At 42.5% G+C, this 495,554-nt stretch overlaps 2 protein-coding genes across 3 annotated transcripts; one reads left to right on the top strand and one right to left on the bottom strand.

The window, feature by feature from the left end:
* The first annotated feature begins 24,875 nt into the window (after positions 1–24,875).
* Positions 24,876–30,182, top strand: LOC114605646 (protein HP-25 homolog 2-like). Its single transcript, XM_028747104.2, has 3 exons — positions 24,876–25,032; positions 25,995–26,207; positions 29,316–30,182. The coding sequence occupies exons 1-3, from the start codon at positions 24,990–24,992 to the stop codon at positions 29,765–29,767; spliced, it is 708 nt and encodes a 235-aa protein (XP_028602937.2). The 5' UTR covers positions 24,876–24,989; the 3' UTR covers positions 29,768–30,182.
* Positions 30,183–54,902: 24,720 nt separating this feature from the next.
* Positions 54,903–364,323, bottom strand: LARGE1 (LARGE xylosyl- and glucuronyltransferase 1). Of its 2 annotated transcripts, XM_028745321.2 has the most exons (15): positions 363,200–364,323; positions 280,147–280,330; positions 219,467–219,768; positions 208,391–208,473; positions 194,113–194,236; positions 176,720–176,891; positions 122,787–122,891; positions 109,061–109,173; positions 106,409–106,534; positions 96,329–96,484; positions 82,916–83,079; positions 75,333–75,611; positions 66,398–66,544; positions 61,603–61,798; positions 54,903–56,588 (listed from the first exon to the last, which is right to left on the bottom strand). In XM_028745321.2, the coding sequence occupies exons 2-15, from the start codon at positions 280,250–280,252 to the stop codon at positions 56,391–56,393; spliced, it is 2,271 nt and encodes a 756-aa protein (XP_028601154.1). In that variant the 5' UTR covers positions 280,253–280,330; positions 363,200–364,323; the 3' UTR covers positions 54,903–56,390. The 2 variants fall into 2 exon arrangements, with proteins under 2 accessions (XP_028601154.1, XP_077791137.1); XM_077935011.1 differs by lacking the exons at positions 208,391–208,473; positions 219,467–219,768; positions 280,147–280,330; positions 363,200–364,323 and adding an exon at positions 205,290–205,294 and having other exon boundaries at positions 194,113–194,239.
* Positions 364,324–495,554: the final 131,231 nt, after the last annotated feature.

Raw genomic sequence — 495,554 nt, 5'->3', positions numbered from 1 at the left:
ACTCAATTCTCAAGTGGATGCAGGCAATTTATCAGGTTATAATTAGGATCTTGGAGCTTTCTCCAGAAGGAATAAGTCAATCAGCATTTTACCCTGGCCTTCTAGTCAATAATGGAGGGGGATGGGGGAATGAACAGAAAAATAAAAGAAGATTTACTCATATTAAACATTGCCATAAACTGGGGGTGGTCAGTATCTCCAATCTTGAGGGGCCAACTCAAGTCTCCAAACACCAGTAGTGCATTTTGCTGTACAGTCTAAATGGCTCACAAATGGCCTGGCTGCCACAATAAATTTCCCACCATCTAGTTGTGAGGACTTCACAGTTCTAGAGAACATGCCCCCAGACACAGTCAGGCCATAATCTACAAAATCCAAGTGAAAGAGACAGCAATATTTCTCTCTTACTCATCTTGGTGCAACATTTGTAGATAGCCTTGTTTTCCTTATTTCTGAAACCATTGGCAAACTTTTTTGGAATCCTGGAAGTGAAGGCCCAAATGGGATGGGGGCAAATACTCTTTGATTAGAGAACCCCAGCAGAGATTTAACTTGCAGGAAAGAAAAGTATGGAAATATAGGCTGTAAAACTTTTAAAAGGTGCCCTTCCAGTGAGCCCCAAAATGTCACCTTTTAAAAGCTCCTTCCATACTATCCCACATTCCTGGTTTACTTACAAATCTCTTCAAAGATCAGATTCATGTGCTTTTTCATACAACAGTTAGAAAAGATGCACAGGTAGTTACAAAAGTTTCTAATCTGTTGCAATAGCAAAACCCTAGTTTCAGGCTTCATTCTAGTCTGAAACGAAAGAGACTACTTAAAGTCATGTGGCTGGCTGGAGCAATCATCTCAGAACTCATTACATACTGTAGTCCACATGTAGAGTGAGAATAACAAAGGCTTGTTAAATGAGGAAATGACAACATAGGCTAAGCCTGGCAGGAAAGCTTACTCTATCGTTTTAACCCTTTTGTGCACTAATTAGACCAGGGGTCAGCAAACTTACCGTGCCTCAAGCCTGTGGCTCCAGTGCCGATTGCATGGTGGGCCAGAGGGCGGAGGAGCGCGTGCCCATAGAGTTTCAGTTAACACCTTTGCATATAACAAACTTTGTTACACTTAAATGAAATTGAGTTGGAAAAGGGCTTTTTAAAAAGTTGGTGTAGGATTTATGAGAAATGAATCTCCCACTCTGCTGTGCCATTTTTTTCTGCTTCAACTGAATAAAAAGTCAGTGAAAAATGACTGTGATAGGCAATGATGACAGAGAGATAAGAACATCATTTATCTTTGCTGATGGGTGAAAATACATCACAGGTTGTTGAGGTGGCGGGGAATACACAAAGATAGAGTACAATCCAGCCAAAGTTAATTATTTGCATGTCACATTCTTATAAAGATGAGAGATTTAAGCACCTGCCTAATTCTCCCATTGAAATAAATGGAGCTCAAAGTGTTTAGCTTTGGCTGGACCCTGCCCAATGTAGCTTGTGTCTTTAGGTGCCTGCATTGAAAGATGGACTAGCACCATGCATTGTCCATCAAGGATCAAACCAGAAGATATTGCGCACCTGCATAGCTACAGCCCCTAAGATAGGATGAGCAGGGCATCAGCATCTCACCCCCACAACTTAAACCATTCATTCCATAGTCAGGAAGAGCAAACAAGAGGCACCACACACTGAACTGTCTCCCAGTCCTACTGCCCAATCCCATTTTATCTGCTTTTCCTTCCCAGGCTGCCTGATGAAGCTGGACTTTAACCATGGTCTGTGGTTAAAAAGTATGCAGGTACTCTTTCCATCTCTCTGTCACCAAACCCGATAGCACTTTCACGAATAGAACAAATGGCCTCTGCCTGTGCTTTGGTTGCTTGCAGACAAACATTCTCTGCTATTATTTGCAGCGTCGCTTCTCTCCCCCCCCCCCATCCCATCTCCCTCTCTGGCAGGTGTCTCTGTTCAGCCTTCTACTTATTTATATGGAAGAGCAGATGGTTCGAGGGTTGGGTTCTCTCAGACACTCTTTGCGTGCCAGCATATGCACGTGTGCCATTTTGCATGGGTAGGTTAACTCTTGCAGCAGCAATATGGGGAGAGAACGCCAAGGACAGAAGAAAATGGGAAGCCTTAGAGATCCAGTACAGTCTTCTCCTGCCTACCTTCTGCTCAGCTAGTCAAATGAACATATTTAAAGTGCTACTGTTTAGTTGTCAGCATAGCCTAGAACCACTTGCCGCGTCTGTATTTCCCTTTGCTCATTTTGTGTTCCTATGACTGAATAAAATGCATTTGCTGAGATCACTACAAATTATTTATAAAAGTGGCTTGTTTCATTTACTTGTGATGCATGTTCAATCAACTCTTCCCCACCCTTGTTGACATTTCTAAGTAGCATCACTGTTAAGGCCAGACGTGGGGAGCAGGTCTGCCCCCCCCCCCAGACTGCCAACCCAAATACCCCACAGTAGTAACTTGCTGCTAGTGGTATTAGCTTGCAAGGAAGCAAACAGGGGGCAGACTCTGGCACAGGATACATACACACATACAACACACACTCTCTGCAAGGAGTATCTTGGCGCAGGACACCGAACTGGGAAGCTCTGAGCTTTGGGTATTCTGTTGCCTGCCTCTTCCTTTCACTGAGACCTTACTCAGAACAACTAAATGCCAGGGCTCGTGATTCTGAGCTGAAATAATGCAAGAACCGGAGGCATAGGATCTTTGGCCTGGGCACTTAGTGCTGGCATTGACATACAGATACACACATCCATCTACAGCTGCAGCAGTTCATCTAAGCCCTGGATAAGTGAGCTGTTCACCCCTTCCTTGTCTTCCAGAATCCCATGCCAAATTGACACGCTCCCTTCCCGTCTTTTTTCTTCTGCTCTTTTTAGCCTAGAACTCTCTCTCTTCTCCACTTTAGGGTTCTGAATGAAGTAGGATATTAGACAAGAGGCACTAGTGGATTTATGTTTTATATACTGTACTGAATTGTAATTAATGTTCACATGTTAAATGTGCATACATGTGAGTTTCCAGAGAGATGTGTAACAGAGTTCCTACTAAGAGTCTGGGCTGTGAATCAAGAAGTCATCAGTGAATCTTAATTTCTGCCATGAATTCACTACCTGGCCTTAGGCGAGGCTCATTTCCCACATCTGCAATATGGGGGATACTACTACTGACTGTCATGAACTGGCAGGACAATGGGGAGGAGAAAGAGGATCCTGGTGAGGGGTGTAGCTGGGACTAGGACACAAGCTGGGGATGGGGAAGGAGAGGTTGGTGTAGGAAGTACTCACAGATTGATGGAAGATGATTAAGGAGATGGGGGGGGGGGTTAGTGCACAGGAACCAGAGCAGCAAGACCCATCACAAGAACCAGAGGGGCCCCTGCCTCCACAGACATGGTGGGCTCTCAGATGTAGGAAGTAGTGGGTGGGATGCTCCAGGAGGCTGAGGCAGGCAAGGGCCACAGCCCAGCTCTCTAGTTGGCCAGGTGGGACTCACTAGCTCTGGGAGGACATGTGTGATTCCTCAGCTGGAGTAGGCTTGGAGCAGGTGAGGGTCACGTGTCTCATCAAGCCCAGTTATGGCAATGAGCAGGCAAAGTACAAAAGGGAAGCAGAGCTGAGGTGCTGTGTCTGCTCAACAGCCCATGCTGAGGGACCTCAGTTTGGAAGCCTAGGATCACTGCAGGACTTTGGACATGCGGATTGACCCTGCACTGGGGACTTGACATACTGACTTGCCACCTGGTAGGCCAGGGGCTCAGGACACTGACTGACCTTTCAGGGTTGCTGGAAGGATTACCAATAGATGCATGTGGAGTGCACTGAATGTTTGAAAGCACTAGACAAATGTTAAGTATTATTAATAGCCACCCTGAGCAGAGGGTTTAGAATAAAAACCCTCCAACTCTAAAATTATTATTTGTTGTCATTGCAAGCAAGTTACTGCACATAAGACATGTGAATTGATCTGTTTTGGCACTTGGAGAACATACATCTGTCTCAGTCAGTACTAATGATGAGGATTAAGAATTTAACAGCATGCTTGCAAACCAAGCTGTGAGCACAAGAGTCTTTAAATGGTGGAATAATGTTGGATAACCCCCCCCTTTTTTTAATATTATTATTATTATTATTATTATTATTATTATTATTATTATTATTATTTTAAAAAAAAGCATGCATCATACTCCAGGAGTGTGTGGGCAAACCTACACACACATTTAAACTCCCTCTTTTTAAATTTGGTATGATTCCTTCACACACGCTGCTTGAAATATAAATAATGACACAGGGGTCAGGATCAGGGCACAAGAAGCAGAGGTAAAGCTGAAGGGGAGGGGGCTGCAAGCAGGGGAAAATTTTGTCCATAAAGAGAGAGAATACCCTTCATTCCCTAGGCAACAATGATGGCGTTTCCTCTTTTCACACTATTAGCCAGCTTTGAGTGGCTACATAGTGATGTGATATCACATTTATTATGTAATCCCCAATTGTGTAGTGAGGGAGGAGCAGCAGAAGGCAAGAACATTAGCTGAAAAATGGCCTTGAAGCAGAATAACATGTTTGTGTGTGTGTGGTTTTGCAAGTAACCCTTTGCATTCCAAACTTCGCCCCCCTTTAGCCCCTCAAAAGTTAATAGCTAATAATTCAGCCACTGGTTACAATCAATCTGGCTTGCCGATAGGCTCAGACAAAGCATGTACATTTCAGCACATTGGTCGGATTGGAAATTCAAATCTGCATTTTCCTAGACTCAGTTGATATATGAATGTGCCGCTGAAGCATTGCCTGTTTGATTCTGTATTAAAATATACAAAAATTATCTCTTTCTCTTTGACTCAAGTCTGATCTTACTAACTGTGGTTCTCATTGTTAGATTTAGAAAGAAACAGCTGAAGCCATCCTTTCATCCATAAAGGCTTTTAGTGCCTAGAACTTAATACTAGTCTAACACAACATATCCCTGTTCCTTAGCATGCCAACTCCACCATGTTAGGTTGAGATCAATCACTAAGCCGTCTCTTTATGATATCAGAAATGGCATATGGCATGACAATCGTGACGCTGGTCCCGCCTGCCCTGCCATGTGTTTGTGACACAGAATCTGGCCAATTCCAGAGTAGCTCTGCTTTAGAGCCACTGAGAATGCAGATAGGCTGAGCTATTTATGTCAGTTGAGCAGAACAGTTGCTGATTTCCCCAACGACTAATACAGCAACATTCCAAGCAGCCTTCATTTCTGACACAGTCTTCCTAGCTCAACACTTCTCGGAGACCAGATGCTTTCTTCATTAGAGGGAAGAGCTGGAATGTTTACTAAACACCAGCTGGCATGGGCTTAGTGCCCTGTTGCATCCACCACTTTCACCTTCATCAGCAATGGCTTAGATCCCATTATCCCCATGCATGAATGGAGAGCATATCCACATGCAGATGGCGGACTGTCAGTTCTCTCTTGGTTGCAGTCCCTTGCTCCCATTGTATGCATGCCACTTTGGAAGGTCATTTGACTCTCTGAACTGGGACAGAATAAAGGGCTACAACCAGGGCAAATGTTGATGGACACTTTCTGTACAAATGGGAGGATGTTGGGATTCAAGCTGATGTGTGGGTCCAAGTCACTATTTGGTCCACAAATTTTAAAAGGAGGGCAATGAGCAATTCATGTCTATTCACTTAGTACAACAGATTGTTTGTGATGTTATTAAAATTTGAATCTTTCCATGCAAACCAACTGAGCTGCACAGCCAAACAGCCTAGCCAGTTTGGAATATTACCTAATTCAATGTACTTAATTGCAAACCACTTTCATATGGTGGAATTCTCTAATTGCTGTTGACCAGGAAGCAACTGCATTCGAAAGGTTGCCATTTCAGTTCTGTGTTCTGTATGATGCTTCAGGTTATCATCATTTGTTACAGCTATCTTATGTATGATTGAATAAAATAATGCATGAAGTGTCATTTCCTTTAACAAGCAAATAACATTTCACTTGGTCTTAAGAAACAGGAAGACTTTGAGTGCATGCTCAGATCAGGAATTTGTTTTCAGTACCAGGACTGAGCCCATAGTCCTTTCATATAAAAACCCGCCCCTGGTTTGCTTCCAAGCTTTCTTTATTTCAGCACCATAATTTGAGGGGAGGGAAACATTTTAACTGTTCTTGCTAAACAGGTGAAAGTCAGAGACCATGGCCAATGTAGGCAAATCATCCAAAGATCTTTCATAACATTATGTTTGCTGACTGGGAATGGTTGTGGAACACCGGGATAAAATTTACGGCATGTAATGCCTTAAAGGAAAATATCATGAAAATGATCTATAGGTGGTACATGACCCCAGTCAAGCTAGCAAAAATCTATCATTTGCCCGATAATAAGTGTTGGAAATGTAAAGAAACTGAAGGTACTTTCTATCACCTTTGGTGGACGTGCCCAAAGATTAAGGCTTTTTGGGAGATGATATATAATGAAATGAAAAAGGTACTTAAATGTACCTTCCCTAAGAAACCAGAGGCCTTTCTCCTGGGCATTGTCGGCCAATTGGTGTTAAAGAAAGACAGAACTTTCTTTATGTATGCTACAACAGCAGCAAGAATACTCATCGCAAAGTATTGGAAGACACAAGATCTACCCACCCTGGAAGAGTGGCAGATGAAGGTGATGGACTATATGACACTGGCTGAGATGACTGGCAGAATCCGTGATCAGGGGAAAGAGACAGCGGAAGAAGATTGGAAGAAATTTAAAATCTATCTTAAGAACTATTATAAAATTGATGAATGCTAAAATGTCGAGGTTTTGAGAAAGAAAAGGAGATTACAGCGACATAAGACTAAGTTAAAGAAAAGAATAAGAAGGAATATATTTGATAAAACTATTTAGAATTTGCTGAAATAATTTTGGAAATTGGGCTGTAGGAAGGGGAGGTTTGGGGGAGTCTGAGAAATGAGGGATACGAAAAAAAAATGTTATGAAATTATACTTGTTTGTATGTCTTTTTATTTGTTTGTATTGTTTAAAATATTTTGTAAAACTAATAAAAAATTTTCAAAAAAACAAACAAAGATCTTTCAGCGCATCCCAATCTACCTTATGGCCACACCCAACTTATTGCATGTTCTAACATCTTGACATAGTGCGTTTCCCAGTCTCTGCTGCTCATCATTGCTGGTAGAATAAGGTAGGCTGAGCAAATGCCCCAATGTCACAAAATGGGATAAATGGTAACAGCACATTGTGTAAACAGGGGCCTGGAGCTCTTGCTTCACAGCCTATACCCTTCTTGTACTGTCTAGTTCCATCCTTCAGGTACAAAGTTCAAACCTATAGATCAAAATCCTATTACAGCCAGAAGGATGCATACTTAGGTATTTTCTCTCTCCTGCTTCCTACAAAGCACTGCACAGATGACAGCAATATGTAGCAAGATCAGAAGAGGGTGGAAGAAGGAACTATTTAGCCTCTCAGCAAATGATGGATATATCAGAGGGGTAACGGCACAGTTTGCTCCTTTTGGTTCATTTCCCTCCAAGGAGCTCATCAGGAACAATTCATATTCCACCTTGGAACAAGATAGATCCTTTGACTTACCTCCCAAGAAATCTTCACTCTGATTCTGAGATTCTTTTTCACGAGGTTGCAGGGTATCCTGGGGCCCTCCAGACTGGCGTGTCGTTGTTTTGTGTGCGTATTCTGCCACATGTCAAAGCAATAATAGTTTATTAAGTGGGGGGGGGGGGTATTCTGAACTGTACACATATCACTCTGCTTTATTAGTTTTTTGTGATGTTTCCTCAATGGTACTGCATTATCTAAACTGCTTTGAGGGTTTTTTCTTACAGTCAAGTGGTATATAAGTTTTATGAAATAAATAAAATAAAAGGATTGCTGTTGGGATTTAATTCCATTTATTTCAATAGGGCTACTCTGAGTATGAGGAATGTTGGCTATCCAACCATCTTTCTGTGAACTGCCCTGAGACCTCTGGGTATAGAGCAATATAAAAATTCAATAAATAAATAAAATTATCACTATTCTCCAGCAGGCCTTTGGCTGACTAACATCCTATACCATTTAAATGTTTTTGCAGTAGGGGAAAGTTTTGTTCTTGTTTTGGTTTTTCTTTTGATTATGTATTTTGTGTTTTTATTTTGTATTTCTATGGTGTAAACTTCCCTGAGATCTATGAATGAAGGGTGGTATACAAATTAAATTAATTAATTAATTAATTAATAATAGAAGCTCACCGCTTTCCCAGTGGGTGTCGGTTGCAGACCTTTGTTCGCCTCCTTCCCAGTTGGCTGGACCTGCATGGTTGTTGGCCAAGGGGGGTGTGTGTTTCCCCTTGGCCATCGCAACTGTGGGGGTGTTACCTCCTGACCAGTAGGATGGCTCTGTGACTGGGCCCGCAATAAAGAAGAAGAAGAAGAAGAAGAAGAAGAAGAAAGAAGAAGAAGAAGAAGAAGGAGAAAAAGAAAAAGAAGGAGGAGGAGGAGAAGGAGGAGGAGGAGCTGCTGCAAGATTTCAGCCGAAACCTGTGGGGCTGATTGGAAACGAAGCAGTATGTTTGCCATGAATCTTCTGCAGGCACAAACAGTATTGCAAGGGTATAGAAGTGGCCCCATGCCATCATGAACACAAAGAATCAAGACTGCAGAATAAAAAGTATACCTGAAGGGGCCCGTGGTGTCCCTTGCTGCAGACCAACCAGCTTCTGCCCCTTACTTTTCTACCTTTTGATCCAGGCGCAGTATTGCTCTTTTTCCTTGCATGGGGATGGGGCATAGCTTGGTGGTAGAGTATTTGTGTGGGACAAAAGGTCCCTGTTTCAATTCCCAGCACCTTCAGCTAGGGCTGGAAGTGTTCCATGTCCGAAATCCTGGAGCACTGATGCCGAAGGAGACAATTCTGATCTAGATTATACCAAAGCTTGAAGGTTTGACTGTGCCAATTCTGAATGTATTGGATTTGCGGCCATTATGCTCAGTTGCCTTCAGTAGCAGTAAAGCTCTGCTGGATGAAGTACAATTGCTTCTGGTCTATTTTTGGGGAACTCTGCAATGTGTTTAAGTTTTTTCTCCTCTGGACGACAGTAGGCAGCTATGCTTTGCACAGTTACCTGGTAGTAAATCCCACCGAATTCTGTGGGAGTTACTTCTGAGGCACAGGATCAGGCTGTTCAGTGATATTTCTTTTGTGCATAGTAGATTCCTGCAAAAACTGAAATGTGCAGGTCCAGACTTCTTTTTCTTTGCTTTCGAAAATCTATTAACGAAGCATTCAGGGATGCAGAAAAGCCTTTACTTCCTAGCGCTCTAATGTATTTCATTGGGCTCTGCTGAACTTCTGACCTGCCCACAGCTTTTTCTCTGGTATCTCTTACAACTGCTTGATTGAATTACTGTCTTGTCAATGGTGAAGCTACAACTGCACAGTTCTTCTTGGACGCAGCATGCGCTGGGAACAAAGGGGACAATGACTCAGAACCTTCCATTTTCTGATCAGCTCATCGTCATCAGTAACCATTTCTGGATATAATATTTTTGTGTGACTTGGACCAAGGCTCTTAGTTCTATATGCTTTTATTTCAGATCAAATTAACCTTAAAGGATTTCCAGGGAGATTCCCCTCCCCATGAAGTCTGAAGTGACTGACTCATAACAGAAGACTATAACAGAGAGAGAAAGGACATCAAAGATCTAGCAAGGTGTCATCTGCACTACATATTTAAAGCAGGATCAACTCACTTTAAACAGTTAGTGTCCCTCAAAGAATCATGGGAACTGTAGTTTATTATAGGTGCTGAGGGCTGTAAGGAGTCTTCTATTCCTCTCTCTCTTTTTTTTATAATAATATTTATTAAAGTTTCAAACAAAATTACAATAATACAAAAGAAACAAAAATAAAAAAGAGAAAATAAAATACAAAAAAACAGGAAAAATAGAATAACAATTAAAAACAAATCAGTATTTCCATATCTTATCTTTCATTCACTTGTTTCCGGGACCTCCTCACACCTCCCTTTTTTGCATCCCAAATCAGTTAATTAATTCAGCAAATCCTTTCCCTCTTTGTTCTTATCTTAATCCTTTTTCTTAGTATATTTTTACTTCAAAGTCCCATCTATTAACAATCCATTTTTACATAGGAGTCTTCTATTCCTCTCAGAGAGTGACAATGCTCAGAATTCCATGAGAAGAGAGACTGACTGTTAAACCACTCAGAGAGCTGTAGCTCTGTGAGAGAAATATCACTCCCCTAACATCAGTAGCATGCTGTTCTTTTAATGTATAGGGCTGTTCTGTTTTTATTGGTATTTTAGTAGAATTGTTTTAATCAGGGGTGCCAACTTAAATAAAAAATTGGGGGGGGGGGCAGCCCGCATAATCAGTCACATGACATGATGCAGGCACACCATTTGAATGGCAATGCACATTAACTTGAGGACCCCCCGGCCCCTTCAAATATTCTATTGGATGCCCAGAACTCCCTCAGCCCCTAGGAGTTAGCTCCTATGGTATTAATTCTATTTTAGTTTAATTACTTTTAAACTATTATCTCTTATATGTTTTCAGCTTTCTATATTTTATCTGTGTTGTTGTTCCTGGTCTGGGGAAAAAGGTGGGATATAAATAAATACAATGGCAATAATAAATAATGGAGTTGTGCTGTAAGGCCTCAGGAAGCCTGAGTTTGATGAGATTTATGCAGTGGTAAGTATGCTTACAGTGCAGCCTTAGTTTCAGTATTTTGGGGGAAATGCATTGTATTTAATTTATGCCAGAGCTAGTGGCATACGGATTGTGAACTGGACGTTAGTTAATCCTTTTCTTTAGTCATCCAACTAGCTGACGAAAGAACTGGCTGTGTCCAGTCCCTCAAGAGCAGAGCCATGATTAAAATCAGAAGTTAAGCGGCATGCCCTAACTGTCTGAACCAAGGGCTAAGGGATGATCACACGCAAGGAAGCTGATACTGTTGTACAAGGTAAGGCTAAACGGAGACGCTTAGGAGAGAAGCATGAGGAGCTGAATGGGATCAACAGCTCCAATGGCAGCTGCTTTTGTTCCTGGAAAGGAAATGCGCTGAATTATTCATGCTCGGCTTAAACTGCCAATGCGCCCAGCTTCAGCCGAGCATTTCTCCTCTATTATTCATACGATCCAGCCAGTGGAGACGCAGCAGGAGATTTCCGCAAATGGATGAATGGGACCTGTAAAGGGCTTGCTGCTGCCACCGGAGTTGAGACTGGCTGTTTATTGAATGGAGGCAGGATGAGCTCTTGTGGTTCCACCCCATGCCAAAGCTAGCAAACGCTGCAGGACAGGCATGTATGGCCATGTTGCCTTCCCAATTGTTCATCCTACCTAGTCCGTAATAATACATAGCATTTAAGGCAGCACTTTGCATGCATTGTTTTGGTCAGAGAATCACAGAGTTAGCAGTTACGTTAGAAGTTATCTAAGGCTGCAGTCCAACACTCCTGCTGGCCTCTGAAGGCAAAGTGATGCCAGAATCTCCACTGCCACAGAGCTCCCTGTTCTACCCATCAAATGTAATGAAACATGGCTTCAGGCTGGCACAGCAATCTGCTTGTCCCCTTGGCTTTCACCCCAGATGCTGCCCTGTTTGGGATTGGATTGTCCTGTAATGTAAATCCCTGCCAGTTAAGGAACCCCACTGCTACAGCATCCTTGAAGGATTCTTCTTAAAAACCTGGAACAAAGGAGCATTCACCACCTTCAAAGACAGTCTGCCTCACGACCTAGTAGCTTGTTTTTTGGGGGGAGTTATTCCTAATACAATATATGCATCCCTCCCTCCCTCCCTTCCTTCCTTCCTTCCTTCCTTCCTTCCTTCCTTCCTTCCTTCCTTCCTTCCTTCCTTCCAATGGAACCCACGGTGGCAGACACAGCAATTATATATCTGTAAAAACACAACTAAAAGCAGTTAAAACATTCTCGCCAACTGATTTCTGGCTTGCCAGGAACAATAATGAGGGAGACAGACACACCTCACTATGGACAACATTCCAGAAACAGAAAACCACCATTGAAAAGTCCCTATCAAGGCCTCACCTGAGATGATTGATATTGGGGAAAGCACTCTTTTAGAAACTTGAGACTCAGCTTTATAGCTACAAATAAAACATTTTTAGTGTGTTGTAAAGTGCATTATACAAATGTGACACCAGATGGCGATGGAGAGCTATGGCAAATGCAATATTTTTCAAAACTTTTTTTTTTTTTTTTAAAGCATTTTCACAACATTTTTTATTTGTGTCTAAATTCCACCTTGGGCCCTAAGCCATTTATGGCTCTGTACCTTGAATTTAGGGACGCGGGTGGCGCTGTGGGTAAAACCTCAGCGCCTAGGACTTGCCGATTGCATGGTCGGCGGTTCAAATCCCCGCGGCAGGGTGCGCTCCCGTCATTCGGTCCCAGCGCCTGCCAACCTAGCAGTTCGAAAGCACCCCCGGGTGCAAGTAGATAAATAGGGACCGCTTACCAGTGGGAAGGTAAACGGCGTTCCGTGTGCTGCGCTGGCTCGCCAGATGCAGCTTGTCACGCTGGCCACGTGACCCGGAAGTGTCTGTGGACAGCGCTGGCTCCCGGCCTATAGAGTGAGATGAGCGCACAACCCTAGAGTCTGGCAAAACTGGCCCGTACGGGCAGGGGTACCTTTACCTTTTTACCTTGAATTTGGCCTGGTAACTCACTGGCAGCCAGTGCAGTGCTTTCAGGACCAGTTGGGCTCCCCCACGTACAAACCTAGCAGCCACATTCAGCATTATCTGCAGCTTCTGGACAGTACAGTGGTACCTCAGGTTACAGATGCTTCAGATTACAGACTCCGCTAACCCAGAAATAGTACTTTGGGTTAAGAACTTTGCCTCAGGATGAGAATAGAAATCGTGCGGTGGCAGCGCGGCAGCAGCGGGAGGCCCCATTAGCTAAAGTGGTGCTTCAGGTTAAGAACAGTTTCAGGTTAAGAATGGACGAATTAAGTTCTTAACCCGAGGTACCACTGTAGTCCAGACAGTAGGTAACTGGAGCATGGTCAACTGAGGCCAGGCTGGCCAGATCTAGTTATAATCACAATTCTTGTAATTGGTTCAGGTTTGGGGCAACAGAAACCAAATTTGCTCCATCAGCTATATGGCAGCTTTGCAACTATTTGAAGATGGCTGTTGCCTCTTAAAAATCCCTTTTCCAGGTTTACAACAAGGTAGGTCCCCATTAGTATCTCCCTGGAAGGCGATGTGTTTAACTTCAGTCCCTTTTCCTAGCCATGACCATATTATTTGCAATTCAGCAAGCTCAGCCTTCCTCTTTTTTCTCTAAGATCTATCAGATGACCAAGCCCACATGTCTGGATAAGTAAGTTCTCCCAAATCTGGGAGGTGTATATGTGTGTGTGTCAGTATGCTTGCAAACAGGATGGGTTCAAACTTGGGAGAGGGAGTCAGAGTGGGAGCTGGGTCTGACACTACTTCCCTTAGGATGGGGAACTTTCGGCCTTTTTGATGTTGGTGAACTACAACTCTCACCATCTCTGACCACTGGTTAGGCTGGTTGGGGCTGATGGGAGCTATAGTCTAACAACATATGGAGGACCACTGGTTCCCCATCCCTGTCTTAAAGGCTGTGTTTGCTTCCATTTAGAGGATATTTTTAACATCCTGTGCAAACAGAGCTTGTGAAACAGCAGTGATAAGGTGCAGATGGTGTTCCTCAGTAAGATCCTCTTGGGGCCCAAGGAAGGCAGCAAGGATTAGGCCTATCTAAGCATCTCATTTAAAGCAGATTCAGTGATCTGGATCCAAGATCCAGCAATCTGAATTTAGCTTGAAATTGTGCAGATCGCCCAAGTGGGAAATCCTGTCTCTTTACACTGATGATCCACCTTGCAGCTTCTGCTTTAGATAACAATCTTACAGGAGCAATAGAAAGCATTGCATTCATTTGTAAAAACACCACTGCTTGAGATAATAAAACATGACTTCCCTCTTGGGCCATATCACTGTTTCTATTTATTTAGCACGAAACGCGAGAGCTTGTCTAGAAACGTGTTATCATTGCCTTTGGGTATAGTGATTCATCCTCACTGGTGTGCAATTTGACCCCACCAGAGAGGTGGCCAATTGTTTAACTCAGAACAGCTATTCCCTTCCAAATAACAAGATGGCATTTCCACAAGTGATTAAACACTTCTTGCTTGCTCCCAATGCTCATGACATCACAAATGCATTTGCATGGGGGCTTTGAAGGACTACAGGCATGTACAGCACACATAGTGACCCAAGCTCCAGGTAGGGTTGGAAAGGGGAACCTCTATTGAATTGTGGAGAGCCACTGCCTGTCAGTGGTCTTATTCATAGAAGGCAGCTTCCCGAAGAGCTGCATCAGGGGTCAGCAAACTTTTTCAGCAGGGGGCCAGTCCACTGTCCCTCAGACCTTGTGGGGGGCCAGTCCACTGTCCCTCAGACCTTGTGGGGGGCCAGACTATATGTTGGGGGGAAATGAACGAATTCCTATGCCCCACAAATAACTCAGAGATGCATTTTAAATAAAAGCACACATTCTACTCATGTAAAAACACCAGGCAAGCCCCACAAATAACCCAGAGATGCATTTTAAATAAAAGAACACATTCTACTCATGTAAAAACACGCTGATTCCCGGACCATCCGCAGGCCAGATTTAGAAGGCGACTGGGCTGGATCCGGCCCCCGGACCTTAGTTTGCCTACCCATGAGTTACATGGTTTTATTTATCATAGCCTACCATAGGCTGACCTCTATTGGCAGAAAAATATATAAGGGGGGGGGGGAGAGTACAGCCTCCAAGCCTGTAATGGATTTTGAATACTCTTTGGTAAGTATACTTGTTTAATTGTACATTGAAATGGAAAAAGACTCTCAATGTGTATTGCGAAAGATAACACTGAGGAAATTCCATTAGAGCTAGGAAGAGCTCTCTGAGTACCTGGTGGGTTGATAATTAACTGTTGATGTGTCTCTCTGCTAGCTCTGATGTGGTGTTTAACTTTAGATCATATGAGAGGTATTCAGTTGCAAATCACCATTTTGAGGGGGTTTTTTGGTTTTTTTGTTCTCACAAACCACTGAAGAAAGGTCTGCTAATGATTCTCTCTAGGAGGAACAGTCTTGGGCTGGAATGAAGGCTAATGGAATCTGTGTGGAGAGAGAGACCTTTGATTTCAGGTCTGTTTAGAGTTATGTCATATTTGTAAGAAGCTGAGCCTATGCTTGGACAAGCATATGACGTTTTGCAACTGTCTTGATATATCATTTATTGTTTTGTGTCTGTTGAAGAACGTTTTGTTAGTAAAGCTTTAAAACCATATTGTGGGTCTGGACAATTTTTATTCCAAGAGGAGTCAGTTTTTATTCATCCTATATTGCTTCAATCTATGCAATCTGCAATACTCTCCTGGGTCAAGCAGCCATTTTCATGAATGTGCCAGTGTTTCAGTGCATTGTGCTTGGTGGCTTCTTTCATTTTCTGCACCAAAAGTTTAGACATTTGTCTCAATAGGAATCTGCCTTACATCAGGTTGGACAATGTGGGGAAAGAGCTGTGGCTTAGTGGTAAGGCAATTGCTTTGCATGCAGAAGATACCGGGTTCAATTCCTGGCATCTTCAGGTCGGGCTGGGTTAGAACCTTGAAATTCGGGTGAGCCACCACTTGTAAGACTATAACAACATAGATAGACCTATGGTCTGACTCTTTATAAGTCTGCTTCCTATGTGCATTGGTTCATCTAGCTCAGTGTTCTCTGTGCTGCTGTCTGGCAACAGAACTCCAAAGTTTTTCAGATGGGCATGTTTACCGGATGCCATGCAATGAAGCTCTAGAACCTTTCACCAATTATCTGCTCTACAAGGTTGATTACAAGAGGAAATATACAATTGAACATAACACAGTAAGGACACTTCCCAAGTAGTCCTGCTGATACACTTGAGGTCTATTGACATCAGGTAGGTCCCTTCACTGTGCTCTTTTCGGCGCCTGCAAGCCCAGCATGTAGAATGTTGACATGTGTTTTAATCTGGTTTTCAGCTCATTGTTGATCTTTTTCCTCCCTTTTTTTTTAAAAAAAAGTTTTAAATAGTTGTTTTCAAACTGTTTCTTTGCTGGTAATTTTATGGTTCTTTTTCTTTTTGTAAATCAAGGTTTTATTACAATCAAGTGTGGATAAAATAAATAAATATGCTTGGCTCAGCTGTGGTATGTTGTACCCATATGAACTATACACTAATTGAACATTACACATATTAGTATGCAGTTCAGCTATTCGTGTGCACAGGTACACAGATTGTACATTCATTGAATGTAACTTGTGAACACCTCATGTATCATTCTACTTGTCTCTGTTTTACATATCCTGGGCTGACATCTAGTGGCAGTTTAAGGGAACAAATAGAGATTAAAGGATCTGTCAGTTTCTCACCTTAAATTCAGTTCCCCACATTTCTGCAGCAATTTCTGATTTATTAATTTTTTCACTCACATGAAAATTCTTCAGCATTTTAGTAAGAGAAAGGCCAGAGTTAAGAGTTGAGTGATCTGAGCTAGGAACAAAGAAGTAGGCTGGGAAGCCAGAGTGAGAGATGTTTGATTTCTGCTCACATCCAAGGCTGTGGCTATGGGTGAAGCAGGACCCTCTTGAGGTGCTACTGCTATGAACCCCTTCATTATAGGCTCAGGTTGTATATATGTGTGTAAATAAACCATATATCCCAAAGACACCACAGTCTTCACTGTGCCAGCATGAACCCTGGGTAAGTGCCTGGAACCCCTGGAATTTGGGGTGGCATGCAACAATATTTTTGAATGCAGCTTTGACTAACATGCACATTTTTGTAAGGAGTTTCTCCTAATATAAAAGGGAAAGGGACCCCTGACAATTAAGTCCAGTCACAAACGACTCTGGGGTTGCAGCGCTCATCTTGCTTTACAGGCCGAGGGAGCTGGCATTTGTCCGCTTCCGCAGACAGTTTTTCCGGGTCATGTGGCCAGCATGACTAAGCCGCTTCTGGCGAAACCAGAGCAGTGCACGGAAATGCCGTTTACCTTCCTGCCGGAGCAGTACCTATTCATCTACTTACACTTGACATGCTTTCGAACTGGTAGGTTGGCAGGAGCTGGGACTGAACAATGGGAGCTCACCCCGTAGCTGGGATTCGAACCGCCAACCTTTTGATCGGCAAGCCCAAGCAACACAGTGGTTTAACCCACAGCACTACCCGCGTCCCATTCTCCTAATATAGCACATTTTAATGTTTTTTTCATCAATAAATTCATTTTATGCACACTTTCACTTAATATATTATTTTTTGTAAACATTGTTTGCCTAGAGAACTGCATCACAAAAATTGGGGTGAGTATGAGTTCGGAAGGGGGGCTATGTTTTGGCTCTCATATGGTTTCAGAAAGTGAATTTGACAGAGCTGCTTTTAAACCCGAATTGGCTTGAACTTTGCAAACAAAGTATTTGCATGTCCAGAGGACATGCTGTGCCTTACAGCAAAAAATTATTTCTGGCTCCACCCAAGTTCTTTGGAATTTGGTGGTGGTGGAAGGGCATATATTCAGCCCTATGGGAAGAACAGGCATCATAATGTGGCTTGTGTTTGTTTTACTGGCTGCTCTCATCTAAAATGTTTCTTTGAAGCCAATTTGATGTATGTTTGGGGGGAGGAATTGTTTGCTGCTCTGGCTCAGGCAGCAAAAATTATTAGGCTAATGACCCTGTGGCCCAGGGCACCCAGACGGAGTGCATGGCCTTCAGCAGCTGCCATTCAGAGGAATGCTCACTCTGTACCTATTGCACATAATTGAATCAATAATTGTTCAGGATTTCTACACCACACCATCCTGCACAACTAAAACAGAAAGGATTTCATATGTGGATAGATCTCCTGCTTAAAAGAAACTGAAGAGAACTGCAAATAGTCAGGCCACCAGTATGGCTTGTCTGTTGAAATATGAATATATCAAATGTAAAGAGGTGTTTAAATTGCCCGGAAACTGTGGCTAGTCTAACACATTTGTTTCCGCAAAGCAGCTATACTGTTACATTTCCCCATGCTCTCCTGTCTGACTCTTCTGGCTTAATTAAATGAATACATTGCATTTGCTCACTATTCAAAGTTAATATACAAGGTTAATATACAAGAGTTAATATACAAGGTTAAACTATTGGCCCACTACCAATAGTTTTTAAATCAGGGTTGTGTGGAGAGGGAGCACATGTATTTTAGCGCAGCCCCCAGGCCTGTGCAGAGCTTGTCTGAGGTTGGGGTAGGCCCATTAAATCCCTGGTTGGCTGGGAAGACCCTGGTGCTTCCCTCCAGCCAACTTAGCCCTCCGAGGCCCAGGGCAAGTATACCGCCCCACCCTGCCCTGCACGGTGCTGGCAGCACCCTTAGTAAAAACTGAGCAAGCCTGATAGGAAATCTTTGACCACCAATAATGTAAGCATGTAAAAGTTTAAAGGAAACAAGTCATTCAATCATACAGCAGCTTCAGTGTGTACATTGAGGAAAGAGAGGGATTTCAAGAGGCAGATCACAATGCAAAATATCTCACAAGTTCTTTTGGCTGGGTTAGGTTTTCTATTTTCAGAATTATTATTAATAATTGAACAATGGGCTTAATTCTACTGCTGGGGCAAGGATAGTGAAGGTTGTGTGGGGCAGAATGTTGAAGTGGAAGGTAAAATTTAAGGGAGCATGACATTTCCTCCTAAACAGCAGCACTCCTAGCTCTACCAGCCATTTGCTCAGTTCAGCCTAACTGTTGGCCTCCCGCCTTTCCTTCCTCCCTGCTAGTTCTAATGAGCACCATCCTCCACTGGTGAGGAGAGAGGCAGGCAAGCAACAAAATCAGGGCTTGCTCCAGTCAGTCTGTCCTCCTTCCACCTGCAGGATCAACTTTACATATAATAAAGGGCTTATTTAACCAGGCAAGCTCTAATTTGTTTTTCTTCCAAGATCAACTTCTCACAGCCTCACAGTATTCTCACAGTATTCTCACAGCCTGCTATGATCTGCCCTACTTTTCAGTGTCAATCAAGCAACCATGTTGCATTTGCCCCTTATGAAAATGTTCTAATTGCAGTAAATTGAGATGTACAAAGTTCAGACCTAGGATAAGTCAAATTTAGTTTCTGGGACAATGTTGATTTGTCTTTTGGCAATGGGGGTTGGTATCCATGTACTTTTGGGTAGCGTGAAATAAATATTAGAGACAAGAAATGCTGGGAATTTTGGGTACTTGATTCGTGGATAATATGATTACTGATTTTTAAAATGTAGGCAAAGGGATATATGGAAGCATTTAAGTGACAAAGCCAGTTGACCACACTTGACCCTATTCAGAGGAGTTGAGGGAAGAACACAGATTCCAGAGATAGATCACTTCCAAGCACATGTCCATGAACTGGTTGGAAGCAGAGGAATGGTGGGAGGAACCAGCTGGGGAACCCCCAAGGGGAGAAGGCTCAAAGCCCAGGGATTGGTGGTGGGATGACAATGAGTGGTCACAGGGAGAAGGAAAAGACGGGGAAGAGGAGGTGTCAGAAGTTGATGAGGTAACAGGACTTAGTGAGCTGGGAGAGTCTGTGGCAGAGAGAAGTCTAGAATCAGAGGCAGAAGCTGAAACAAGAGGGAGGCCAAGAGGCAGAGATGAGTCAGGCTGGTGAAGAGTCCTGGGTGTCTCCCCTCCCAACTGCAAAAAGCTCCCCTCCCTACTGAAACCCAGAGTCAAAAGAAGTATGAAACTGGAGGAGCAAAGAGAGGTACACAGGTGCAGTCTCTGATTGTTTAGAAAAAGCCATGAAGAGGAGCAGACATAGATGGCTGTGAGGAGACAGGGACCTTTAGTTTCCGCAACTGATTTCATGGACCTACAGGGAGTGAGCTTCTGTGCTCCATTAGGCCTGGAACTCTGCCAAGTCTGTGAAGATAGTGGGTTTTTTTGCCAATAAAGGGTTAATTCCAACTTTGATCTGTGTGATTTACCACAGGCTAACTCTGTGGCCGCACATGAGATGATGCTGGGAACATGCCAGTCTCACAGCTTCTTTCATCCAGGTTAGTTTTTCTTTCTGAGAATGGGTTTAATTCTATAGAATTAAATTCTATAGAAATGACATGATAGTTCAAAACCAGTGCAAGACTTGCTTACTTTCCTGTCTGACCTTCAACTTTATTCTGACACTCTGGCATGACCATCTGGAAGATTTTTCCACAGAAGAAATTAAATAAACAGGCCATATTTATTTACTATCTAAAAGTTCAACTTTCAATAACTCAAGGGCCTCATCTGCTCCACTATCTGAAGTGTCATTTGCAGGAAACTGATGTTGAAATAGGCTGAGGTGATCGTCCCCATCCCAGCCCCTGCTCTTTGAAAGGGGCACCAGACAAGGATGTCCTCTATCCCCACTTTTGTTCATTGTGACACTGGAAACACTCCTAATAGCAATAAGAAAAGACCCCAAAATTAAGGGGATTAGTCTAGGTAATAGACAATATAAAGTTAAAGCATTTGCGGACGATGTAATTATTACTGGAATTATTACAGAAAATCCAGAAGAAGTGTACAAGAAGCCTTAAAGAAATTGACTGAGTACGGCGGAGTATCGGGCTTCGAGTTAAATAAAGAAAAATCTAAATTATTAACGAAAAATATGGGGGTAAAAGAACTGGAAGAGGAAGAATTGGAAGGTAACAGGCCTTAAAATCACCACGAAAGCTATTTGGGGATCTGCATTACAAATAAAAATACCAATTTGTACAAGGATAATTATGTGAAGAAGTGGAAGGAAATAAAAGGATATTTAAATAAATGGAATAAATTGAGCTTGTCTTTATGGGGTAGGATATCCTTGATAAAAATGTCAATTCTCCCAAAAATGCTCTTTCTTTTCCAGAAGATCCTAATAATTATTGGGACAAAATGTTTTAAAGGCTGGCAAAGGGATCTTTCTAACTTTATCTGGTAGGGTAAGAAGCCAAGAGTAAGGTTCAAAGTATTGATGGAGCCCAGAGAAAGGGGCGGGTTCGCGGTCCCGGACCACAAGCTGTATTTTGAGACTGCATGCATGACGTGGCTGAAAGATTGGATGTTACTGACAGATACGGAAATCCTAGACCTGGAGGGCTAGGACAAAGTTTTCGGGTGGCATGGCTACCTGGGTCATGATAAAATAAAAGCACACAGAGGCTTTACTAATCATTTGGTGAGAAAGGCCCTATTCAAAGTTGGGGAAAGAAATAAAACAATAGTAACAGTCAAAACTCCCTGGTGGCTATTGCCTACAGAGTCATCAGCCATGCATAGAATAATACGAAAGACAGTTGGCTAACATATAGGGAACTCGTAAAAGAGATAAAGGATTGCCCAACAGTAAAGAAGTTTGAAGAATTAAAAGAGAGGGGGGTGAATTGGTTAGAATAATAGAATCATAGAATCATAGAGTTGGAATAGACCACAAGGGCCATCGAGTCCAACCCCCCTGCCAAGCAGGAAACACCGTCAGAGCACTCCTGACATATGGTTGTCAAGCCTCTGCTTAAAGACCTCCAAAGAAGGAGACTCCACCACACACCTTGGCAGCAAATTCCACTGTCGAACAGCTCTTACTGTCAGGAAGTTCTCCCTAATGTTTAGGTGGAATCTTCTTTCTTGTAGTTTGGATCCATTGCTCCGTGTCCGCTTCTCTGGAGCAGCAGAAAACAACCTTTCTCCCTCCTCTATATGACATCCTTTTACATATTTGAACATGGCTATCATATCACCTCTTAACCTCCTCTTCTCCAGGCTAAACATGCCCAGCTCCCTTAGCCGTTCCTCATAAGGCATCGTTTCCAGGCCTAGGCCATTTTGGTTGCCCTCCTCTGGACACGTTCCAGTTTGTCAGTGTCCTTCTTGAACTGTGGTGCCCAGAACTGGACACAGTACTCCAGGTGAGGTCTGACCAGAGCAGAATACAGTGGCACTATTACTTCCCTTGATCTAGATGCTATACTCCTATTGATGCAGCCCAGAATTGCATTGGCTTTTTTAGCTGCCGCGTCACACTGTTGGCTCATGTCAAGTTTGTGGTCAACCAAGACTCCTAGATCCTTTTCACATGTACTGCTCTCAAGCCAGGTGTCCCCCATCTTGTATTTGTGCCTCTCGTTTTTTTTGCCCAAGTGCAATACTTTACATTTCTCCCTGTTAAAGTTCATCTTGTTTGTTTTGGCCCAGTTCTCTAATCTGTCAAGGTTGTTTTGAAGTGTGATCCTGTCCTCTGGGGTGTTAGCCACCCCTCCCAGTTTGGTGTCATCTGCAAATTTGATCAGGATGCCCTTGAGTCCATCATCCAAGTCGTTGATAAAGATGTTGAATAAGACCGGGCCCAAGACAGAACCCTGTGGCACCCCACTAGTCACTCTTCTCCAGGATGAAGAGGAACCATTGACGAGCACCCTTTGGGTTCGGTCAGTCAGCCAGTTACAAATCCACTGAGTGGTAGCATAGTCAAGACCGCATTTTACCAGTTTCTTTACAAGAATATCATGGGGCACCTTGTTGAATGCCTTGCTGAAATCAAGGTAGGCTACATCCACTGCGTTCCCTTCATCTACCAGGCTTGTAATTCTGTCAAAAAACGAGATCAGGTTAGTCTGACATGACTTATTTTTCAGAAATCCATGCTGGCTATTGGTGATCACAGCATTCCTTTCTAGGTGCTCACAGACTGTTTGCTTAATGATCTGCTCCAGAATCTTCCCTGGTATTGATGTCAGACTGACATTAATTAGAACATTGGTTAGAATATTTCCAATTAAAAACAATATTTGAGAAGGATAATAAACTTAAGGGGTTTGATTAAAAAATATCGGTATGGGAGAAGGAAATCTTATATAACAAACAACAGACTCTCTCAAAAATATATAAATTGTTACAAAATGGGAAAATAGAAAAGGAGGAAAAAGGTGACGCTATTAAAAAATGGGAACAAGTTCTGGGCCATTCAATTGAATATAATGAATGGGAAAGACTATGGATAAAAAAATATAAATTTCACAGCATGTTACCTAAGAAGAGAGAACTATATGAAAATGCATCATAGGTGGTACCTGGCGCCAGAAAGGCTGGCAAAAATGAATAATACATATAATAATAAGTGCTGGAGATGTAAGAAACAAAAAGGAACTTTCTACCATATGTGGTGGACATGCCCCAAAATTGGGAAATTTTGGAGCATGATCCACGAAGAAATAAAGAAAATACTAAGAATATCATATAGTAAAAGGCCAGAGGCATTCCTTTTAGGAATCTTAAATGATGATATTCCAAAAGACAAAACTAATTTTTTCTTATACACGACGTCTGCAGGAAGAATCCTAGTGGCTAAGTATTGGAAACGGAATCAGTTACCCACTAGGGGAGAATGGTTATGTAAGCTTTCAGAATATTTAGAATTAGCCAAATTGACAGATATAATAAGACAAAAACCAAAAAGTGAAGTGAAAAAGGAATGGAAGTGCCTAAATAAATATCTTAAAAGCCAAGGTTCGAGGACAGAAATCTGGCTGAGTCTGGAATAACCTTGTGAAGTGAAAGGATAAGAAAGAGGGATTTATATCTAGATGTTAGGATAGAGATGATCAGGAAAACAGGAAAATACAATGAGAGGTAAAGGAGGTGCTGTGGGATTGGTGGAAGTCAATGTTTGTTTTCCTTTTTAGTGTTTATATTAATGATTTGTAAGATTTGGATTAGTTTTTTATATGCTTGTTGTTTTTTTTAAATGATATTTATTAAGAATTTAAAATTTACAGAAAAACAGAAAAATATATGCTTGTTTTTGTGTATTGTTAGTTTTCGTTTTTTGTTGTTGTTGTGTGGAAAATACTAATAAAATTTACTATTTAAAAAAGAAAGAAAGAAAGAAAGAAAGAAAGAAAGAAAGAAAGAAAGAAAGAAAGAAATGACATGGTAGTTCAAAACCAGTGCAAGACACCTGGCTTTTCTTTCAATGCCTCTGAAGCCAATGTTGAGGATAGTTTGAGACCAGAGCACTGGAAGAACCACCTTCTGCCACTTCCGACATTACTTTTTCCACTGCTTGGCGTTTATCTGCTGATTTTTGAATGATTTTTATAAGTGACATTGTTTTAATTTTTTTATACAGAAGAAAACCCTCAGCATCCCAAAATGTTTTACATGTTATTCCTATCCATACTCAGTAGAAGACAACTTCCTATGTTCCTACGGTTCTACATTACCTGACAGCTGTCTATGTTCTGCTGTGATGTAACTAAAAAAAATCCAAAGAATAATTTATTTTGAATTTCCTGTTGTTTGAAAAAAAGATAGAGAAATGTAATCAGAAAGGCTACCAAGTCCACCTCTGTGTTGAAATGTAATGTTTGCATATAGTGGGTAAAGAGAAGGGAACTTGCTTGGATAGAAACTTGGCAAGACTCCCTGACCTTTCCTCCCTGACCTTCAACTTTATTCTGACACTCTGGCATGACCATATGGAAGATTTTTCCACAGAAGAAATTAAATAAACATGCCGTATTTGTTTACTATGTAAAAGTTCAACTTTCAATAACTCAAAGGCCTCATCTGCTGCACTATCTGAAGTGTCATTTGCAGGAAACTGATGTTGAAATAGGCTGAGGTGATCGTCCCCACCCCAGCCCCTGCTCTTTTGGGAGCAGAGGAGAATGGAGTTCAGGTCTTTTACACGAAGAGTAAATATTAGAGAAGTAGAAATGTTGGGAAATTCCTTCCTGGATACAAAAACTGCAGCCACCCATCAAAAAGCTATAAATGTGACAAAGCTGTTCAAACACACTTAAACCTCAGAGGGTGCTAAGGAGGAATTGAGAGAAGAACTGAGATCAGTTTAAAAACCACCAAAAAACATCAAGATGATGTTGGGAACATCAAGACCCCGCAGCTTCCTTTGTCCAGGTAGGTTTTTTCATTTCTGATAATAGGTTTAATTCTCTTCCCAAAACCAGGACAAGCATGCAAAGCGGTGCTGATTAGTTGGCATTTCATCCAGGGCTTGTAAGAGCAATACTGGGAATACACAAAGCTTGGGGCCAGGGCACACTAAGAATGATCTTGTGTCACGTTTGCCCTTACATCCAGACACCCCAGATGTTGAACTCCGTCTCTGTCAGCTCTCAGCCAGCCTGGCCAGTCACCTCGTGAAAGCTGTAGTCCAGTAACATCTGGAGGGCAAGAGGCTCGCAACCTTGACGCAACCAATTTTAAGATCATCTAAGGATGCCCCACTTAAAATGCTTCCAGGTTCTGAAATGCGCTACAGGTTGTCCCATTCTCCTCATGCACGATCCTTTGCAGAAGAGGCAGCTAAGCTCACTTTTGTTTTCTGAGCCTCCTGAGCATTATTGTTAAGGCTTGACTATTGAGATGGGTGTTTGCTGCTGGATGAGGTGACTGCTTCAAGTGTCAGGATCTACAGGGGCAGCCAATCTGTGCTCTGAGGAATGCATCGCCTGCTGCTGCAAGCTCCTTGGAGATCTCCTTCACAGCCCTCCCCCAATAGGGGGAAATTTATAATTCTGTCTTTTTTTTTTTAGCAGCCTCCCTGGGACCTCTCTCAAGATAATTATATTTTTCTCCTCAATGCGAAGCCTTCTTTTAAAATTAGTTTGTAATATTCTATCTCTGAGAGCTACAGAGTTCAGACATACTAAATAATCACCTAGCCATTTATTCGCCTTTGCTATAGTAGAATTGACTCTAAAGATTTTATCAATCTTTCTGCCCACTTTCATGAGTGATGTAATCAAGTAGAAATTAAACTCATGTAATCCAAATGTGACTGCCTATGTGGCTATCTCTTTAGCTATCTACACTATCAAAATGCTAAGGTAGTTTATTTCTTTTATCTTTTGCTTCAGGTGTCTGGATTTTGACCATAGTTTTGGCCAGAGCTGGAGGAGTTCAAGCAGATTCTTCTGGTATTCCCGGTCCACCTGGTCCACCTGGTTTTCCTGGTTTTCCTGGTCCTCGTGGTCCACCTGGTCCACCTGGTATTCCTGGTCTTCCTGGTTTCAGTGGTCCTCCTGGTCCACCTGGTCCTATAGGTGCTCCCGGACCACAGGGGGCACCAGGTATGATCTCTAGCTTAATTCTCAGCAAGTTTTTTACTACTAGTACTACTACTAATACCTTTATTGTCAATGTACAACCTGTGTACAATGAAATTAACCGAACCTCCCTCCCCACACTCAATCTCATTGCACTCTGTGTGCTTGTCGCACAACACACCAACCCCGAAAGTCAGTTGCACTATATTATTTTCCATTCAGCAGCCTAACAGCCCACGGATAGAAACTGTTTTTTAGCCTGTTGGTACGAATGATTATACTTCTATATCTCCTGCTCAAGGGTAGAAGATTAAAGAGGTGCTGGCTGGGGTGTGAATCGTCCCTGAGAATTTTTCTCGCTCTCCTAAGGCAACGATCCTTTGCGATGTCATCTAGCGGGCTCAAGGGACAGCCCATGATACTACACTTTGCATGGAAGACAGAACACTTCAGAAACCAAGCGACAGAAATCAAGTTCTTGGTTATGTTTACCAAATAAACAAAGCAGGTGCTGGGTTTAATCCTGGATTGCAGATAGAAACAGCTTTGGTCACCCTGTTGGTCACCTGTTTTAGGGAGAGGGACTGGGAGGAGAGTCGGTGTCAGGAGTGAGCCAGCAGTAAATCACACTGTTCAAGTTAGAGTTAAGTATTAGCAAAAGCACAATCTGCACAGACTTGGCGGAATGTTAGATCTAATGAGCACCACAACCCATCCCCAGTAGGTCCTTCCCCATGAAGCTGTTGCTGAGACTGAAAGTCTCTGCCTATCCACAGCTACCTAAGTCCCCTCCTCTCCAGGATTCCCCCCCCCCCAAAGCAATCAGAGACTGTGCTTGCATGTTGTCAGTCTCTCCTCTTCCCTTTTCATGCCTCTTCTGATTCTGGGAGACAAGTGGGGAAGCAGAGCTTTTAGCAGTGGGGGGGGGGGGGGAGCCCATTGGGCTTAATGGTGCATGCCACTGCCAAAGTCGTTTTTCCTGGAACCCCACCCCTTTCCCATCCCATTTCAATTTTTACTTGCAATATACAGTTGCTATTTGTTTTCATATTCTTTTTAGGAAATTTTGCGGAACATTGTTGTATTTTTTAAATTGTTTTTTAGTACACCACTTGGAGAGATTTCACTATATCAAATGGTATAATTTTTATGATTATATAAAACCAAAGAATGTCAAAACATGGTAAGAAACAGCTACAAATTTTAGAAACTGCAATATTGTGTTGTTGCTGTTTTTTTAAAAAAGTATAGTAAGGGAGCAGAGTTCTGTTCAGGTTTCTGAACACCTGAATGTTTAAACTCCAGTTCAGTTCTGATTCAGCCACTAATCTGAACTATTTTTCAGCCTGCTGAAATGCATTTCATATAACTGACCACACAGAAGGCAAGCTACCAGCAATCATGAGGTCTTTTTTTGCTATTCAAGGAAAGTAGCTAAAAATCAAGTGGTTTACTGAGAGACTGGTGGGCCATATTTTGTTTTACACAGGGTTAATATCCTAAACATTAACAATTTACTAACAATTAACAATTCTATAATATTAAGATAATGCTAAATATGTAGCTTGAGAATTATTTTCCCCCAGTACAAATCCTCATCACATCCTCTATAAGTCCATCAAAGTCCAAAAATTAGTGTATTAAAGGTAAAGGTAAAGGGACCCCTGAGCATTAGGTCCAGTCGTGACTGACTCTGGGGTTGCGACGCTCATCTTGCTTTATTGGCCGAGGGAGCCTGTGTACAGCTTCCGGGTCATGTGGCCAGCATGACTAAGCCGCTTCAGATGAACCAGAGCAGCGCACGGAAACGCCGTTTACCTTCCCGCCGGAGCGGTACCTATTTATCTACTTGCACTTTGACGTGCTTTCGAACTGCTAGGTTGGCAGGAGATAATTACAATAATTAGTGTATTAATTGGTAGTTATTGGTGTCCCACTTCATCAATCATGCTCAAAACAGCTTACGGCATTAACATTTTGCATTGGGAATTTCAGGAAGAGTAAGTGTGGTTCTGTGCATGAGCCTCCAGAGCAGCTGGTTTGGGGTACCTGCTCTGTTGCTAAGGCCATGCAGGTGCAGAACCCTGTTTTACCTTCCCAGCTGGTCAAGACCTTTGTGGGGAAATTTTGCTCGATTCATAATACAACTAAGCATTGCAAGCTGAACAAATTTGAATTCCAAACCAGGAAATCAAAACCTTTGGCAACATCTTAGTGCCACAACAGCAGGAGAGGGATAAACGTGAATATCCAAACAACTTCTTCTCCCTTCTCTATTCTCCCACTACTTTTCCTCTGTAAAATCACCCCTCACTCCAGTGCATTGGTAGAGGAAAAATCAGGCATGAGTGTTGCAATACCTAATGCCGTTAAATCCTATATACATCATTTTATCTGTATGCCATCTTCCCACATTTAAAGCCATGCTCATTATAAGCCATTACAAACATAGCAAAAGTAGTCATAAACAATAAATAAAACACATCAAAAAGCACACAATAGAATCAAAATATTTCCACATGTCATTATAATACAGATAAAGATACCCCCCCCCAAAAAAAACCAACAAAAAAACCCCACACCAATGACAGCAACACCAACTTCACAACAATGCCCTCCTTAAACATTACATCAAGCGTCTGGTCAGCAGTCTCTGCTTTTGTAGCTGGAGTCAGTCAGGGTCCTGCCCTCCCAGGCCAGGTGGAAAAAGGCCTGCAAGGCAGAGAGCAGGTCTTCCAGGACTCAAAGCCAAGATGGTTTAGACCAGATGTTGATGAACTACAGCTCCATCATTCCTGACTACTGAACAAGCTGGCTGGGGCTGATAGCAATTGGGGGTCCAACATTTGGGGGGCAGCAGGAATCCCATCTCATCTAGAGATTCTGAGAAAGAAATTATTTCTACAGTATTTGGATGGCAACTTCAATGCACTGCTAACTTCTTTTTTAACAGCCAAAGCTGAGTACCTGTGAAGACTCTGTCATTCAAACACTGCTTTTGTGCCTGGGCCCTATGAGTGGTTGGAAGAGTCTGTACCCAAACAGCTGCAGGCTATTTTGATTTGCGACAGACATTTGTCACTGCTTTTTCTGCTAAACTGTTTTCCCCCTCTCTCTTCAATTTTTAAAAAGGTTTGCCAGGGACTCCAGAATTGATATGCCCTCATGGATTGCCAGCAGCTGATGGTCAACCAGGCGTAAGAGCACCACCAAAATCTGCATTTTCTGTAAAAGTGGGCAAAAGCTATCCAGCACCTAATCAGCCCATAGGATTTCAAAATATTCTATACAACGAGCAGCAAGTCTTTGATGAGTCATCTGGCACATTCACCTGCCAAATCCCAGGAGTCTATTATTGCACCTACAACCTGGAGGGACACCAGAATTCACATATGATCCTGGCAAGGAATGGTACAGAGGTGAAAGCATCTGATCAGATTACCTCGGATGCTTATGAAAACCTGCCGCAAAGTGCAATCCTTAAATTAGAGAAAGGAGATAGGGTGTGGTTGGATGCAAAAAAGGCTCATGATGGGATAACAGAAGGAAGCTATTTTTTGTGCTATCTCATATATGACTCTTAGATTATGCAGTACTCTGGATCCAAATGGCTCGCTTCATAATTTGTCCTGCAAACATTTGGCTAGATGGTTTGTTTTGACTTGCAAGAAGTACACCTAATCTATAATAAGTACACTTAGGGATGGGGAAGAATTCTAAATGGAAAGCTAGGAAGTGGGACTCATTGGACATCTGAGTAAACATGTCTAGGATGCAGTTGGGCTATGGCACACCAATGGCTCAGAGGTATTGTTTTACAATTTTCATAGAAACATGAAAGCAGAACATGAAGTGTGCATTGATTTCCATGAAGTTTATTAGAAGGCTACTGCTTCTATATTTACGAATCAAAAGGATGTGCTTCACATTGTTTCCACATCTGCATAGGTGTATGCATGTAATCATTTGTTTAAAATTAAAGGTTGTGTCATAAAACAACTGAATACTACGGAATATTTATATGGGGAAACTAAGTGTTTTAAATAGGTTTTGGTGTTTTTTAAAAAAAATATAAACAAAAAAGACAGTCAGGGATAGAGGAATGGTGGAGCAGATGGGCAGGGATGGGAATAAATGTGTTTATCTGGACAATGTATAAATATTGGGGGCAATCATTGCCTTCCCGTGCTAACAGCACAGTGGAGGTGCAAGTGGAAGTGTAGAGATGACTTTATGGATTCATGGATAAGTACCCAGGGTTATCAACAGACAGAGGATTTATCCGAAGAATAATGAATACAAATCCACAGTAAACCAAAGTCAGGGCTGAATGGGATTAAAAGCACTAATATCCTTCCAGAAGACTGGAAGAAATTTAAGATTTATTTACAAAAGTATTGTAATTTGGTTGAGTGTTGAACCGGATGCCAGAGCAGAAAATAACTGTCTATCACTAAATTAGATTTAAGGATGAATTATATGCTAACCAAAATTAAGATTATGAGTAAAATGATAATTTGTTTGAAATTAAGTTAATAATGATGCAAGTGTACACGGGAGGTGTGGGGGAGTCCTATGTAATAACTGAGAGATGTTAATGGACAATGATGAGTTGTGTTTTTCTAATGCATGTTCTATGTGAAAATTTTAATAAATATATTTAAAAAATAAATAAATAAAAGCACTAATATCCTAAACACATTCCTGGAACTTCACTATTTACTGAACTTCAGGAACATTATTCAGTTATTATCTACTGCCCTTCTTCCAGCTATCAACTCACAAAATTTGCACCTCTCAACAGTCATCCTATGCTCCCTTGAAATCCTCCTCCTCCTAACCTGAGTATTCAGTATCCCAAGCAAGCACTCTCTCCTGCTTCTAAATCAAACACAAACACCAAACACTGTCCATTACAGTTCCATGGCTGGGCCAAGATAGATGTGCCCACTAAGTCTTAATTATTTTGACAGATGCAAGGTGTTAATCATACTGACAGATATATGTATATAACTTGGATTATATTGACATCTTTATGGCTGCATCTGGCTCATTATAACTGCTCATTATAAGTTATATATAATAAAGCTGCATTGAAACCAGGAAGCGCCGCCTACCGGCCATATCTGGTCTAGCAATACACAGGGATGCTGAACCCCTTGGCCCACTGGCTGGATGCAGCCTGCCAAGCCACTCCAAGTGGCCTGCCAGCTCCTGGCAAAATCAAGCACCTCTAAGTTATGTAAATTCACCACAAAGGACAGCAAGATGAATAGTGTAATTTTGGTGGAAGGCAAACTTCAGCAGAATGCAACCAGTGCTGCGTGCGACAAACACAGAGTGGAACGAAAAGGTTGCCTTATTACAGCTCTGCTCCATACATCCACATGTGTAGTTTTAGACGGTCTCACTTCCATTTCCACTACTGGAAGTAACAACAGTTAAAGCAAAAACACACTAAAACTACATGCAACCCATGGATATAAAAACAGAACAAAGAGAAACACTCTGAAAGTCACTGCAAACATTGTGGTGGAACCAGGCGTCAGTTTTGGAAAAGGCCTCAAAGAACTGGAGGGAGTTATTTATCATTCCGCATGCCCCGTTTCAAAAAGTCAGTGCACATTTGTGTGTGTGTGTAAATTTCACTGCACAAATATGCACCTTGAAACCTTCTTTGAGGGCTTTTTAGTACCTTCCACTTGGTGACAGGCAAAACATTTCCAGAAAGGTAGCGATCTCATCAGACAGAAGATCTGGGAAAACGCACACAAAGCAACACAACCCAGAACTGTCAGAACTGATGCCCCAAACAAGCTGGTGACATTTCCCGTGACCTAAAAGAGTGTCCTTGGTTTCATTTCCGAGAAAAATAAAATGACATGAACTAAAGTAAAAAGTGGCTTTGATGCAAAGCTAGGATGGATCTGTTCCCCTAGTGCTAAATCGTACTGGGGGGGAAATGTGGATTTTGCATCTTTTGATGTGTGTCCCATGCTTGACACTGGCTTGCCATTTTCTCCGGTTCCTGGGGTGATTACTTTGATGAAGTGTTTACATAAATCATGTCCCTGCTGGAATCTAATTGGCAGGAAGGTGCAGGAGAACAGGCAGAAGAAACCTGCGCTGCAGCGGGAGCTAAAGATATATGAGACCTGCTTACAAGCTCCGGTGAAAAATGAGAGAATAATGGCACCAGTTTTACACGGGACTTGATGTATGGTTCCATACATCTTAAAGTCTTGGCAAACGTGCACTCAAATGACTTAGAAATATGAGAAATTTACTGCACGCTAAACACTATCTCCCTGCTACCACCAGCAACTTCATCCCCCTATGGAAAGCAAGACTCTGTCCCCCACCCCTCTTCCCCTGTTCTTATCATTCATCTATCAGTGAGGGAAATTCACAGAGAGCACTTAGAAAAATATGCTCCATCCTCTCTGTTTTATGCCTTATTCTGCTCCTTATTTCAGCAAAGGCTGTTTTACATTAACGGCCAACCAGCTAGCCTGATTCATGAGATCCCCAACAGTAGTATGAACGAGAGACAGGCGTCTGTGGCCAAACACATAAATATATGAAGTGCAAAAGCCTCCTGCTTTTCAACTCCTCGACATGTCCTGAGTGGTAATGTGTGAACCCGATCGGGTTTTCTGTGTGTGCAAGAACGGGGTTATGAGAATGGTGTAAAACTAGGGTCTGTAAGCTCTTGATAGCGCATGCGTGAATGGGTTCTGTGAAACAGGGGTGAGAGGGAATAAAATGCCCCTGAAAAAGCAGTGCGGCAAACCAAAGCGGCAAATCATTTACTAAACCACAGTGTGGGAAGAAGGGGCAGCTTGCCTAAACCAGGCTGACGGACCACATAGCCCTCATGAGCAAGACTTGCGAAGTGACTCCGTGTCACTTGGTAAGTCGCTTCTGGCATCAATGTGCAGGCAGCCACTGAGAAGCTAGGATTCCAGCGTAGCTCTGCTCTTCATACAAATGAAAGGAAGGAAGCCTTAAGCGCTTTGTGGATTTGACAATCCTCCCATCCACAAGTGTTATAAACAAAAAACCAGAGTGCTGGGAAAGTTTCTGCTTCCTTTGAATGAAACCTTCTGTACCTTTTGTACCCCAATAGCAAATCTGCAGGTTTTGCCCTCCCCCTTTCCTTGCTCCCACCACCAGCAGCCTCCCCTATAATTGTTACTCTCCCATCCTTACCCTACTCCCAACAGAATACTTCCCAATCTTATTGCAGTGGCTCTCTGACAAGAATCTGCTTCCATGGCAACAGACCAACATCATGTTGTGATTTCACTGTGGGAAAGAGCAAGGAAATGTGGGGGAAATGCCAGAGAAAGCCACCAGTTATGTGTCCCTTTGGCCCAGCTTTGCTTTGGAAAGTGAGGGTCAAAGTACACATTACACCCAAACAGGTGTCACAAAGCTCCAATGGAATGTTTCATTGAGAAAAGCAGCTTTTGGAAGGGGGGGGGGGAGGGCGTGTTGTGTGGAAAACTGACAGGGTGAAGTGGTGCACAATCCTTTCCCCAGTTACCGTATTTACGCCCCCATGTATAAGACGCCCGCTATTTTGGGGGACTCCGATTTAAGAAAATGGGGGGAGATGGCCTCCGTGTTTAAGACACCCCCACATTTTTGATATTATTTTTAAGGGGGAAAACCCTAATCTTATACACGGAAAAATACGGTATTTTGTTCTCATTGCACCTGGTGTGAGTGTTTTAGGATTCCAGTTACATGTTGGGATCCTACAGGGTGGAAAGCAGCTTGGCCAGGGGGTGGGTGGATCTGTCCGCTTGGGTTTAACAGTTTCTCATGCTTCCAGTCTTAGGTTCAGTTCTTCATATTTCCACATCTGTTTGTGATTCCCCACCTCCCCCTCATGAACATGCACAAGCATTTTACTGAAAATTTCTTGCAATATGCACGTTTTTGTGTGCGCTTTTGCCTAATACACTTTTTTAAAAAATAACTTTTCCTAATATAATGCGTTTTGGTATGTTTTTTTCATGAACATGTGTGGTTTTTGTGCACGTTACTTGGCTTGAGAACTTCACTGCAAAATTTGGAGAAAAATTGTGAATTTTGAAGGATGTCTGTGTTCGGTTTGCATCTTGTTTTGGGAAGTACTGATTTGGTAGGTTCACGTTTAAAACCAGCTATCAAGTTTCTCTCACATCCCTAGTTTCAGCAGAATAATATTAGGCAGGAGAAGGGTTAAGCATTCGCTCCAAATCACTACTTCTCCATGCAAAAACACCTCTTCCCAATACTACTACACATTGGGACATTGTGTAATGTGGTGTTTATCCCAAGAACCCATAGTTCTGTTAATCTAATTCAGAGGTTGCTGACCTGTGGCTCACCAGATGTTGTTGGACTCCCAACTCCCAAAAGCCCCAGTCACCATAGCCAATGGTCAGAGATGTTGGGATTTGAGGTCCAGGAACATCGGGAGGGTGGGAGTCACAGGTTCCCTTGGGAGGTGGTGGACTCTCCTTCCTCGGAGGTTTTTAAACAGATGTTGGATGGCCATCTGTCATGGATGCTTTAGCTGAGATTCCTGCATTGCAGGGGTGGGGGTGGTTTGGACTTGATGGCTCTTGGGGTCCCTTCCAGATCTACAATTCTGTGATTCTATGGTTCCTCTGTCCCATCTCTAAAGCAATACTAATTTTTATGTCCAAACAAGCTCACATCATTCCAGGGTGTTTTTACTACACATTTTTGCCACCAACCACCTTACATTATTCACAGCTTGCAAAGTGTCTACTCAGAATGGTGACCTCCACCCTGGCACTGCAGTACCAAGACAGATGTAATCACATCATGTTCTCTTTATTTTCACAACACAGTACATAATAACATTCATAAAAACGTGGAGAACTTTGAAGGTTTTATAGTATTGTTGCTGAGTATGCCTGAGAGTGGCAGCACGGGGGTGGGGGAACCAAACAGGAAGTAAGGCAAAAAATCATTGCAGCTATTATTTTATCTTATTTATTATTTTGTTTGGACAACAGCTCTCTTGGCCCTGCAGTTTAGCATCTCATGATTTCTAGCCTGGCAGACCTTCTCTGCTAACGTCCAGAACAATCATTAACCATAGACGCCAGTACAACTTTCTTAAAAGGAAAGTATGAGGTGTTTTCTTTTAAGGTAGTCTTTTTAGCACACAGTTTAATTGCCAGTGGTTCCAGGTTTGGGAGTCCCTTGGATATTATGTCCTCAAAGGCCCTTTTCCTGATTAGTCTCATCATCTTCTCATCAGTGCTTTTATTACTTATTTATTAATATGCCGCTTACTGCCAAAATAGACTTTAAAGCAGTTTACAAGGTGTAAAAACCTGTGACACAAACATTAAAACAGATACAGCCATAATTAAAACACACAATAAGCCCATTATAATATCCATGATTAAGATATGCAATAAATCAAGCACTTTAAAACAACACAGTGCCTCTAATGGAACAGTCTCCACTGGCATTGTTCATATTGGCTGAAGCTGATGGAAGTTGGAGTCCAACAACATCTGGAGGGCCTAGGTTCCCCATCCCCGCTTTACAGAAACTTCAGAATGACAAGGGGGTGGGGATGCAAAAAGGGCCCATCCTCAGGCCACCCAATGCAGGCACAGACTGCTCAGTGGTCCCAAGTTCTCCATCGACTCCATCCAACCTCCTCACTCATGCAAAACAGTATCCAGAGTGAACAACTCCAAAAGCAGCATGCTGGGTGTGAAGAGGGCTGACAAAAACTGGAGGAAACATCTTAAAAGAGGAAGCAATATTTACAACCAGGAAAAAATAATGGCTGGGAATTTAGAGGGTCTGGAATTTTTTCTTGGCTCTCCTTTTGTGACCATCTCTCTAAGGAACTCCAAGGTACAAATGTGACATTACATTGTTGTCAGATTTATTGCCCACCCTTCACCCTAAGGCCCCGAGGCAGGTTGCAACCATTTTAAAAACAACATTAAAGCCATTTAAAACATTTCACAATCACAACAATAGGGTGGTTCCTAAAATTATACCTACCAGGTGACAAAGGCCAGGGTAAAGAGGTGTATCCTGAAGCATTCGCTGAAAACTGTATTGCCAAATTGTCAGATGCATCGCTGTAGGAGCTGCCATAGAAAATGGTCTCTCTTGGGCCACACACCCCTCAGCTTCTGAGAGTGCTGCACCAACAGAAAAGCCCCCTCCACTGATCCTAACAACCAAGACAGTTTGTAGAGAAAGAAGTGGTCTCTCAGATGCCACTACTGCTTTTGCAAATCTTATTAATTTCTTCAGAGGCCACATATAATTTTTGCTGCAGAAGTGAACCCTGTCACAATGGCTTGGTTATATTCATACATTTTGCCAGCCTCTGACAAAAGTGCCAATGACAGTATCCAAGGGATTTGAGACCCCGTGCCCCCAAATTCAGCTGCACAAGCCGAACCCTTGGCCTACCTTCTGACACCACCCTGTGTTCTAGCACCACCAAAAACTAACTGGGAAACTACCAGCAGGAAGGTCCACAGGAAAGAATGGGATGACCCTGAGGTCCTGCATTTTGCCCGCACAAATAAGCTACTTAAAAATATCTAGCAATCTAAACAGTAGAGGGCAGCAATGGTACATGATACAACTGTCTGTAGAACACCTTCTGTTTTAAAGACTCAGGAATGTCTATGTGAGAAGTCTTAAAATAAAAAAAAATAAAAAATTAGTTGTTTCAGCCTCAGCATCCTGTCACATGAATAGGCATATGAAGCAGATCAGGCACCTATTTTATCACTGTGTGGCATAGAGTCAGGGCCAAGCTTAACACAATGGGAACGATTTGGCTTCACCCCTGGAGGCACACTCCATTGTCTCTCGAAACAGCTGGATGCCACCTCCACCAGATTCTCTAATGTTATAAACATCCTAGGAAAGAGAAGGATAGCTTTAGATTCCTAAATGTGGCAGGTACACTAAGGTAACCTGCAGCAGATTTTGTTTTCAGAGACATTCAGGGATGTTTGTGGGTGAGGGTGTGGAAGTAAGGGGCATAGCAAGGGTATTGAGAAATGTGGATTTGGCTTCCAGGTCAAGGAAGATAGTTACGATCAGAGTCTCATGGGAGATACAGCTAGTAGTACATACTGTAGTACATACAGAGATAAGAGGTCTTGACAATCTTGTGATAATATTAATTTCAGGAGGAGGGGAGAATGTGAACATAATGCATTTATCCCCCCTCCCTGGTTTTAATGGATCTATGTGGGGATGTTTGTTTGGTTGTAGGGTTGTAAGTTGCTTTGGTTGCCATGGGCAAGAAAAAGTGAAGAATACATTTAATTAAATAATAATAATAATAATAATAATAATAATTATTATTATTTTCTAACTAAGTGTGTAATATAGGGGCAGGCAAAGTAGCGCCCCCTAGATGTTATTAGACTCCACATCTAGCGGGGCACTACAGTGGCTACCCATGTTGTTGTATTGCTGCGCAGAAGCCAGTGAGGGTTTACTTCACGTAAAATGTAGCAGCATTATACAGATGAAAGCATCAAGCTGCTAGTAGGATTTGATGTGGTTGCACATCAAAATAATGAAAATAATATCACACTGACAGGCCTCAGACAGTTCTTTCTGAAGTCAGTCAGCCACAGAATGCGCAAGTACATTGTATTCCTTTCAGATAGTGATCAAACACCTTCATGAAAACCAGAGGAGGGAAAGCTCTCTTTTATAAATTGCAAACTGGCTCGTCATGGTGAAGTTGGTGCCTGAATTCATTATGAGGGCCTGCTATGTGTTGTCCCAAACCCCTGGCCTACCTGGCAGCAAGTCAATCCGTGTGTCCAAAGTCCAAACCGAATCACAATCCCACCGAGCTCCTGGAGCATCCAAGCTGAGGTCCTTCGACATGGGCAGTTGAGCAAACACAGCACCTCAACTCTGCTTCCCTTTTGCCTGCTAATTGCAGCATCTGGGCTTGACGAGGCCTGTGACCCTCACCTGTTCCAAGCCTAATCCAGCTGAGGAATCACACACCTCCTCCCAGAGCTAATGAGTCTCACCTGGCCAGCAAGGGAGCTGGGCTCTTGCCTGCCTCAGCTTCCTAGAGCATGGGTAGGCAAACTAAGGCCCGGGGGCTGGATCCGGCCCAATCGCCTTCTCAATCCGGCCCGCAGACAGTCTGGGGGTCAGTGTGTTTTTACATGAGTAGAATGTGTCCTTTTATTTAAAATGCATCTCTGGGTTATTTGTGGGGCATAGGAATTCGTTCATTTCCCCCCGACATATAGTCTGGCCCCCCACAAGGTCTGAGGGACAGTGGACTGGTCCTCTGCTGAAAACGTTTGCTGACCCCTGTCCTAGATCACCCCTCCTGCTGCTCCCTACACCTCAGTGCCTGCCGTGTTCATGGAGAAAGGGGCTCCTCTGCCTCTGGTGATGGGGCCTGCTGCTTTGGCTCCTGTGCATTGACTCTCATCCCCTTGCCTTTTTTCATCACCCTGTGAGTACTTCCTTCCCCATCTCTTGCTTGCCCTGGTGTATCCTAGTCCCAGCCACATCCCTCGCTGGGATCCATTTTCTCCTCCCCATTGTCCTGCCTGTTTGTCACATATGTTGCCAAAAATGAGGATTCACCTCACTAAAAAAGAGGGGTGGGACAAAAGAGAGCAACAATTTGCATAAAGCTCAGCACATGACAATTCATAGATATAGACACACATTAATGAAAAATTATTATAACTGAAATAGATATGTGACACATCTTACTGTGGCAGGCAAGATGCCAGGTGACTGACATGTGCCTGCCCTGTTGGCTGACCAGGTGTTGTTCAGTGTGGATGAGCAATTTCATGGCTCCTGCTCTCTCTTTTTATGGCTCCTTGTCTCTAAACCAGCCTTGGACTGGACAGCTTTCAAATAGAGGACACCTTGTAAAACAGAACACTGTTTTCTGACAGCCTTTCAAAGCTGCCCTTAGTTCATTAGGGCACATGGTCACCCCATGCCATCTTTACTGGAGACAAAGCGCACTTGTGATGCTGCACACACCTATAAATGGATCAAGTCCTTGTTAAGGAATGCCATTAATGGGTTAATTTCATTAGTGAGGAAAGAGCTGACTCATTCCTGAGATGTACCTGGCTGAATCTGGTGACTTCATTAGCAGTGTTACTGGGCAGATTAGGCATGTAACTTTATGTATATAGGGGCTTAGATTACAGCCGTGGGTTGTTGGTTGTTGATCATGGGTTGTTGTCAGGAAGGAGTGGATTGTTGTGGAACTGTGGAGTTATCTGAACACTTTGAGAAGAGCATGTCTGAGACTTTGAGAATTGTCTCAGGACTCAGCTGTTACAGGACTATGTGAAAATTGACTTAGAACTTATGTGTGGACTTTGTTCAGTAAGGACACTGAAGTACAGAAACCCCTCTGGGACCAGAGGGAGAAAAGTATTGGTGTAACTTGTATATGGGACGCGGGTGGCGCTGTGGGCAGAGCCTAGGACTTGCCGATCAGAAGGTCGGCGGTTTGAATCCCCGCGACGGGGTGAGCTCCTGTTGCTCAGTCCCTGCTCCTGCCAACCTAGCAGTTCGAAAGCACGTCAAAGTGCAAGTAGATAAATAGGTACCGCTCCGGCGGGAAGGTAAACAGTGTTTCCGTGTGCTGCTCTGGTTCGCCAGAAGCGGCTTAGTCATGCTGGCCACATGACCTGGAACCTATACGCCGGCTCCCTCAGCCACTAAAGCGAGATGAGCGCCGCAACTCCAGAGTCATCCGCGACTGGTCCCTTTACCTTAACTTGTATATAGTGTGTAAATGTAGAGTATGCTGTTTTGTGTGTGCCAAGGAAAACAACTTTGCTTAAAACAGACACGGTTTCATGTTGAAAGAGCACAAAAAGAGCAAGAGTTACAAGTTGAAGACCAACAGCTGAATGGCAGGAATGCAGGAAACTGCCAGCCCATTGGTGGCCTAACTGGCCATGATCTCTGGGGTTTCAGACTAGGCCTTCCAGACCTATCTGAAGATGCCAGGGCTTGAATCTGGGACCTTCTGCATGCAAGGCGCATGCTTCACCACTGTCTGCAGATGATGAAAATAATTACAATTCATACTTTCGCCACTTGGTACTTCTGTCTTTGAAGTGGATCATTCCAATTCTTTTTAAAAAATCCAAAACTAGGGAACTGTGGGTGGGAGGCATCTACAGGAAGCGAGAGGAACTTACTCCAGCCCATTGGAAAACTAGTTAACTGCAACCATTGCAAAAGCCATCCCTTCTGCATATAATGCAAGTACTCTGTAACACTCAGGTTTGGCCTCTCCCCATGACTACATATGGAAAAAGTGAATTTATATGAGGTGGTGGTGGAATCATTGTCATCTCTGACTGGCAGTGGTTTTCCAGGGTCTCAGTCTTTTCACATCACCTACTTCACCTTTTAGGGACGCGGGTGGCGCTGTGGGTTAAACCACAGAGCCTAGGACTTGCCGATCAGAAGGTTGGCAGTTCGAATCCCCGCAACGGGGTAAGCTCCTGTTGCTCGGTCCCAGATCCTGCCAACCTAGCAGTTCAAAAGCATGTCAAAGTGCAAGTAAATAAATAGGTACCGCTCTGGCGGGAAGGTAAACGGCGTTTCCGTGCGCTGCTCTGGTTCACCAGAAGCGGCTTAGTCATGCTGGCCACATGACCCGGAAGCTGTACGCCGGCTCCCTCGGCCAATAAAGCGAGATGAGCTCCGCAAACCCAGAGTCGGTCACAACTGGACCTAATGGTCAGGGGTCCCTTTACCTTTACCTTTACTTCACCTTTTACAGCCCAAGAGACACATTGCTTGGTGGACAACCTTCTAGTGGCCACCTAGCAGCACTGAGGCCAAAATGAGCTACGTAACGGACATAACTTTGACTTTTGCAGACTAAAGCATGCGAAAAGTCAGAGGTTTCTGCATGCATACACCCAGCTCTCCATCATGCAAGCAGAAGGAACTACCACTGTCCAAGGACCCGTTTTAGGCAGACAAAAGCACTTCAAGACGGTGCAGAGCAGGGCCAATAAGGGAGGCTGGCCAGGGGAGGGTGGCATAGCCTGGAGGACCTGATTTGGCCCCTAGGCCTGAGGTACCCCACCCCAACTTTACATAATCAAAATTATTTTTAAAGAAAAACTGGTGGTGCCTGGGGCAGAGGGTTTGTTTTGCCCCTGAGCCGTGGCAGCCCAGTAGACTTGGCTCCCCTCAGGAGGTGCTCAGGAAGGTGGCAGTGAAAAAAGCTGCACTCTGGAGATGAGTTTCTCTCAAAAAGGTGCTTGTAAAACAAAGCAGGCGTGCGAGTTCCTTCTCACCCCCCTTTCCCAAAGCGTAGTCTCCAGGTTCATCCACAGTGGGTGAGAGAGTGAGAAAAGGGTTCACCGATAGTTCAGGCCACTAGGCTGCCGCATAATTTTAAAATTTAAATTCCTTGGTGAGATGTAACTCGCAAGTAAATGACAAACATAATTTCATGCACCGTTCACCAAAAGGCTCATGAAACTGTAGGTTCTCCCCCTAAAGAATGTAAACACTGCATGTGTCACGACTAAACAGAGTGCAATTCCGGAGCAAACCAGGCTAAAACGAAAATGCAACATGGGTTCATTCGTTTGTTGGTAATGCTTTTAACCCTGAAATATTCTTGTGCTGTATTGTACATGATGCCTTCTTCACCTTCTTCAGAGTCTAGGTGGCAAAGGCATGTCATGCATCATTTCCCACAATGCTTTCCCAAGTATCTAGCTCAAGTGTTGTCTACACGGTGACTAACAGAGGCTCCTTGGGAGTTCACACCAGGGTTTCACCCAGCCACATCTGGGGTTGAGCCTAGGACCTTCTGCATACAAAGTAGTTGCACATTCCTTCCCCAAATGAAGGAAAGGACCTCTATTCACATTCTTGCCTTTTTTGATACTTACCGGTATGTCTTTTTATTGGCTCATTCTGAGTCCTTTTTTAAGCCAGGGAATTGTGGATGGGAGATGTCTGCAGGAAGCTAGAAAAAATTACTCCAGCCTACTGCAAAAACCAGTTAGTTGTACACTATTAACCTGTTCCAGCTGCATTTAAGACTTCCAATAAACAGTAGTAAGAAGTGCTGTGATCATGTATGCAGGTCATGTCATGTCTGGCCACAACGTCATCCCTTCTCTCTTGCTTTCCATTTAAGGCTAAGGCAGCTCCTCATGTTTAGCGAGCCCAAGAGCCACATTTTGCAATATTGGCAGCAGCAGGATTAATATGCAGTTCTAGGTTTCAGGGGACAGCTCTGATAGGGAAAAGACAGTTGTGGTCAAAATGCAGATATTATTTCACGAAAACTTCAAAAAATATATACTGCACTGAAACCCCAACTTCACGCCTATATTAATCATAAAAGTCAGAACAGAACAGTTATTTAGAGGACCAGTTATGATTTCTTACATCGCAGTAAAGCTACATTTAGCAACTGTCACGGGCATATAGATTTACCTTACTTCCTTGACAGTGTGTCTGATAACAATTTGTAAAAGACTTCCCAGGGATAATTGACTATCCATCTGCTTGCCTCTTCCCATTGACCAGGTGCACAGTGGGAGCTTTCCCTATCTCTTCGTTCCATTATGACTAGGTAATTAAGTAGGGTTTTCTCCTGGCTGATTGGGGATTGAGCCAAACTCTGGGGTAAAGGGCAGGGAATATGGGTGTATGTAGCTCATGATGAACCCCCGTGACCCATATTTGCAGTCTAGAGCATGGGTAGGTAAACTAAAGCCAGATCCAGCCCAATCATCTTCTAAATCCGGCCAGCGGACGGTCCAGGAATCAGCGTGTTTTTACATGAGTAGAATGTGTGCTTTTATTTAAAATGCATCTCTGGGTTATTTGTGGGGCATAGGAATTTGTTCACCCCCCCAATATAGTCTGGCCCTCCACAAGGTCTGAGGGACAGTGAACAGGCCCCCTGCTGAAAAAGTTTGCTGGCCCCTGGTCTAGAGCATTTCAGTTCAGAGTTCTGTCACCCATTTCTGCATATTGTAGAGCACGTGTGGGAATGCTGTGGCCCTTCAAATCTTGCTCGACCATGGCTTTCTTCTTCCCTGACAATTGGCTGTGCAATCTCATGCCTCTAGGAATTGGAATCCAACAACATCTGGAGGGTCACAGCTTCCCCATCCCTGATGTAGAGAAGGACTCCCAGCCAAGAACAAGGACTCTCCAATTGTCACTCAGCAGTAGACATGGCTCCTTGTCCCAAGCCAAGCCAAGCAAGGAAAGAATAGGGATATGGCACCATTCAGGCTTCTTCCCAGCTTTTCCTAGTCTGTTCCTGCTGGGAACAAGGAATGATGTTATCTGCTGGGTAACCATGGAAAGAGTCTTTGGCTCGGTGAAGAGACATTTAAAATTTATCTAGCTGCAGCTACAGTGGCAACATTGGGGTAGTTGAAAGGAGGATGGGTAGTTGGGGTATAGAAGGAAGGTCTGGCACATTCAAGAAGGTATTGGATTGCTAACACCAATCCAAGGTGATAAAATCAGCATCTTCATTTTCACTGGCTGAGCCTGCAAGCAACCACTGCATCCTAGCACATGCCTAGGATGTCTAGAGTCCATGAGATGTACCGCTGGTCACTGTGGTGCTAGCTCCATAATACTTGCAGTAATTTGCAGTAGCTACCACCCATGGTGCCCACCCATCATGGAGACTTCAACATGGCATGGTCCCAAATGAAGCTGGAAGAGGGCCAGCCAAGCCTGGGGCTACTGTGTCACTGTCTGGAGAACTAAATAAAGTTTTGAGACCAGTGGATGGGAGGTTGCAGATCCTGAGTCAGAACCCTCAGTGAGCTTCTTCTGAGCCAGACCTGGTAGAAGAGTCAAGTGTCTCCCACATACTTCCCATACTGTGGTACGTGGATGAGGCTCCTGGTGGTCCAAGCCTGGTGGTCAAGTCTGGGCCCTCACAGATGTTTCCCCCCTGAGCCTGACTTCCTGGCTCGCATTAGCATGTCTGCATAATGACAATGGGCAAACACAAGGCAGGAGGGCACTGAAAGGCAAAGTAATCATCACCTTCAGGCTGAGGAATCAACACTTTAAGATCCACATTCCCCATGGCAGCAGAGCTTGGGAAGAGTGGATTGGAGACCTTATGCCACTTCTCTTTGTTGGAGGAACTTGAGCACTTGAAGCCTGCCTGCCTTGCCAGAAGGCGGCAGCCCTGCAGATCAGAACATGATGTGCAGATAGAGCTCTGTGCAAACAATGGTTTCTCCAGTCATTTCAGTGTCAGGTAAAGCTCTGCATTTACAAACACAGTTAAGCACCTTTAAGTCCCATTGATTCCCAATGATTCCCAATGTCATAAACATTTAAATCGTGAAGGCTTTGAAAAGGTCATTATGTATTTAAAGTAACGAGTCTGAAAGTTGATCATTACAGCTTTGGGAAAGGCTCTTATTATTGTACACTGATAACACTTGCTTTTAGAGACTCAGATTCCCCCAAGTTTTTTCCCTGCTCTTTCCAAGGGCAGGCGTTGAAATAACATTCACTTCTAAAGGAAGTGACTGTGTGGCTTACCATGGTTTAATCTTACGAGGAAGAAATTCTATTTTAGATTAGCCACAGTTTAGTGTAGGGTAGTGTAGGGGTGGCTCATCTGTGGCCTTCCAGATGTTGGTGGCTAGTCTAATAACATCTGGAGAGCCATAAGTTAGTCATCCTTGTTTTAATGGTGTGCCTGAATTCTAAATATTAGTTAATCTTAACTATGATTAGTGAAAATAAGCCAGCTTCATAACTTGTAGTTTGGTATTGGCTTATCTACACTAAACATTGATGTTAAAGGATATTACTAACAGTTTGATGCTTTCAAGGGGTTTACCCTGTGCATCACTTAGTTGGATATACAGTGGTACCTCGGTTTTTGAATGTAATCCATTCTAGAAGACTGAAATGTTTGAAAACTGAAGCATGCATTTCTGGAAGCATTTACGTCCAGAAAAGTCAATACAGAAGCCGCATGGCACATCTGGCTTCTGAAAAGCAGTTGCTTCCAGGTTTTCGGCATTCGAAAGCTGAAACGTTCGACTTCCAAGACGTTCGAAAACTGAGGTACCATTGTAAACCCATGATCCTGGGCACAACTGTAATAGGAAGTCAAAGTTAACTGTCACTTCCATTTGTGCCATACTAGGAATGAAACAGTATTGGAGACCAAATGCTGCTCAGTTACAGCAAACCAAGATAAGTCAGAAACTATGGTTTATTGTGAGTACAGAGGCAGCTGTTAAGTTTGATAAGAGTGCAAAAACATTTTGGGCTCAATAATTGCCTTAGTATTTGTGCTTGCTCAACCAAGTAGTGTTGTTATGGTCAGCTGAAGAAATAATGCATGTGCTATTAGAAATAAAGGAACAAACATTTATTTAGCAGATAAAACCAGATCAGTCTCTTTATCCGCCTATAATGAGCTTGTTAAAGTCAATTGGTCAAGAATACGTACGGAGCTTTATAAAACTCATCTTATTAATGTCACTTCCATTACCCAGCTTTGAAATTTCCTTTCTTGGGTTTGGTTCACATAATTATTAACTGCAAAACCTGTAAATTCAGTGTAAAAACTATATAGATCCAAAGAAAGCTGCAGGATACTTGCCTTGCATGCAAAATGATGTGTGACATGTGTTCTGTGAACTGGGCAGGCAATGGCTTTGTGAACTAGTCCTATGAGTTCCACTGATATCTCTCTCTCTCTCTCTCTCTCTCTCTCTCTCTCTCTCTCTCTCTCTCTCTCTCTCATCTGAAATGTCTGACAGTCCAGAAATATTAGTTGCAGGATTGCTGAAGCCAGTGTTGATGCTGCCAAGGCTAATTCATATCTACTATATATTTTGAAAATGTGTTTGTTGACTTTGCATTTGCATCTTAACAGATGTCCACATCTTGCATGGTGGTCCCTGAGTTCATGGAGCAGGTTTTTGTCTGTTTGGATACAGTTGGCTGCCATTTTGGATCAATATGATGGACTGACCCTTTCAAAACTGCATCACTTATAACCACATTTTGCATGATTCTTCCTGAGATCAAGCAGCAGGTTTTCCTTTATGTTTGGATACAACTGGATGCCATTTTGAATCAAGATGGTGAACAGAACTTTTCAAACGGTGGCAATTTTTTTGTTTCTTAGAATTCCTATGCAACACCGGGCTTGAGGCTGCTCGTTTTTCATTTAAAACATTTATATATAATCTGTTTCAGTTTTTAACCACTCCACATACATCACCTTGGTGTGATCTGCACAACCGTCACTGTAAGAAGATGGTAGAGCTGAGGCTGAGAGAATGAAAAGTGGAAGATTCAACTCAGAAACTTCATAAATAATCCTCTTAGCAAATATTATGTATCTGATGTTACAAATCATTTCACTCCAAAGGAAATTGGCGGCGGAGTGTGTGTGTGTGTGTGTGTGTGTGAAGTTCAGATAAGTAACCAGACTTTTTTTTTTAAGTCCTCAGTATACAGAAATGCATGTTTGGGTGGGGGGAAATGTCGAGTCAAATAGTGAACCCACTTGTCAGTCCACTGTATGCCCAGAGTTCACTGTTCAAGCCTGGGCTTCCCTATTCAGTTCACTCTGCTTGATTAGGCTTGATTAGCCAGCAATGCTTGGATCTGAGTATTTTGGAGTGCAGAAAGATGCCGTGTATTGAATCAGACCACAAGCCCATTGTGACCAATGCCATGTTCTTTGATTAGACTAGCAGCAGTTCTCCAAGGTCTCAGGCAGAATTTTATGCCATCATTTGCTACCTGATTCTCTTGAAATGAGTTATTTGGAGGCTCCTGCTGGCTGTGTTCAGGATGCCAGGAATTTGATTCCTCAGAGCTTGTGACTGCACAGGCATCCATTTCTCATCTGCCTAAGCATGGGTCATGAGTGATCTCTAATAGGTGATGCAAGCTTAAGCATATCAGAGACAGATGATGGATTGCCAGATACTGTATATATTTATGTTATTTAGGCTTCCATCTATGAATTTCAGTTAAATATTCATTCCTGTTAATCCACATCAGGCACACAATTGAAGATATATTAGACTGGACCTCACGTTTCCCCCACCCCCTTTTTGTTAATTTTTCTCTTTAAACGCCTACTAATGTTTATCCATAAGTTTCTCCTTCACTTTCTAAGATGCTGCTTAAAATATTAATACATTAGTCAGCTCAAATCTTGTAAGCTCTTAAATTACTTCAATGCAACCCTCAATTTAAATTTGCTGACACATTTAACCTCCAGAGTGGTTAGATAAATGGATGCTGAGTGCAAAATATATCTCACGGAATACGACATTTGCCTCTTGAAAAGCTTTGTGATAAATACCAGTTGCGAACGTGCTCCAGTTATGAGGGTCCTGCAGGATAACAGTAAATCGCACATCACAGGATGCACAGAATGCCATTTTAAGCAATATTCTGATTTGGAGTCGATCCAAAAAGCTGCATGGAGAGCATGCAGCAGTGCCAAGGGTGTGGAATCGGTGACCTTCCAAATGCTGGTGGATGCCAACTTCTATCATTGGCCGTGTTGGCTAGGGCCGATAGAAGACCAACAACACCTGGAAGGCCACAGACTCCACACCCTTCAGTAGAGCTCCTATGCTGTCTTTGGCTCCTGCAAAGCCAGACAGCAAACTTTAGAAGCAACCTCCAAGACAGCCTCAAAGGTCGTCTGTGGTGGGAAACACTGGTCACCTGGGCAAACGTTGAAGTTCTTTCCGTTTGACTTAGGTGTTCATTCAAATGGATTCCAAGTGCAAAACATGATGCCATGTGGCTGATAAAGTATGAGAAACCATACACTGATTGGGAGGATCAAAGGTTGAAACTCACTTCTGATTATCTTTCATAGATAAGCTGAGAGTTTGGCGCATCCTGTTACTTCCAGAATATTTGAGAACATTTGAACCCTGGTCTCCCAGGCCCTAGTCTGACATTCTAACCACAACCCCACAGGCACTTAGAAAAACCAGTGCATTTAGAAATGCAGCCGTGGTGTCTGGGACTGAAGGGAGTTCTGATCCATAACTTCAGGAAAGCACCAGGCTAGCGAAGGCTGTATAACTGAATGCATGCTGCATTTTAACAATGAATGGACAGGCCTTTGGAAAAACAAAACAACCCCCCTTGGTCTTGTGAATTGTCGCAGATGGGACTTGTTACCCTTTTTGGCCTGTGATATACAGATGCCATCTACAGTAAGGATGAACACTGAAAGTGCCATGCAGTGGCTTTCAAAAAGGATTTGACTAGCTTCCTTGCAGGGACATCTACATGGAAAGGAAACTAATTATTCAAAGGATGGAGGAGTAAATTACTGTCATGGTTTATTAAACACTAGCTAAAAGTTGGCAGAGTCAATTTTCAACTTGGCCTGAAGCATGTGTGCTGGGGTACAGTGCTGCTGGATGCATCTATTAATTATCAGGCAAAGCAGGGGATAACCATTCAGGTGCCAGCATCTGGATGGAGTGGTACAAAGCTATTCAGGTGGGCAGACTTGGTGTGTGTCTGTGAACCCATTGGGGGAAAATTGAACAAAGGTATCTCATTGGGCTTGTAGATGAAGGTAAGAAAACTAATAAAACATGAGCAGTGCAATTCTATGCATGTTTACTCAGAAGAAGAAGAAATCTCATTGTGTTCAGTGGAGGTTATTGTCAGGGTAAGTGTACACAGGATTGTAGCCTTAGGCCATCCTTCCCCATCCTGGTACCCTCTAGATATTTTTGATTACAATTTGCCATTGGTTACGCTGGCTGAGGCTGATGGATATGGTAAGCTAAAACATCTGGAGGGCATCAGGTTGGGGAAGACAGGTAGTGCAGAAGAGGGAAAATTCAGCAGACATGGCTTGCATGACAAGCTACACCAGCTGAAACCCCATCTTCGCACAACTATGAAAGGTGTTGGAGCCTGGGCCACCCCACGCCTTAGGCCAGGGGTAGAAAATATGGTTTCCTCCAGATGTTGTGGGGTATAACTCAGCTCCAGCCAGCGAGGTAATTGGTCAGAGATAAAGGGAGTTGTACTATGGCAACATCTGGAGGATACTATGTTGGCAAGACCTGCTGGAGATGCGATAAATTGACTGTGTCCAAATTACAGCCAAAGTTATTCACTTTCAAATGTGATTGGTTTTAATGGGAGAAACATGTCTGGGTGCTCTCCCTCAGAGACAGAAAGCAGGGTGTCTGCTGGCCTTGCTCTGCTGGATGTGCCATCCAGCCCCACTGTCCCCATGTTGGGGCAGGGATGCTTGTGTGTGTGTGAACCCTGTTCTACTGTGTGTGGCAGGGGCAGGCAGCATTGGTAGGGGCAGAGGCCAGGCACCCCCCTCTGGAGTTGGTGCATGGGTCCGAGTGGTTTATTGCTTTTCCCAGGAAATCCTGCTGAATTGGAGCAAACATTTTGCAGAAAACTTGATTGACGTTTGCTCCAATTTGGTGGTAAAGAGTGAGTTTTCTCAGGGGGAAGCGGCGACAAGCAGAAGTGTGGCTGAGCCCTACCATGGATCTACTTTCATTATTTGTGAAGCAGGCAACACACTCTGAGATTTGTGAGTTGAATTGCTGATTAAGAGCTGAAGTGAAGGGCACTCTGCTTTTGTCCTCCCACTCAATTAGTATTTTTCAACCATTATTTAAAGGGCACTAGCTTGTTAATATCAACGAGAGTGTAGAGATGTGAACAAGCTTCTCCTCCATATCAGCAGTCTGAAACCCCTTCACTTTGCACTGATATGGATGGGATAGATAGCTCTCTTTCCTTTGTCTCCATATTTCTTCCTTCAAGTAAGGGCATTTGCGCAACAGAATATCATTATTAAATTATGTGTTCCACCAGGCTAGTGGTTTTCCCAATTAACCGGTACAATACTCATAATCCCTCTGATTAACCAATTTAAGCTTCTTATCCTAATGACATGGGGCTCTGGTTATATTCAGGGCCTGATTTCAGCCAGATTCTGATTGTTATCCTGTTGTATGCAATCACTTGATCAAATAGCTGATAGACTGACATGAGCTAAAACTATGGCCCTGGCTATTTCGGGGGTACATTTCTTTGAGTCCATTGCAGTTTGACATTGCTGACTGCAGAGTTTTGTGGAATGCACAATTAGCAAGAAATGTTATCTGAAGTTGACTTGTGATGGTGACCTTTCCTTCTTGATATTAATGCACAGAGATCTATGATCTTATAAAAACTTCTCATTAGGCAGTATGATTCAACACTTCCATTAGAAAGCTACGTAAGAGTGAACCTTAGTTTTGACTTATTTTATATACTGGCTGGGGGGGGGGGCAGGAGCCACATTAAATAGTGTTAGAGAAGCTATGCACTAACCTGATTTAGGCCAGGGGTGGGAAACCTTTCTACCCAAGGGCCGAATTCCCTTCCGGGAAACTTTCCTGGGGCCATATGCCAATGCTGAGTGGGATGAGAGGGAAAAGTGGGGAGAGCAATGAATGGAACTTGCCCCTTTGTAAGATAGGCTGCTTTGTACACTCTCACACCCCTCATCCATGCCAGCAAGAGGCATAATCAGAATTCAAAGACACATTCAAACAGGATGTATAGCAGGGCCAGGGAGGGTTGTTGCTAGGGCCAAGGAGATGCCATGGGGAGAGTCCCAAGGGCCAGACAGAGAGGACTGAGGGGCACATTTGGCCCCTGAGCCTGAGGTTCCTCACCATTTTAGGCTAATGTTTAGAACCAAACGGTCTAAGCTATGTCATGTGTTGCAGGTGCAAAAACTACCAACCACATAATTACTTCCCTCTCCTTGTTTACAACTTACCTGTATCCTGATGGCTCTGGGGGAACCAGGTAGGAGATGCTTGCTTTGGTTGTAGCCGTATGCATGTTAAAACACCCAGTTTGTCCCAGTTATGAAGTGGCACATCTAAAAGTAGCCAGCAGTTCAGAGATCAGGTTTGGATGCAACACTGAACTATGCTCCTACCCTCTTCTTCTCCAACATGGCTGCAAGATTGGAAGTATTCACTTCTGCTTTCAGTTCATCATGGTTTATAGGCATATTCAGATATTCACCTGATTGCACAATTATTGAAAGTGTGCACAGGGAAAGGGGTGTGTACGCAAGCTCTGCCTCCATGCCCAACCTTCTCAATGTTGCACGGTGAAGATCTGCAGGAGGCTCTGTCTCATGTTTGCTTGAATGCAGCTGGGGGACTTTGCTTTAACAGGATCTCCAATCACACAGAGAATCCAACTCACCTTCAAGTGAATGTGACTAGAAGCCCTCTGTTGAATTTCCCTATGTAAAACAAGTAAGACTTCAGATTGAGCAGCGGGTGGAGCATCTGCATTATGTCTGACCCCAGAACTGTGGTTCACCTTAATTCTGCTTTGCAGTCCTCATCTACATGTTTTGGCCCAAGACAGCATGGCAGTGTGTCAGAGATTATGGGAGATGTAGTTCAAAACATCTGAAGGGCACCAGGTTGGGAAAGGGTAGTTTAGAGAAAGAAGCCAATTACAGTTTGAAGTTGGCTTGTTTCTCTAAATCATTGTTAAGACACGCCACAGTTTGTCTGGATTTAGACATGACAATAAATTGTGGTTAATTAAAAGTAGAAGCAACAGTTTCAATTGTCTTGTGGCTGTGCTAGAGGAGAAGGGATCTCACAAGCCCAAGGCTCATTTATCTTAATGTTTAACCTTAATTTAGCATTACATCTGAATAAGGCCACTCTAGCATAGTCACTGAAGAGTCATATCAAGATGTATGGTAGCCAAAACCAGTGTCTTAACCACATCTCCAGGCAGCTACTTGCTCAAGATGCTAATGATTCTCTGAACAAATGGATCCCATTCATCCGACGGCAAATTAATATCTAGATCCATTCTACCTGAGATGCAGAGATACAGGCCTCTTTTGTGTCTTAATCTGTAGTAAGTGAATTGTTTTTGTTTCTGAAGTTGTACAGACCAAGACTTCCTTGAGCAAAATCAAACAGAGTTTTGTATAGTTTAAAATAATTTAAACCGGAGTGTGATGGATCTCTCACACAGAGACTCTCACTGGCTGGCAAATTAGATTAGAAATGTAGAATCAGCCCAGAACTGAATGATTCCCCTGTAATTCCTTCTCTTAACTTTCTAGTACATTACCCAATAGAACAATAGGGATCCATAATACCTAAATGTGAATTTTATATTTCTAGGTACATTCTAAACATTCCTTAGACATTTACCAGGGATTTCTTAATGAGAAAATAAATAATGGCAGTAGTACACATGAAAAGAATCTCAGAATTGCAGCTGACCACAAGCCGAACATGCGTTAGCAGTGTGACATGGCTGCAAAACAATTGCTAATGCTATTTTTTTTGCTGTGTTATTAGAACTATTGTTTCCAAGTCACAAGAAATAATAGTTCCACTTTATTCTGTACTATTGAGGCTTCATCTGGAAAATAGCATGCAGATACAGACGAATTGGAATGGGTTCAGACAACAGCAATGGAAATGGCCAGGGGATATGGAAAACAAAACAAGTTATATGATTATAGGTTGAAGGAACTATGTTAAGCCTGGAAGAGACTGTTGCTGGGGCAATATAGCATTCTTCAGATACCTGAGGGGCTGTAACACAGTTGGACAGAGATACCTGTTCTCTTGTGCTTCAAGTTGCAGTTATGTTTTCTGTATTTGGGAATCTTATAGCTGTCAGTACACCTGGAGAGCAATGGATGAGCTTCACCTTGGGAAAACCACTTTCATGACCATGTTGTCTCCCCTGACAGGGGAACATAGATTTAATGGCCTTGGTGTTAAGAACCTCAAAGCATGGTCAGGATTAGGCTTGGATTTGTTGGATCAGACAGTAGGAAGAAAACAGAGGGAAGGAGTCTGGAATTGTGGGAACCTGGGTGAGGTGATCTTTCCTTTTTGCCCTGACTTCAGCTACATTAGAAGGGGAAGCAGGGCTGCTGTCTCTCCTATCTGACCCTCCTGCGGTTGAGGAGCCATAAATGAGGCTAGGGAGGGCTTTGATCAGCTGCTGGGGGAGCCTGAACAGGAAATGGTGGTGTCTGAACAGAAGGGTGCAGTTTTGTTGCCTAGATCTGGATGCTGCCTTCGCAGGACCCCCCCCCTCCCCAGTGGAGTACACACTTGCAAACTCAATATTCCCATAAGGCAAGAGCCTTGTGAGTGAGCGTCCCATGCCTCATCTTTAAAAGCTTGGCAGGAATGGTGCAGAAACTTGTTGGGCCATCTTTTGTCACTTCTGTCCAGTTTTGAACTTCTTGCCCTGCTCCTGAACTGCTGAGTTATGACTCCTGGGCCCTATGTCAACTGTTGAGCTTGTACTGCTATTTCTCTAAAGCCACTTGCTTGTATATTTTGGGTGGGAAACAGAGCGCTTAAGTTATAGGACGGTAGATTTTGGTTGAACATTAGGAAAACCTTCAAATTGTAAGACTAGTTTGACAGTGGAACCGATTTCCTGTGTGTATGTTCTTACTTACTGGAGGTCTTCAACCAGAGGCTGGATAGCCATCTGTTAGGGATGCTGTAGCTCCAAATTCCCTCTATTGAGCAGTGAGTTGGTCCAGATGGCATGCAAGTCTCCCTCTAATGCGATGATCCTAATGGCAGCCGAACTTCCTCCAGGGAACCCCAGCTTTCTGTCGCAGCATTACTGTGCATTGCAGAGGATTCTGGAAAATGCTCTAAGGCACACTTGGTTTATGCAAGGCCCATTTGTGCAACCTACAACATAGCTAACTCTCTCTTGCAGCTGCATGTCACAGGGGAAGATGAATAGTGATGGACAACTTGTGTTTCAGTTCAGCTGCAGTTAGCCCTCTTTTTTTGTCATTTCCCCCTGACATGTACAAAGGAGTGAGTATTCAGGGGTTAAAGGTCTCCCAATAACTTGTGATACATCCACTATGCACAGTACATTTGGTAAACTATCCCTGGAGTTGGCAAAAGGGTACAGGCATGTGGCTGCCTCTTCCAATCTTGGTTATTTATGGAGTAAGGCAGTGCCTATGTTGGAAGCTGAACAGTGCACCATATGTGGTTTCATCCAGCAGCTCCTCTAGAGCTTCTCATCACTTTTCATGCAGTTTGTTAACCCAAAGCCACCTCTCTTACTCCCAGAATGAGTCAAGTCATCTCTTAGGAGCCAATTGACATATCACCCATTAGTGGAGATGGATGCATCTGGGCTAGCAATTTAATCTGTGATCTCCAGATAGCTCCTGTTTCTCATGGATTTTGCTGGTGGGGAGAAGTCCCAAATACACATGTTACATCAGAAGAAAACAGGAATAGGACACAACTGTATTTGTCTCTTGCAAACAGGGAACTCTTCCAGTTTCTTGATCAGGAGCTGCAATTTGGTTTGCTTTCTGGGGGGGGGGGGTGATGTAGCTGTCACTCATTAGCCTCTGAAGCATTGGACATAGAAAACCACCACACACTCAAGTAACTTAAAACAGCAGATGGGAGAACTCACATAGGGCAATGAAGAAGCCGGGAGGGCATACCTGGCAGCAGCCAAACGACTAGCCCATAAAGCAAACCACCAAAACACAGTGACTTGTATAGGGTGGGTGAGTGGTAGCAAGACCTTTTGCATTGTCAGGGGAAGGAAGAAAGACATGTTTCTCATTTATTCAAATTCTGCTCTCTCAATAACATTGCAACCAAATACAAGTAGCCCCAAGTAAGGGTAGTGCATTAATCCTCATCTCCTCCATCCATGTAAACACAACATTAATTCCAAAGAAAAAATGAAAATAATAATAATAATAATAATAACAAAATGTCCAGTGTCTGGTTTTGTGTGTGTTTCTATGTGTTGCTTGTTCACACTCCTTGCCCACCCTCACCAAGTATTCCTATATGTAATAGTGGCTGTGAATTGAATCAGTTTCCATCCAAACAAAAGCCGAGTTATTTCCTTTTAGCTCCTAATAAACTCCTTTACTGAAGCAATCTCTCAAGAGTCTGTAGCGCCCCATGGCTACTGAAGCTAAACTTGCTTGTTCCATGACAACGTCCACTTACAGCCAAAGGTACAGAGTCTTTTTTGCAAGCAGGTGTGCTGTGGAAGAGCCAATGGTCTGTGATTTTCCCTAATAATAATAATAATAAAAATAAAAATGACCTGTATGTGTGCCAACACTAATACTTAAAACATCTTCTTTTTTGAAAAATAACCCCACCCCACCAATGGTAGTCAGAAATCCACTTTGGCCACTTGTTTCATGAAAGGTGCATGAAAAAGCTCTCAAGTGGAAGCAGAGCTTAAACAGTGCGGTAAAAGCACAGACCTTCCGGCATGAATGGCCAGAGCTGGAGATGAACATGGAGTGCAAAAGGGTGCAATTTGGATTGAAAGGAAGGTACATGGCCAGAGTAGGTGGCAGCGGTGAGGAGCTGGAGGAGAGTCCATCGTTGCAGCATTAGAGAAAAATGTCTGTGTGATGCCACAGAAATGCTTACACAGTAATACTGCGTATGTTCAATATATAATAAACCACAAATCCTGTTATGTTAGATATAGCTCCCCTTCATCTGACAGGCAGAATTTGGTTCATCTTGCTCTATAGCATTCTTCTGTGGGTAGACAACAGCTGTTTTACAGATGCAAATTCAGTTTCTAGAAGGGACTTTCCCCCCTGTTTTGTTTTAATTCACTGGACAGTGACCTGAATATCTTCCTTTACATATTTTTAAAAAATGTGGAATTATTAAATAGCAACATGAAAGCCTATATTTCAAAGAAGATCGTTTTTGTTTTTTTGCTGTGTGATTTTAAGAACAAATGCCCACTCCCTCCACTGTTCCTGCCACCCTGGGTGCTGCCCATAGATACAGGCACTGCTGTTCTCTGCACATTTACCCACTAGAGGCCTTAGAGAGGCGGGTGGGTGGCAGCTCATGAGCACAGTCTGGAGAGATCTTGTTCCAAATCTCTATGGTTAGAAGTGCTTGATGCGTTTTTCCTTTTTTTAAAAAAAACAAATCCCCAAAACAAAGGTGTCTCTCAGTTCCAGGCTAAAAGACTGGGCCGCACACATTCAATGGCTCCTCCTTTCAGTCTCTGTTTTCCACAGCAGTCCAAGTGGTGCTAGCTGTTGTTCTCTGCCGTGAGATATTTCAGCGCTGCAAAGCCATAGCGACGTGACATATCCTGCTGGAACTCTTCCTTGAGGGTCTTGAGACAGATACGGTATTGCTTGTTTGAGCGGAATTTGGTGATGTCAAAGCTGGGAGCATGCGGCATGTGGATCATGTAGGCGTTGGGCAGCACTGTGAATTCATATTCCTGAGAAGACATAATAATAATAATAATAATAATAATAATAATAATAATAATAATAATTTATACCCCACCCTCCCTGGTTAGGGCGGCTAACACCAGTAAAATTACAGTAAAAACATAATAGGGGGAATAAACCCCAATTTAAAATACAGGTTAAAATGCAATTTAAAATGCAGCCTCATTTTAAAAGTAGCCCATAGATCAAAACCATAAGGGCAGGGTGTGTGTGTGTGTATATATATATAAAGATTCATAGAGGAGAAGGCTATCCATGGTTAATAACAATGATGGTGAGACTCTTCCTCCACTGTTGGAGGCAGTATGGATACCAGGAGGGGAGAGTGTGCAGTTGCACTCAGTTCCTGCTTGTGGGCTTCCTATAGGCACCTGGTTGGCCACCGTGAAAAATGAAACCTCCTGATTCCGCAGGCTGTTTTATTACATTGTTATGCAATAATTATAGAGTGGAGCTGATACAGATGCAACACTGGTTTTACTTTAGTTTAGCACAGAGGTTGTCAGCCTGGTCCCTACCCTACCACCCACTAGTGGGCGTTTCAGGATTCGAGGTGGGTGGTAGGGGGTTCTATGGCACAAGCTGAATCCTCCTACCACCGAGCACTGGTGGGCGGTAAGGAAATTTTACCATCAATAAAGATGCATTAGTGGGCGGTAGATATAAAAAGGTTGAGTACCCCTGGTTTAGCATTATATCTGCTCCCAATTTAAGCATGCGGATTGACTGATCAGGATTCCCATCTTAATCAAGACTCTATAAACTAGTTATGATATGCTGGCCTGCACATATTCTGCAATAAAAACAAGTTCATACCACAACTGCACGAAATTCTGCAACTCATATTAGGCTGTTCTGTCAGTATGCTTTTTATTATGTTTTTATTATGCTTAATAATAATAATAATAATAATAATAATAATAATAATAATAATAATAATTGCCCCTCAGATTTAAATAAATAACTGCTGGTCTAACACTAGATGTTGTTTTTTGAATTAATTATTTTTTTATAATATACTTGCATATTTCCCCCGTGTAGCTCTTGTCTGTTGTCTGGTTGCTAAACCCCTTTTAGATAAGTATAATTTGCTCCAATCCACACCATGACTCTCAGTTAATAACCTCAAAAACCATGGTGGATTGGATACAAGTGCACACCTGTTTACACATGCAGATGAAGATGTGTAGTTACACTATGTATGCTGATGTAAAACTAAGGTGAAGCCTGACAAAGGAAGGGTTGAAAGAGAGGAAGGAGGAAATGCACTTTCACAAGCCTGGTACCTGATTTGCAAACTATGGTTTTCAAAAAGCTAGCACTGTGACCGCATAAAACTGCAAACGAAAGCATATGTGGGAATTCCAGTTTTGAACTCTTAGAGAATGCCAGAATAAAACTGTTAAGTTCTGCCCATTTCTTCTCTGTTTTTGGTACTGAAGTAGGAGGCAGCACATTTCTGAGCCGCATCCAAAGACATGGGGCATTAAATCTCGGGATTTTGCCATCACTAAAGAATGACAGCTGAAATGCTGCTCAAGTCACTCAGGGCTGCTATTTCAAAGAATTATAGCTTTGCAACCCAGGGCCACCTGAGCTGCTCACAAAAGCCTCCTCTCCACAGAGAACTGAACCTCCAAATTAATTGCTCTGCATTTATTGCAGGGTCTGGGTGGAAGGACTGGCATCTGAAAGGGTCTGAAATCTATGTCTACATCAAATGTGCCAGCCTCCTAGTGAAACAGTGCTAGCATAACATTATAGAATTCTTAGGGGTGGGGTTCATCCTCACTTATCACAGAAATTCAGAAAAAGGCATAACCCCTTTCCCCATCACACTTGTTCTGCTCCTGCAACCTCAGGATTAATGTTGATCACCACAAAATGACATGTAAATCCTTCCTTAAAATGTGCATCCAAACATTGTTGATACATCACGGTAGACTGAAGAGAGGGAGCCTGTATCCTTCCAGCTGTAGTTGGACTTCAGCTACCATCAATCGCAGCCAGTATGGCCAATGGCCAGGGATGATGGGAGTTGTAGTCCAGCAATTTCTGGAGGGCCACAGCTTCCCCACCCTGTACTATTTGTTCTGGTGTTAAAAATGAGCAGTAATGTCTTTGTAGTATTTGGTCTGGATACATTGCACATGGCAAAGGTGAATCCATATGCTTAATCAATGTTCGTTTTCTTTTAATGAGGAATTTATTATACACATATATGTTAGTTTACAGTCAGATCTACTTATTCCCAGCTCCGCTGGAGAATTTTGCAGCCTTTATGAAGATTAATGTCTCCTCCTGCATGAGGGCTATGGGCTTTAACTGTCATCAACATCCTCCTCGGCTGCCCTTTCATCCATCCTCTTTATTCAGCAGTGTTGCTGTTACACCTCATCAACCCCATCCTCTCTAGGAGCAGTTATTTCTCTCCATTGCTTATATATCTTATGGCAAGAAGAAAGCTATTCCATGATAAAAAAACCCCACACCTTATATCTTAGGAATCTCAAGCTTAAACCCATTGACAATTTTGGAGCCTATTCAAAGGCAAAGAATCTGCCTGTTCCTGGCTGATTTAGACTATGGATACTTCTACACAGGAGTCTTTTAGAGCTGCTGAAGTGTTGCTTTCCTACAATCCACCAGAAGAAAAATTATAAGTGCATCTTCAAAGCATTTAATACAGTGTTATATTACCTGGCGTTGTCCATTTCCATGGCCAAGGCCTTTTTGTAATGCATATGCCAATCAGCAAAAGTTCCTCACAACTTCAGTTAGAAGCTTTGTTCTTGCAACTTCTGCCTTTAATTCACGGATGGGGAGCTTGTGGTTCTCCAGATATTGTTGGACTGCAGCTCCCAATATCTCTGACCATTGGCAATACTGGCAGGGACAAATGGAGCTGAGAGTCCAGCAGCATCTGGAAGACCACAGGTTCCCTATTCCTAATCTAATTCCTTTCTGTTCAAGAGACATGGCATGAGGGATGAATTGTCTGTAACCTGACCTTTAATTGGTTCTTGAACTCCAATGGGGGACTTTAAGTATAGGTTTTTCTTTCCTTTTTAAAAAAGCAAAATAGCCTCCTTTCATAATAATAATAAGAAAGGTGACAGTGAGGGCAGATCTGTAATCCGCTGCCTCAGCAGGAACTAGAATTCACTAATTAAAGGACAATGAAAAGGGATTTCATCAACAGTAACGCACCACACTGAACTGGAAACAATTATAGACAGAAGCCACAAAGAGGAAGTTTCTAATTAAAGGCACAGTAGTCTTGAAAAATATATATCCAGTAATGTGATGCTAGGCTACACTGAACAGGCTGAATATGCAGTTGTGGGGAAATTGCATAAAGCAGGTCTGGAGGAAAGCAATACAACAGAGAAAATCAGGAACGCAGTAAGTAGGCTGAGAACAACACTGTCAGAGTTGAGTGAGTGGACAGAGTTTGGCAAATCCAGGTAGCTGCAAAAAGGAGATGGTTAACCCCATGTAGAAGGTTTTCAATTCCTCTGTTGTCCTAGAGCAGCAGTTTTCTCCAAAAAGCTTCCTGAACCATAGTTCAGTGGTAGAGCAAAAAAGGTACATGCAAAATTCCCACATTGTTAATATGAATCCTAGAAAGCCATGGTCAACTCGTATAGACAGTACTAAACTAGATGGACTGGTGGGGCCTGACTTAGCAGAATACATCTTTCTGTGTTCCTGCTACTTTTCCCAGGTATGGGCATAGAATGTAGAGTGGGAGCTCCAAGGTTGCCATGTGACTCCAGAAACAAACTTTCAAATATGCTGTGATTAAACAGAAGATGTGCCCTCACTGACTAAAAGACCAAATTGCCATCCAAGACAAAGACTCCTTGAACAAGGCTGTTACATGTCAACATTAGGAGGGTAAATTTTGACAAGAAGGATGCTTAGGTAAAGGACGTTCTCCTGTATTTAATAATAGGTCAGTTAGCAAAGCACAGGGCCTTATAGATTGACAGATTATGGAACAAGATGACATATTTACAGGCAAGATCAAAATTGACCTTCTCTGATAACAATCACCCAGGCTGGCAGAGATCTGAAACTGCTAAGGAATAGCAAGTGGGAAGGGAAGTAAAATAAATCATAAAACCAGGTCTGGGGTTTATAGGGGCCAGACTGATTTCAATACCTGATAACCAAGGGCAGCATTAGCAAAAGTAAACATGTGTCACTTTGCAGTGTTTGGTGGAGAACCAGGTTGGCTTTTCGGAACCCACCATTCTTTACATTGCAACTTATTTTGGCGGGAGGTTAATTCCTCTCCCCAAACAACAACTTTTACACTGTAAAGAGAATTAAGACGAAAATTTAGTGCAGCATTATTCTTAATGGCAAAGAGCTATGCTACATGGTCAGCAGATGGACACGATGTATTTGTTGCTGGACGGCATGACTTCATGGGGTCTGAATGTTTCCCCCTAACAGAAGAGCTCCTCACACATCCTAATGGTAGAACAGAACAAGGAGAACAAATTCAGACTTGCAGTAAACCAAAAGTTCAGAAGCGATCTGATAGGTAGTCTTAAAGCAACTGAGGTGGTGTATCTCCACACAACATCTCTGAGCACAGTTGCATTAGGACTAGCATCCAACAGGAACAAGCGATAAGGAGAGATTGTAATGTGTCTCCTGTCAACAATGATGATTAGTTACCTTTTAGCTGTGACAGCTTATGTAAAGCTCACATCTCTTATTTCCAGTGAATTCTAAGCAAGAATGTTCCTTCAGTAAAAGCAATGGGAAACTTGTGGCCCCACGAATATTCCTGGACTGCAACTCCCAGCATCCATGAGCATTAGCAATGCTGGCTAGAGCCAATGAGAGTTGGAATTCAACAACATCTGGAGGGCCACAGGTTCCCCACCCCTGATCAACAGTTTGTACTATAACCTGGAGAGGAGCAGGCCTCTTTTAAACTGTCTGCACATACATGCCATATTGGAACAAAGATTTCCTCCTCACCTGTGCATCCAGTTCCATGATGTGGGCAACTTTGTTCCAGCCAAATCCAACAAATCTTCTGTCATACTCTGGACAGTCCTGCCTTACCACGACATATGGCTCAAAATCTGCTTCCCATTCAACTCGATATGGTGTGGTGGCTGTTCGCCACTTGGCAAAATTGGTTGGTGCATGCCCTTTTGTCCAGACATGATACCTTGAACAGATGTAAAATCATTGGTCAGACAATTCACTGAAATGGGGCAAACGCTGGAAACTACCTTACCTTGACTGCTCATGGAATAGCTGGAAACATGGACATTAGGGCTATAGCATCGAGCACATGGTTCTAATGAGCAAAAGGCAAACCATGACTGACTAGGGGAGCATTCTTGAACTATGACACTTCACTTCTGTATTTTAAAGTAATTCCAGTCCTGGAACATAGCTATGAGATGTTGACTTTGAGATAAAGCAACTGAAAATGAGCTAACATATTGTTCCTAGTGATGATAAGGGCTTGTTTTTCATTCTGCAGCTTGTTTCCAAGGCATGCAGAATTCTGAAGTGGCACTTCTTTGATATCATGACAGAAATTCAGATCGATAAACACATTAAACAAAGCCTTGATAAATACTTTCAGTGCCATCACAGTTCTCATTTTGTTGCTATGTGCCATCTACACAATTCCATCTAAGACAATCAATTCAATTTACAGGAAGGCATCCTTTTATATTTTCTTAATCTTATTCACGTCACAGCAAGGCCTATTCAAGCACAGCTTGAGCTCACCCTATTAAGACAACGATCAATAATTTTCTCTTGCACTTGTGCCTTTCCTGAAATCACTGACATGGGCCCTCGCCACATGATTATTGATTAAACTAAGAAATAATTACATCACAGGCAGCATGTATTACAGTGTGCTCAAATGTTTATCATAAGAACCAGTGCAGTCAAGTCAACTTGACATGTTCCTGTCAGACATCTCAGTTCACCCACAAACTCTCTGAAAATGTTGGGCTTGACATGGAGGTTCGGCTTAACCTAGGAATCCTTGGGATATTTTGCATGTTCCACAGAACTAGCTAGTGAGTAAGCACAGATGAGTTGCATCTTTGTAGCAGCAGGTTCTGCTATAGCCCTGTTTTGCTAGGATCTGAAGAAACGGCAAAAACAAATTTCAACAAAGCAAACTCCTAGTTGTATAGATACCAAACCATCTAGACATTTTCCAGAAGGTACCCAGAATCTGTGCACTAAAAATAATTGTCCTTGCCTTTTCATGGAGATGGTTCATGGAGATGCTTTTTTCTGGGTGTGAAATATTGGAAAAATATGACAGGAAAAATCGCTTTCTTGTTTTCTGGGACTACAATTTTCATCTATATGGAGTGGTCACACATGAAGCTTTGGACATTGTGGAGGACCAGCAAGGACTGACCCACGGCCCTCTGCTTTTCCTCCCTGAAAGGATGCAGGATCATGGCCCTCTTCAACAGGGCTTACTGGTGGAGAAGGCTAGGATGCAAGCCTGCAGCCAGACAAGACATCCAATTCTCCCCTGTGCAGTGTGATTTTATAAAGCAGATAAGGAACAGCTGGGGAGACACACAGCTGTTGACAGTGGGCCTTCAAAGTACCTTATAACTGAGGAGGAAGGGAAGGGGCAGAGAATTCCAGACTGGAGTTGCAGCTGAGCCAAAGTAGGAAGAAGCTTGAGGGGCTGACAGGTCACACCTCACCAGTGCCCCAATTTGCCAGATTGTATTCAGTGTGGAAACAGAGTATGATGTCGCACCCTGTCCCTAATAAACTGCTGTGAACTGAATAATCCAGTGGTTGGAGCTATGCAAAGAAAGGGGGCCTCAACCAGGGCCTCTTGACGTACTCCTGCTCATGTAAGCCTAACAGACATGGGTGGAATCTACACACATATAAAAAAGTGAAAATGCTTTTTAAAAAAGTTTTAAATATATATATATTGAATTTGCCATAGCTCACAATTGCCATCTAGTGTCACATTTGTATAATGCACTTTACAACACACTTAAAAGGCTTTATTAGCAGTTGTATAGCTGAGTCCATGGACAGGCCATTGTTGCTATACATGAGAATCAGAACAAAAGACTCTGCTTAGCACATAAGCTCCCTGGGATGAGGGAGTGTGTTGAATAATAAGAAAACACTCTACAGTGCCTCTCCAGGTGTCTTAGCCCCAGACAGCATAGTTACAACTCCTTCAACAGCATAAACAGCACTGATGTACTTGTAACCATGGAAAAGGGAGAATGTGCCACCCCAGCATGAAGGTGATGCATGTAGTTTGGTAGCAACTTAGTATGTGGACCTAGGAGCAGCAGCAACACACTTGGTTGGACTTTCATTGTGCTGAAGAGCCTAACCACCTGGATGTCCCCTTTAGCAGGCCAGAGCTTAATAGCTTGACTCTTCCTGCCGCAAGGGAGCTGGTCACTTTTAATATGAATGGCTTGGTACAAAAGGCAGAATGGAGTCATACATTAATCTCCAGTTATGAAATTCTTAGAATAGCCAGGCAACCACAGAATTTGCTGAGAAGTGGACTGAAAGGGTGGGGAGGAATTTACAAGGGAGAAGTACTTTATATTTCTCTGCTGCCCAAAGGCAGGAAAGGTCATGAATTTGGGAAAGAGGTGACAAAAGCAATTTCACTGAGGGAAAGATTGCAATCTAGCACTTGGTGAGAGGGTTTGGGATGCTGCAGGCATGATCAGCAATCATTGTCACGGAAGCCCTCCCTCATCAACTTGGCCTCAATGGCTACTAATGACTTATTAAGCCAACCTGAAAATAGAGGTGGAAATTGTCAGCTGCTTTTCGGGCAGGGTGGGTGTGGGTGAATAGAACTTGGAAGAATTAGACAGGCCAATAAAAGTAGGAGAACTAACTGTGCAATGATGGTAATAGCACAGAAGCCCAGCCCACCTTTGTTCTCTGTTGTTAATTAGAAAAAAGAGGCAAGCCCCTAATGGGAAAATAAATGCTATGCAAGCGGAAAATTTGATTGATGAGGGATCATAAAAGTGAGGTCAACACTTAGAGGTTTTATTTCCCAGTAGATTTCTTTTTAGCTAGGAAAGATTCAGTTATTTTCCTAATTACAAAAAAAAAAATCTGTTAAATTATTACACAATTTAGGAAACAGAAGAGGCAAGAGTATTTTTGGCACATACTATGTTCTTTTGTGGGACATGGGTGGCACTGTGGGTTAAACCACAGAGCCTAAGACTTGCTGATCAGAAGGTCGGTGGTTTGAATCCCCGAAACCGAGTGAACTCCCGTTGCTCGGTCCCTGCTCCTGACAACCTAGCAGTTCGAAAGCATGTCGAAAGCACCTCTGGCGGGAAGGTAAACGGCGTTTCCGTGCACTGCTCTGGTTCGCCAGAAGCGGCTTAGTCATGCTGGCCACATGACCTGGAAGCTGTACGCCGGCTCCCTCAGCCAATAAAGCAAGATGAGCGCCGCAACCCCAGAGTCGGCCACGACTGGACCTAATGGTCAGGGGTCCCTTTACCTTTTATGTTATTTTGTATCAACACACAATCTTACTCCTCACATTCATCAATTGTTCAGTTTGGAATTGTTAAGTGCTTGAAGACGAAGCTATGTGAAATGGGAGCACTCCACTGAACACGAAGACCAGGAAGCCGTCGTGTATGTCGGCAAGGCTTGAAAAGGCCCCATCATCAAAAATGGGTTAGAAAACAGACACCCTACTCATAAGGGGTCAAGAATATTCTAGGTCTTTTATGTAGGACTCAACAGGAACCATCAAAAGAGGACACTTAATTATTGTGCCTTTGCCAGAGGAACTATTTAAAGAATTTATGTTTTAAAGAATTTAAAGCCCCGAGTCCTGAGCAGTCCCAAGCAGATGTTGAAGTCTCCCTGAGCAATCAACTTGGGCGTCCTCAACACCAAGGCCAAGGCCACCTGCAATAACTCTGGATGGGAGACTTCAGGATAGTGGGGTGGGTGGTACACAAATTGGTGATAGCATTCTACATTTGCCCCAAGTGACAAACATAAGATACACACACTCCAAATCAGTACCCACCTGGCTGGAGGCCTGGAAAGGGCTACAGAATTCCCAAGGATGACAGCAATCTCCCCTCCCTGATACTCCAGCCTCTGTTGCTGTTGTCCTAAATTCCCATGCAGGCACAGCTGAGAGAGACTAACTCATCCCATTGCCTGGTCTCAGTAATGCAAACCAGGCAACACCCCTCATTCATTTTTTAAATAATGGAAGTATGAGATTTTGTATCAACCTAACTGGCAAAGAACAGTGCTGGCAAATGCTAAAGCTCCATATTCAGTACAATTTATGCAGCTCCATATGGCTTGGACCTTTCATGCTTGTGTACATCTCATTCTGTATATACTCCACTGAAATCACTAAGGCTGAGTGGTCTTCACAGTCTTACCAAGTTTGAACAAGAAAAACACAAAGGCATTCCCAGGGGTCATTGTGCAATTGTTATGGACTCCCTCGTCTGGAGAACCTCCTATATTGCAGAAAAAGGGATGAGTTTTGGTGGTTGAGATGAAGCAATAAAAAGGGTGGGGAAGCTATAGCCTCCAGTCAGCATAGCCAATGATAATAAGGGATAGGCCTTGTAGTCCAACTAGGGAGGGTCGCAGGCTCCCCACCCCTGCAATAAAGCGTGGGAGTGAGTTTTCACAAACTTTTATATGTTTTTAACAAAGCCTTAGTATTCCCTGACTGTGGGTGAGTGGGTGGGTGTTGTTTTTAAAAAGATGCATGCAGTACCTGAATGTGAAGAGGGTCCCCATGTCCAACATAGACAACAGCTCTGCTTTTGACTTGGGAAAAGAGAGGCGATAGCGGAGGGTCTCAAAAGCAGGTACAATGAGAGCCTTTTTTGTATTGGCTAAGTCCAGTTGGACAACAGATTTCCTGGAGGAGAAAAATGAAAAGAAAAAACCAAAACCAATTAGCAACATTTTTAATTAGCTTTTTAAAGACTTACCTGAACAAATACAGTTGAGAGGTATTAGCTCCCAGTGAGTACATTGCATGTGTCTAAACTGTGTCACCCATTGTCTAAACTGCTAGTTCTCATTTGCATTTGGAGCTTTTGCTGATAAGTGGTGGGGGAAAAGGCATCACTGGAGGCATGTACTTCCAATTCTCCAGGCTTCCCTGTTTATGGCCAAAGAGTGGTTTCCATATTTCCCCTGTGAAGAGGTGCACAGCTTCTGCTCTGCCACACAGCTCATATGCACTAGCAAAATCACTGCTCAAAGAGGAAATGTTAGGAAGACTAATAATTTTGCCATTGGGATTTTTAAAAGTACACAATTTGTCAGTTGCTGAGGTTTGCAGAAGTCACATTAGAAACAAACAAGCATTAGTATTCAACATTTCTATACAACAATTCCTGAGTTATTTCTGCAAGACTTACTTTGTACAGTTTTCTTTCCCAGTCAGAGAGGGGGTGGAGATTACCAATCAAACTTTATTTTGTACATTAATAAAACTGGAGCTCACTGAGCTGTTATTTCATGCCTGAGGTCATACATTGTGAGATGATTCTCCACTGCTTTGAGTCTGAGCTCGAACCCCATAGTCTGGATATCTTTAAACCTGTGACTCTCCAGATGTTGCTGGGCTCTTCCATCAGCCCCAGCCACCATGGCCAATGGTCAGGAATGATGGAAGCTGTAGTCCAACAATGTCCGGAAGGTCACAGATTCTTCATTCCTGCTTGAAGACTTTTGTCCTGTTTCTCTTCAGATTCTTCAAAGAAGACAGGCCTGCTAGTGGGATATTAATTGAACAGCTGGAAAAGAAACCTTCACTCAGGGAGGTCAATTGTGGGGGCAGACAGCATGGGTTGCCTATCACATTCTTGTATACTTTTGAACATCTCATGGTCTTCTTCAGGGTACTGGAGACAAGAAGTCAAACAGATAAACAACTACACAACTTTCTGAAGACACCTGAAGGCAGCTCTGTATCAAGAAGTTTTAAATGTTTGACATTTTGCTGTTTATTATGTTGGAAGATGGGTGGAGTATAAATATAAAAAATGCTTGTTATAAAACACATGCTCAACAACTGAGTTATTTCTTCTTGAATGGCCATTCAAATGTCTCCTGCAGATTGAGATATTTTATTTTATTCATTATGTTTATATTCTACCTTTCCTTCAGGATGGCACATATGGTTCTTTCTCTCCCCATTGTATGCTCACAGCAACCCTGTGAGGTAGGCAGGGGTAATGTGTCCCATTTTGCCACCTGAGGCAAAATGGGAATGTGTTACAGCACCACCTCCCTTACCTGGGTTCTGCAGCATCACCCATGAAGTGGTGGTGGCAGCAGTGGCAGCTTCTGGTGAGATCTCACTGAAATGTTGCAAGATCTTGCTGAATTCTCATGAGATCTTGTGTGTGTTGCGATATCTTGCAAGATTTCAGTGAGCTCTCCCTGCTGCCAGCAGTGGCTAGGTGTCTGCAGGGGAACTGCCTCTTGGGTTTCCACCACCAGCTACCTCACTCTGCCTCGTGAGTGTGCAGCGCTGGAGGCAGGTTAAGTTGAGAGAAAAGGAGTGTGACAGGCCCAAGATTACCTACTGAGCTTCATGGCTGAGTGGAGATTTGAAACCAGGTCACCCCAATCTTAGTCCAACACTTTAACCAGTACACCACATATATTACATTAAAAGGTAAAGGTACCCCTGCCCGTACGGGCCAGTCTTGACAGACTCTAGGGTTGTGCGCTCATCTCACTCTAGAGGCTGGGAGCCAGCGCTGTCCGCAGACACTTCCGGGTCACGTGGATATATTACATTATAGACACATATTCTGCTCACACAGGTGGCTGACAGAACATCTGCATGGGTCTGACTGCTGTTGTCAGAAGAAACAGTGCAGCATCAATTTTTTTTAAAAAAAACATTTCCTTAATAAAGTCTCATTCTCCACTTATGTCAAATTTGGCTCCCCTTAACAGGATTAACTGTAATGATGTTTATGATACTGCTGTGAGCCTCCAAGGGAAATATTAGCAAACTCAAGAGCTCCAAGTTCAAGATTCTGATTATTACAAATGAAAGGGAGCCACATCCTAGGATTTGCTGTCACATCTGCTGTGGGGTTGGGAAGTAAATTGTCTGAATAAACTTTAAGTTTGGGGGGATTTCATAATAGTTACCAATCAAAGATTTCCCCTCAGGCCTCTCTGTGTGGATGTTCCATAAAATGAGGTAACTCTTGGGAAACTTTTCTGAAAGTTGTTTGAAGAGTCTGCATCAAATTTCCTTGTCAGTGTGCAAAGGTTATTGAATTTTATCAGCTTCCCATTATAAGTTTTGGGTACTTTTTCTCTATTTCTTCTCCCCCTACCTTCTATCAATTCTAATTGACCCAGGCAACTGCTTCTAAATAGAAAGTTCTTTTACAACCAGCCTCCTCCAGCTGCCAGAATTATTCAGCGTTCGTGACACTCTTAATGATTCCACCCACTGCTTTAACTTGTGCCTTCTTCTGTAGATTTGGCACAGAACTTGGCAAGACCCACAAAGTACTGAAGCAGGAAGAAGGTGCACTGAAGCCATTTGCATCTCATTAAATGCAGTGGGGCTAAACTACTTAAAATGCTTTCATATTGGCCGAATCTGTAGATCATTATCTTGACTTTCTCTGCTATTACTGTAGGCTTCCCTCAGCTTTATTGTGCAAACAGGAGACAGAACTGGATTCCTACAAGTACTGATAGGTTTTGCAGGACATTTCCAGGGAATCAGCTTTGCAGGTGATCCAGCTGACACCCAGAAGCTACACTGCAACTGTACGTTGATCACTGTGTGATGACTGATGTTGGTCCAAATGACAAATCAGGGCACTGCAAGATCTGTCTGCGTGCATGGCCAAAACAACTGTAGCACACATATCACAAGAGCTGGTACTTCTACCTAGCAGTACTATTTCTGCACCCCTCTCCTCCAGTTTAGCATTAATCCAAGGCATCTGAAGGCAGCGTAAGTAGTATTTTGGAAATAGCATCTTGTGTTTGATGTTGTTTTTGGAATTGTGGGAATACTTTGAAAAGGTTAAGTCCTTTGTCGCATTAGTAGCATAAAAAGACCCTGCCCTGCCCCTTTCTTGTCCTTTGTAAAAAGGACGATGCAACCAATGGTTAAGAAGAAATGGGAGACAAAGTACCACTAGAGTGGCAGTCAAATGGCTACAGGTATATGACTAGGATGCTCTTAATATGCTTGGTACATGAAACATATGGATGATGATTATGGTCACAGCATTATTCAACAGCTCTGATTTCTGCCCTGCTCCAGAAAGACTGCAGTAATGCTGGATCTTCAGATTGCTACTCTGAGCACGTGTCTCATCTATAAGCCACACAGCTGTGGAGAACAGCTTTAAAAATGCACATGGTGTGCAGCACTGGCACCAGTGGAAGCCTGGGCTTTGTTTCCAATGGTGAGCAGGTTGGTCATGTGCTCCTGGTAACCACTTCAGCTGCTGCCATGGCCAAATTCTCCATAGACCACTCTCCCATATAGTCCCTACTATTCCTCTCCTAAAGTTCTACAAATTGTGATAATCTAGATGAGTGAAACAAACTTGGGGTGGGTGAATCTGTCAGTGAGCACCACTGGCAGCAGTGGGATGTTGACTTCTGACTCCTTCCTTCCTTCCTTCCTTCCTTCCTTCCTTCCTTCCTTCCTACCTACCTACCTACCTACCTTCCTTTTCCTGCTGTTCCTCATAATAGTAACAACAGAGACCCTGTGACAAGAGCCCACCTGCCATTTTGCTTTGGCCACAGTGTCCCAGATCAGGAGCAGACCTTGGTAATATGTCACCCTATGCAAGGCCAAGATTTGACACCCATCCCAGTCCTCATGGTGCCTTCCCAAAGCTGGATAAGGGAGGCGCTGGGCTTTAGGACGGGGGGGGGGGTGAGGCTCTGGCAGGGTCCTGGAGACCTCCCTCCTCCTTCCCAATGTTGGGCAAGTGCTAGCTAGGCTTTCGGAAGGAGGACTCTAGGATCCTGTCAGAGCCTTCAGATGTTGCATCATCTGAGGACATTGTGTGTTAATGTGGGATATGATGGCTACCATACAAAAAAGTGATTTCCTGCAGCTACAGTTCAGAAAGAATGAGTTACTCTGTCACTATTAACGAGCCACCCACAAACCACCCCAGTCCCCCCTCTAATCAGCAGAACAGGGTAGAGACTTAGTTTTGTCTTCCCCCAAGTTGAGCCAAAAGTTCTCTCATCTCTAGAGTGGGACAGGAATCTCTAAGAGAATCCTTAGCCCCTCACCCAACTATAATTCTCAGGCTTCTTAGGGCAAGGCCATGACAGTTGCAAGTGATAAATGACTAAATTTTGCAATGCAGATATGTCAACTCACTGGGTAGCTTGGTTGGTTACAGCATAGTGCTGATTATGCCAAGGTTGCAGGTTCGATCCAGCTGCACATTCCTGCATTGCAGGGGGTTGGACTAGATGATAATCAGGCTCCCTTCCAACTCTACAATTCTATGATTCTATGTCCAAAGTGCCAAAATAAGAGGTGTAAGCTAAGGAAGATAAGCCTCACTCGGAAATGGGAAGTGAGCAGTATGTGAACTTTGTTATTCCTTGGGCCGAAGAGCTGCCTGGTTCCATTACTAGGCAGTACTGGAATGTCAACAGTATATGAGCTTCATAATGGGAAAGGATCTATGTTAAGACTCAGGATATTATATCTGAATTTGAGGCTTCATGCTGAGGATCTATATAAACTCATTAAGTGGACATTTCTTTCCAGTTTGCTCAATTAAGGACAGTTTCGGTCGATCACACTTGCATTAAACGTAGTGCTTCCGTAAGCTGACTCAAGTGTGACTCACTACTTCTAATATATTTATATTATGTGCCGGGGTGTTTGAAGTAGAAAGATTTGTGCAGGCTACGTATTTATTTCTATACAATGCCTGAACAGATTGGTTCAGGTTTCACACATAAATAGCTGCTTTCCAGCACCTACTTCTCACCCACATTCTAAAGACAAAGAAAGAGCATGTGGAAAATCATATTTATGATTTTTCAAAACAACAACACGCCCCCTGCAATCCCAAGGCATGCTTGTAACAATCCTTCAACAAAGAGCTACGTATTGACCAGACTGCAGATCATGAGCTAAATGATGAAGCAATAAGCAATAATAATGACTATGCAATGACTCAGTGAAGTGGTGACTCAGCCTCCAGCATTTGCATCACTGGATGGGAACCTGAGGTTCTCCACTTGTCTTTGGACTACAGGTTCCTTTGGACTACAGGTCCCTGACCACTGGAATTGCTGGTTGGTACTGATGTGGTGCTGTGGGTTAAACCACGGAGCCTAGGACTTGCCCATCAGAAGGTCGGCGGTTCGAATCCCCGCGACGGGGTGAGCTCCTGTTGCTCGGTCCCTGCTCCTGCCAACCCAGCAGTTCGAAAGCACGTCAAAGTGCAAGTAGATAAATAGGTACTGCTCCAGCGGGAAGGTAAACGGGATTTCCGTGAGCTGCTCTGGTTTGCCAGAAGTGGCTTAGTCATGCTGGCCACATGACCCAGAAGCTGTACGCCGGCTCCCTCGGCCAATAAAGCGAGATGAGCGCCGCAACCCCAGAGTCGGTCACGACTGGACCTAATGGTCAGGGGTCCCTTTACCTTTACCTTGATGGTATTTTGAACACAGTATTTGTTATGCTATTTTGTGTATGTTGATTTGCATATTTTTGTACTGTGTCCTTGTAAACCACTTAGAGGCAATCATAGTTCAGCAGTATATAAATTGTGGACATAACTAACAAACTGTATACAATGCTAAACTGTAAATGTTTAACTGTAAATGTTTAACTGTTAGTTAAAAACGAAGCTTCCAATTTCCTCCTCACACCTGCAGTGGACAAAGTGTAACTTAATTGTTCAAGAATAACCTATCAAATATATATTTTATATTACTCCCTCAGAACTGTTTCACCAGTAGTATGTCGTCTATCAGGGGAAGGGAATTCTCCTATGTTAGGGCATAAGCAATGGAGCAAAAGAGAGGGCTATGTCACAAATTGACATGTAATAACTACATTTCAAGAAGCGACAGAAAAGGACCAAAGTGGAGCGTGGACTCCTAAAATTAGATGGTTTTTCTATTCAGTGTCTATTTTCTAATCAATAAGTTGGTTTCTGCACACAAATATGCAGAAATTGCTGGCTCTAAGCATTTGCAACAGTTCCTGAGCAGGGCCTGTTGGAAGGACTGTAGATTCTGCTCAGCTGAGTTTTAGAATGTACACATTGACCTTGGCCAAGGTGGTCTGGAACATGGAATCCTAAACTGGAGAAAGTGAAGTGGTTCATAAAACTTTCAGCTAAACTGCAGACAGCAAATAAGGGGGAAAAAAGTATCTATCAGAATAATCTATCACATGTATTAAAATGGATATGGGCAGAAAAAGAAGATGTGATAGGAGTAAAAATGGGTTTGGTGAAAGTTGGGTAAAAACAACAACATCCCTCTCTAAAAGAAGCAGCTCATGAAAATCAAGGATATTGGATCCTTTTTCTGACCACATGGTGTCCTCCTTGTTCCATGTATTGGAAGAAGGTAAAGGGTGGGGGGAATCTTCATTAAGAGAAGCCATGTAAATAGAGCAGAGGTCTGAAGACCACGAAACCCAAATTGTTCATATTTATTGCTATACGATCATACACACTGAAGTCACTCCCTCCACCTCCAAAGTTCAGTGTAGTAATTATTCTGCTATGACAAGATCTTATCTTTCAATCACTTATCTAACCTGCTTGGATCACAGCTCCATTTTCAAGGTACAGTGCTGGGTTAACAGTATGTCAGGGAGATAACAACTTCAATAACATTTTTCACATCCCCTCTTGTTAAAGACATCCTAGAAGAATAGATATCCGAGATGGGAGAGACCTGTGGGGCACCCGGTCCATTTCCATGCCTTTTCAGGATGTGATTGTACATTTAGTATAGCTTTTGAGCATTTTTATGTTTAAAAGTGCCTCATAGTAGAGACTTTCACAATCTCCCTTTGGAGTATATTATCTAGATTCAAAATTTTGAACACAATTTCATGTTTTGTAATATTTACGTTTGACCATTTCTACTTTCATGAAATGTTCTGTGTGATGGAGCATTGAGTATTCTATAATATTCCTGTTTCCTGGTGGCTGCAGGATGGGTGGGACACAGGGTAATTTAATTATGCTTTACAGAAATTTATCAACTTGATTTTATTATATTTTGTATGTTGCAAGCCACTTACATGTTGCAAGACATATTTTATGAAAGTGCCCATTATGAATAAATAAAGAAATAAATCCTCAGTAGCATGGATTGCCTTCCATCAGCTTTGGCTGGTAGCCCAGCTGCACCCCTATCTGGACAGGGATAGACTAACTTACGTTGTCTATGCTCTGGTAACCTCTAGGTTAGATGACTGCAATGTGTTATACATAGCGCTGCCTCTGAAAGTTCAGAAACTTCAGTTAGTATAGAATTTGGTGGGCAGGTTGCTTAAGACAGTTTGAGCATATTACACTGATACTGGTCCGACTGCACTGGCTGCCAATTAGTTTCTGGGTCCAATTCTAAGTGCTGTTTTTTACCTATAAAGCCTTAAACAGGTCAGGACTGCAATACCTCAAGGACCACCTCTCTCCATATGAACCTACCCTGAGAGCATTCCCTGAGGCCCTTCTTTGTGTGCCTCTTCCACAAGAGGTCTGGAGAGTCAGGAGTGAAGGAAGGGGGGACGGTCTGCCCCAGGTGTCATCACTGGGGGGGGGGGTGACATTCGGCACGCTGCCCGCCCACGACTCCCAAGCCTACCCTGAGCTGTTGGAGGAAGGGACGGAGCTGCACCACCTTGCCGTCGACCTTCCCCCCTTCCCCCTTCGTTTCCACAGCTCGGGGGAGGCTTGGGAGTTGCGGGCGGGCGACACGCCGTTGCCCCCCACTCCCAGGCTGCTTCCGGGGGGGGGAGCCTCCCCCGAGCTGTCAAAAGGAAGAAGGAACGGAGGAAGGCTGCTGGCAAAGTGGCTCGGCTCCCTCTCCCCCCTCTCCCAGGAAGCAGCCCACCATGGGTGGCTCGCTCCACCCCCCATGGGCAGCTCGCTCTGCTCCCCATGGGCGTCTCGCCCCCCTGGGACGCTCACCCTGCCCCCATGGCCCCCGGGTGCACAGCATGTGTACCGCTCTGGGTGCTGGAGCAACTATCTCCGCCTCTGTGGAGAGTATCAACATGAGAACGGACCTTTACTGCAGTAGCTCCCCATTTCTGGAATGTTCTCCTCAGGGAGGTTCAGCTGGCACCTTCATTATACATCTTTAATCGCCAGACAAAGATGTTCCTCTTTAACTAGGCCTTTAGCTGTTTGTGTTGCGGAAGGGGGAGATTATTGGTTTGGGTTGTTTTTCTCTTATTTTTCTTATGTATTTTGTGTGTTTTTAATGTTGTAATTTTATGTTGTAAACTGTCCTGAAATCTACACATGAAGAGCAGCAGATTTAATAAAAATAAGTAATAAATGAAATGATATGTAGGGCAGAGAGAGACTCGCTGTCTGAAAGCCTGGAGAGTCACTGTAGAAAATACTGAGTTAGATGGACCAATGGCTTGACTCTTGTGACCCTGTCAGAACAATTCATGTGCTTACCTGAGGTACTCGTAGAGTCCATACATAGGCAAGAAGTCAATGTCTGACAGGAACATGTATGGCGTGCTGATATGTTTCATTGCCACATTCCGTAGGAGGTTCACCGGATAAAATTGGCCCTCCTTGTACACTATGTGGTATCCAACGTTGTGACGGCTCATGAGGACCTCAGAGCCTTGAGCGTAGCGCAGAAACTGCTGTGCCTCTGCATCAGAAAGGTAGAGTGCCAAGCTGATTGGTCCTTCCCAGTGTTTGCAGATAGCTTCAAGCATCTGGAGTCTACGAGAAGAAAGGAAGGGTTAGAACAGAGAATTTTTTACCACAGGATGTCCCCCTTTTCTGTTTAAACTCTTGTACTGGGTAACCTCCATGCAAATATTTCCACATATGTTGATACTTTGAAGTCGAAAGATCACTTGGAGATCCATCTCCGAAATGGGAGCTTCAAAGACCAACTAAAAACTGGTACATTTTACATCTTCTCTAGAATGAAAGAAACATTAATTTTAAAGATTTTGTCCCATCACAGAGAACAAGGAAGGGGGAGATGCAGCAGATGAGGGCCTCTGGAATCATTGGAGAGGCAAAAATCACCTTCAATATTTTGAAAGAATGAAACCATTTAAGTAATAAAAAAGGTAATTGTTTGTTACGTCTTTCCCAACCTGGTACTATGCTGAGTAGCTGACAGAAGTTGTAATCCTCAACAATCCAGGTTGGGGAAGGCAATGGTATACTCAAGAGTAAGTGCCTACCACTACACTGTATTGCTTCATTCATTGCTGTTGTATTTTCTGCTAAGGAAAGAAATGTTTAGCTATGCTGCTTTTTTATATATATAAGTTTTCCTCAGCTGTGGGAAGCTGCAGTACTTCAGGGAGCCCTAGTTAGGTTACTAATATTTACTTAGGACATTTATTGGTTGTTATTAAGTGGTAAATTCACAAGGAGTTGAATTTATATTGAATTTCTATTTCAACATTCATTCCGGCAGTTTATCACTTATTTAGCTCCGTGAACTACAGTTGGATGTGTCCATAGTGTTGTTGAGGTTTTATTTGGCCAGCCATACTTTGCTGTTGAATGCAGATGGCTTGGTTGCTCTTTAATGCTTTGAAAATGCTTTGGGATTGTGGTAGAGTGTAACAACTTCTGCCCTCTTTGATAAAAAGTGGTAGAGTGCTCTTTCCAAATAACACCCCTTGATGCTCTTGCTTCTCTGTGGAGTTTGCAAAGTAGTTGCAGTAATAATAATGATATTATAGAATTGTGAACTACCTTTCCAACTGTAGACAACATAGAATAAAAACAAAATTTTAAAAATCCCAGATAACCTTAAAACAACTGTGTTTTTCTAACCCAGCATTGTTCAATAGCAACTAGAACCACACTGCATAGAATTGAAGTACCGGTACTTAGCTGCTGATGTTAATGAAGATTAAGCCTTTCTGTTTTTTGAAATCATGTGCATGTGCTGGGTAGAGATGTAGGAAGAATCTTTTGAAATCAAGACTAGACTTTCAAGTGGATTTCTTTCCACCTGCCCATTTGACCCCCATCATGGCACAGATTCTTGCTATGAATGATGCTTGCCTCAGTTCTTTTTAACATATTCACATTATACCTAAATAGATGCTTTGCAATATACACTATTTACATATTCATTGATGTATAATTGCTGCTGTCCTGACAAGTGCCTCAGCAATTTCCTTTTTTTTTTAAAGAAGTGTTGTTTTTTGACTGCATATAAGTTGTTTGTTGCTAGAAACAGTCAACACGGACAAAAATCCGCTTCTTACTGTGAATTTTTAAAAAATTGAATGCATTATGGCTCTTTTAATATGGGAAGACGAGATCTCTTTTGCTTTCTGTACACTTCATCTGTGTTCCTTAATTAAAGTCTCTTTGTCAAAGTAGGGGGGAACCAAGTGGATTTTACTGCTCATTTTTCACCCTCCATCTATCCCCTAAATCTTTGTTTTAAAATATTAAGTGTCCTTGCTCCAACCCCAGACAAATTTCACCCCCCCACTGGTTGTTGACTTATAACTTCTAGTTATTTACTAGTGGCAGCCTATACAGACCTATTCAATCCCCTCTGTACTGTGAATTTAAAAACCAAAGGAACACATCATCATTATTGTTCTTTTCTACATGGCACAAAAACAGATTTCAAGCTGTCAAACACAAAATCATGTTTAGTATAAACATTTAAAACATAAATTAACTTGAGTTTTATGTTTTAGCAGACAAATGCATGCAACCATTTTCTGTATAAAATATGTATTTATGAAATAAAATGTTGCAATTAAATGATCTATGTGTAATTAAGTGGCATTGCACCGAGTGAAGATGAGTGCCTGTAAAACGTTTAATATGTCAAAAGGAATCCATACAATCTAGAACAGAAAGAGCAAAATATCAACAGGGTGCTAAATTGTCTCTCCCAGATGTCCGAGTGAGGAAAACAGTGCAGGGTGACAAGTTTATATTGAACTATGGAATCAAGATAGGGAGACAGGCTGCAATGCTACTCCATTTGCCTTGGAGTAAGCCTCATTGAATTCAATGGGAATTGCTTTTGAGTAGACATGGTTAGGATTGCATGGTTAGGATTGCAGTCGTAGACCCACTTTGTTTTTAAGGTGCCACAAGACCACTTTGAAATGGAAGACACATAAGATAACTGATCTGTAGATATGTGTGTCTATCATACTGTATGACATATGTATAATAAAAGGATATTTATGCATCAGCTGATGACAAAACAGAAGAACCACTTGTGCAAAATTAAAAGTATTGCAGCAGAATGGAAAATACCAGACAAAAGTGCAAGTGAACATTGGAATGGATTGAGGCAAATTAATTATTCTTTACCCAGGGGTCAGTAAGTGGCCACCAGTGAACCTAATCTCAGCTCTGGAAATCCCTGTGGTCTTCCAGTTGCCAAGCTGAAGGTGAAAAGTTGGGGGGGGGGTGATGGCATTTGTGGCAACTGAACTTGCTGGCAGGCTGCTCTCAAGGGTGACTTGAGGCTCTGCTATTTTCCCCCTCTTTGGTAAATGTTCAAGAAAGCTAGCCACTGATTACATGTGTGAATCCTCAGTAAACACACTCCAAGGGGCAGTGTGTGGTAGGGTGCAGAAGTCTTCTATCACATAAGGAAGTTCTTCTGTATGTGTAGCTGAATGGTGTTTTAGATTAAAATGAAAAACAAATGTAAAGCCAATAACTGTGACAGAAGTTGGGTGCCACCCTTACTTCTGTAGCAAGATACCAGAGGGTTCTAGGCATTCACCCAGGGTCTGTGATCCTTTGGAGAATTGGGACACGGTAGAGACTGCTATAGCTTTTAAAAATATGATTTATTCACCTATTTACACCTTCAATCTGCATGGAGAGATTCCAGATCTTTTAGCATGGTCATTTCAAGAGGGACTTGCAGCAGTGCAGTCCTGGAGTCAAAGACATCTCTCCTAGCCAGCCTTCAATCAGCCTGCCCAAGATGGATCCCAGTCTTTTCTCTCCCTACTTCTTCCCAGCACACCTTGCTCTAAAGACTCTCTTTTTCTGACACCTCAAACACACACCCCATCACCATGGCAACCCCTGTCCAGGTCCAATAATTCCCTTTGATGGGCCATCAACACCTTTTGTCATGTTAATGCCTCTATCCCAAGTAAGGCCCTGGCTTGGATAGGAAGCTTAGCTTGCAATCCTCCCTTCAAATAATCAAAATTTCAGGGTTGGGTTTTTTTTGGGGGGGGGGTCCCCCCTAAATCTACAACATAACATTTTCCATGTATATCACTGGATTAAATCTTGCCTAGTCACAGTCCCCATCCTCTGTAGCAAGAATAACTATAGCAGCCATAAGGATGTGAACAAGTGTTTGCTAAACCAAACCTCTTATTTCATTAATCTAAAGAGAAAGCAGAAAAACCAGCAAAAAATTAACCCCAATCCCCCTAAAATATCAAGACATGGCAGTTAGATTTTCTTCTGCATCTCCCAAATCCCTACTACTATAACCTCCCTATTAATGTTTATATGAGACACAAGAATCTTTTTTTCTTCATCACAGTAATCAAAAATAATAATAATTGTTTCCTTCTCCCACCATCTTTCCTAAGCTGTGCAGCAGAAAGAAACAACATGTTCAAACCGGCAAATATAATTTCTGATTTCAACATTAATAGCTTTTCCCTGCAGTTCTGAATGATCCTGATGACATCCAAGAAGCTTTGCTTCCCTAGATACCAGAGATTACGTTTGCTAGTCTATACCTGAATCATTATTTTGTCCTTTTTTTAATCTATTATTGAAATGATGGTTATTATTGGGCGTGACACACACTTAAATTAGAAATAGGGATCGATACAAACAAAAACACCCCCAAAGGTATGTGCAAAGCTTTAGCTAGCCCGTGATAGGAATCATAAATAAAACATATGATGCTGTTAAAAAATATACAGTAAAAAGCACAGTGGATTTCTCTTCCCTATTATGCAACAAAAAGCAGACAATCAGCATAGATGGATGGAACTGATTTCAGATAAAGCTCCCAATTGCTTCAGTGTGGTCATGGAAAAGTCTAGCGGGGTCCCTGGGCCCTTTCAGGGTGTCTGACATACTGCAAAAGTTTACCTGTGGGAGTGGAAGGATATAGGATTACTACCTGGCTAGTATTTTATTGGCCTGCTTGGCGATTCAATGCCTAGGCAGATTGTTGGTCCTCCAAATGCTATCATTCAGCAACCACCATCTCTGGGCTTGTGGAGAGGGCCATAGAGTTGGCGTGATTTGTTGCAGACTGCAAGAATTCAAATTGACACTCTGTCTCCTCCACAACAGTTGATCAGCGGTACAGTATTGCTGCTTCTAGGGATGGTATTTTGCAGCAATGGTGTCTCGCAGGAATGGGTAGGCTAAACATGCCTTTATAGGTGAATCTACCAAATCTGCATTTTTTGAAACCATCTGGGAACCACAGCACAGTCCATCCTTCAAAACTCACACCTTCCCAAATGTTTCAATGCAGTCCTCCAGTCAAGCAATGTGTACAGAAGTGCATATACTAGAGTAAAATGTGCATGAAAATGTATATATAGCTGAAAATAAGATACAAAAATCCATTATATTAAGAAGCATTACTTCGTAAAACTGCATACAGGCATGTATTTTAGGGGAAAAAATCACACTAAAATCCTGATGAATTTACATGAGGTTGTTTTTTTTTAATCACAAATTGTTGCAGAAGTGTGGAAAACTGAATTTAGGATTAGGAAAATTAGAAAGTCTTCTCTCAGGTCTGCACCCCAAAGCATCGCCCCCATAGGCCTAGCATGTTGCTGATTTGCCCTCTAGATGAGGCCAGCACAGTGACATCACCTGACCAGGGAGCAGCAACACTCCCAGCGATTGTGCTGCACGAGCACTGCAAAATAGCTCTGCTACGGATGGTGGTGAGGAGAGACATTTCAAAGCATCCAGCCCACTCTCTTCACAGCATTCACTGAAAGAACAAATGCTATAGCCTCATCTATTACGGGTATTTGCACCTCTCCTTGCCAATGACAATAACACACAATACAAGTGTTGTGGGAGGAATGTAATAAAGAAAAACAGTTTAAAAAAGATAGTGAAAAACAACTGAAAGGTGCAAGAGGAAATAAAATGGCTAAAAGCTTCTTTGGTAGGGATATTATTTATTGATTTTAGCTGAAAGAGAGAATCTCCAACCCGAATCAATGAATAACAACAACTTACTAACAGTGCGTGGAAAGATTATTTTTTCTCATGTCAGGCCAATTGCTTTCCCCTTTCTGAATAAAGATGGGCATCCCTGTCTATCAATACAGCGTGTTCCCTGAATGGATCCAAAAAAGCGAAACAGATGCTCAACTGCTGCATTGTTGCCAGCAAAACAGTGCTGAGCTGCAGTTCGCTCCTTTGAATTAAAATCCTGGAGGGAAAACATACACAGCCTCATTTCCTTCTCTAATTCATTGTGGCATTCACACAGGATTTGTGTGAGATTCTTTTCTTCGTCTTTGTTTAACTCAAAAGGCATGCACGAAAGCCCCAAGCCCCACCACCCCAAGAAATGTTCTCCAAATTAAAAATCAATAGAACAGGCGCTGGTGAACGTGGCGAATGATGACTGAATGTGCTAGATGCATAAGCTAGCAGCCAAACAGTGCAGTGGTTTTTGTGGGCTTATGCTCATTTCTACAGCAAAATCAGCATGCATTTAGTCAGCCTAAGTTCCTAGGGTCTCCCTGTGGAGGAACACTGACCTTTCTGTGTAGTCAACTAGAGGGACAGAGGTGTTGCACATGCCTCATGTTCTGCTAGGTATGTGCTCTGCCTAATGCAGTGCTGACTGCTTGCTTCTTTTGAAGACAGGCCTCTTCCTTCCTAGAACTAACTCAACCAACAGCAGGGAGGAAGGAGGGCCTCAGGTATTGGGATGGGGGGATTCTGATGCTGCATTTCAGATGAGATGCTCTTGGTTTCGGAACAGAAGTGATGCACATTTTACAGGCTGCTCAAAATCTCTGTGAATGCACATTCCGGGTTTATCCAGGCTCTCGGGATGCAGCCGCTTAAAAACCAAATTTGACAGGATAAAAATTGCCAGCTCAATACAGCTTCTGCTCAAAGAAAATTACGAGTGTGCCCAAAGCAAAAGCAAGACAGAAAAAGCATGGGCTATCAAGGACAGCGGTAGCTCTAGGACAGGAGCATGGAAGAGGATCTAGCTAGTGGGCCAGAACTTGATTTCCACTTCCACCCCTGCAGTACAAGTGTGCATCTTTCCTTGAGAAGCACTACTCCCCTGAGAAGCATGACTCAAGGGGCTTTGCAAGCATCAAAACCACTTTAATCCAAGACTCACCTTTACTTATCCCACTCCTAACATCATATATGGCACCAGGGTGGGCATGGCTTGGCCTAAACACCCTTATGGACCAAATGGAGAGGTCCACATATACTGTAGAACAAATAACCTATTTTGTAAAATCCCCAGCAAAGCAAGTGGTACAGAAGGTAAGGGAGAACTGACAAAAACCCTCTGCTTGAGTCACCAATCAATGTTATCTAGGTTCTTTCCTTTCCTGACTCACCACATGTTTTTTTACACTCATTTACACTTTTGATGTATTTTAAATGAACTCAAATGACTGGATTGACATTGTTATACAGCATTGTCATGTACCATAAGTATGAATTGCTGTGCTTAGGTTGCCTATCCTGTATAGTACTTTGAACATGGTGTATTTTGGGGAACTGATGCTAACTACCAGCTAGGGTGGATCAGGCCATTTCCGGGGTCGTAACTTCCTACCCTGCACCCGAGCACTGAAGTCTCTGACTCATCATGTCCCTGTTTCTGTACAAAACAACTGTTGGTGCTTTCCACAAGAAGGAAAGAAAATGGCACTCATTTACTGTCAGTGAATCCCAAATGTTCTTTTCCCCACCGACATAAGACCTTGTGAAATTTTCTTGAACTCATTAGCTGGTGCTAATTGCATTTTCCAGAGTTCTTGGTGGGATAGTAAAATGGCATTTCTTACCTGTCCATTGAGAGTTGAGCCACCAGCGTTACATCAGTGTTGTCTGGAGCAGACTCATACTCGTAATGTAAAAAATACAAGTGGGTGCGATGGACAGTGAAACGCTCCCGTCTAAACTCATAACACAGGTCATCTTCATCCAACTCAGACAGCTGTTTCTGGAGCTGTAGTGGGGGCAGGGTAGTGGAGGGGGAAACCACAAGTATATATATTACTAAATCTCTTTTAGTGAAGGGAAGTCGTTTGTTAAGAAGATTAGGTGCCTCACTAGCATCTTGTCACTTTCATTCATTGCATGTATGAACTTTCTCGCAGACCCCAAAGTCATCTCACTTACAGATCCTAAAAGAAACAGAAGGCCTACTTCGCACAATGCATAATTAACTTACAGAACTCATTAACCAAGCATATTTTTATAGTGGCCATCAGAACAAATAAACTTTTTAAAAGGAACACGGGAAGTTGCCTTATACTGAATCAGATCATTGGTCCAGCTAATTCAGTAGTTCACATGGGTAGTGACTCTCCAGGTTTTCAAAAAGGAAACATTCCCAGCCCTACCTGGAGATACCAGGGATTGAACCTGGAACCATCTGCATGCAAAGTAAAGCCCTTCCAGCAGCACTGGGTATGTCAGTGGAAACTAGCCAGGATAGCAAAAAAACAACAACTCATCTAAGGTTTTTGAGAGAAGCTAAAGATTAACCACTGGGAGGGGAATACATGTATATCATCACCATCATATCCTCCTATGAACTTTCTGAAGACATATGGGCTGGCAAAATTCTGCCTCTGTATATGCTGTTCTGGATCCAGCCTTGTTGCAGCAGTGATATAGCAAGATTTACTTTTAGGCAGTGCACCAAATACTCTAGTTTCTGTCAGGGATACTTGAAAGCTATGCCATTGGCATTCTGGAAAAAACACATCAAGGGTTCCTACGGCTGCAGGTATGTTTTCTTTCGAAGAGCCATCCTCAAAATTCATGCATGACTAAATGGCTCACCAAACAAAACAGCAGAAGAATTGATTATAGTTTGGGGGTTGTATTTGCTCTTGGCCAACCTTCCAAGGGCCCCATGCCAGTGGTGGGTGTGGTCACCTCACACCTTCTCATGCACGAACAGAGGACATACCCACCAGCAGACACATTCAGCACAGACCCGCTCTTCCCATTCTCAACCTTGGATCAGCCGAGCAGGGGGATTATTGTCCTCTCTCCAGTCATCAAATGATCAACTGATGGCCAGAGATGTATCCTCATCTTCCTTTAAAAAAAGTCTTTGAGTTGCACACACATCCCCGCCCACTACACCATTGGCCATGCCCAGATATTATGAAAGCTGTAGCCTATAAAGTGATGGCTGATTTTCTCCAATCCTTGTCTCCATGTGTTTCTTCCTCTCTTTCTCTGTCCTACTCTAGTCACCACTGTGGGCACAAATTCTCCATCATCTTACATTTCATTCACCACTGAAAACCTCAGTTCATCACACCCTCGTTCATTTCATTCCCCTAAGCACAAATAACATTTTAAATAAAGCCAGAAATGACTAGATGAAACATCTTAATTTCCTTCCATGGAAAGACATTAGCATTCTCCCCTTATCAGTTCTATTCATCAGCCTAAGTAGAAATGGTTAGAAGAGCTGTACCATACCACTCCTTCGAGATATCATAGTATCTTCTTCTTTTTTTAATTTCACAAATAGCCAAGCTATAAGTTGGTAATTGCAAAGTAGCCATTATCTAGGTAGTCACTGAGTGATTATCAGATTACTTTAGGCTTCTAAGATAAAAGGATATAACAACTTAATTATGAGCTATGGAATAGCACTATGGACTAAATTATGTCTCTGACTACTGCAGAGGAATGGAATAAAGAAAGATCGCATTTCATGCCCTAGTATTTTAACCGGGGGTGGGATGGAGCCAGAAGGGGACCAAATGCAGGTTTAATATTTATGTAACATCTTTCCACAGTGGAAATGTTACGTTATATTAATTAATTAATTAAATTTATATCCTGCCCTTCCTCTCGAAGGAGCCCAGGATGCAAAAAAAGAGGGGGGAATTGTCTCTTAGGGACAATTCCAATACAGAGCTAGCCAGATTCTGTATATATGCCCCCCCCCCCTTGATCTGCAGATGGTGGCCCAGAAATGTATTTTTGTCCAACAGAAACCCTTCATTAGTGTTCAAGCTTGACCATAAAGTCTGTGCTGTCTTTCAATGAGAACCTCTCATTTAAGGAGCACATATGCTCAAATATTATCAGGGCATCACATATGAAATCCAGGAGAAGGAATGTAATGAACAACATGTAGTGAAAGGGTGTGTGTCGTCGCCGCATCTGCTGGCCCTGCATTGTCTCCCTTGCCGGCCAGCCCCATACTACCCAAGTCTGCAAAGGTTTTAACTGGTATGCTTCACATTTAAGTTTCCTGAACACAATTTGTGACAAGCCAATACATTTTGACCAGAGTGTTACGCTACTCAGTTTCTCGGTGATCTAGAGATAAGCAAGAAATCATAAAGTTTGATAAAAGTTGTGTGCCTCCTTGGTATCTTAGGCTTCAGCACATTTAACTTCCAAATTCCTCAGCAACTTTTTCGACTCAAGACCTAAAGCCTCAGATGCTGATTCTGCTCACTCTGCTGAAGAGGATCCTTGTATTCTCTTTAAATTATGCCAAAGAGCAAGTAATAATGCAACTCATATTTTGAATAATTATAGCCTAATCTATGTGAAAGATGCATGCAATTAGTCTGTATCCTCAATGTGTCTACAGTGTTATTAAATTACAATGCATGACCAGAAAACTGGCAGGACATGAACAAATTTGCTGAATTATACACATATTAGTTATATACCCAAATTTATAATGAAATGCAGGTTCCAACCTATGCATTTGACGTGCCCTTTAAATGCTGTGTTTAGGCAAACATCTTCGTAACTTCTGTTCATGATATAAAGAAGTGTAAGAAGATTTCCATTTACAGTGGTACCTCGGGTTAAGTACTTAATTAGTTCCGGAGGTCCGTTCTTAATCTGAAACTGTTCTTAACCTGAAGCACCACTTTAGCTAATGGGGCCTCCGGCTGCTGCTGCACCGCCAGAGCACAATTTCTGTTCTGATCCTGAAGCAAAGTTCTTAACCCGAGGTACTATTTCTAGGTTAGTGGAGTCTGTAACCTGAAGCGTATGTAACCCGAGGTACCACTGTATAAGAACAAGCTTTAGATAAAGGGGACCGTGCAGCTGTCCAAGTGGGCAGTTTCTTACTGATTGTACGTATTAAGCTGGAATAATTTTTAAAGCCCTTGCAATCCTCCTTCAATAATCCCCCCCCCCAAGAGAATGGTTCCACAGATACAGGTGGAAACTACTTTCATTAGATTTTGAATAAAATAATGTAGAATGTGTAAGAAATACAAAACAAAAAACTACCAAAGAGATAACAGATTTCTACCAGCTCAAAAAGAAAATAAGAGGAGATAAAGGATATTTTCTAACTTAGTTATTTGGACAGTGAACTGGGGCATGCGTCTCAACTTCAGATCAGAGGAAACTGCTTTTGAGTTGGACCTAGACTAGGGATGGGGAATTTGTGGACTTCCAGGTGTTGTTGGACTTCACTCTCGTGAATCCCAGCCAGCTTGGTCAATGAACAGAGACATTAGAAATTGTAACCTAACTCATCAGTGGTGGAGGGTGACTCCCTATCCTTAGCTTAGACAGACATACTGTAATCCATCTACCTAGACAGTTGATTAGCTGCTCCTTGCTGTCTATCACAAAAAACCTTAAACAAGCAGACACGATAGTCCGTGAAACAAATGCTACTACATGAGGGCTGGTTTGCTGTACATGCAATCAACTGAAAGCTGATGTGACAAATTGCATATGTTCACCTTTTGACTGTTAGTCGCCTGCTACATTTGGTCTTCTATAGCAGCTTCATGATATATTAATATTCACACAAGCCATATGGGAAAATGGGCCAAACGATTGCACAGCTAATTCTGCATATTCAAGGGGACTTTGGGTCTTCTACCTCCAGACAGCAGGTCCTTGCGCACCATGCCACAAACTGAGGTGGTCTTTCAAATGCAGATTATAACACAACACAGCTTTCTCCTATTCAAAGAAGGAGAAGAAGAAATTTGCACTAGACATGCCCAAGTCAAAGGACAAGCTAAGCCTACCATGGCCAACCTTCTGTTTTAGAATTCTCAGTACGTTAATTAACTACCAAAGCTGAAAACAACAACTCCTCAAAGAAATATTTATAGCCTGGGGGTGTTGTACAGAATGGGCCCTACCATTAGGCTGAAGGAGGCAGCTGCCTTAGGCAGCTAGTTTTAGGTAACATGAAAGGGCAGCAAACTGATGGTTATTTAACTTATTATTGTACTGCATTTGTACTGCTGGGAAGGGAGAAAGGTGCTTGTGGGATTTTGTGCCCCAGGTGCCAAAATAACTTGACCAGCCTTGGGAACTGTGCACCCTGACACGGGAGGAAAGAGCTATCTGCTGCTCTGCCTCAGGCAGCAAAATGTCTTGAGCTGGCCTGCTTGTCCGCATGGACCTAATTGTGAGATTAAAGGCTGTCCTTGATGGATACAGTTATCTTTCAGTGCACAGTAACTTCCAACTTCTTTTGCAAATGGATTTTTTTAATTAGGGGAAGAAAAGCTTAAAACTCTCCCCCAACATCTCATAACAGCAATGAGCACAAATCTCCTTCTAAACCAGTTTAAGGTCTTGCACTTGCAGAGCTGCTCTTACTGCTCTAATTAACATGGCTCCCTCTTTTGAAAGGAGGATTATTATTAATGCCAGTAGGCGGTCATAGTTTTACAGCTTATGGTGAAATACCAGAGAGGACGAGGTTTCTGAACCTTTCTGAATCTTCAGTAACTGCACAGAAGAGGGGCTGTTGACAAGTCTGGTATTTCTCTCCCCCAAAACACTGAGGCAGGACAAGTGCATCATCCGAAATTATCTCTTCCCAACAATTTACAAGCACAGGAACCCTGCTCTCTAGTCAACACTTTTGTCTCCTTCCCAACTTCCAGTACAGTTCAAATTAGTGCATCTACAGCCCTGCTATGAAGGCTGAAGAACACGGGGAAGCTGCCCAATACTGTGTCAGACCACTGGTCCACCTAGGTCAGTATTGTCAACACGGATTGGCAGTGGCTCTCCAGGGTTTCAAACAAGAGTCTCTCCTACCCTACACGGAGAAACTGATGATTGAACTCAGGACATTCTGCATGCAAGGCAAGTACTCTACCACTACAGCTGTTGGGGTAGAAAATGGGTGGCATAAAGATGGCTGCACCAGCCTAGAAGTGGTGCAGTGATTGGGCTCATATCAGGCCTGGTGGCATATTGTCACATCAGTGAAACTGGTTTGGGATCCAGGCCATTTTTGTCCCTCCCACTCAACACCCCCTAATGGCCTGTTCCAAGCTCATAATGGCCTGTTCCAAGCTCATAATGGCCTGTTCCAAGCTCTTCCACTTCCAGTGAAGATCTGGCTGGTGGCATTTTTTACCCACTGGAAAGGGAAGTGCTGTACTGATGGCGTGTCCCTTGGGCCACTCTGTTGGCAGTGACTGGAGGGAGGCAGGATTAGCTAGCACAGCTGTGTAGGGGAACACCTCTGCCCAATCCAACCCCCCACCTCAAACAACAGGGCTTGGATTGCTCTGATAGTCACAGAACTCTGTGTTCCATGTTCTGCATGGTTATAAACTTTCTCTCACACACAGCAAGCATGCTGTGCTTTGCCTTTACAGCTTTCACTGGTTGTTTTTTTCTATGGCTAGCCAAAACACATACCTGCTGTGGCTCTTCTGTGGCTCTCCATTTAGGGGAAAGGGGACTTTTTTGTATGTGTGCCTATATACAAATAGTTGTGTCGGTTGTCTGCTTATATCAGTTTAATTTAACTTATGTGGTTCTATGGTGTGTTTTTTATTTTTAAAAAAACTTCAGCTTGCTGAAAGCAAACAAACCTTTGAATCAAGCCGAGCAATTTAGAAGTGCATATACAACCTTAGCTTTAAAAGCAAGTCTCCATTTGGGCTGCATTATTCCGAAGGAATTGTCCAGGAACTTCTATGAAGGAGCTGTTAAAATGTTCTGCATTCCAAAACAGGCTCTAGATAGGCAATGCTATTCCACTGGTGTGCAGAGACTAATTGCAACAGTATTTTTCGTCTTGTTGATCATGCGCTCCCAGGCACAGCAGTTAGCTGGTCTGAATTTATAATCGGAGTGGTTTCAGCAGCTTTTAATTTTCCTGCTGTTTCCTGCCCTCAGCTGCTGTGCTTTCAGTTCAGTCTCTGCTCTGAGTATCCCTACAGTACATTCTAAAGTTAAAGGATCTACCCTGCCTCATCCACATTTTCCAGGCTGCTCCTTGGAGACACTGAAAAGGAACCGTGAGCGGACCCCCATTTTGTGTGCCATTTCCAGGCCTAACTTCATGTTGTGCTTTGGTGGTTCTGCCTCTGGAACATATTTTGAAGTATGTGTTATGAGAAGTGATGCTAATCAGGAAGGGTGGTTGCCATGGTGACCGCAACATGAGTATATGTGGATCCTGTTTTTGACCCCTGCCCACTAGCTACTAGTCTACCACACAAGACTTTGGGGACAGAAAAAGTGACGTGAACAGCGACTTCAACCAATTATTATATGATTATATTACATCCTTATTTACAGGTTGTCTAGTAGGACACAGCCCTCACAAGAAGGCTTACGTAATCAATCAGTATTTCCCCATAAGCTAGTCCTTACTCAGGACAGGAAAGTTCCTCAAATGCCTACATTTTGGCAATTTCCAACATGTTTGCACTAGACTTGAACAGAACTGAATAAATCCTCAAAACTCCATGTATAAAAATCGGATCCCACAGTGGCTGGGCAATCAAGTGGCTGGGATTTTTCCCCCTGGCACAGCTCTTTCTGGAGGTAATTAAGCATTCTTTGTTACTCGCAGGGTAATTCCCTTAAAACTGGTAACATGCAAGTTCTTTCAGCCACAAAAGTGCTCTACCCTGCACCACAGCTTTTATCACTGCCACTGCTCTCAGTAGTTTTGGTGCTTCATCATATGAATGCCCCTGACAGAAGTCGCTGCAAAAAGAAAAAAAGTGAATACGGAATGAATATGAGGCCTTTACTAGAGAAATTATATCTTGCCTTACAGCTTTTGCTGTGAAGTCACAACTGGGTATACTAAACATACTACAGAACAACCCTGCACTTTACAAGTAGGTCCTCTGGTAATGGAATGCTGGACATAAACATTAAAGGCCTATAGAAAGCTCATAAATAAGATATTATAGTGTGCATTGCTTTTATGACTTTCATTGGAAACTTACTTTCAGCATTAAAATAAGAAGAGGCGGGGAAGAGGAGGATGAGACGGGCAACAATGCTTGATCTAAAGGCCACTAATCCTGCTGAGGTCCTTTCCACTTACTTCAAGGGCTGTAAATTCCCCCTTCCACGTTTCATGCCATGCATGAGATATGGAGCAAATTAGTGCAGAACCCTTGTTAAATCTGGTGGCTCATTTAGCAACTGTGAAAGCAAAGTCACCAGATGACACGGGTGGTGCATCACATATATTAGGCAGCATAAAAAACCCTTCAATAGTTTCCATTTTACAGGCCCTGCACTTAGCACAAAACACTTCTTTTTCTTACCATAATTTCCCTTTTTGTACCAAATGTGCTCCGCTGTTGCATTTGAACTAATGGTATCAGATCTTTCCCCTTCCCTCCATCTGTCCAAACCCAAGCATGCAAGTTCAGTTGCCACAACAGAGATTAAATATATATATTTAATGTCAGGAGACTCATATCCCTCCTCTATAGAAAGCAAAGAAGCAGTAGGATAACCAAACTGTAAACATGAGGAAGGAAAGAAAACGTTACGAAGCCCGATAACAGTCACATGCTACAATAAGCTACCATTGACAAACATTTCCAGCATCTCCGCTCTGAAGTCAAGTATGTCATGTTCTTGGGCTTCTTCCCTTGATAATCTCTGCCATCTGTGTGCTTGTTATAACTAAAATGAATTCTTCTAGTAAGCTTTTCAGGACATTCCATCACATTAACTCCCACGTCTCAATCTCTCCTTATGTGTTGCTATGATCAGGTACTGGCAACTTCACACAGGGGGATGCTGAATTGGGTTTTTCCAAAGAAAGCTTGGTTTTAAAAATGTTAAAGAGGGGGAAGAACTGTTTTGACATATAGGAAACTGTTGGTGTTGATGATGATGACCAGCCCTTCACTATGAGGTCCCAGGATGGGTTACGGCACAGTATCAAAAACAGTTTAAAACAACTCACAGTCACAAAAACAATGTGGGTATTAAAAATTTCCATTCCAAGTATCAAAAGCCAGGGTAAAGAGGCGCCTCTTCAGCATTTGCCAGAAGCGGTGCAATGAAATGCCTATTTCTTGTAAGGAAGAATGTTTCAGAACAGGAAGGGGGAATTGGTGGCCCTCCAGATGATGTTGGAAAACAACTCTCACCAGTTCTGACTACCTGTGATGCTGGCTGGGGCTGATGGAAGCTGCATCCCAACAGTACCTGGAGGGCCAGAGGGTCCCCATCCTATTTTAGATCTCAAATTTTACTGACAGGAAGAATGTACAAATTTAATACATAATAATAATGTTGAAGACAGCGTGAGACTTTGCTCTGCCCACCAAAATCAAGAAACATATTTCAATGGTAAGCAAAAGACTTGGTTTCAGAAATTAGGCCCCTGGTTTCCCCTGTTGTTGTTCTTGTTTAAATATTTACTTAAACTTCCAGCCTATCCTGTTTCAAATGCTTCTGATGTCAAACCATTACGTGAAAATGGTGTTCTATCCCTGGAGCAACTACAAAATCATTTTAGCATCTGTGAATGATCTCCTTCACCACAACCCACAGTACGAAAACTCAAACTAGGGAGGGAAATCACAAAAAGAAGAAACCACCAGCATGCAGCAGAATGCATAATATACAGGAGAAATGAGCTACTTTGCATACAGGCAAAAAACAAGGAGCATAAGGAAAAAACTATAAATCTAATTTATGCTCTCTGTAATGCCTCTTCTTAACACTAGTGTGCTGTAATGAGGCCAAAGCATAACTGAGGGCAGTATAAAACCTATTGAACTCCATTAGGTATTTAACAGATATTTGCATTCCAAACAAGCTCTCTTAATTACAAATTAAATTCTAAATGCAATACCTCTAATAACATGAAGTTGCTAAGTTGTAATAGCTTACATATTGAAATGACCCCTTGAGGGTAAATTCTGACACAGCCAGATTGCAAGTGACAGGCATAAGCCATTGATCTTGTAAACAATGAAAGCTACCATTCAACCAACCCTCAAATTATCTGAGGCAGAGCTGTTTTAAATCCTGTACTAGTATTTTCTCTTGTGTGGGGCTAGCCTGCCCACCGGGCAAATGTAATTGCCACCCCTCCCAGCACCAGAACTACAAGCAGAACATTTTGGCGAATTGGCACTAACATTCCCAGCGGGAACATAGGAAGCTGCCTTATTATCCTGGCTCCCACCCAGATCATGATGAGAGAGGCTCTTACTTGAGAGTGAGGAAGAGATCTTCATTGAGACAAATAAGATATACAAGCTCAGCAAAATTTAGTGATCACAATAGCAGCTACGCTCAGGTTAGCTTCCAGGAAATGAAAGGTTAGCCAGGCTAGAAGCAGCAGGTCAAGTCCAAGGAGTCAAAGATCAGGGAAAGGAGGCCAGAACTGCACAGGAAAAATGGAGTTGTCCCAATGGGGTGCAATGCCCACCTGCCAAGCTTTTAAAGGTGGGTCAAGGGCACCCACTTGCAAGGCTCTTGTACCCAGGTCTCAGCCCCCCCCCATGTCTTCCTTCTGTTTTTCCTCCTTGTCCATCTCAGTCTGCCATTCCTGAGCCTGGTGATGCCTCAAGACTCATGACAGGACATTGGTCTATCAAGCTCAGTATTGTCTACACTGGCTGGCAGGAGCAAACCAGGGTGTTAAACAGGAGATATTCCTCACCCATCCCTGGAGATGCCAGGGACTTTTTGCAGGCGAAGCAAAACTGAATGACAGCCCTTCTCTTGTAAGGAGCAGCCTCCATATGTGCTGCTGCCATCTATCTCTGAGCGTATTCTTTATTGTCTTACCTCCCCCAACTCAACTTGATCATTTGCTTTTTGGAAAAGGGAAATATTACAATGAATGAATGAATGACATTTGTATTCCATTCCATAAAGTTACCTCTGTGCTAAGGTATGCTACATAAGAGTGCTGTTAGCCAGGCTTTTAAAACATGGGGACAACTGACTTCACCTAGAAGTAGAGCATTCTGTGTCACTGGTCCCATGCTGAGGAATACTCTTCCAGCAAAGATCTGGCCAGCATCCTTGCTGCTAATTTTCAGACTTCTCTTCAAGCCTATCCAGCTGTGCTAAGTTTCTCAAGGTGAGCTAGTCATTTTTATCTTGTACTTGCCTATTTTGTTGATATTTTATATGAGAGGGCTATCTGTATATGTTTTAAAATAAATGAAATAAAAATAAATACATCGCAAGGCTTCCCTACTTGGTACACTGGTAGTCTGTGTTAACAATTTATGGCAAGTGACACAGTGGAGACTATAGGCTCACAACTAGAATTGCCATTTAAAGGAACAGCCCCCTCCCTTCTCTCCGTGGTTTTCAGATGTTAAGTTTTCAGACTTGTATTCTAAATGTTGTTCACGTAGTTGGAAAGATTTCTTTTTAAAATTGCAGGTTTTGTAAGGTATTTTGAAATATCTACTTAATTTCTTCTCTGTGTTGTTAGGAACACCTTTTAAGATATAAATAAAACTCCTCCTCACTTTATTGCAACTAAGAAAGGAGTACATTTATTGCTGGAATGCACTGAGCAGAAACTGAAAGGAACTAGTGAGCGAAAATAAACTTAGAATAAAAATAATGATGAACTACAGAGGCCTCATTGGAATGTATTGCGATAAAAATGAGATTTTGCTTCCTATTTTAACCAACCACAGCAATGTAGGATTATGTCCAAACCTAGCCAGATTATGCTTAGTCTTCATGGAGTGAGGAAATAAGCCAGCTTCAAACCATGGTATGTGAAGCTGGCTTGCTTTCATAAACCATAGCTAAAATCAACTGCAATTTATGGTTCAGAGACATTAAGATAAACAGTAGAAACTGGAAAGAAAAGTTTATAATCTTGTTCTCATGGTCACATTGACATAGGAGAAGGGAGCATACGAGCTCCAGGCTTGTATATTTTACGTCTAAACTGGGCCAGTGTGTTTGAGGGTTTAGTTTCTTTGTTTTTTTAAATGAAGTGAGAAACTGTAGTTCTATCTCATAAGTTACAGTTGTGTGTGTGGTGTGATGCTTGAACTGGGGGAGTATATCTAGAGGTATATGTAATTACCCTTGATTTTCAGATATGAAATTATGCACAATAGTTAGCTTCGTGAGTTCTAAAGCAACATGACCGTCTCTTTAAGAAGTCAAGAAGAGAAGGAAAATAACTCCAAAGGGCGGGTGGAGAATCAACAGTGCTCCCTCCAATTGCAAGTACAGATGCCTGGCCAGACTGGCATCTGAATCTTACACTGGTGACAGCACAGCCTCTTCCACTGCACCCGAGGACAGAAAGCTAGCTTGGGGGATGCAGGGCAAACAACAGAGCACACATAGCTCTGCCTGGCTACTGCTTCCCAATTCTCAACATCTGCTGCTGGAGGCATCCACCTCACTTTGCCTAATGATAAGGCTGGCCCTGGCACAGAGTACTAGATCTTCACTCTATGGTTGGTAAAAACATTTTCATTTTTGTTTTGCTGAGAGTTGTGAAACTCCACATGCTCAGAGTAGTGCTCGTAGTCCACAAAAGGTTATGCCATAAAATTTTGTTAACTTTTAAGATCCTACAGGACTTAATTTGCGGCACCTAATTTCATTGGGTGGGTGGGTGTCCTATTTTGGGAACTGCACCAGGACCCCCAACCACCCTAATTCAGCCTTGCATTTATTCACCATTTGTTTGAAGTGTGACCAGCTATATACATATAGGAAGCCTAAAAGTAATTGTTCAGTATGTATTCCTCTGCCATCAGCAAAGCCATCTTCCTCACAGGGTGGTTGTGAGCATAACACAAACAACAGTTATAAACTATCGTGCATATTAAATTGCAGAATTTAGGTAATGAGGAATTTTGGGGTGCCCAAACTCCTTTTCTTATAGGGGCACCTAAAATTATCTGCCTACCTTGTTTCTGCTAGTGAATTCTCTTGTAGGTGGCTTTGCAAAAGTCTGATTTAAATGCATCACGCACTAAATCCTGCCTCTAACATTTTAAACAAATTGATACTGCATACACAAAAGAACACACCTTTATATATAAATATCCCCGCATTTAACTTAAAAAGGACCACTTTGCCTGAGGGATTTGAATTGCAAGTTTTGTTCTACTTGTCCTGAACACTGCTATTGTGCTTCATAGTTACATGGAAGGAGGAAGAACTCAGCATATAGCTATTACGGAAGGAAACTAGCTGTAATTTCAAACAATTTCCCACAATAATTGCACCTTCAAACGCTTTCCCATTATACAGCTTGCAATATATATGCAGAAATACGAAGACACATAACTTTTCAAAAGTATAGGTCTAGCTACTTCGATCTCTTCATCATTTCAACAATGTAGGCTATTGAGACTGGGGGATGTTTTGTGAATCCAGTCTCTTTTCCATTGCATTTCTACTTGGGAGTGGGCAGGGAAAGAATCATAACTTAATGACAGATCACATGCTCTGTGTGCAAAAGGTCCCTGGTTTAATTCCCAGCCTCCCCCATTAGAATAATTTCAGGTATTAGGGCTGGAAAAGTCCTTGAATGGCTTGTGCCAGTCAGAGGGAAAGGAGGGTGGTAGAAAGTGAGAGACAGAGAAAAGAGGATGCCTCACCTACTTTTGGCTTGGCAGTCACCAACAAATTGCCGATGAAGACACAAGGCCCATGGGAGAAAAGGGTTCCCCACACCTGCTTAAGGATACTGGAGGTTCTACCCCTTTTCTTGATAAATTTGTAAAATAATCTGTGGGAGTCAAGTCTGAATGACTGTTATGAACCAGTCTGTAGGTATCTGGGAAAGCTATCTTCTGAAAGTTGAGAGAGAGAGAGAGAGAGAGAGAGAGAGAGAGAGAGAGAGAGAGAAAGAAAGAAAGAAATGCAGGCAACGGACTCTACAACAAACCTGGGATACAAGCCCTCCTCCCTCCAAGTTGCAAAGGTCCATGCAAAACAAAAACCCACCCCCATCTTTAAGCCACATGCTTCCAACTTACATTTTCGCTGTTGACGTCAGCCTCACTGGGGCATCCAAAGAGTTCCCGCCTCAATAAATTCCCGTCATACTCTAGAAAAGTCAGGTAGAGGTTGCGGAAAAATTCAACGTGCTTGTTCTTTACTCTCAGCTTTTTGGGTGAGTTCCAATGGATCACCTAGGGGAAAAAACAAAGCAGGCATTCCGTCATGAAAACGCAGCCACATTTGCCTGTTGCCTTTAAGGAATATTTTTCTCATTATTGTTACAATCATTTTACTTCGTCCTTTCTCAGCGTTGGAATCTGAATGAGGATTGGAGTGGGGGGGGGCACTATTTAGGGTCCTCCACAGTTACCTTTTCTTCAAGGAAGCTGGAGAACACGAAGCAGTGGGAAAACATCCCTATCAAACAAGGACCTACAATAGGACTCTATCTCATACTCCTGCATCCTTACAAACAGTGGTGCATAACTTGAAGGCTTGCTGGGATGTGAATTTTCTGGAAAAGTTTGAATTTGAAAATTCAAGATTAGTTTGCACTGGAAATATTTTTTTCTCTGAGTGATATAATTTAGCATGCTTATTTTACTTGTATTGAGTAAACAAAGCCAAAACTTTTGAAACTGTCAAGCTTGCCTAATGTTTAGTTGCAGTTGGCACCCATCCACTGCTACTGATGAACTTATGAATTGGAAAAACCTTCTGCAGAAAAAAAATTAAGCACTGGGAAATTTTCTTCTCCACACCGCTGAAGTCTTGTGCTGCATTGTGCATGAATACCGTGTCCTGCCAGCTTCAACAGCTCACCTACTATGTCTTCAATAGAGGCCAGGCAGCCCATTTAAAAGGTGTCAGCCCACCATTCCCTACCCCCAGCCCAATCAACAAGCTACCATTCATTCTGCTTTGGCAACGTAATGGGGAGATGATAATAGGGTGAGAATTAAAGGCCCTGAAGAAAAACCTCCAGTGGGGATCAAGAAGTGACAGATTGGAACAAATTCATTTTATGGAGATTACATTTTAGGCATAAAATGGATTCTTTGTTTCAAGCATTAGCTTCTATGAATTCCAAAGAGGCCAAGATGTGTGTATGCATGGAGGAAGGGAGAGAGAGAGAGGATTTTGTTGGGAACTCTTCCAAACTGGGGCTCCTGAAGGCTTTGTACATCCATTAGAGAAATTACATGTAGGGGCGGCAGCACTCTGAGCAGCAAAAAAATTGCCAAGAGCTGAGTAAGCAGTGGCTGCAGTGCTGTATCACAGCTTTATTTAACTTCCTCGTGGCACTTCTTATTACTAATCTGAAAGCATCTTCCTTAGGCAATGAGACCAAACCTATTTGGAATTTCAGACTGCCGACTATGCAGCAAGGCCAAAACTAACCGCTGAGGGATAAAATGAGCTGTATAAACAAAAACAAGAAGAAATGAAGCCATCTCAAATCACTTAGGATCATACGCTACTTCATGTTCTCCAGTTTCATTGAAGAAAGGGTTTAACTGTGGAAGACCCTAAATGGTGCCTCCCCACTCCAATCCTCATTCAGTATGTGATGCTGGCTAAAACTTTGTCTGCTTGTAAAAAGGGATGTTTTTTGCTGCTTATGTGGAGTGTCTAGTTTTAGCTCCAAAAGACCAAGCCTCTGAGTGGTGCAGTGGGATGGTCATGTAATAAGGCACAGCAAAATTGTTTGCTGGTCTGCACTACATTCAAATCCTTCCGTGTGAATCACCCCTGGAGAAATAGGCTCATCTTCTTTTTTAGCCCATTGCATAAAACCTAAAAAGCAGAGTGTGTTAAAGCATTACTGAAATGAAGTTGCCTTCCTTGGTGGAAGCAGAAAAATAAGTGAATGCAAGCAAAGAATGCATAAGCTGCAGCTAAACAGCTTTAGAAGGATGCAAGTAAGTGATTTTGCCCAAATGGCAAAGGATGGGAATTATTGATCACCTAAAAGGTGGGGAGGAAGACTATTTTAAGAGCACAAAGGAGAAAACGAGGAAGGGAAAAGTAAGAACATTGCTATCATTTCAAGCTATAGTCCTCAAAACTAGAAGATAATTTTCTTTTCCAGTGTTCTCAGTAGAGCCTGACTGACTGCCACAAATTTTCAACCTGGGATTCTGAACTGAGCCAATATGTAGCTATTACTAATTATGATCAAAACAGCCATTCCTAAAACCAGTCTTTTAAAGAGCAATTTCCTGTTATTGGAGCAAACTGGGTTTCAACCCTGCAAAATAAATTCGGGCACTTTATTTGTTCAGGACTTTGAATGTTGCTGGAGCGGATCTGCCAAGCTCTACAGGAAAACCAGCCATCAGACAAGAAGAGGAGAATGATAGAAAAATAAAGGTTTTCGTTCAGTTGGATCCATCCACTCCACTCTTCTTGCTTTGGTAGAGTAGATCTAGAACCCATTTTTCTGACCTTGCAGGCAGCTACAATCAGAGCTGTGCACACATGGCCTTCCAAAAACTCACCACCATCTTTGCAGGCAGAGAAATTGTGGGGATCATTTCATTGAGTTTCTCCAAGGGAGTAGAACTTATACAATAGTTTCTAGGGGTTGGGCCTCAGCATTAGCAGAGACATTAATGCTGTTGGTGTAGCATTATGCTAGGGCATGGTGTGTGTGTGTGTGTGTGTGTGTGTGTGTGTGAGAGAGAGAGAGAGAGAGAGAGAGAGAGAGAGAGAGAGAGAGAGAGAGAGAAATTGCAGGGGAGTGAGAAAAAGAAAAATAGAGACAGAATTTTTCCTCAACTCAGCTCTAAACAGATTGTATTTATTTGGGGTCTGGAAATCCATTCGGTAGTGCATACCTCTGAGGACCAAAATGGTCTCTGGAAGCATGAAGCCCAAATTGAGTTAGAGATACTGTAAGCCCTGAACAGTTGGCATCTTTTAGATTTGTGGGTGCACTATGGCCAGTCTAGATATTTGTATTTGTCAACCTCAACTCTCCAGGCAGCTGTAAATTGAAAAGTTTTCGCATTTCCAAAAGCTAGTGGGTATCAAGAACTTGATATTCGTGATTTAATCGGAGCTGAAATGTGTGTCAGGAATCTGTATGTGAACAGATGTCCAAGAGAGCCTGGACTGGGTTGAATGAAAGTTGAATGAAATTGAATACTGTCCAGAATTTTTTTCTTTGAAGGATAGGCAGGTGTTAACATGGTTAAAGGACAGGAGGAAACAACCAAAATTTTAATAGTGCAGGGGTTGTTGTTGTTGTTGTTGTTGTTATTTTGTAATTAACACCCCTCCATTATTTTCTGCAAACACAGTAGGTGTGTTAGCTAGCAATGAAATTACAGGATGAACAATGACAAAAATCAAGATATAATAACTGCTGCAAAATCATTTAGTGCTTCAGGTGCTCAGTTCAACCAATAAAAATAAGTGATCTAGCTGGAAAGATAGCTGAGAAAGTGCAGTTCATTCTTTTGTATGGAGAAAGACTGGCAGGCTAGACTACAGGGATGGGAAACTGTGGCCCTTTGGATATTGTTGGATTCCAGCTCCCAACATTCCTGACCATTGGCTATACTGCCTGAGATGGATGGGAGTTATAGTCCAACAACCAACACACCCTTAATCTTTAACCCTGGACATGTCTTGCTATATCTGCAAGTTGTGTGGATATTACCACAAAGCACAAAGTGGTCCTGAATCATTCCAATCAGATTCCAGTTTCCAATCCATCAGAAAAAGATTTCCCAGAATTAGAAATCAATGATGCATGGATTTAGGAAAAAGAAAGAAAGATTGCATGGAAATGGCTCATTACTGGTACTCCATTGTTCAGGATTACTGTATGTTTTGTTGTAACAACCACTTGAGTTATATTTTTTAAGCTAATTTGTATAACCTACTATAACAGTTGCAGGGAGGGGGGTATTGTTCTGTTCTGTTCTTGTTTTACTGTGTATTATGTGTTTCTTATCTTGTATTTTTATGTAGTGGACCGCCCTGAGATCTATGGATGAAGGGCGGTATAGAAATGTAATAAATACATTAAAAAAATAAATATGTACTTGCAAGCCCAATATAGCACTATTCTGTATGTACTCCGCTCTTGTATTTGTGTTGGGGTTGTTGAAAAAAGGATAGTTATCATGCAGATAACTATTGGAGAAGCATATGTTCAGCATGAGGGACTAGCTGTGTGTGGTTCTTTGCGTTCTGGCCTATAGTCCTGTGTATACCCTTGTAACGTCACTCAGTGAGCTTCCTGCCTGAGTGGGGATTTGAACCCGGGTGTCCCATGCTGTGCCGTGCTGGCTCTCTCATATATAATATGACATTAAATATCAAATACCACCTATCTACAGCTACATATAGGACCAAAACTGTAATGTGTTATTTTTCACTTATAAAACCCCAACTCAGCTAGCCTTACTTTCTGAGAAATTCAAAAAAAACATGGCTAATTTCTATTTGTATTTTTCATGTTAACTGCCTTAAAGGGCAAATACTTCTTAAAGGTCACATGCTACTTAATTTGAGAAAATAAGATGGCCTTTTCAATGCTGTTGTTTCCCCCTCGCTTAGGTTTTATCAGAGAATATGCAGTTATTCTTTTAGTTTGTCTACTTCTTTTTTGAAATGTTAAGGCTGCAATCCTATACCCACTTGCTTGGGAGTTATTCAATGAGGCTTACTTCCAAGTAGACATGTAAGGTGAATTACAGTTGCATTGTTAAGATGAATATGAATTTCCCACAGACTGACATAAATATAGTACACTGTCTACCACTGATAAATTGTATAGTACAGCGGTGGTAATTATGTTTTGGTAACTATGAAACCAGCATAGTGTAGCAGTCAAGAGAATGAGTGCAGAGTTTTAAGTTCATATTTCAGCTCAGCTGTTAATTTGCTGGTGGCCTCCCCAAACCGTCTGGCCATGGAAATGCTGTCAATTGACAATATACCTTGTATGAAGAGAACAGTCCTTCATTGAGGAAGTGAGCTTATCACGGTGCTTGGATCAAAGACACGAGGAGCCCAGTTTTGGACAGAAGGGCTCCATTAACATTTTTCAGCTGCCACGATTGTTTTGCTAAGCTAGAGAGTTTCCAGGACACCATTGCAATGAGTCAGCTCGGTCTTCAGTTGCAGTTGGACTTGCAAGAGGTTCAGCAGGTGAAAAATGTTTGAGGTGAATCTGAAATGACTGTTTTGGGTTAAGGCCTCTGAAAAATGCAAATATTAGCAGACAAGTTTCACCAGGTTGTTCCAGTTTGGAAAACATGGCCGAGGAAGACAGGGTGACTCACATCCAGCTAGTTCATTTTTCATATGGAGAGATTTGATTAGGATCACAATCCAAGCATCTGTTGGTTCAACATAGATTACATTCAAACTGATTGCAAATGCCAGGCAATGTATTTCTGGGGCAATTTCTTTTTGTTTTTAGAAAAATAAGAAGTTAAATGAATTTCTGTTGAACTATCCATTCTTCTTACCCCCACAAAAGAAAACTATGTCTTCTCTCATGATTTTGAATGTCCAGAATATCTATGTTGTATCCTTGACAACCAGCAAATTCTCTTGCCTGACTCACTCAGTGAGGTCACAACTCATTGTTGGGGAAAATCACAATTCATTAACTTGTTGTATAGGATTTCACTGCCGGGTGGTCTTTGTCAAAATGCTGCAACTGAAAATTCATTGCACAGAGAAAAACACATTATTGCTTGAAATGTAAAGAATCTAATCTGAATGTAGTCTCTATCCAAAAGTGCTGTTGACTGAGAATTAAATAGGACCTGCTGTATCCTACTGTATATACTACAGCAGGGGTAGCCAAGTTGGTGCTCTTCCTATGTTGCTAGACTACAGCTCCCAGCATCCATGATCATTGGTCATGCTGGTTAACATTGCTGGGATTTGGAGTTCAGCAATATCCGCAGGGCATCACATTGGCTAATCCTGCCCTCTATCAATGTACATAATATGAGTTTCATGTACCGAATTGGACTGAATATAAGCCACACTTTTTTTTCCAAATTCCGATCGTGAAAAGTTAAAGTGTGGCTTATATTCACGACCATACGCCGCTGGCAAAGCGGTGCGGCTCCCCCCTAGAAAGCAGCCCAGGAGCACGGGGCAACGGTGCACGTCCTGTCTGCCACTCCCAAGCCTCCCCCAAGCTGCCGAATTTTAAAGGTGCAGCTTATTTGTGGGTGTGGCTTATATTTGGGCCAATACAGTAGATAATTTTAATGTTTTCGCTTTCTTTTGTAAACTACTTAGAGGTTTTATTACAGTCAAGCGGTATGCAAATGTTGTTAAATGACTAAACTAAAATAAAAATTATCTCAACACCTCCTGCCAGCTATTATGCTATCTCACCATTCCCTAAGATGTGAAATACAGTCATACCTCAGGTTGAATACGCTTCGAGTTGAGCGTGTTCGAGTTGCGCTCCGCGGCAACCTGGAAGTAATGGAGCGCATTACTTCCGGGTTTCGCCGCTTGCGCAGACGCTCAAAATGACACCACACGCATGCACAGAAGAGACGAAAAGCGACGCACACGAGCGCAGATGTGCCGGCACTAGTTACGTTTGCATCTAGATGCGAACGGGGCTCCGGAACGGATTCAATTTGTACCTAGAGGTACCACTGTACTAGAAGCTATGTCTAGGCCAGCCTTCAGCAACTTCCTCCAAATAACTATAGCTCCCATCACCTGCATTGGGTGGCAGCCCCATATTGAATACAGTGTCTAGTCCTGCTCTGAGAAACTGCAGGGGGGAAGTGTGTCTCTTCATTCAAAAGAAGACAGCTGTTGTCAGAGTAAATGCAAAAGATGGCAGTACATAGTGTGTCAACAATGGCAGTAAAGACCAGGAAGCTCCCTTTGCCAGGAGTGCTGGGCAAGGTGAGCAGGGGGTAGGTAGTTTGTGCCTGTGTCCTTGGTAGCATTCTCCAGATGCTGGTCAGCGGAACTGACTGCTGGAGAAAGAAGTCTACTTGCTGCTTCATCATTAGGACAATGTATCAATCAGGTTTAAGCCACCTTAGATCTTGAGTTGGGAGCACAGAGGAAATTGTTTCCAAGGTATGGTGAAAAAGACTATAAATCTGAAGACAAATGACAAAAAGAGGGGGTGATATTTTAATTTACTTGGTTGGTTGATCACTACAAATTAACAGACTGTCTTAATTATCCATATCTCCTTATCTCCTGTTTGCTGTGATCTAATAAATATTTTCCGCATGCAACAACCCACTCACTCCCATTCAAGTGGAGCATTTTAAATCAGATGCTCAAGATAAGCTTGACTCATCTGAACTGAAAAGTTTCTCCACTCCTCATATATGGGGAGCCTCCAGTTTCATAACTCCTGCTGGGTACAGAACAGCTGTGATACTCCTATTGCACACACACAAGGCTATTTTCTTCTACCACCACTATGGGCAACAGGAGAGACCTGTTAAAACATGGAGTCCACTTCACTACTTAGCAGCTACATAGGTCTATCGCCCAAGATTGTGAACAGAGCAGCAGAGAAGTGCACCCATAGCAGAGCAACAGCCATTGATGAGGACACTCGAAGTCTGAAACATAAAGTTGGGTCACTGCAATGATGACAAATCCCCAAACCTCAGTGACTTCCAGGTCAAATGGAATTAAATGGATGCCTTTTCAGTTTGATAGGAATAATTTGGTTCTATCTGATTTGAGGAACGCAAAGGCCAGGTCCAGCTCAGTTTGGAATTTAAAATCTCCTTCTGTGTTTCCTTCTTCCCACACCATTCTTCTTAATCCTCTAACACCAATGTATACAATTCATCTTTTTCTCTTCCACCCACTGGAGGCTTCTGCTACATTTTTCTTCACTCCAGTGCTATTCAGTATAAAATACATAATGTGCCAAATATACTGTATTGTGCCATTTATTTTAAATGTCACTGGAACTTCCTAATTTCCAGGTTGTTGTTTTTTTAAAATCCACCCTGTGCTAAATATGTCAGCCACATTTTCTCCCTAAGGACTACATGCAAAGGCTGCTGATATGTGTTTGAACCAGGGATCCTGGCTTAAAACAAACTCTGGTTTCATAAACCATCTTTTGACAATGGCTTGTTAAAAAAAACACCATAGCCAAGTTTGCTTTAAAGTAAAACACTGATATGAATTAAATGCTAAGCCAGGATTCTTTACAAATTAGACTAAATTCTGCCAAAGTCCTCCTCTCGGCTATGCAGGATGAGCAGAAGGGATGGGGAAAGCACATGTATCTGATGCTTCGTTCTGGCTTGTCTAGGTATGTCCACATTAAGAATTAAGAATTTTAGACTGTAGCTATCTATTTTGGAAATACTCTATGACCTGTTTGTTTTTGTTTTTTAAATCAAGGACCCAGATTTTGTAGGCACAAACTGCGGGACTGCTTATATGTTAGCCTACCATTCACTAAACTGTCACTATGATGCCAAGGAGTGTGGTGGAGTCTCCTTCTTTGGAGGTCTTTAAGCAGAGGCTTGACAACCATATGTCAGGAGTGCTCTGATGGTGCTTCCTGCTTGGCAGGGGGTTGGGCTCGATGGCCCTTGTGGTCTATTCCAACTCTATGATTCTATGATGCCGACACAGAGCTGCTTGCCTAGCTGCACCTTTGGTTCATAGTACAAACAAGGAAGAAGGCATTCCCCTTCCTCCCACACCAACAGAATACAGGAAGGGCAGGAATTATGTTAGCTGTTAGAGGCTTCACTTAGAAAGAAGCTGTATTTGTTTTAGAGACCATTTTGCTGTGAGTCCTGGAAGACCTGCTCCCTGCCTTGTAGGCCCTTTTCTACCTGGCCTGGGAAGGCTGGGACTGGACTGACTCCAGCTACAAAAGCTGAGGCTGCTGAACAGACTCTTGGGCTGGACTATTGTTTAGGGTTTGTTGTTGCTGTTATTGATATTATTCTTTTTTGTATCTTTATTTTAGATCTTATTATGATTTGTGTGGAAATTGTTTCAATTTGGTTGTGTACTTGATTATTGTTTTTGTGTTATGTTTGCAATTATGTGATTTTTTCCCCATGTTGTAATCTGCCTTGAGCATGGTTTTAACTATGGAAAGGCAACATACGAATAAAATGATGGAAGGATGAAGGATCCATGCAAGTGCCAGTGGGTTTGCTTGTGCACAGCAGCATTCCCACAATGGTTTGCATGCACCAAACATTTCTTTTCTGCATTTGGGAAGCCCTACTGCAGATGGCAGCCTATTGCTGCTTGGGAAAATTCCCTGCATAAAACAACTGTGCTTTTATGCGAAATACAGTACATTTTATTTAATCCTTTCTACCCATTTCCAGAAGGCAGAAGTGCAACAGGCTGGGTCCATTCACCTGAAAAGGCTGAAGGTGATAATAGGTTCAAGATAGTTCTGTTTCATCTCTACATGTAGCCACTTTTAAGTGACTGAGGCTGTGACCCTATGCAGGCTTACAGGGAAGTGAACCCCACTGACCGACAAATTCTGAGTAAAGGTGCATAGAATTGTGCATTAATGTGTCCAAAGTCCAAGTGTTGGCATTTACAGCATATTTACAATTTCCTCAGCAAACGAAACTACAAAGTAGCTGGCAATCATTAAAATGAACATTTTCTCCCTCCACTCCCAGTGACATTTATTGTAGGATACATCTTGGGTGCTTAATACCATGAATATGTCGAGGGCAGTCTGGGCACTGTGGCATCAGATGCCTTCTTGTTCTGAATGCGCAGGAAGGTGCTTTATGAGTGTATAGATGCATGTTTGTAAAGCCCCTCTATGCAAGGAGTGACCTATGGAGATCTTTGCACATGTACATCAGGACACATGTAGTGCTTCATCCTGCATATTTTGAATGTGTGGACATTAGCAGTGGCACACAACCGCAAGAGGTGGGGAGTGGGGTTTCCTGCTTTCTTTCAACATGTGGAGTGAGTTGTCTGAACCTGCTGTTATATGCATTGTTTATAACATTACCCAGTTGCTTAAAGGGGCATCCCTTAAGTTGCATTGTGGGAAAACATCCATTTCGTTCTCTCTAACCCCATGCAGGATTAGTTAGTCATAATTAAGCAGTTTTGTTCAACATTACCTTTAGATCAGACACATCCCGGTAGCACTGTTCAGAGCGGGTGTGGTCTGACAGCTGCACATTCCAGAAGCAAGGAAGCTGGTACACAAGAAAGGGGTTCTGTTTGATGACTGCATTGAAGATGTCCTGCCAGACAAGAGAAGAAAAAAATTGCCACTTTGTAAAACACACACACAAAGTTTTCAGCCTTTGGAAAACAAGTAAATGTGCTGACATCTTTGTTGTTGTCGTCGTTGTAAAGACTAATGGATACTATGATGCTTCCCCAAAAGCCCACATAATCATACTTCAGACTTAACATTTCATGCATTATAAGATGCCAGGTGGCAGTTCAGTCCCAATAGCATTCAACAAAAAGGAAGGATGGAATGCAGACAACCTTCCTTTGAAGTCCTAGGTTGAATAGTGTCTCTTTTGGTCAAAGAATTTCAATCTAAACTCAATCTAAAGCTGTAGACCCGAAACAATATGCACTCTGGAGTAGTCCCAGTGGTTTTCAGCATACTGTTCTTAAGAAAATTGGCTTCAGAATGGCAGCCAAACTTGGCAGGAGTTTTAAAATGGACTTTGATAGGTTTTGAATCAGAACATTAATCGCTCCACATCTCTGCATCCCTTCTGCAAAATGGGGGGTAATGAGTCTTCTCTAACTCCCAGCTGTGCTGCGGAGGATAATATCCTTAATGTCTGTGAGGTGCTCAGATTGTATGGCAAGGGATGGAAGAGAGGGAGGTGGTTGCAATTGCTGGAGTCAGATGAAATCATAATGACTGTTTGCTGAACTGAGAATGACAAAACCAGTAGAGAAGGAAATAGTATTTCCAGGCTTCGTAGAAGCCTGTAGCCTTTTGTTTCAAAGGAAGAAAATGACATGCATCTCTTTAAAAAGAAAAATGTGCGTGCGCAGTAGTGGCGAATATGTTAGTTTTCTGAAATTACAGGATAAACAACCACCAACAGCATTCCTCAAATGCTCAAGAGCTAGTTCTCCATTTTTTAAAACCATCTTTTCTGTTTTAGTTGAACTGGGTAAAATAGACAACACTGGGGCTGCCAGTGCAAACCACCATTCCTCTCCATCCCCAGGATGCTCATTGGAATGAAGCAATGTCATGATGTAGTTCTGGGCCATTCTGTGGAGGTGGTGGAGAACAGCAACAGTAATAATAATAATAATAATAATAATAATAATAATAATAATATAATTTATTATTTATAACCCACCCATCTTGCTGGGTTTCCCCAGCCACTGGGAGGCTTCCAACAAAATATTAAAATACAATCGTCTGTCAAACATTAAAAGCTTCCCTAAACAGGGTTGCCTTCAGATGTCTCCTCTGAGCTCTGAAAAACTACATTTATACCCCACAAAAGGAAATCAAGAATCAGTGCCAGTGCCCCTAGATTTCATTCCTCCCATCTCCCATTGTGAACCAAAAATTAGCAACCAAAGACTTTCAGCGCAGCTCAGCACTGTCTTAGCAGGTAGCAAAATCATGAGATTTATGGAAAGCTTTCCTACATGACTAGTAGGCTGCCTTTGGCTTGACGGGTTAGAGCTGCATGGGTCTAAGTGCACAAGAGACATCTGGCTACCACAAGCTGTAAATGGCCCAGAAGTTGCTAACTTCTAGTAGGGCCTCCTCTCATATGTAACTCCCCAGCCCCTTTGATCTGTGCTCCATGATTGTCCTACAGGGTTGAGGATGGTAAGGGCAATGGGTTTGGCTTTTTCCATAATGACATTCATTCTGCATGGAAAGCTCTCCATGGCAAGGTTCAATTTGTTGCTGACTGGTTTTGGCTTCTTCAGAATGTTTTCTGTGCAGGCTGATTGGCCTTGTCTTGTTTTTAACACAATGCATGGCTTCCAATTACAGGTTTTTAAAATCCAGTGTTTTTCATTGTAGAGGTGCCATGGATCTGCAAACTTCTATTTCATTTGTAAGCCGTTTCAAGATTCAAGTGAACGGCTGAAAATATGGCACATAAGTAGGTAAATAAACCACAGAGCCTCCACATGTACAATACTCATTTTGAAAGTTCTCACTCTGAACACCTGCAGTCTGACCAAGGATATGATTCTTGAAAGCTCACTTCTAGTATTTATTTATTTTTATAACTATGTTGATCCAATGAAGGGTACTTATTCATTTATTTGATGTTTACAAGCAACCCCACCATCCTGGAAAGTTTTGTACTTTTTCCATGCTTCTATGCACCTACCGTATTTTTCGTCCCATAGGACGCTCCGTCCCATAGGACGCACCTAGTTTTTTTGGGGGGAAATAAAGGAAATCCCCCCCTTTATTCCCCCCCCCAAACCAGGTTGGGGAAACCAAACCAGGTCGGGGAACAGCGGGATGGTGGCGTTGCGCCTCCCCGCTGTCCCCCGAGCTTGTGGGGCTGGCCGATGTCTGCCCGGCGCGCGGGGCGCTCTGCTTCAGGGTGCCCGCGCGCCGGACAGCAGGCTGCTTTCTGCAGCCTAGGGAGCCCTGCAGGAACTCCCTATAGGGCGAAAAATACAGTAATTCCCAACATGTTTCCAGGGGAATCTTTGCAGCAATCATCATTGGCTAGGAAAGTTGTGTCAATTTTCTCTCTCCCCACCCCTTACTTACTCTCAGGAGCAACCTTGAACTGCACACTCACCTGGTCAGCCAATGAGGTGGAGAGCATGCTCATCAGCTCTCTTTCAGCGGTGAGCCTCCACATCTGCTCCCACTTCATCTTGCGCAATTTATCCAGAAGTAGCAGAATGACCCCTGGAATCAACAACAGCAACAACAATAAATGCAAAGAAAAGAAAATGAAAACAGGGAAAGCAAAGGCTTTCATATTTCAGTGCTGCACTGGGGTAATTATTATTATTATTATTATTATTATTATTATTATTATTATTATTTATTTGTACCCCGCCCATCTGGCTGGGTTTCCCCAGCCACTCTGGGCAGCTTCCAACAAAGACCAAAAATACACTAAGGTGTCACACATTAAAAACTTTCCTGAACAGGCTGCCTTCAGATCTCTTCTGAATGTTAGGTAGTTGTTTATCTCTTTGACATCTGATGGGAGGGCGTTCCACAGGGCGGGTGCCACTACTGAGAAGGCCCTCTGCCTGGTTCCCTGTAGCTTTGCTTCTCGCAGTGAGGGAACCGCCAGAAAGCCCTCGGTGCTGGACCTCAGCGTCTGGGCAGAACGATGGGGGTGGAGATGCTCCTTTGGGTATACTGGGCCGAGGTCGTTTAGGGCTTTAAAGGTCAACACCAACACTTTGAATTGTGTTAAAAGCAAGCACTTTCTTTAAAAATGGGAACCAGCCCATCATTTTGCAGAAAACAATGAACAGAGGAAGAGAAAGAAACTATCCTGATCAGAACACAACCAGTTTTATTGCTGTTGTTTTGTTTTTAAAAAATAAAGAATTAGCTTAATAATTGTGAAACTTTGGACCAAACTTGTTAAGTTAAAGACACTGTTTGCCAATGTATGTGTTTCCTTTTAAAAGAAGCAGGAGAGGGGTAGGAGCTACTAACTGCCATGGACTGGCTGGATGCAGAAAAGTGGTGGGAAGCACCATTGGGGGAACCCCCAGGGGAAGACCTCAGAGCCAGGAGTTGGTGGTGGGATGATGATCAAGGGTTAGAGAGAGAAGAAGGAGCAGACTGGGAGGAGGAGATGCTGACAGAAGAGGTAACAGGCTGTGGCAGAGAGCAGTTCAGACTCTGAGGCAGAAGTGGGCACTGGAGAGGAGTAGGGTCAGGAGGCAGAGAGACAGGCTGCTGAAGAAGCCGGGGAGTCTCCCCTTCTGGCTGAGACCAGCTCTGCTCCCCTCCCCACTGGTGTCCTAGAAGACGCAGAGAAATGAAACGGGCAGAGCAGAGGGGGGTTGTGTGCAGGCACTGCCTGAGACTGTGTGGGAAGGACCCTGGAGAGGAGGACTCCTAGTGGGCACTGGGAAGGTTGGGACCTTCAGTCCTCACAACTGCTTCATTGGGGTAAGACCTCCTAGAAAGAGTTGCTGAGACCACTGGGCTGGAGCTGTGGTTTGTTTCCTTGAATAAAGAGTTAATTTCACTGGCACCATGGGTGGTTGTTGTTGTGTTGTTGTTTTTTGCAGCTGACATATATATGACTCCGGCTCCTGACATTAACCATTTCCCCCTGCACAGGACTGATCCCAAAACATTTTCCTGCTTGAGACAGAGCACTTAACGACATTCCTGCCCCCTGCCACTCAAGTCAAAGTGCCAAGGCCAGAGAGGGGTTGTTTTGGCAGCTGAAGCAGGAAATCCCACAAATGCCTTCCCCCCTGACAGCATGACTGCAATAATGATCAATTAAACAAGTTACAATTTGCTGTTATTTCATGACAATTGGCAGAGGTTTGGCCCAATGGTAGGGCTGACCCCCCCACACCATTGTCCCAGTGAAAACCCCCAAATTCAAAGCTCCAACTTGCCTCCAAAATGAAGCTGTCACTAAGCAACCGACTTCCTCTTCCTCTCCACTTATCACCCCCATTGCAAAGGCTTTCGAGAATGAAGCACCTTCCCATTGCATTATTATTATTATTATTCATTACTATTATTTATTAAATTTATATGCCGCCCTGTATCCAGAGGCCTCAGGGTGGTTCACAAAAAAGATCAACATAAAAACCACAATATGAAGTGCACATGAGGACAAACTGAGAAGACTAAAGTAGTTAAAATCTATTATGGTAGACTGCTGCAGTGATGACAGGGTTAACACAGAAATCAGCATGCAAAACAGGCTGCAGTCTATTCATTATACTCCAGTGGGTCTCCTCCCTCCCAGCTGTTCCGTATGTAACTGAAAACCAAACTTCAAAAAGCAGTGGATGAAGGTGATGTAGTACAAACCCTGTATCTGCTTTCAGTGAAACCTTTAAGATAGAGTCTCAGGGGACTGCCTCAATAAGAAATACCAGTGGACATAGATAAGAACCTCATTTTGGGGAACTGCTTGTAAGTTGCTAAACAAAAAATGGTCCTGATAATGGCAGCCTCTAATGCAAGCAGGAACCGTCTAGAGGGATCAGCGATAGGCCCTCTCTCGCTTAACATCCTCATTACTGCAACAAAGGAGCGATAAGAAACAGAATATAGTTAAACTTGGAGATGCCGTAAAATTAACACATCAGGATAATAACCAAGGAGCAAGACAGGGGCTATAAGCTGCAATCACCTGCAATAGGTGAAATACCAAGGGTAGGGGGTGGAGAACAAAAGCAGAAACCAAAGGGGAATGCTAAATAAACAACTCCTGCTGAAAAGGGCAGAAGACATCCAGAAAGGGTAAGTGTGACTTAAGACAATCAAAAAGGCTTCCTGGGTAGGTTGTAAAATTATATTCACAGGAACTTATTGCAATCTCCATTTCATGTCCTGTCTCAAACTACATTGATTAAGAAATATGTATTCTGAACCAGCCAATCCACTGGCTGGGTGAACCACAGGTGGTTTTTACAGAGCAATCCTAGACATGTATACTTGGAGGTATGCCCTATTCAGTTCAGTGTGACTTACTCCTCCGTAAATGTGCACAGGATTGCAGCCTTATTGACTCATCCTATTGCTAAAAGTTAAGGTGTTGTTGTTCGCTCATTTTTTTATTATAAAGATTGACATCTAGTATGGCAGATTTTTTTTTTTTTGTCCAGGAGAGAAAAATGTTCCCAAAATTGGGGGAGAAAGGTTATGGATTTAACCTGGCACTACTACTCAACCAGAATCTATTGCCAACAGAAGAATTTGTACAATAAAAAAGTGCATTTAAGTCACCTCCCCAAGTGCATTTGAATGACATTTTTCACAATGATCCATCTGGTATTGAAGCGTTCCATTATATCCTCTTTGCTTTCCTGCTGCAAGAAGTCATCAGAGGAGGAAAAGGTCATCACCGTGCCCAAAATCTGTCCTGATGAAATTCTAGCCAACCTCTTTTCTAACTGGCACAACTGATTTTCTTTTTTCCCTTTTTAATCCCCTGAAACATTTGCCTGGAAAAAAGAGCTTTAATCCTGTCAGGCGTTTGCGTGTGTGAGTGAGAAAAAGTATTTGTGACCACGAATACCACCAAGGAATGATTGGCTGAGGCTGAAGGTCATTGTAAAGTGGAATCCTCCCACCATAGATAGATAGATAGATAGATAGATAGATAGATAGATAGATAGATTAGATAGATTATATAGTTAAGTAACAACTCCCCTCCCTGTTGTGGATTACCTCCAGACAGCAAGAACTTTGGTTATAAGAATAAGGTTTAGAGAGAGGAATAAAATAAACCATCCCTCACTCAGACCCTTAGGATGTGTAAAACTGGTTTTACATTTACATTTGAATAACAGGAAATATGATCTAATAAATACTTATTTAAGAGAGTGCTGTGGGGGTGGCATTTATTGTTATTTCCCCCCTCTGCTTCTCCATTCTGCTCCCAGGCTGGCAGATTATGGTGTCACAACTAAAGAGATTAAGGGGTTATCAACAGTGGCAGCTGAGAGGCAAAGACTGGAAGGAGACCAAACACAAAGGCTGAAAAATGCAACACTATAAGATATTTGACTCAAGAGCATCTAAAACAATTTCAGAATCATTATTACTATTACACGTGGGTGGCGCTGTGGGTAAAACCTCAGTGCCTAGGACTTGCTGATCGTATGGTCGGCGGTTCGAATCCCCGCAGCGGGATGAGCTCCCGTCGTTCGGTCCCAGCTCCTGCCCACCTAGCAGTTCGAAAGCACTCTTAAGTGCAAGTAGATAAATAGGTACCGCTTAATTGTGGGAAGGTAAACGGCGTTTCCGTGTGCTGCACTGGTGCTGGCTCGCCAGCTGCAGCTTCGTCACGCTGGCCATGTGACCCGGAAGTGTCTTCGGACGGCGCCGGCTCATGGCCTCTAGAGCGAGATGAGCACGCAACCCTAGAGTCGGACACGACTGGCCCGTACGGGCAGGGGTACCTTTACCTTTATTACTACACAGTGGCATGGACATTCATTTAAAATCATCCTGGAATGGAAGTGTAAATGATCCCCACTCTTAATACAAAGAAAGGATATTTTTGAAAATATTACTGAACCATCCAGGGTTTGAACACCAAAAAAGACAGAGATGCAATAAAGGGCAGCTCAGCCTGTTGCAGTTTGCAATGTTTACTTCTAAGAAGGGCACAATTTCTATCAGTGTTAGCAAGATGAAGGAGTGTATGCCACGGGGATGAATTTATTCTATTCATTTCATATTAGCAGCATCAAAAAAGGCCCCCCAAAACTGAAGTAGGCAATAAAGGAATTTTTGCTTTCTAGAAGCCAGGGCTCAAACTGGCATTCTCTCCAAGATTCATGACCCTCACATTCGTTAAGAACTGCATTCAGCTGTGGGAGTGTATGTAACAAGAGAGTTGCCTCACAAAGTCCTTCCTTCCCCCAGAGTCATGCTGAGTGCAATTCAGGCTAGATTCAAGATGACAAACAGCAGAATGCAGGGCAGAAAGGGATTTGTCCTCATCTGTTTGTGCTGGGGGAGAGAGAGATGGGAGGTGGGAGAACAGGGGAAATCAAAGGATTTTTCCCCTTCCTTGGACATCTGGCTCCAGTTGCGATCCTTTCATCTTCCAATGACAGCATAGCAGCATATTTTCCCTTATTCTCCCACCCAGAAGGAAAAGGGGGAAAGTTTGCCAGCACATAAGCACAAAAGAGTGAAAGGCAGATACAAGCAGATCTTCTTGAATTATCAGGGTGACAACTAGTCAGACAAGACTCATCTAACAAATAAGTAGCAATGTTATAAAGGCATGGAGGTCTCCTGTAATTCATGTTCAGGCCTGTTGCTTGGGGCTATGGAAATGTAGTTACTTAGAGACACTCTGCTTTTAAAAAAATCTTTCTGTTTCTTGGCTCACTCTCCCAGCCTATTTTAGGAATGACATTAGTATTAGTCTCACCAGTGTGAAAGGCAGGAAAAGGTCTTGCCCATCCTCAGATATCAACCCAACCCTTAACAAAATAAAATAGATCATTTTGCTTTTCGTATCACAGACTGTGCCTACATTTTCCACCTAGAGGAGAACTGAATGGGCTTCTTTATCACTGCAAATCAAAACTGAATTAGTGCCCCAATCCAAAGTTCTCAAAAGAAGCTATAACAGACCCAAAGGACAGTTGTTTGTGTTACAAACCTACCTAGGAGCTGTAAATGTTTACCCCTGTGAATGAATTATACCTTTTGGGGATTCAGCCCCTAGTGGATGTTGCTGCAGCTGAAGAACTAAGCAGATTCAATGAGTTTCTATCAGAAATCTAGAATCTACTGTATGCTTTTGTTTTACTGCTGATCTGTTGATTGTAATGGATCTATTGATCTCAGTGAGAGCGAGCTGCTGCCTTCATGCCCTGCTTGTGGGCTTCACATAGGCATCTGGCTGGTGACTGTATGAAATACGAAGCTGGACTAGCTAGGTCTTTAGTCTGATGCAGCAGGATACTTCTTATGCTTTCACTTAAGCTCTCTCTTGCTCTCATCTCTGCCCCCATCTATTATGTAGGGATATTATTATTTAATCAATGTAGGGAAGCAACATGGGCAAAGGGGATGAAAGCATTCAGTAAGTGAGAACCATTGCCACTACTACCGCTACTACTATGTAGTTTCATGGAATCCCCATTATCTATTATAGGGCTTTTGTTCAGTTTAGTCACCAGGACAGCAACGCTTGGCTTTGATGTGCAATTCTTCTGTCTGGGCTAAAATTACTGATGAGAGGCCTCCCATCACTAGAAAGGGAAGAGCACTCCTGAGATTGGAGCAGCATAATTAGTCATATTCTTTGGTTCTTACTTCAAAACGTATGCTTCCTTCAGTGTCCACAGCAGGATGGAGAGAAACAGGAATTCTTTTGTACAAGCAATTTAGAGTGCAACATACACATCTCCATACATTTATGCTCTGATAATGGGGTCTTAAATCAAACTACAGTGGCATTATTTCCTCATTTAAAAGCGGGAATTGAGACGTGTCCTCCTCCTTAATGGGATTACTTTATATTCTTCAGAAAAAAACAAGGAATGCCAAGAAGTGAACCAGAGCAACAAACCAGTTATTAACAAAGCTTAAGGTAAAAGGGCCCCAGTGCTTATTGCTTCAAATAAACGAGGCATTATTGTGTTCTAGATCAGGGATGGTGAAATTTGTTTTCTTGGGTGTTGCTCTATGCTCCAGACAATGGTCTGGGAGCCAGAAGTGTACAGTGGTACAGAAGTGTACACAGGTTACGTACTTTATTCGTTCCGGAGGTCTGTTCTTAACCTGAAACTGTTCTTAACCTGAAGCACCACTTTAGCTAATGGGGCCTCCCGCTGCTGCTGCACCGCCGCCGCCCGATTTCTGTTCTCATCCTTAAGCAAACTTCTTAACCTGAGGTACTATTTCTGTAACCTGAAGCGTATGTAACCTGAAGCGTATGTAACCCGAGGTACCACTGTACAGTGGTACCTCAGGTTACAAACTTAATTCATTCCAGAGGTCCATTCTTAACCCAACACCATTCTTAACCTGAGGCACACTTTCACTAATGGGGCCTCCCGCTACCGCAGCGCGATTTCTATTCTCATCCTGGGGCAAAGTTCTCAACCCGAGGTACTACTTCTGGGTTAGCGGAGTTTGTAACTCGAAGTGTTTGTAACCTGAAGTGTTTGTAACCCAAGATACCACTGTCCTTTATTAAACAAACTGGCATTCTCATAAGTGGCCATGTCTCCCTTTCTTACAACCTGGAGTCATTATATATTTTCCTTAATGAAACAGTAGGAAAGGTTTTTTATGTCTCATTGATTTAGCTGGAAAAGTTCCTTAGGGGGACACAATCTGGCCTATGGCTGTCTAGCTGGCCACCTTTCTTGTAAATAATTTAGCTACACGAGTAATTACATTAACTGCTAAAAAACAACAACGGTTGCCATGTCAGCTTTCCCCAACCTGGAAACCTCCAAACGTCATGGACTACAGCTCCCATCATTTCTGACCATTGGCCACGCTGGCTGGGACTGATGGGAGTTGTAGTTCAAAACATCTGGAGAGTACCAGGTTAGAGAAGGCTGCAATACATATGAGAATGTTAGAAAGAGATGACTAATTTATCCACTGCAATGCCAATTAACTCACTGTAGGTCTATTTTTTTTCAGAGTAAAAAGGTAAAGGTACCCCTGCCTGTCAGGGCCAGTCGTGTCCGACTATAGGGTTGTGCGCCCATCTCACTTAAGAGGCCGGGGGCCAGCGCTGTCCGGAGACACTTCCAGGTCACGTGGCCAGTGTGACGAAGCTGCTCTGGCGAGCCGGCACCAGCACAGCACATGGAAACGCCGTTTATCTTCCCGCTATAAAGCCTTACCTATTTATCTACTTGCACTTAGGGGTGCTTTCGAACTGCTAGGTGGGCAGGAGCTGGGACCGAAAGACGGGAGCTCACCCCGCCGCGGGGATTTGAACCGCCGACCATGCGATCGGCAAGCCCTAGGCGCTGAGGTTTTACCCACAGCGCCACCCGCGTCCCTTTTTTCAGAGTAGGCAATGGCTATTCCATATTTAATGGTCATAGAATCATTGAATTGTAGAGTTGGAAGGGACACCTAGGGTCATCTAGTCCAACCTCCTGCAATGCCAGAATTAAATGAATTCCTCCTGGACTTCCATCCCTAAAGTGTCAGACACATTGCATAAACTAGTATAAGCTGATAATGAGATTTGGGGAGGATGGGGAGGGGAACCTGAAGTTCGCTTGCTGAGTTGGGGCATCTAATATGTAAATGTTGTCAGTGGCTCATGACAAACATTATGAGAGGAAGCAGACATTAAAAAGCTCAACTGCTTCATTAGTGTTCCACTGCTGTCAAAATGCATAAAGCTTTCTTCTCAAAGCAAAGTTGATCATCACATTGTCCTGATGTACTCAGACCTCTGTTAAGTTCCATATATTCACCAGCATTTAAAAACAAATCAAAATCAATTAAGTTTTGTGCACAAGCCTATGTGTCAGAAATATGCATGCATACATGCCATGGTATACAAATGAAAAGAGGTTTCAGAAAGGCCATTAGAATGGATTCATTAAACAAAGATGTGTATTGTTTAATTACTGCAATAGGGATCTTCAGCTATCACTGCCACTTCCACAGTTGCTCTTGCCTGCCTATAGACCTATAATCTGATCTATTCCACTAGTGGAAACTACAATGGCATAAATAGAGCCTAGGGCAGAGGTCCATAGAAGATCAAACTGCCTTTTGATGAAGCAGCACACTGTGTCTTAGTGGAATATTGGCTCAAATACTACAAGTAAAGAGCGGCTGTCAGTGGATTTTGACTTCAACCTGGTTTTTTTCTGAGATAAAAGACAGCTAATGATGTGTGCCATCCTGTGAAATTTTAATTCCAGTCAAGAATCTAGCTTTCGAGCTCTCCAGAACTCTCTGTTATGCTAGACATTAAACATGGCTGGAGAGAATGGGGTGGAGAAAAAAGCTTGGCAGGTGGCGAATCCATGAGTCTGCATTGGGTAAGTTCTAGCCTGCGCAATTGTATCTAAATTATATATTTCATCAATTTAAATCCCCAAATCCATTATTAAGGCAATACCTGTGTCACAAAATAGCATGCAAGCCTTCAAACCCACCAGAACACCATCTAACTAGAGAGAGAGAAAAACAATGGCTGGCAGTGAATCCATGAATGTGTAGTCTGCCCTGGGACTAATATTATGGTTTTGCTGGGGCCCTGAGGCAAAGCATTAATGAGAGCAAAAGCAAGGGCAGTTTTCCTTGGGGAAGTTTTGTAAACTGTTAAATTCATTTAATTGTGCTGATCTGACTTCACTCATGCTTTATTGAAGAGGCAAATAGTGCTGCCTTCCTCCTTCCTTCCTTCCTTCCTTCCTTCCTTCCTTCCTTCCTTCTCTATTTCTCCAGTAACCATTAGGGTTGACAGTTTCTTTAAAGCTTACTTTTCCATTCTAGTCTAAATAGTTCCAGAGCTTGGTCCATTTGCTTCTCCATTATGGCACCATGATTGATTTGCCTGTGGCTTTCATCTTTCCTCTGCCATTTTCTAGAGATTTCTCCCCCCCCCCCCCCGGCCACCAGTTGTGTTATTTGACAGCTGCTCTAATTTACTGAGCCGGTATCTGATAAGACTTGAGTTTCCTTCACTATTTCTTTACCTTCCTCAAGAGATTTATGTCTTTGTTCTCCTCCGGGAGCATTGAGTCAAATAATACATTTCAATTTTTACTGGATTTCTTTATGGCAGGGTATGCTGACTCTGTCAATAATCCATCCTTCGCTGTCTTCAAGAGGTTGAGTGTCTCACTCAATGACCTCTTGTTCCACATTTTTGAAAAATGTTGTTCCATTTACGGCAACCTCCTATCCAATCTTCTTTCCTTTCACCGGCTTTCCATTCACCTCTCCACCCACTTTTTAGATTCTCCTAATCATACAAGCTGAAAAAGGGTGAGGTTTAATAGATCTGTCAGATACAACTGAAAAAGTAGAAGTATGAGTAGACTAAGATCTATAAGAATGATAATGCATGGGTATGTAAATTTGCAAACACAGAAGAACCACTATTCAAAGTGCACATCAACTATTCTAACATGCAGTGAAGATGCTGCACACAAAAGTACTTAGACACAAAGGTCCAATTTGCTTGAATCTTCTTCTTTTCCTTAAATGAGATATTACACAAATGGGGCCTCTATGGCTACACTTTACCCTATGTGCAATGGTGCATGCCAGTTCCTCTGCCATGGGAAAAATACTGTTGACCAGCTATGGGAGCCAGTGTGGTGTAGTGGTTAAGAGCGGTAGACTCATAATCTGGTGAACTGGGTTCGCGTCTCCGCTCCTCCACATGCAGCTGCTGGGTGACCTTGGGCTAGTCAGACTTCTCTGAAGTCTCTCAGCCCCACTCACCTCACAGAGTGTTTGTTGTGGGGGAGGAAGTGAAAGGAGAACGTTAGCTGCTTTGAGACTCCTTAGGGTAGCGATAAAGCGGGATATCAAATCCAAACTCTTCTTCTCTTCTATGTGAATGGGCCCAGCAATGAAGGGACATGTGTCCATCAACCTGTGATAATCTTATTTTTATATATTTTACCATTGTTCAGAATACCAGCTACAGAACTGGAAGGAAGCAAAGTCGTTCTAGTTCAATTACCTTGTCCAAATGTAGCACACCACCCATCACCCAATGCTGCCTATACAATCCTTATCATAACATGATGCAATCAGAAAGTAAATGATGTTCAGCAAATTTGCCCCTTGCGTCAGACTTCTCTGTCCCCACCTGCTGCTGGCAACTTCTAGATTAGGCTTCCCTAACCAGGTGCCCTCCAGATGTTCTAGGCCACCATTTCCATCACCCTGGCAGTTAGCAATGTTGGCTGGGGGTGATGTCTAAAACATCTGGAGGCGGCCAGGTTGGTGAAGGATGTTCTAGGTCTACTAGTCACCCACAACCACTCCAGATCATGGATTTGAATCTGGCTCTCCCTATATTAAGACCAGCACTCTAGCCTGCTACTAGGAAGATCACTGTGATTGAGAAGATCAGTTTAATATGCTCAAGAAGTAGGTGCTACTTTCTTTTTCCTTTGTGCAATGAGTGTGGTGCTATTGCAAAGTAACAGAGGAAGCAAACCTTGGCTTGAGTGGGCCGACTTGCATAGGCATGGGATTGAACAGTAACTTCAGAAGCCATGAACAGAAAAAAATGTTTAGTTAATTAATTATCTAATGCAAACATATGCCCTTGTTTGGCCCTACAGACTTCCTCCAGCAAGCATATTCCACTGGTAATCATGCTTAGTCTAAATTTACCCTTCCTGGGAAAGTACCACTGACTTTCCCCATGGGGAACACCTCAGTCATCTGGATGTGAATTCTGATTGGCTTGGTAATGACCACTCTGCCATTCTGCAGTAGTGAAATTATATTGATACGTCTGGTAATGACTCAGTATTTGAATTAATTAACATTTAATGAACCCTCTTTCCAGTACTATCATTAAGGTAATCATCCTTTGTGTTAGAGCTAATGTCCATCAGAAAGCTTCTCTCCTATAACTGTGTTTCCCACACATCCCCAAACTATCCAGCCATCTGGATACTCCAGAGAGCTGCTCTACATTCCTTCTCCAAGCCTGCTTTGCCCCGTGGATGGCTACGGGAGCACACCTGCCTTTCACTTAGGTAGATACTGTCCCCCTGCCTCCTCACCTCTCAGATATGTTTGCTATTTTCTTCAGGTTCACTAGGACTCTTGTGTCATCATCATCATCCCATCTTTTCCTCCAAGTAGCTTAAAGTGGTGTACATGGTTCTCCCCTTCCTCAGTTAATCCCTACAACAAACCTGTGAGGTAGGTTGGGGCTGAGAGGCAGTGAATTGGCCCAATATCACCCAGTGAGCTTCATGTCCGAAAGAGGATTTGAACCCTGGTCTCCCAGGTTCTAGTCCAACACTCCAACCACTACACCTCTATTAAAAAAAAAGTAGGAAACAAAAGCTAGTAATATCCCTTCATGGAAATTGCTTCTGGTTTTTTGTTTTTTGTTTAATTACATTAGGAGACTTCTCAGGAACCCAGGGTGATAGCCATACTTTGACTTGAGGCCCCCCTTTTTTGCCTGAGCCTGTGGTGTCTGTTCAGGAAGCAGGAAGCTGATATGCTGAGTGTCTGTACTGGAAGGACAGGGCGCCTAGTCAACTGAACTGCTGTAAGGAATCCATATGCCGCAACAATATCAAATAAGCAGGTCACGTTGAAACTCAGGAAACAATAGCTCCTTACTCTCCCTTCCTTGGGGCAGGTAACTATTGGTGTTCATCTTTTCCTCTAATCTTTACCTTTCTTAGTTTCCAAATCTTTATATCTTTCTGTCTTTGCGTTATCCAAACCCCAGCCACCTGCAATTAAGCATTCCCTTGTAGCCATCCTGCTCTATATATTGCAACTCCATCTTTTCCTACTGCTCTCATAGAAACAGTTTTAAGCTATTGGCCCAGGCAAATGTGGGTTTGGGTAGCTTGTGTAACAACTAACCATCTTGTTATTTTAAATGACTGAATTGGAGCTTCAAGCCACAAAGCCCTTTTACTCACTGCCCACAATTTTGTGTAAATAAATATTTTGCCTGAATTCATCTTGACATGTGTTATTCTTTGCTAATCCCCTCTAGTAAATGTAATTGACATTTATAAATTGGTTATGGCACCGTGGCATGCATTCATCTTCAGATTAAAGATCCTCAAAGGTTTTGCTTCCTTGAACTCATGTGTAACATATGTATTCAGGTACATGTGTAAACAGAAACATGAGCAGTCCTGTTAACAAGATGCTCTCCCACACATCATTGCTTTACCAGCTTAGCCCAGACTATCGAAGACCAAACAAGAAGAGAAACCTTACAGTGGTTCTGAACATAACCAAGCTCTAAGGAATGGTTGGCTCCAGAGTTGAGAGAGAGCTCACAGAACACTTTTCTAGATATCCTTGCAGTATTGACTAACAACTAAGGTGGTATAAAACTAAAGGGCACCCTCATTTCATGTTGCAAATTATGAAGGGGCATGGAAACAATCTGAACAAATTAATGTAGACCAGAAGTAAAATATTAAAAATATGAATGTCAATTTGGATGTAGAAACATTTGGCAAACAATCAAGAGGAGAACAGCTGTTAAAATTGAAAGTGAGTGATTTTTTAAAAAAAGTGATATTGAGATGGGGAAGGAAATGACAGAGAAAATATAAATGGTAGTTTTTGAGTATTCATAATTTTTAAATTTCAGCTGGAATTTTCAAATCTAGGAATGCAGATACTTATATTTCACCAAGTGAATCCCCCTCTCCAGCAACTGAGTGCAGGAGGCAGGGAAAAACCCCAACCAAAGTGCTGTGAAATGAACTAGCATATAGTTTGGACAAGTTATAATGCCATTAAGTACAGGTTTAGGTAGAAATACAAGAGAGGATTTGGGCAGCCCTCTCCGTCAAACACTTTCTAGCTTACATCTGCCTGGCTATGATGGTCTTCAGGTGGGATACATTCTCCTGTTTTTCAGAGACTGCTCATAAATTGGAAGAGTCAATGTTAAAAGTCAATGTTAACTTGAGGGCAGAGGGTCTCTCCCTCTAAATCACCTGATAAGAGGCATTGGCAGGAGCTGTGGGAAAGAGGCGTCCTGTTCTCTCAACATGGTCCAACATGCCCCTGATGGCAGGGATTCATAGCCCTTCCCTCCTCTCATTTCACTAATCAGAGTTATTCAGTTAGTTCCATGTTGCAATTTGGCCTACCTGTGTTGTAACCTCTCCCAAGAGCTGGCCAGGGACGGTGGTTCTTCCAGAGGTTCCCAAGGTACCAGTCACTCTGGTTCTCCACTAAACCAAGAACCTGCTGGCCTGGAAAACAAAAAAACAAGGACAAACTCTTAGGAAAGACAGGCAAGCACACAAATGCCAGAGGGACATAATGCACATAGAATGAAAACATGTTGCATGCCATTGTACCCTACACAAGCTAATCCTCCTGTTTAGAAACCAAATCAGCCCTGTTCAGAGGCTTCTCTGAATGCACCTAGCTAGTCCTGCCCCCTAGACACTAATGCAAATGCTGGCCACATCCCCCAGATGGAGAGGACCCTATGGGCATACAGATGTATGGAAAAAAAACCCTTTTTCATAAGACCACTTGGAGCCTATTTAATGCCTCTGCAACCCCTGAGAGAGCTAAATATACTCTAACCTAGACCTTGGCTTAGGAAGGGCTTAATCATCACAGAACGCAAACCTTTCATTATATTTACTCCCCTGCCCAATAAGCCTGCTTTTCTAGCTCCATAACCTCCTTCCGAATCCATAGATAACAAAGCTTACCTTGGTTCCCATTATTCCTCACATCACAGACTCACAACCTTTGCCACCCTCTTGCTGGTCTCTCCTACCTCTTATAGCAGCTGCTGGGGCTTGGATGCCCTGACACCTTGCCCACACCCATTTCCTCAATGCCAACATCATGTTCTAGTGAATCAACATCAGAACCAAACTTGGCGGAATTTCCATTCCAATTCATTATAGGCTGTATGTACATAGGGCTCCCTCCTCAGGGACATGAATCCTGATCAACCAGGAGTGCAATCAGTGCATGAGTTGGCATCTGGGGGTGAAGGTAGCCAACTGGGTATTGAATGCCTGAGCAGGTCTATCATGAGACACTTAAATAAGGCACTGTTTTTGTTTCAAGTTTTATTTACTTATGTTTATATGACACATATTCAACAGAATGAAATGCATAGCAAACATATTAAAAAGATGAAGTGCTTAATAAGATACGGTGCTAATCAATAAGGAACTTAGTGCAAGCTGCCCTGGAAAAGGTTCAAAGGGTGAGATATATAAACTCTTCGAATGAATCCATAAAATAAAAGGAAGTTTTACACATTTGCCCTCCAACCAGACTAAAAGTTAATACTTTGATTTTAACCAAACCTGTAAAATCTCTCAGTCCGATAGCATCTAAAAGTGTTCTTTCATCATCTCTCAAACATTTCCCTAGTAGGATCATTCATATCTGTATCTAGACACATATATGTAATTCTCCCATGTGTATATGTGGAAAAAAAAGTCAGTATTAACTGTCTCATTTTGCCTTGGAGGCATTATTATCTCTTAGTCCAAACTACCTTGCAGGGGTCTTGTATGGATAAAGTAGGATACACTCATGGGGGAAGGTCCAGGGCATATCATTTTCTGAGGCAAATATGGTGCCTGTCGCATTCTATATGTACAAAAGAAATCAGACTGGCAATTGAATCCTACATAAACTATGCTGATGGGTTGGCATCCTCCACTGTACTGGAGGCACCTGTATTCCAAGAGAGCAGAATGACCAAGGGATTTAGGAGGGACAACCTGGCAGCTGCCACTGTGGTCCTACTGCCTTCCCACAGCAAACTGTTGCCTGAGGCGGTTGTCTCACTTTGCCTAATAGTAGGGGCCAGCCCTGAAGTTCATATCCACTGTCATGAGCTCCATGAAAGAAGAGCAGAATAGAAATGAGACAAACAAAAAGCCTTAGACTTACGTCTGGCTGGCCTATGGTATCAATGATTTTCATTAGAAAATATCCCCCAAGGCAAACATGGTAAGATGAAAAAACAGCAAAGGCAGCAGTGCCTTTATGAAGACGAACTGAAATGCCACAGGATTATGGTAAGTTTTCAAGTTCTCTACAATTTTTCATCAGGCAAGATGTTACACAAAAGCAGGGGCTTTGTGGTGGTGGGGGAATGAGAAAACCGGGTGAGTAACACTTTTTAAAACATGCAAAAAACCAGATCCCTTCCAAATCCCACCCCCACATTATTTTTACTTTGCCCTTTGTATCTTCCAAGCCTTGAAGTAATTTATCAATGCTAGATAGTCACCCCTTATTGGTCCCTGAAAACTGCCACTGGCTAATGCCCTAATCCCCCCTTCGCCATTTAAACATTTATTACAAAGGATTTAACTTGAAAATATTGACATTTAGAAGGTTTCCTCACAGCTTTCTATTTTATTTCAGAGAGAGGAATCATATGGCTGCTTATTATAACGTCACACAGTTATGTTAGGTTATGTTGTTCTCTGAAAGAAGCCTCCCATTGATTTTGCTGTCTTAAACTCAGCATGGTAAATAATTGGCAACAGTAGTGAACCGCCTGGACTTAATTTATTTCTATAAGCATCCCAGACTCTTAATAAGTGTGGGATTAATATTTTATCTTTAATTGAACTTGTTTCTTTCTTTTCATGTTTGCCAACATGATATGCTGAATGAGAAGTTTGTTTTAACATTGTTCTAAACTATGGAACACTTTTGAACTTCAAGGTCAAATAAATGTGTTCATGCTACCAGCTGTGATTTGTATTTGGATGGAAGGCACAAAACACAGTTGAACTGCTCAGGGTAAAGAAGGTTTGGCAATATAAGATGCCTAGATAGGATATCACCAAGGAACTGTATGTAAGCTATTTTCTTTTTGAGCTTTTCGAAAGAAGAGTGCAGAATAAAGAGTGTGTGTTTGACGACAAATTCTTGGTCTAATCCATGTTGATTTTAAACAAGATTATTTTGCTTTCTTTTGCTTTTTGAAAAAGGAAAAAACAGTTCTGGAAGAACATAAGACCTGTAAGATTGTAATTACCTCTAGATGCATAGATTAGTTCAACCACCACGAACCATTTTGCTTATTTCTGTGATTATAAATTGCTTTAAACTATTTTTAATATTGTGTTTTAATGTTGCAATCTGCCCTGGGATCTTAGGGTTAAGGGCACGTAAATAACAACAACAACGTCACCATATGAATATAAACAGCCTGTTTAAAATATACAATATAATTAGTTAGTGAAAACACTGGGTGGATCTAGAAATAGGTCAAAAGTGCTATAAGTAAGTCAGAAGTTAATTTGTTACAACAAAAGGGGGAAAAAGCCTATGTAAAAATCATTAGAAACTATTTCTTGCTCTCTGGTGCCATCTGGTGTTGGATATTTATAACACATTCAAAATCTATTACAGTATTTTGACGACTGTAATGTATTATTTCTTAAAGCTATATGAGGAAAGCTCATGAAGGCAGGTTTACTATCACAATGGAATGGTCAATATCAAGGGTGTATATCCTCTTTTGATGAAGCCCACACACTCTGGATGCATCTGGATCACCTCCAAGGTAAAGAGGGCTGATCCCAAAGCTTCAGACCAGCTTCAGTGCACGGTTTTCAGTTACAATTTGGTAAGCCAAAAAGTAAAATTATTTTGAACGTCCCACAGAAAAGCTAAGATAGTTATCACCAGGCACAGAGGAGGAGAGGAAGGGGGTATACTTTTGTCACTTCCAGCTTCAAATGGAGAATGACTTGACTAGAGTTCTCCTATTATAGCTCCTTTGGGAGCAACATTGAAGTAACATCATAAACTGTTCATTGTTTCTCAGTGTTCTTTGCAAGCTGACTATCTGAAAAGAAGCAACATCTAACAACTTTGTGGAGTTATCTCTGGTTGTATTTTGCTTTTGTGACCTAACCGTTTATACCAATCCCATCTCTTGTAGCCGCCTTTTTTTTTTGTAAGATCGCACTCAATGTTGTTTGTCTGCCTTGCGTGTTATTATTACTAGGTAAATCATTTCCCTTCTCTAGCAGCATTTAATTTCATTTCAGTGTTATTTGTAAGTCTGCGTTTGACTGATTGTCTGTGTACATAATATAGTAGCTGTCTGTCTCTGTCTCTGTGTTTTGTGCTGTGCGTCTTCACTGTGCGACTGTCAATTGTGCAGAAAACAAAGAAGACTCAAACTGTTTTTCATTCATCAAAACTCATTAAAACCTACAGTGTGTAGAGCCTTCACTTATCCTTCTGTAATTTTGCAAGGCAGGAAGCTTACCTAGGGATTACTTCTTGCTGCTCTGCATGTTAGGGCATCCTTTTCTGGAACACACATACACTACCCTTAAAGACTCTCTACCAAAACACCTTGCATATTTGTCTGAAATCTGGCAGGCTGCAGCTCCTCTGAAAAAGATTCCATGCCTGTAACTTTCATCCCATTCTCTCTCTGTTTGTGGACTACTGGGCAAAGGTAAGGTGTACACCCTTTCATCTTCCCACTTTTGCCTCTGGTCTCTCCTATTTGCTTTATATTTAATTTTTTATATATTGCTCCCTCACAAAATACAAAGGCAGTGCACAGCAATATAAAAACATTTTAAAAAAATAAATAAACAAAATAAAAGCAGTGCAGTACTATGACTGGCATGCAGCCCCACAGACAATTTTCCATAAAGGAATATGGTCCTTGGGTTGAAAACCATTCCCCATACTAGGTTATAGGCCGGACAATGATTTGGTTGCCTTAGTAGTTGATGACCTTTGTGTCATGAATTCTGCTCATATTGATCCAGAGCAGACTCCAATGTGCAGTTAGCAGAGTCAAAACTTAAAACACGTTGTAGGATTCCCCCAAAGTAGACCAGAGGCAAATTAGCTTTATCCAACAGAGTTTATTGAAGACAAATGAGCTTATCGGTCACAAATCCATACATCTTCAGGATTGGCACAGTTCATAAGAAATCCAGTTGCCACAGACTTAAGTTGTAATAGGACTGAAACCTTAACGCTAAGCATACTATATACAGAACACCACACCAGAGGGAAAGAGAGACAGAAAGTGAAACTCAGGCTCCTTGACAGAAAGAGATAACAGAACCAGTTTCAACCAGCTGTTCAGCTTCTCTGAAAGAATAACCAAAACATTAGGAACCTTCTGCCTGTTTCTAGGCAGAATAGAAGCTTGCTTGTTAGCTAGAAACTTCCAGCTTGTATCACACAGAAAGCTTCCAGAACCCTCTTGAATTAATCAGAATAGGAAAGATCTCTACACTTTAGACCAATACATTTTGCACCAAAAAATGCAAACTGACACTTTGTTGGGGACTGGACAAGGGAAGTGCACACTTCAGGACCTCTCAGTGGCTTCTGATACCATCAACCATGAGATCACTCTGGACTGGCTGCTGCGATGAGACTGTTGAAGTGGTTCCAGTCCTTCTTGGAGGAGTCGTTTCAGAAGATGGAGCTGGGGTGGCCATTAGCCTATGGTGTCCCAAAGGGTGGGTTCTGTTCTATCCACTGTGTGTGCTGTTTAGCATCTACATGGAACTGCTGGTGGAGGCCGTCCAGGTCTTTGGTGTCATCTGTATTTAGACAACACCCAATTCTGTCTCACTGTCACAAAGAAAACTGCTGATGTTCTGATACAATTTCTGGACTAGTTGAGGCTGGGCTAATTGGAACTTAATCCACCTAAGACAGAGGTGTTCCTGGCTGGTAGAAAGGCAAATCAGAGAATAGGAGTTCAACTGGCACTGCATTTGAAGAATGTTTGGGAAGTGCAACTGGTTCAGAATACTACAGCCAGGCTATGGGAGCAAGTGGCTCCAGGGTTAAAACAGTTACAGCTGCACTTGCTGCATGCCCAGCTCCAAGCAGAATTCCATGCACTGGTTAGTATCTATAAAGCCCCAGATGACTTGGGAGAAGGCTACCTGAAGGGCTGCCCGCCGTGTAAACTTGCCTGAGCATTAAGATCTTCAAGGAGGCCCTGGCTCTCTGTTCTGTCAGCTTCTGAAGTGTTTGGTAGGAACCCCAAAAAGGTCATTTGCAGTCACTGCACACAGACTTTGGAACTCCCTGCCAAGGGAAGCACGTTTAGTCCCCTCATTGATGCCCTTTTGGCTGCAGGTGAAAACCTTTTCATTTAAGTACATGCTTGTCCTACTTAGCAGATTTGTTCTTCTCTGCTAGTTTCTGTTTGGTCAGTATTTAATGTGTTTTTAACTAACATTTCTTTTATTGGGCTATTGCTTATTGCATTATATAGAATGGCAATTTTCGATTGTAGTTTTTATTGTTGCTAGCCATCTTGGGCATTTTAGTCAGGTGAAAATGTAATAAAAAGAATAAAGACAGAATCAAGTCCTAATTGGTACAATTTAGCAATCCTAGAACTTGGCTCAGGCGGAACCAAATATTATTGGTGAGAAGAACAAGCTGACCTTGTCTAATGTCCAGCAAGGGATTTCATAACTCAGCAGTCTAGAGAGTCTTCTCAAGTAGTTACAAACTGCATTAAAAGAAAAATGTGAAAATCCTATCTGCAAGAAGTCAATATTGAATTCCCTCTCTGTAGACTACCCATCTGCTTTCATTTTACTCTCTCAAACTCAAGGCACACAGGTCAGTCCTCAGACTGACTCATAATTGATAATGCACAAACCTTGTTGGTTGCTAATGGATTTCTTCTCTCACTTGGAAGATGTATCCAGGTTTGTTTGTTTTTTAAACACCCGTATTACCCAATTTGCAGAGGCGGAGCTAGCTGCTCTGGCACCCAGAGCGGCGCAAATGCTGTGTACCCAGGGGTGGGGCGAGCATCGCAGGGGGGCAGGGCGGTGATGTCACCCCCCCTCAGGGATGACACCCAGGGCGTCCCGCACCCACCGCACCCCCTTCCTCTGCCAGTGCCGATTTAAGCCCATTTTGCCATCCATTAAAAATGATAACAAAACAGACAGACAGGTAGAACCTGTGACAAAATGTTGCAGGATGAAGTGCTCCTGTTCACTGATCCAGTCAGTCAGTCCTGTGCTCTTCCATGGCACTCCATTTCATTCTCCTTTCAACTCAGCTTTGAGTAACCTCACTCAATAATCAGCCAGAATTTGTGGCCACTGAATATACATAGTTCACATTGAGCTGCTTCCTCCCCGCCAAATAATTTGTACTTCTGCAAATGTTGGCATCTCTCAAGTCTGCTGATACCTCTACTCTTGCATGTGGTTGGTGCCATTTTGGCTATATAAGCAACATCACTAAGTGACTGGATTTTAGAAACAGAAGGGATGACTGAAATGGAACTATACCTTTACAGACTTTTATTTAGATTTGGTTTCCTTCTCAGCAACCAGCTCTCAAGCAGAGTTGTTAGTTTGAACAGTGGGGAACAAATTACCCCTTTATAAGAAATAAAAAACAGTCTTCTAGAAAACACTATTTGAATGCCCTGATGAATGAAGAGCCCTGTTTTCAGCTCAAATTACACTGGCTACTTTTCATTAAAAAGACTTCCCTCCTTAAGTAAGGGACTGTTATTCTGTGTGGTTGTGTGGTTGTTGTTTTTTTGGTATGACACTATTGAGATTATCTCTTCTTTTCTGCAGTGGTAGTGGTGAAGCACTTATTGTCATTTCTATCAAATAATAAAGCCAAACTTGTACCACATAGACCTCATTGCAGTCCTGTTTTATGTTGTTTGATAGAACCATGCCATGAAGGCAGACGCTTCTGTGTATGCGCTATGCACCTAATGATAACCACCCACTTCTGGTTAAATCTGTGCCGGTGCTGCATTCTGCCACCAAGTTAACACCATTTTGTGACTGCATCTTTCTGCTCAAAGTGAATGGAGCAGGATCTTGTGACACAGCTCAAACATAATGTAAAATCAATAAAACATACTTATCATCATCATCATCAACACAACACATGAATCCAGTTAGGGCAGGTATTTCCCATCTCCACCAATGAATGCTAATAACCAAAGGCCTAATACTGTATTAGTTGATACTTAAAACCCAGCATGATTGTCACTGGTCAAACTTGAGAGGTGTGGGTATTCCATAACTAGGGGCACTATTATAACAACAAGACCCTCTCATGTGCTGCCACATAACAACTGCTCGATCAGTGTTAAGAAGGCTTTGTAACAATAAATTACTGCCGCCATTGGTAGTTTCCTGAAAAGTCAAACTATCTGCTTCTTCCCTCATGAAACCCAAGGTCATGTACATGTGATTCTCAAGTGACTACCCATCAAGGCAGTGACCAGACCCAGTCCTGTTCAGCTTCAGCAAGCTGGTGGCCTGATGCTCCTTCTGGCTGTGTCCTGGGATCTAACTAGTTTTCTGTCAAGATAGTATGGACTCACTGGCAGAGAAAGAGGAGTGCGGGGGGAGCGCACCGCCCCTGGCAGCATGATCCTGGTGGGGTGCCATCGCGGCTGCCCCCCGCCCGCACTGGGAGCCATGCCCCCAGGATGTGCGCAAGCCCCGCCCCGCCTGCTCTCCACCCCCCGGTGCCGGAGCATGAAGCTCCGCCATTGTATGGACTTCCAGCCTCAGTCACTGACACATAGTTCTTCCAAGAGCAGCATCTACCTTTGGGTCTCTCCAGAGAAGAAATCACAGTGCCAAGCCCTCTGGGAGCTCTGTTCTATTATGATCAATCCTCCAACTGGGCACTTTACCAACTCATTTCACTTCTCACTGTGTGCTGGCATTTCAAACCTAGATCTCCTGAGGTGAAGAATTAGCTCCTCTAATCTTTTGCGCCCCTGGAAAAGGGAATGGATCCCTTTTTTGGAAGACAAAGCAAACATCACGATTCTTTGCTAGATGAGAAAATAGCAGCGACCACAATGCATTTCAATTGCTCTGTACTCTGCTCTGCCTATCTCTCCTTCTTACGAGTTATTATAGTAAAACACCGTGACTAACAGCAAAAGCTTTGTCATTGTTTTCTGCTCTAGACCCACAGTTATGATTAAGTGCACTCCACTCACTCCTTGCTACTCCAGGCACAAGTTTAGCTTATGAAAATGAAGATGTCTTCTTTACTTATACATACATCATCATTAATAGCCAGACAACGGGGGCGGGGGGCGGGGGAGAGAACCCACAAACACCAAGGTTGTGACGCCGGCCATGACCACAGAGAAAATTTATCAAGTTGGGCAGAATTAGAACAGGATTATTCCAAACATTGTAGCACCCTGAAAGAGGCTTCGGCCGTAAAACAGATTGGGGAACCCTCTGGATTTTGCAAAGAGCAGCCTTCTAATATCTTTAGTTATGAATGGTTTTGCTCAGAATGTACTGTAGTTAGGACTAGAAGATACAATGGAGAAACAGCATAGCAAAGCTATGCTGACCTTACACACAAGACATATGTTAGTGTTTCATAAGAATAAGGTTATTGGACTAGGTCCCAGGAAAATTATGCCAATGTGGTGCAGTAGCTAAAACACTAGCTTTGGATGTAAGAAACAAGTCTCTAGTTTTCAGCCTTTAGCAGCTCTTTCTTGCCATTTTTGGAGTTAAGATCATTGGAATATGCCCCAAGTTAACACCCACCTGTTCCAGAGGGTAGAAGGAGGCTATAATATGTTTTCCTCATCTGAATGCAGAGAGTGCAGACACAAGGTAAACTGACGAGACAACCTGGATTTGGATGTAAGAAGATGCCTTTGGATTCTCAAGCTAATATTATTTTGCAGCTAGTAATGCCACTCTGTGTGCTTGTTCCTGCACCCTATGATTTGTAGGCTGTTATCTTTGAAAACCCATGCACATCCACATGCACACACACACAAACACACACACACAAAATTACAAGAAATGTAAGTCTTCGGTCTTTTCTCTTCCTAACATAAGACGTATCCTGTGCATTGCTGTACTACATAAGGAGCAACATTCTTGTTTCAATAAAATGTGAGAGCAAGTTCCTGGTATAGTCATAACCAACTCAAATGGGTACGATGTGGAACACATAAACATTAACTTCAAAATATGCATTGCCCTACGACAGAGAAAGCACAATGAGATGTCGTATTTGCCACCCTGCTTAAATATTTGGGATTTTGAAATTCAGGAAATGCTAGAAAGATTGTAAATATGAGCCCGTGAGGAAGGTGCAATTTTTATTTTGCCTGCAAATTGTCTCAGTTGTAGGCCCAGTTTTAAAACATGCCATAGTTGGGTAAGTACTGGGTGCTCCAGAGAGCTCATACTTGCACCACTTCTTCATCATCATCATCATCATCATCACAATTTTAAAGGACTTGGCACTGAGGGAAGTGTTGGGTTGCAGTGGCTGCTATCTCTTCACCCCAAATACATCCTTAGTTTCCCCTCTGCCTCAAAGTAGCATCCTTTGGCAAAATATTGATGGTTGGAAGCATATGGTGGCCACTGCAGCTGCCCAGCTTGGCACTTCTCCACTCAGTGCCATGCCAACGATAAGAGAAAAGTGGGGCCAGCTTCACAGTCTCAGGAACAGAGGAAGCTGCCTTATCCTTAACCAAACCAACAGTCCATCTAGCTCAGGCAGGGGTTTAGACAGAGGGCTTTCCCTACTTCAGTGTAGATGGTGGGGATTGAAAGTGCATGCAAAGCAGATTTTCTTCCACTGAGTTACAGCTATAACCTCACTGGAAGGGGCTGGAAGAGACGCTTTGAGAGGCCTCTTCAGACCTGCTCAATTGGTGAGATAGCTCACTTGTTTGACAGAAACTGTACTCTTAAACAAGGCAGAAACAAGGCAGAAAGTGTCATTAGAAGGTGTGTTCACCAACTTTGGTGGTGTGAGGGTCAAGTAGCCATAAATCCCTTGGTTTTCATTCAAGCCTTCATCCTTGCAGTGTAATTCACCTTGAACTTGGCTGCCCTTAATACAGTTTCTGCAGTCCTCCTGGACACCACTCAAACTACCCCCCCCAAAAAAGATGTTGCCTCATAGGACAGAAAAACCTCACTTTCTTGTACCACCTAAGTTCCAGGCATCAGCCAGCCAAGTGTGATGTCATTTAGAACCGTTGCTACTTCCAGTCCAAAAGGAGAACGCTTGGTGACCTTTCTGCCAATAAAGTTGAAAATCCATTTCCACAGCAGTGAGATTCAGTTTTATTACCAAATGCAGTTCTCCATGATGAATTATAATTCAAATCTACTTCCCAGCCTTAAGAACAAGAACTGAAATGTGAAGGTTTCTAGCGGTAATAACAAACCACCCACAAACACCACAGATTCACTATCTTTATACCAATACTTTATGCTGTAACAATTGCATCCCAAAGTAACAAGCAATCGTCTTTCCTTCTAGCTCACAATTATTTCCCGGATAGGTCATTAATATGAAGAAGCGATTCAGAAGATAGCTTGTTTTCCTCATTGTGCAAGTGGACTTCAGTTGGGCTTGCCCTGTGTCATAGGATCCAGTCCTTAAAAAGCATTTTTAAACATGCATAAATAGCATATTAAAAAATACAACCCACAGTGATCCCCATCCCTTCCCTTCTCGCTTTCTCTTCAAACAGGCTTTATCCTCACTGTTTGGTCTGTCTGCAGCATTCAGCTTGTAAGACTTTGGGGCAGAGACCATCCTTCCATGTCCTGCATACCGCCCAGCATACGTGCAGTGCAAACCGGATATAAAGTAATGCAAGGAAAGCTGAATTCTCGATGTGTACCAGGTTTAGGAGCACAAGTCCATTAAAAAGCACAGGGAACAATTTACCTGGCACAGCAAATGCGTGACTACTATCCATTTCAAAGGATTTCATCAGGACCCCTGCGTTAAGCCCTTTGCAGTGAATGAAGGCTGCGTAGGAGTAACACGCAGTGTATTGTGGGGACAGTATGAATCAGTACCGTGAAGAAATGCACTTATGGGATAAAGGTTCCTTTTCCCCTTCATGCCTCTAAGTGATAACGTAGTGAAATGATCTTGAAGGAATGTGCTGAATGCATGAAAGTAATTGCTCATGCACCATGACCATGTCTTTCACAGATGCATTATTTTATTATTCAAGGGGATAAGGCTCTGTGATAAGGCAGGTAGTTAGCACGAGTCCTGTCAGAAGAGTGCATCCATGTAATGGAGAATAGTAAAATCAGCTAGTGGCTGGACTGTGATAGATTTACCAGGGCTGGGCTCCATAAGCTCAACCCTATTTCTTTCAGGGGTGTAGCAATCAATTCTGAAGTGCAGGTGTTCTTTGTGACAACCTGCAAGGCTGTGCCGCTTCTAAGACACTGCCACAAAAATGAATTTTTGACCAATACAGATATTTTGGTTTCAGTTGCAAGACACTTGAAAAAACCCCAAATTTCTGGAATTTTTCAAGATAAAAGTGGCAATTTAGCCTTAGTCATGCTCTTCCTCTGCTTTGCTGCTTTGCTTATTTTGGCGGACTTCTCTCCCTGAGAAAAGCTTATTTATCTGGCATGAAGAGGATTGGCAAATCACGACGCAGGAGATGATGTCATCCCTGCTGTGAAATAAGAGGCTGCGCTTGGTCCCTGACCATCCCTGCTCTTACTACACCACTGAACACAACCCTGGAAAAGGTGGAGCATGAGAAGCAGGAAAGCAGCTTTTTTGGGGGGGGGGGGGAGAGCACTAAAATCAGAAAGTTTGTACAGCAACCAGTGAGATACACAGCTATGGCTCCCAAACAAGAGGGAGGTCCCAAAATTGTTCTGGTTATTACTGGCAGGAAGCAGCCAATTTAATTGGGGGAAATCACCTAATCATTCTAGTGCAGGTGCATGGTTATGCATGCATGAAGGCCTCAGCTAATGCCATCAGCTTACACAAGCTATTGGAGGTCTCAGCACAGGAGCAATGTGGCTAGAATGTGCCACCTTAGCCACTGCTCAGGAATGGCTACCAGTACACCAGTACACAAACCCAGCTCCTTGCCACCACCCACCCAGTCTTGGTGGATTGAATGGCTGACAGCCAGTGTGGTATAGTGGGAGACCAGGATTCAAATCCCCACTCAGCCATAAATTTCACCAGGTGACCACTGTATAGCCCACCTTTTCCTCCAAATTGCTTAAGATCGTGTACATACTTCTCCTCTTTCCCAATCATATTAGACTAAGAGATAAGTACTGGCCCAAGAAGTATGTACACGATCTTAAGCAATTTGGAGGAAAAGGTGGGCTATACAGTGGTACCTTAGGTTAAGAACTTTGCTTCAGGATGAGAACAGAAATCGGGCTCCAGCGGCGTAGCGGCAGCAGGAGGCCCCATTAGCTAAAGTGGTGCTTCAGGTTAAGAACAGTTTCAGGTTAAGTACGGACCTCCGGAACGAATTACGTACTTAACCTGAGGTACCACTGTATATGCAAATAACAACAACAACAACAACAACAACAACAACAACAACAACAATAGATTCCTAGTTGAGGTTGGAGATCAGGCTGAGTGAAGACTGCACAGCCTATCTGCAACACTTGCAAGTGCAAAATGTGTGGCAACTGGCTGGCTTCAGACATATCGTTAACTGATTAGATGTTTCCGTCCTTCTTTGGAAATGCAAAATAAAATGTGAAGGGCCTATTTCTCCAGGGGTACTAATGAACCTGCCGAGATGAAAACATAAAATACTCCTGCTTCCAGCAGACTCAGACTGCTGTTTGTAAACATATATACCTATTGCTTCTTACAGGGGCAATTGATTTGTTTTTATGCAGAAGCCAATTCACATTGTCAACGTTAGGCTTCCAGACAAGTTATAGATCCAAATCGTTCTTACAGAGAAAGATTTAAAAGCTGGGAGTAGAAGGTACTAACAATTCCGAAGGTGTAAATGACGGTCCATTAATAAGGCTCAGACAATGAGCTAGTCACGTAGCACGTAGGAACGATGACAAATCTTCATGTTTTGAGTAGAATTCAGCCAGATGTTTACCTTGAATAACCCTGAATCCCAACAGGACATCCAGCTTGGATAAGGAAATACTCTGTGTCTTACAGAGGAATCAGGGTTTTTGTAAAACAGTGCTATAAGTCACCCACAATGAAGTGGCTAGGGAGTAGATACTGTATGCACTGGGCAGGAAACATTATGTCATTATGTTCACATCCAGGCTTTTGGTTTGATTTCTGAGACAAACCATGAATGATAGGACAAAAACAAACACTGGCTTCTGCTCATGGTTCTGCCCATGATCCTGGGTTCAAACATAGCATCAACACAATGGATTACTTGCTCACCAGGGCAGCATGAGCTGAGAAAGAAGAAATTGGTAACTTTTGAGCAGCATGTACCAACCCGCTGTTCACTCACATTAAACCATAGTTTATTTTGACTATGGTTTAATGTGATGTGTGAACCAGGTCATTGCATTTTTCTATTCTTTAGCCTCCGGATGCTACCTGACCTACTTCCCAGGGTTCTTAGGAGGGCAAGAAAAAGGAAACATTGCAAAGCACTTTGCAGATGAGAAGTGTTATATAAATGTGATAAAACAGCAGCAGAAGTATATTGCAGCCATGGCATAAGGGTTTATATTGATGACCTTCACATTTCTGCCAGTTCTTCAATTCTATGATTCTTTATAAGCCACCACCCAAGAGAAAATACCAGGTCTGAGAAAACACTATTAGAAAAAAATATTCCCCAAAGAGAATGAAACTTATTTGCTGATAAAAAGAATAAGAAAGCATTTTTCCAACCTTTGCCGATAAGAAATGTTTTTTTAAGGGGATTAACAGAAGTCCATTCTATTGCAGGCATTTTTCATTCCTCACCATTTATTTACTTATGGCTGAGGATTTCCCCTCATCTTGAAGAATATCATTGCAAGGAAAGGGAGGGCATAACAGACAATTCAGAGGAAAGTGTAGAGGGAGCCATTAAATGCTATGTTCATCTCTTTGGCCTCTCACTCATTCACTCAGTTAACACCATATGTGCTTTAATTATGACAAATATCTAACTAGTTCAGAGGGTTCCAAAATCATTGACATGAGCCAGAGGCATTCTGAAGGGGTGCAAAAAGGTTGAGGTTGAAAAGCAACTAGGTAGGAGATTAGCAGGAGGTTTTCATTAAGTAAATCTAAGTTGGGTGATAATGGAAAGAAGGATGGAGAGGAGACAAGACTCTGCCAGAACACAAACAGCCCCCATTATGAATTCTGTGCACCATCTCCTTCAGTTCTATAATATTTCATTCATTGATTTTATTGTCAAATGAAAAGGCGCTTGTTCCAAGTGGCATTTAGTGAGACAGATGGGAGAGAGACTCAGACTTCATTACTTGGAGTTTGCACACTGGATAATGTTGGTATTATATGGGCAGAAGGCAACAGGGTGCAAAAAGTCTACATGCCTTGACATCGACAGAGCCTCTGCGGTTCACTTCCCAGCAGATGAAGAGCTCCTTCTCCTTCCCTGCCCTCCTTCAGAGACCTACTGCAAATGTCCCTCTTAGTATGGGTCCTCAAATTATAATTGAAAAGATTGCAAGAGAAAAATTTCAGTGGCACATTTTCTGCACCTGTTTTCTGCATGTGGTGTAATGCTTTCCAGACTGAATAAGGCTCTCTACAAACCTAGTGACATGGGTGTTATCCCACATTGCTGGTGCATGTGTGGTGTGTGGTATGCTTGTGAAAACAATTTCAAATGTATGGATGGGGCCAATGACATGGGTTTATCCTATGCCTTCAGGAGGGAGAGTGCCAAGGTGAGAAACATGCACAACTTAAAGCAACTGCTGTCTGAATAGAGTATATGGTGTTGCTAGTACCCTATCTAGGGGAGTGGTGAGTCATCCATATTCCACAATGAGGAGCTCATCAGTCTTGCAGCCGTGAGTGTTGGAAGGATGCAGCACAAAGGGAAAAATGGGTTGCAATCAGCACTCAGAAGTTTAAACTGACATGCCCCTCCCCAACAAAGACAACATTCCACTTGTGAAGTTTATTAAAAAGCCATATAGCTAATGCACCACTATGAGGAAGAAGAGAGATTTCTGAATTAGATAGCAATGTGATTAGCATGTTAACTAAGCACATAAAGGAAGCGCTGATCTAGTTGAGCACCCTGATTTCACAGGAGCCAACCAGATGCCTCTAAGGAAGACCAGAAGCGGGGCATGGAGGCAACATCCCTGCCCTACTGTGCTCCTCAGTGCACAGTTAGTATTCAGTGACATACTATATTTGAATGTAGCTATCATGAAAACAGCTACTGACAGCCATGTCCTCCATGAATGCCTCCACCTATATTGTTACTACTATATATACTATATTGCTCCTACTCAGATCTCAGGATGAGGCCCTCTTGGCTGAGGAAATACACCTTGAATCAATCAGGGAGAGACATTTCTCTGCCACGGTGCCTAGTTTATGGAGCAATCTCTTCCCCTCAAGGAATATGGCAGGCTTGCTGAGTTTTTGGTGCCTTCTTAAAAACATTTTTTAATCCAGGCTCCTGGGAATTACAGATAACTGGGTTTGATCACTGTTCTAGTTACTGAACTAATTTGTATTTATTTTGATGTTTTAAATTGGTTTGAAGTCACTGAATTATCTTTTAAGGTTGTAAACCACCTTAGAATTGGTATGGACAGTGGTGTGTTCTTCAACCCTCTGATAAATTTGGTTGTACTATTTGACACTTTTTCCAACTCAGCAATTTTTTTTGGAGTTGCGCTAGCTAGAACCAAATGTAGTCACAATGGCAATTTGCATAAAGCCATTACAATACTGCAAATTGTATCTACAGTTCCTTTCTAATTATATCTAGCATAAAATTTGCCTTTTTTCACAGCTACCACATGCAGAGTTGACATTTTCATTGAACTATACACCCAACCCCAAGATTTCTTTCCTGGCTAGTTATCACTGCTTCAGATGTGAAGTTAGGAATTTTAGCCCCAACATGCATCATTTCCCACATATTGAACCTTATTTGCCATTTTGTTACACATTTATTCTTTGCAGTCTGACTTGAATAATTTTGGGAGATTGTAAACTTGGACTCCTCACTGCTCACTGTTCAGCTTAACAACAGATCATTGATGAAGATGTGAAGTAGTACCAGTCCCAATACAGAACCTTGAGGAGCCCAATTCTTGCTCCTCTCATTTGTCTTTCCCTCTGTTTCTTGCCATGTAACCAGTTATTAATCCACAAGAAGACCTGCCCTCTTATTTCAGATTTACTCGGGAATCTTTATCAAAAGTGTTTGAGAAATTCGAGCATATATTTTCATCCAGTCTTATTCACATTCTTGTTGAATTCTCAAACTTCAAAAAGTTTGGTGAAACATGACTTAACATTGCACAGGCCATGCTGATATTCTTAATATCACAGTTTATCCAGAGCTAATATTTATCTAATCTGCCCAGAATTTCCTGGACCTATCCAAGATTTTTTTTTTTATTAAAAAAAAGTGTTGTGTTGACTACTTCCCATTCTTCTGATAGAGGCCAATTTAGGGACAAGGTGCATATTTTGACTACAAGTCTAACAACGTCAACTGCACATTTCCCTTCTTTCAAAATTCTGGAACCTGGATACAGTTTTTGCAAATAAAAAAATCTTAATAGGAGAGAGCTACTTTATCAATTAATCCTCTCTTTCTCTACTAATGCATGCAATGGAAGCAGAATTCCCCTTTATAGTGCAGTAAAACCATTTTTATGGGTGTTCTAGCCATCTCATATCTTGATGTATTTTTTAATCAAAATGTATAAGAACAAAAAGTCAAGTGAGCATAAATCTCTCTTTGCTTACTAAGACAGAGAAACCCTTTTTGGATATATTTTAATATCCCAGCTTTCTATAAATTATAACTTGTCTTGAGATTTACATGAAAGCGAGATAGTCAGGCTGCAATCCTATGCCTACTTACCTAGGATTAAGCCCCATTGAACACCACCAGATTTACTTCTAAGTAGATACAGATGACTCTCAAGGTCCTTTCCAACTCTACATTTCTATGATTATATGATTTCTAGGATTGCATAATTTTCAGAAAACAATCTGTGCATCCCTGAAGTAAGAAAAGTCTTACTTCAAAGTCTAGTTCCTACATCATTTTTATATGACAAATTCAGCATGATTTGAGTAAACTTTCATTGATCTCATGAAGGGAGTAGCACTGGCTTCCTCCAAACCATAGTTTGCATTTTGGGAGCCAGTCCAAGTGAAAAACATGTGCTCCCTTTCCACTTCCTGTAGCAATTTCCCTCATCTCAGCACTAGCCACAGTTTCATGTGCACTGTTATAAACTATGGTTAGAACAAAACACAGGTCTGATTTTTATTTTTATTTTACTTTGGTTTGCAACATACTTAAAACATGGTTTCTGTCTCTGGTTCATGAAAGAACTATGGGTTGTGTAGGTGCAATGCAAAACCACAGTTAATGATGGGAAACTGTTCCGGAGGACAAAAGGGGAGAGGAGAGTATATTGCCAGTGTTCCATGTGCACTAGGACATTTTCACATGTATGTTTTCTCACTCTCAAGCATATAAAACTAAACCGTTGAGAAGAAATTCACACACTATTTTCTGGAAAGGCAAAAATGACTGCTACAGCAATTCGACTTTTAACTTGGAATTCTACAAAAAATGTAAGAAATTGAGAAGAGTCCTGCTAGGTCAGGCCAAAGACCTATTTGCACCACCATTCTGTTCCCACAGGGGCCAACCAGATGCTTATGGGAAACCCACAAGTATGCACTACCTCGCTGTTCCCTGGCAAGTGGTAATCAGAGGCATATTGCCTCTGATATGGTATGATATATTATACAGCCATCATGTCTATTAAAAGACAAACCAAGCACTAATGCTGCATATTAGCTTATTGACCTTAGCTACCACCTTGGAAAAAACCTCAAGGACCTGGATCTATAATTCCCTGGTCCTATTAATTAACAAGCACATAACACAAGGTTTATATTCATGGACCATATACAGAGGCAAACTGTGGACAAAAAAAAATGAGAGATACAGAGAACAAAAGCACTGGATCTGTGGCAGCCTGGACAGTCATCTTGATGAAGGTAGTTAAGAAGATTAATGTATACTCTAAACTCAACTCCCCCAGCTGGCTAGCACTCAATAATTTTAGAAGACAACATCAGAGCCTTCATTTCAAGGTGATAGAAAATTCTGATGATGAAAGAGGCGGCTGAAAACTTACTTTTAATTAAAGAGCAAGCAGGCTGGAACTCCCCTGTGCCTTTGCAGGATGCAAAAGCATTTAGGCTATAGTAGTGGGACATGATTATTTATTTAGTTGGTTTTATTAACTTAGCAAATAAAAAAGATCCAATCAATACGGTTCCTTCACAAGATCCCTAATAATACAAGGCTATTACTCACCAACATAATGAGAAAATAAAAGAAATGAGATTAGGGACAAGAAAGAGCACAATTAGGTAGACAGATATGCAGCTAGAAGGCAAGGGTGTAATGACCCACAGAATGAACGGGATGGATGGGCAAGAGTGCCCAAATACCTTGTAAAATATTATGTCGGGTGGGTGGGGAAACACAAACAGCAGGCAAATGAATGAGTAGTCAAGGTAAGAAATATGAAGAGAGATGAATGGAAAGTAACAGAGAAGACAAATTACCTATAGAAGAGGGAAAACACAAAACAGTGTAAAACAGGGAGATGATCAGATGGACTACCTACAGGGCAGTGTGGTGTATGGCAGCATGTGTTTAGTTTAGCAGGGAGCAATACATTTAGCTCAATAAATCTGGTCTCATGTTGTAAAAGTATAAGGAGTTATAAGCAGCAAGGCAAAAAAATTATTTCCTTACAGGGCTCCGTGTGGCCTCAGAAAAGCTTCCATTGCCAATGGAGAATTGCAGTTCACCATCATCATGATCAGCCATGAAATTCTGCTGACTTCCTTTGTCCTCTCTCTGCTGCTACGAGTCAGCAATAGCAATATTATGGTAATGGCAGAGGAATTCATGTATACAGGCCTCCTTTCACTTTCTGTTGAGGAATTGAGAATCCCATAGGCACAGGAGGTCAGAAATTATGTCTAATAAAGTTTATGTCAGATGCAGCCCTTGTACAACTGACCTTTATTTTGTCCCTGTGTAGGGAAAATGAGGGGTGGGTGGTGTCAGTTGTGATCTCTGACATCTCATTTTAGATTGAACACTCATGTTTCTGGCCAATTCATTACTTTTGCACAGAGTGACTGTTTTTAGAAATAATCACTTTTACCTGTTATATCACTATTCCTATTCTATTCTATTCTATTCTATTCTATTCTATTGAAAGGAACAAAACCCTTTGGTTTGAAAAAGGGGATTCCTGTTTCCCTGCATCATTGATTATCTCACTAGAGTTATTTGTGTGTGTGTGTGTTTTATATATATACATATATATCATAGAATTGTAGAGTTGGAAGGGACCCTGAGGGTCATCTAGTCCAAACCCCTACAATGCTGGAATCCTGCCCACAGCTGTCCCTGGATGGGCTCGAACCACCAACCTTCTGGTTAACAGCATTTTTGTATATTCTTGAAATATGCAGGTTTTTTGCCATTAAAATATGAAGGTACCCAATATGAGCCTCTAGATCTTACTGACTGTCCTCTGTCCTGCAACTGAAACAGTATGTGTTCCAAACCTCCAGCACAGTATATAGCTACTTGATTTGCAGATATCATGGGAGGCCATCTAGAAGCTAGCATGTTAAAACACCACTGCTTAGATACTCAAGACAGATAGTAAGATATCTTACATGTGTGTCTTGTATTCACTTCCATGTAGTTGCTGTGTGAAAATGCACCAACTACAGTGGTACCTCGGGTTACATACGCTACAGGTTACAGACTCCGCTAACCCAGAATTAGTACCTCGGGTTAAGAACTTTGCTTCAGGATGAGAACAGAGATCGTGCGGTGGCGGCGCAGCAGCAGCAGGAGGCCCCATTAGCTAAAGTGGTGCTTCAGGTTAAGAACAGTTTCAGGTTAAGAACGGACCTCCGGAACGAATTAAGTACTTAACCCAAGGTACCACTGTATTTTTAATCTGCGAATCCCTATATAGCTGGAGACCTGGTGAACTAAGAATTGGCTTCACCAACTGTAATTGTTAGGGGTATGGATATAGTCCAGCATTCTAACCCAATCCCCCATTAGCCTGAGGAAACGCTGAGGCATTATTTGTTTCCTCTGTGGGAGTTACAATTGTACGTTCATGTTGCAGGCATTTCCCATGCGTCTCAGATTGACCCATTAAAACTCTCTGTCCTGTTATATGGAGTCTTTTAGTCTTAAATTCCGAAGGACTCTTTTTGTTCGCTTTATTTTTCACCCAAGTAAAAGTGAAAGGATTAAGGTCTAAGAAGACAGAAACCATCATGCAATTTGGGCACAACCTGACAGCAACTGATAACGTGAGTTCTTAAAGGGCAATGAAGTCCTGATGGTTGTTGCCCTTTGAGAATGAGTGTCGGTAATCGCTGCCAAGCATTGGAATTTCTGAAACAAGAGACAGTATTTGCTTTGACCTGCTTGAATGTTGCTAAGTATACACTTTTAGAAAATTTATCCCCTTTCCTATGTTTATGGCATTATGCTCTCTGCTGTTCCCTTCTTTTGCCCCACTATTATATGGTTACAGACTAATGTATTATGAGTGCTGGGATAGTAAGCTCTGTGCACGGTGGTTTGACTAAATGTTCTTTACCCCTATGATTCAAGGATTCTACAAAACCTCCCAAATATATTAGATTGTTTCTTGGCACACAGTTTGTGGAAATTGGTATATATTCAGCCAGAAAGCAAGATGGGTAAGAAAAGGGAAAGACACAGACACAGCAGTTACCAGAGTATTAGCTAAGAAGGTTTCCTTTATTCCTCTCCACAGCTTGAACAACTAACACTAGTCCTCCCCCGCTGTTTCAGAAGCCCGAACAAGCCCATCAATCATACAGCAGAGGTTTAATGTGGAAAACAGTCCATTAAAGACTCAGATAAGGCTACTAAACACATTTCATTAATCACACCACAATCTAGATCTGAACCCACACCTTCCAAGGCCTAGGAGGTTTATAATGGTAGCTGTATGCTTATCTTCAACAGTTATCACTGAATGAAGAATTCTTGGGCAGCACCATGGGGTTATTTTCCTTATCTGTTCAAGAGAACTAGACAGGCCTCTGAGCACCTGCATTCTGTGTACTGGATTACTAGAGAGTTGCACAATGCATTCTTGGTTTACCAGGTTCAAGGGTGTTCTAAACGGGGAACCAAGCTATAAGGAAAATATCAGATATCACAAGCTCTAACTGTTCAACTCTCACGGAATAACAAACACACAATTCCACACTTATTCCCCAGTTTATTTTGTCCCTTTAAGCCTATATATTTATCTTTGTATGTAAAGCCACTTTGCAGATTTCCTCCCAAACATTCTCCATCCTTGTTTTGTGGTGGCTACCATCCTCAGCAATACACTGTGCAGGATGCAAAATGGTGACCAAGGTGCTGAAACAATTGTTGCTTGCAGTGGCAGCAGCAACCACCATCAACATCTACTTAGGAGACAAGAAAATAAAAATGTTTAACTTCACCCCTAAGAAAGTGTTGGATAGTTACTCCTCCTATTGGAGAAATGGTCTCCCCATTTTTTTCTGCCCACAAAAATGATGACAAATTTCCAGTGGCCATTTGCTCACAGCTCTAGTTTCAATGTTTCAGTCTCTTTAAATGTAAGTGTGTGAGAGTGCAGGAGAAGCAAGACAGAGCATGAGCCTACCTTTGGGGACACTGGCGAGGGCAGCTACATTTCTTCAGCTACCATTGCCCTACATAAGCTGCTTTTGGAGGTACATATGGGTGAGGGTGCCAGTATTTCCAATTTACGGAGCTCCAGCACTGGATACGATCACTCCTACATGTCCTCTCCTACCTTGAGAACTTGCTCAGTTCCATGGATGATCAGAGAGAGCTGGGGGTGATGAAACAGACTGGGAGGTGATTACAGTACTAGTGACAAAATGTGACTCTGACTAAATACATGAGAGCCCTAACTTATTCTACTTTGTGACAGTCAGGGTAGCAAAGAAGCAAAGCTTCATCACTACCACTACAGCTTGGGTGAGATGTCCAGCAATACCTTCTGGGGGGGTAAGTGGTGGCTGGGACTGCTCTAAACTGGCCCTCATTTTGCTGAGTAGGGATGTTTGGAAGTATGCTGTAATATGTTTACTAAGTATATAGAGGAAAATATTGCTTTCATTTGACTTGAATTGGATTGTCACTAAGTGTGCAGTCCAATTAAGGTCCCTAGAGCACTATCTACTCCTATTCTATGGGATTATTTCAAGTGTCACAGCTTTTCCATTGTTGCAGCCTGAGGGTGTGGACATGGTGCTCATTGTGAAAACGTGGGAGACGTAAGATGGCAGGAACAACAAGAAGGTGGCCCGATATGCTCCTTTACTGATCTGATCCTGTGTAAGTTTTCAGGAGGGGAGTTGGGATTGACCCTCATAGCAGTAGTCTGCTCCCATCAAGCATTGGCTAAGATGCACCATGGGATTTTTCCACCAATAGATCAGCTGAAGCATGGAAAATTCTTAATAAGAAGCTAAAAGTAAATAGCATCTCCCTTTCCCTACATTATCCTTTTTAATGAATTGTTGGGCTTTAGTATTTATCAGCTGCTTCCCAGCCCATAACCAAGGAGAGCCAGCAAGCCCTTTCCTTCCTGCTGAGTAATTGGCAGGTTAAGGTAGTTACATGCCAAACATATCTGTTTAACCCCTGCTGACCCAGCATGCCTCTCTGCAGCTGATACACATATGGCAGGTTTTCTTTCTAGGAAACAAGGTGGGGAGGCACACTTTCAACTTGATTCTTTTCCTAAACACAGCTGGGCATGCAGCCGCACTGCCAAAGTAGCTCCTGGATACCCAGCATTTAAATCTACTTGAAAATATCACAGCTCAACTTAATGCATTGCAGGCAGCCTGGTCACAAGAGGCTTTAAATTAAAACAGAATTCAAGGAAGTGAGTGCAGGCCATAAGCACAGCATAAGTACAAAAGGAGGATTAACTTTGAATTTAATGGCACTGATGAAAAGGATCTTGAGATTGTGGCAGGAAGCAAAATAAACTTGGAGGAAGGTATTAGTCTGGCCATATCCCAACTAGTTATCATTTTACTCAGAATTGTCCTTTAGCAAGACAGACACATTTTCCATGCTGAGGGTAAGAATTTGAGGTTAAAAACAGCCAAGCCTAAATTCCAAAAGAAACACCAACTGCAGGGTGGCACCCGCCATGGGAATAGTTTGTGCATTGTTACCTGCATCTAGAATGGGAAATTAGCTACATTTCTACAGCCCAAATGTGACTTCAAATTTGAAGTGAGGCAAAGAGCCCTCAAATGTGTTCCCATCCAATTCTGATCACAGCTGTGCGTCTCTAGTGTGAATCTGTAGAATTCTCGTCTCTGAACCCAAGGTCACAAAAATCTGCAAAATTTGGCTTTGCTGACATGCCAAGCTAGAGGTCAGAAAAATCATTTCCTAACTTAGAGCTCCCCAAGCTCCTGTAACTTATGGGGAAATAAATACATTCACTTAGGGCACCTTGCTATTTAATGCATGTCTTGTTCCAACACCTCCAACTCTTGCTCAGGTCTAGCTAAGAAAAGGAACTAGTTTCATAGAAACAAAAGATTTCCTGCTATATTTATGCCCAATAATGTGCAGGGAACTCTGACCTCAGCATACAATTTCATGAGCATGCTGTGTCTTGTGGCAAAGGTTGAAAATGCATCTTAGAATTGGAAGAGTGAAATTGTTTTAAGATGAATTCAGTGTGCTTCATCTGTGCTGACCACTTAACACAAGTCAATGCAGTAGATATAGAAGAAAGCCCACAGCCTGTGTGTGTGTGTGTGTGTGTTCACACCACCCTTTGTCTTACGAATCTCACAGATCTGTAACATAATGAATAATGATATCTGTTGACCAAACTATAATGATGTCCTATGGAAATCAAGTAAACTCAGGGCAGCTGCCTGGCAGTTTCACTTCTGTTATAGACTTCTAGCTTGTTACAATGCAAAAGGTGATTAAGATTGCACTAGTTTGGGACTTTGCCATGGCAGACCAAAGGCCTTTGGTATTAGTGCACAATCTCTATTCTCATCACACCTACTATTCTTATGTTGCATACATTTTGTTTGATAGCCATTGATGACATAGTAGCACAAAGCAAGTTGTAGCCCTAGTAAAATGTCACATGGTTGGGGAACCATGTGTTGAGATTCTTACAGTCCAGGGGGTTGAACTAAATGACTCTTGGGGTCCCTTCCAACTCTACAAATCTATGATTCTAAGTTGTGACTTTAACAGTGACAGAGCAGGACCTTATCACTAATTCCTATGCATTTTTCTATCAGTGCAACATCTCACACAATTAAGCCATCATCAATATCTGAACTGGAACTATCCATTCTTTACTCGAAATTGATTAGGCATCCTTTATTAACTATTTAACAAAATTTTCTATTTTGTGTAAAGCCCAGCTCTTATGATCAAAATATTGATCAAAATATTCTTCCACATCAATGTGGTTAGTATTTCTTTTCAATGTACCACTACATGGCAAAATCTGGTATCTAGCACACAAGGAGTCCCCTTGAAAATGTGTTTCCCTTGACAAAATCTACTACTTTTGACAATATGGCAGCCTCTGCAAATGAGATATTTAGAGTGCTAGTCTATGCATGTCTGTCTACACAAATTGAAGCCCCACTTAATTCAGTAATATTTACCTCCAAGTAGGTATGTGTAGGATTTCAGCCTGTTGTGGCTACGAAAACAGGGAGACCTAGTAAGCCATAATACCCTGCTAGTTTGCTGTGCCTCATTAGGTGGGTCAGAAGTTGTGGAGTCCTGGTCTATGAAAAACAAAGCACTGGTAATTTGAAAAACCCATTTATGGTCTCTATAGGGCCAATAAAAGCCATTGTTATTATCTTGAACGGCAAATAAATTTCTCATTCAGAGCTCTCTGCCGTCTGCTCCTAGCCGTTCAGGGTAGCTGACACTCTTATGTAAGAGTGATGGCTGCAAACTGGCTCAAATTCATCATCCACTTTATAAGGACATAACATTCCTGAAAACAGACTGGCAAGCTTGGGGCAAAACAAGGCTCTGGTTGTTGTTGTGTTGGGAGTTATGCTATGATTAAATAGATAGAAAAGAGCTGTTCATTTGAGCTCCTACCCATTTAAAAGGTAGAAGAAGAATACATTAACAATACAGTGGTACCTCGGGTTACATACGCTTCAGGTTACATACACTTCAGGTTACAGACTCCGCTAACCCAGAAATAGTGCTTCAGGTTAAGAACTTTGCTTCAGGATGAGAACAGAAATCGTGCTCCGGCGGCGTGGCAGCAGCAGGAGGCCCCATTAGCTAAAGTGGTGCTTCAGGTTAAGAACAGTTTCAGGTTATGTACGGACCTCCGGAACGAATTAAGTACTTAACCCGAGGTACCACTGTACTTATCTGGCTGCACTTGAACTCACCTAATACCTGAATGTCAAATAATTCTTTGAGGCAGGGTTCACTGACAGAGGGAGGATGATTTGGCTCTAGGTCTCCAAAGAGAACTCCATGTCTAAGTGGAAAGTTGAACACAAGTTTCTGATGTTCATACCAAATGCTTTGTCCAGTGTTTCACACTCTCCCTGCATGGATTAAGACCATTAGCTGCTACCACTTCTTATCTAGAAATGCCAATGTGTTTCTTAAGTATAACACTGGAATCCTAACCATGCAAACTCAGAACTAAGTCATACTGAATTCAGTGGTTCTTGCTCCCTGGTAAGTGGAGTTAGGATCACAGCCTTAGTTGCTAACTTCAGCGCCTTTCTCAACCATTAAACTCAATATTACTCCAAAAATGGAAGGCTAGTATTTTTCTTTCTGGATTCTTTCAGTGAATGCATTCCAGTTCTAGATTTCAGTATAGTTAAACTACCAGAAATGGGGGCAATAATATAAAAGCTGCAATTTGCAAGATAATTTTTAACTTTTTACATTATTGTGATCTTGTGGAGGCGTGAGGAGCAGGATCACACTGTCCTGTTCTGGCCAGGCTCTGCGATCAGAAGGGAAGCATACTGAACAGTAGTGCCTGCTAGCCGGGCAGAATAACAGCAGATCAGGCAGAGTCACATCTGGTAAGGTCAGGCCATGGTTGGAAGGAAGGGCAGAGTCAGGTGTGGTAAGGTGAGATATAGCAGCTATAGCAGATTCACATCAGTTAAGGGGAAACTATAGCAAAATCAGCCAGGTCTGACTTAGAGAAGGCCAGGTACTGTCACTGTCAGAACCTTGGACAGAGCACTATGAGAAAGCTGACCGGAGTGCTCTCATCTACTGAGCGAAACTGTTGCTTCTGCAATAAGGCCTTTGGGAAATTGGCCAGATTAATCCTGTTGTAGACTTTGTCTGCTCTGAGGAGCAGTCTGTGCCCTGATATAGGCTACTGACTTAATCTGCAACCATTTGTTACTATGGCATGGGACTAGCAAGAGCTGCCCTAGGAATGAGTCTTCTGAACTGGAGAATTCTGGCAAATAAACATCCTGTGGCCTGGAAGGACTCAGGAGGGTGTGGCAGAAACCCCTCCCTTAGGAATTAGCGGTGGCTACTAATCTGGAAGACAGTGAAAACTAAGCAACCATTGGCCTCCACATACCTTACCCTATAAACCAAACAGGGCATTGCTTTCAAACATATCAATAAGTGATACAGAATAAGAACTATAAAAGTTTTCAGATCAGATCATTCTGACCTAGGTACCCTATTCCTCAGCTCTATATAAAGGAAGGTCTATTGCAATTACATTTCTACTTGTTCCCTTTGCCTTTTAGTTGTCTACTCTCCACCCCACATACATGGATTTGAAAAGGTTCTGGCGCTCGGTGGAGCCGAGTGCACGTGGCTCACCAATTAGTGTGATCAGAAAGGGCCACTTCAATAAGAGCTAGTCATGAATATTCCACCAGCATTTTCTCAAGGCCAAGGGAAATACAATAACTCTTCATTTAATCCCACTGGGCCTGAAGGTACGCTTTACTTGAAAGTAAATGAATTTTTAGAAGGTAAGAATGGAGTCAGGTGCAATTCTGCATATTCATAGGTATCAGAATCTGATCCATTGTGAGCCCCAGTCCCCAAGCAAATCATATCCTCTTCGCTTTCATTTCGTTTCAGCAAGTACTGCTGGGTGGAAGGAGGATTACGATACCGATGTAAATGGCAGAGGCCTGTAAAGTATTGCAAAGATAAGTGCTAAGTACAGTATTATTTGATAGCGGAGGGCAAATTAGCCATGAATTTGCAATGGGATATAAAAACAAAAAGCCAGTACATCCTCTTGCATGGATAAGCATAGCATTGGCCTTATAGAATGAGACAAGAGGGCTTTAAGTATCTCTAGGGTGGAAAATGTTTATGTAGCAGGATCGGATTTTAGGTGCTGCATGGGGAATAAGGATTCTCCCCCGCTTCACCACTCTATCTTGCTGTGCTGTGGAATTTTTGCCTGACCCTGGACAAGTTTATCCTGCCTCTTTCACTGCCAACAAAATGTGAGCAATAATACGTCCTGGTCTTGTGCTAATTAATTCATTAATATCCCTGAAGTGCCACTGGCTCCCTGGAGAAATAGTGCTTATACAACTGCACAACTTATTTTATTATTAATTTGAGAAGCATTGTATCAGGATCAAGCAGAGAGATGAAGAAGAAGAAGAAGAAGAAGAAGAAGAAGAAGAAGAAGAAGAAGAAGAAGAAGAAGAAGAAGAAAAAGAAGAAGAAGAAGAAGAGTTTGGATTTGATATCCCGCCTTTCACTCCCTTTAAGGAGTCTCAAAGCGGCTAACATTCTCCTTTCCCTTCCTCCCCCACAACAAACACTCCGTGAGGTGAGTGAGGCTGAGAGACTTCAGAGAAGTGTGACTAGCCCAAGGTCACTCAGCAGCTGCATGTGGAGGAGCGGAGACGCGAACCCGGTTCCCCAGATTAGGAGTCTACCGCTCTTAACCACTACACCACACTGGCTCTCAGTGTGCTTGTCTTCTCCTTAGTACAGAGGTAAGAAAAGCAACCTTGTTAGACTAGGTCAGGGGTAGGTAACCTAAGGCCCGCAGGCCAGATGCGGCCCAATCGCCTTCTAAATCCGGTCCATGGATGGTCCAGGAATCAGAGTGTTTTTACATGAGTAGAATGTGTCCTTTTATTTAAAATGCATTTCTGGGTTATTTGTGGGGCATAGGAATTTGTTCATTCCCCCCCCCAAAAAAAAATACAGCCCACCAAATGGTCTGAGGGACGGTGGACCGGCCCATGGCTGAAAAAGGTCACTGACCCCTGGACTAGGTTATTCACTATTGGGGTAACTGCAAGAAGATATACATTAAGGTCAACAGAACCCTTTGAAAACACCTCCTTTTTCCAGATTTCCCGTGTTTCATGTACACTTTTTCTTCTCCCTCCTTTTTTTATGGGGAAGGGAGATTTAAAAAGGCAAGCTACTCTTCCTAGAAAGGGCTCTTGAAAATGAGTGAAGTGTCCAGGTGTGGTTTGATATTCACTCCAGCCTAGCTTTGCAAAAGTGCGCTTTCAGTAACTAAAATTAGAAATGCCAGAATTTTCTCTGTCTTAGAGCTGTTGGCAACTGCAGTGTGAGTACTTTTGGTTGCAGCTCGGAATTGTTGGGCTTAGCTGCAAAAGAAGCTTCAGTCCCACCAATGCAGATAACTGATAACTGACGCTGAACAGAGGCAGTGTTTGCATGTTGCAGGAGGTGTCAGGCTTCTATACCACTCCTGTCCTCTCCTCCCATGTGGCCAGGACAACTTCAGAAACTTTCACTTTCCGTTTCCATTAAAATGGGACTTGCCATTGCATTTGAAGTGGGGATCATGCTTTAGCACTGACATCTCAAAACCTTTAAGACCGTCTTTTGGAATTGAACATCTAAATAGGGGAAGCCTGGAGAATCCACATAGTGGCCTCACACATCTTACTCTCTTCTAATTGTTAGTGGGAAGCAACTCACTATTGGGTCCCTGACCTAAATCTAGTGGTCATAGCAGTTATGAATATGGTCCTCAGCAGCTGTAGAGTTCACTTCCAAATTAACTCTGAGGTTGAGGCATTGAGACTTGAGGTTCAGACCAGCTTCCTTCCAAGGAATATACAGGGCTGGTGCCAACTTCCTTGAGCAAAGGCTGGACTCTCGGCATGGCCCACCAGCCACTGGTGCCAGACCATTGGGGAGGGGGCTATGCAAGATAATACACCTCTACTGAAATATCTAGGCAACTGCAACATGTTTTTCACTGACATGATACACACAGCAAAGAATGGCACGGTGCATACAGATTTAACTCTTTCTTTTCAAATCATAAAGGTTTACTTCAGGAAACCTTGCGTTTGGAAGGAAAAGGAGCTGTGAGTGCATGTTTAATCCACTGCTATTTTCCTTCATAAAGTCATCATTAGTGCTAATTACATCTTCATTAAGACACTGAACAGTAACTGACAGTTATTGAACTACTAATTGCTTTTAATTTAGACTCCCTGCTTGTGCCAAAGCATGCAGGACCTTATATGGTTTTAGAGAAGCATTCCTGAGCAAGGGGAGAAAAGGACGGTGTTTCTGAATCCTGCTTAGAGAAATTATGTCTCCTATTCTCTGAGGGGGGAAAAGTGATGCCTCCTTTTTTACATATCAGTTCCCTTTCCCTCAAAGGAAAAAAAGATCCAGCTAGCAATCCAAATCCAAAACAAAAGGCAACAAAAACCCTGTCATTGTCATTCTATACCCAGAAATCTATTAGGACACAGGATATGAAATTCATTTGAATTCTCATGTTAGATTTCCATGGTTTATCTGAGGCCCACTTCACAGCTTATTTGGAATAGTAATTAATTCAGTCTTGTGACAAAGAAAATTAATATTTGCTGGTTCTAAAATAAAAGCAGCTCTATCATCAGGACAGCTTGATAGGCACATGGGTTCCCAGTCCATGAGAAGAGCACACAGGAGTTTGAAAAATGGAGGAAAGATCATCGGACAGCTGAATAATTCCCCCACCATCCCCATGGTCACAATGAACCTGGGAAGTGTCCAGATAAGGAGATGATATTTTATTGGATAAGCTGGCAGCACTCACCATGCATTCTCTAGAGCAGGAGTTACTCAATGTGGTACCTTCTGGGTATCATTAACTACAGCTCCCATCATTCCTGCTCACTGGCCTTGCTGGCTGAATTCCTGCTCTAGATAATGAGGTCAAATTCTGAAGTTGCTATTCCCCAAGTTAATCAGATCTCCAAGCCCTTGGCGGTGTATAATTATGACAAAACAGTTTTGGCACACACCCAGTTAGTGCTGAATATACCAAACTATTTCTGGTTTGTGTCACTTTCAAAGGTGTTCAGTAATAAGTCCATTCAATCCCATTTTTTCATTAAATTGCACAAACTTTAAAGAGATATATGTACAAAATGTACATTTCAATATGCATTGAAATACTTACCTTTGAACATATTTCCCGCCTCAAATATTCATTTTTAAAGCATTTCGAGGCTTTTGATCCCAGAACTACATTGCAATATTTGAAAGAAGAAGAAAAAAGCACCAACTTATAGATAGCTATGCTCTGACCCACACATTACTCCAGGAGATTCAGGTAAGGTCAGTTCACAATTGTAAACTCACAAATATGAAATTCCTTGAGCGTTAATGCCAGGTACAACCTCGGCTTTTGTTCCGGAGTGCTTTTGATTCAGGGAGAAAATTCACACAGTGACTTGGACTTAACAAATGGGATGTCTAATCCAATAGCTCCACAGAAGGCCACAGCTGCACCAAACAAATGATGAATAAAATAAGCCAATCATTTTCCACTGCTCAGTCTCCAAATTGCTCTCACCTTGGTTTTTATATTACAACTGAAGGTGGCATTTCAACAATCTCTCCACAGATGCGTGCATCCCACAGCATGCCCATCAACGTCTATTCCGATATGATTATATGGATGGGAAGAGTGGAAAATAACTATCAGGATTTGTGCCTAACTGTCCACTAAATAAAGATCTACGGCTGCCAGCGAGAAAACACCAGTCACTTATAACAAATTAAAGTGTAAGGAAGGCAATTGCTAATAGAATGCAAGAATGGGCTGACACAGGCAGTTCCAAATTATAGGTGGGAGGACAACACTCGGAAAGGATTTGTATTGAATGCAGCCAGTTAGTAAGATTAATGAGGGCAGAAATCACATTGCACGGTGGTCAATCTTCAATAATTTAAGGGTAATAGAAACTAATTTCAAGGTGATGATATATTTTTTTAATAAAAAAAACTCCTTTCCCTTTGTCTGAAATTAGGATGAGGCTACTTCATGCTTCAGGGTTCACCCAGTGTGAAGTCAGAATGCTGCCAACTATGAAGGGAACTGAGAAACACTGCATCAATAATAATTAGTATTAACTTCTACCCTAGGCAGTGTTATAGCCATGGACACTGGTTCAGATGGAAGATGGGAGCAAAATGGAATGTGATTTCTGTTTTTGTTTTGGTGGAAGGAACCATTTCCAGCAAGGTTAAAGGCCACCTTCTTAGATATAGTCAAGAAAAAACACATACCAAATGCCCAATTCTCTTGACTGGTGTGACTGTTGTGGCTTCTTTCTGTCTTTAGGCTGAAATCCTATGTACGTTTGCCTGGGGGTAAACCACAGTGGGGCCTACTTCAAAGTAAACCTGCATAGGATTGTATTATATAGCAATATTATCAACAAAGGATAAAGAGTATCACACCAAATATACAACACAAATGGGTTTTCATCTTTAGCATGCACACAATGGTCTGTTGTAGTACAATACTCATTCAGTGACCTGGCTTGCCCATAATGCCAAGTGTGAACCAGCAAGCTTAAAAACAATAATGCAGAGAGCAAGAAGCATGGCCATTTCGCTCCTCTCCATGGTCCTGCTACCATTATGGTACTTGGAACTACGCTATGGTTTGGTTAAGTGTTATGTGTGAACCCAGGCTTATGTCTTGCTCTAAACAAACCACAATCTGATGGGAGAGTACATATGACATCAAAACTCCTTTGGGTGATCTACTAGCAGAGTTATTACAGTTTTTATTTTTTTAAAATAAGCTTGTAGACATCAGAGTTGTTGGACAAATGGTCGTACTGCCCATCACTGCTAAGGACTGAAATTGTCTTGGCACTCATACATTTTTAAACATTGCTGTGGCTCATCAGTAAACAGGGAACTTCTTTTTATTTTATTTTATCATATTACAAATTCAATTCTATACAACCTATTTAAAAGAAATAAAAGCAGTGAAAAAATACAATTTAAAAACATACAGAATCCAGCATATTGCATTATAATTGCTGCAAGAAGCAGAACTAATATTTAAGTGCTCCACCAAGACCATCAACAATTTTCAAGTGGTTCATGGAGAGAAAAGTTTAAACTGCTCTAAATTTATTTCATTGACCTTCAGTGACATTGGATAGCTAAATCTAATCAATACAGAATTGTGGCAGTATCCTGTTGACTCTGTGAGCCCTGACTGGTTGTAATCACCCATATGACTAATCTAGAAAGAAGGAGTAGGAATAATTAGGAGGATGGTATCAAAGCAGCAGCAGAGAATAGAAAACAAAGGCAGTGAACAGGATTGGGGAAAGGTGAATATTGTCATGATGAAAGTCTCAAGAAATTCCGTCCTAGAAAGCAGCATTTTCAACACAAAATCAAAATGAGTCTGCATTTGTACAGTCTTAATTAAGATTTTTTCCTACTCACAAGCCAAGTTTTCTTTTTCATGACTATATCAATAACCTGGTTTTTTCCTCTTCTGTTATATATGACCAAAATCTTATGAAACATCTACAGTGATTTGGTACATTTGCAAAAAAGGTCGTTATATAAAAATAAGTAATGTGCTGTCACAAAGCCAAAAAAGAAATAAAACTGAAAAGTGGGGAGGGGACACCCATGATAGCAGCCTGTTCCTATGGTAATATAAAAGAATGTTTCCTGTTGTTATGGAAACTAGTCCTTTAAAAAGCAATCATATAAACTCAAAAGGAAAGAGCCCAGACATCACTATTCTGTGTGATTCCAAGTTATGCAACAAATCTAATTCTTCGTTCCAGCTAAGCCATAACACATATTTGGTGAAATTATGGGGTATATGACCATAATGTGCAAAGTGGGTGAATCCATATGCTTGACTATCAACATAACTTCTAACACTGCAATTCATATTAGTATAACAATATTCTTTATGTAGGGACGCGGGTGGCGCTGTGGGTAAAAGCCTCAGCGCCTAGGGCTTGCCGATCGAAAGGTCGGCGGTTCGAATCCCCGTGGCAGGGTGCGCTCCTGTTGCTCAGTCCCAGCGCCTGCCAACCTAGCAGTTCGAAAGCACCCCCAGGTGCAAGTAGATAAATAGGGACCGTTTACTGGTGGGAAGGTAAACGGCGTTTCCGTGTGCTGCGCTGGCTCACCAGATGCAGCTTTGTCACGCTGGCCACGTGACCTGGAAGTGTCTCCGGACAGCGCTGGCCCCCGGCCTCTTGAGTGAGATGGGCGCACAACCCCAGAGTCTGTCAAGACTGGCCCGTACGGGCAGGGGTACATTTACCTTTACCTTTATTCTTTATGTAGGACTTAGGTAGAATCCTATTCTTGCTCAGAGCAAGTCTCAGCTTTCTGCAGGAGTGCAAAGTTATGCCTGAAAAATAGGTGACCAGAATCAAAACATTCCCACTGAAGTTAGTAACCATTTCTTGCAACCATCTTTTATCTATCTCCAGGGAAGCCCTTCAAAAGGTGCAGGGGCAGCGCCATCCTCCAAACGTTCAAACCACAAACAGGTCTTCTAGCAACAGAAGGGACCATTAGAAAACCACCTGTTTCCATGTGAACTTCCTGAATGTTTTGTGCTCCTGGGCTCTTGTGCTTCTGAAGAATACATGACAGATGGCAATGCACAGATTCAGGGCTTATCCACACTCACCTTTAGCCATGCTTTTTTCAGGCACGGGTCTGCTCTTAAAATCTCTGATTTATTTATTTTTTGCCCTGGAGCTTTCCCCTCAAAAACCTGCCTTTCAGTGGTCAATCTGAAGAAACATCAGTTGGGGTTTTCACATAGATTGGCGTTTGCTCTGAGCTTTAAAGAGCAGGTTTCAAGGGGGAAGCTCTGGAACAAAAGAAAAAATGGGGCTGGGGGCACTCGAACACAGAGCTTTAAAGCAGAGACTGTGCATGGAAAGAGCGGAGGAAAGGTATGTGTGGAGAAGCCTGCAGTGGTACTCAACAATATGGGTTATGTTCTATTTGCTGTTCTTTTGCCATCTTGCAATTTTAGTGAATCAAAGTTCATGCATAAGTAGAAAGGATGGCAACTCCATTCTGTTGTGAGGCTCTCCAGCTCACTCTGCCATTTATGTGATTCGGAATTGTGTCAGCTGTTTTCATCATAATCAGCAGATTCCTCTCCCCAATTGTGACTTCAGTTGTCTTCTGGATAGTGCATAGGCTAGGAACCTCCACTGCCCCCCCACCAGGTGTGAAAGTCTACAACTTGCCCTGAGCCTTTAGAGGAACAGGTAAGGTGACAGGCGAGCCCCAACAGCTCACTGTCTTCTTGATTCCTAGTTTACTGATTTTCTGTGATAACAGACCAAGCAGTGGATGACAGGCATTAATGAGGCAAGCCCTACTGGGACAATAACCAGCAGGCACAGGCAATGAATGTGGGGAGATGTGGCAGGATGGGGTGAAGAGGGATGGGCAAAATGACAGGCATATACACTGTTATTCTTGAGTTTTTCATGTTGTGGCTGGGAGTGCAATATGATCACAACGCAAATGCATCAGCCTTATACTAGTATATTCATGGGGCAGCAGCTGCCAGCATTGTTGGGCCATAGGATTGGGTTCCAGATCTTGATGGAATGATCTTGTTTATATGAAGGAATGTAAAAGGCATACCATTTTGTACATCACCTTTAAATCCAAACAAAACCAATAGTAAGATCTTTTTTAAAAAAGGCTTCCTAGAACACGTAAAAGGAAAGAAAATTTGGGAGATAGAGGACATCCATTGTTAACGTACATTTCTCTCTGAAGTTCTTTTTTTTATTTTGACATCCTGTTTTGTATGTCTGAATGAATTATTTAATACTGTATTACTGAAAATAGAAAAAAGAGAGATTTTTTTAAATCTCCGAGTAAACACACACTTTTATTTAGCTGTGACATAAACTACAGTGAGAAATGAAGAAAATGTGGTGGTGTTGCCAGTCAGCCTCTGCAGCCCCTGACCCATGGATTTCTGGAGCCAATTGTACAAAACCTGCTATGTCTAAGCTATGCTCATCATATTTCTTTTACTTAAACCAGCTATCTGGGAAGGAAGAGAGACAATGTGACGAAAAGTTGATTGCCTTAGTCACACTGCACCACCTTCACATTTTGACTGTCTTAGATCTTCCTGCATGTTGAAAAATGTCCCTGTTGTGTCTGGTATACCCAAAGGTCTTTCCAGGACCACTTTACCAGTTGTCTGTATTTTTACTGCCCCCCCCCAAAAAAAACTCATAAAGAAGGATCAAAGTCAGGGTAAGGTTATTACAGTCACTTGTCAAAAACGTCTGGGTTCAGTCCTCATAGTTTTGAACTTGGCTCCCTGGCAACAGATGATAGGAAACATTCATAGCTCCTTTTTCTTCTGAGCTTTTCTGCAGGTGAATTTAAATTATTTATGATGTATTTATTTTAAGCATGTTTACTCCACTTTTCAGCCGACAAAGCTCCCAGAGCAGCTTATGTAAGATCAGGAAAAATAATAAAAAGTGGCTAAAACAGTAAAAAGTGCATATGGTCTTTAAATTGCCAATTTAGAAGAGTGGTGGTGATGACGACAATTCACTTAGCTGACTGGTATTTTGGTCACCTCAAGACTGTCGGTATTTTGCATGAGGAATTCAAGCACATACTGGAACTTTAGCTTTCTACGATTAAAGTGGATTAAAGTGCTCTGGCCATGCCTACATCATACATTCAAAGCATATGGCTTACCCCAAAGGATCCTGGGAACTGTAGCTTCACACTACTGCAATTCCCAGCACCCTTAACAAACTACAGTTCCCACAATTATTTGGAGGGGAAATTGTATTTTAAATGTATGGTGTGTATGCAAGCGCTGGTGCAACAAATCCACTTTGCAGTTAGGAAAGTGATGAGGAAACATGTTGAAACGTGTGGGGTGAATGAATGATCAGTGGGATGACATGTAATCTCCATGCAAGCAAATCAGAGTGGATATGCACGATGAATGACCACTGCTGTATATCTTTCTCACAAACCAATGAGAATCATTGCTGAGTAATGGTAATGCTGAATAATACAGCCTAACCTCCTAATAAGCTTTCTGCAAGCTAATTTGGATGACTGCTCAATAAGTAGGTGATCTAGAGGAGTTAGTTCTCTCTCTCTCTCTTGAAAATTAGTTCTCCTTGCCTCTGTGAAGGCAAAAGAGGCTCAATCCTAGCTGTTTAAAGCAGCAGCATGTTATGTTGCACAAGTTATTATGGCAACTCACTCCTTACATTCAGCGGTGGTACACCCTTCTTATGAATGAACACTCTAGAATCCGAAGGTCAGTTTTTGATCATTCCTCAGGAGGTGACTAACCATAAATTTCACCATGTCAGGATACTTTCACAAGAAAGCTTCCTTAAGGGAGAATAAAGGAGAAAAAATGATCAAGTAGTGGCCCTTTCCTATAATAAATTACTATATACACTCAGGGGCAAACTAGACATGATGTTTGTCATGTAGGTTGCCCTTGCTTAGTTTATTTTTTAAATGAAAAAATAAACTCTTGCTGGACTGGGACTGTGGGAGGGGTCTTTAACTCCTTACTGCTACCTGGGTTCCAGCTGGAATAATGCCCCATACCTGCCAGCTGCAGGGGCAGGAAAGCTCTCCTTAGCGCCAGTAGGTAAACAGTCATTTCTCCTGTTACTCCATGGCAGTAATTTTAAGTAGGACAACGAAGGACGTTATCCAACTACATTCTCAATTTGCACCCTGCCCCCCAGTGATAGTTATTTCCTTTGGTTTTTTTTTAATTCAACTATATGGCAATACTCACATCTCATCTGGTTCTCAAACTAAGAGTGCTTAGCAACACAGGCCATTTCCAGATGACCCATTTATTGAACATTTATTTTGGTTCGTTTGCACCAAGTTTGCAGGAAAGGTTATACAACGTTACATGAAACAATCATTATCCCACACTTTCCAGTGTGTTTTGCCCATCACTTTCCTTATTGCAAAAAGTCCAATTTTAGGGGGAAGGAGGTTTATGGTGCAAGAGCACCAAATCAACTTTCACTGTGGAACCTGCATTTGCTGGTATATGAATGACTCCGATCTGAAAATAGCAACAGTCTAGAACAGTGGTGGCAAACCTATGGCACATGTGCCAGAGAGGGCACTCAGAGCCCTCTTTGTGGGCATGCGTGCAGTTGTCCTAGCAGGACCGTAGCTTCCATGCTGGGGGTGGGGTGGGAGGAGGAGAAGCGCTTGTGTGCAAGCAGGAGTGGAAGCGGGGATCTCTCAGAGTGGAGTGGAGTGGAGGCTTCATGCTGAGAGATCCCTGCCTCCACTCCTGCTCGCATGCAAGTAGGAGTGGGATCGGGTAGCTCAGCTGAGGAGCGCCTGGCTGCCTTCAGGTGGTGGAGGGGCTCTCAGATGCAGTTTCTGGGCTGCCTCCACCTTTCCCAACCCCAGCAACTATTCAGCCTGGCTGCCTTCACAGGGTTGCAGGGGATTTGATGCGGAGGTGGGGGCTCCTTTAAACTTCTCCTTTGAGGGGAGTGCAGCCGTGAACCCCTCAATGGAAAGTGTGATGGAGCCTGTACCTCCCCAGCTGAGCAGTCCCAATCCAGCTTCTGTTTCCGTGCAAGCAGCAATGCTGTCTAGGGGAGCAGCCCGATCCCACTTCTACTTGCCTGCAAGCAGGAGCAGGCTGGCTCACTCAGCACTGGGGCCATCAGAGCTGGAGGTGGGCGTGGTTGCTGTTGTGGCGGCGGTGGAGGGACCCAGCGCTGGAGGGCGGCAGGTGCCTGTTCGCTTGCCAACCGGCCCGCCTTCCCTCACTAGGAAACTGGAAGTGTGGCACTCAAAACGAAAGTTATACTCAGAACAGAGCATGTTCGGCTTCCGAAAAAAGTTCCAAAACCGGAACACTCATTTCCGGGTTTGAAGTGTTTAGGTTCCAAGTAGTTTGAGAACTAAGCTGTTTGAAAACTAAGGTACCACTGTATTTATTTTTCTCAATTTGAACTGTATTTACTTCCCCCAATTTGAACTGTATTTATTCCGCCCCCCCCCCCCGTTGTGATTTTCTTGAGTCAAAATGAGAGTACCCCTAAACATTTTTTTAGAAAAAAAGCACTGAGTTATACCATAAAACTATTTATTGGAATAGAAGAACCAAATGCATTCCAAGGCTGCTGCTATTGCACAAAGTGCTTTGACAGCCCAACCTTGCAGATAATCTTGCTCACCAGCAGTCAGTTTTAAAGATTATGCCACAAGTCTCCTGTTGTGAATTTTATGAACAGCCTTTAGTTGCAGTATTTGAAGTGACCAGTACTTTAAAGTAAATCTACTGGTACAGAAAAGTAAAAATCTAAAACAAATTTTAAAACATAAAATTGGAAAATAAAAACACCTCCATTTAACTGAGCTATATGGGCATATGCTCAAGATCACTATAAAGGGAACATGGTAGGAATGTGTGAGGCCTCTGTGAATACAAACTACAAGAGAAATAATGAGGGATTGGTGCTAATTCCATCACCATGCATTTCTCTTCTTTCATGGGATGCATGGATGTGGAGCTCAAGGAAACATACTTCTCAGGGACACACTACATTTCAAAAGCAAGGGTATTTCTTCCCTTTCACAGATTTACAACAGTGTATTCACCACCTCATAATTGGGGACAGTCAGGTCACTGAACTCTGTGCAGTGCATCTCACCTTTAGTCCTGGGTCTGCAACTGCGAGGCAGATGTGCCCCTATGCCATTGTGTACCTTGTGGAAATTGGTCTGCTGCCAAGCACAGCATCGCAGACATGATTTGTAGCATCAACCTCCAAGGTAAAACCTCAGACGAGAGCTTTGTAATTGGAAATGGGGCCTTAGGTCCTTAGAAGTAGGGTTGTTACTATCATGGCCCAGGTGCTGTCGACAGTGAGCCAGGCATGTTCTGAGAGGGTAGGATATCAAGCGATTACCATAAAAAGCCAATGTGTTTGATAGATTGCATGTGAATAGTACAAGGGCCTTAGGCAATGAAGTCTTAGGTTTGAGTTTATAAACTCCCTGCCTTCCTTTATGCAACTATCAAACTTAAGAGTAAACTTCCTTAGTGACATAACGGACCCTGGAGTCCCATTCCGTAGGGTCATTTCTGTGTATTCTGAGCCAGATCATCATTACAGATGTAAACATAAACATTGCTGCAATGATGGACTAGTGGCTCCTCTGTCCACATACACCATTTGTTGATTCTACTCTGTTTACTATCAATTAACTAATTTTGAGCTATTAGCACATGTGAGCTAATGAGCAAACTACCCTAACAGAGCTTTAAAAAAGGGTGGTGGTGGAAGGTTGTATATATAATTTTTAAAAATATTGTATTTGTAGTCCACTCTTATACAGCACTCCAAGTGCTTTCCCATCTAATGAAGAACTAATAAAGTGTACACCAGTTTTGTGTATAGCATGACCATGTGTCCTATTTTACAGAGGACATTCTTCTATATGAAGGAATACTTATTTTGTCATCCAATCCAGTTTAAATAAAAAGATCCATAAAAAAGGAGTGCAGGGGCCTTGAAGTTGCCCATCAAAGAGTCAGCACCTTGACAGCAGCAGAGGCAGGCACAAAGACCACACAGTCTTCCCAACTATGTTGATAAGTATTGCATTTCTGTTTAAATTGCAAACATTCTTTTTGCATTTGCATCTATACAGATAAATCAACATATGCAAAACAGTGTCTTCTTTTGTCCCTGATGTTGGTCTCTCTATTTTTGGGTAATGCATAAAATCACCTCCTCATTTGCGTTGGGCACTAGAGGAAGTGAGTGTATGTCTCAAACCATATCGTCCAGATAGCCAGCTACTCCTTTGCATTTTGACTTCTTGGCAAATCTGGCTGGTTAATCACAGCCTCTCTGAACACTACCAGTTGACCTCAGAGGGCAACCCTTAATCATTCAGGCTCCTGTCTGAGCAGTCTATCTTGAGTGCAAGTATTCTGCTTGCTCTTCTGCTGTCTTCGATCATGACTCGTGCAGGATGCAATCTGATACCCACTTTCTACCCTTCAGCGCCTCCGTTGCTACTACTATTGCTCTTGTCCCCTGTCTCATTCCTGTCTGTGGCTCCTCTGATCCTGAACTGCCTTTTGGGAAGTTAGACCTTCTAACTGGCTATGAGGAAACCCATGCCACTGGACTCTGGTCTATGTTCTCTAAAGTTGACTGTACCTGTTTTGGACCATGCTCCCATTTCCTGCCCTCAGCTTCCCTCGGACTGGAGCTGTGCTATAGTATCAGGTATTTTAAGGCAACGCACTGTGCTCAAAGGTGGAAATATTATCTTGAGGAATAGTGTATGTAAAAAATTGGGGGGGGACCCAATTTTGGCAATCTTAACTTTCACCTGTTCTTCAATATACTTCTAAAATGTTTACTATCATATTTCTTTGAGAACTGCCATCTAAACATATATATTTGAAGTTTTTGTATCCATAGTTTTCCCTGTGCAAATGTTTCCAAGCCAAATATAAGAAGTACTGCAAAGTTTGTAAGCTTTGCAAGTAAAATCTTTCATAGATTTCTTTTTTTAATGGTGAAATGTAATAAAAGGGTATGGTTGAAAAACAAAACCTATGTATAAGGGACTGGCTGCAATCTAGTTTACTTATTGATGCATTTAACACTTTTATGCTCCACCTCTCCCATTTTGGCCAGATTAATGCATTTGCCAGGCCAGTGATCCTCTTTTCAAGGTCAAAGACTAGGTAAATGTTCCCCTGCTACAAGCACAGCTTAATGTGTAATGAAAATATTTCATGTGGCAAGATCGATTTGTCCCCCATTTTTATTTAGTTTTAATGAGGATGAATTGTCCAGATTAAGACTCTAGTTACACTCTGTATGTAGCACCTGCCATATGTTATATTCTATTACTTGGTTTGCACATCATGGTAAACCATGAACATGCTGACTCCAAGGAAGAAGCTCACATCAACTTTGCTTTTCCCTGGGCTTTTTAGCTTAGTGCAAGATGGCAGCTAAACCAGCGTTTGGTTTATCATGTCACCTAAACTCAGGATCATGGTTAGCGTCTTCTCTACTTAAAACATGAACTGTAGCCACCACTGGACAAATCATATTGTGCAAAAGGAGTAGAGAGAATAACCACAATACCTGGTTTGCACAATATGCAAAGCCCAACCTTGGTTTATCTGCCAAGCTGTGGCAAGCTAAAAAGCTTGGGGATGAAAAAAGTAGCTGCAATCTCTTTCCCGGATCCAGTGCATTTGCATAGTCATAAACCATAGTCCAGAGTGGCATAACATGCAAATATGGCCTATGAGTGCAACAGGGAAAGGTGTTTGGCTGTTCCTCTAACACACCAGGAGAATCACTGACCCACCAACAGGATAATATTTACAGTTGCTTTTAGCAGATAACTACATACATGAATGCAGAATCTGAACTCTTAAAAGCAATTAAAAATTAACTACTAAAAAAAAATCCACTTGAAATAATTTTTCAGTGCCGTGAAATTCACATATCCTAGTCACAGTGGTTAGGAAGTTGAGTTTCTCTGTTAATTTCATTTTGTCCAGCTTGGCCCTAAGTACAAGAAGTGAGGGCTCCCCACTTAAACTCATGTCATCCTGGACCTTGGAGTACACTTTGAGAGACATGTGCTGTCTCTTACCTGCTCTAAAGTCCAGCATGTTGTGAGACAGTCCCCTGGATCCTGTAGCATACTGATACAAGGTGGGCGAAAGGAGTCAGTGGCAAGCACAAATCATGACTTGCACAAGCTAACGTTTGTAGAACCCTAAACCCTGGACCACAGAAATAATCAATCAATCAATCAATCAATCAATCAATAATCAATGGCTGTCAGAGAACATATGCTGAAGAATACTTTGCAATTTCTTTACTTAACTCACGGCTTCCTTTTTCTTGGAAAAAGACACACAAGGATGCTGTGCTGTAAGACCCCCATGCTACAAGACTCAATATGTTAGATGGCAACATGTAAAAGGCCACAGATGTCTTCCACATGCTGAGCATTATCAGTGAAATAAATCAAAAGCAATAACTGGTAGGTGGTATTTTTGAAAATAGTAAAAGGGAACACATTTGCAATGCAGTTTTCAGGCGCCTGAAAGCTTAAATAAGCAGAGTCCCCAAAGGAACCTTTAAGTCAAAGTGTAGCACAATTTTGCATCTGAGCATTTTGTAGCCCAACTATTAGACATTTATACAGGTCCAGCAGAAAGGAGCAGATGTTCTTTTTATAGAGTGAAGACAAGTGTTATTCAACCTTTCAACATATCTATAAAAATTCAGACACTTTAAAACTATTTTAATAGCTGCCTGACAATTTTATTAATGCACTCTGTGGTCCCATTTCCTCCTTAAACTGGCTAGCCCATATTGGGGATTTTCACACATAACAAAGATGAGAGTCACTGATGCTGTGTCTTAATTAGCAGGAACATGAAAACCTATTATGTAGCCTGCTAAATTAATGAGAATGATCACTGCAGGATTTGAAAAGAGATGCTTCTACTTGTACAGGCCTTGAGTTAGAATGCTCTAGGCAAGCACAAATAATTCAGGTACGCAGCACAAACCCAGAAGCTGCATGTATCAGGGATGGAGTTGCTGCTTAATATCACTCCAGTTGGGGGAGAGAGAAAAAATACTTTTTTTTCTTTGAAGGGCATGAGGGTTCCATCTTTCAGCCTGATAAACTGTGGATAGTCTGGCCCTTCATTGCATACCACAGAATTAGCAATCTGTGGTATCCTAAAAAAATCAGAGCAAGAGCCCTGTCACATTGGACCAAAAGTTTGTCCAGTCTACCATCCTGCTTCCCACAGTGGCCAAACAGATGCCCAAGGAAGACCACATAGGGCATGTGCTGTTGCTTTCCACCTACCAGTGTTTCTGCACCTGAATCTGAAGGTCCTATATAAGCACCATAGCTAATAGCCACTGATAGACCTATCCTCCATGAATGTGTCCAATCTGCTTTGGAATTCTAAGGTATATCCACCAACACATATTGTGGCAATGAGTTTGCCTAGTCTTTGACGCTTGAAATGTTTATTTTTTAGGACCCACCCTATTCTTGTAACTTGTTTTAAACTGCTTTTGATGTTGCGTCTTAAATTGTTGTGACCAGCCCTGGAATATTAGTTCCTGTAGTAAATTAATAACAACAATATCTGTGCACTGTCAAAGTTCTTTCTTTTGCTTATTGTTTTGCTTGCCTAGACACATTGTTTAACATATTTAATTCAGATCTCAGAGATCATATGAAACACTATGCTTTCTATAAAACTGCCTTCCTATGTCAAGGTTTTTAAGTAACAACTGTATCTGCTATTGCATTTTGCTGCCTCTCAAAATCCTTTTTAATTAAACCCCAAGAAGAGGAGGAGGAGGAGGAGGAGGAGGAGGAGGAGGAGGAAGAAGAAGATAAAAGCTGACCAGGACACACAATTCTCTGTTCTCAAAAAGATGGACAAATTCAGTGGTGCCCCGCAAGACGAACGCCTCGCAAGACGGAAAACCCGCTAGACGAAAGGGTTTTCCGTTTTGGAGGCGCTTCGCAAAACGAATTTCCCTTTGGGGTTGCTTCGCAAGACGAAAAAATCTTGCGAGTCCCTGCGGGTTTTTTCCGCTCCCCCCCTTTTCCTAAGGCGCTAAGCCGCTTATCAGCTGTTCCGCTGATAAGCCGCTTAACAGCTGATCACTAAAAGCCGCTAGACCGCTGTAGCGCTAATCCGCTAAGCTGTCAATGGGCTTGCTTCGCAAGACGAAAAAACCGCTAGACGAAGAGAATCGCGGAACGGATTCTTTTCGTCTTGCGAGGCACCACTGTTTATCCATAGCAAGTGCTCTTGAACAACCCATAACAATTATGGGAATGTGGCAACTGAAAGCTGCATTGCTACCGGCAGACTTCCCTTGCCCGATACCATCCAGGTGTCCTGGATTGTAGTTCCCATCTGTAGCTGGAGGGCACCAGGTTAGGGTAGGATGAGTTACAATACTGAAAACAGGTTAAAGTTTACACCAGCTTTCTAAGCATTTGGGGAGGCTTGTCTAAACAAGAATGTTTTTAGCAGTGAATATGGTGAAGGTGTCTACTTGTGATGCCTCCCCTATATATTTTTGGACTACAACTCCCATCAGCCCCAGCCAGCATGGGCAATGGCGAGGGATGATAGGAACTGTAGTCCTCAACATCTGGAAGGCAGCAGGTTGGTTATCAGTATGTGAAACATCAAACACATGGCATTGCATTTTTCTTTTCTTTGATAGTCTTCCAGGAGTTTTGAAACTTAAATACTACTCAGTCATGGAGTTCTCTAAGCAGATGTGAAGTGGCATAAGGTGAATTCTGTTATTGTACACCCAGGACTGGCTGGTCAAAATGATTCAGCTACAGTTTGTCTGCTACAGAAGATGTCTTATATTACTTTTCTCTCTTTTCTTGCCAGTTAAATGCAAAAAATTTTGAATCTCTACATGGAATTCTGTTCAGTGTTCAGAAAGGCACTGCAAAGCATACAATATTTAAATTAAAGCAAAAATGACAATCCATTAGTGAATTGTAAAGTACACAGGCATAGTCAATTCTATTTCATTTTGGCCACCTTACGTAGCCTCTCACAACAAACCTTGCCCCAAATCCTAAAGGCACACTGCCCTGTGAAGACTACTTCAAAACAAATCAGCTCTGGAAGCTCCCATGTGGACCTGGAGCCAAGTTCTGAACATCTGAAAGTACTTAGCAGAGCTCCTTGAAGAAAATGAATTTTATCTTGTCAAAACTATGGCGGATTGTATTTAAATCACCAGTTTTAACTGTGATTTAAATAACCAATTAAAATCCTTGATGGTATCCATCTGTGCTTCTTAGCAATTTTCCTAAAGAAAGATTGCATTCTCGCTGAAGGTTAGAGCCTTTAAACATGCACAATGAATTATTTACAACTGAAAATAACCTATTTCTGACTGATTTTGTATTACAGGAGGCTAGGTAAGCTATTATTGCTCATATTTTCCCCAGTAATAGAATTTAATACACAAACTGATTGCTCTGGTTAGAAACTATTTATATACTAAATTACTAAATTTCAGTCCATTTATTTATATGTGATCTTAGATGGAAACTGAAGTTCAGTTCACAGGCACAGAAGTCGCATTATAAGGTTGTTGAAAAATTATTTGTATGAGATTACAGTAAACACACTGAAATTACTTTAAAAGGGGAAGAATTGCTAGTTATTTACCTGAATGGCACTTTGGCTGAATTGAAACTATCTTATAATTAACTTCAGTCATGCAAGAGCAAGATCGAAGGGATGTATTATATGAAGATTTTCTCAAATGTGAAGTGCTACTAATTTCCTTAATGGGGCTACTTATTATGCTGATCTGTACAGTTGCACCTTTCAGAGGCAGGAGTGCTGGTGGTACAAAGATGTACCAGTGTACTTAGGGCCCTGAATGGCAAAAGCCCTAACTACAGTCAAGAGCTGTTCCAGGAGTCTATGACCAGGATACTTAATGGACTGCCTTACCTCATATAAGCCTGTTCAATTATTACAATATGCCAGAGATGCTCTGCTTCACATGCCACCACTACCCAAGTTGTGTCTTGTTGGGACATTGGACGAGGACCTTTTCAGTAGTAGCTTGAAGGTTTTGGAACTACTTCCTGATTGAAGGTTTTTTGTGTGTGCGTGCGTGCGTGCGTGCGTACACACACACACACACACACACACAGCTCATAACATTAAAAAGCCATATTTTATCTTTTCTTTTGTATTGCTATTATTGGATAGTTTTACTGCTGAGCTACCTTGGGTGGTGTGCTTATTACTGTACAGACAGGAGACAAATATTTTCAATAAACAATCTCTCTACGTCAGTTCAAAGGGCAATGAAGGAACTGTTCTGTTAATCTCACTCTGAAGAAAACATTTTTAATGTTTATAATTTCTGACAAATAAAATACAATTGATCAAACATTCACGTAAAAAGTCAACTTCCCTCCCACCCTTCTGTGGTTTTCTCATGATTATCTTTTGCTGCTGCATATTATAAGTAATCTATACCTTCTTTTTTCCCTCAGCTTTATTCTCAAAATAACTTGTACTGATGAACTTACTCCAAACCTGCTAGCGTGCTAACATATTTACAGTAATTTTAAAAATAATCTACAAGCATTTTCCATTCCTTCTTGAAAACTTTCATTAACTGATTTTACCAGATAAACTTGCTAATTCTGCATATCCCATCATTGAAGAAAACACCTCCTAAAAGGTAAAGGTACCCCTGCCCATACGGGCCAGTCTTGCCAGACTCTGGGGTTGTGCGCCCATCTCACTCAATAAGGAGGTTCTTATTGCTGACAAAATATAGCATTGATACCTCTAGCCTAGAGTGCAATCTTATTCATGTCTACTCAGAAGCAGAGTAGAGCCAAGGAGGCTCACCTGGCCCCTTCATTACCTATCCTTAGGCACCAGCCCAAAAAGCTTCTCTTCAACCAGGGATTTGGCTGATTAACATTCAATGGTTTTCCGAATGTGTTTGAGGGAAGTCCATTTGCCCTTCTAGGCAGGCGGTTTTGCAGACAGGCTTCGAGCCGCTCCAGTGAACCAATGAATGGCCAGCTGGATCATCTGCCTGCCACATATTGGCCTATGGTGGTGGCAAATCTTGGGTGTTCCCCTGGGAGAGGGGCCAACTGACCAATGACGGCACTTGGCCCCACGCCCAGGGACAGGATAAATTGCACATTGCCAGGCCAATTGTAAATTTCATTGACCAATGGACTTTATATAGTTAAATGAAATACTTGCAGAATCACAGCCACATGATACATGGATCATGGTTTTGTTCTTCATTCCAGGTGTCTGAACCATTCTGCGTGCCCAACAAGCTCCCGTGGGCCCTGTTCTTAGTTCTTCCCTGTCTGTCTACCTAGAGCCAGACCCGACACAGTGCTGCTTACTGCTTGCTGTCTGATAGATCTGATCCTTCTGGAACTTTTCTCTAGGCAGATCCAATTGTACAAGTCGGCCATTAACACAATTGGTGTCAAATTCCCAGGGGCAAATGTATGACCTTCTTTGTAGAGATGAATTTATTTTGCAGGCCTGCAAAGGCTGTTTCACAGCAACTTTCATGCCAGTAACGCTCCCTGTAAGAATACCATCAAGCAGGCTTTTAAAATGTGCTTTATTCCTTCCAAAAGAGCTGCAAAAACTTCACATAGTGAGATTGTTACCTTAGGCACTCTGAAGAGCAATATACCAATGCCCCCACCTGCTGGGAGCTTAAGGATTTAAAGTTCCAGACTGACTATGTGCCAATCCTTCCTCAGCTTTGGGCACTTGTGCCTGCACCCAAATCGCTGGTGACCTTTTCTGGTATTTATGATGTCAGTACAGATTTTTATTACTGTTTGAGCTGCTGCGCAAAGCAAACAGGTTCTGTAGCCTGTGTTTATCCAGGGAAGATAGAAGCACTGGGATGTCAGTACTTTTGTCTTTAAGACAACAACAACACCAACCTGCATCACCAGCTGTGTAGATGACCTTAAATCTAATTCTTTTTTTAAGTGGGTGTGCGGGAAGGTTTTCAATACATAGGAGTTAAATAGAAATTTATGTATAAAAGCTTTGGAAGGGTATTTAAATAGCCTTGAGTCTACTATTAAAATGGAGAGCCTGGATTGTCTGGGACTCCCTTGAATGTTCACTTGGTGCCATGTTGCTGAGTACAGTGATACCTTGGGTTAAGTACTTAATTCGTTCCGGAGGTCCGTACTTAACCTGAAACTGTTCTTAATCAGAAGCACCACTTTAGCTAATGGGGCCTCCTGCTGCCGCCGCGCTGCCAGAGCATGATTTCTGTTCTTATCCTGAAGCAAAGTTCTTAACCTGAAGCACTATTTCTGGGTTAGCGGAGTCTGTAACCTGAAGCATATGTAACCCGAGGTACCACTGTAATGCCCATTGCCATGCATATGGGTTTATTTATTTATTTATTTATTTTCAATGCTGCCTTTTCTCTCTGTTCTTCTGGTCTATTTCACAAAAAAAATAATTATTGTTGCTTGTTATTTTTATTAGTGCCTTTTTTCACAAACTCAAGAGTGACTTACAAAATAATGAACATTAAGAATATTAAGAAGTAGGATAAAACCACCTAAAATATGCAAGTAACATACAGATGAAAAACATAGCAATATTTACAGCAGGGAAGCTACAGAACTGGGCCAGGGCAGTGCCGCCCTTTGCCTTAAAAAACCCCAATTCAAAATAAAAGCTGTTTTTGTCCCAACACATTGGCCAAGAATGGCATATAGTGTTAACAATAAATCATATCCATGCTGCAAGTTTGATGAGGGTGTAGACAGATATTCACAGTTGCTCTTGAACTTCCTCTCTATTTTAAACTCACCAGATTCATAGTTATCTTCTTGAAAAACCGAAAAGCATTCCTTTTTTGCAACAGAAATTCACCAACCTGGTACACTTCCAGATGTTTTGGACTTCAGCTCCCATTAGCAGCCCCAGCCAGGAGTACCAGGAGGGATTCTAGGTTGGTGAAAGCTAATTTTGTAGCCGAGATTCAAAATTATTAGGGGTGTATAGAGCTACTTAGGATTAGTTTTGAAACCTACTAGCGTATATGCAATTACACTGACACATTACGAATTTGAAGGTTCTACTTTTTATATATGCTGTAGCATCATCTGCAAAAAGCAACCGATTTCAAAACATTATACCCTGCCCCCCACAACTCAAGAACTATGGTTATTTAGGCTATATGGTCGTAGCTTTCCTGAATAGAATGGGTGTAATATTTCTCCACCTCTCTATTTAATATTACAGCATGTAGACTAAAGCTGGCTCTTCTGCACTTGCCATCTATAATAGTTCCCTTCTCTCATGTGTTTCTGGAATGCTGCTCTCATATAAAAATGGCTGTAATCCCGTCAGTCTCTGTCAGCTGGCAAACTGGAGCAAGGATAACATATGTCAGCTGCCACTAGACAACTGGGAGTGATTAAACAGACTTCTATATGAGGCTCAGAGGAACAGAAATATGGGTTGCCCATGCAAATCACACCAGCACAAAGAAAACCCACAGATCCATTAGTTTTGTGGCTTAGAACCTCAGTATCTGCCGGAGGATTTTATCCATCTACAATTGCAGCTCCTGTAAAGTACACAGTGGATCCTACTGTGCAATGACCTTCTCAATGACAGTAGAAACACCACCTGCTCCTCAAAAACAAATTGTACAGTAAAATATTTGGAGAAAACTTCTGTTCTCCCATAAAGCACTGCAGAAATTAGCACAGGTGTGCATGATCAGAGCTTGATGAATTTCTTTGCCTTATGCCAATGCAGTATCGATATCTACATTATAGCACTAGACACCAACCTATTCTCTTACTCAGACCTATATCCACAGCTAAAAACCAACCCTTCACACAAGGAATGGGCCCAGGGTGACATGCTTAACAGGCTTGGAAGCAAACATTCAAAAATACTGTGAGTATGGAGAAGTGAGCAGCGACTAGAAAGTCATGTATAAACCTTTCTACCACTTGATGGAGTTGCAGCTTAGAGGAATTCAGTCCACACAAATTGTGCAACACATGTGCATTAGGTGATCTCATTCATTATCACAAGATCACCAAAACTAAATTATTAAACATACATATGCATGCACGCACGCACACACACACACACACACAAATAAACAAAGAGATTTCTGCTTCTTATACCATCTTAAGAAAAGATCCCAAATCTTCTCTGCACAAACATCTAAGAAAGTGAACCACCATCATGGACTTATTCTGCCTTATTTCTTCAATAAATCCTGAAATATTTTAGAGACAGCCAACCTGATATGTTGTTGGATACCAACTCCCATCAACCCCGCCTAACAAAGCCAATGATCAGGGATGACTGGAGTTGTAGTCCAGCAACATCTGAAGGACACTTGGTTTGCCATCCTCACTTTAGTGGATTGAAAAACAATTTCAACATGATCTTAAGTAACAGGAAAGTGTGAAGGGGAAATGGCCTTCTCAGCAGTGGTGCCCACAGAATGCTCTCCCATGAGAGACTCACTTGGCCTCTACTTTATTTATGCCCTTTTGATGTCAAGAGAAGTCTCCACACAAACATACAGTCTTTTTAATCTGAAGAGTATTATTCTTTTTTTTTTTTTGCTGCTCTTTTAAAATTGGAATAATTAAAAAAAAAACATTTAAATCTTGATGTTTTTATAAACCAGTCTATGACCTAGTTGAAAGGGAGGCTATAAATCTCTAAAACAGACAAACAGCTTCATAAACAATAGTTAGTGCCTGTGTTTGCTTTCCATTCACCCTTCCAATCCCTTTTCAGATTGTAAGCCTGAGGTTTGCTTATTTCTGACGATTGTAAGATGCCTTGCAGCCCTACTGGCTGAAGGATGGGTTAAAAGTGTTTTAAAGAAAGGTAGTGGTGGCCACCAATTTGGATAGCTTTAAAAGAAGATTAGACAAATTTATGGAGGGTAAGGCTATCAATGACTACTAGTCATGATGGATAGGTTCTGCCACCACTGCTGGAGGCAATATGCCTCCAAAAATCCAATGTGGGGAGACCCAAGTGACAAGAGTGTTGTGCTAGGTTACAAAGGCATCTGACTGGCCAATGTAAGAACAAGATGTTAAGACTAGAGGGGCCTTTAGCCTGGTGCAGTAGGACTCTCTTTATGTGTTTGAATATTTGAGGTTGGGCAAAATCTAGGGGATTACTAAATTCTGGTCACTGCATTAGTTCAAGAAGTGTGTATCAGGCTTTTTCACATAGGAATCTGCAAAGTACAAATTTCTTAAGCATGCCTGAGATCAACTATAAGGGAGCTTGCCACTGCCGAGGGGGGAATGGTAGCTGTTAGTTCCGGCTAACATTAGCTCCATCATCGACACTCTCAAGCAAAACGCAAGTTATTCCCATCCCAAATCATAATTTGCAGTTGGATTATTTAGGATGATTTGCAAGCATTCAAATGCCAAAGAGCATGAGTCTTTCATGTAAATCTGAACAGGCTGAGCAAAAATTGCTTCTTCTTAGCATCTCAGAAGACATTCTATTCCTCCTTGCACTACCTGCTGTGAAAATTATTTTATCTGCTCAAACAATATCAAATCTGACAAGGGTTTTGTACAAGACAATTCTAGCCAGCAATTGGGTGCCTGAACAATTCTGGTAAGAAAGTCAATGATTTCAAAACTACCCTGAAGGATGGAGCAGAATATGGAGTCAGGCTCCTACAGAGGAGGAGCTCTCTTCTAAGGACAGTATTATTACCCTTGTGTTAAGTACTTTTCATGAAGCACTTTGTCCCAAAGAGGTTCTTTTAAACTTGCTATGAGATGTTATAGTAGGAAAGCAGAGGAAGGCCTAAAGAAACAAAAAATAATCACTAAAAGATAGATTTTTTCATGTGATGATCCAGCGATGGACAGAATTCATATCTGTATTATAGAATCAAATGTAATGAAAGTGCCAGACATTGTAATAAGAAGGAAAAAAATCAAAGCAAGCAAAGTGTGAATATTAAAATAGCTGAGAGGAGGATAGGATGAACAGCCTAGTACCTACAAAAACAGAAACAATGAGAAATATGTTTCACAATGTTAATATGAGTTCCAGAAACTCCATGCAGACTCCTGCTGTAGTTAAAATATGCAGTTGGTAAGCAGCTAAATTGGGAAAATGATGGGAAACTTGCTTGAACATGACCATTATTACCTGCAGATGCCTTCACCATTAAGTTAACAGAAGCAGTACATGCTAAATGACTGGATCTGTTTCAATCAAAGCTGCATTCGTAACTTATGTTAGCTAAGCCAGGTTCTCAGTCTAATCTACTCTGCAGAAATACATGTAGGAATATACACATAAGAGATTCAGCCTAGCTTTTCCAACACAAATAAAACTGAACTCTTAAAAAAATTGCCACATGATACCTGCTCCATAACTCTGGTTATTTTTGAACTGTGTTTTCAATACACATTATTGCTGTCAACATACTCTGAAAGTTACTTTGAAAAACTCTACTGATTTGTTTTGCAAGGCCACAATAGGAAACAACATTAAGCTTCTTTTAAGAAACTGCCGCCCTCCTAACACTGATGCACTCACTGCATTTTGAGTACATGTTGCCATTCTGATTTTGCTATGGGATTTCTTGGCTGTGCCTTAGTTGGTAGCCCTGTATTCCACTATAGCCTCTTCCTCCTGCACCAGCAATTAATTCTCTCTTTGTAAAGTTCCACTGACCTAGTCTCCAATGTACACCAACAGCAATGCAACCCCCACCACACATTCACACCTTGCCACTTATCCTGTTCTACAATATAATATTGTATGCAGAACCACCCCCAAATGGTACTCTAATTTACCGTTGGCAGTAAATGAATAGGCAGCAGACTATGAAAGGAAAGTAACAGCAGGCAGAGAATAGTCATCTCAAACAAAAGAGTTCTCTATACGTCCTGGATGGTTAGCAAAAAGTATGAAAACGTAAGGCATTACAATACCTTTGAACTTGTGAAAGACAGCCCAGAGCTCAGCAATGTCTGTAGCAAAGGTAATATCTGTATCAAGTACAATGACTCGTTCGAGGTTGGCAGGCAGAGTCTTTGTCAGAACCAGCTTCATCAGCCCATATATCCCAGAATAGTGTTTGTTGGGTATCCAGGACACTTCAGACTAATAGACAGAAAGGACAAGGAAGAGAGAAGGAAGGAAAGGAAAAGACAAGCTTTATTAGAGATAGTAGTTCTTATAAAAAACAGGTTTCTCAGCATTCTTCCTAATGCTTGCCCTTGAAATTGAAAAAAGGGCTGCTCAGTCACCCTTGATTAATACAGATAATTGTTTGGAGGAACAAGGGCTCTGTGCACACTCCAAAGGTCTCCAAAATAGCCAGAGTTGCACATAAGCAGAACCACAAACTGTCACATTGACACGATCTCAGCCAAAGGTGCTAAGATTATGTTGTGTATTTTTGTGTTTTATGTTGTAAGATGCCCTGTGATCCTCGGGTGAAGGACAGTATAGAAATTTAATAAATTCAATCAATCAATCAATCAATCAATCAATCAATCAGCCAAATGCAACATTCTATGCCTTCATTACTCAAACACACTTTGGGGGGAAAATAAATAAAGCTTGGATATTGAAGCCCAAATTCAAAAGCTACCCCCATAGTGTGGTGGTGGCGGCTGCTGACTCTTTGAGTTCCACCGACCTCTGGTGACATCAATATCAGCTTCTCATATAGGTTAGCCCAGATTTGTATGCCTGAGCTTTGCAGGTTTCACTACAGTGGCAACATCTAAAGGTGGGTTAAAAGACTTGTTGACAAGAGGATCCACATGGAATGTGAGAGGACATGAGTTTCAGAAGAAGATTCCAAAGCCCATCTTGAAGAGACCCAACAATGAGTGTTTTAGTAAAATTGGGAGTAATCTCATATTTTATGGCTTGGTCCACATAGCTATATGCCAGTAGAGGCAGCAACCACTGCAAGCCTCTTGTCACCCCCTTCGTAGGTCTCAGTGGCAGCAGGATGAACTCAAGGGGGTAATAAGAACAGCTGGCTGAAAGTCAGGGCACAAAATGTAGAATTGCACGGGGATGGGGCTAATGAACATTCCCCAGAAGGTGTAAACTCTCCTTACCACTGGCTCCCCCACCCCTGAAGCTTCTTTGGGGTTCCATCTGTCAAACATGCAAAAGCCATAGGTCCCATCTGCATTATACTTTTGAAGCAGCATGATGCTACTTTAAACAGTCATGAGTTCTTGGGAACATGGATTGATTGTGAAACCATTCTAGGGACTGTAGCTCTACCAAGTGACTATGAGTCACCTGAAAACTTTCAGAACCCCAAACAAACTACAGCTCCCAGGATTCTTTAGGGGAAGCCATGACTATTTCAAGTGGTTATGATTGTGCTTTAAATGTATAGTGCAGATTGGGCCCTGGTCCCACCCCTGAACCCAAATAGTTATCTGAAATTCATGCCAATTTTATGGTCTGAAACACAACTGAATCCCTAAAAGCAAGAATAATTTCTTATAACTGAATCACTCTGTCTACCCTTGCAAGATGTAAACTGTAGCCCTGTAGTGTGCTGAATTATCATCACGAAAGCATTGTGCTTGTAGACCACTGGAAATTAAATACACCATTATGCCAAAGTCATATATCCACTATAGTCTGCCCTGGAATTTGAACTAGAGGAAAACAACAAGGTTTAAACATTTATTCTGAGGACACAGAATAAATCATTTGCATTGCAATGCTTTTGGGATGCTAACTGAAAACCAAAGGGCTTTAAATTAGGGGAGGGTGCTGGCCCTACATTTAAAAATGAAAAGGGAAAGGTTAATTCTTTAAGGAAAAGACAAGCAGGGTCACCTTTTCAGTACAGACCTTATCTCAACGGGATAAGAATGGTTATATTTTGGGACCAGGCACTAACCTATATCAGCAAATGTTTACTGCTTTTAAGTACATTATAGATTATGTCAATGTTATAACACCCAAAGCCTAATTTTACTGACACAATGTTCCACTGTCAGACTTCAGTTTTGACACTTCCCACGAGGTAGTTTTGAGGAACTACCTTGTGTATTTATACTTTGGAGAACGTAACTGAGAAAATCAGTAATTCTTAATTGCAGCATTTGCTAAGCAGATGCAGAGTTGACATACTTGCTTCACATCTATCTATCCCCATCCATCTAGTATAGTTCCAAGCATCTTCCTCAACCTTCTAACCCTCATTTTCCCCTCAACATCTCCACTCTCTCTCTCATTAAAAGCTACCACTGGTGTCCAGAGTTTATTTAGACGAAAGGGTCAGGAAAAGGCTAAGAGTCCCTGACTGTAGGGATTTCACTCTGTACTCTTTAACAAGGCCTGCCTTTTATCTTGTACTCTATTTTAGCTCCAAGCATAGAACTTTATTGCACCATGAACATGTTGTCCACTAAGAACAATATAAGTGGCAGACCTCTTCATCACAGCTTTAGGGACCAAAGCAGAGCACAGAACCATACAGTTGTTGTTTTGTTTAAAAGGAGGACTTTCTAAAATGAAAGAAATGTGAGCTTTGCAAAAAGAAAGTGAAAAATGGTCTGTATACACACATACAGTGTGATTGCAGTTCACAAAAGGGCTCCAAACCAGAGGCAGCACAGATATGCAAATTCACTCATAGCCAAATGTTGCCTGCTGGAAGGGAAGGGGCACTCCCACATGGCCGACCTCTCTGCATCTCCACTGCCAGAGGAACAAGACATCCAGCTCTCTGGGCTACAAAATTAGTGGGGAAGCAGCAGAGGCAGATGAAGAAAGGAGAACCCTAGTTCCATTGACTATGGAAGGGAGGAGCAAAAAAGCTCCATTCTGGCTTTTTTCTTCTGCTTGCATCTCTATCAGCCTCTCTCCTCCCTTCCGCAGCTGGGGTTTCTTCTTCCTCCAGAGAAGGATGGGAGCCAGGATATCTTCTTCCTCCATCTCCCTCTGCTGCAGCATGCAACTCATCTTTGCAACTGTTGCCCGGAATGCTGTGGCTACCGTCAGAGTTGAGCGGGTAGAACTGAATTTGCACAAGTAAAATGTGCGTAAGATGCAATTATACTGTTTGCGAAAGGATTTGTATGCACAATCAGCTCCATTTCATACGATGCAGCAATACAAGGTCTATATATTTGAAGAAATTACCACAAGGAGACATGTTTAATAGTTATACCAGGAATTACATGCACTCCTGTTTCAGCAAAGTCAGCTTCTGAACACCATTGGATGGGGGTGGCAAAGAGCAAGAGAGGTGTTGGCTTCATGCCCTGCTTGGAAGCTTCCTGAAAGCACATGGCTGACCATTACTGGAAACAGGATGCTTGGCTACTTAGATCCTGGGTGTCACCAAGAATGGCTGTTCTTATATATAGTGGGAGGGTGGGGTGGGGTTTTTCCCCCAGGAGGGTAGTAGGAGATGGGTGATTGACTCAATGGGTATGGTTAGCCTGTTGACGACTGTTAATGACTGCAATTAGTCCTACAAGAAAAAGCAAGGGATAGTATGCAGATGATTAGCATATGTAATGAGACAGGAATCCAATACAGTGGTACCTCGGGTTACATACGCTTCAGGTTACATACGCTTCAGGTTACAGACTCCGCTAACCAAGAAATAGTACCTCAGGTTAAGAACTTTGCTTCAGGATGAGAACAGAAATCGTGCAGCGGCGGCATAGCGGCAGCAGGAGGCCCCATTAGCTAAAGTGGTGCTTCAGGTTAAGAACAGTTTCAGGTTAAGAACGGACCTCCAGAACGAATTAAGTTCTTAACCCGAGGTACCACTCTATCTCTGTTAAGACCAGGTCTCTCCATAGTTTTCAGTTTAGTGATAAGTTGTAATTCAGCAACTTCTCTTTCACATCTGTTTCTGAAATTCTTTTGTAATAAGACAGCTGCTTTGAGATCCTGTATTGAATGTCCTGGGAGACTGAAGTGTTCTCCTACTGGCTTCTCTGTCTTGTGATTCCTGATGTCAGATTTATGTCCATTTATCCTTTGGCGTAGGGTTTGGCCTGTTTGTCCAATATAGAGAGCTGAAGGACACTGCTGGCATTTGATGGCATACACAATGTTAGAAGATGAGCAATTAAATAGGCCTGAGATGGTATGTTTGATGTTGTTGGGTCCTTTGGAGTTTGCCCATAGTGACCCTCTCATTCTATTTGCCTGCAGCAAACCCCAGCTCACTTTCCTACTTCATGCTACACAACCCCTTCTTGCTTGACCTGCCCCACTACTGCAAGCCCAACTCACACACCTGCTTTGCTTCCTACTTGCTCACCCATGCCACTGCAATGCCCTCACTCTCAGCACTTTCACCATTGCAGGTCCAACCTACATTCTTGCTCCAACCTCTTGCTGGAGGTCCCTCCCCCCATTGCTTGCCTGCTCTGTCTCCTCTGTCCCCCTGTCCCCCCACTTGCTTGTCCCCCCACTGCAAGTTCAGCTTGCTTGCCCCACTGCCTGCCTACCTGTGATGCTTCCTTCATCCTGGAGCATGTGCTGTCCGTCACCACCAGTGTGACAGTGGACTGGTACAAATATAGCAGAGAGATAAATACTGTCATTTGCCAATGAATAATTGTGTAAAAGTGGCAAGAGAAGATCTTGGGGAAACTAAGAAAAGTGCAAGGCACTGAATATTGTCAGCGTCAGCTACTCCAGCAGAAGTGATAATAGCAGACTATTAATGAGCACATACACAAATGCATTTTTAAATGAAGTGTCCTTGAAGCTCACTTTAATTTATCCTTCCCTGTCTCTTTATCACAGATGTATTATTTGGCTACTTTGAAATAAATTTGGGGGTAGCTCTCAGAGGTTCCTGGTTATCATTACTTTCTCTGAATAGAAATGAGAACAAAAGAAATGCAATTTAATATTGGATAATAAATTGTACCCATGTATGCAATCAAGAAAACAAGTATTGTATTTGGCAAAACCTATAAGAAAATAAATAAAAATGCCTCCAGTTTCAGGACACCCAGGGCTCAGGCATTAAATGCTTCTCTTGCAAGCCTTTTTTTTTTTTTTTGAAATATTTATTCATGCTAAACATTACATTAACCTGTAGACATCTTGATCCTGAAACCAAGCAATCATATTGTTGCACACCACTAGAAGCTCAGAGCAGTGAAAGATTCCAGGGGTGCCAGGGACTCACCACCCGGGGTACATTAACTCTCTGAGAAACTTAACTCATTGAAATAAAGGCTGATAAGTCATTGTAATAATTGCTGTTTCACTGGGGCTTTATATGTGAAAGAATTCAAAGTTGAAGTATTTCTTAAAACAGAGGGAATCTCTTTTCTTTTTCACAAGTAAGAGTCATTTGGATGGATTCAGGAAGGATGTTAAGGACCCAAATTTGATTTTAGAACCAGATTGACAAATGATATTGGTTCAAGCAGGACACCTCCAGAAGTCTCCTGTTCATAGATAGTCACATATCACCAAGTAAAGAACTCTCTTCCTGTACTGATTATAATGATCACATGATGCATCTTTGATATATTTTGGAAAGATGCTTGTATGTCTACTATGCATTTGGACCCCTCTTAAGTTAGCATTACCTATTTTTGCATGACGGTTCCTGAGGTCAAGGAGAAGGTTTTCACTGATGTTTGTATATGACTAGATGGTGGGCTGAAACTTTCAAAACTGCACTGATTTTAACTACAGTGGTGCCTCGCAAGACGAAATTAATTTGTTCCGCGAGTTTTTTCGCCTTGCGATTTTTTTCGTCTTGCGAAGCACGGTGTCGGAAAAGTTTTGGAAAAGCTTCAAAAATCACCAAAGTCTTCAAAAACCTCAAAAAAGGTTACCACACCGCGTGCTATGAGTTGCAAATGTATTAACGGTTTTAAGAAAAAGGAAACAAACTTGCAAGACGTTTCCATCTTGCGAAGCAAGCCCATAGCGAAAATCGTCTTGCGAAGCAACTCAAAAAACCAAAAACCCTTTCGTCTTGCGAGTTTTCCATCTTGCGAGGCATTCGTCTTGCGAGGTACCACTGTACTAGTTTCAAAACCGTTTCTTTAGTTTCCTAGAAATCCCAAGCAAAGTGGGATACAAGGCTGCTAGTTATACAATGTGTTAAGTTTAAGTTTAAGTTTATAATCACACACACTCTATATATTGTTCTTACATATTACATGGGTTCAATATCTTTATGCATTTTTGTATTTTCAGATCATGCTTGTGGAAAAAAATCATTTGAAGACTGTGTCTGTGTATGAATACACTTTAGGACTACATTTTGCTTATTAATTTTAGATAGCATTCCCTAGTCTATTAAATGAAAAGACAATATTGCGTGACAATACCACCTGCAGTGGAAGATTCATGCACAAAGCAGAGAAAGCTGTGAAAATGATACCTGCCCTGAATTAGAAGAGTCACCTTCAAACAGCTACTAATTCCTTTGCTCTCAGGCTATTACCCATGGCAATATGTCAATGCATGGCTGAGAGTCACTTCTGATTGTTCTTTTAGGTATGTCAATCACTGTTGTGAAACCAGACACTTTTTTCCTGAGGTTAACCTTGAACTTATTATGGAAGTTCTCTAGGCCAAATGGTCCCTTGGGAACATGTTCATAATGCCGAATTCATCTCTGCAATCTAAGCCAGCCGTGAACTACAAAGCTGTGTCAATTCTAATTCTTTTTAATGACACAAATGGGAATCAAACAATTCAGAGCTTTAGGGAATCAAACAATTCAGAGCTTTAGGGCAGCGGCTGAAGAAGGAACAAAAAGGGTTTTCTTGTAGGACCACTGTAGTCACCCCCAACGACACGTTCTCAAGATGGAGGGTGAGGGAACAGCTGCAGTCACCTGTGGTTCCTGCGCAATGTTTGCCATCTTGCCAAAGGTTGCAGGCAGCTTTACCTGCAGCAATTGCATGTTGATTGCCCTCTTAAAAGACAAAGTCCAGCAACTGGAGGAACGTGTAGCTACGCTCCAAAGAATTAGAGACCTGGAACTCTTCTTGGAAGCAACAGAGCACACCGTCTCCACCAAGGAAGAGACAGGGGACTCCCCTGAGAAGGTGGCTAGTTCACCAACACAGGAGCCAGATATATGGAGAAACGTGACTCAAAGAAGTAGGAGGCCCAGGGTTCGCTCTGATTGTTTAGAAATACGCAATCACTTTGAGGTCCTTTCCCCTACCATGGAAGACGAAGAGCAGACTCCATTTGAGGATCTCTCCCTCATTACAGTCGATCAGGTATATGAAGACGAGCAGCAAAGGCAGTCCTCAGGGAATGTCCAGGCGACCTTGGAATGGACAGCTCACAGAAGAACCCCGACCAGACCTAAGAGGAGGCGTGTGGTGGTGATAGGGGATTCCCTACTGAGGGGAACAGAAGCAGTGATCTGTGGGCCTGACAAGATGTCTCGGGAAGTGTGCTGTCTCCCCGGGGCTAAGATCCAAGATGTAACTGAACGACTGCAAGGAATCATAAAACCCACTGACAAATACCCCTTCCTCTTGGTTCATGTGGGAACCAATGACACTGCAAGCAATAGCCTCCAGAAGATCAAAAGAGATTACGAGGCTCTGGGCAGGAAATTGAAGCAATTAAATGCACAAATTGTCATCTCATCTGTCCTCCCAGTTGAACGACGTGGCCCAGGGAGAGAGGGAAAAATAGTGGAAGTGAACAACTGGCTTCGCAAATGGTGTAAACAGGAACGGTTTGGATTCTTAGATCATGGAATGCAGTTTCTTGAAGATGGACTTCTGGCAAGCGATGGGCTGCACCTCACAACGGTTGGGAGGAATGTTTTTGCAAAAAATCTCAGAAACCTCATCAGGAGGGCTTTAAACTGACTAATGTGGGGGAGGGAGACAGTGCTCCTGAAGGTAGGAGTCTATCAATTGATGAAGATGATCATCCAAATGTCATAGACCGAATGGAGCAAAGAGCATGCAGACCTAGTGGTGGGAGGAAAAAATCCTTAAATAAGAGACACGGGGGAATGATTAATGGACTTCAATGTCTGTACACTAATGCACAAAGCCTGGGAAATAAACAAGATGAGCTTGAGCTCCTGGTACAGCAAACTAAATATGACATAATAGGAATCACTGAAACCTGGTGGGATAAATCCCACGATTGGAATGTAATAATGGAGGGATACAATCTATTTCAAAGAAACAGACCAGACAAGAAAGGAGGAGGAGTGGCGTTATATGTCAGGGATGTGTATACCTGTGAAGAGATCCAAGATTTAGAACCTCAAAGCCAAAGTGAGAGCATTTGGGTGAAAATTAAGGGAGAGAAGAATAACAGTGACCTCATTGTGGGAGTTTACTATAGATCCCCAAGCCAAACGGAGGACATAGATGATGCCTTCCTGGAACAGATGGCCAAGCATGCAAAAGGAAGGGAGATAGTAGTAATGGGGGACTTCAATTACCCTGATATTTGTTGGATGTCAAACTCAGCCAAGAGCATAAGGTCAAACAGATTCCTCACTGCCCTTGCAGACAACTTCATTGTCCAGAAAGTGGGAGAAGCAACAAGAGGAACAGCCATTTTAGATCTGGTCCTAACCAATGTTGATGACCTGGTTAGTGGGGTAGAAGTGGAAGGATCATTAGGCGCGAGTGATCATGCTCTTCTGAAGTTTACTATACAGCGGAAAGGAGCAGCCAAGCATACTAGGACTCAATTTCTCGACTTTAAGAAAGCCGACTTCATAAAGCTTAGGGAAGTGCTGGGTGAGATCCCATGGACAGTAATACTAAAAGGAAAGGGAGTTCAAGATGGCTGGGAGTTTGTTAAGAGGGAGATAGTAAAAGCACAACTTCAGGCAATACCAATGAGACGGAAACATGGAAGGTGCCTAAAGAAGCCAGGGTGGCTATCTAAAGAACTTTTAACTGAGTTAAGATTAAAAAAGGATGTGTACAAAAAATGGAAAAGGGGGGAAACCACCAAAGAGGAATTCAAACAAATAGCCAGCACGTGTAGACACAAAGTCAGAAAAGCTAAAGCACAAAATGAACTCAGGCTTGCTAGAGAGGTTAAAAGCAACAAAAAAGGCTTTTATGGGTATGTTCGTAGCAAAAGGAAGAACAAAGAAACCGTGGGGTCACTCAGAGGAGAAGATGGTGAAATGCAAACAGGGGACACAGAAAGGGCTGAACTCCTCAATGCTTTCTTTGCCTCAGTCTTCTCCGATAAAGAAAACAATGCCCGACCTGAAGAATTTGGAGCAAATGATTCAGCAGAGGAAACACAACCCAGAATAACTAAGGAGATAGTACAAGAATACTTGGCTAGTCTAGATGTATTCAAGTCTCCAGGGCCAGATGAACTGCATCCAAGAGTATTAAAAGAACTGGCAGATGTGATTTCAGAACCACTGGCAGTCATCTTTGAGAATTCCTGGAGAACAGGCGAAGTCCCGGCAGACTGGAGGAGGGCAAATGTTGTCCCTATTTTCAAAAAGGGGAAAAGAGAGGACCCAAATAATTACCGCCCAGTCAGTCTGACATCAATACCAGGGAAGATTCTGGAGCAGATCATTAAGCAAACAGTCTGTGAGCACCTAGAAAGGAATGCTGTGATCACCAATAGTCAGCATGGATTTCTGAAAAATAAGTCATGTCAGACTAACCTGATCTCGTTTTTTGACAGAATTACAAGCCTGGTAGATGAAGGGAACGCAGTGGATGTAGTCTACCTTGATTTCAGCAAGGCATTTGACAAGGTGCCCCATGATATTCTTGTAAAGAAGCTGGTAAAATGCGGTCTTGACTATGCTACCACTCAGTGGATTTGTAACTGGCTGACTGACCGAACCCAAAGGGTGCTCATCAATGGTTCCTCTTCATCCTGGAGAAGAGTGACTAGTGGGGTGCCACAGGGTTCTGTTTTGGGCCCGGTCTTATTCAACATCTTTATCAATGACTTGGATGATGGACTCAAGGGCATCCTGATCAAATTTGCAGATGACACCAAACTGGGAGGGGTGGCTAACACCCCAGAGGACAGGATCACACTTCAAAACGACCTTGACAGATTAGAGAACTGGGCCAAAACAAACAAGATGAATTTTAACAGGGAGAAATGTAAAGTATTGCACTTGGGCAAAAAAAATGAGAGGCACAAATACAAGATGGGGGACACCTGGCTTGAGAGCAGTACATGTGAAAAGGATCTAGGAGTCTTGGTTGACCACAAACTTGACATGAGCCAACAATGTGACGCGGCAGCTAAAAAAGCCAATGCAATTCTGGGCCTCATCAATAGGAGTATAGCATCTAGATCAAGGGAAGTAATAGTTCCACTGTATTCTGCTCTGGTCAGACCTCACCTGGAGTACTGTGTCCAGTTCTGGGCACCACAGTTCAAGAAGGACACTGACAAACTCGAACGTGTCCAGAGGAGGGCAACCAAAATGGTCAAAGGCCTGGAAACGATGCCTTATGAGGAACGGCTAAGGGAGCTGGGCATGTTTAGCCTGGAGAAGAGGAGGTTAAGGGGTGATATGATAGCCATGTACAAATATATAAAAGGATGTCACATAGAGGAGGGAGAAAGGCTGTTTTCTGCTGCTCCAGAGAAGCGGACACGGAGCAATGGATCCAAACTACAAGAAAGAAGATTCCACCTAAACATTAGGGAGAACTTCCTGACAGTAAGAGCTGTTCGACAGTGGAATTTGCTGCCAAGGAGTGTGGTGGAGTCTCCTTCTTTGGAGGTCTTTAAGCAGAGGCTTGACAACCATATGTCAGGAGTGCTCTGATGGTGTTTCCTGCTTGGCAGGGGGTTGGACTCGATGGCCCTTGTGGTCTCTTCCAACTCTATGATTCTATGATTCTATGATTCTATGAATTCGTCACAATTTTGTCCCAGTTTGTGTAAGGTGCCGGAGGGTTTGATCTGGGGGATTCAGCACAAGGACCTAGCCAACTTGCTTCCTGCACCACAAGTAAAACTCATGGGTAGAGAGTACTCTTTTTGACCTTTGAGGTCAAAAGCCTCTTCCCACATATATCACCCCTGAGGTCACTCTTTAGCAGATTTCCCTTCTCCAACTACCTCTGCCAAATATCTTTTCAGTGGTGGCACCCCAATTGTGGAATGTGTTCTCCCCATTGAGGCTCATCTGGCACCATCTTTATACTCTCTTTGCTGCCAACTGAAGCTCTCTTTTTATATTTTCATACTTTTTATATCTGTGCCTTTTTTATTCTGCTTTTACTGATGCTGTGTTTATATTATTCTACTGTTTTACTTGAGAGCCAGTGTGGTGTAGTGGTTAAGAGCGGTAGACCCGTAATCTGGTGAACCGGGTTCTCGTCTCCGCTCCTCCACATGCAGCTGCTGGGTGACCTTGGGCTAGTCACACTTCTTTGAAGTCTCTCAGCCCCACTCACCTCACAGAGTGTTTGTTGTGGGGGAGGAAGGGAAAGGAGAATGTTAGCTGCTTTGAGACTCCTTCAGGTAGTGATAAAGCGGGATATCAAATCCGAACTCTACTGCTGTGATTTTCACATACAGACAAGGTTCACATGCAGACAGCTGAGCTAGGCAGCTGCAGTTCAAAGGGCTCCATAATTTAGAGGTGCTGAAAATTTCAGAGAGTGATGTTAGCATTTCACTCCTCCATTGCTGGATGTGTGATTCTTACATCACATGTCTGTGTTTACTTTCTAGGCCTTTTATGAAGATGTTTCCTATGGTTCAAAAGATGGCATGGCAAACAAAACAGGTGTGGCTAAACTGTGGCTGTTCAAATGTTGATGAACCACAACTTCCATTGCCCCTGATCATTGACCACGCTGCGTGAGGTTGATGGAAGATGGAAGTGCAAAACATTTACAGGGCTACAGATAAATCAATATGCAAAAAGAACAATGGCAGATGAAAGGATACGGTGGGGACATGAATGAGTGTACATTAATACGTACGAGCATCAAATATTCTTTTTTCTTGGGGCTCGATCCTAATATTTCCAAGAGTTAATAAGCAAGGAGTTTAAGGATTCAGAACTGCATAATAAGGGCTCCCTAGGCCACCACTAGTCTATTTCAAATCTGATATCATGTAACTTCATCCCTTCACTCCCAGTATAACTGCATTTACGGAAACTAGGCTATACAGAAAATAAATAAGAAATAATAAAAAGACCTCAAACTAAGCTTGAAAGAACAAGCAGTAACACAATTACTGAGAGAAGTGCTACTGACAAACACAGAGGAATGCCAGAGTCAACTGTACATGCTAATCATGTTCCTGTCAGATTTTTCTTTCTACAATGCCTGTCTTGGGAATAAGAGTTGCAGATTCAGCAAGCGAAACCTTCAACCTGTCCTGATCTTCAGTTTCAGGGAAAGTGTACTCAAGCAAGTCCTTAAGCGTGGCATTTAGTCTTTCCACCTGCTAGCCAGATGAAGTTAGGGGCTAGAATTCTATTCCTCTGCCCAGACAACCTTAGCTGATTTCCACATTCTCCCACAACCTAAGATATTATACAACCAATTTTCGTACCAAGGATATTGTACAACCAATTTTTGTTATTGTGTGTGAAATCTGAGGCGCTTTCTATATACCTTATTGGCTCACGAGCTGTAGCCCACTGCTACATATGCAGGCCCATAATGCTGCAGAGAACAGACTTTCACAGCTGCATAAATGGGTCTTTACCATGAATGTCAATTTGTTAGGGTTTTAGTTTTGGTTTAAATGTATTTGCTGTTGGGTTTTTTGCATTTTTTTATTATTTTATGTGTAAATCACCTTGAGTTGGTGGCTTTGAAGGTGATTAAATAATTTATTTGTTGTAACATTGAGAGCCAGTGTGGTGTAGTGGTTAAGAGCGGTAGTCTCGTAATCTGGGGAACCGGGTTCGCGTCTCCGCTCCTCCACATGCAGCTGCTGGGTGACCTTGGGCCAGTCACACTTCTCTGAAGTCTCTCAGCCCCACTCACCTCACAGAGTGTTTGTTGTGGGGGAGGAAGGCAAAGGAGAATGTTAGCCGCTTTGAGATTCCTTAAAGGGAGTGAAAGGCGGGATATCAAATCCAAACTCTTCTTCTTCTTCTAACAACAACAACTCTCATCATCTCTGACCATTGGTGATGCTGACTGGGGCTGATGGATGGGGAGTCCAACAACATCTGGAGGGCCACAGCTCCACACACTTCCACCCCCAGCCAGCATGATGTGTATGTCTAACTCACAGCAATATATTTGCAGCTCCCCAGCAGCAAGTGTACAAAGATTCTTTTAATTATGATAAAAGCTGATGACATCATTTGATGCAGATTACTGATGTCTTTACAGAAGCTAAATGGAAAAAAGAAAGGTATGTACAAGGCACCACCAACTGAACGTGGTGGGCCCTCGTGGAGCTCTTTCCAGGCTACCTGTGATTTTTCCTCCAAAATTGCACTGGAGAAAGTGAATAAGACTGCAAAAATCCAGCTCACCCTTCAATGAATACTGGAATATTATGGAATTGCAGAGAGACCTCTTCTGCTTGCTAGATATCAGCAGACAGCTCCATTTTGTGAACATTTTCAGATTGTTAAGAATGTGGCCAGTTGCTCACAATCATTTAATATTTATAAAGCACCTACAGTATGCTAGTAGTACAATATAAATGAGTTGTAGGCTAATGCTCCCAACTTTAGGGTGACCCTTTAGGACGACCTTTCAATATGATTCATTCCAGCTATTTCGGTGCAGAAGCAATTCCAATATATGAGTTAATGACATTTCTAGAAAGCTCAACACCAAGGAGCAGTCTCTGTTGAGAAGGGGAGGAAGTGACAGCTTCGGTAGAAACCACCATGTTTAGCAAAAAAGCTTTTTAGTGGATAAGCTATAAGACATTGTAAGACAATAAGCAGTGGTACACCTAAATTTCTGTTTCACATACTGACCATAGATTCTTGGTCAAAAGTAAAAAAGAGACACATTAACCTGAATGCTTCCTCAAAATGATATATAATTAGGGGTGTTCTAGAGCTCTCAGGGTATTGGCTGGACAGTAGGAAATCCTTTCACAATAAAGCTTCCATATTTTGATACTGAAAACAAGGTTCTACAGTGACCTCTATCTGATTCCTATATCTACTAGTAATAGTTTTACTATGCCTATAACTATTTATATCAATGGTTGTCAAGGAAACCAGGTATCAGGCATAAACGTGGAACTTATATACAATACATTCTGACTGTCAGGAGTGCATGCAGGAGCCAGACCCTGTGACCAGTAGGGCTTTGCAGGATTGGGGCTTTGCTAAGTTTGTTCTGAAGAGGCAAGGCGCAGCCGCACAGGTGAGGCCAATTGGTAACTCACAGCACCTGGTGGCAAGAGCCAGGAAGGGATATAAGGTCAGCATTTCCCTTTGGCTGTTTGCCACAGCAACACACATCCTGACTTGCTGCGTTTGGCTTCTTGACTCCTGGTTTCATGACCCTTGGACCCTTGGCTTCCTGACTCCTGGCTTCCGGACTCCCATTTCTGCTCCCACCCTGCCGGCTTGCCCCAGGTCCCGACGTCCTCAGGCGGGACTTCAACCACCCATAAACTGGACCGTGACACTGACTCTATACAAGGAGAAAACAAACCACCCCAAGAAAGGAGCTGATGGACTTTACACAATATTATTTTTGTAACCCATAGAATAACATACCGTATTTTTCGCCCTATAGGACGCACTGTCCCATAAGGTGCACCTAGGTTTTTTGGGGGAAAATAAAAGAAAACATTTTTATTTCCCCCCCAGGTGCGGGGCTGGGGCAGGGGAAGCCTGAGCTTCCCCTGACCCCAGCCCCCAGAACAGGCAACTCTCCGCAAGCCGTGGGAGCCCAGCGCCAGGCTCCCACACCTTGCGGAGAACTGCGCGAAGTCTGGGTGCGCTGAGCTCAGCGCGCCCAGGCTTCAGCATGCAGGCAACTCTCCGCAAGCCGCGGGAGCCCAGCGCCGGGCTCCCGAGCTTTGTGGAGAGCTGCACGAAGCCTGCATTCGCCCCATAGGACGCACACACATTTCCCCTTCATTTTTGGAGGGGAAAAAGTGCATCCTATAGGGCGAAAAATATGGTAATTTGGCAGGAGATGTTGTTTCATGGAAAGCTGAACACTTGACCTTATTGCATCAACCATGAAAAACGGTGCAAGACTAGAATTAAAAATACAGCTACTACTGAGAACTTCTGCCCAAACTGATTAAAACAACTTTGGGGGAAAAAACCACACATTTTTTCTTGTTCAGTATACAACATGCTGTGCTATGTGCTGTACCTTTGCTTCCACAAGATACATTAACTGAGATAGAAGCTGCAACCACGCTACTCTCAACACCTCTCAAACACAACCTTCGCAATCTTCAACATACCGTATGTATGTTGATTGTGAACTAGTTTTATGACTAGTGGTGCACAAATATTTTTTATAATAAACAAGCAAATGTACAAACCTCAATCTGAAACATCCCCTCCATGCGTATCCACACAACACAGCTAATGCCTAGCCAACCATTTGCCACAAAAATCACTGAATGCATTAACCATAATTTGCAACCAGAGCATTAAGGGCAGTATAGTATCAAGGAAACAGCAACATAAACACTCCCTCCCTGTCTCCCACTCACGTAAGGCCTTACTCTATACCAAGTCTCTCACACAGGGTAGGAACCTTCAAGCTAAAGTAAAATGGTTGAGTAGAAGTGGTTTAACAGGCCACAAAGAGGTGCGTAAGGGATTGTTAGAGGTCAGACATGACAGACATGTATAGGACAATGCTGCAGTCGGTGGAAAAAAATGGTATTGAAGTGTTGCAGATCTGCCTTTATTTGCTCAAGGTGACAGGACATGAAGATGTGCTACTGCAACAAATCAGAACTCAAAATTTACTGGTGTCACGTTCCCTCCTTGGGCCCTTGAAACAAAGTCACATTGTCAGATTCTGAGGGTAGCTTTCTCACTGAACTTCCAGAAATAAAACAGGAACAGATGTATCCTTCATCAGCAGTAGCTCAGAGGTGAGCATCCATATACAGAGAAGATGTCCCAGAGCATACAAAGGATTCTTGAAAGGTTCAAGAGCACTTGATAAAAAAGCTAATTCACTTTCCCAAATTTGGTTTTCTGCTGAACAGCAAATCATAAGCATCTGCTCTGTTTATCTGCTCTACAGTGTCCTGCATGGAAGCAATTTGTCCAACCATTTGACTATATGAAGTTTGTGAGCAAATTGACTGCCATCTGGATAGAAAAATCAACCTGGAAAGAACTTAAGCTTCTTAAAAGCATGGTACTCTCCAGATTTTTCAGACTACAAGTCTCCTCATCCCTGATCACTGGGTAGGCTGGCTGGGGTGGATGAGAGTCGTAGGCCAAAATATCTGGAAGGCACCACATTGGCTAGGATGAGTGGCATCAGTCATCACAAGCAAAATACTAGTAAAGCCACCTCAAACAATGGAAGAAATTCTCTCTTGAAGTTGTGAAAATGAAGAGAAAGGAAGCAACTCTGAAGGAAAAGATTGCAGTTTTAATTAATTAAATAATCTACTGTGTATGGATTCTGTGTTTTAAATAATAATGAAGCCTCAATTTTCCTCAAAATGCAGTCCTCAGCAGGAAGATTCATCTAGGTCAATATTTGTCTGCTGCTTAATATGTGAAACATCCTGAAGTCATCTCTTTCAATTTTTTTAAGTGAGAGTATTTTCTGACATATGATCCTTCCCCTTTGCCATTTCTTCTAATTATAATCTGTTTTCACTTCCTCCTAACACATGGAGTGGTTTGAAATTTCCTTAATTAGCAGAGCAATTTGCTAAATTTTGTTTCTACCTTTTTACGGGATTTTAATCAAGTTTAGCATGGAACTGATTTGATATGGCATACAAATTACTGCCACAACCTTCAGATGCCTCTGTCTTCAGATGCCAAGTTTCTAAACATTTTCATACAAACTGGAAATCCCCCCCCCCCGGCTGCTTCAAATCATTTCCCTGTCCAGAGTATGACTACTTGGGTGTGGCTTTTGTCACTCAAACCTTGTAACTGGGATGGGTGAGTCATGTGGCACCTCTTAAGACCATAATTGGCCCCCAAGCCTCTAGTTCAAGCATAGGCAAACTCTGCCCTCCAAATGTTTTGGGACTACAACTCCCATTATCCCTGACCACTGGTCCTGTTAGCTAGGGATGGTGGGAGTTGTAGTCCCAAAACATCTGGAGGGCCAAGTTTGCCTATGCCCGCTCTAGTTGTTGATTCTTCAATTATATACAATTATGAACAGGGTGAACAGACAACAAAACAGCCTTTGGATTATGATGGCATTTTGTTTTACTTTACCTTCAGCTCATCTGCATCATAGAAGTCTATGCGCACTGCAGGCACCATCCAGGTCTGGAAGAGAGTTGCCAGGATCTGTTTTGCAATGGCATCTGCAATGAGGTGGAAGTGAAGAGGGTTCCGTCTGATGGAAACAAAAGAGAAGGAAATAACACTGGTAAGAGCTTCGAGCTCTGTTTATAAAAGGAGCTCTCCCCATTTACAACCCATACTCTTTTATAATAGGTGTGTGCAGCTGTATAATGAGCTGGGATTTTATATATATATATTCCATTTTAGTTCGGTTGTGGTCTAAAGCTCTCTCATGCATTTGCTCCTTCAAAGGCTATTAATTCTCTCTCTCTCTCTTTTGTGTACTGAAAGTGCTAGTCTGATTTGCTTTGAAGTTTCTGAATTACCTTGTGCCGACTTGGTGTAATAAGAATGTCTCTCCCCCAGCTCCCGAAAAAATAGAAGAATAGAGGATAAAGATTTTTTTTTTTTTTGTCAATAACCAGCACTGTCACGTCTATGCACTTAGTGACAAACTTACTTCTAGAGTAGCATGGAGATCTCTTATGTGACCCTTATGTCCCTTGGGATATGATGGAATTATAAACATCAGGTTTGCACTCCCTCGTATGCTTCCCTTTTCAGGAGAAGCAGAACATTCCACAGCCAATCTCAAAAGGAACAGATGGGAAGAGATAAACCTGTGTCTGAAATGTACCACTGCAGGCAAGGGCTCAGATGACTGAATACTACTTACACCCTGCAAACCACCACCACCGCCTTGCACAGTTCTAGCCTATTGTTCTTCCTGACATATTACTACTACTACTACTACTACTACTACTACTACTACTACTACTACTACTATTATTATTATTATTATTATTATTATTATTATTATTATTATTTTATTATTATTATTTATACCCTGCTCATCTGGCTGGGTTTCCCCAGCCACTCAGGGCAGCTTCCAGAAAAATATAAAAACATAATAATACATCAACCATTAAAAACCTCCTGATACTAGTTTTAAGCATGCAGATTTGGTTCCTCTCTGCTCTTCGAGAACTAGACCTTAGTCAATCTGTGTGATTAAGTTGCATGGTAGGACGAATAATGCAATTTATCTACCATTGTGCAACTTCCTACTAAGCATGGAAGAACAGAAAGAAAAAGCCACTAAAACAGCAGATGGTCCAATTAGCCTTTAGCATCCTTCTCAAACCTTTTCCAGTCTTCTGAATGGCACAATGTGCCCTCATTTACTTGGAATTTATAAAGTTAAATAGTTGTATCTGTCGAGTGCCATTCTTCATCCATGATGGGATGCTTTATAAGGTGCTGCAATAAGTGTGTGTTTGGCATGATTGCGTAATCCTAGTACACTTTAATTTGGTTGACCCAAAGTATTGCTCTCTTTCCTAATGTCTAACTCAATATAGTAATTTAGAAATGTCTGTCTGGTCCATTTTGTTTCCTCCTTAAGTGTTCTATAGACATTTAAAAGCAAACAATGAATAAAGTCAACTAGAAACAAATGGGGGCAAGGAAAACAGAGAACCATTATGACAGTATTCACCATCAGGAGCGCATATCTTGAGTATTCAGGATGTAAAGAACATAAGCAAAGGTTCACAGATCTTCAGTGAGCATGTGAACTACAAGCAAAAAGATGCTTCCTCACTGATATCAATGCGCATTGAAAGCACTTTTTTGATGCTGAAATAAGCAAGGCAGTTCCTTGGGGCCACAGAGCTCTGCATATGCACTGCAACCCTACATGTGTTCATATAGCCATTGTAAGAGAGCCAAGAGGGTTATTTTTGTTGCAAGCTCTAATTCTGCAACAGCCAATTCCAATAGTTGTTTTGTGTGACCCTAAAGGTTCTACCAAATTCAAGTGCTTTGACCAAAGTGTTGGGATACAGACACAGAAAACACAGTAATAAAGTCAAAGGGACACAAGAAAAACCCACAATTCGAACCTTCCTCCTTCCTTCCACACGAAAGGGGTGTGTGTGGAGAGATCTCAGTGCAAACCACATTATTACTATGATACATATGACAAAGTATTTAGATTTGGCTGAGTGTTTCAAAAACCTCTATAGTCCAACCACTGTTGTCCATGTGCTGGTAACCTCCAGATTGCATTACTGCAGCATGATCTATGAGGTTGACCCAGAAGCTGCAACTAATGCAAAATCTGGTAGCTTGGCTGCTCACTGGGCACATATTATGCTGCTGCTGAAAGAATTACACTGGCTGTCAACTAGCTACTGGGCTAAATTCAAGGGGCTGGTACTGGTGAAGTCCTATACAGCTTGGGACCAGGATACCTAATAGATCGAATCTTTTATATACCCAGCCAATCACTGTGAGCTGCAAGAGAACATTTTGCAGACACCATCTTCTCAGGGGGGCTGTTCTGCATAATGTCTGAATCAGGCCTTTAGTGTGGATTGGATCATCACAGATCAGACAGGGACCATCTCTATTGCCTTTTCAGTGCCTGCAGAAGACCTTCCCCTTTCAGCAAGTCTTTGAAGTGGAGGCTTTTATCTCAGTCAAGCATCGAGAATGGATTTCAAACTGTTTTTATACATGCAATCGTTTTAACAGTTTTTATATTTGCAATTGTTTTACAGATGCTTTCTTCTATTGTGAAATTACTTTGAGATGCTTCATAGGAAGCAATTCATAAGTGAAATAAATAAGAGCGATAACTAGATGGAACAGACCAAGCCAGCAGCCCAATGTCCCTCTATGGGTAACCTCAGGGAATGGCAACTTTTGCTGACCAACAGGTATGAATTGAGTGCCATGTCATTAAAGAGAATTCAGGCATTTCACCAAGACTGCAGAAAAGAGAATGTCATTAAGTTGGAAATGTTACATACTCTCATAGGAGAGATTAGAAAAAAAACATTTCACTTGAAGACAAAAGGTCAGGAGAAACAAAGTACAAAAATCAGTGAATTGGAAAACACAAGTATTAGAGTGCAAGGTCCTCAATTCCTTCCTTCAAAGAGGGAAAACAGCTAAGGATTATGTGTAACCTCTTGGGAATATGGTTGCACAACAAACACTGTCAAAAATAGAAGAGGAAGGGGGAAAAACCCAGATCTTTTGCTGGTGTCAGTCAGTGAAGTTGTATTGATTTGTTCCAATTGAGGAGTTGATATTATGGAGTTCTAAAAGTAGAGCACACCACAAATATGTGGTATTTTTGCTTCCAAAAATCTGGAACACAATATTGTTATTGGCAGTTGTCTGCCATTGGCAGAAGCATGTCTGCACAGCTCTCTCCGAATGTGACCTTGTCTCTGAATCCCTTGAATAATTATGTGCAACTCTATATTCATCTAAACCAATTAAAACTTAAAGATCAGACTCAAGAACACTAACAAAAAGCCTGATCAAAACACTTGAAGTATTTGTTTTAAAAAGGATTTCTACCTACACAGCAGGTAAGCAAAAAGCAGGAACATTATTTTTGCACCATATATATAATAATAATAATAATAAATTTTATTTATATCCCGCCCTCCCCAGCCGAAGCCGGGCTCAGGGCGGCTAACAACACCAAAATAGTGCGACATTAAAAACATTATAAAAATTAATTAAAATCAAGATTGATGGCAGCCATAAAGTTTTGTAAAGGTTGCCAAAGGAGGGAGTCAGGCTGCGCCCTAACCAAAGGCCTGGCGGAACAGCTCTGTCTTGCAGGCCCTACGGAAAGATGTCAAGTCCTGCAGGGCCCTTGTCTCTTGTGACAGAGCATTCCACCAGGTTGGAGCCGCATTTGCTACCCTGCAGATGCTTTCAAATTAGCCCAGATTAGCAACCACTTCATATATTCTGGAGGTTTCCTGGGGGAAGTTTGCGACAACTTGTTGGTAAATAAGAAATGGTTCTTTGGTTATCAAACAATTACACTGCAACCTTATACTCCCTTAACCTGAGAGTAAGCCCCATTGAATTGTAAATGTCATTCATTCACTCATTTATTAAATTTACATTTTACCTTTTAGTGATTGTCTTCAAAACTCAGAAAGACAATTAAAAACACAATGTTAAACTGGTTTAAAACTGGTTTAAAACCGGTTTAAAACTGGTTTAAAACTGGGTGACAGCAGGAAAACCCTGTCAAAAAGGTTTTACAGAACAATGATGTTTTCAGCTCTCCTAAAAGGAAACAAGTGTTGTTGTCAGGCAAGCTTTCTGGGAGGCAAGAATTGCACAGCATCAAGCAAGTATTGAAAAATCCCTTCTCCTGGTGGAGGCTAGTTTTGCACATGATGCTACTCTGACATATTTTAAAGCACAGGTAAGCAACAAGGTGCTTTGCTGATATTGCTGGACTTCAATTCCCATCAGATCTAGCTGGCAAAGCCAATGGTCAGAAGCACTGGAAGCTGTGGTCAAACAATCTCAACAGATTCACTAGTCCATCGCCCCTAATCTGAATTTAAACTTTTAAAATGAGCAACATAAAATTGTGCCTTTGGAATGCTTTGTTTTGTTTTGTTTTGTTTTGTTTTGTTTGGATACTGCATTAGCAAGAACATATTTCAAGGTGACTTCTCCCCACCTGCCTCTCTCGCTTTCTCTCTCCCTCTTTTGGAAGATTGAAATCCTAAAGGTACCAAACAGAAATAGAAACTCTCCAGATAAAATGTTGTGGGAGATCATGCAGTTGTACTTGTTTTCTAGGCCTTTCAAGATAATTTATTCATATGATTCTTATCAGGGGGGGAAATGAAATGTTAAGATAAGAACAACAAAAGACTCCCATCACCTAAAAACCATAGGGGAGTTAAGTATCAAGTATGCTAAATATTAACAAATGAAATTAGCCACATAAAATGGAAAGCAAATTGGGAAATAAAGATGTTATTGATGTTTCTGGCTGATTTCTTAGTCCCTGAACAGATGGAATGTAAATGGCAGTCTGCGGATGAGTTTCCTACAAGGATATAAATAAATAATTGTATTTCTGCACAAGCACCACTTTCAAGGTTTTTGATAATGGTGCAAATTGAGTAAACTTTGAATTAGGGCAAAATAGAGCCACAGATATGAACAATTATAAATTCAATCCATACAAGTCAGTGAGGAATACTACTAAATGTATTACATATGTGTTCCAAATGTTTAGCTGTCATGGGTGAGCAAACCTAATTGGCACAAAATGCCATAACATCCCATTTCCTTTCCTTATTCTTAATACAAATATACACAAGAATTGTAATGGTCATCATGTTGGACAGCGTGAGAAGTCGGGTCTTCCAAGCTGGATGAGCAGCAGCTCTGAAATTATCAACTACAACATCTTCATAAATCACAATCTAGAGTGCCATGCAATTTTAAAACAATGGCTTTCAGGCTAACACTTTACCTTTAAAAATCTTTGCCTGCATTTCTAGATTAGAATAAACTGCAAGTTCTTGAGACACACCCTTGTTGCTGTATCTTATCTGGGAACCTAGGGCAGGGGTCAGCAGCCCGCGGCTCCGGAGCCGCATGTGGCTCTTTTACACCTTTGCCGCGGCTCCGGGGCGGATACTAGCGAGGGGAGGAGGCGCATTGTGTGCCCCAACACTCCCCACTGTTTTAAATGTCGCAATGGTTTTGCGGCTCCCAGTTTTTTTTTCTTCAGTCCAAGTGGCTCTTTTTGTCTTAAAGGTTGCAGACCCCTGACCTAGGGGATGAATATTGAGCCCTATGACACTGAACTGCCCCCTGCCAAGTCCTGATCCTGTGCCACACAGCATGAGAGAACTTTATACGTTCACTTTTGAATTAAGTGACAGGAAAATCAGAAATATTTGCCTAACAGTGGCAAAGGTGAAAACTCTAATGCATTTGCACCATTAATTTTAAATTAAGAAAACATATGGAATAGGTTGCAACAGTTGTAACACTTAAAGGCTAAGGATGTCCCAGGAGCATTTGCAAAATGGATTTAGAGAGGATCTATTATAAACCACCACCTACTGGCAGAATGAATGCTTTGAACTCTAAACTCCTTTCATATCACAGTGATGCCATTGTTCTCTCTTATCAGCTAAAGGTGCTGCTAAATCACCAGCAGTAAGAATCACGGTTAGCAACCAAAACAACCTACAGAAACAGGTAGGTAGCCTTTCCCTCTTGAGCCATAAACTGTGTAAGCCTTTTGAAGCAAATCTATTCCATTAGTCTGTGCTAATTATTTGTAATTTACATAATAATTGTAATGTGAAATGGGCTTTTCATTTTCTGGCAAAAAAACAATCATTATAATACTCAGTTTGAAGATAGTCTCGTGACCTCTTGAAGCTCATAGAGGTTTCCATGTCCAGGAGATTAGCCAGTTGTGTGCTTTGGACACAGTTGCATTCCTTCTTGAAAGAACAGGTTCAGAGTTTGGGGGATGCCCCTAAATAAATCTTTGTCATTTGAGCCTCAGGCAGCCTCAGTGGCTAGGAGTGCCTTTGACCACTTACTGCTAGCACACCAACTACAGGTGCCATTGAATTGGGATAGCGTGGCCACGTTTATTCATGCATTGGTAACCTCAATGTGGGACTGCTATTGAGGCCTAGTCTGGAGGCTTCAGCTGGTGCAGAGTTCTGCTGTTAAGATGGTTGGTGGTGTTTAGGAGCTTCCACTGGTTGTGAGATGGTACCAGGGTCATGTTCTTGTACAGTATTAATTTACAATTAATAAATTGTAATAACTTGAGTCCGGGATATCTTAAGAACTTCCTGGTTCCTTGTATCTATGGCCAATCACTGAAATCTTCAGAGGAGTCTGTTAGTGGTTCCCTGTGACTAAGATGCATGGTTCATAACCACCAGAAGCTGTGCATTTAGTACTGTGGGTGGAGTGCATGATGTGGTTCACTGCAGCTTATTCGTGTAACGGGTTAGAACTATGGTTTACTATTCTATTCAAATCAGGCCCATGTCTGACAATGACTATGGCAAGTTCACATGTGCATTTTTCCTTTCCCAATGACTGCAACAGCTATCGCAGGCTCAATATCACAGGTACATAGAACTCCTTGCTAAGCTTCCAAGAAAGCAACATATACATTTAGATAAGAAAAATCCAGTAGCCTCACTAAGTAAGGACATATTGTGTGACTTACGGGCATGAGTGAATCAGGGGGATCACAATGACATGCTAAAGGTACTAGGCAAGGTGTGCAGAAAGACAACTGGGAAACAGATACCTCAGTTAGAAAAGAGTTTGCATCAGGTGGGCTGGGAGATGGTATAGGCAGATCTCTGCAGAGATAAAACTGAAAGGACTACAAATCCACCCCTTACAGAAAATGATGCATCACGGTCTGAAACAGTATTTTCTGCAGTGGGAGGAGGAGGACAATGCCAAACCTACATCTCAGAGCACACCAGGATTCTTATTCTTGGAAGAGAAGCTGCAAAGAAATCTGTGGACGAGGAGAGGATATACACATTAAAACTGGGTATAGCGCAGATATACACAGAGAGGATAGGCTAGCCCTACGGATAATTCACTGGAAAGATAAAAACAAAGAAAGAACAGAGGATGAGTTAGTGCTGTTCTGTGCTACACGAGGTCCAGTCCTTGGTGGCACACTTACAAATGCTAGCCTAGTTTGTATTGGGGAAATATCTGCATCACTTCAGAGACCGGAGATTGATGAGGGGTTGTTCAAGCTTCCATCTATGCAGCAGTACCAATGAATATTTATTGCAGCTTGCAAGCACTCGAGAGCTATTCTATTTCTCCTGCTCAGTTGTGTCAAACTGACTTAAAAGTGCTAAGGATTTCTACAGAGTGGGCACATACGTTTGCACATCTAGAGATACTAAACTTCTTTTTTTCATCTGAAACCTCAAGTGCGGTTTTGAAACATTTTGCTGGGGCAAAGCAAAACAAAGATGCAGACGTTATCTACTGCAGCTTTTGGAATGATAAATAAATAAAAATGGGGGGAGGAAACTAATTCAAAGAGTTTCTGAATTATATAAACTATGTTTCTAGAATATGTGTGGTTTTAGAGATTGCAGCCCATGGAATTTTACTGTATGACAGTGGATACTGGCTATTACTTGTGCAGTCACTTGTGTGGTACACTCTTTGTAAGCCTCTGTTGGAGTTCACCTCAGCCCTGGCAGATCCCACAATGCCATTCCCTTCAAAGGTGAGAAGAGACCCAGCTGCAAGTTAAGGAGAACCTGGAAGACTCATAAAAGCAACCCCAACAGGTGGTACAGGGAAAAGAGTACCAGAGAAGGTTTATGATTTATTTTTCTAGTTGTTGTGTTTAATGTTTTGCTTACAAACCAGTTTTTTCAATATGTCTTCGTTGCTAATGTTGGGCCTGCTTATCAGACCTAGAATTCATAATCAGAAGAGCCATTTTGGAATATATATATGCTGGTACAATCAAATCTCAGTTCTCGAACGGCTCCGTTTTTGAACGTTTCGGTTCCCGAACGCCAAAACCCCAGAAGTAAATGCTCCGGTTTTCAAACGTTCCTCAGAACGTGAATGCCAATGCAGCTTGAGTGCAAAAAGCTCTTGCAACCAATCACAAGCCATGCCTCAGTTGTCGAACATTTTGGAAGTCGAACGGTCTTCTGGAATGGATTACGTTCGACAACTGAGGTTTGACATGTAATACTTCTGACAGTGCATTTCTCCTGCCATATATGTTGTACACATGGGAATTAATATGGCGACCGTGAAAGCCAAGAGCTAAGAGCATCTCAAAAGTTAAAGAATGTAGAATGGGCAAGCTTGCATAACCCTGCACTACCCCTGTCTCTCATTCACACAGCTTCACTTTTCACCATCATTCCAGCTATCTAAACACACCAGCTATTTAGCATCCTGCTGCCTACCAATCCCAGAGCCTACTAATTATACTGAATTACATGGTTGCTGTTTGATGTGCCCTAGTCAAGTGGAGGATGAGACCTCTCTAAAGCAATCTTCCCTTTAAAATCACAACTAAAATGATAACATATTCAACCTCTGAGCCAATCATTTTCAAGTGCAGTTCAAGGCTGCATCAGGAAGATCCACATGAGTGTTTGGTTCTGGCTTTGCAGCAGGATGGTTCTTGCTAATCGAAAAGTCCTTTGCTTCCTGTCACCTTGATTACAATTTTCAAGAAAAATATTGTTCCACGTGCAGGGAAGGCATTTGGTTATGCAATCGGTTGCATGCACGGATACATGTGGAGTGCAGGGGGCACATAATACCCCTACCTGGGGTCAAAAAGGGGGGCCTGGGGACCAAAGGAGAGAGACAGGAATCCCCTGGGACCTCAGAAAACATATGCATATATTGTGTGAAAACTAACATTTACATTTTGTGTAAGCTTACATAAAACACCAGAATATTTCTTCCCCCGGCCACTTCATCTTCTACCAACATGCTGCCACCTACTTCTCCTAAGATAGCCAGAGAGGTGGCGCTGAAGCCCCAGTGAAAGATAACATGAGTGGGTGAAGCAAGAAGACAGGCTTGACTTGGTTCTTCTGCAGGTGACAAGCTCCACCTACAGAGGGGACTGCCGTCTGCCAGTGAAGGGCAGTGGGTGATGTCACTGACAGCAGTCCATCTTCAAGCAGGGGAGGGCAAAACAGATCATTGCCACCACTATCATCACGAACTGATGAAGAACTGTATACAACCGGTAAAACTATATTTTCCAAATAACTCTAATAAAAACCAGGAGGTAGTTAATATTTGTAAAGGTATAATAAAAGCAACAACAAAAAGTCCCTTGAAAAACCCCTACCTAAGATATTTAATTGTGCTTATTAATACTATGAATAGAGGATTAGATGAATATTCATCTCTGTGTATTTTAATTTAGGCTTTTGCTGACAAAAGGTGCTGTTAATTTGGAATTATTGCTTAACCTGAGAAACAAAGTTGCTCAGATATAATTAACAAGGAATTGTAAAGTCTTTTTACAACTCAAGTTCTTTTGGCCAATCTGCAACGAGCTGCAAAGTTTGCAGGTGAGCTCTTGCTACTTTGTTGTCGTTTTTATCAAGCAAGCACAGCTGTACCTTCTACTTATATTTATAATATTGCTTATGAATAAAGCCGAAACTGACAGAAAGAGTGGTGAAGCCAGGAGAACATTTTGAAAGTTGAACAGAGGGAGATCAGTTATAGCATTCAGTATTTTACTACAGTGGAACCTTGGTTCTCAAACTTAACCCATTCCGGAAGTCTATTCGATTCCTAAACCATTCGAAAACCAAGGTGCGGCTTCCAATTGGCTGCAGGAGCTTCCTGCACTCAATCGGAAGCGTTGTCGGATGTCCAGCTTTCAAAAAATGTTCAAAACCTGGAACACTTACTTCAGGAGCTGATTTGTTTGTCAACTATGCCGTTCGAGAACCAAGGTATGACTGTACAGAGAAAAGGAGCAGCTTTAAATAGTCCCTTCCCAAGAGCAACACTACAAATACATCCCCTTAGAGCATGACAGAAAGCATACTGAAACTCCAAAGTACTAATGGAGAACTACATGTGGCTTGCCTGGAGTCAAGAGAAACAAACTTTATGTAGCTTTCCATGTCAATTATTTTGGCACAAGACAGTCAATATTACCACTTCTGTGCCTAAGTCTGCACTGGTATTTGCTGAAGGCTGTGATTCTAATGGGAAGTGGCATAAACTTTCCTACAGGATCCCAAAACATTAAAAGAGCAACAGTCACAGAGAATGTTACCTAGCTTGGTGAGAACTAGTATGGTGCCCTGCTGTCTGAGAGAGGAGTTGACATCATCTTAGAAGCATCAATCAAAACTGAAGCTGTGAAATGGCACAACCCATAGCTGTCAACTTTCCCCCTTTTTTAAGGGAAATTCCCTTATTCCGAATAGGATTCCTCGCAAGAAAAGGGAAAAGTTGACAGCTATGGTATAACCTTTTAAAGCATTTCATCAGTGCTGTACTCTTCTTGGGAGAGCATGGTCTACCATTTAATGGTTCACCCATCAAAATGGTGATTCCAAGAATGGAAACTTTTTTAGGAATCATTGAACTGTTCTCCAGGTGGAACACCATCCTCCAAGAAAACATGCTAAGTGTAGAGGAGTCACAGAAAAGGAGTAAGAGGCTTCAAGTTCATTGTCTGTCCACAGACTCACAAAATGAATTTATTGCAGAATGCTCGAATCTTGTGAAACAAGACATTTTGCTTGAGAGGCAATCTGCAAAGTAGTTTTTTCGGTAATAGTAGATTCCACACTAGATTCTTCCCATTTTGAACAAACAACATTTCTTCTGAGATACGTACTTTTAAGACAAACAGGGTAGGAGATTCAAGAAAGATTTCTCAAGTTTGCAGATTGAGAAGAGGAGAGGAGAAGAAATGGCTCAGTTGCTAATGCATACATTGAAGGAAGAAACTATTCATCTCAGTGATTGTAGAACTCAAGCCTACGATAATGGGGCAAATATGGCCACAAAATACAACGGTACACAAGCAAAAAGACAGGAACAATTCTCAACAGCATTTTTTTTTCCACCTTGTGGTTGTCATACATTCATCTTATGTGGAAATTATGCTGCTGAATGCGTATCTGAAGCAATTGCCTTTTTCAGAACAATTCAAACTGTTTACCACCTTGTTCAGTTCCAGTTCTAAGTGGTGGGAATTACTACAAATATGTATTGGTTGTGCTCTTCATGGTATGTCTGAAACAAGGTGGTCAGATCATGCTGAATGTGTAAAGCCTTTTGCAGCCCACTTGCCTGACATTAAATTACGAATAGAAGACCTCCTAGGACTAAATGTGATGGCCAAAACGAAAAATGAAGTCCATGGAGTTTTATTATATGCGGCATCTTTTGCATCAAACATAAATATAGAAATAAAACTCTCCTGTATATGTGATGGAGTTAGGCACAAGAGGGCAAGGTTGCATGACGACAGCACACCTGATGCTAACTTGGAATAAGTGAATGGCAGAGGTGATACTCCAGAAGAGGCCTACTTCACAAAGTGTGTGTTTTATGTTTTGGTAGACAGTGTTATAGCAGGATTAACTGTTCACTTCAGTGCTGACTTCTTGTGGAAATATCTTACTATGTCCAAAAATGATGTGGAGAGAAAAGCTTTAACTTTATCAGAGCAATGTGCTGCTGACCTTAATGGGGGTGATTTTGGAAAAGAAATGCAACATTTACCCTCAGTACATAAAACAAATTTTATAAATGCACAGTTAAAGCCATTAGATCTGTTGAACTTGTTGACAGAGTACAAACTCGGTGACCTGTTCCCATTATGTTTATGTTAGCTTAAGAATACAGTAGCTTTTGGAGAGAGGTCATTTAGCAAATAATTAAGAATTATTTAAGGCCTACAATGTCTCAGGAACATCTTGCAGATTTGGCCAGGCTAAGTATTGAATCAAACATTACCAGAACAATTAATGTTCATGCTGTGATTCGAAATTTTTCACAAAAAAGGACAAAAAAGCTCTTTCTAAAAAGTGAATAGTAAGTTTATCTACTTTTTTTTTACTAATATTAATGTCTTCTGATCTGATCTGCATTGCAATATAAAAGGTTGTTTCAAAGAGAATTCTTTCTCCTTATCAGTATTGTAGCATAAACAAAGATGTTCAAATAAACAAAGATGTTCAAATCAAATGTGCTTTCTTATCTCTGGTCCTCTTGTTTTATGTATATTTATTTATATTTATCATGGAGGGAGTATAAGATTTAAATGCAGAAAATGAACAGAGCGCTCCACTCCACTCCTTTCTCATCTTCCATACCCTTTTTGACCTTACAGGCTATAGTTCATGGTATGATGGATAAAAACAGAACAACTAAAGGAGATATTAAGTGGCCCCGGAGAAAGTTTGCACCCCCGATAAAATTCCTTTCAGAGGTCCTGTATGGATAACACTGATCTATAGAGACTAGAGATCAGACCACTAGCTTTATCGGGGAGGGGGGCTTTGTGAGCTTTCCAGATGAGTACACACACCAATTATACCACAAAAAAAAACCCCAACAACTGAGCTTGGTTTGAGCAGAATAAATTCTAAGTAAATAGAATGGATTTGGTTTTTATCTTGACTAGGAAAAGTGGCCCAATTTCCAGATTTAGCTGTTCCCTGGTGTAGTTCTTGGTAAGAACAGTTTTAGCTCAATGCTGGAAAGCTGGGAGCTTAGCTTGCATAGCTGAATACTGAACTAAAGTGATTTTTCACATCTGTTCCAATACAGATCCACCTTTACAACTACATGTCATCTGTAAAAACTTTCCAAGGAAAAACATGAGCAGTTGTCAAATCAAGGCATGCCCACTCAAAATCAGACAGATACCATGTAAATTTTCACTATTTTTTTTTTTTAGTAAAATGAAAAATAATATCAGCTAGAAAAAAACATGGATGCCACATGTTCTGTCTGAAGAAGTTATGCAATGAGGAGACTGCAGGTTTAATGCTTCTGTAATGTCTGTAAACTTGCTTATGATTTGTTGAAGTCTATGTAAGATGAAAGCAGCAACAACAAAAAGCTAGGCTGACCATTGCAAGACAAAGCAATAGTGACCAGTGCAAAGCCACATCATTTTGTAAGGAATGTATTTTTTTTACAAACTATCTATAATTCAGCTTGATTGCATTTTCAAATTTTGCCTTGTAAGATGCAAATATAGTTACTATTATTTTGCTTGGCTAATGTAATATGCTTCATGTATAACTGTACGTATGAATAATTTGGAAGCTTCAGTTTGTGCAGAATAGGGTAGCCTACTGTCAATGGGTTCCTCAAAGGGTATTATAGCACTTCTCTATCATTATTGGATTCCCTACTAGCCTTTGAACACAACATTTAAAAAATCTGATGTTGATCTAAAGCCCTTTACTGCTTAGGTGGAAGAGATCTAAGAGGTCAGTTTTTGCTCGTTTCCATAATAAACCCAACTATTGAGAGAGAATGTGCCCAGTTGTTATTAGAAAAACTTGCTCAGGTGGTGACGCTAACATTTATCAGATAATAGCTATAGAAGTATGCAAACAGGAGAGGCAGCCAGACACACCCAGTGGTAGTAGCCATACATAATTGCTGCCAACTTTATAATGCATGGCAAAGTGCATTTAGTACCTAATACACATTCTTCACAGAGGACATTTAGATTGGACTGGAAAGTATTGTTTGCATGGGCTAGAAACATGGCATTACCCAAAGACTGTACTGAGAAGGAGCAAAACCACATTTGATCATGTTTACAAAGAAACATGCGACAAGATAAAGGTGTTACCTGTGAAACAAGACTGATTTGACGAGTGTGACAACATCCCGACTGGCATTGTATCCAGCACAGACAATGGCGACATGGATTGTCTAAGTAGAAAGAAAGAAAGAGACAATGAAAGCAAGGAGAATAAGAGCAATTTAATCTTTCACTTTTATTATTCATTAAACAGGAAAACAGTCCCACTATCGAATAATGCCATTTGTTGTGCTTAATGCTCATCTGACACTTGTATGTTAAACAGCATGTATGTTAAATATTTGTACATTTGAAATCATTGTTTCAAGGCACCTGAAGTTTTATCATGTAGATTGATAGATATAGATGATAGACAGACAGATAGATAGAGAATATGATGCAGGAAAAGGAGATGGTAAAATTCATGATAGCTAGCCTTCAAAAGTTCACAAATAAGTTGAGACTTCCCAAGTTTATGACTAAACGAAAACCCTTTCCAGGGAGTGTTCACATGTTCTAGGTCAGGCATAGGCAAACTCGGCCCTCCAGATGTAGTCCCAAAACAACTCCCATAATTCCTAGCTAACAGGATTGGTGGTCAGGGATGATGGGAATTGTAGTCCCAAAACATCTGGAGGGCCGAGTTTGCCTATGCCTGTTCTAGTTAGGCAGCCAATAACATCACTATTATTGATAATGGAGGCTAGATTTGAGATCTCCTAGAAGAGAAGACCCTAGATAAGAAGAAGAAAAAATCCTAGGAATAAAATGAGAAAGTATTTGGAGTCAATAGACAATCTCCTGACACAAGTAAGTACTCAGCTGCATTTATATGCTCTGCTGAGAGAAGCTAAGAAGTGTGTGCCTCTGTGATAAGTAAAGGTAAACCATTAGGTCCAGTCGTGACCGACTCTGGGGTTGCGGCGCTCATCTCGCTTTATTGGCCGAAGGAGCCGGCGTACAGCTTCCGGGTCATGTGGCCAGCATGACTAAGCCGCTTCTGGCAAACCAGAGCAGCGCACGGAAATGCCGTTTACCTTCCCGCCAGAGCGTTACCTACCTATCTACTTGCACTTGACATGCTTTCGAACTGCTAGGTTGGCAGGAGCAGGGACTGAGCAATGGGAGCTCACCCCGTTGCAGGGATTCGAACTGCCAACCTTCTGATCGGCAAGTCCTAGGCTCTGTGGTTTAACCCACAGTGCCAACTGCGTCCCATTCCTCTGTGATAGCAGGTCTACAAAAGACGGGTTAAATGGATACTGTTCACAATGGGCTATGTTCTATCTCCACTGTTGGAGGCAAAACGCCTCTGGATACCAGTTGCTGGGGATCACAAGTGGTGAGAGCGTTGCTGCATTCAGATCCTGCTTGTGGGCTTCCCATAGGTATCTGGCTGGCCGCTGTGAGAAGAAGACGCCGAATGAACCTTTGACCTGATCCAACAGGGCTTTTCTTATGTTCTTACAACTATAGTGAAGTTAAGTATCAATGCGTTTTACAAAACATGAAATCCCAAGTGCAGTTTCTAGCCTTGGGATGCTTGGCCTGGTTTGCATTCTTCTTAATGAAGGTACATGTCAGTAAAATTTGTGCACAGAACACATCTGTCTGCGGTTCTTTAGCTGTGATTCCTGCACTGCAGGAATTCTATGGTTCCAAGAATCATGGACACGGGGAAGTGCCATCCTGCTGGAGGGGATGGGGAAGGTAAGAAAAGCTCGTGTTTCCTTTAGCAGCAGCCCTCCAGCCCCCATGAATTTGAAATAGGGTTGATTCTTGTGAGCAGAATCAAGGCAAGAAGTATCCCATCATGCTGCGGCTCACACAAAGAACCCAGCAAAAATTGCCACCCAGTTTATCTCAACCAAGGAACAAATAAACTAACCACAGGGAAGATACCTCTCAATATCTGATCCCATTGAGAATCATAGATCTGTGGTTTAATCCTAAGCATGCCCCTAGTCGTCGTCTTCTTCTTGTTGTAAGAAGATTTGAGAGGCTGCCATTTTTAACAGAGAAGTACTCCAGTCAGCCATACTCCAAGCTGATTTTCCCATGTGGTATTCCAGCTGTGTGCTTATGTGGGGTGCGGGTGGCACTGTGGGTTAAACCACAGAGCCTAGGACTTGCCGATCAGAAGGTCAGCGGTTCGAATCCCCGCAACAGGGTGAGCTCCCATTGTTCGGTCCCTGCTCCTGCCAACCTAGCAGTTCGAAAGCATGTCAAAGTGCAAGTAGATAAATAGGTACCGCTCCAGCAGGAAGGTAAACGGCGTTTCCGTGTGCTGCTCTGGTTCACCAGAAGCAGCTTAGTCATGCTGGCCACATGACCCAGAAGCTGTCTGCGGACAAATGCTGGCTCCCTCGGCCAATAAAGCGAGATGAGCGCCGCAACCCCAGAGTCGGTCATGACTGGACCTAATGGTCAGGGGTCCCTTTACCTTTACCTTTTACTGCTTCTTTTTGAGTGAATTTCTAAATGACTTTTGTTTTGTTTTTAATACCACAATTTGAATTATGGCAGTATTGTCTTTTTTTTCTTCACCAAACCCCATATAAACAACAGAGACCACTGGTGTAGATCTCTGTCCCCAAACTCAGTGATACTTCATGGATTAGTCAGATTCAATATTGAATGCCCTCTCCTCCTTAATAATTGTTTTAGCTTTCCTTAACAATTTCTTATACAACACACTGACTCTCACATACACAAAGAAGCAAATAATCACATCAAGGTATGTCCTCTAAGGCCCGAAAAAGAAAACAGAAGAAACATCCCTGTTACTCTTCATTTTAATTACTTTGACATTATTGTCTTTTTTTGCTGAAACTCGTGTAAACAGCAGAGACAGCTGGTTCAAATCTCACCGGGTGGCCTTGAGAACACGAAGTCCCGCTGAAACGAGACTAAAGGTCCATTTTGTTCATCATCCTGTTCCCAGCAGTGGCTAGCCAGATGCCTGTGGGAAGTCTCAACTAGGGCTTGAAGGCAGCAACTCCCCCCATTGTATATCCCCCAGCAACGCTATACTTCCTTTGCAACACAGTGATTACATTCTATCTCCCATCAATTTCTCTACTCTTTTTATAAACTATCTAAGATAGTGGCTATAATCACTTCTTGGGGCAATCAATTCCATAAGAGAAATGATTCCTTTTGCCTGAACCTACCACCCAACTATTTCATTTGTAACAAATTGTGTAATTTGGACAAAAACTTATCTATTCTTCTCTAGCATTCATAAAATTATGAACTCTAATGCCCTCCCCTAGTTATATTTTTTCTTAAACAAAGAAGCATCTAAGAAAACTCTCTGAAATTTCAGGAGCTCTTTTCTGTATCTTTCCCAGTACTAGGATATCCTCCTGAGGCGAAAGAGCTGGAACTATGCAAGGTTTCCAGATGAAGACACTCCACAGAAGACATGCCCATTCCTAATAATTCCCCACATTAAATTTGCCTTTTTCAGTGGTGCTGCACACTGAGTTGATATTTTTAAGTGAGCTCTCCATCATGAAACCAAAAGAACTTCTATAGTAAAGGCCTATTCAAATAGTTCATTTAACCCCTCTCTTTTTCAGTTCTCCTTTAATGCTACTGTCATCTGAAAGGTCCTGCTACCTCTCCAGGTGATTAGCTACTCCCATTTAAAAAAAAAAAATTAATTTTTTTCACATCTTTAGCAATTTTGTCCTCCAGTAAACTCAATCCTCCAAATGCGAATAATAGTATTTTATTGTTGTAAAACCAGACAAATGAATCAAAAATTGTTTATGTCGTTAAAGAATAATATTTATTGAATTTTTACTTGAATGGATCATATAATGGGCTAGGGGCAGGGCAATTTAAATATAAAAAAGAGGAATACAGTGGTGCCCCGCAAGATGAATGCCTCGCAAGACGAAAAACTCGCTAGACGAAAGGGTTTTCCGTTTTTTGAGTCGTTCCGCAAGACGAATTTCCCTATGGGCTTGCTTCGCAAGACGAAACGTCTTGCGAGTTCTTATGAGTTTGTTTCCTTTTTCTTAAAGCCGCTAAGCCGTTAATAGCCGCTAAGCCGCTAAGCCGTTGATAGCCGCTAAGCCGCTAATAGCCGTGCTTCGCAAGATGAAAAAACCACAAGACGAAGAGACTCGCGGAACGGATTAATTTCGTCTTGCGAGGCACCACTGTATAACAAGTAGACATGTAAAATCCAACACCACATGCAGGAATGGGAAGCTGGACTTGAGCTGCAACATGAAGTAACAAAGGGAATAGAGATTCTATAGTCAGATGCTCTGTAAGTCATTACCTATAGCATTTCTCAAAATATGATCCTCATAATCTTAAAGAATTTTTATTTTTATTTTTATTATGATGAAGAGTGCAGAGGCTTCCCTTTTCAAACCCCAGAGGGTCTCAATCCCTTGTGTATGCTTCTAAACAGAAATGCCGCAAAACCAACTCTGCCACCTGCCTCCCAAGAGTCCACCAAGTTTATCTAGAGTAGAGGAAAAGGGAGGCACGAGTGCTTCAGCTCTGTGTCAGCACTCAATTTCCTACCAAGGGGAGAGGTGAGCTGAGACTCCAGGTCTCTGCTGGGAATGTGACTTTCCACTGATGGAGACCCTTTGTCAGAAACTGATGTAGCAACATCACATTCCTACTTGGGACACTGACTTGGATTCCTAGCTCCCTTGGCAGCAAAGGGCACTCCACTGAGGTGCTTGAACACTGTCTTCCTTCCCATGCCAGTGTGGTGGGTCTGTGGGTGGTGATGGTGGTGGTAACATTTCAGCTGGAAGCTATGCTTATAAATCATATTTATTTCTGACAAGCTGAACAGAGGCACTTGCTTTTTTTGGAGGTTTTTTTTTTGCCCCTATCAGATTACTCCTGGTCCTCCCAAACAATGCAATAAGAGGAGGGCTAGTGTTGAGTTATCTCTCTGTTTTCTGCTATATCACACAATCCTCCCCTTAACCTCCCTTTTCTGGCCTTAATTCTCCCCTACCTTGAGGGAAAGGAAGCTAAAATAATGTCTTACTATGGATGGGGGGCGGGGGTGGTGGGGTGGAGTGAAATTGGACCTCTCTTGTAAACACATAACTGGCATTTCCAGTAATAGGATAAATGATGAGAACCCAGAAGGCAAATCTGATAATAAGGATGTTTAAATTAAGCTTACATTCTGTCGCTGAATTACTGTGTGAATCCTTTAAGAGGAAAAAGTTAAAGCTATTTCATTATCAAAATACTGTGTGGTTAAGATAGGTGCATGGTGGGAGTGGAGAAGTTTCATGTTTTACATAACCATTGCCTGGGGCATAACACTAATCCCCTGCTGAGCAAGTAAATTTACTGATAAAAGTCATTATAATCTGGAAGGCCATCTAATCTAGTCACCCCTTTTAGCCGCTATTCCCTTGTCCAAAATTGGCTGCAGCACATATACCTCTAGGCCTTAAGAGATTCAGCCATCCAAATTTCTGCAGGAGCACAAGAAAGATGGGGGAGAGCTGAAATCAGCTAAAAAAGCCAATGCAATTCTGGGCTGCATCAATAGGAGTATAGCATCTAGATCAAGGGAAGTAATAGTGCCACTGTATTCTGCTTTGGTCAGACCTCACCTGGAGTACTGTGTCCAGTTCTGGGCACCACAGTTCAAGAAGGACACTGACAAACTGGAACGTGTCCAGAGGAGGGCAACCAAAATGGTCAAAGGCCTGGAAACGATGCCTTATGAGGAACGGCTAAGGGAGCAGGGAATGTTTAGGCTGGAGAAGAGGAGTTTAAGGGGTGATATGATAGCCATGTTCAAATATATAAAAAGATGTCACATAGAGGAGGGAGAAAGGTTGTTTTCTGCTGCTCCAGAGAAGCGGACACGGAGCAATGGATCCAAACTACAAGAAAGAAGATTCCACCTAAACATTAGGAAGAACTTCCTGACAGTAAGAGCTGTTTGACAGTGGAATTTGCTGCCAAGGAGAGTGGTGGAGTCTCCTTCTTTGGAGGTCTTTAAGCAGAGGCTTGACAACCATATGTCAGGAGTGCTCTGATGGTGTTTCCTGCTTGGCAGGGGGTTGGACTCGATGGCCCTTGTGGTCTCTTCCAACTCTATGATTCTATGATTCTATGATCATCCTTCAACAACTCAGTGCCTTCTAGGTGTTTTGGACTGCATGCAGCTCCCATCAGCAGATGGGGCTGACGGCCATTGTAGTCCAACGCATTTGGAGGGCACTAGGTTGGAAAAACTGCTTCATGTGCATTTCCTAGTAAAGCAAATAGTAATCTCCTAATCCCACCCCTGCAAAACCCACCCCCATTACTTAAAAATGATCTGCAAGATTTCAAAAGCATGGGAATATCATTATCAAACTGCTGCTGAGGAAAATATGCCCTAAGTGAATTACTTTAACATGACAGTGGAAGAAGATAGTGGAAGGTTTTCTTGCCACTGAATAAGACTGCATGTCGAATGCGCTGGACATATTATATACCACAACAGATTTCTGGATTTCACAGATTTTTAGCTTTCACAGACTTTTTTCCATAGCTGTCAACAACAACAGCTTCATGTTTCATCCACCTTCTGCCTACCATATCTAATAATGATGCATCATCATCATATTGCAAATCATCTGCCAACAATACCCTTCTTTGTTCTGTGTAGGACAAATGGCAAAGCAATTGATGGGCATAAATCTAACATCAGAAATAGCAATAACCAAAAAACAGCTGGACATTTTAACTTCAGGATACTCAGGATTGACTTTAAGGTGGCTATACTAGAACCAGGAAACATCAAAGGTAAGACTACAATTTGAAAACCCTGAATTACAATTCATCAAGAGGTTCAGTGTGGACAGAATAGAAGCAATGGATTTTCCACCACATTACATGTGTTAGGTGGCTTACCAAAGCCAGGATGCCTGTGTCATCAACTACTGTTTGGTTTTTGTGACCGGCCACTTTTAATAACACAATGATCATAGTCTGTAATTTTCTGCATTTCGTATCCTTCTGCTGCAACAGAACACAGCCACCTCTCTGGAAATTACCAAATCCCTGTTCCTTTTCACTGGGTTCTGCTTGCAGAAGACAGATAATCTCTCCAAGTGATGATGTGACATCATGCATTCTCTGTTATTCAATTATTAGAAAAAGTGAATCAAGCGAAAGAAATGGGACTGTTGATTTGGGCGACAAACAAATATCCTGCAACACCTAGTGATGACTGTAGGTGTGCTAAAATGAGGATATGTGTTCTTTCATTTTCTACTTATTGTCTGGTCTCCTGATTCCTGGGGAGTGGGGGGATGTTAATTGAATTCATTAATGTTAACCCAGGGAACTGATGTCCTTGCCAAGGAAGCGATGACTTCTTAGAATCCCTTGTATCTGATGGGTTTTATTAGGTAGGTGAGGGAATATAATTAGCTATATTTTATCGCCCTACAAACCTATGTGTGTTGGTTAACAGACAAAAGAATCAGACAAAAGAATTACTACTGGCAGTTAAAAGCGCGGGAATGAGCAGAGTTTAAATCTCATCTTAAGCAGTTTAATTGGAAGCAAAGGAGTTAGCTGCTAGGCTGATTTCCCACTTTGTTACCCTGTTAGTCAAAGGAACAGGCTACAGACTGAAAAGCAAGTTTAAAGCGTATATTTTACCCGCAGGCAAGCATTTGTCCCTAGCAGCAACAGCATTAAAAGTAAATGCAGGTAAAATACTTGTGTTTACAGCAAAACCAGCTGCAGGCATGCTGGAGCAATCAGAGGTATGTCTTCCTCCATAGCTGGCTGAAGAGGGGGGTGGGGAGAGAAGGAACAGGAAATACTTCTTTTGCTTTTTCCTTCCCAGGAGAGGAGGGGAAATGACATCACACAGAGCCTTCTCTGCCAGTTACATCTCTATGGTCTGAGTCTGCCTATCAGCAATACAGTGCTAAGTCCTTAACCCCTTCACATGCTAACCAGCAATACAGTGGTGCCCCGCAAGACGAATGCCTCGCAAGACGAAAAACCCGCTAGACGAAAGGGTTTTCCGTTTCGGAGGCTCTTCGCAAGACGAATTTCCCTATGGGCTTGCTTTGCAAGACGAAAATGTCTTGCGAGTCTCGCCATTTCCCCCCCGCTTCCCCCCCTTTTTCAAAGCCGCTAAGCCGTTAATAGCCTTTTAACAGCTTAGCCACTAAGCCTTTAATAGCCGCTAAGCCGCTAAATCGCTAATAGCGCTAATCCTCTTAGCCGCTAATGGGGTTGCTTTGCAAGACGAAAAAACCGCTAGATGAAGAGAATCGTGGAACGGATTCTTTTCGTCTTGCGAGGCATCACTGTAATATGCACTGTTAGATTTGACTACCTTTCTCCCACAGTCTCACCTAGGTGAGCATAGGATTTCTCCCTCTTTGATTGCTACAGTTTCAGATCAAACTCATAAAAAGTAGAAAATAAAAAGAGTTGTCTGGATACTACAAAGGCAAATCATCATCATCATCCTGTATTCTTTTATTGATTTATGTAAAGAATCTATAGACCACCTACCATTTGGGAAATATTGTGGTGGTGTAAAAATTCCCTTGACAAATATGACTCAGAAGACAGTTACCATATAACCCTATGCATGCTTACTGGTAAGCAAGTTCCACCACATTCCGTGAGATTTGTTCTTTGTGAAATGGGCACGGAAGGCAGATCTAGAACTGCCAAGAGATTTCCTTTCAGTTGTTAAGGTTTGTTGATTGGTTGGAATTGTGTGTGTGTGTGTGTGTGTGTGTGTGTGTGTGAGAGAGAGAGAGAGAGAGAGAGAGAGAGAGAGAGAGAGAGATATTCTGGCCAGCTGTTCCCATCTACAGCTTCTCAATAGCTGCTTGCAGCTATTTTCAGAACTTGCCGATACCATTGTTTATTGATTTCTCCTTGGTGTATTCTGTTAAGTGCCCTCAAAAAACTTGGCTTTCTTCTACTCAAGTGAGGTATCACCTCCTCCCAGCTCCTTTTGAAATTGAATGGATATAGTTCGCAAAATGAGAGTGAGTGACAATCACAAATACATCTTCGAAGAAAGAACACAATGGAGTCAGTGATGCTGTGTAACAACCATGAAAACCATTGTCATATTTACCGCTGCGCATCTTTGGGGAAACTGACACATTTTCAAGGTCTAAATGAAGCTGACATGTCTGCTGTATTCAGAGGGTCTTAGAAGGTCTGTGGAGTCTGATAGAGGAGTGAGCTTGCACCCATGTGTTTCCAACTGACTTTGAAGAAAACTAAACAAAATCTGGGGAAAACACACACAAAAGCTTGGGGAAATAACCTGCCTCCCTGATCCCCAAGAGTCCCTCCTTGCTAGCCCCCCAAAAACATCCTCCTCCCTTACCTCTTGCTTTAATTCCAGCACCCAGTATCTCCAACCATTGACCATGCTGACTGGGGTTGATTGGAGTTGCAGTGCAAAATAGCCAGAGGGTGCCATGTTGGGGAAGCATTTCTAAAGGGGAAGGCGGGGGGGAGGATGTTTAGGAGACTGAAGTGTTGGCAGGAAGGGTGTTTGGGGACCAAGAAGGGAAACCAGGGATTATTCTCTGCTTGGTAGGTTATTCTAAACCAGAGAAGAATTTAGGGCAGGCATAGGCAAATTCGGCCCTCCAGATGTTTTGGGACTACAACTCCCATCATCCCTAGCTAACAGGACCAGTGGTCAGGGATGATGGGAATTGTAGTCCCAAAACATCTGGAGGGCTGAGTTTGCCTATGCCTGATTTAGGGGCTTTCAAAACCTGCCTCTCATTTAAGGTAGGATTTTGCAAGTCCTCTGAGCCCAACTTGAGGGGATTTTGCTAACATCCCTCTTCAACAGTATGAGGAGAGGAACCATGCTTGTGAATATGTGCAAGAAATTGAAGATATGGAAATTAGGTAGACGAGTTAGGATACCCATGGAAACTGCGGGGAATTATAATAGATTATCTTTCCTGATTTGGGGTCAATGTAATCATTACTTATAGGGTGTTCATAATTTGTACATAACAAGGTACATTCAAATAATTTCTACAACCTTGTAAAACTAGAGACATTCACATTTAAAGGTAAACTGAGGATAAGTGAAAATGACAGATCAAAACCTGCCTATTGCACCAAGCACCCTTGGTAGATTTTACATTGTGATCTTAAAGCAATCAGTGGACCAAGTTTAACAAACTTCCTACTGGACTTTGAAAATTGTGGTGCAACAGCCATTAAATTAGACAATATAATTGATACAAACATCAATGTTGTCCTATGGAACTTGCCAACTTGCCAGCATTTTACTGAGTTGCTGTCCTTGGACATGATGGTACTCTACCAACTCTAACTACAAAATTATCTTATGCCATATAAGCAAATGTCTTTTCTCTTTAATATCACTTTTATTTCCAGTCTTTCTCATATTTTTGTGCACTGCTTCCAACTTTCCTAAATTATATATTACTAAATTACATATCAACAAGCACACAGCATCACCACTGACATGACTTGCTTGCTTCCACAAAAGGAGAAAATATATATGGAATCTATAAAAATTATTTGCCAATGGCCCATGTCGTGGGTATAGCACTGAAAGCAGGCCAAGGCCCCAATAAAGCCAACCAGTTCTCAACAGAGCAGGGGAAAGGAACCTGTTTGCAACCCGCAATCTTCATTCCTTCATTGGCAACATCTTGGTGGCTGCATGCCAGAAGCTGGTAGAGCCAGACGCAAAAAAAAAAAAATGGGCAATTACAAAATACATTTTAATCCCTATGCAGTTTAGACAGCAGGAATGTGCTACTATATAATCAGTTTCATGTTGGCATGCAAGCCAGAAACTTCTCAGGGCACAGAAAGCTTAGGTAGACAGATGTGACTCTTACCTTTGTACAATAGGTGCATTCCAGCAACCCAGTTAGGGGTCAGAGGTTTCTATACCACCGCACCACATCCATCTCCCCACCCTGGTAAGCAGTTCAAGGACCCATTCAAGCCAGACAAAAGCACTCAAAGAAGCTGCAGAGCATGCTCGTCCCTTTCTCACAAATGCATCCATGGAAAAGTTGGCCAGCCAAACATTGGGAAGCATGGCCTGAGATGGAAGAACAATCTACCTACCTCACACTTCTCCACTGCTGGCTGTTGTCCGCACTCTGAGCTGTTCCCTGCCACGATGCCAGCCCGTAGACTCTCACTGTCCCCAGTCCCTTCCTCCATGGAGTAAGTTTTTGAGTGGTTGCCTCGGCGATGGGACAGGCCCCGGCTCTGCACAAGACTGAGCTGCTTGCGAAGTGCCCGGTTTTCCTCTTCCACTTCTCGCATGCGTACCTCCAGGCTCTCTCTTTCACGTTGACTTGTGGCTGTGTAACGAGGGCTGTGGGGCTGAGATTCAATTGGAGACAATGACACTGGCTTTCCATCTAGGATGAAAGGAGGGGGAAAAGAGGCAGTGATACAAAGGACACTTAAAATTTTGGTTTCAAAAAGGAACAGAGAGAACCCTTTTCTGTAATAAGTCCTGAATTGCTAAAAAAACAACAACACAACTATGCCGATGATTAATCCAATATATCAATTACCATTAGGTCACTGGCGGAAGAAGGGGGCGCAGTCTGCCCCAAGTGTCATCCCTGAGTGGGGGTGACATCGCCGCCCTGCCCCCCTGGGATGCTCACTGTGGGTGGCACCCCTGTGGGTGGCTAAGCACGCTCCCGTGGGTGACTAGCCCTGTTCCGGGTGCACAGCATGTGACCTGTTCCAGGTGCCAGGGCAGCTAGCTCCACCTCTGCATCAGGTATATCCTATCTTTCTACTGATGTAGTGGATGCTTGTTTGATTCTGTCTCAAGACCTTCTGATAATTTAAGACTATAGAAACCATAATAGGCAACCAAGTTCTACTCAGAGTAGATTAATTAAGATTAATGGACCCAAGTTGGTCCTGTCCACAATTTTCAATAGGTCTCCTCTGAGTACAACTAACATTGGATACAACCTATGTAGGAAGACCAGAAACACATGAGAAACCGCACTCTGGCATCAAACTTAGGTGGCATCACCACCAGAGCATTACTGTCGTTCTTGTCATCTGACCCTGTGCCTGCCATATGCTTTGCTATTGTTGTTGCATTACCAATGTGATGTGGAAGAGACTTGCAACAGAACAACAGTCACACCAATCCTGTAACACGGGAATCAGGTCAGAGTGGCACCTTCTGTTTTGTTCAGCAGCTAGTTATTCTGCAAATTTAAATGAGTTGCACACAGAACCCATGTCACTTTCTTTGGAAGTGATTGGTCATGGCCAGGGGTCTGCAACCTTTAAGACAAAAAGAGCCACTTGGACCGAAGAAAAAAAACCTGGGAGCCACAAAACCATTGCGACATTTAAAACAGTGGGGAGTGTCAGGGCACACAATGCGCCTCCTCCCCTCGCTAGTATCCGCCCCGGAGCCGCGGCAAAGGTGTAAAAGAACCACATGCAGCTCCGGAGCCGCGGGTTGCTGACCCCTGGTCATGGCAAACCCACTTCTCTCTAGCTCCAACACGATAGATTTGTTGTGAGGCCTGGTTACAATCATTGCAATCTCTCTCTGCATCATGGATTTCAATCAAGCAGCTTGTCTGAAACGTAGGAAGGTTTGTAAGTTGAGAGATATCTGTTGCATAGTAACAAAGATGTGCTCTCCCAAGCCCACAGCATGTTCACACTCCTGTCTCAACAACGTCTACCCTGGCTTGGTCATGTCCACAGAATGGAAGATGGCAGGGTCCCCAAGGACCTGCTCCACAGGGAGTTGGGTTCAGGCACCAGGCCAATTGGCAGACCAACTTGGTGCCTGCAAATGTGACATGAAGGTTATAATCCCTTGCAGTGCCTGGAGACAGGCAGTCAAGTTGTGCATTTTTAGCAGTAACCAGAGGAGAAATGACCGCTGGGAGGAGACAGAGATAAGAAACACCATGGTGCATCTGCAGCAGCACAACTGGATGCCTTCATCCGTCCCAGCTGCAATGAAACTTGTCTCTCCCACACCAATCTCTACAGCCACAGGAAGTGCTGCAACCGTCCAACAGCTTGGCCTCACCCCCAAAGGTGCACTCCTCCATTGTCTTCCAAGACAGACGGGTGCCAACAAAAGAAGTTAGGTCATGTAACAACACACACTAGTGTTGCAAATGCAGAAAACGTAGGATGCTGCTTTGTACTCAATCAGAAGATTGGTCCACTAACTCACAGTATTGACTCTACTGCTTGGCAGCAGCTCTTGGAAGCTTTACTAGAAGAGTCTGTCCCAGCCCTACCTGAAGATGCCAGGGATTGAATCCAGATATTGAACTTTCCGCATCCAAAGGATGTGCTCTTCCAGTGACCTATGACCTCTCCTCCAAACTTAACAGCATTGTAGAGTTTAACAACAAGGAGCCTCTCAGCAATGAAAGTGGTCAGGAGGTTTAAGCAAAACACTATACAAGACCAGGAAAAACATTTTGTCCACATCCAGTACCAAGTTTTGGTGTCTGGGTATTACAATATGGAGCTTGGGGTGGGAGACTCTTGTAATACACTACTGATGCGACTGTGTAGACAATTACAGAAAATAGGAGAATAGAATAACTTTGCACATGTTTCCAATCCCCAAGTTCTCTCCTATGTTTTCCACAGGGCTTTTTTTCAGCCGGAACAGTCCAGAACTTAGTTTCAGCACCTCCTCTGAGAGTTCTGGTAGACCCCAGATGGATGGATCAGGAGTTGGTGCAGCATGCATTTTCAGTGCTTTTTAAGGCAGCATTTCTTTTTCTAGAAAAAAAGCACTGTTTCCCCCCATAATCTTTAGTTCTGATATTATCGGTGAGCTATTCTATTATTAATGGCTCTGATACATCTACTGCCAGAAAGCAGTTGTGTAACACCAACGTGTTAGGCGCTATCAGATATGTAGCCATTACCAAGCATTTTAGTAGTTATGAACAGCTGCTAAAACCACAGTGATGTGTGTGGGCATGCAAAACAACTGGTGGTGATGGAACTGTTCTAGATAAACAACTGAGTACTATTAATGCTATATTACCACAGTTATTAAGGAAGACTATTTACAGCGGACATTTCTTATTATCGCTAGTGGTAATCTTACTGCAGTGGTTCACATGAAGTTATAAATACCCAACTTTACTCCCAGAAAGCACATCCATATCCAATGAAGGGAAAAACAACACAAAACAGTGGTGCTGTTTGAAGTACACAAGTATCATTTCCCAGAGGGTTCCAAGCCACCCTCTTTTTTCCATAGTTACGCAGGGCAGAGAAACAGACTTTCTATTTTATGTTTGGCTTTATTTGTGACAGGAGTAGAAACAAGCAACCCACAGGCCGCATGAAAACCCAGTTTCCCCCCTCTTTTTTTTCATTTAAAGGAAAGAGTGCCTTATGCTTCATATCCCCATCTTTGTTTTCATCTACGCCTGCCTACCCACCTACCCCTCACATGATTTCTAAAACCAATTTATAATGTCTGAGTAGCTGACTCTTTTAAGAATTCAAGAATAAAGATAAAACGAAATAAATAAATGCCACATACACAACTGGAATGGCAGTTTCGCACCCAACTTTTCCAAACAAACATACTTTAGTCTCAAGCTGCTATGGAATGCAAATTATGTGTTGCTTTAGACAGCCAAAATTCTCATGACCCTATATGAATATGTTTAGCAACTCAAATCCAAATATTTCTTCTGGGAGTGTATGGACTACATGTTATACAAGTAAGGTGGTCCTTTCTTTGGACAGCACATTCAAGTTCTTTCACTCTGGGGCTGACCCTCTTCGGTCATAAGGGTACAGGTGCCAGGAAAGTGAAGCAAAGTGAAGTTACGCTTCACTTTGTAACAGAACATGAAGCAGAGGTAGACTACCTATGGCCCTCCACTTTTTTCACGGTGGCCCCCAAGCCACCAAATAAGAAGAAAATGTCTGTCTGTCAGAAAGGCATTCATGTGCACATTGGCCAAGCACAGAGCTAGGATGGTCCTTCAAAATAGTATGGTTCCCTATCCTCAGATAGAGGAGCCCTTTAGAATGCCACTCTAGGACCCACCCTCTGTGGTTTAGCATCCAGACCACTTCCGGACAGTTCTGTGTACTGGGAATCAATTGCTGCTTTACTGAAGGCAGATAACTGGTGGGTGGAGGCAGGCTAGCAGATTTCTTTTTTGGGGGGGAGAGGGTGCCACAGTGAGTGAGTGCTCTTGAGTCCGGGGGGGGGGGAGGGAGGAATGAAGGAGAAAGGGAGAGAAAGAGGGAGAGAAGGCTTACCTGTTGGTAAACTATATGCTCACCTCAATTTCTGAGATATTTTAAACGAACTGTTAATTGTTAATATTGTATTGCAGTGATATTATGATTTCTCCTGTTTACAGATAATGTACTACTACATTTAGACTGTTTACATTGAGCACCAATGTATTCGTGGAAAACGTGTCATATAAACAAACTGCCTATTACTATGATTAGAAAAGAAAAAAGGGATGCCACCCATTTTGAATGTTGGCCCCACACACGGACAGTATGAAGCCCCCAACCACATTTACCCTAATGAAATGTGGACAAAAGTCCCCAAAAATATTCTCCATCCCTGGTCTTAGAGGGACAGTCAACCCAGAATTTAAAATCAGATAAGAAAATTAAACTAAGTTTGTGTGGCATGTGTATGTACATCTTTCTATCTATACAAAGATATATGAATTACAGTAACTTCTAAACAGACATGCTGACGGATTCAAAGGAACCAACTAATTTCACCACACTCTGCTTGAACATTTGGGCCAAAAAGAAACTCAAATTCCAAGGCAAACAGATATGTCCAGAACTTTTTATTTATCCTAAACCAACTGCTTGGTGGAAAGGTGTGGTAAAAATTTAATATAAATAAAAGAGTCACAAAAGACCCTAAACAAATAGGGTAAGCAGATGGTGGATGCTCAAAAAGGCAAGATAATACCTGCACATCTGTATTCAGTCTAATATGTTTCACACCCAGTGGGGGTGGGGAAAATTTGGAAGGAAAAAACCCAAAATGAAACAAAAGGGAAGAGGTATTTTTCCTAATGAAATGTGTTATGTATTATGATGCACACACACACTAGTAATACAAGAATATTAACACAAAACACATTTCATAAGTACAGAACACAAGGAGCTTAAAAATAAAGCAAGAATAGAACAGAATGTGTTGAGCTGCAGGAAAAATGCTCAGTATAATTTTTTTTCCAATTCTGAATTTGTTGGCTGCTGCTTTGGCTGTCTATAGACACCTGGCTTTACAAACTGCTCAGATGGATGTCAGCTGCTGGGATGAGGCTGTTTTTGCTAACCATTTGGTGTTTCAATGCCTGCATCTCCACACAGCAATCACAGTGCATGCTAAGAAACTCATTCCCACACCCACTGAGAATTTTTATACCGACGTGTCCTACTGTAAGTTTTTAAGTTGCTCCGAGGTAGCATCAGCTGGAATTAGAGAATGCTGCCTGATGAGCTGTTTTGACAGCAGCCGATAGGACTGCTGAATGAAGCTGAGCAATTTTCTCCAGATGTCTGCACTGTAAACAAGGCATCTTCTAATTCTGAAATGAGTGAAACCTCTGAAAATGCTTACAGAATGAAGGAAGTTTTAAGAGAATAGTATAATGACTCTGGAAAAATGGTACCTCAAGAACATTTTGAACACAGTGAGCAACTGCCACATGTACAGGTTCAAGTCTCCTTGCCTTGATGAAACCAGTGACAGCAACAGTGAAGTGTAAGGTAGCATGAAGGTACTTTGCTGTCACCATAAATTGGACTAACAGCAATTTTTTTCAGCATGGATCGCACCAACAAACAGGTGACTATTTTTGGCTGCTGCAAAGTCAAGTTCCAATTCAGCAAAGCGTTGAAGGAAATGATCCGGTTTGAAAAACTGTAACAAATTCTGGGGAAGCTTTTTTATAAGTGAAAAGTTATTGAATTGCTCTCTTGATTTGTGAACCATCTTACTTCAGCCTACTTAGGTATCCATTTATGCATCACTAAAAAAGAGGATATTTATAATAAAAAGAGGAGACATTGATTTGCATGAACTTTGTACCTAGTGATTTATAAGTATAGATGCAAATTTAGAAATTACAATAATGATTAAAAAAGAAGGAAAATAAATTTCTACAATGGTTTTAATTTAACAATCAAAGGTTTGTTGTTGTTGTTGTTGTTGTTGTTGCTGCTGCTGTCTGGAATGCATGAATGGAGATGTCACTTCCAAATGTCCTGTTTATTGAGGATTCACCCTGACTTGTTTGCACAAAGTTTGCAGGGAGATTATATAATATTCACTGTTTATTGAACAGTCATTTGGATTTGTTTGCAGGGAACTTACACAGTATCATGTCAAGCAACTGTTATCCTACACTTTCCCGTGTGTTTCCCTATCACTTTCCTTACTGTAATAATAATAATAATAATAATAATAATAATAATAATAATAATAATAATAATAATTTTATTTATATCCCGCCCTCCCCAGCCGAAGCCAGGCTCAGGGCGGCTAACAACAATCAAATAAACAATCAAATAATCCAACATTCTAAAAATATTTCATTATAAAAATTAATTAAAGTCAAATTGATGGCAACCGTTAAGCAAAATTCTGTGCAGGTTGCCAGAGGAGGGAGTCAAGCTGCGCCCTGACCAAAGGCCTGGTGGAACAACTCTGTCTTGCAGGCCCTGCGGAAAGATGTCAGGTCCTGCAGGGCCCTAGTCTCTTGTGACAGAGCGTTCCACCAGATTGGAGCCACAGCCGAGAAAGCCCTGGCTCTAGTTGAGGCCAGCCTAACCTCTCTGTGGCCTGGGACCTTCAGGATGTTTTTATTTGCAGACCGTAGGTTTCTCTGTGGGGCATACCAGGAGAGGCAGTCCCGTAGGTATGAGGGTCCTAGGCCGTATAGGGCTTTAAAGGTTAAAACCAGCACCTTAAACCTGATCCTGTACTCCACTGGGAGCCAGTGCAGCTGGTATAGTACCGGATGAATGCGATCTCGCAGCGAAGACCCCGTAAGGAGTCTCGCCGCGGCATTCTGCACTCGCTGGAGTTTCTGGGTCAGTCTCAAGGGCAGCCCCACGTAGAGCGAGTTACAATAATCCAGTCTGGAGGTGACCGTTGCGTGGATCACAGTGGCTACGTCAGGGCGAGAGAGATAAGGGGCCAACTGCTTAGCTTGGCGGAGATGAAAAAATGCTGCCTTTGTTATAGCTGTAATCTGCGCCTCCATAGAGAGGGAGGTATCGAAGATTACACCCAAACTCTTAACGGACGGTGCTGGCACTAATTGCACCCCCGCAAGAGATGGGAGTTGCCCCCCCCCCAATCCCATATCGTCCCGTCCCAGCAAGAGGACCTCTGTCTTCGAAGGATTTAACTTCAACCGGCTCCCACGTAACCATCCAGCCACAGCTTCCAGACATCTGGTCAGTGTGTCTGGGGCCGAGTCAGGATGGCCATCCATCAACAGATAGAGTTGGGTGTCATCAGCATACTGATGGCAACCCAGCCCAAAACTCTGGACAAGCTGGGCGAGGGGGCGCATAAAGATGTTAAAAAGCATAGGGGAGAGTATCGCACCCTGAGGCACTCCACACACCAAGGAGTGGCGCGATGATAATTCCCCCCCAAGCGCCACCCTCTGTCCCCAACCAGAGAGAAACGAGCGCAGCCATTGAAGGACTGTGCCCTGGATCCCCACGTTGACAAGGCGGTGGTCCAGGAGTTCGTGATCGACCATGTCGAAGGCTGCTGACAGATCTAGAAGAATCAGCAGCCCCGACCCGCCTCGATCCAGCTGCCTGCGGAGATCATCTGTTAGGGCGACCAGAGCCGTCTCGGTCCCATGACCAGCGCGGAAGCCGGACTGGAATGGATCCAGAGCCGATGTTTCATCCAGAAACCTACCAAGCTGTTCAGCAACCGCTCTCTCAGTCACCTTACCCAGGAACGGAAGATTCGAAACCAGGCAGTAATTGGATAGATCTAAGGGATCTAATGATGTTTTCTTTAAGAGCGGACGCACCACTGCCTCCTTCAGTTCCCCTGGGAATATCCCGGTGCCAAGGGACAAATTGATGATATCCCCCAGGGGGGCCCGCACCTCATCTGGACATGCTCTAATCAGCCATGACGGGCACGGGTCAAGAGGACAGGTGGTGGGCTTTCCAGCTTGGAGGAGTCTGTCCACATCGGCTGGAGATATCCGGTCAAAGTGGTCCAATACTGGACCCGAGGACAGTTGAGGGGCCTCCAGTTCCTTTATTATATCCAAATTGGCAGGGAGGTCATGGCGGAGCAACAGGACCTTCTCCGCAAAAAAGCTCGCAAATGCCTCACAGCTGTGTGTCAGATTGTTATTTAAATTTGGCTGTCCTTCAAGGGACGTTAAAGACCTAATTATACTAAATAATTGTGCCGGGCAAGAGCTAGTGGATGCAATGGAGGCCGAGAAGTAAGACTTCTTAGCGGCCTTCACTGCCATCTCATAGGTTTTCATAAAAACCCTATAAGATGTTCTTGAGGCTCCGTCACGGGCACCCCGCCATACTCGCTCTAGCCGTCTGAGGGAGCCCAGTTTCTGCGGGGTCGCAGAGGGCGCTTAGGTGCGATCTCATCGATGGCTGCCAGGAGCTGGATATTCCAGCCCTCAACAAGCTCAGTCAATGAGTCGCCAGGGGGAGCAAGGTCCCACAAGGCTTGACGGAATCTATCAGGGTCCATCAGCCTCTGAAAGTCCAATTTCCCCCTGAATTGGATTTGTTGCACAAGAGTGCCAAATCTTTGTTAGCTGTGCAGCCTCATTTTGTTAGTACAAGACTGAATCCCATCTGCAATATATAAAATTATAGCTTTTAATGCATAAAATTACTTGAAGTGAATCCCCGTACATGCTTCCTCAGAACTACTTCCCATTGCATTTAATGGGCTTACTCTCTACAGTGTAGCATTGCCACATTAGCTTTTAATGCATAAAATTACTTGAAGTGAATTCCCGTACATGCTTCCTCAGAACTACTTACCATTGTATTTAATGGGCTTACTCTCTACAGTGTAGCATTGCCACATTAGAAGCTGCCATTTGACATATTAGAAAACACATTAAGAGACTTCTGCTAGAGTCAGAATCTGCATATACAGATACGGCACTATTGCCATTTTGTGTACATATTCTAAGTATATAAGCAGAGACTTATCTCCCATCTTAGTGATGTGGTACTTAGCACCAAGACTGGAGATGAGACATCTCCAAGCCTGATGTCATATGGTGTCAAATAGGTGTGCTTTGCCCAAAATAGGAGGTAAATGGCACATTTGCTTACAGTAGATGCTAAATCTACCTGCTTGCCTATAAATGAAAACCAAGTAAGGAGAAGTGGCCAGCTAGTTAACAGGGCAGTCTTCTGCATGCCTACTTAAAACTGTCACACAAAGTTCCTCTCAGGTAAATGGAATATGGAGCTACAAATGATTTGCACTGTTATTTTCTCAGCCTTCCATGAAGCTACTGCCTTTTTACTTTCGTCCCCAATCTTTCTCCTGCAACCCACTTTATATGACCTAGGGAAATGTACAACTCTGCCGAAAAGAGAAGTCTTTAAAAGAAACATTTTCCTCCTCCATTGCCCTTTTTGCAGAGAGTGGAGTCGAAAGAAAACAACATTTTATCAGGCTAAGCAGTGAGTGAAAAATAAGATTTTATCGGAGGCTTGGCTTGACAAAGATAACATGCTATCAAGAGGGGAGGCTTGGCAAAGATAACACATTATCAATATCAGGAGCGAAGCTTGGGGGAAATAGTGTGTTAATACCTATTAGGTTCTAAATCAACCATCTGTGCTCTTGATGAATTATTTTCTCAAACTCCAACCACTGCAAAAACATTCCCTGCTCCCAGCACTTTAGGCCTCAGATAACACTTAGTGGGATGGGGATTGTGGGGAACAAAGATGGGAATATCTTTTCCAGATAAAATGAGATTTCCCAGCTCTTATACCCTGTTAGATCCCCGTTACCTTTGCTCCTCTAGCTTTTCCTGTACCCAAAGATATCTGGTACCCTCAAAAGATACCTCACTTTCTCCTTGCTGCCCCATATCTTTGGAACGTCATCTTAGAACACCTGCATGATACTACCTCTCTTATTTCATGCAAATCTTTCCTGAAAACCCTGAGAAGTTTAATTTTCAATCCGTGCTCCACACTCTTAAACATGGATAATAGCTTCAGTTTCTATTCATCTCTTTCTTAAATGCCCCAAGCAAGCACTTGCTAACATGAATTTGTGGTACAACAACAGACTCTTTTTAACCTTGGAGTTGGGGGCACTCCCTACTGCTGTCATGTCTGGCTGAGAAGCAAGACAGACCATTGCCAGAAGAGTAAAAGGAAATTTGGTAAATTCACAAATGCATGCCTCAGATATGTTAAAATCATGATGCAGTAAATATCAATGGGTGAAAAAAGGCAAACTCAGCACCCAGATGTGGTTAATTCAGATTCTCTTGCTGAATAGTCTCAGCTGCTCATCAGCAGAAGACTCCAGCTGCTAATTATTGAGTTAAACTTTTGAGCAGTATTTGCCTATGTAAAAGGATTCTTTCCCCTGCTGACGCAACTATGGAGACTGGAATTTGTGTTCCGATTGTGCAGCACTGATTTTTCAGGGACAAAGGTGGCATGGTGAGCTTTGCATTTCTCTTTCAGTACAATGAATGAAAGGATGTTAACCATTCAACAAATACAGCTATTCTTTCTCAGACATACATACACATAAGCAGATGTAAAAACTCATCTGCTTGTACCTTAGAATTAAGACATGTATTTTATTGAAATCATTCTTCTAAGAAATCACACACACAGTAAATGTTAGGTGGATATGTTCTCTGGAAGCATTTTCAAAGCTGAAATAATACGTCCACATGAATGGAGTTTTACCTTCATCACCCTATCCTCCCAACTGTTGTACTATATAGAATCAGAGAGGTGCAGGGGGGGATTGTAGGCTAGTCCATCTAGATGCCCAAATCTAGGAAATATGCAGGTAATCCAGAGCAAGTGTGCTCCAAACAGATGGCTATCCAGTCCAGTCTCTGCTTGAAGATCTCCGGCAAGAGAAAACCACCACCTCTTAATAATAATAATAATAATAATAATAATAATAATAATAATAATAATAATTTATTATTTATACCCCGCCCATCTGGCTGAGTTTCCCCAGCCACTCTGGGCGGCTCCCAATCAAATGTTAAAAACAGTACAGTGTTACATATTAAAAACTTCCCTGAACAAGGCTGCCTTAAGATGTCTTAGGTAACTGGTTGGTTCCACTAACAACTGGAGGGCACCGTGTTGGAGTAAACTGATCAAAATGTTTCTTCTAATGTTCAACCAACCAAAACCTTAAGTCCAACATATCTCGTCCTGCCTTCTGTAGTAACAAAGAACAAATCCTTGCCCTCTTCTGTGTGACAACCCTCAAGTTATTTATTAAAGTAGTATAATGACTTGCCAGTCTTCTCTTCTTCAGGCTAAACACATCCAGTTCCACAACTCTTTCGTTCTTTATTACCCTCTTCGAAATATGCCCCAGTTTGCATGCATTGTTTTTAAAGTATGGTACCTAGAAATAGACACAGTACTCCAGATGAAGTCTGATTAGTGCAGAATGAACTATTACTTTTCATGACTTGGATGTTTAAGGGGCTTCTGCATTTGTTGTTTACAATGAATCAATGTTCAACTGAGACACCTGTAAGAAGCATGTGCTTACCTGCCATTGTCTATTAACTTTTGCCAACCTGATGCCCTACAGATGCACTGGACTATACAAATTCCATCAGCACCAGGCTGCCAGAACAACCAAGCCAATGCATCTGGAGGGCACAACTGTGTTGGCTGAGAAAAATGGGAGTTGTAGTCCGATGTCTCTGGGAAGCACCAGGTTAAAAAAGGCTGGCCCATGTATTGCCAACTGCAGAATATGACGTAGAGCAGGGATGTGGAAGAGTTAATATGTTGTTATCCATTCCCCCTGCCCCATATTTTTTACTCTCTCTATTTTTAAGAAGATTTCCATTCATAGTTCGTTATAGTTCTGCAGGGATGTAAAAAGGCATGGATTTCTGTTCTGACTGATATTTTGCTAATGTCTCTTCCAGACACTGGATGAATAAGGGAATTTCTGCTCCCATTTGTAAGAATTCTCTGACATTCCTAGCAGCGGCACATGTTCATTAGGTGAGCCACAATGAGAAACAAAAACAAAAAAAACAAAAAACAAAAAACAAAAAAAAGGGGGGGGAGCACGATCTGTTAGAAGTAGGAATAGCAGCCGTTTGGTGAAAATGTGGTTATGATAATGTTGCCTGTGCTTTTCGTTTAATAAGACTTAGGAGGAGCATGGAGAGCAAACTACTACACAGAGGCTGCTTCATTATCTAAGAGTAAATGCAAGCAAATAATCTAAATCTGATGAGGTACTAGAATGAGTTAATTATTAAATTGTACTGTGCGCAATTAGAACAACAACAACACATCCAAAGGAAGCGGCACTGCATGTAAAATATAGTAACTTGTTTGTTTGCAAATTCCCATCACGCCTGTGGGTCTAGCTGCAGATGTGATTGTGTGCATGCAACACGAACAACACAAACTAAGTTCCCAGGAACACATATTCTCCAAGATGTGCAATAGAGCCTACAGCCGAGGATGGATTTCTGACGCAAATATGGAAGTTCTGTGAATGCTTGTACAGGTGTGCATCAGCATATGAATAAATGGGATGCTCTGGAGAGGCAATAATTCATAAAGCCTGGTGGGATTGATGAAGAGGAATCGCCAGGCCCTAAAACTAGGCTGACAGTGCCATAGCAGCACTGGAGTATTTCTCCCTAGGCATCAATACATCTGCTGTCAGACTTGGGTGCAGCTGCTGCTTATAAAACCCTAGCACCCCCCATAGAAAGAGAACTCTATTTCCCCCCAGTACCTGTCTCAGTTTTCAGGTATATAAATACCGGATATTTTTACATATCAATTCACCTATATTTTGTAGCTAGCCTATGAAATGAAGCTACTGTTGGCTAACACCTGGAAACCAACATATGGTTGTACTTCTGTTGCAGTTCACAAGACAGCAACACTGAGAGATAACCAAGAAGCAGCAGGAACATCTTTGAAACATATAGCTCTAGCACCCAGAATTAGCTGCTTGATTTTATCCAGTCACTCCAGAAATGTGCAAGCCTAGGCAGAGTTGAGCTAAACAATATGTTAAGCTGCAAGGGTGATAAAGGCATTTAAAGCCAAGGGAAGAGAAGAAGAATGTGTCAAGATGCTTGGCTCTAAGGCCCCTAAAAGAGGAGAAATATCTGAGATGGCCAAACTGAGGAAGAGTCAATAAATGTACACACATGCAAAGATTGTACATGCATTTTGAATAAGAACAAGGCAAGGGTCTCATCTCTGCACTCTGGGTAGGATTGTGTGTACTTCAAATCCCAAACATTATGTTTCCGCACCCACACAATTTAAGAAACCAATCCCACCCAACAAAAAGAATACTTCTGCAACCCGTATACATTAAGCAAAATAGGAAAGCTTACATGATTCCTCTTACTTTGCATAGTTTCCTCTGCACTTTTTGTCATTTTGTGTTTTTGTTTTTTTTTGGTCACAAGGTATAGGTAAAACACTGACATTACAGCCATCCCTTTTAACACTGGAAAACTTACATTGCCACCTCTGTGCCCTCTGCACAAATGAAATAAATTTCATCTATTTGCAGCCAGCACCTATAAGCACCTAGAAACTTGCTTTCAACAACAACAAAAAAGGAAATTCTATAGAAGAGAAAAATATTCTGACACGGTCCTGGCTTTTAGGGGGGATGACAGATGTGAAACCTCTGCTTCAGCTCATCTGCTAGTAATATATTATATCCAAATATAGAGGAGGGAGAAAGGTTGTTTTCTGCTGCTCCAGAGAAGCGGACACAGAGCAATGGATCCAAACTACAAGAAAGAAGATTCCACCTAAACATTAGGAAGAACTTCCTGACGGTAAGAGCTGTTCGACAGTGGAATTTGCTGCCAAGGAGTGTGGTGGAGTCTCCTTCTTCGGAGGTCTTTAAGCAGAGGCTTGACAACCATATGTCAGGAGTGCTCTGATGGTGTTTCCTGCTTGGCAGGGGGTTGGACTCGATGGCCCTTGTGGTCTCTTCCAACTCTATGATTCTATGAAATCGCTGTCATTTGGATCTCTGGAACACAAAAATCGGGCTAAAGAAAGATCTGGGCACCACTGATGTGGATGTACATTATCAGCAGTTGAACAGAAGCATAAGTGACTCTCTTGCCTGTGATTTCTACTAACAATGCAGCATCCACACTGGACCTCTGAAATGCTCTTGGATGCCTTGTACAACATCATCTTTCCCCTTTTAATATATTACATATGCATGATGCACACTGGCTATTGTCAAGTTGGTTTATTAAACAAACACCTGTGATATTCCAGTGATGAAACAGCAGTAAATGAGATATTAATAGATTCCTAGTGCTTGGAGCTTTCTATTCTCCCCTTGCTTTCCCAGAATTTTTGACTCAGTGCACCTGCTATTAAAGTCACTTCAGTCCTACAAAGCAGGGAAAGGAAAAATGCAAAATAATGGCATATTCAGAATACATGATGACTGATCTCTGTTATGACACTTATTTTCACTTGTGAGGAGAGACAAGCGACTCATGAATTAGCTCCTCTCTCCCTCCCTCCTTCCATCTCTTTTTCAGGAGGCGGGAAAAAAGAAGAAACCCTAACAAATCCTCTTCTAGCAAATGCAGCAAAGAGCCTCAGAAGGAGAAAGTGAAAATCATTTTGCTGCTGTGACGCAAGCAGACCTTGTTTGCTCGGTCTTTTCCCAATTCCGAAGCAAAAGATTGAAAGGCTATTTTTTAAAGACTTAAGGAAAAATTAATGGCAGCATGTGCTATCTTAAAATTAACTGGATTAATTTCCTCATACAAAAATATAGGGTGCAACTACAATTTGAACACTGTACAGTGGTACCTCTGATTAAGAACTTAATTTGTTCTGGAGGTCCGTTCTTAACCTGAAACTGTTCTTAACCTGAGGTACCACTTTAGCTAATGTTGCCTCCCACTGCCACTTCACTGCTGCCGCACAATTTCTCATCCTGAAGTAAAGTTCTTAACCCGAGGTACTACTTCTGGGTTAGCGGAGTCTGTAACCTGAAGCGTTTGTACCCCAAGGTACCACTGTGTACAATTTCTGGTTACTACACCTCCAAAATGATAATGTAGGAAGGATACATTTAGGGATTTTAAGTTTCATTTTGGGGGAAAAATAAGTAAGGGAGAACATCACAGATAGAGGTGTATAAGACTGTGAATGATGCAGAGAAAGTGGCTAGAGAGAAGCCTGTCTCCTACTGTTATGTACTGAAGTTCTCACCCTAGGCCAGCAGGGGGATACTGTAGATAGTTCAGGTCCACATATGCAAATAAGGGATCAAAAGTGACGTTCAGTGATTGGATAGTTACAGAAAGTTGTTACAGTTATGTTGTACTGGAGCTCTATATAAGCAGGCTGGCTGAACCCTTCAGTTCAGTTCTGTTCTGGTCTGTGAATAAACAAGAGCTGTTTGGAAAATCGCTGTGTCGTCTGATATGTTCACCCACAACTTAACACCTACTTTCATAAGACTAGAACCAATAAAGCTAGATGTTGTGAGATTCAAGACAGGTAGAAGGAAGAGCTTCTTCACACAGCGCTATGGAATCCAGTCCAGCAAGTGGCAGTAATGGTCACCTGCTTGGATTGCTTTAAAACAGGATTAGACCAATTCAAGGAAAATAAGACTATTATAAGTCATAATAGTTATATGTTACCTCCAGCTTCGGAGGCAGGATACCTCTGAATATCAGTTGCTGGGGAACTTGAATGGGAAAGTTCTAATGAATTCATCCTGCTAGCGGACTTGCCAGGGGAATCGAGTTGGCCACTGTGAGAACAGAATGACAGACTAGATAAACCTTTGATCTGATCCAGCAGGGTTCTTCTCATGTCCGTGTGTGGATATGTTAATAACTTCTGTTATCACAACCTTCCTCAGTACAGGCTATTTCTCACAAAATCAAAATAAAAATGAACAAGGCAGATCTAATTTTTGTTTAATGATGGGGGAAATGGTTGAATCCAATAAATTGTTTCCATAAAATATTCCTGCTACCATAAGCAGCTGGAGGGTGCTGGGAAGAACATTAATACAGTAGTAACTTGAATAAGATTATATATCTGTTGTCTGGTTCAGACAGGCCTGTAATGTTTAATTCAGGTAAATTTGCAGTGAAGGCTGCTCAGCTTAGACAAGGTCATATGGCCACCTTCAATATTTAAGATTCTATTTTTTTATTCTGTTTTATTTACTGTATAGGTCAACTTTTTATTTTTATGTATATATCTTACATATCATAGACTCATAGAATTGTAGAGGCAGAAGGGACCCCAAAGGTCTCTAGTCCAGCCCCCTGCAATGCAGAAAACTCAACTAAACCATCCATGACAGATGGCAAGTCAACTTCTCCTTAAATATCTCCAATGAAGGAGAGTCCACCACCTCCTGAGGGAAACCGTTCCACTGTTGAACCGCTCTTACTGTCAGAAAGTTCTTCCTGGTGTTTAGTTGGAATCTTCTTTCCTGCAACTTGAAGCCATTGGTTCAAGGCTTGCCCTCCGGAGCAGAAAACAAGCTTGCTCCATCTTCCATGTAACAACCCTTTAGATATTTGAAGATGGCTTTCGTAGCTCCTCTCTGTCTCCTCTTTTCCAGTCTAAACATACCCAATTGCTTGATATATGTCAAAGGCTGTGTCTGGCAGTATCGTTTGTACCCACATGAATCAGAAGGACAGGGTGGTGGTCATTGGACATTAGGCAATTTTTCTGTCACATTGTGAATCTTTGCTCCTGAAGTTAGTTCACTTCTAGGGAAATCCTGTTATCTCTGTACTTGCTACCCTTGTCCTCCTCAGCAGGGAGTCACCTACCTCCACCACATGTCTGTTCCTTCTTTGGGAAGTGGCAGGAATCATTCTGTACACTGAACCTTCCACAGCCACCTCAGTGTGCTCTGAGATCTGCAGCTGCTGTCCTTGCTCCTCTGGTGCAGAATTGGTATCTAAGGTGAGGGCATGGAACTGATTTTGCAGCTCCAGTGACACAGCATGGCTCCTTACAGTCCTGCTTGTGTGTCATGTACCTCCAGGAGCACATCTCCTGGAAAGGATGATCTTCTTCCTCTCTAGGGGCACGCACCCTTCAATGCTGTTCCAGGACAGTTCACTCTGCTCTAGTGAGAAATTCCTAATCTTGGCCAATAGCTTGAAGTATGGATAGGTGGGCCTCCAGTTACTGCATCTTTTCTTCCAGCAAGGCAACCAGCTTGCACTTGCTGCAGGTGTGGCTTGCACATTCTCAGGCAGGAAGACAAACACAGCACAGGTGCTACAAGTCACTGCAGCAGCTCCCTCGCTATCGATCTCTTGGTCCAATGTACACGGTGAGACAACAGTCCAGGCCTCCCCCTCAAATGCCACCACTAAACACCCCTGCAAACACCAACTCTTTGCAAGTCCACAAGCTCCCAGAGACTGCAATCAGCTAAATATAATGGTTGCTGGCTGCTAACTCCTCCCCCAACTCATTTTCTTGTTTAGCCTGATCTCCTCTCAGCAGTAGCCCACCCCCTTCAGAACCTGTGCTCTAGCACAGCACACAGCCACACCCACAAACAAACTCACAATCAGGCCTCCAAACAGCTCATATAAGCAACCAGCCTTAATCCAAAAGACACAAGCTCAGTCTCTTCAGTCTCCTCCACCAATCCCTAGCATACTCCCTTGTTTTCAAGTCCTGGTCATAAACTCCCAGTTTGATTGTTTCTCTTTGGCTATAACCTTTCTTTGGCTGCCTTATTAATAAATTTGAATTTGAATTATGGCAAAAGCTTTTGTGGACCAGATTCCTCTTCAAGCTTTTGCCATAATAAATTTGTTAAGTCTTTAAGGTCCCAATGAGAGACTCTTCCCCCCACCTCTTTTGCTGCAACAGGCTAACACAGTTACCAATCTACGACATTTAATCAATTATGGTAATTTTATTAAAACTCAATTTCTTTTGAGGGTAAAAGAAGAAGAAAGGAATAGAAAGTAATAGAGATTAAACTTGTTCTGATGAAAAAGCAGAATTATGGAAATTTGTTCTCCTCACTACCCAGGATCATTATATTCCACTTAAATATATCCATATGGGAATTTTATGAAAATAAGGACTTCATGGTAAGAGTAGTAAGAACCAAGGCTGTATTACATATATGGCAGCTTAATTCTTTGATTTTCATTTCAGGCCATCTCTTCATCCACCTTGCTGCTTCTGCAAAGGCAGAATTACATATATAAGGATCTGCACATTCATCCTTAACTTTGGTGATGAATGACTGTAGTCAAAATACAGGCAAGCTATTGATCTCACTCTTTTTCTTACAAAGGAAATATGGCAAATTCTGAGCCTAATCTTACTCTTGCTGAAGGCTTTGGCAGAATTCATTGACTTCTATGGAATCAGCAATGAGCCTCATCTTTCCCAAATTTTACATGCGTAGAGCATGGTGTTCTAAATCATTTTTATGTAGCACCATAAATGTAACACGACACTGTGCAGCAGTAGGTCAGCATGTGGTCGGCTCCCTGGTGCTACATCACAAACCAGCGGTGTTTCTTGCACAGCAAACAAAAGGAAAAACTCTCCCTTTCACAGTGTTCTCATATATTATAGACATGGCCAAGCAAAGGGAACCAGGACTCACGAGTAAGGAGTATGTGGTTTAACAAAGGAAATAATAATGTGCTTTCTTAAACACATAGACACAAGGAACCTTGCCAAAATGTTCCTTTATACTCCACATATACAAATGTTAGCAACATGGGGAGTTGCCTTTATACAGAATCTGACCACTGATCCATCTAGCTCAAGATTATCTACACTGAAGGGCAGTGGTGCTCCAGGGTTTCAGAGAAGACTCAGGTAACTACCGACCAGTCATCTTGATATTGATACCAGAAAAGGTCCTAGAATATATAAGTAAATAGTCGGTCTATGAGCTCTTAGAAAAGGATGCTGCAATTACTAAGACTCAGCATAGGTTTATCAAAAACAAGTCCTTTCAGATGAATCTGTTCATATATAGAGAGAGAGTTACAAGTTTGGTGAATCAGGGGGATGCTGTGGACATAGTGTATCTTAATTTCAGCAAGACTTTTGAGAAATTCCCCCAGCATATTCTTGTGGGAAAGCTGGCAAAATGTGAGATGGATGAGGTACCTCTTAGGTGGATTTGTAGCTGGCTGACTGACTGAACCCAGAGAGTGCTCACTAATGGTTCCTCATTATCCTGGGGGGGGGGGGAAGTGACAAGTGGGGTGCCATAAGGTTCTGTCCTATTGTTGTTCAGTGTCATTATAAAGAACTTGGATGAAGGAATTAAGGGGCTGCTCATGCAAACTGGGAGGGGTAGCTAATGCCGCAGAAGAAAGAATTGGCATTCAAGATGACCATAACAGATTGGAGAACTGGGCCCAAACTAACAAAATGAATTTCAATAGGAACAAATGAACTGGCTGTACCAATATAAGATTGGGGACATCTGGCTTGACAATAATACATGTGAAAAGAATCTAGTGGTCTTAGTAGACCATAAACTTAATATGAGTCAAGAGTGTGATGCAGCAGCAAAAAAAAGGGCTAATGCTGATGTAGGCTGCATCAACAGAAGCACAGTGTCCAGATCAAGGGAGGTAATAGTACCTCTCTGTTCTGCCCTGGTGAGACCACACCCATAATACTGTGTCCAGTTCTGGGCACCACAATTTAAGAATGATGACAAGGTGGAACGTGTGCAGAGGAGGGCAACCAAGATGGTTAAGGGCCTGGAAACTAAGCCTTATGAGGAACCCTTGAGGAAGTTGGATATGTTAAGCCTGGAACAGAGGAGACTGAGACGATATAGAACTATCTTCAAATATATAAAGTGCTGTCACACAGAATATGAAGCTCCTACTTCAGAGAGTAGGACCCAAACCAGTGGCTTCAATTTACAAGAAAGGATATTTCAACTAAACATAAGGAATAATTTTCTGATGGTAAGAACCATTATACAGTAGAAAAGACCTTTTTGGAAAGTGGTGGATGGGAAGGTTTTTAAACAGATTTTGGATGGCCATCTGTCATGGATGCTTTAATTGAGATTCCTGCATTGTGGGGGTTGGATTAGATGGCCCTTGGGGTCCCTTCCAACTCTCCAATTCTATGATTCTATGATTTTATAAAGCCTACTTGCAGATGCCAGGGATTGAATCTGGGCTGTCTCCATATAAAAAACAGCAACCCCATGCTTTACCAACTGAGGTATGGCTCATCACATCGAATATTTTCCACATTATCTAGGATTCTTAAAATACATGTAGGAAAAGAGATCCAAGAACATTTAAATGTGAAAGCACCACATTATTTTAAAAGCTTCTAAAAAGATAGCAACTGTTGTTTGCATTCAAAAGACAGGGAAACAAAAAAGTACTGATGAATTTCACTGAGAAAAGGGCATGGCATGAGAAGATAGGATGCTTCTGGAATGATGTTTCTTTTGAACAAACCATGAGTGTGGTTCTGTATATAAAATTAAGCCAGCCTCCACCTTGTCTCCTCCCTAGCATAGCAACAGCAGGAGCAAAGTGAGAACATTTGAGTAATCTGCACTAATACAGACTGCTTATTTTTAGCCTTATTTTTAAATCTTATTTTATTTTAATGTTTATTTCATAATGTATTTTCATTATTATTATTTTTTTAAAAAAATTGTAACCACATTAACTATGTTTTAACGTGAGCTGACAACTGATCCACACTCCTAATGTAATATCCATAGGATAACAAGCTTTTTTAGTTTTAATGCCTTCAATAGAGAACCGTCCAGTGGGTTGAAAGTTCAAGGGGCTTTGCTGTCATAAGCTCCTCCTCAGCTTCTGTTTCTATCATTTCATTACATTTGCATCATTTTCTATTACCCTTTTCTCCACAATGTGCTCTTAGATAAAACTCAGCCTTATTTTTAAAAGACAAGGGAGAGGATTGATAAAACAATTCATGTGTCCCAAAAAAATAAAAATGACAAATGACAACCTAGTCATTCTGAAAACTTCCTATACCTACCCATGTTAATGCTTTTAAAAGGTCACATTAAAATAAAGCACAGCCAGAAGATATTGTTTCTCTGTATTTCTAAATTTTCCACTCCTTCACATTCATAACTTTTGATGAACAGAGGACGCACAGTCCAATACAGGGGGAAAACAGAGAACACTATTTGAGAATGTTCTGTTCAGATTTAATTTTAGCAGTAAAACATGGCTGCAAAGGCTAAAAAGCCTAGCAACAACTGATTTAGCATATCTGAAAATAAGTAAAAACAAAAAACAAAAAACTGAGATAAATAAATACCACCAACAAAAGAATGATGAGTATCCAACATGGAGCTCATCTTATACCAGTGATGTTTAAAGGAATGCAACTTTTTTAAAAAATGTGGATAGCTGTTCCAATTCTATGATACTTGAAACATGACTTTTTATTAGAAATACTGCATGTCCAAATAACACAAACCCTCTCATAGCCTTCTTCATCCACTCAATTGTTGGGCAAGCAGACACTGTAGTTGCACACTAACTCCCCTCTTCTTTGGCATGAAGAGAATGCTTGCAGATGTGAGCTTCTTATTCTTAATCACTGCAAATCATTTTAGCTTCTAGCTAGCATTACACCATGTGAGAAATAAGCTTTCCGACTCAACCTGGGCAATAAAAACAAGCACCTGGGGTCAATGCCACCACATTATATAAAATTTAAAAATTCATATTAAAATACCCACAGAATTACACCACGAAGGGGGGGGGGATGCAAAACCACAGCTCATTAAATATTTATGTAACAGTCAACTGCGGTTTGTTTAAAATTGGAAGCGGAAACTTCCATCCTCCTCTTTGCAGTCATAAAAATGAAGTGGGGAACATATGAGCCCAAAGCTCACTACAGAGGAAAACCGTAGTTTCTCATTACATATGCATGGGCCAACATTATTTCCAGAAACATTCTTCTTTCTTTCTTTCTTTCTTTCTTTCTTTCTTTCTTTCTTTCTTTCTTTCTGGTGCAAACTGTTACAGTGGCAACTATCTTAAACCTTTGCATGCTTCAGAATTCCTGAATGCAAGACTGACATTCACAAGAAAGAAAAAGGAGCCATTTAAGAGCTATAAATGTTCCTCATTTAACTTGGCCATTTAAACAGCCATCCTTTTTATTATCATTATTAAGATGAATGTTTTATTTGTAGCTCTTCACAACTTTATAAGCCTGGCCTTCTCTCTTAATAACCAAGCTTTCAGTTTGTTGCTTTAATGACAATGTGCTTCATCAGACACATTCTATATAATGAAATCCAAGTATCCAGTTGGATGATCAATTCTTTTCAATAATTTAAACCCTTTATTGGCTGCTATTTGGAGTCTTCAGAAAACAGTTGGATCAATAGCAGTGATATAAAGTATTAACAGCTTATTATTGAAAACAGAGGATAGCAGAATGTTAGATAGCGTACTTCAAATAAATGATTTAAGAGGCTGTTCATTGACCTTATAGCATTGTTGGAAAATTTGTTTTCTTTAAAAAGCTATTTTAAAAGTAGCCAGAAAACATTTGAATCAAATACAAGTAACCCACATCTTATGCACATTTAACTTGAGCGATCTCAACCATGCAAGAGAAAGTTGGGGATGCTCTCATGACATCTCACAGGAAGTTGGTTTGTCCCACAATATATTGAGGAAGCATCCCTAACACTCCTGGAGCCAGCACACCAAGTAGGCTTTGCCTGTGAAGCAAGACTGAGAGCTTAAAAACTCTTTTCGTGCCAGATCTGCTTGGGGTTACCCAGCACAAGAGCTTTTAAGTTTTCTTTTAAAGCTTTTAAGCTTTTAGCCTTGCTTTCTGGGCAAGCCTGACTCAGCACACTGGCTCTGGGAGCAAAAGGAATGCCATTACTCACCAACCACAGGGCACTAACTATGGGGCAGCTCCCAGGGTAACAAAATTTTGGCTATACCATTGTTTTCATATACTGTATGTGTCACCCTTGGAACTGAACCCTCATATAAGGTGTGGATTACCTGTAAACTTCAGTTAAAAAGCATATGCTTTTCTGGATACTAGCCCAGTTAACAAGCATTGGTGAAGATTAGGGTCACATCCGTTCAATGCATTTAAAGCACTCTTCTGTCACTTCAACAGTCATGCAGTCATGGCTTCCCCCAAAGGATTCTGGGAACTGTTGTTTGTTAAAGGTGCTAGGAACTGTAATTCTGTGAGCTTATCACCCTTAAACTACCATTTTCAGTTTTTGGTTTTTGTTGGGGTGGAAGGAATGACTATTAAAGTGGCCTAAGAGTATTTTAAATGTATAGTGTGTGTGTAGCCTACCTTAAATTATTTTGGTTTGCAACCTTTTAGCACAAAAAGCAAAAGACAGTTGTGCTGGCACAACAAAAGGTAAAAAAAAAAACCCTTCAAATTCCACAGCTGGGCAGTACTTTAATCAGGATCAACAAAAATATAGTAAGAGAGTGGCAAGCTTTAAAGTTTTCCTGAATTGTCCTCTTGCAAGCTTTTGCAATCACTCAGTTTTAAAATTTTAAACTATTAACCTGAACTGCAAGAGACTAGAATACCAAAAATAAAACAGAAATAAGAGATTGGGGAGCAAGAGGAAAGGATTCAACCACAAGCTGGCTTCTTTCTTTCTTTATTGGACTTGCTGTTTCAGAGTAGCAGTTTAAATAGTGAAATTCCTTGTGAGATTGTTACAAGTAGTAGAAACACAGTTACTGAGCACCATCATAATTTATAGGACCCTGGATATAGGTACTGTACTACCAGGCTAAACTTGCTCCGAAGGTCTGCACAAACATGAACACAGTCGGCTTGCATAAGGTCTTATGGATTCTGTGCAGGTGCAGTATGAAAGCACCTCCCCAGCACTCCTCCCTATCCCAAGTCCCTGTGTAGAGGTGTCAGCTGGAAAATGCAATGCCACTCAGCAATGGTTGTCAGGCACTGGAGCATGCACTATGAACACAGACTTCTGCTGGCTAAGGCAAAACAATGCACAGCTTCAGTCTCATTTCCCCCCGTGTATAAAATTAAAATCATAATTACTTGCTTCACAAGGAAATTAAAGAAAAGAGAGCTGGGATGAACCCGGCACATTACTATAGGCAACATACAGTATTGACAATAGCATTTAGTAGGCAAGTCTGGTTATGAGTTATAGCGGAGTAAGTTGCTGTTGTATTGCTTAGAATCAACAATGCATTTGTTGAGGTCCCTGTTATACAATGCATGTTCCTGAACCAGATGGATGTCTAAATTATGCCACTCTATACTTAATCATGGATGGATGAAGGCAAATTAAGCATGTGGATGAAAGATGCAAGACATTAAATACAAAGGAGGTTTGATCTTAACAATGCAGAAGCAGACATATGAAAAACCAGCCCAGTTTCAATGCTGGCATTCAATATATACAAAAATGCCACAATGCCTTTCAATCTGAGATGTAGGCATTTATGCACAGAAACTTTAAAGGCTCAAGGTTTGGATGACATTGTTCAGCAGTAAAAAGCTCTTGCAGCAAAGCCAATAAAGAGTCCCATGACACTTCACAAAGTAACAAATTTATATTTACCATTGACCATGTTGGTTGGGGCTGATGGGAGTTGGTCTCTAACAACCCCTGCTTTGAGGTGTCACAATGATCTCTGTTATCATTGTTCTCACAACTCTCTGGGAAGAGGCTCAAGTGGTTGCAGGGTTGGTGTGGAAATAATTTGGTGAAATTCTCTCTCCTTACAGATCCTAGGATCTAAGCCATCATGTGTAAATCTCATTAGCTGCTCTTTGTGCAATACTAGCAACCAAGCTATGTGCAAAATCATTAAGTGATAAATATGCAATTTACAAAACATTATCAATCCTTCCCAATAATTTCTGTCAGGCAAAAAAAAAAGAGGAAAAAAAGGGGGGGGGACAGTGCAAAAGCCTGAAAAGAAAAACAGAATGTAGAGAGTTTTGATAGAGAAATTGTGGCCCTATATGGGGAAGGCATTCTGGAACATGAGCACCAGCATCAAGAAAAATCTGCCACATTCCCATCTCTCAGTAGAAGGCATCTTTTCCTCTTACTGAAGTGAACCAGAGGCCTATGTGGGGTAATTACATTTCCTAAGTTATGTAGAACCTAGGCCAATGAAGAACTGAAATGGGTAAAACCATGCTCTCCTGGTCTTACTTTTTTGCTTTCTTTTTTTAAGTGACATGAATGTAGAGTGCTTGGTATGAATTTATCATATTCCACAATGATGAAGGGAAGTCTCTGACCACCAGGACTCTAAATTTGGCCCACACACCTGTCAAGTCACCTGAGAGCATATGGTGCAGAGTTCTGTTCTCTCTGACCTAAGTACTAATTGCCACAATTTTAGATAAGGGATCTCTGATCTTAGTACTAAGCACAACAGTGCAAGAACAAGAGCCAAGGTTACATTTGATCTTAGTACCAAGATCAGAGGCAATCCTCTGCCTGCTCTTTGATAGTAAACCGTCTTTTATCTCTGACCTTAGTGCTATGATCCCACAGTACTAAAATCAGAGATAAGCCTCTGCTTCCTCCTCAGAAATAAGGGGTGACAGCAGAGGCTTATCTCCAGTCTTGGTGCTCTGGGAGTACAGCCCTAACTTTGGAGATGGTCCAGTGCCTACTCTCACAACTTGACCTACGAACCAGCAGACGTCATATGGCATCAGGTGATTAGCAAATCAGTGGCTTTACCCACCTGCCCCCAAAATGCCCTGCAGAGGGCCACCACTGGCTACAATATGCTATAGTAGTTTGAGTCCAAGTTTCAAAATGTGCTTGGAGAACAAAATGTGCTTGAAAGAACAAAAACTTTGAAAATTATAAAATGGAGACCCCTTAAAGGAGAAAAAAATTCACCCTTTTAAAAACTTTATTATAATGGATTTCTATTCAATATCTCTCTTGGCAAAGTTTCATACATCTATGGATAAAAGGCAAAGCAGATTAGGATAATTTATTAACTCTGTCCCTGCTGTCCGCTCATTTTCTCTACTAAAAGGAGATCTATAATTTAGAACCATCAAGCATTCAAGGTAATAAGAGTTGGGAAGGGATATGTACTTATGCCATCTTTCATTAATGCACATGGTTTCTATTGTCTGATTAAAGAAGAGAAATGATAGCTTACAAAGTAATGGCATGCCAAAAAGTTATTTCCTTTAAGAAATAAAATGAAGAAACTTCTGCTTTTGTTTTGACCATGCAGAATTTGCAAGACAGATTGCGATATGTGAGTAAGCAGAATTATTATTAACCCACCCTTCTTCCAAATTACAACAATCAGGTGGGTTTTTTTTTACTTAAAATCACAGAAAGAAGGTGGTTCCTAAAAATACGCATATCAGGTGTCAAAAGTAGGGATAAAGAGGCATGTCTTCAACATTTCTGAAAACTATATTATGAAGGTACCAGATGCACCTCTGTGGAGAGGGAGTTTCACAACCTAGAGGGCTGCTGAGGAGAAGGACTGAAATTTCAGACTCAAAAACATCAGTTGGTCCCAAAACATGCAGTTGTTCATATAGAACAAGATATCTTCCCCCCTTAAGGCAGGCTTCCTCAACCTTGGCCCTCCAGATGTTTTGAGACTACAATTCCCATCATCCCTGACCACTGGCCCTGCTAGCTAGGGATCATGGGAGTTGTAGGCCAAAAACATCTGGAGGGCCGAGGTTGAGGAAGCCTCCCTTAAGGAATAAATCAGATACATGACCATACCATTGTCAGATTTTTTAAAAACTTCAGTGGGAGGACCAGACACCAAGCCCAAGGGTCATCCCAATTGTGGACAGAAACAGGTGTCAAACAACCCATGTAGAATTCATCTGTTAGTAACCAACACCCACAAAAAATGGAGCCCATTTGTTTGCAATACAGACAAGCCTTAATAGCCATTACAATAGATATATTCAGCAACAGCAGCAAAATGAGGACTGATTCACAGAACCCTAATATGAATTTGCTTAATAACTGATAATATATATGTATAGATGCACACAGAAGGAAAAATATTGCCAGTCTCATTTAATGAAACCCAAAGCCTACTGCACTCTCAAGTTTAGGCAGGCGATCATTAATCAGACTTCATATCAGGGCAGTGGCAAAGGGATAAAGCATACACTTGGATCCATTTTCCTCCATACCCAACTGCAAAGTCAGGCAGGATTTATTGCAACACACAAGTCTCAAGAAAGAGGAAGAAAGTACAAAGAAAAGATTAGAAACTAAAAAGCAGAAACCTGGAATGTACATTATACGACCATGGCTGGCACCAATGCATTTGACCATGTCAAATGGTAATTTCTGTGCAAAGTGCTGGAACAATCTGGCATTGAAGAGGGTTTTCTATCAAATCCTAGGGTGTGTTTTTTTATTGGCTTTCATAACCAGAGTGTGTTGCTGCATGGCAAATATATTTATTTCCACAATACTTCCTGAGAAGTGAAGTACACCTATCCCCCCCCCTCTCTCTCACACACACACACCATTTACAAACAGAAAACATGAGGTCCTGGGAGAGTTTAATTTTCCCACGACAAAGCAATCAAGGCCAGTCTTCTAAGAGGCAAACAGACAATCTTCAGAGGAGGTCCCCCAAACACCATGTGTTTTTACTACCGGAGTGAAGCCATCAATTGGAGCAGTGAATGGGATCAAAGGGATCAAAACCAGTAGGAGAGAGTGGGAAGATTCTGCATGGCCATCTCTACATGGGTCCTAGAAACATGCAAGGATTCAGAAAGGGCTGGATGAGTGGGAAATTTGCCTAGTTGTATTGGACCCCAATTCAACTCAACCCTGACTGTGAGGTTCTATTCCATTTTACACACCACTGGTACCTTGGTGCAAACCTTTCCCCATTTGCTCTAGCTGAGCAAGTTCCAAATTGAATGCAATTTCAAAAGCTTATGGGCAAGCAGTAGAACAAACTGACGGGCAATTTTCAGCACCAGAACACAACAGTATTCTGTGGGTGAGTTTCAAGCTAGATATACAATGAAGCAACAAGTCTCGTGCTTTAGGCAAGGTGTGGTTGTGGATGTAATGGTAGCATCTGTATTTGCACTTTGTCATGAACATTACGAGCACTACATCTTGCACTTCACATAATTCCCCTTTGAAGAAGAACATTCTCCTATTATTATTCATCCCAGGACAGTGCCAAAACAGCATCAGACATAGACAAAGCCTTCTGGTGTCAATAAATTTGAGGTCAACCCTTGTAATTGCAGGTCCTCTCTGATTCAAACATGCAGGTAGTCCCAAAGTGACAGTAGCAGTAAAACACTTTGGAATAGTAGCCCCTGTAGGCTCCAGAGCAGCACATAAATAGAACATCTTGCCTAATTCAGAATACTATTAACAGGAATGTTGTATGAATGGTTCATTTACCTCCCATTGGGTGGAATCTCTTTAATTAAAATGAAAATCTTTCCCCATTTGCTCTAGCATCTCCAAGTGCCATTGCAGATATTATTTCCCTCTAGAAATCAAGGGTGGGGAAACTAGTCACTAAAGGACTAGTCTCTGATGGACTTTTATATGAAGAATATTAAAAGGCCTGTCTCTCGATCAGGATCACAATTAGTGAGAAGGCAGGATTTAAAGGTAGAATCCCAAGTCTTCCATGCAGATTATCTTGAGACTTTTGTTTGACCTAGTATACAAACAGCTGGAATAATACATTTAATATAAGCTCACAATAACCACAGCCAATTGCCTGGGCAGGTGGCTATCCACCCCTCCTTCCACAACTTGGTGAAACATTTTATTCCACTGTCCAATTTTCTCATCAGGAGTAAAATAAAAGGGGTCAGCAGAGAGACATCTGCCTTTAAAATTCAAACCAGAAGTATTACTCCTGACCAAATGGTATGTCTATTGACACTATAGTATTAAGACTTTGTCTATATATTGTTACTTTATTGACAATGTCATGGGATGAACAATAGCACAGGGGTGTAATTAGAAAAGGAATTGTGTGAAGTGGGACTCATTTCTGTTACCATCTTACCTCCCCAATCTGTTAAAATATTGTAAAAACAATACTCCAGAGCTTTAAAAAGGAAGAAGAAAATTACACCTTACAATTTCATTTTGAATTTAAATTCAACCTTGAGCAACGCTTGTACTTCCTATGCTTTACTGCTTTCTGCAAGTACTATAAAAGACTTTCTACTCCATAATCTAAGTCAGCAGTCTTCAAACTTGTTACCATGTGTCCTTGGTTGCAGAAGGAACATGTGTTTGGGTCTTAAGCCAAGAATCATGGTGTGTTACAGGGAGAACTGGCTCCCACTGGTATGGGGGAAAGAATTTGGAGCAAGACAGAAGAGCCAGTAGCAGAGTAATCAAATGAGTAATTTATTACAATATTACAGAAACAAAAGGTTATTTACAGATGCAGAATTCATATTGGTCAAGGAATTGTGGGGCTAATTATACAGAGGACAAATAGATTGAAAAGAAACAAGGAGTTTTTGCTATACAAGGAGGATGCAAAAGGCTGGTGTCAAATAAGGAGATGGGGGGGGTGATAGAACAGAAACGTTAGGAGATTAAAAACTGAGAGACAGTTGGGTAATCTGCAAAGGGAAGACAGAAGACAGAAATTAAAGAGGGAAAAATACTAGGATACAGATGTTACCTTTTCCAAGTGGAAGGAGAAAAGACAGTCTTCTGGTGGGGGCGGAGAGGTCCATTTAGCTCAGGAGTGGGGACCTGTGGCCCACTAGATGTTGTTGGATTCCAAGTCCCATCAGCTCCAACCAATATGGCCAATGACCAGGGATGATGGGAACTGTAGTCAATCAACATTTGGAGGGCCACAGGTTCTCCACCCCTGCTTTAGCCTACTGTTTTTAGGGTAAAGACTTGGAGGGGAACCATGAGGCCACACATTCCCTTGGAACCCTGACCATAAGAGAACACAAACAAAATAATAAACGAAGGGGAAAGAAGCAAGGTCTTTTCATTTTAAGGTGTCCTGCCATATCAAGCCCTGACCTGGTGACACTGAATCAACAAATGTTGAACCAGACACTCCACAGGTCAAGGAGAGGAGCAGGTAGGACTTCCTGGAAACAGTGCTGAGGATCCCCTGGACAGGCCTTCTTGTGAGAGACATGCTGAAGAAACTTGGAGCTGTCACAAGCAGGAGTTGGAACTACCCCTCAGTCTTCTTGAGCATCAGAAACCTGAGCCCAGGCTGAAGAGCAACAGCACAGCATGTCCTTACAGACCTAGAGTCATCACACAGCTCATGGGTTTTGGCTTACGAGTGAGCAAGCCATCCCTAGAACTTCTTTGCTCTTAGAAGCTGTGGTTAGGATGAGATCTAGGTGGCCACAGTATATAAGGCTTCCCTCTTGATCCTTCCAGTTAATGGGGAAAACACAGGTCTCTGGATCCTGATTAAAGTTCTGCCTCTGTCTGATCTCTCTGTGATATTGACCTTGGACTGTTTCCTGACATTGCTTCTGGATCATATTTTGGACCCAAACTGATCTTGATGCAAAATCATGCTACAACTGGAGCCCACTCTCTTGGGTAAGTGGTTTGGTAATAGGCTTTTACATCCTTGGACTGAGACACTACCCCTAAGGACACCCCCTAGAGCATGACATAAGGGTTTGGGGGATCATAATTTGGAAGGAGGTTCCTAATGTTGATTGATGCTGATGGGTGAGTACCTATAATGTGTTCCCAGTTCATGCAAACTTGCTTTATCGAGGCTTTAAGTAGGCCAATTAATGGACACATCTTAGATCAGGGGTTGTCAACCTGGTCCCTACTGCCCACCAGTGGGCGTTTCAGGATTCTAGGTGGGCGGTAGGGGGTTCTATGGCAGAAGCTGAAGCCTCCTTCCATTGAGCACTGGTGGGTGCTAAGGAAATTTTACCATGAAGAAAGATGCATTAGTGGGGGGCAGGTATAAAAGGTTGACTACCACAACCCCAGAGTCGGTCACGATTGGACCTAATGGTCAGGGGTCCCTTTCCTTTACCTTTACCCAGTCTTAGATGGTTCAATTTCTAGTTATTAATACAGAGCTTAAGGTGAAAATTTGACCCAGCTACTGTAGGTGGAAATGGATGGAATGTTATTGTAACTATACCTTTTCCTAATGTATTTGTTTTATTTTTCTGGACTGCCCTGGAACAATAGTGATGAAGAGTGGTATAGAAATATTTTATTATAAATAAAACAACAATAGGACCCAGAGTGGAAGGCACTTGCATTTTCTACAGTTCTCATGCCTTTTTTTGCATAATTGGTAAGAATCACTCTTAGTGAATCAGTTAAAGTTGATGTCATTCTGGTTCCTGAAACTTTAAGTTAAGCACCTTGACTGGGAAGGTGAACTAAGTAGATACAGTGGTACCTCGGGTTACAGACGCTTCAGGCTACAGACTCTACTAACCCAGAAATAGTACCTTGGGTTAAGAACTTTGCGTCAGGATGAGAACAGAAATTACACCGTGGTGGCACAGCAGCAGTGGGAGGCCCCATTAGCTAAAGTGGTACCTCAGGTTAAAAACAGTTTCAGGTTAAGAACGGACCTCCAGAGCGAATTAAGTTCTTAACCTGAGGTACCACGGTACTGAAAATGGCAGTGAGGTTAACCTCATAGGTAACTACCTTTTCAGCCCAAGGATTCTTCCTTCAGCTCCAATTTAAGTCCAATTTGTAACACAGGGCCATGTGTCCCCCCCCATTTTTACTTCAGTTCTTCTCCCCACCCCTTTCCCCTGTTATCTCTCCCGCTGTTCTTCTGTTCTCTCTAAAATGCTATAAATAAAAAGAAGGCGCATGCTGTGCTGAGTGGTATTTAATGCAGCAAAATGCACTTAGAAAGTGGTGGTGAAACCACAGGTGCTTCAAAGGTGAAACCATCACAGTGAGGCTTTTGGACCTTACACGATGGTCTAATTTGGTCATTAATATAAAATGCAACAGTAACTGCTGGCTAATACCTGTATGTAACAAAGAAGAGAGGCATATTGAGTTCAGCAGGAAAAAGCCTTCAGCAAGCTAAAAAGCAAACGGCCCCCCACCTCCCCCCCAAAAAACCCAGGGGGCTTAAAAATAGATGTGCTGCGTAAAGTGGTTGGAAGGAGGAGAACCTTAGTCTGCAGGATGACCATTACAAGACTGAATTGGGGGGGGGGCAATGTTAAAGTACATATACAGATCAAGCAGCTAAATGTTTACTCATAAGTAAGCCCTAGTGAATTTAATGGACTGTGGAGAGGACTTGAACTTCAATTATGTATGGCACACACAAAAAGGTATCTAGTTACAGGGGCATGACTGCTCCCACTTTGGAAAGCTAGTACAATGGTACCCCGGGTTACAAACGCTTCAGGTTACAGACTCCACTAACCCAGAAACAGTGCTTCAGGTTAAGAACTTTGCTTCAGGGTGAGAACAGAAATCGTGCTCCAGCAGCACGGCGGCAGCAGCAGGCCCCATTAGCTAAAGTGGTGCTTCAGGTTAAGAACAGTTTCAGGTTAAGTACAGACCTCCGGAACGAATTAAGTACTTAACCCAAGGTACCACTGTAGTTATTTGGTAAAAACTAACAGTCACTGGGGGGGGGGGTCTTCCTTTTTATGAACTCAAAGCACACTCATTTTTTGACACATTACATTCAGGGAGAGAGAAACTGTGGCCTCCCAGACTACAACTCCCATCATTCCTGACCACTGTCCATGCTGGCTGTGGAGGATGAGAGTTGAAATCAAACATCTGGAGTTTTCCCATCCCAGCTCTTAGTCCTCCTAGTAAAGTCACTGCCCTGCTGTTACTTATGGATTCCCCCTCACACCCCCCCCCCCCCCCGCAATGGACCAACATGGTGACCTGAAATTATTGTAAATGTTATACAGACCTTTGCAGAACATTGCTAGTTTACTCCTCCTCAACTACAAACAGAGCTTTCATTTTCAGTTCAAAAGCTGTTGCATAGCTACCGCTCTTCAGTGCAGCTTAATTATTAATATTGTTTTATTGTGGCTTTATCCCTTTATATCATTTTATTGAGAAATATGAAACATCTTATTGTTTTAAGACAGTATTGTTTCACAGACTTGAGCAACCAATGCAATGCAGGTTTTGGTATTACTAGAATTATCTCTAGTTCTATTTCTTTTAAAAGAATCTTACAGGAAACAGGGTGAATATGGGAGTCCCCTTGGAGAGCATCATCCTTATTCACCTTGGAATGACAAAGTACAAACCACATACACAGCTGAAAAGACCCTGGAGCAGGAAGATGGAAATAGACTGTGTAAACAGTTCTGAGATGAGGCAGCAGCCAACAACCAGACAGAAACAAGGTTGAAAGATATCAGTAAGTTATCTCATGCATAGAGAGAAAGTGTAAATATCAATCACATCAAGAGCCAAAAAGCATTCTGCAAACTTTTCCTGTTGTTCAAGTGCCATTCAAAAGTAAATCTTGAAGTTCTTGAACCATCAAGCAAGTAGGAGAGGAGAGGAGGTGGAAAGATGCTTAGCATGAGATCAGGGTAACACAAACAACTTTTGACTGGCAGCTAGAGATGTCAGAATCATATCAGCTCTGCAAAGCTGGTCTAGCCTAGAATTTCATGCCTCTCAGCTTGATCAAGAAAGTCCTTTGAATCCCAAATTTCTGCACAAATGCAAAAGGAGAAAGTTTATTGTTTCTGAAAAAAGGAAAAGGAAAGCCGCACTTTCTGCAAATTCTAAGAAAATGTAGGGGTGAGGATAAAAACGTAGCCAATTTGAAGAAAAGGGTTTTGGAAGTTTTAGAATTATAAACATTTTCATATGTGCCCCCAAAGGCTCTCTTATTTTGCCCCTTGGGTTATTCCAAAGCCACACCCCTAGTCTACATAATATATTTCTGGTTTAAAGAAGAGACTGGTGATGTTAAAGGTGGAGGAGAAATAGGTCATTGCCAGGAATTTGCAGGAAACCAAGAAGCAACACTATGGGGAAATGCTAAAAATGTATGGGCAAGCGGTTTGTGCCACATAGGAAATGGAACAGAAAGCCAGTGTAGCACACTGAGGAGGGGCATCAGATGGATGAGCAACAAGAGAGATTACCGTAATTTTCCATGTATAACATGCCCCAATGTATAAGATGCCCCATATTTTTGGGGACTCAAAATTAAGAAAATGGGGGGAAATTGCACAGAGTTGTTGAGCAAATGTCTGACTGCTCTCAGCCAGCAGCCGCCTATCGCCTGCCCAATTACTATTGCAAAAGCCAATTAAAAAAAGCGCTGGCCGCAGTCACCAATCACATGCACTACCGCCGCTGATAATCTCCTACTCACAGCAGCAACCAATCCCCCATCCCCCCTCTGAACTACCCATGTATAAGACGACCCTATTTTTTAAAACATTACTTTAACGAAAAAATCCTTGTCTTATACATGGAAAAGTATTTTTTGTATTACTGTATAGGGATCAGAGCAACTTTATTTGGTGACAAACAAAAGCCAGGGAGCAAAGGAGAGAAGCCAATATAAAGCAATGCTTCATACTTTGCCCACAGGATGGATGGTGATCATCAGCAAATATAGAGTGTCAATCAAGAAGGCAGGTTGGTTAGGTGGAAAGCTGCCATGTACATTATGTACAGATGCAGTGTGGGAAATAAACTCATAACTTAATATTGGAAAGGCAGGCAGCACAAAAATATAAATATGGCTCCCATAAAGCACAAAATTTCCACCCCCTGTACATCAATAGCACATTTTTGTTGCTGTTTATGTTGGTAAACCTGTTCCCTGAAGCATAGGTAGCACATTACCAAGTTATGTTTCCCACCACAGCTGTAAATGGGAAGTTCTCAGCTTTTGTGCATAAGGCTGCATGGAAGCATTTTTGCACTGAATTTTAATGTGTTGTTTAAAGCAAATATGCATAAAAGATGCAAAATATCACACTGTAATAGCTCAGTGCTGTAGTTGATGTTGAAAAGGTAATAGAAAGCATATAGTTTATCTTCATATTCTGTAATATTCAGGTATGCAAGCATGTTAGTTATGCATACCAGCTGCCATGACAATATATGATCTAATACATTCTCAGTACAATACATTCTTTATAGAGGTTGCAGTTTATACTAGGAAAAAAGTGTGCATTTGTGATTGATTGCAGTGACTTCTGTACTCAGCACTGAGAAACCTAAAGCATACACAATGTGGAACGGCCATAGCTCAGTTGAACATAGTCAGGGAACAAAAATATCTGGTTCAATCCTTAGCATCTCTGTTAAAAGGATCTAAGGAAACAGAGCTGCAAAAAAAGTCCAACTGGACTTTGAAGGCTGCTGTTAAGCCAAGACAGACACTACTAGGAATGGTCTGATTCAGAATAACACAGACTCCTGAATTCACTTCCACATGAAAGCCATTCAGCAGACACAGATTTATGTACTGATTGAAATATTTATAGACCACCCGTAAAGAAAATTACAGCATATAAAATTACAATAAGAAAAATAAAAACATCCATTTAATTATCATATAAGGTGCCTCCTAGTGGTGTAGCAATATACCTGCTAGTACATTTGAAAAGCTAAGCCGGGTCCAGTATGGTTTCAAATTGGATGGGGGACTGAGTGTTGAGATTCCTGTATTGCTGGGCATTGGACTACATGGCCCTCAGGTCCCTTCCAATTCTATGATTCTATAAGGGATCAGACAACCCTTAAAATACTTTGGGCTCAAGGGCTTGTAAATTAAGAAAAGAACCTTGAACTTGACCCAGTAGCAAATTGGCAGGCAGTGCAGAGGAGTAACATACTGCCAGTAGCCTGCTCCTGTGAGTAGTCTGGCTGTTGCATTCTACACTAGCATAAAGTGGGTTACCGTAATCGTTGCAATGGAGATGAGTTCACGATTTGGGAATGGACACAGAACTATTGTTATCCTTTAAAACTTCCTAAATTTTATTCCTAAGTTTTCTAAGTGTACAAAGAAAGGCAGTGTGTGATGTTTGATTTGGGTTCAACTCAAGAGAAAGAGAAGTATTTGGTTACATCACCAGATACTTTTTCAAAGTGACCCTGCCTTAGTCCCTTTACATCATTTAGGATACAATGATTATTATCTTGATTTCCAGGGAGTACATGGCAATTACCATTGCAAGCCCCACATGACTTTTTCACAGCACAGTGTCAACCGTGTCTGATCAGATTTCAATCTTATTTAGCTGTAAACTCAGACAAAATGGTATGAAATGAGGACCTGCAATTAAAATTTCACCAAAGCAAGGTTTTGCAGAAAATGCTAAACATCAAAGGTATTTTGAGGAAAAATGTAAGAGTTTCAATGAGACTAGAATCATTTCCTAGCAGAAGTCCAACAAATCACTAGAACACTGTTCTGCTGGAGCTAGCATGGAAAGTGATAGCCGAAACACAGGCAAGGCAGAGCAGGCAGACACAAAGGAAAGCAGATCAGGACCTTGGGCAGCTCCCAGAAGATCCTGTTGGCTAAGCTTCTGGAGATCTTTTCTTAGCAAAGGATAAACATCATGTCTCACTCACTGGATCATTACCATGTCGTGGTGAATGGGCTTGCACATTCCTGTGGTCCTTGTGAGCGAAGTCGTCAGGAGTCTCATACTCCCAATAGGGTCACCCAAGGCAGTAAGGTCAAAGGGGAGGAGCTAAACAAAGAATGATCCAAGAAGTCCTCAACAGCAGAACAGGCAGAAGATAACAAGTGGTATGTTACAATGGCTGTGAAAGTGGATGAAGGCTGCAGCAGATAAGAATCTATCGGTCATCGTGATACTCATGCCATCGGAATAGAACCTTACTGCGAAGACTATGCATTGGTCAGCGTGCACTGATCTCTACACATTTCATATGCTGGAGTCTTCCAAAAATCCATCCCCAAACTGACCATGAACTCAGGGTAAAAAGGAGAAACAAGCTAAAAGGAATGCACACTTGGCAAACACTCACTGTGATCAACTCTCACCCAGAAACCTATGTCCCTACTGTGGAAAAACGTGTGGATCCAGAATTGGCCTCCATAGTCACTTAGAGAATCACTGTTAAGACCGTGTTCATGGAAGACAATCTTACCCGGCTACAAGTGATCACCAAAGAAAAAGAAGAAGCAGCAGCATGTGAAGGTTGAGGAGGCTGGAAGTGCCTTCCCTTGGAAGAGGGGGAGGTCTTCCTGTGCTTTCCAGAAGAATTGCCTGCAATCGTTAAAGGAACTGTAGCTGACTGTGTAATCACATGCTACTGCATGGCTGTGGAACAGGAGAAGCTACAGAGGAATCATTACCCGAGCCTGAGAATAATGGGAGAGCCACATCCTCAGACCTAGATGCTGTAGAATGGAATGTCAATGACCCATTCCCTTGCATCGCCAAGAGGGGTGACCGAAATACCCATAGGAGAAAGATTTGTACCTAGATAGAGGGGACATGATACCTAGAGCCTGGACCTAGCAACTATAAAACCCCTGCTTTGCTAAAAGCTCAAAATGCTGTCACTGGGAAGAATTTTTAGAAGCTGCTGCTGATATAAAATGTATCCTTCTGATTCTTAGCCGAGAATGGAGGGGAAAGATCTGGCCTCTAAATAACAGGGCATGTACTTGCCCAACAAATCACTTATTATTATTATTATTTGCACATCTTTCTTAAACTACATTAATCAAAACCAGATTGTGTATTTCAGCTATGATGAACCTGTATCAAGGAGAGGGGTCTTTTGCACCTAATCACATTCCACTTATAAAACAAGGCTTTCCTGCCTCTTCCTACTGGAGTCCTCGGTGATCCCAAAAACTACTCCTGAGAACCAGGGGAAACTGCAGGATAGCATTCCATGGTGAGCAGTGGGCTGCAACTGCTGGACAGAAATTGGCAGAAATCAGAGTAACACACCCACCCTGCTCCATAATTGGAATTGCCTTCTGCTTGGACACCTTCCAGTTTGCAACCCCCAATAACTGGGACATACAGTGGTACCTTGGGTTAAGAACTTAATTCGTTCTGGAGGTCCCTTCTTAACCTCAGGTACCCCATTAGCTAATGGGGCCTCCCGCTACCGCCGTGTCGCCACCACACAGTTTCTGTTCTCATCCTGAAGCAAAGTTCTTAACCCAAGGTCCTATTTCTGGGTTAGCGGAGTCTGTAACCTGAAGCGTCTGTAACCTGAAGCATCTGTAACCCGAGGTACCACTGTATTTGCAAATGTATTTATTTGATCGTCCCTATAGTATGCATTAATCTGGTTTCCCTCTGATGTATGTACCTATGCTACCAGATCAATAGAAGCCCAATCCTTATTCCTACCCACCCTTCTGCAAAGCAAAATGTTTTGCTCCAACAGCTAAATGATTTTTTCCCTTAAATACCAATACAATTCTACCCTATTCATTTTGCTTTGCAGCCTTTGTAGGAGTTGAACCCTGCATTAAGCTTTATGTGCCACCTCTCAGCTCTAAAGGGGTTATTCTTCATCTGAGAAATTCCCTAAACTATAGATATCCAGTACTTTAAAACTTTTTGGCCACAACTAAACAAGGAGGGTAGAAAAGCAATATAAATGTTAATGAGAAACTGCCCGTTTCATTTTATTTAAAAGTCAAACTAATGCTATAATCCTAACAAACAAAAATATTAGATGGTAACCTCAAAGGCAACATAAAGATGTGCAAATGGAGCTGGCCTAGAAGGAACCTGGAACCAGGGGTGGAGTGTGTGTGTGTGTGTGGCTGATTAGCTAAAAGCCAAAGGGAAGGCAAAACTCAACTCAAAAGTGTAAAAGGAGCCAAGACCAAAAGAGCTTTAGATGTAGAGCTTAAATATCAAGGGGAGTACATGCTTTATGTCAAAATAACCTGGGATCCGGTATTCAAGTAACTCTTCGGTAGCACAATTGAACAACGGGTTGGAAAGCACATTAACACTCTCTCAGGCCCCATTCATGCACTTAAAGGTTCAAGACACAGGGGAATTATTTTTTAAGTGAAGCAATTATAAATCACTGTCAACAGCTGGCAAAAGAAACAAATACATACTCTGAAAGAGTCAGAAGATTGTTATGCTATGCACACAATGGTGGCAGAAGATGAGAAATGATTATACAACTTCCATTAGTTCTGTGTGCTTTTTGACACCCTCCAAGATCTGTGTGTGATTTGCAACATGGGATAATGCAAAAGCCATACTGTTTCTTCCTCAGCAAGTTTTGTTCTTCCATATACCTAACAATTCCAGGCATAATAAAGTTCATCACTAATGTAATTGCCATACATGTTATTCACTGGATATTTTCTTTTTAAAAATTTGGTATAGAATCATTCACCTTTTGACTTTTCTTCTATTTTGTGTGATACCGTTGGAGGATATAGGTACAGAACTTCATTTCATTTGAATTTCATTTGGATATTTGTGGTGTAGTGGTTAAGAGCATACACATGTTAAGGTGAACGTAAGCTGAGCTGTTAATGTGCATAACAACCAGCCATTGTGCACATTTAACAGGCCGTATGGAGAATAATCCTAACATGAAGAGGCCTGGTGAATGTGCACAATGGCTGGTTGTTATGCACATTAACTGCTCAATTTAAAGAACGGAATGGAATTAGTTTGAAAAATTAGGTCTACTTAAAAATATATATTTCAAATATTAGAATTTTCACCACCTGCATATTTCTTCCTTTGTATATAATCTGTAGGGTTATGTATTCTCTTCTATATGGGTTATGCATACTTTACCCTGGTATATGCATTTTGATACATATTACGTAGCTGCAAATCTGTAGTAGGGAAATGCATTTACTAGGGTGACCAAAATGCCACATAACGGTGAGCAAGCAACTGTTCATCAGACTGGGTGTTAAGAAAAGCAGGTGGAGAAGGGAAAAGCTGACTTGGAGCTAAAGCTATAAAGCTAGGTCTTGAAAAACATGTTAGATTAGGTATTTTCTATGTGCTGGAGATGGTTATTCCTAGGGCTGCTAGGATGTCCGATTCCCACTTCTTGAAAAAAATAAAAGCTAAATCTGTTACAGAGTGAGGAGTTGATTATCCACGTTAACTGTGGCTACAGCCGGATTCAGCTGGAGCAGATATTCCTTACTGGTACACGAAGGTATGGGAATAAGCCCTGCTGGAAAAAATTGGAATATAAACTAGGAACCTCTAGAGGTCAAAAAAGCTGGGACAAATTTCTTTGTGTCTGGTATGAGTTTATTGTTTACGTTAATAGTGCAGAATGTTACCAATCTCCCCATGCTCTCCAGCCTATGGAGATTATGTACCCTCAGAAAATAAAGTCTCATCCTTTGGGTTCAAAACTTGAAAAGTGATGCGGTAAACAAATAAGGAATATCACGTTTCCTCCACTCCCCCTGACAGAAGGAAAAGGGCTAAATTGCTAAGTGAGTACCTTCTAGTTCTGATCACTCTAATGAACAGAACAGGTTGTCACTTTAGAAAGCAACAAAAGGGAAGAAAACAACTTAATTTGCAGACACCTTCATAAACTGCATTTGTCATTCAAATGTAGGTTCTTCCCCTTTCCTCCCCTTATTTTCACTTATACATCTCACAATGCAGTGAGACAGACATAGCTCTACAACTTATTTTTTTTTAGAAAAAATTTAAATTGCTATACCACCCTTCATCTGAGGATCACAGGGCACTTTACAATACAAAAACACAAAAATACATAACAAATAAAAACAACCCCTTCAATTGCCTTCTTCATTTCCCCTCCAAATAATTCCTATAGATAAAATATAGTTATGCTAGAACAGCTATCTTCCTCATCAAACTTGGCCGTATGTGCCCTGCTTGCAAGCTCTCATTCCTTTATCTTCTCCTTAATGATTCTGGGAATATGATGTATAAAGACTGAAATTTCAAAATATTGCATTTGCACAGGGGGGAAAGATCTTCCTTGCTGTGACAAATTCCTAGTCAATATCTGCTGATGTTTTCCAATAACATCAATTATACTGAGGTATTTATTAGAGGCATTTCATCACCACACAGAGGCAGCCACAAGCCCTGAAGTATCATTAGCTCTTCTGGGAGACATCAGCCTATGGCAATAAATTCTAAATATTTGTCAGAAATAGGGGAGGCGAAGATTTGTAAAGTTATTGAACAAGTGCACTGACTTTTACCCATTAATCTTGGCCACCAAAACAGCACAATAAATTATGTTCAATTTTGTGCTGTGGGAATCCTGCATGTGATCTGTACTAGTGATTAGGGGAAGCAAGTAATAAACTCAATGTTCAGAGCTTTCAGACAAGAAAAAGAAGAAGAATGCAGAAAGTCTAGCCAGGCTAAGAGAGAACCACAATTCAGAATAAATGTGAAGATCAGGCGCAGTGAGTGGGTGTTAATGGATTTAGTCATGCAAATGATGTTTAAAGTATGAAAAGGACTATCAAGGGCAATGAAAGAAGCCAATATCTTGTTAGTTATTTAAAACGTTAGGTAGGATTAGTCACTCAGGTGTGAGAACTATAACAAGTTAGAAAACAATTGAAAGTGAGTTAGATAATGCCAGTTGATTTCATGACCCTGCCAACGAGGAGATAAAGATACTCTTAAATTCCATTTCCAATAACTGTTGCCAAGAATGACACATTAAAAAAAAAAAATCTCTAGAATATAATGGTAGTATAATTTTGTAAATGAAAATTACAAATAAAAAGGCTGGAATACAGCATGCAAACATGCAGCAATATCAGCATCCAATTGGCGATTATTAAATTATTTTACTATTAATTTTGATAAGATGTACTAGTTGGTTTGCAGTGTGGAGCTAAATGTCTCTCTTAATTTTTCAAGACTTTATAATGAAGTTAAAATAATCCAATAATAAATATGAAATTAATAAATATTCTATCTTCATTTTTTTAATATACCGAAAGCCTGTGGTTGCTAGTACGGAACCTGAACTAAAAGCTAACACAAACTAAGGAGTGGATGGGAATACAGGATTGTAATTTAGAGTTTGTCAAGAATGCAACGTCTGCATAATCAACATTTACTACAACTACATTTCCTACATATATTTCTTTTGTAGAAGTTATCACTGTGAAAAAACCCCATTCAGTCAAATGTTTAGGCAGTTGTTTAAACACATGATGGGCTAAACCAGAAATGAGACAGGCACACATGTGAGTTCCTCCTCAATGTCCTCAGGAACACCAGTTACTCCTTCGATCTTCGCTAATTAAACAATGGAGCAGTCTTAGAAACTGTCCTCGCAATCAGGAACTACAACAAGCATGATTCTTGCTCATGGAATGGTTCAGTTTAATGTACCTTTAAAAGCCTTTCAGACATTTACACGAATTCCACTAAGAATTAAAGAGCAGCTGGCATACTGAGAGGCATTGGGAGTGGAGCTGCCTCACCTCCCAATTCAATCCTTTATGTGTTCAGACAAATGCCTGAACACGGCTGTTGTGAAATAAGAAAGCACATTTGTGAGCAAAAATAACTTTGGGTGCATGAACATGGCTCAAGTTGTTTTCTGAATTAGGTTTTAAAAAGAGCCCAAAGAAATGGTGCTCAAGTTAAGTTCAAAGGTTGCCTCACCTGTAGGTATCCAAATACTGACAGAGCATTTGTTGGGAATCTGAGGCGTGATACCCACATAGTGGAAGTTTCCGCCTGTTCCAGTCACTGCACAGAGGCAGCTTAAGGTCCAAAATAATTACTGCTGTAGGTTTCAGTAATACGGTTCTGGACGTCGATATATACACAAAGCTTGTAGGCTGTGCAGATACAGAAATATATACAAGAACAAAGTATATTTGTTGCTCCAGCTTCAAGATGTAACACAGACTCTGGCTCACAGACAAATAAAGTGACTGTCTAATTAGTTGATGCGCCTTAATCACTTATATAGATGGCACTGCACTGTTGCCATAGCAACTGGCTTGACTGACCTAGCACCTGGTGGCTTATCTCATACATAGGGTGATTTGTGCCCACGAAAGAAATCAACCCCTTCACCCCATGTCCAGTTCCTTCAACAGCATGTTGTATATACCTTACCAGTTCCCTCCCCCCAGCAAGCTCTCGTATGTAATGTTAATGTGTAAATTGAACACTAGTTTTGTGATTTTGTGACATTGTCAGATATGCAAGTCTATAAGAAATAATTAATATTTGATTTCTTCTTTCAGTTCCACCTGTAGTTTCTCTTTCAATATCTTCTGTAAGGAGGGAATATATGGCTCAGTGTGAAAGACTCCAGAGTAGGGGGAAGCCCATCATACGTTGCTGGACTATAATTCCCATAATCCTTGGTCTTTGGGGCTAATGGGAGATGGGGTCCAACAACATCTGGAGTGCAATTCAATGGCTAAACTATAAAAATGTGGCAACCCTGTCTTTTCCATTTGATATATAAGTAGTTCAGATTCTGTCTAAGCAACTCCAGTTCCCCATTGGCCACAATACAGATGTGCTCTAAGGAGTTCAATTCTTAAAAACAAAATAAAAATCAGCATACATCGGTGACACTTGAAATGAATTGAAGTGTAAAATGCAAAACAGAAACCTGAAAAACTGCTATGGGAAGTATCCTGCCACCAACACCTTGATCAGCAGCAAAAGGAAAAGGCACTGATCGTAAGCATGGAAGACTAAGCAAGAGTAGAAATCAATGCACGAGTGAGCAATAGAGTGTGGCAAACTGACAGGCAGTGATACAGCCAGAGACAGCACAGATAAGGAAACCAGTGAAATGGGTTTCTATGATGCATTTAGTGCTTATGTTTTAAATTCACAATCTGTCAGAAAGTAAACTTAAGATGGAAGAATCAGAGCACTTAGTAGAGGGAACTTGGAAGGTGGTGGGCTCCTGTCCGGTTTGGACTCACAATCAGGCCCAGGTTCAAAAACTCTCATGCTAACTTTAATCTCCAGTCCTTGTTTGTTTGTTTTTGTTTGTTTCAGCAGTTGATTCTACTTTTGTATGCAATTCATCTTGCATGTGTTTAACGAACATCAATAAAAACAAAAATTAAAGAAATAAATCAGGGTATACTTCATTGCAGAAATTTAAATCAACCCCATGCATTTCAGTTTGGTTACCTGTTGAATGGCTCTGCATGCATCATACTGAGGCAGATTGTAGCCCCTTCCATCTCAGTGTTGTCCACCCCCTCCCAAGTAATATCTTCACAAGCCTTCCTTTCTTATCTCTTCTGATAGCAACTGTGGGGGAAACCCTACCATTCTCAGCAATATGAAAACTGATCTCTCCCATTTCAAAATTGTCATAGAGGAATTTCACATTTAAGACTTCATAAGGACATTTTGACTCCTGTATATAGTACACCTCCCCCCCCCCCAGCAGGTTTACATAATGCAAACATAGAAAGAAAAGGCACTTTCTACACAGGAAATATTTTGTAGTTCTGGTGTGAATGAATCTTCCATGATTAATTAATTGTTAATTAAATGAGCTTAATATATGAAATGTCAACTTATTTGTTTCATCTAGCAATGAATCCATCTACTTTAAATCTATGTAAAGGGTTACTTACATCCCAGGTCTAAATGCTTCTAATTCTGTTTTTTCCGATTTTCCCCCTCACCCCCCTTTGGGTTACAAGAATCACCTACTAATCTCTTAGCATTTGGAAATGGGGTCAAGGATGGTAAAAATGCATAGACACAGCTCCTGAGGGAAGCTGATAAACCAGAAAGCATGAAACAAAAGTGCTAAATCATTGCTCTCAGTGACAGCGATGGTACCCAAAACATCTCACCTTTTTACCATCAGCATTCTACTCTTCCACTTGAGTGGCACACTGTGCTCAGAAGCATCTGAAGCAGCACATTATCTGCTTGAGACAAGCAGAAATCCTTTCCTTTTCTGTTGCTTTGGAAGCCTGGATGACATTTTATAAAAGTTACCTGCTACTTTCAGATGTGGCTATTTTTGTAGTTACTTCTGTTCAGTCAAATCCAATGAATGAAATACACTTACCATTCAACAATTGTCATCCCAGGCCATTTCCCCTTCTTGCATTTTAAGATACATGCTAGGACATGCGGAAGAAGGTCTTTGTAATATCAGAATGAAATGCCAGTATCATTTCACTTGCTCTACACCTCTTGCTGTGGGTGCAGGAGAAAACAAGCTTGCTTCAGATATTTGAAGATGGCTATCGTAACTCCTCTAAGTCTCCTCTTTTCCAGGCTAAACACACCCAAGTCCCTCAACCATTCCTCATGAAGCTAGACTGGACCCTTGATCATCTTGGATGCCCTCCTCTGCCCACATTCCAGCCAATATCCATCTTAAATTGTGGCACCAAGAACTGGATACAGTGTTCCAGGTATAGTTTGACCAAGGCAGAATAGAGTGGTGCTATTACTTCCCTCGATAAGGATACTATATTCTGTGCAACCAAGCAGTAGCTTTTTTTTGCTGCTGCATCACACTGTTGACTCATGTTAAGCTTGTAGCCTACTAAGACCCCTTGATCCTTTCCACATGTACTATTGGCAAGCCAGATGTCCCCCATCTTAAATTACTGCAGCTGGTTCTTCCTGCCTAAGTGTAGAACCTTGCATTTGTTCCTATTGAAATTCATTCTGTTAGTTTGGGCCCAATTCTTCAACCTGTTAAGGTCATCTTGAATGCCAGTTCTTTCTTCTGCGGCATCAGCTACCCCTTCAAGTTTGGTATCATCTGAAAATTGCATGAGCAGACCCTCAGTTCCTTTGTCTAAGTCATGTGGAAAGATGTTGAACAACAACAGGCCCAAGAGATAACCTTGTGGCATCCCACTTGTCACTTTTTTCCAGGATGATGAGGAACCATTAGTGAGCACTCTTTGGGTTCAGTCAGTCAACTAGCTATAAATCCACCTAACAGTTGCCTTGTCCAGCCCACATTTTAGCAGCTTCTCCACAAGAATATCATGGGGACTTTGTCAAAAGCATTGTTCAAATCAAGATATACTACATCTGCAGCGTTTAAGTTTCTGTCTCATTTCTCCTCCAAAGGAAATTATCAAAACAACCACTCAGTCCTTCTGGTTCTCAGAGCAGGACTGCATTTGGGAAAGCAAGAAGAAGGTAAAGCTTCACTGCAGAAGTAGATCCAACAATGGCAGATACCTGCTGCCTGATGAACCATCACTAAAGGCGGTTCATAGCAGATGATACATTTGCCACAGAGGCACTGTTGAAAATAATGTCCCCAAAATGAGTTACGGGCTCCTAACTACAAGTTAGGAACAGCAGGATCAGCAAAGGATTCAGCATAATGGCTCAAGATAAGCCCAACAAATGCAGAGGCAGCAGGAGTGGAGCACTGTCAAAGCAACAAAGCAAATGAGGCTTCCAATGTTCCAAAGGTAGAAGGGCACAGCACAAAAGCAATCTTCCTCCCAGTCAGGCAGGTGAGCACACATCTTGCCACAGCTGCAGCCCTGCCCCCTCCTAAAATTGAAAGGTTCTTTTGCTAGGTTTCTAAACGGGAAGTGCACACAAGAAAACCTAGCCCTTACTTTTCTCTCCTTTATGAAGACCAATCACACATTGCTCTGACGCTGCAGAAATTGCTCTACAGTCAGACAACACAAAATCACTGCAACGTTTTTAGCCTTCTGCATAATGCCAATATATTTATATTCCTTTTTATTTACTAGGGGATATATGAGGCAAACAACTTCTTTAATAATTAACAATAAGGCTGTTTGTTTAAATAAGCAAATGTTTGCAAGCCCAAGCTGCTTGCAAAGATGATGTACAGAAGTGCACATTTCCCCTCCCTTGTGCAGGGGATCTCATGTTTTTATGATTGCCCAACATGCTCTAAAATTTTCTCTACGAAACTCCATTATTTCTTGCCACAGACCAGCACTGAATAATACTGTATACACAGATCCCTTGTGCAAACCTGCAAATAAAACAATGATGCCAATTAAAGGGAAAATGTTCCTGATGGTTCTGAATTAGTTTTTTCCCCTTTACAGCAAACACTTTTCAGGTTGTAAAAGTATTTTGTTCTGAAACTAATGTCATTTTGTCCCATTTTACTACCAAGGTGTATCACTGCTCCCTTACGTCATTATTAATGGCAATTAGGCTCTTCTTTGGCTGTGATAAAAATAATGAAAAATAATGAAAGAAACTTGTATCACAGTGCCATTCAAAGATACAGCCAAAAGAAACCTATTTGACTTGACATGTTCTTATATTAGTGGAGGGAGAAAGGACCTGTGAAGGTCTTTGTCAAAGGTATAGTGCAGACACAAGAGTGGATCTCTGCAAACCATGGTTGGTAGATCAGGAACCCGCTTCAAGAAAACATTGATACACACACAGTTCCTCCTCGAGCACAAATTCCCCCACTTCCTCTTACAATGGTAAACCATGGTTAAACTGACAGCTGCACCAAATGCTAAACATGATTAAGAGTACAGTAATAAATTTCCCTCTTAACCATGGTTAGCAAGCTGTCTTAACCAGGATTTGAAACCAGGGATGAAGATGGTCAATGCCGACCACTCTCCCCATGGTTAGCATTGGGGAATATGCAAAACCAATTCATGGTTAAAGCTGACATAACCAGGGAAGCATATAGCCAGCAGTTTCCTATTTGCATTCCCCAGGAGCTCTTATTCAGAGTCATGCATTGGTTCAGCACTGGAGGCAGCATGACTCTGAATAAGAGCTCCTGGGGAATGCAAATAGAAAACTGCTGCTGTGCTCATGTCCTGCTTGTGAGCTTCTGACTGGCCACTGTGAAAACAGGACACTGGACTAGATGTGTTTTTAGTCTGATCCAGCAGCGCTCTTCTCAAATTCACACTGAAGAGGGAAGGAAGGGTGGGAGTAAGCATTTTTAAAGTTATCTTCTAGTTTGATAACCACAGTTTACAGAGTGCCTGCGTTATATATATTCTAAGACATGGGAAGGCAAACTAAGGCCTGGGGGCCGGATCTGGCCCAATCGCCTTCTAAATCCGGCCAGCAGACAGTCCAGGAACCAGTGTGTTTTTACATGAGTAGAATGTGCCCTTTTATTTAAAATGCATCTCTGGGTTATTTGTGGGGCATAGGAATTCATTCATATCTTTTTTCAAAATATAGTTTGGCTCCCCACAAGGTCCGAGGGACAGTGGACCGGCCCCCTGCTGAAAAAGTTTGCTGACCCCTGTTCTAGGACAAAGTCCTGTGTAAAAAGGCAATCATTTTCTTTAGTTCTTGAGTGCAAACCTTATGTTAAAAATTAAAAGGCATTTAGATTCAAAAAAAGTCAGTGATTGTCATATTTTGATAAGGATTATCTAAAAGGTATTCAGGTTAAAGCTGGATTTTTAGATTTGATCAATAAGACTCACTGCGGTCTCAGCTAACGTGGTGATTTAAAGCAGATTTCCTTCTAGAAATCTACCCATCAATTTAAGATATGCGGCCATCACAGATGACCAGTTCCTTTGAACTACTCTTGGCATTTACACAGCTGAGGCAACTTCTTATCAGTGCTTATAAAAATGCAAGTCTGCGGCAATCCCATGGATAGGTTTGCCTTCTGCAATTAGCAAGCAGATCTGCCATGAAGATTAATATGTATGCAAGCTTGCCAAAGGCTATGATCCACACGCCACTCTGAAATATTTTTGGAACTTAATAAATGACTTAATAACTATTTTTAAAGAATGCTCACTGTATTAACAAGCAGGCAATGTAAGTCAAATCTTAAGCTCCACCTTCGTACTTTGATGAGCACTACAATTCTAAACGGCGAAGAGTTCATGATGAATCTCCTCTTCCAGTCACCGAAAAAGTCTAGCCATACAGATGCTCAATGGAGCATGGAGGGATGCTTAGAAAGCTAGAAAGAATTCTGCAAGAAATTCCCAGATGTGACCATGTCCTGATTTAATTTATCCAGCTCTAGCAAAAACCATCAGCTGCAGAGACAGCTTTGCACAAAGGAAAGACATTTTCCCCTCTGTTTCTTGACAGTGGTCTTCAATTACAACCTGCAGTGATGAAATTCAGCAAGAGTGAAGGAAGAAATAAAAAGGAATGAAACCACCAGGATGAGTTTGTGGAGCCAGATTATTAAAAGTCCCACAGATGTCGGTGCAAGTGACAGCCGCCAGAGCTTCATGAGGTAGGGAAATAGAATATGGAAAATTAAATTCCCCATTGGACCTGAACAAGATTAATATCTTCTCTGATGAACTGAATGTGTTTAATCTGGACTGCTAATATTAAATTTCCTGAGGTGCACATAGAAAATTTTTTTGTGTGTGTGTGTGGGTGGGGGACATGTCAAAGGGTAGCAGTGACCTATAAAAAAATAGGTCTTTTTTATTCTCTGAAAGTATATTCTCTCCAACCACTAGGTAAAGCTGGCATGTATTGTGTTTTAGGGGATGTGTAGTACCTCTGGTGGGACGCGGGTGGCGCTGTGGGTTAAACCACAGAGCCCAGGACTTGCTGGTCAGAAGGTCGGCGGTTCGAATCTCTGCGACAGGGTGAGCTCCCGTTGCTCGGTCCCTGCTCATGCCAACCTAGCAGTTCAAAAGCACCTCAAAGTGCAAGTAGATAAATAGGTACCGCTCCGGCGGGAAGGTAAACGGCATTTCTGTGCACTGCTCTATTTCGCCAGAAGCGGCTTAGTCATGCTGGCCACATGACCCGGAAGCTGTACGCCGGCTCCCTCGGCCAATAAAGCGAGATGAGCGCCACAACCCCAGAGTCGGCCACGACTGGACCTAACGGTCAGGGGTCCCTTTACCTTTACTAGTACCTCTGGTGGGGGACATGCAAACTGCTAAATCAGTCCGTGTGTGTTTCCTCATCCCAGCATCCCTAGATCTAATGTGTGTGTGAGTGCATGCATGCAGGGGGAGAATCTCCAACCTAGGAGCAAACAACATTGGCTTGGCAGGAGCCCAAGTTTGGTCTGCAAGGTGATTCCCCACAAATCATGGCCACCTGCTAGGGACAGATGGGCGGGATAACCCACCTCTCAACCATCTGGCATCATTATGGCATCAGGTGATTGGCAGGTGGACCACTGTCTCACCTGTCAAAGCTGGCCCATGGAGGTGTGACAGATTATGATCTAGATCCCAAGTCAAAAAGGTCCCCTGTCTTTGGTCTAATGTGTAACCCTTAACAGGTGGATTGTCGCCAGGTTTCCACAAGCCACTCCTACAATGGTAGGTGGGCTACAAAATGGCTTGCTGCATGAGGCACATGACACAGAGAAGGATATCTAAGGGGCCTCCATGAAATAGCCCACCTTATTTGAAGTGGCCCCTTTAAGTCCCATTAGACTTCCAAACATTAGGACAGTGCACGCTATATACTTTCAGTGAAAAAGAACATTTCTGTCTCACTTTAGATGTATAAATGACCTCACCCCACACTGTAAATTCAAGTGAACTTTTAGATTTACTCACTTCGCAATTTATTGGCAAAAGTTCAGAGAACATTTGTTAAAGCTGCTGGAGAGCAATAATTATGTACGCACAGACAAGAAATTTGTACTCCAGCTCATATAAAATATTCTATGATCTTTCCTTTGAGACAGTTACCTTTTTTATATTAAAAAACAGACTTTGAAACAGACTAGGAAGTTGTTATATTTAATACTTCTGGGAAAGAATATTGCCCTGGTATTCAGTTCAGAGATTAAACAGGTCAACTCAATGAAAATGATTTGAGAAGGTTTTTTATGAGAACCATACCCATCCTTGTAATACCAAGGCCTTATTTAAATTTAATACAACAAACAAGCACCATGGGGTTGGATCCAGCCTCAGTCATGCTTCGAGCAGACCCACTAAAATCAATGGAATTTCTAATTTAAGTTCCTTTTTTAAAAAACAAAATTGCTCTCCTCTAAGCATGACTAAGTCTGGGTTGAAACTCAGTAAGTTTGTGCACATGTGCAATTAGATGGTTGATGGCCTATTATTCAGTGTAAGAGTATGTAATCCCAACCTCTTAGTTGATGCAACACCCTTTCACACACTGGAGACAACTGATACTTCTGCCCTGTGGTTTCCTCTTCAAAGTGAGTGTTGTGGTGGGAAAGTGGTATGGGAAAGAAAGAGACAGATGGAGGAAGTCTAAGGATAGTCACACAAAAACAGGCAAAGGAATGGAATAGAATGGAGAGTTACTCTGGTAAGAACAGACAAAGTGGTACCTTCTAGCTCCTGAGTTATCTTAGAGTTAGAATTAATCTGTCTGAAAGATCGCATTCCCTCATATGATCCTGCCCAGGTTTTGAAATATTCATGGCAGCCCCTTACTTTGGTCCTGCTACCCACAGGCACACTTGATGAGGACACAAGGAAAGGGCCTTCTCAGTGGCTGCTCCCAGACACTGAAACTCCCTGCCAGGAAAAGCTAGACTGGCACCCTCCTTGTTATCCTTCCACCAGCAAGTGAAGACTTTCTTGTTTCAACAGGTTATGGGGAATGAAAAGGCTGGTGCTGTGCTGTTTTAATTGTAATTATTGATAGGGTTTTAACATATTTTATATACGTTTATAGTTTTAGTTCTACAAATGTTCAATTGTTTTTCATGATTGGTTTTCTCCACATGATATTTTATTCAAGCTTTTTCATTGTTGTTGTTTAGTCGTTTAGTCGTGTCCGACTCTTCGTGACCCCATGGACCAGAGCACGCCAGGCACCTCTGTCCTCCACTACCTCCCGCAGTTTGGTCAAACTCATGCTGGTAACCTCGAAAACACTATCCAACCATCTCGTCCTCTGTCGCCCCCTTCTCCTTGTGCCCTCCATCTTTCCCAGCATCAGTGTCTTCTCCAGGGAGTCTTCTCTTCTCATGAGGTGGCCAAAGTACTGGAGCCTCAGCTTCACGATCTGTCCTTCCAGTGAGCACTCAGGTCTGATTTCCTTAAGAATGGATGCATTTGATCTTCTTGCCGTCCATGGGACTCTCAAGAGTCTTCTCCAGCACCATAATTCAAAAGCATCAATTCTTCGGCGATCAGCCTTCTTTATGGTCCAGCTCTCACTTCCATACATCACTACTGGGAAGACCATGGCTTTAACCATACGGACCTTTGTTGGCAAGGTGACATCTCTACTTCTCAAGATGCTGTCTAGGCCTGTCATTGCCCTTCTCCCAAGAAGCAGGCGTCTTTTAATTTCGTGGCTGCTGTCACCATCTGCAGTGATCATGGCGCCCAAGAAAGTAAAATCTCTTACTGCCTCCATTTCTTCCCCTTCTATTTGCCAGGAGGTGATGGGACCAGTGGCCATGATCTTCGTTTTTTTGATGTTGAGCTTCAGACCATATTTTGCGCTCTCCTCTTTCACCCTCATTAAAAGGTTCTTTAATTCCTCCTCACTTTCTGCCATCAAGGTTGTGTCATCCGCATATCTGAGGTTGTTGATATTTCTTCCGGCAATCTTAATTCCAGCTTGGGATTCATCCAGCCCATGATGTATTCTGCATATAAATTAAATAAGCAGGGAGACAAAATACAGCCTTGTCGTACTCCTTTCCCAATTTTGAACCAATCAGTTGTTCCATATCCAGTTCTAACTGTAGCTTCTTGTCCCACATAGAGATTTCTCAGGAGACAGATGAGGTGATCAGGCACTCCCATTTCTTTAAGAACTTGCCATAGTTTGCTGTGGTCGACACAGTCAAAGGCTTTTGCATAGTCAATGAAGCAGAAGTAGATGTCTTTCTGGAACTCTCTAGCTTTCTCCATAATCCAGCGCATGTTTGCAATTTGGTCTCTGGTTCCTCTGCCTCTTCTAAATCCAGCTTGCACTTCTGGGAGTTCTCGATCCACATACTGCTTGAGCCTTCCTTGTAGAATTTTAAGCATAACCTTGCTAGCGTGTGAAATGAGTGCAATTGTGCAGTAGTTGGAGCATTCTTTGGCACTGCCCTTCTTTGGGATTGGGATGTAGACTGATCTTCTCCAATCTTCTGGCCACTGCTGAGTTTTCCAAATTTGCTGGCATATTGAGTGTAGCACCTTAACAGCATCATCTTTTAAAATTTTAAATAGTTCAGCTAGCTTTTTCATAATACAAGATAAAAAAACCTAATCTAAATAAGATTTTCCCCCTATGTTTTAAGCAGTTATTATTTTTTCCTTTAAGCTGTCTTGAGTCCCCATCAGGGGAAAAGGCAGGTTATGAATGAATGAATGAATAATAAACTAGGACCAGGGAGCCATGAAAAACACTGAGCAGCCTTGGCCATTCATGATCTCTTAGTCTAACCTACCTCACAGGGTTGTTGTGATTAATTGGGGTGGTGGTGGAGAGAAACATAGATATAACCCTGAGCTCATTGGAAAATAGGGAGTTAAAATGCAGTAAGTAATAACTGATTCACAACTATTGGCAAGGTTACTTGAATAAGTTTCAAGTCTCTCCATGGCAAACTGGTAATTTACACTCTTTAAATTATTAAAGTAGTTTTTTGCATTAGTGTACTCATGATGTAAACATTTCTAAAGAGTAAACACCTTCCATTCTTAATGCATAAAAGATTACTAGTAAACATCATTTCATTATACATTAATTGCAAGTTTTATTTGGTGAACCTAATATACAGATGCTATTAAGTGATGAAATTAAATCCTTATTTGCATGAATAGTTATTTGACATGTTAAACAGCTATTTAAAACTATTCAGTTTGATCCTCTTTGTGGAATTATTTTTAGATTTCACAAATAGTTATTAGGCCAGAGAAGTTGCTTTTCTACCAAAATGGACAAGGCTGAAAATGGATATATTTAAAAAACCAATGAAATTTGCTGCTCTGGTTTAGTGAAAGGAGGGGGATTAAAGGTTGTCAATGTAATCAAGAAGAATAGTATTCTCCAGAAAATAATTCCCTAGGGAAGCATTCACAGATCAATTAGCTGAATTCAGACTGCCAACTCTGTCTTACCCTATATGGATTTGAAGCGGTCAACCAAATCCCACTTTGGCTGAAGTCTCACCCCTGCTGACCAAAACTGGTAGTACCTGACATTTACTGCGGGGGTTCTGTTCCTGGCTCCTGCATGCCCTGCCGCGCCTCATTCCATCCCACCCTTTTAGTGACATCTTTTGGACATGCATTAACCAGTTGTTGCCTGAGATTTTTCCAAATCATTTTTGCACATGGAAGCTGTACAACTTAGAGCAGCAAATAAAACTAAACTACTGTAGTCAAACTGGTCAAACCCCAGGATGTGCTGGGTTGGCAGGAGTGTGTGAATGGGATGGGGAACTCACTGCGCAATGCCCACTTAGTATGTTCGAATGCTGTTTTCAGTGGGCAGATGAAAAGGACTTCCACTGAACGTGGATGTGATTATACAGAAATATTCATAATACTTTTACCATTGCTATTATCATTTCGTAGGATTGTATTTTAAATGTTGTAAGCACCATGAGTAGATTTAATTTGAAGTAGAAGCTGATTAATCCCACAAACCAACAAATAAATAAATAAATTGGACCGAACCTCTCCAACGCTGGCAATCCATTCCCAGGTTCTTTAAACCCAGATACCACAATCCAAAGGTTTGCTAGAATAGTTGGAATGAGTGTGATAATGATCTAAGGAGTGGTGGGAAACATCAATTAGAAACCCACTTTCTCCCTTTCAAAGTCTTCAATGGTAAAAACTGCAGGTTAGAATAACTTGATTCTGCTTTGGGTAAGAATTAACTGGAAAACATGAATACCCCATTCAGTTTAACATCCCTGGATTTATTTTCTTTTTAAACATCTGAATAAATGGGCAGACTTTGGTACTATGTTGCCCTAAGCTAGGCAAAAATCCTCCCCCAGCACCCACACAGTGCTGGGCTTTGGGAAGGAGGTTTGAGGATTCCAGGAGGGTCCTAGAGCCTTTCAACTTCTCCCCAAATCTTGGCAAGTACTAACTAGGCTCTGGTAAGGAGAATGGAGGGCTCTAGGACCCTGCTGGAGCCTACATGCCTCCTTCCCATAACAGGGCACCTTCTCTGCTCAGAGCTCAGTGAGGGGGAAAGGGTCAGCTGCCCTAACTCTGCCTCTGCTGAACACTCAGATTATGGTAAGAGACCTTGGCTCAGTGACAGAGCACATGCTTTGCATAGAGAAGGTGCTAGGTTGAGTCCCTAGTACCTCCAGTTACAAAGGATCAGGGCAGGTGTTGAGAGTTTCCACGACCTTGGACAGCCACTGCAAGGCATAGTAGATAATACTGAATGGGCCAAAGGTCTCATTTGATGTGAAGCAGCCTCATGTATTCATTACTTCAAACTAAGGATCATGCAATTTTCCTTCTTCTAAAGCAGACCAGCACAATGTGTGCCCATCAGTTAAAATAGTGTCATCTGTCAGGTTGGGAATTAGTGGCAATTATATTTCTGGTTTTGCTACCTGCCTAGAATTACAAAATTGGGGTTGGGGTTATCTAGTTCCTTGCAGACTATCACATGGCTGTTGGGTTGCATTCATCCAGGGGAGTCACAGTAGCTGTGCAAGCCTGTTCTGTTGCAAGAACAGTGACCACAGGCAATTCCCAGGTGGAGGGGGAATAAGGTTATATGAGATCAGTGTTTTAGTCTTGGCAAGACATCTCAGTTCCTCTCTCAATCTGACAGAAACTAAAGTTACTTTTGAATCACTGCTCATTCAAATATTGCTTATGTATGCACCGGGGAATAAACCTCATTCTCTTTTTCATGCTTCAGTATTAGCTTTGTCTTTCAAGATGTTAGCTAAACAGATGAGAGTCCTTCATCTCCTTTGGGTTTTGAGGTGCTGAATTGTAAGATCGGAAAATTTAAATCCCCCAGCCCATAAAGGAAACAGCTACTGCTGCAAGAAAAAAAGGAAAAGAAAGGAAGGGGGGTAGGGAAGCTGAGATTGTCTATTCGGAGTCTGCCAATGTAAGGAAGGCTTGAAAACTGGAGTAAGCTGAACTAAAGCAAATGGACAATTAATTCCTAAAACTACTGTTCAGAAGCTGGTGTCCTCTGTCAAAGCCAAAGCCAGTTTCCTAGTTGCCTAACTAAAGGTAGGAGATAGGAAAAAATATAATTGTTATAACAGAACATGGTAGAAGATCACTTTGCTGACCCATGTACTCTCACTCTGCATTTGAAGTGTCCCTCCAGAAAAAAACTAGTTACTGACTACAGCCACGAAACTTATGTTACTGGTATGCACTGGAAGAGGCAGTGATTACTGCAAGGATGGGCAGCCTGTGGCCCTCCAGATATTGTTTGATTTTAACTCCCAACACAACTGATCATTAGCCATGCTGGATGTGGCTGATGGAGTTGTGTATTGTAGGCATCCATCTGGCTCGACAGACCATTAGTGCACCTCTGAGGGTGAAATCAAACCGCTGGAGAATCACAGCGCCTGCTGTGGCTGCAGAGACCGTTAACTTCTAACTGTTGCCTCCCACAATGTTTCTGCTGCGTTAGGAGCACTGAAGTGACCTTTCTGGGGTGCAAGCCTGGGCAGTGCGTATGGAGGTCCTGGGCTGCCCAAAAGACCTTCCCCCCCCCCCGCCTTCTCAGCCTCACTGATGTGGTCCAAAGGAAAGCTGAACAATGCATGGGGAAGGTTTAAAATGAGAACACTATCTCAGTGTTGAAAAAACTGTTAAAATGCCATCCAGGTATTATTTGTGTTTCTTAATCACTGGTTGTTTTTATTAGGCTAATTAGATCTCTTTCAATTTCACTGTCTATATATCCAGATATATATATATATTAAGATAGTTATTGGAGTCATTTGTTTGGCAAATAATGGCTCAAGAGCTAATTAGTTCTCTTTTTCCTTTCTTTTTAAAAATTATTTGTTATTATTCTTCTATTTTGTTGAGTAACTATTTACTTGTATTTTGTATTTCCTATGTTGTTGTTTATGTTGCTTGCTGAAATGATAATGAAGCCTGGAGTACAATGTTAAAACCAAAAGAGCTATTTTATGTTTATTTTGTAAGCAGTGCAATTTATTGGTGAATACCTCCCCCTTTCTTTGTAATTAGAACAATTTTGTATTGTTGTAACATTCGATATTGCAGAAGCTTTTTTAAAACTCAAAAAACCTCCCTACAAATCATTTTCTAAATAATGGGATATTTTCTTAGACACCACAAATGCAACAACACACACGTGGTGCTGATAATACCAAGATTGCAAATTTGATCCCTGTAAGGAACAGCTGCATATTCCTGTATTGTAGGGGGTTGGAATGGATGACCCTCAGGGTCCCTTCCAAATCTATGATTCTAAGATTCTATGGTGTAGGTGCAGGGGAGAAGCTGCCTTATACCAAGTAAGACAGTACAATGTATGGGGAAGGGAGAGACAGACAGGAAGCTTCTTTACAGATTCCAACCACTGGCCCATCTACCTCTGCAGTGTCTACACAATGGCATCAGCTCTCCAGGGTTTCAAACAAGAGCCTTTTCCAACCCTTCCTGCAGGTGTGAGAGACTGAGCATAGGACCTCTGGAATTCAAAACCTACTTTTACTACTGAGCTGGGTCTTTCAAACAGCACACCATGCTTATCTTTTGAATGCTTAGGAGACACAAACCTGGACAAACTATCTTCCTATCTAAGCTGCTGTCCTCAAGCTGTTTGATTGCCTGCTGCTCTTGCATTTACTTTGGGGGTGGGGTGGGAGGAAAGAGCCAGACACCTGTTGCATGACACACTCCAGATTCGTAAATGCCTCTAAGCAACTGGGAGATGGGATTATCTACAGCTGGACTGTAAGACAGAAGATAGGAAGTAATAATTTGGAATGTAAGTCACCTTTTTTTTTTTTTAAAGGAGAGCTTTGAATTATAGAGCTAGGAGGGGCAGGAGAGAAATCAAACCTCTTCAGCATGCAAAAGCCATTCTGATTTCAAGTAGCCAATTTCTCACTCTTCCATTAATGTTTTATTCTAGAAAGCACTTATGCAATGACTATGGGACAGCCAAGTTGTAATTAACTAAATACTTGCCTATGTAAGCATATGTCGACATCTGCAATGACAACATCAGCAGAGAGTGTGACATTCCATTGGCTGGAATCTATGGTACTCCAGAAGTTGCTTACCTACATCTCCCATCATTGCTGACCACTGGACAGCCACAGGTTAGCCACACACCCACACCCACCCGCTGTACAGTGTTAACCTCAGTAAGAGAAGCATGAACCAGGGTTGTTTCATCCTGTGAGCCTACAACTTCTTTATAACTTCAGGTAGTTGGTCAAGACACATCTTTTTCAGAGGGTATATGGAGGAGGAAAGGACTTAATTGACAACTACTAATAGCAACAGCATTCAGTAATTTGTTGTTGTGTGTGTTTTAAGTGTTTGTGTATATGTAAACGCGGGTGGCGCTGTGGGTAAAAGCCTCAGCGCCTAGGGCTTGCTGATCAAAAGGTCGGCGGTTCGAATCCCCGCGGCGGGGTGCGCTCCCGTTGCTCGGTCCCAGCGCCTGCCAACCTAGCAGTTTGAAAGCACCCCTGGGTGCAAGTAGATAAATAGGGACCGCTTACTAGCGGGAAGGTAAACGGCGTTTCCGTGTGCGGCTCTGGCTCGCCAGAGCAGCGATGTCACGCTGGCCACGTGACCCGGAAGTGTCTCCGGACAGCGCTGGCCCCCGGCCTCTTAAGTGAGATGGGTGCACAACCCCAGAGTCTGTCAAGACTGGCCCGTACGGGCAGGGGTACCTTTACCTTTACCTTTTTAAACCTTTAAAGCCCTTAATGGCTTCAGTGCTGTATACCTGAAGGAGGTCTCCACACCCATGATTTAGCCTGGGCACTGAGGTCTAGCTCCAAGAGCCTTCCAGTGATTCCCTCATTGTGAGAAGTGAAGTTATAGGGAATCAGGCAGAGGGCCTTCTCGATTGTGACACCCACCCTATGAAACACTTTCCCATCAGATGTCAAAGGGATAAATAATTATACAATCTTCCATAGACATCTGAAGACAGCCCTGTATTGAAACAACCTTCCATTGACATCTGAAGACAGCCCTGTTTTGGAACACTTTTAATGTGTGATGTTCTGTTGTTTTGTTGCTGTGTTTTTGTATATTATGTAGGGGACACGGGTGGCGCTGTGGTCTAAACCACTGAGCAACTTGGGTGTGCCAATTTGAAGGTCAGCAGCTTGAATCTGCATGACGGGTCGAGCTTCTGTTGCTCTGTCCCAGCTTCTGCCAACCTAGCAGTTCGAAAGCACATCAGTGCATGTAAATAAATATATACCACTGCGGCGGGAAGGTAAACAGCATTTCCATGCACTCTAGCTTCTATCACGGTGTTCCGTTGCGCCAGAAGCAGCTTAGTAATGCTGGCGACATGACCTGGAAAGCTGTCTGTGGACAAATGCCGGCTCCCTTGACCTGAAGTGAGATGACTGCCACACCCCATAGTTGCTTTTGACTGGACTTAACCGTCCAGGGTTCATTTACCTTTTTTACCTGTATATTATGTAGGAACCTAACCAGAATATCTGGGGCAACCCAGTCAGATGGGCGGTGTAGAAAAAAATAAGTTGTTGTTGTTGTTGTTAATAGATTGCATTTCTTATGGGTTTAATGCATTCTTATTTTTTACTTGTTATTTTTACTGTAAACCACACTGTGACTTGTGCAAATGGTGGTATAAAAATAAATAGATTTTGTTTTGATGTTCTTTGTGAAGTGCAGAATCCCCCTTTCCCCCAACAAGTTGTAAGAAAAAAATCAATTTATATCAGGCAATTCTTTTATCAGACCTCCAATAAAACGTAGATTTATTTTTCTTCATTTTTCCAAGCACAGAGTTTGAATCATGAAATGTACTCCGATTGCTTCCAGCAATGCTGCCACCAGCTCTGAACTGCCAGTTTCAGGGGACATGCATTTATGAAGAGGAAAAAATTCACTCTAAAAATGTTGCTCTGTTTTAAACACTGTTCAGATCATAAATAGTTAACTGTGTGAAGATGGGAAGCAAAAACTGGTCTTTTACTCCTAGTTGAAGGCAAACAGCTTGTATTGTACTGGGGTTCAACTGGCAGTCTGCACAAGGACAGTTAAACATATACTGTTGCTGAAGGAAGGTGATATATATAAAATCAGTCTGATTCTAATAAATCAGTTTATACTACAACCCTCAAAATAGGCACAACCACAGAAGTTAGCTAACTAGGAGGTCTGGAAAATAGATACTGAAAATGTCAGGGTGAAGAGACAGCATCGCCTCCCCCCCCCCTTTTATAGTGGGTGGGGAAATGGGGGAGGCAACAGATGACAACTTCATCCCATCTGTCCAAATACTGCTAGATCTAAAGTGACAGCAACAAAAGTCCCCAAACTCATCAGCTCCCAAAACCCATCAATATTAGACAGGCTTTTTCGTCTTACCTTCAAAGCTCCCAGCAAACAGGTAAATCCAGGTTACAGCAGGAACAAAAAGGAGAGTCAGAGAGGCAGCCAGGAATTTCCGTCGCCCTCTGCAGATTCCCAGCATTCTCTCAGAAGTGGAGATTCCTAATCTGGTTCTGTTCCTATGTCGGAAGCATGAAGTCCACAGTCTCCCACATATTCCCTGAAAGAAAGAGAAGGAAGCAATACATTATCAGTGCACATTAGCACCCTGCCATTCTCATGAGCAAGGTTAGACTCCTCCAAGAGTCCCTGCAAAAACACGGGCAAAAATAGGCCACACACACTGCAAAAACACAGTCCCAATTTCAGTATTCTGTAAAATGTCAAAAACAATAAATGTGTTCCTTAGAAGCATCATGAAAGAGCATAAATCAATAGCGTATCTTATCATATCAGTTAGACGCGACATACATTTTATAAAAAAAGGCAACCATTTTACGCTGCCCTTTGAAAATAAAGAAACCTCCATTCTCCTTGATGTCTCTGCACAGGTGGTATTCCTGGGTAGATAAAACAGGGCCACCTGTTCTGCCGCCTCTGCTTCCAAAGAGCAGCAGGTACACCAGCAGCAGCCTGAAAGCGGAAGAATCAGAAGCAGTAGCAATCAGTAGTAGTAAGCAACAATGTTCTCTAAGAGTTGCTTCATACACAATGCTTTCTAGGTGTGCACTTAACATGCTTCGGGTATTCCATGAAAACATGTGAATGTGGCAATCATTTACAAACATCTAAGCAATTCAGGTTCACGTGCCAGGAATCTGCAACAAAAAGCAATTTCTTGTTAAGTCTTGTGTTCCGTTCTGATTTCAGATCAGTTACTGTGAAATGTAAAACTGAAGTGTAAGGTAGCCTTTTAGGGCCCTTTACACTTCACCATTTCGGTTTGTTCCTTAGCACTGCTGTGGCACTTGCACTCATCCAGAATCAACAGCTTGGGCATAGCTCTTGTATGAATACAAGTAATCCCACCACAACATTATTTTCACAGATGCAGTCTATTTAAAACATTTAAACCCACCTTGTGGGCTGTGGCTGCTATAAAAATATAGTAAGTACCACTACTATCATCATCATCATTATTATCAATTATTTATTAACTGCCTTCTCAAAAAAAAAGTCTCAAGGCTATTTACACTAAAGATAATTAAAAACGAGAAATGAAAACCACAACAAATATATTTAAATCATGACCAAAACAATACAAAATAGACACTTGGGTTAAAGACCCATTTATCCAGCTAGAAAAGCCTGTCAGAACACAAATGTCTTCAATTGCTTCAGAAAAGTGCATATAGTGGGCACCTGTTGTACCTTGACAGGACTGCCATTCCACAGAATGGGGCAACTATATTACAAGCCCTGCTCTGAGTTATTGTGAAACAGGTTTCTGAGATCTTTGAAACTTGCAGAAGAGACTTTCCCACAGACAGCAGTGATCTACTGGCTGTAAGGCATAAGGTGCTCTCTCAAGGAACTTGGTCTTGAGACTTCTCTGCTAGTGCCAGAATGTTGAACTCAGCCCAGTAGCAGATTGGCACCTAGTGCAAATCCTGAAAGCAGGGTGTTATATGATGGTGGCAGCTTGCCTGCACAAGCAACCTAGGAGCCCTGTTCTGCACCAGATTCAGCCTTCTAATCATAGGGTGCATTGGACTAATTGAACCGTGAGGTTATCAGTGAATGGACAACTGTTGTCAAGCTATCCTGATCTAGGAACAGTTGTAGTTGTCGTATCAACCCAAGTTGGTAAAAGGCACCCCTAGACACTGAGAATACCAGCATCTCCAGTAACAGAGCTGGATTCAGAAGCAGCCCCATTCCAGGGGAGGTAACATACCAACTTCCTGGAGCTGGGAACTATTCCTCCACAGTGCCTCCATCTTACCAGTATTTAGACTCAGTTTCTTTGGCCTCATCCAGGGCCTTCTCAGTCATTCCCAATTCAGACATGAAAGAGAAATGGAGTTGGGTATCATCAGCATATTCCTCCCAAACTCCTAAAGACTGCTCCATGTGGATGTTAAATAGCATCAGAGACAATACAATGCCTTGTGACACCCTATAGCTAAAAAGCCAGGAGACCAAGAAGCACCCATCCAATTCTACCACCCCTGGAGATAAGATGGAACTACCAAAGAACAGCCCCCCCATACCCATCTCCAGCAGATAGTCCAGGAGGATACCATCATTGATGGTATAAAAAGTTGATGAGAGCTACTGCAACACATTCTGCAGTAGCTGTTAATGTAATACAGTGGTACCTCGGTTTACGAACTTAATCCGTTCAAGAAGTCCGTTCTTAAACTGAAACCATTCTTAAACTGAGGCATGCTTTCCCTAATGAGGCCTCCCATGCCGGTGCCCTTCCACCATTCGGATTCCGTTCTTAGACAGAGGTAAAGTTTGCAAACCGGGACACTACTTCCGGTTTTGCGGAGTTCTTAAACTGAATAGTTCATAAACAGGGCTGTTCTTAAACCGAGGTACCACTGTACATTAATTTGTGCATTAAAATGCTACAGAAAGCATTGTAATGTTTTCTAAAAATGGAATCAGGAATTTCATTCATGTGTGACACACTGTATTGAGTCGAATTTGTTATACATTCATCCACTTTGTATTAAAACCCAGTTATTTACTTTACTTCTTAACTGATATACCTTTCAAGTATACTTTAAAGCCTATCAATTTTCCCATGATTTCACTGGCTAGAGTGGTGAATGATTACATTTCACTCTTCGTATATTTACTGATGTTATTTAAGAGAATAACAACAGTCTTGGAGGTTCCTAGCGATATGAGAGTCAATTTATTTAAAAAGTAAGTAACTCTGTTAAGTAAAAATGTTTTCTGTATTTCATTTGTTATAAAACGAACTCTTGAATGTGGCATGGGTATTTGCAAGCAGGCAAGACTGTACTGTGGGTACCCAGTTTTCACAGCAACAGGTCAAGCAGCCCTCACAGAAACTTGAAATGTCATTTTATTTTATGCCTTTTTTAAAAACATAGATACACTCTGTCCTTTTTGCAGATGTACACCTAAGGCATTAGCTACTTTAAAAATACCTTAGCTTTGCTATTATTTCTATTTTCCTTTCAACAGTCTTTCCACAAGACAGATACCCTTCCAAAAGTGAGATATGCACCACTAACAAGTATTGATCAACTCAATTTACTATTTGTAAGCTTTCCTTATCTATGCATTTTCTATTGGATTGTCTCTCATATGGTCTTTAAAACCATTTCTGGATCATAGCTGTAAGAGATTGGCTCCCTTGCATGCTAAACTCAGTGGTGCTTTCAAGATGAACCTTGAATCAGACAAGGTATGTACTTTGAATTTAGCTCGGCTTTGACTTTAGCCCAGCTTTCTTTGGGTGAAATCAAGCTCAGCCTCCAGGATTAATCTTTTCTTCCCCATGGTTGCCAGACAGGGATTTGTGCTTTCAGGTGGAAGCTGCAGAAGAGTTGGGGTGGGTAGGAGATACTCTATGTTTCTGCATTATTTCAGCTCTGAGTCAGGCAAAACACACAAACACACAGTGACACACAGAGTCAAAACAAGAAGAGTAGCAAAACACACAAGCACAATCCAAGTTTCACACAGCTGTATTCAGGACTGCTAAGTTCATTACAAGGACTACCAGCAGTGGATGTCAATAGCTGTAATAGGAAAAGCTCTTCTTGCATCAAAAGTTCAGCTTGCATTCTCCCCAAACCATTCACAGTATTTCAGCAGTTTCCAATATACCAGCACAACCATACCAGCACAACTTGGTCAAGGCATACATGGTTGGCTTATATATTGGATGCAGTATGCAAAGCTGTCCTCTGTAATGAGGGTATGTTCCAAGCTTGGGGGTATACATCAGGCAATATAGATAAGGTTAATTACTTGTCTAACCCTGTATATATATTTTGGTCTATCCCCGCACCCCTCAGAATATGAGAAGGGTGGAAGAAATTCTATGTATCACTCCTCATCACATTTAAATACAGTATATTTCAAGTTATATATCAAATTGAAAGGACAAAGGAAAAATCGCAGTGCTAAAATTTAGCTGTTAAGAGTCATATTATTTAGCAGACTGACTATACTGCTGTTAAGAGGGCAGCAGAAATCTCACACATTAGAAAAAGGTACTTTATAGTCTTCAAACTATATCTATTTTAAATAGGAACAAAAAGTTTTAAAAACTATGCATACCAAGTTGTCAAAACTGCACCGAATTCAATCCTAAAACTTTTTTCAAAGAAAATCTTGAGGGAAAATGCCATTAGTTCATACTGTTGTGGCTTGCTTGTTCAAATACCTTGAACACATAATCAGACATATGTTGACTATTTACCTTTGTCAAATGTTGAGAGGATATGAAAGAACCACGTAGTCCCTGCTTCCAAGGAGGATGGAATAAACTGTTTGTTTATGATCCACAACAGTGTGCTGTGGAAGGCAGAACATCCATACAGCGAATGTAATCTCACCAATCTAGCTTGGTTTAGGAAGCCACAGCTTGCTTAATTCAGGAGTAGACAACATGATGTCCTGCAGATGTGTACTAGACTACAACTTTCAACATCCCTGACCATTGGTCAGCCTGACTAGGGACGATGGGTGTTGCAGATCACAACATCTCAAAGATATATATATTGTTTATTCCTGGCTTATATAGTAGATGCAATATGCACATCTCGTTTTCTTTCTTTTTTTAATGATACACAAAAGCCTTTCTATCAAAAGAGCATCTTAAAAAAAATTACATCTAAATTTTATGATTTTGAAGAAAATTACCGGTAATCCACAGATGAATGCAGAATGCCACTACTCTAGTTAACTGGAACAAGTTAATAAATTACATCACTGAAGTCTGAATGTATCCACAACACAGACATATTCTGTTGGAACTGGCATTCCCTCTTTAAGAAAGTTGGACATGTAGTTTGAAGTGGGGTAGTGGCACTACGAATCTCTAACAAGAGGTCTGATATTATACCAGACTACAATTATAAGGATTTTATGGGGAAATGCTATGACAGTTAAAACAGATAAATGTTTGTAGTGTAAATTTGTCCTTGAAGTTTTAAAGGTATTCAGAGTTTAAGCAGTAAGCTGTGTGTTCAGATTCAAAACCCAGTGTGAGATTATTCATTCATCTTTACTCTGAAACAGCATAGAAAGAGGCTCCTCTAAAACTCCCCCTTAAGTAAAAAAGCAAACGAAATAAGTTCTTTATTAAACACTTTGTCCAGAATCAAATAAGAAATATTTCCAAAATTAGAAATTAATCACAAAATGAAGACTCATTTTGGTGACTCAAACTTGTAATATTCATAAGCGGTAAGAAAATTGTTTGCATCGTAAAAGGAGAGAGAACATGTTAATGTTCATGTGATGCGAAGATTCCAAATTGCTTTCTTTCTTTTTTTAGATCATAAGTGGTATCCTGCAATGTAAAAGGTTTTGCAAACCTGTCAGATGCAAGAGGGTTGCTCAACCCCCTTGCTAAGTAACATCCTGATATTTTGATGCTGCAGGAAATCTACAAGTCAGATCAATTCATTGCCCTTGGGACACCTAAGAAATACAGATTAGGTGTAATACTTGCAACTTCACTATATCCAGCTTCAATTTGGTACCTTCAAATGTGAACTCCAAGTCCTCAGAAACTAAATAAATAAAGTTAGAATAGGCAGGTGTGCCACCTTGCCCCTGCAATAGTGGGTGCCCAGGGTGTGCTGACATATGTCTGCATGTCACAGGGGTGTGATGACATGGTGCACACATGTCCGGGGGTGTGCTGATGTGACGTGCACATCTCAGGGGCTTGGTGATGTGGTGATGTGCATGCAACACAGCATGCGGATGTCATGTGTGCATGCTGCAGGGCACGCACGCACTGCCAAAGACATTCTTGCGGTACCTAGCCCCTTCATTTAATATTTGTGGGTGCCTGAATACCCATGGGCCCACATAGTTGGCACCTATGAGAATAGGTTATCACAGACAGCCAAAATATGGATTAATATCTTGTCAGGACTCCTCTTATTCCAAGCAATCTTCATACAACAAACTTCTAGGAGCCACAAGTGAGAGCTCACAGAGGCCACATCCCAAGAACAGCTTTGACTAGCCAGCTAAACCAGGTGAGGATCAACCAGGAAAGGTAGCACATCTAGAAGAAGGAAAACTCTGATCCTAATCCTCCACTGCCTTGTGGGAGAAGAAAAGGCTAAGGAGTAAACCCTATACAAATCCGGAATGGATGGCACCTTGTATGCCTCTTTCTGGCAACTCCTGCAGTCAAGCTGAAGCCAAACATATTGCTCTGCTTTCCTTTGGACCACAGCAGTGAGGCCAAGAATGGAGTTTTGTCTCCTGGGCAGCCTGGGACCTCAATACATACTGCCCAGGCAAGGTTGCTTCGATGCTGCTAATGCAACGATTTAACTTCACTCCTGGAGGTGCACTCCATTGTCTCTTGAGACAGTTGGATGCCAACAACAACTCATATACAAACTCCTATCTTGACCAATAACCAAGTTATTGTTAGCTTTTATGTGATCAAGGTGGAAGCCAAAGTTCAAAAGAGATACTTGCAGCAGTCCCCAGTCAAAATGTCTTCCAGCAGTACCACTTTGAGTACCGTACTATGCCATTGAGCAACCCAGATTTCTTCTGCAACTGATCATTGCTTCCCAGCCTATCAATGCACACACATATATCAGACAGTGATAACTATGCTGTTCCCCCAATGTTCTTAGCTTTTTTCTAGTTTGGCTGTAAGCTGTCTTATGTCCCTCTCAGCAGCAGCAGCAGCAGCAACAACCCTCCAGATACCTTAACATGGGCTAGCCATGGTGACAGACCTAGGTGTATCCTTGTAATGCTCTGTGACTGAAGACATCACACTTACATGGGAATAATGGTAAAATGAAAAATATAACTGGTTCCTGGTCTGCTACCACTGATTTCAGTGCTGCACCTTCTAGAAACTACAGCATACAACAATGCCATAGGCTTTCCTGTTTGAAAATAACAGTATTATACATTGGTTGATTTGATGGATAAAGGGGAGCCTCTCTCCTATGCAAAGGTCTTGAAAAACATTGAACCAATCTCACTGTATTTGTATTGATATTTGCAACTATATCACTTTCTTACGCATACTCTCATTGAACACAAAGACCAATTCCTACTTTTTTATTTATAAAATACATTTTGAATCCTTCATAGATGTTCGGTTAAAGTTTGATACCATCTATTTATAATATCCTCTAAATGCCATTTTTGGATGACAGTGTCTGGGCAAGGGAGAATGATGGAAGTGAAACTCTGGGAAATTAATATTGGTGTTGTGTCTCTAACTTTTTCACAACCTTATCAACCAACCAACACAAATGTAAAGGAAGATTAATATCTAGTTTTCAATAGGCGGTACATTACTCTACTGTGGGAAGGGGTGGGGATAGACTGCTTCATACTTTGAACCAACATATCCACACTGAATTGAACAATGTAATGCTTTTGCATAAATTTGAACCTAAGGACCCTGGATTCCTGCATAAAGTCCTTCTTAAGCAATTGTATATAAAGCAACAAATCTATGTACAGCACATCATTGGAAGATTCCCAAGCAACCTTCTAAACAATGGATCAATAACATTTGGAAGACTATGATGATGTGCAAGCTTACTCAACAAGAACAGGCAATAAATCTTAATTTAAAAATGTTTTATGGTGCCATGGTTTCCCCTTTATCACTTACTTAAAAGACCTTCAAGTTTCTGATGAAATTCACATAAAGTACAGTTGCATATTCCCCCTCCCCAACTATTATTCATGTCATGGATCCTTGGTGCCACCCAGGTTGGGATGCGGTTGACAGGATCTGCTAGAAGAGGAAGGGAAGAATGATTCACAGTTTGGAGGTGGGGAGGAACTCAAGCAGTGGCTTGGGATAGGGTCCTGCCCCTTTGTCGCTGGACATCACAGAAAGGAATGGGGGTTGTTTGACTCAGTCTTTACCCCACCTCCTAAGAGCAAAGTTCCCATGGTAGCTGAGGAAGCAACCAGTCTGGTTGGAGGCTGAAGGAGATTCAGAGGGTTGGACTCAGGTCCCATTGCCAAGGATGAATGACCATTTGCACCAGCGTAGACTCCCCTCCCCTGCAGAGATGAGAACCAGGTGAATGAGTTGGGAGGGAGGGCCATGCCAAGTGTTGGGACAACACCTTAGCTACACCTAGCCATGTATCCTAGAGCTTTAAAGGTAAAGGTAAAGGGACCCCTGACCATTAGGTCCAGTCATGACCGACTCTGGGGTTGCGGCGCTCATCTCGCTTTTTTTTTTTTAAATAATCTTTATTAATTTTCCAAAAAGGTTACATAAAGTAAAAAAAGACAAAGAATCAAAACTCAAAAACATAAAAACATACAACACAGAGAGAAAAAGAAAAAGAAAAAGAGATTCACCTCTTCACGCTTATTTTCAATAACTTCTTTTCACAACTTCCCCACATCTCCTCCTATTGTTTTCCAACTCCAGTTTATTTATTCTAGCAAGTTTTTCCCCTAAACATCCTGTACCTTATTTTATTAAAATTACTTAACCCTAATTTAATTAGATTCATTTTAGTTATGAAGTTATACTTTAGTTCATTTTTGTACTTTAACATTTTATTAGCGTAAATACCTTAACCCTCTATATAAAAATGAAAAAACAAACAAAGATATAAGCATAGATCTAAAAAACAGATACCTTTCCTAAAATTGCCACTATTTCCCTCCCACGGATTCCCCATTCTTATAATGCTAATCTTTATTCTATAGAAAATAAAAAAAAAGAAGAAGAAGAAGAAGAAGAAGAAGAAGAAGAAAATTCCAAGCCCCCTTCGGACTGTTAAATCCCACCCTTCTCCCCCCGGTTTCAATCCTTAATCAAAGTACATTTAGTCCATCTTTTTAGCCTGGTGATCTCACGTCCGAGGCACGCAAATCTCTCACAGTTCCTTTCAGCCGATTTCTTTGAAAATCTCTCATACTTAGCTCCCAGGATCGAAGAATTATTTTCTCAATGCTGGCCGTGGTTCTTTCAGCTGGGCCTGCTTGCTTGTAACCAGTATTCCAACGCTGTTTCATAAGTCTATATGTCCCAAATAGTCCTATTTTCACCTTGGTCAGTTTAGGTTTCTTCTTAGCAGGTCTCAGTCTCTCTTCTCTCTTATGTAGTGTCTCGGCCTTCACTTCCTTCAGCTCCTCTTGCTTGGCAGGTGTCTTTTCCTCCTCAATCTTAGGTTCTTTTCCTTGTCCAGCTGCCTGTGTTTTGAACAGCGAGTCCCTTTCCAAGTCAGTTAGTGTGTTTTCAGATAGCTTCGGGTTTGGTGGGCTCGTAGACAAAACAAGGCCTTTCTCATTCATCTGTAACAATTTTCCCACGAGGGAGGTCAGCTTCTCCAAGCCAGCACGTATTTCCTGTATTCCTTGTTTTAGTTCCATTCTTGCAATGTCCAAGAATCCCCTCTAGAGGGATTCTGGTTACTTAGTAATCTTTCCCTCTCCGATCCAAAAGTCAAATTTGTTTGTAACAATCTTTCCTTATTTGCAATATTTTGTAACGATTTAGTTGGTTAAAGTTTCAATTTTCAGTTCTTTCAGCTTTGACAGCTAGTTTGACAGCTGTCAAAAGTATCTATGTCTCAGCAGGCTCTTAACTCGGGTTGCTCCCGGGCTTGAGTAGGGTGGTACTTTATTCAAACAAAGTAATCTCTTGTCCTCCAGCACCTTAGCTTAGTTCTTTTAAATCCGTGAGGTTTATATCTTTTATCCAATCACACAAGTTTTTCCCGCAACTTTAGTTGGCAGGTCCTTGCTTTGCACTGTTAACAATATGGAGGAGACGGACTTCCCTTTTTTTTCGGCTCCCCCGTTCGTACCAAATCCAAACCGAAAAATTTATAGTCCAATTTTCAAATTACTCACGGGTTGTTGCTCTTGCTTTTAAGTCCAAATTTAGCAGGAAGAAGTCAGCGCTGACTGAAGAATGGCATGCGGCTTCGCTCGGCAGGGGGAGCGGAAGACTCACAGCACCACGCCGCTCCCTGGCACCCGATCCTTAGCCTTTAAAAAGGCTCTTTCATGAGTCGGGGGGCGCTTACGGTGCCCGCCGAGTCACCATGTCCACGGCCTCCGTGTCCGTGGTTTTTGAGGGTCCCCGTGTCACCGGCACGGTAAGACCCGATCCCCTGCTGGGCCGATTCCCTCCGGAGCTCGGAGGGAATCCGCCATTAGCCAGTCGCGCCAACCCGGAAGATGCGGCGCTCATCTCGCTTTATTGGCCGAGGGAGCTAGCATACAGCTTCCGGGTCATATGGCCAGCATGACTAAGTCGCTTCTGGAGAACCAGAGCAGTGCACAGAAACGCCATTTACCTTCCTGCCAGAGTGGTACCTATTTATCTACTTGCACTTTGATGTGCTTTCGAACTGCTAGGTTGGCAGGAGCAGGGACCGAGCAATGGGAGCTCACCCCGTCGCGGGGATTTGAACCACCAACCTTCTGATCGGCAAGCTCTAGGCTCTGTGGTTTAACCCACAGCACTTTGCTTACTGTATATTGACTTGGGTATCCTTGAACTGATGCTGAGACAGCGTACTGATTTCTTAAATGAAGCTTTTGGGTTCCCTCAAGCCAAGATTCTGAGTAGTATGTCAGAGGGTGGGAATCAGGGCAATTCAGCTTCATAGCTTACATCACAACTCTCTCGATAGGTAATGAGCTTTTCTTTAGGCTGCTTCGCCAATTGTCCTGCAAGCTTTCCCATGATATACTAAAAACTGTAATCAGTGTTTCCTTTCTCTCTTAATTAGCGATCCTGTTGTGCTTTTGTGTGTCTTGTTTCTTTCTGCAGCCTTTAATTTTAACTTTATATCAGAATAAAATTCCATAGCATTATTGTTATTATTATTTAAAAAGAAAGATGTAAGGGCTGAAGAGCTGCCTTATTCTGATTTTTTTATTAAATGTAACCATCAACAATTATTCAAATGCTTCATGAAATCAATCACAAAATCACTTTTGTCACTGCATGCCAATAAAACCACACATCATGAACCTTAAATCTTAAATGTAACATTTATTATGATTTCATGAAATGCATATCTCATTCACCCTCACAGTGATCCAGGACCGTAGGTCTATTCCATGATGACATTAAAGCTAAAGGCAGTAAACTCAGAAGAGGGTGACTTTCCCAAGGACAAGAACAGAAATCTAAACCCTGAATCCCATACACAAGTTCATCAAAGTGTCCACTGAAGCACACTGGAACTCTACATGCTTCCCACAAATGCTCTGATTCTGTTGAAGAATCTCGACAAAACCTCACAGTCTAATACTGCCCTCAAGGAACCAGTTCATTACCCTTGCCTTGAAGAAACAGTAAGTATTTGAATTATGAATGCAGCAGAACAAACAATAATGGATAAGATGAAGGAATATGTATTCTATGATTGGTACTACTGTCTAACCCAATTTGTACAAAACCATTTGTGAAACCATCTGAGTGACATAAAGCCAGCCTTCTTATTTTTCTCCTCCCACAGTTGATATTAAATAATAGGAAGCTTTATTATGGCCAGGGGAAAAAATGATTTTAAAGTTAGTAGATTTTTCTTTTCTTAAAGGAAGAGACTGCAAGGAAGTACTAGCTGCATCCCCAAATTTAAATGACAAGGAAAGGATTTAATTCAGTATTATCTTGAGACCAAATATTGTTTTAAAAATGACTGCTTCGGGATTACACTAAAACCTGCTTGATCCAGAACCTGAACCAGTGGCAATACCTGGATTTAAGCTACTATGAAAACTAAACTGATAAGCATTGTGGCTTACCTGGTTTCTACATTAACTCACCTTGCCACAGTACATGAATGGTATATTGTATATCACTAAATTATACTTAAGTAGACATGATGAGATTAATGAACCAAAGTTCATCATGTCCATTACTTACTCTGATTTGGATTAGCATTGGATACAACCCTGTGTATTTGCCAATTACTATTTTTCTCATTGAATTTTAGCATATGAATCTGCAACTCCTTCACTAAAAATAGTGCTACAAAGGGGCAACCAACATGATCAATGGTCTGGAAACCAACCTTATGAGTGATGGTTGAAGGGGCTAGGTATGTTTAGCCCAGAAAAGAGGAGACTAAGAAGAGTTACAATAGCTAATTTCAAATATCTAAAGGGCTGTCACATGCAAGATGGAGTAAGCTTGTTTTCTCCTGCTCTAGAGGATAGGACCTGAACCAATGGATTCAAGTTGCAAGAAAGGAGGTTCCGACTAAACATCAGTAAGAGCTGTTCAACAATGGAACAGACTCCATTGGAAGGTTGTGGACATTCCTTGAGCTTGTTTGGAGGTTCTAGCAGGGGAGCGCAGCTATCGTATACCCTTGACCGAAGAATGGTACACTCCTTCTATCTGGGATGGTCGTCCTCTTCCACCGAGCGCGCAGCTTCGGGAGGGACGCACATGGAGCGGTGAGGGAGGAAGGGGACACCCGCCTAGCCAGCCAGATCAGCCGAATCAACCCTGGCGATCAATGGGGTGACAGATGTCGCAGCCAGATCGCCCTCACATCCGGAAGGTTGTGGACATTCCTTCCTTGGAGGTTTTTATGCAGAGGTTGGATGACAATCTGTCACGGATGCTTTAGCTGAGATTCCTGCACTGCAGGGAGTTGGACTACATGACCCTCAATGTTGTTTCCAGTTCTACAATACTAAGATTCTATGATGATTCTATTATTAAATATAATAGATGCAATATTTTACAGATGATAACTAATTAATGGTCATGGATGATGGGAGTTGTAGTCTATCATCTGGGGGCACCTGCTCAGAGAAGGATGATTTAATCAACTGAACTGCACTCTAACATTTTATAAATGTTCCCAGTTCTCCATCAGGCATCCTTAACTCTCAACAAATGTTACAAATAGTATTCAGAACATTCTACTAGAACAAAGGATCTGCAAAAAAAAAAAGGGGGGGGAAAGGTGAGTGAATCTGATAAAACATGTAAGACATTTAAATTGGAAAATAAACTTCCTGCTCCCCTCAAACAACAGCCAATAACAAAACACTCAATGAAAAGGATCATTACTTTAAATTGCTTTCTTCATTTTTTAATCAAAACAGCAATTATGTTCATTTTAAATTTTCATTTTTACAACATTTTTTTGGATAGGGTGGGGTGGGGAGGAAGATGACTAGCCAACTCAATCTAAAGTGAAGAAGAAGAAGAAGAATAAAAAGAAGCAGGTGAGAAGAAAACACCAAAGTCATAATATAGGAAACTGATGTTACCACTCTCAAGAGAGAAGATATCATCCGGGAATGGGGATTGCTACTGTCACTTCAAGAGCTTTGAATGTATCTTTAAAAAAGGAAACAGGCTGCTGTACAGAACATTCAGCTTTACATGCACTGCTTTAGTATACACCATCCTCCATTAGTTAAAAGTCAACTCTCATGAGTCTCATCTACACCAAATACATTTTAAGTACAAAAGTTGCACTACAATGTGGTCAGCTCTAGTAAATCTGCAATATCCTGCAAAATGAGAGAAGGTATTTCATATGCACAAGAAGGAGGCAGAAAGTGTAGGGGTGCAGTGTGGTGGAAAATCACACACCACCTTTTGACCAGCCACCCATGCTGCTGAAACTGTATATGCATTATATCTTGCAGCCTAGAGCATTGGTTCCCTTAAGCATTGGTCTGAAGGCACATCAGGCTTCCACACTGATAAAGCTAAGCATAGTTCAGGTCTGGTTGGTGCTTGGGTGGGAACCACATTAATGCCTCCTTGGGTTACATGACACACCCTGAAATGCTGGGCACGTTGACATTCCTCCCAGGTTATGTCACACCTGATTAGGATAACTCTCTTTTCAAATCATAAATATGTGTATTACTAGTACCAGGATTTCTAAGTCATCAAATAAATATTATCTCTTAGACTTCCACCAATTCCTTGGGGCTTATGCACTGCTTTAAGGAATAATGGATTATTCCAAGCTTTTTTCTTAACATACAAAGACATAGAGAAAGATTGATATGAGTAACAAAGCTATTCCTGTTGCGTGGTGTCAAAATAACACAATGTCAACAACAGAAAAAGATTTCATCTAGTCAATTTAGCTGGTGATAAGTTGTTGCATATTTCAGAGAATCTACATTGTAAAAACAAAAGAATACACACACTCTAAAATGAGATGCTTTCAGATATCTTCAAAGCAATTCTCAAGCATTCTGACCACATCTCTGAATACTTCTGTGATTTAACATAAGATTTGTGTAACTGAGCCATGTAACTGAGCCCCAATAGCTTAAGGAGGAAATGAACCATTGTAATTTAACCATGGATTGCAGTACATTTTGCTCAAGAAAAATCACCAACGGTAAGTCAAGAACAAATCTTGGTTTATCAATGTGATTTGTTTGGAGTACAACAAACCATGCTAATCCAGGTATTGTGGTTTGTTTCTTCCAGTAGTAGTAGAAGAAGAAGTAGTAGGTCTCCCCAGCCAGTAAAGTAGATCATTTGGCTCATACCATGAGCAATAGCTTATATTTTGTTGTGGCACATAAACCCAGTCATGCTTAACACATTTAAAAATAGTAATCTGGGAATAAGCACCCTCTTGTTATTAGTAAATAGAAATAAACTGTTTCCATTGTTCTTAATAAGATTTTAATTAAAATGCCAATACTTATTGACAGAATCTGAAAACGCTCTCTCCATTTCCAATACGCATTCAATGCTCTAGAGTGATGTAGCATTCTAGCTTTGATGCCAAGCCAGCCTCTCTTTTTACCTCCTCACGTACAAAATCAGAAGGAAGGACAGAATAGTCTTAAATATTTGAAATGGAGTGGCGCGTGGGAAGAGTCAAATGCTATAGAGTACATGTAAATGAAGCACATCATGGAAACATGCTACAAAACATGCAAGCATGCTACAAAACAGTGATTTTTCTGCCATAATGTGCATCATTTACATGTGTTTATACTGAACAACACTCTTCACATATCTTTTTGAGCATTTTCATCACACTGCTGTCATGGGAATGTAAGGCTATTTTTTCCATTGCAGCATGCCTACCCTAGGTGCATTTAATTTGCATGGTTTTAACTACATGGTACACCCTCCAGTCTTCTCTTAGCATACAACCAAATGAAGTCTTTCTGTAGCCAAGAATAAAGTGCTGGCATTGGTGTTTTGAAATACCAGTGTGTCTTGTGTAAGCTAGTTTAAATCTGTAGCTTTTGTTAGAGCTTTTAAATATATTCTGAGCCTCTTGTTTCCCAGTTCAAACAAAAAGGGTGGCTCACTTAAGAACTGGTTTTTGCTATCTCCTGATCAATGACAAAAAGAAATTCTCAATTAAAAAAACACCCCAAAATAGGTGCAAAGTACCCCAGTGTCTAATCCTACTTTACCACTATGAGCTAAGTTTTGACAGATTTGCTGTATACTTTGGGGGGTTTGAGATAGCATCTCTATGTAAAGTACAGTGGTGCCCCGCAAGACGAATGCCTCGCAAGACGGAAAACCCGCTAGACGAAAGGGTTTTCCATTTTTGAGTTCTTCGCAAGACGATTTTCCCTATGGGTTTGCTTCGCAAGATGAAACGTCTTACTAGTCTTGCGATTCCCCCCCCCCCCCCGCTTCCCCCCTTTTTCTAAGCCGCTAATAGCCTTCTAGCAGCTAAGCCGCTAAGCCTTTAATAGCCGCTAAGCCGCTAAACCGCTAATAGCGCTAATCCGCTAAGCCGCTAATAGGGTTGCTTCGCAAGACGAAAAAACCGCTAGACATAGAGAATCGCGGAACGGATTCTTTTCGTCTTGCGAGGCATCACTGTATTCCTTTGCCTGATGCAAAATAGAATGGGCTCATAACTTTACCTTGGTTTTTCTTCCCACTGTTGGTATAGTATTCTATCAAGCCTTAATTTCGAGAATAGCAACAAGCATGGAAATTATGCTAGTGTTAACACTCACTATGAGGACCCAAAGATACATTTACACAGCTCCATAACATGCATAGACTCCTGCATTCAGAGGAAGATGTGTAATCTCACCTAGGAGGGAGGCAACAGCACAGAGAAACACAGGCATTTATTGTTATGTAAATGCTCTTGTGCTAGTTTTATTATAAGTTCTCCAAATAGTTATCCCACTAAATTACTTGTACAGCACTTTGGCTCAGCATGTGCCATGATGTTCATAATATTAAGATCGATATAATGTAATTGCTTATGCTTGGAACAATGATCCATCATAGCAATTCTAGGACTCTCACTGAGACTGAGTGACTGGGTTACATCATCCCAAATTGCTCTGGTAACATTTGAAACAGTTATTCCCACTGCAAGAGCAGTGACTATGTGCTTCATGAGCATGTGCTTCATGAGAACTTATCATGTCCAAGATGGTGAGCAGAATTAAACAGCCCGGTTTAACAAGGTTTACCATTCCATGCTCCCACTTTGTACAGGAAGGGGAAACGTGAGCTCAACTTAAAATCACTAATCTGGCAATAGCACTAGAGAGGGGTTGTCAAGACCAATAACATTGTCAAGGCCAATGACCTTGTAGTGTGCATGGAGGACTCCAATATCAGTACCTTAATTCTGCGATCTCCAAGAAAACAGACCTGCCACTGTATTTTGCAGTACACCTTTATCTCCAGCTCTGTGGATGCCAAGGGCTATAGAATAAGGTGTGTGTCCTTTAAATCACTCAGCCAGCTCCAGGGAGGCAGAACCTATTTCACTCCTGATATAGTCAGCCTACACAAGGCTAAGTCTGGCTCTACTGCCCTGCAGAAATAACTTCCTGTAGTTGCCTTAATAGGTAGCCAGTAGGGCTCCTCTGGAGCTCTCCAAGATCCTGTTCTTGTCTGCTCACTGCTTTGATCTACTTCGACCTTCTTCCACCAGATACTGTGTTCTGCCACTGCAAACCTCAAGCTGCTACAGAATTGGAAAAGGGTATTATTTTTTTAAATGATGCATTTATAAAAGCTCTCTAAAGAAAACCAAATGGGCTCCTGCAGTTCAATCCAGGATATTCTTTTCCCCCTTCAGCAGCAATGAGGAACCTTAGAAAGAGATCCACTAGGGATGCACTTGGTCTGAAATCCAAAGGTAAATGCAGGAAGACAGCTGAATTTGCCTTGGGACTTGAAAGTTGAGAAAATTTTGCATCACCCCTAGCTGGAAAATTTAACACATGAAAGCACACACAATTGGAAAAGCACAGTGTTGGTTCTGGTGGGAGGTAAACAAACAACGGAACAACATTCTAAGTCTAGGCATACCCATGAAGAAAAATAATAAGTTTACCCATTCAAACTTCTAATTCTAAATACCCTAGGTGGTATCCAATGAAGTAGATCCTATAACACAATGACTTTTAGTTGTGCAATGGAACTTATCCTCCCACTCTTTCCCTTGTGTGTCCCCTAAATCCATTTTGAGGTCTCTCCCAACCTCCAGAACAGATTTGGGGAGGGTGCAAGGGATGTGTGGCAAGAGAAAGGGGGGGGGGGTTCTGTTGCACAAGCAAACTTTTTTCTGCTACTAAGTCTGTTTCGTTGGATACCACCCACTTATTCCAATACTGTATTTTTGGATCAATGTAGAAGAGCTGGGTGCTTCAATGTGAATCAAGCATGTGTCAGCTAGAGCACAGTGGCATTTAAATCAGCATAGTGAGCTTTGCGGGGGGGGGGGCAGACTTTATATTTTAACCAAAACCACATGTACTGCCACATTGGGCAGCATATTCTGGGGAGATATTGGTGATTTTATGTTTTAGATGGGATGTACTTCCTGAAACACAATTAATTTTTTGCAAGCTGATTCTACTCTGACCCTGCCCTATATTTTATTATTTATTATGTTTTTAATGTACGTGGATCATTATGATACTGACATTTTATTTAAGAAAAAAACACAGTAGCTGATAACAAACAAAAGTATCAATAAAATACAGGGTTCAGTGTTGTCTTGAAGTTTGGCAAACACAATAAAGATCTTCAACATTTCAACAAACTCCATCAGCTTGTCTTCCTTCCTGAACAAGTGCAAGATTTGATTCCTTCAGCGTGACAGCAATTTCCCAATTTCTTCACGAATATTGCATTAATGCGGGTGGGCTGGCCCTCCTCCAATCCTTGGTAATTGCCATTATGCTGCTGCTAACTCCTCCTTTTCAACCATGAATTCTAGATAACCAAACAAGCCCACCAATGGAATTTGGTACACAGTGACGTGTAATAGTTGTTCAAAGTAAGTTCCTGAAGTTTGATAGGAGGGCATGAGAACAAAAATTCATGTAAAAAGTAAGACCATTAATGGTGCCTGCTCCAGCAACTGTCATAATGTAGTTTATATTGTATTTAATTATAAAAAAAGAAAGAAATGGAAACCACTTTCCAAAAATACTGTGCCTACTTCTCTTTAATGCATGCATGTTTTCTGTAATGCACACACAGTGTTACTGAAATGCTCAAACAATAATAGTCTCTGACAGCATCATATTGAAAGGGTGTCAAAATGTCTCTTAGAAACATGATATCCTAAAACAGAGGTCATGCATGCATAGGGACATAACTGTCTATCCTCATTTAGCTAGGCACACAGGACAGCGTTTCAAATATGCCCTATCACAGCATAGAGAACACCAGTCTCTGTTCATGACTAGTCAAGAAGCCGGAGCCACTGCACTGCAAGATCTGCTGTCTCTTTGTGTTCCTAGAACTGTACACTGGATGACCCAAACAAACTCTAGGCACTGTAAGACAGTGTGGGGCAATGGCCAATGCACAGCAATCTTCAGTGAATGCAACTTTCTCTAGGAAGTCATTGAGACAGTGCAATTCCATGTATGTTTTCCTGGCAGTTAATCCTACATGTTCAGTGTGACTTGCTTCCATGTCACTACACATAAGATTGCAATCCTCCCCCCCCCCCCCGCACATGAGGCAATTCCTTTAACATATCACCAAACACTTCACAGATACCCAAATTATTCTCACAATGAAATCACAATATTACTTATTTCATTATGTTACCCAGTTTGAATTTAGAGAAAGTGAGAAAGAAAATAGCGTACCATAAATCCCCATTGCTTTCATCCAAAAGGGAACTGAACACTGTCATGCTGCCTTTCTGCCACTTATCATTTTAAGGAATTTGAACAAACATTTAATAACTCAGTAAGTTCAACAATACTATCTGTTCAGTAGCTGAAGGAAAAGAAACCCAGGCTAGATTTTTTTAAAAAATAATTCTAAAAATCATCCCTCTGGTGATCTGCAACCAGAACTCTATGATGTCCTCATCTGGGCTTTCCTGTAAGTGTCAAAGGCTGAGAAGCTGTCTTTTTAATGGTGAAGTCTTTTTAAAAATTATTTTTAAAGCAATCAGCTCAGGAAAAAAAGGTGAAAAGAAGGATTCCCCTTAAACTATAAGCAAATGCAAACAATCTCAGGTGTTCAATAGTCACCCTTCCCAGAGTCTGACCCAGAGTCATGAGTCAACTCTTCTCATAAGGCTTTTTGAGACCACAAAGCACAAGAACCAGAGGAGGCTGCAGAGTATTGGGGAAATGTTTGCTAAAAGGAGCAACACACATGCCATGCACAGCCACCTTGCAATGCAAAAGCAAGCTCAATCCTGCACCCACCAGAAGTATAAAGAATTTCTAAAGTGTCCTGTAAAAGAGGCAGAAAAAGTATTTTACAGGTGTATAAAACCTTCAGGAAAATGGAGGGTTAGATTAAAAAACACAAATACTTGTAGCCTCAAACACAATGGTTTTGAAGAAGGTACTTCATGCATTCAGTTCACATTGTTATTGAATGGGGATGTTATTGAATGCACTTCTGTGCAATGGTTCCAAAATTCAGGCTCTGTTCAACCCAGCTCTAGCTTCTGATTTTGTTTTTAATTAAACGTTGGTCCCTCTACAGCCAAGGCACCCTAGTATAGCTGTACCCTCTAACAATAATATAAGAGTGTCAGAGAGCTGCAATCTCTACAGCAGATTCAATATTCTGTACTTTCCCAGCAGATTCAATATTCAATATTTCTGTGTACCAAGAAAGTACACAGCTCTGCCTCTACGTACATCCAGATTATCTGATACAAGGGTCAGATAAACCATAGTCACAAGGTTTCCCTCTTGAGAAACTTCAGAACCTTTGGTGCCAACTGGCATGTGACTAGATCCTCAGGGCTTCCCTTGAGCAGAACAAAGGTTAGATGTCTACATCCATTTCAGAGGACAACAGTACACACAACATTTCTACCTGCCCTTTTCACACTAAACCCAGCCTTGTCGCAATTCACTGGCTTGGTGCAGGGCCTGAATGGATAATTCAACGGACAAAGGACAAAACAAAATAACTGTGGGGGGAAGAAAGATGAAACCAAATTTACCCAAAGCTCTGGGTTTTGTCAAGAGTTGTACTGGCTCTTTGGATTTAGAATTTAAATACTCCTAAACAGAAAAGTGAAGATATGGAAATTGAACCAACAAATATTTATGTGAGCATCATTAGCATTTCCTACTACTAGTTGGAAAGCTTAGCAGTGTAACCATGAAACTACATATCATGTTGCACTCACTCCCATCTGCTTACACGTATTACTTTGGGGGGGGGATACAGTGTCCTGCCCACCCCCACAGCAGCACTGCTCGGCATTTCTATGAAGCATAACTGCACTGCACAGCTTTGGAGCTACAACAAATTTCCAGGCAAGGAAAAGCACTCTTCAGAGATCAGAAGAACAAAGTTGTTTAAGATGATAGGTGCAGAATTGTAATGAGGGCACACAGGTCGCTAATGCAACATTGCATAAACAAATTATTTCAAGAACAACCACAGCAAAATGAGCTTCCCTTTCTATTATAATGTAATGGGTTCCTAAAAACAAATTAGCAGAGGAATGTTCAACCCACCCAATTATTTCTATCCTTTCTGTCACAGGAATATAGCAAGCCTTGCAGTCCATGGTAGCAGCACACACTTTTAGGGTGGCCTGGCCCAAAACAGGAGAACAAGCAACTTGTGTATGCTGCTTCAGTGTCTTTGCAAGGGGCAAAATTGTACCTCTCCGCTGTGGGCACACAAGCAAGCTCTACATGAAAAACGAGATGCGTAAACTGCCTGAATGACTACTAACACCAAAATCTGGTATTCCCACAAAACCTCAGCTCAAGCTCTGCTCTTGTTTTGTCCTCCCACCTTCAAATATGTGCCTGACATTCATGCCCAATCCACTTCCAGCGTTCAAAACAACAGAAGTGTGAACATTTCCTGTGTTGAAATACGAGTTTTTTTATAGTCGTTATAACAATACATCACTGAATAGTCTGAAGTTTGAAAGCAACTTCGTATACTAGCAGTATTGCAGTACATACAGTTCTTCAAATATCCAGTAATGCACATGCTAGGTAGGAAATTTTGTTGCACTGGGCCATATCTGTTTTTGTCACAGGAAGATAGGAAACTGCATTACACCGAGTCAGAACAATGGTATTTCTAGCTCACTACCATCTACTACTGTACACTGATTGACAGAACCTTGCCAAGCTTTCAGAGAGAGAATATTTCCCAGTCCTACCTGGAGATGCCAGTGAGTGAACCTGCGAACTTCTGCAGGCGAATGAACCAATGAACTACAGCCCTTCCTCTTTCACCTTATATAGAGAGACAGGGCAGGGAAGATGCAACAGAGCATTATCTCTTTTTCTCTTGTAAATCTAAACCAAAGCATTCTGCCATGCCGTGCCAGAACGCTTCCTAGTAAGTAACTGCTTGAAATCCATAAAAAGGATAAAGGTGTGCAACTATTGCTATGCAACTCCCTAACTTGATGTTAAATACAAAAGAAATAAGCTTGCCATTACAACAAATAAATATTGTGAAATTTGTGTCTCATCCTGTTTGTCCTTCTACCAGTAGAGTTCTTCAGTTTTGCCACCATCCCATTGATAAAAATGATGCTTTTCTAAGTCACACATGTCCTAGTGATAAATTCAGGATATTTGCAGAGAGACTGCAGTGCACAGCGCGCGTGCGCACACACACACACACACACACACACACACATATATATATACACTGCTCTTCTATCCAAGAATTTTAGATCTTCTCACAACTTTCAATAGCACTAAAAAGTTCACAATTCAGTATGTTGTGGGAAATCAGAGATAGAAATAGACCTGAGAGCATGGTATGGTGGCCAGAGGGGTTGCTCCACCCAACAACATTTTACTGAACTATGTCATAAGAAATGCTGCTGAAATAGGACAGCATTGTGTTGGTAGACTAAGGATGCTGGAGAATTCCAATGAAGGGAGAAACAGAAGCAGAAAGTGCAGTGTTCACTTATTCATCCCATGTCTAAAAGGAGATAAATCCGGAGAAGGTACGTATTTGCTGCTGCTTGTTGCTTTCAGTCTACAAATGATACATAATCAATTACATTGTTCCTAATTTGCACTGAGTTTCCTTTCCACTGAACTGAAAGGGGTGGAATAACATAATGACATTGTAAGTTACAGTGGACACCAAGATAAAAAACGTCAGTTTTGATGGAAAACAAAATGCAGCTGAATGGAAAGTGCTGAATGCAATGAAATCAGGATGAAACCAGAATATAATGCCTTCTTACACCCCTGTGGAAGGCACAGACCTGCCCACGGTCAGCAGAGATCCTAGCTAACATGGCACAATACTGTTTTGGGGTGCTTGAACCGCCTATGGACTGCAGATCTTGCATGTATGTTAGATGTACACCTATCCTCCCTCAATACCACGTTGTAGACAATGGACCCTATATGCTGAATAGTGCCGCTCCCCCATTTCTTCAAAATCTTCAATGTTCATTACATACATTTCCCACCTTTCAAGCCTTATTTCTGCTGCTGCTTTCACTCTGTCTATCCTTATTAGTGTTATTTATAGCTCAGTTGTCTTGCGCAAAAAAAGTCTCTAGGCAACTTACAACAGAATAAAACCACACACAATTGTAAATAAAAACCACTATCAGTAGTTAGCATTAAAAGCAAGCCCAAACTCATAAAGGATACAGAGCAGCAGCATTAAAACATCACCAATACATGGGCTACATATCAATTCATCACATTCCATCAAAAAGAAGAAACAAGTTTAACCTGGTACTGGAGAATTAAAGTTACTGCCAGGTGGCTTTGCTTGGGAAAGAGCATTACAAGGGGTTTTTCATTCTGTCTAAACTAAAGTGACCCCTCTGGGCAAGAATCATGCAACTCACACATTGCATTCTGCACAGTACCCTGGAATACTATCCAATACATGTTAAACCACAGTGGTGATAATTCTGCAACGAATTGACTGTATGTGGCAAGAGAAACCTTCATTCATTTCAATATGAGAGGGATAAAATGCATATAACCAGTCAGCAAAAGCTCTTGGTGACACAGTGCCCAATATGCTGCAAATACTTTACGCACCCCATAATGTAGTCTGAACATATTATTTCACTTTCAATAGCGGCTATTCCACAGATGCTCCATTTCAGAACAAGTCCTCCTATTCTTTGTAATGAACACAGAAATTAATCAAATATGCTTCACTATCTTCCCTCTTCCAAATGCCTATCTGATTTATTCTCCCTGCCTCTTGTCCAACTCCCAACCAGCCATGCAAAAGAGATGGTATGTGGGTGTGTGAGGGGGTTAAACATTAGCACGTATTAGGTTTTTTTGTATTTAAATATGCTGCCTCCTGCATGACCATTTTAAAACACCCTTTCAACATTGCTCAAAGTCTCACCCCTATCCTGCAACTAGTTTGTTTTTCTATTGCATGTATTTGGTTGTAACACCATGCAAGTCTAAACTGACCAGCAGAGCCGTTAATTCAGAATGGGCTCATAACTAAAAAATCATGATAGTCTGAAAGGCAAGGGTCAGATAATGCACAAAGCAGCACAAGTAATTGCCAAGGGTGGTTGTATTTTTAGTGACTCAAATTGAAGCAGCATGAAATCCAAGAGTTGAACCCTAGAATCCCTTGTAATGTCACAGAGGATGCTGAAGCTTAACTCTTGGATCATTTGCGGCTCTACACCAGTCTCTCCTTATTCTACAAGTGTCATTATACAAAGAGTACAGCCCTGCCTCTTTATGACTTTATTTCCCTAAAAAGGAATTATGTCTTGGCCAGTCTCTTCACCCTTTGCATTAAACAGAGGGCCAGAGAAATAGAGGAAAGGTTTCTTTCCTTTGTTGCAGCATAGAAATATTGAATTCACCAATTATAGAACTTTAAACACAAGCCTAAGTGCCAGTTTTTAGCTATGAACATTATTTGGCATAAGTTTTTGGGGGGGCCCACACACTACCAGAGGGATCACTGCCAACCAGAGCCCACAAAGTAGCTGCCTGGAAGAGAGTACATTGAACAAACTGAGTACAGCAGATTCCAACATATTTCTAAATGCTGCCATCCTTGCTCCAAAACAACTGCACCTTTTTGGTTAAGCACAAGGGAGAAGGCTACTTTACAGGCCTGGGCTCAAGAGGCCAAGTTTTAAGCTTGTAAGCCTGTAACAAGACACCTTGCCTGTTAGCTCAAATAGCTAGGCTAGTAGCAATGGCAGACCAGCCCCAAACATGCATTGCCTACCAGGCACAGCTGGCCCATCATTTTCCTCTTCTCAAAGATATCTGAAGCAGCAGCAATGAAATATATTTGCAATGTTTCTTCAGAGACAGGCGAGGCATAATGGAGATAGCAGTTTTAAATTGCAATAGAACAAACTCCTGATTTTGTCAATGTTGCATCACTCCAGTTTTGCCACCCCTATTTGATGTTTCCCCAGCTAAAGAAGTCAAAACAGCAGCAGGCTGCTGGAATACTTTGCAGCCTATCCCAGGGAACAGCTCAGTGCCTCATTCTTTGCCTTGAGCATATTCACAGCTCAGCCAAGAATCAGCACCTGGCTTACTTATTTGTTCCAGTGGCCTCCTCCCCAGTTGCTGCTGCTAGGGAAATGCAAGTCACAGCCTTCAAGAAGCCATGAGTTGAACTCTTCTGGCCCAGCTGCCTAGGGAACAAGTGGTGTTTTACATAGGAGCAGCTTTTCTCCACCTCTATCTGCAGCCAGGTGTGCTCCCCCCTCCATTCAGCAACATAAACCATTTCCATCTCCCACTGGAGCATGCAAATAGTGTTAAGCTAGGCCTTGGGAAATCTGGGTTCAAATTCTTCTTAAACCATGAAGTTCTCTGTGGGGCATTGAACCAATCACTGTTGCAGTTCATATGTCACACTCATACTTAGTGCTATGTAAATGCTTTGCTCGGCTTGTAGAAGTGTACCAGGCTTCCTCATTTTTCTGTAGTCAGGTGGGTGATCTTCAGCCAAGTTTAGCTTTGCAGTCAAATTATATGCCTATGTATCAACCAGATATTGTGGTTTTAAACAATCCAACTTAACCAGCCATGATTTATTCAATTATTCATTATTACACTTGCTAGTCACTTGTAAACCAATGTTTCCAAGTGACTTAAGTTGGAGGGGGAAATGCATAAATATGTTATACCATTCAAAAGTGGGGGATCATATATCACATGAATATTCCACAAAACACATTGTGGAGGAATCCACCTGCCCTATATAACAGCAACTATGCAATAGAGAAAACAACACCCCCACCCACAAACTAGCAAATTTTTTAAAAACCTCAACACTGACCCTTTGTTCCCTAGCCGAAAAATCATTCACATGAACCTGTTGGTTTATTTGTTTGATTTTTAAAAATATCTGCACCCAAACCAAGAAGTTTGGCCTCAAGGCCAGCTGCTGTAAATCACTGCTGGGTGGCTAGGTCCTTCAAGAATGGTCAGGCATCTCTTCTCTCCTTTCATGGGGAGCAGCAGGAAAAGCAGAGCAGGAAGTTCACAAAGGTTTTTACCTGCTCTGAAGTTGTCTCAGTTGGTCCTTCTCTCTAATGCAACTGGTTGGGGTGTGTATGTGTGCAATTGGCTAGTTTAAAACCTGATCTGTGTTTCTTTTAAACAAGATTCCTGGTTCATACATAACTCCAAGATTCCTTAAAAGTGGAATTAAAGCTGGCAGGCATTCTCTTGGCTGCATAGGAAAGGAGAGGGAGGATATGAACCTGGAGCTTCATTTAATGAAATCTGATATTTACCTTATGAAGCCTCATCCTCCTAGCACTAAACCTAGCACTAACATTACATGTTAACACAACTGCTTTCTCTCTCTCACCCTAACCTGTCTCTCTGAAGGGGAAAAACCATGTCCACCAACTTAAGCTCCTTGGAGGAGATGCAGGGTATCAATACAAGAACACACAAATAAATTTCTGACATCTTGCATGAACAAAAAGGGTAGGGAAATCCTCTTTCATTTTTCAGAAAGGGAACTGATAACATTTTATCTTAATGCAAACTAGATTTTCTCCCTCCATATTACGTATATTTTTACTCTCTGCACTTAACATTGTTTTATTTTGCCTTCTTGCATGGCTTTTCTTATTTCTTGCCAGTTCTGGAATCAATAAGGTGAGATTTTCTTTTTATTTCTTTGGGCTTAAAAGCTGTTGTAGACCTACCATGATGTCATTTGCAACGAGGTGCAAAACTAAATAACATTGTTAGTGTTTGTGGCAAAGTATTCCTTCTGTGGGTAAAACCTCAGCACCTAGGACTTGCCGGTCGCATGGTCGGCGGTTCGAATCCCTGCGGCGGGGTGAGCTCCCGTCTTTCGGTCCCAGCTCCTGCCCACCTAGCAGTTCGAAAGCACCCCTAAGTGCAAGTAGATAAATAGGTACCACTTTATAGCGGGAAAGTAAACGGCGTTTCCGTGTGCTGCACTGGTGCTGGCTCGCCAGAGCAGCTTCGTCACGCTGGCCACGTGTCCCGGAAGTCTCTTCGGACAGCGCTGGCTCCCGGCCTCTTGAGTGAGATGAGCGCACAACCCCAGAGTCTGGCTTTACCTTTTTATTCCTTCTTTATACTCAGCATTATTTTTCAAAGAAGCTCGCTCAACAAAATCCATTATCCAGTATGTCAAATAAATAGTAATATTTAGATTTAAAGCACACTCAGTTACATTTTCAAAGCTGTAAGTGGATAAAAAGTTACAAATTTATTTTTAACTTCATTTGTTTAATATTTCTAGTATGAGCCATGTTTTTAAAATATTCTGGTTTGAAATTAGAATTAATATAACTAAGTCTTTAATGTTTTGCCTTAAACTGAAGCAAGAGGGATTAATGATTCCATCACCATCAGATCAGACTGAGCATATGTGTGCCCCCTTCTTCCCTCCTGAAATCTACCTTTGTCAGAGGCAGAAACTTCAGGGCTCTTAGTCATTAGGCCAGGGATCACTGGGGTTTGTCTTAGTGAGTCCTCCTAGTGGTGCAGCAATAAAACTGCTGGTACATTTGCAAAGCTAAGCAAGGTCCAGTATGGTTTCTATATTGGATGGGGAACCATGTGTTGAGATTCCTGCAATGCAGAGGTTGGACTATAGATGATCCTCAGGGTCCCTTCCAACTCTACAAACAAACCTATGATTCTATGAAGATCAAAGTAGCAGAGAACATAGGTTAATTTTAAATTAGGGCCAAAGTGACTTTATGCTGGCAAATTTACCGTATTTTTCGCTCTATAACACGCAGATTTTTTCTCCTAAAAAGGAAGGGGAAATGTCTGTGCGTGTTATGCAGCGAATGTGTGGTCCCTGGAGCCGAAAAATGAGGCAAAAATCAAACCGCGCTTCAGGGAGAAGGGAGCTCCGTGAGAGAGGAAGTGGTGGCTTTCCTGCATTCTGCCTCAGGGTCTTACTGCCCACCCTGCTCTGTTTCGTTACTGTGTTTGCTCAAACGGAACAAAGAGCAGGGAAAGCCCCTCCCCTCCAGGCAAGCAGAGGGGAGAGCAGAGCGTCCCTCGTTCTATCCTCTCCCTGCTCCGGAGGGAACAATGTTTGTGAAGGGAAGAGAGATTACAGGTTCGGCTTAAAATTCTGATTTGACTTCCTGCTTTTTGTTTTTGGAGACACACAGCATTCAAATATGCTTTCTTCCATTTAAAAGGATGAAATCCTTAAACAGTGTTTTGCCTGTAAATTCATGCGATCTGGAAGATTACAGTGTCTGTACCTCTTAAGGGATGGCAAAGCTTAGGTTTCGCTGCTAAATAGTTCTTAATGCAGTTAAAATGCTTTCTTCTGTCATGCTGGTGGGAGGGAGAGGGAGAGAGAGAGAGCGCAGGCTGGCTGGCTTGTGTGGGTGGGTGGGGGGAAACTTTTGCCTTCCTTTCCTCACGTTATAGCCCTCTCCTGCATTCTTAGCCTTCTGTGTTTTTCCTTCCCTCCCCACTTAAAATGTGGTTACAAAGCATGGATCCACATGGATCCTCAGGATCTTTGCATTGGGTCACCCCAAATTCACCATCAGAGCACACAGCATGTCCATGGCTACAGCCTGCCCCCCCAAAATCACACACCCATTGTTGCCTGGGGCTGCAATGGTGCAAAAACGTGGTTACAAAGCATGGATCCACATGGATCCTCAGGATCTTTGCATTGGGTCAGCCAAAATTCACCATCAGAGCACATAGCATGTCCATGGCTACAGCCTGTCCCCCCCCCCAAAAAAAATCATGCACCCACTGTTGCCTGGGGCTGCAATGGTGCAAAAACGTGGTTACAAAGCATGGGTCCACATGGATCCTCAGGATCTTTGCATTGGGTCAGCCAAAATTCACCATCAGAGCACATAGCATGTCCATGGCTACAGCCTGTCCCCCCCCAAAAAAATCATGCACCCACTGTTGCCTGGGGCTGCAATGGTGCAAAAACGTGGTTAAAAAGTATGGGTCCACATGGATCCTCAGGATCTTTGCATTGGGTCAGCCAAAATTCACCATCAGAGCACATAGCATGTCCATGGCTACAGCCTGCCCCCCCAAAAAAATCACGCACCCACTGTTGCCTGGGGCTGCAATGGTGCAAAAACGTGGTTACAAAGCATGGATCCACAGGGATTCTCAGGATTTTTGCATTGGGTCACCCCAAATTCACCATCAGATCACATGTCTGTGGCCACAGCATGAAGCACAAAAATGATACGTCCACTGTTTCATTCAGAATATTTTTTCCCTTGTTTTCCTCCTCTAAAAACGATGTGCGTGTTATGGTCAGGTGCGTGTTATAGAGCGAAAAATACGGTAAGTCCCAACTTTGTCCCAATCGATCACTTATAGGGGAAAGTCAGTGATGGAAGGTGCCCTGAACACCATCATGGCCCAATGATTATACCCTGCAGATGTCCCTCCCCCTGCTCAGTGTTCTTAAAATTCTCCTCCCCTTGCAAGTCCCAAAAGTCAGAAGTGAAGCTAGCTTGCAATAATGAATCAATAACTACCTCGGGTCCATGTGCAGAGTAGAAAGAAAATGAGGAAGATGGGCAAAAAAGATTCCTTCATGCAACAGTGTGTCTGAGCCCATACATTGCCATTACAAGGTAAATGTGGGTTGGGAATCCTGTGTTTCCTTGTAATGTCTACTATTATATACAACATATTACTTTAAGGGCAAAATATTGAACAATGTGTGGAGGGAGGGGCTGACCTGTAGTCTCCAGGTGCTGCTGGACTAAAGAATCCATTCTCCCTGACCATTGGCCATATTGGCTGGGACTGGTGGGAGGGTCACACCTTAGCCACACCCAGTATAAAGGCTTTATTAAGTAGCAATTATGTATATATTAATTTTTAATAGAAACAAGACATCATACACAATCACCAGGAGAAAGATTGATCCATCGATAGATATTCTGAACAGGGAATTTTTTTATTTAAAACAATTGTTACTGAATCTACCTTCCCCCCTGAAAGGTACATCAAGCTAAGTCAATCCCCCTTGCAATCTCATTTTAACATGCTTCCTTCCTGATCTCTGATACTACCTACAGAATATGGTGCATAAATTTGAGAAGCAAGAAACCACTGCCAGAGCTATTAAAAATTCTATATATCATAAGCACTTTTTATGAAAATCCGAACAGCTTATCTACTTGGGGGGAAAGCAGAAAAAAGTAGGAAGCCTCCTGAGCCCAATTATCTGAAAATCTGTCTTCTTTTGTTCAATTTTCTCATTAAACTAGCTAAAAAAAATTAAGAAATGGTTGGCTCACTGTTTCTAGCTCAGGCAGCCCAGCTCCATCCTCGTTGAATGCAAATGCAAAACTAGAGCAACTCACTTTAGTCCTATAGAATGTCACCAAAGAAGAGTACAAGACTAAGCAGAATTATTCCGGTGCAGCACACTCATTTGTGCTGCATTTCATTTGCTCTAAGTGCTTTTGTCATGACTCTCACATTAAACCCACATACCTAAAGACCTGAACCATTTTCCTTTGGTGTGCCCGGTATTGCTACATTAAAGATGGGGCACTCTTGGTCACTTATATCCTGCCATAGGCCCCATCCATATAAGATTCTTAAGGCAACTTAAAAGCAGCTCAAATGTCAACTCACCTGTGACAAACACAAGATCAACATTTCAAATATAAAGATATATGAAACAGATGCAATAGCTAGGGGATGAATGCACATGTTTGCCTCAAAAGTTTGGCTTTCTGGGAAGATTTCTACTAGGCACTCATGTTTTCCACCAAGTTTGTGAGCTGTTGTAAGCACTGGGGCAGGGAAGATGGGGGCTTTCAAAAACCTAGTGCTTTCATACAGCATTCGAAACCCCCATTGTTCTAGACACATTTTGCAACAGGGAATTTCATTAGTGGGAGCAATTTCAGAGCTCTCGGCGCAGTATTGCACCTAAGATTTCAGATTAAAACTGCACAGTGGAAGGAAATGTCTGGGTTTTTGAATGTCTGATGTAGATTTTTTTCAATTTCATTGTTCTGTATGGGACAATGACAATAAAGATTATTGTATCGAAAGGAGGACCTTTTTCTGCCTCCCCACTTCCAGCCACTCTCTGAAGACTGGAAAAGAGACCCTCTTAAGAATATTAGGGGAGCAGGAAGGGGAAGCATGGATTTGGTTTTTTTGCAGTCTTCAGTTGAGGACAAGACCAAGTGAAAAATGAACATAAGATTTTAGCTTTGTATTCTTCTTATAAAAAAGGGTGCCGAGACTCTCCGTCGTTGCACCCATAACCTAGGTTTAAGTTGCCATTTAGCTCCCAGCTTTCATATCTCAGTTTCTAACACTGCTTTCATACCATGTTTCCCCAGCCTCTTTTAGAACTGCAAGGTCTAATTCTGCCTGTTCAAGAGGTGAAGGACAGTTTGTGTCTTCATGTCCCAATCGATGTAAATAGCCAAAATTAACAACAATGGAATGGGAGCAGGGCAGAAAACAACCCACTGCTGAAGACCTTTGGGCTGTGAGAGTCTCCAGCAGTAGATTGTTGTTTTTTGTTCCATCCCAGCTATTTTTAGAGTTTCGGTCGGAGATCATAGCACTGAAAACATTCACAATCTCAGGCTGCAAAAGGCAGCTAGCCCATACAGCCTTAGGGGAAGGAGGCAGATAATGTCACAGTTGAGGTGTGAACAGAAGAGAGGCAGGGTGCCTTGCTTAAGGTGAACTATGTACTCCTTTTTTGCATACAGTCACTTAAGCAGGGGGGTTCACATATTTCACTGGCCCTGCTTCAAGTTTTCACCTCATTGCTAAGAAAAACACATATCTAATTGCAGCAAAGATTCAATCCCCCAAAAATGGGTTTCCAGAAAATTTGCCACTATACTTGGCAGGCCTCCCTAAGGATGGTGTTACACAAACAAGGCTGTGGTGTAGTGGTTAAGAGTGGTGGACTCGTAATCTAGTGAACCAGGTTCGCGTCTCCGCTCCTCCACATGCAGCTGCTGGGTGACCTTGGGCTAGTCACACTTCTCTGAAGTCTCTCAGCCTCACTCACCTCACAGAGTGTTTGTTTTGGGGTGGGAAGGGAAAGGAGAATGAGACTCCTTAGGGTAGTGATAAAGCGGGATATCAAATCCAAACTCTTCTTCTTCTTCCATTATGGGAAAGGCCTTGGTATCACCAATCTAACTTCTGAAGCCTATACACACCCAAGCAAGACTGGGTAATATACAAGGAGGACTAAAAAAGGAGAAAGTTAAATTTCCAGATGGGCCAATAAGAAAAAAACCACCTCTCCCTTCTGCTCCCTATAGCCATGCTCAACTCTGTGTAGCCAAGCTAGACTCTTAGGATCTAACCTCTCCACATTTTGAGTCAGCATGCAATTTACCCTCAGATCTCATCTCTGAGAGATTGCATTTTTTCACCTTCCCCTATATCTGGGTGAACTAGAAGACCACCTCGTACCTACCAAGAGCACAGAATATTTTACTACAGAAGTGGGGAATCTTTTATCTCCCCCCACCTCATGGGCCAACTTTGACTGTTGTGTGGGAGAAGCCATCTGTTAGTCATCTAATATCATAACAACATCGTATGCTCCAGCATCTCTGAAGCTCATATGTAGAAATGGGGACACAGCAGCTGGGAAGTAGAACAATGGCACTGGAATTGAGCAGGTTGCGGCTCAGGAAGCAGCACACAGGAGCACCAAGCACCCCATGAGGCTGGTTAATTTGAGTGCCAGGAGGGTGCCTTCGTCCTTGGTAGGCCATGCAGGTGGGCACAAGTGTTTGGAGTACTGGGCACAGTTCTGATCACCACACCTCAAAACAGGTGTTTTAGAGTTAGAAAAGAAAAGAAACGAGCAACCAAAGTGATCAAGGGGATGGAACAACTCCCACATGAGGAAAGGTTGAGCACTTGGGACAGTTTAGTGAAAAGGTAAGCAAGAGGTGACGTGATAGAAGCATATAAAACTATGTGTAGCATGGATTAAGTCTATCATAGCACTAGAACTCATGGGCATCCAATGAAGCTGAATGTTGGAAGATCAGGGCAGATCTTCAGGCAATGGAGAGTTATGGAACTTGCTCCACAAGAAGGCAGTGAAGGCCAAGCAACTTGGTTGGTTAAAAAGAGAACTAGACAAAGTCATGGAGGATAAGGCTATGTTTTGCCTCCTGAATTCCAGCTGTTTATATTCTATTCCTATTCAAGAAACATTTATTATATCTTATCTGTTAAGAACTTATGGGAATCACATCAAACTATTAACTAGAAGGACATAGAATTCAATGTCTGTATGATCATCATATCTTCAAAGAGTTAAGAAGATGACCTTTGCACTGTTTCAGAGTCTTCCACCTGGTTGTCTCTGGGGAAGAGTACTTCCTCCCCCTGTTACTAAGCTTTGAGACCAAAAAGCCAAAGTATAGCTTTTATGCAGAGCAAGGTAGAAAACAATAAATCAGAAGCTCTCATTTTTGTAGCACTTAGCCAGTAAGCACTTACCTATTTTCAGAGACTCTCAAACTATCAGTGTTCATCTATTATCAGGCTGTCTAGAAATGCATCTCTGCTATTCCTATTGGTTTTGGCTTCCCTCTTCCTTTATCTCCTAAGTGATAAGCTGTAATTTAGTTTGCTGCCAGAGAAAAGGAAACAAATTCTGTCAGGATGTAATTCCAGATTCCCTTTAGCACTGAAGACACTTTGTGTCTGTTGAAGTAAATAATGCAACGCATAAGTTCCTGGACATAATCATGTCATTCAGGGCTCTCCTCCCCACTCTGTTTATGTAAATTTTCAGTATTCAAATATCCAACCACAATAAGAATATTGGGCCAAGGCTATAGGTGTTCAAACAAAAGTAAAAATGGTAAAAGTAAAGGACCCCAGGATGGTTAAGTCCAATCAAATTTGACTATGAGGTGTGGCACTCATCTCCGCTTTCAGGCCAAGGGAGAGAGCGTTTGTCTGCAGTCAGCTTTCCAGGTCATGTGGCCAGCATGACTAAACCGCTTCTGGTGCAACGGGACACTGTGACGAGTGCCAGAGTGCATAGAAATGCCATTTACCTTCCCACCGCATTGGTACCTATTTATCTACTAACACTGGTGTGCTTTCGAACTGCTAGGTTGGCAGGAGTTGGGACAAAGCGACAGGATCTCACCCAGTCCTGTGGATTCGAACTGCTGACCTTACGATCAGCGAGCTCAAGAGGCTCCCTGATTTAGACCAGAGTGCCACCGGCATCCCCAGAATGTAGACATGCTGACTACCCCTACCCTTGACACCAAGTGCATGGGCTTGCCCCTTTTCTGACACTGATACATATAGCATGAGTGTCTACAGAAAATGTGACTTTGTGCATACAGTCATACCTTGTGTTGCATTCACTTCATGTTGTGTCTTTTTGGGTTACGAACGGGGCAAACCCAGAAGTGTTTACTTCCGCATTCACCGCACGAGCATGCGCAGAAGCAATGTGCATGCTTCACGCATGCGCAGAAGCACTCTATCATGCTGTGTGTGCATGCAGAAGCGGTGCTCTAGTTGCGGACTTTTTGGGATGCAAACGGCACCCCGGAATGGATCAAGTCTGCAACTGTACAACTGAACACATGAATGACAGGGGAAGGGGCAAACTGGCAAGCACAATGTCAGGGGCAGGAGTATTTGCTGTGACCTCATGCATAGATTGAATGAGTGATCTTTTTGTAAATTCTCTCATTAACCCTTACAATAATCTTTTAAGATAGAGCAATGTTCTCCAAGGGGGAAGCTCAGTTATTGGGCTGATGCAATATTAATAAAGCTGATGCAATACTTAGCACTGACACCCAAATATCTACGCTAAGGACAGAAAAACTGTATTTCCAGCTTGTCACTTTCATATGTTTTTTATGCATAGTTCTGTTCCATTCACATTTTTCACAATAATCTGAAAGGTTTTTTATTTTAAGTCCTCAAAATGTGTGTTTAAATGCATATTTTCTCTAAGAGTACTTATTAAAATGCAAATTTCAGTGTGTTTAAACTGATGAGAACTGTAGCACAACATTCAAAGAAGTGCAAAATCTGGTGGACAGCCAAGATCTGATCTGCACGTCCCATGAGCTGCACAGTAGGTCATTTTGTGTAAGAATGTGCAAATTTCAAGCAAGTCAATACCAACTTTCATGTGCACATGAAGACACATGGTTCTTCACTATGAAAGAGTAAATAGTTTTAAATTCATATACACAAGTATAAAAAGCACCTAAACAAAGTGCAGCTATCAGATGATAAAGGAGAGCATGCTATAATATAGTGTTTGAGTATGGTCTGAATATGCTTACCTCACAGTTCCATAGACATCATTTGTGAAGGATTAGTTTGAGAGACATTACATAACTGCTTCCCACTAAATAATATTTCTTTTAGTTTGAACAGCTGGTTAAATTGGAGGTGTGAAACCTTCCCACTGTGCTCTATTAGGATAATTGTGCCAGAGGATTTAATTATTTGAGAGATAAAGAGTTTTTAAATTGGCAAAGACACCCCCACATACTTAGTTTCTTTTCAATTCAAATACAAAAGACTGCTATTGATGTGTGCCTTCTGCGCTCACATTCTGTAAAGAAGGGACAGCCACATATAAGCATCTTTATCATGTGAGAGTTGTCAAATAAAAAGTCAGAGATACAGAAACTTAAGCATCAGGGTGGGGTGTGTGATTTATGGCATACTAACTGGGAAATTCAAGCTGTTGTTGTTGGCATCTGTCTGTCTTGCAGCACTAAAGTGACCTCGCTGGGGCACAAGCCTGGGCAGTGTGTATAAAGGTCCTGGGCTGCCCTGACAACAGTACCTCCCCCCCGGGCCTTCCTGATGTGGTCCAAAGGAAAAAACTTAACAATATGTTTGGCACTAACATGGCTGCAGGAGTTGCTGGAACTTCCCAGGTTGACAAGCCCCATCTGCCCCTCACTTCTTCAACAGCTCATACAGAAACTGCCTTCTTGACCATTGGACCCACTATTGGTCTTGTCCATTCAACATGACGGAGCCTGTCTTCACATGCAAGGGAAGTCACTAACTTACCAAGGGTTTGAGACCCGTTGGCTACCATCACCTGGTTTAGCCAGCTAGTCAAAGCCATTCCCAGGTGTGACCGCTGTTGCATGCTGACAGCTTCTGGGAGCCACAGGTGAGAGCTGAGTGCAGGGTGGGGACCAAACTATCCCAGAAGAAGCACAATGTGTTACCCACCAGAGGCACTACCCTCCCCTTAACACTTCATACAGAAAGAGCAAACAAACAATTAATGACTGTGTACATTCTAGGCCAGGGGGTGGCCAACATGGTGCCCTCAAGACGTTGTTCCATGCAGCCCTAGACAGTATGGCCAATGGTCTGGGATGATGGAAATTGGATAGATATGTCAGCAGTAGTCCTTAGGTATCTGTAATGAAATCAATACAGGAATTCTTCAGATCTATGACTGTTGCTCCCTTGAGTGAAGTACAAAATTTGTGGTTCCCTTTTAATGCATGTGGGGATCATTCATGTGCAAAGCCAGAATATTTCCCTTTTTAGGAAAGTTTACTTTACCCATCATCACTTGCTTTAATTATCAATTGCTACATTACATTTTAAGGGATGCGGGTGGCGCTGTGGGTTAAACCACAGAGCCTAGGACTTGCCGATCAGAAGGTCGGCGGTTCGAATCCCCGTGACGGGGTGAGCTCCTGTTGCTCGGTCCCAGCTCCTGCCAACCTAGCAGTTTGAAAGCACGTCAAAGTACAAGTAGATAAATAGGTACCACTCCAGCGGGAAGGTAAACGGCGTTTCCGTGCGCTGCTCTGGTTCGCCAGAAGCGGCTTAGTCATGCTGGCCACATGACCCGGAAGCTGTACGCCGGCTCCCTCGGCCAATAAAGCAAGATGAGCGCCGCAACCCCAGAATCAGCCACGACTGGACCTAATGGTCAGAGGTCCCTTTACCTTTTACATTACATTTTAAAATGTATTTGGTTTGGCTTTTTTAAAAGTGTGAATAGAAGGAAGTTCTACAGTACAGTAACAAATAAGGCAAAGCTAGTTTTTTCTATTCAGGCAAGAATGCATTGGAAAACATTTTTTATTCATTCCTAACATACCGGTCACTAGATCTAAAAATAATGCCAAGCCCATTAAAAAATGTGCTTGCAGATTTATTCTTCTGCTAATGAAAATGAAGGCACTACATTGTTGGCAAAAGAGCTATGCATACTGCTAGCAAGCACTGAACAAATTTCTCCTACAGAGATTTGCCAATATACTTCATGGTTAATCTGTAATCTCAGGTCTCCAAATCAGTTCGCTTTTGTGAATAAGCTGTCAAACTGCATAGCATTCTGACATTGCAGGCAGATGTCCAACAGGGAATTAGAAGGGACCACTGAACTTATTTAGCTCGTAATAGCCTTTGGCTTTGAACACTGCATTATTGAGTTCTTTCTCAACATTTTTAAAATTAAATACACAGGTACATATAACAAGGACTGTCTTCTGATTAAAGATTTTTCTTTATTATTATACAGCATTTAGTAAAAATCAGTCGATTAAATTTAGATAAATGCACATATAAAAGATCTTGATATAGTTGCTTTTTTAGGATGCTGGAGGAAGTAAGTGTGGTGTAATTTGCTATTTTTTAAAAAACCAAAAGATACAGCATACTGTCAGAAGAAAAGAACACCATATTTTCCTCATCAGATTGGGACATAATATACTCATTCTTTTTTCTATAGAATTCAATTTCACTGAGGTTATGCAAATGTTGAATACACACACACAATTGGTACCTCGGGTTAAGAACTTAATTTGTTCCAGAGGTCCATTCTTAACCTGAAACTATTTTTAACCTGAGGTACCACTTTAGCTAATGGGGCCTCCTGCCACCGCCGCGTGATTTCCATTCTCATCCTGAGGTAAAGTTCTCAACCCGAGGTACTACTTCCGGGTTAGCGGAGTTTGTAACCTGAAATGTCTGTAACCCAAGACACACACACACACTCACTAGTGCAAATGAAAATTTAACACTCACTGGTGTGTGCACACAAACACACCAAGGTGCTAAAATTGCTTAGGGAAATGTAAGAGTGTCCAGATAGGGAAAAATTATGTAGTAAAATTCAACTGTGGGTCCAACTTTCTTAGTGTGGACATTTTTTTTAAAAAAAAAGCTTATCATCTGCTTCCCCAATACTCAAAGCACCTTACAGCAATAACAATAGATCTACAAAATACATTAAATCATTATCAGAAAATACCAAACTCGTACAAAATTAAAATTCCTAAATGATCCAAAATGACTATGAAGGTTTTTCAGGGCTCCTGTGCCTTTAAACTCAACATGGCCTTCTTTGCAGGTTCAACTGGTTTTATTGCTTCCTTGTGATCTTGGGTATAAGGAAAAAAACTCCACCTTGATTAGCCTCTCTGTGTTGCCTCATATCAGTTTCTGTTCCCAACAAGGGGTGGGGGGGAATCTTTCAATACTGATTTCCTTGCATTCCCTCCACTTAGCTATTTATTATTTACTCTCATTATTATTCTGATAAGAGGGAGCATATACAGAGGGTATTCTTTGCAAAACTTACTATTTGAAGCTCCTTAAAAACCTGGAGCAGCTTGACTTCCTCCCTGACAGGCTTTGGTGGGAAGGAAAATCCTCAGGACTGAACTGAACTGGTTCTCTCTTCTGGCAGATATGCACCTTTAATGAAAAGCCCTACTAATTGGGGGGGGGGGGGGAGTAAAATGCATTCACTGCAAATTTTACAAACAGGATGGCTGAGAGAAGTGGATCTTTTTTTTTTAAAGCAAAACTCTTCCCTTTCACCACCACAAAATAAATAAAATGAAACTGATTATGAGGAGCAGAGGAATCAGACTGCCATCTGGCTAGTCAGGGACCCTCCTGAGTGCAGACAGCATTGTCATGCAGATAATGAAGATTAAAATAACATTCATTCCTCAGGACAAGCTCACAGGAGATCCACCTACAGCTGCTGTTTAACTCCTTCAATGGCAGGATAGCAGGGACGACATGTGTGGGATGGGAAAAGGAAAACACTTCTCGGGAATATAAGACGCCAAGTCAGCTAGCCAGAAAGCCTCTCCTGAGATGAAGGTAGTGGAAAAGAAAGAGATTAAGGCTTCATGAGGTGAGAGTGGCTTGCTGCTGAATAAAGCATGTCCGTGAAGGCATAAAATACAGTAAAAAGGGAGGGCAGAAGTGACAGTGAAGTTTGATCTGCAAGGCAAAGAACACCTGGGGATAAAAGATGTAGGGGAACTGGCAGATGGACCATGAAGGTATTACCATCAACAATAAAAAAGAAACCCCACAGCCCAAAGGGCTGGGAGGGAACCTGATAATATTCATAAAGGATTTGCAGCAACAACAAAAATGCATGGAAATACAGAAAAGCTATTCTTTTTCTCCCCCTCACACTAAAGCCACACACTGGCCTATGAAGAGGAGTGTGGGGGAGTGCACCGTCCCTGGCAGCGTGATCCTGGTGGGGTGCCATCACAGCTGTCCCTCCGCCCACTCTGGGCGCCACGCCCCCAGGACGCGCACCATGCCTCTGCATGAAGCTCTGCCACTGAAGCCAGAGAGAGAGAGAGAGAGAGAGAGAGCGCATAGGATGTAGCTTGGGGGTGGGGAATCTTTCCAGCATTCTCTTCTAGGAAACCTTATGGGAGCCACATGATAAGTCATGGAAGGGACTATATATACAGTGGTACCTCAGGTTACAGACGCTTCAGGTTACAGACTCTACTAACCCAGAAACAGTACCTCAGGTTAAGAACTTTGCTTCAGGATGAGAACAGAAATCGTGCAACAGCGGCAGCGGGAGGACCCATTCGCTAAAGTGGTACCTCAGGTTAAGAACAGTTTCAGGTTAAGAACGCACCTCCGGAACGAATTAAGTACTTAACCTGAGGTACCACTGTATATGCCTTTGTACAGTAGGACAAGTGTCTACACAAACTTGTACACAATAACACAAACTCCACCCAGGCACACAGCAACACAAACTCCAGCCAGGAAATCAAGAGGCATTATCAGAGACACATGACAGACAGGCAAAATCTCTTGAAACGGTTGCAAATTGGGAGGGGGTGTGGCTTGATGAGACTCCCAAGGGCCACATAGAAACACTGGACCCTAGGTCAGAGATTCCCCACCTGTTAGCTTTTCAGATTCCATAAAGTTACTTTACACAAACCAAAATGGTATTCTTTCCACCAAGTAACCCAAAGCGAATTTAGCCAGAAAGAACCACCTCCTATCTCTGACAGAAAATGCTTGCGCCATTTGCAACAATATGTCTGTAAAATGCAGCTCCACTTGCTCTTAAATATTTAAGCTTACCAACTGTCATGTGTTTGTAATTATGATTTCTTCAAACTGGGGCACCCATTGTAAAAGAGGCAAGAGCTGAATAAAAGCAGCCAGCACAAACAACAACCTTTGAATAGCATTTTTTCCCTAGATTCCAGTTCTTCTACAATACTGGGCTCCTTAATGCTCATAGCTCTAGATTTTTCTAAAGAGCTGTTTTAAACACACACAGAGAGAGCGAGCAGAGGCCACAGACTCACTTGGCAGCTTAGGGAGTGATCTAGTTCTGAAACATTAGAACCTTCCTCAAATCACCCTGATGAACATCTCTAGTATTCATTAACTTCAGTCTACTTACTCCTAACAATGACTGTTTTATAGGTGATTTATGAATCAACTGTGTAATAGTTGTGCTCTTCCAACTTTCAATTGACAAGGCTGAAATGCATTCTGCTTTCACCCCCACCACCTATTTTATTAGTTTGCATTTGATAGATGTATTTCCCCTCCCTCACACATCTAATGAAAATTGAAATTTACATAGATCAGTTTTAGGTACAGTAATTTTATTCTGTACTCCCCTGATGAATTATGTCAAAGGCCAGAGCAATAAATATATGCCTACCTGATTCTATAAGTGATGTGGCTCTTGGTTTTGCATGTGATTGATCATTAAGCCTTCAGAAGAAGGTAAAAATAGTTGCCTTTGTATTCTGGAAAACTACATTTTCCAAGAACCAACAAGTGGTGTTTAATAATTAATTTTAGAATGCAGAATTTTCTGCAGTTACTAATTTGCATCAATTTTAATTCCACTTAGAAGAAGAAGAAGAGTTTGGATTTGATATCCCACCTTTCACTCCCCTTCAGGAGTCTCAAAGCGGCTAACAATCTCCTTTCCCTTCCTCCCCCACAACAAACACTCTGTGAGGTGAGTGGGGCTGAGAGACTTCAGAGAAGTGTGACTGGCCCAAGGTCACCCAGCAGCTGCATGTGGAGGAGCGGAGATGCAAACCCGGTTCCCCAGATTACAAGACTACCGCTCTTAATCACTACACCACACTGGCTCTACTTACAGGAATAGTTTTTAAACCCAAGTTTAATAATCCACTAAAATAAATATTATTGAACAGTTGGGTGAAGAGATACAACATGTAGCTAAGAATTGGTACCCAAGTTTACCTATTTCCACCTGCCTCCCAGTCCATTCTCCTTTTGTGTCATAGAAGCATAGAACTGTAAAGTTGGAAGGTACCATAAGGGTCATCTAGTCCAACCCCCTACAATGCAGGAATCTTTCCCCCAACATAGGGCTTGAATCCACAACCCTGAGATTCAGAGTCACAGGCTCTACTAACTCAGGCTCTCTTTGCTGTAGATTTAGATCGTAAGCAAAGACTTATTGGGTTTGATGATTTTAAAGATATACAAACAAGGAAACAAAAACTTGACAGCTTATCTCTGTGCATAAAATAATATACAAGTTCATGTTAGCAGTCTTTTATTGCTCTATAAGTTTATTGTATTTGTCACAATAGCTTAGTTCGCACATAATACTAAGGCCTGTTTAGCCATGATGACCAAACAATGGTTTTAGATTCAGGTAGGTAGCCGTGTTGGTCTGATGCAGAAGAAATAAATAATTTTTTAAAATAAAAATAAAAATTGTCCAGTAGCACCTTAGAGACCAACTCAGTATGTTCTGGGTATAAGCTTCCGTGTGCATGCACACTTCTTCAGATACACTGAAATAGAAGTCACCAGACCCTTATACAGTAGAACCTCAACTTACCACAGCCCCTACTCGCGAACAATCCGACTCGCGACTGCGGCAAACCCAGAAGTAAATACCGGGTTTGTCATGATTTGCGCACATGCAGAAGCGGCTTCTGCAGACTGCACATGCGCAGAAGTGGCTGCCACAATCTCGCACACGCGCAGAATGGTGCTGCCGCCGAATGCATCTCCCAGCGACTTGGATTGACTCACGAACGGACCTCCAGAATGGATTCCATATGTGAGTAGAGGTTCCACTGTATATAGTGGGAGTGTGGTATGGGGTTTTTCTCAGAAGGATAGTAGGAGATGGGTGATTGACTCAATGGGTATGTTAAACGTGTTAACAACTGCAATTAGTCCTACAGGAAAAAGCAAGGGATAGTATGCAGATGACAAAAAATAGCTTTAGCATATGTAACGAGACAAGAATCCAATATCTCTATTCAGACCAGGTCTCTCCATAGTTTTCAATTTAGTAATAAGTTGTAATTCAGCAACTTCTCTTTCAAGTCTATTTCTGAAATTCTCTTGTAATAAGACAGCTGCTTTAAGATCATGTATTGAATGTCCTGGGAGACTGAAGTGTTCTCCCATGGGCTTCTCTGTCTTGTGATTCCTGATGTCAGATTTATGTCCGTTTATCCTTTGGTGTAGGGTTTGGCCCGTTTGTCCAATATGAATGGTTTGTCTCTCACAAGTTTGATGTGTTCCATTTGCTTTTACCTCACACCTTTGCAGTTTGGTAAGCATCTGGACTGTGGTAGTGAAACAAGCCATGCCGAAAGAAGAATGCTAACCCTATCTTTGAACCTTATCAGCTTCACCCTCCTTGAAGTCAAGAGGTAACACTTTCATGGGACACACCTCAGTCCCTCAAGTTATATTTGGTACTCTCATATCCTCAGATGACTCATATAAGAAGCACAACACATCTGTTTGCTGTAATGAAAGGTGCTTGGGAGGGAATATGCCAGAAGATGCTGCACGGGCTGCAAATCCTCTCAAAATGAAAGGAGATACACACAAATTGCCATTCCCAAGCTGTATTATCATTCAGCCCAAGTGTGACCCCCCTCTCCTCTCTTTCATTTTTAAATTCAGAGATACTGACAACTCAAAAAGCAAAGCAGGATTGGAGTTTTATCCAATAAAGTGTTAGTGTATACACTTAACTTAAACCACACATGTTTAATTGCCCAAATCACTCTCCCCAAATGTGTGTTCAAGAGCTTTATGGGAAAGGGATAACTTCTAGCACATTTGAGTTTGTGTAATGGTGCCTTGCAGCCTGGAAAGGATCCTTGAGTGGAGAGATGAGGATTCTTCAGCCTGATCGCATCATGCCACAAATATTACCTCAAAGCATTAAAATTAAGATCTGTAAGTCTCAAACATACTTACTAGAAAGCATGCTGGATTGAATTCAGTATCTGGGGGATTTCACTTGTAGTCTCGGGGTTGGAGACACCATATGAATGTTTGTATTTTTTGCATGATTGATTTATCAACAGCTGCAATTCAGAGTTTAACAGTTTTTACAAAGATTACAAAATAATCTCATGGGGCAGGGAGAAATTTGCTGAAGAAAATTAGTGCCTAGAAGTCACAGGACAGAAGTGTCAATAAGCTAGTAGTTCTGGACAACCCATGTTGAATGTGTAGATTTGCCAAATGTCATTAAAAATAGCTGAAAAACTTTGCAAAAAAAATTAAAAATCTCAACACTTTTTGAAATATGGCAACCCTATTATAGTTAGATATAGATATAAATTAAAGGTAAAAGGTAAAGGTAAAGGTACCCCTGCCCGTACGGGCCAGTCTTGTCAGACTCTAGGGTTGTGCGCTCATCTCACTCTAGAGGCCGGGAGCCAGCGCTGTCTGCAGACACTTCCGGGTCACGTGGCCAGTGTGACATCGCTGCTCTGGTGAGCCAGCGCAGCACACAGAACGCCATTTACCTTCCCGCTATAAAGCGGTACCTATTTATCTACTTGCACTTTAAGGGTGCTTTCGAACTGCTAGGTGGGCAGGAGCTGGGACCGAAGGACAGGAGCTCACCCCGCCGCGGGGATTCGAACCGCCGACCATGCGATCGGCAAGTCCTAGACACTGTGGTTTTACCCACAGTGCCACCCGCATCCCTATATAGATATAAATTAGGATCCTATAAATGTGATTGCAATTTGTTTAAAAATGCTTTTAAATGTTGGGTTGTATTCAACTTTTACTCAAAGTAAAGCCATTGAAAATAATGGGCCTAAGTTAGTCATGGTCAATAATTTTAACACATCTACTCTGTGTAAAAGCTAGCTGCATACAACCCACTGTATTTTAAAGTTGTTGTGACTGGCTCTGGGATCTGGTGGTGAATGGTGGGTAATAAATGAAATAGATTAGCTATCCATCCACCTCACTCTCGAAAACTAGGAAATATGAAACCTCAGGGGCAGTATCCAATGCACTCATTCCTCCTCATCCCCCTGCACATGCTCACATCTTTTCCAAACCTGGTCCAGAGGGTTTGGGGACCCCATGGAACAAATTTAGTGAGGGGGGGGGGGTAGTTCTACTGCACAAGCATAAATCCTTGCACTGATGGAATGAGTCATGTAACACTATTTGATACAACCCAAGAAGTTCAGAGACTGGAGTGGATTTATAAACAAACTGCAGAACACTGGAAAATTCTCTGCAGATGCGTGAAATCCAACTGTGGCTGATCCCAAGGGAAACATTTATGATGATGCAAGTCCATTAATTTCTTCTTCCCCAAATGAAGGGGAGGGGAGGAACCCAAGATCACAGGAAGGCGGCAGGAATTCCTTCTCAATTCCAGATTGGACCACAATTGAACAAGATATCCCTTTTTATTAAGACAGCTATTTTCAATGAACAGGACAGATCTAAATCAATACCCATCCCGCATTCTGGAGACTATACACAGAATTTTGCTAGCTAAAGCACACACACAGTAAGATTCATGGTGCTTTGTTTCCCCCTCTGTCTTCCCTATTTTTAGTCCAGCTGATCTAAAAATAAAGAGTGATCAGCACCAACTGTAGCTAGGCCTAAATATTTTAAACAAAAACAAAAACAAGGCGTCCCTCTCTGAGGAAGCCTCGCTGAAGCTGCACCTTTTTTTATAACTCTTCACACTTGAAAATCACTGCCTAATATCACTGATGATTCAACCTTTTAATTAAAAACAAAACATAAAACACGATTGCCCGTTTTAATTTTTCCAACAGTAATACTAACCTTTGAAAGGGCACTTTAACTCATGTGAAGCTACATCACCATTTAGAGTATATTATAATTACATCTAATTACAGGGCAAAACAGATAGCTCATTCCTCCACCCGGCTTGTATTTTATTTAACATGGCAAACAGCAGTTCTAGCCAATCTTGAGAGTCAGGAGATCATTCAGCAGTGAGGATGGCTTCAAAATGCTTTTTCAAGAAAGCAGACTGCTATTCATGCAGCATCAGCTAAAAACCAACCTTGTTTTTTTAACTTTATCTTTAAATTAATATTCCACTCCACCACAAATCTCAGAGCAAAATACCAGACCCTAAAACAACTAAGGCATCAGACCAAAAGTTAAAGCAAGTCTGCAATTGGATATAGCAGGAGATATATATATATAGATATATAGAGAGAGGGAGAGTCCACACCATGTCTCCACCTTTCAAAAGACTGTCAGAAATAGTATGTACAGCTGGTATAGTAGAGTGATTAAAATGCTGGACAAGGAACTGGGAGACCCAGGTTCAAATGCGCACCCAGCCATGAAGCTTATTGGGTGAACAGTCACTGCCTCTCAGCCCAAGTTACCTCACAGGGTTGTTATGAGAATAAAATGGGTTGGAGGAGAACCATGCATACACCTAGAGCTCCTTGGAGGAAAGGCAGGCTAGAATATATTTTATTATATAATAAAAATATACACCTCTTGAGAAGAGAAGACTCCCTGGAAAAGACCCTGATGCTGGGTAAGATGGAGGGCACAAGGAGAAGGGGACGACAGAGGATGAGATGGTTGGACAGTGTTCTCGAAGCGACAAACATGAGTCTGACCAAACTACGGGAGGCAGTGGAAGACAGGAGTGCGGGGCGTGCTCTGGTCCATGGGGTCACGAAGAGTTGGACACGACTAAACAACTAAACAACAACAACATACACCTCTTAACCAGGGTCTCGTGCTTGAGTATGGGCCAACCCTATTCTTGTGCCTATGTGTTCTAAACAGTGTGATGTAGTGGTTAAGAGCGGTAGTCTCGTAATCTGGGGAACCAGGTTCGCGTCTCTGCTCCTCCACATGCAGCTGCTGGGTGACCTTGGGCTAGTCACACTTCTCTGAAGTCTCTCAGCCCCACTCACCTCACAGAGTGTTTGTTGTGGGGGAGGAAGGGAAAGGAGAATGTTAGCTGCTTTGAGACTCCTTCGGGTAGTGATAAAGCGGGATATCAAACCCAAACTCCCCCCCCTCCTCCTCCTCCTCCTCCTCCTCTTCTTCTTCTTCTTTTAATATTGCATTTTTAATTGTGGTGACCCACCTAGGGAATCTTATGGTAAAAGGTGTGTCATAAATCAAAGCAATATTAAGTAATAATAACAACAATGTGAAAATAAGCCGCTGCTTGAGAAAAGAGGCTTGGAGCACACCTTGAAAAGGCTCTGTTCTGTCTTGCCACTGTTAATACATCTTTCAAAGTTAGTGGAACGCCCTCCCTTCAGATGCAAAGGAAATAAGCAGTTATCTTTAAAAGACATCTGAAGGCAGCCCTCTTTAGGGACGTTTTTAATATTTAATGCTGTATTGTTTTTACACTCGATTGTGAGCCGCCCAGAGTGGCTGGGGAAACTAAATTTTATTATTATTATTATTATTATTATTATTATTATTATTATTATTATTATATAGCTCTGGTGGCTGATCTTAATTAGTAAAGCTGTTTTCAAAGCAAATAATTTGTTATGCTGTAATAATTTGTTATGCATCTTGAAGTCACTCATTTAGGCATGTGCTTGGCCAAATGGATAAGGTCAATGTGTGGGAGTCACACAAATAGCCCTGACTCCAATTTCATGATTGTGATCTTAAGCACAAGGGGTCCGTGTTATGTGGTGTGGAGGCAGTGAGTACAAGGCTGCATTTACAGGCATAAAATATAGCCTTTGTTTGAGTACAGATGCTGCAAAAACCTCCTAGATATTGTTTGTTACCTGGGATTTGATAACCTCATGATGGTTAAACATATACCATGCAGATGGTTTATAGAAGCAATGTTCTTCCCAACTAGCCTTTTGAAAATAAATGCTGTACTGTTCCACCAGATGCTGAGAAATAGCATTTTTCAAAGCCCAGTTTACATCGGACCCGTACAAAAAAACCAAACACAAAATGTTTTTTGCTTCCTCTGCAGCTGCAGCTAACAAACTATCTTAGCAGAGATCTTAGCAGAGATCAGTCAGTGATTATCATGTAAAAATAAAAGGAAGTAAACAGAAACATCATGTGTCATGTTAAGATCAGTCTTGAGCAAAAGCTTAAGAGAATGCAGTGGGCAGAAGGGGTGGGAATGCCAAATTGAAATCAAGTGCATCTTGAAGTACAGGAAGATGTGCAGCAACCTAAAGGCAGAACAATAAACTGGACACAAAACCAGGATGTTTTAATTGCATTAAATGACAGGTATTGTCTTTTTAAAGCATTGTAGTCTGTAACTTGGTAGCCACGTGGATAAGCTTTACAGCAAATGACCAACACAAAAACCAAGTCATGCCTAGAAAGCCTTCACACTCATCCATGTCCCCCTGCTCCTAACATCCATGCATTAAATTCATATAATCCAAACCAAAAGGGCACAAGAAGAGCGCAGAATCAAGCAGGGAGCCTCTTGCAATGGTTCCTACAGATGACTAAAGTAAGTAAGTCCATGAGACATCAATGTACTGTAAAGATATTTGAGAATCGCCACCTTTCACCTATTTTTACTTGTACATTTTGTAAGAAGCTTCTGAACTTGGGAGTATTTGTTCACCCGGTTCAGAAATGCGTACTCTGACTTGCAGCAGCTCCTGGGATTTTCTCAGAGAGAGGTTTTCCTACAGATTGCCTACAGATTGAACCTGGGACCTTCTGCATGCAAAGCATGTATCCTTCCACTCACTTCCTTGGGGGGCGGGGGAAGAGAAGAGCCACCTCTCCCGGAGAGAGGAAACCTGCAACACTTTGCATATCAAATGAGCCATGACCAGTGAATCACTAGAAATGTGGAATATTATTTTGCATTTTAAAAACTCAACTTGCTCAGCAGTTAGGTTGAGAAGCAAATAAATAAATGAAGTGCAAACAAAACAAAGCCAATCTGGAGATCCAACTCCTACAGCAATTCTGAATGGGTAAGCAACTCAGAAAGATGCTCTGCAAAAAAATAATTTTTAAAAAGCTTTTACCAGTGGTAAGCCTGTACTGACAAGCATTCTAGTTTTAAAACAATATACCGTACTACTGAGGTCGAGCCCTAGAAATGCCAACTACTTAACTCTGTTGCACCACTGAAAACAGAACTCGCTCTCACATTTCTTTGGATTCAGAATAATACAGTTATGGGGAAACTCTGAATCAGCCCTCTAAATGCATTTATGTAATATTGAATTTCTCTTTGCACCTCAGACACGCACTCTTAGTGTACGTGGTGTTTATTTTTAAGCTATATGCCTGCATTAACTCAGAGGACATTTAAGGAGTTAGATTTCATTCCCCCCACCAACAATCTATTTAGTCTCAGTACCCTTTTTTTTTATCCCATAAGCTGATAAAGAAAGGTCAGTGAGCACAGGAGCAAAACTTAGTATTCTCAGCAGAGCATCGTGTCAAAAGAGAAAAATCAACAGCTGCAAGGAATTAAAGTAACTCATTTCTATTAGGATAATGTCTGCGAGTAGGAGCAGGCAATGCATGCGACGGAGAGACAAGCAGTCCGTGTGAAAGAGAGGTGTTGTTGCATCAGGAAGTTGTCATTAGATTAAAATTTAAATTGCTAAAAAGATATAAAAGTCTGACCCCTGCTTCTGGCTGATACTGTATAGTGCTTTCTCTCCTTCTCTAGCTGTCATCAGCTGCTACTGTTCTAGTTCCTGAGCAAACCTGTTCCTGCATTGGAGTCTTTGGCCTAGACCAGTGTTTCCAAAACTTGGGTTTCCAGCTGTTTTTGGACTGCAACTCCCATCATCCTTAGCAAGCAGCAGCACCAGTGGTCAGGAATTATGGGAACTGTAGTCCAAAAACAACTGGAGACCCAAGTTTGGAAAACACTGGCCTGGACTATGGATGGGAAATTTGTGGCCTTCCAGAGGCTGGCTGGGGCCAACAGGAGCTGAGCCTTAACAACATCTGGAGGGCTATAGGTTCCCCATCCCCCACCCTCAAATCATTCTAACTCCTGAGCAAAGAGAGCACTAGGAGTTACAGGTCACCTTTCAGTTAGGGGGCGGGACAGGCAACCACCGCTCAGCAGAACAATCCAACACTCCCTGCATCTGCCATGCCTGAGGGGGTCTGAATGGTGCAAAGACCTGCTCAACTCCACTGGCCTCTGCTATCGTGGAAGCTCTTCTATTGAGGAGTGCTCCAATATGCCTGCCAGAAAGGTGGGAAGAAGGCAATTCTCACAATGGGTGTTTCATGACAGGGAAAGGGGCTGGGCCAGCACAGAACCTCCTGAATTCCTGGGCCTGCTCTGCAGTCAGTACAGTGGTACCTCGGGTTACATACTCTTCAGGTTACATACTCTGCTAACCCAGAATAGTACCTCGGGTTAAGAACTTTGCTTCAGGATGAGAACAGAAATCATGCTCCAGTGGTGCGGCGGCAGCAGGAGGCCCCATTAGCTAAAGTGGTGCTTCAGGTTAAGAACAGTTTCAGGTTAAGAACGGACCTCCGGAATGAATTAAGTACTTAATCTGAGGTACCACTGTATGTGATTATTTATTAACTTTATAACACACTTCTTTCTCAAGGAGCCTGTATACTGCAACCCAATACACAAAAACAACAAAGGAATCTTAAGAACCTCTAGTTACCTTAATGGAGGGAAAGCTATAGAGTTGTGGTACATAAAAGGAAGCTTAAGCGCAGATAAGGATCCTGTGCATTTTGGCTATTGTAATGTTTCTTGTGGCGTATGCACGGATGCATTACATCAGACCCTGAGATCTCAAGTTCCCAAGTGAGGTGACATCAATCACATAAGTACATGAGCCCTAAGAGCTGGGACAAGCTTCCAAGGGTCACATGATGCTGGGGTGGGTGTGGCCAGAGATAGAAGTAGGCGGAGCAATCAATGTACAATTCCTCTTTTGTACTGTAGGCTAGTTTCCATGCACACTCTCACACCTCTCTATATCATCTATCCATACATGCAAGAGACATTATCAGAGTTCAAGGGCACCTTCCAGACTGGCAAACACACTTGGGGTGCAAAGCAGGGCTGGTGAGGGGTGTGACCTGGAAATAATTATGGAGGCCTGATTAAAGTGCCTGGAGGGCCACATTCAGTACCCAGCCTCTCCGCTCCTGCCTTAAAGAAAAGGCCGTTCCAGTGTCCAAATTTTAACAAACCTATGCAGGTGGGAAATTGAAAAAATCAAATCAAATCAAAGAAGGTTTTTTTTCTTTTAAGAACTCACTAGCAAAAGTTGCAGCATGGTATTATAACTTCAGCTGTTTTTTTCAACAATTTCCCCTCTCTTCCTAGATCTCCTCTTCCAAAGATGTGTGACCTGTCTCAGTTGCACTGCAGCATTTGTTATGTACTAATCAAAGCCGCCCTCCTATTGGCTGTTTTTCCCCACCCTGAGAAAGGAACAAACTTGAAATTAACTGGCAGGCTGCAGTGCACTCTCCCACCAAGCTTTTGAATCACAGCTATTTCATAAGATCCACTATGTCTGGACCATGTATTATCTCATTCATTTAAGATGTTCCTTCCTTCAAAACTGAAACTCTAGCTGTGATAGTTTAATATACAGTTGTCAGAACTTTTTATCTGTACATAACCCCATGAAAACTCTCCCAAGTTCCTTGTAAAAGAAGTTGTGCTGATAAAGAGCACATATAAAAACTTGACAAGTGTTAACACAAAATAACTTGTACATAGGTCTCTGCAGATGGAAATCAAGCAACTATCACATAACTGAAATCCAGTGCATAGATGCACAAGTGTGAGTTCAATTTATTTTTTCCCAGTGAGGCTTAATCATTAAGTTCATTCTGGAATATAACCTTTAAATTTTCAGTCCCTTGATAGGCTATATCAATAGAATCCAAATCTTACTAGTGAAATGATAGAGAGGACTATTGCTAAGTACATCATCTTACTGAATGGTCAGTCTAAGAAAAACATGCAATTCCAGTGTCCATCTCCTAGCCTGGGTTGGGTTAGTATTTCAATTGTCTATTTAATATACCGAAAAGTTCATCTAAGGTTGGGCCTCCATCTAAATATCTACTGCACAATGTTCTTAAAATGAGAAAACTCAGGTTGTCTCTTCTGGTTGAAATATTCCAATTTGGCCAATCTGGTTTACCCATGGTCTAGCAAAGTTCTGAAATGGAGAATTCCAGGCTGCAAACCTAAGCACACTCACTAGGAACTAAATCTCACTGAACCCAGTGACATGTGCTTAGGGGTGCCCTGTCATAATTGGTGGTCAGCAAGAATTTTTTGGAAAGAAAAAGAACAGACATCTGCATTATGTTGATGGCAGTGGAGGCAGGGTGGGGATTGAAGAAGTTTGATTTTGGCTGAAGATTTGGGGGATGGGAAAGAAGATGTGGACTGGGAGAGAGCAGCTTAGGAACACAAAACCCATGAGGCAGTAAAAGGACACATATGTATGCTTACAGATGTCAGCTCCTGCAGTAGAACACAGAAAATTTGCCAGTGAAGTGGTACTTGCTAGCACAAAAGTTGGCTGGGCAATGCATCTGCTACTCTTGCTGATCCTGCTAAGCTATTTCAGCCTGGGCACTGACACAACCACCCATGTGGTCTTGCACACCGAATACCAGAAGCTCAGTTGTGTCTTCACTCTGGGTTTCTACATGTTCTGCAAAAAGTGAATCACTTTCAAACAACACTCAAAAGCTAAAAATGATGCCATTTTGGAAACAGAACTGCTGCTGAAAGGGTGTTACTTCTATATCTGCATACATAGCCAAAGAGCTTGTGTGAATGAGTAATACATGTCCCTCAATCTGCGGCAGACCTGTGCAATTGAAAACTTCCAAAAAGTTTGTCTGTCGAGGAATGAGACACATCTGCCCATGGCTGCAAAATATAAGAAGCCACCATGCTTAGGCAGTCCTTTGCAAAAAGAATGCAGCACCAATGAAGTTGGCCAACATGAGCTGAAGCTCATAGGGACATAGGAAGCTGAATACACCATGTCAGCTCATTGGTCCATCTAGCTAAGTATTGTCTATGCTGACTGACGGGCCAGGATTTCAGACAAAGGTCTTTCTCGACCCTACCTGGAGATGCCAGGAAGTGAACCTGTTTCACTTCCAAAGTTGTCCAGGAACTTTCATCCCCTTCTCTTTTCAAAACACGGGGGTTGGGGGCAGAAGCGATGAATTAAAAGTGTACTGATTGGTGAGCCCCCTAAGTGCATGCTCTGCCAAAGCAGGAATAATTGCTAAGGTATTTGCCAAAGAATGATTACTACAAACCATGGTCAAGAACAAAAAGTGAATTTGTACTACATGAGTGATGGGATTTAAGATCCCAGTTAATATTGGAGCTGGATGAACAAAGTTGTCTTAGCAAAATGAGCCATATTCATTTTCTCTCCTTCTCTACCCCGCAATTACCCAAGATCTGTATGAGTCATAGTATATTATGCACTCAGCCCTCTTCTTGTGCCACCCTTTGCTCACAGACCATTATCCGGCACTCTGCTATTTTAATACTCATAGTAGTATATCTGTCCTGCAATACTGGCATTATGTTGTGACATGAGTCACTGCAATGCTACATTGGCTTGGGGTTTAGAGCACACTGTCCTAAGAACTTCCTTGCTGGCATAGTACGTTTTGGGGACGGGGCCATAAATATTTGGCCAGAATCATACAGATGGCATGTGGCTGAAGAGCAAATTGAATCCAGCACAGGCTTACTTCATAACCATAGGTTGCATATTTATGCTTCCAAATTTATTGGAGTAGGAGTTCAGTCCTACAGCAATGATTCTCAAACAGTTTAATAATGGGGGAAAAACCAGCAGAGATTCATCTTTGTACAGGATTGGCATATTACAATTAGTCACCATAAAAAGGTGGTCATGCTTAAGCCTTATTTCCCCCAGATTTACACTATCATCAGAATGGCAGCTTGCAAAGGAAGAGTTAGTTCTTTTCCATATTTCAGAAATAGCATGTTTTGGTTTACAGACATTCTCAGCTCGCAATCAGCATTAGAAATTCTATAGAGATGAATGGAAGTCTTAATTATGCTATTGTTCCTTGGGTTATTATTGATCCCTGCATTCCACCTGCCTTCTGTTTTGACTTGGAGAATTTCTAAAATTACATTTCAGAATTCACACATGCACATTTTGCAGCAGCTGTCTTCCTTGCAGCAACTAATGGGCATGCACATATCGGGTTAAAACAAAGTGCAAGAAAGGAAAGTCTCTGCGGTCAGATTATTGCATCAGGTTCATATTTCCAATGTTATATCAATGTGCATGCATAGCTGCCTAAAGCAGCTTTAAAAATGGAAGACTGATAACTCAAGAGCCATTCCATAAAGAATAACTGGGGGGAAATGGAATCTCAAAATTTGGGGAGAAATTCAGATGGGGAGAATTTTGTGAATATCCATAAGAAAATAATGCTAATACATTTAAAAGGGGTGTGTGTGAAGAAGAAATGCTTGTTCCCATCACCCTGCCTTCTGAAGTCTTTTATATATTTCTAAGGTCTGGTATGGGGAAAAAAGTATAAATGTCCTTACTATGGAACACTTCAAAGGATCATAGAGTTGGAAGAGAGCCCTAAAGATTATCAGGCCAACCCCTGCTGATGCCAGAAAATTGTTTCTACAGCATCCCAAATGATGGAAATCTAGCCTCTGTTTACCTAGTGGTCATTTACATGCATTACAAGTGGAGTTCACCTTCCAGTGCTATCTTGAAAAATGTACAGTGGTACCTCAGGTTAAGTACTTAATTCGTTCCGGAGGTCCGTTCTTAAACTGAAACTGTTCTTAACCTAAAGCACCACTTTAGCTAATGGGGCCTCCTGCTGCCGCTGCACCACCGGAGCACGATTTCTGTTCTCATCCTGAAGCAAAGTTCTTAACCCAAGGTATTATTTCTGGGTTAGCAGAGTCTGTAACCTGAAGCGTATGTAACCTGAAGCGTATATAACCCGAGGTACCACTGTATTAGAAATAAACAACACCTTACAGTAACCTGACAAGAAAGGCTCCCACTGTTGCCTTTCAATCCACTATTTGAGAATTTTGTGTTCAGACTTGCCACAGTGGCATTTGCAGGTGTACCAGCAATGCACAAATAAAAACCACACACCATTTTTGTATGGCTTTTGTTTAAAAGAAGTGGTTCAAGTTGAGGCATTTCTTTGACAAGATGCTTCCTTCCATTATCAGTAACCTGGACCACCTGTCTCCCATTAAATCCTATTCATGTACCACACATTACTTAAAATTGATCTCTTTTCCTATTGTGCTTCCTGTGATAAACTTAGCAAGGCTCCATTTACCCAAATAACTCCCTTTCAATGCCAACCAAAAGGAAGGAGACTCATTTGTCATGCAATTCATGCAAAAGGTTTCACCAGGGAAATCATAAAATACTAGTAGGGAAGGCAGAAGAGAAGGAAAAGTTCCCGACTTTCTTCCTCCAATTATGCATATCCTGAGACGACATCATCTTTAAAATAAGTTCTTGAAATGTCTTTGTCTAGCAAATGAAACACTGGAATACTTTTGTTTCATCTGTTATGGAGGAAAATATGGACAGGTTTTAGTGCTCATAAAAACAGCAAAGGAAAAGAGTTACAGATTGATGGTACTGCAAGAAAGGAGATTTCAGTTCTGTTCATGCTTCAGTAATGACTTGCCAGCCACATCTGTTTCTCCAAACTTTCACCTACCCCACTAGGGATGCTAAGCCTCCAGCATCACATATTTTATATCATCTGGTGTACATCAGATTTGGCCCTACAGTTATACAGTCATACCTCGGGTTACGGATGCTTCAGGTTGCACGATTTCGGGTTGTGCACCGCACCCATACCCAGAAATACTGGAACGGTTACTTTTGGGTTTCGGCGCTTGCACATACGCAGAAGCACTAAATTGCGTTTTGCGAATGCACAAAAGTGCCGAATCGTGACCCACGCATGTGCAGACGCGCAGGTTGTGGGTTGTGAATGCTGCGGGTTGCGAATGTGCCTCCCACACGGATCACGTTCGCAACCCGAGCGTCCACTGTACTAACCATGCTTGCTGGGGCTAATGGTAGTTCTACAGGGTGAGTCTTTTAAAAGAGGCCCCATGGAACATGTGTTCTCTGCAGTGGCGTAGCGTGAGGGGTGCAGGGGGGGCCGGCCGCACCGGGCGCAACATCAGGGGTTAGGGCAAATCCACAGGTTAGGGGGCGCAAATCCACGGGTTAGGGGGCGCAAATTACTTGCCTTGCCCCGGGTGCTGACAACCCACGCTACGCCACTGGTTCTCTGTATCCACGGGGCCAATTTTAAAGGACTCACGCTGTACTTCAGCAATATCTGGGGAGCCAAATGTTCCCCACAACTGCTTGAAACTATTGCCCCCACTTACCTCCCCCAAATGAATACCTCCACTTCCCTGGACATTCCACACTAACCATTTATTATGGAGCTCAAAGACCATGTGTGGCTTGTGGCAATTTCATGTGCAGCATATCCATTTTTGCACCAGCTCACACTGTTGCTGCCACCCTCTTGACACTTGTGGTAATGTAACAGTGCCAAAGTTACTATAAGATAGTATGCTAAGACATTCCTATTCAGCAGGGGCAGATTTATGTATTTTAAGCAAACAGATGTATTTGCTATTGTGGCAACCTCATTCAGCGAACCCCACAGTGTATGAAGGGAAGGGACATTTCTGGATTCAAGGAGGCCCTCGAATTTTAACTCTCTGAATCATGTCTCTCACACTCCGTGTTTCCACACACTTCATGTCTTAAATGTTCCCTGCAAGAGATGCATAAAAATACATATGTCAAAAACATTATTCAGTTAAAGTGTGACTTTAGCCTCAGTGCTGGCTACATAACAACTTTATAAGGTGTTTATGAGCAGGAAGAACATGGAGGTGGCTTTAAAAAAGATGACATCTGTTGCAAGGTTGGAGCAACGATGTGGATATAAATAGAGAAAATGCTTGTGAAAGGAATCACGTGCTATGTGTATATATGCAGAATGTACAGTAGCATGTGTTACATTCAGACACAATGTAAAATATGCAAAAATCCTTTAAAAATAATGTAAACTGTTTCTCGGGGTGGGGGGATTTTGCTGCAACTGAATTCTCTCTATAGTGCAATGACCTCCTTTGGAGGCAATGCTAAACTATAGTTTAGCATTATAAGAATGAGCTACTGTTGATTCCCATGATTACATGTTCTCCCCTTCCCAGCAATGGTTGCCAGGCAGAAATTGGAAGCTTCTACTTGCATTTTAGGTTTAGCATGTCGTCTGAAGCTTTAACTGTGGCAAAACTTAAGTGTGATTTGTTGAGACAAGAAAACTTCAAAGCACAGTGTAGAAATTCCCAATCTCCTTGAAGCCAAACGCACTCACAACAACTTAAGTGCCAAGATATAGCATACTTATTGCCCTGCCTAGATAACATGCTGGTGCAAATATTGACAAAAGGGGGGGAAAGCTATGCCAGGTTGTTGTTCTATAACTCTATTAGGCAGGGACATACTCACAGAGTTTAAGCTAGCTTTACATTCCTCATTACATTAACTCTTCATTCTGCCCTGCTGTCCTTGGGGCTAAGGTCAAGTAAAAAAAAAAAAAATCCAAACAATTCAACATAAAATCTATTAAATTATTGATAGCTAATGTATTGCTCCCTTGTTTCCCCTGTGCCAAATTTTAGACTGTACACTCTTCAGAGCACAGACCTATTATCTTGTGCTACGCACAACTGATGACACCAATATTATTTTCTTTAATTACATTTTATATCCCACCTTTCCTCCAGTAAGCTGAAGGTAGCATACATGGCACCTCCTTATTTTATCCTCACTAAAATCTAAAGAGGTACAGTGGTCTCAGGGTGTATATAAATGATTCAAGGTCACCCAGGAAGTTTCATGTATGAGTGGGGATTTGAACCTGGACCTGGGCCAGTCTTACTGGAGAAAAAGAGACTGTATCATAAGTTCATCAAGCATTTTCAGAGCATGGATCAGAATTTTTTCCTTGGTGAAAGACCACATAATCTGCCCCCAAGCATTGCAAAAATCTGGTCTACAAATCTATGTAAGTAACAAGAAAGCCAAGAGACTGAGCATAGTGCAGTACAGGATCAGCTTCTTTTAGAAAGATAGAAATCATTATAAAGGAGGGGGAGGGAGAGAAAATGAATGGAAGAAAAACAGAATACCATCCTTACTGAATCTGAAATAGAAGCAACAAGGACAGATTTATTGTAGAAAGAGGGACAAAAAAATAGGTGCTCAAGGGTAGAATGGTTCTAAAAGAAATGAGGAGAAAAGTCAGAAATGGGGAAAGGAAACTGGCAAAAGGTTCTGAAAGTCTGAATGGATATATCTTGTACCTTTTGATCTTGAAATTCTTTTTTGAATTTGGTATTTCCAAGCTGTAATTTCTCACAGCCACTAAGGTAATGGATTCTTTTTTTAAAAAAAAAAAAAAGATGAACTTATTTCTCAGGTTCCACCATAAGGTGGCACCTTCCCAAAAGCGGATAGAAGAAAACTATTTCCCTTATTTAAACATAGAAGAGCTTGGGATCATTAGAATTCATAGCTGATCAGCAGTAGACCCAGGACACACAGAAGAAAGCAGTTTCACATGACATATCATTAAATCACAGAACTCGTGCAATAAGCACTAGGCTTAGATGGCTTTATTAAAGGCTAGACTAGGGTAGATGATATCATCAGCATCATCCTTTCTTAAATTTGTTAGCTGCTTTATCTTGCCCAGGGCAACTCAAAGTGACTTACAAACAAACACACCCACATAGTAACATTAAAACCAATGAGGAAAAGAAGTACACTAAAACCATCCCACCCATTTTTAAAAGGCCACAGATAGTTAAAGGCCAAAGGCCTGGTTATATAGGAAAGTTTTTGCCTGGCACCTAAAGATATCAGGAGACATTATGTCATGTGCTCCAAATGTTACTGGACTCCGACTACATGGAACTGGCTGAGATGACTGGCAGAATCCGAGATTTGGGAGAGGAAACAATGGAAGAGGACTGGAAAAAATTTAAGGACTATTTGCAAAAACACTATAAGTTGTATGAATGTTAAGAAATACGCACAATTAGGGAATTTTTTGCTTTAGCAACTTGATTAGGTAAACTGAAAACTAAGACAAGAAAAAAGAGGTGGTAATATGAAACAATTTTATTATGTTAATTTTAAATGTACAAAGTTGGGATAAAATATTGTGAATTTAGAAACATAATAACTGAAAGATACAGTAAGTTAAGAAACAGGGTAACAAATTGCTGAAACTTTTATTACAAAGAACGCAGAGTCGGGAGGATGTGGGGAAGTCCATTTGGAATACTGAAAAACGACTGAAAATTGGATTGTATTGACCTTTTTATTATTTAGGTTTTGTATTTGTTTCTTGTATTTTCTTTCCTTAATTCTGTGTCTATGACTTTAAGAAAAGAAACTCAATAAAAAATATTTTAAAAAAAACAAAACAAATGTTACTGGACTCCAACTCCCATCAGCCCAGCTATCACGGTCAGGAATGAAGGAATGCATAGTCAACAACATCTGGATGGCTCATTGTTGGCTACCCCTAGTCTACATACCAACTTAAAGCCTCGATTTATTGAAGCATTCAATGCTGAACATCAGATCTCTGGAACAAACAGCCAAAGATGGCCATCACCTTTGTGCGCTTTCCAGAGTCCAGCTGATAGTGGAGACTCAGTGTTGGAATAGGGAGCTCATTGGGGTGGGGTTGGTAAAGGTGACATGGCAGAAGGGTGTAAAATTATGCATGATGTAGAAAAAGTGCAGAGATTTGTTTTTCTTCTCATATAGTGCTATGGCTCTGTGTCTTTCACTTAACTTGAATGGTAGGAGAAGAGAAAGAACTTCACACCGTACATCATTAAAATATGATATTATCTACTATAAGTTGTAGTGATGGCTACCAATTTGGATAACTTTAGAAAAGGATCCAACAAATTAATGGAGGATCAATGGCTAGTTTATCAACGATCAACCAGTCATGGTGGTCATATTACCTCCTGTATCAGAGTACCTGAATACTAGTTGTTGGTATTTTAGAAGGGCTTTGGTACTCATGGCTTGCTTACAGGCTTCCCATAGCCATCAGGTTGGCCACTGTGAGAACAGGGTGGTGGACTGACTGGACCTTCTGACTGATGCAGCAAGGCAATTCTAAATATATAAATTACACTACAGTGCAATGCAAGGCAATGCAAGATTCCAGTGTAGCCTTGGAACCAGATTCCATCCTGTCCCCAATTTGAAATGATGAATTATTCTCAAATGAATAGATGTAAAAAAAGAAGAAGTATGTAGCTTTCATTTTGTCTTTTACACTATAAAGATATTTGCTACCTCTGAATCGAGGATATGTCTGATGACTGCAAACTAGTAAGGGACACTTATTGGGACAATCATTTTAATATCACACCCTAGGATTAAAAATGGGTGTGCATGGAGAGAGAGAGAGAGAGAGAGAGAGAGAGAATGTGTGTGTTTTAAATAGTATACGCCACTGCAAAGTGAATTTCTATCACCTACCCTGTAGGCAGAAGCACTTAAGCGATTAGAATTCACCAAGCAATAATGTCGATTCTTTCCTTGGGCGTTTGCCAACCACCTCTCTTTTCCTCTAGTTAAGGACACTATTAATTTAATAGTCTGCTGCAACAAATGCCTGTATCTGTGCTATTAATAGGCCAAATTGGTAAACATGGGAATTTATAAATGGTGATAAGTAAAAAGGGTTTCCCCCCCTCACACATGGGTTTTCACTCTTCTCAGTCTGAACAAGGGAGGGGGTATAAAATCAAGACAGTTTACTGCTTGTGGTTTGAATACTGTCAGACCTGTGGTAAACATCTGCAGTACAATAGTAATGGTGAGTGCACTAGTAGGAGAATCCTAACACAACAAACCACAGGAAAGCAGGAATTTGGGCTAGCAGGGAAATTCCTGTCCACAGAGGCACAGGAGCAAGGCCTGGATTAGGAGCAGGCTGTTGTTCACAGGTTTGGAGATAAGAGTGAATGACCAATATGGCCTAATACTTCTCCACTTTGACTACAACTCCCATCATCCCTAGCTAACAGGACTGGTGGTCAGGGATGATGGGAACTGTAGTCCCAAAACATCTGGAGGGCCAAGTTTGGCCATGCCTGGCCTAAAACATAGAAAGAAGGAAGCTTCCTTCTATGAAGGGCCTGTTATCACTTATGAAAACTGTTCCACCTAAAAATCCAATATCCTCGGCACGATGAATTTTCTTTTTATACAGTTTGTAGCCTTTTGCCAGTGGGGCATCATGGCTAGGGAGGAAAGCACTAACATTCCCCTCATGCTGTGATCCCAAAAACAACCCACTTTCCACTTCTTTAAGAAGAACAACGGATGTAGTTGTATGGTATGCATTAAGCTGAACTTCAGTTTGACCCAGAGGCTAGGCTCTCTATCCAGGGTAGGGTAGCTGGAACACCACCCAAGCTAGCAAAAGACACTCTGGGCCATGGCAGCTTCCTTTACCTCCAGGCACAAAGAAAGGACCAAGGAGCACTTCAAACTGCACGTTTGTTGCTTAAGGGGCAGCACAACCCCATCTTGTACAGGATAAATACAACACCGCTGGGCAGATGAACCACTCAACCACAATGCCACCATCTTACTGAGATTAAGCTTCAGTTTACTGGCTCTCTAGTCCATCCTCACAGCCAGATATCAATTTAGCTGCTAAATCTTAGCACTTCCACTGTTTGATCCGAATTTGTTGGACTTCAGCTGCCACCTCTACCTGTAAGTTACAGATAGCAACTCATGGTTGTAGCAACCTAGTCTTAAAATGTGCATCGTCCAGCATGAAAAATGCTTAGAATTAGGTTTGCTAAACACTGCCTATTCTGTCTAATCAAGGTGACTTTCGTCTTCTTTTCCTTAAACAGCAGCTCTGATCCCACAGGGCAAATGCTTCCAAAAGCGAGAGAATTGTGGGGGGTTTCCATCAATCTCGATAATGCATGGTAGACCACTGTTTAAAGTGAATAATTCCACTAGGTATGCAATGACCCTTGGGCACACTTGAATAAGCTTTTTAGTTCCCAGTACCAATACCAGTACTGCTACTTAGGTGTGTGTGTGTCTATTGTTACTCTGGAATCACAGTGTAAAATTTGGTATTGGCCAAAGAAATCAATATCCGAATAATATTTTTCTTGAAATTTCCAATCCAGGCCTTAATGCTATTAAGCCTGCATTGGAAGTGTTTAGGATTGCAACCTAAGACTTTGGAAACATATTTATCTGCCTATTGCACAGAGGATACACAAATAGGTTATCTTTCTTTAATCTGTTATTGTGCAGAATTGGTTAATAAAATTTCACCCCACCATGGATATAAACACCTTATGAGTTCAGATTCTAAGCTATAACATCTAGTGCACAAAACAAAAGTGAAGCTGCACTATTTGCATTTAATCCAATTCACATCCCCAATTCTAAACTTTATGTGGAAGCAAGTCCCATTGATTTAATGGAACCTGGTTCTGAGTCAATGCACTCAGAATGCATATAGCCTTAAGCATCATTGAGTTGAACAAGACTATTGGCCAAACCCTAAGATTTACAGCACAAGCAAATGAACACTTAGGGAAAGGAGTAGTGAGTGCAATTCCAATTCATCACCACAGACCATGTCAATATACCTGGGCAGATAACCCAGTACATACATTTACAATAGAGGTAACCATTCTTCCGCTTAAATCCTAAACTCTGGAGCTTTCTGGCTTGTGAACTTGGCTGGCCAGCTAATTTTCTGTAGAGGTGGGATTATCTCGTTTCAGACAAAAGAACAAAGGAATCAGTAATCAACTAATAAACTGCCATATCCAGCTCCTATGACAACCAAAATAGAGGTATGCTAAGACTCACCTCCAGTTTATAATAAAAGCATTTCATTTCCCATGGTATGTTTGCAACACACAATATTATAGGGCACACATCTGTCACTTCAAACAGGACAATATACAGCCATAATAATAAAAGGTAAAACAGAACAAAAAGCTCCCACTCATTATGGATGACTTGAGTTCCCATTTGGGTTTATTATTTCCACAGTACCCAAAAAAAGTATTTGGCTTGGTTGTGAGTTATTTCTTTTTTTAACGCCTACTGGCATTAATCACATACAGTACCATGTACTGTCACTATGTTAGAACACCAGCTCTTCTCTGAACTAATTATGTACATTGTACTCTGCTACAGTTCATTTACATTCTGCAATCTAATTCGTAGCATAACTAATCCCATATATATGTACCAGAACTTGGTTAATCTGTGGCTGCCCAATCAAAACCTACTGCAACTCCATTTCAATCAGCATTTTCCCCTAGTCTTGATCCTTGAAATGCACATCTTTTCCCCAGGGGAAAAAAATTCTTTTCGTTTCCAAGCGTAAAAAGTATCTACTCTAAGGATTGCACCTTTGATTTTGGATGAATGCCTTCTTATTGGAAGGAGACATGCTAGAGAAATGACTCATACAGAGAAAGCAATGGACAGCCTCCTCTTTGGAGGAAAAGAAGGTTCCCTTGTCATTTTATTTGCTCTAAACAAACATATTGTTGTAGGCTTCCTTTCTCAAATGAATGTGAGAACTAAGGGTGTGTTCACATTACCACTTCAGAATGCAGTGAAATTGCCCCCTCTCCCCACCCCCAGTGTATTTCACAGTTCTTTCACCCCTGGCTATTCACATCAGACAGCTTTATTAATGTCAGATTCATTTTTGTCTCTGAAATGAATTCTGCACGCCAGGGCATTGACTGGGTGGGACATTGAACATCTTTGCCCTATGGAAAGGTGTTGGCTAGAAATGAATTGGAAACAGTTTAAGGACTCAAATCGGTGTGAATCTGATGCGAGAAACAACACATCAAAGAATAGAATTTTATAACAAAGTATGGGATACCTACGCATTTGGGGTAATGTCGTGTGAACACAGATTAAAAACCCACTGCTAGAAATGCAGTGAGTGTACAGTAAGTGGAAGTGTGAACACAGCTTAAAGTCAAATTAAGATAAAATGGAAGCAGAGTGTGGAAAGTGAAGACAGTGTTACATACACTAACCTCTTGTAACCCACTAGGGGATGGTGCTTTCAAACCTGTAACTAATTGCTGATCTCTATGCTGCTTCTGCATGCAAAACAAATGTTATTACTTCAGTATTCACACTGACAGCTCCAATTAATAGTGCAACAGAAAAATCTTGGCAGAGGGAGCATTCTGGCTGAAGATAATAATGCAGCAATATTAGCCTATAACACTGTTGGATTCAGAACCTTGTCCAAATCAGTGGTTTTGAATCTTCTTTCTTTGAAAAAAAATCACATAAAATTAGCAATAAGCAGGTTCCCCTCAGAAAGAATCAAATTTGGGTGGGTATATTGTGGGTTGGGGTGGAACTCTGATGAATTTTTAAAAGCTTGTATTCACGCCCCCTCACCAAGAATTCTCTCCCAGCTCAGAATGTGCATATTGTACCAGCCCCTGCAAACAACATTTTGGTTTCATCTTCTCTGAACCCAACACCAGACTCCATTAGCTATGGTGAAGAGCTGCTTTGAAAGTTAAACACAGCAATCATCCAGTTTCACTGAGAGGAGTTAATATGAAATAACTTCGGAGCTTACACCTACACAGAAGACCACACTTTGGGCATCTGTGCTGCTAAAGGTTGGTCTGATATACATTCTAAGTTAGAGGAAAGGCTTCTGTGGGAGACAATGTTCTATTTATAATACAGCCAAGCACACTACGAGCTGGACAAATTCATACACCAATTATGGGCTTCAAAAACACCAGTAATATAATTCTGTGTGTCTACTTGAGAAACAGTTTTTCCTGTCAACTAAATCCCGAGTAACAGATTTGTAGTTTGCAGTTCTGCATGAAAATTTCAAAAGCTAAATATTTTCAAGCCACCTTTCATAATACAGAAGCATATTGGGGGAAAGGGTAGCCTAGGACCTTTTCCCTGGCAGGTAAGTCTAAGAGTGTAGAGAATATCCAATGCAGGGAAATATTCAGAAATTCTATGCACTACCTGATATCTCATATGGTACAGCCCTTCAACAGATATATCTCTGGGGGCTTCTGCTCATGCATTTATGTTTTCAATAAGTGTCAAGTATACTAGAAGGAGCTGAGTTTAAGTCATACCCATAAACGCAATGTAGCACCAAGCCTCACACTCCTTTCTAGCCCCAGTTCTTCATTTGTAAAGAGGTAATAATAGTGACATATGAATTTATGTCATTATTACAAAGACAAACAAAAGACTAAACTCTTCACACATTAGAAATTATGTGCTACTACTACATTAACCACCAATGAAGCTTCAAATGAATTAGAAGTCCACTGTCCTTGGAAAACAGAACAAGGAAAATTCTTTAACAAGTATCTAAATTGCTGTTTCATGGAGGCGTCATATTTATGCTCGGTTGAAAAAAATGTAGCCGAACAGTTCAAAGTAGGCAAAATATTATGAATTCTTTTTTAATGCAAGCATTAAGAAAGTTACACTGACTGGAGTCTGGTTATCCATTACAGCAAGCTGTTAATTACCGACTTCCATTCTGTTTTAAGAGGTATCGGGTTGAAGGAAGAAATGGGATAGCCTTGCAGGGAATCGCATCTGCATATTTCCTGATATAGTGCTTACTAGCTTAGCACAGACACATGAATTCTCACCTCAAGGAGGAATCTTCGAGTGCCAAGCAGGGAACTGACAGCTCCCCACCCCACCCCACAGACACCTTTACAAATTATCTTGATCAACAAACACATTTTTGTCCCTGAGAGCATGCATTTGGCTGCCTTTTCAGCCAGACCTGGAATCAAAGTGCAGGTTGTACCATTAAACCTAAATATGAATTCTCAAGAAGTTGCATTCCAATTCTCTCAGAGTAAGCTTTCTTCTGATGCATGCATTCTGTTACCTTGCTTTCAACTAGCTGTTGGGGAATGTTACCACAGAAGATTTGCAACTGGCAGATACACTATTATGTACAATCATACTGTATTGAGCTACAGGAAAGATGTTGTTTTGTTTGGAAGCCAATACTACCATAATCAAATTTACAGTGTTAATGTTGCTGGATGCCATCTTCCAAAAACTTAAAACTCATAATCAACCAAACAACATACCACAAGCTTAGAGAAAAATCTAGACTGCAGCAGAGTCATTTGTCATTTTGTTCAATCCTGCAAGCTATGGTTTGTGCTTACCTGGAAAAAAAACTGGACTCAAACAATGGTTTCCAACCTTGATTTTCATCCAAATGGCTTACCTAAAACTGGAAAATGAGGGTTAAACTGCCACATGCAAGGGAAGTGTGTTACTCTGATGGTTCAGCCAGGCTCATTTACATAGGACCAAACCATGATTTGGCTTCATGTTGGAACCCCTTCATCTCACCCCAATACCACTCAGTCAAGTTTAAAAGAACATAGAGATGTATCCATCGCTGAAAAGAATAGCTTCAGTGTTCGTCTCTTAACAATGAAGAGTCCATTACAAATTATTGGCTTTATTGTTGTTAGAACTAAAATTATTCAAATTGCAGTTAAGTACTTAGAGCCTACAGAACAGGCTAAACTATAAACAATGCAAAGTATCAGGAATTATGATCGAAACTGCTTTCCAACTTTAAAAAGTAGTTGAAATTGATGTAAAAGAAAATACTAATTATATTTTTAAATACTTGCAAAGCCTTCAGCACTTTGCCAATTTATTATACAGACAACAGAAAGAGAGATGGGAGGAAAGAAACAAAGTACTTTAGAACATTTGACACAGAGTCCATATGGCAAGTGTTGCATTCCAGATGCTACTCTGCATTTGTCATTTTCCAGATACTCTTTGCAATTGCCTCTGGAGGGAAAACATGATATTGCACAACTCATACTTGAACAGTCTACACACATCCAGAAAACCAAGTACTCTATGGACAGACTGTAGATACTATCCTATGACTGCAAGAAATAAATGAGAAATTAGGACATCATCAGAAATCAAGCTTGGATTCAAGCATACATGTGCCCTGCACACCTAAATCACTGTTTCTTAATGTTCCTTGGCTGATACTGACCCTTCACTGCATGAAAACGTATAACCAAATTGTCTGTGAAAATATAGTCAAAAGCCGTCTATGAAAATATAAAGTGCAATCCTATGCATGCTTATTCAGGAATGGCTACCACCAATTCCAGTGCTACTCACTCTAAAGTAAGGGTGGATAGGTTTGCATGGCATACTGCCTATCAGTGGTGTAAGAGGTGCAAAAAAAGAAGACGGAAAAAAGGAAACCCTCTGCAAGGTTTAGGAGTAAGAGAGAAGAAGGAAACCTGGATCTGAATCCCTGCAGCAATCCAAATGCCATGCAAAGTCTGGGGGATGAGACTGCACTCCATTTGTTACTGATAACATTGGATAGACCAGTATGTGAAAGAGCCAGAAATCATGTTCACATGTATAGTCAAGGCAATGTTCTAAGCAAGTCAAACTTTTTAGGTCACCTTTGCTCCAAACACATGGGGAGTTGGAAGAAGGCATGGTGCTTAATCAAAGATCACCTGGGCTTAGATGGGACTGATTTCCCCCCTGACCTCAACCCCTCATTTTAGACACATCCATCCCACTTGCATCTAAATGAATGCCTGAGTTTCCAGTAGGTAGACATAGAAGGGACTAGTACCTCTCTTATTTATTTAATAGGATTTTGTATCTGGGCAAAAACTGCACCCTGTATTCCAGTAAGGAGCTGCCTTTTATCCAATTTCTGTGTGCACGCGCACAGACACTCGTGTGTACCTGTGTGTGTATACATCCACACACTTATTAGGAGGCAATAAAATTCAATGTATGTGTTCAAATCCTGCCAAAATTTGCACCTGCCCTTTCCAACAAACAACAACAGTAGCAGTGGCATTTGAAGTGGTACTTCAAAGTGTGTTCAAACTATTTTGCACACATAATTTCAGTGAACTCTTACAAATGGTCTAGTGAAGTAGGCTAGTATTATTTTCATGCAAAGGGAGGAGGGTGTTGAAGCTGACAGAATGCTGGCTTTCCAAGACTGCCTAGTGAGTTCCTGGCTGTGAGATCTGAACTGAGAGAACATTGTGGCTCAGTGCTCAGGCATTTTTGGTGACTATTCTATAGCACCTCTTGAACTTCAATCTAAATCAAGTTAGACTAGATTCCACATGAACAAGCAATTAGAAAATCAAGTCCTCTAACATGGGGACCAGATGTTGTCTACCATCATCTGGCGGCAAGGCTCATCTTCAGACCACCTCCAGTCTGCCCCACAGAACCCTTTTAAAAAAAAAAATCCGGTCCACAGCCTCTCCTCAGGTCCACTCTCTCTTCTGGCAGTTGTGTAACCCTCCTCACTGCCCAGTTCTCTCTTCACCTTTAGGAATATGATGCCTCTTCACTGCCTTCATAAAACAGTTATTAAAGGAGGGTTCTGTGGCAGAGAAATGACACTTATTTCAGAAAACCAAGTATATTTACTGCAGAGAGTTCTGCCAGGTACCCGCTGTCTTCTACAAGAGAATGGTTTTTCATTGTTACTGATATTTTTAGTTATTTCAGAGTTATTGAATTTCTATAACACCTCTTGCTGATATCAAGGTGTTTTACAGCTTAACAAATGCCATATGAAGGAGGAAAGAGCTAGGATTCAAAGACAGCTAGACTGCAATGTAGTACTGCTCTGTTCAGTTGAATATCCTTGAAGTGCTAATTCCACTCACACAGAGTAACTAACAGGCCTCACTAAGAGTCCATTCAAAACCACTCCCTTGGGCTCCTCACCTGTTTTGAATCCAGACTCAAAATGGGTTTGCGATTATATGGACAAGGAAAGATAGTGATACTGCAGCCTGCTGCTCAAAAAGAAAAATGCATTCATTTCCTTAATTTTTAGCAAATGCAGAAAGCTAGTTAAAAGTTTCCCAAGTAACCATGTTGCTTGGAGTGTCAAAAGAAACGGATGAGGTGTGGAGTTCGTGGGTGATTAAAAAATTGTTGGCTAGCTGGGATGGGGGTTGATCTGAGTCTCACAGGTTTACCTGATAGGTTAATTTGGATCAATTAGCACAATTTATGTGGGGTCTGAAAGCACATGAGGCCACTAAGCAAGTCTAGGTCTGGTGACTGCATGGATGGTGTCTGGGAACCACATCTATGCCACACCTGGGTTCCATGCTAGAAGACAGAAAGGATATAAGTTATATATATAATCAATATGAATCCAGTGCCAGAAGAGGTAGACACGATGTACAGCACATACATTTTTAAAGTAAACAAATATGAATTACGTAGAAACTCTGAAACAGTAGATTAAGGCTCCAACATTATAACTCCTACCAAACTGAATAGAACCTTCTTCTGAGCAACATGCATTGGATTGAACTACACAAACAACTTAGGTGTGAACAACAGGTCTCTTGGTGCTTCAATTTATTACTTGCCCTTCACCCTAAGGTCCCAGGGTGGGTTACACCAATTTCAAATACAACATTAACAACAATTTCGAAACTTACAATTACAAGAAAAAAATGTACTCACAAAAATAGGGTGGGTTCCGGAAATATGCACCTTATATATACTACAATTTACATATGCCACAGCAAGCATGGCCAGTGGCCAAGGATTATGGGAGTTGTAGTTCAGCAACATCTGGAGAGCCAAAGGTTCCTCACAGCTAACAGTGAAAAAGAAAGGCAGCCTTCTTTGTGCCACCACAACAAAGAAGGCACTGCACCAAATTCCTCTGAGCAACCGAACACAAAGCAAAGCCTCATCTCTTCCTAGAGAAATGTCAAGGAGTCTCCTTCATATGGTAGCTTTTACCACACAGGGAACCATTTATGTATAGCATTTCACCAAAGACCGGACAAGGTTCACAATGCCACAGCAAAACATCCAGAATGAATGCTTTAAAGCGAAGGGATGCCCAGGCCATGTGGCAGGCTGCTGCATGAAGTTTATCATGTGGAAGGATTCACCACATGGATTGATTCCATTTCCTGACTGCTGTTGTTGGTATCTGTTTTAGGAGTACACCTTTGGGGTGAAGTCAAACAGTTGAAAGGTTGCAGCGCCTGCTATGGCTGTAGAGACTGATACGGAAGAGGCATGTTTTGATGCAGCTGGAGCAAATGAAGGCGTTTGGTTCTTCTGCTGCAGATGCACCATGTTGTTTCTTTTCTCTGTGCTCCTCCCAGCAGTCATTCCTCCTCTGGCCATTGCTATATATGAATGGCCTGACTGTCTCCAGCCACTGCAATCATCTGTAAAGGATTCCCACATGGCGGGGTTGATGTTGCCAGCCTTCATGTCATGTCTGCAGAGTTTGTTCTGCCAACAGGCCTAGTGCCTGAAGCCAGCTCCCTGTAGAGTATGTCTCTGGGGATCCTGCCATCTTCCATTCTGTGGACATGACCAAGCCCATGTAGATGTGTAAAGCCAAGCTTCAGAAAGAGCTACAGAAGGAAACCACAAGTTTAAGCCAAATTCTCTGCCCAAGGCAGGAGATTCAAATCATTAAGATGACCCAGAAGAGAAAGCAAGGGATGCCAAAATTCAGCATGTCAAAGGCATGTGCAAGAAAACAAAATCATTTTATGGGTGATAGTAGGTAAGACACACACAGGAGACCAAGCTGCAATTGCACACAGATATTATAATTAGCACAGGCATTAGAAACATACTTGGAAAAGTGCTGTGCAGACAGCTTGGCTATGGGAATACAATTTAAGATGCTGAGGGCATAGCACGTATCCCAGTTTACACTTGTGACACATGAGCCAAATGGCTTGGTGAAGTGTACAGACAGAATAAGCAATCTCCTCACACATCTCAATATTTCCGAGACCCCTGGAAGCAACAGAAAGACTGTGCAATGAAGGCAGTCTCCATGTCACATATCATTCAATAAGTTATGACCAACAGGTGGAGCAACAGTCAACCTGTGAAGGCTGTTTCTAGCAATCACAACATAATTATGGCCTTTGAAATGTTTTGTGGGGTTTTTTAAGAGGGAAAAAGCTGGTTATCATACCTGCCTTTCCACTTTCATTGTACAACGTGGTTTACAAATAATAAAAGTCAAATGAATACATAGTCAGTGTATGAAGCCCATAGGTGTAAATCCAGAATCCAATGGGTAGGGAGAGAGGGAGCAACCACAACAGAAGAGCAATAAAGCCACCATTCATTAAAGCAGGCATGGGCAAACTCAACCCTCCAGATGTTTTTGGACTACAACTCCCATCATCCCTAGCTAACAGGACCAGTGGTCAGGGATGATGGGAATTGTGGTCCCAAAACATCTGGAGGCCTGAGTCTGACCATGCCTGCATTAAAGGCTCCAGAGAATAAAGCAGACTTCACAACACTTACAACTTATTTCTTTGTCTGTCTGTCATTGCTACCTCCCATTCTTTCCCCAGGCAGAAGTAGACGGCAGCTCACCATAAACAAACAAATATAAAAATAAAGCAATGATCAACATCACCACCAATCAGCAGCAGTAAAAATACAAAGTTGTTTATAATCTGAAAGCCTAGACAAGAAAACAAAGTCAGCAGCAAGCCACTGTTTCTGCAATGGGCAAGCACCTTCTAAGCAATTTCTGTGAAAGGAGAGAGTGTGTGGTGTGTGTGGCCACCTTGTATATTTTTCCTGGTACTGAAGAATGCTCCCTGCTATTGTACAGCAACAGCATCATTTTGTGTATGTGTTGTGTGATCTCCACAATTAGGATTAGCAAGACATGGTTACTTCCATGGTAAGCCTAAGGTTGTTGGGGCTGGTTGTCTCTTTAATTTTGTGCTATGCCATGCACCCCTTGGCAACTATTTTGCAGTATCCCCCCCCCCCACAGCTATTTTGTGATTGGTGTCCATGGCATTTTCTCAAAATTCAAAATGTGCCCACTGGTCCAAAAAAGGTTGGTGGCCTGTGGCCTAGATCTCTCTTACATATATGATCTCACCAGCCAAATACTTAGTTAGCTAGCTAAAGTAGTGCTGCCTATTTTATTCACCAGCAAGAATGTGTCTTTATCCAAGGACTTGCATTCATAAAATATTGATCAATGGGCATGGACACAAATAGATCCTAAGAAGGAAGAACAGAGGAACATGCAAGAGTAAGGAAAACGAGAGAAGTGAAGCTGTTAGAAGTTGTTGGGTGAAGACGGAAGGTGTTTGCATCTAGCCTATTACAGTGATTTTGCTTATCATCTAAGTGCAACACATAGAAGCCACCAGAAACATATCCTCTGAAGCTATGAAATAATGCATGATTGAAGTCACAGCAGGGGAGCCAACTGCCCCCCCCCCTAAAAAGCATTAGCCCTAGAACAAGTGTGCTTTTGCATTACAAGGTTATGGCTAAAAAAGAGAAAAACATTTTAATTTACCACACAGTCATGAAGGGAGGAAGGAAAGGATGCTTTCCTTCATTATTTCCTTTCAAGAACACAGTGGAGAATCAACGCCTCCAGATCTGATTCCCCATTCAAATGCACCAACATAAAGACCAAACATCCACCACAGATCCACCTTATATAGCCAAACTAATAAAAGTTGTGTGTTCCACTACCACTCAAACAAAACAGGATCTGAAGTGGTTCTAATTCAATGAAGTTGTCTACTCAAATTCACCTTGATTATTCCAGACCTGGTACTGCACATATAGCACACTGTTAGAAATATAACCCTATCTGCACCCAAAAGCAATCAGAATGAGAATGTCTTTCACCACTTCCATGAGATGCTCAGTGTCAAATTGACCTACAGGCTGTACTGTGTATTAAACTTTATTTATAGCCATCTTGCCTCTAAAACCAGCAAAGCGTAAATTGTTACACCTTCTATCCTATACTATCCCTTGCTCCTGAACAGACATTGAAAAGATTCCTATCTTTCTCTAGCTTCCTCTATGTTCTCAATTTGAGCTCTCCTATCAGGGGGAGAGGGGGAAAAAATCTGAGCCTTTAGGTAGTGAAATGTGTTTGACTTACTCTGGCCTGTCACACAACACACAGCTATGAACTTTCTCCAAGAGAAGGAAATTATACAGCTGAGGGTCATCTACTGTAAACACCTTTTAATATTATTATGCACATAGTTCCCACTCTTAAGCGATTGTCCTCATTATCGACAAGCGCAAGCCAGTAGACAAGCCAGACTAACAGTCATCAAAACTAATAGGGCAAGACTGAGCCTCCAACACATCACACTCTGGCACTGCTTTGTGAAAGGTGAGATTCCAAAGCCCAACTGAATTTAAATGATTTTGTCCTCAAAGCAGGTGGCAGGTTCATCACAGCAGGTTGACAATGTTTCAGTGGAGACAATGCAGATTCGCCTGCCTATTCACCACCAGAAGTACTCTGCGGGATGGCACTTTGCAGACACAATGGCAACTAAGCAGAAATATTTCTTCAGAGTACCACTGCTATCATATAATCCTCAGGAATGGGCTATATTCAGGGTTGCACAGATGCTGCTAGAGCAGAGGAAATCTGTAGAAGATGGCATTGTGCATAGAATTCAGCTTCCTGCGATTCTTAACTTTGCTTATTAGGTTTTTTCCTTTTTTCCTTTTTTCTTTTAAAGATTCTAAGCCATTGTGATTGCAGAGATCAGGTTAAAAATGCGAAATGTCATCTACTGAAATATCAGAAGCCAGAGTTGGGGAACTAGATTTCTAGGAGTTAGAAGGAAAGATTTATTCAGGTTGCAAAACTGATTTTCTAATGGTGCAGCATCTGCATTCTCTCAATACAGATTTTTTTTTTTTTTAAGCATAAAGAACACAAAGCCCAGGCTGTACTTTCGTTACCTGATTCTGGCTATCTCCCTTCCACTTACTTTTGCTTCAGGCCCCTTGTGAACCAGAGCCACTTATTTCTATAAGACATTTCTAAGCAGTGCACGTAAAAACAATATATAGAAAACGGAGCAAGAAAACAAGAAAAAATGTATCATAAAACCAAACACTACCTTAATAATGCCTGCTGGTACAAGAAAGTCATAGTCACACACCTGACCTTGCGCTGGGAGGATGCCTGAGGACAGTCATTGTCACAGCGGCTACAGTCAAGCCACTATTCTACAGGCTGTGAAGCCATTGAGAGAATTTATCAAGGCTAGTGGGCAGACCCCACCTAAACTCCAGGGCCTGGAGAATGCTGGGATCCTGTTGACTCCATGTGGGATACCATCCAAATCAAGTAAGATGTTTACTAAAAGTAACAGGGAATCAGTGATAGGAAAGAGAGGTGATGAGAAAGCAAATGAAGGGCATAAGAATGTAAGACCAAGCTGGATCAGGCCTGTGTCCCATCTATACCAGCATCCTGTTCTCACAGTGGCCAACCATATGGCCAAGCAAAACATCCTGCAGTTTCCAGGAACTAGTATTCAGAAGCATACTGTTTCCGACAGCAGAGGAAGAACATATCTAGCATGGCTAGGAGCCACTGGTATCCTTCTCCTCCATGAATTTGTCTAATCCTCTTTTTAAACCATCCAGGGTTGGTGGCTATCACTGCCTCTGGTGAGAGTTTAAGTATGCATTGTGTGAAGAAGTGCTTTATTTTGTCTGTCTTCAATCTCCATATATTGAGCTTCGCAGTGCAGTGCAGTGCAGTGCAGTGCAGTGATTAGAATACTGACTAGATCCAGTGAAATCTGGTTTCAGATCTGCATTCAGCCACAAAGCTCATTTGATGAGCTGAGAGCGCACTGTCTCAGCCTACCCTACATCACAAGGTTGCTGGGAATGTAAAATAAGAGACAGGGCTATGTATGCCACCCTAAGAGACTTGAAGGGCATGAGATAAAAGCAATAAATAAGAACAAGAGTTTAACCAGTGGCATTGTGCAGGTGTGTAGTGCCATCTGTGAATTACTTTAAAAAGTAGCTTCTCTCATTGACTTAAAGAGTCTCCCCCCAAGAAGTTTTGGGCCAGCCTGTATGATCAATTTGCCAGTGCAAGCTTTCGAGCATAACTGGAGTTATGTATGAAAAAGCCATCTCTGGGAAACTGGAGGCAATGCTTTAAGTGAACAGAGACAAATCACTGCCTTCTATCCTTCTGTGCCCATGTATGAGCTATGAAGGAGCTGAAGCAGCTGGTGGACCTTGGAGAGCTTATCAGCATGAGTCATATCAGGGAAGCGGCTGAGGAGAAGGTGGACATCAGTCAGGCAAACAGAAATCACAAATATGGCTGTAGCGGTTTCTTTGAGTTCTGCCTTCAGAACCAGGTCGTTTATACACCTTAAAATCGTATTCCAAAGTCCGCAATTGCAACAAACGCTACCAGGAATAAACCAAAGCTCTTAATAAACATCAAGACTAGTTTCAAGCCTCTTGAATCAAAAATAATTTGCTTAAAACGAAAACACAGCATTTTACACAATACTTTTCATCTCCAAGACACTTCACAAAGATTAATTAAAATGTACCAAAGTTTTTGTTTTGTTTTTTAAAGACTGCCATCTTATCAGAAAGAAAGCCAAATGTTTTTGGGAATGAGCAGGGCATGGAGGCATTAGCAGTTCCTCATTGTGTGCATCTCAGCATCTGTTATTTTCAGATACAGTGCTTCTGAACATCGAAATCACATTTAGACACCATTGCTAATAAACCATTAATAAAAGTATCTACCTATGAGTTTTTATAACCTTTGATTAAAACATCATATGTTAGTGAATTCCACGGGTCCTTTTTTTTTTTGCCTGTCCTGAATCTCCTACCAACAAATTTCATCGTATGATCCAGAGTTCTAATGCTATGCGGGGTGGGGTGGGGATCTCTTGTGCACTTTCTCCATACTATTCCTGAATTTATAAACCTCATATGTCCCCCTTGGTTTACTTTTCTAAACTTAGAATACCCAACACCATTCTGGTTGAAAAACACTCCTGACAATGCTTCCTGCCCTCTCTCTGACTTGGCTTTGTGACATCGTCATATTGTCAAATCTGATTGGCTGCACCATGTCATCACAGGGCCTACATGACCCTTGATTGGCAAGAATATTCTCAGGAGGAAGCCACTTAAAAAACAAAAACATCAGCAGCAGATTGTGGGATGCAGCAACTATCAACATGTAATGTAAGCAAAGAGTTTGTTGAAACTTAAAAATCCCCTTCTCACTCCAGAATATGTGGGCAAACACTCAGCACAACCACAATTGACTAACAATGAGTGGTTATCAACATTCCTGATGAGACTGACCAAGAAGCCCGAGCTCTAGGAAATTATACTAGAGATTTCCAGCAACAGACCTGCTCTAAACCCCATGGAAGGTTGGGCAAAGCCTCTTGGGGAGTTTAACAAAATTTGGATTTGTCTTAATGGTATAAATAGGTAAAGGTAAAGGGACCCCTGACCATTAGGTCCAGTCGTGACCGACTCTGGGGTTGCAGTGCTCATCTCGCTTTATTGGTCGAGGGAGCCGGCGTACAGCTTCCGGGTCATGTGGCCAGCATGACTAAGCCGCTTCTGGCGAACCAGAGCAGCTCACAGAAACACCCTTTACCTTCCCGCCAGAGCGGTACCTATTTATCTACTTGCATTTTGACGTGCTTTCGAACTGCTAGGTTGGCAGGAGCAGGGGACTGAGCAACGGGAGCTCACCCCGTCGCGGGGATTCGAACTGCTGACCTTCTGATTGGCTAGTCCTAGGCTCTGTGGTTTAACCCACAGCGCCACCCGTGCAAATGGTATAAATAAGGAGCAGCCAAAAAACCGAATTAGGTCCAAAATGGAAATGAAGCCAGAGGAGCAGGAAATGCAATTAATGCACAATACATTCACATTGACTGGGATTTGCCCTACCATTAAGGTGAGCATCTAGCTTCCATAGATTTAGTGGTTCACCACAAAGAGAAAGGATTCCACACACAAGTTCAAACCATTCATTGAAGAACACTGCACTTCTATATTCTTTACACACTTAATGCTTCCCCAAGGCCAAACTAAGGCAATTAGGTCCAAAATGGAAATGAAGCCACAAATGAAGCCCCTGGGGCAATTCCCCCCAAAGCTGCCCCCTTCCTCCCTGAAAGTAATGCATGAAATGACATTTTTTTTAAAAAAAACAACAACACAGCTACATTTTTCAAAAAACAACAACACAGACATGACTTTGCCATTCTGGGTGGTCCTATTAAATGTATTGTAACCATATACTGGCTATTGGCTTCTTCTAAGGGACTGGCACAACTATTAAAGGTAAAGGTACCCCTGCCCGTATGGGCCAGTCTTGACAGACTCTGGGGTTGTGCGCCCATCTCACTCAAGAGGCCGGGGGCCAGCGCTGTCCGGAGACACTTCCGGGGCACGTGACCAGCGTGACAAAGCTGCATCTGGCGAGCCAGCGCAGCACACGGAACGCCGTTTACCTTCCACTGGTAAGCGGTCCCTATTTATCTACTTGCACCCAAGGGTGCTTTCGAACTGCTAGGTTGGCAGGCGCTGGGACCGAGCAGCGGGAGCGCACCCCGCCGCGGGGATTCGAACCGCCGACCTTTCGATCGGCAAGCCCTAGGCGCTGAGGCTTTTACCCACAGCGCCACCCGCGTCCCACGGGCACAACTATTGGATGCATATAATTATATGTCCATCATTATATGAGGACAGTTGACATGCAGCTTAATCCTATGCATGCTTATTCACAAGTAGGTCCCACTGTAAACATCAATGAGCACAGGATAGTACATTTCAAGCAGCAACCACCAAAAGGAAATAGTAGTGATTATTATTTATTAAATGTGTACATCACCCTTCATCCATAGATCTCAGGGTGGTTCACAACATAAAATTACAGTATAACAAACACAAAATACATAATGAAAATAAGAACACCCCCCCCCCCATAATCTCCCCTCTTCCAGACTATCACTTTTCCTTGTAATATTTCCTTGTAGGGGAGGGCCTGTAAGCAGCGTTTGAAATTCACCAGGTGCATTTTGCACCTGGCTTGGGGCCACTTGAGACCAAATGAAGATGTTTGGGTGCCAGGATGGTGCCTGACGTCTACGCCATGTGGAGGTGCGTGCCTGAGGATCCTTGGATCTTGACTAGTGACAAATCCTGTAGAATCTGTTATGTTTTATCTGCACAATCAGAATGAATTTCGGGAACCAAAAAGTCATATTGAAAAATATGACTTTAGAGCCATCTTGCCCCCAAAATGGAAACTATGCATTCAGTTTTGGTGACTGTAACCCTAGTTTAAGGAGCCATTGGGCACCTAGCTTATATATCTGAGTTTCTAACATTGTTTATAGGTCATAGGAGGGATGTTTCTATAAAGAAGGTGCAACTTGTTATTATTTTTGCTACTTTCAGGAATTTTTGCTACTTTCAGGAATTGCAATGTTGCCAATGTAATGCTGTTACATTCATAGTATCAAATGTTTTCTTTGTATGTTGTTACATTTGCTATTATGTTCCTACTTTTTTTTATTCCTGCTACAAAATTGTTTTTGTGATTGTTGATTTTGCGATGCATTGCTGTTTTCCTTTCATAAGCCGCTTTGAACAATTTTTATAGTAGGTGGTGAATTCCTACCACCAGCAGCCAGCAGCTTTTGAATCACCAAGCAAAAAGCTACTCACTTTCCGAAGCCAGTTTGCACCGAAATCTGGGTTACAAGAAAGGAAAAATATTCATTAAAAAGGACTGGATTCTGAAGAGCAACATGCAATTACTCCTGTCAAAATGAACAAGAATATCCCTGTGCAGGTTAGGCAGGCTTCGTAACGCACTGCATTTTGGTACAGAATTTATAAGAACGCTTCATTTCCACAAGAGACGTACAAAGCAACATATGCTCAAGAAAACTCACAGGAGAGATGTTCTGTGCACCAACACAATTTATCTGTCAAGAGAATGACCTTACCTAGGTGAAAATGTACTTACAATTATCATTCTGTGCCAGAAAAGGACACAAATATTTTGTTACAAGCTCACGGAGTATAAATTCTACCTTCTTCTGCGCTGCAGTTTATTGAGAGGACACTCTTTAGAATTCCAGAAAAGTTCAATAGCTTGCAGACGGTATCTGGCTTTTTAATATTCAGTGCTATTCCTAGCTCTCTTTCACACATACTCCAACATCTGAAAGGATTATTATCCTTCTGTATAATGCAACCCAAAATCCATCATATCTTATGTGAAAACAGAGGAGAGCAGCCAGACCCTTGCCGATTAGTTTAAGCCCTCTATCACTAGTATATTCTTCCCTGCGCATTTCCAAAGTATATTAGAGGAAGAGTATTTGCTAATGGGTTACATCAATGGAGATGTTCAGCCACAGCACACATTCCAGACAGGATACATGAAAGCAACAAAGGCAATGGGGGAATCCAGCCTTAATATCCAGTAACTAACTTAAGGGTTCTCACCCACCCCCCAAAGCTACTAGCCCATCAATGACTCTGCAGTAAGTTCATTGTGGATTTTACATGGCCACTAAGCCCTGCTGACCACAGGATTTGTAAACCACCACAGACAACCAAAACAGCAGGACAATCCAAGACCTGGAAAGTTTAAACTTCAGATCTGTTTGTGTTATTATAGATTAGTAGTTGACAAGGCCTGTCCCGCAGTCAGTTCTGAGTCCTTAGAAAAACGCACACCTTGAGAGACTGCATCTAAATGCTTTGCAAGTTACCATTTGGTACTTCATGCTCAACTGTATCACACCTCAGCATTCCGATCTGCTTAGGTTTAGTTAAGATATTTCTCTCTGCTGCTAGAGTGTTTACAGATACCAATTTCTCTTAAGCACAAGACCTCTTGGCAATAAGGGCTTGGTACTCTGGCTTATTATAGCAGCTTATTGTGACAGTATCTAGGTTTCCAACACTGAGGCAGGCGGGCGGGCGGGCGGGCGGGCAGGGGGCTGAGAAGTAGCAATACTAGTCCCTCTAGCATATTGCTGAAGTAAGAGGCTGAAGAATACAAATAGCAACACACTCAGCACTATTTCTGTGTTAAGTTAAAATATTGCCATTTCCAGCAGAGCACTTCTCGAAAGTGTAAGCAACCTTAGGTTAATTTATCAAAGTTCCTGTACTTCTTAGGTGCAAAACTGTCAATAAATAGTAATTTATATGATATTTTAAGTTTAACTCATTCACATGTACAAGTCCCCTTTCCTGTGGGAGTCACCACCAACAGACAGGGAACCAAGTTTCAAGAAGGTACACATGTATATATCATGCACTTACTCTGATTTAGTTGTTACTCTCAGGTACACATAGTTAGTAAGGTGCATAATTTAGACTCTCCACTGCATATGTATGCTTGAAATAATGGTTTTCTTAAAAAACACATCAAGTAATATTGAAAAGTAAGTAAATATTAGAGGGTGGTTAAAGGTGTGTTAAGGCTAGGACAATAAACATTGTGTGACTTGCCTAAGAACCTAGTCCAGAATTAAGATCCAGACTCAAACTACTGAGGTCCAATCCAATGGCCATTTCAGTTCTCTCCAACTCAGTTTGAGAAATAAAAATCATCTGTGAAAGATTCCATTAGGCAGGAAGCATTGATCAATTGGCATTTTCCAAATGATGTTCTAGGACTCTGGGTTTAGAATTTGTGCCCTTGCCAAATTCCTCTCCATTCCACTTTCAAGTAGTAATTTGGATTGGGGGGGGGGGGGAGAGAGACTGAATAATGACTCCCCAACTCAAAACATCTGCATTGGCACATTTGCCTGCAACACTGGCATAACATCATGATTTGTAATGAGCTCTGGCATAGTGGATGGCATGCCCCATTCCAAGCATTTGTTAGCTAATGCAGTAAGTCTAATATCCATAATCTTAACACACATTTACTTGGTAGTAACTCCCAATTATTTCAGTTGAACGTATTTCCAAATAAACATGCTTAGGAACAGACTAAAAGAGGCAGCATTTCCTGAGCTGTTCTGTCCAAAGACCAAACAATGTGCAGCCCATGCAAAGTTTGATATACCCAATCCCAGCTACACTGAAGCTGTGCCCAATTTATGTAGCACTTTTTAATATGCGAAATGCATTTTTTTACACCTTGCATTAGACACCCCTCTGCCAAGTTCTCACAGGTCCCATACTAACCAAATTCTATACATGACAAAGTGAGAGGTGCATCCTTGCACACAGTGCCAACTACTCAAAATTCTGCTGCAGTTTAATTAATCCATTTTCACATATGCCTCTAACATCAGTCAACCAGGAAGAAAGCCTTTGGTTGCTAGCTGGCAACAGCACACCTGCCCAGTAGTTGTTTCTTCTTCTTTTTTTTAATGAATGTAAGGCAGAAAAAGGAAAGCCCCCACCCCACCCCAATTTGAGGTAATGCTCAGAAGAGAAGCATATCAGATGGGCTCTGGAATACATAGTATGAACCAGGAACCTCTCCAACAGCACTTACATGAAGCACTGCCAAACTTCATATTATCTCTACAGAGTCACTAAGTTGTTTATTTGTTCCCCAAGGAGATCAGCTAAATGAACTAAATGACACAATTCACACAGACTGATAACAGCAGAAATCTGTCCAAGACACCAAACCTAAAGCAGTACAAGGGAAGAATCCGCCCCAATTAAACAGCCATCTAGCTGAAAGCAATCTGTTCCTTGAAAGTGTCCCATTTAACCAGATTGTCTATTAAGAGGGTATTGACTTTAATAAATTCAGAGAGGACTGAAATAATGTTTACAGCCCATTCATCCTGGAGAAGAAGTGGACACAGCTGATAATGTGACAACTCCTTATTGAACCTAATCGCTTAAGTCAAACCAGCCAGAAAGCTTGCTTCTTGAAATGTTGAAGTGACCTTTCAAGCATGCTCATTAACTCTCCCTCCCTCCTTCCTCATGTCCCCCATGCAGATACACAGCAATTATTTGTTGATACAGCAGAAACGCTGTTTTAAAAAATCTATTATACAAGGTATACAACAAAGACCTTTTAGCCTGCGGAATAGGCAAGTTTTCAAGATACACAGGGCTGCACATTTAAGCACAGTTCTTCATCAATATCTCCTGCCCAGGGCTAGCTTTGATGGTTTTGCTGTCCAAGATTCTCATCTCTCCACACATTAAACAAAACAAAACAAAATCCCTAAGGCTGCAATCCTAATGACCTATGCTAGTAGAATGGTTCAAGAACTGAAGCAAGTAGTAATTGACTCCTGAGCATACATGGTAAGGTTCAAAGAGAGCCTATCTGCCTCCTTTTTCTCCCCAATCTCAAAATCTGCTCCTCTACTTGGTGGCTAAGATCCACACACACATACTGAGACCCCAACAGACAACAGTTTATCCATAAACTCTGAACAGGTTCTTCTGTCCATTCCACCCTGGATACTTTTCACAAGTTACACACAACTCAACAGTGATGTTGAGAGGATTCAGTTCCATCAAACATTTTGCTCTTCACTTTGGAATTCATGGGGGTCTTAAAGCTTCACTTTGAAGATGGTCTGTTTTTGAGTACCAACACCCAAATGACACCCTTTCTGAACAGCAAGTACCACTTAAAAGTAAATAAAGTCAATAGCCCACTTCTTTGCTTACAGAGGTCTCTGTGACTTTAAATCCTTTGCACATCAGGGAAGTGAATGCAGGTGGCAACTGCCATCTTCCTGACTTTTGTATGTCTTGGACGGGCAATAAGCATCATAACTATTTTTTGAGCAAAGTGTATGCGAATGAATCCAGTCCTAGACAAATTACTTGCCTTCCAAATCAAACCCGGTCTCCTTTTAGCCACCGCCAATGGAGATAACTGGCGGTGGTGCGTTCCTTCGACCGGCTCAAGACGACTGCGATCCTACCAACATTCACGGAAATCTGGGAGGCTTGCTTCGGAGTAACCGTGCAAACAACAATGGGCTGCACAGAAAGGAGCGCAGCTCTTGAGAGATGGCTGCGATTGTGTATCTCGAAAAGAAGCCCAATTCGTCAGGAAGAAGAACACACAAAACGAGGCAGCAGCAGCAGAAGTGAGGCTGGAATTCCATCCACGCCTACTTGGGGATGAACTCCAGCGAACAAAACGGGACTTTCTTTCACGTAAAATGGGCGTCGGATCGGGCCGCACGCTTATTTAAAGGGGTTTACGGAGGAGAAAGAAAGAAGAGACGGAAGATGCTCCCCCTCTTCTTTCTCACAGAGCAAAACCCGGCTCAGCATCACCGCCCAAGCCCAAAACAGCCTCTTACCTTCTCTGTTGCTGCTGCTGCTGCTGCGGAGAGGTGCTTTGCCAAGGGAGGGGGGATCCCCTGCGAGGCTGGCCGCTTCTAAGCCGGGCAGCTGTTGGGCTCCTTCTGGGAACCAAAGGCACCCGGAACAGACGCAGATCCCCTTCTTTCTACCAATCTAATTTGCTCGCGGGGGGGGGGGGGTGGAGAGCGATGGTCAGGCTGCGCGAGGAAAGCAGGCGCCGATCCAGCGCTTTCGGAGGATCTCTCCGGCGGTCCCAGACTATAAGGCAGCTCAGCTGGTCCGATCTGCGTGCGAGCAGCGGAGGAAGAGGGGGGGGGGGAGAAGCAGGAGGAGGAGGAGGGAGAACCGGGAGCCCCCCTCCCCGGTCGCCTGCTCAGGGCCTGCCGGCTCCTCCTTCCCCCATGCTGTCCTGGGGGGGAGGCAACCCCCGTGGCCCGCCGGGCGCCTCGCGCCGAGCCCAGGCCCCCTCGCGCGGCCCGCGGGGTTGGCCCGGGGAGGGGCACGTCCCGTTAGCTCCGCTGCGGCCTCCCCGGGGCCTGCAAGCACGCCGGGCGGGGGAAACCCAGGCCCGGACAGAGCTCGGAGAGGCTGGTGTGGGGAAGCCCCTCAAGAAGGTCGCGGACAACGAAGAGGCGGCGGCGGCGGCGGCGAGGCAGCCCGGTCTGCGTGGCCGCTGGGTGCCGCTCGGGCTGCCTTGGCGGCGGGCGCTTCAGTCACTCGCTCTCCTTCCCAGCAGCGCCGCGCCGCCCCGCCGGCTCTCCAAGTGCCACCACTTCGGCAGCCGGCTTCGGCGCTCCCGGGAGAGCCGGGCTGCCCCCCGCCCGGAGGGATAGCAGGCAGGCAGGCAGGCAGGCAGGAAGGCGGGCTCCGGGCGGCGCTAAGCGAGGCTGGCCGCTAGTGTGGCTACTGGCAGGCAGGCAGCTTCTCTCTCTGTCTTGCTCGCTGAGGGGGAAGCCGACTAAGGCGCCACCGCTGCTCCGCCTCAGCTCCCGTTGCCAGCAGGCTGCGCGCCCTCGCGCCCGCCCCAGCCCGAGGAAGTGGCCACTCGCTCAGCGGCAGCTGCAGCCACTGAGGATCTGTGTCATGTCTGTCTGTGCAGCGGAGGGGATGGGCGGCGAGGAGCCGAGGCGGGGCCAGCCCGCCGACACACACACGCCGCCCTGTGACAGGCGGCCAGCCAGGGCCCAACCAGGAGCGGCCCCCTGCTGCAGAGCCCTCCCCCTTCCAGCCGCCCTCCCCTCGCTTGTCGCCTCACCGAGGAGAGAGGCAGAGAAGAGGGGAAGGGAGCGGAGCTCGCGAGTTAGCGGAGAGGGTATTTCCCTTCACCGCGGTGGGGAAAAGAGCCGGAGGGCGAGCCTTTCCCCCCGCTCTTCCGCTTCTTCTCCGTCCCGCTTCTCGCACCTCCCGGCGGAGGCGGTGCCTCGCTGAGGAAAAAGTCCGGAGAAACCCCGCGAAGTGCTGACGGCGGGCACCAGCGCGGACACGCTCTCCGGCTCCTCACGCGCCCGCCTCCTGCTTCTTATGGGAGCCTAGAAGGAGCAGTAGAGGCTGCTATCATAATCCCAGGGAATAACGGCCGCCAGCTTCTAGCCATGTGCGTGTGTCTCTAGGCAGGAAACTGGCGGTGGCTCCTTCTCCCTCGGGCGGGCTGCGGCGACTCAGGAGCCCGTCTGGGCTTCTTTTCGACAGAAGCGCCGGATCCCTCCCTGCCCTCCTCCGCCTTTTGCGCTCCGCTGGGCCGGCCGGAGTTACACAGGGGGGGGACGAGGTTGGAAAACCCTCCCCGGAGCCGTTCACACGACGACGCCTTCGCGTGTTCCAGAGCGGGGGGAGGCCCTGTGCAAGTTCTGGGGCCAAGAGGGAGCCCGGCACAAAGGGCTTTGAAAGCGGGGACGCAGCTTTAGCGTCGCCGAGCTCGCTGCGGTCTTCCGCAGTTTCCATGGGGACAACGCGGCGAAGTTAGCGCCCTCAGCCCCTCATGAGCTTTGCGAGCCCGAGCCTGTTGTGCAGACTCGCGCGGCGCTAAGGCGCCCTGTGTCTAGTCCTGGCTAAGTGTTGCCAGCGCTCTGTGCACTTCCAGGGACAAAGGCGGAGGACAAAGTCAATGAGGAGCCCTCCAGATGTCGTGGACTACAACTCCCATCAGCCCCGGGGAGTCCCAGCAGCAGCAGGCAGGGCAGCGCGTTGGCGGCTCCTTATTCTGCTGGACTTCCAGCTACTCTTGTCTCTCGCAGCGGGTTTCCCATCACCTGATCCTTTAACCTGGAGATACCAGAGATTGAACCTAGCCATCCTCCCACTGGACTCTATTTTCCAGCAAAGTAAATATAGGTGTCTTAGGAGTGGACTGCTAAAATTGTCCCTGAACCATAGCTGTCAACGTTTCCCTTTTGTAAAGGGATATTCCCTTATTCCGAATAGGATTCCAAGCAAGAAAAGGGAAAAGTTGACAGCTATGCCCTGAACCAGTCTGACCTTGGTTTCAAATCGAGATCCCTTCCTTTCCATGTTTGTTACTCGCAGCTGTAGAGTTGGACTTCTTTCCATCCCTCCCTTTCCTCATAAAAGATGTACTGTAATGGGTTAATCCCATATGGCTCACAGGTGCATGATGTTTCAGCGCAACAAAATAACATCTAATAATTATGCTGCCATCAAAATGTCAATATTCCACATATTAAAATAATATTTAATGTCCTGGTCCCATTAACATGTCAGATTTTAATGCCACTTCCTTGAACTCATTTCTTCAAAAATAAAAATAAAAAAATGAATAAAAATGTAGCAGAGTTTGTTCTTGTGACAACTTATTTTTTGACATGTGTGGACCAGGGGCACCTGTCTGCAAAGTACAGCATTCTTCTAACTCATTTCTCCCCCTCCATTAGGGGGATGCAAAGTGGATTATTGCCATAAATCAACCTATTAAGAAAGAGCCTTTGTTTGAGAATAGCCCAAGGAGTTAAGCATAAAGAGAACAAAACATTTTAAGCCACTGAGAGAAGCACTTAACAAATAACAGTTTATTTTTTTAAACCCTCTGAGTTGTTTCCATTTAGCCCACCCACCCTTTTCACATGGCGGGTGGAGGTGTGAGCATATATGCCATGAATAATAATGTAAATATTCATGGGAGAGAATGATACAACTAAACATTCACTGCTGCTTTTTTAAAAAAACAACTTTCCAGAGCAGTAACAGAAAATTATGGGAGGAATGACATCTTTGGAAAGCTTTAGACTACCACAGATACTTCAAATATTAAGTTGTTTCCTCGCAACAGCCACTTAAATAGGGTGGCTTGCTTAGGAGTGGGGAGTGTTTTACTGAAGGTTTAAAGAAATCTAAGGGCTTTAAAAATAATATTTTGCAGCAAAGTCTACCAAAATATCTCGAACTTCAGAACTGTTTACTTAAGGGAAGATAGCATTTGCCATACCACATCAAGGCATTCGTCCATCAAGTCTAATATCCTGCCTCCAGCAGTGCCCACTGCTGAATGCTTTACAGTCAGAGTTATATCAGATGAACTGAAGTATACCATAAAGCTCAACATGGCAGTGATATCATTTAACTGTTATGGACTGGGACGGTTGACATGCAATGACACCCCGGAAAACCATATGAAAAATATCTTGGCAAATCTACAATAGCTGCTGAGTTCCAACAAGAAATGATGATTTGGAGAAACACTGTATGATATGCTGGCAGTTCTTTTCTCAAGCAAGGAGGACAACTGCAAGCACCCTACCCTAGATAATTATTCTGTACTAAGGAACAAGGCTGGCACTTAAGCAGTCTTGGCTTTTAACATAGCCACATTCTAATTGTCTAGAATGAAATCACAGGCCAAAGGAGAAGGCATAGATGGGTGTATCTGAATGAGTTTCAAGAGATCTAAAATACTTTAGCCACTTTAATGCATTACATGAAGCAAAACAAAAAAACAGGATCACTGGGGCAAGTGTCCTCACTTTCCATCTCCAAATAGTATAGTCAGCTAGACACCAAAGTATGAACAACAACCAAGCCTCTTGAAAAAGGAAATGTTATAGCTGTAAGTTTGTACAATGTGGGAAAAGACTGTGTTTCAAGGGGTGCTTTGCATGAAGCAAGTCCCACCTGGTAACTCCAGGTGGGGCTGGAAAAGACAAAGGTCTAAAACTCTGGAGAACTGCTGCTGAACCAAATGGACTGACTTTTGTGGAAGTTAAGATATTTTCCTATCTTGTTTCTAACTGTGCCTGGGAGAATCAATTCAAGATATGGGAAGTGGCAGAATTGCTTCACGAGTATGTATATTTTAACCATTGAAAATCCCTCACATTTACATAATGTTTGAAGTAGTCTAGGATGTGGCAAAGGAAATGAAGAGTAGATGGTTAACCACTGGTATTTAACCACAAATGAATTTGGCTTAAAAGATTGAAGTTCCTCCATTAGTCTAGGCAACAAGAGCCATAAAGAAGCTTTCCCCAGGAAAAGCAAATCAATCATCAGACTAAGGCAGAAAGTAATGATTTGCTGCTCTATTTATTGAATTGTGAGTCACCATAAAAGCTACCAAATGCGTGCAATAAAAGCAAAAGGGGGGAAAAACTGCTTCTCACTTAATTGGCATTTACTTAGACAATAAAGCAAACAATCTTACATGATAATATACAAGTTGTGTGACTTGCATATGAAATAAAAGAACTACTCTTGTCAACTTCATAGGCCACACTTTTACTCCTGGGGACTGATTACTTTCATTGGGTTTGTATCAGCTGGCACTTAGCAATGGGTCAATAAGCAACCATCTGAAGAGATCTGAAGAGGTTGTAACTTGGACACCGATTTGGGGACTGGGGCAATGGGGCAGAGGATCAGGTACTGATTACCAACACAGGCCATAGTCGCACCATACATTTAAAGCATTATACCATTTTAAACACTTTAAACAGAATCCTAGGAACCGTAGTTTGCTAAGGGTGCTGAGATTTGTCAGGAGACCCCTGTTCTCCTCATAGAGCTACAGTTTCCAGAGTTCCCCGGGAAGAGGGATCAATTGTTAAAGCACTCCAAAAATTGTGGCTGAGAGGACTAGAGGGCCTCTAACAACTTTCAGCACCCATAAACAAACACACTTTCCAAAAAATCTTTGTAGGAATTCATGGCTGTTTAAAGTTGTATCATAGTGTTGTAAATAGATTATGTGAATATGGCCACAATCTGGTCTTGGGATCTTCATCCCAGCTGGGGCCCCATCTGAATCGCACAACTAGTTTAATATGGTTCCTCTCGCCATGCATAATCCTTCAGGCTAGTTAAAATGCAAGCAAATTATTCTGCAGTGTAAATATTAAGGGAGCTTCCAAATTCAACCAGTTTCATCAAGGTTTCTCAATGTAGCAGGGAGCATGAAGAGGTAGGTGGCAGGATTTTGCCCTGCTGGTTCTCAAGATAATAATGCACGATAGTTGGCTATGTTAATGGGGTTCTATCAGGAGATAAAGGAAATATATTCCACACTGCTATGATCCTTCTCTCCCTTCTGGACTAAAGATATGCTCCCCCACCATAGCAAAAGAAGGAAGCCAGCACCATATGCAAAAATATGTCATAAGCAACCCTATAGGCTTATGCATGCTTAACCCTGCTTCCAACTCTTTGTTGCATTTACCCAAGAGAAATTACTTGTGCAGCCAGATCATGTCCATGCAATTTACTCAGATGTTGCATGGTAACTTCACCCCCCTTTTTTGCTTGTGACACACTTGTACTTTGCTTTGCACATGCACAGAGGCAGCTCCTGTATTAGTAACTCATCCCTATACTAATCTAGGAGCACTGAAAACAGATTCTAGTGCTGAGCTCTTATGATCCATGGCTCTTTCCCTGTATTTTGAGTGGAGAGAAGCATATTTCTTTGCCTCCTCCAAACTTTCTTGTCAATACAATTAGAGTCAAATTATGAAATGAGCTTTCTATTACCAGAACCCTATGAGATGTACCATTTCAGCTGTAATCTTTTAATGGGGGGGGGGGAAGTTGTGTAGCTAGCGCCTATAAAACATGGCTGGCTGAATTCATTTTACTTTCAAAAGGTGTTGAAATTAAATCTCCTGCTCACTGCAGATGGTTGGAGATAGGGATCAAAACATTGTTAACCCTTCCCACACATAAATGAGAAAGCATTACAAACATAACTGAACAAGAAATCAATTTAAAATCAACAACCACAAAACAATTTTCAGAGGGGTAGCAATGTAAGTATATTACGGGAAAATCAACAAAGTCTTGTAGCACCTTAAACCATAACAAATGTATTATGGTCCAAGCTTTCAGACTACAGTCTGCTTAATCAGGTATATAAACTGGTGGGTAGGTGGTTGGTGGAGAGAGGAACTGTTAGATAACAGAGAAATGAAATGCAAAAAGTCCAAACTATTACGGTTATATTAAATGTGTTTTATGTAAATCATCATGGTGACCATTTACAAAGCAGTGTGGATGATGCTACAAGTATCCTGGCATTGATAAGCCAATGAACACCTGCAGTGATAAAAACCCATTATCTCGTTTCAGGGCCCAGGTGATAGAACTTCTTGAGAAGTTGTAATTCAGTGGTTTTATACTGGAAACTCTATCTGAAGTTTCGTCTTCAAGAATGGGACGCGGGTGGCACTGTGGGTTAAAGCCTCAGCGCCTAGGACTTGCCGATCGAAAGGTCGGCGGTTCGAATCCCTACGGCGGGGTGCACTCCCGTCGTTCGGTCCCAGCTCCTGCCAACCTAGCAGTTCGAAAGCACCTTTGGGTGCAAGTAGATAAATAGGGACCGCTTACCGGTGGGAAGGTAAACGGCGTTCCGTGTGCTGTGCTGGCTCGCCAGATGCAGCTTGTCATGCTGGCCACATGACCCAGAAGTGCCTGCGGACAGCGCTGGCTCCCGGCCTATAGAGTGAGATGAGCGCACAACCCCAGAGTCTGGCAAGACTGGCCCGTACGGGCAGGGGTACCTTTACCTTTACCTTATACTGGAAACTCTATCTGAAGTTTCGTCTTCAAGAATAGTCCCCTAAAGGTGAGTAACACAATGTCCTGAGAGGTTGAAATGTCCCCCCCACTGGTTTCTTTGACTATGTCTCTCTCTGATATCAGACTCTTATCCATTTACTCTTTTCTATAGAGACTGGGGGTTTTTTGGTCTTATGTGGAATGCAGAAGAGCATTGCAGAAGAGCAGGTGCAATTTTTATTTGGCACATGTGGTGTTGGATGTGGGGCAGATAAACTCATGGCTGCAAAGGAACCATTGGGGGCAGCAATTTCTTCACTTGTGATTCACAGCTACTGGCATTCAGAGGCACACTGCCTCTAACATTAGGGATAAAGACTGGCGCTGACAGAGTATTCCTTTTGGCACCTGGTTAAGACACCAAGGCTTTTTGCACAGGCTTTTAAATTTTACTATGTGGTTTTAGCTGTCTGAATGGTTTTGGTTTATTAGCTCTCCATTTTTATGACATTGCTTGATTTGCTATTAATTGTTTTAATATTGTATTGATACTTGGAACGTTTATGTATGCTGCCCTTTAGAACCCATGTTTGACTGAAGATGTTGTATTAATTTTCTAAATAAATAGAGTGAATTAGAGTGGCTGGCAAATGAGAGGGCAAAAGAAAGTGTCAATTGGAAATGGCTCTGATCATCTGTATCTGCCTGTGCAGCCAACAACTTCTGAATTATCCAGCGGTTTGCTACATGGTTGGTAAGCTATTACTATGATTCCCTATAATTTGGTTGGAGAACATATGCACATGTATTTTCCAATCATTAAATCATAGAATTGTAGAGTTTGAAGGGACCCTGAGGGCCATCTAGTTCAACCTCCTGCAATGCAATGCTTACATGTCTGCTAATTAGAGTGGCCATTTATTTATTGCCAAACAAGAGAAAAACCTTTCCCCCAAAGAGGACAACAGAGAACTCAAGTCTGGGGGGGAAATGCATCTGTTAATTTATATGCATAAATGCAAATTTAGAAATGACTAAATTAAATAGTAACACAATACAATTCACCATGGTGTGGAAGACTGGGACCAGGTGGTCTGTGTACCTGCTTAGTCTGCTGCCCAGGTGCCAGCTATTGATGGACAACTTCAAGGCCCCTGCTCATCCTGCTTATAGTTATTTTGAAACCAAACTTAGACCAGTCAGCACTTTAAGCAGAGGACTGTCCCCTGACTGTACTTCACTAATGTCCTCTGTAAAGTAGGACACATGGCCACCCTGGTACTAATTAAACAGGCAGTTGGCTGCAAATTTCTCTCTCCTGTCCAGTATTGTGGGTGTATCTTCTAAAACAAAACAAGAACTGAACAAAGAGAGAGAAAATTCTTCCACAAATTAGTAACTGCCTTCCTCTGTAGGTTCCTTCACACACACTCCGGTCATCATCTGAGGCCCTGCTTGAAATTCCTTTACCTCCAGAGTTGAAGGAATCATATTTCAAATTCATTTATCGGTAATTGATCACCAGGCCATTGCAAAACAAAAGTTTAACAAAGGGAAAACACATCTGAATAAAAATTACAAAAAGGAACTTAAATAATATGGACACAGGTTGAATTCAAATTATATATGTGTGTGTGTGTGTGTGTGTGTGTACACACACACACACACACACACACACACACACACACACAGAGAGAGAGAGAGAGAGAGAGAGAGAGAGAGAGAGCCTTACAATTCTGAATTTTCCTAGTGAACTATATCATTCTCTATATGGAAAGTATTATTCCTATTTTGACTTTCACATTTCTGCCATTTTTACCATATAACCTGATATAAAACATTAGGGTGAGGGAACATGAACCAATAAAATTATTAATCTCCCTAGCAGGACACAGCACTCTCCCTTTAACATAATGGGAAATGTGCAGTCTTTGCAGCTACATTTATATCTTTTCCACACAGCAGATCAATAATGCAACATGATCAAGGCAATTCCTTGTGCTGGGATCTTTTGTATACTACAGGGGCAGTGCAAGAGTCCAACGCAGGGATGTGGCTTACCACATAGCCTCACAACTTATGAATTGGACCATTGATTTTAACTACCCAAGTCTCTGGTGATACGATGATTCAAGAAGAGTATTGTTTGCGGTAATAGGCCCTGTGCAGAGGTCCTAAGCAGTGCTGGATTCTTCCCTTTGAAATGTGAAGAAGGCTGAGGGAGCATGCAGGAGGTGGTGGTGAGGTGTTTCATAGGAAATGTGCTAAGCACTAAACATCCAGTTCCCACTTTGCCACTGCACTGAACACAATTACATTTACAGCAGGGGCATGCAGGGCTTACCTAACTTGGATCAGCAGGACAGCTTTCCATCAGAGTACAGCTGAAAGCTTTGCAACAGAAAATAGACCAAATGTAATCCTTCCAGAAAGCAAGCCCAAGCCCCACATCATAAAGTAAATAGGTCTATTGCACGATGGCAACAAAGACCCAGGAAAGTGCAAATGTTGTTAAACAAAGACTGGAGGGGAGTGTTTGGGAACGGGAATGATTCATTCACTTATGCTGACACAATCCTATTAACCAGTATGGTATATTGCCCTCTGATACTATAACACATCTCAAAAGTCTTGCAGAGGGAGACCATTGTACCTTGTATTCCAGTTGTGTGAGGCTAAGCTTAACTGGTGTATGGGAGAGAGCAACAGAAAGAAATAGACAGGCAGCCATGAAACATTTTTATCAGTGATATTGCAAAGAGTACCACTGAAAAGCTCAGAAATCCCCCCCCCCCCAAATTTCCTGACTGTTTGCATTTGGGAAAAGGATGCAATGCCATTGAACTTGATAGTTAAAATAGTGGTCTGAGTTTCAGTACAGTAGCTAGCTGAGCCTGGAAGCTCCCTACCGGTAATTATATTAGGTGTCATGCACTAAGGATATCACCACAAGTTGGCTGGGAAGTAATGTAAAAAGAAGCAGATAAGAAGGAGCAGCAAGACAAGCAGGTGGGAAACAGGAGGAACAAGCACGTGGACAACCACACTGGAATTTCCATTCCATCTGATAAATTAGGCTCTTATCACAAAAGTTCAATTTGTGGAAGCTGATGCTATCAATAGCTAGTAGCCACTGTGGCTAAGCTCTGTCTTCCCTGTCGGAGGCAGTAGACCTCTGAATCCCAGTTGCTAGGAATCACAAGTAGAGAAAGTGCTGTTGTGCTCAGGTTTTCCTTTTGAGTTGTCTTAGTGAGTGCTGGACTTGATAGATCAGTGGGGCTCTTCTCATGTTCTCAAATTGTTAGGGCGCACAGGGAAATTGTCCTTTAGGTCCATTGCTAAGGAGCAGAGCCAGCAGCAGAAGCCCATCACAACTAGTTTTAGCTTTGTGGGAAATGATATTTACAGGCTTATCTTTAAGTACAATGGAACAAGGCAGATAGAGGTCACATGCATGCCATACATTTAAAGCACATTGTTTGGCCCTCAAAGAATAATGGAAATTGTAGATTCTGGAATTGTAGTTTTGTGAGGGGTTAACTGCCGTTCCCAAGATTCTTTTGAGGAAGCCATGTGCTTTAAATGTATGGTGTGGATTTGACCAAAGAGACTAGGAAAAATTGGACGGATCCTGCTTTAGGACCAGCTCTCCTTAAGAGCTGTTACTTTGTGCATGAACAAAATGCTAATACCTTACTGCAATTTCTGTTGCTTTCTAATTGACACACTTTTATTCATTTTATTTATATAATCTCTGTGTTGCATTCCTCCCTCCAAAGAAAATGTTCAAGCAATTTACAACCTATCTTAAAATATCGGATAAAACTTTACAAAATGTAAAAATAAAGCATTACAAATGACAACCAAATCCACAAGATCCACATTTAGGGCAGCATAATTAACAGCAAAACAATATATTCTCTTAAGCATTTTTTTTAAATTGCAAATAAAAATAAAATACTATGCTGCAATTAAAAAATCCACATATAAAAGGCACATTTATAGAAGCTTCACCCACATTTCCGCAGCCCAGGAGCAGCTCCCAAACACATTCTTAGCAATCCTTAATACAGAAACCACACTCTCAAACATTCTCACCAACCATACCCAGCCATCTCTTACCAACCAATATCTGACTTACTGCCTGGTTTTACTCAGCACCACATCCTTCCCATGACCCTCCATCATGGCAGAACCATGGACAAGTTTTATCCTGCATGATAATATCATTTGCTACTAAGGATAAATAAATGGATTCTCCAATTATTGCTCCGTAATGTAATGTGAGCAAGTAATGACACTGAGGAAAACATGAACTAGTTCGCATCTATTTGTAATTAACATTCGCTTCCTTTCCTGTCTATACTAGAAAGAAGAGGATGTATCTATATTTAACACACAGTTTAATATTGTATCTTAAAACCAGATTTACAGACAATTCTATAGCTGAGGCAGGAATGAAGATTTTACTCCTGCTCAAAATGGAACACTTCATTTCCATTAAAATTGTGTGTCTTTTATACATGGAAGGCTTAATTGTTCCCAGAATTGCCTCATTAACTTCAGAAAGGTTTACCATTACAGACCCCAGAACCATGATGCTAATTAGAAAGGAACTGGCTTTAGTCTGAGGGAAGAATTGTGTCTTCTTTGAGAGAAGGCTCATTCAGTCATTGACAGAGAGTGGCTGCCAGACAGTAGAAATTACTGCCAGGTATATAAATTCAGAGAATACCTATAACAAATGCATCAGTCCCAGAGCCAAGCACACTAAACTAAGATACTAAAATAAGCTACTCTGGCATTTAAATAACAAATATTGTTAAGCAATCTGTCAAGCCCAATGCCACCCAACCAAATTAATCATGAATAGTTGTCTGGCCACAGGCTCCTTCTGCACCTAACCAGTGCATTTATGATACCCAAAATGAGGTTTCACTGCCAACATTTAATAGCTGCATCAAAGCCCATAGAGGAGTGGACTGAATTGGGTGAAGCCCATTTTCATTTGAAATATATCTTAACCCTCCTGGTCTGGAAGCTGCAGTCAGGGCAGAATGCAGCTGCTAGGTTGGTGAGTAGGGCACATCAACACAAGTATATATAACTGGTCCTGGAAGCCGATTCTGTACCTGCTGCCTCTTTAAGGTGGTAGTGCTAGCCTATACTAGTTCAAACCAACAGATAAATAAAGCGAAAAGAAGTGACTGAAAATCTGGGGGTGGGGTGGGGGGAACAGAATAGAGAAAAGTTCCCCAAACCACTTAACCCAAGGATAGGGAACCTGTGACCCTCCATACATTGTTGGATTCTAAGTCCCATCCATTCCAGACATCACAGCCAATGGTCAGGAATGATGGGAGGGCATAAATCAACAACATCTGGAGGGCCACAGTTTCCCCATCTTTGCTTGAGCAAATAGGGAGGTCTTCGCCAGATGTTGCAAAGCTTGTAATGTTGGCACTGGACAGGTGTCTGCATTCCAAAGTTGGGGCTCTACTGCAGAAAATATCATGTTCTTTGCTGAAGCACAGTGCACCTCTCTTAAAAAGGGTAGTGTACTTGGAACAGGGCCTTGAGAAAAGATCTGAAGACATGGGTAGAATAAGATCCTGGAGGATGTGTGTGACAACAGAAGAGTGAAGGTGAAACTAATTGTATGTACAGCTAAAGAAGCATTGTGGATTGAAACAAAACAAAACACCACCAGGTCCAATTCTTGCCTTAAAACACTTGGAACAGACAGCTTGTCTCTCCTCCTCAGTGTGCTGATTAGGACTATTCTGCCAAGAGGAAAATATTCAATTGCCCAAGTTATGCTTGCATGCTGTGGCACTTCCACCCACTCTAATTGAATGTGTTCATGTGCAGTTTCCTGATGGGCTGGATTAATGTGTCAGAGGTTCTGTGTCAAACGGTGCACTGGACGCTCATTACCACTTTGGTTCTTCAGTACCGGTATATCATGGTCCTTCCTTAGCCTACTCATAAAGAAACAACCATACAGAGCGCCCAGGGAAGAGGGATCGGTTGTTAAACCACTCTGCAAGTTGAAGCTCTGTGAGAGAAATCAAGGTCTCCTAACTATCAGCACCCTTAACAAACTACATTTCCCAGGATTCTTTTGAGCAAGTCACGACTATTTAAGTGGCATCATAGTGCTTTACATGTATGGCGCAGATGGGGCCAATATAGTCTGTAATGTAGATGGCCACATCTACACCACACATTTAAAGCACTCTTATACCACTCTGACAGCCGTGGTTTCCCCCAAAGTATCCTGGGAGCTGTAGTTTGTTAAGTGTGCTGGGAACTACAGTGGTACCTTGGGTTACATATGCTTCAGGTTACATACGCTTCAGGTTACAGACTCCGCTAACCCAGCAATAGTACTTCAGGTTAAGAATTTGCTTCAGGATGAGAACAGAAATTGTGCTCTGGCGGCGCAGCGGCAGCAGGAGGCCCCATTAGCTAAAGTGGTGCTTCAGGTTAAGAACAGTTTCAGGTTAAGTACGGACCTCCAGAATGAATTAAGTACTTAACCTGGGGTACCACTGTATAGCAATATAAGGTTTCTCCCAAGAGACCTCAGTTGCCAGGATTCTCTGGTGAAAGCCATGACTGTTACAATGATATCATTGTACTGTTAATGTAAAATGCAGATCTTCTTACAAATATTTGAAGGAGAGGACGCGGATATACTGTAAGAGGCATCATATTAATTGTGAATCATAGAATTGTAGAGTTGAAAGGCACCATGAGGGTCATCTAGTCCAACCCCCTGCAATGCAGGAATCTTTTTGCCCAACACGGGGCTCAAACCCACGGCCCTGATATTAAGAGTCTCATGCTGAAGGTTATGAACTTATTTACAGACACCTGTAAATTAGAGATGCCCATCCATTTCCTTTTCCAGCTTTGAGATGAGCCTAGTCTTTCCCCCAGATAAATTGTTATATAGTCTTGTCAGCTTTTGAGTAGGTATGGATGCAGAGCTGGGGATATCCCTGACAGCACTGAGAAAGAAAAGGTCACCTCTTTTCAGCAGTGAAACTGTCAGTGCCAAGGGATAATCTTCTTCATCCTCATCAGCGGTTGCTGGGAAAAGCTGGTGCTTAGGTCAAGCAACATGATAGCAGCAAAGCCAATGGCAATTAGCCTGTCAGTATCAAACAGCTCTGCTTTTGTGTTTAACAATTTGCCGGCATTTTATGATTCCAAACATTGCTAGACCCTATGATTTTCTCTCTGCCTTCCCCACTTTATTATATTCTATGGATCTTGAAAGGACATGAATTACTGGGGTCTGAGCTGATGAACTTGGCTATACCAATGGATGAGCTTTCAAAGCTGACGCGATAAGTGAAGGACAAGATGGCATCCCTCCCCACTGGTGTGTCATAGTCATTAATGATGTAAATCTTCTAATGGGGCTCAAGATAGCATATATAACATATATATTTCCTTCCCTCCTCCATCCTCATAGCAAATAGTGTAATGCATTGTGAGAAATGAATGGGGTAGTCCTATTTTGTATAGGAACTGGGGGAACAAACCAATCATGATAGGAGTGATGCCAGTGTGACAACTTGTTTCCTTTGCCATATTAGCCAAGCAACAAACAAAATATTTTCTGTACTCATAAAATATAGTCAGGACCTCCCTAAACTATGCTAGAAAATACTATATGCCAAGAAAGTGTTTTGAATTATGAAAAGAAAGTGTTCAGCTGGAAGCACACTCCCCCCCAGCAAGTTTTACAAGCTAACCCACATGTGAAAATTGCAAATTGCCAGCGCTACTAAGTTTGAATGGACATACAGCCTGCACTGAATTTTTGTCCTTGTTGTGAAACCAAGAGCTCAAGGTCATGGCTAGATGATCAATAGATCTTTCTGAAGTCATGGTACACTTTTTTAATGGCTCAGTTTCCCATCACTCATTGATTTATGGTTCCACTGTCATTCTGTATTGAGAAAAGTGAGGGAACAGCACCAAGAGGGAGAGGCAGGTGCACAATTGCCAGGAGTGGAATCTTCAAGACATAACAAGTAAAGTAGTCACAGTCAATGCAACTTGTCAGAACGTTTGAGTATCTATGAGAAAAGTGTGTGATAGCACTTCAATTTAAAAATTACATGGGATTGTGCAAGCTCCCTCTCCCGCCCTGAAAAGCCAACTGCTGTTTTGATCAGTAAAACAAACACCAGTGTTGCCGAACTCAAAGAAATTGTGTTTCAGTCTAGGGGTATGAAACCTATGGCACTTCCTGGTGTTGCTGGACTACAGTTTCCATCATCCATAACCATTGGCCAAGCTGCCTGAGGTTGATGGGAGCTGCAGTCCAACAACATCTGGGAAGCTATAGGCTTCTTATACCTGTTTTAATACATAGGCTCGGATCCTACTCTACTTTTGTACAATAGCCAGAGCTGCATGTGCACAGCCCCAGTCGTCTACTACTACTACTACTAATTTTATAATTTGTAACCCACACTCTAGGTGACTTCCAACTTATATAAAAAACATAGTAAAACATTACACATTAAAAAGCTTCAGGGCTGCCTTCAGGTGTCTTCTAAAGGTTATATAGTTACTCATCTCCTTGACATCTGATGGGAGGGTGTTCCACAGGGTTGGTGCCACTACCCAGAAGGCTCTCTGCCTGGTATAATAATAATAATAATAATAATAATAATAATAATAATAATAATAATATGAGGAACCACAAGCTCTTCACAAAAAGGGGGAGACTGAGAAACTAAATCCAAGTCCCTATATAAACCCTTTATATTCCCAAATCTGCTATTCTAAGTGTAGATTCCAATCTGTATGGTGAGCAATATCAGAAAGAATTTCCCTTCCTAAGGCAGAAACTGAAGCTAGATATTCAGTTCTACAGTTTTCAGAGTTACCTGGCTGGCTTTCCTTGAAGCCATTAAAATAATGCTACTACACCACAGTATGAATATTGCAGTTTAGTGCTTAAAGCAGGAAGGCTCAGGATTCAAACTGGGTTGCATCTGGCAGAACTTGAGTAATAGTTGTATGTCCAGGAAATTTTCCAATTTTTTTTCTTGTGCAGCTTTTAAAATACAAATTATTGCCCAAGTGGAAACCAGTGAGCCCCTGCAGGACGCTGGTTTTGCCATCTTTGTTAAACTCACTTGAACCAGCCTCCAAAGGGTGGTGCAAGATCTATAGTTTAATGATGCACAATTGAATTGGCAACTCACTGGGAGTCAGCAGACAATGTTCAGCACAGAGACTGCTTTATGATGCAATAAGCAAGGAAACTACTTTTTAACACTACAAACCATCTTTGAAAGTGAAGTCTCTGATACCAGGGCCAGTATCCAAAACAACAATGTAATTCATTTGGAATTTTGAGATTGCGTTTCTCAAACGGCAAATGGTGTTATTACAGTACCATGGAGAGCTCTGAGTGAGCTACTTGCTCCAGCAAGGACTGGAAATTAAATGAAGCCTCCTGACCCTCTGCCTCAAAGCCAGGCTTCCTCAACCTCGGCCCTCCTGATGTTTTTGGCCTACAACTCCCATGATCCCTAGCTATCAGGACCAGTGGTCAGGGATGTTGGGAATTGTAGTCTCAAAACATCTGGAGGGCCGAGGTTGAGGAAGCCTGCTCCAAGCCATCTCTCCTAGACTCCACCCACTACTGGCGAACTCGCCTCTTAAAGGGTAACTAGACTTTCAACTCTTAGGAGGATTGTGGATTGTTGGTGAAAGTCCTAGGTGAAATTGTCTGCCACTGCCCCAAACTACAGATCCACGAATGAAAAGCAGTGAAAAAATTAAAATACTTTCAAGGCTCAGCTGTTCCCACTGGTGCTTTTAACTATTCCGTGGCATATTCTGGAACCTTAGGGTGAAGGGTGGATAATAAATAATAATAAATCAATGTTTAAGTTGTTTTCCAGATGCCACAGCTTTTACTATGGTTTAGAAACTATGGTTAATGTTCACCATGGTTTAGCATTAAGTATAAATGAGGGCATTCTCCTGGGCTGTAGAAAGTATGTTGACTGCAGGGTCTAGGGTTTGTTTCATGGACAAATGAATGAAAAATAGGTACAATAGCTCAGTTATGTGATATTCCTTGTGACACATGAGGTCTTAAATCTTTACAGAAATTCATGGAAGACAGAAGCACCACTAACAATGAGCAGGACAGAACAGGCTTCAGCTTCAAGCTCAGGGTCTCCTCATATATATACAATGCTAAGAAGCTGGGACTGAGTGGATTTATTCACAATGGTAGTATGGTTTCTTCCCAACAACATGTAGGAATATCCATTTTTGCAGGTACTCTAAGGCTGCCATCTTTTATGGGTAAAGGCTTTGTGACTTTGATAGCTGCATAAAATCAAGTGGTGATGCTTGCTGTAGCATAGAAATGTCAAAAGCTTCGTTGCTTTTCTAGTTCTCATGCAGCTGTTAATAGCACAGATCCTGTTTTAAGAAACTGTAGGCTGTAGGCTGTTGCTGTAGGCTGAACAAAGATAGATATAGCAATTGGATCTGCCATGCCTCCCTATGTGAATTCCTATGTCTCTAAATGACAGTGGTATATGTACCATGGACATATTCCCTGAAAAACCAAACACTCATCTGCTTTTCTCTCTATATAGAATAAGCTGTCTGCTGCTGGTGCAAATCGATGTTGTAATTCCATTGACATCAAATGTCTCTTTCTCATCAGTCAAAAGGCTGTGGTTTTCTTCTGACAGCTTCAGCAAGGCCAGTGCCCAGAAGATTTCAAACCGGAGGACAGTATGAGAAAAAGAAAGTTCAGTTTATGTCGAGATAAGCCTGAAGAACAAAATGGGCTGAGAAGCGGCCGTGATGGAAACTGAGTTTGAGAAGTTCTGTCACATAATTACATAAAATGGGTCACATAACCTGGGCCCTACTGAATCATTCAGGGCTAATGGGAGCTGACTGGTGGAAATGTGGCTACTAGCATTCCTCTGGCTGATTACGGATGCTAATGAGAAAATCACATAGGGTACTAATTGGCACGCTCTCGTCAAAAGTAGCGTCTGCAGAAATGAAAATGAGCAAGAAATTGTGCACATGCTGTGTGATTCCGGTCCAACCAGACAAAAGTTAGAAGAAAAGTATTACTAATACCACAATGACCTCAGATAAACTCCTTGCTACATAATAATATTGTTATGATAGCTCAGGAAAATCTAGGGCTACAGGCAAGTGCTATGACCCTTTGGAAAGCAAAGAATTTCTCCTTTCGGAAGCTATAAACATCATACTTTCTAATCTTGGTGAGTCAGAAGGAGCACAGAACCCTTGAGGCCTAGACTCCACATAGACTTAAGCAAAGTTTAAGTACTGGGATTTCTACCATTGCAGCCATGGGAGGTTTTGTACTTGTTCTGGATATTTGGCCAAGAAAGACCACCCCATTTGATGTGGCCAACAAAACAGATCTCCATCTCTTCAAGGTTTGTTATGATGAACAAAGCACCCAGTTGCTAGTAGACACCAAAAAAATTGCCTAAAGCATAATTTAAAGCAGTATATAGAGAGAGGGGGGGGAGGAGGTGTCTCTCCTCAGGCAAAACATCTGAGGAATTTCCTGTGAATACAAAAGAGCTGTGATAAGACCAGCAAATTATTCAGTGGTAGGGCTATACTTTCTTAAAGGTAAAGGTAAAGGTACCCCTGCCCGTACGGGCCAGTCTTGACAGACTCTAGGGTTGTGCGCCCATCTCACTCAAGAGGCCGGGGGCCAGCGCTGTCTGGAGACACTTCCGGGTCACGTGGCCAGCATGACATCGCTGCTCTGGTGAGCCAGAGCCGCACACGGAAACGCCGTTTACCTTCCCGCTAGTAAGCGGTCCCTATTTATCGACTTGCACCCGGGGGTGCTTTCGAACTGCTAGGTTGGCAGGCGCTGGGACCGAGCAACGGGAGCGCACCCCGCCGCGGGGATTCGAACCGCCGACCTTTCGATCGGCAAGCCCTAGGCGCTGAGGCTTTTACCCACAGCGCCACCCACGTCGCTCAATTCTTTTTTGTGGCAGGAAAGAAGAGGGGTTGAGAGGGTTATACTTTCTTAACTTTGTATAAAATCTTGCAACTGCATTAAGTTAGCCTGAAAGCATATGATAACTGGTGGATAGATTGTCCCTGCATGGGAACATGAAAGCGGTTGGAGGCTTCTCTCCTACAGAGCAGTGAAAAATTACCTTTGTGTTAATGCCAGGAAGACTGAATGGGAAGTTCAGTTCTGCTGCTCATGGTTGCCCATATAACTGTTAAGGGGGATTGTTGTACTATATACCAGCACAAGGGTGGGGAAACTTTTTCAACTTGATGGGTATGTATCTTCTGGATAACCTTCCAAAGGCTACATGACAGAGGTGGATGGGACCATAGGCAAAAGTTGGCAGAGCATTAAATGTGAATTCTACCCATTGAGACTATAGAGCATCCTTCCCCACCCTGGTGCTCCCAAATCCCACTGGACCCAACTCCTACCAGCCCCAGCCAGCATTGCCAGTGGTCGCGGTGATGGGAATTGTAGTCCAAAACCATCTGGGAGGTACCAGTTCTGGGAAAGGCCACCACAGGTAAATCAGCATATTTTGCTTTGTTTCACTCTCCCTCTGATGGTTTCTTTCAAACCGTACATGTTTATGCAACCTTCATTGTTCCAAAAATACTGTATTTTGGTGTCACAACTGGCTCTGCTTACACTATGTCTCTTCTATCTGGAGGAAGAGAGGGAGGAAGAGAGGGAGCGAAACAGAGGCAATGGAATAATGCTTTTATCCTCTTCTATCCTCGCTGCTGTACAAATAAGATGAAAGATAATAAATTACAGGAGGTAAAGCTTCAAGAGAATTACTCCCTGTCCTTATGAATAAAAATAAAATAACATTTTGACTGATGCAATCCCCCCCTTTCCAAAATGATTATTCCCATGTATCTGGTTCCATGTTTTAATTCAGCTTTGACACCTCCAGAATGCAGCAGGTTGCTGCTGCTGCCTCCCTTTTGTTGGCTTCTTCTTGTTAGACACTGTCCGTCTGCAGAATTCAGTGGTGTATCAGTTCCTTAGGAAGTATTGAAAATGATTGCCTGAGCTTTCAGAATGATGTGCCGTGGGAGAGATGTGACATATGACTAGTAGCTAGGCATTAGCATCTAGAATAAAGATGAGAGAGAGAGAGGTAAAAAAGGAGATACTGAAATAGAATGAATGGTCTATTTTAGGAAGCAGCACATTTTGGGTACACCTGCGGAGACTTTGGAAGTTCTACTGAAGGACAGGGCATGAACTCGCTGGATGCATATTTCCTTTCTGATCTACATTCAATGCATACCCTCCATTCTAGCTTTACAATAGGATTTCTCTCCCCCTCCCCAGTCTCCCCAAAACAACGGGAAGCCCTTTCATAGAAATACAGTGGTACCTCGGGTTATATACGCTTCAGGTTACAGACTCCACTAACTCAGAAATAGTACCTCGGGTTAAGAACTTTGCTTCAGGATGAGAACAGAAACCGTGCTCTGGCAGCACAGCAGCAGCAGGGGGCCCCATTAGCTAAAGTAGTACTTCAGGTTAAGAACAGCTTCAGGTTAAGAACAGACCTCCGGAACGAATTAAGTACTTAACCCGAGGTACCACTGTATTGGCATTTTGCACCTGGCCAAGTGTATTTGTTTAACTCCTTAGCACAGTGGTGGGGAGCCTCATGCCCCTCACCCCAGTCCTCTCCACCTGGCCCTTGGACCTCTTCCCAGGCCATCACTTTGCTTGTGCCACACCCTCCTTGTGTGTTTGTGCCTGAATGGAATGTGTCCTTGAACTCTGATAATGACCCTTGCGTGTCTGGGCGGAGAATACAGAGGGGGGTGTGAAGGTGTGGAGAAACTGCCCAGCACTATGAAGATACATACACTACATCCACCCACTTTTACCTCTGGCTTCACCTAGCAGTGGCCCTCAGAAGGTGGTCTAGAACAGAATGTGGCCCTTGGGCTGAAATTTTGTCCCTACCCCCGCTTTTAGACCATAATGCAATGCAGCTTATAAACACTTAGTTAATCCTTCTTGAACTCAGTGGAGAATACTTCTGCACAAGATTGTGCTGTTACTCCCCTTTTTTTGGGGGGGGGACAACTTAAGGACACATATCCACATTTGCTTACCATCTAGACTTTGTTTTTGATGGCTTTTGGGGTTGAGAGTTAATGTTCCTTTGCTGTGTTCTTTTCCTGCAGTACCCCGCCTTGTTCTTTCTATTGTTTTGGTCTATTTTTATGATTTCATTTGGTTGCGCTCTCTCTCTCTCTCTCTCTCTCTCTCTCTCTCTCTCTCTCTCTCTCTCTCTGCTTTTAAACCTTGTTAACTAAGTTCTATTTTGATTTTAGCAGGAAAGTGGTGTTTAAATATTTTAGAATAAACAAAAATAATTTTTCATCTGCTTGCTATGTCATCTCTGCCTCTTTCCTGCTGTGTTCCCTCCACTGCCCTGCAACAACCACAAGACTTGTATGATCACTGGGGCAGAGATTTATGATTGCTATTCCTTCAGGCCTTTATGCTCCCCAGAAGCATCTGGCTGGACACTGTGGAAAGCAGAATGCTGGACAAGATGCACATTTAGTCTGACCTAGCACTGCTTTTCTTATATTCTTACCTTTATTTACATCCACCACATACCACTTTGGTTCAGAAATGTTTCCTATAGTGCTCTTAACATAGCCCAGATCCATAACATGCTTTTGAAGCACACTGAACAGATGTTTTAAAACACATGGCTTTCCCCTAAAGAATCCTAGGAACTGTAGTTTGTTAAAGGTGTTGGGAATTGTAGCCCTGTGAGGTGGAAACTACATTTCTCAGTATTCTTTGGGGAAAGTAATGGGCTTTAAATGTGCAGCGGCTGTGCTTTAAGCATGGATCTGCCCTACGTTAGTTTTGTCCATTAATTTCAATGGGCCTACTCAAATGAGTACAATTAGTATTGGACAGGAGTCTTGGGTTATATTGGATTATTTGCAGCTAAAACTGAAATTCATCAGATGTAGACCAGCCATCATGACAATACGAAAGTGAGTATGTGGGCATTCCTCCATTTAACAGCTTTCACATAAATGGAAAACCACATATCTGAACTGACAAAGTATTGTTATTGATGCCATCAGGCATGGATTAGGTGCATGAGAATAAGAAGGCTTCTCCTATGACTCTGGAATGAAGATACCCTAATAAGAGTGAGACTGTAACATACCTCCTTTTCAGCTTCTTTCAGGAACCATGCACAGAGAGTATAATTTACAGAATGTAAATATTGAATGATTTTATGAGTAGGAAACTGCTTACAACATTGATCAAAACATTCCATCATAATACCTACCGCGGTGATAAGCGCTACACAAATCTATAAACTAGCATACAAACATACAGAGAGAGAGTTTTGCAAAGCAGGCAAGGTGCAATAAAGTACAGTCACACAAATATACTGTAAACAGTCCAGGATGTGTGTAACCTGCACATTATAAGTAGAGATGCCTGAAAAATTGTCTTTTTTAAAAATTCTAATAGGAAGTGACCTGATTTGCACCTCCTTCACTCCTGTGGTGACCAGAATGTAGGCACATTTTCCAAATGTTCCAACCTAATTCTCAACCTAAAAATAATAATAAACCAAAAAAACACACACACATAAAATATGTATTTTGAGAGGAAATATGTTACAATATGTACTTCAACTGATATTTAAGTGTAAGTTTTCATGATTAAAAAGAAGCATTCCTTGTAGAAGTTCACACATGAAAGCAGCATCTTCTGCTCCTTTCTCCATTGTTACTTTTAGCCAAATGATACAGTTCTGGAGAGTTTGAGAGGCATTGTGTCCTTCCATGGAGTAACTTGTGAACAGGTCAAATTCCCAGGTAAGGTCATGCCCTTAAATGACCTGTGGCTTAGCCTTCTCCTGCACTTTGGGTCACTTTTTCAGTCCTAAGCTTGATTGGTTACAGTCCTTCCTGCCCAACCAATGATTAGAGAACTTTCTATCCAGTGAAGACCATGAAATAGGGAAACATTTGCATTTGTTATTGATTTTGGTAATGCTGTTTGCTTGCCACCCCATCATATAAAGCTCATGTGTGCTTGAAAAAGGGGAGAAATGCTGTGATGGAGGTGTTTGAATGGATGCACCAACATAAGCTGAGCGTCCTGACTCCCACCCCACAAAATAATAACAGATGCTCTTACTTGTAAAGAAGTAGTATTTATTAAGGTAGAGCAATGATACAGACTCATCAGCAGGAAAGGATCTAATCCAGTACTAGAGCTCTCACCAGATGAAGGCTTGGCAGGAATGAGCCTGGTGCAGGAGGAAAGGTCAAGGTTCATGAGTCCAGGATCAGTGATAAGCAACTTCTTCATATTCTGACACTCATTAGTATGGCAAAGCAGCTTTCAGATATATACAGAAATATAGAAAAAAATAACCAACTTTACATTTTCCTTCAAACCATTTGATCATTAAACACACACACACACACACACACACACACACACACACACACACACACTAAAATGTCCATGCCCTGGCTTCCTGAATAATTCCTATAAGGTTAGTATTTAAGTAGCAACTAGTACATAAAGTTTATAAATATAATTTAGAGACTCATTTGTTACTTTTAAGTGTTGACTTGCAATCAACATGTGTCACTTCCCTGATTTTTACAGTCCAACGTGGGAATCGCTGTGTCTCTCTTTATGAACCATAAATTTCTCTCTTAAATGTCAACATCTTCAATAAATGCATTAACATCTTATCCAAACAGATTGTTCCAGGAGATTTAAAAATGTTTTTGCACATTTTTATATGCAGTAAAAGGGCCATGGAGATGGCCTGTTTGTTTTGATTCTCTGCTAATTTGGCAAGGATGGCAGCTCAGGGTTTCATTACGGGCCAAGATCATACCGCGTAGGACAAACTTTTAATGAACGCCCACCACCAGGATGAAGGGTGTCTAATTAAACCACAAGCATCCCAAATATGGAAATTCCCATCTCTGCACAATAACTAATGATATCTTTAAAAATAGATGCAAAATGAAGCAGAAGCATCAATGTTTGCATCTGGACACTACAATCACCCCTTAACATGTGGATATCTTTTCAGATTTCTAACTAGGGAACCCAGAATAGAAGATGATTTATTCTGAAGGTAGAGGCCTCCTAACCGTGTAGAAGGTGAACGGCCCTCCTACTGCTGCTGGAGAACTTTCCATGTGACCTCATGGAACAATGTGACCTTTGGGAACAATAAGAACAGAGTCTATGGTACAATAGGGATGGGCAAATTTGCTTATTTTGGTACCTCTCAGTTTCTCAGTTTTCCAGTCTTGTGTTCAGTTTGCCACATTTCCATAACTGTTCATAGTATTTTTTAAGTCCTCATGAATATGCATCAGCAGTGTAGTGTGATATTCTCCTAATAAACCCATGTTTGTATGTCATTTTGCCTAATGTACACATTCCCCCCCCCCCAAGCAATTTCCCTTAATGCATTATTGTCTGTTATTTTCCTCTGCTATATTCACTTTTATGGACCTGTTCCCTCATATACAAATCTACAACTATACAACTGCTAGGAGTTGTTTCCTTTTGTGTTCCAATATACTTCTTATCAATCAAAAAATTGGCGCAAGCAAATTTTTATTTTGAAAGTGTGGTTCAGAGAAAAAAGCTAGAGAACCACTGGCTTAGAGTGTTGGACTAGGATGTGAGATAACAGGGTTAAAAAGCTCCCCTCAGACATGATGCTCACTGTGTGTCCGTGGGCCTGTCACTGTCTCTCAGCCTAAGCTGCTTCACAGAGTTGTCGTGAGGTTAAAATGGGGAGGGGAAGAACCTTGAACTCCTTAGAGGAAAGGTGGAATACAGTGGTACCTCGGATTACAGACGCTTCAGGTTACAGACTCCGCTAATCCAGAAATAGTACCTTGGGTTAAGAACTTTGCTTCAGGTTGAGAACAGAAATCGTGTGGTGGCAGTGGGAGGCCCCATTAGCTATAGTGGTACCTCAGGTTAAGAACCGTTTCAGGTTAAGAACGGACCTCCAGAACAAATTAAGTTCTTAACCCAAGGTACCACTGTATGAAGCTAATATTAATAATACGTTGCAGCATGTATGTATGTCAGCCTTTAAGGACCCGCAATATTTTGCCACATATTTAATTGACTTCATTGGTCAGAACAATAAATACGTAGCAAACTTTTATTCAACTAAAATGCTGTTCCAGATTAATTTGGCATAGGGATGGACACAACTTTTGATAAAATGAAGGGTTATAAAGACCATTAGCAGAAACCTTTCATCCAATATTTACAAAATGGCTCTTCTGTTTCTTTTATTAGTGTTTTCCTAACCGGCTAAATTCTATCATCTACAGAACTTGGAGCCTTAGACATAACCCTTGTACAGCTTTGACGAAGGTAAAGTGAGGCATATTCAAAATGGACTGTTGAAGCTTTGTATGCAAATGGTGCATCCATATGGATCCGGCATTCTTCTTTGTGCCAGGTGCATTGTATGCATGACACCTCCTGTTAATAAGAGAAGGTTACGCACATTCAGCCAATCAAGGAAGTTGACAGGCTGTGCTTTCTTAATCGCTTTATAATTGGATTCCTCTCTAACCTGTATTGTGTGCATTTATCAGCAAAGTTCCCATCAAAATAGGTCAACGAAAGCATTCCCCAGATCTCCGCTGCCCTTTTCATAATGGAGATTGCTCATTTGCACTTTGGTAGTCCAGGGGTTTTCTTTGTGGCCTCTGCGACTGTCATAGCATTTGTTTTAGATGAAATATACTTGCGCAAAACTGACAGGTTGCCCCCAAGCTGTACTAGAATGCGGGCTAAAATAACTGAAATCCCAAGGGCAATTGTTTTACAAACCTTTAGTTTGGTTTCCTTTTAAAAAATGAAGTGCATATTACTTTCCCCTTTCTTTCCCATCAATAATGAACTCTGTTCCTGCAGCAAAGAAAGCATTATTGATTTATTGTCCAGAGTCTCCTACGTCTGGTCTCCTGCACTATGGCAGGATTCACTAAAAATCCTTCCTGGACAGCATAGTGTGCTAGGGAAGAGCCAGAGGGGGGACTGCTTTTCACGAACATTTTCATGGATTATTTGGGGGAAGTTGCACTGAAAGAGGAAAAAGGTGCTCATCCATGTAGAGTGAGGGAATCATTGATTCAGTTGACTGGGATCACCCATGTGGCTGATACAAGAAGAATTGCTTACATTCTCAGTTGGCTTTGTTTGTCCTCAGTTGGCACCCTTCTGTCTTGGGAAATGGTCTCGGGAAGAGTTTACCTTTGGGGAGTGAAGTCAAACCATTGCAGAGTTACAGCGCCTGCTGTGGCTGTAGAAGCCGATACAGGAGAGACATGTTTTGTTGCAGCTGGGGCAGAGGAAGGTGTCTGGTTGTGCTGATGCAGGCCTTTCTTCTTTCTGCCACCCTCCCTGTAGTCATTCCTCCTCTGGTCAATGCTGGGGATACATTATACTTGACTGATTGCCTCCAGGCACTGAGGTCATTTGCAAGGGAATCCCACATAGCGAGGTTAATGTTGCCAGACTTCATGTCATGTTTGCTGACATATTTGTAATGCAGAGTTTGCCTGCCAATGGCCTAGTGCCTTAAGCCAGCTCTCTGTAGAGCACATACTTGGGGATCTTGCTATCTTCCATTCTGTGGGCATGACCAAGCCTGCATAGACGTCACTGAGACACAGGTACAAGCATGCTGAGAATGAGAGAGCACATCTTTGTTTGGAATTCATCCCCAATGCTGACATTGACATCTCCCAGCAGGAACATGTGTTCGCAGGCTGGGACCTTCCTGACAGCCTGATCTAGCTCCTTGTACCCCAGAAGGACCATCGCATGTCCCCCGCCAGAGATACTGCTTCTTCCCTTACACTCCATACAAGCTAGTGATGCCATCATATAGCCCAATCTGACTGACTGTGTAGTGCCTTGATGACATTAGTTCACTATGTAATCTCTGAGTGGTTGATATCACTCTAGAGAAGGTGAAAGAAACCCTAACAAAAAATACTGGTATCAAACAGCAGCAGATAGGGAAAACAATGGGTGATATCTAATGCTAGCATACTCAAAGTAGACCCACTGAAATTAGTGGGCATGACTAACTTAGATTCATTATCTTCAGAGCAGACACTCTAAGCAGAACTTAGTTTGATACAACCTAATTATAGCAAACAAGACTTTTTTTTAAGAGGCTTTTTTTAAAAAAAATACTTCTGCCTTCCAGAAAGGTAGGTGATTCCACAGCTTCCTTAGCCGTCTACTGTATGCCAGAGTTGTTCTTAACACTTCCAGGGGAAATCAAATGTTTATGTAAGCACACAGCTTTCTAGTTTGCAAATCAATACGATCATATTGCAGATTAAGCTGTTTGCCAGGAGACCTGGGACTTGTTGAAAAGGGAACCTCATAATCTGGAACGTAGCCTAGTAATTTATCCAGGGCTGTGGGCTCTAAGGCACAGAAAAGAAGATGACATCCGCTCCCTGTGACGGGCAGGTGATATGAAACCTCTGGATTAGCCAGTGCTTCTATAAATAGTACTAGGAGAAGGGGTGCTGGGAAACTTCAATGGAAACTGGAGTGGAAATTGCCAATGTTCACTTATTCATCCCATGTCTGGAATGGAAATCAATTTATGGATATGATTGGTATTCACTGTTGTTGCTTCTTTCATATGCAATCGATTACATTTTTTCCTCTCGATTTGCATCATGTTGCCGTTGCATTGAAATGAATAAAGGTAAAGGTAAAGGTACCCCTGCCCGTACGGGCCAGTCTTGCCAGACTCTAGGGTTGTGCGCCCATCTCACTCAAGAGGCCGGGGGCCAGCACTGTCCGGAGACACTTCCGGGTCACGTGGCCAGCGTGACATCGCTGCTCTGGCGAGCCAGAGCCGCACACGGAAACGCCGTTTACCTTCCCGCTTGTAAGCGGTCCCTTTTTATCTACTTGCACCCGGGGTTGCTTTCGAACTGCTAGGTTGGCAGGCGCTGGGACCGAACGACGGGAGCGCACGCCGCCGCGGGGATTCGAACCACCGACCTTTCGATCGGCAAGCCCTAGGCGCTGAGGCTTTTACCCACAGCGCCACCCGCGTCATTGAAATGAATAGAGATTGTGTAATGACAAAGTACATAATTTATGTAATTTATGTAAGTGATGTAATTTTGGGAGACATAAGCATAGCTTTTAGAAGAACATGAGTTGCAGTGAAATGGAAACAGTGCTGCATGTGATGAATGTGTGGTGGAGCAGAACATGATGCCTTCTTACATCCTTAACTAGGAGCCTGGCCTTCTGCCCTCACCTGACCAACAGAGCAGACTCCTTTATTCTATTACACTTCAGTCTCCAGCAAAGGACACTGGGGGCTGGGGGTTGCACACACTCTGTGCCAGATGTGAACAGGGTCCACTTCTTTTGATCCTTAGAATCAGTTGCAAAACAGTGGCTAAGCTGGGGAGGAATTAAGGAAAAGGGTATCTCTGGGCACATGTCAGCCCAGAAATTTGTGATCAGTACCAGAAAAGTCATTTTACATGCGCAAAAATACACTTCCCATTTTCATGGGGCCTAATTATTTTCAGGAGCCTAATTTAAGTGGGGGGGGGGGAGCATACCCTCCAACATTTCTCCGATGAAAATAGGGACGTCCCATTGCATAATGATTATTTTACTATTTATACCTCACACATCTTATTGGGTTGCCCCAGCACTCTAGGTGGCTTCCAACATATACAGTATAGAAACATAACAAACCATTAAACATTAAAAAAACCCTTCCTTATACAGGATTGCCTTCAGACAGCTTGGGGGTCGGATAACTCCATACCCTCCAACATTTCTTCAATGAAAATAGGGACATCCTAAGGAAAAACAGGACATTCAGGGATCAAGTCAGAAACCAAGATGGCTTCTCTAAATCAGGGACATCTGTGGAAAATGACACTTGGAGGGTCTGAGGGTGGGGAAGCATATTCTAGCTGTTGCTATTAATAGGGGGTCACAAGCTATTTGCGAAACAAGTGAGATCTACCAACAGATCTCAGTCTGCCTTCTGCCCACCCCTGCTAAAGGCTTGATTCCTAATAAAGCTACCCATGGCCTCTGCCTGGCCCTGAGACACCAAGCCAAGCCTACTTGAATCAAAGTGCTCTTATCAGTCTGAAAGGTAGTCACACTGCCAGATATAGAAAAGGCTGGAAAGGAAGAGCTGAGCGCCTGTTCATGAGTCTGAATTAATGGATTACATTTCCTCCTCCTGCCCTGAATCAGGTTAGAATATGTAACACTGATGGAACATAAAGGTAAAAATTCACTTGATCTCGATGTGACTACAGAGCATGAAAGCATGGTCTCCTGAGTGCTCTGGCTTCTTGGGTATTAAACAGGAGATGTCAGAAAAAAGTTCTGAACCTCCGTGGACTCAGGTATAAAACCCTAGATGAGAGGGAATATTATAAAAAGCAGGTATTGAAGGAGCTTCAATAACGGAATGAAAATGTCAGAAACCTCATTCCATGCAGAAGTTGTTGGGAAGTTGTCAGCAAGAGCAGATATATGAGTAATTGCTCATGAATGGGAGCTAAGAGTTCACTCCTGCCCTTTAAAAAATATGCAGCCTCTACCTGTTGTGGGGGACGCGGGTGGCGCTGTGGGTTAAACCACAGAGCCTAGGACTTGCCGATCAGAAGGTCGGCGGTTCGAATCCCTGCGACGGGGTGAGCTCCCGTTGCTCGTTCTTTGTTCCTGCCAACTTAGCAGTTTGAAAGCACGTCAAAGTGCAAGTAGATAATTAGGTACCGCTCCGGCGGGAAGGTAAACGGCGTTTCCATGCATCTGGTTCACCAGAAGCGGCTTAGTCATGATGGCCACATGACCTGGAAGCTGTACGCCAGCTCCTTCAGCCAGTAAAGCGAGATGAGCGCCGCCACCCCAGAGTCGGTCACGACTGGACCTAATGGTCAGGTGTCCCTTTACCTTTACCTGTTGTGGGACTAAAATAGCACACACATACATGTACACACATATGTATGCAACAATCTTACCGTGATTAGTTATAGGAAGAAAAAGGATGGACACAGAGATCACAAAGACTGAAACAGACATAAATAGCTAGACGCTCACAGAAAAGCAGAAGTTAACTCTTGTCCCAACACGCAAGTAAATCCTTGGGCATGAGTCTTAAATTGAAAGTTGATGAACACAGGCTTTCAGGTGGAAATGTGTTTGGCTCAGGATTTGTTGAAGGGTGTCTAGGGTAGAGCCAGAGAGCCAGAACCAAATGGGAATTTGATGTGTACTGTGCTGCAGCTCAATATCAGATAATATGTTGTTGTCTGGGACAAGCAGAACAAGGGAAGTGAGAATTAGGATTCATTGACTGGGTACTCTGTGCCCGGCTCACATACAATGTGATACGAAAAGGGGGAGATTTGGAGGAGCAGTTAGGTACTGGCAAGTCCATCATTACCATGTATGGAATATACAGTGGTACCTCAGGTTACATATGCTTCAGGTTACATATGCTTCAGGACTGTTGCCCATAGACTGGCCTTCACCAAAGTGAGGTTCAACATTTTCCCCTCCAATGTCCTGAGACATAGATTCTCAAAGGGCCAAGTCCCCGCCACGTGCGAATGTGATAAGGTGACGCCGGAGTCGCTCCAGCACATTATGTTCACTTGCCCCCTGTTCAATGTGCCACGGGCAAATTTGTTGGGATCAATCATACAGAAACTAGAGGGTACCCCACCAAAATTCCACCTTGCCCAAATCTTGCAGGATAAGGATTCCCACACGACCCTGAAAGTGGCTAGGTTCCTGGTCGCTGTCCTCTCCCAAAAGCGACGCCAAGGAGCGCTACAAGCTAATTAAGGCGTAGCATGCCTTTCCATCTTATAGTATTTATTGTTATAGTGGTATTTTAGCGACTGTTTTTTTTTCTTTTCCCCACGGCACAAGCTGTCACTTATGTGTTGTTTTTACCTGTATGGGCCTATGGCCGTAATAAATATTATCTTCAGGTTACACACTCCACTAACCCAGAAATAGTGCATCAGGTTAAGAACTTGTGCTTCAGGATAAGAACAGAAATTGTGCTCTGGCAGCACGGCAGCAGCGGGAGGCCCCATTAGCTAAAGTGGTGCTTCAGGTTAAGAACAGTTTCAGGTTAAGAACGGACCTCTGGAACGAATTAAGTACTTAACCTGAGGTACTACTGTACATGGTAATGATGTATGGAACATATATGTAGAGGGGTGGAGGATTAAGCTCAGGGTGACTCCTGGATTTGGAATCTTGTTGGAGAAACTGATGGGTAACACCTCTACCAGCAAAACACCACATCTCTGGAAATGTCTGACACTTTTATTTTGCATTGTCTTTTATTTGTTTGTGTGAGTGCATTCAACAAAATTTGTTACTTTGCAACACAGTTGTCTTGGTGAATAGATCCACAGGGACTGGAGAAGGTAAAATGGACAAGGAGGTCATTTGAGGCTCCAGTCAAGTCCTGGCACTTCATTCAAGAATCCCATAAAAATAAAAACCTACCATCTTCACCTGTATGTTGTGTGATGCTGTGAGGCCCCCAAAAGGTATGTACATATTTTTGTACACATCATTTGCAAGTGTAATGTTCATTGCTAACATGAATACTATTGCCAGTAAGTACTGCTAGTGAATTAAAATTAAATGATCATAAAATCATGCACTGAGAGCAGCATAGCGTTATAGAATGGAGTGATGGAGTGGAAAAGATCCAGTTCAAATGTCACCTCAGATGTGAACTCATCTTAAGCAACCCCCTATTTCTCAACCAACCTCCACACCCCCCGTCCATCTTTGATCTAATGCAGGGAGATAATACTGCCCTAATTTACAGGGAAATTGTCATGATTATTAAGGGAAATACATGTGAAGTACTTTGGGGCATCTAAAAAAACCGCTTTCTTAATAAAATATTTGATATAATTTCTTAGGAAACTTATTTTGCAGTACAGTGGTACCTCGGAAGTTGAATGGAATCCATTTCGGAAGTCCATTCAACTTCCAAAATGTTTGGAAACCAAGGCGCGGCTTCCGATTGGCTGCAGGAAGCTCCTGCAGTGAATCGGAAGCCGCAGAAGCCGGGTCAGACATTCGGGTTCCAAAGAACGTTCGCAAACCAGAATACTCACTTGTGGGTTTGCGGTGTTTGGGAGCGAAAACGTTCGACTGCAAGGAGTTTGGGATCCAAGGTATGACTGTACTCCACTAGTTAAAGGTCCCATGATATATTGCCAATAGTAGCAATATGAAAAATGCAGAGAAGGCTCTCAGGACCCATCCACATTTACCTTTTGGCCCACACTTTCTAGACGCAGGTCTGCCCTTTCAAGCTCTGTGTCCAAACACTTTTTCTTTGTTTGCCCCTCCGCTTTCCCCAGGAAAATCTGCTTTTTAATGCAGAATCGGAACAAATGGCAATTTGTGCTCCCTGCAGATTGCCGTTTGCTCTGATTTAGCAGTAAAGAGTGGGTTTTCATGGGGCAAAAAGAAAAAAGAAAAGTATGCAGAGATGGTGCTTTCAAAACACGGACTTGTGCCTAGAAATGTGGCACAAAAAGAAGTCTGGATGAGCCCCTCGTTTGTGATGTAAGGCAACGTTTCCCAACCTTTTCCTGACTGTGGCTCCCTTCTGACCTTGTTTCCTTGGCATAGCCAAGGGAGGGGCAGGGGGCAGTTCCCCCCAAATAAGTAAAAATCAATATAAATCTGAAGTTCTCCCCCCCAACAAAAGTCTGCCCCCTAACAAAAATCCTGGCTGGGTCCATGCCACTCCCCCCCCCCCCATCATTCTGGTAGAAAGGTAGCTATTTAAATGTTTTGTTTGTAAATAGGACATGTTTTATTTATAACTTTTATACAAAATACAATTGCATAAAATGATAGGAACATAATGAAATATTGTTGAAGCAGGAAAAACAAAGAATCATAGAGCTGGAAGAGGCCAAGGATCATCTTTCTAGTGCAATCCCCATGACAGATGGCCACCCAACCTCTGCTTAGAAACCTCCAAGGAAGGAGAGTCCAGAACCTCCCGAGGGAGATCCATCTTCCATGTATTATAAAAAGCAAGCAACACATATTTGACCCCAGTTATTTGACAAAGAGAGGGAAACCGTTAGCTACAGTCCAAAAGGTGCATAGGGAGTTTTGTATATATAAGAGAATTTTAAAAAGCCAGTGATCCTCACTGAGCAGGTGCAAAAATATATTGTCATCTGGAGGAGCTCTGGCTGCCTCAGTAAAACTATATAGTCCCATACACCCTTACCTGGGAGTAAGCCCACTGAACTCAGTGCTGCATTCTTCTGAGTAGACAGCAATTTAATAGATGCAAGTCAGCCTTTTTAAAAAAAACTCCCCCCAGAGGCTATTTTTGTCATTTGACATGTCCAGGAAAAATCAGATGTATGGCAACCCTAGCTGGGGTGGATTTCACCCTGCGCCTTGCAGAGCCAGGCTCAGACTGCCACCAGGCCCAGCATTGGTGGCAGCAATAAACAGCTCTGCCTCACCCAGCCCTACCCATTGCTTGCCTACCACCGCACTTACCTGACCTGGGGGTTCTGGATCGCAGGCCCTACTGGTCAAAGCCAGAGCCTCAGTGATCGCCCCCACCTGCTAGAAACAAACCAGGACTGCTCCAAGAAAATGGACGTGGCACATTTTTCCACATTTTTCCACATTTTTCACCTGTGGCCCCCTTGGAATATCCTGCCCGTTCCCCGCCCTCCCCGCAGGGGACCATATTTCCCCTGGTTGGGAGACACTGATCTAAGGGAATGAGGAATTTCACATAAGAGAAAGTGCCACTTTGCCAAGTACAAACAAAGGAACAAAATAGAAGACTGATGCACCTTTAAAACGTGACATATGTTTTGGGGGCAAACTGAGGAGGAAAGCTTTATGAATAAAATTATTATTATTATTATTATTATTATTATTATTATTATTATTATTATTATTATTTTAAAAAGGTTTGCTGGAGTCAGCTTGGTTCCAAGTCAACGTCATAGTATTGTATTCCATACATACAAAGCAAACATCCTTAGTAGAAAATCTCTGGAGGGCAAGCGATCACTCTCCATTTGTCCCAGGAGGCAAAATCATCTTACCAGTATTATTATGTTCGGCTTCCAGTGGTATGAAACTGCTATGCAGTATGCTAAGGATGCTCAAAATGAAGTCTTAATATGAAATATTAGGAGATTACATCCTTGAGGGGCAGCTTTCCCTGAAATTAGCATGGAGCAACTTGAAAGCAAGGTGAATGTAGGGCAGATCGTTTGAAAGTCAGCCTAGCCTTTGAATTTCAGAATTGATGGCAACCATGGCTCATGCTCCAGGTAAAGTTTGATTCCATTTTAATAAGAGCTTCTTCTTCTTTTTTTAATACTTCTGTGAAGGTAGAAGTTGAGTGAAATATGAAGCTCCTTCTTCCAGTGGTTTCACAGCACTGAGAGTTTCAGACTGCACATACACTGCAGTTTAGATCAAAGGCAGTAACTACGGAAGCAGAGGTATGCACAGTTCTAAAACAGCAGAGCTGACTACCACTCCAGCTACCTTGCTCCAGTTTGCACCCATTCTCCCCATGCTGTGCCTACAGTGACCTGCACAAATGGAACTAACTGCCGGGAAGCCCCCTTTGAGCAGAGTTAAACGACAGATGCCGTAAGGTGATGGTGCATGTCCAAACCCGCTGCAGACCATCATAAACTGCGCGCAACATTATACAAAGCACAGGTTGCAGAGAAAAATGACCAGGCTCTAAGCCAGGGAGATTGTATTACCTCCAGCTATTTAAAAGCGCTTTAAAGGGACTCAGACGAATAGCTGCAAGCTTTATAAATCGTGCTGATGATGCATGGATAATGGTGCCCAGGAGATTATGGGCCTTAGCTATAACCATGACCATTGTGGATCAGAGTTGCTTGGGAAATGACTGCACCTTGTCTAACCAACTGTAAATTGGTGCTCACTTATGCTCATGCATCTAACTGAAAAGAAAGACCAGGGAACAAACCCACAAGCCTTTCTTTTTCTTTTTGCTGAAGTCAACCCAAGTTGGTTTTTCAATGGGTATGTATATAATAGATTTGGGGATAATTCAGTGTGTGTCATTTGTATCATGCACTATATTGAAAAGTGAGGCAAGTCAACATTTCAATACAAGTTCAATTTAACTTGAGCACCTCCCCTGAAACAGTGAAGCTTTGTAGCAATATTCAGCTGTATGTTGCCTTTTTCGGGGAAGAAGAATAAAACAGGAAAGGCCCTTTGCCTGGAAAGCTGCCAATGTTTCAAAGGAACAGTAGATCACAGAAACTTGGTCTACTCATCTCATGGTAGCCAGGAACCCAACAGGGACCACTGCTGCTGACCACTGCTGGTTCTGCAACCATTTTAAATTTCCCACAATGTCCCAGAGTGCTTGACACAGCATGACTCTAAGACACTGAAGAGAAATTAATATAGCAGTCCGCAATGGGGCCCTGCAGTGCTCTAGATCAGTGTTACACTGGGTAGCCTGAGGCTTTGTAGGAAATTTAAAATGCCACCTTCCCAATTGCCTGCTGTTCTCACAGGGGAAGGAGTGGGATGGACACCAGCCTAGGAGGGGATCCACCCAATGGTACTGTGCCAAGGGATCCCTTAATCATGGAGCTGACCCTAGGAAGAACTATATTTGTGGCCACAAAACTTGTCAGAATGTTACTTTGTGGAATAGGAGACACCATCCTGACTCCATTTGCAAAATGGATCTCCAAGAAACCTCGCCTTCAAGTGCCATGCTAGAGCTTAGTCATTTTCTGCTTCCAATTCCTACAAATGTTGATTTAGAATTGGTTTCCCTTGTGCAATCCTTTGTACTTGTCTTTAGAAAACAATAATCCCCCAACCTAACATTGTTTTCGTTAGCAGCATGATCCTTCAGTGTTATCAAGCCAAATCCTATTTCCAGTAGTACAGACTTCTCATAGTATGGGCTTGATAGGTTTCACTCCTTCATTCCAGTAATTCCTGAACAATATTGGATGCAGGATCGACCCCTGTGGGAAGCCTGCTTATTGCTTCCCTCAAGCTGCACAGCAATCTATTAATTCCTTCTCTTTGTGGGCAACTTGTGATGAAGCCACCACCAATCCTATTGTGGAAATCATGTCCGTGGCTGCCCAGAGTTTTTGCTGGAAACAACATGTGAGAATGCACATGGCTCTGTTAATGGAAATCTGCTCCTTGCCATTTGCACCTGTTAATTATGACCTTCTGGCAGGGTCTCATGCCATCATTGTAATTATGTGGTGCAAAGTCCCTACTGAGGGAATGATTGTGGAAACCCAGAAGGGCTTCATTTTCCAAGGCAAGTTTATGCCTTTCACTTGTAGAGAAGGGAGAGAGAATTCTCTGAGCTGCAGCTTATTTCTTTTAGCAACATTTCCCCCCTGAAGAATGGCTGGTGTGTGTGTGCTTTAAGCAGATCGAGACTTTATTAGCATCGGTGATTGTCTGGAAAGTCAAGGGTACGTGACCATTGAGACCCATTAATGTGTTGTTTCATCCCACCAGCTGAGAGCTGCTTTCTCTTTGTGGGTTTGCGCAGCTACACTGACCTTGGCCTGAAAGATCTCCAGTCTTCTTTTTGTCGGGACAAGCAACAAAATAGTATCTGCAGCCTTTGGGTTTACAGTTTGGGGGCTAAAACCTCCATCATTTTGCCCAATTTGGATCCAGAAGACTGACAGAGATACACCCATTGCATTGGCATCATTTAAGGTGGCCACATGTCCTAATTTTCAGATGCCAGTCTTCTGTTCAAAGATGTCCCTCTAACTGCTGTATGGTCCAAGTCTAGTTTAAAGATCAACCCTTGTTGCCTGGACAGCAGGTAGGCAGGTCATATGGTCACAGTCTCCTCCCTCCATGATGTGATTTTTTACAAATATCTATTTAAAATTTAATCATTGTTTCTAAATTTGCAGCTATAGGTATAAATTAGCATATGCAAATTTCATGCAACTCTGCATTCACTTTTGTCCTTTGATGATGCTGATTTGTTTCCGAGCACCCAGTACATTTCCAAGCCCAATTCAAAGTGTTGGCGCTGACATTTAAAGCCCTAAACGGCCTCGGTCCAGTATACCTGAAGAAGCATCTCCACCCCCATCGTTCAGCCCAGATGGTGAGGTTCAGCGCCGAGGGCCTTCTGGCAGTTCCCTCACTGCGAGAAGTGAGGTTACAGGGAACTAGGCAGAGGACCTTCTTGGTAGTGGTGCCCACCCTGTGGAACTCCCTCCCATCAGATGTCAAGGAAATAAACAACTGAGTTTTAGAAGACATCTGAAGGCAGCCCTGTTTAGGGTGGCTGGGGAGGCCCGGCCAGATGGGCAGGGTATAAGTCAATAATAATAATAATAATAATGATGATGATGATGATGATGATGATGATGATGATGTTTTGGTTTTTGGGGAATATGCAAGTGGCAACTCTAGTGCAATTAATGGAAACTTCATGCCATAAATGTAGGTAAGGCCATGCAAAATATATACATTGTGCCTGACAAGTTGCTGCTTAGATTTCACTTACAAATTTATGCTCAGAGTTTTGGTCTGTCAGCCACTGCACAGTATACACCAAGGCAGCACTCAACTGTGTTTTACTCAGAATCAACCCACATAAATTAATTACATCAGTTCCATTAATTTAAATGGGTCTACTCTAAGAAAAACATAGTTGCCTATCCCCCCCAAACCTTTCCTTATGTTAACATTCTACCATACTATGCAACAGCCAGCCCTGTTTCAACTGAGGTTAAACATTACCTGCCCCTTTTACCTATCAGCACTAATATTTATGATCCCTTGCAGGTAACAGGCACCCTCGTGTTTTAATTCCATGTAACATAAATACAAAGTACTGTAATTGCTCAACTACTTAGAAACATTTATTTAAAAATAATCACGACTTGCATGGGGAAATGGCATATTTTGCTTCATGGCACTTTCTCTGTCCGCATTTCCCACTTCAACCAAAGGTCTGTTTAGTGGTTTGCCACTTGTACAGCTCTCCCTTTACTTTTTGGCACTGATCTCATGATTACAGCACAAACATTGACACCCTGCCATCCAGATGTTGAGCAAAGCTATTCTATTTGAAAGAATGCACATTTGTTGCAGTCTGGAAATAATGGGAAAGGAAGATGTCAAATCTCACAAACTGAAGCATCCAGTTCGTGCAGAACTCTCCCAGAGAACAATGGTTTTGTGCCACTTTTCCAGGTTTCTGAAAGACAAAGAATACAGCTGAACTATGAACAGCCCTCCCTTTTTTTTGCCTCCTGCTTAGCCAACCCCAAATTAAAAAGAAATCCATAACTGGCACTGACCTTGTCACTCCTGTGAAAGACCAACACTGCTGCAGAGAGCTTCTGTCTAGTGCTCAGCAACCTGACATTAGTCCACATGTGAGTGAGCAAAATTCAGAAGTTCAGTAACAGCAAGAGATTATTATAGAAGGAACCTCTTCCTTGAGAAGTCTCTGTGGTTGGTCTTTCATTCAAATGTAGAAGGTTTCCCGATGATGAGAGTTAAATTTATAGATTGGGAGATTTAGAATGGAGAAGGTGTTTTGATAAGAATATGGGGAAGACAGAGATTTATTAACTTTTCCTGCTGCAGGTAAAGAAAGGGATGATTTTCTGCACTGCCTTTTAAAGAGGCAAGCATGAAGAGCTGATGACAAGTGCCAGGGAGCTCTCCCCCCAATGGCTAATAGCAGGGACAGCCAAATATGTCAGTTTCAGTTTCTCATCTCCCTAATTTTAAGCTCAATTCACCCTCCTTGGTTTAAAATTTGCACAAAGAAAGTGGCACATATTTCCGAGCACATTTCTCCTAATGTGCACATTTTTTGTATACTTTCCCTCCAGATATACTCATTTTTGCAAGCAGTTTTCCCTAATGTTGTATTTCATCACACCTTCCAAGTTTCCCTATTTTCCAGGGATAGTCCCAGATTTACAGAAGCTGCCCCAATTCTGATTTGACCCCGGAATGTCCTGCCTTTCTTTGGTCGTCACCATTTTCATTGGAGAAATGTTGGCAGGTATGGAGTTATTGACCCCCAAGCCAAGGAGATGAGGAAATATACAACCTTTAGAAGACATCTGAAAGCAGCTCCGTCCAGGGAAGTTTTTAAATGTTTTGTGTTTTATTATGTTTTTATATATGTTGGAAGTTGCCCAGAGTGGCTGGGGCAACCCAGTCAGATGGGCAGGGTATAAATAATGAAACTATTATTATTATTATTATTATTATTATTATTATTATTATTATGGAATAAGGTAAAGGTAAAGGGACCCCTGACCATTAGTTACAGTCATGACCGACTCTGGGGTTGCAGCGCTCATCTCGCTTTATTGGCTGAGGGAGCCGGTGTACAGCTTCCGGGTCATGTGGCCAGCATGACTAAGCCGCTTCTGGTGAACCAGAGCAGCGCACGGAAATGCCGTTTACCTTCCCGCCAGAGCGATACCTATTTATCTACTTGCACTTTGATGTGCTTTCAAACTGCTAGGTTGGCAGGAGCTGGGACCGAGCAACGGGAGCTCACCCCGTTGTGGGGATTTGAACGGCCGACCTTCTGATCGGCAAGTCCTAGGCTCTGTGGTTTAACCCACAGCGCCACCCGCGTCCCTATTATGGAATAGGATGTCCCTAGTTTCATCTGAGAAATGTTGGATGGTATGTTTTATGTTACTGTCACAAATATATGAATTTTTACCCTAATGGTAAGCATTTCTGCACATCTTTTTTTGATTGGAGAACTGCACTACAAAATTAAAAGAAGTGTGAATTTCAAAGGATGGAAGGGTAAAAGAAGAGTCCTGGTGGATCAGGCCAGTGGCCTGTCAGACCAAGCATTCTGTTCCTATAGCAGCCAAGGCCCACAAGCAGGTCATGAGCATAAGAGCACTCTCCTACCCATGGTCCTCAGGAACTGCTTGAGGTCCTGCATCCAGAAGGAAGAGCTTATGGTAGAGCTAAATTGAATGCACAAGCCAGACGGAAACTGATTTATTGTTCTTCAGACAGTTGCCAGTCCATATGTCATGGTTGGGGAACCTGTAACCCTCCATACATTATTGGACTACAACACCCATCATCCCTGACCATTGGCTGTGTTAGCTGGGGTTGATGTAAGTTGGAGTCCAACAACATCTGGAAGGCTGCAGGTTTCCAATACTTCCTGTAAGAAAGCCTGTCATCTTATTGTATTACTTCAGGGGTCGGCAAGGTTTATCTTGCCTGGGCTGGATCGGTCTCGTGGAGACCCCTCCGTGGGCGCATGAGCGGGCGGCTTGGTTTGGGGGCAGGTCGTGGGCTGGTCAAATGACCTCTGTGGGCCACTTCTGGCCCATGGGCCTTAGGTTGCTGACCCCTGCATTACTTCTTTATTCTTGCTAATATGTAGCTACGTGCCACCAGAGTCTCCAAGCTGTGAGAGAATCCAGGAGTCCCAAGTGCTTTTCCTGGGTTTAGTTTCTTTAGAATGAAAATGGCAGTGTCTTTTGGATATATGGTTTTATTTACAACTGTATAAAACCTCAGCATAGGATGGAGGGACTCGCAGCATTAACACCCCAGCAGATCTTGCTTACCACTAGGTTTCCAGAGCAGCCCCAAAGTCCTGCACAGAGCAAAACATATATCTGTGTCTGTAGCCTCCAGCGTGTTTTCCAGCTCAGGAACTCTGGTTATTGTTCTACTTATTAGGCAGGCGACTGGGGTGGGAAAGGCCAACCATTTGTTTCTTTGGCAGCCTTTTGGGACTTGTAAATTGTGGTATGTAACTAGCCATACAGAGCTTCATCCTTTGATGAAGGAACTGGTTTGACAAGCTTGTTCTTATACATTCAACCACACTAATGTAGGATTATAGTTTTGAAAGGGGCACAGTTTATCATCCAGACCGGGCCCTCACAAACTCATAACAATATTTATACGGAAAAGGTCTGATGGGAACTTTAACCTTTTCACAGTGCCTGGCAGAGCCGGGCCAGCTCAACACACTTTGCTGCCTGAGGCAAAGGGCAAGATTGCGCCTTCTCCCATGGCACACACAGAAACCAGTTAAACTGGCAGTTTATTGGTGAATCAGCAGTGTCTTCCACTACACTTGAGGGCAGCAGGCTACTGTAGGGGGGTACAGGGCAGGTCACATGGCACTCACAACGCTGTCCACTCCCTGTGCCTCAGCATCCATCACTTGAGGCAACTGCCTCACTCTGCATAATCCTAGGGCTGGCGTTGTGGCAGAGGGTGCCTGGTACAGTAGATATTGCTATCAACCGGCAAAGATGAGAGTCAAAGAAAGTATGGAAAGACAAGAGAAGGAAATGTTCAAATCAGTAATTTTATGGTGAAAATCAAAATGGGGAGACTGGAGCTGTGATGTGTGGCAAGATCGGCTGGGCAGCTTTGAATGTCAGAATATTTGGTTCATCAGTGCAGAAGAGACATGTGAGTGAGCAATTGCCTTATAACCACAGAGGTGCTGGTTAACAGCTTGCCTCAGAAATATTGCCACCTCACCTCTAATGAACTAACACTTATAATGAACACAACTCCTTCTGCAGAACTCATTTTTACTTTATTGATTTAATCCAGGCAGGGTAGGGGTGAGGAATGCTCTAGAAAAAGGATTCACTAGATATGCATCCTCCTCATTCCTCATGTTACAGCTTTTCTGTTTACTATATTTATATATTATACTTGCACCCCTCCTCTCCTCTAAGGAGTTCATTGTGGTGTATCTTGTCTCTCCTCTCTAAGGTTATCTTCACAACAACCCTGTGAGGTGGTCAGGCAGAAAATATTGGGAAGACGATAGTAGAACTCATGCATTTCGTACAAAAGGTCTTCGGCTCAGTCCTTGGCATCTCCAGTGAGTCAGACCCCTGTCTGCAAATGCATTTTAAACAAACTGACACATTCTACTCATGTAAGAACACACTGGTCTGCGGGCCGGATTTAGAAGGCGATTGGGCCAGATCCAGCCCCCAGGCCTTAGTTTGCCAACTCATGGTCTATATAAAGCACCTTCTTATCTTCTTCTGATTGGCCTAAGGTCACCTAGCAACCTTTATAGCAGGATTTTAATCTGGGTCTTCTGCAGTCTTAATTGGACATTCCAAACATTATGTAGTTATTTATTCCAAGTTGTAGATTTATCTTTTTATTATTTAATGAAGTCATCTTCCAATCTGCTTCAATTATGCTGTATTGTGTCCATTCCTATAAGTAATAATAATAATAATAATAATAATAATAATAATAATTTATTATTTGTACCCCGCCCATCTGGCTGGGTTTCCCCAGCCACTCTGGGCGGCTTCCAACAAAGATGAAAAATAAACTAAAATGTCACATATTAAAAACTTCCCTGAACAGGGCTGCCTTCAGATGTCTTCTGAATGTCAGGTAGTTGTTTATCGCTTTGACATCTGATGGGAGGGCGTTCCACAGGGCGGGCGCCACTACCGAGAAGGCCCTCTGCCTGGTTCCCTGTAACTTGGCCTCTCGCAGTGAGGGAACCACCAGAAGGCCCTCGGAGCTGGACCTCAGTGTCCGGGCAGAACGATGGGGGAGGAGATGCTCCTTCAGATATACTGGACCGAGGCCGTTTAGGGCTTTAAAGGTCAGCACCAACACTTTGAATTGTGCTCGGAAACGTACTGGGAGCCAATGTAGGTCTTTCAAGACCGGTGTTATATGGTTTTTAAGAAGTTTTTAAACTTATTTTTTCCATATCTCGCTCTCGGAGAAAACACTTGAGGCTTGAATACACATGGTACCTTTTTTGCAAACTCAGGGAAAGTTGCAAATCCTCCCCAGGTTCTGCTAGATGTAAACTGTAGTTAATCTCTTGTTAAATTCACCTCCGGTGAATTGCCTCTAACCAGTACTCGGAGGAAAGCTTGCAGCTTTCTAGATAAACTTGACACATCACATATTTTTGGGTAAAGCTATTAAGGGATGGAAGGCAATGTGCACATGCGTCTTCATTGTCACAGGGGTTGTGCTGGGATCACAAAGTGCATTAGCAACTGAGCCGTTTTCACACCATACATCAAAAACACTGTGATACTACTTTAAACAGTTATGCCCCTCCCAAAGAAGTATGGGAAGTGTAGTTTGTTAAGGATGCTGAGTGCTGTTAGACAACCTTATTTCCCTTTGCAGAGTGAAAATTCTCAGAACGGTTTAACAATTAATCTCTCTTCCTGGAAATCATGAAAATTGCAGCTCTGAGAGGAGAATAGTTGCCCCCTAGCTACTCTTAGTGTCTTTAACATACTACAGCTCCCAGAATCCTTTGGGAGAAAGCCATGACAGTTTAAAGTGGTATCATAGTGCTTTATGATGTGAAGGCAGCCTAGGCTTTGTTTACTTATAAATCCCACAATTTGGAGATGCACAACCTTGTTTACTTCTGTAGATATGAGGGAGTATGTATAGCAGACACACGTGGTATTCAACTAAGTTTTAGTCGTAGTAGACCCATGAAATTAATGGCCCTAACATTGTCACACTAATTTCAGTGGGATTGCTCTGAGAAAAACTTAGTTGAATAGCACTTGGAGTTTTCTGGCAACACATGAAAGAACATGAAGTCAAATTTTACAAACCCATATTTTTGTTTTCACCCTTTTCTGTACCCTGGAAATATTTGAGTATTCCAGGCAAATCAGCAAATGGCTCCTTAGAGATCATAAAACAGGAAAGCAGGTGTTTTTTGTGTGTGCGTGTGTTTTTTAATGACCACCAGTTTTCTGGGGTTGAAACAGCAGGGTTTAGATAATGTGTTCAGGATCAATGGGCTATCTGAAATATTTACTGAGTGCTCTTTAAAGGGGCTAGTTCCCCAGAATACAGAGACTTGGCTAAAGCTGCTCTGAAGCTGGCATCAAAAGCAGCTGAGAAATTCAAGACTGTCTTGGATTGTGAGAAATTTGAAAGGAAAAGACCTTGAGGAAACTATTCCTGGGGTGCAGTTCTACAGATAGTTATTATCACAGCTGTTCACTGCATTAAAAATAACGTCCTTTTGTTTTATTTACTACTGCTGTAAGCTGCCTCGTGTAGGAAGGGCAGAACAGAAAACCATTTAATAAAATAAAATATATATGGAGCTCAGGGGTGAGGAAACTGTGACCCTGTAGCTGTTGCTGGACTCAGATCCTCCAACTGTCCCTTTTTTCCAGGGACGTCCCTGATTTAGAGAAGCTGTCCTGGTTTCTGATTTGATCCCAGAATGTCCCACTTTTCCTTAGGATGTCCCTATTTTCATTGGAGAAATGTTGGGGGGGGGTATGGAGTTATCTGACTCCTGAGCCATCTGAAAGCAATCCTGGATAGGGAAGTGGTTTTTTTAAATGTTTAATTATGTTTTTATATATTTTGGAAGCTGCCCAGAGTGGCTGGGGCACCCCAGTAAGATGTGTGGGGTATAAATAGTAAAATTTTTAATTAAGGAACAGCATGTCCCTATTTTCATTGGAGAAATGTTGGAGGGTATGTGGACTACAACTCCCATCATTCCTGATCATCGGCCATGCTGGCTTGGGCTGTTGGGAGATGGAGTCCAGCAGTCATCCCATCTGCACTATACATTTAAAGGAGTACCACATCACTTGAAACAGTCATGAATGTGGAGGGAATAGGGGCCTCCTAAACAGTTATCAACATCCGTTACAAGCTACAGTTCCCAGGATTCTTTGGCAAAAGTTATGACTGCTTAAAGTGGTAAAGTGGTTTAAATACATATTGCAGATGGAGGCAGTGCACATGTTTCACACCCCCAATATAGCTGTATGAGTATTGCCTCCGTTATTTTGGGGGGCCCTTGTGGAATGCCCCCACCGCTTAACTCAGGAGAGATTGGGTTCAAACTAAGAACCCTCTGCTTCCTCTAACATTTTTGAGTGATTAATGCAAAGCAAACTGGGGTAAGCCAGTAAAAAATGGGACAGGCTTCCTGTCCCATTAATAGCTGTGCTGAAGAGGGAATTTCAGCAATGCTTGTTTATCATGTAAGCTACACATGTTGAAATTCCCTCTTTTAAGCTGTTAAAGGGGGCAGGAGAACTATCTGCCTTTGCACTTGGCCGCTTTGCAATAAATGTTTCATCTCATCACCCTCTGATGTCGGCCTTGAATTAGACACCGGCTCTGTCTGAAAAACAAGAATACTATAAAAGCAGACAAAATGGTTGCGACATGTACAGCGCAGTTCTAGACGTCTATCCAGAACTAAACCTCATGGAATTGGATGGAACTTATTCCCTGGTACGTGTATAGGATTGCATGCTCAACTGATTAGTTAAAAAAACTTTTAACCAACAAAAAATTTGGGGTGACAGCCAATGTTCCCCTTCCCCCCTGCAACCCACAAATATGCTCCAGTGTCCCACAAATTGTCTAGATATCATTTTGGGAGGTGGAAAGTAGATGGCAAGAGGGAGGGGGAATTTGTTTGGTTAATGGTGTCCATTTCACTTGTGGATGGGTACAGATGGATTTTACATATGGTTTTTAATGGAAGTCTTAATAAGAACAGAAGGCTGTAAACATCATCTAAAAAAGAAGCAATACGCCTTCTTTCTCACACATGGAATAGAAAGACAACACATAAATATGTCAAGTTGCTCACTGGGGCAAGACAGTTTGAGCCTATTACACCCATCCTGGCCCAACTGTATTGGCTGCCATTTAGTTTCTGGGCCCAGTAAGTGTTGGCTTTGAACGATAAAGTCTTAAATGGCTAACCCATGCATCAGCAGCAGTGAACCCTGTTGGGTCCCTAGCTACTATGAGATGAGTAGACCAAGTTTCTGTGATGTACCGTTCCGCTGAAACATTGGCAGTTTTCCAGGCAAAGGGCCTTTCCTGTTTTATTCTTCTTCCCCCAAGAGTTAAGAAGGTTAAGAAGGTTAAGAAGGGTTAAGAGACAATCCTGGGACAATTTATCATAAGACTAGATCTATGCTCATCCATTAGCACAAGTTAAGCTACCAAGGAGGCTCAGGTTGGCAACTTATCATTAATTAATCTACCACTTAATGCCAATATAGACATTTAAACAGTTTTATTCTTCTTCCCCGAAAAAGGCAACATACAGCTAAATATTGCTACAAAGCCTCACTGTTTCAGTGGAGGTGCTCAAGTTAAATTGATCTTGTATTGAAATGGTGACTTGCCTCACTTTTCAATATAGTACATGAGACAAATGACACACACTAAATTATCCCCAAATCTATTATAACTCATACATACCCATTGAAAAACCAACTTGGGTTGACTTCAGCAAAAAGAAAAAGAAAGGCTTGTGGGTTTGTTCCCTGGTCTTTCTTTTCAGTTAGATGCATGAGCATAAGTGAGTACCAATTTACAGTTGGTTAGACAAGGTGCAGTCATTTCCCGTGCAACTCTGATCCACAATGGTCATGGTTATAGCTAAGGCCCATAATCCTCTGGGCACCATTATCCTGACCACCCTGCAATCATCAACTGAGGCCCTTCTTGGTGTGCTTCCTCCATGAGAGGTCTGGAGGGTGGCAACACGAGAACAGGACTTTTTCTGCAGTGGCTCCTCATCTGTGGAATCCTCTACCCAGGGAGGCTTGCCTGGTGCCTTCAATAAAAACCTTTAGACAAAAACATTCCTTTGCAACCAGGCTTTTGGTTGATTGACATCCAATGCCCTTTTAAATGTGTTGTGGGATTATTGGTTTGTTTTCGTTCTTATTTTTATTATGTGTTTTGTCTTTTTTATATTGTAATTTTATGTCGTAAACTGCCCTGAGATCTTCAGACGAAGGGTGGTATATGAATTTACTTACTAAATAAATAAAATTAAAAAACAAAGGAAGTATGTGCACAGGGGTGGTTTGTGGGTTTTTGTTTTGCTTCAAAACATTTGTTTATTCATATGCAAATATAATCATTTAATCAACAAATTTAGATTTCTTGAATCAGCTGCCTAGTGCTTAGAAGGGTTAAGAGACAATCCTGGGAAAAATCATCATAAGACTGGATCTATGCTCATCCATTAACACAAGTTAAGCTACCAAGGAGGTTCAGGTTGGCAATTTATCATTAATTAATTTACCACTTAATGCCAATATAGACATCCAAACAGTTTTGAAGCATTAAACTTGGTTGCACAAACACTGAAATGTAAACATGCACAATTAAAAAAATAAAACAGTTCTTTTAAAACAGTACAAATTAAAACTGAAGACTGCTGAGGTTGAGAGATCAAGGGAATGCTGTTGAAAAAAGCGCATCTTCAATAGCTGTCTGATGGGCCAATTTATATCTCTTAAACTTTTTGGGATTTTGCTCAGGAAGAACTCATCCATAATGATAAGTCTTAAATACATGCTTGGGCATATATGCATATGAATATTCTCTTCATCCTCCTTTTATCGTTAGAGATGGACAGATCAATCTTTCTAGCCTGTCCCTGTTGTACATGTTCAACTATATCTTAAATCCATTCTGTTCTGTTTCTGCATCAATCCACTTTAAAAAAATAAATGAATGAATGAAAAATTCCCATTTAAATCCATACTTCCTCACAAAATATGCATTTTGCATTGCAAAATCTGACAGATCCCTATGACCCAATCCACACATTAGTCCAAGAGGAGTGGATCAGATCAGTTTGTAACAACGCACAGAAAATCAAATGTTAGAAGCTATTTTAAATAATCCCCACAGTGTTGCAATACAATTGACTAGGTCCGAACTGCATGTGACAACATAATGCAGATAATTTTCTCCAGTCTCATCACCCTGTTATTAGCTTTGTTCGCAGTTTCTGATGCTATGTAGCAAAGAACCTGTGAGAATGCTACATGCCTTCTAACTGCACAGTTTCTTCTGAAAGCTAATAAAAAGGAAACTGAGCAAACTGAGCAGACAAGAGAGACAGAAGTGTAATTAATAATGTGCTCATTCCAGTTTTGTAACAAGAGGAAGAAAAATGGAAAGAAGCTGTTTATTCCTTAAGTTGGCCCACTTTCAATTCATGGTTATTGCTTGCAATGTTGCTGTATGCGAATATTTCACTGTGACTGCATAATAAACAGCAATAAAAATAAAACTTAAAAAAAGGGTTCCAGACAAGCAACAAGAGGGATATATTTCATGTAGTTGCACACCAAGGAAAAGAGACAAGAAGGCAACAGATGACAGATGAATGGGCCTATGATGGACTGTATTTTCGCGGTGACATGAAACCAACTGTCTAACCATTATTCAGGCAGTATGGAAAGGCACCACACAGCTTGATTTCCAGTTCAGCTGGTACTTGAGAGTGAGGTATAGCTTTGAAAGAGATAAACAGCCAGGACTTGTCATGCCTTGATTTCAGAATCACCCCTTAAGCTACAGGTACCTAACTCAGAAATCCCATGACATCCCACAAACAAGGAGCAGGAGGACCATCCTTCTGGACATACACACTCACTGGCTCCACCTCTGATATCTATGCATTAGGTGTGGACATCTGCAGGGAGAAAGCCTACACCCATTGACCATGGATTACACAAAGTCCCCTCTGTGTGATTTAGCGTATGAAGGAGATTCAAACCTTAAGAACGTGAGAAGAGCTAGCTGAATCAGGCTAATGGCCCATCTAGTCTAGCATCCTATTCTCACATCGGCCAACCAGATGACCGTGAGGAACCTGCAAGCAGGATTTGAGCACAGAAGCACTCTGGTATTCAGAAGCATTGCTGCCTCCAGCTGTGGAGGCAGAGTATAGTCATCATGGCCAGTAGCCATCAATAGCCCTCTTCTGCATGAAGAAGCTTGCCTGAAGTAGACTCCAAAGAGAAACCTCCTGAAAACCTCTTTGGGGAGAGTTGTCAGTTGATGATGATTGCTTGAGACCTTTCAAAAAATGAGCCTGGATGCTCTTCAACAGAGGTTGGGACTTTTGACCCATCATATGTTGCTGAACTACAACTACAACTCCCACCAACACCAGCAAGCATAGTCAATGACCCAAGTTTTCCATACCTGCTCTTCAAAGTTGAATCATGAACCACCCAAAATCACTGGCTGAGAAGGCCACAACTTCAGTTGGAAGCCTTCCAGTGGTACTGCGGCACACTGGGATGTGTATCCCTTGCAAACGTTATACTGGGTAGCACCTGTAGAACTTTCGCTCCTCTCATTTCTGAGTCCACTGATCTATGACCCACAGATCAAGCGCACATCCAGCCAGAAAGCAACTTGTCAGTACTGGGTTGTGCACAGCAGTCTAGGGTAAGCCAAAAGCCAGCAGGAGCCATAGGACAAGGCAGCAGCCAGTAGTACCAAGTCAGTAAGGGTTGAAGGTCAACCCAGAAGACAGAACCAAAGTAGCAAGTCAGAACCAAAACAAACCAGGAGGCAGTGCCAAACATACAGAAGATAGCAGAGCTTAGGAAGGGTCTGAGACTGATGGGAGTTGGAGTCCAACAATATCTGGAGGAATACATGTTCTCCATCCCTTTTGTAAAGAACAGAGAGAATTCACCAAGGTCACATCCATGCCATATCTCTCTCTCTCCCCCCCTCCCCCCCCCCAGGATCCTGAAAACTTTAGTTTGTTTGGAGTGATGGAGTCTCTAGCCACAGTTACCAGGATTCTTTGGGGCAGGTGCTTTAAATGAGTGCTTAAATATATGGTGTGGATGTGACTCTCAGGAGAAAGCTTGTTCTTATTTCAGGGGCTCAATGAACATTTTCCAAGAATGATGGAAAAATTCTACAATACCAACAGAGAGCTGGTCGAAGAGATGAAGCCCATTATAAATAGTTTTGATTTTCCCCAAATTAAAATCTGAAATCAATGGTGTCCATTGAACTATCTCAAGCAAAATGTTTCAAGCTTAGGGCTGTTTTTAAAGAATATTATTTTGGCAAGACAATTTCAGTGCTGGCTCGTCACTAAGTAGAAGGAAACGAATCTGCACAATGAGAATCTCCCCCCTCAATGAGATGCTGAGAAACCTCACCTTATGTTCATTTAATGGGCATGGCTTTATTGCTAGATTGCATTATCCAAGCCTTCCGGTCAGAATATGTAATTTCAGTAAGTTCACAATCAATGATTTCTACTTATTTGTCAGTTGTTTTCAAGGCATGTGGTACCGAAATGAGAAGAGGGTTGCTGGCATGTCGCAGCTGAGGAAATAAAATGCACTGATAAAGTGACTTATTAGGCTGCAGTGAGAGAAACTGTCTAAACTCTAAGCTTACAAAATCCAGTCATGATAAATTACATTCCTGCATTTTAAAACGCCCTCCGTTCTCTAATAATAATAAACAACCTCTCCAGATGAATCTGTTTGGCACAAGATATGCTTCCCTTTATTGAAGGCCTGTGGTAGGTCCGTTTGAAGAATGGCGACTCTCCGTAGCCATTTCAAATTCAATTTGTCCCACACTGGGAGATAAATATTTTTACTCATGTTTGAACATTAACTCCTCAGAGAACTAGGCATTGCTGTGTTGCAAGTTTCTAGTAAAATATGCGCTATGGGCCTAAATGTGTCCCCAGCTCTTTGCTTCTCATAAAGGGAGGTGCAAATGGTTGCTAAACAAGGCAACAGAGAGGTAGTTAAGCCTTATTGAGGGAGCAGAGATGATTTTGCTTCATACACTTTGATTGGTACCAGCATGAAACTTGGCAAGTCTATTCCCATTTATAAGTTTTAAAGGTCATGTAGGGGCTCCAGGGGACACATTTGCTTGGTGCTCACTGGAGCCATGATACTTCAGAAGTAAGACATTTTCCAAAATGGAGATGTATTTTATTTTATTTAAGACATTTATATATTGTTTCATTGTTCCCATTTCTAAGCAGTGTGCACACAAATAACCCACAGAAAACGGGCAATTAAAAGTTATCATGCAGCAGACACACCACCTTAAAATGCCTGCTGGAATGATAAAGTCCTTGCCACACACCTGAAATTCAGCAAGGAGGGTGCCTGTCTAATTTCAGTTGGGAGAGAGGTCCTCAGGCTTGGGTCCACTGCACTGAATGCATGTCTTCTAGTAGTTATGAGCCATGCATATGAGCTATGGGGCACCACCAACAGAGACTGCCCAAAGATCTCAGCGATCAGGTAGAGATATAGGGATCAACTGGTCCTTAAGATATCCTAGAACAATGTTGTAAATTACCGTATTTTTTGCTCTATAAGACTCACTTTTCCCCTCCTAAAAAGTAAGGGGAAATGTGTGTGAGTCTTATGGAGCAAATGCAGGCTGTGCATCTATCCCAGATGCCAGAACAGCAAGAGGGATCGCTGTGCAGTGATCCCTCTTGCTGTTCTGGCTTCTGAGATTCAGAATATTTTTTTTTCTTGTTTTCCTCCTCCAAAAACTAGGTGCATCTTCTGGCGCGTCTTATAGAGCGAAAAATACGGCAATATAAGATTGTTCGCTTTGTTGGTGTAGGCAAGCAATATCTGAATGGCAAAGTGAGTGTTTTCTTCACACTAGATAAAGACACATGGAAACCTATTTAACATCACATTTTGGGGCAAAATCCTCGCCGGGTAAAAACCGCTGAAATTTTCTGCTTGCCGTTGAATGTATTGTTAGTCTGTGTGCCTTCCATTTTGTACTTCATGGGCATGGGTTGGAGACTTCCAACAATGTTTCCCTGTGAATCAAACTAATTAGATACACTGAAGAGTACAGGACTCTATGATCACATTCACACTACAGTGTTACCTCGAGTTACATACGCTTCAGGATACATACGCTACAGGTTCCACACTCCACTAATCCAGAAATACTGCTTCGGGTTAAGAAATTTGCTTCAGGATAAGAACAGAAATTGGGCTCCGGCAGTGCGGCAGCAGCAGGAGGCCCCATTAGCTAAAGTGGTGCTTCAAGTTAAGAACAGTTTCAGGTTAAGTACGGACCTCTGGAATGAATTAAGTACTTAACCTGAGGTACCACGGTATACATTTAAAGCAGTATGATACCACTTTAAACACTCCTGGCTTCTCTCAAAGAATTATGAGAGCTGTTGTTTGCCAAGGGTGCTGAAAGTTGTTAGGACAACCCTATTCTCACAGTGGTTTAACAGTCAATTTCTCTTCACAGTGGACACTGAGCAATGCAACTCTGTGAGGGTTGTACAGGTCTCCTAACAACTCAGCAACAAACTGTAGTCTCAAGAATTCTTTGAGGGAATACATGAGTGTTTAAAGTGGTATCATAGTGCTTTTAATGTATGACCCATATCTGCTCAGACTATGACTTACAATGGGAGGGGTGGAATAGGATTTTCTGGGCTCAGTTCATTGTATGTGCATTGGGCCCTCTGCCCCTTTCACAAAAGAGGGCACAAATTTGCACATACTTTCCATCATACACCAATTTATGCCCTTTTTGTAGATGGAGAGGAGGGCCCCAAAATAAACCAAGGACCAAACATAAGTAATATGATGTCTAATAGATGGAATGTTCCCCGTAATTGTATTCCCATATTAGAAAGGGCTTAACTTGTTGAATTTCTGCCTGCCACACCTTAAGCTAATTTGTGGGTTCCTCCCCATTGTTTTGGGAAAGATTCCTTCAGGGGATTTACTGGAATTAGAATGTAGAGGAGCCTCTCACCTGCTGGAGTCCAGAACAATAACTGCAAACCCAGAGTATTCAGCAAAATATTCTAGCTAAATACAAATTATTTCCAGGGTAGGACAAAAAGAACACCTAATTAAGTCTGTACTCTAACAGCTATGAGTTGCATTAAGTAGAAGCCTTTGCCAGTTATACCATAAAGCTGTGAATTTCTCTTGCATTTCATACTCTCTTATTTCCCCATTTAGCCTTTTCTTTCTGACCTTTCCACAACACAAAATCTAGAGGCCTTACAATAAGTGTTCTGACAATTTCTTCTCTTAAATGATCTCTGTCAACTTCTCTCACCTAGCAAGCAGCTGATCTTACAAAGGGTCTCTCAAGACTGGTGGGTAATTTTGGCGTATTCTGCAACATGTCATTGACATGCTAATAGTACAGTAGCTCAATAGTGCTTCAATGTACCACCCAAGAGCCAAAAGAAATTCACAGAACGGACAATTGGACTCTGTTACACAAAGCTTAGATATTTACAAACAATTATAACCAGAAACCTTAGCAGTCTCTGTTCACAAAACTACCCCCTGTATGGTGGACAAATCTTCAAAACCCATTTTACTCTCCCAGATACATTAGTGATGGTAAAAATGATGATCCTACCAAAACTGCTGTTTCTATTCCAATAATTCCCAATTTGGATCCTACTCAACCAGATATGAAAGTGGTAAAAGAAGTCAAATTCGTTAATTTTTTTCCTGCAAAACACCCAGAATAAATGCCAAATTCCTCTACCTTTCCATAGTGGAAGGAGCCTGGGGCATCCCAAACATGGATCTATATTTTACTGTTACCAAGTAAGACATGTAAGACATGTTTTATTTTAGAAGGTATCTCCAAACAGTGGGTCCAATTGGAAGCAGAACTAATTTAGGGGATTCCAACCTGAGTATACCTCTTCTTAAGGGGAAAAAATATAACTGGCCTAAATGTTCAAAACAGATTCACACAAACCATGCTTAAAGCATGGAAAGAGAAGACAGGAATCTTGACTCAAGCACTGCTCTCCCTGCCCCCCCCCTTCTACTCACTATTCCACAACACTTCACAACAATTTGATGTGGCTGGAGGGAGGGCAAAAGGTCTATACCAGTTATGTAACTTTTATAACAGAAATGCACCACTATCAGACCAATAAATATAGACTAAACTAGGAAACTTAGAAACCCCTTGGCTGCTACTCCACCAAATCCACACTTTTTGTGGCTAACCCAGTTATCAGTAAGGCAATCACAAGACCACTAGCCCCATTTGAAAGACTTGTAATATCCACAGGAGGACAAGGTATAACATCTGCAGTCTATAAAATTCTACTCAGTACATTGGTGGGTTCACTTGACCCTATTAAACTTCAGTGGGAATGTGTTTTTGACTATGAACCTGTCCCAGGTCAATTGAATAGACTTTGAACCAACCCTCTCCATTAAGTCTATTTGGCCAAGCAACAGAGAATTAACCTGAAAACTCATATATAGATGTTACCTTACCGTAGGAAACTGGCAATGATCCGTCCTGGTGCCTTATCATGTTACTGGAGGGGCTGCCCTACATTCTGTACATATCTCCACATGTGGTGGAATTGTACAAAAATCCAGCCTTTCTAGAATATGGCATACCAAGAGATTAATAAAATAGCAAAGCAACAATCAGAAGACAAACCAGAATTAGCTTTTTAAAATATATCTTAAGACAACAAAGTGGATTTCCCTAATAAAGACTTGATAAGCTATTTATTACAAGCGGTGAGATACAACATAACCGGACACTGGAAAGACCTTTCTGGCACAATGATAAACTATCAGTACAAAACAGTTTGGGAAACAGCCGTCCTTGAGAGATTAACAAAGAAACTATGGTTGACACGTGGATGGATTAAGAAATATGGCTTTACCACAGTGTGGTTTAATTACATAACATATGCCAGTATTCCAGAAAATGAGCAACCCTCCTCCATCAGCATTTGGCTCTAGTTGATATAAATGTAAATTTAAACATAAATTATTATCTTTACTTTGAACCCTGCTCCCACATTCATCAATATACCAACATTTTATGTTGTTACATTGGTATCATAAGCGGAAAAATGACTATTACTCATAAGTAATCAAGCACAATTGCAATGGTTCCTGATTAGGCATTTAGCTATTCAACGTTGAATGTTATCTGTTAACTCTATTCTGTCCTATTCCCCCTTTGTTTTTGTTTAAATTAATTCATGAACCAAGAATTTATACACTGACCACTATAATGAACCATGTGTTGTAGACATTACTGCAAATTTATTATGTTATTTTTGTGATAGACCCAGTCTTCTCATGTCATTTGTATGTTTATTTGTATCACTTATTATGATCCTTGTTTAGAAAATGCAACAAAAAGTTATTCAAAAACAAAATAGTTGAGGGGCAAGCCCTAGTGCTCCCTCCTTCCACTTAGCTCTTCCTCTTCCGCATAGGCTTGAGAGACTCCCTGTTTTGACAAACCACTGTTTCCCATAGCACACAATCGAGGATGCTTTAAGCACTGCCTAAAATCTTGGGTCTGCAAACCAGGCTGAAACCATCGTTTCCTATTTCACAGTCGCAGGAAACTGTGATGCAACCAATCAGGGAGTTTCCTCTGATGCTGGGGCAGAGGGGAGGGAGAAGACAAATCAGTGTTTCAACTCATTCCCATTCCAACAAACCATGAATTTGTTTGAATCAGGTCAGTGCTTTGCATCTTAGGATCGTTCAAGGGAACTTCTTCAAACACCTTTTTTTTTTTTTGGAAAAAATGAGCCCCATATAGGAGAGCTTGGCCAAACTGCAGTGTTTGCATTAAAGAAGCCAAGACCTCTGATGCACATTCCAGGTCTTGCTAACATGGCCATTAGCACATTTTCTTTTCCCTTGACCTTTAGCTACTACCTGTGAATGATTATACTTTGGGGAGGCTTCTTTCTGATTCTAGTAGGTCACCATGCCCTAGTGTTCGCAGATTTGATATCCTTGGTAATTCTATTTTAGTTAGTGCCCCTGTGGATGTTATTCTCATTATCATACATTTCTGAAACCAAAAATGCCATCTGTCTCAATATTATGCAAGAGCAGGGAAAATCATAGTTAACTTTTGCACTGAGTAAACAATCTCTCCTTTATTCCACTTAAATATGTTGCACCCTAATTAAACCAAACAGCCAACTGTTGCATTAATAAGAGGAGTGGAAAGGAATATTTCCTGCGTGGTGGCACATAGTGCCTACCAAGCTACTCACAACAGTCATGCAGGACTTCCTTCCACAGACATGAGTTTTTAAAAAATCAATAAAACAGATAATTGAGATGAGGTGCAATGTAATCTCCTCTCATGAATTTAATCCCTGACACTAAAAAGCCAGATATCCCCTCCCTAATATCTTACAGCTTTCCTGAAAGATGTACAGGTTCAGCCTTCAAGTCTGTCACTGTTTCCCCTGTGTTATGGGGGTCATAGCTTGCCCTGACTTGGTACCAGACATAGAGTCCTTTGAGGATGTATCACACACTTCCCCACCAACCTGGCCTTAAGCAGCAGGAAGGGCCCCCTGAAACTTCTGCTGAGAATCCCCTTGAGGGGCCCTCTGGGTTGGAACCTGCTGGAGAACCTCTGGAACTTCTAGAGAGAAGGTGGAACCACCCTCTGGTTCTCAAGAATGCCAACAGCAAATGGATTGGGTCCTTGCTGAAAAGTGAGGTCTGTGGGCCCAGATTTGTCATGCTACTCGTGAATCAGTGGTCTACTCAGGTGTAAGCAATCCCTGAAACTCATTTAGTACCAGCAGCTGTGGTCAGGGCATGGGCCAGGAATCCAGCAGATGTAAAGTCTCTCTCTTGATCTCTGCTTTCTGCTTCCCTTCATGCTTGCACCTGGCTCTAGCATTGCCCCCTTGCTGTGTTGTACTTGTGGAATACTCTGTGAAATTGACATTGGACCATTTCCTGACCTCAATTCTGGATCCTGTTTGGATATGTAGTGACTAGCTGTGGTTGACAATGATTCATCTGGACTGTGCAGTATCAGAAACTCTGGTTGTGTTTGTAAGGATTTGATGGGAGGTTTATCCCTCTTGGGAGTGGGACTCAAGCACTGGCTGGAACATGACAATGGGGTGGTCATTGGCACTAAGCTTAGTTGCTGACTTCAAGTCCTACTTTCTCTTGGGATTGGCTGTGCTACCCGGTTCCCCGTGTTGTACTGCCAATCCCAGCTGCTTTGCTCATCTGATTGGCAGCAACAAGAAGTCTTACTTGTCAACACACAATTGGGTGCAACTTTAAGGCTCCCAAATGCTCATTGGAAGTCACAGCTCCCCCTCTCCTAATATCTCATACAATGTCAGGTGTGCATGCTTTGTGGGAAAAGACCTCACAGGCCAAATATCACCTGTCCCTGGCATAATTGAGCCTACAGATGATTGTCTCAGCTCCTGCACTAAAGCGCTTCTGGGGCAAGTGACCACTGCAGGAGAGCTGCAATGTACATTGGGAGCACAGGGCTAAATCTCCATTCCTCCTATGTCTTAGGAACCTAAGAACCACTATCCTGCCCATGGTCTGCAGAAGGAGTGTTTTCTCATAGTAGACCTTTGAACAGGGCTAGTGTTGGAGCAAGGTATTTCAGAATTATGATTAAGGTACACAAAACCAGATGCAGAGCAAAGGGGGTCTTCTGAACTGGGATGGTATCCAGGGGAAGAGAAGCAAGACATGTAATTGCCCAGCATGTGCAATTCTGCTGCAGAGTTGCATTGTTCTACTTTTTTTTTCTACTAGCATTTGAATTTTATATAATCAATTATTCATAAAATGAAATTGTCAGCAGATTGGCTTGCTTCTTGAAAGTGTCCTGGCAAACATGGGTCTTAAAAAGTGGAATATGAATGAGAGCCCAATGTTGGTTTAGTAAATATAGGCAGAGCAGGATCACTGGAGAGTAGAAACGGGACAGAGGTAGAGCTAGTGGAAACAGGCCAGAATAAATAATGGCACACCACATTTCCGTTGGGCATACAGCAGAAGGACTGCTGAAAAACCTATGCACTGAATGTGGAGAAAATACAGCTGGCCAGGTGAGCATTGTTGCCTCACAGGACTCGACCAAAATTAAATTAGATTACCTTTGCCTGCTCAGCAGGATCTCTACTTACACATCATAAAAGGGCACACATTTGCATAAAATTTGCATATGCTAATTTTATGTATAAATACACATTTTAAAATAATTACTATAATAGCTCACCATAGCGAGGGAGGCACATCAAGTGAAACTGTATTGATGGACAACTACAAGGCCCACCTGTTCTCCCTCCTTGGGTTCTTCCTCTTTAGACCAGACTTTGGTCAGCCCATGGAAGACTTCCTCTGTGGACACATGGCCACCCTAGTGCTCAGCCTGTTGCCCAGGTGTTATTGGCAACTTCAAGATCCTTGCTCCCCCTCCTTCTGGTTCTCTATTTTTCAGTTGTATTTGCATTGGGCATCTCTTCAAAGAGAGGAGTGGCCACATGGCCACACTCATGGCTGGAGGCAATCCTGAACTAGATGGTATAAAGAAGGTTCCCATTTGTGTGTGCAAGTCAGGGATGGGGAATCTATTTCAGTCTGAGGACCACATTTCCTTGTGAGCAACCTTGCAGGGTGTGTGTGTGTCACATGATAGGGGTGGGTAGGTTCAGAATGAAAAGTGGAAAGAATGATAGATGTGCCTTGTGCCTTTGTACAGTAAACTACCTTCCACCCACACCTAAATCAGATGTTTCTACACTCAGACACCATCATCCAGGTTAGCAAGAGGCACTGTCACAGCTAAACCCTTGAGGAAGGCAGGGAGCAGGTCTGGTGAGAGGTGTAGGCTGGGAAAAGGTGGTGGCTTGGGGGAGCCCTGAGAGCCATATAGAGATTTGGTCCCCAGGCCAATACCAAAACCTTCTGATTTTTCAGACTGCAGCAGTTGTTGCATGCTAGAATGCGGCTTTAGTAGTTGGACTCACAATGTGCTATTCTTGAAAGTGCACAGAAAGAGACTGGAATGCATCATGAGAAACCATCTTTCTTCAGGGATCAAGTTGTACCAGGGGGTGGAGACTGTGGAGGAAGCAACCTGGAGACCCTAGATGACCCACGAAGAAATCTAGCTAAACCTCATTTATCTAAATGGCCTGGAGAGGGACAGCCAAATAATTTCAAATAAATTGAAGTGCTAAATGGTATACACAGAATGAATTCAGATTAGGACTGCTGGAGAATATGACATTAATTAGGGCAAATGCACATAAGAGCTGCTTCTGCCTGAAAATGACAGGACATGCTTGTCCTCTTTCAACATGCAGACAGAAGAGCACTTCAGACAGGTGTTTTTCTATATGCTAAGGCCATTGTGTAAGATGGTGGGGATCTCAAACATGGGTCTCTAGCAGGTAGAACCTGGACAGCTCCCTCTTGGTAGCCTAGAACAGTGTTCCCCAACCTTGGGCCTCCAGCTGTTTTTGGACTACAATTCCCATCATCCTTGACCACTGGTCTTGCTAGCGAGGGATGATGGGAGTTGTAGTCCAAAAACAGCTGGAGGCCCAAGGTTAGGGAACACTGGCCTAGAAGGCTCTCTGCTGATCATCACACGTTGTCCCCTGTGGTGAGCTGCATAACTGCAGCCTCTCAAGGAAGAACCTTTCAGATCTTTACCAGCTCCACCCACTCAGGCTGACCATTGGCTTTATCTGGAAAGAAGTAGTATAAAGAACTTCCTATTCCAACTGAGTTTTGCTTGCTCAATTAATTCTACCTGAGTTGTAGTATGCTTTTGTATTTCTGGTCTCACTTCTTTGGTTCTGACTCTCACTTGGTCCTCTCATCTTGACTGCTTTTCATTCCTGACATGTTCTCTGACCCAGCCTCCTAGTGTATGGATTCTGACTCTCTCCAGACCACAGCCCAGCCCTGAGGTAGCTGGCCAGAGGATGGCATTGCAGTTCACAATTCAGCAACCAACGAAGAGCCAATAGAGTTTATTTCAGTCCTTTAAAGCTGCTGTCTCTGGCCCAGCTCCTTAGTAACTTCTACAGGTCTCACCAGCTTGTTTTCTTGCAGACTAGTAGCTTTAACAGCTGCCATGCATGACATTCTTTGCAAAATTGTCACAAAAAGAGGAGGAGCATAAGAAGTCATACAGCACAAAATATTATTATTTTGATTTGAGTCCTTGAGCTGATTTGACTACAACTTTGCCAAGAAGACCCAAGCCTGCTTTATACATGCAACAGAAGGAAGTGGGATTACGGTGTTAGAATGGACCATGCCACTTCAGATTCTAGGTTTGAAAGCACTTTTTGTTTTCAAAAAATTGGTATCTAAAAAAGAAACCATTGCAACCCCAGCCCTCTTTTTAAAGGGGGCGGGTAGCATTACAGGGAATGGGTCAGGCTAGCACCTTTCTCCCTGCTGCACATATTTTGTAATTGTAGAGAGATTTCTTTTTACGTGTGGAAGCATTCAAACATCCACACACCCATTACTCCTGTCTGAAGTGATACAGTCCACTCAATCACCTGTGGCCTTCCAGATGGTGCAGGAATACAGCTTCCATCATTCCTGACCTTTGGCTATGCTGACTTCCCTTGAGGAAAGCTCAACACCCATTGCCAATTAAATTTTCACAAAGACTAGAACCACTCCTTTCCTGATAATGAGAAGCAATCTGATCTTTGAATTATTTTGGAAGGTGCAAAGGGTCAAATTCAGATACCATCTAGACGGAAGTACTTCTCCATACATTGGAGCTTTCCTGAGACTTGGGATGCCTTCCTCTTGTGCACAGATGGTATTGTTTCGGCTACATAAGCTAAGAGGCTACTTACTTCTGAATCTTGGAAAGAGATAGAACCACAACTAAAAAGGGATGGGGGTGATTTTTGTCTAGGTCAAATGTAGCCAAATTAAATAATTTTAGTCTGAAATCTCACTCCGTGCAGAATAGCTCCCTAAATCTACTTAACCTGAAAAGGCAATCATTCATCCTCTGAAGTGATTGTCATCCATCTGCCTTGGGAAACAATGGAAGAGTGCACATTTGAAGGTGAAGTCAAACCATTGGGAGAGTTACAGCACCTGTTGTGGCTATAGAGACCCATATGGGAGAGGCATGTTTCATTGCAGCTGGGGCAGATGAAGACACCCTGTTGTGCTGATGCAGGTGTAGCATGGCATACCTCTTTCTGCTCTCCTCCCAGCAGTCATTCTGATACCATATAACACTGGTCCTGAAAGACCTACATTGGCTCCCAGTACTTTTCCGAGCACAAATGTTGGTGCTGACCTTGAAAGCCCTAAACGGCCTCAGCCCAGTATACCTGAAGGAGCGTCTCCACCCCCATCATTCTGCCCAGACACTGAGGTCCAGCTCTGAGGGCCTTCTGGTGGTTCCCTCAATTTTCTAATCTTTGTTGGAAGCCACCCAGAGTGACTGGGGAAACCCAGCCAGATGGGTGGGGTACAAATAATAAATTATTATTATGATTTTCTCCAGGTGCTGTGGTCATATGAGACTCAGTTACCTTTATTATTTCCCCATCTTTTCAAGTGGTTATCAAGGGTTTATTTGTACATATAGAGTATAACCTTATATGGGACCAAATCCCTGTGCATGGCAAGACACAACACCAACACTTATTTTGTCTCTTCTAAATGTACAGCTTTTAAAACCTAGGAGTCCACAATCTCCCTAAGCTTCATAAAGGATAAGTACATAAATATCGGGGAATTAATTATTCTTACAGACTAATTTTTATCTGACATTTCTCTAGATGTGGGGATATTTATAACTGACATAGCAACATGACTCACTAAATATATTTGCAAGCTTCACATAACACTTATTAATTAGCATTTTAAGCATCCTCTTGCATTTTGTGACAAACTATAAAGGAGGAATTGATTAGTTTTCATTTTCTTTATTTTGCATACCTTAATCAAGTCTCCTTTCATTCTTTTCCCTTTCAGACACAGTACACAGCAATCCTTTCAAATGGGCAATAAATGGATTCTCGATTATCTCAATCTGCGCTATTTCCTCCTTTTTGTAAGTACTCCATGAATCATCTACATCACATACAATTTCAAGATGCATTTGATTCTTACCTGCAGCCCATGGCAAGATCTAAGAGGCTAACATCCGTACGCTAGGAATTGATTCTACATGGCTATTTGACTTTTAGTCTATGAATAATCACCAACAGCATCTAATTAGAATGATCCTACTGGGTTTTATGAAAAGGTCCGTGCAGTCCAACCAGCTTCAATGGCTAGAGATTTGTATACTGTAATGTATTATACACAGGGTTGGCTGTGAATGCGGTTCTGATACTGCTATTAGTCCAGAACGCAGTTGTAAGTCTGTTAACTTGGACTAAGCACTATGAGTACCTGTGCTTTCCAGGCTCAAGTCAACACCTTAAATCCTGTTGCTGCTTGGGACTATGGGACTTTATAAGACCAGTGGTAACAGCTGGCCCTGAAGAATATTAACTACTCTCAATTTTACCTATGGACTGCCATCTGTTCATATTTTAATTTGCTATTATTATTATGTCAACCACCCTGAGCCCGGCTCCGGCCGGGGAGGGCGGGGTACAAAAATAATAATAATAATAACAATTATTGCTTATCTCCACTTGTGCCCACCTGGATAATGGGATTTTGAACTGAGATCCTTCTTCAGGTACTTCCACCATTGGAGGTGTGGCATGTGGCTAGTGGAGAACGGGTCTTCTTGGTAGCACCACCCTGTTTGTGGAATGGTGTTTCGAGGGAGGCTCACTTGGCAACTTCAGCACCAGGCAAAGACTTTATTTATTCCCCCAAGCTTTTAAATCTGACCTCTTTTGACCTCTGCTGATTGCTTTTATGCTGCTTTGTCTTTGTTTTATTTCGTCCGGCTTTATTTTCATCTGCGTTTTTAAACTGGATTGTTCTGATGCCTTTGTTTTAATTTTGTTTTCGCTGTAATTTTAATTCCTTGTAAGCCACCCTGAGAAATTGTTGAAGGGCAAGTTAGAAATCCTTGAAAGAAGCATATGTCACTAATAGTGTATTGCACTCATTTGTTCACTTCCAGCATCCATCATTCTAGACTCAATGCGAGACATGTCCCTACCATGACATGTTCTTTGTTTTGCCTGACCTGTCCTGTATTTTGCCCGACCAAAGGTAGCAAAGCCACCTCTAGGCAACAGCTGTGTGTACAGACAAGGCCTTCCTAAAATCCACACACCCCTTGATTTTGTTTAAGCTATTGGAGCCCATAATATATCACACCATATTTTGTGCATAGTTGGCTCACAAGAATTCAAACAAGCAAGCATGTCTTGGACCTATCTCCACAGAGGGAAGGAGGGCAGACAACCACAGACAGAAGGAGGATGGAGCAGCAAAACAGGGAAAGTCAAGTTTTACAAATCTGTGGGCCGTTTACATGGAAGCCTCAAAGCATATGACGTGAATCCTTTTGGTGACAATTACAAACCACAGCGGGTGGCGCTGTGGGTTAAACCACTGTGCCACTTGGGCTTACCGATCAGAAGGTGGGTGGTTCGAATCCTCGCAATGGGGTGAGCTCCCGTTGTTCGGTCCCAGCTCCTGCCAACCTAGCAGTTTGAAAGCACACAGTGCAAGTCGGTAGGTAAACGGTGTTTCCGTGCACTGCTTTGGTTTAGCCAGAAGCGGCTTAGTCATGCTGGCCACATGACCCAGAAAAACTGTCTGTGGAAGCGGACAAACACCAGCTCCCTCAGCCTGTAAAGCGAGATGAGCACCGCAACCCCAGAGTCGTTCACGACTGGACTTAATTGTCAGGGGTCCCTTTACCTTTTTTACAAACCACCTGCACAGAGCCCATTTTCAACACTCCTTTGCACTCTGGTCCAACTGCCTGGCTGCTTCCTCACTAGAAACCCCTTCATTATAAATATGCCCAACATAATCTTGGAGTTGGAGTAGCAGAGAAAGCCAAGGATATCACTACTCAGTCAGCCCAGGAGGGAGGTAGAATGAAGGAGCAGACAGGAAGTGGGAGGACAGAGGGTTGGAAGGTAAACTTCCCTAAGGAAGGGTGTGTGTGTGTGTTTCCTTTGGGTTGTGCCCTGGATATGGATGGGTTAGGTATGAACCTTGATGAGCATTTGTGAGCTTCAGTGCTCTTTGGTGTTGTCTTGCCTCTTGAATCAAGCGCACACCCCAATTTGAGCCACTCATTTAGCAGTGGGAGAAAGCCCAGAAATTGTATGCATTTTTAAAATAAAACACACACACATAAATAATGCATACATATATGCACAAAACCACAGGTTGTGCATGTGGTGTTCCATAATTAACACAAAACTCTCTGTGGAGTGAATGCATAGAATTCCTTGTTTTATATGACCACTTAAGTTTGATGATGTACAAATAATGGAAGGTATGCAAAAGGAGGGGGACTGGTAAAACACTTCCTTTATGAAGCAAATGGTCCTAGCAAAATCTGTTCAGTATCTCTCCTTAGTATAACTAAGGAGTTGGCCCAGTAGGTGGTTGGTTGCCATAGGAATTAATGGCTTGAAGGTGGGAAGAAATTCTCCAGTGCATTCTCCAGACTCCTTGCAGTCTACTCCAGTTCCACTCCTTTACCTCCAAGTCTTACTCACTTCATTTAGGATGCAAAGGATTGGTTTCAGGTCTTCAAGCAGAGAGTAGAACAGATAAGTTTATTGTTGATGGGTGTGTGTGTTGGAGCAAAACAACCTAACCTGGTGGCAAACAGCATTTCCTCCTACCTTTCATAATTGTATCGATGTTACACACATTGCCCAATAGATCATCTCACCACAAGGGGTAAGAGTGGGCTAATCATGGTGGAGGAGCTCCAAGCTGTGCACACACACTGTATAAATTTTGGAATTAAAGTTCACTGTTCGTGCATGGTTTTCGTAGCACTCCCTCTTTGAAGCAGGTGCATAGTTTGGGGATACTGAATGTGGCTCCAAAAGTTGTAGGTGGGAGGAGACAAATAGATGAAAATTGCAATGGCTCTTGTGCTTGAATCCTGTTTGCTGGTTTCCCACAGACATCTGTTCAGCCACTGTGACAACTGGTCTAAATAATAGGCTGCCTATTCAAGGTGCCCAATTCAAGGTGTTGACTATAATGCATAAAACCTTAAATGGCTTAGGACCCTTTCCCCATCTCGTGGTCCTATCAGCAGACGTAGCCTGTTGATAAGGTGGTTGGGGGTTGTGCCTTCACTAGATGCCCCTGTTTGTGGAACTCCTTCCACCTCAAGGCTGCCGCCATAGTGAAGTTTTTTAGATAGCAGCTTAAAACTCATCTCTTCACACAGACATTGGAGGAGGGTCATGCCGATTCTGATGCTTGTTGTTGAGCCTGTGATTCAATGAGCCTGGTTCAATGCAAAGCAGAGTGAAGTGCCTGGGGCTCAGGAAGCCGTTTCTGAGTGTCATGAAAGGGCAGCGTGAAAAATGTTACAAAATGTATTGTCATTGTAGTTTTACAATAGCTCAACGCTCGTGAGCATCCATTGAAGCTGAATGTTGGGAGATTTAGGACAGACAAAAGAAAGTACTTCTTCGCACAGTGCATAGATACTGTCAGGCTTCAGGGAATCAGATCCCTCCCACTTTGGCTGCAAAGAAGCAGATAAAAAAGAAGAAGAGTTCTTACCAATTAGTTTATTCAGTAATCACAGCGAGAGAATAAGAAATGCGGTCTCTCTCTAGAAATGGCGTTGCTTCAAGTAAAGTCCCCCCCCCTTTGCACCCCTTATTTTATGTCACTCCTGCGTCAGCTAATCAGAGCTTTCTGCCTCTGAGCTTGTGCTGGGCCTGGGGGTTAACCCAAGCCATACAGTCCAGGTCCGGTCCCAAATCCAAGGATTCCGCGAGGAGTCAGTCCAACAGGGCCAAGGCAGGAAACCGGGCTAGGTCAGGCACAAGGTCTCAGGCAGGTAGCAGTAATGTTGCTTCCACAACCTGGGGCAGGGTCCGACAGCCTTTTCTCTTTGTCGGGGTAACGTCCGGTCCTGATCCCCCGGTGACTCACCTCCTTGTCTTGCCCGAAGGCGAGCACTCCTCCTGCGAGTACTCAGGTCTCTCCTTCTCTCAGACCTGAGTCTCTGCAGCTCGGGAGATGTCGGTGGGCTACTATACCCAGAGGCCGCCTCAGCCTCTCCTGTCCCAACTGGTAGTGGAGCAGCTGTACGTGATTGCCCAGCAGAGGGCAACGAGGTAATCCCCGCATCTGGAGCCAGGACAGGCTCAGGCCCCTGGCTCGGCCCAGCTGGTGCTTGTTGCAGGGGAACCTGTGCAGACTGGGGCTCTTCAGAACCAGGCCTCAGACTCGGTTCAGATGCCGCCTGAGGCAGAGGATCCGGTGCGGACCAAGACTCCTCCGGCTCTGAGGAGGAGCTCTCAGTTCTACTACCTGCAATGCCTGCCTGGTCCTGGGAGGTGGGGCAGGGATGCTGTCCAAGGACACTGAGTCTGTCAGCTGTCTCCCCCCGGTGCTTCTTCTTCCTGTTGTTCCTCTTCCAATATTTCCCAGCTTCTGCCCTCTGCAGCCTCTGAACTATGCCCTTCTGCAAACCACTGTTTTAAATCTATACTGTCTTCCTGTTCTTGGGAAGGTTCAGGAGAAGGGGAGGTGGCCCCCACCTTTCCTCCTCAGTCCAGCCCCTGACAGGTACACTATGGAATTTACTCCCATAGGAGGAAGTTACGACCACTAACCTGGATAGCTTTAAAAGAGGATTATATAAATTCATGGAGGACAAGACTGTCAATGGTTACTAGCTAGGATGAGATTCAGGTAGGTAGCCGTATTGGTCTGATGGTCAAAATATATTTAAAAAATTAAAAAAAATTGTCCAGTAGCACCTTAGAGATCAACTAAGTTTGTTCTTGGTATAAGCTTTCATGTGCATTCACACGTCTTCAGATACTGATGGCTAGGATGGTTATGCTGTTCCTCCACAGCCAGACGCAATAAGGCTCCTGAAGAGCAGCTGCCAGAAGCTGCAACAGGGAAGAGTGCTCTTGCACTCAGGTTCCACTAGCAGGCTTACTATAGGTATCGGTTTGGTCACTGTGAGGATAGTGATTTAGCTGAGTCATACATAATGTTGTTGTTGTCGGCGTCAGGGAGGGGGAAGAGTTGCTTGTGGGATTTTCTCCCTCAGATGCCAAAACAACTTGGCTGGCTTTGGGTATTATTTATCTTGACTTGATGGGAAGAGGGCAACATTTGCGGCTCCACCTCAGACTACAAAATGTCTTGGGACAGCCCTGGTTTAATGTGATGATTTGTTTACATTTTAAACCCATTGTTTTGCTGTTTCATTTTGTGTTCACCATGCTGGGATCCTACAGGATGAAGGGTGGTCCATAAATACAAATAACAAGTAAACTCTGTTGAACAGCGGGAGCTGAACTGGTGGAGCCTTTCCCCTCTGTGTTAATGTGCCCTGTGACCTTAGGATTTCTCCTGAAGTTATCGAGACTGGCAAATAGCATTGCCCCCCCCCCTGTGATCAGCCCCAAGATGGAGTGGTTTTTAGCTGCCCAGAGGTCAAGAGAAAAGGAGCTGTGCCAGAACTGTTTCTTTTTACCCCTTCCTCACAACCACCACCTCTGTGTGTGCGTGTATACCTCCTTGCTTTTCATAAATCCTTCCAAAGCAGGTTTTGTAGGTGATTTGAGGCAGACAACTTAAGCTGGAGCTCATCTTTCGTGCTGCTGACATAACTGTTCTACAATGGGAAGATGCTGTCCTGGCAGAAGCTGCTGTCCTTCTGGTGAGACATCATCCGTCAGAGAGAACATTAAGTCATTTGCAGTGGAGGCCAAGCCTATTAAAGCTGGATACATTTAGGGAATATAGCATGCACTTTTTTTAAATAAAAAAATTGACCAGTCTTTAACGTTAAGAGCAGCAGCAGACTTCCTGCACTCAGCATTTCCATTTGAAAACAAGCTTGCTAAACGACTCTTCTGCTAGCTCTCTCATTTGCATCCCCAAGAGAAGGCCTGCCATCCATGCCAGTACATTTACTGTATCTGTTGACTGCAACCTCATCAATTTTTCTTCTTGTCAGGGAGGGAAAAAAGTTAACCAAACACATTAATAATTCTGATTAACTGCAAATGGCTTAAGCCCAGCGATGTCCCCATGGTGCAATTACCAGCCTCCCCCCCTTCACTGTAATGGAAGGGTATTGCTTTATGCTCATGTCAGACTATGCTTCTGCAGTGACTCAGCTCTCAGCATCTCAATAGCTGGAGCCTAAATAATCTCCTCCTATAAGAGAAAAGACCCACCTTACTTCATGGAGCAATTCATGGAAGAACAAGTCCTAAATATTGTCCTCTTCATACAAAGAGTGTTATCGGGCAAGTATAAACTGGATTTTCTTCCAAAACGGCTGTATTCTTCTTGATACAGAAGCTCTAGAATGGCCTCATTGGACATGAGCTATCATTGACAGATCTGGGTGTTCACAACAGCTCAAGCAGAAGTACCAAGGGGGTTCAAACTGGGAACTTTCTCACATTACTTACAGGTGTGTGTGTGTGTGTATGCATACATTTTGTGATTTGAACCCAGAACCTCCTGCTTCCCCATGATATGAAGATCAAGCTTAAACAGAGATGGCTTTGCTATCTAATCACCGCCTCCATTTCATACTGAATAAACAAAAAGTGGCAGTGACTGATGGGGCTCTCATTCCAGGGAATTATTTTGGTGATGTCTTAAATCACGGATGTCAGCCCAGAGTGATTTGTGTAGTTACAAGAGCAATAATGTAGGACATGGAGTTACGCAGCTATTATTCAAAAGCTACTATTTATTTATTTAATAATCAGTAACCAGCTCTCCACACACATCCCAAACCACGGTGGCTGGAAGCTGAATATAAGCGACACCAAAAAAAGAGCTCAGACACCTTAATATTTAGGTCCCACCATGTGAGGAAAATGTATTTATAATTATTTAACATATACAGCCATCCTGCCTTTCCTTCTGCTTTGTTGGCCGAGGCCAGCCAACAAAACTATCGATGCCCAGAAACTGCGTAAAGCCCAACAAAGTCATATCATCAAAAGCTAATATGTAAACATGCAAACTATATATAAACTTTCCCCAAACTTCTGCAGTACTAGAATCCCCTTATAATGAGGAAAAGAACTATGGAAAAATTGTTTCCTGTTTTTAGACACACATGGAACCTGCGACAAAATGTTGCAGGGTTTTCTCACACCCTAATAGAAATATAGGTTGAAGTTGGCTGACCATAGCCAGCTCTAAAAGGCTATTTTAGCTCCTTCGCTCCCAGTTTTCCAGTTTTCATTTCCAAATGACAGTAAACATTCTATGGCTTTTGAGCATGCTCAGTCATCATTGGGTTATTTTCTTGCTCCTCTGTCCCAGTTTTTTTTAGTTTTTTTTTTAATGTACTTCTGCTACGAATGGCCTATCCCATTTTGCTGCCTGAGGAAAAACAAGAAAGTGCTGCCCTCCAGTCTTGCTTGCTAGGGTCACGTGGCGGCTTCTGGCAGCAGTGGGTGGCTCCTGTAGTAGTGCTGTCCTGCAGGATTCAGCCAACCAAGGTGGCTGCCTCAGTCTGCCTCATGAGCAGGCCGGCCCTGACTTCTGCAAACCTCAGGTATGCAAACGCTCCTTCAAGCGTGCTGACACCTCATCTCTTTTCTCAGAAGCCTTGATTTGGCAACAGTCCTGCTGGCAGTCAGCAGCTGAGTTCACTGTTAAGAGAAATGCTATATTTAAGCAGTGTGTGTGTGTGTGTGTGTGTGTGTGTGTGTGTGGTTACTATTCTTTCATCATATTTTGAAACTCAAACATCTTCTGGTGATTCTGCAGGGATTGGTGCACATTGTTTAATGCTGTGAGTTCTGCTCTGGTGACAGAGGGCTGTGTAACACTGACAGAAGTACATAATGAAAGGCAACACAGTACTGTCTCTATTTACCATCACGGTTATTGGGAAGGGCATGACCTCCAAAATAAAAGTAACATTCTCACAGTACTCCATATCCAGTGCATTCATTCAACTAGAAACTAACTCCTCTGAAATCTTTCCCCATCACAGAGTTGTGTATTTCATTTGCTAAGCAGGGAGCAGGTGGCGCTGTGGTCTAAACCACTGAGCCTCTTGGGCTTGCTGATAGGAAGGTCTGCAGTTCAAATCTGCATGATGGGGAGAGCTCCCATTGCTCTGTTCCAGCTTCTGTCAACCTAGCAGTTCGAAAGCATACCAGTCTAAATAGATAGATAGGTACTGCTGCGGCAGTGAGGTAAACGGCGTTTCCGTGCACTCTGGTTTCAGTCACGGTGTCCCATTGCGCCAGAAGCGGTTTAGTCATGCTGGCTACATGACCTGGAAAGCTGTTTGTGTACAAACCCTGGCTCCCTCGGCCTAAAAGCGAGATGAGTGCCGCACCCCATAGTCGCCTTTGACCAGACTGAACCGTCCAGGGTCCTTGACCTTGACCTTATTTCATTTGCTAATTTCTGGAATGAGAATTATATGTTCTGATTTCAAACTCCAGTTTGGCTTCTACCTATCCTTTGTGATCATATATAGTATTTAGCAAGAGTATGTGCTAAGTTTTGCACATTTTGCTATTAATTTATGTTTCGCTTATCTAAAGGGCTGTCACAGAGAAGATGGAGCAAGCTTGTTTTCTGCTGCTTCAGCAGGTAGGACCTGAACCAATGGAATCAAATGACAAGGAGCCTCAGACTAAACATTAGGAAGAACTTTCTGACAGTAAGCTTTTCAACAGTAGAATGGACTACCTTGGAAGATGGTGGACTATCCTTCATTGGAGGTTTCTATGCAGATGTTGGATGGCCATCTGCCAGAGATTCTTTAGCTGTGATTTCTGCATTGCAGGTGTTTGGACTAGATATTCTTTGGTGTCCCTTCCAACTATACAATTCTATGATAAAATAGGTTTGTGAAGAATTCTAAATGCATGCTTTTAAAACAGGTTGCAGTTCTTTCCCCAGTGAACTATACATTTTAAGTGGGGGAAAATATATTCAGCATGCTAGCTCCAGGGGGCAACCAGAGAGAATAGAACAGCAGTTTTAAGGGAAGTCCTGTTGTGCTGGTGCTAGCAGGACAGAATTCATTCATTTCCATTCCCCACCCCACCCCTTCCTCCTGTTCTCATCACAAACAACTTCCTTTGATAAAGTTTGTAGTTAAGAATAGTTGTTTAAAAGATCCATTGTTGACCTTCAACTAGTTAGAGCCTGAAGTGAGTTTACAATCTCAATAAATAATTCCAGTCAGACTCTGGCAAAAGTAAGCATCCTCTAGACATTACAAAGAATTAATGGGAATCTTAGCACCAATATTTAAATCCAGTGTTTATTTTAAATATTAACATCAAATATAGACTTAAAAGTTACTGCTATGGAATATCCCTATTAAACAATTAAAATAATTGGGTGTTCACATTCAGTGTTAAGTAAACAGACATGGGCCCTTCAGGGACAAGAGTGCTTGCCAGCTCTGCCCCACTTGTTCTTATCACACTCCCCAACTTGGAGAACAACTTTCTGGAGTCTCTTGTACTTGAGAAGATTCCCTATACATTTTAGAAGACTGGGCAAGTTGTTATTCTTTAATGGCATGGATCATCATCTACTGCTTTAGGCAACAGCCTCACTGTCTAGGTAGGACTGGAACATATAGATGATCTAAGCCACAAAATCTGCAGAGGAGGGTCTTGTGAAGGATGCACCCAAATACGTTTCATTTCTCCTTTTATGCTGTATGGAATATGCTTATATATCTTCATAATAAGGCCTCCTTTACATTGCACTAGCTACATAAAGCAATCTTAAAATGAGGGCAGCAATGATTTGCCCATGTTTTGAAGTTCCTTTGCACTGCCAGTTCTTTTGAGGTCTGTGAAGAAATCTTAGCATAAACGAGCTCTGTAACAACACTGATGGGCAATTTATGCAGTCATTTTTGTATATCAGCATGAGCTGACTTCTAAGCCCCCTTCACACATTCTGCTCGTGTGAGCAGTGAGAACAGGGATGAGTCCTCTAAACTCTACTGTCATAAAACAGAGTACTAAATCCTGCAGGAAGCACTAACTGGACCAGAAGTAGCTTGTTCTCTAGGAGAGTGACCAAGGTAGGAATCAGGTCTTAGCATGTTCATCCTCCTTACTCTCCCCATCTGTGAATAATGTCTGAAGAGGCCTTTTGTGTAGTCACAAAGTGGACAAGTGCTGAAAATATTGGTTCAAAACACCATGTGGACACCAGCATGTAGGTCTGTGAATTAGTTTATTAGATTTGTTTAAGCATACCTGCTACCATCCTCTTCTTAGGCTAGACTAACCAGAACTTTACACCTGAACTTGAGAGGCTGGTCTGTTTATTTGTCAATTTAGTGGGTGCTCATTGTTGCTTTTTTCATCTCCAGGTAAATCAAAAGGCCAATGGTAGACTTTGGGCTTCTGAATTATACAGGCAGGACCTATAACAAAATGCTGCCATGTATTTTCATCTCCTAGAAGGAATGTTCCTGTTTAGGGTGCCAGCCAGCTGTGCCTCCTCCAGGAAACTCCATTCCAACCCCAGGTCTTCCATTTTTCTTTTCCAGCTGTTAAACAATATTCCAAGGCTATTGAGCATTCTCAGTTCTGACAGGGTGATTTGGGGGTTGTTCTCCCCAACTTAAAAAAAAGCATTTTTGAACTTCTGCCCACCTTGGGGTTCTCCCAGTCATGCTAATACCTTTCCTTTCCTTCTCGGCGATCCCGTTTTGGCTCTAATATTGTTGGCACACACCAGCAAGGTTGACTGTTAGGAGTGCTTATAATTACTTATTAATAAACAGGTGTGTCTTCAAGAACAGAATGCCAGTACCAATGGAGACAAAAATACCCTCATATTACAGCAATGGTAGCAGATGCTAGTAGAATCACTATGTAGCCAGAAATAGTACAAAGGGTTGCATGGAACCTTAAGACTCCTAACTGTGTCTGTCTCAGACAATGGAGGAGTCTGCCTTTGAGGGAGAAGTCTCACATTGCCACAATCACCTACTTCATTTGATGCATGGATAATAAAGATACTGAATATACAATGTTGAGTACACAAGAAGAAGAAAAACCCCAAATTTACATGATGAGGCAAATGGACACAGCAAGATAGCAGAGAAACAATGCTTGAGGCACTCAGCTGAAGTAAAAAAGCACAGTGAAATGTTAAGTCCTTCTTGGTATTAGTATTAAGATCAAAGATCTTTGCTGTGATAGGATTACTAATAAAGAGACACTTTCTTCCAATTTGTTTCATATGGTTTTCTTTGTGTATCCATTACATTGGAACTCAGCTGCTACATCTCCCTAGCATGCTAAATCCTAAAATAATAGTAGTGCACTTGGAAGGATCAAGGAGACTATATCTAATCCGGGGCAAGAAATGATATGCTTTATTTACACAACAATGCATTTTGGAGTTTCTTCTTGAAACATATTTTTGAGTATGCACTATTTCTTTAAAAAAAGCACACCTAAAAATGCAATGTGCAAATGCAACAATATTTGCAAACGTACGTATCATGCAGGTACAATAATTGGAGAGATAGGATTGCCCACAGCTCCCTGTTGAATTTCTGTTCTGCAGCAAAGGTTAACTGCCACATAATGTCAGAAATAGCCCTTTATAACCTCTAATGAGGGAGATTCCACAACTTTCCCTTGCAAACGGAGCCATGTTCAGTTGTGCTAATAAGAATCTCCCACTTTATCTTCAGCTATGCTGATTTCTTCCCCAATTGATCAGAAGTTGGTGATTAATTTTTTTGTAGACAATTAATACTGATAATCAATTCTGCCGGTAACTAAAACTGCTGCCCCTTTGAAGGCCTATCATCAACAGCCACATGAACTATGCAAAAGGTGGATATTCTCCTCAATAATGCAATATGCTTCTCTGTTGACAGGGGAAAAAAAGTTCTGTACAAAAGCAATAATCCACCCTGAAGTATCGGTGAATTTAGCTAAGCCAAGGAATAGGGTCCTTATGGTCTTCGTATATTCCCAGACAGCTTCCAATTAATACCTGCTGTCATTTCTTATCAGCTAAATGACACACCCCTCACCTGACCATTGCAGATGACATCTGTAAAAAAAAGGAAAGCCCATAAAATCTGCATGGAGTGATTACTTCCAAATAAATCTATATTTTCTATTCCAGCTCATTAAGATGGTATCATTTTATATAATCTGACAGCAATGTGCTGGAAGAAAGACCAGAGGACAATAAATATATTCCATCTCTAATGCTGAGATTTGGATGAGCATAGGCATGTATGGTAGAATGTGTTTCCTCTCTCTTAAGTCCATTGTGTACTGTAGAACATCCAAATACAGTTTGGGCTTTTCCTGGTGTGAGCACTCTGGCACCCCACTGCCCGCTTCCGCCAATGCAGTCCCAGATATGGCGGGAAAGAGAATAAACAGTATGACAGCTGGTACAGTGGTACCTCGGGTTACAGACACTTCAGGTTACAGACGCTTCAGGTTACAGACTCCGCTAACCCAGAAATAGTACCTCGGGTTAAGAATTTTGCTTCAGGATGAGAACAGAAATCGCACGGCAGCAGCACGGGAGGCCCCATTAGCTAAAGTGGTACCTCAGTTTCAGGTTAAGAATGGACCTTCAGAACGAATTAAGTTCTTAACCTGAGGTAGCACTGTATTCCTAAGCACTGTATATAGCATTTTCTCCATAGGGATCTGGGAATTTTACTAAAGCCACATTTGTTAGTCCATTGCCACCATTATACTCCTGATTTGGTGACTGCAAATAATGGTGCCACAGAACACAAAGCTCCTCACATGCCAGCCATTTGGTTCTCCAGAATAAAGCAGAGCAGCAGTTTGCCAGTACCTTTTGGTGTAGGAGCCACTGAACTTTTGGGGTTCTGTGGCCACATTTCGATTTCTGAGTAAGTGCTGTTGGCTCCAACTCCTCTGGTCAGTTTTCTCCCCATGCCCCAGGTTGGCTCCCTCACAGTGAATCAGAAGGTAAGCATGCACAAGGGATGTGGGCAAAAGTCAAATCTAACAGAATTGAAATGGCCATGGAGATGAAAGAGGAAGTAGGAAAGGGTGTCACTCTTCCTCCTTCAGCTCTATGCACATAATTTTATTTGCATGCTGCTTTTCCATCGATCAAAACATGCTCCCGGTGGCTTACAACTTGAAAGAAAATCACATAATTGCAAACCTAATAAAAGTAGTCCTAAACAATAAATAAAACATCAAAAGTTCACAACCCAATTAAACAATTTCCACACAAATTATAATATGATCTTAAAAAATACAAAAAATAATAATATCATTATCAACAACCCCCTCTAAACAATACCTCAGCCCAAGAGTCTGTGCAGCAACCTCAGCATTTGTAGCTGGAGTCAGTCAGGGCCCTGCCCTCCCAGCCCAAGTGGGAAAAAGCTCTGTAGGGCAGGGAGCAAGTCTTCCAGGATTCACAGCCAAGATGTACATTCAAGGGAGAAAACTGGCTTTTCTGCACATGATCCTCTCCAATTCGAGAATATCTCTAATCCATTTCACTCTCAGCTGCCTGCTTTTAAATCCACAGGATCACTAAAAAGAGTGCCGGTTCATATAATAAATCTGGAGTAACGCGTAGGTTAGAAGCAAGATAGCTTGCTTTAACTTTTACCTCAGGAACATCCCCCCCCCCAAAAAAAGGACTAGAGTTACCCGCATCGCTGCCACCTTCCCCAAGTTGTTTCATACCCATTCAGGCTCACTTATCTGCCTTTTCTCAGGCTCTGTAGATATCTGTGAGGCAAGTACAGTAAATTACACTGTCAGACGGGATAGTATGGAGGGAAGTCTCAGGGAGATGAGTGCCAGAGCCTCTACAGATAGCACTGAGACGAAAATGGGTTATAAATTAGGAAACAGGGAGTGGGGGTGGGGTGGGGGGATGGCACATTTAAAATTCTGCCCTTGACATTTTCGCAGAAGCACCCCTGCCTTGGCATCCAGTAGATAATGTCTCCTGCTGATTTATTTTTTCAAACAGCTAAGCATGTTATTACTTTCCAGAACAGAACTTGTGACCCACCAAGCCAAACAAAGCCCATTAGCCATGTAGTCTGTCATCCATGTGCTTAACAACTTCTCTAGTTTTGCAGCTCCAGGCAGGTTCTTAACATAAGAAGCCAATGCCATCTCTTGTAGGGCCACCAACAGACTGCATTTGGTGTGGTCAGTCACAAGTGGAGCCATCTTATTTCAAACATGCCCTTTCCCAGTGCTTAATGTCTGAAAAAGGAGCAATGTGTCGGCTCAGATCTTCCCAAAGCACACTCCAGACCTAGAAGTTATTCCATGTGTTGGTGAGCTCTTACAGGGGCTGGGGAACCTGTGGCCTTCTCAATGTTTTTGGGCAGCTTGGAGGAGAATGCTGGGAGCTCCAGGGAGGTAGGGAAAATCAGTAAACAGTATCTACCATGTTATTCTGCTGATAGAAGCCTCTGTTGGATTAATGAACCTTTCATTTGTAGAGGGGACCCCATTAGATACAACTCTATGTAAATTTTCTTCTGGTGTTTTCAAAACCACATTGCTCTCCAGGTCCTTTCAAAGCCCTCTTTGAATTATATGAGAAAGTATAGGACAATATGAAATGATACTACATGTATGTGATTTTCCTGGTGTTCATCTCTGAGGCAGTTGAAATGGAGAAGACTTCTGCACTTCTTCAGCACCTTCTCTCAGTTATGTAGAGAGGGCTGGGTGAACATTGTCTCCTTGGTACAGGTGCATACATGAAATCAACAGAAATCTGAATGGAAATTATAACATTTCAGGGGGAAAGTTTCTGATTGAAAGAATGGAAACGTCAAATGGATTTCCATTTGTGGCACAGACTTGGGTACCATGCACCTTTCTTTCCTCATCATGCCATGTTCTCTGGTGCTGAATTTTAGAAACTGCACAACTAAGCTGTTCCCTATTAATCTACTGTCTGTCTCCTTAATTGTTTTTCCTATACACATCTCTATAAATAGATTCCAGCAACACTCAATCACTGTGTTCTTTAAGCTTAGGATTTCTGTTGCCTTGGAGATTCTGCCCCCCCCCCCTTCCAGCTTAATGCAGAAGGTTAAGCTTGTATTAGATCGCATGCTCCTTGGGGCAGAGAATGCTTTTGTATTTGGAAAACTTACATGGTCATAAACCACACCAATATAAATAGATGGTGTTTATTGACTAGGACTGCAATCCTGTGCTCAGATCGTTTGCATAAAGCCTACAGAAACATAGAAAGGAGTATTATACTGAATCCAACCTTTAGTTCAACTTGTTTGGAATTGTCTACACCACTGGTCCCCAATTAGCTAAGTACTGTGAACCCCCTGCTTTTCAAAAGCCAAGCCATGGACTCCCTGCTTTTGAAAATCTTGTTATCTCCGCAGTAGTTTTTGTTATGTGAATGGTGCCACCATACCCTCCAACACATCCCAGAACAAAATCAGGATTTGTGTTTTCTGGGCCATGCTCCTGCATGAGTGACATGACCTGTGCAAGAACATGGCACCCCAAAATATGCATTTTTGGGTGCCATGACCCCACATGTTTTGGGGCACTGTGCTCTCGCATGGGACACCCCCCAAAATGGGATGTCTCAGACAGTTGGCAAGAATGTGTCATAGACACCCCCTGGGTGGGTTCTGCAGATCCCCAACTGGGAACCACTGGTTGACACTGATTGGCAGTAGCTTTCCAGGGTGTTAAGCAGGGGTATCTCTGGAGATGCCAAGGACTGAGCTTAGAAGCACAATTTTGTCCCCGAAGCATATGCCCTTCCATGGAGCTACTGCCCTTCTCTTGAACTGAAATCAGAGGGAGCTATCCACTAGCATTCCACTAGGCAATGTTAACCCTAATGTTCACATTGGGGAACCTGTAGTTCTCCAGATGTTGTAGGACATGACTATTGGCTTTCCTGGTTTGGGATGATGGAGGTCCAACATTATATCGAGAGCCACAGATTCCCCATCCCTTCCCTAAGGTCTATCCCATGGCAGTGAACCAAAACACAGTTGTTGCAGCAACATTTCTCCCCATCTGAAACTGAAAAATTGATTTTGCTGATAGTAAACAATGGATAAATATGAGTGGTGTGGGGATTTGCAAGGAAGTCTCCTTCAGTTCTCTGAAAAACCATTGCTATTGTCAGCCTGGAGTATGGCAGATCTCATGAGAATTGAGGAATGGCTGTATTATTAAGTCTGAATTGAACACTGACTTCAATTACTGAGTGTTAATAAACTCTCCAGTAAATGGTAGGGGAATCTCATTCTAGCTTGAGCACCTCCTCAACTTTTTGAAACAGAGAAAGATTAAGATGCTTCTTTATTTCGAAGTGTTCGGAAGTCAGTCTATACTCAACTGGGAACCACAGCCAATCCCCGTGAGTGAACTTCTGTGAAATCTCTGTGCTCATGCCCTTCATTTTAAGCCCCATTCAGGGAACAGTTCTCATTGTCTGCACATTGTCTGCAAAGTGGGCAGGCATCAGGTTCTGTTCCTGACATTAAGCACAATCAAATAAATGTCTGAAACATGCTTTTAAAGATGGATGCATCTCACAATTTCATTTTCTCATTTTCCCAATCATAAGTATATTTCCATATCAGTTTGCCCTAAAAAAGTACGTACTGTACTTTGTAATGAATCCCAGATGTGTTAAGGCTGTTGGTATCAAAGATAGGGGTGTTATGAGTAGCTGAATCTATATGCAGCTGCCCCATGTGGTGGACCACTGAACTGTAGGTTTCAGCCTTCTCAGTGGATAACCTTCTAGCCCTGGACTGACTCTGCTTATTGGATCCTTCTCAGCAGAAAGAAATATAAAGATCTTCCAGGTTTAGGTAAATCTAGCTTGAGCAGCATGGGGTTTCTGAGCTCTGGGGTGCTCCTGTATCCTTGGTTGTTCTTTGGTCTTGGCTTGTTCTTTGGTCATAAGAAGAGCCCTGCTGTTCTCACAGTGGCCAAACACCATGGTAAACCCACAAGCAGGACCTAAGCACAAGAGTACTCTCCCCTCCATAGGCGCCGACTCCATGGGGCCTGAGGGGGCCCGAGCCTAGTTTACTTCTCAACCTTCCATCCCAGTTTGTCCTTTGGTCTTCTTGATTTGGTTTGGCATCCCCTTAAGAATCACGGGAACCATAATGGCATTGAGAGTTTTTAGGAGACTCCTGTTCCCTCACACAAGTACAGTTCTCATAGTTCTCAAGCACTCTTTCCATCAAAAACATTGCAGTGTGTGTGTGTCTTTAAGGAGGTACATGCAGGGTTGTCGCAGTGCAGTTGCAATGTGCAAATTGGGTAGATTGGCAAACCGAGTCATAATTACCCCCCATTCCTAGATCACACTGCTACCCATAACCCAGTACTGACTGGCAGCCAAGTGTACTAACAGAATGTTGGGGCTCATCGGGCACAACTGCCAGGTGTCAGGGCTCCATCTGCTTTGTTTGTGATTTCTCCTCCCATCTGTTGCTTGCCTAAGGTAACCACGCTACTACATCCCTTTTGGATTCCTAGCAGCACTGTTCCAGGCTTGTTCAGGAATCCAGCTATGCAGATAGATGGGGAAATGGAAATTATTAGCCTCTTCAACTCACTTGTCTTCCATTCACTGCTCTGGTCTCTGGGGGGAGAAGTGTGCTGTAGGTCTCCATCTGCTTCTGTAATAAAACATAAATTATTTAAAAAATAAAATAAAATATTGATGAAACTGTTCTCTATAACAGAAGGATGTTCAAGTATTGACTGAGAATTGAGAAAGCTATCATGGGTTTTAGCAAGAGGAATAATTAGGATATAATTCTGTGCTGTTCTACTTTGGCATGGAACATCTGAGGGAGACTTGGAGGCCACGCTCATCTGTTCAGCTAATGCACGGTAATAATTCATGCTGACATCAAGGGTTTTCTCATAGCCTTTTACAAATAGTTGCGACATCATACCTTTGTGTAGTGGGCAAATATTGTTATAACTATGTCACAGTCACATCTCTAGGATTTCACCCAGGAGAGAAATGGGTACATAGATGGATGAGCTGTATAACCCCCTCCCCTCCATTCCTTTTCTTATCTACTGATTTTCCACTTATGGAGAGGAGAGGAGATTCAAACCTTTACATTCTGAATGGAATCAATTCCTTTTTGGGGTGATGGTTATGGTGAACAGCAGGTTTGTATCTCTTGCCTCTGCTTCAGACCTTCATGTGTTGATCTTAGCTTGATGGCAGACCACCTGCTTTGGATGTAGGGGGTCCATGGTTCAATCCCTGGCATCTCCAGGTAGGCAGGGGTGGATCTACTATGAAACTAAGGAAGCTTAGCTTTAAACTTCAGGGCCCCGAATCCCAGAGGGGCCCCATAAGTAACTTTAGTCTACAGTGCATTAAAAATGGGTCTTGTAAACCCAGTTTGAGTCACACAACTCAACTTTCTCATTGTATATATCACAACAATCCCAAAGTTTGAGGGTCAGTAACACAGACATTGTAAAGGTTGTTTTAACAACCCCACTGAAGAAGATAACAGTAGTTACCCAGACTTTGTTGCTGGTTGCGAAGGGGCCCCTATAACAGTTCAAGCTTCAGGGCTATAATAATAATAATAATAATAATAATAATAATAATAATAATAATAATAATAATAATTATTATTATTTATTTATACCCTGCCCATCTGGCTGAGTTTCCCCAGCCACTCTGAGTGGCTCCTAATCGAGTGTTAAAAACAATACAGCATTAAATATTAAAAACTTCAATAAACAGGGCTGCCTTCAGATGTCTTTTAAAGATAGGATAGCTGCTTATTTCCTTCACATCTGAAGGGAGGGCATTCCACAGGGGTGGGTGCCACTACCGAGAAGGCCCTCTGTCTGGTTCCCTGTAACCTCACTTCTCGCAATGAGGGAACTGCCAGAAGGTCCTTGGCGCTGGACCTCAGTGTCCGGGTAGAACGATGGAGGTGGAGACGCTCCTTCAGGTATACTGGACCGAGGCTGTTTAGGGCTTTAAAAGTCAGCACCAACACTTTGAATTGTGCTCGGAAATGTACTGGGAGGTTTGCCACTGCAGGTAGGGCTGGGAGAGACCTCTGACTGAAACTACTGCCAGTCAATGCAGACAATACTGAGCTAGATGGAGCCAGTGGTCTGATTCAGTACAGTGGTACCTCCGGTTGCAGACGGGTTCCATTCCGGAGCTCCAGTTGGATCCTGAGTTTTCTGCAACCGGAGGGACTGCTTTTGTGCATGCACGCACGACGGCAGACTGCTTCTGTGCATGTGCGCAGCATGGTAGAGCGCTTCTGTGCATGCGTGCATGGCAAAACACTTTCAGGTTTGCCACTTCCACAGCTCAAAGTTTACATTACCCGAGGGTAATGTAAGCTGAGGTGCTACTGTATATGGCAGCTTCCTGTCTCCTGTCTTTGCAAGAACAGAGCCTATATACATACCCTTTCAGGCACATAAACTCCAAGCAGCTGGGAGACCTGCTGTTTCTGTGTGAAATCTGAATTTCTGAAAAAAGGGCTAGGAAAGGTTGCTATCTCAGGTGAGATATGCCAATGAATTCCATCTCTGATGTAATTGTAAAATGTTCCCTCAGGCTGTCAGTAAGAACAGACATTGTTACTTACTTAATGTAAGGTAAAGGTAAAGGGACCCTTGACCATTAGGTCCAGTCGTGGCTGACTCTGGGGTTGTGGCGCTCATCCTGCTTTATTGGTCGAGGGAGCCAGCGTACAACTTCTGGGTCATGTGGCCAGCATGACTAAGCCGCTTCTGGCGAACCAGAGCAGCACACGGAAATGCCGTTTACCTTCCCGCCAGAGCGGTACCTATTTATCTACTTGCACTTTGATGTGCTTTCGAACTGCTAGGTTGGCAGGAGCAGGGACCGAGCAATGGGAGCTCACCCCGTCGTGGGGATCTTACTTAATGTAGGAGTTGTCAATATGATGGCAATCACTGACCACTGACCTTCCTGACTGGGGCTGATGGGAGTTGGTGTACATCATGCTGGCTAGGTCTGTGCTGATGAAACTTAGTGTTTTATTTCACAGCACAACCGTGGCCTAGAGCCATCCTGTCAAAAACCCAAACAACAATAGGTTCTTCTTCCCATGCTGTGTCTGGAAGGCAGAAGTCCCTTTGTACAATGATGAACTCTATCTGTTTTCTAGAATTCTTCCATGCACTCTACCACAATCTCAATCAGAATCTCAGGCAAATTCAGAGGGACCCACTCTCATCAAACGTATACTGCAACTGCAAAAGAAATCAAAATAATTTTGGTGACTGGAGGGGATGTTTCCCGGGAGCAAACTCAAAAAAGGTAGTCAGCTGAGGAATGCCCCAAAATGTCCTGTCTCAGCAGCCCCTCTGGTATGGCTGTGAAGAGGATAGAATTCTGAGGTTGGATGAAAATGTGTCCTATGATTTCTCTGTATAAGGCATCAGCCATAAGGGGATGCTGGCAGAAAACAGCAAATGCAATGCCTTTGCAATGAATTCTAATGCGCTGTACTTAAAAGGGACCTGCATGCTTAAATGTGGGCATAACTTGAAAATAAAAAACCTAATGTGAGGGGTGTCATTTTGATCTCTGCAACAACCAGCAGTTATTACTTGTCTGAGCCATCTGGATTCTTTTTGACTAAATCCATTCCATGCCCGGCAGGCATTTCTGGCAAGGCGTACCTTGCTCCATCTTGCTTGTGGCACAGACAGGATAATCTACATAATATGGATAATCTGTTTGGGGCATTAGAGTACTGAGGTGTCTGCCTTAGTGCAGAAACTGGAATGTGATCATCTCCCCTTAAGCCCTACAGTTTTAGCCTTACACAAATTAGAGAAAAGCACAACTGCTCTAATTGGTTCTCCTACCAGTTCAAAAGAATGAAAGAGGAGACTGGGCTCGGGCCCTTGTATAAAAGAGCACAATTCTTCCCCAGGGGCACATATGAACACAGGTGTGGCAGTGGGAACCTATGAGGACTGGGGAGGCTATGAACCTATGTAACTTCAGTTAACTTTGAGACATTCAGTTCTGTTAGTGCACCATCCCCAGTTTGGGCTGGGGTTTCTCTTTCATAACGTCTGAATGGGTCTTTGTATTATGTTGGCCTGGTTGAGAATAGAAGGGGGCTGATTTTTGTACAGTGGTAGTACCTTGGTTTTTGAATGTCTTGGAAACTGAACGTTTCGGTTTTCGAATGCCAAAAACCCGGAAGTAATTGCTTCCTTTTTTAAACTTGCTTCGGAAGTGGAACGGCTTCCACTGAGGTTTCTCCCCTCAATTTTCTCTATTGAAATTGCAGACCGCCCTTTGCGCCTCAGTTTTCAAACCTTTTGGAATCTGAACGGTCTTCCAGAATGGATTACATTTGAAAACCGAGGTACCACTGTACTGGGTTTATTTTGAATGATTTTACTGTAAATTGATGTGTGTGTATTAATATTTGCTGATCAAATTGTATATTTGTTCCATCTGTTGTTAATGAAAGGTAGCTTAGAAATGTATGGAATAAATAAATAAAAAAATAAATAAGAATAATATGTTGATCAGCTCTAAGGTTATGACATCGCTCACTCTCGCAACATCTCCCACTGCATTTCACAGCAGGCTAATGCCTAATATAGCCATTATTAACCTGCATTTTATTTTAATTGTTTATATGTGAGTCCCCCCCTTTACAAATATATGTTTTTCAATTCATATTCCATATCCAGTTTATATCATTGTGGTTTTGCACCTCTGAAGTGCAAAGATATCTCATTAAAGGATTTGGCATAAGGCTGTGCACAGAACAGAACAGAATTTGCATCATTAATCTGTCCTTACTGGGATTTGCAATATTTCCTGATGTAGCATCATCTGTGAATTTCATTAGCTTGATCTTTAACTCTTGTTCCAGATCATTAATATAAGTGTTCAATAAAACAGAGCTGAACATGAATCTCTAGGATGCTCCATTGGACACCTCTCCCCCAATACATTGACCTCTATTATTATTTGTTTACTTAAAGTTCAAATGGCAATACTTGTGTCTTTGCCAATATGAATAAAAGGCCATGCCACCCTTATCTCATCAACCTTGCAATTTGATTCTGGAGTGATCAGGTTAATGGCATATGATTTGTTCCTCATAAATCTATGTAGTTAATTTTTCATGGCTCCATTTTCTTAGAGATTCAAGTGGGTCCTTTTGATTTAATGATGATGATGTCGGCAGCTGCTCCAACGTGGGGTGCCAATATTAGAGTCTGGTTGATTTGTTGGCCCTACAGAATGTAAGAGGCAAAAGTAGGGAAGCAGATTCATTTGCTACTGGAAGCTTGTCTGAATGAAGAAGAGCTACATGAAGTTGTTGATACAGCAAAGGGTTGTGGGTCAATATGAATAATGACCAATACTGAATATTTTACATATCTAAAAAATGTTGGCACCCACTGCAGCAACCCATAAACAGGAATGGAGAACCTGATGATGGTGGACTCCAACTCCCATCAGCCTCAGCCAACAAGATCTGTGGGTCAGGGATGATGGGAGTTGTAGTCCACAACAGCTGGAAGCCCACAGATTCTTGCTGTAGATGGAGGGCAGGCAAAAAGCAAGCTGCAGTGAGAAGTCAGTCTTGTTGAAAGTTCTGGTTCAGTGCTAGCTTGTCACCAGCAGATCATCCAGGACCAAGTTTATCTCTTAGGCCACTCCGTACATCTACTAAAGATGGCACTGCACATCTACTAAAAAGTCGAGAGTTTAGAATCAGGAAGCAAGGGTGATCAAAAAGGCAGATTAAAGTTGATGGTGCAACTAGGCTATCTTGCACCAAAATATTGGACCTGTCAGGGTGGTAAAAGGCAGCTCCTTCAGAACCGTGACCAGATTCCCCCCTCCCCATGAAAGCCTGGTATTAACTGAGCCATTCTACACCTCCCACGCTTCACACCATTTCTGAGGAATCAAAAGCCTTGAAAGGGCAGCCCTATGGCTTCGTGTCTGGGCCTGCCTCATTTCTCTGCTCTCTCTCGCCAGGTGCACTGATTGCAATTGCAAATGCGCTTGATGGGGTGTGAAGTCCTTGGGGAATGTCCTCTGTGATATCTAGTTTGGGGATTAAAAGAGTTCCAGCATGGGGGCATCTGTTTCAGGGGTTTCTTGCAGGGTGGCTGAACTTGGAGTTAGTGTCAGGACTCCAGTGCAGCACTCTCTGTGGTCTGTGCAACTCGCTATCTTGACTAACTGACTCTTCTCCCTCAGCAAAGAGAAGCCAAGCCTCCAAGTGAGGTTCATCTGGCCCTGACATACTCTAATAGACATACTGAGTTCTTGTTCTTCAGATTTGGCCATATGACTGCATGTGGAAAAGGATTGGCAGGCCTTGTGCCCCCTGCAGCCAATGGGCCTTCTTTGCACTGGCACACAACCCAACATGAAGGTTGCTGTTTGCCAGAGAATCTGCTTTGGATAAATCCACCATCCTGGCTGACTGACCATGACTTTGGCTATACAGAAGAACAGCTAGATGAACGTGAAAGCTTCAATGGGCAGCATTACTGAATTTAGTTACCTTTGGATGAAAGAACATGAAAGGCTGAGGCATTGTGGCAACAAACAATTGGTTTAAAAATATACCAGAAAAAATGGAATAGGATGCCATTATGTACAATCACATTTGTAATACTGTGTGCGGTTCTGGTCACCACACCTCAAAACGGAAATTGTAGAGTTGGAAAAAAAGTTCAGAAAAGCGCAGCCAAAATGGTCAAGGGGGGGTGAAGGAACTCTGCTATGAGGAAAGGTTGCAGTGCTTGAGACATTTTAGTTCAGAGAAAAGGCAAGTCGGAGGTGCGATATGGAAGTTTATAAAACTATAAAATTCAAAGTGTTGGTGCTGACCTTTAAAGCCCTAAACAGCCTCAGTCAAGCATACCTGAAGGAACATCTCCATCCCCATCGTTCTACCCGGACACTGAGGTCCAGTGCCGAGGGCCTTCTGGCAGTTCCTTCACTGCAAGAAGCCAAGTTACAGGGAACCAGGCAGAGGGCCTTCTTGGTAGTGGCGCCCGCCCTGTGGAACACCCTCCCACCAGATGTCAAAGAGAACAACAACTACCACACTTTTAGAAGACATCTGAAGGCAGCCCTGTTTAGGGAAGCTTTTAATGTTTGATGCATTACTGTATTTTAATATTTTGTTGGAAGCCGCCCAGAGTGGCTGGGGAAGCCCAGCCAGATGGACGGGGTATAAATAATAATAATAATAATAATAATAATAATTATTATTATTATTATTATTATTATTATTATTCATTGTATGGAGAAAGTGGAAAGAGAAAAACTGTTTTCCCTCCCTCATAGCTGTGGAACTTGTGGACATGCAATGGAGCTGGAATATTCAGGACAGATATAAGAATGTGCTTCTTTTTGCAGCTCATGCTTAAATGGTTAAATGATGGAGCTTGCTGTCACAGGAATCAGTAATGGCCACCAACTTAGATGGCTTTAAAAGAGAACTAACAAATTCATGGAGGATAAGGCAATCAATGTTCACTAGCCTTGATGGCTATGCTCTGCCTTCATAGTCGGAGGCAGTAATGCTTCTGAAGACCAGCTGCTGGGGACCACAGGGTGGGGAGAGAGGGCTCTTGTGCTCAGGTCCTGTACGAGTGTTTCCCAGAAGCATCTGGTTGGCCACTGTGAGAACAGGATACTGGACTAGATGGGCCCCTGGTCTCATCCAGCAGGGCTCCTCTTATGTAAGCGCACACTCCAGACACTCCAACTGCAGACAGAAGACCACCAGAGAGCAACGTGAACAATAGCACATGGATACGTCCATGACTGGCCCAAGATGTTTTGCTGCTCAAGGCAAAGAACAAGATGGTGACTCCCTTCATTTCATGTAGAGAAGCTGATCAGCCTGGCAGATGAATTCAACACTGGTGATGGGACTTCCTCCTTTTCTTCCCCCAAGAGGCAGTAAGGCAGGTCATGAGGCAAATACAGCACTGTCCACTCTGTGCTTAGCAACATCTAGGATGTAGAATGCTGTTCTCAAGAGTTAGGTGGGTCATTTCTCTGTATGGTGTGTTAAATATTTCATTAAAAAAATATTTAACAATTACATGCAATCAGAGTCCTTTCTCCGAATACTGCAAAGAGCTTTGTCAGTGTGCATATGCTAAAATCCTCACAATCTTAACAAGCACAAAATGATACACAAGAACCTCCATCGCTTGTTTACAAATGAAAAAGTATATTTCCTTGTTTTAATGTTTTTCTCTGTCTTTTGTGGCTATGTATTTGTACATGGCTTCAATTCACTTTGGGAAACAATTTTGCCTAAAAAAACTGTCAGGGAACTGCCATCGGAAGGACAGGAGGTGCAAAGGCTCCCTCAGGTTGAAAGAGACGGAGCAGCTGAAGAGGGAACCAGTAGGGGGCGAGCAGGAACTTCCAGGGAAAGTGAGTCGGAGGGGTGGCTCAGAGACGTTTCCAGCGAAAACAGTGGAGAGGTCTCAGGACCTCCTATAGGGACACCCACGCCTCGCCGGAAACTGTCACGCAGAGAGTCCAGAAGACGTGTTTCCGTGAAAGAGCTTTTATGTTGGAAACGTTTCCGAAAGCAACCACTTTCGGATTCTACTAGCGATTGACGCAGCCATGCCGGAGGGGCTCCGTCACAGGCAGAGGTTTGAAAACCTGATCAAACTCTGAGGGACTTGCATTTTACGCACAAGCAGCTCATCATCCCACCACAGCAATCCGAAAGTCACTGAAAGCCAGCTTGTGCAAGCAGCGGCATCATGAGCGACCCAGCCGGAACCGGAGGAGCAGGAGCAGCTGGAGGAGGTCCAAGCCTGGAAGAAAGGTACAGGGCGTTGGAGATCCAGCTGGCCATGCAAACGGCGAGGCTTGAGGAGAGGAGGGCTCAGGATGCAGAAAAGGGAAAGGAGAAAACCACCTCGATAGCCAGAAAGGTGCCAGGATTGGTGCAGAAATTCGGGGGAGATCCCAGAAACTATCATGCCTTTAGAACTGAGATGCAATACGCTCTCAACCTGCAGTATGATGACTTCCCCGACGAGGAATCGCGAGTGGCTTTTGTAATTGGCCATCTCGAAGGGGGGGCGAAGGATTGGGTTCGACCCCTGATGGCAGTGAATAATGAGATACTAAAGGACACGAGGAAGTTTTTTCGTGCCATGGACCTGATGTTTTCCAGTGACATTGAGCAGGGGGTGGTACGAAGGCAGTTAATGGCTTGCAAACAGGGGAGCCGATCTGTTCGTGAGTACTGGACTGAGTTTACTATGCTGATTCATAAATTGGGGTGGGACCTATCGGCGGAACCCATCCAAATGCTTTTTGAAGAGGGGCTTTCTTCGGCCGTTAAAGATGAACTTTCCCGGGGGCCAAGGGCGGAGTCTATGGACCAGCTGACCAAATCCGCGCTGGCCATAGGAGCGCGCCAGGAAGCGAGAGCTTTGGAAAGGCGGGAAGGGAAAGGAGAACGTTGGAGGGAACTGCGCATTCCGGACATTCCAGAGCCACCTTTCCCGCCGGCAGAGCCGATGGAAGTTGGAACAGCGCGGGCGCGCGCAGTTTCAAATCCCAGTGAAGGGCGGAAGAAGGAGGGAAAGAGCGCCAAGAAATGTTATCTCTGCCAACAGCCAGGGCACTTTGCCAGAGTCTGCCCACAAAGAAAGGAATGGCAAGGGATGGCAGGAGCTGTGGGGGAAAGGGAGGAGGAAAACAAGGAGCAAGTAAAAGCCAACGCCTGGCTGCCACCGTCGGGGCACAGCAGCCAGGCCAAAGAGCAGTGAAAGTGCCCACGCCAGAACCACCCAGACCTGCTTTAGTGATAGAAGTGTCACTAGAGCTGCCAAATGGACACCCCCTACAGGTCAAGGCGCTTTTGGATTCAGGCAGCTCCTGTAATTTTATGAGTAAGGAGTTTGCAGCTGAGCACCAGATACAGACCATCCCTTTAAGTAATCCCTTGCAGGTGACCACGATTGATGGCAGAGAGCTGTTGGGAGGAGAAGTTAGCCAACAGACTGTCCCGATGATAATGAGGGTGGCAAGGCACACCGAACGGATAGCGTTTAATGTGGCCACCTTGGGAGGAGCTCCCATCATCTTGGGGATGAGCTGGCTGGCGCTACACGATCCGCTAGTGGGCTGGCATCAGAGGGTGGTCTCCTTTGGGTCAGCGCATTGCCTAGAACACTGCAAGCAGGGGAAGGTTCAGGGCGGAGACAAAGTCACCCTAGCCGGGATGGAAGTAATGGGCAGAGGGAAGGTGCCCCCGCAATACGCAGATCTGAGCAACGTATTCAGCGAAAGGGAAGCAGACAAACTGCCGCCGCATAGACCCTTTGACTGTCAAATCAACCTACTCCCTGGGGCCCAACTCCCAGTGGGCAAGCTGTACGCCATGTCCGACAGGGAGATGCAGGAGCTGAGGGAGTTCATTGACAAAAACCTGAAGCGAGGTTTCATCAGAGAGTCCCGAGCGGTGGGGGGCAGCCCAGTGTTTTTTGTGGACAAAAAAAACACAGATAAGCCGAGACTTGTGTGTGACTTCAGGGCCTTGAATGCAGTGTCGGAACCCCTGGCTTTCCCTATGCCCCGAATTGATGACATTTTGACCAGGGTAAGGAAGGGAAAGATTTTTACAAAGCTGGACCTGCGGGGGGCGTACAATCTGATACGCATAAGGAAGGGAGATGAATGGAAGACCACCATGTTCACCCCTTTGGGAGCCTTTGAATACCTCGTTATGCCCTTCGGTCTACAAGGAGGCTCCGCGTGCTTTCAAGCGTTTATTAACCACGTTCTGGGGCCTTTGCTCTACAAGAACTGTGTGGCCTTTTTAGACGACGTGTTGGTGTATTCGGAGGATGAGGAGCAGCATGTGAGGGACGTTCGAGAAGTGTTGGGCAGGCTGCAAGCCAACCAGCTGTGGGTGAAACTGGAGAAGTGCCAGTTTCATACCAAGGAGGTGGAATTCCTGGGGTACCGCTTGTCAGACAAGGGATTGGCCATGGATCCAGGCAAGGTCCAAGCGGTACTGGAATGGAAGACACCGAAGACCAAGAAGGATGTGCAAAGATTCTTGGGGTTTGGGAACTTTTATCGGAAGTTCATCAAGAACTTTGCCCACTTGACGGCGCCCATCACCGACTGCCTCAGCAGCAAGAAGAAATTTGTTTGGACGGCGGAGGCGGAGCGAGCATTTGAAGAACTGAAAAGGGCTTTCGCCTCGGAAGAACAACTTCTGCATGTGGATTTACGAAAACCCATGAGAGTGGAAACCGATGCGTCCGACCGGGCGGTAGGGGCGGTACTTCTTCAACCGGGGAGGAGTATGTCAGAGTGGAGACCGTGTGCCTTCTTCTCGCGGAAGCTGAATAAATCCGAGAGGAACTACACGGTGTATGACAGGGAACTACTTGCCATTCACGAAGCGTTCCGGAGGTGGAGACATTTATTAATTGGGGCACAACAAAAGGTGCAAGTGTGCACCGACCACAAGAATTTAGAGTATTGGAGAACAGCTCGAGTGCTCAACCAACGACAAGTGAGATGGGCACAGGAATTCTCTAAATTCAACGTTGAAATTTGTTATGTGCCAGGTCCAGAAAACGTCAGGGCGGACGCTCTCTCACGCAAACCAGAGTATTGGGAGGGGGAGGGGGCGATTGAAGAGAGACATGTCATCCCTGAGGACCGCTGGGTGTGTGGGGCGGCGCTGGTGGGGCAACGAGAACTGGTAGAGGAAACGGAAAATGATGAATATGCCCAGGATAAGCTCAGAGGACTCAGGGGGGAGGGCGAGAGCCCCGAAGGTTTTGAGGAAAGAAATGGGGCATTGTATTACAAAGGGGCACTGTATATACCCGAAGGTGAATTGAGGGGGAGAGTACTCAAGCAGTTGCACGATAGCCCCACGGCGGGACATTTTGGGCAACACAAGACCATGTGGTTGGTTACCAGGGAATTCTGGTGGCCCAAGGTGAGGGAAGATGTAAGGGAGTATGTAAGAGGGTGTGACCAATGTCAGCGAGCCAAAGGGGAAAGACGGGAGCCGGCAGGGTTATTAGAACCATTACCCACACCAGAACGGCCTTGGGAAGCGGTATCAATAGATTTTATGACGGATCTGCCGAAGTCCAAGGGGAAAACAGCCATCATGGTAGTAGTAGACCTGTTAACAAAGATGTGCCACTTTGTAGCATGCTCACATGCAGTCACAGCGGAAGAAACAGCGAAGTTGTTTGTAGAACACATCTTTAGGTTGCACGGGGCTCCCTTGAGGGTGATCTCGGACCGCGGCAAACAATTTACTTCCAGGTTCTGGAGGAAGCTCATGAGCTTGCTGCACGTGGAAGTCAATTTTTCAACGGCCCGGCACCCTGAAACCAACGGGCAGGCGGAAAGAGCAAATGGCATTCTTCAACAATATCTGAGGTGTTATGTCAATGACAGAGAGAACGATTGGGTCGAAAAGTTGGCGCTGGCAGAATTTGCCTACAATAGTGCGGAGAATGTGTCCACAGGGATGAGCCCCTTTTTGGCTAATTACGGGTGTCACCCCAGGGCATTTCCAGGGGAGGGAGGGGAGAGATGGAGCGTTCCAGCGGCTGAACATTTTGTAGAAGAGATGGAAGCGATCCATCATCAGCTCCAGCTCAACTTAGAAAGGGCCAAGGCACAATATAAGAAGCAGGCAGACAAGAACAGAAGGGAAGGTGAAACCATAAGGGTGGGGAATCAAGTGTGGCTGTCAACCCAAGGGTTGCCGTTCAAAGGGGGTTGTAAGAAATTGAGGCCCAGAAGATTGGGACCCTTTGAGGTCATTCAGCAGGTCAACCCGGTGGCTTTCAAACTCCGGTTACCCAACCACATGAAATTGCACCCAGTGTTCCACAGGTCGTTACTGTCACCATACAGGGGGGGACGTGAAGGGGAGCACGTCAGGGGACCAGCCTTGGAAGAGAGGGAACGCAGCAACCATGTAGCGGAAATCCTCGATTCCAGGTGGAAGGGAAATCAGGTAGAGTATTTGGTGGCGTGGGAAGGGGAACCGGAGTCAGAAAACACCTGGGTGACTGCAGGGGAGGTCAATGACGAGGTTTTAACAGAAACGTTCCACCAAAGATTCCCTAGGAAACCACAGCCGGTAGAAAGGTTTAGGAGGGAGTACTTCGGCACCACCGACGAGGAACAGGAAATGGAAGGATTCACGGAGTCGGAGTTGGAAGAGGGAATAGACTCCGAAGACGAGGAGTATCGAGAGACGAGGGACAGTAGCAGGTGGAGGGAAGTGTTCGAAACTTCGGACGATGAGGAAGGTTCTTTCAGGGGTTTTACTTCCTCCCAGCCCGGAGGGGAGGAGACGGGAGGGGGTGAAGGGGGCCCTGGAGGGGAGGTGGATGTCAGGGAACTGCCATCGGAAGGACAGGAGGTGCAAAGGCTCCCTCAGGTTGAAAGAGACGGAGCAGCTGAAGAGGGAACCAGTAGGGGGCGAGCAGGAACTTCCAGGGAAAGTGAGTCGGAGGGGTGGCTCAGAGACGTTTCCAGCGAAAACAGTGGAGAGGTCTCAGGACCTCCTATAGGGACACCCACGCCTCGCCGGAAACTGTCACGCAGAGAGTCCAGAAGACGTGTTTCCGTGAAAGAGCTTTTATGTTGGAAACGTTTCCGAAAGCAACCACTTTCGGATTCTACTAGCGATTGACGCAGCCATGCCGGAGGGGCTCCGTCACAGGCAGAGGTTTGAAAACCTGATCAAACTCTGAGGGACTTGCATTTTACGCACAAGCAGCTCATCATCCCACCACAAAAACCAATCTAAAAGCCTATTAAAATAAATACAACTGCCACCTGAGGCAACCACCTCACTTTGCCTAATGGGAGGGCTGGCCCTGGCTACACGCCCACTTTGGGCTAACTCTGGCTGGAATGCTCTCATCTCTCCTTGTTCCAGCTTCAGAACTGCACACTGCTGTTCCTCACACACAGCCTGCCAAGCATTCATCTCACACCCGCTACGCCTGCAGGTGAATTGCCCATTTGAGGGGACATCTAGAACCCTTAAAGAGCATAAAGATTCCTTTCTTTCAAATCTCAGGCTCCCATCCAGAGACACTTTCAGCAAAATCATAGCAACAGACCCATTCAAGGTAATCCAACAGCATGGTGCACAACGGTATCTAAAATGCCTAATTGAATACTTTGCATCCCATGTGGTCTGTTACTTTGGAAGATGACAGCAATCCCAATTAGGCAAATGTGGCTATGTTTATGCTTGAAACGCTTTTCATAGCAACGAGCCGAGGTACCAAGTAGTGGATGGAGTGCTGGATTTGAAAGGGGGAGGTCTGGGTTCACATCATTGCTCAGCCACTGCACCCATTGGATGAGGCTGGACTACTCGCTATCTGTCACCCTGGTCTGATCTATGTTCTAGTCTGCCAGCCCAGCCTGTTGTGTGCAGACAGAATGGGAGGGGCAAATATGCTGCCCTGATCAACTTGAGGAAGGATAGGAAACAAACCATACAATGGAACCTGCTATCAGAAAGGTTTGATCCGTTCTATACATTATGCAGCATCCACAGCTAGCAGGCGCTGTCCACTGCGCTACAATCTCTAGCCTCTTTGGAGATTAGCCCTAAACAATTTGTGCAAATATTGGGGCTACTGGATACTCGTCTTGAATGAAACTGTTGCTCCACAGCCAGCAGGGGGAGCACAAAACACTGCTTTGAGAACCACAGAAATGAGACGCTGTTGTGTTTCTTCAATCCCGTTAACCTGTTTAAAAACATTTGCGATGGCTTTCTATAAAAATGCTTGAGGGCCTTCTTCAGAAATCATAAGACTGCTACTATCATGAAAATGCCTAGTATTATTTCATGGAAGTATTAGCAGATCCAATGAAAGTAGTATGCATGTCGGAATGCATGGCAGGGCGCAGATTTGAGAGAACCGTCATACCAGAGAGTAGTTGCCTTTTGTGTGTGTGGATTTCCGTGACTGATCTACAGTGGTGTAATTTCTGAGGTGCTGCCCCTCAGGGGAACAGGGCTGGCTTCAAGGTTTGGGAGCCCTTGGCAGCAGTGGCGTAGCGTGGGGGGTGCAGGGGGGGCCGGGCGCACCGGGCGCAACATCTGGGGTTAGGGCAAATCCACAGGTTAGGGGGCGCAAATCCACGGGCTAGGGGGCACAAATCCACGGGTTAGGGGGCGCAAATTACTTGCCTTGCCCCGGGTGCTGACAACCCACGCTACGCCACTGCTTGGCAGGGTGCCATCCTGGGCTCCATCCTACCTGGGCATTGGGTGGCAACCATGTCGCAGACCTACCATATTTATTGCCCCAGTATGCAACCCACTGAAAGTTCTGGTGCATTATGGGTAAAATAAAAATCCATGCTCTCTGTCACAAAAATGTGGTGTACTCCCTAGCAGTGTGTGCCCTGACGTTTACCTGATTGTGCCTCACAGGGAAATACGTGCCACTCTCACGTCTCCAACTCAGAACTGATTTGGGTTGTGCTTCTGCCATCTATGCTGGGGCTACAGATATTGTGAGGCAAGTTCCTGGCACTCTGGGTCCAAGTGAGCCTCATTGTTCTCAAAGCCAATATGAGCAAGTTTCTGTCTGACTCCCTCTGGACACTGGGGCTTAAACCTAGTTATTCTGAGATGCAAGCAGTCTAGTTCATTGATAGAACATCTGCTTTGCATGCAGAAGGACATAGGTTCTGGCATCTCCAGGTCAGCCTGGGAGAGGCCCTGGTCTGAAATCCCAGAGAGCTGCTGTCAGTATAGACAATACTGCGATAGATAGACCGGTGGTCCAACTCTGTGTAAGGCAGCTTCCTGTGTTAAGCTTCTGTCATGCATTTTCTATCCTGGTCTTAAGGAACTCAAGCAAGGCCAGATTACCTGCCTTCAAATGTTACACAAAGCCCCCCCCCCCTTTTAAAAAGACACACCACCTCTGTTGAGCACTACAAAAATTGGCCAGTACACTTAAGAGATCTGGTGCTGGGCAGAGAAGCAGAGGGACTCCCAAGATGACTGCTAACTGCTCATCATCTCTATTTTACACTTTGGGGCATGTACGACACAACTCCGGCATCATTCAGCCACCAAGGTTCCTATCCTCAGAGGATGGAAATGTGTGGTATTCATGAAAAGCACACTATAGCATATGCCAGTTTAACCTCTGCAGCTTTCCTCAAAAACATTGGAGGGAAGCCTGGCTGTATTATTAATAAAATTGGTCTCAGCCATGTCCATTGCAAGGGGAGAAGGAATAAAATCAATAAGATAAACGCTAACTCCGACAACCTTGAACTCCCATTGATGGCTAGGAGCATGGAGAGATCTGAGAATCGATATAGCTATCTCTAAAATTTAAAGATAATTGATTGAAAAACTGTAAAGAAAACAGAAAAGAATCCACTACAGGCTTTGCTCCTGAAGTAAGAGTTAGTCTCACTCTGCTGCCTTGATTTAGGCTCTGGATGCTGACTCTTGCACATAGAAACTGCATTAGAAGCAGGGGAAACAGCTGTACTTGGGGACATTCCTGTAGCTCAGTGATTCCAAGCAGTGATCTGTGAGCCTGTGAACTCACATCAGCTTCAAGCATCACATAGGCTGGGGGCGGGGGAAGATGAGGATTCTATATATCTATATCTATATCTATATCATCTATATCTATATCTATAACCTTATTTATTAGAAAAATAGCATATGCTATATTATTATTATTATTATTATTATTATTATTATTATTATTATTATTATTATTATTGTCAGGGGCTCAGGAGCAGAGACACAGGGGAGAGAGGGGATGGAGAGCGAAGGGGAAGAATCTGAGGGCAGCATAGGGGAGTATGAAAGCGGCCCGAGAGATTCCATGAGTCTCTCCAGCGAATCAGAAGATTCCCAGAGGGGGGCGCCGATGGCCAGGGCAAGGGGGGTCCCAGGGGGGACACACCAGAAGCAAGGGGCCAGCGGGGACTCCCAAAGCAGCAGCGGGAGAGCAGGACCAGCTCCTCCACTAGAGCGTAGTGAGGGGGAAGAGTCACATGTATCAGGGCCAGCTTCTCCTCCAGCAGGGAGAGAGGATGAGTCAGAGGTGGCCACGCCTCCATCGCAGAGTGAGGGAACGGAGGGAGAGTCAGATGCAGCTAGCCTCCCCGAAGGGGGAAGCAGTGACAGGAGCAGTGTAACGGTCAGGAGGAAGGTGGCCGGCTGGGCGCGCGCGCCAAGTTCGAATGTACAGGTGCGCGGCACAGCAGGAAACCCGGATGGGGAACCAGGTCCTAAAGCCCGCCGGAGGGAGGGGGAGGACTCGGGAGACTCAGCGTCATAAGAGTCTAGGAGAGGCGAGACCCCAGCGGACAGGCGGGCCCAGAGGAGAAGAGAGCAGAGGAAGAGGTGGAGCAAGGCTAGAGTCTTAAACTGGTGTCTGGGGGGAGGAGACTCAGACGGAGCTTTGGCGGTCTAGAGTTTGAGACGTAGAGCTGCGCGCCGCAGCTGTGAAAGCGAAACTGAGCTTCAATAAAGACTGTTTTATATAACAACGAACTGGCGTTGGTCCTTTGTGAGCTGGGACCTAGGGCAGCTCTGACAATTATTATTGTTGTTGTTGTTGTTGTTGTTGTTGTTGTTGTTGTTGTTGTTATATGCATGGATCTTCATATGCCCATGTATCCATCCTACCCCCACCCCACAGACTATGAAGAATGATATTTGAAATGGAGAAAAGAATATATACTGTTCTTTGTACACTGCAAAGGCATACCCTCCAACATTTCTCTGATGAAAATAGGGACATCCTATTCGGCTTTCTTTTGGTTTGAAAATGGACAGGCTATTGATGTGGGGAATAAGTTATGGTTACTAATAAGCTGTTGGCTATTCCAAGTATCTGTAGGAGGCTTTTGCTGATGGATGTCTCCCTTGAGTAAGCAACTCTGAAAGTATTTGGGACCAAAGAACAGGCTATAAATATGTGCAAACAAACAAACAAAATAACTCTTCAGTGCATATATTTAGAGACAAACACAATTAGAAAAGCACACCATATGTCTCTAGTGCTCTCACTCCTCCAAAGGAACTTTATGCTGTAGAGGCTGCCATAGAGAAGGGGAAGTGCAAGACCTTACCCTGGGCCCTGATCTAGCAAAAGTTGTTTGTAAGACCCTTTGATTTCAAGGGGCAAATGGTTGAGTTAAACCAATGGCATCACTTGGTCAATTCATGTGAGTGATAATCTGGGAGGAGAGTACGAACATAGGAAGATTACTGCTGGATCCAGCCAAAGGCCCATCTAGCCCAGAACCCTGTTCCTGCTGTGGCCAACCAGATGCCTATGGGAACCCCACAATCCACTTAAGGTGGAGACAATTCAGGAATGTGGTGTTGCCCCATCTTAAAGCAGCCCTGTTCAGGGAAGTTTTTAATGTATGATATTTTAGTGTTTTTTGGTTTCTATGGAAGCCGCCCAGAGTGGCTGGGGAAACCCAGCCAGATGGGCGGGGTACAAATAATAAATTATTATTATTATTATTATTACCCTCATTTTCCTCCATTATGTTGCATTTTTGTGGCTGGGACTACTGCAATGCGCTCTACATGAGGCTACCTTTGAAGGTGACCCAGAAACTACAACTAATCCAGAATGCGCCAGCTAGACTGGTGACTGGGAGTGGCTGTCGAGACCACATAACACCAGTCTTGAAAGACCTACACTGACTCCCAGTACGTTTCCGAGCACAATTCAAAGTGTTGGGGCTGATCTTTAAACGGCCTCGGCCCAGTATACCTGAAGGAGCATCTCCACCCCCCAGATGCTGAGGTCCAGCGCCGAAGGCCTTCTGGTGGTTCCCTCACTGTGAAAAGTGAGGTTACAGGGAATCAGGCAGAGGGCCTTCTCGGTAGTAGCAGCCGCCCTGTGGAATGCCCTCCCATCAGATGTCAAGGAAATAAACAACCATCTAACTTTTAGAAGACATCTGAAGGCTGCCTTGTTTAGGGAAGTTTTTAATGTTTGATGTTTTATCATGTTTTTAATATTCTGTTGGGAACCCCTCCCCCCAAAGCTCATATCTTGAAATATGTCAACCCTATTGAATGTCTGCCCAACTTCTTATTTCTAGTGAAAAATACTGCTTTCCAAAAACTATGAGGTCTCACCTTTCAGACAAAACAGTTCAGAATGACTGTAGCACTTTGGGGCAACTGGAGTGATAAATGCCTTCAGTTTCATGTTTTCAAAATATCCTCTGTGGTATTGAAGAGTCACTTGGCATTTTGGGTCATGCCAAGGGCTGTCTCTAATCTTAGCCATCCTCTGAGTAGACCAACTACCCTGAGAAGAACTTTGTTGGATAAAACGCCGTACCTTTTTGCTTTCTTACAATTCTGCTTGATATGCCTACCATGTCATCAAAATGATAGATGTTGACCACTTGTACAAAAGCTTTCTGACCTCAACTATCATTTTTACATTTACAGATTGTACAAAATATTTGGCTCAAGCATACTGAAAAGATTTAACAAGTGGTGCCCGGGAGAAAATGGGCATACATTTCAACATACTACAAATGCACAAAGGAAAATTTCAAGCAGCAGGAACAGCCACGTTGATCTTGCAGTCCTGCTAATCATGAAAGCCTGTACAACTTTCAAGCCACCACTCTAGATAGCATTTTGGCCCCCCTCTGAAAAGTTCTGTTCATTTTTGCCATTCTTCAGCTTTTCAATTCCAGGCCTCCTAATGATCACTGAAAAGTAGACAGACCTACACCCAAACATGTAGCTGCTTCTGTTCTTTATTCTTATTTTATTTATCCATTTCATCAAATTTGTACACTGCTTGACTGTAAAAAAAACACCTCAAAGTGGTTTACCAAAGATAAGCCAGTAAAATCAAGAAAAAACACAGCCATACTTTAAAGAATACAAAAGTTAAAATACTAAAACAGATTCAAATTATCCCATTTCTAAGCATCTGGGTAGGCTTGCCTAGCTGGTGCCAAAAAGTGTATTGTGAAGGCACCTGCTTGGTCTCAATAGGCAGGGAATTCCAAAGTGTGGGCACTACAACAAGAAGCGATCAAATTCTTACAAATGCAAAACAGGTAGTATGTGGCACCTGCAGTGTACCCCAAAAAGAGCCAAGTGTGTCATAGGGATTTTGCCTGTGGCTTCCATGGAAAGTAAAGTGTGTTTTGGGGATATTTCAATTGAACAGTATCATAAAACCTTTATTACAGATATCACAAAACCTTTATTAATAGGATAGATGGAGAGCAACATGCCTATTCACAGAACTTTTCCTAGGCTCAAGATTAACAACAAAATGTGTATGTAGGACCTCAGGGGTGCCCAAACTTTTTTCAAAGAGGGCCAGATTGGATGAAGTGAACATACATGAGGGCATGAGCTTTTTTTAGGATTGATGTTCACCCCAAAAATTTTCAGCTTTTTTTTTTAGGATCTTAGGAAAGGGAAAATAACATACATTGAAATTGTTGAGCTTTTTAAACAATTTCCCCCCAAAATTGTTGAGCTTTTTAAAGGATTTCACCCCACGGCATATACTGCAATGGGGACCAGATTAAATCGACCTGTGGATTTAGGCCCCCTAAACGGACTTTGGACATGCCTGGGGTAGGATTTTAGAGAACATATGATTAATACTGTACTTTGTAAGCAAGATGATGAGATGATGTAGAGTACTCTTTGCAGACTAAGTAAGTTTGTACTTGGTGCAAAAATATTACTAAAAAACTTTTTTTTAAGCAAAGTGCAAAAATCCAGGTCTCTGCCTTGAGAACCTTACCATCTAAAGTTCAACGGTGTGGGCTTTGTTGCATTTAGACATAGTGGATTAACTATGCACTGGACCTTAAAGCATAAATAATCCAGACTACCCGTTTCATCTGTTCCCTTGGCCAGATGCAGGATGGCATCAGACTGTCCAGGACGTGGTATATAACCTTGTGGATAAATCACTTTAGTTACTAGCACCTGTACGTAGTCTGAACTCATTAGTCAAACAGATAATACAAGGGAGACAAAAATGGGAGATAAGGGAAAGGAGAGGCAAGGATAACAAGCAACACAGAGAGAAGAGGAATAGGCAAGGCAAGGGCAATAAGAATGGGAGTGAGCAGGTGTACAAAGATACTTACAAGCTGAAGCCTGGATAACTCCTTTGGTTAGAGCGTGGTACTGGTAATGCCAAGGTTGCAAGTTCAATCCCCGTATGGGGCAACTGCATAGTCCTGCATTGTAGGGGGTTGGACTGAGTTCACCCTCAGGGTCCCTTCAAACTCTACAGTTCTACTATTCTACAATTCATTTTGGTTGAAAAGGAAAGGGTTTAGTTGAAGTAACAGTAGATTCAGGCTGGCATTTCATTAAAACTCACATGGGAAGTAAATCCCATTAAGTATAATGGCACTTCCTTCCAAGTAAAGCTAAAACGGGGAGAGGGAATTTATGGTCCTCCAGATGTTGTTGGATTACAACTCCCATCAATCCCAATCTTCTCCCCAATAGTTAAACTTGCAGGAGCCCTCTCCCCCTTGAGAACTGGCCACCCCTGACCAGTCAGTCTCACAACATTAATAGTAAAAAACAAATGAACAAAAGCAATAAAGCAGTACCAAAATCATGATGATAGTATTCCATGATATCACACAAGAAGCTGCCAGGGGTGACACAACTCTGACTCCTGTATCCCTTTCTGGGCCTTCTGTTGCCAGGCAAAGTCACTCTGTGCACAGTTCACACCCAAAACGAGATGTACCGAATCAATACATGAACCAAAACGAAGTCATCCTTTGAAATTTGCATGTCTCCAAATTTTGCAGGGCAGTTCTCCAGCCAAGTAATGTGTGTAGAAATGCATGTACTAAGGTAAAGTGAACATAAAAACACATACATAAGGCAAAATAACACACATATAGATACATTTTATTAGAGAACATGGTTTTGCAAAAAATTGTCTATTACGCAAGTTGCACACAAAAATGTGTACATTAGGAGAAATTTGCAAAAAATGCTGGTGAATTTTCAAGGCGCCTTTGAAAAAAATTCAAACTGATGTTGACTTGTGGAGAACTGAACTTATGATTTGAACTGAGGGAAACCAAAAGGTGACAATTACCCCATCCTTGCTCTTCTGCCTGTAGACCTGCGTGCTAAGCATTTCCTTGCTGAGGAATGCAGCCTACACAAGACTTATTTATCTTTATCTGATTTTTCTAATTTCCCTAAATCTACTTTTTAAAATAAGGGCTGACCTTTAAACATTCTTTTCCATCAGAATCCGGAGTAATTATCTTTCTAATTAAAGAGTTAGAGAGGGAACTTTGAAATAAGGTCCCTTTTGAATGACTAATAGAAGTATTGAGGAGATCTGTTCGCTTTGATCTCTTATCACATAGTGTTACAGGTACACCTCCCCCCCCCCCCCCGGTTTTCTTCCTCCCAGCCTCTCTGTGTCTAATCAGACGTGTCACACCTCCATGGAGGTAAATTGGGTTTATTTGAGAAGGAAAATTAAATTAAGCCTGTTTAGGAATTAATTGACAGCCTGAGTTTAATCTATCACATTATTCCAATGGTGTCACACCAGGATAAAAAGATCTACTGACCCAATTTTAAACAAAACGAGGGAGGAAGAAGACAAGCGTCTCCCTAGCACTGGGCCAACAAAATAGGACACAGATATTGGGGAGAGTGCAGAGGGGGAGGGAGACAACAGGATGTGAGCTTAGTATTTAAAAAATGGCAAACCAACATTAGGAGTAAAAAGTCTTTTAAGAGAGTGCTACTTTCTTATTGTGTGAATGTCCCTAAGACCAATATGGCACAGCAGAGGATGGGGTGAATGCATCCTACATGTGAAATGTAGGAAGCTGCCGTATACTGAGGCAGATCAATGGTCTATCCAGTGTCCATGCTGACTGGTCGCAGCTCTCCAGGGTCTCAGATTGGGAGTCTCTCCAAGTCCTACTAGAGATTAAAGACCTTCTGCTTGTAAAGTAGATGTTCTATCACTGAGCGATGGCCTTTCCCCAGGGTTGTGCAGGTGAGGAGAGCCCAGAAGGAGAGAAGAAACACAGAAAGAAGGGGATAATTCAATGGGGGCAGGCAGGGCTGAAATGGATGGCGCTTGGAAATGGATAGTTACTGGAATTCAGTAGAGATGGCCAAATTGGTCAATTACATTTTCTCTCTGTCTCATGTTTTTCCAATGTTAAATTCAGTTCTCCACACTTCTGCATTAATTCGGTGGTTGTTTTCTTTTAAACTCCTGTATTACAAAATTCAGAGAAGTGTGAACTTCAAAGGATATATGTCTGCATGTTGTTTTTGAGAAGTGAGAATTAGGTAGGTTTGCAATAAAATGCACACTAAGCAGAATTTCTCACCCTCCCTTGTTGATTTCAATGGGACTTAAAATAAATGTGTTTCAGACTGAAATGCCAGTTAAGTGCTAAGGTTATTTGTTTCACAGCATGACTCCTACTTTGCCTCTATCTTTTCCAAAAGGGGGAACTGCGTACAACCCCACAGAAACAGGGTTGGTACCCTACCACTACCAACTGGTGAGGGGGTCAGGATTGCAACTCAAGACTCATAAGGAGTTGATGAAGAAACACCTACCTACCTTCAATGAGGCCACATCTTTAGTTGCTAAAGGAACTTGCTGGTGTACTCTGTACTCCCAAGCCGTATAACTAGTTAAATTCAGTGTAGTTAAGGCTGGACCTCAGGGTTGAACTCCAGGATGCTGCAACCTGCTCACTACCCAAATGACACCCAGTAGTCGATGATAGGATCAGCTGCAAACCAGCTCTGTATCAATATGAAAGCCCGCATGGACATGCTAGAGCCCATTGTTGCTGGGGCTCATCACAGTACCATTATTTCCTTTTATGCATTGCTAGGGGCTGGCTGGGGACGCGGGTGGCGCTGTGGGTAAAAGCCTCAGCGCCTAGGGCTTGCCAATCGAAAGGTCGGCGGTTCGAATCCCCGCGGTGGGGTGCGCTCCCGTCGTTCGGTCCCAGCGCCTGCCAACCTAGCAGTTCGAAAGCACCCCTGGGTGCAAGTAGATAAATAGGGACCGCTTACTGGCAGGAAGGTAAACGGCGTTTCCGTGTGCCGCGCTGGCTCGCCAGATGCAGCTTTGTCACGCTGGCCACGTGACCCGGAAGTGTCTCCGGACAGCGCTGGCCCCCGGCCTCTTGAGTGAGATGGGCGCACAACCCCAGAGTCTGTCAAGACTGGCCCGTACGGGCAGGGGTACCTTTACCTTTACCTAGGGGCTGGCTGACCAGGCACACACTTGGTTGCAGATCCTCATAATATTTATTATCATTTTCTACAAGAAGATGGGTTTTATTCCCAAATAAATGTATCTAGTGCAGACTAGCAAAAGCAAACTCCATTTTATTAATTTAATTGTGATGGCGCTATGATTTAAGTGAGTTTTAATACAAATCTGCACACACTTAAAATCTTTCATTATTATTTTTTAAATAACAACCAGGGCTGTTGGATTTTGCTATAACATGTCAGTTGTAAAGTAGGGAGCACAGAAGTTATAGAAGCATGGAATGGTGGTGGTGGTGGTGGTGGGCGAGCGTGAGAAGAGAAATATGTGTTTCACAAGTGAAGTATTTCACATGGTTGTCTAAAGCCCTCCCCTGCCCACCTTTAAGATCATTAAGCCCAGGGTCTAAACTAAGCCTAGCTGTGCCACCAATCAAATTGTGAGTCTTTTGGGAACAAACAAGTGTGCTTTGGAGGAAAGAAGCTTCTGACCTAAAGCAGAGTCGGTAAATGAAACTGAGAAAATATTAAAGGTGGGGAGGGGCGCTTATGCCCAAAAGAGGACACAGATGGGCATTAAAAATTAATATGCTAACCTACATTCACTGATGCAATTTTTTATTTATATTTTTACTATAAATGAAATAGGAATAAATTACATATCACCATAGTGGGGAAGACTGCAACCAAGTGACCTATGCTCAATTGGATGGACATCTTCATGACCCCTGCTCTGTATCTTTAAACCAGACATGGACTGGACAGGCTTTCAAATGTACTAGGACAGTGGCTCCCAATTAGCTAAGTACTGTGGACCCCTTGTTTTTCAAAAGCCAAGCCATGAACCTCCTACTTTTGAAAATTTTGGTATCTTGATGGTAGTTTTTGTTGGCCACGGGCCATTCACTAACTGGCAACCACTGCACTAGCAGACATGGCCACCCTTCAGTGGTTATTATTTTTTCTAAGAAGAAATGTGGGTAAATGGATTGCAAAGAATTTGAAAAGATGCTGTAAGGAAACAGGAATCCAAATAGCAGCAGCCTCTTAAGTTAAGAATAAATAAACTTGATTTTATTGGAAACTATAATCACAGCCTCCTTTGCACTAAGCCTGTGATGTTTATAGTTTTGGTTCTTTCTGACTAGTCTGCTTTGAATATTTACCCAATGAACTGATGGCAGCTGTAATGCTAATAATACAACCACTATTATAAATAATAGCTGATTGGGACTAATAACAATAAACATATGCATTAGCTTAACATTATAATCAGTGAGACATTTTTACAGGCACGTTGTAAAAGAGTGTGCCTGCCCTCCTAGGGACATTCCAGGCCAGAGAGAAAACTATCATTAAAATCCACTTTACCTAATTCAGGGGCAGCTGTCACATTTGCGTGGCCTGTTAAAAGACCGAAGGAGGCGCTAGATGCTCGTAGTGAACTGAGATCCGTTGCTCCTGCATCTATCAGCTGGGAGAGGAGATGTAGAAGAACAAGTCTGATATGCACGGTGATAAACGGAAAAGATGGGCAGTGGAGGTTGCAAAGCCTGAAATATGGCATTGCTGCTATCAGTTATCAGGCTGGCCCAGTGGGAGAGCATGGGCTCCGCATACAGAATCTCCCAGGTTCAATCCCCAGCATCTCCAGGTTTTCTTCTTCTTTGGCGATCACTTGTAGCTGAGTAAGTTTGTCTTCCATGAACATGGTTTTAACAGTGAGTCCGTAAGTGACTGTGGAGGCCAATTCTGGATCCGCACATCCTTCCACAGTGGGGACAAAGGTTTCCAGGTGGGAGTTGATCATGGTGAGGGTTTGCCAAATGTGCCTTCCTCTTAGCACGTTTCTCCCTTTCGTCCTGAGCTCAAGCATCTTCAAACCCCATGACACCTTTGGTAAAGGCTGTTCTCCAATTGGAGCGCTTACAGGCCACTGTTTCTTAGTTGTCGGTGTTTATACTACATTTTTTTTAGATTTGCCTTGAGAGAGTCTTTAAACCTCCTTTGTTGACCACCAGCCTTATGCTTTCAGTTTTTAAGTTCGGAATAGAGTAGCAGCTTTGGAAGACGATAATCAGGCATCCACACAACATGAGCAGTCCAAGGAAGTTGATACTGAAGAATCACTGCTTCCACACTGGTGGTCTTTGCTTCTTCCAGTACACAGCATTAGTTCACCTGTCTTCCCAAGTGATGTGTAAAAATTTCCAGAGACAAATTTTTCAGAGCCCTCCAGGTAGGGCTTGCGTAAGACTCATTGCCTGAAACTCTGCAGAGCTACTGCCTCTGGGTGTAGAAAATGCTGAGCTAGATGGACCAATGGGATGACATAGCATAAGGCCCTATGCTCCTAATGGAACAGTTCAGAGTCTTTTACTGCTGCAGGTGGAACTCTTGAAGCTGTGAGGTAGGAAAAGTCTTACAGCAATGACTCTTTTGCTTAGGCTAGTGCACTATCTGCACCCATTCATAGAAAAAAACAGGTCTGGTCAGGGAGACGGGTGTCTTAGTTACCTCTCTTTGGGACTACTAGAACACGCTTCGTATGGGGCTACACTTGCAGAAGCTTAAGTCTTAACTGGAACCAGTCCACTGGGTCATGTAACCCCCCCTGTGTTTCTAGCTGCACTAGCTGGTGATCCATTTCTGGGTTCATTTCAAAATTCTGGTTTTTACCTTTAGAGCCTAGAACAGAGGTTGTCAACATGGTGTCCTTGGGATGTTTTTGGAGTTCAGCTCCAATCAGTATGGCCAAGAGTAGGGTTGTGCACCAGATTCAGTCGAGGGAGGCCTGAGCCAAATTGGGTCTATTTGGAGGGATCCAGGTATTGGTTGAGTCAGGATGAGATATCCCTGGATCACCACAGATTGAACTGGGTAGCTCAGAGCAGTCCCGTGCTGTTGGGGGAGAGGACATCAATCAAGAAAGAGAGGCAGGTATGGGGAGGAAGAAGGTGAAACTGAAAAACATAGGGACCTACTGGGCAGCTGCATTCTGAGTTGTTTCCAGATTATGATTATGATTATTTATTAAATGTCTATAATGACCTTTATTCCAATATCACAAGGCAGTTTACAATATAAAAGCACAAAAATAAATACCTGATGACCAGTTGTTGTTGTTTTTGTTTGCATTCACCCTGATTTGTTTGTAGGGAGTTAGACAATGTTGCATCAAGTTTGTGTTATCCCACACGTTCTAATGCATTTTCCTTTTACTTTCCATATCTCAAACAGCCTCACATTTGGGTGGAAGTGGGTTTGTTGCAGATAAACATTGTTGCAAATAAACTTGCATTGCATATATCAACATCCTGCAAGTGCCCCAAGTAATTCAGAAGTCTACAGGGTTGAAATTCGGATGCACTTCTCATTTAGTTCCAGCTGTCAATGGTCTGGTGGATTACCTCCCATTGAGCGCTCTTGAACCCACTAGATTTCGTACCAACTGGAAGCAACTGAACCATGGTTTCCTCTCTATTTTACTACAGTACCTCATACAAATGCTCTTGCTATAAATCAGGATTTGAATTCTAGCCTATTTATTTATTTTAAAAAACTGTATGCCACAATTTCATAAAGAAAATGAAAGTGGTTTGCAACAATTACAATACAATAAAAAACACACAAAAATTACAAGCTCTCCAGCTCTTGCAGAAAATGTGATTTTCTTCATTGTGTGCCTAAGCCTGGTAGCAAAGAAATGCTTTCAGCAAACATTTGAAAGATAGTGCAGAAGGCTATAGGAAGACCATTCCACAGGAGAGGACTGAAGAGGCTCAATGAAGTGTAGTTTATATGCTGATGACATTACACGATAAACATATGGAGTGAGATAAGAAATTCTGCTCTATTTCCACCCTAAAAGTCATTAGGTACCTTGTGCCACAGTAGAAAAAGGAGATGCTTGCAGGCAAATAAATGTGCATATTCTTGGATATTTTTGCTCACCCCTTTCCATTTTTGGCCCATTTTTGCAGCTGATTCATTGTCTCAAAATCTTTGCTGCTGTTCTCATTTGTTGCCTAATACCCTGAAACGAGATGCTCACATGCCTTATCTGCTTTGCAAGTTTGTCTCTGCCTGCTGCTCATCCGACTAGAATTACTCACCTTTTCCAATAACACATTCCTGCAAACCCCATCTCCCCACCCCCCACTTGAGATGACACTGCTTCTATGCTCCAACCAGCCACATTCGAGCGCCTGTCAATCATCCTGGCATGGTTCAAGTGCAAAGCCTGCTGGGGCTTCCGAGTGGCAAGAAAACTGACCACCAACAGAAAAGGGGAAATGGTAGCCTTGAGCTTCTGGGAAGCAGATTTAGAAGAGTAGTGGAGTCAGGATGTCAGGAAGAGGAAGACAGAGCTTGGGGCAGTAGTATCTAAATCCACCAATCTCCACTGCCGGGTGTCAGTTGTCTCCTGATGTGCTGACCAGTAGCAGTGTCCTGTCTCCTTTGCTTTTCTAAAACTGTTCTTGCCTCATCATCAGTCAACTAACCAAGTGCACAGCTTCTTGACAATCTCTGGATTGCATTTGCTCGAGGAAACACATCTGTCAAAGCAGCTTGCATGCAAGTAGGAGCGGGATTGGGCAGCTCAGCTGGGGAGTGTGGAGCTTGCCCTTCCCAGCTGAGAGAGCCCCAACCCTGCCGGGCTGCACCTTTCCTCCCAGAAAGACAGAACCCACCCTCCAGGTAGAAGCCAGCCAGGAAGTGTAGGGACACTTTGATGCTGCTGGCGGGCCCAGTGCTCACCAGCAGTCCCTCTCCACAAGGCGCAGATAGGGTGGCTTTGCACCCCACACCTTGTGGACTTCACCTGGGAGGGTTATGCTGTGTCATTCCTTCTGGGGTGAATGACCCCCCGCCAGAGGAAAGAGATAGCACACCCGCACGGGCTAAGGCAATCAAACACAGAGTCTAACAGGTTCCATGTGCTTGGCTACTGCCACTTGGTCTGTCTTTGGGGAGTGGGGGGCAAGCAGGCGAGGAAGCTTGCCTGCCCCCTATGCCAGCGAAGGCAGAAGGAATTTGGCCAAGGAGCCCCAAGTTCCTTGCGGCTCCAGCACAAGCAGCAGGGTACTTGGACCTGTCTCCGCTGGGGGCGGGAGCTCTCCCGCCCACAGAGGAGCCTAGCCAACGGGCCTGGGGCCTCGCTCAGCTGGGGGCAGGAGTTTTTCCACCCTGGAAAAGCTGCAATGGCCACAGCCCGCAAGGCTCTTGGGTGAATGTGCCTCAGCTCCCACAATGAGAACTGTGGCAGCTTCACCTGGGATCTCGCCAGCTGGGGCCAATGCAGTTTTTTTCAACATCATGGTATATCGCCAAACCGCGACATCTGGCTGGTGATACACCTCGATGTTGAAAACCCAACCTTGCCCAGTCCTACTGGGCCAATAATGCACTTGATCTCAAACTGATGACTGTTTGCTGGCAGTCTTTGCTCAATACACCAGGGTGGGTGGCCTTGCAAATCTCACAGTGGCAGAGTCAGATCCCCAGTGTGGCCAAGGTGTAAGGTAGGTCAGGACTTCACCTTGGTGGAGGAAATGAATACACACTCACACACATATCTACACACCTTTTATCAGAAGGGCCCAGGACTGGTTACAACAATTAAATATACAATTATAAAACCAAATAAAAAAGTTACAGTTCTAAAAGGATAAAAACAATTAAAAACTTTTCTATTTATAAGAACCAGTTTAAAATATTTCCCCTACAGATACACACACATATATGTGTATATAAAATTCATATATTGCAAATGTGTGCAGAAAGAAGTCTGGTAAGATGGCTGGTTGAAAGGCTAATGAGAACATAAGTGTTAACAAAACCATTCTGATTGCAGGCTTTATATTTCGCCCAAATGGAGCTGTTAGCACATCTTACATCATACTGATATTGACTGGACTTAGAAGGAAGGAAGCAGGAAGGAAGCAAAGCTTGAAAGGAAGTGATCTACTTTACCAGCAAATAGTTACTAAAAGAAGGAACTCTGTGAGGGATAAACTACAGTTCCCAGGATTCTTTGAGAAAGCCATGTGTTTCAAATGTATGGTGTGGACGTAGTGATTGTGAATTGCAGTAAAAAATCTTGGTGTGCGCTTTTGCATGCAAGCCAAAATCCAAACAAAGCTGGATTTGGGGTCAGCAGATTGTGTGATCTGAAAGAGGAGAAAACCCCTTCATGAAGCAATAATGCCTGAAAATACATGAACCGGCCTCTTCTGTTTGTAAATTTGAAAACAAGGGCCCTCCAGAATCGGCTCTCTACCAAAAGTCACCTTAAACTGACCTTAGCAGTACTTTGCAAGTGCTGAATGCATTTGCTCTTCAGGTGTACTTTTAAAAGGACCTGATGTTTAAGATGTTCTGGCGTTTAGTGTTTGATATATAGTTATATATTTCACTGTAGAGATGTGTGGAGCCCTTCCTCTGGGAATTTTCTTTGCTAATCCTATTGAAGTCCTTTTAACTCCCTTTGAAATTCCTGCAGATGTTTTGCCTGAGCAGGATCTTACAAATTAATGCAAAATAGGAAATTGGGGGGGGGGGGGGGAGAGATACAATCCTGAATATATTATCTCTGGCTGTCACTGAAGTTATCACAGGGAAGGGCACAATCCAGACTCCCACATCTATGTACAGCTATAATCTCATAAAGTTCCATTTTGCTTCTGTTGTTGTGAGTAATTATCTGAGTTTAGTCTGGGTGCTTTCCTCTAAAGGACAAACCCAGCAGCCACCATCCATTCTGTGACATAAGCAACATAAAAAAGCCAGACACTGTTTATCTGAAACCTCTTCACTGATCGTGGATACCTATATTTGTTCCTGGTTTTAACAACAGAGAAACGTGTTTATGTGAGGCTGACTGTCACTTAAGAGGCGATCGTTTTGACAGAGAATCATAATCTGATGATCACGACGGATGGTTCCAAGCAGCAGAGAAACTGTTACAGTTAGGAAAAAGTGAATGAGAATCCACTTTGAACGTTTCATACGGAGGCTGATGAAGTTCTTTAAAGTGCTGCACATTTGTCTCATGAGCAGTATCCTTCTTGTTTTGATTCCCCCCCCCCCCGAAAGTTGGTCCTGTGGAAATTACGTCTTATATTATGGGCTCTGTGCTTTTCAATTTTTTCAATTATTTTTTTTACTGCTGGCATATTAATTGTGAGGGGATTATACTAGTTTTCATTCTGTTATTGTACTTTGTATTTGTTTTTAATCTTCATTAAGCAAGCTTCTGTGAAAGTGTCGTTACTCAGATAAGAGGTCTATAAGTAAACATCTCAAAAGAAGAAAATGAATGTTACCTATATTGAAAACTGATTAGTAGATCAGTCCCTCTCAGGCTTTATCAACTGATCAGGCCAGTTGCTCCCAGGGCTAATTCAGTACAAGAGGAATGCATGTATACGGTTCATGCCAGGGGTCCTCAAATTTTTTTTTTTTTTTTTTTTATTATTATTATTATTATTATTATTATTATTATTATTATTATTATTATTATTATTTTATTTACACACTGCCCATCTGGCTGGGTTTCCCCAGCAACTCTGGTCAGCTTACAGCACATATAAAAACATAGTAAAACGTCAAACATTAAAAACTTCCCGATACAGGGCTGCCTTCAGATGTCTCCCAAAAGTTGTGCAATTCTTTCATTTCCTTGACATCTGATGGGAGGGCATTCCACAGGGATGCATCCATGTATACATTTGGATTTTTGAACAAGTACCAAGAAGATTATCCCTATGGCCACTTCTCTCTCCCAGATCAGTTTCCCTGCTCCTCCAAGAACCAGAAATAGAGAAAGTTTGTGCACTCCTGCACACTTGTCTTTCCCAAAGGATCTGTATAATAGTAGGACCCAGGAGACTTCATCTGAGCCTTGGAAAGCACAAAGAGCTGAGAAAAAGGAAGTGGGAAAGAACAGCCTTTCAACTTCCTGCTTTGTCTCTATGGATAAGGGTAAACCCCCCTCACCATCTCATAACCAAAGGGGGAAATGGGGGTGCCATGTCAGAGGCTATGTGGGCACCAGCCAGTAGAAGACCTCAATAGCAATTCCCATTCACAGGCTTGATGGATTAGCTTGAATCGGAACATATAACGATTTCTTTCTTTCTTTCTAGGTATCATTTTTTTGGGGGGGGGTTGAGCGCTTAATGGTGTGATCCTACCAGGAATTAACTCCTGTATGCTCAATAGTGCAGCAGAACCGTTCCTGAGCTACCCCTTCACTGGATGTCACAACCACTCAGCCCACAATACAGGTCACCACCAGACAAACTAACAGTCAGGCTTCAGGGAATCTGCTTCTCTCTCCCGTGGCAGTGGATAAGAAGATGAAAGAAAGGAATGTCTTACCAGTTAGAAACTTTAATAATCACAGTGAGAGAACAAAGAACACATCTCCTAGAAATGGCGGTGCTCCCAATTAAGGATCACACCCCCTTCCATCCCTATTAATCTATGCCACTCCTACCTATGTCTTGTAATCTGAGCTTGTACCCTTGGTGCTTTCTGTTCTGAGACTTTCTGAGCTCTTCGTAGCCTTGGGGAGAGCGGAGGAATGATGTGCAGAGACTGTGAATCTGCTAACCCTCGCTGTTCCAGTGCTTCTTCTCCTAACTGTTCCCCATCCAGTATTTCCCAGCTTTTGCCTTCTGAACTATGTCCCTCTACAAACCACTGTTCCAAATCCAAACCGCCCTCCTGCTCCTGGGAAGATTCAGGATCATGGAGAGGGGTTGGCTCCAGTGGCGTAGCGTGGGTTGTCAGCACCCGGGGCAAGGCAAGTAATTTGCGCCCCCTAACCCGTGGATTTGCGCCCCCTAACCCATGGATTTGCGTCCCCTAACCTGTGGATTTGCCCTAACCCCAGATGTTGCGCCCGGTGCGGCCGGCCCCCCCTGCACCCCCCACGCTACGCCACTGGTTGGCTCCCAGCATTCTTCCTCAGTGCAGCCCTCCTCATCATGGTCCCTGACACTAACCAACTAACTAAAAAAAAGAAAGAATAGCAACCAGGACTTGAGTTTAGCTTACTCATATCATTTATTTATTTTTGCCAGGAATAGTATTCATAACATCATAGAATCATAGAACTGTAGATTTGGAAAACACTACCTTGATGCCACGTAAATACTCCAGTGCCATGTCCAGTGATAAATCTTTAATATCAAATCCCAGAAGTAATGCCAAAATGACCTTCAGATCTCAGCCACCATGCAAAATTATGATAGGCTTACAACCAAGTTAATATGTTTTCCTTTTCAAATGTACGTTTTCAGAACTGAATCAGAAAAATGACACACTCTGCAGATTATTACCAGGTTGAGTGAAAACCAAAGCCATCACTGACAAGATTAAGACAGCAGCAAATATCCTGATTTCGATTCATAAATTCTATTACGGTGTTAGTGGTTAATGGACTGAGCTGTAAACAAGGAAATTCTATATTAAAACCTCAGGCATCTTTAAGTGAGTTGCTGTCTCTTAGTCTCAACCCTGCAGTGTTGGGATAACACTGAACTACCCTATAGGATTGTTGTAAGAAATACAGAGATGATGTGCTGTGAAACTCTCTGCATATTATGAAGTGCTTTATAAATGCTAAACAGTATCATTAATCAGAAACTTCAAAGGCAAAATTTGGCTTGGATGCACACAACTGAGCCATCTTCTTTTTCTAATTCTAGGAAGTGTCCCCCCCCCCCCGCCCGCCCCATCATCATATGTATAAATAACTTTCTTCCCCTCTTTCAGAGTTGTAAACTTGAATGAGGGTAAACCTTCTGTAAAGATGGAAATCATTGAGGAATTTTGTAATCTGGTAGAAATGAAAGATCCTCTTAACCCTTATTAAAAAGCCATAATCTTAAACTTATTCGACATTTTAAGCCTGGAAATTAGCCATGGTATTTAAATGAGCTGGAATCAAAAAGATTGCAAAAACGACTGAAGTCTCTCCAGACAACTGAAGAGTAATCTCCCGAGATTAAGACAGTGACAGTGACCAAACCTGCAAGAGAGAGAAAGGCTGAAAGCTAGTTGCTAATTAGACCCTATTTATAATATTCATTTCCCCCAAAGCCTAACACAGAGAAAAATAAAATATAATAAGTATTTAAATCAGAGTAACATTATCCCTTCCACTCGGCCAGAACTGGAACACTGGAAGAAGTATACTACTGCTACACTGTTAGCACCATTAAAAGATGTTAGAAATCACATTTCCCTACTTTATAAATTATAATATTTTGAGCCTTTAGCACATTGCAAGCATAATAGTGGTAATAATGAGGACTAGCTACTTCCCCCACTTCCCTGCTTGAGATAATTCCTGGAAAGAGCTCATGCATTGTATTATGCTTATTAGCTTCGTCAGTTTCCTCCTCACAGAGATACAGCTGGCACCTTCACTGTACAGCTTGCTGTGAATTCTGAAGATGCATTTCTTTATGCTGGCCTTTGGCACCTGAGATCAGCAGTGTAGCTAGCCACTTGGGTGCATGGTGCAGGGGCGTGTCCTCAGGTGGGGGCGGGGCGAACCGCCCATGGGGGCGGGGCAAGCCTCTCCGAAGCTTGGAGCCTCTCTGCCGCCTCCCCCTCAGCTGTAGGGTGGCTGAGGGAGAGGCAGTAGGCAGACACAAGTCCCACGCTGCTGTTTCAGGCAGCGCGGAACCTGCAGGCACCTAAGCCACGTCACTCCTAAAAAGTTTTGTGAGTCCATTTTGTTTTTTTAAAAAACCTCATTTTGTCACCCCCCTCAGTGATGACACCCGGGGTGGACCGCACCCCCCACACCGCCCTTCCTCTGCCACTGCCCAAGATGTCCTGTGACTTTAATTTGTTTCAGCTGTTTTAAATACAGTAGTACCTCGGATTAAGTACTTAATTCATTCTGGAGGTCCGTACTTAACCTGAAACTGTTCTTAACCTGAAGCACCACTTTAGCTAATGGGGCCTCCTGCTGCTGCCGTGCCACCGGAGCACAATTTCTGTTCTTATCCTGAAGCAAAATTCTTAACCTGAAGCACTATTTCTGGGTTAGCGGAGTCTGTAACCTGAAGCGTATGTAACCCGAGGTACCACTGTACTGAGTTTATTCTCTTTTTGCGAACGGAGAATTTGCTTGAGAATATTTTGCTCCACAGTTTTGTTTTGGATATTCTTTACATTGTAGAGAACTGCAGCTTCATTCGTGGCTATTGCATGGCCCTTTTGATATTGGTTGCTGAACAAGCTGGTCTGGTGGAGACATGGTGTAGTATCTAACATTCATTCTCCTCAGAGTAGACCCACTGAAATTAATGGACATTACTAACTAATTGAAAGAGTGCAAGATATCTCAGTCTATTAAAGTAGATCTGAAAACCCCCTGAATTTAATGAGATCACAGCACATTGTGTCTACGCTTTGCAGGCATCAAGATGATCTCCTCTTAAAACCACGCTAAATGCCGTATTAGATAATTTACATCTTTTAAGAACTTACTGGTTGTGGTTTCCTCGTTTCTGTTGGCAAAAAACTTGGATGTGTGTTGCCAAGACAACTGGCTTTGGAGACAAAAGGATTTGAAAACAGTTTCTGTATATTCTTTTAATCCTCTCCATAAGACTCCTAGCATAGTTATTTCTTCCCCTCCTTATTAAGATGTGTAACCTAATGCATCTTTTAATGATAGACATGTAGGGAAGCTGCAAGTTATATTCCGTTTCCCATTATATGACTTTTGCGGTTGGCATCTGTGTGTCTTGAGAGACAATGGAGTGTGCCTCTGGGGCTGAAGCCAAACCACTGTGCTAGCAGCACTGAAGTGACCTCCCTAGGGCGCAAGACTGGGCAGTGTGTATGGGAAGCTCACGATTAGTGCTTGGCTGCAATAGTTCCTGGTTTTCAGAGGCATGGTGTCCCTGATCCTGAAAATAGCAATCATGACTTGTAGCCATTGATAGCCTTATCCCCAATAATTGTACTAGGTAAAGGTAAAGGGACCCCTGACCATTAGGTCCAGACATGGCCGACTCTGGGGTTGCAGCACTCATCTCGCTTTATTGGCCAAGGGAGCCAGCGTACAGCTTCCAGGTCATGTGGCCAGCATGACTAAGCCGCTTCTGGCGAACCAGAGCAGCGTGCAGAAATGCCATTTACCTTTCTGCCAGAGCGGTACCTATTTATCTACTTGCACTTTGATGTGCTTTCGAACGGCTAGGTTGGCAGGAGCAGGGACTGAGCAACGGGAGCTCACCCCGTCGCAGGGATTCTAACTGCCGACCTTCTGATCGTCAAGTCCTAGGCTCTGTGGTTTAACCCACAGCGCCACCCGCGTCCCCAAAATAATTGTTCTAATCCCCTTTTAAAGCCATCCAAGTTGGGGGCCATCACTACCTCTGGCGGTAGCAAATTCCATAGTTTAAGAGTGCACTCTGGCTGCGTGAAGAAGTCCACGACAAAAGAAGAAGAGTCCTGATAGATCAGGCCAACCAGGTGCCTATAGGAAACTTGCTTCTTCTTCTTGTCTGTCTGGATTCATCTACAATTCAGATCACCAGGTTCAGACCGCAGGTTTGAGTATTATGAGAGAGGGAGGAAACTGTCTGTGCATGATTTTATAAACCACTCTCATGCTCCCTTTGCTAACTCTCACTGTTAGCAACAAGCTACTCAGGTTGAGGAAGGGCAACACATCTAGAAACAGTATTTCAGGCAATGGCATCTGAGTGGTGCTTAGTTCTCTAAGCCGAAAGAGTTGAATGTCATGCAGCATTTTATTTATTTGTTCATTGAGGGGGGGGGCTGTGAAGCTATAAGATCCATAAGGTAAAGGGTAAAGGGACCCCTGACCATTAGGTCCAGGAGTGACCGACTCTGGGGTTGTGGCACTCATCTCGCTTTATTGGCTGAGGGAGCCGGCGTACAGCTTCCGGGTCATGTGGCCAGCATGACTAAGCCGCTTCTGGCGAACCACAGTAGTGCACGGAAACGCCGTTTACCTTCCCGCCAGAGTGGTACCTATTTATCTGCTTGCACTTTGATTTGCTTTCGAACTGCTAGGTTGGCAGCAGCAGGCACCGAGCAATGGGAGCTCACCCCATCGTAGGGATTCGAACCGCCGACCTTCTGATCGGCAAGTCCTAGGCTCTGTGGTTTAACCCACAGCGCCACCCGCATCCCTATAAGATCCATAGTCCTATATAAACCTTGTTCGCGTTATTAGTGGCATCTACCTGGTGCCTCCACTATTCTTTCTGCTTTAGCCCCTGCTTATTGCTCATAGAACAGGTGTCTTCATTCAATTCAAGGTAATGCTGCCAAGATGTTTTCTTTTCCCTGAGAAGTTACAGCTAATTCAAAATCCATCAGTGCGTACAAGGAGTTTAAATTGTTCCTTCCAATGTGTATTACCTTGCGCTTGTTCACAGTGAAATTTAATCTGCTATCACATTGCCTAATTATCTCATTTCGTTGGGTCTTCTAGAGAGCCTAGAAAGCCTTATGCCTGTCTTGTCCTCATGGAATAGCAGCCCTTAAGGGGTCCCCTTTAGAATGTCAAGGCTGAAAGATACATTTCAAGAGACCATCTGTGGCCTCTTAAAGGAAATCTTAGCTGATATGATGGTTAGCCTGCAAAGGACTGGCGCTTCACTTGTATTTGATACTGCTGCACACACCCAAGTTGCAAAGGGCTGAGGTATTTCAGGGTTGCCAGAGTATACCTGAGGTTGGGCTTCCTTAGAAGGAAGGGCACTGGAAACTGTGGTCTCTATGTGATGCCTTTTTACCTATACACAGGCTGAGCAGAAGATGGAAAGGCTCACATATATCAGTCCAACATTAGGTTTCTAGAGGACTTCCGAATAACATTGGATTCTCACAGAATCAGGCTCCTCTGTCTTCCCAGATCCAAGTTACCAGTCTGACTATTCTTTTCTACTTGGAGACCCACACCTTGATGGCATCACAGGGAAGCAGGGAAGGTCTTTCTTTTTTTTTAATAACATTTATTACCTTTCCAACAATTTAAACACTACAAAAAAAAAGAACAATACAATACAGAAACACTACACAACATCAACACACCAAACTGACAAAACAAAACAAAAACAGTTTAAAACACATCAAACAATTTCAATATCCTATCCTTCATGCACTTATTTCAACGACCTCCTCACACCTCCCTTCTTGTATTCCACTTCTATTAATTGTTTCAGCAATTCCTTTCCATCTTCCTCTGTTTTTGCATTTGTCGCATCTGCTTTCTTGTTAAGCTGTTCCAATGAATCATTTATCTTATTTAATGCAACCGCTAAGGCCTCTTCTGTCGACATTCCTCTTGGTTTTGAATGTACTGGTACAGAAGCAGCAGCAGAAGAAGCAGGGGGACCTGATGTTGAGCCTCTCCTGGGTTGCTGCCAAGTCCTCCCAGACCTTAATGTTTTTTCAGCAGTTGGCTGGTCTGTTTTTTCCTTTCCATTTGCCATAACACTTAAAAGATTCAAGGTCAATCCCAGAGTCTCACAGTTTTTTATCTTGCAACTGGAAATTCCCCCAGCCCAGCTCTTGTAAAGCAACCACTTTCAAAAGTTTCCACTAGGGGGAAACAGTTTCTATTTATATTAGTCCGAAATGTCTTCTCTTAAACACAGTTCAAACAATCCAAAGTTAGTTTCAATTTTCAGTTACTTTTACTCCTTTTTAAAAGCAGCCGGAGACAGTAGAAACAATGTATTTCTCTTATTTAGCTAGCTGTCAATGAACATTCTAAACGCTGTCAATGAACATTCCAAAAGACATCAGTCCTGCTAGCACCCCTTTTCCAGGGTCAGAGCGGTGGTATTTTAGCTCTCTTCGCTCTCTCCTACAGGCATACTCAGTCCACAACTCCCCCCCCTCTTCTCCTGCCTCCAAGGGGGGGTTTAATGTTCTTTGCCAATGAAATTTTAGTCTTTTACAAAAGGCTTTCCAAGACTTCAGCTTGCAACCTCATTGCTTCAGTCTATTTACAAAAGGGGAAGGCGGACTTCCTGTATTGAACCTCCCCGTTTCGATACCAAATTAAACGTTTAAAAATCCAATTCTCCCGCTTCAGCTCTACTCACGGGTAATTACTTTGAAGTCAAATTGTCCACAAGAAAAAGTCAGTGCTGTCCGGCAACAGCTATGCGGCTTCACTCTGTGGAAGAAGCAGATGATTTGAAGCACCGCACCGCTCACCCCACATCGCTCCGTACCCCCGAAACCGTGTTTCTCCACGTGTAGGGGAGGCGCAAAGGGTGCCCGCCGAATCCCACGCTCACAGGCTTCTCCCGCCTGTGATTTTTTGCGGGTCTCTGCCTTCGCCGTGGCAGCCAGACCCAGATTCCCACAGAGCAAATTCCTCCCGATCAGAGGAATTCCGCCATTACCAGAGGCACCAACCCGGAAGATTAGGTTTCTGGAGGACTTCCGAATAACACTGGATTCTCACAGAATCAGGCCCCTCTGTCTTCCCAGATCCAAGTTACCAGTCTGACTATTCTTTTATACTTGGAGACCCACACCTTGACGGCATCACCTCCAGACAGGGAAGCAGGGAAGGTCTTAGAACTAGTTGGAGGAAAGTATATTATAGTTGAAGAGTAGCAGAAACTTCTTGATGGTAAGAGCAGTTTGATAATGGAGCCAGTTATCTAGAGGGGGCTGTTGGAGGTCCTAAACCTGAAGTCTGAGATACCGTGGCATGTATTTTTCGTTTTGTTTTTATGTTGTAAACCTGTGATTTTTGGACAAAAGGTGGTATAGAAATAAGAATAAGAATAATAGAAGGAACTGCTGAACTGGTCAGAACCATTTCTTTGTCAAGTTGATGGCCAGTTAAGTACCCCCATCTCCATAACTAAAGGGCTGGCCATGTTGCTATAGTGACAACTGGAGATGCTTCCAGGAGGACAAGGATGGGTGTTTTCCCACTTCACCAGTGGGCTCTAGTCTTTGCTTGCATTTTAGTTGATGCTGAGAGCTGAAAGGAGACACAGAGAGGCTTGTCTCTGCAGGCACAATCCAAAGCTATGTCTTGTGGTGGGGAGGCTTCCCTGGAGATGTAATAGGGAAGCAATATCTATTGGAGTGTTAATACTGTGAGCCCTTCCAGCCTATGCTCAGGTTCTGTATGTGTGTAATGTACATATCCTAACAACACTACAGTCACCAATGACCTTCATTCCATGGAAACCAACCCCTGGAGTCTCTCGCTGCTTGAAGATTGGGGTGTGCACAATAATAATATGAAAAGTTATTATTATGCCACTGATTCATTTGAGCATGTTTAGGACCACCACAGCCTTTCTAATAGTTTAGGCCTGTGATCAAATTGCTGCATTGCCTTCAGTTGTGTGCAAGCGAGTTCTACTGAATTTAAACTCAGGCAGATTACGTTAATCAGCTGGAGTCTTTTAAAATTTATTTCTCTCTCTTCCTGTGTGAAGCGTCTTACTGTGTATAATCTAATGTGCAGCTATGTTTGAAAAGATTTCGATAGTCCTTCAAGGAAAACCACAAAATATAATAAATACAATAAAATAGTTTCTAATGGATTGTTCTAAGGGAAATTGCAACTAAATTATGAGTAGTTATTTCTTTGAAGTGCCTTTATAATAGGATGTCAAATCAGTCAAGGTCATTTAGGTAAGAATAAAGGGTTTAGGTCACAATTACAAGGTAGGGGACTGTTGTTTGCAGAACAGCAATCCCGGAAAAGATTTGGGGATCATGAACTCTCATTTACTGTTCCAGCAAGGAAAATTACCATCAGCACTGAACATACAAATAGGAAAGAGTTGCCTGCCCAGCACATGCAGTTCTAAGTGTCCCTGTCATAACTTCAAAACCAAAGTGGAAAATCTTGCAAGAATAGATCTGGAAGCAAACTAGATGCGATGACCAAAGCTCCATCTAGTTTAGCATTGTCTTTCCAATGGGCAGGGTGGGAAAGGAATAACCCTCTCACACTGTTCACCCCAAGCATCAGATCTGATCAACAATCATTGAAAAATGGACCAAGCTCCACTTCAGGGTTCTAGCCAGCAGCCAACAGCCAGCAGCCAGCCATGTCCTCTCCCAAGGTACCTTATTCTATTCCATTCCCATTCCTCCAAATTCCTCTTCCACCTTCAAAGGTTAGGCAGGCTTCCATGCCCACTGTGCTCATTGCACTGTGTTGGGTACCCATTCCCTTATGGCTTTTTCTCAAAAGATTTTTTTTTGTCCTTTGGCAAAACTTGGGGTATCCCCAGGCTTGTCAACATCTCCCACTTGGGCATAGATGGTGCCAACTTGGCTACATAATGATGCACACTTGGATAATGAGTTTGCTATTAGTATACAGCTGAGAGTGGGGAACCTTTGGCTTTCTGGATCTTGTTGACTCCAACTGTCATCAGCACCAACCAGAATTTGGCCAATGATGTAGGATGATCGGAGTTGTAGTCCAGCAACATTTGGAGGGCCACAGGTCCCCCAACCCTGATATATAGAAAATAGACCTTTCCATTAGAGGGCCAATAAATGCCCGGGAAAAGCTCTGGAAGATGGAAGGACTGCCTTCACGGGACATATTTTTAGTCACTTTGAGCTAATTCACAAGACCAAAAGTCTTACTGGTGTGTAGGATGCAAGTATAATCTGGCTGTGCGGCGAAACAATAGCCATGCGACCAAACCAATTTTTTAGCCCACAGCTATGGATGTGGGGAATGTTGCTACCTGATCATCACCCACCGCTGCCCCCAGATATTGCCTGTTGTAAGGATTTTTGAGATAATGTATGGGAAGTTCATTGCATGTATTAATGGTAAATAACAAGTATTACCATTTCTCCCGAATGTAACAGCACAGTTAAAAGAGAACTAAGCCTTGGAGAAATATGTAGTATTTACCAGAGCACTTCTATAAAAGCCACCTGCTGTTCTTTTTGTCTCTCTCTGCAATTTCTTGTGTCTTTAGCTGCTTATCTTGCTTTTTGTTCTTGGGATATAGTTCCTGCTCATATTTGTCATGACAATGGCAAAGCTCAGTAGGTTACATGCAACTAGCTAACTCCTATCAGTAGTTATTTTAGGTACTTTAAATATGGCTTTTTTCTCCCCTACAAGTTTTTATAAAGTGATGCCCCCACTCTTTGGTTGTGCGCAGTTGCAAAAATGAAATGATCACAGCCATTTCCATTTTTAGCTTTTGCTCCCTCTTGGAAAAACAGTTTCCTGCCCCAGGAGGCTCCCTGTCCTCTCAGTCATTTACACCTGTACAGAACAAATTCAAAGCCACCTCTTCATTTCTTTTCCCAGCCTCTTGGAGCTATATTTAATATTGCAAAATGCCACCTGCAATAGCAGTAAATGGCAGAGAATATGGCTAGAGGACAGTACTGGTCAATTTACTGCCTCTCACCCAGTAGCTAAGTTTGTACAGAATAGATATCCGTAATTCTATCCTTGCTGTATTTTCATTAAAGCTGAAAACTTTCATCAGCAGATCACCCACCAACCAGAAGTGACTCTGCAGGTGGGGCACCGCTGCAGCGCTAACCTCACAGCGGTGGCATGCTGCCACTTACCAAGAGGGAGAGTGGCAGGGGGCAGCGGGAGGGATAAGGCAGGAGGGAGGTCAGTGCAGTGTGGGCACACCACTGGAGTCAATTCAGCACTCATCCGTGCTCCTGCACCTTGCCAAATTCCCCACCACCTTGTCTCTCTCCCTCCCAATAAGTAGCAGTGATGCTGCTGCAGAGATCCCAGTGCTGTGTCTCCACTCCAACAGGTGAGCTGCTTCTGCCATCAACTGAAGCATTAGTTGGTTAATTGACAAGGGTTTGGAGAAAACTTGAAAGATTTGTTTCTCTTGTTTTAAAGGTTTGCTTCTCTTCAGGAAATCATGGCTTAGAAAAATCGGGATGTTTTCCACAGGCTTACCACTTCTGGGGTTCTTTTTGCTTTCTCTTTCCTTCCTTTTCCAGAACCATTTAAAGCACATACAAAAAAGAGGAATAATCGAAGTGTCTCTGTGTGGAGGCTCTGTAACATTCTACGTTGAGTTAACAATACTAAAAGGAAATTCATCAGGTAACAGCCCGCTGTTTCCACTCAGGAGAGGAACACGAGAAAATGGGAATGGAGTTAAAGGAGTTAAGCTGTTTTTTCACTTCAAATACAACTTCCTTCTATGTAGTTTTTAACTGCAGTTTTCAAATCTTTCAATCAACTTTGCATGTTTTCAGGAAGAGCCTTGCACATTTCCCTGCTGATATCCTTGCATGTATGCATATAAGGGGTTTGCATCGGCTCTGTCTGTACCCCAAACTACAAGGCAAATAGTGGTGACTGGGGGAAGGTTCTCCTCACATTTCTGAGTTGGTTTGCATTGTTAACAAGACATCTTGAGGTGTACCAGGGCCTCCCTATTTTTGAGTTGCTCTGTGTCTTCAGGTGCCCAAAAAGTGCGTGACCATTTTTAATCCCTGAGAAATGAAACCAAGATGAGTGGGGAAATGCCCAGAGCTCAGGACAGGAGGGGACAGAGGTACAGGATAGTTCACTTTCATTCAGAGGTGCAGGTCTACCATTTATTCATGGTGGATTATCTTTCCAGGGCTCTCCAAACAGAGTGATTTGCTTGTTTTGCATGTGGATCTATGTCTTCCCCTATTGCAAGTCAGTGAAACTGTTCAGGAAACAGCTGATTGTTTCCTGAAAAACATGTGGGAGTGGGAGTCCACCAGACCCTCAGTTTCTTTCTGTGTCTACACGTTGCCCAGTCAAAACACACATTGGCAAACACAGAATATCAGAAAGGATCCATAAGCCTCTAGCCCTCTCCTGTAAAAATGGACCCTTCAAAGACTGCCTTGGATTTTCTATTTCTCTGGCAGAGAAGAGGTCCATGCAATATCACACAATGGTGTAGACTACACAAAACACACATATTAGGAAATCTGCCAATACAGAGCTGTTCACTTTCCTGCCTGATTTCTACAAATGCAAGTAGACCCAACCTTGGCATTTTTTTCTGCGTCCATTCACCCTGCACCTTCTGCTGATCTCTTGGTACTTATTTTCCAGGTAGCTTTCACACTAGGCATCATGGCATAATTTTCGGCAATGCAAGACCTTTTGTAACACCTTGACTCTCTTGTTCAAATTGCCATTCCACTGCTCCTAACATGTCCTCCTGTTCCCTTCTCTTCTATTCTTCCAGATAATAATAATACAAAAAGGTGGTGGTGGTGGTGGGGGACACACACAGCAGATTTCTGCCTTCTGGGTCAACTCTGTAGCTGGTATGTATTGTGCCTTGGTTCTGCTAATAGGGTGGATATAAATCACACACACATATGTGTTTCAAAACTTGGAAACATAAAATGCCTACCATCAGTGCACACCACAGAATATTATAGGAGAGGGATAAGGAGATGACCTCTAGCTGTAGCAAACCCAAGCCCTTAAAATCAGGGGTAATTTGGTGGCAGCAAAAAGCCTAATTTATTTTATACCCTCCATTGAAAAGAGTAAAATTGCATTGCACAGCTGGCTGAGCCGTCAGGGACTTGAGGCTGCCACACATGCAATCCACACTGTATTAGAATAAAAATGAAAAGCTTCTTTTTCTCCCCAGGTTAAGAATATAGCTCCACAAAGAATGTGCCAAGGAGTGAGCTATATCCTCAGCTGCTGTCAGCAGCACACAGGCATTACTGACCCAGAGTAACTGGTGTGTGTGTTGAGGGGGGGAGGGGGGGATCTTCACAATAGAAAAAAAATGATGACCAATGTGTGTCCTCTTCTACACTAGAGGCAAATTTTCCAAGGCTGGGTGCTTAATCCGTAGAGTGTGGACTATGAAAAGTGAGGTTTGTACACAGTCCAGGATGCACACTGAAGATGCAATGGCCAAAAGTGATTCCTAAGACTTTCCTATAAGCATGTGGCTGGACTAAAATGAATGATGCCAGTGCTCCTGATCTTGACCAGGTTCAAACCACCACATGGAGGAGAGAGAGAGAGAGAGAGAGAGAGAGAGAGAGAGAGAGAGAGGATGTGTCTTCTGTCTTGAAGAAGAACTACACCTCAATAACTTCTTTCTTTGGATTTCTTCTGTAGAAAGAAAGAAAAAGGATTCATAAATGTTCAAGCCGGCAAGAATAGGACTGAGGGACACTCCTTTGCAGTGGGAAATGGTCCAAGAAGATGATGGGGGTCTCTTCTTGGTGACAGGGTCCTTCGGGGATTGACTCTGTCCCCCAAGTTATTCATGAAGCCACTAGAAGAGGTCATCCAAGGTTTTGGAATGTGCTGCCATTAATATGGGGATGACACAGCCTATTTCTATTTTTCATCAAATGCCAGTGAAGTTGTTGGGATGGTTGGCGGCAATGAGCTGCCAATGAGGGCCAATAATCCGAATATCAGTCCAGACCATACAGATGTGCTCCTGATCAGGAGGAAGAAAAAGAGTGCTTCATTGTGCTTGCCCTGTTTTTGTGCTGCTTTTAAAGGGAAAATCCTTAAAAATCCACCTGGATACACAATAGTTTGAAGTAAAAATAGGAAAGCACTTACAAGGTGGTTTGCAGTGCTGCTTCTGTTTCAGAAAAAGCTCTTTTTTGCCTTTTAAAAAGTTCATCGTCAGGTTATCCAGCTGCCCACAGGCTGGAGAAGCTGGTGCGGGGCAGGCAGGGCACCACTTGCTTTGAACGCTAGGAGTCTCCTGGGAGCAATAGGACTTGAAAAGTGTGTTTCTTCACTCCCAGGGAGAATTGTCCCCTATGTAAAAACTGGGGGCAACCATGGGTTGCATTTTTTTTTTGGTACAGTTCCCCATGAGAGCAACAGAATGTCAAGAAAACCTTGCTGCTCCTAGGAATTTTGCAGTACTGAATTCAAAATGTTGCAGCAATGAACTGTATGTGTGGCTGAATGACCTGTTTTTGGATTTTGTTTACACAGTAAGAAGAAGCATTTACTAGAACCAGTGGTGTGCAGTGAACATTTTCATAGGAGAACAGTTAGGGCCAGGGGCGCCAGCTTCTAAGGGTGATGGGGGGGGGCGGACGATGTTATGAGCATGATGTCACAATAGCCCGATGTTGTACATGTGAGCATTGTGCCTCCCTCCCTCAGCTGGGCAGAAGCTTCCCAGGCTTTGGGAAGGAAGCCCCAGTCCTCTGTCTCCTTCCCAAAGCCTCAAAGAGCTTTGAACCCTGGAGGGCTCTTGAACCCTGTCAGAGAATCCCGCCTCCCTCCTTATGCCAGGCAGAAGCTTCCCACTCTTTGGGGAGGAGGCACCAGGATTTAATACTTTAATACTCTACTTTACTGAGAACATTTATGGGACCAGCCTAGTCCCCCATGTCCACTGGCTGCATGCCACTCACTAGAACAATGTTGCCATCCTGACTGCCTCCTAAAGGGATCCTGCAGATTCTGAGCTGGATCCATGATCTGATCTGCATTATGACCCACCAGGTGAGTTCGCATCAGATTCAGGTTCCATAGATTCCACACCCATCCCTACTCTGGAATAGGATTTAACCTGTTTTGGTCAGGGTTGTACTCTCCTTGAGAGTTCCAAAAACTGGGCTCCAAGATACAGTTTTATGTCTGAAGGGTGTGGTGGCAGAAGTGGCCAGGATTGCCTTGGTTGATGTGCCAACTGCAGCTGTTCCTGGGGAAATGAAACCTGGCTATGGTAACACATAGCTTAGACTTCTTTACTGCAATGTCCTCTACATTTGGTTACTTTTGAGGAGTATTTAGAAGCTTCTGTTGGTCCAGAATGGAACAGGAAAGATGTTAGTGGGTGTGGGATTATGTTACAAGTATACTGTGGTGTCTGAACTAGCTGCCGATTTGCTTCTGGGCACAATTCTGAGTGTTGGTGATCACCTTTAAAATCCTAAAAGGCTTGGCCCAGGGAATATCTCATTCTCATTCTATTCACTCCCTAAAATCAGAAGTCCCATTCTATGTTCTACCCAAGATGGAGGCACAGTTGATAACAACAAGAGATAGGGCCTTTTCTGTGGTTGCACCAATATTGTAGAATAACTTGACACATGAAGCATGGGTGGGCCACACTCTGGCTGTCTTTTATCGGTTGGCAACAACATTTTTAATTTTTTTTTTTTACTTCGGCAAGCCTTTGCTTGCTCAGGACATGTTTATTTGTTATTGTTTTAAAATATTGTGCACTTTATTTGCCTTTTATGTATTTTTATTGTTACTTTGCTGCATTCTGCATATTTGCACTGTAGTGTGATTGCAAACCTTTCAGAGCTGCTCTGTCTGATGCATGGGAACTAGAAGGGCAGGAGTGACATTCCCCCCCCTCCCAAAAATGTAAATCAATAAATAAAGCTCTACCCTTAGGAAGTAACCAGCCTGAGTTCCACATGGAGCTGTGCAAATGCTTGTCCCTGTGCCATTCATCCTTCCGCCACCTAGGAAAACCTGATTCCACCTTCTGCTGTTCTGGCAAGTATTTAGGGCTGGGCATTCAGAGTCACCAGACAGGGAGCGGGGGATCTCTGTGGAGAGCTTGTTGTGCTGTTGGTCCTGCATGTTCCCTTAGTGGACCCCCACCCTGTATGGGAAATGCATCCAGAAGACAAAAATGTATTGAGAAGTTAGTGGTCTGACACAGTTACCCTTCCTGCCTCTGTTCCTTCCCCCTCCCTCTCTCTTGTTAAGTTTTTTGATGGTGTGAGAACAGTCTTTAATGTCCTGAGAACTTTGGGAGGAGGTGAAACCCCACCCACAGCTGCCTTAATTAGTTGTTGGGTACCTTCTTTGATGTTGGACATGTTTTGAGAAAGTGAGGCCTTGGAAGGCGGTGGCTAATGGATGATTTGCACATAGCCAGTCTTGGAAGCCACACAGGCTATCTATAAAATTGGATTATTTGGGCAGAGTTTCTTTGAAGTTTGTGCATGGACTGATCGGCTGCAGGGCCGTGCAAACTGAGGCTACCTGGGGGAGTCTCTTCGCCGCTTCTTGAGGGCTTCCAAGTGGCAGATGGAAGTGCTTGCTTGCTTTGTATACGTTGCTGCTGTCTTGGAACAGAATCTTTAATCTTCTCACTCACTTGTGTATTTTGCATTGCTTCTGAATCTCATTTTAAAAGAACCACCTTGCCTTGGGCAAGACACACCCCCACCACAGAAACTTGGGCCAGAATTCCCACACTTGAGGCTTTCATTTGGAACAGACTACACAGCATCATATGTTCATTATGAGACAGCCACATCAGACTTGGGATTTTTTTTTATTGGAATTAACTGATGACCTTACAGAGCCAAGATTGCTCTCCACCCACGCAATTCTATCAGCAGGATAAGTGTGAATCATGTCCCAAATGAGAGAAGCAGTGCACCAAAGGATAACCATCCTGCATTAAAATATACTCTTAGCAGGTGAATCCATGAAAGATGCTGATATTATAAGTGAGCACTATTCTGGGCATCATCAGATGTCACTAATCAGGCTGCTGGTATGCTTAGAAATGCCTTAACAATATATATGCTTTGAGATCTGTTCTGTCCAGTTTACCAGTCAATCCCTAAAAGCTGTTAACTACCGGTAATATGCCTTTCACAACATGGTCTGGAAGGCTGCTCCTCATTTAAGACAGCTAAGAAAGAGGGACGGAAAAAAATTGTTTTTGCAGCTTACGGCAGCACCTTATCCAGGCAGCTATGCAGGAACACTGATAGTGACAGCTCAGAGCTACCAGCTATGTGTGGCATCACTTGGGAATACATCAAAGGGCTGTCAATTCCAGAACTACAAGCTGTCACTCATTCTTTGGGAACGTGAAAAACGCCCATGAGAAATTTCTTTCTTTTTATTAAAAATATTATCATTGCTATTATTTTTACTCCCCTCAAAATTCCTCAGAAGTTTCACCCAGACATTTGCCTTGTAATTCATTGGAGAAATTTGGTGCCATGTGCAAAGACACCTTGATGCTCCAATTTATGTATTTATTTATTTTAGCGAGCCTTTGCAAAACTTATTTTTGCTTTCCTAAAAATTCCTTAGATAGTTTGCCATAACAATGCAGCTCAAACTTTGCTTCAGATGCAACCCCCCCCCCCAAAAAAAAAGCATAGGAAAGAGATTGCAAAGCCCACTAATAAATATTTATAGGTGAATGGATTCTGGGAAGAACTGAAGCTGCCTTAGACCAAATCAGACCACTGATACACCTAGCTCCGTCAGCATTGCCAGTGATTGGCAGTGACTCTCCAGGGTTTCAGATAGGATCCTTTCCCAGTCTTTACTTCAACATTCAAGCTATTGAATCCAAGGCCCTTGGCATGCAAAATGTGTGCTTTGCTGTTGAGCTGTGGCCTTTCTCTTCTGAACTTATCCTCTTATGTGCATAAAGAACTGGAAAAGGAGAGGAGACCTTCTTCTGGAAAATGCTGGTACAGGCATTCAGGCATTCAATATTGTCCAGCCTTTGGCATCTTGATGCCCTCCAGATTTTTTTGGACTACAACTCTAGATGTTTTGGTGCTGGTGAGATCTGGAGTCTAAAGTATCTGGAGGGTACCAGGTTGACCTAATAAAATATATCCAGTGGCAGGATTCCCCAGACCCAGGAGAGCTGGCCTTCTGCACTCAATTGTCTTTGGTGTGTGAAGCCTTGCTATGAAGGTCAGCCGGCATGGGATGTATGTTATGTACACTGTGACCTTGGACAGGGGAGTATTAATGCACTGGTTTTCTCTTCTTGGGACTCCCAGGCCTCTGGCAAGCAGGGTAGAACTGGGCAGCTTCTAGGGCTGAAGGTGAGGGGCACATAAGCAAACCATCGTTCTCCTTTTGGATCCACAGGACATACTGAAATCAACAGGTGAGGGGAGGACAAGCTGCTGAAAATGCACACTATGCAAGTATCGGATAAGATAAGGTTGCAATCCTATATACACTTATCTGGGAATAAGTTCTATTGAACTCAATGGACCTTAGTTCTAAGTAGACATGCCTTGGAAGATGCCACTAGTACATAATTAAGCACCAGCTTAATTTATTGGGATAAAAAAAGGGAGAGTTCATTCCATCTTTAGCTTCTGTAGAAAGCTTCTTCAGACGTTCTTCATGCATGTCAAATCCTGTGTTATTTTTGTAACTCTGTGTTCAGCTGGCATAAGTACAACTTAAGAAGCAGTGATCCATGCAGATGCAAGATTCTACAAGATCCCAACAATGACCTAACCACTACCTTGTTGCACTTGTAAAGAAGTCTCCTGTTGATGAAACTCAACATTTGAGTTTTCTTTTTTTCTCCAACTTCCAGAAACAGTTGGTTGGCCAGTATGTGTCTAGTTCTCCAGTGATTGAAAGTCTGATGTTGCTTTTATTGATCAGTTATAAGGCTTCCAAACTTCTAGGTTCTTGATGTGCTTCCAGGTTTTAAGAACTTATCATGACCCATCAAAATAGCTTTTATAATGAAAAGCTTAGACGTTATGTGTATTTGACCTTACACTGACATAGTTTCGAGTCACAGCATGGAGCCTTAGAAAAGTTAGCTGAAACAATATTGCCTTGATTTTTTTGCAGTCTGGAGGTCAGGTGTTCAGTTCTGGCTTATAAAAAGAGCTTGTTCAGTCTAGACCCAAACTTGAGTTAGGCACCTAAATTCACTTTAACTCCAATGAAAACGTGCAATTTCGAGAGCAACATATGGGATCATAATATGCTCACACAGCACAATCTTGGAAGTGTGTCCCTGTGAGTTTACCTACTCCTATGCTTAAGATTGAAGTTTTAAGCATATCCATACTTAGATAACATTGTTATCCTTTTGTCTCTCTCATGGGGTGGAGGGCTGAGAAAAATGACCATAGTAGTGGTGCCCACAGGATCCAAAAATTTCCATGGGCCGAAACTTAGAGAACGCTCCCCACCGCAGAAGTTCTCCTCTTGTTGATTACAGCAGCAAAGTCCCATGCATCCTCTACAGAACTTTCTCCCTAGTAAATGGGTTTAAGAAGGTAGCTTCCATAATTATCTGATCGTGATCAGAGACACCCTTTTGTTACTATGTCCCATCTTCTGGGTCCATACCTCAATGCTGAACAGTTCTAGGCCTGACTAACCTCTGATTACCAGGACTAAACTGTTGACGATCTAATTATTTAGTATACGGTATTTCATTTGGGGACATTTTGGCGCTGCTCTTTCAATGGAGTCATAATTATTTTATCAGGGAACTGTCCCACAGATTATTCTCAGTGCTCATATATCACTTAGCAGAGACCATCATCTTTCATAATAACCCACATGGATCTTTTCTCCCACATTGGGCTGAAGCTGAAGGCTCAGCTGGAAAAGTTGAAAGGAGCCTCATGTGACATTTGCCTTTTGTTTTCAATGTCTGGCAGCCCCAGAGATGCCTTTGTGCAGATCTCTGCTCTCCCTTTAGGTGCCCTTTCCCCCCCAAACCTCTGCTGTCCCCCAGGTGACACACAGGCCTCTTTAATTAGAGAGGGAAGCAGTAGCTAATGGTCCCTGGCTTCAGTGCATGCAGGGCTTGTTCTACAAAGCCTCCAGTGATTCTGCTAGTGCTAATGAGATTTTTCTGGAGGGCTGCAAAAGATCATTAAAAAGCAAACCCAATATTAGTTTTCATATTGTGAAATGGAAATACATCCTTGCCACTCATTGTTAAACAATGCCAGGGTGACGGCCTGTCACTCGTAGCAAACGCCAAGTCCCAGGATCTTCTTCAAGAAATATCCTGCCCATGATGCACCACTGAGAACATAAACCTGAATAGTATTGTTCTAAGCTGATGGATGTGCATGATAATGATGCCCTGCTAAAGTTCCATGAGGGTCATACCGTTTGGCTATTGGACTGACTCTTTAGCAAGACTGCTTTCAGCTGAATCTTTTCCTCACTTTTTGTATCCCCTTTCTTACTTTGGCTTTAAAGCTGATGAATAGGCAATTTGAAATTTGCATACACTGAAATGCAGTGACATATACAGCGGCAGGGCCCCCTCCCTCCATGCCCTCAGAGAAAGGTAGCAGTCTCAGGCTTCATTGAAAGGCAATTTTAAATGGCTTTTAGATGTGCATATAATGAAATTATTTCAGGTATGTAAATGAGCAATACCTCTCCCCCACTGTAAGTGAAGTGTCAATCTTAGGTTTGACAATGACTGAAAGTTCCAGAGTTGAACTCCAATCATCAGTATGTTTACTGGAAGTCATATCAAGTTCGATGGGACATTTTCCCTAACAGTTGTGCTTAGAATTTTAGCCAAAAGGCCTATTTCCCCCCATGACCTTTTCAGCACATGGTAACCATTAGTAAAAGCTACCAGAATGCATCAGGTGCCATCCATCACCGTTGCTGCATGCCATATAAGCCACAGTGAGTTTATAATGGTGTGAGAAAAGATTGATTATTTGCCTTAGAGTGGCTCAAATGACCATCCGAATCATTTTTAAATCATTGGGTTGGATTCTTTAGGTAAATGCATAATTGGTTATATCTATGTGCATCCAAGTTCTGCAAAAGTTTAACATCAGTTAAGTTCAATAAGATATATACTTGTATGCCTGTTTTGAGCATGTTTGCTGGTGAGTAATCGGAGTCCAGTGGGCGGTGCTGTGGGTTAAACCACAGAGCCTAGGACTTGCCGATCAGAAGGTCGGCGATTTGAATCCCAGCGATGGGGTGAGCTCCCGTTGCTCAGTCCCTGCTCCTGCCAACCTAGCAGTTTGAAAGCACGTCAAATTGCATGTAGATAAATAGGTACCGCTCCGGCGGGAAGGCAAATGGCACATCCGTGCACTGCTCT

This window comes from Podarcis muralis, chromosome 10, assembly GCF_964188315.1.
Source record: "Podarcis muralis chromosome 10, rPodMur119.hap1.1, whole genome shotgun sequence".
NCBI lineage: Eukaryota > Metazoa > Chordata > Lepidosauria > Squamata > Lacertidae > Podarcis > Podarcis muralis.
This window is presented reverse-complemented; position numbering and strand designations above follow the sequence as displayed.

Coding starts and splice junctions, on each gene's coding strand:
- LOC114605646 (XM_028747104.2), top strand. CDS start 24,990: ATGATGTTGGGAACATCAAGACCCCGCAGCTTCCTTTGTCCAG. Junction 25,033..25,994: donor CCGCAGCTTCCTTTGTCCAG/GTAGGTTTTTTC, acceptor CTTTTGCTTCAG/GTGTCTGGATTTTGACCATA. Junction 26,208..29,315: donor CGGACCACAGGGGGCACCAG/GTATGATCTCTA, acceptor ATTTTTAAAAAG/GTTTGCCAGGGACTCCAGAA.
- LARGE1 (XM_028745321.2), bottom strand. CDS start 280,252: ATGCTGGGAATCTGCAGAGGGCGACGGAAATTCCTGGCTGCCTCTCTG. Junction 194,237..208,390: donor AAATCAGTCTTGTTTCACAG/GTAACACCTTTA, acceptor TGTTTCCATCAG/ACGGAACCCTCTTCACTTCC. Junction 83,080..96,328: donor CTGACGTCAACAGCGAAAAT/GTAAGTTGGAAG, acceptor CCCCCACTACAG/CTCCAGAAACAGCTGTCTGA.